Consider the following 576716-nt stretch of genomic DNA (forward strand, 5'->3'; position numbering starts at 1 on the left):
GCATGCCCCCTAGTCCTAGTATTTTTGGAAAGCGTGAACAGAAGCTTCACATCCACCTGATCCACTCCACTCATTATTTTATATACCTCTATCATGTCTCCCCTCAGCCGTCTCTTCTCCAAGCTGTATAGCCCTAGCCTCCTTAGTCTTTCTTCATAGGGAAGTCGTCCCATCCCCGCTATCATTTTAGTCGCCCTTCGCTGCACCTTTTCCAATTCTACTATATCTTTCTTGAGATGCGGCGACCAGAATTGAACACAATACTCAAGGTGCGGTCGCACCATAGAGCGATACAACGGCATTATAACATCCTCACACCTGTTTTCCATACCTTTCCTAATAATACCCAGCATTCTATTCGCTTTCTTAGCCGCAGCAGCACACTGAGCAGAAGGTTTCAGTGTGTTATCGACGACGACACCCAGATCCCTTTCTTGGTCCGTAACTCCTAACGTGGAACCTTGCATGACGTAGCTATAATTCGGGTTCTTTTTTCCCACATGCATCACCTTGCACTTGCTCACATTAAACATCATCTGCCATTTAGCCGCCCAGTCTCCCAGTCTCGTAAGGTCCTCTTGTAATTTTTCACAATCCTGTCGTGATTTAACGACTTTGAATAACTTTGTGTCATCAGCAAATTTAATTACCTCGCTAGTTACTCCCATCTCTAAATCATTTATAAATATATTAAAAAGCAGCGGTCCTAGCACGGACCCCTGAGGAACCCCACTAACTACCCTTCTCCATTGTGAATACTGCCCATTTAACCCCACTCTCTGTTTCCTATCCTTCAACCAGTTTTTAATCCACAATAGGACATTTCCTCCTATCCCATGACCCTCCAATTTCCTCTGTAGCCTTTCATGAGGTACCCTGTCAAACGCCTTTTGAAAATCCAGATACACAATATCAACCGACTCCCCTTTGTCCACATGTTTGTTCACTCCTTCAAAGAATTGAAGTAAATTGGTCAGGCAAGATTTCCCCACACAAAAGCCATGCTGACTTGGTCTCAGTAATCCATGTCCTCGGATGTGCTCTGTAATTTTGTTTTTAATAATAGCCTCTACCATTTTCCCAGGCACCGACGTCAGACTCACCGGTCTATAATTTCCCGGATCTCCCCTGGAGCCTTTTTTAAAAATGGGCGTTACATTGGCCACCCTCCAATCTTCCGGTACCACGCTCGATTTTAAGGATAAGTTGCATATCACTAGCAGTAGCTCCGCAAGCTCGTTTTTCAGTTCTATCAGTACTCTAGGATGAATACCATCCGGTCCAGGAGATTTGCTACTCTTCAGTTTGCCGAACTGCCCCATTACGTCCTCCAGGTTTACCGTGAAGTCAGTAAGTTTCTCCAACTCGTCCGCTTGAAATACCATTTCCGACACTGGTATCCCACCCAAATCTTCCTCGGTGAAGACCGAAGCAAAGAATTCATTCAGTCTCTCCGCTACGTCTTTGTCTTCCTTGATCGCCCCTTTTACCCCTCGGTCATCCAGCGGCCCAACCGATTTTTTTGCCGGCTTCCTGCTTTTAATATACCGTAATGACTTACACGCACCAAATGCCACTTGGCGCATATCCGATACACATGGCAGAAAATAAAAATTATTTTTTGGACGCACGTATTGGACACGCGGCAAAAATGAAATTAACGCAAGAGCCACGTGGTAGCCATACGGTAACTCCATTTTGGCGTGGCTCTTGCGTTAATTTCATTTTTGCCGCGTGTCCAATACGTGCGTCCAAAAAATAATTTTTATTTTCTGCCATGTGTATCGGATATGCGCCAAGTGGCATTTGGTGCGTGTAAGTCATTACCGCGTGAGACTTTACTGCTAGGTAAATGGCTGGTGGTAAGGCCTTAGACCCAAAATGGACGCGCAGCAATTTTCATTTTGCTGCACGTCCATTTTTGGCAAGAATTTTAAAAAAGGCCTTTTTTACAGGTGCGGTGAAAAATGATTCAGCACACCAAAAACCCATGCCTACACTACCATAGGCAATTTTTCAGCACACATTAGTAAAAGGACCCCTAAGGAAGGTATTGACAAGTAATAAATGCCTTCATGTGCATGTAAAAATGGATTTATATATCAGAAATGACATAAGGATTACAGTAGGCAGTAGAACATTAATACACCTAATGGAAAAGTAAACAAGCTAGATTCGTAGAGTTCAATCCTACACAGAATCAATACTAACAGGTTACCCGGCATTTTTCAAACACAGGTAGACACTCAAGTACAGAATAAGTAACCACAAAGCAAAAATAGAAATATGTAGACAAAAATTAAACTGAACCCCCAAGAAGCTATATTCTGCATACGGTACAACACCAGAAAAATAGGAACAGTGACGCTTGTCCCTCTGTACTATGAAAATATAAAAGGAGCATATGTAAATTTCAAAAACTGAGACAGTCCAATTGCTGCATTATAAATTAACACAATGAAAACAGAAAATAAGATAATACCTTTTTTTTTCAACTAACTTATTACAGTAACAAATAAATAAACCAAAACACCCTTCTTTAATTTAGGACAAGCATACTTTTAAAAGCAGTATTGTGTCCAGACCTGAAAGAGGAGGTTTTGTTCTCCGAAAGTTAGTCAAAAATGTACTTAGTCAAATAAAAAGGTGTCACCTTATTTTCCTTTTTGTCTTTTATTTACGTTTATTAACTTTTTAAGTGAACTAACACAGCTACCACATTACTTCATCCTAAATTAAAAATAAAATTCTTTTTTTACCTTTGCTGTCTGGCCATTTAAATTTTTTTTTTTTATTGTGTTGGCCCCAGTCTTTGGCTACTGCTTTCCTGTCTTCTTTTAACTTTTTCCAAGGGTCTCCTTTTTTCTCTTCTGTCTTCTTCACCTCCTCCACTACATCCAACTCCAGCACTGACCTGTTCCTTTCAGCTTTCTTCTATTTTTTTCTGCCTGTCCATTCTGATTTCATTCATGAGATCCAGACTTTAATCTCCCTCTTTTTACTGTGTCTACCTCTAGCTTTCCATTTCTTTCTCCTACTCTGGCGCTCCCATTCTCCTTCCTCTTACTCCCCAGTCTTTCACTAACTCTTTCCTTTCTCCACACAGCATCTCTCTTTACTCCTGCAATCCACCATCTTCGCTGTCTCTCCCTACCCCTACAACCATCCAACATCTCCTCTCTTGTCTCTGCCCCCTGCCAACCAGCAAATCCTCACCTGTCTTTCTCTCTCTCTCCCCCTGCTAGCCAGCATCCTCTTTTACTCACTCTTCCCCCTCCCCCACTAGCCAGCATTTCCTCTCTTGTCCCCCTCTCTCCCATCCAGTATCTCTATTGCACCTCACCAGGTCCATGAAAATAAACATCCTTCCCATTCTCCCACTGCACCTCACCAGGTCCGTGCTAATAAACAAGCAAGGCAGAGGAACTGAACCACGGTTCTCTGCCTGCCGCTACTGCTTCCTGTGCCAGCCGGATGTTTACCTCAGAGGAGGCGAGAACGGCACAGGAAGCAGTAGCAGCAGACAAACAGCTGCAGTCCCGCGTCTCTGCCTTGCTTGTTTATTAGCACAGACCCAGCGAAGTGCAATGGGAGTGATATTGTGCTGCATTGGTGGGTGGATGAAACAGGAGAGAGAGAGGAACGGGATAAGACAGGATCATGGGAGAGGCAGTGGGTCTGGGAAAGGTTGTGGTTGAGGCTGGGGAGGTTTAGCCTCCCCAAGCATCTTATATGGAGCACCTATGCTTCATTGACTCTCTATCCATTTCCGTACACAGTTCAAACTCCTCTTATTGACTTACAAGTGCATTCATTCTGCAGCTCCTCAGTACCTCTCCACTCTCATCTCTCCATACACTCCTCCCCGGGAACTCCGTTCACTGGGTAAATCTCTCTTAACTGTACCTTTCTCCTCCACTGCTAACTCCAGACTCCGTTCCTTTTATCTTGCCGCACCATATGCCTGGAATAGACTTTCTGAGCTGGTACGTCAAGGTCTATCTCTGGCTGTATTCAAATCTAAGCTAAAAGCCCATTTTTTTAATGCTGCTTTTAACTCCTAACCCTTACTCACTTGTTCGGTAGCCATGGTTTATCATCCCCACCTTAGTAATTCCCTTAACCCTTATTTGTCCTGTTTGTCTGTCCTAATTAGATTGTAAGCTCTGTCGAGCTGTCATGTCCAGTGTACAGTGCTGCGTACATCTAGCAGTGCTATAGAAATGATAAGTAGTAGTACTAGTATCGCATGGTAAGTACATCTGCACTCTCTGCTGATGCAGCTACCATAAAACAAAATGATTCCCAAGCATCACCCCCACCACTCCCCACCCTGTGACCAACATCAGCATCACTTCTTACCCACCAGCCCCTGCTCAGCCTCAGCATCATCACCCCTTATCCCACCCCAGGGCCACCGAGAGGGGGGGCGACAGGGGGGACAAAATTCCTGGGGCCCGGGCCTCCAAGGGGGCCCAGCACCGCAGTCCTACCCGCCACCGCCACCGGGCCCCTTCCACCCGAACCCCCGCCAGCAGAAGTGCTGTCTTCTGCTCTGACTCCGGTGTGTGCGGCCCACACAGACGCGCTCCTCTCAGCTGATCTTCGCTGTACTTTGCAGGGCTTCTGTGCGTCTGTGCGTCTGACGTGCAGGACTTCTGCTGGCGGGGGTTTGGGTGGAAGGGGCCCGGCCCGGTGGCGGAGGCAGGTGGGACTGTGGCGCCGGGCCCCTCTCAGGGGGGGCGATGACAACCTGGGGGGGGGTGGCAGTGGGGCTGGGGGACCGGGGGCGGCCTTGTCCCGTGCCCGGCCCAGTCTCTCGGCGGCCCTGTCCCACCCCACCCCACCCCACCCCCAAGGGCATTATCCTTGATCAACATCACCTACCATAAATAGAAGGACTAGCATGCAATGAAGCTACTAAGTAGTACATTTAAAACAAATAGAAGAAAATATTTCTTCACTCAATGTGTAATTTAACTCTGGAATGTGTTGCCAGAGAATGTGGTAAAAGTGGTTAGCTTAGCGGGATTTAAGAAAAGGTTTGTGCTCGTTCCTAAAAGAAATGTACATAAGCCATTATTAAGGTGGACTTGGGGAAAATCCACTGCTTATTCCTGAGATAAGCAGCATAAAATCTGTTGTACCTTTTGGAATCTTGCCAGGTACTGGGAGTGGCTACTGTTGGAAACAGAATACTGGGCTTGATGGACCTTTGGTCTGTCCCAGTATGGCAATGCGTAGGTTCTTATGTTCTTACCAGCAAAGTATGCCCCATCATGTTACTGAGCATACTTTTACGCTGGCCAATATCTTACAAAAGGCCATTTACATGTGTAAATGGTCATACACACTCAACAATAACATTTTAATATTCCCCTGGTGAGTATTTATCATTCAAAAATCAGTGCCAAAAAGCAAACAAAAGGAAACAGATATTACTGCCAGACTTGTTTTAATCATTGAGCATACAGAAAAACCTCTTAAAAGTATTTGATATCTGTGATTAATACATATTCAAGTGCCAAACAAGTTGCAAGCAAGGTATTTATCTCAACAGACACACAGAGGTTGTTTCACTCAAATCCCAAACAATGTTCCAAAGAAAGACTTAGTATGCCTTGGGATATGTATGAACAAAAAGAAATGGCCACAAAAGTGCATTCCTGGAAGTTATTAACATGCCAGCTTCTCATCTGTGTGGGCACGCATTCACCTATGTTCATCCTTTACACATAGGCTATTTATTCATTTCAAGCAACTTTTTTGCCCTGAGTCCATATTATCTACCAAACCTTTTGTGTGTTTATTTATTTATATTTATTTATTTATTTATTTATGAAGTGGAGGAGTGGCCTAGTGGTTAGGGGGGTGGACTCTGTTCCTGGGGAACTGAGGAACTGAGTTCGATTCCCACTTCAGGCACAGGCAGCTCCTTGTGACTCTGGGCAAGTCACTTAACCCTCCATTGCCCCATGTAAGCCGCATTGAGCCTGCCATGAGTGGGAAAGCGCAGGGTACAAATGTAACAAAAATAAAATAGATACTATTGGAGATTCTACATGGAATGTTGCTACTATTGGGGATTCTACATGGAATGTTGCTATTCCACTAGCAACATTCCATGTAGAAGCCTGCGCAGCCACATTGGTGATCTGCAAGGGCCGACTTCTACATGGAATGTTGCTACTGGAATAACAACATTCCATGTAGAATCTCAAATAGTAGCAACAGTGGAGGAGTGGCCTAGTGGTTAGGGGGGTGGACTCTGGTCCTGGGGAACTTAACCCTCCACTGCCCCATGTAAGCCGCATTGAGCCTGCCATGAGTGGGAAAGCGCGGGGTACAAATGTAACAAATAAATAAATATGCTTGTAGCCACTAGTGTAACTATTTTGGTATCTACCTGACTTCAAGGCCTTAATAAGGCAGCTACTTCTCTTTGAATTTTTTTTTAATTTAGTTTATTAATTTGATATATTGCCTATCCAAAGGAAATCCTAGGTGGTTTACAGTTTAAAATGTACATAAAAACATATCTAACAGAGACAACACAAAGACCACGGTCAGTGGCCTAGGTTACAGTTGATAAACAATAAGATAAAATAATGAAACATAATTAGCTGTAATATACTAAGGAGGGAATAACACAAACAGGACAATGAAAGGGTATACCCAGAATCCCAACCACATTGACTCTAGAGAAGTACTCTGGTGTTTTCACAACTACTACAGAGGCAAGACTAAAAAAAAAAAAAAAAGCTTGAATAGTGGCAACCCTTTGCCTCCATCAAAAGGAAAGAGAATTGGATTTAGCTCAGGCATTTCTCAGAAATTCAAGGTGAGTTACATTTAGGTGCAGTAGGTATTAAACCATTATAGCCTTCTTAATCTGGAAATGCTCATATTTTGCCTGGGAATACCCACTCAGTCTAGCTCATTCCGGCACTGCAGAAAACCATCTTCCTCAAACTACCTTTCCTCCAGTATATCTCCACAATTTATAAACAATTCTATAACAGTCTGTCTCAGTATGGCAACCCTTATGTTCTTATTCTATGAGAAAAAGGCACCTATTTTCCTTTATGGAACACTAGCATAACTTGGTATATACATGTGTATGCAGTTAGGCATGAGCAAGATCAACACTGCTATAACCTGAACAGAGAAGCCATTACAACCCAAGATAGAAGTAGTACATCTGTATCGGGCTTATGAGAGACACTGAGATAACCAAAGAATGTTTGTTGCAGTCCAAAAACAGTCCAAAACAGTATTTAGGTAGCCTGTCTAGAGCACTAGCTATAACCCTGACAACAGTGATCCAGCTGCACCTGGCTTCCAAGAAGGCTGGAGTAGGCTGCAAATTTCAGTTGATATGGTGGCAGTGGAAACTAAGCCATGGAAAAGGGCCTAGATTGGATTAAGTATCAGTGAAACAGGAATCAACATTGAAGAGGTCAAGGCATAAACTGTCTTTCAGCACAGTTGGTGAGCACCAGCAATTTCAACAGATTGTGGGTATGTTTGTGACAGATACAGAGGGCAGTTGGAGGAAAAGGGTTGACATGCAGGCAAAAGACATGGTTGGGGGAAGCTAATATTGGGTTGCATGTGGGAATGTGTATGTTTGTCTACCCAACTGGGCAGATCGGATGGTCCATTTTTACTTTATCTGCTAATATTCCTTATGTTACTAAACTCAGAATATTTTTTTAACTGAAAAATACAGCAGCCACACCTTATGCCCCATATTCTCTAGCTCAGTCCATATACTTAAACCCCCTTATACCCCACTTTCTATTTCTCCCCCCTTTTCTCACCACATCTCCCTTTCCCCTTTTTTTTTTACTCTCCTCTCAATCCCCTTCCCGTCTTTGCCCTCTTTTCTTCCGTTTCCTTTAAACTAATGGATCTTTGCCTTCTGCTGTCAAGCGTGGCAATTCTCTCAGGCCTCCTCTGTGCCACTGTGTGGATCCAGCTCTACAAAATCCTGAGTGGTGTAGAACGAGTAGAAGTAAATAGATTTTTTACTCATTCTAAAAGTACAAAGACTAGGGGACACTCGAGGAAGTTACTTGGAAATACTTTTAAAACAGGAGGAAATATTTTTTCACTCAACGAATAGTTAAGCTCTGGAACTCTTTGCCAGAGGATGTGGTAACAGCGGTTAATGTATCTGGGTTTTTAAAGGGTTTGGACAAATTCCTGGAGGAAAAGTCCATGTCTGCTTTTAAGACAGACAGACATGGGAAGCAACTGCTTGCCCTGGGATTTGTAGTATGGAATGTTGCCAAGATTTGGGTTTCTGCCAGGCTACTCTTATGTTTTTATGTTCTCTTATGTTCTCCCTCTGATTCGAAGTTTATCACCACATCAGTGAAGATACACAACTCCATGTGCACACATTGGACCTCTTTTACTAAGGCGCGCTAGCGTTTTTAGCTTGTGCTAATATTTAGGGCACACTAAATGTTAGAGACGTCCATAGGAATAAATAGACGTCTCTAACGTTTAGCATATCCTAAATATTAGCGCGAACTAAAAACGCTAGCGCACCTTAGTAAAAGAGGCCCAATGTCTGATGTGTATAAAAAGACAGATTGATGGGCCTAGCTTCGACGACAGATGCTACTTCGTTTTTCTGAAGCTTGCCTACAAACCTTTGAAAATTTGCCCCTTGCCAAATGTGGAAAGTATACATTCTATCACCAGTATTTGTACATTTTCCAGTGGAAAAAAGGGGCAGTTCAGGGAATGAGGCTGTCCAGAGCAGGGGCATAACCAGACACCCAAGTTTGGGTTGGCCTGGACCCAAGGTGGGTGGGCAGAACTCCACCTTGTCCTACAAGTGATTTGGTGTCTCCCTCTCTTGCCTGCATGCCATATGGTCTTTCAAACACCCCCTCTCCCCCGTATACCTTTTAAATAGCAGATTTTCACCGGCAGCAAACAGTTGTTGGGAGTTTTTGGCTGGTGGGGCTTGGGGTCCCTGCCAGCCACATAATAGGTGTGCTGCTATTTGGTGGGCCTGAACCTAAAGTGGGTGGGCCTGGGCCCACCCCAGCCCACTCTTGGCTACTCCACTGGTCCAGAGAAGTACTCAGAGATTTCTTTTTAAAATTCCCACTTGTTATTTACCACATAAATATTACAAAACAAAATCCCCACAGTGTTGGCTACTGAAGGATTTTCAAAAAAGAAGTTCTGTGAAGATTTTCCTTTTTTAAAAAAAATAGGCTTGCATGTCTATGGGCTATTTGAAAATTGGTCTCAAAGAAACAAACTGCATATTCTTTACCCACATACTCATGGTATGCCAAAATAGCAACATCCAAACTTAAAATGTCTGTATCATTAAAAGTTAATAATGTGTGGAATTACATATTATTCGATATTTGTAAACAAAAAGAGTTCCCAGAGACCAAAGAAGTAGAGTTGGGGAAAAGCTTGTGTTCCTAAGGAGTTATTTGATATATAAACAAAATCTCAGATGAGTACAATAATGTTAATTACTAAGAAATATGAACCAAGATAAACCTCAACAATGAAAAATCACCAATGCTTCCAATAATATACATGTTACTAAGAAGAAAAGACTGAAAGAAAAAAAAGAGAGAAAATAAGAAAAGCAAAATAAAATTATGAGACCTACAAAATATTCAGAAACCCTTTTACTATTAATGTGTGTTGACCGCAGCTTAAAATGGCGTTCTGTAGGGCATGCTGAGGCATCCCACGGTACTTGTGACATGTGTATGCACTACCAGTGTGCTAAAATATAAAATGTATTTGTTCTCGCAGAAGGTGTGTCTGGGGGTGGAGAGTGAGTATGTCTGAGCTAATCAGTTATTGCATCCACATTACTGCACGCTGATTAGCACATGCCTAGTGCATGAGCCCTTACTGCCTACAAGATGGGTGGTGGTATGGGCCCAGTCGGTAATGGCCATGTGCTAAAAGCCATTAATGCAGAAAATAGAAAATTGGCCATTTTCCGGCTGCAGCAAAAAGAGACCTTAGAACGTGGGAAAGACCTACATAAGGGTGCCCTACTGCCACTTTTTGCCACAGTTTTGTAAAAGGGCCTCTTAATGAATTCTCATGAGGGAAAATCGATTCGTTTCTTCCTTTGAAAATACAGTAGAATGGGAACCAATATAATAAAATAAAATAAACAGCCACAGACTGGATAATTCTGTAAAGCGGGCACCAACATTTATGTACTAAATATATGTGTAAATGATTATAATTCTGTCATATACATATGGCCAGCCAAAGAGTATCTGACACCCCAGCTGGTGAACATTTAATTATGCATCCCTCACCCTAGTGTGGCTCAAAATCCCTCTCCCTCTCCTCACATCTAGCATTTTCCTTTCCCTTCCCTTCCATAGTCCAGAATCTCCTCTTCCCTTTCTCCCCCCTTTATAGCCTGCATCTCTCCTATTCCCCCCCCCCCCCCCAGTGGTGGTGCACTACGAATGCTGGCTCCTCCCATGACCAAAGGGCTTGCATTTGGTCATTTCTGAGAGGGGCGTCCTCGTTTTCCATTATAGCCGAAAATCGGGGACAACCATCTCTAAGGTCAACCTAAATATCGCGATTTGGGCATCCCCGACCGTACTATCAAAACGAAAGATGGACACCCATCTTGTTTCGATAATACGGGTTTCCCCACCCCTTCGCTGGGACGTCCTGCAAGGACATCCTCAGGAAAACTTGGGTGCCCCTTTCAATTATGCCCCTCTTTGGGTGAAAGAATGAGGAGATACTGAACATAGACATGTTTGATTGCTGTGACTGTGCCAAATTCTAAATTGTTGATTGGGGTATCCTTATTGTACGGTCTTTTAGAAGCAGGGAGATGCTGGATTCTCTATAGAAGGAACTATTTCAGCAGTTGGTAATGGAACCCATGCAGGATGGACTTGGGGGCCCTTTTACTAAAGAGTTGGCAGGCAGCAATAGGCTTGTCGCATGCCAATCCAAAACTACTACCGGGCTACCACAGCAGCCCGGTGGTAATTCCACCCCAATGTGTGCCATTTCTGGTGTTATGGAAATTTATTTCCATATTTTTACTGCAAGATTAGTGCAGAAACCCATACAGCCACCTCAATGGGTGGCAGTCAGTGCTCCCCCCAGAATGGTACTTTTGTTTTAGTTTTGGTTGAATTGTTTTGTGTATTTTACTGTATTTTAATGTGATTTTTTTAAAATTTATTGTGGGGTCCTTTTACTAAGATGCACTGAAAAATGGCCTGTGGTAGTGTAGGCGCGGGTTTTGGGCGTGTGCAGATCCATTTTTCAGTGCGCCTGTAAAAAAGACCTTTTTTAATTTTTGCCAAAAATGGACATGCGGCAAAAAAAATTTGGCACGCGTCTATTTTGGGTCTTAGACCTTATCACCAGCCATTGACTTAGTGGTAAGGTCTCACGTGGTAACCGGGCTATAATGACCTACGTGTGTCAAATGTCACTTGATGCACATAGCTGGCATGCATCAGGAAATAAAAAGAATTTTTGGACACCTGTAGCGGACGCGAGCCAAAAATGAAATTACCGCAAGGGCTATATGGTAACCAGGCAGTAACTCCAAATTGGCGAATGTTGGGCACGCATAGGCGCCTATGCAGCTTAGTAAAAGGATCCCTGTATTTTTAACCACCGAGGCAGCCCTTTTTCAGTGTGAAATGTGGACCACTTCGGGTTTGTTGAATAAAATCTATTTTTTTTTAAACCTGATCTGCTGTTGTGTGCGCTTTTCAATGCTTCTCCAAAGTCGGGAGAGATCCTTTAGGACTGGAGAAGAGCAGATGTGGTCCCTCCCCATAAAAGTGGAAGTAAGGAAGGGTTGTGGTGAGGATGATGCACTTCAGGGTAGAGGTGGGTGATGCAGCGGGGTGGCGCGATGTAATGGGGGAGGCCTAGCGGCGACCTGCCCCAGGTGGCAGCCATCCTAGGTACTCAACTGTTCTCTTGTATATTCATTGTGGATATCTTGAAAACCTGACTGCATAGGTGTAGCCCCAAGGACTGGATTGGAAACCACTGGCCTAATCCATTTAGTGGTCAGTCTGGCCCTGCATATACATGTATATATCTGCACATATGCATGTAAATGCCAAACAATCTGCCTAAGTGCTGTTCTGTATATCCATGCATATTTTACATAACACAAATTTGACAGATGGGTGTACAAATGGGCAGAGCCTCACATATATGCACATACTGTAATTTATAAAATAATATGGGGCTCATTTTCAAAAGAGAAAAACGTCTAAAAAGAGGCATAAAGCAGCATTTGGACGTTTTTCTCATAAAAATGTCCACATCAGTATTTTCAAAACCTATTTTTAGACACTTTCTATGAAGTCTGTCACAAGTGCGTTTAAATCACAAGGGTGTGTGTTGGTGGCATTTCAAAGGGGGGGGGGGGGGATTAGGGCGTGCCTAACACTTGCAAGTTTTACAGCCATAATGGAACAAAAGCAAAATGTATGGGACTAGAACTAAGATGTTTTGAGCTAGACCTGTTTTAAGAATGAAAAAGACACAAAAAAAAGGTGCCCTAAATGACCAGATGACCACTGGAAGGAGTCACGGGCATACAAAAAGGATTCATCAAAGCCAATCAGCTTCTTTTCAGAGAAAGTTGTTTGTGACCCCTGAGGCAGGCGCTTTAGCGCCAAAACACGGACCGTGTTGGGTCCTTGATATGAATATTCTGAATAAACTGCTGTTTGATATTATCTCCCTATTGGTTTGTACATTTGTCAGCCTCTACTTTTGCTGTTTTGTTTTGATTCTCCGTGGAGGCTACTCCTGTTTTCTTGGATTTGCTCTTCACACCACGGGCGTAGCCAGACACCCAATTTTGGGTGGGCCTGGGCCCAAGATGGGTGGCCAGAAGAACCCCGCCTCATCCCACAGATGATGTGGTCTCTCCTTCTCTCACCTGCATGCCATATGGTCTCTTAAATATCCTCCCTCTCCCGCATACCTTTTAAATAGCAGATTTTCATCGGCAGCAGGCAGCAACTAATACACACTGCTAATGTTGGCTCCATACCCTTCCCTCTGATGCAACTTCTTGTTTCTGCCTAGGCAAGAATACATCAGAGTGAAGTCTTTGGGGCCGGTATGAGCAGTATGTAACAGTCACTGCTCACTGCAGGCGAAGAACTGCTATTTACAAGGTATGCAGGAGGGACAGTTGTTGGGAGTTTTCGGCTTGTGGGGCTTGGGGATCCCTGCCAGCCACATTATAGCTATGCTGGTACTGGGTGGGCCTGAGCCCAAAGTGGGTGGGCCTGGGTCCACCCAAGCCCACCCTTGGCTACGCCACTGCTTCACACACATGTGTCTTTTGCCATGAACATTTATACTAGCACTCATGCTTACGCTAGTATTGTAATAAAAGAAATGCGGTGCCTACCTTTCTTTATAGAATGGACCCCTTTATCAAAATGCCCTCATACTGTAGTTGTGATTTAATTTGTCCACTGTGAAGGGACAACACTGTTATGAATGAACCTACCTTTCTATTCTAGAAACATTCTCTCTGCAGCTACATATTAATTCTCTTCTCCAAGCTCTTCTTATACCCTTCTTTCCTCATGAACTCATCTGTGTGCTTTTCTTCCACTGCTGATTCCACACTTTCCACCTTGCTGCTCCACATGCCTGGAATAGACATCCTGAACCGGTGTGTCATGCTCCCTCTATGGCCATATTCAAATTCAAGCTAAAATCCTTCTGAGGCTGCTTTTAAATCTTAAGTTCAGATACTTGTCTTGATGATTTTTCTTGTATTTAAAATTCCTATACCACCATCTAATTGTCTCAAAATGAAACAAATGAAGCCATGTGTAATAAATGTTCTTAAAATCCACAATAAATAACCCTTCCCTCCCCCTCACTTTGCAGCTTTCATAAACAAGCCCTACAGAAGCAGAGACACAGACAGAGGCACAAGGTAGCTTCCCTCAGTTCAGAGGCCTGAGAACAAGGAGGATCAGGTTCAATTCCCACTGCAACTCCTTGTCACTCTGAGCAAGTCATTTAGGGGCCCTTTTATAAAGGTGCATAAGGGCTTACGTGCATGCAGCATGCGTCAAATCAACATTACTGCCCAGCTAGAGTGTGCACCTGGTGGTAATTCCATGTTTGGTATGCACCAAAATCCTGTGATAGCGTTCCCGGCAGTAATCAGCAGTTGGCACTCACTGGACGGTTATCGCGTGCGTAACACATGAGCTCCTACCGCTAAGTCAATGGGTAGCGTTAAGAACTCAGGCCATAGATAGATGCATGCTGGTTTTCATTTCCCTGCCCCCAAAAAGCCCCTTTTTTCCATACAAGTCCCCACACTACTGCAGGCCACTTTGTAAAAGGGCCCCTTAACCCTCCAGTGCCCCAGGTACAAAATAAGTACCTGCATTGATATGTAAACCACTTTTATTGTAACCATGGAAAGGCGGAACATAAAAATCTCACCTTTCCCTCCACACACCATCTCACTCCCTATTTAGGAAACAGCCAAGTCTTCTGTTTGCTTCTGAAAACTCTATAATTTAATTCTTGTCTCCGTTCCTCTGGTAAAGCATTCCTTAGCCCTGAGACCACACTGTGAGAAGTTCCTGCCCTTATCCTCACCCACAGAAATGGCTTAAACAGCAGTGTCATCAAATAAGCCCCCTGATTGGAGTGCAACCACCTTCTAGTCACATACCAATTCGATTTGTCTGCCAAATATCCTGACCCTTCTCCTCACAGGATTCTGAATACCAGACAGAGCAGTTTTAAATAAATGTTTGCTTATATTGGCAGGCCAGTGTAACTCTTTTAACAAAAGGGATGTCGACACCCATCTTGGCTGCCATAAAATTACTCTAGCTGTGATATTCTGTACCACCTGCAAACAATGGGCAGACATCCTGGTAAACCTTCATACAATCCATTAACCATTTTTCTACCATAAATTAGGTTTTTTTTCTGCCTTCTTGTTTGCCTTGTTTGGAGTGGAGGATTAGCCTAGTGGCGTACGACTGGTAGCGCTATAGAAGTGATTTATAATTATAGTAGTTAGTGCAGTGGACTTTGATCCTGGGGAACTGAATTCAATTCCCACTGCAGCTCCTTGTGATTCTGGGCAAGTTACTTAACCCTCCATTGCCCTTGGTACAAAATAAGTGCCTGAATATATGTAAACCGCTTTGAATGTAGTTGCAAAAACCTCAGAAAGACAGTATATCAATTCCCTTTCCCTTTTATATCCATCATGACTAGAATGTAAGTTGTATTGGGAAGAGACAGTTTTTCTGTATCTGTATTTTGCTGTGTATGTCTGGTTGGACAATAGACATGATAAAATGTACTACTGAAATTTAGTAGTAGTAGTAGAAAACTGATGCAACAAACACAGCTACTGAACAGTAAATTAATTCTAATAAAAAAAAACAGTAGATTAGAAGAGCAAATTTATAAGCAATTGGAAGTTGGAAAGATAACAGGTGACATCAGAACAATTAATCTAGCTATGTTATAAATGATCTTTCAGAAAGTAATTATTGTGTTAAAATTCTACCAGCTTTGATCAAAAATACCAAATGTTCTTAGAATATGGGCATGTTCAAGGGGAATACATTTATAGAAAATTAGGAAATGTTTTCAGAAAAAGGCACTCTTCAGCCACCTAGTCTACTTATCTGTACCTGCTTGCTGCTTTGTCTCAGATCTTATTAGTGTTGTTGTCATTCTCTTCAATATACCACTAAGGTCCCTAAGGGATAATTATATAAGGAGGGAGCCAAGATTTAGATATGGAGAACATGTGTAAATAACCTGATAACTAGCATTCAAGCATGTATGTGCTTATATGCGTGCATTCCGACTATATGCTATTCTATAAAATGGGGCCTAAATGTGATGGTATATATAGTATGAAGGTGTGTGTTCACACGGGCGGAGTTTGGGCAGCATGTGGGTGGCATACATATTATTATTATTAGCATTTGTATAGCGCTACCAGACACACGCAGCGCTGAATACCTGACATAAAGAGACAGTCCCTGCTCAAAAGAGCTTACAATCTAAATAATACAGACAGACAAGACAGTTACGGGTAGGGAAGTAATGGGTGAGAAGGAAGGAAGGGACAAGAGGAGGTCAATTGAGTAGTGGCTAGGAGCTAATCTCGGCTCGGCTGATCTCAGAGCCTTAAAAACAGAGACTAGACGTCTGGAAAGAGCCTGGCGTAAGCGGAAGTCGGATGTTGAGTTGGGTGCTTGGAAAGGCTGTCACCGCAGGAATAAGTATGCCATCCGTCAAGCAAAGCGAAAGTACTTTTCTGCTACACTACAGTCTGCTGGCCGGGACATCACAAAGATATACCAGCTGATAAACTCTTTCCTTGATACCCGTACTCTAGAATTCTCCAGTGCTGATCTTCCTTCTGCTTCCCAACTTGCAATTTATTTCAATGAGAAAATACTGACCCTACGGTCTTCAACTTTGAGCTGCCTCTCTGATGTGGATGACTTCCTGGAATCTTTGACTATGCCAACGGGTGTCTGCCCAGCAGATCGCATTTGGACCAAATTCTCCCGCTTATCACTTGACAAGGTAACCGCTGCTTTACTTAAGTTCTCCAACAAACCCTGTAGATTGGATGTTTGTCCGACTCATCTCCTGAAAGCTGCACCAAAGTGTTTTGTTGAAGATCTGACTACTTACCTCAACTTCATGTTAAGTGCTGGATCTTTCCCGCCAGGCCATGGTAATATCCTTCTCACCCCTGTTCCAAAGAATCTAAAGATTAAACCAGATGTCGTCTCTAACTATCGCCCAGTGGCTTCGATTCCCCTAGTTACCAAGTTAATGGAGAGTATGGTCAACGTCCAGCTCAACGACTTCCTGACTGCCTTCGATATCCTACACCCCTCTCAGTCTGGTTTCCGAGCTCAATATAGCACCGAGACTGTCCTGGTTACCCTCTTATCTAACTTTAAGCAAGAGCTATCCATTGGTCGGAAGGTTTTACTGCTTCAATTTGACATGTCTAGTGCCTTCGATATGGTGGACCATGAAATCTTGCTTCATCTGCTGGACGCTTTTGGTATAGGAGGTCCTGTCTTACACTGGTTCGCGGGCTTTTTAACAAGAAGAACTTACCAGGTCTCAGTGAACTCGCTTACTTCTGATCCGTGGAAGGCCTCCTGTGGGGTTCCGCAGGGCTCCCCACTTTCACCAGCTTTATTCAATATTATGTTGATGCCTTTAGCTGCTGCTCTCGCAAAACTGGACCTTAACCCTTTCATCTATGACGACGATATTACAGTCTACATTCCCTTTCACACCACCGTGTCAGAAATTGTTCACCTCATTGATGCCTGTTTCTCCACCTTAGAACATTGGGCTCAGGTCTTCCGTTTCAAATTAAACAAGGACAAAACACAGTGTCTCATCCTCTCGTCCATCCACACTCCAGTAACTGACACGATGCTCCCAGTATTGTGCTCTGTCCTTCCGATTGCCACAAGCCTGCGGCTTTTAGGAGTGCAACTGGACACACACCTCCAGCTGGACAATCATGTGCACTTGGTCACCAAAAAAATGTTTCACGCCATGTGGAGGCTTCGGCGTATCAGATACTTCCTTCCTAGAGATTTGTTCCGCACACTTGTCCACTGGCTTGTCCTTTCCCACTTGGACTACTGCAGCAGAATTTACGCGGGCTGCCAGGCCTCTCTGTTGAAAAAGTTCCAAATAGTTCAGAACACTGCTGCGAGACTCATCCTGAGAGAGCAACGCTTTGCACATGCCGAACCCTTACGGTTCAAATTACACTGGCTGCCTGTTCAGGAGCGCATTGCCTTTAAACTCTGCTCCTTGACCCATAAAATTATCTATGGGTTTGCCCCGGAGTATATGCACCCCTTGATCGACCTCCCGCCCAGGAATGCCAACCCTGCTGCTTGTTCCTTCCTCCACCTTCACTTCCCAAACTGTAAGGGTGTCAAGTACAAGAGGATCTTCGCCTCATCTTTCCGCTATTGGAGTCCTAAGCACTGGAATTCTCTCCCGCAACACCTTAAAACTCAAGCGGACTACACCCTCTTCAAGACGTTGTTGAAGACCTACTTCTTTGCCAAGACCTACTCCTCACTTTATACCGCTGCTTGATGCACCCTCCCTGGCTCCTACCCTGCTAGTTCACCCTGTTAGATGCTTCTCCCCCTGCATACTCCTTGTATATTCTTGTAAGTTTTCCTATTCTGTATTTTATTTAATGTTTGTAAGCCACATTGTGCCTGCATGAGTGGGAAAATGTGGGATATAAGTGAACAATAAATAAATAAATAAATATACATACATACATACATACATATAATCAATGCACATTCTTTATCAATCTAGGCACGATCTAACAACTTACAAACAGCAGATGTTAAATAACAATTGTGAAACAATAAATGAGAAACAGAGGAGGACAGGACCTCAGACCAGTGCCACCTTTTTAATCGATAAAATGATATTCGTGTGGCCGTAATCATATAATCACTGGTCCTCTGCCAACCTCCTCCCTCAATTTTCGTTTGTGTGCTTCTACTCTGTGACGGTGCTGACTATCACACACGTCTTTGACAAATATCAAACACCACAGCTACTTAGCTTGTTGCTGCTCCAACCAGGGGCTTCCCAACGGTCCTGTTTCGCCACCTGGGGCTTCGTCAGGGGAAGAGCTCCCTGCAACGCCAAACTGTGGTAAGCATCTAAAAAACAAACACACAACAAACATTCAATATCTTACATGTCTCACAACAACCTACAAACACCTTAAGAACCAAATAAACCGCTGTAATGAAGCTTACCGGGCAAGCCAGTGAAGCCGCCAAACGAATGTGCGCCAAGATTCCCCACAAACCCCTGGGCATTTAAACCCTGCTACAGGGGACAGCTGATTAGATGTAATCGGACATCACATCCGATACGCACCAAAATCTTTCTAATAAAACAAAGCGGGAAATCTGACACCCCCAAATACGCTGCACTGCTTTAGCCATCTATATTTCCCAAGCGGAACATCAAATTCTACTAAAGCCCAGCAAGAGACTAAAGTGATGAGGAAACATACGAACCAACAGTCACACCCACATATATACACGATACACAGCCCAACCAACCACACATCCTAACATATTAATGAATGACCATCAAAGCTGCAAATTAATATATGGGTATAAAAAACCAACCCTTCCCTCCCAACTATGTATACAGATCAAACTGCACAGACGTGGTATTGTGCTCAAAAAATATGTTGCACTGCATCAGAAAAACACACTCCAATCAATTTTAGCATTTAAACCAACAGGTTCTACTGCACGTAAGTGAAAAATCCATCTTTGTTCCAACTGTAATAATCGTCTATCAATGTCCCCCCCCTCGGATTTTAGGTGCAACTCGATCAATCACTCGCACCGAAAAATCATCAAAAGTGTGCGAAGCTGATAAACAATGAGAGACCAATGGAGCACTAGGGCGGGAATGGACTACACTATCCAGCTTATAATCGAAAGACAAAAACGCCTATATTGCGACCTAAATCGGGAGATAGGCGTTTATCTCCCAAAAACAAATAACGCGGTATAATCGAAAGCCGAACTTGGACGTTTTCAACTGTACTCCATCGCGGAAGCGTACAAAGTTGACGGGGGCGTGTCGAAGGCGTGGTGAAGGCGGAACTGGGGCGTGGTTATCGGCCGATCAGAGATGGGCGCCTTTCGCCGATAATGGAAAAAAAAATATGCATTTTTTAGCGAGAATTTAGGGCACTTTTCCTGGACCCTGTTTTTCCACGAATAAGGCCCAAAAAAGTGCCCTAAATGACCAGATAACCACTGGAGGGAATCGGGGATGACCTCCCCTGACTCCCCCAGTGGTCACAAACCAGGGGCGTATCTGGAATCCGGCGGTAGGGGGGGCCAGAGCCAGAGAGGGGGGGCACATTTTTGCCTGCCTCCCTTCCCCCCCCCCCGCCGCCGCTGCCGCCTCTCTCCACCCCCTCCCCGCCGTCAACCCTCCCCCGTTGCTTACTTTTGCTGGCCGAACTGGATTCAACCAATCAGCACTGCAGCGTTACTTCCTTGAAGCACATGGCCACGGAGGAAGACAAAATATGGAGATTGTGGGTCGGACCTCGGCTGGCGGGGGTTGGGGCCCCCCGCCAGCAAAAGTAAGCAGCGGGGGAGGGTTGACGGCGGGGAGGGGGGCCAGGGCGAAATCTGCGGGGGCCCAGGCCCCTGTGGCCCCATGCAGATACGCCCCTGTCACAAACCCCCTCACACCACAAAATATGCCGTTTCACAACTGTTTATTTTCACCCTCAAATGTCATACCCACCTCCCTGGCAGCAGTATGCAGGTCACTGGAGCAGTTATTAGGGGGTGCAGTGGACTTCAGGCAGGTGGACCCAGGCCCATCCCTCCCCTACCTGTTACAATTGTGCTGCTTAATGCTTATTAGTCGTCCAACCCCCCAAGCCCACTGTACCCACATGTAGGTGCCCCCCTTCACCCCTTAGGGCTATAGTAATGGTGTAGACTTGTGGGCAGTAGGTTTTGAGGGAGATTTGGGGGGCTCAACACACAAGGGAAGGGTGCTATGCACCTGGGAGCTCTTTTACCTTTTTTCTTGTTTTTGTAAAAGTGCCCCCTAGGGTGCCCGGTTGATGTCCTGGCATGTGAGGGGGGACAGTGCACTACGAATCATGGCCCCTCCCACGAACAAATGCCTTGGATTTATTCGTTTTTGAGCTGGACTCTTTCATTTTCCATTATCGCTGAAAAACAAAAACGCCCAGCTCACAAATTGTCGAATAAAACATGGACGTCTATTTTTTTCGAAAATACGGTTCGGTCCGCCCCTTCACGGACCCGTTCTCGGAGATAAACGCCCATGGAGATAGACGTTTTTGTTCAATTATGCCCCTCCATGTCTGTGCTCGTTCATCCTAATGTTGAGAGGTCTGATGGTTTTGCCCACATATATTTTAGCACAGGGACATTGTAAAACATATACAACATGAGTAGATCTACAATCAGTATAAGTCTTAAGATAGTATTTCTTGTTGTTCACCGGGTTCATGACCTCGTCCCCCTCCACAGTGATCTTGCATGTCCTACACTGGCCACATTTGTAATGGCCCACATTTTCTGAAGATGATAAATCCACAGTGATCAAAGGTAATTCAGATGGACTGATTAATTCTTTAATATTGCGTCCTCTAGATAAAGCAATGAGTAGTTCTTGCTCTTGAAACAATTGATGTGAACGCAACACATCCCAATGTGAATGTAGGATGCGTGCTAGATGTTCACTGCCAACCATGTGTCTCATCACACAAACTATCTTGTTGACATCTGATACTTTGTTTCTGGACACAAAGAGGAGGTCTCGATTAATATATCTTGCTCTCCTGTAGGCTGATTTTAACACCTTCAGGGGATATCCTCTTTCTAATAACTCATAAAAGAGAACTTTAGAATGTTCTTTAAAGTCATCAATTGACGAGCAAATGCGGCGAAACCTCAAAAATTGGGAATAAGGTAAACTGCGCCGTAGAGCTGGAGGATGACAACTGGTATATTGAAGAATCGTGTTCCGATCTGTCTTTTTCTTGAACACTTTAGTCAAAAACTGTCCATCTATCTGTGCCACATGTACATCCAGAAAGTGCATCTCATCAAAAGAATGGGACATGGTAAATTTGATCGCAGAATTACAATTATTCAGCCAGATGACGAAAGCTTCCAACTCCAATACAGTCCCTGCCCATAACATGAAAATGTCATCGATATATCGACGCCACAGCTTGATCTTTGATGAAAAAGGGGACTGCTTCAACCATAGATTTTCAAAATTGTCCATAAAAAGGTTTGCAATTGAAGGCGCAAAGGTCGCGCCCATTGCTACTCCCGTACATTGTAAGTAGAAGGAATCCAAAAAGAGACGTCAGACTCACAGAAACAGAACAAAGCCTTGCAGATCAGCCAGGCTTCGTTCTGTTTCTGTGAGTCTGACATCCTGCATGTACAACATGCAGGACATCAGACTAGAACGAAGCCTTGCACGGGATTGGGAAGAAGAGGACCTCAGCTCGGCTGGCGGTGGTTGGGGTCCCCCGCCAGCAAAGGTAGGTGACGGCAGGTTGGCGGCGGGAGGTGAGGTCGTCGGGTCATCAGCAGGGGGGTCCATGGGCAAATCTACGAGGGCCCAGGCTCCCATGGCCCCATACTGGCTACACCCCTGGTAAGAGGACCCCATATTTATCACCACTGACTATACACACAGCAGCACTGAATATACACATTTATTTGCCAGTACTGGTGTTTAAATTAAACTGCTCACCACCACTGCTGAATATCCTCTCCTACAAATTTACACTTTAATATTATAGAAAAACAATCTAAAATGCCGATTAAAAAAAAAAAAAAAACATAGGGCTTCAACAAAATAATGGAAAAATAATGTTTTTTGATACAGCTATCGTACTCTCAGAATTGCCTGTTTCCCATTATATCAGCCCTGAGTGTGTCTTATTAAGTTAGTCTGGATAGACCGGGCAGGTCTATATCTGCCGACACTTACTATGTTACTCACGTTATTCACATTCCATTATTTAGAGGAACAGAATGTTCATTAGCTGGTTAGTTTAATTAATATTAGAAAAAAAACATCCAAGGGCATTATTTATGAAGGTTTTTCTCTCAGTCTGTGTTTATGCCCAAAAGCATTGTGAATCAGGCCCTAAATGAAGCTAAAATATTTTAGCAATATGGAAATTACACGTCATGTCCTAACTGAACTCAATGGTCATTCTTTCCAGACAAGTTCCAAGTTGATGATGTGATCTGTGGAGGCTGATATTATTGGACGCAGTGCAAGATCTGATAAGTGTGTTTTTATATGTTCATGCCTTATCTCAACTAGAACAATATTTATATTTTAATCATGGAAAATTATAGTGATGTTCTACAGCAGAATCATTGCTCTTCTGCCTCCTCATTCCCTTTTCATAAAGCTTTTTTGGCTAAATTATCAAGACTTGAGGATCTATGTTAACACTAATGTAGGCGTTTGACTTATACTAATGATTTCATTAACCAACCCAGTTTCTCAGGGTCCTGATGAATGGTATCAGCATTTATTCGCATGTATCAACTTAAAGAGCTTGTGCTTAAGTAATGACAAAGAGTTGATGTAAATAATTGCAAATTGGTTCATCAAAGTCTACTATAGGATTTCATAATATTGATTTGATCATATCCCGCCAGATGTAATGTGGCCTTTTTAACACATAAACAGAACTATACCTTCAAAGGTATAATACACTTTCTATGCTAATGTAAGCACCTTATTGCATTATTTTATTATATGTGTTTAATGTTATTAATGTCCCTCTAATCATACATTAACAGCAAGTAGGTAGTGGTACCCACGCCTTCATAGGTGAGAATTTACAGAAGTCCAGATAAATCCAGCACATGACTTTACTCAGAATCTTTTTCAAAGCAGGAGGCTTTGCAGCCAGAAACCATTGTGGGTGGGAAAGAAAGGATGGGAACCACAGAGTTGTTGAGAAGGAAGAGGAGACCACAGAAGAGCATGAAGTCAATGGTATCAGTTACATTTCCGTACCTCACCACATTGTTGGGCCTTCTGGAGGAGGAAGTGGTAAGAGACAAAGTTCAAAGACATTATGGCTTTATTTATGGACCTTGTGAAGAGTACGAGGACATGGAGTGGGGAAATTGCTAGGAAAAGGGAGAGAAGAGCTCCTTTGGGGGGGGCCTGAGTCCTCCCATAGGGGTGGTCACCATAGATTCCGGTCCCCAAGGATCCAGCATGTTAGGGAAAGCAACTGGTCACCTTCCTCAGAGGAAATAGTGAGAGCCATAGACTACAATTCCCAGCGGGCCCTGAGGGAGACACCGAATAGAGCAAGTAAGAATTATTCACACTACCAGTCCAGTAGGCTAAGGGAAAGGAGGAGACTCAGAGTAACTTCAATCAGGGGAATGAAGAGCAGCTGGGAGAGGGCAAGGTAGAAAAACCCATGGATTGGCAAACAGGGGATGGTGGGGAGAAAGAGAGAGAGGAGAACCTGGAAGAGGAACCCATGGATATCTCAGCTCTTGCCAAAGCTAAAGGTAGAGAGTTAGGAGGGCAGATGGCAGCCTGGTTCTCTGGCTTAATGCAGGGAGGAAAAAGGTGGCTGCCTCAGAGGTGGGATTAAGGAACGAATGTTTCAACCTGGGTCAAGTGGGAGGTTGTCAGGAGTTGGTGCTGACAGTGAAAGGGTGGGACCCTTACATTCCCTGGCCTGGTAGTAGGTGGATAGGGGAAGAGTAGTAGTAGTAGTAGTAGTAGGGTTTGTGCTGTGATAAAAGTGAACTGTTTAAATTGGGGGGGTTTTGCTGCAACACTGACTGTCTCCCTAATCAAGAAAATTGAAGGAACCTGAGAGGAAGGGGGGAAGAAGGAAGCGCACAGAGACGCTTCTTCCCTTCCGTAGGGAAGAGGAAGGGAGAGAGAGGGATGGTTTCAGAGTGAGTTTGGAGCTGAGTGGAGGAAGAGGTGGTGGAATCCGGGAAACACTGAGGGGCCACACCCACTTAGGAGCCGTAGTCCCAAGCAGGGAACAACTAAGAGGGAAAACCTCCAGACTGTAAAAGCGAAGAGGTTGAGGGAGATAGCCTTGACTGTGGATTACAATATAGCTCTCCCTGTGGTCTGGTGGATTACAAAGGACCTCGTGGAATTCCAAACCGCAGAATGCGTAGGTCATGCTCCTCCATGGCTGGGAACTTTACTACCTTAAAAATTACATTAATCTTCATGCTATACCTGACATTGTCAAACAATTGAGCTTTATTACATTTTATGTTATTAGGTTCTTTTCAAACTACAGTAACTGTTCATAGCAGAAGAGAGTAGACTATCTTCTCCAAATATTGCAGCCAGGTACTAGAAGTTATTTATTTATTTGTGACATTTATATCCCACATTATACCAAGGGATCTTGAGTTCAATGTGGCTTACAGCAAATTATTTATTTATTTATTTATTTGTTTGTTTGTTTGCATTTCTACCCCACATTTCCCCGCCTATTTACAGGCTCGCTGGAATGGAACAGGGTAGTACCTGTATAGTAAGTTAATTATAATTTGAAAAATTGGGAGGTTCATAACAAGGATGTAGAAGAAAATGTTGACTACAGTGTACACCAAAGAACAATAATTATAACAATAAAAGGGGAGATAGTAACAGAAATGCGTTAAAATTGTTAGTGTTATTATGAGCACCAAACAATTTAAGTTAGTGCAAGGATTATACCCAACGCATAATTAAACTCTGGAATTCATTGCCGGAGAACGTGGTGAAGGCGGTTAGCTTAGCAGAGTTTAAAAGGGGTTAGACGATTTCCTAAAGAACAAGTTCATAAACCGCTACTAAATGGACTTGGGAAAAGTCCACAATTCCAGGAATTACATGTATAGAATGTTTGTACGTTTGGGAAGCTCGCCAGGTGCCCTTGGCCTGGATTGGCCGCTGTCATGGACAGGATGCTGGGCTTGATGGACCCTTGGTCTTTTCCCAGTGTGGCATTACTTATGTACTTATGTACTAACTATAAGTACAATACAACTGAAGTAATCGAAGAATCTATCAGATTGTAAACCGAAATTACATCTCTATATATAAAAGGCACCACCAACGTTCTAAATGAAGCCTCCAGCCAGAAGTGTGAAGGGGGAGAGATATCCGGTTTCCCCATGAGTGTCTGCCCCACCCTCGCTCTCTCTGTAACACAAACAGTGAAGGAAAACACAGCAAAGCACGAAATCAAATCGCTCTCTCTGTAACAGTGAAGGACTCAGAGGGGGGAGGGGAGAGAGGGCAGAAGCCCTCACTATCTCTGTAACACAAACACAGCACAGCAGGAAGCTTAACACTGAAGGACTCGACTCCGAGGGGGGAGGGGACAGGGAGGACAGACAGCACAGGGGAAGGGAGAGAGGGCAGGGGGCAGGGACACACACACTCCCACATGCACACAGAAGAAAACCTTGCTAGCCCCCATTTCATTTCCATCAGAAACGGGGCTTTTTTACTAGTTATATATATACTTCATATACGTTGACATTATATAGAAATTAAACAGAAAAGTTAGCTTTTTGTTGACAAAAATCTGTTAAAGAGATATGATGTGTAATGAACTATCTGGCCAGGTTCGACAATACTCTGACCTTAAGCAGTTTAAAAAACCTTTTGAAAAAAAAAACTGTTTCTGCATTTTGGTAATTATACATGAGTCTGCTGTTTGATGCTCAGTAATGTTTTTATATTTGTGGTGGATTATGAATGTTTTTATGGAAATCACCTAGTTATAGGTGGCATATATATATATTTAAAATAAATAAATAAAGATTTGCGGAAATGTAGATAGTTATATTGATGTTTAATTGACTTTGATAATGAACTCCACCATTTCATACCCACGTAGGTAAAGTTCGTTGATAGATCAGATTTATAAACAAGTTATGCAAAGATAGCTTAGAATTATTACTAGTTTTTAATTTATCACTTCGAAGTCTATCCCATTGATTATATTTATGCTTTTATTTGGTCATTTTACTATTGTTAAGTTGTTAACAAAATTGTAAGTTTTATGTTAAAATGTCCCTGTTGTATAGTGCCTTGGGTGAATCTCTTTATTTGTTTAAAAATTTCTAGTCTGCCTACAACTAGGCGGATCACAAATCAACATACATAATAAAAGAGACAATAAGACAATACCCAGCATTGAATTATACAATATCCAAAATAAAACGGACAAAATCAGCCCCATGTATGTTCAAACAAATATGTCTTCAGTAACTTACTGAATCTGAATTGAACCCTCAAATAACCTAATAATTTGTTCCAGATGTGTGGACCCGCTATCGAGAATGCAGTGTTCCATATGCCACAGTTTGAAACATTAGATGAGAAATTTGTTGAAAAAGTAAAAGAAGAAGTTTAAAAAAAAGAAAACAAAAATTATGATAGAGGAAAGACCACGGGTTGATCGATGAGGATGTGAGCAACACCATTATCAGTTTGGGGCATAGCTCCCGGATGGTGGAAGCAATGGAAAAATCTGAAGATCTCCGTCATACAAAAATAATGTTTATATCTGACTGTGCATGGTAGTCACGCTGTGATAAATAGTTTATTGATGAATTTATTAGATTAGACAGTGTTTGGGATATTTCTGGATTTATATATCGAATTAATCCCCACACTATAAGTAATAGGTCTATTTAATCAGACAGTTTGAAATTTGGCATTTACCAAAAACTTCAAATTTTCAGACTGCAAGGATCTAACGGGATGGTATTCTTGAATTTCATCTTTAAAATATCGGGGAACTCAATCAGAATACAGTGCTCGGTGTGCCAACTGTACCACCTTGTACTGCACTTGCGCGCAACCAGTGCAAAGAGCATAAGATTGGAGATACATGCTCAAATCAGGACACACCCACCAACAATTGAGCAGAAGCATTTTGTATCACCTACAATGCCTGTATCTTTGATTTTGGAAAACCCAAATACAGCGCATTGCAGATGTTAATACATGATATCACTAAACTTTGTACCATAACCCTTGCCTGGGTTCTCACACCTCCATAATTCACTTTTAAATGAACCCTCTCTACATGTGCCTTAATATTGCACCACATCATCCAGTGATCACCACTGGATGCTAGATGATCACCCACTGTATCAGAAGCACCCTCCCCATTCATAAGCACTAGGTCCAGTATGACCCCCTATCCTGTATAGGTTCCATTACAACTACTGGAACAATTCTCCCTGTAGGGAATTCAAGACCTCCTTACTTCTAGAAGACATTACAACAGGGATGTCCCAATCAACATCTAGCATATTGAAATCACCTAATAGTAATACTTCACCTTTCACAGCTATATTGTGAATGTTTTCAATTAATCTAAGCAATCATTCCATGATCCATGAAAATGAAATGCTGTTGTTGATGATTATTAAAAAAAAAAAAAGAGAGAATTGCAGAAGGTTTTCTACTATTACCTCTGGGCAACATACTCCAGTATATTAGCTCCTTCAAGAATACAACCTATCCATGCAGCTTTGTATGACACTCCCCTTTCCACAATAGATGAGGATGCTTTTGATCCCTCCACAAGAAGTTTCCAATGCGGCACCTTACTTGGTCGTGAACGTAAGTGCATTTCATGACATTATATACTCTAAATCAACCAAAGAAAGGAAAAGAACTTTGATTTCATTATGTTACAATAATTATTAGATAGAGTTAAAGGTCATTATTCTACATGTCAGTACCTGCCACTAGTTTTACGCAAAGCCATGCTAATCTCCATATCATTCCAATTTTAGAATATTTGCCGCCAAAGAAACAGAACACTTCTGTCACTAATGTTTGCCTCATATACTACAGTATATGCTCTGCTAGTAGCACTGCGTTAGCCATTCTTGTTATTATTATTGGTACTATAGGAGTTTTGCTCTACAAAGGACAACTATATCAAAATCAACGACTGCAGTCTTTTAAGCCAGTGTTAGCAGAAACTAGGCAGATGAACCAGTGGTTCCTATTTAAGCTGTTCAACAGCTTTCTTTTATCTACATCCCAACTTCTAGGCCCTGCAGAATACTCAACCTGACCTAGCCTCTGAGAGTGTGGTTAAAAAGTTATCCTAACTGTTTGTTAAGAGGGTGTCTAAGATGGGTCAGTTCTCTCCATAATCACTGAATGACTACCCTTTTAGTGTACCCTCCATTCCTGTCTTCTGTTCAGAAATGTGAGTGTTAAATATATTCCTAAACTAAGGGATATGGATACAAGTGGGTCCATTACAACCTCATCACAAAAAATACGCTAGGCTTACCCTCGGTCTAACCAGTCCTCATCTTTTTTTGGGGGGACGGGGTTGTGAGCGTCTAGAATATTTTCAAAAAACCTCTTTCTGTCAGCTTCTCACCTAAAAAAGGGGGAGACATCTAGTATTTCTAAACCTGGAAAATTATTTTCTTCTCATGTAATCGCAGTCACAGGAACTGAGGAGACTGCTGTGCATGGAAAGGATTGTGCATGCTCAGAACTTTGCACTACGTTCAGAGCCGTGGGAGAGCAATTCTATCCCAGTGCTATCACCTCTGCGTCTTATCAGTCCTGCTGTCTGTAGAAAACATGTTACAGATAAGCAACATTGCTAAATAAGCACATCCACACATAAATTCACACCTACTTTGGAGCAGGTGTATGTGTACGTGAGTGTACCTGCAATTGCTACACATTTTGTGATATTATTTTATAAATACATATAGGTACCTTTTTGAAATTCCAACCTATGCAACCTGTATATAAAAGCAGCTTCAAAAATCTATCACATAAAACATGAATAAAGGACATCATACCAATGTGTTGAGTCATCAATGCTTCCCTCTATAAATTATCTCACTCTGTAAAACAGATGTGAGTGCCAACAACTGGTGGAAAAATATAATTAGTATCATCATTCACCCACAATTTCAAATTTTTCTTGTTTTCTCAGCTTCCTTTGGCTTAGTCAGATATTGTATCTCTCTTCCTCTTTTTGTGATCTCCTGCAGTTCATACAAGCTAACCTTTTTTCCTTACTTTCAGCTACTTCTTTGGAAAACCGTAGCAACCTCCTTTTCTCCTACTTTCCTAACAAAGGGGTTCATAGCCCTTAAATTATCTCCTTTCAATTTTGCCCACTTTCTACTTCTTCCAGTTATTCCCATCTTGCTAACAACTGCTTGAGATATTCTCCCATCTTGACAAAATTAGTGTTCTCTTTCTTTTGAATTAATCATCTCCATGCATGTCCTAATATTGAGTCATTCCATCTGGTGATCAATGGATAGCAAATGATCACCCACAACATCAGAAACATTCTCTCCATTCATAAGTACCAGGCCCAGTGTCATCCCTTCATTCATAGATTGTGTTACCAGTTGCTGGGACAGTTCTCTTTGAAAAGATTGCAGGATCTCCCTGCACAACACTGCAGCTGGAATTTTCTAATCAACATCTGGCAAATCAAAATCATCAATCAATAGCACTTTCCTTTCTTAGCAATACTTAGATGTATTTAATTAAATCTCTGTCTACTTTTCTGTGTAGGAGGTCTTATATGACTACAAATCAACAAACATCAAAGTTTTATTAGGAACTTGAGGTTCCCTTAGTCACCATGGAGTTAATTAGTTAAATAAAAGGAATGACTTAATTCCATTGTTATATCTTATTTCAAGAATGCAATTATTAGGACATTATTTAATGAAAATAATAGCCCAACTGCTTAAAAAAACAAACAAAACAAAAAGAAAAGAACATTTCATTGATTAAAGACTTTGGAGTCCTTTTATCAAGCTGCAGTAACACTAACGTGTGCTTACTTCAGTTTAAAATGGCGTACCAGAGGGCACACTGAGAGATCCCACTGTAAGTGCAAATGTGCACACGCTACCCACTCACTAAAAATATTTTTTATTTTTTTTAACTGACGAGGCATATCAGGAGGCAGAGAGTGGGCATTTCTATGCTAATCATTGTGCAGCCACATTGCCATGTACACTAACTAAGTATCCACTACAAATCAGCTAATAGGTTGTGGAAAAATTCACTCCAATAATAAATACTAACACTATACTACCTTTTCCACTGAATGATACTGAAAATGATGCAAAAAATCAGTGTTTTTGCTAAATATAGTTCAAATTTTATTAAGGAGGAAAAAAGAGCCTCAAAGAGCTCCTAGACCATATAACTGTCTATCGGAGCTGAAACGGATATTTTTCTTATCCTCTGCTCATCATTGGCTCAAAAATAAAAAAAACTAACTAATTAGTCCATGAGACCCTTACCACCTACAAAATAGGTGTTGGTAAGATCTCACACACTAGTTTTGTTAATGGCCCTGTGCTAATGGCAACATTAGCACATGTGGATGCTGGTAAAAACTTAGTGATATTACAGTAGTTTTGGGGGGGGGGTGGGGGAGAATGCCACAAGGTACAGAAAGTCAGCTTACAGAAAAAACATACATACAGACAGATTCCCTCCACCCCAATGGAGAAAAAAGCATGCCAGCTATAACCCAGCATACACAGGGACAAGGGGCAGCCAATAGGAAAAGTCCCATAAGGAATAGGGAACAAGGATATGTGTTCAGGAAGAGCCTATCACAGAGCACTGCAGAAAGACTAACATTTGTAGCCCAAAGGCACTTTCTGCCTTTCTTAAGGACACAAACACTATAAACTGCCATAAGCCATGCAATCTGATAATAAACAATGTCTAACATATACATATAAATAACAGGCAACCTGCATCCATGCAAATGGGGGCAGAACATTATGACACTCTTTTAAAGCTATCAATTTCAGTAATTCAAAATCTCATGGATTATTTGTAAAAGAATATATTATTATTATTAGTGGAGGTTATGGAGGAGTTTTATACACAGTCCACCAAAAAAGAATAACACCAGGAGAGTTTTTTTAGCAAATCATTCCATGGAATGCTCTCACACGAGAATGAGTCATTGTAGTTGTCCTTAAATCCCTGGCCTTTGATTTTATCATTGGAGGCTTTCATGACATTCTTCTAACATGATGACTATGCTAAAAATATGTTATGTGCACCATTTTCCCCTGTAGGTTCACAAGAAAAGTATGGTGAACCTGAATTAGCTGGTAATGACCAGTACTCTTTATTGTGCGTTACTAATTTGTTTTATTTCTCCTTCTGTAAATATTAAATTGAACGGCTGACAGAGAAGAGCTTCCTCCCAAGAAGGATAAAGTTAGCCTGTACCATCAATTTATACATAATAGGGCTGTTCACTATTCTACTGGATAGCTGCTGAATCTTCAGTCAGACCACCTCAGTACTACCTGGGTAGTGCTGGGGTGGTCCAGAGACAGAGCGATGTGTAACGCGAGGGCGGGGCGGGCGCCAATGTTGTTTGTAGGGGGTTGCATAGCGGCATTTGCGGCGGCGTTTGTAGTGTGTGTTATGTTCAGCCGCCCTCGACATTTTACGGCGAGGGCAGGGCGGCGATGGTGTTCGGACGTCATGGGGACGTCACGACGTTTGGACGTGAGGGCGGGGCGGACACTTGTGGGGACACATTCCGATCTATGCCGCCTCACAGGAAGGGATCCCCAGAAGCTTAGCCGGCGGTGGGAGGCAGGGCTGGTGTTTGGGGAGGTGGGGATAGTGCTGGGCAGACTTATACGGTCTGTGCCAGAGCTGGTGGTGGGTGGCGGGGTGGGGTGGTGGGAGGTGGGGATAGTGCTGGGGCAAGACTTATACGGTCTGTGCCCTGAAAAAGACAGGTACAAATCAAGGTAAGGTATACACAAAAATGACACGTGAGTTTATCTTGTTGGGCAGACTGGGTGGACCGTGCAGGTCTTTTTCTGCAGTCATCTACTATGTTACCATGTTACTATGTCATGCCGCCTCACATTCCGGAAGTGCAGCTTCACTTAGAACGTTGCCCTTGCGAATTATGTGCGGAAGAGGCGTGGCTGGGGGCGTGGCTGGGGGTGGTGAATGACAGTGAGGGTTGAGGGGCAGGGAGTGGTGACAGTGAGGGGTGAGGGGCAGGGAGTGGTGGAGTGACAGTGAGTGGTGCTAAGAATTACTGGGTGATAATTATTTATATAGATAGGGCTGTTCACTATTCTACTGGATAGCTTGCTGAATCTTCAGTCAGACCACTCAGTACTACCTGGGTAGTGCTGGGGTGGTCCAGAGACAAAGGTAAGGTGAAGCTGGGAGTTACCCAGTTAGCAGCTGTCCTAACTTTATCCGAGTAGTTATCAAAATACTAGTTTGAACATCAATAGTACCAAGTGCCAGCAGCCACTTTATACCCTGATATTCAGCCTAGTGGTTAGTGCAGTGGGCTGGGAAACTGAGTTCAATTCCCACTGCAGCTTCTTGTGATTGGACAAGTCACTTAACCCTCCATTGCCCCAGGCACATTATTTAGATTGTGAGCCCATTAGGGTCAGATAGAGTACCTGGATAAAATTAAATGTAAACCACCTTGATTGTACCACAGAAAGGTGGTATATAAAATCCCATTACCCTTATTCAGCAAATTGTATATAAATTCCACTTGCAACATTTAAATCATTCACATATATTCACTGCTGCTATATGTCTAGTCAGCATTGCTGAATATATTTATAGACCACTGAGCTATACTAGCTAGCTGGAGACAATCAGCCACAATCTGTAAAATTAAGTAGTTTAATTTAGGGAAGCCTTTTTGCTAGTCTAAGCCAGGTGGTTATTCCTGCTAACAAGGCATCTGTGGCCCTCTCACTGTGCTCTCCAGATCACTCCCACTATCCTTTCTGGTTGTGTGGCAGTCTAGCATCATAGTTTCTGAGATCCACAGTGCAACATACCCCTTGGCTCCCTCAGTGTGGGATGTGGTGGCATGACAATGGCAGTCATCATCACCTGTGGTATATGAGTGCACATGGAGTGTGATAGGTTTGGGAAGGCTGCAACAGACTGATAGGTTAGCTAGTGCAGCGGACACATTTCTTCTACTTTCCCTATGCAGGCAAGGACCCTGAGGCAGAGACTGGACCTAGCAAGCAGCAGGAAGCACAGGCACCCCAGGCAGAGGAGGGGGAGTCAAGAGCAGCAGAGGAAGGCATTGTGCCAGCAGAAAAGCACACTAAAGACACCAGCTAGGAACCGTCTGCAGGGGAGGAAGAGGAGGACCAGTTGCTTGTTGCACCCACACACATCCCTGCTAGATACGCCAGATGCCCCTGTAGAGGCTGAGGAGGCAGAAGAGGAGCCACAGCTGGTCCATAGGGGACCCTCCCAACACAGGCAGCAGGTTGTGTGGCTGGCCAACAAACTTCTGGCCCAAAATGTGCAGCTGGCTGACTATCGACACCAGAAGCTACAGCTGTTGTGTGAGGGGGTTCAGATTCAGCAGCAGGTTCAAATCCCAAGAGGACTGCCTGCAGATGCTGCGTACCATGTAACAGGAGAGGAGGGATGCTTATTTATTTATTTTTGACATTTATATCCCACATTATCCCAAATAAGTTTGAGTTCAATGTGGCTTACAATAAACAGTATTGGATACATAACTGAGAATAATCCATAAGAAAGTAATTTGTTGTAAGAATCCAATTTTACAATACAGTATCATAAACATAGTGGGATAGCTATGGATGTTTAACATTTAACATGATGCTAGGCACAATATGTGGCTGCAGCTTCTGGGGATCCGGTGAAATCTGCATGATTACACAGAGAGGCATAATCGAAAGGGACGTCCAAGTTTTGATGAGGACGTCCTCGCAAAACGTCCCCATCCAGGGGCGAGGAAACCCGTATTTTTGAAACAAGATGGACGTCCATCTTTCGTTTCGATAATATGGTCAGGGACACCCAAATCCAGAAATGTCGTCGTCCTTAGAGATGGTCATCCCTAGACTTGGTCGTTTCTGATTTTCGGCAATAATGGAAACTGAGGACGTCCATCTCAGAAACAACCAAATGCAAGCCCTTTGGTCGTGGAAGGAGCAAGCATTTGTAGTGCACTGGTGCCCCTGACATGCCAGGACACCAACCGGGCACCATAGGGGGCACTGCAGTGCACTTCATAACTTGCTCCCAGGCACATAGCTCCCTTACCTTGTGTGTTGAGCCCCCCCCCCCCCAAAACCCACTACCCACAACTGTACACCACTACCATAGCCCTTATGGGTGAAGGGGGGCACCTAGATGTGGGTACAGTGGGTTTGTGGTGGGTTTTGGAGGGCTCGCTGTTTCCTCCACAAACGTAACAGGTAGGCAGGGATGGCCTGGGTCCTCCCGCCTGAAGTGTACTTCACCCACTAAAACTGTTCCAGGGACCTGCATACTGCTGTCATGGACCTGAGTATGACATCTGAGGCTGGCAATCAATATTTTGAAAGATGTTTTTTGAGGGTGGGAGGGGGTTAGTTACCACTGGGGGAGTAAGGGGAGGTCATCCTCGATTCTCTCTGGTGGTCATCTGGTCATTTTGGGCACCTTTTTGTGCCTTGGTCGTAAGAAAAACACGACAGGTAAAGTCATCCAAGTGTTTGTCACTTGTTTCTTTCGATTTAGGGTCGAGGACGTCCTTAGGCGCGCCCAAGTCCCACCTCCGATACGCCCTCTTGAACATTGGCCACCCCTGCGACGGAAATAAGTTGGGGGCGTGCAAAATCGACTTTCAATTATACCTATTTGGATGACCCTGTGAGAAGGATGCCCATCATCCGATTTATATTAAAAGATGGGTGTCCTTCTCTTTCAAAAATGAGCCCAATAGAGACCTTGTCCAGCACATTGCCCACCCAGTTGATGCCTGATCTTCCCAGTGGGACCGGTGAGGTCAGTATTCCAGCAACACCACCCTCCATAACAGCCGCAAGTGGCACCAGTGCCCACACCACCCAGCACAGCTTCACAGCAACCTCTTCAACTCTGGCCAAGCAACAGGCATCCAACCGGGTCTATCTTTTGGGTCTATCTCGAAGCCAGGTCCCTCTGGGGCAGCACACACTGCCTTGCTATGTGCTGTGCCCAGAAGCAACTCAGCCACATGGCCAACCAGGTGGCCCAATTTCCATTGGGCAACAGATGCACCTCTGAGGGCAGTGGGAGCCCTACAGGAGAAGATTTGGACACTGTGCTTGCTCCTGCAAGGTCTGAACTGTCTTCAGTAGCTAGAGGTAGGATGGGAAGGGGGAGAGGACTATAAGGTAGGGCTGTGAGGCAAATATTTACCATGCTGTGGTGGTATATGCTGAGGGAGGGGTTGGGGTGAGTGTGGTGGGGGAGTGGGTGGGGGACAGGAGAGTGATGGTGGTGGTGGTGTGTGGGATAGAATAAGATATGGTGATTACAAATAAATACTGGTCTGTTCTGTGGTCGGGGGGAAATGGTCATCATTCTCTTGTTCTGCCTGCTGCTGCTGCTGCTGTGTATCTTCTGGCAGGGGCTGTCTTCATTGCAGTGCGAAGTTGTGCAGCATGCAGCAGGCCATGAATATCTTGGCTAACTTTTCTGGGTTGTAGAAGAGCTCTCCTCTGGAATGGTCCAGACATCTGAATCTGCTTTTCAGCTGGCCAAATGTGCACTCAGTGATGATGTGGGCATTCTTGCGGCTCTTGTTATATTCCTCCCTGCCTCATTTTGGAGGTGGACAATGGGAGTCATTAGCCAGGTTCGCTGAGGGTAGCCTCTGTCACACATTGGGGATCTGGATTCACAGACATGGGTGTGTATTTATATGTAGTCCTTATGGAATGTGGGTCATGGGGGCATCTTGAGGGAGATAGGGTAGTGATGTAAGGTGGGAGTGGGTATGGGGGTTAGGAATCCCAGTACTGCTTACCTAGGAGCCAGCCGCCAGTGATCTCCCTCAGTGAAACCTGCGATAGATTCCAGAATGCTCCAGGATATATGCATCGTGGGTAGACCCCATGCATCACACATGACCAGCATGTTCATGGAGTGATATGATTTTCTGTTCCTATAGGTCTCCTCATGTGTCCGAGGTGTTCTGAGCACAACGTGTGTGCAGTTGATGACATCAGTGACTGACAAGAAGAGGTCTATGGCTTAGAACTGAACCATGTTGTTCTGGAGACCTAGGCAATAGTGGGAAAGGTAATATAGTGTGAGATGTGGATGAGGAAGACATCGAGGAACTGGGCAAGACAGTTGGAGATGGTAGGCTGGGTGAGGCCTCCACTGACTGCTGGCACTGACTGAAAAGGTGCCAGAAAGGTGAGGGAGGCGATGACCTTAAGGTGGACTGATACTGGATTATTCTTGCATGGCCTGGTCTAGAGCAGAGGTTGTAGCTGGTTACAGAGGTGCTGTTTGGTAGCCCTATCAAAGCAGAACCTAGTAATGCATTGCTGGTCAGTGAGGTCCATAAAGTGTATCCAGGGCCTAAATGCTCTGGAATTGGGGTATTTCCTCCTGGATCTCTCATCCACATCCAGCAAAGTGTCAGCCATAATAGCAATCAGTGCATCCATGGTTGACATGCAGGTGTCCCACCACCACAGGTGCAACCCACTAAGCCCAGTAACACCACTGTGCACTCCCCCACCTATTACACCCAGTGGGACCCAGAACCAGCACCAGCATACAGTCCTCACACAAACAACAGCAATACAAAGCACAGTCTCTCCCAGCACCAGAACACAGTCCTCATACAAACAGCACCAACACAAAGCACAGTGACAAACTAGGAGTGGACAAACAGGGCAACAATGAAAGAAGACAAACAGGCGGGTTGAATGGGAGGTGGGGAGGTTTGGGGATAGTGAAGCTTTGGTGGGGGAAGAGGGCGAGGTGCAGAGCAAGGGACAGATGTGGATGTGGGGGGCAGGTGTGGACAAGGACTTGAGGAGGTGAGACACAGAGAAGGCAGAACTGGAAATGAGAGGGTCAAAAGGTTCAGACAGGGGCAAACAAACAAAGGTAACAGACCACTCAGCAACTCTCCACCCTTTTTCACGAACCAACAATTCCACCTCTGCACTCTCCAACTCAGCAAAATCATAAATGGGTCCAAATACAAGTTTGGTCTTGAACTAATCGCTTTTAAAGCAGGTCTAATTTACAACATTTTTCTTTCCAGCACAGGAAAATCATTTTGCTATTCGTTATCGTAAAAAACATGCATCATGTAACACCGACTGTCTCTTGCCCACAACATGCCCACTCTAAAAATGTTTTTCTCTGGGCAAATATTGGACTTATATACTTTTTTCTTTGGTTTGATTATATGGTTTAAACATTTTCATGTGAGAAACACATCCATCTGCCCCTTGTGCCATTTTTTGCATGTTTTTTTCTTTTGAAAATGTGCTCCATATTCACTTAGCTGCCATGCTGTATAATTCAGTCTTCTCATATCTTAACACTTTAATATTCTGTTGCATTTTGGCTATTCCAATAAAAACCCATATATTGACTTAGCTGCTATGTTGTATCATTCAAAGTCTTCTTTTCTCATGTCTTAAAGCTTTGTTATTCTGTGCCATATTCAGCTATTCCAAGAAAAACCCGACAGGGAATCCTTGTTTCATGACTGCTGCCTCAGGGGATATTCCTCTGTTTCTTGACTACTGCACTTCTCAAAATGGCAGAGGTTCCTTGAAATGCCAACCTTTAAAATCATCATGTCACCCAAATCTTCCCACAAAATGACTGGAAAACAATCAAACTGATGGTGAACAATTGTGCTCAAAATTTTAAAAACGCTGACCATTCGTCTCTTGCATTCAACCCAAAATATTCCACTGACCCAAACAGTATATCCATTTTTGCTCCCACTGCCTCAGACATCTACAAAAATCTCCATGATGATCAGAACACTGTAGTTGTTCTAACACCACACATTTCAAAGATGTGCTGCCCCTGTTTGCAGTGTGCAACTAGCAGAGCCTCCAACTTCTCTACAATAATACTGGAATGATGCTCAATAAGTCTAATTTTCAGAGACCTAAATGTTTGACCGACATGTAGTAGAACCTCTCAACTCACAGCATTTACCAGTTGGGTCCGAGTAAAAGTGGAAACTTCCATCATAACTAGAAACAGTAACCACATTTCCTGTGGCCCAAAATCTGAATCAAAGCTGATGATTGGTGTTCCACAATTCATTGTGACTCAAATGGTTACTCAAATTACAATTCTACTCATGCAAACATTATCTTCACATTCTCAAAACAAGCATATACTTTAGGTATAATTAAATGAGGTTGAATAACTTTGCAAAGAGGAGCATTTTTGATATGACGTCTAAGTCCGACTTTAGACGTTTTGCAAAAAACGTCCAAAATCTGAATAAGAAAGAAGTTCATTTTCCAAAAAAAGAAAAATGTCTATCTTTTGTTTTCGAAAATACTGTTTCTAACAAGGTTTTTTTGCTTTGGCCGTTTTGCTTTTTGGTCCATTAAAAAAAAAAAGTCCAAGTTAAAAACGTGGAAAGTCAAGCCATTGGGATGTAGAAGGGGCCAGCATTTTCAGTGTACTAATCTCCCAGACATCTCAGTTATCCTATGAATTACATGAGGGATGTGCATTCATTAAGGCTCCTTAAAAAAATTTTAGTGTTTGCAAAATCAATCTATTGCATGTTAATGTTTGGACTAACATGCATATAATCAATTTCTATGTGTTGAAAATTCTAACATATGTTTTAACAAGTTATTGAAACTGACGTGCCATTGAATGAAATGATATGGAAAAAAAATTATGGAAAAGACTCAAAGTAAATCAAAATATTTTGGTCCGTTCATCAGTGGCATACCCAGAATTGAATTTTTTTGCAGGAAGCCCAAGGTTAATCTGTCACTTCGCATATAGGGCCATGCCATCCCAGTTATACTCTTGTTGATAAATAATGCCTTCCTGTGCACTGTGTGCACGTGACAATAGATTCCTAAGTAGTCTGCAACAGCTGTGCTCAGTTATTTTGAGCAGTTGCCAGTGCTTTTTGCCAAGGCCGGTGCTACCTTTTTTGCTGCCCAGTGCAAGTGCTTACTGTGCTAACCCTCATCCCTGGTGGATTCCATCTGAGTCCTTCACAAGCTTTGCTTTTCTCCCCAACAATAACTTTATATAAAGTCTCAACACCCTTTAACTGTGCAGTGAGGCTGGAGTATAACTACTAGGTTTCTACTAGGGATGGGCTGTTGTTTGTGAATAATAGTACGCACTCTTCTTAAAGAGTACATAAATATGACTCCTAATGTTAGGTGCTACTTCCACATCAAGATTTTGGCACAGAAAAGCATTCTAATGGTTGAAAGGCACAGAAACAGGGCAGAAATGGCAGATCCATGTGAAAATGACAAAATGGTAGAGACTATTATAAAGAAATTACAGAGCATATATATAAGCATGGATAAATGAGACAAAGCCAAAATCTATTTAGTGAGGGGAAATCTTGCCTCACCAATCTATTACATTTCTTTGAAGGAGTGAACAAACATGTGGATAAAGGTGAGCCGGTCGATATTGTGTATCTGGATTTTCAAAAGGCATTTGACAAAGTACTTCATGAAAGACTCCTGAGGAAATTAGTGAGTCATAGGATAGGGGATAATGTCCTATTGTGGTTTAAAAACTGATTAAAAGAAAACAGAGAGTAGGGTTAAATGGTCAGTATTCTCAGTGGAGAAAGGTAAATAGTGGGGTTCCCCATGGGTCTTTCTCTCCAGGAGTGGTCAGCCCTGCAATTTGGGGGGGGGGGCAGAGGTGGATTGGGGGGGCAATGTATGCCTCTCTATTAACCCCTCCCCTGTGCGGGCAAGCTAGGTATACCTTTGCTGACAAGGATGAAGAACCCCACCAGTCAATAAGTGGACTGCCACCACTCCCTGCTGCTTGTTTTTCGCTCTGAGCTGCAAGCTGGGATTTCTCGTGCATGCACGAAACCAACTTAGAGCACAACTGCAAGGTAGTGTTCATAGGGGAAGAAGCATGGGCAGGTTTCGTATTTACATGTGGAATTTACATAATGCTACAAGTTACATGTTAAATTGTAACATCACATATATTAAAAATCTTAGCAAGATTACAAAATATACCAGATTCAGCTATTTTAGTTACGTTGGATTGACTTCGTTATATACAAAGATTCCTCAGCTTGGAGCATTAGCTTTAGTTGAAGCTACATTGCAGAAATGATTGATGCCACAGCATATTTGCACACAGTTTTTGTTAGAATTGGCAAAATTGGGATTGAAAAACTGCAATTGGGAACAAGATGGTGTCGGGAGAGGATGTGCGCTCCTGAGCTCCCTACTCCAGCAAACACTGATGATTAAGATTTCTCTAGCCCCTATAGAATATGGGGGAGAGGAAGAGGAAATCGGGCAACCAGTCTCCTCCACCCCCGAGGGTCCCGCTTACCGCCAGCAGACTCTGGAAGATTGTGGAGTTCGGAGACAGGAACAACAAACACCCGCATTGGTTGGATCCGAGGTTTACTCGGACCTCAGCGTTGAAAACGGTGTCATTGAGTCCACCCCTGATGGCCGCCCCACCGCAACCCGGAAACAGATTGAGGATGGTAGAACTGCTGCAACAAACTATGCCTGATGAGCTGAGCTTGATTGCAGCTGGAGGAGGGCCTGCCAATGCCTCAACCCCTGAAACATCGACGCTGGGAGGTGGAACGGTGAGTGTCCCAATACCTACCACTAACACAGGGTTTGTTTCTTTGGGGGGCTGGAGGATTGACGAAACCTGCTATAGTCACAATGGACAATCTGTGGGAGGCTATTCAAGGATTGACCTCCACCTTTTCCCAAGCTATAAAGACTTTTACCGAAGAAGTTTCTTCATTAAAACAGTCAGGATTCAATAATAACAAGAGTACATAAAAATGAAGGGAAAATTGCACTAATAAGTGGAGAAAATAAGGATTTACAAAGTCAGACAGGAACAGTGATTAGAGATAGAGATATTCTAGAGAAAAAACTAGAATATCTTGATAACCAAGCCAGAAAGAATAATCTAAGATTTCTAAATTTCCCTCAAATTCCAGTACTATCTCCAATTGATATGGTGAAAAAAATATTTTAGAGAAATCTTGCTAATTCCATCAGAAGTTATTCCTCCTATTTCCTGAGCTTATAATATATCTGGAACAAAGTCCCGAGGCTTGGAACTTCAACCTGGACTTAACATAATTGATCTCTTGGAAAATTTACTGGAAGTTGTTACCCATCGATCTACCTTATTAGTTTCATTCGCATTTGAATCCGATAGGAATAATATTTTCAGACTATATTTAAAACATTTGAACGACAAATTCTTGGGTGAAAAGATACAGATTTTTCCAGATTTAAATAAAGACACGCAGAAAAGAATTTATGATGCTAAAACCTAGAGTGCTCGCATTAGGGGACACCTACGTTTTAAAATTTTCATGTAGTTGTCTTATATCTATTAATAATGTTAATTACCTATTCTTAGACCCAAAGAAAATGTCAGAGTATATAATGTATAAGGAAAATGATGTTGTTTCAACCTGAATTCTAACACAGATAACGCTGTTTATACTGCTAATGGGTAGATTTTTGTTCTCCTCTCTTATTGATTGCTAATTTTTTAGCCTTTTTATTATACTTCTTTTCCAGATCTTGTTCCTAAAGGTTGTGGTCAAATACAAAAATTTTTATTTCCTTTAATTCCAATTGGGAATTGTTTTTGTTATTTCCTTATGATTATTTTCTAATTCTGTGCATTTATATGATATGAATGTAAAACTATATAATTGAATAAATAAATAAATAAAAAGAATTGGCAAATTTGGTAATTAATCATAATTACTTTTGCTATGATGGGCAATTTTATGAACAAATAAGTGGCGTAGCCATGGGCGCCATGCTCATACGTGACCACCTTTTATATGGGCAGACTAGAGATGGAGAAAATATATTATCTTGTCACCTATCAACATGTACTGATACGGAAAAGATACCTGGATGATATTTTCTTTATAGGGACAGATACAGCTATTGTATTGCAGAATTTTGTGACTCAGTTAAACAGCTTGGATGGCAATATAAGTTTTGTTTGTACATCTTATATGAAGCAGTTTGACTTTTTAGATCTGTGTATAGTGAAGAAAAATTTAAGATTGAAGTAGAGAGCTGCACGGGAACGGGGTTTGCGGGAATCCCACGGAACCCGCGGGATTCCCGCAGGGACGGAAGCGGTTCTGCGAGGTTCCCGTGGGGATGGAAGCAGTTCTGCAGGGTTCCCACGGGGACGAAAGCAGGTCCTGCGGGGTTCCCATGGGGATGGATGCAGTTCTGCGGGGTTCCTGTGGAAATGTAAGCTGTACTGCATCAGCCTCTCATCTACCGAGTACCTTGAGTGCTGTCTCCTCCTCCTCTTCCTCCTTGCTTTAACAGCACAAATGTGGAAAGTCTTCCATTAAGGAGGTGGTAGAGACACAAATGATGATGGAATTCAAAAAGACTTGGGATGAACACAGAGGATCTCTAATTAGAAAATGGAAGTTATAAAAATCCTAACCTTAAATGGCCACATGTGTGTGAATGTGTCAAGTGATGCTTAGATGGCGACTCTGGCTGTGATTAACTAGGGCCGATACTGGACAGACTTGTATGTATGTGCCTAATATATGGCAGTCTGATTTAGGATGGGCTAGAAATGGCTTAAACAGCAACTTCAGTGACTGGAACATAAGGACAGTGCTGGTCAGATTTTTACGGTCTGTATCCCACAAATGAGAAGACGAATAGACTGGAGTGGGCTTCAACGAGAACTCCAGCAGTTGGAATGTAAGTATAGGACCAGATAGACTTCTATAGTCTATGTTCCAAAAACACGAAAGAAAGTATATAATATCACACTCATTGATTTAATCATGAATTGATAATGTGTGACTATTGGGCAGACTGGATGGACTGTTCAGGTCTTTATTTGCTGTCACTTACTATGTTACAATTAATCCTCTTTGCTCCCGGGCTGATGCGCAGACCTCAGGTCTGACACCTGACCTACTGGCGCATGCATGTGGTGACTTCTCAGCACACAGTGCCAGAAATCAGAGACAAATCTTATATGTGCACACCAGAGTGTTCTAAGTTTCAGCTTCCATTCCTTCCTTGCCTACAGTGATGTGGCTCAAATCCAGAGAGAGACTGAGGGAGCTGATCAGAATTTTCTTTTATGTGCCATTAAATTCTTGCAGGGATGGGTGGGGATAGGTTAAATTCTTGTGGGGATGGGTGGGGACGGGTTGTGATGGGTTACATTTTTGCGGGGACGGGTGGGGATGGGTAAGATTTCTGTCCCCGTGCAACTCTCTAGATTGAAGACATTATTTCGAAAATCTGTTGCATTTTGATAGTTGCCACCTATATTCGTTAAAATATAATCTTCCAGTAAGTCAGTTTTTCCATCTTCGGAGAATGTGTACCTCAATAATTGAATTTAAACAACAAGCAGTACAAATGAAAAAGAGGTTTTATGAAAGGGGATACCCAAAGGCAGCAGTTCGCAAACCTTATTTGCAAGCAAGATTTGCTAATAGAGAGTTACTTCTAGAAAATTGCCAACGATCTCAAGAAGAACGTCTGACATGTGTTTTACCTTTTAGTCAGATTTCTAAGCAGTTTGTTATAAAGCTACAATCCCAATGGTATGTCATGCAGTTGCACCCAGTATTTTCCAACTATAGCATACACAAGAGGCAGGACTATTGGAGATAGATTTGATCATCAAAAGTATTTTAGTCAAAGGGAAATGGTAGGGGGTTCTCATGAAGCGTGTGAGAGATGCCAATGGTGTTCTAATATTATTGCAGGACCTGAGTGGGTAGTCCCACAAGTGAGGAGAAAGATAAAAGCTTGGATCTTCACTTCTTGTAATAGTAAATATGTAATCTATGCTATTATTTGTGTGTGCTCTTTCATATATATAGGGAGGAGGAGGAGTCCTATTAAGGTTCATTTAAACGAACATAAATCTAGATTGACAACTAAGACAGGTCAAGCCCAGCTGGTTCAACACTGGGAACAGATGGGTCATGTGGTGGGGGATTTTCGTTGGACAGTGATAGATCAGATAAAAGAAGGGTGGGAGGGAGGTAACATTTCTCCGAGTCTGAAGTTTGCAGAACATCGATGGATTTTTGTTCTAAATACAGTTTCTCCACTTGGGTCAAACTTAGAAATCGAGTGGATATCATTAGTTTAATTTTGGTCCAGGAGCATTGAGACTCAGTATTCCTTTAAAAAGTAAGAGTCATGTGATCTGTTACATTTAAAAGGAGAGCAGGTAGACACCGCGGCCATCTTTAAGCCAGAGACTGGAGGCAGGATATCCGACGGTTTGGGTATGTATTATTATAATGTAATTTTATAATGATAGGATAGAAGGGAGTGAAGATGCATGACTGGAGCTAAACATTAATGATGTGATTCCTCTGGTTGAAAGGGAGCACCTTGACACAGCTCATGTGAGCAAAACATAGTCTATGTCGGATGCTAATTCCCCTGGGTTAAAACCCTTTATTGTTCATCAAAGATGAGTATTTTTTCAACATATTATTAAATAATTGAGAAGTATAATATATTTTTAAAAGTTAGAGGTTGAGAGAATATAAGAACTTTCTTTATAACCTATTGACCAACGACGAGATGGGGGCGTAAGATTTGCCATAAAGAGGAACAAGTGCTGTTGGCGAGCTACACCACTGAGGTCTAAGGTTAAGGTTCATAAAAGGAAAGCGCCTGGTTTTGTGATAGACACGCATAAATTTAGATATAAGAACATAAAAACATAAGAATAGCCTAAAATTTACATGTATTCCAGAAAAGGAGTTACCACAATGGGAAGATCATCAGTGGTTCGGGGTGGAGCATGGATGTGGATTTAGTTTACGTGCATAATTGGGGCACCGCATGTAAATTTAGGTGTGGGCATTTGCACCACATTTTCATTGGTACAAATGGACATGCCTACAATTCCGTGTGACCTTTGCACTTAAGTGCTATTCAGTAAACCGCACCTAACTTTAGGCACATCTTATAGAATAGCGCTTAAACAGGTTTTGTTTGAGGGGGGTACAATTTTTGGGGTGCAATTTATAGAATTTACCCCAGTATGTACAAAGAGAGCACACTTATCGTATATTGGGCCCATGAACAGCATACCTCTTACAGGAAAAATAGATCAAGTATCTAGAGAGCTTGAACTCTTCATGCTGAGGCACTAAACTCCTGCTTGTTTTTTTTCCTCTCAGATTTAGTAATCCATAGTGATTTTTCACCTGCTGTGGCTTCTGCTGCAGTTACTGTAGTGGTTGCACATTATTTCATATTACCAGCTACTACCAGTTCCTCTTCTCTGGGAGAAGGGCAAATCACAGACACAGACTTACTCTGTGATCCCTAATCTGGCTCAGCAGAACTGTAAGTGATTGATTTGTTTGTCTTGTCATCAACTGTATTAAATGAAGAACTGGATTAAGGATTGGCATCTTTTCTTTGGTAATAAGCAGTCCCAGGTTTAGCTCTCCAAATATACTCAGTATATAATGCTGGGTAGCGGTCAGAAGACCCTATATTTGAGAAGAAGTTTGCAATTTTGGATGCTAATTTATCTTTTCTTTCCTCTTTTTTGGGGGTGTAATCGTCTGCGTTCATCCTATGCCTTTTTGATTTCTGTTACTGTTTTTGCCTCCACCACATCCTTGGAGGGCATTCCAGGTATTGACCACCATCTCTATGAAAAAATATTTCCTGACATTACTTCCAAGTCTATCCCCCTGCAACCTCAATTCATGTCCTCCAGTTTAACCATTTCCCCATCTCTAGAAAAGATCTGTTTGTATCATATTTCCCCTATCCCTCTTTTCCGCCATACCATTTTTGCCACCTTCCTCTGAATCGCTTCAAGTCTTTTTATATCCTTAGCAGAATGTGGCCTCCAAAACATGCAAGTTGATGTTACTCTCTTGCATATGGTTGTTGGTATTGTGGCATGAATCGTGGCTTGGATGTGTTGCCAGTAATGCCTTGATACTTAGGCCTTTAAGTAAAGGTTAGTGTAAGTTATCTGCCACAGGATCCATTTTATTCTTATGGGCCCTGCTACAGATAAGTTGCACTAATCCTTATTAAAAGACCCCCATAGCTAGGACTGGTAGAAGTCATGTCTTGAAACTACCAGCCTATTTGCCTTCAGTTCATTGGTATGTGCATTAGACTGAAAGCCCACCTCTTTAACATTGCTTTTGACTCGTAACCACTTGTAACCACTCGCCTCCACCTACCCTCCTCTCCTCCTTCCTGTACACATTAATTGATTTGATTTGCTTACTTTATTTTTTGTCTATTAGATTGTAAGCTCTTTGAGCAGGGACTGTCTTTCTTCTATGTTTGTGCAGCGCTGTGTACGCCTTGTAGTGCTATAGAAATGCTAAATAGTAGTAGTAGTAGTAGTAGTAGTGTGTCTCCTCTAATGGTAAGCATCATGATATGGTAGCATTCCATGGTCCTGGATGATAATACTCCAAATGGGGAATCACCAATGATTGTACAGCAGCATCAACACCTCCTTTCTTCTGCTGGTTATACCTATCCCTCAGTGAGGGCTAGCCTCTGGTTTTATGAGTATAAACAACAGGAAACATATATGTGTGGTATAATAGTAAACATATTCAATAAAAAATAGTTTCCTGGTACCCAGGATGCTCCAGGGTATACTGCCAAGTAATTCTAAAATTCATAATTAGGAGGCAGAGTTGGGGGTGGAATTCCTATGGATAATACCCTCTGGCAACCCAAGGAATCTCATAAACTGGCAAATAAATAGCAGAAAGGTGTTTGAGGATTCCTGGGTAAAATTCCAAAATAATGCAGATTTCTTTGGTGCTTCAGAAGCTATGGAATTTGTCTGTTTGAAGCACACTTGTCAAGTCTTTAATGAGTTTTTCACACATACAAACGAGCCAGGTTCACCTGAGAATATTGACCACTGAAAATGTTGACGTATTTTCATTTGTAAATCTGGAACAAATGTTGAGTTAATGCATCTTTTTGTTCAGTGAATATGGCTTCAAGAGCTGCAAAGAAGCATCATGATGCCTGTAATCTCCACTCTCTTTATGTATCCAGTGCAGCTGGTTACAGTCAAAGACCGAAATATCCTTAAAAATCTTTTTTATATATATTGGCTGCCTGATTTCTTGTGGAATGTAGGAGACCAGTAAAATGTTGCCTTGGCTGACTGTTGTGAATGACATTGATGCCTCATAAACCGCACTAGAATAAAGTCCTTAAATTGTAAGAAATAAACATCCACAGATCTCTCTTACATCCTACATATACACTCTAAATAAAAGGATCTTTGATTATTACAATTTTACTGAGAGTTTTAATGGACTATCTCCAATGCATTTCAGACAGAGGTTGTGTCTTCTTGAAATATTTCTATTGAATCTCTTTTCTGGAATCCTTTTTAAAGCTTTGGATTTTGCACAAACAATTAGGTTATTACCAATGTATTAACTTTTGAACATGTTAGAATATGTGGCTTGTCCATCAAGAATCAGTTCAAATTCACTTTTAAAAAGAACCTCAAAGCTGCTTAACTATAAACAAAATAGAAGATCTTTAATAAAGAACCATCTGTACCTGTTTTATAAACTCCACACTTATGAATAGAAGGGGGAGAGAAAGAGAGAGAGGAAAGGAGGGACAGATTGAAAGGGAGAGAGAGAGAGAGAACAAAGGGGGAGGAGAGAAGAAGGGAGGGGAAGGGAGGGAAGGAGGGACAGTGCTCTTGTGGGAGAAGACAGGACATGAGGAGAGGGTGTGTGGAATGCTGTAAGTGAGGAAGATAACAACAAAATAAGTAAGACCTGTGACCAAACAGTACTTTTCTGCTGACTTATTTCTAACCACCTTAGCCATGAATAATAATATCACTGTTTATTTTTACTTTGCCGTTGTTTGCGTGAATGAGATGCATTCACTCATTTTGACAGTATATTAGAGGGGTCTGGTTGTAATTTTTAAGGATTTGCTTTTGTTTAAAATTAAAATTAATTTTCGTTTCAAGATGCAGCATTTCTTCATGACAGCCAGCTAGCCAGTCAGAAAACTTGTGTTGAAATTGTAAAAAAAAAAAAGCCCACCTGGTCTGTATGCTATTCCCTGGAACCATCTCTGAAATAGGCCATCTTAGTTCCATAAGAATCAGGAATGATCCCTACTCACTCCTGCAGTGCTGTTTCTACACTCCCAAGTAGCGCCAGCCTTGGGTCACTCAGTGCCATTTTAAACTACAGGAAATGACTAGGCAAGAGCAATTAAAGATTTTTCCCTTTTTCTGTTGATCAAAGATGGGGTAAGGCATAGGGATTGGAGGCTGGACATTCCCCGGGGAGGTAGGGTATGGCCACAAATTTAAAGGTCAAGTGTTTTGACAAATTTAAGAGGGGCTGGAAAAACTGAACTACAAAAAATATATAAATAAATCATACCTAAACAAAATTCACCAATGAAATGAAAACAAAAGAAACTAGCATTAAAAAGCCACCTGTGTACGCCTAATAATATTCCATTTAATTATTGGAAATGTTGTGGCATCTACTTTGTGCTCAATAATGGACCCTTTTACAAAGCAGCGGTAAGCCCACTGCAAGCTTACCACTTGGCAATCTGGAACTACCGCCGGCCCAATGTGGGTGCTGGCGTTAATTCCATCCGCAGTGCCTGGCATTTCTGGTGATAGCGGAAATATTTGAAAAATATTTCTGCAGGGGGTTACCCAGTGGAAATCAGTCATCACTGTGCGCTGGCCGGTTTCCACCGGGTTAGCGCAGGAACCCTTACCACCACCTCAATGGGTGGCAAAAAAGTGCTCCCCCCCCCCCCTTACCACATGGCCATTTCTTTTTTTTTTGGCCTTTTTACCCGCTGCGGTAAAAAGGGCCTCAGCGTGTGGCAAAACTGGCCACCACCACTAGCACAGGGCTCCTGTTTCTGGAGCTTAGTAAAAGGGCCCCTAAATGAAATATCAAGGGGTCCTTTTACTAAGCTGCAGTAAACACTAACGTGTGCTAACTGCAGCTTAAAATGGCATACCATGGGGAACACTGAGGCATCCTGCTGTAATTTTTCCATGTACATGTGTTACCCACACACTAAAAAATACTTTTTTATTTTTTAGCACTGGTGCATGTTTGGAGGCAGAGAGTAGACATGATCTATGCAAATCGGTTAGTGCAGCTACATTCTCGAGCACTAATTAAATTAGCGCGTGGTTAGCACATGGTCCCTTACCACTACCAAATTAGGTGTAATTAAGGGCTCATGCACTAATGGCCGCACACTAATGGGAAAATTACCAATGTGGACATTAATAGAGAAAATAGGATTTGGGGCCAATTTACCACTGCGACAAATATGGCCGCAGAGCGGGCACATAAGTGCGTGCTGAGGCCACCTTTTACCACAGTTTGGTCAAAAAGCCCCCAAGTGAATAAAAAATAATAAAACAGAAATAAATTCCTTCTTTAATTAAGATACTTCAGATGATTCAGAATGTAGCTACCCATAAGTTAACTGGTAGACAAAAGTACAAACAGGCCTACACTGTAATTCTTGCATTAGTTTCTTATCAAGAAGTGTGTATTTATTTATTTATTTATTTATATTGTATTTTCAAATTGTTGTGATCCATAAGAGCAAGAAAAAGAATAACAAAAGGAAATGCACTATACCCTGAATTCTATAAATGGCACTAAAATTGCGTGCATAATTTTGGGTGCATGCCCAATTTGCACATGCAATTTAATTGAATGCTGATAACGGGGGGGGGGGGGGGGCTAACATTCTATTATCAGTGCTAATTGACATTAATTAAAATTTACACTTGTAAATTTTTGCGCAGATCCAAAAGGGGAGCGCAGACATGGGGGAGTCATGGGTAGATCAGGGGAGTTCCCGCAATAAGGGGGTCTTTTACTAAGCCATGATAGTGTTTTTAGCTTGTGGTAGAATTCACCCTGGTGGCAAATGCGTCTCGGCATTTACCACCAGCTGATTTCTACCGTGAGGTAAAAACGCTACCACGGCTTAGTAAAAGACCCCTTTATGCACACTTTTATAGAATAAAGGAGATCCATGCCAAATTTAGGTGTGGGATTTACACCATGGTTTCATTGGTATAAATAGTCATGCCTAAAAGTAGTCTCTATGCACTATTCCATAAACGGCAACTAACTTTTAGGGCCATTTACAGAATAGCACTAAAGCGCTAGTTTTTTCAGCAATGATTTTGTAGGTGCCATCTATTGAATTTAGTGCTATACATTCATACAGGATCAAAGAAAAACATATCCAAAAGTTCACATTAGGGAGCAATGTACTTGTGGTTCTACTATTGATTTGTATCATTTTATTTATTTATTTATTTATTTTATTTGTTGCATTTGTATCCCACATTTTCCCACCTATTTGCAGGCTCAATGTGGCTTACATGGTGCCATAGAGGCATTCGCCAACTCCGGTGGAGAGGCAGTTAGAAAGTGATGTGGTCGAAAAGGTTCATGTGTTGCAGTCACATTGGGAGTCGTGGGGAGAAGGGTTATATAGCGTTCATTGTGAGCTTTTGTTTCGTTGTGTTGCAGGGTTCGCATACTTAAGTTGGGTTGGTAGGGTAAGCCTTTTCAAACAGGTTGGTCTTTAGTATTTAGCTCATGCCTTTCCAGTGATAGTTAAAGGCAAGTCACAATCAGGTACAGAGGGTATTTTCCTGCCCCTAAGAGCTTACAATCTAAGGGGCCCATTTAACACATGGTTAACACATGGAAACAGGCTGCCAAGTGACCTCATTAAGGGGTTTTACATTAGTTTGCCTGTTTCTGTGCATTAAACTGAGCATTATTGAATGAGGTAACATACAAGTAACCCTCTCAGTAGCCTCATTAGTTGTAGGTAATAACAGATGTTCTCTAGTAGCCCAACGTGCTCTTTTATATGCTTTCTTAACCACTGGGTAGGGATATCCACGTTGAAGAAATCTGGCAGATGTGCTTTTAGCTTGAAGTTTTAAATTCCACTATTGATGAGCAAATCTGTTTAAGTCTCGGAGATTGTCCGACAGGAATGCTTTCCCAAAGCCTACGTGGATGTCCATTCTGAAAATGGGGTAATGTATTCCTGTCAGTTGCTTTCCGAAAAATAGTATAATTGAAAGTGGTGCCCACTTTAGAAATCTTTAAATCTAAAAAAGAAATTTCATGGGCACTAACTTGATAGGTGAATCTCAAGTTTTCATCACAAGCATTCAAGCGTACAAAAACAGCTCTCAAGCTAGACAGGAATGCTCTTCCAAAGCCTAGGCATATTTTTCTCCTTGTGGATTTTTCAAGTGCCTAAAATCTAGCCCTAAACGTGTGTTATTGGCCTAACACAATTTAGTAGAAGGGTCCCTTAGACTGTAAGCTCTTCAGGGACAGGGAAATACCTAGCGGTCCTGAATATAACTCACCATGACGTACTACTGAAAAAAGGTGTCAGTAAAATCCATATTAATAATAATAAACCATCCTACTCTATGGCTTGCAGCTAGGATGTATTCTAGCAGTGTGGACAGGAATAATTGTGTGGTTTCTGCCATTATCTATTTGTTCCTGTTATACAATGAAGCTCTTTTACCAAGCCATGCTAAAAAGTGGTCTGCACTATCCCCAGCATGGGCCTTTCCTGCGTACTGAGGTCACTTTCAGTGTGGCGGTAAAATGGTCTCATTTTCCATTTTTCCTACTAATGGCGATGCGCTAACTTCTCTATTAGCACATGGCCATTAGCACATGAGCCCCTATCACCACCTATTTTGTAGGCAGTAGACTCACGTGCTAACCACACGCTAATTGGTTAGTGCGCAGCAATGTAGCTGCACTAACTGATTAGTGCAGAACACGCCTACTCTCTGCCCCCAGACTCGTCCCCAGCTTTTGGTCCAGCCAGAATCTCTTTATCTGGCCAGCTTCGTCTCTGTGGTAGTTTTGCATGGTTTCAAAAGCTGTTGAAAACACAAACTGTTTGTGACTGTATTTTTTTGACTGAAAGGAGAAACAGGGGTGATATGATACAGACGTTCAAATATTTGAAAGGTATTAATCCGCAAACGAACCTTTTCCGTAGATGGGAAGGTGGTAGAACGAGAGGACATGATATGAGATTGAAGGGGGGCAGACTCAAGAAAAATGTCAGGAAGTATTTTTTCACGGAGAGAGTGGTAGATACTTGGAATGCCCTCCCGCGGGAGGTGGTGGAGATGAAAACGGTAGCGGAATTCAAGCATGCGTGGGATAAACATAAAGGAATCCTGTTCAGAAGGAATGGATCCTCAGAAGCTTAGCCGAGATTGGGAGGCGGGGCTGGAGTTTGGGAGGCAGGGCTAGTGCTTGGCAAGACTTCTACGGTCTGTGTCCTGAAAATGGCAGATACAAATCAAGGTAAGGTATACACAAAAAGTAACACATATGAGTTTATCTTGTTGGGCAGACTAGATGGACCGTGCAGGTCTTTTTCTGCCATCATCTACTATCTCTGGTCTTTGACCTGACCTATTTGCTGTTAAGTGATGCTGTTATGTTTTTGTTTTATTTATTTATTTATTTATTGTTGCTTTGTTTTATTATGAATGTTTTTATGGAAGCCACATAGTTATAGGTGGTATACAAATTTTTTAAATAAATAAATAAATTCTATATTTTAGAGCATGGGTAGCGGGCGCCGATCCCAAAACTACCAGGGGACACCTGAGCACACCCTGCGGTACTGCTTTTTAACCTACAGTAAGCATGTGCTAGTGCTTACCACAGCTTAGTAAAAGGACCTCAATGTTGCATAAAATAGAAAAAATAAAAAGGTTGGATTATTTACCTCCTCAGCAAAAGTTAAAAGAGCAATGTTTCAGCAGTCCAGGAAATACCTGTGGAGAAGAAATCAAAAACCGCATTTCTTTTTTCCATATAAAAGGGCTTAAAGCCAGTACATTCCCCTGGCATGCATGAGATAAGTCTTTGTTGAGTATTTGTATATACATGTTTGGTGGGAGGAAGAAGGGTCATCAAACACTATTTGGACATTTTGGTAAATACAGTCGCAACAAAACATTTGAAAGGCATCCAGCACTTTACCACTGATTGCATGAGAAAAGCAACTTCCAGCACTGAATAAACAGACACTGTAACTGATAAACAACTGTAGTGTGAATGGTGCCATTACTGTCCAAGCATAGTAAACATGGTTTTGAGATGTTCAGCAATTCTTATGTTCTGTTGTTTTTATCTCTTAGGGGTCCTTTTACTAAGCTGCCGTAAAAATAGGTATTTCCCACACACTATGGCCATTTTTTACTGCGGCTGTAAAACCCCCAGTTTTCTATTTTTGCATTAATGACCATGCGCTAATGTTAACCACTTAAACATTTAAGTATTTATCTCATGCCATTTTCCAAGACAAGTTAAATTCAGGTACAGTAGGTTAAAATATCACAAAAGATTCTCAATTGATAAATTACAAAACTTTAACCTCTAATTAAGCTAACTACTCTATCTCAGGAGGAAAAAGTCTCAGAATTCACATCAGTACCATTTGTATCATTATGTTTATAACATTCAATCTTTCAAACTACAGCCCAGCCACCTCCAACAACTTCAATACAGGGATAAATTCACAGATGCATCTTCATAATGTTCTTATAGCTCAAAACAGCTCCACATTAAACTTGACTTAAATTCATGAAAGACCCGTCACCAACATGGTCCATGTTTCTGAAACCTGCATCAGAGCACAGGTCCTATAAACATTAGAAAATAGAATTCAGAATATAAAACAATATAAGATACAGGGGGGGTCTTTTTATTAAGGTGTACTGAAAAATGGCCTACGGTAGCGTGGCATGTGTTTTGGACGTCCCTGATGGTATTTTCAAAACAAAAGATGGACGTCCATCTTGTTTCGAAAATATGGGTTTCCCTGCCCCGGATCAGGACATTTTACAAGGACGTCCAAATCAAAACTTGGACATCCCTATTGAAAATGCCCCTCCACGTGTGTTCCAAGTACCATCTTGCCATGCGTTCCAACAGGACGCTATATTCCTATTGGTCACCTCTTAATGTCAAAGGTTGATGCTTCTGAAGTATGTAACTCAATCAGTAAACTAATGAGCTGCATCCAAAATCACAGTATACACAAAGCAATAATAAAAATTTCATTAAAAAAGGTATAATTAATACTGTTAAATAAGCATATAATAGTGTGCTATTAATAGAAATAAACAGAGTACAAAGTCAGACCAAATATATTGAGCAAACCTTCTGTGCTGGTCCCCAGTTTTCCACGCCGCTCCAAACCTCAGAAGCCTTAAATCCCTGTTTCAGTATTCTAATGGGGCAAGAGTGACATCTATTCACTTCTGCCAAACCTACATTATAATCCAAAATGGTGCAGTAAAGATTGCCATCATTCAAATGGTACTTACTGCAGGCCAATTCCCATTTTGTATTATGGCACCTCAGGGCAGGAGCAACTGGGGATGTCTCCTGCCTAATTTGAATATAGAAAACAGTTAATAGTAAGCAGGGAGGGAGGATCTGAGTACTTGAAGACCTACACAAGAGGGTAATTTTTAAATCAGCTGGAGGGCAGTGAGCGCTTGTTGATATGCTATGGAAGTTGACACAAGGTAAATTTTAATTTGTGCTCTGGGGGTGGGGGTTCTTGAGTATAGATTTTGGTTTTGTTAATGTTATTATAACGGCATCCAAATGGCAGATGAAATTGAATGTGAGCAAATGCAATGTGATGCTTGTAGAGAAGAACAACCCAAACTATAGTTACATTATGCAGTATTCCACATTAGAAGTCACTATACAGAAAAGGATCTACTGTAGGTGTCATTGTTGATGGCACATTGAAATCCATCACTCAGTGTGCAGCGGTAGCCAAGAAAGTAAACAGAATGTTAGGAATTATTAGGAAAGGAATAGAGAATAAAAGAGAGAATGTTATCTTCTCTATATCACTCCTTGTTGTGACTACACCTTAAATATTGTGCAATTCTGGTCAGATACAGCTGAATTAGAAAAGGTACAGAGAAAGATTACCAAAATGACTAAAGGAATGGAATGACTCTGTTAAGAGAAAAGGCTAAAGATGTAAGGGCTCTTCAACTTACAGATGATATGGTTGAGGGAAGATATGACAGGGAATAAAATAATTAGTTGAGTGGAACAGGTAGACGTGAATCACTTGTTTACTCTTTCCAAAAAAAAAGGTACAAGGACTACAGCATACAATTAATCTACTAAGTAGTACATATAGATCAAATCGGAGAAAATGTTTCTTCATTTAAAGTATCATTAAGATCTGGAACTGATTGCCATTGAATGTGGTAAAAGCCATTAGCATAGCAAGTTTTTAAAAAGTTTGGACAAGTTTGTGGAAGAAGAGTCTATAAACCATTATTAAAGTGGACTTCGGGAAAATCCACTGCTTATTCTTGGGATAAGCAGTATGATATCTATTTACTCTTTTGGGATCTTGCCTGGTACTTGTAACCCAGACTGGCCACTGTTAGAAAAAGGATGCTGGCTTTGATGAACCTTATGTCTGTCCAAGTTCGGCAATGTTTTTGTACTTATGTAATACAACTACCTCACTAATTCTTCCTAAATTTTTAAAAATTCTTTACCTTTACTGTTTGGTTATTTAATTTTCTAATCATGTCGGTCCCAGTATCTGGTTTTTGCTTTCCTCTATCTTCTCTTAAGTTTCAAGTTTTATTAGGAATTTGCTAACCCTCCTATCAGGAGCGTTGTCTAAGTGGTTTACATACTATAGTTTACATTCAAGGCTTAACAAACAAATCTCTGACAGTACATGAAATAAAAGGAAAGTGGGTAGAACTACAAAGTGTATAGGAAAGAGTGGGCAGCAAGAGGGAGGGGGAAAGTACATATCATGTAGTCGTGTATGGTGTCTCACCGCTGAAAATATATTAAGGCTACAGAGCTCATTAAAAGTTTGGAGAATGTGTCCATAAATAGGAAGGTTTTAAGACTGGCTTAGAATTGTTGAAGGGAAGTTTGTTGGCAGAGAGATTGAGGTAATTTATTCCAACGTTCTGGACCTTGTACAGAGAAGATTGTTTTCTGTATGTGTTCATGTTTGATGTCACAAAAGGATGAAATAACCTACAGGTTTTGAGATGACAAGCGAAAACATCTCAGGTTGGTATATAGAGTCAAAAGTTGTGAGACGTAGAGTGGTTCCTCAGAATGGTGGGTCTAGAAGACTAATAGTATAATTTTACAGTGAGCATATTTTAAGAGAGGGGTGACATGATCATATTTCTTTTTACCTATTATTAATTTTATGATAGCATTCTGAATTATCTGTAAACATCTAATGTCAATTGTTCTCAGACCTAGTTATAACTAATTGTAGTAGTCCAATCTACTGATTACAAAAGAGTATAAAAGAATATTGATAGCCAATGAATCTAGAAATGGACGAATGGACCGGATCTGTTGCAGCCTATAAAAACAGCTCTTGGTCACTGAGGAAATATGCTGTTGATACGAGAGGGTTTCATCTAGGTAAACACCTAAGATCTTTGTACTTTGTACTTGAGAAATGGGTAAAGAATTGAGGAGAACAGGGTATACGAGAATTATGTTTAGAGAGTTTGTAACAAGAATACAGTTCGATTTCTTAGGATTGAGGATGTTTGTTCTCATGTAGCCAATTAATTGATCATTTCTGGATTGAATCATTTGGGCATCATTTGGGACTACATGGTGTAAAAGCTGTATCCATTGGTGTATACATGTGCTGTAAACTCTAACAACTGTGCAAGTACCAGAAGGGATGCAAGGAAAATATTGAAGAGCATGAGAGAAAGAATTGATCCTTATGGTACCCCGAATCAAGTGTAAATGACCTGGATTATTGGTCCTGGTATTGGACGGCATATAAGTGATGAGAAAGGTAGGATTTAAACCAGTCAAGTGCTTGCTCTGGAACACCAATGCTGTAGAGTCTGCCTAACAAAATTTTGTGATCAACTGGGTCAAATGCAGCTGAAAGATTGAGGGACAGTAAAAGGTTTGACCTATTCTGCTCTATCTGCTGACAAATGTGGGTTTTGGTTTAACAAAGCCTACCCCTAAGTCAACAATGCGGTTTAACCCCTTTATTCTTTTCCCGCTTTGTTAGCTTATCCGCTCTTTCCCCTCTGTCAGCTTCTCTTATCTTTGCTACTCTGTACTTAATTTGCAAGCTCTTTTACTGGATCTATTTTTTTTTTTTTTTTGCTGTTGTATTTTGTATGTTATTGTAACTTTGTTGGCCATATTGAGCCCACATAAGCTGGGAAAATGTGGGATACAGGTGGACCAATAAATAAATAAATAAATAAATAAATAAATAAATAAGAGAGATTTATCTACAGAATGGAGTACCCAAGGAGGGGGTGTAGGGAGAGACAAGAGTGGAGAGGTACTGGGGAGCAGTAGAGTGAATGCACTTATAGGTCAATAATATAAGTTTGAATTGAATATGGAAACGGATAGGAAGCCAGTGGGGTGACTTAAGGAGAGGGCTAATGTGAGCATAGCGACTTTGGCGGAAAATGAGTCGCACAGCAGAGTTTTGGACTGATTGAAGGGGAGAGAGAGATGACTAAGAGGGAGGCCAGTGAGAAGCAGGTTGCAATAATCAAGACAGGAGGTGATAAGAGTGTGGATAAGGGTTCTGGTAGAGTGCTCAGAGATGAAGGGATGGATTTTGCTGATATTATAGAGAAAGAAACGACAGGTTTTGGCAATCTGTTGAATGTGAGCAGAGAAGGAGAGAGAGGAGTCAAAGATGACCCCAAGGTTATGAGCTGATGAGACAGGGAGAATGAGAGTGTCATCCACAGAAATAGAGAAAGAGGGGAGAGGAGAGGTAGGTTTAGGGGGAAAGATGAAAAGCTCAGTTTTGGTCATGTTAAATTTCAGATGACGTTGAGTCAATTGATTTACCTGAATTAGTTGAGAGTGGTATGTAGGTTTCTCGATATGGTGGCCCCTTATCACAGGAACTGGTTGCATTAGGCACATGATATATAGAAGAGAGGTGAAAATTAGTAAAAGATTATTAGAGGGTGTCCATAGTGTAAAGGTGCCATATTATAGAAGTGATAGGGACTTACGATGAAGGTATATGAAGGAGTGTACAAAGGAGCAGGACCTGCTTTTTATGCATGCTCCTTTGGCATACCTATGTGGCACTTCCCTTCATGGCTTACACTGCTGAGGGTGAGAAGAAAAAGAGCACTACTGGGAGCATCACTTCCGGGCCTCGGCAGGGATGAGCGGGCTCTGAATCCACCGTGTTCACGGCGGATTAGTAAACAGGAGACAATAGAGAGCACCTGAAAGACAGCATGAAAGCACTAATCACAGTAAGCACAATAAACATAGACAAGCAAATAGCTCTCTGTTCACGCCCTTCTATCCATTTGTCATTTTGTACTTTCCTCTTGTCTTTGTCACTGTCTCCATTAGATCCATCTTTTTCCTTTCAGTTTTTTTTTTCATTTACTTTTCTGCCTCTCTACCCATTCAGTCTTTATTCATTCTTAGTATTAGGTCCTCTTTTTATTACATCGACCTATTGTTTTCCATCTCTTTTCCTCACCCCAACCCTCCCATTCTCAATCCTATTATTTCCCAGTATTTCACTAATTCTTTTGTCTATTTCTTTCCCCTTCTCTCCCACATCTCCTCTCTCTCCTTCACTCTCCTTCTCTATTCATCATCTCTTCTCTCTCTCTCCCCTCTCCCCTTGGAGGGCTCACAATTACAAAAAAAAAAAAAGAGTTAAAGTGGGATTTGAACCTGGATCCATTTGTGTACAGTCCACTGCCCTAACTGCTAGGCTGCCTCTCTGCTCTTCATGGATAGCTGTGTGGCCATTTTCTAAGAATGATGACATACAGATATGTGTCCGTTCTTTTCCCCTGTTCATAATTTGGATGTTCCAGTTTGTAAAATAACTGTTCATGCTGGATGTCTCCAGCACACAGACATCCATATTATGCATTTTCAAACAGGAAATCTTGACACATTTCCTGTTCAAAAATACATGTGAGATGGACACTCGTTTGATAAGTTCTGATGTGGATGTCCCTATTCTGACTTAGACGTCCTTTTGAAAATGCCCCTCCATGTGTCTTTTTAAAATAATGCCTAAGTAAGTGCCTACTTGCCCTCTTAAACTTGGTGCCTACTTCAGGCACAGGCAGCTCCTTGTGACTCTGGGCAAGTCACTTAACCCTCCATTGCCCCATGTAAGCCGCATTGAACCTGCCATGAGTGGGAAAGCGCAGGGTACAAATGTAACAAAAATAAAAAATAAAAAATTATAAAATTGCCCTCCCTGAGGGCAATAATCTAACTGGCTGTTCTGTTGTCAAGTCTGTGAGTACTTTTTATTCACAGTCTTTGCACTAAGTCTGCATATATGGTCACTTTAAAAAAAAGTTTGTGCACCTACTTTTTCTGTGGTACTTTATTCCAGTTAGAACAATCCCCCAGATTTTGTATAGGTCACTCAAATTTGGGCAATGAGGGGCCCTTTTACTAAGCTACGGCAAAAAGTGGCCTGCGGCAGAGTGAGCACATCTTTTAGGTGTACGGCGGGCCAGTTTTTGCCATGTCCTGGAAAAGGGGCCTTTTTTTAAAGGACAGGAAAATGGACATGCGGCAAAATAAAAACCAGCGCATGTCCATTTTTTGCCAGAGACCTTACCGCCAAGTCAATGGGTGGTAGTAAGGTCTCGCGTGCTACCCAGGCGGTAGGCATGAAGCGTGCGCCCAGTGCTGTTTACTGCCAGGTAAGCGCCACATGGTAGAAAATAGAAAATATTTTCTACTGCGTGTTTTTGACATGCGCCAAATTCAGAATTACCACCCGGGGCACACGGTAGCCAGGTGGAAATGCTGATTTGACACATGCTGGATGCGCATCGGGCCTTAAGTGCCTTTGTAAAATGGTCCCTATGTCAATTAAGTGCTAACAATTATTGGAGTCAACAAACACTTAATTGACAGTAATTAGGAGTTCTGCACGGATCTGCCCTAGGCCCTATTCTATAAAATGCGTGCCTTTAAATTTCATAGTGTACAACTCCAAAGGGGGTGTGGCCATAGGAGGGGTATGGGTGGATCAGGGGCATTCCCAGAAATTAGGCATAATGTTACAGAATACCTGAATTTGCTCGCCATACTGCCATCAGTTGGGCGTCAGCATTTATACCAGCTTTTGGCAGGTGTAAGTGCTCGTAGCCAAAGTTAGGCACAAGAAGCGCTCCAGGTTAGTATACTATAAAGGGCACTCTGCTACTATCTTACCGAGGATCATAGCGAATCTGACCCAGTGTGTGTAGTTTTCAAATTATAAAGTTACTAGTAAAAAAGGCTCGTTTCTGACACAAATGAAATGGGCGCTAGCAAGGTTTTCCTCGGCTCCCCTGCAGCCACCCATGTCCAGCGACCCTCCTCTCCCCCTGCAGCCACCCATGTCCAGCGACCCTCCTCTCCCCCTGCGCCCACTGCAGCCACCCATGTCCAGCGAACCTCCTCTCTCCCCTGCCCCCCCTCCAGCCACCCATGTCCAGCGACCCCCTGCCCACCCTGCAGCCACCCATGTCCAGCAACCCTCCTCTCTCCCCTGCCCCCCCTCCAGCCACCTATGTCCAGCGACCCTCCTCTGGACATGGATCAGCTGTCAGGCATGTTTTTTTCCCCCCGGGTTCTGAAGTTGACATCATAATGGCTACGGTAATGTCAGCCTGATCTATGGAGCCTAGCAGACCAACTCGGTCCCAGGCAAGTCAGAACGTAGGAGGTGAGAATTATTATATAGGATGTGTATTCTATTAATCCCAGTCTCATTTTGCCCCTGGGGATGCATCCACTGTGGAACAATGCACATTACCTTTTCTCCATTTCCAGGATCGGCAATTTTCAGATAGAGAGCTATTTATAAGGGTAAATGGCTTTGGAAAATTACTCTCGCCAAGGCCTTCTTTGACCTAAATGCCTATCTTCCTGAGATCTTTAATATTTTTTGTCTCTTGCCTTTTTCTATAAATGAAGCACCCTTGACTGCCTTACCTCTAAGAACTTTCTTAAACTCATCCCATAGTTTCAAAAAGATAAAAACAGAATGAAGTCAGTCCAGAGGGCGGCTACTAAGAGGGTCAGCAATCTTCATCATATTGCGTATGGGAACAGACTTAAAGATCTCAATATGTATGCTTTGAGTAAGGTGGAAGAAGGTAGATATAAAGACATTTAAATACCTCCGTGGCATAAATGTACAGAAGTCTCTTTCAATTGAAAGGAAGCTCTGGAATGAGGGGGCATAAGATGAAAGTTAAAAGGTGTAGACTCAGGAGTAATCTAAGGAAATACTTCTTCCCAGAAAGGGTGGTGGATATGTGGAATGGTCTTCTGGTGGAGACAAAGACTTTATCTAAATTCAAGCGAGCATGGGGCAAGCACTAAGAGAGAAGAAGGGATAGTAGCTGATATGGATAGGAAGTATGGTCTTTATCTGCTGTCATTTTCTATTTTTCTATGTTTATCAGTAATTCTAAAATCATATTGTATTTACCAACATAAAAACAGAAAACATTTGATTATTTCCCATGTTTTTTTATTTACAATTTTTTTTTAATTGATGTGGGCAGAAATGGATGTCTGTGCCAGTGAAAGGCAATGTATCAAATATTCTTTATTTACATCAAAAGAAATAGGTTTATTTTTCCCAATGCCAGCTCACTTGCAGTGATAATTCACAAAGTGGTTGTTTACATGATAGAGGGTTCTCTTACTTTTTAAAGTCTGCTGTTTAGTCTATGAACTATCATGGACTAATTGCACTTAAGATCTAGGCTTAGCAATAAAATCTTTGTGTGAGTCACTTAACACATGCACACAAATTGTGGTATTTTGTCTTCCTTTCTAAGGGGGGTCTTTTACTAAGCCACGGTAGCGTTTTTAGCTTGTGGTAGAAATCAGCTGATGGTAAACGCCAAGATGCCCATAGGAATATAATTTTATTTATTAATTTTGTTGCATTTGTATCCCACATTTTCCCACCTATTTGCGGGCTCAGTGTGGCTTACAATACATTGTAAATGATGGAAATACAATTTGTTACAACTCAGTTATGGAATACATTATGAGAAGTTATGCGGAGACAGAGTCAAAGTATCATTAAGGGAATAGGACCGAGGAAAAGAACAATGGAACAGTGGAAAGAGACAGCGGGAAACTGATAGGGTAATAGAACATTAGCAAAAGAACATTTGGTATAACATTTTCTGTAACGGTATAAATGTGATAAAATTATGGGGAATGAGAATTCAGAAGAGAATGTATTGGTGTATTGGGCATCTCGGCATTTACCATCAGCTTATTTCTACCATGAGCTAAAAACACTACTGCAGCTTAGTAAAAGACCCCCTAAGGGGCTCACTTTCAAGAGAAAAACGTCCAAAAAGTGGCTTAAATCTGCATTTGGATGTTTGTCTCACAAAAACATACATAAATTTATTTTTTAAACCTATTTTTCACTGCAGTGCATCCAAATCTCAAGGGGGCATGTCAGAGACATGTTAAGGGCTGGAAGTGGGTGTTCCTAAGACTTAGACGTTTTTCAGCCATAATGGAACAAAACAAAACCATCCAGGACTAAAACTAAGATGTTTGGAGCTAGACCTGTTTTTATAATGAATAAGGAACAAAAAGGTGCCCTAAATGACCAGATGACCACTGAAGGAAATCAGGGGTGAGCCCCCAGTACCTCCTCCCACCCTCAAAACATGTGATGAAAAATATGACTTACCAGCCTCTATGACAGTCTCAAATATTAAAGTCAGGCCTATAAGTGCTGGATGCATGTCCCCGGAGTAGTGTAGTGGTCGGTTCAGTGCACTATGGAGTGGAGGACTCAGGTCCCTAACTCCCTCTACCTGTCACACTTGTCGTGGAAACTGTGATCCCTCCCAAAGTCGCCAAAACCATACTGTACCCACATATAGGTGCCCTCTTCACCCATATGGGATATTGTAGTGATGTACGGGGGGGGGGGGGGGGGGAGTGGGTTTTGGAGGGCTCAGGGGACATGATAAGGGAGCAAAGGTGAGATGTGTACCTGAGAGAATTTTTATAAAGTGCACAGAAGTGCCCTCTAGGGTGCCCCATTGCCCTCCTGGGATGTCTGGGGGACCAGACTACTAAAAATGCTGGCTCCTCCTGCATCTCAATGGCATGAATCTCTATGTTTTGCACTTATGCATTTTTGTTTTCGAAAATGGACCAGAAAACAAAACGTCCAAAGCACAAAACCTTGTTCAAAACAGTATTTTTGAAAAAAAGTTATGTTTTTCTTTTTCAAAAATGACCTTCTTTCCTATTCAGATTTGGAATATTTTTAGCTAAATGTCCAAAAATGCCCTCCACGTGAACTGAGCTTGACACCACCACTTTTTCCCAAAACCAAGTGGAAAAATACACTGATGGAAGATAAAGATGAATTGTTCCTCCAATCTGTTTCCTTGTCTTCTTCTCCAGTTCTTTTGCTGGTACTTGTGAAGATATATTATCCTTTATTGTAAAAAGTCGAAAAATGTGGTCTTGAAAAATACCTTTTTAGCAAAAAGGCATGCTTGCCAGTGAGGTTAATTTTTCAACTTTTTACAAGAAAGGATAATATATCTTCAAAAGTACCAGCAAAATTCTGTACATCGCACTGGATGTTCTTCGTTTATAAAGACTCCTGATGCAGGCTTAACGGTTGAAACACAACAGTTGTGTCGAGTCTTTTTTAATCAATAAATGTTTATTTAGAAGCATCCATCTCTCCAGTCTTTTGGTATCTGTGGTCAAACATCACACTTTTCTTCTCACACCTTGTGAGCTTCTGTGGAGCGTTTGATTTCTTCGCCACACACGGATTCTCCTTTAACTTTGCACCTGCCATTGCCTTCTGTATCTATCCCAAGTAGGATTATTGGGGCCAATATTCAGACCGCTGGAGTTAGCCTGACTAACTCCCTCAGTTGGTGATGAAGCCAGATATTCAATGTTGGTCCGTTTCCGGTGACCGACATTGAAAATCTGTTTTATTTTTGACTGCTAAGAACATAGCCAGCCAAGTCAATATTGAGCGCTGGTCGGCTAAGTTCATAGCAGTCAAAATAGACCTGCTATTGATGGGGTCAAATTTGGCTGCCAAACCTAGCCGGTGATGTGCTGAAAATCAGCAGATAGTCGATTATATTGTGTGATATAACCAGCTATCCATTAAGTGCTAACCGAGGATATTAAGTGGGAGACAGCCAGCTATCTTCCGCTGAACATTGGTAGATATCCGGTTAAGTAACATTTAACAGGCTAGGTGCCTTTCTTAGCTGGTTAAATGGTTTTGACTATCAGCCAGCTTGAAATTAGAGTTATAACCATGGTTATTCCATGCAGATGACCCCAGTCATTTTCAAAGCCCTATGCCATTGTACAGCTGTTGTTAGGGTTGTAATCATGGACACTGACCTCAGAGGATAATTCCGTTGGTACCAACATGTAGGCATTAATCACATGTATACATGACCAGATATTATTGTTATTTCATGACTTTTGATATACTGCACAAGAGCCAATGAAGGTGACTATCAGGCTTATTTTCGAAAGAGAAGGGCGCTCATCTTTCGACACAAATCGGGAGATGGGCGTCCTTTTCTCAGGGTCACCCAAATCGGCATAATCGAATGCCGATTTTGGGCGTCCCCAACTGCTTTCCGTCGCGGGGATGACCAAAGTTCCCAGGGGCATGTCGGAAGCATAGCGAAGGCGGGACTGGGGTGTACTTAACACATGGGTGTCCTCGGCCGATAATGGAAAAAAGATGGGTATCCCTGTCGAGCACTTGACTGACTTTACTTGGTCCATTTTTTCTTGCGACCAAGTCTCAAAAAGGTGCCCAAACTGACCAGATGACCATCGGAGGGAATTGGAGATGACCTCCCCTTACTCCCCCAGTGGTCACTAACCCTCTCCTACCCTAAAAAAAACTTTAAAAATATTTTTTGCCAACCTTTAATGTCATACCCAGCTCCCTGACAGCAGTATGCAGGTATCTGGAGCAGTTTTAGTGGGTGCAGTGCACTTCAAGCAGGCGGACCCAGGCCCACCCCCACCCCACCCACCTATTACACTTGTGGTGGTAAATGTGAGTCCTTCAAAACCCACCAGAAACCCACTGTACCCACATTTAGGTGCCCCCCTTCACCCGTAAGGGCTATGGCAGTGTTGTACAATTGTGGGTAGTGGGTTTTGCGGGGCTCAGCACCCAAGGTAAGGGAGCTATGCACCTGGGAGCAATTTCTGAAGTCCACTGCAATGCCCCTAGGGTGCCTGGTTGGTGTCCTGGCATGTGAGGGGGACCAGTGCACTATGAATGCTGGCTCCTCCCACAACCAAAGGGCTTGCATTTGGTCATTTTTGAGTCATGCGTCCTTAGTTTCCATTATCGCCGAAAACCGGGGACGGCCATCTCTAAGGGCAACCATCTCTAAGGTCGACCTAAATGTTGAGATTTGTGTGTCCCCCACCCTATTATCAAAATGAAAGATGGACGCCCATCTTGTTTTGATAATACAGGTTTCCCCACCCCTTCGCGGGGACGTCCTGCGAGGACATCCTCAAGAAAACTTGGCCGCCCCGTTCGATTATGCCCCTCTATGCGGTGTACAAGAAAACATGATAAAAAGAGAAAAAAGAGCAAAAGAAAAGGGAAAATAAGAGAAAGAGCAACTACTAGGAAAAAAATACCAAAGGCTAAATGGAATAGGTGAGTTTTAACGAGACTTGAAAGTCTTCAGGGAGGTTTCAAACCTGAGATTTCCATAAATGAGGGCCAAGATAGCTAAAATCAGTTTCATGGGAGATGGTTAAACAGAAAGCATGGAGAGAAGGAAGGGAGAGGAGGTAGGAGGTTGAAAGAGGAGGAGTGGAGGGAATGAGCAGGGGAGTAAGGGATGAGAACATTGTGAAGATAGGCTGGGGCAGAGGGCGACCAACCTTTGAAGACCAGACTTTTGGATTTGATGCAAGCAGACCCAAGGAGCCAGTGTTTGAATTGAAGGAGAGGAGTGACATGGTCAAAACAATGAGCTCTATGCAGGAGCTTTATGGCAGTTGACTGAATGAGCTGGAGCCTCTTTCGTACAGAGAGAGGAAGACCATCATACAGGGAATTACTGTAATCCAGGTGAGTGATGACAAGTGTGAGGACAAGGGCTCGTATGACAGAGGGAGAGAATACTGGAATACATGCTCATATATGTACCCATATGCACATAAATGCCATAATTCCATCAATGTGCTATTGTATAAAAAAGGCTCCTAAATGCAGCAGCACATAGTTAGAAGGTGGGTATACTTATGGGTGGCATATGGGTCAAGCATAGGCGGGGTGCACAGTTCCACCCCTAAATTATCGAATACTATAATTTTTTTTGGGGGGGGGGGGTGGGGGGGGTTGGCAAATGAAGTGCAAGTACGCACCAGTTGCATGGCTGGGGTGAGAGCTCACACCTAAATTATAGGCACATATTTTACCTCCTATGCTAGTATTCTAGAAAGAAAAGTAGGAAGCTCCTTTCCTTTATAGAATGGGCCCCATATAGTTACCGTCTGGGTGCCTAAATATAGGTGAATTGCTATAGAGTCGCCCTCCAAAAGTTAAAGGGTAATTTTATAACAGGGCATCTAGATATAAGCTAAGAATGCACCTATTTGGAACCTATTCTATAAAGAAAAGTAGGCATCTGATTTTCTTGATAAAATACTAGCACAGGGGCCAAGAATGTGCCTATATTTTAGGCCTGATCAGTTAAACCAGCCATTGGAGTGGCACCATGTTATATGTTTCCAATGATCAAAATTCAGACTTCCAAGTGTAACACTCATAACAATTTGAATACATTTGTTTCTTTTTACCAAGACTTACATTCTAAGAAATACTTTACAGCTTTATTTTCTATCAGGTCTCTCAAATTTGAAATTCTTTACCAACTTTGGTGAAATGTCAATCATGTTATTTAGTTTTCCATACATTTTAAAAAAGAAATTTATTTAGAAAGATATTATGCTGTTATTGTATATTAATCTGTTTTTTTCTAAAATTGGGAGCTCCCGGTTTTGTGCAGTGATTATATCTTGAATTGTGAGCCATTCCGAACCTGCTTAAAGGTGTTGAGGGGAATATAACATTATCATTAACATAGAGCTGGTGTATCTCCACACATCTAGATTGCAAAAGAATGCATGTAGAATAGATTATAACATTTTATAATCTCTGTATGTAATTGTGAGCCCTACCCATGCTCCAGCCAAATCCCATCCATGAAAGCACTGCACTGACCCTCAAAATACACACTGTCACACCATGTTTCTTCTAAAATACCACTTAGCCAGAAAATAGGCATTTATGTATGTGTTTGTGCTGTCTAAAACAAGGTGGTTCCTTAGAGAATTATGCAAGAAGGGTGGAATTCCCAAAATGGCATTCAAAATTCGATGTCCCAGCCTTCTTTGAAGCCTAATGTACCCAAGTAGGTGTCTACTCAGGTACTGGTTTCTAAAAACACGTGGAGGAGCATAATCAAACACGAACGCCTATCTCCATGGGCGTCTATGTCTGAAAACGGGTACGTGAAGAGGCAGGACAGACCGTATTTTCGAAAAAAATGAACGTTTTTCAGCTGGGTGTTTGTTTTTTTTAGCGGTAATGGAAATTAAAAATGCCCAGCTCAAAAACGTCCTAATCCGAGCCATTTGGTCATGGGAGGGGCCAGGATTCGTAGTACACTGGCCCCCCTGATATGCCAGGACAACAAATGGGCACCCTAGAGGTCAGTGTGGTGGACTTCAGAAACAGCTCCCACATGCATAGCTCTCTTACCACGGGTGCTGAGCACCCAACCCCCCTCCCCCAAAACCCACTACCCACAAATGTACAACACTACCATAGCTCTTAGGGGTGAAGGGGGCACCTACATGTGGGTACAGTGGGTTTTGGAGACCTCCCATTTACCAGCACAAGTGTTACAGGTAGGGGGGATGGGCCTGGGTCCACCTGGCTTAAGTGCACTGCGGTACCCACTAAAAGTGCTCCAGGGACCTGCATACACGCAGGCCTCTAGGACTTGTTGCTGCTATATAACATTGGCACACCAGTTGAGACCTGAAGACTAATCTGTCCAAAAACGTTCTTTATTGGAATAAGCATGCTTACTCACAGTTAACTGCAGATCAGAGGTTGTGCCCCACTGGCAACGAGTCTCCCTCGTACTGAGATGAGCAGTAGGTCAGAGCTGGCAGAATGGTGTACAATGCCCTCTTTCAGCCACATTCAAGGTAAGAACTAAGTTCTGTAATGTGGCTAACACGTGAAAGGGATCTAAAACTGGCTTACAAAAATGGCCACTACCTCATGGACTACTGGAAACAAAACAGAGCACACTCTGACCCAGTAAGCAGGGGGAAAAGCACCATGGGAGTACAGCCTACCAACTACCAACATCGTGAGCATTTGCCACAAGCTAGTGGAATCACGGAGCCCAATACCCTACACCCACCACAATGCATTGCTGATGTGACTCTGCAGTACGCATAACAGAAAAGGTGTCACACTCACCCGAGAGCCACATCAGAACCAGGGAAAGGCTGTCACAGGATAGAACACATTCTGCTGTCATGGAGGTGGGTACGGCATTTGAGGCTGGCATAGAGGCTGGAAAAAAAGTTTTTAAAGTGGGTTTTTTTTGGTGGGAGGGGGTTAGTGACCACTGGGGGAGTCTGGGGAGGTCATCCCCGATTCCCTCCAGTGGTCATCTGGGCAGTTGGGGCACTTTTTTGGGATTTGTTCGTGAAAAAAAAGGGTCCAAAAAAAGTGACCCAAAATCGCGGAAAAAAACGCCTTTTTTTCGATTATCAGCTAAAGACGCCCATCTCTCCTCGGCCGATAACCACGCCCCAGTTCCGCCTTCACCACGCCTCCGACACGCCCCGTCAACTTTACCTGTTTCTGCGACGGATTGCAGTTGGAAACGCCCAAAATCGGCTTTCGATTATACCGATTTGGGCGCCCACGGGAGAAAGATGCCCATCTCCCGATTTGGGTCGCAATATAGGCATTTTTCTCTTTTGATTATAAGCAGGTTAGACACCTATGTTGCTCATTTTCAAAACATATGGATGTATCAAAAGGCTGAAATTGACCTCCATGTGCTTGAAACATCTAAATCCCAATTTTGCAATGGCATAATAGGGGCGTACCAACACTGCAATATGTCCAAATAGAAAGGGAGCATGTTCTGGGTGGGACTAGGGAGGGCCTGAAGTCTGGATGTCCTACAGCAATTACAAGAGGGGGGAAGGACATCCTTATTTAGACCTGTTTCAGGCGCATCCAGGGTACAAAAAGGTGTCCTGATTGAGTAGCTGTCCACTGGAGGGATTAAGGTATGACACCTTCTTAATCCCCCGGTTGTTGCTGTCCTCAACCTTCTGCCTGAAAGTGAAACTGAAAGGTGATGCCAGGTTCTATGACAGCTTCAGGTATTATGGGTATTTGTAACAAGTCTGGAAGCAAGTCTAAGGAGTAGCCTAGTGGTTAGTGTAGTAGACTGTAAACCAAGGTACCGAGACTCAAGTCTCACTTCAGCTTTTTTTTTTTTTTTTGTAATTGTGAACCTATCAGAAATGGAAAAATATCTACTATATCTAAATATATAAGCTATCTACAAGCCTAGAGGCTATTGAAGTGGTGTACATTTAGGTACAGTATGTATATTTCTGTTCCTGGAGGGCTCACAATTACAAAATAAAAGAGAAAGTGGGATTTGAACCTGCATCCCTTGTTTCACAGTGCACTGCATTAACCTCCAGGCTGCCCCTCTGCTCTGCATGCCATTTTCAAAGAATGCTACCATACAAACATCCATGTCCCTTGTTTTCCCAGTTCATAATTTTGATGTTCCAGTTTGTAAAAGGAATGTTCATGCCTGATGTTTCCAGCGTATGGACATCCATTTCCTGTATTTTCAAACAGGAAATCTTGATGTATTTCCTGTTCTAAAATACATGTGAGATGATATCTATTTGGGATGCTCTGAGTTGGATGCCACTATTCTAACTTGGAATCCTTTTGAAAATGACCCTCCACGTATCTTTGTAAAATACTAGTGTACACAGCAGAAATCACACTTCCTTTGCAGGTGTAGACAACTGCAACTGCCCTCAAACAGATAAAGATCTGTGCCTTGATTGTGCAAGCATGTGCTTAGATTAACATGTTTTTTAATCTACATGTTTTAATCTATGCTCCATCCTAACTCCGCTGTTGTTCATGTCTACCAGAAAATGATGCACCGTCTTATCATTGTGCCTACTTTTAAGCTGGTCATATTTTATAAGAGCCCATTTATATGCATAAATCAGTATTTTATGCACAAGCATGGTTTATAAAATCTCCTTCACACTGTTGATGTTAAGGCTGTAAACATGGCTGCTCTGTGCAAGTTGCCCCAGACTTCTTGCAAGCTTAATGCAATTGTGTGGTTGAAACCAAATAAGTTACCAAGTTCGAAGTGTGCTAGCTAGAAATCCTACAATTTTGCATTTAGCATTCGACAGAGACTAGTACTGTAAGAGAAAGTTGGGGGATAAGTGAATAACTACAAGTTCCACACACTACCATAATGTAAAAAGAGGAGCAAATGAAGCTGCTTGTATTATTTTGGAATCGTCGTGCCTCTGATGCAAGACAAAACAAGCAAAAGAAACAAAATGAAATGTTTTTGCAGTCCTTAAATTAACCCTGTAATCAAACTTTCACAAGTGTTTTCTTGCAAACTTTTCTTTACTCTCTTCAATAAACCTTGGACCATATATCCACAGTTTAAAAGCTGTGTCAGTGCACTGACAAGCAGACTTTTTTTTACTACCACAGACTTGTATTACCGTGTCAGAATAGCGATGTCCAAGTCAGAACTTCCCAAATGGACGTCCATCTCACATGTATTTTAGAACAGGAAATGCATCAAGATTTCCTGTTTGAAAATACTTTGAGATGGATGTCCATACCCTGGAAACGTCCAGCATGAACATTCCTTTTGTAGGGTCCTTAAACCTCACCCAACAGAAGGAAAGTCAAGGGGATGTCAAACTTTCTAAACTAGCTGAGCTTTCAAGCTAGGTTATGACGCAGAGAATTTATCAAAGTAAAGGGTCTTGGAATTAATGGCATGTTGTATGCAGAGCATTTCAATCTGAAATTCCAAAGTTATGTACCACCTTTATGATGACGATCACAGTGTGATTAAATGCTACCTCCGGTCCTTTTTTATGTTGTGCTATGTTCTGATGTTTGGTTTCTAAGTTCATTTATTTAACTTTCCCCGAAACAAGCAGTCGTGAATTGCAAGACACTGCAAACAGAACACACCAGGAAAGCGCAATGAAAATTTTCAGTAGTTTTATTGAAAAAACACCTCTTTTGTTTCAGAAATAAATAAAAATATAAGGCAGTGAAATTCACAAATTTGCAGTTAAAAATATAAAAGCAGCAATTCTATATCCATAGCCTTGCAAATGATTTCCAACTGCTTTTGAGAACCAGGAAATACTATAATCTGCAAACGAAACTCCATACTAAATATACAACACAAACATGCAATTGCATCTCTGCAGGATGGACTGCAATTCGGCATAAATGTTGATGTGTCTACAAATGGAGATTTAAGTTAATATAAAACTGTATCGAAATGACACAGTGCTTTCTCTTATATTATTTAAGGCTTGTGGTTGTTAAAAGAGATGTATAAGAGCATTATATTCCCTATGAAGCATAACTGAGCACAGGAGAGAAAGATAAATAATAGATATGAAATAGAAGGCCTTTGGGGGGTTAATAAAGCAATATGTGGCTTCTGACTTGAAGGAAATGCCAAACAGCCGTTAGAAAGGAATGGAATCCTGCAATAAGGACCATTGCTAAAGCAAAGAGCCCATAGAAAATCCGCAGCAGCTTTGGTTCTTTTAAAATCTTTTCTTTTCAACACATAAATGCTGCACCTCGATAAATGAATGCACACTTTAAAAAGGATTTTTTTTTTTTTTTTTTTTTTAAAGCCTCTGTAAGCAAAAGCATTTTACAAGCAGCATCAAGCAAGAATGAAAGCATCTGGGGCCTGTATGTTAAAATGACACTGGCTGCCACCTATACAAAGCACTCTGCATACCCTAAGTTACTTCTCCTCGGACTTATATGAATCTTTGTATACAGTGACAGGCAAACAGTATTCTTTTACGATTTCACTTTTGAGTTTCTTGGTAGCGATCTTTTCCACCGCATGTGTTCAGCATATTCTGGTGAGAAAACGTCCATTCCATACTCCTCAAATTCTTCTTCTGGCCTTCCTGTCTCGACTGACACTACAGGTATGTAGGGTTCACTTTCAGGCTGATAGGGTCCACTTTCAGGCTCATATGATTCTGGTTGAAAATAGTTGTCCGATTGAAGTTTACAGTTGCCATAAGTCATGCATAAATACATATATATATATATGTTATCAGCCAGAATGCAATTACAGATCACAGAAATTAAATTTAAAAATCCATGCATTAACATTGCTCTCTATGAAATTACAAAAGGCTGTGAAAGAAATGTAAAACTTTTCTGGCAGCAGTTGATATACATTGTCAGGCCGTTGGTCAGCAAATGACTAAATGTCGATAATAAGGGCAAACAGATATGAAACCAACTAAGTTGGATAATTGCAAAATATATTTCAAAGGGGAGGGTGGGGATGTATTTAATGAATGACTAGCTAGCACCACCAGTGAAATGTTTATGTATCGTATTCTAAAGCAGTTTCTATGGTACAAGTTGTGGTGGAAATACACCACGGAATCAAGCAAGACAGAAGAAAAATAGTTATATAAACATTTTAGGTTTATCATTGCAGTTACAGAAAAGACATGTACCCAGAACCAGACAACATACTAGCAGATTTCTTAAAGGTGTCAAGACAGGTTATTCTAGCAAAGAAGCAGGCAGCAGGCTTTAATGCAGAAGATTACTGTAAAATATGTTAACTGATTTTAGTGGACACGATCCCATACAAATCATTTACAAGCCACAATTAGTTTATTATTTACACATATCATTTCCATTACACTAGGTTAAATCTCTCCCCATTCCCCTTCCGCTCCCCAGAACTGTGTTATGTCTGATGGTTAGTAGTTTTATAAAGCCTCCTTCACAAATGAGACTTCTGTATTTTTTTTATTCATCGATTGTTTTGATTACTGAAATGCAACAGGCGTTTGTAACACGGCATCGCTGTCCTCTTCCCCATTCAAGAATGTTGTTAGTACCAAACGTCTCCCCTTATGATGCCAACAGAGTTCATTAACTGCATCCATGGTGAAATTTCCATACAGACTCATTTCATAATTAGCACGTGCGCAAACATCTCAGAAACGGGATTTTCACGTATTCAAAACTGCAAGCAGCACTGACGACTTAGAAAATGTGTTAGCCGGAACCTGAAACAGGTCAAATATGATGTTAGTTTTTTGACAGTCAATTTGTTTTACAAAACTATATTTTCTTCCACTCTACATTGACTTGGATGAGAATTTACATTCCAATTGGTTTCAGTGACTTGATATGATCAGGCAATAGATGCTAAGATATTGACTACTTTGTAAGACTCGTTAGATAAATTAAAATACAAAATATAACATAATGAAATGGAAACAAAACTTCTTCCTTGCTCACTTCGTTTTCTCCAAATATTGCAAATAGTTGTGGTTGAAAAAAAAGAACAATGATTTGCTCCTTTTTTTTTTTTACTTTCATTTAAAATCAAATTTTGGGGGGAGATGAGGGATGAAGGAGGAGGGGAAAAAAGCCATTTAACATCCAGTTCAGAAACAGTTAACTAAAATGGACAGATTTGAAGAAGAAAATAATGGCTCCTGGGGTGAATATGTGAGTATCACTAGATAATAATTATAATGGGGTCCTTTTACTAAGGTGTGCTAATGATTACATGCACTAAATGATAAGATGCCCATAGGAATATAATGAGCATCTTATCATTTAGCCTACAATGAGAATTTATAGCCTATTATAACACCTAACCACTTCACCCTATTCTGATAGCCACTTTTCTATAACTTTGCTCAGCCCCTTTTTTTCCTCTTCCATGATCTTGTTTAACACCAATTGTACCTGTCTCCTGGAATGGCGATGCCATAACAGGTTTTGTAAGCCACATTGAGCCTGCAAATAGGTGGCAAAATGTGGGATACAAATGCAATAAATAAATAAATAAATTAGTGTGCACTAAATCCATTAGTGCACCTTATAAAAAGGACCCCCGATGTATTAGTTACAATAAACTCTCCTATTAGTCATATCTTCAGACTCCAAGTAAATGTCCAGAGTCAACAACTAAACATTATAGAGCACTGTTTACTAAGGTACGCTAGTTTAGCGTGCGCTAACGCTAGCATTAGCACATGCTAAAAACGCTAGCACTCCTATAGCGCAACTTAGTAAACAGGGCCCTATGGTGGGCCGATTTTTTCCAGTACCGATTTTTTGAGTGCCAGTTATAGAATTCCTTCCACTACATTTACCTTGCAGTCAAGTATTTTTCTGTGTGGTAACTAATAGAAGATGCTGGGAATGCCCCCAGTAGTTACAGGCTTTGCATTTACCACCTGCTAAACACATGCATTTTAGTAAAAGGGCCTATAACTATTCCTTCCTTCTAGACATTATTTTTAAAGCAAAATCTATAACTGGTTTTAAAAATGTATGTCCTTAGAAAGAAATGTGTAACAATCTATAATCTTTATTGAACTAAAATGTAAAGATTTACATAAGATACAGGCTAAATTTTAACCTACCTGGGTATCCTTGGCCATTGTATGGAATGCTTGCACACATAGACGAATCACAATATCCTGGTGGACCCGGAGGACCCCTTACACCAGAGTTCCCAGGGCGACCTGGAGATCCAGGAGTGCCCACTGGGCCTCTAGAACCTGGTGGACCAGTTCTAGAATCACCCGGTGGTCCTAGTGTCAGAAATAAAAAGCAAAGAGTTATGAGGAATTTTTTTAAATGAATCTCAGGATCTATCCTGACAGAACAGCTGGTGCAACGACTGTCTAGACAACATTTTCAGAACATGTTAAGCAAATGTTTCCATTCCAATGCTGCACATGTTGTCAATGAAAGTACCATGGTGAACTAAAGACATTAATACGCTTTTTCTTCGTTCATGATTCATCAGCTGCTCCTCTACCTATTAGGTTTGGATTTTTTTTTTTTTTTTACCAGTGAAATTGATCTGGCAAGATTGTACCAAGCTACCGACATCAGTGAATCCTTTCTTTCCATTCCTTAGTTCTGAAAGTCTCGAGGGAAACTACTGTTTTAGATAAGCACACTGGATTGCAGTCATAATATAGGAATACATACTTTTGTTAGCCTAAAGCCCCAGGACACATGAGGTAATATTTTTCTAGGCATAAGTCGTAATATGGTTTTAAAAAATGTAATCCCTTAACTAACTGGCGCTAAAGTTTGCTGCAAGCTTCTTGTAGACCTTGTAATGAAAACATCATGCTTCAACTAGTAAATTAAAGACAGAAATAACTAATCATTTACATTTTGTCACCGATATCTCAGCATATGAACACTGAACAAATCTTGCATGATAGGAAAAGCACAACAGAGGACGTATTATATTCTATGCTTGAAAATGCAACATTTCTGCCACTCATGCAAGAAGAAGGATATTGAAAGGGTGATTCCTAACTATTCTTAAACTGCCATTTTCCTAAAGTAATAACCCACAATGTAACAGGATACACCAAGACAGCTGTCCCATTATCTTTGACATAAGATATCTGAGTGAGGTCGTGGACACTTGTCTGGCAATGCAGTCCAGCACCACAGGAATTATTGCCTAAGGGGAGAACTGCAATCTTGAGGAAGATGTTGAAAACAATGACTGTGCAGTACGATTTCACTGTTATTTCTAGTTTTATTTAAGTAGTTATCTATTATTTATATTTGATTTCCGGCTGTAACACTGAGAAGTTGAAATCTGCAACCATTTTGTACGTTCTCAACACAGCCATAAATAGTCTTCCCAGCACAACTGCAATGGCACTTCACAGCAGTCCCTCAAACATCCTATATAATAAAACTCACCCTCAACGTTCTGAGGACACTGACATCACTGTCAGTTCCTCCGGGCACTTCCTTCCGGTTCGAAGGGTTCGTGGTGGTGAAGCCACCGAAATCACTGTGTTGGGGCCCCGCCCTCACGTCAAACGTGATGACGTCGAGGGTGGAGCAATGGCGTCAGTGGCTTCACAACCAACGACTCAGCACATTGAAGGTGGTGTTGGCGTGCGTTGATGAGGTCCGCAACAATGGCGGTCAGTGCCTTCACAACGCCGAAGGGGTGAGCAGGGAGGGGGGGTTCGAGAGGAAAACCTTGCTAGCGCCCGTTTCATTTGCACCTGAAATGGGCATGTTTTACTAGTACTCTATAAATTGTATATGGATATTATAAGGCCATACCAGAATCCATTTGAATTCGAACAATGAGAAAATGGTATGCCTCATGTTTCTGAGACATATCTCTATATATGTTGAACAGTTGTGCCGTGCCACATTCTTTCACTTAGGAGCCACTGTGTTTAAGACACATAAAACTTACCCATTAATATGGATTAACATAGATCTGATAATTTAACACCTGATGTAGTAAATGAAAGTAAAAGAGACGTTCTACAGTATAAATTTCACCTCGTAGAGACCATGCAGGCTCCTTACAGCAGCATGACACATGCCCCAAATGCAAAGATAGGCACCAATTGTACACATACAGTGGGGGAAATAAGTATTTGATCCCTTGCTGATTTTGTAAGTTTGCCCACTGACAAAGACATGAGCAGCCCATAATTGAAGGGTAGGTTATTGGTAACAGTGAGAGATAGCACATCACAAATTAAATCCGGAAAATCACATTGTGGAAAGTATATGAATTTATTTGCATTCTGCAGAGGGAAATAAGTATTTGATCCCCCACCAACCAGTAAGAGATCTGGCCCCTACAGACCAGGTAGATGCTCCAAATCAACTCGTTACCTGCATGACAGACAGCTGTCGGCAATGGTCACCTGTATGAAAGACACCTGTCCACAGACTCAGTGAATCAGTCAGACTCTAACCTCTACAAAATGGCCAAGAGCAAGGAGCTGTCTAAGGATGTCAGGGACAAGATCATACACCTGCACAAGGCTGGAATGGGCTACAAAACCATCAGTAAGACGCTGGGCGAGAAGGAGACAACTGTTGGTGCCATAGTAAGAAAATGGAAGAAGTACAAAATGACTGTCAATCGACAAAGATCTGGGGCTCCACGCAAAATCTCACCTCGTGGGGTATCCTTGATCATGAGGAAGGTTAGAAATCAGCCTACAACTACAAGGGGGGAACTTGTCAATGATCTCAAGGCAGCTGGGACCACTGTCACCACGAAAACCATTGGTAACACATTACGACATAACGGATTGCAATCCTGCAGTGCCCGCAAGGTCCCCCTGCTCCGGAAGGCACATGTGACGGCCCGTCTGAAGTTTGCCAGTGAACACCTGGATGATGCCGAGAGTGATTGGGAGAAGGTGCTGTGGTCAGATGAGACAAAAATTGAGCTCTTTGGCATGAACTCAACTCGCCGTGTTTGGAGGAAGAGAAATGCTGCCTATGACCCAAAGAACACCGTCCCCACTGTCAAGCATGGAGGTGGAAATGTTATGTTTTGGGGGTGTTTCTCTGCTAAGGGCACAGGACTACTTCACCGCATCAATGGGAGAATGGATGGGGCCATGTACCGTACAATTCTGAGTGACAACCTCCTTCCCTCCGCCAGGGCCTTAAAAATGGGTCGTGGCTGGGTCTTCCAGCACGACAATGACCCAAAACATACAGCCAAGGCAACAAAGGAGTGGCTCAGGAAGAAGCACATTAGGGTCATGGAGTGGCCTAGCCAGTCACCAGACCTTAATCCCATTGAAAACTTATGGAGGGAGCTGAAGCTGCGAGTTGCCAAGCGACAGCCCAGAACTCTTAATGATTTAGAGATGATCTGCAAAGAGGAGTGGACCAAAATTCCTCCTGACATGTGTGCAAACCTCATCATCAACTACAGAAGACGTCTGACCGCTGTGCTTGCCAACAAGGGTTTTGCCACCAAGTATTAGGTCTTGTTTGCCAGAGGGATCAAATACTTATTTCCCTCTGCAGAATGCAAATAAATTCATATACTTTCCACAATGTGATTTTCCAGATTTAATTTGTGATGTGCTATCTCTCACTGTTACCAATAACCTACCCTTCAATTATGGGCTGCTCATGTCTTTGTCAGTGGGCAAACTTACAAAATCAGCAAGGGATCAAATACTTATTTCCCCCACTGTAAGTTATAGAAAGGGGTGGCCCAACCATTAGACCACCTGAGGCGGGGGCCTCAGGCGACACTCTTCCAGGAGCGGTATCTCCCCCTTCCTTTCTCCACCCCGTTCTTTGAGATTACCTTCTTTTTACATTTCTTAAAAGGCAGTGGAGGTAGTGATTCCCATATGCTGCCTTGCCACTGGGACCCACCACTTCTCTTTACTGCAGCCTTCCTCGCTGATATAACTTCCTGTTTCCTCATAAGCAGCAACAGTAGAGAAGAGGCTGGTGCCGGCTGCAGGGCAGCATTTGGGAATCGCTGCCGTGGCCGGCTTTTGGAAAATGGAGAAAGTAAACTCGGGGAAGGGGTGAAGGAAGAAAGGGGGGAGATGCCAGAACTTGGTCCGGGGGGGGGGGGGGGGGGGGGGGGGGTCAACATCTCAGCTCTGCCTCAGGTGGCATCTTGCCTTGGGCCGCCCCTGGTTATAGAGTAATAGCACTTGAGTGCATGATTGACACCATTTATTGGTATGCTAGGTGCTATTCTATAACAAATGTGCAAATATCATTTAGGGACCCTTTTATTTAAGCATGGTAGGCTTAATGCGGGCCTACCGCATGGTAAAAGGGCACTACCATAGGACGTGCTGAGGCATCACGTGGTAGTTTGGCCATCAGTGCATTTTACTCCCGTGGTAAAAAATGCTTTTTACTTTTTGTTATGGGAGGTATGTCTGTGGGTGGAGAGTAGGCGTGCCTGCGTTAATCGGGTAGTGTGGGCACATTATCATGTGCTACCCGATTAGCACAGGACTAGCGCGGAGCCCTTACCGCCTCCTAAATAGGTGGTGTTAAGGGCTCCTGGTGGTATTGACCACACGTTAATGGGGAAATTAACAGGTCACTAGTTTACATTTTCTAGCCAAACAGTCTAGTGGCTTCTAGGACTAGTATGTCTTCTAGAAACATGTAGTACAGATAAAAGAAAATAAAACACACCTGGTGGTCCAATCAAACCTCTTGGACCTTGTGATCCAACACCAGAGTTGCCTCGTTCTCCCTTCTCTCCTGGTAATCCTGGTAAAGCAATTGGAGACAAACATGTAACAATAAATAATAAATGTACAAATGAACTATTAAACCAAACTATTAACTGTATAGTAGATTTTTGAAGGGGTTTAAGCCAGTGGTGTAGCCAGACTCAATATTTCGGATAAGCCCAGAGCTAACTTAGATGAGCCCTTCCATGGCACGCCATGGCACAGCATGGCACGACACTCTCGGCGCCTGCAGTGATTCAATTATTGCTGCCTGTACCCGCCCTGCAGGCTTCCATCAGCTGGGCCCCACCTTCTCTTTCATCATTTCCTGTATGCAGGACCGGCGCAGGCAGAAATAATTAAATCACTGCAGGCTCCAGGGACGCCTGTAAGGTACACCAGGGAGGGGCGGGGTTCAGTGACAGGCGGGCAGATGCCGGGACACCGTGGAGGAGGAGAGATGTTGATGTGGGGTGCCGCCACTGGGTGGGCCTGTGCCAAGAATGGGGCCTGTGCCCACTCAGGCCCACCCATAGCTACGCCACTGGTCTAAGCGGGCCGGAAAGGCTCATTCCCACTTAAATTCCGATCAGTGGACCATCACTGAATATTCAGCAGAACTTAACTGCACAGTGCCACTGAACATCCCCTCTGACCAATGTGGCACTTTGCAGTTAGGGCTAGATTCTATATATGGTGTAAAAGAATTAGCATTGAAAAAAAGCAATATTCCATAAGCCGCGCTTAAAGTAGGCACGGTTTAAAGTACAGCACTTACGCCTGGGAATCACGCCTAACTTTAGGCACAGCCATTTACACCATCTGAAGCAGGGTGCAAATGTACATGCCTACATAAGGTGTGTATCCCCATTATTCTATAAGAATGTGTATAAATTTTAGAAATGCCCCATTACATGCATCACCCACCTATTTCCACACCCCCTTTTTCAAATTGCGTGTAAATTTTAGGTGCAGATCCCACACCTAAATTTACACACATAGGACTAGATTCTACATATGGCACCTTGAAAATCCACAGAGAAATCATTTCCGCCTAAGTGTATTCTATAAAATTTCCACACGGTTATAGAATATGCTCACGCCGATCTGCGTGACTATATTTAGTCACAAGGAATTATGCCAAGTAAAACTTGGTATAAATACCAGTGCCTAAGTTAGGCACAAAGCAGGTATATTCTATAACTAGGCACGTAACTTTTCAGAATGTCCATGACCCGCCCATTCCATGTCCACGCCCCATTTTTGACAACACAGATTAGAATTTACACGCACTATGTTATAGAATGTGCTTAGTGAATTCAGCATGTAAGTTCTAATTAGTGCTGATAATTGCTCATTGCCATCTAATTAACAGCACTGATTGGCATGTTAACCAATTAGGTTATGCGCACTGTTACAAAATACGCTTAGATTTCTGCATGGAAATCTATGTGTGATATATAGAATCTGGGGGGGGGGGTAAAGTTCAATTAAATGTAATTAGTGCCAATAATTGCTTATAATTAGCATGTTATTCAATTATACTACACACACAAATTGGGCTCGTGCCCAAATTTGCGTATACAATTTTTAGCAACTTTTACAGAATTAGGGGGTTATTGCCAGGACAGTCCATTGACAGAGTCAAATAGCCGCAATATTCAGTACCAGTAGTTGCACAGTTAACTAAGAGACCCTTTTACTAAAGAGTTGGCGTGCGTCAGTGGGCTTGCCGCACACCAATACAGGAGTCCAGCTGTAGTTCCCACCCCCAGTGAGCGTCATTTTCAGTACTACAAAAATATTTTCCATTTTTGTAACATCGGGGCTTACCCAGCGGTACTTGTGCAGTGCTGCCCGGTTAGCTGGGTTAGCGCAGGAGCCCTTACCGCCACCTCAATGGGTGGTCGTAAGTGCTCAACCCCTCCCCCGAAATGGCTGTGCAGCAAGTGGTTCACTTATCCCCACAAACAGAAGAAAAAACTCAATTGAGGGAAAGCACCAGGCAACAAACAGTAGAAGAAAAAGAACCTCTCGCAGATGGTGTCCAGGGAAAATATTTAGCAACAGTCTTCAATAACAGTAAAGAGGACCCTTCACATACCCCACAGCCATTTCTTTCTTTTTTTTTAACCCAGCTTTTTACCCACTGCAGTAAAAGGGGGCCTCATCACTCGTTAAAAAAACATGCATTGATGCTAGTGCAGGCCCCTTTTTACCGCAGCTTAGTAAAAGGGTCTCAAAAGTAGGATCACATAAAACATAGCCCTAATTTTGCCTGGTTAGTTATGCAGGTACTGCACTAAATATTGGCAAGTGCCTCATAAACCTGGCCTAAATGTAGGCTCATTGATGCCGACTCATGCATAGAGGCCGCTATAGAATAAGTGCACCGCCCACTTAATTTTGATGCCTAAACGGCAGTGCCTAGTGATAGAATTGCATCTATTTGCTTAAAATGTGCTTATAAACTGACCTCATGCATACATGTACTCACAATGACAAGCACATTTGCGTGCAACTTTGTAGTAGATGTATTCAGGGGTGGGTTTTGGGCGGTGTCCAGGCAGTGTCACAATTTATGGGCGTACTTTATAATAAACGCTCATTTGTGCACACCTTATGCATGAAGATTTAAAGCTGCTAGAGAACAGGGGAATGTATGTGCATTCATTTTTGCTATGATGTATCCAGATTTTCTGGGGCAATTTTTTAAAGACACCTATGTATCTTTGTAAAATAGCCTACGAATGTCTGACTTCTGCTCCTAGACAACCTGATTATTAAATGACTCTCTATGTGACTAGGATGGACTCCTTTCTGGTTTCCTATACCTCAGGAACCATACTGGAATTACCCTTCCAGAAACAGTGAAGATCAAGCCAAAGAATGATTTACATTTATAATGTTTTGTGACTCCCTTATTTGCCTTGTCAGTGGCCCATAATTTGATATCTTTGCTTCCTTTCTGATTGACTTAAAGTGTCTCTTTTCTACTTACCTCTTTCACCAGGTGGTCCTTGAAGACCAGGTGATCCTGGGAAGCCTGATCTGCCACCAGGTCCAGGTTCTCCTCTTTGTCCAGGACTGCCTGGAGGTCCAGGTGGCCCAGGAGGTCCAGGTTCTTTGCGGTTTGAGTAGTAATCATTTGGAATTTGGTTAAGTCTTTCGCTGAGCCTATTCAATTGACCTATAAATATAAAATAATGTATAATGACCGTGAATAGATGTTTAGATAAACAGGGAGAAATAAACCATTTTTAACACCTTTTGAAATAAGTGGAACTGATATAAAAGTAAAATCAGAATGAGATTTTTTTTTAAAATGATCTATTTAAAATATATTTTTGTGATTTCTTTAGGAGATGATATTTGTAAAGAAAGACTTGGATCTATTAAAACTATACAGCCTATGAGATCAAGAACGTTAAGTGGACAGCACAGATTGTTAAATACACATTTTCAAGTATCTGAGCTATCCCTGATCAATTCAGGTTCAGATGAAAGCTGGGATGGAAAGAATAGAAAGAACTTACAAAAGTATGATTTGAGTTTGTTTCTGATCAAGTCCAAGAGCAGATCAGTCCCCTCAGTCTATCCAAAAGGCATTTTGATGGAACTAATCGTCTGTATCATTTGGACATGAGCAGGTCATTCCAGGAAAATCTTTATTATATCATGCTGAGAGGGTCCAGCTGGTTAACCTCCTTTTTCTAGTCTTTTTAATTCCACACTATACTTCCTCTAACTTACCCAACCACTTTGCATATAAAAATGCCACAAGTAACATGATCTTTTCAAAAATAAACACTATAATACAAGATAAGGATCTCAGTTGGTATCTGTATCATGACGGCTATGTGGAAAGACAAGTTCTGCCAATTAATGTAATGACACCACTGTGATTTTGCATCACTCATCCAAGGAGTGAAATGTAAAGGGCAAAAGGAACAAAAATCATATTAAACATGCAGACTGTAAGTCAAGAACTAAGCCTTTCAATACCTTTTGGAAAAATATGTCTTGGCTCGGTCTAAACTTATATCCCAACCAGACTAATGCATCATCCTAGGGCAGGGCTTTTCAACATAGTCCTCGGGGTGCACCCAATCCCACTGGGTTTTCAGGATATCCGCAATGAATATGCATGAGAGAGATTTGTATACTAAGGAGGTAGAGCATGCCAATCTCATGCATATTCACGTTTAATTCCTCAATGTAATCCATAACCTGAATTGTAACATATTATTTCCACCAATCATAATGTATTGTAAGCCACACTGAGCCCGCAAAAAGGTGGGAAAATGTGGGATACAAATGCAATAAATTCATTGTGGATATCCAAAAAACCTGATGGAACTTGGTATGCCTCTAGGGCTGGATTGAAAAGGCAGGTCCTAGGGTTCTTGAAAAATGAGCCTACAACTTCTGCATGCAAATTACATTCAACACACTCTAACTAAGTGGGTCTTTTACTAAGGCGCGCTCACATTTTTAATGCATGCTAAAATTGGGCTCCCGCTAAATGTTAGAGACGCCCGTAGGAACGCATTGGCATCTCTAATGTTTAGTGCACGCTAAAAATGTGAGCGTGCCTTAGTAAAAGGGCGTCTAAGAACTTGGCATGAATTAGAAGGCAAACTCTGTACTGCAGAAAGGTCAAAATACTTTTACAGGTTGAATGATACTGCCAATCACAGATTGCTACTGTTAGAACCTAACAAAATCATCAACATAACCTTGCACAAAGGAAGCAAAAAAGAAAATTTGCTAGCTCTGTTATTTATGTCTTTTAAAATTTTGGCTTAAAACTTAAGTCAGAATTGTATTCTCTCTTTTTAAAATTCTCTCTCTAAAAAACATTATAGGTTTTTTTTCTATATTTAAGTATCAAGGAAGCTTAGACTATTATTTATCCTTGTGAGTACTCAACCATAAATGAACACCTTATGCATTCCCTGTAAGCTATTTCTCATTAAACTTAGTTATTTATTTAGCAGAACTTGATGGCATGGCTCATTAAAGAAGTAAATATCAATAAGACATCATCAAACCTTTACCCCTAACCACTTCCAACCCACTCAACTCTCTCCATCCTAATCCCATCGACCTTGACTCCCCAATCACCCCTATCAAGTAAAAATCCAATTAAAAAGCAGGCTTTTACTTTATTCCTACATGCCATGTAATCACTGCTCAAAATGACACTCAACTAAGAATCTGATTTGAAAAACCAGGCAGTGTGCATTTTTTCCAGAGATTCTATGGCTCAAAATTCTCAGTGGATCCGTGCCCAACTATTTTAGTGCTATCTGTATAATTTCCAGTAAGAATATAAGGGCCCTGTTTACTAAGCAATGCTAAGGGCACGCTAGCTCTTTTAGCATGCGCTAAATGCTAAAGAGACCCATAGGAATATATGGGTGCCTCTAGCGTTTAGCGCACACTAATTTTAGGCATGCACTAAAAATGCTAGCACGTCTTATTAAACAGGGCCCTAAGACTGTAAAAGATGTAGTTATCAATGTGGCATGCGATGAAACTACGGTGTAGTAAATTTAAAACAAATCGGAGAAAAGATTTCTTCACCCAACTCTGGAATTCGTTGCCGGAGAATGTGGTGAAGGCAGTTAGCTTAGCAGAGTTTAAAAAGGGGTTAGACGGTTTCCTAAAGGACAAGTCCATAAACCACTGCTAAATGGACTTGGGAAAAATCCACAATTCCAGGAATAACATGTATAGAATGTACGTTTGGGAAGCTTGCCAGGTGCCCTTGGCCTGGATTGGCCGCTGTCGTGGACAGGATGCTGGGCTCGATGGACCCTTGGTCTTTTTCCAGTGTGGCATTACTTATGTACTTATCAGTAAGCCTTGTAATTGTATCACTAATGTGTGCTATTTTAGCACAGGTCCCATTGCATGCAATAGGAACTAGTTACTAATAGCTGGAGTTAACAGTAAAATAACACGTTTTAACAGTAGTCCTCGTTGATAATTTCCCCCTTAAATCAGCTGTTCAGAAAATAAATATCAGGTCTCAGCATGATTAAAAGTTAAAGCCTATAAAATTCAGCGCATTTATTCATAGGGAAAAAAATAAGAAAATATAAAATAAAAGGCAGAAAGTCATTTAAAAGCCCTGTGCTACATTTGGATATGCAAATAGTGACTTTACATCCACCTAAGTAGTGATTTTAGAAAAGCCACTACTTAAATGTGTACATCAACAGCACATATAGGACCCCTTTTACCAAGGTGCGGCAAAAGGGGGCCTGCGCTGGTGTCGGCATGCGTTTTTGACCCACGCCGAGGCCTCTTTTACCGCAGCAGGTAAAAGATAGGTTTTTTTTCAGGAAATGGCCGTGTGGTAAGTGAAGCACTTGCCGCATGGCCATTTCATGGGGGGGGCAGTAGTCAGGCAGTGTGTAGCACTGCCCGATTACCACTGGGTACATACTGGAGCTACAAAAGTAAAATTATTTTTGTACCGCTGGATATGACGTGCACTGGGGGTAGGAACTTCTGGTCTCCCGCTCAGCCATCTATCTCCTCTTCAATCTGTCCAAAACTCTGCTGCTCATCTTATATTCTGCCAGAGTCGCTATATTCACGTTAGCCCTCTCCTCAAGTCGCTTCACTAGCTCCCTATCCGCTTCCGCATACAGTTCAAACTTCTCCTTTTGACCTACAAGTGCATCCACTCCGCAGCTCCTCAGTACCTTTCCGCTCTCATCTCTCCCTACACTCCTCCCCGTGAACTCCATTCGCTGGGTAAATGTCTCCTGTCGTCTCCCTTCTCCCCCACTGCTAACTCCCGGCTCCGTTCCTTCTATCTCGCTGCTCCCTATGCCTGGAATAGACTCCCTGAGCCAGTACGTCAGGCTCAGTCTCTGGCTGTCTTCAAGTCTAGGCTTAAAGCCCACCTCTTTGCTACTGCTTTCGACTCCTAACCATGACTCTCTTACTCAACACCCTCACGTATCACCCCTACCACTGCAATTTCCCCACCCCTAGCTGTCTGTTCGTCTGTCCAATTTAGATTGTAAGCTCTGTTGAGCAGGGACTGTCTTTTCATGTTAATTTGTACAGCGCTGCATAAGTCTAGTAGCGCTATAGAAATGTTTAATAGTAGTAGTAGTAGAACTTCATTTTTAGTGAGTGGTATGCCTGCGTTGGGCTTACTGCCGCTTTGTAAAAAGGGGCCATAGGGTCTCTTTTACCAAACCGCACTAGCGATTCCCACACAGAAATGCCAATGAAGCCCATTCAAAGTGAATGGGCTTTGTCTCATTGCCGCACCGGGAATCGCTAGTGCAGTTTAGTAAAAGAGGAACATAGCATTTAAAAGGTTATTTTCTGGGCATGGTTTAGGCGGGCCCGAAAAGTATGCATGCATTTCCTATTTTGCAAAGGAAAAACATCTAATGCTTAAAATCTAGGCTGGCATTTACACTTCTTCCAAGGCCCGTGTGTCAGTTAACTACTTATTGGATCTGGAGTGAAGAAGAATGTTAGAGAAGACAATAGCGTTTACCTCTGTGGCATTGGAAACCACTTGAAAATTGCAAAACTGAGTAGTTTTGACTTTTCGATACCTTAATTTACTTTCCTCAGACATCCAGTTTTACAAAATCTGCCATTTACACTTTCATCGGTTGCAAAATCATCACTAAGAGACGAAGTTATCAAGATGGACTACTGTTAAGTTAGGTTATTTTACCACATGTTTCCTTTTATACAGAGAGACTCTGTGCTAAATCAACCCAACTTAACAATAGCTCATGTTGAAACTTCCCCTCTAACATGTGTAAGAATCAGCATTCCCATGTTCAAAACCAAGAGCTCCTCCTGGCTCCTTCTCTATGGAATTCCTTATCCTGTTCCCTTAGAGCAGAAACCTCTTTATCACTGTTTTGTGCGTCCCTTAAACCCCACCTTTTCAATTTGGCTTTTTCTTTCTAACATTACAGGTCATAGTGGAAGAGTTTAGTCAAATATCAGACTCCTCTCCCCCCCTTTCATCCTTAGTTTCCCCTCATGTCATTCTTACCTCCCCTTGACTAAACCTTACCTTCCTGTCTTTTCCGTAGCTCCTTTGCTACATTTCCCTTGAATTAATTTTTTCTATGAGTGAGAATTTCTCTCTCTGTGTCCTATGAAAATTGGAGTTCTTTTTTTAAACCTGAATTTCATTTGTGTAAACCGTTTTGTTTTGGGTTTAAATTTATAGGTGTGTTAAAAAAGCTGACGCACCTTTGTAAACATACCCCATAGAGATCTCATTCTATGATTTGCTGATATCATCAATTGTATTTTTTTTGTTGTAGGTCCAAGTTTGATGCAGCAGAGGTATAATATAGCTCATGTTGTCTGGGGTCCTTATAGCGGCTTGCATTTATAAAAGATAAGTGTATTTGATATATATTTAAGATTAAACGTTTTTGATAAAAATTAAGAATTAAAAATTAGAATTTGTTTGGACCAATGATAATATCAGCAAATCACAGAGTGAGATCTCTATATGCATTGCAACAAGTTGCTGCTGAGGTCCAGAGAAGTGATGGTCGGTATCTATGCTGTTTAAGAGTTGCGATATGAGTTGTTGGTATAGCACTGAGTTTATTGTATTGATTATTTTTTACCCCTGCTATTAGTTGTTTGAACCTTAAAATTGATTTATCTCTTCTGATGAGAGCATCTTCCAGAATATGAACACACTTTTCGCATTAAAATTTACGAAATGAAGAGAATGGGAAAACAAAAACAAGAAAAAGCACGCCTACCAGTTATCATCTGCTGACAGACTTGTCTTGCAACATTTTGCATCATATTTTGAGAAGCCATATCACCCTTAAAAGTAAATACAAAAGGCATTATAGTAACAGAATATGCGTGTTTCTATTAAAGATGAGAAACTAAGATGAAAAAGAAAATATTTAGACACACTTACTCTTTCACCTTTTTCCCCTTTCAAACCTGTTGGACCCTAAGATAAAAACATCCTGGTTAATTCACAAGGTCAAGGTCAATAGAACCCATTGCGTACTAAGGGCCCCTAAGAAGTTTTATTGAATATTGACTGATCAAATACACATTAATAGCCAAGGTAATTGATGAGGGGCATATCTGAACATCATAATAAAATAATTCATCTCCCAACCTTAGCAAATAACATTTACTTTTCCTGCAGAAAATGTAAGATGTGTTTCCTGATGTGTATACAAAATATCATACTGTTTTACACAAGTTCCCGAATAATTTCCAGCAACTGACTGCGGCATTTGAATATTAGAGAAATAATGTTCAAATTTTTTTTCTTCCTTTGCTGTACTACGACATTAAGGGCAGCACATTTTTTGAGTCCCATTTTTGCTTGCAGGCCTATAAGTCTGGAAGTATATTTTCAAAGGGAAATTCCTTTTAAGGCTGCCAATAGACATCTTTTTATCCTCTTAATCCAGGTGACAAGTTATAATATTACCGTCTATATGTAAACACATTTCACAAATATTCATTTTGGATAACCCGAAAACCACACTGGTTAGGGATACCTCCAAGACTGGGCAGAAAAACATTAGTCTAGGCCACATGTCAACACATATAAAAAGAAGAATATTTCATACCCATCAATTTGCCATGCTCATCAAAGCAGTACTTTCATACTGTGGTTTCCACTGAAAACCAACCACCATGGGAGCAACCTTGACAACTGCAGCTTTCACCAAGGTCCATGGCAGAAGTGGTATGTGTTTTACAGTGGGATGCAGAGGATTACTGGCTCAAGTTCCAGGTTGGACAGAGCAAAAAACCAAAACATTTGCTAAGATCATTTGAATAGAAGACAACCAGTAATATGAAAAATACCATGACTTTTTATCTACTAATCACAACATGCTGACCTGTAAACATTGCTTCTCATCCTATAATGAATGAGACTCCTACGAGCTTTTGCAGCTAGCTAAAAAGAGTTTTCTTAAAGATCAAGCATTTTGTTTTGAAGATATTTGAGAGACAAATACCCTATAAATATAATATTCTTCTCTGCAATGTATGAGAGTCAAACAATTATTGCAAAAACTCCCTTCATAAAATATATCTAGAGTGTACATTGACCTTTCTAAAACTGATTAACTTTGGTTAATTACATGTGTTTTTTTAAAACATTACCAAAGGCTAGTAAGACAAATCTGTCTTATGAATGACAAAGCAAAAGGACTAAGGCGGTGCTTTTCAACCCTTTGTTGAGGTACACTTAATCAATTGAGTTTTCAGGTTTATCAAAATGATTGTCAATGCAAAGTATATTCTGCGAAACTGAAATTTAAAAAAAGGTTGAATAATTCTGTAAAAATAATAGTTTGTTACAAATTATATAAAAGAGTATAATCCATACAAAAACTTCATTAAAACCAAACATGGCCATGTTTCACTTGTAGGCTACATTAGAGTTAATAACTGATATGTAAAACTAAAACACAAAAATTAAAAATATAGATTAGTAATGTAATACACACAAATAACTTTGAAACAAAATAAATTATACCATATATTTAAAAAATGCAACATAAAAGATAAATAACAAGCAAAAAAAGTAAAAACTTACAGGAACTAATAACCATTGCATAAATTAAATGGACATACAAACACTTAAGGGTCGCTTTACAAAGTTATGGTAAAAGGCAGTCTTAGAGGGGCATAATAGAACGTGAACGCCTATCTCCATGAGCGTCTATGTCCGAAAACAGGTACGTGAAGAGGCGGGACAGACCGTATTTTCGAAAAAAAAATGGACATTTTTCAGCTGGGCGTTCGTTTATTTAGCGATAATGGAAACTAAAAATGCCCAGCTCAAAAACATCCTAATCCGAGCCATTTGGCCATGGGAGGGGTCAGGATTCGTAGTACACTGGCCCCCCTGATATGCCAGGACACCAACTGGGCACCCTAGAGGTCAATGCAGTGGACTTCAGAAACAGCTCCTATATGCATAGCTCCCTTACCACGGGTGCTGAGCACCCAACCCCCTCCCCCAATACCCACTACCCACAAATGTACAACACTACCATAACTCTTAGGGATGGAGGGGGCACCTACATGTGGGTACAGTGGGTTTTGGAGACCTCCCATTTACCAGCACAAGTGTTACAGGTAGGGGGGGGGGGTGGGCCTGGGTCCACCTGGCTGAAGTGCACTGCGGTACCCACTAACAGTGCTCCAGGGACCTGCATACACACAGGCCTCTAGGACTTGTTGCTGCTATATAACATTGGCACACCAGTTGACACCTGAAAACTAATCTCTCCGAAAACGTCCTTTATTGGAATAAGCACGCTTACTCACAGTTAACTGCAGATCAGAGGTTGTGCCCCACTGGCAACAAGTCTCCTTGGTACTGAGATGAGCAGTAGGTCAGAGCTGGCAGAATGGTGTACAATGCCCTCTTTCAGCCACATTCAAGGTAAGAACTAGTTCTGTAACGTGGCTAACACGTGAAAGGGATCTAAAACTGGCATACAAAAATGGCCACTACCTCATGGACTACCGGAAACAAAACAAGGCACACTCTGACCCAGTAAGCAGGGGGAAAAGCACCATGGGAGTAGAGCCTACCAACTACCAACATCGTGAGCATTTGCCACAAGCTAGTGGAATCACGGAGCCCAATACCCTACACCCACCACAATGCATTGCTGATGTGACTCTGCAGTGCGCATAACAGAAAAGGTGTCACACTCACCCGAGAGCCACATCAGAACCAGGGAAAGGCTGTCACAGTATAGAACACATTCTGCTGTCATGGAGGTGGGTACGGCATTTGAGGCTGGCATAGAGGCTGGAAAAAAAGGTTTTAAAGTGGGGTTTTTTTGGTGGGAGGGGGTTAGTGACCACTGGGGGAGTCTGGGGAGGTCATCCCTGATTCCCTCCAGTGGTCATCTGGGCAGTTGGGGCACTTTTTTGGGACTTGTTCGTGAAAAAAAAAGGGTCCAAAAAAAGTGACCCAAAATCGCGGTAAAAACGCCTTTTTTTTCAATTATCAGCTAAAGACGCCCATCTCTCCTCGGCCGATAACCACGCCCCAGTTCCGCCTTCACCACGCCTCCGACACGCCCCCGTGAACTTTACCCATTTCCGTGACGGATTGCAGTTGGAAATGCCCAAAATCGGCTTTCGATTATACCGATTTGGGCGCCCACGGGAGAAAGACGCCCATCTCCCGATTTGGGTCGCAATATAGGCGTTTTTCTCTTTCGATTATAAGCAGGTCAGTGTGCCCTTATGCAAGTTTTTCTCGCATACTAAAACCATTTTTACCTCAGCTAAATAATGGTCAATTTTCAATTTTTTTCTATTAGTGGCCATGCGCTAATGTTCAGTAGCAGGTAGCCATTAAAAAAATTATCGCGTGAGAACTTACTGACACCTAGGACCCTATTTACTAAGCCATGCTGCAGGCATGCTAGCATTTTTTAGCGCGCTAAAAATTAGCATGCATTAATGTAAGAGACACTCATATATTCCCTTAGTAAACAAGGCCCCTATTTTGTAGGTGACAAGAACTCACGTGGTAATCCTGTACTGACCAGTTACCACATGGTAATGTAGCTGCTCTAACTGAGTAGTGCAGGAACGCCCATTCTCTACCCCTCCAGACATGCCCCCTCCAACAAAAATTTGAAAATATTTTTAGTGCATGGTTAGCATGTACAGATTTGGAACTTACCGCAGGACATCTGAGCCCATTCTGTAGTAAACCATTTTCAGATGCAGTAAGCACAAAACTAGCACTTACTAAAGCTTAGTAAAAGGATCCTTTAGACATTCTAAATTGAAAAGCTATAAAAGTTCCATCTATTATTTAATGCACACACCAGGATTACTCTTTGGGCACTACCACTACTACTACTTATCATTTCTATAGCGCTACTAGACGTGCACAGCGCTGTACACTTGAACCTGAAGAAACAGTCCCTGCTCGACAGAGCTTACAATCTAATTAGGACAGACAAACAGGACAAACAAGAGATAAGGGAATATTAAAGTGAGGATGATAAAATAAAGGTTCTGAACAAGTGAATAAGGGTTAGGAGTTAAAAGCAGCATCAAAAAGGTGGGTGTTTAGCTTAGATTTGAAGACGGCCAGAGATGGAGCTTGACGTACCGACTCAGGAAGTCTATTCCAGGCATATGGAGCAGCAAGATAAAAGGAACGGAGTCTGGAGTTAGCGGTGGAGGAGAAGGATGCAGATAAGAGAGATTTACCCAGTGAACAGAGTTCCCGGGGAGAAATGTAGAGAGAGATGAGAGTGGAGAGGTACTGAGGAGCTGCAGAGTGAATGCACTTATAGGTCAATAAGAGGAGTTTGAACTGTATGCGGAAATGGATAGGAAGCCAGTGAAGTGACTTGAGGAGAGGGCTAATATGAGCATAATGACACTGGCAGAATATTAGTCTTGCAGCAGAATTTTGAACAGATTGAAGAGGAGAGAGATGGCTTAAGTGGGAGACCTGTGAGAAGCAAGTTGCAATAGTCTATGCAAGAGGTGATAAGAGTTCTGATAGTGTGCTCAGAAAGGAAAGGGCGAATTTTGGTGATTTTATAGAGAAAGAAACGACAGGTTTTAGCAGTCTACTGAATATGTGCAGAGAAGGAGAGAGAGGAGTCGAAGATGACCCCAAGGTTATGAGCTGATGAGACAGGAAGGATGAGAGTGTTATCCACAGAAATAGAGAATGGGGGAGGAGGAGAGGTTGGTTTAGGGGTCCTTTTACTAAGCCGTGGTAAAAAGTGGCTCGTGCTAGTGTTGGCGCATGAAAGTGCCACGCCTTAGGCCACTTTTTACTGTGGCATGAAAAAGGCCTTTTTTTAAATGAAGCATTAAATGGCCGTGCGCTGATATTAAAATTAGTGCATGGTCATTTGCTGCCTGAGCCCTTACTGCCACCTATGTAGCAGGTGGTAAGGGCTCATGTGCTAATCCGGTGGTAATTGGGGAGCATGCGGCAATGTGGCCATGCCTACCTATTACCACAGGGAAGTTCCCCACAGTAGAAAATAGAAGAATTATTTTCTGCTGTGAAAAATGGCGCATGCCAAAAGCAGCACTACCGCCAGGCGCCTGGAAGCATTCGACTGTAGTGCTATTTTGGCGCTCACTACCTGCAAGATAGCCCTACATTCCCGGATTCTATATAGTGTGCCTAGAGATCTGCACTTAACAAGCAATAATGAGCATTAATTGGCACTGATTAGAATTTAGGCACACAACTTGCTAAGCATATTCTTTAACGATGTGCGCTGAACTTCTAATGAGCGCAGGCAGAAAAGGGTGTGGTTATGGGCAGGTAAATGGGTGTTTTGTGGGCATTCCAAAATTTACATGCCCAGTTATAGAATATGGCCTAGTGCGCCTAAATCTATGCGCTGGGATTTACACCAAGTTTTTATTGGTCTAAATGGATGCGTGTAGATTTAGGTGCTGAAATATCAACTAAGCGTATTCTGTCATCGGCATCTAAATCTAGGCACCGATTATAGAATATGCTTAGTCGGCACTGATTTCAACACCGATTTTTTTTTAGGCGCCATATAATCTCCTCCACAGCACCTAAACGGCACCTAAGTGAAAGTCCGCCATTTGTGCAAAAGAAAATCAATGGGCTCTAAATGAAATTCAAAAAGCCTAAAGGTGAAATATGGCCATGTCAGGTTTTAATTTACCTCAGTTAAAGAAGAATAAGGCAAATTTCCTGTTCCGGGGCAGAGAGAGCAAGGAACCAGCGAGGCGCCGACACCCCCCAGCGGCGTGCACTCGGCGGATTGGCCCTTCCGCCTGCCCCTCACCGCCTTCCAGGTATGTACTCGCGGGGGGAGGTTGCGCTACGGAGGGGGGAGAGTGCGTCGTGCTGCACCCGGGGGGGGGGGTGCGCAGCGGCGACCTGCCCCGGGTGTCAGCTGCCCTCGCGACGCCACTGCAAACTTGTGAACATCAAGAATTATACTGAACTAACATGCTACGGGCCTGGTTGTTTGGTTTTCCCCTCTTTGTGTCTATAGGGAAAACCAGGGGCGTATCTCCTATGGGGCCACAGGGGCCAGGACCCCCATAGATTTGGCCCTGGACCCCCCCCTACTGAAGACCCTCGCAACCCCCTCCCACTGCCAACCTGCCATCGCCTACCTTTGCTGGCGGGGGACCCGAACCCCCGCCAGCCGAAGCCATCTTCCTTCGTTGTTTGATTCTTCTTTCTGAGTCTGAGTCTGACTCTGACGTCCTGCACGATGTGTGCGTGCAGGACGTCAGAGTCAGACTCAGAAAGAAGAAACAATGAAGGAAGACGGCTTCGGCTGGTGGGGGTTCGGGTCCCCCGCCAGCAAAGGTAGGCAACAGCGGGCGGAGGGTCGGCAGCGGTCAAGACGGTCATCGGGCGGGCCATGGAGGTGGTTCTGGTGACGGCGGGGGGGGGGGTGGCAGCAATGGCGGCAGGGGGCGGTGGTGGGGGGTCACCAGGGGGGTGGCTAAAATGTGCCCCCTCACCTCGGCTCTGGACCCCCCTACCGGCGAAGTCCAGATACGCCCCTGGGGAAAACTCTTAGCATGTAGGCTATATAGATACATAGGGAAAGAAAGAGAGAGAGAGACGTAGATAAAACACAAAAGTCCGACTGAACATTTAAAGTAAAATACAATATATGCAGCAATTTTGATGAACTTGCTTTTTATGTTTACTCTGTGTAGAAATACATGACTTGGCATATGTAGCTTGTGCTTCTAGCAGTGGAAAATGATTACCACAGTTTCAAGCTCCAGCTATTTCAACCACTGAGAAAGATGCTTTCTAAGCGCTAAATTGTTTGAAATTAGGTTTGTGGTCTAAGCTCAGTTACAGTGGATTAACCTTCATAATGAAAACATCCACATGACATCATGTCAAGTCATAATGTCCTCACACTGAATTTTGCTGTGCCTGTCAGAAATAGAAATTTGTATCTTACTGGTAATCCACTATTTCCCGTCTTCCCTGGTTCACCAGTTGAGCCTGGTGCTCCCGGAGCTCCTGGGGGACCCTGGAAAAGAAAGCATAAATATAACAATATGAACCTTATCTAGAACTCAACTACTAGGATGAATTTTAAACATATTGAAAAATCTCAATATCCACTGCCATTATTGAATGAATGAATATTTTGCTATTCTTCAATGAATTACCTATACATTTATTTGAGAGAGAGAGAGATTCCACCTTTTTTCTCTCTTGGAGTAGATCTATCTGAGATATGCAATTGTGAACTAAATTAGTTTGTTTGAAGTAATTACTAATTGACCCAGAAAGAGTAAAAGTGTGGGGGGAGGGGAGGGGAGGGGAGAAGAATTTCAGCTTTATCTAAAACTGTCCAGTTATTCCCAAAGTGAAAACCTAGACATTTTTCCTAAGCTGCTTAAGGTAGATTTCATGAACAGGCAGTTTTAGGGGCCCTTTTACTAAAGCTTAGCGTGCTAAATGCTAAGAAGCCCTTTTTACACCTATGGGGTCCTTAGCATTTAGCAAGTATTAATTCCATTAGTGTGAGCTAAGCTTTAGTAAAAAGGCCCCTTGGTGTGGATATATGACTATTTCACATAAACTGACAAATAAGTATAGATTATAATAGGCCAGAATCAAAATATATATCAGAAAAAGATAATAAAAAACAAGTTTCCAAATCTAAAACTGAAAATAAGAGCTAACAGTAAATAGTCAAACCAGATTTCAATATCAAAGTAGGTCTATAAAAATGTCAGATTCCATAAACCAGGGAATCTACAGAAATTCATGCTAATTATTATTAAATTTATAGCCTGTTTCCTTGTCATGTCAGAACCCACAGCCACTATCCGTACCTACCATGTCATGACATCACCATGACAACCAAGCCACTGAAAGGACGCAACAAAGGGGAGCACTCCTTTGGTAAGGATCGCGCGTTGACATTTTTATTAACTTTTTCCAAGGATTCTATTCACATTTGGGGATGTTTACAGATTAACAACCCAAGTACAATGTTCTCTTGTCTTGCCCCAGGTCTTACCCTTTTCTAGGCATCAGTTTATTCGGTTTGGGGGTGGGTATTTGGTATTTGCCTAATCACACTATGAAAGAAAGGGTTAGAGAAGGAAGGGATGAAATGGTGTGTAGTCCATAGACCACTGCTAAATGGACTTGGGAAAAATCCATAGTTCCAGGAATAACATGTGTGGAACGTTTGTATGTTTGGGAGGCTTGCCAGGTGCCCTTGGCCTGGATTGGCCGCTGTCGTAGACGGGATGCTGGGCTCAATGGACTTTTGGTTTTTTCCCAGTGTGGCATTACTTATGTACTGTCCCAGTATTCATTAGTAGGCTGGTCATATAACTTTAAATATATAAGCCCATTCATTTCTAAGTTACCCATATACAGCCTCATTTTAGAATGCAGAAACCAGAATTGACACATCCAAGTTGAAACATGTTAAAGTCCGATAGTATTTTAGAAAACAATCTGCCGACATAGAGCCTTGTCTAAAATCCATCCGTCTATCTATCTACTTATCATTTCTATAGCGCCACAAAACATATGCAGCGCTGTATACCATACATAGAAGACAGTCCCTGCTCAAAGAGCTTACAATCTAGATAAGACGAGTAAACAGACAGAACAATTAAGGGTGAGGGAATAAAGAGGTGAGGATAAAGGACAGGGTAAGTGAGTTAGGAGTCAAAAGCAGTGGTAAAGAGGTAGGTTTTAAGTTTGGACTTGAAAACGGCTAAAGACAGGGCTAAACGTATAGGCTCAGGAAGACTATTCCAGGCGTGAGGTGCAGCGAGATAAAAGGAACGGAGTCTTGAATTAGCAGTAGAGGAGAAAGGGACGGATAAGAGAGATTTATCTACAGAACGGAATATGTATGTGCCCAGATCCTCTAACTAAAGAAAAAGGTGGGGTGACAAATCCCCCTAACCCATCAATTGGTCTATAAGCCAAGCAAGAAGAACAAAGAGTCTTACATCTTCTCATCTCTACTAAATGTTAAGGACTGATAGTGCTGACCACTACAGTCGCATAGTATTAATATATTCTCTGCACATTCAGTGGGCCTTTTACTAAGCTGCGGTAGCGTTTTTGGCAAGAGCTAAAAATAAGCATGCTCTAAATGCTAGAAATGCCTATATATTCCTATAGACGTCTCTAGCATTTAGCGCACGCTAATCATTAGCGCATGCTAAAAACGGTACCGTGGCTTACTAAAAGACCCCCTCAATGAAGTGGTCAATCCCTGTCTAGACCTTCAGGGAATTATTTACCTGTTCTTAGAGACCCTTTTACTAAAGTGTTAGTTACAGTGTAGTTACAGTGCTTTAACAACAAACATTAACACAATGGGAGGGGGGGGGGAATTCTACAAATTACACTCAAAAATTGGCACTACGTGACATTGGGCATCCAAATGGCAGATGACATTTAATGTAAGCAAGGGCAAAGTGATACATGTGGGAAAGAGAAACCTGAACTATAGCTACGTAATGCAAGGTTCCACATTAGGAGTCACTGACCAGGAAAGGGATCTAGGTGTCATCGTTGATGATACGTTAAAACTCTCTGCTCAGTGTGCAGAGGCTAAGAAAGCAAATAGAATGTTAGGTATTATTAGGAAAGGAATGGAAAACAAAAATGAGGATGTTATAATGCCTTTGTATTGCTCTATGGTGCAACCTCACCTTGAATATTGTGTGCAATTCTGGTCACCGCATCTCAGAAAAGATATAGTGGAATTAGAAAAAGTACAGAGAAGGGCGACAAAAATGATAAATGGGATGGGACTTCCCCTATGAGGAAAAGCTAAAGTGGCTAGGGCTCTTCAGCTTGGATAAAAGACGGCTGAGGGGAGATACGATAGAGGTCTATAAAATAATGCGTGGAGTGGAATGGGTAGACGTGAATCGCTTGTTACTCTTTCCAAAAATACTAGGACTAGGAGGCACACAATGAAGCTACAAAGTAGTAAATTTAAAATGAATCGGAGAAAATATTTCTTCACTCAATGTGTAATTAAACTCTGGAATTCGTTGCTAGAGAATGTGGTAAAAGCAGTTAGCTTAGCAGGGTTTAAAAACGGTTTGACTAGCTTCCTAAAAGAAAAGTCCACAAGCCATTATTAAGATGGACTTGGGGAAAATCCACTGCTTATTTCTAGGATAAGCAGCATAAAATGTATTGTATTTTTCGGGGATCTTGCCAGGTACTTGTGACCTGGATTGGTCACTCTTGGAAACAGGATGTTGGGCTTGATGGACCTTCAGTCTGTCCCAGTATGGCAATACTTGTGTTCTTATGTAAAGGGTGCTCCAAGAATAGCGCTTAGAGCCGGTTCCTGTGATTTAATTTGAGCACCGGAATTTACGCCAGCTGAAACCTGGTGTAAATGGCAGTGCTCAACTCACGGCATTTCAGCGAGTAAATGGCACTATTCTATAACAGTGCGTGCAATGTTTTGGAATACCCATGCCCCTCCCCTGGCCATATCCACATTTGAGTTGCACACTAGAGGATGTAGGCGCAAGAAGATGCATGTGCAGATTCAAATTAGTGCCAACTAAGTTCAGCTATTAATTGCTAAGATTCATTAATTCAAACCTGATAGATCATTTAGGGGCCCTTTTACAGAGCAGCAGTAAGTCCAATGCGGGCATACCTCATGCTAATCTGGAACTACCGTAGGCCCAACGCAGGCGCTGGCAGTAGTTCCAGCCCTAGAATGTGCCAGCTAACTATTTTCCAGCAAGGCAATAACCCGGCGATAATTGGGCACCCGGTTACCACCGGGTTAGCATGGGAGCCCTTAATGCTACCTCAATGGGTGAAATCTTACCACATGGCCATGCCATTTTTTGGCCTTTTTACCCGCTGCAGTAAAGAAGGCCGCAACACGAAGCTTGGTAAAAGGTCCCCTAAATAATTCAGTTGTGTGTGCATCTTGACACCGCACCTAACTTTTGGTGCCAATCTTTCAGCACCATATAGAGATTCAAGGGGAATAAGTGGAAAGACTATGTGGTAACTTTTCAGGGTGTGCCCTGTTTGTCCTCTGCAGTTGCCACACTGAAAGGTTTTTATTGCACATTAACTTCATTCACAGTTGGCAGAGATGCACTTAATGCCTCTCCTTGAGGAGGTGTTCAGTGCACCCACACTGAGGTGCTCATTTTCAAAGCAGACGGATGGCTCAAAATACCTAAAAACACATCCATCTGCTAAAAAATGTCTAAATTCTTATTTTTGAAGGTCAGAATTTGCACATTTCATACTGCAGTTCATCCAAATAGCAAGGCGGCATGTTGTAGGTGGGACTAGGGAGGGCGTTTTTTTATCCCGATACATGTGCAAAGGAGCAAGCCTTGCCTCTGCACAGGTTTTTTATGACACTTGTGACCTCTGACATAGGCGCTGAGTGGCGAAACATGGCCCGTGTCAGGTAATTTTTTGAAGAATGTTTATCAAGTTGTGTGATTAAAGAAATTTTGTCCCAATTTTGAAGGCTCCTGGTGCTTTCTTTGGCTATTTGTCAGCAATAATGAAACAGAAAGAAATGTCCATGTCTAAAAAGGATGTTTTTTAAAATCACATCTAAGTTACAGAAAGTTGCTTTGATTGTGCAGCTGACCACTGGAAAGATTAAGGCATGACCCCTTAATCCCTCAGTGGTTGCTGTCCCCTGAAAGCGCAGCAGGAAAGAAAACCAGGCTCTATGTCAGCTACAGGTATTATGGCCAATCTGAACCAGGCCACAAGTAGATCAGAGGAGTAGCCTAGTAGTAAGTGCAGGAGGTGGTGAAAATCAAAACGGTAATGGAATTCAAACATGTGTGGGATAAACACAAGGAATCCTGTTTACAAGGAATGGATCCACGGAATCTTAGCGGAGATTGGGTGGCAACACCGGTAATTGGGAAGCAAAACCAGTGCTGGGCAGACTTCTACAGTCTACGCCCTGATCGTAACTGAATAGATATGGATGGGCTTGAGTGTAAATTTTAAGGGGCTTCGACGTTAGCTTCAGAACCTTTTGTACAAGAAGAGTGCTGGGCAGATTTCTACGGTCTGTGCCCTGAGAATGGCAAAGACAAATCAAACTCGGGTATAAAGTATCACATACCATGTAAAATGAGTTTATGTTGTTGGGTAAACTGGATTGACAATACAGGTCTTTATCTGCCGTCATTTACTAAGTTAATATGACTGTAAACCAGAGGAACACAGGTTCAAATCCCACTGTAACTTTTTTTTTTCTGAGGCTCCCTCCAGGAACAGAAAAATACTTAGGGTAAAGACATGACACCTGGAAGCATGAAGGCTACCAAAGTGGTCTAATTTCAGGTACACTAGCTATTATTCTATTCCTAGAGGAATCAAGTTTATTTAAAAAAAAAAAAAAAAAAAGTACAGTGGCATTTAAACCTGTGCCCCTGGGTTTCAAGTCCACTGCACTAGCCACCAGGCTACTCCCTGTTCTACAAGGGCAACTTTGTGGCCATTTTCATAAGACTGCTGCCAGACAGACATCCTTGTGCCTTGTTTTCCCACATTTATAATTTAAACATTTCAGTTTGTAAAATGGTCATTCAGGATGGCCATCTTCAGCATACAGACGTCTTTCTCACATATTTTCAAAACAGGAAACCCCAACGTATTTCCTGTTTGGAAATGGCTGTGAAATGGATGGGGTGGGGGAGGGGATTTGGATGTTTTGTGCTGGACTTTTTTTTTGGGGGGGGGTGCACTTAGGCATCCTTTTGAAAATGCCCTTCCACCTGCACAAGTGAGAGTGTGTGGTAAGTACCACATACTAACTGTGAAGTGCAGTCCACACCCATTCTCCACCCATAACCTGCCCAGTTGCCACCCCCAGTACAGCTTGGTAACAGTGAATGGTAATTCATGTAGTAACTGCTTAACGCATTTTAACAAATGGGCCCCTTAGTGGAAGGAAAGGGAAAGGGAAATGGGACTTGATATACCGCCTTTCTGAGGTTTTTGCAACTACATTCAAAGCGGTTTACATAAATTCAGGTACTTATTTTGTACCAGGGGCAATGGAGGGTTAAGTGACTTGCCCAGAGTCACAAGGAGCTGCAGTGGGAATCGAACTCAAAAGTTAGACCCTCTCCTCTTCCATCTGGTTTTGGGGAAGGGGTCTGGGGAATCTGTGGACTGTGCAAATTTCCGTTCCAGTTCTTTCCCACCCACACCCCCATTATTAATCTCCAGCAACTTCAATGGAACATACATGCCTGATCTTCTGAGAGGGAACCTTCTCCAAAGTATATTTTACTAAAGCATGGTGAGAATAATTAGTGTTGGGGAATTAAGCCAGCTGTATTAGAGATTTTGTATTTGTTTAATTATGTTTTGTTTTACATTCAATATATTGATTGAATTTTAAAATTCTAAGAAGCCCTTTTACTAAAGCTTCGCATGAACTAATGGAATTAGCACATACTAAATCCTAAGAAGCCCATTTTATTTCTAAGTGCTTCTTGGCATTTAGCACACGATAAACTTTAGTAAAAGGGCCCCTAAATCTCTTTTGGTCTCCTTTTAGTAGAGGACGATAGTATAAAAGTTTGAAATAAACTTTTAGCATACATAATTTTCCATTAACTTTCTCTTTGCTTCATGTACAATTTTTCATTCATAATAGATTTTCTACATGTTAAACATCCATAGCTATCCCTGTATGTTAATGACATTGTATTGTAAAATTGGATTCTTACAACAAATTACTTTCTTATGCATTATTCTTTGTTATGTATCCTATACTGTTTATTGTAAGCCACATTGAACTCAAACTTGTTTGGGATAATGTGGGATCTAAATGTCACAAATAAAATAAATAAATAAATAATATCTCAGCATAAAGGCAAAATAATAGTTACCAGTGGTCCAGGTGGTCCTCTGGCTCCTGCCACACCATCGTTTCCTGTCAAGCCCTATTCATAAATGGAAACCATAGCAGTTTAGTAGCTCATCTAAAGTTTCAAATGAAAAACAAGATGCATAGATCCAGTACCACACTGTAAAAAGTGAACCGAAAAGTTTATGTTCTGAAAGCACACCCAAAATTCAATTAAAACAAACTTAACTGCATTAACAACATCTCATTTATTTAAGTATTTATATACCACTTAAACCTAAGTGGGTTACAGTTTCATTTTACAGGTACTGGACTATCCCTGTTGGGTTCATGATCTAAGTGGTATATTTTACCACTTTTGTATCTGGGCCCCTTTACTAAGAGGTGGTAAGCCCAACACGGGCTTACCGCTCGCTAAACAGGAAGTACCGCCGGGCTACCGCAGCAGCCTGGTGGTACTTCCCACCCCTAGCGCACTATCATATCCAGCGCTACAAAAATGTATTTATTTTGTAGCACCGGAGTGTGCCCGACAATAATCGGGCAGTGCCATGCGCTGCCTGGTTACCACCGGGTTATCACAGGAGCCCCTACCGCCACCTGAATGGGTGGCGGTCAGGGCTCCCCCGAAATGGCCGCGTGGCAAGTGATTTACTTGCCTCACGGCCATTTCCTGCAGGAAAGAGAGACTTCCTTTTTACTCACTGAGGTAAACGGGGGCCTTGGTGCTTGTGAAAAACATGCGCCAATGCCAGCGTAGGCCCCCCTTTTACCGCAACTTGGTAAAAGGGGCCCTAAGTGACTTGCCCAGGGTCACATGGAGCTGCAGAAAGAATTGAACCTGGCTCCCCAGAATCTCAACCCACTGCTGACCATCAGGCAGCAGCAGGAATTGAATCCAGTTCCCCAGGTCCACAATCCGCTACACTAACCATTAGGCCGCTCCTCCACTCTATTTGGTCCCTTCCCCAGTCAGGGCTAGCATGGTGGTGCCATTTCCACAGAAAGTGCTCAAAATATGCTCTATATTTTCATAAATCTGAAGAAATATACAAGCAGATAGCGCCACTGAGTATCTGGTCAAGCAACTTCAGCAATCTCTAGGTAGTACCAGGGTGGCTTAAGGTCAGAGTGTGGGCAGAGCCAGGAGTGACCCGGTTAGTGGTAATGTTCAGTCCAGTAACTGAGTAACTATCTACATAAAGTTAGAGCAGAAAAACAGGCTGACAGCGGAACACTGCAAGTTCCATGGCCCTTCCAGTAAACCTAGTGTAAAACACAACATTGAACAAAAGGTATATCATCAGGATAGTGTAAGTGCCATTAAAACTATGTGTAAACATTTCAGGAGAGAACATCTGTTAAAGAGATCATCATTCATTTCTCTTTCTGTCTGTCCTCTATCCTGGACTGCAGTGTTGATGTGAATTATTTCTATGTGAAATAAAAGCAAGAGAACTGAACCTCATAAAGAACTGCTATCATTCATCTGAGTTGCTCATGTGTGACAACAGCGTAGGGAGTAACCCTAACAGAAGGAAGCTCACCCAAGGACCAACTCAGAATCCAATTTAATGATTGATGGAACAGATAATACAGCAGGCAAATACCATGGCTAAGGACTATAACTAGGGAGTTATAGTGAATAAATCACTGACACATATTACGCTGTGGCCTAGTCTCTCCATGACTTGCCATGAGTGTTGTACTTAATTAAATTCAGTTGGCAGGTTGGAAAGGGGCACGATGATTAACCTAATTAGAAGGTTAATTCTTGAGGTGCTAAATTTCCAGAAAACAATGTCAAATCAACCCTATGCTCTTCGTGATATATCTGGGGGGGGGGAGGGGTGGTTACTGCATGTTTAAAAAATGGTCATTATATTTTTCATTAAGGGGCTTTTTTTTTACTATGCTGCGATACAACGGACTGCACTAAAAGCAGCAGCAGCAGCCATTTTTGCCACATGCCAGGGCCCCCTTTTACAACAGCGGGTGAAAATAGCCAAAAATGAAATGGCTGTGTGGCCATTTCAGGGGGGAGCACTTACTGCCAGCCATTGAGGTGGCAGTAAGGGATCCCGCACTAACCTGGTGGTAACCAGGTAGTATGCAACGCTGCCCAATTACCACCAGGTAACTCCCTGCAGAAATATGTTTTCAATATTTCTGCTAGCACTGTAAATGGTGTGCGCTGGGGGAGGGGGGCGGATCTACTGGCAGCACTGGCTTTGAGCTGGCAGTAGTTCTGGGTCGTCGCAGGGCAATCTTTTGATAAAAGGGCACCTGAAAAAATAGCAAACTTACAGTACCACATGGTATTAAACAATAGCTTCTTACTATTTATGGAATGCAATATAGAACTGTAGGAAAACCCACAAAGGGGGTCATTTTATAACATTTTATCCACATCTAAAGCCTTTTATTAAACTGCACAGCCGCGTATGCCCATAAAAAGGAGGTGCACTGAAAGGCTGAGCCTACTTTCACTCAATGTGAGTGCAAAACATTCCTGGAAACTCAGAGGTCCTTTTACTAAGCTGCAGTAAACATTAATAATGTGTGCTTACCACAGCAAAAAAGGACTTACTGCAGGGTGTGCTCACGTGTCCTGTGGTAATTTTTTTGATATGCGTGCACATGGAGCCAGAGAGTGGGAGTGTTCTATGGTAATCTATATGATTGCTATGCTTGAGTCTTTTTTTGTTACTCGCCTACTGTAGGCGCGTGTTTTGGGCGCACGCAGATCCATTTTTCAGCGTGCCTTGTAAAAAAAGGCCTTTTAAAAATTTTTGCCGAAAATGGATGTGCAGCAAAATAAAAATTGGCGCAGGTCCATTTTGGGTTTGAGACCTTACCACCACCCATTGACTTAGCGGTAAGATCTCACATGGTAACCGTGTGGTAATCATCTAAGAGCACAGAATGATGATTACCACCCGGCTTCTGCAGCACGCAGGAAAATAAAAATTCTTTTCTGGCGCACGTAGCGGATGCATGTAAAAAACAAAATTACCACCCGGGCCATGCGGTAGATGGGCGGTAGATGCCGTGTAGGCGCCTACGTGGCTTAGTAAAAGGGCCCCTAAGAGGAGTTAGAAAATAAGGCGACCAAAGAAAATTGTATGTGACGTCAGAATGATGGTTAACATATAGATAGCTAAGACAGTAAGAGGAGTTAGGAAGTAAGATGACTAATTTAAAGAAAGGTGTAAGTGAGGTCAAAGAGATGGTTAAATATTATCTCAGCTAGGGTAGGAGTGGATAAACATGTCCTGCTGCAGTATGTGCAGCCCAAGTCACTCCTTGTGTTTGTGAGTGAGACTAACAAGTTAGTTACTTAGATTAGCGCGTGGTTAGTGCATGAGCCCTTACCACCTACATAATGGGTGGCAGTAGAAGCTCACAGCTAATGGAAAAATTAGCACACAGCCTTAAATAGGGAAAATAGACAAATCAGCCATTTTATTACCCTAGTGGTAAAAATGGCATTAGCACAAGGAAAATACCCACATAAGCACTTGCTAAGGCCACCTTTTACTGCAGTTTGGTTAAAAAAAAAAAAAGCCCCATAGTTTGAGTGAAGCAGAGATGGAGTTACCTTGTACTTATTTATTTTATAATATATGCAAATACCCAGGTATATTTACACCTTTTTGGGGGGGCAACTGTAAATTTGGATGTGGCCATTTTGTGCTATTGTGCTGGTTGTGGGTGTCCATTTTAGAAACGCACATAGAGGGGCATAATCAAACGAAAACGCCTATCTCCATGGGCGTTTATCTCCGAGAACGGGTCCGTGAAGGGGCGGAGCCAACCGTATTTTCGAAAAAAATAGACGCCCATATGTTATTCGCTACTTTGTGAGCTGGGCGTTTTTGTTATTCAGTGATAATGGAAAATGAAAGCGCCCAGCTCAAAAACGAATACATCCAAGGCATTTGTTCGTGGGAGGGGCCATGATTCGTAGTGCACTAGTCCCCCTCACATGCCAGAACACCAACCGGGCACCCTAGGGGGCACTTTTACAAAACAAAACAAAAAGGTAAAAGAGCTCCCAGGTGCATAGCACCCTTCCCTTGTGTGTTGAGCCTCCCAAATCCCCCTCAAAACCCACTGCCCACAAGTCTACACCATTACTATAGCCCTAAGGGGTGAAGGGGGGGCACCTACATGTGGGTACAGTGGGTTTGGGGGGGTTGGACGACTAACGCATTAAGCAGCACAATTGTAACAGGTGGGGGGGGATGGGCCTGGGTCCACCTGCCTGAAGTCCACTGCACCCCCTATTAAGTGCTCCAGTAACCTGCATACTGCTGCCAGGGAGGTGGGTATGACATTTGAGGGTGAAAATAAAAAGTTGTGAAACGTCATATTTTGTGCTGGGAGGGGGTTTGTGACCACTGGGGAAGTCAGGGGAGGTCATCCCCGATTCCCTCCAGTGGTCATCTGGTCATTTAGGGCACTTTTTGGGGCCTTATTTGTGGAAAAACAGGGTCCAGGAAAAGTGCCCTAAATTCTCGCTAAAATCGCATATTTTTCTTCCATTATCGGCGAAAGGGCGCCCATCTCTGTTCGCCCGATAACCACGCCCCAGTTCCGCCTTCGACACGCCTTCGACACGCCCCCTTCAACTTTGTCCGCATCCGCGACGGAGTGCAGTTGAAAGCGTCCCAAATTCGGCTTTTGATTATACCGCGTTATTCGTTTTTGTGAGATAAACGCCCATCTCCCGATTTAGGTCGGAACTTGGGCGTTTTTCTCGTTCGATTATAAGCTGGATAGTCCCCTTTGTTGCCTTTATAAAATAGGCACCTTTTTTGACTTCTCCCAGAGACATCCTGTTATAAAATGACCCCCCTCAATGTAGTTTGATATAGTAAATGCCAGTGTTCAAGGCAAACACTTGCTTATTTTTTTCACAGCATGAAACGTTTGCTTCACGAGCAAAGAGCTCTTTCTCTTTTCGAGCGGTATTGGCCATCACTGTAGCTCCGACTCCAACTTTAGTTGCATGACATGGGTTTCAACACATGACAAAGGGCCCTGTTTACAAAACTGCGTTATAGGTGCGTTAACGACTTTAATGCACGTTAACCGTGTATGCGCATTAACCATGTACGCGCCTACAATATCCCTATAGGCGCCTACACGGTTAGCGCGTATGCTAATTTTAGGCATGTTAAAAACACTAACATACCTTAGTAAACAGGGCCCAAAATGTGAAGGGTGACATGAGAAGTGATTTAAGATTTCAAAAGACACATTTTGTACTCAGAAAAAGAATACGTAAGGGGTTGGTGGGTTTTGTCTATTTTTCTCTGTTTTTTTGAGCGGGTCTTAAATGGGCCCTGCTGCAGATAACCCAAGCTAATCTTTAGAAAAAGACCCCCATAGCTAGCAACTTTTTTCTCCATTTATGGAGTTTGTTTTGTTGTTGTTCTCTTTTTTCTGGAAATAAGTAATTCAGTAGGGCCAATAATAATATCTGGGAATCCCTTTAGGAACAGACTGACACCTTTGGTCTGACCATTGCATTTTGAGTTTTGAGGTCTCGATTGTTTAAATTGTGAGATTTTTCATAGCTCCCCACAGTCTGGGTTAGCCATCCTGTTAGCAAACTACATGTTTCATGCTCTTTTTGGGACATTTTGTACTCAAACACATTTATTCAACGATAATATTGCACTCACCCTATCACCTGGAGGTCCCATTGCTCCTGGTGGACCACTAATACCAGTAGGTCCCTGTTGAATGAAAAAAAAAATTATCCAGAGAATAATCAAGTGACAGCTGTCAAACAGGCATCTATGAGATAATAGGTATACCCACTCACAAATGTTTTGAGGAAAATCTCTAGTTTTAACATTACATATACATGTGATAGACGGAAAAGGAAGGTATCTGTATGATATGCAATAGTGTGGCTATTTGCTATCCATGTTTCAATGGATTCTTTCTCTAAGAGATTTAAAAAAACAGACAAAATACAACTTGCTCTTTGAAGTCTGAGGAGCGATTTATAACCTAGTTAATGAATTCCAGATCTGGCTTTTACAGGACTTCCAAATCTAACTTGCATACTTTGCTAATCATCAAATATTTGATGTTAAATGTTTATGCTTAAGGCATTCCACAATTTATTCCTACATGACTATAATTTAGAGCATGAAGTGACTAGTCATCAAGTACAATTTTCCCATTTCACTTATTTTTTCAAAGCCTACATGTATCGTGTTCTACCTCTCTTCTCCACTAGTTTGGCCACCAGTTGCTACAAGTCCACCTTCTCCAACATTCTACAGCCCTTCTGCTCCTCAGAATGTTCTATTCATGAATTTCCTGCTGCTTCACCAACAAAATTAAACACATTTATTTTGTCTGAATTTCTTTTATACTTATGCAAGTAACTAGGTCCATTGGATAATGTCCAAAGCCCAAGTGGGCTGAAGGTAGCCCTCTGCACCCCCCCCCCTCCTCCACCACCATTGGGACATGGTAGAGGAGATACAGGAAGTTGGAGATATGTTGGGGCACTATTGCCATGTCATCATTATGGCTCTGGTTGAAGCTGTTTGTTCTAATAAAACTGTGGCTGTTATTTTTGTCATAGTCTGCATCAAGGAGGTTTTATGACAGGAGATGTCATGAGCCTTTCTTGCCCATTCTGTGGTCTGAAGGCACTGGGCGGAGCTTGCCACTATGTTATGTGACCCCCCAAACATTCGCAGATGATATTGAAAACAATAGCAAACTTGTGAGGTTTATGACTGCCTATGTGGTTCTTTTTTATTTGAAAACTTCCAATATGTAACCCGAGGTTTTTATAACCTCTGGAGGGGTCCTGGAGTGTAAGCCGCACTCCATGGGTGCAGGCGCTCCAGAGTGGCAGACTTATTTTTGGAGTTGCAGGTGGCTCGCTTTTTGTAAGGGGCAGCTTTAAGAAAGGCTCCAGCTGTGCTTTAGTCTTGGAGCCTAGCTATGGGGATCCCCCCCCCCCCCCCCATAGGTTTAAAAAAAAAAAGCTCAGGTTACATATGGGAAAGTTTCAAATAAAAAAAGCTGTCGACTAAAATGAAAAAAACCCACAAACACGTAGAGGGGCATAATCAAACGGGGCACCGATGTTTTCCTGAGGATGTCCTCGCAGGACATCCCCGAGAAGAGGGGGGGAAACCCGTATTATCGAAACAAGATGGGTGTCCATCTTTCGTTTCAATAATACGGTCGGGGACGCCCAAATCTCAACATTTATGTCAACCTTAGAGATGGTCGTCCTTAGAGATGGTTGTCCCCAATTTTCGGCGATAATGGGAATCGAGGACGCCAATCTCAGAAACGACCAAATCCAAGCCATTTGGGTGTGTGAGGAGCCAGCATTCGTAGTGCACTGGTCCCCCTCACATGCCAGGACACCAACTGGACACACTAGGGGGCACTGCAGTGGCCTTCAGAAAAAGCTCCCAGGTGCACAGCTCCCTTACCTTGTGTCCTGTGCCCCCCAACCTCCCCCCCCAACCCACTCCCCACAACTGTACACCACTACCATAGCCCTTAGGGATGAAGGGGGCACCTAGATGTGGGTACAGTGGGTTTGGGTTTTGGAGGGCTCCTATTTACCACGACAAGTGTAAAAGGTAGGGGGGATGGGCCTGGGTCCGCCTGCATGAAGTGCACTGCAGTACCCCCTAAAACTGCTCCTGGGATATGCATACAGCTGTCATGGAGCTGGGTATGATATTTGAGGCTGGCATAGAGGCTGGAAAAAATATTTTAATTTTTTTTTTAGGGTGGGAGGGGGTTAGTGATCACTGGGGGAGTAAGGGGAAGTCATCCCCGATTCCCTCCGGTGGTCATATGGTCAGATCGGGCACCTTTTTGAGGCTTGATCGTAAGAAAAAAATGGACCAAGTAAAGCCGCCCAAGTGCTTGTCAGGGACACCCTTCTTTTTTCCATTATCGGTCCAAGACGCCCATGTGTTAGGCACACCTCAGTCCTGCCTTTGCTATGTTTACGACACACCCCCATGAACTTTGGTCATCCCCATGACGGAAAGCAGTTGAGGACGCCCAAAATTGGCTGTCGATTATGCCGATTTGAGCAACCCTGGGAGAAGGACGCCCATCTCCCGATTTGTGTGGAAAGATGGGCGCCCTTCTCTTTCGAAAATAAGCCTGCTAGGCAGCTATAAACTTCACAAATTTGCTATTATTTTCAATAGCTTCTGCGGATGTTTGGGTCACAAAATAAGCCTGCTAGGCAGCTATAAACTTCACAAATTTGCTATTATTTTCAATAGCTTCTGCGGATGTTTGGGTCACAGCTGCACAGGGAAGACGGCTTCAACTTTTTGACGTCAAGATGTCTCCTGTCATAAAACCTCCTTGGTCTAGTCCTTATAATGTTATTGAGAGAGGGTGTACTAGATCTCCAGATGTCATGGCTAGCCACATTTTTAGAAGGCTACAAAAGAAAAGGTTTACCATTCGGCCTGGTATTCCTGGATTTCCGGAATCCCCTTTAATTCCCTGACGACCCTGTAATGTGATTGAATATATCGTTAATTTGTCATATGTCATGTTTATCAAATTGCCTTATATTATTGTGTATATAATTTAGAAAGTGAAACAAATTGTTACAGTTTATTTAACAATAATTTCAATGATATCAATGGAATAACATGCATATTTGTTCTACACAAGAGATTTATTGTGATATTTTTTGCACATTATTATGATTAATGCTATAGGGGCAACGACCAGTCATGACATCTCAATCCAACTTTTGCCTTTGTGCCCCTATTTCAATGGGCCAGGGCCAATCTTATGTTATGAGCTGCATGGATCTCAGAACACAAAACTGGTCTTGAGCTGCATTGGAAGGAAGCTGATGCTGTATTAAGAGTTGCTTCTCCTGGCCTATGCATTCAACTTTTGGCAAACTTAAGCATGTTTGGCACCCAAGCCAATGCCAGACTGGCTTGTTCCTTAAGCCAGCCTTAAACGTAATAAACTGCATACAATCCTTGGCAACACTCAATCCAATCAAAAGCTCCACATAGAACTAAGAAAACCTACTTTTTTATGATATACACACATGCTTCCATGTCTTTCCGTGCCCAATTTTGAGCATGCATCAGAGATACTTAAGCTTTGGAACTCTTTTTCGGAGGATGTAGTAACAACGGTTAGCATATCTGAGTTTAAAAAAAGGTTTGGACAAGTTTTTGGAAGAAATGTTTATGCTCTGCTATTGACACATGTGGAAGCCACTGCTTGCCCTAGGATTGGTAGTATGGAATGTTGCCACAATTTGGATTTCTGCCAGGTACTTGTGACCTGGATTGGCTAGTGCTCAAAGCAGGATACTGGGCTAGATGGACCATTGGTCTGACCCAGTATGGCTATTCTTATGTTCTTATGACTGATGAGCTTGGAAACATCAATAACTGAGTGCTAACAATCAATTATTGATGTTAATTGTCAGTCTTAAAAATTGGCACATACATCTCACTGCCACACCCCCTTTTGGGTTGCATATCATATCATATCACATCATAGCATCGTTATTAGGGCCCCAATTCATCGGCTGACCAGCTAGGTTCTAGTGGCCAAAGATAGACCTGCTATTTACACGGGTCTGTCTGCCCACTAAACGTAACTGGTCAGCCACTGAAAATCAGCCGCAACCGGTTATGTCATGCAACATAGCCACGGACCGGGCTATTCAGTGGCAGATAGCCGGCTTAAAGGTATTTAACTGTTACTGGCTGGTTAAATTCTTTTGAATATCGGGCAGTAGGTGTTTCATTAGTATTATATTACCATATTATATCTCTGTTATTTGAATTTCAGTGCTGTTAAATCTGTATTTTTTTTTATGGTAGTCCTATTATTAGGTTTCAATTTGCTGTTTTTCAGTTTACCTCATTTATTATATTTATGTTTATATTTGGTCAGTTTATTATTGTTATGCTGTTAACAAAATTGTAAGTTTTATGTTAAACTGTACCTGCTGTACATCATCTTGGGTGAATCTCTTCATAAAGGCAGTTAATAAATCCCAACAAATAAAATCTGACACTTTGGACACAAAGAGTTATAGAATAGCGCATCGGGAGATGCACACACAAGTCCAAATTGGTGTCAATAAACGCCAATATTGTCAGCAGTTCATTAACTAATTAATTTGTGTACACATCTACCCTATGTGCCCAAATTTGGGTGACCTATAAAGAATCGGGGGTAAATAATCATCCTAGCAGTTCAGTTTTCATGTAACGCCACAGTATTGCCAACATAATGTAATTTGAACTCACTGGTTCTCCTGGTATAGACAGTCCGTTGGGTCCTTGAGGACCAGGAGGGCCTTGAGCACCGGGAGGGCCTGGCTCACCACGAGGACCTCCTTGTCCCTGAAAACAAATAGCATATGTTGAAAATCAATAGCACATTAAACACAGAATCATATTGTGCAGTGTATTAATAAACCCCTAAAATCCCAAACCATAAGAAACATGGGGTTGTTATTCTACGCAATTTAACTAGCCAGAAACAGTTCCTGGCTCGTTAAATCACCTGTTTGGAGCTAACTGGTCATTTTTAGTGGCAGTTAACTGGATAGGCCACTGAAAATAACCAGTTAGCACTGAACTCAAAAGCGACCATATTGGGGGTGTTCAGAGAGAGGAGTCAGCACTTGGCAAGTTAAGCGCTGATATTCAGAACTTAACTGGCCAAGTTAAACCGCATAAATAGGATCACATAAAAGTCAGTCCTATCTTTATGCAGTAACCCATAACAAAGGGGCCCTTTTACTAAGCCGCGTAAGCATCTACGTGTGCCCAACATGCGCCAAAATGGAGTTACCATCTGGCTATCGCATGGCTCTTGCGGTAATTTCATTTTTGGCATTTGGCCGATGCTGCGCCTGAAAAATAATGTTTATTTCGGGAGTGCGTATCGGACGCACGTCAAGTGGAATTTGACGCGTGTAGGTCATTACTGCCCGGTTACTTTGTGAGACTTTATCGCTAGGTCAATGGCTGGTGGTAAGGTCACAGACCAAAAATAGATGCACGGCAATTTTGATTTTGCTGCACGTCCATTTTCGGCAAAAATTTTAAAAAGGCATTTTTTTACAGGCGTGCCCAAATCCCACACCTACAATACCGCAAGCCATTTTTCAGCTCACCTTAGTAAAAGGATCCCAAAGTGTTGGTAAGCCCATGCTAACCAGGAACTACTGCTAACCCAACATGGCCACTGGTGGTAGTTTGTCTTGAACACGCCCCATTTTGGGTGCGCCAGAATTATTTTCAATTTTATAGTACTGCGCTTGCCCGGCAGTAATCAGGCATTGCTGCGAGCTGCCCAGTTAGCACCAGGTTACCACGGGAGCCCTTACCGCCATCTCAATGGGTGGAGGTAAGTGCTCCCCCACAAAGCCATGCAGTAAGAGTAATCTTACCGCTTGGCCATTTTGGGGGGGGAGGGGGATTTTTACCCGCTGTGGTAAAATGGACCCTGGCATAAGGGAAAAATGCCCTCCACCAGTACCGCAGGGCCTTTTTTCCTCCAGCTTAGTAAAAGGACCCCTTAACCAGCTATGTGTTAGCCAGCTCCACATGGCCCAGCATTGAATTTCTGAGTTTCGCACGAGTAACGGTTAGCAAAACACTGAGCACCGCTGACTGAGCATCGACCCCCTTGAATCAGAAGGTCTAGTTACAGGTTTAGTGTTTACATTTATACTTTAGAGCATTGTTTTTAGATTGGGATTTTTAGATATATTACTCATCTTTTCTAAAGCTAAGCTGAAAGCCAATTACTTTCAGTCACATAAACTTTTTCCTTGCCCAAAATCATAGCAGAGGCAATAGAGGATATAGTGACTTGCTCATGGTCATGTTCTGGAAATGTTTAGCATTTCTCTGTCTCCTAGATGTACTGTGGGTATTGGTATCATTAAGGTTACTGTTGTTTCTATATAAAACAGCACAAAGTTATGGGCCACATTAATAAGCCGCTAGGTCAGTCACAATAGAATATCATAAAATAGAGACCTCAAACATTAAGAATAATTATAGTTGATTTAAAAACCTCATTTCAGGTTTTGATACCCTGAGCCTTCATGTATAGGTATTTAGGGATGTCCTGAGCCTTCATTCATAGGGCATTTATGTTTTAAACTATGGTGTCCTGAGTTTTCACTCAGAGCTCACCAGTGTTTATGGCTATGCTATCCTGATTCTTCATTCATAGTTCACTAGTATTTAGGACTATGGTGAACCAAGTCTTTATTCATAGCTCACTAGTGTTTTGAACTATGCTGTCCTGAGCCTTCACACATAACTCATTAGTATTTGGGACTATGGTGAACTGAATCTTCATTCTTAGCTCATTAACATTTGGGGTTATGATGTCCTGATCCTTCATTCACAGCTCACTAGTATTTGGGACTATGGTGATCCGAGCCTTCATTTATAGTTCACGAGTGTTTGGGGCAATGGTGACCTAAGCCTTCATTCATAACTCACTAGTGTTTAGGACTATGATGCCTTAAGCCTTCATTCATAGCTCACTAACGTTTGACTGAGTTTTTATTCCAGCTCACTTCTGTCTAATTTAGCCATTGGAGTCACAGTCGTTTCAGAGACAAGGACCACAGTTCTCTCCTTTTGCACAGTAGTGAGCCTACTAGTACTATAGCTATGTTTCACCATTTCTATTGTGCTGCTAAATATGTGCAGCATAGTACATACATATAAGAGACAGTTCCCTGTTTTATGGAGCTAACCATCTATTTAAGACAGACAAAGAGGACAAATATGAGAATCAAGAAGTTTTTTTTATTATGTGAATGATTAGAAACAACATTGCTCCTCCTTTCTATTTCTAATTACAGTCGAAAATTAGATTAGAGTCTTTCTAATTAATGTATTTCTTGCTATGTATTTTTATATGATTATTTTGATTATATTTTGTATGTTTTTTTAATGTGTAAATGACTGTAATCCACTTAGAACTAGCTTGATCCAGTGGAATATAAGTGCATGAAATTAAATTCCTACCTCAGATTTAGGAAATTACTGAATACTTTAAAAAATATCTGACCTCATGAATGTTGCTTGTAATTTCTTGTATTGTATTTTGGAGAAGATCTTTTTCTCCTTAAATTTCTTTTGTAATCCATTCTAAACCTTCTGGTAAGATACAGACAATAAGTACTAGTATTGTATTGTAACATGGGCATGAGCCTACAGTTATGCATTTAATTTTTATTTTCAAAGCCCAATCATTTAATAAAAGTCATTCATTTCTCCTATTGAAGCAAGAGATTCAGATTTAGATGTTAATCATTTTTCATAAGTGGTATTTTATTCTACTCTGGCTGTTGTGTTTTCAGAGTATATAATGATTGGGGTCATATCATTTTCATTTTTGACATAATAACTTTACTGATAAAGAATCGTGATCTCTTTCACTCTTCTAAACGCAAAGCTAGAAATATCCTATACTTATCTGCCTCAGGTATGTTCTGCTACTGCGTGCAGTAGTTAGAGAAACCTAAGTTCATGAGGCTACAATTTGCAAACATGATTATATCTATCACAAGATCGCTTTCAAACTATTTTTTTTTCCCCAAGAGTCAGAAAGGGGCCTAGAACTAGAACTGTGACACCAGCCAATGTAAATCTGTGTCATGCCAAAAAAGTAAAAAGATATGCTTTCAAATGTTCATGTCAAAGTTCTGCACTTTCTTTGATTGGGTTAGCAGGCCTTAAGAGAGAGGAAATACATTCCCATGCAGCATGTTGACAGATGTTCTCAGATATCATTGCTGACATGTCCATGTTGACTCAGCTGGACATGCTGTGCTGCGTGGAACTGATTTTCACTAGAAGGCTTGAGGCTCATTATCACAATACATTTTATTTTCGTGCAAATTCTTAATCTCAAGGTTCCAGTGTTATAGCCAGTGCTTTTTTGTAGAAAAAAAGGTGCTGGTACTCATTATGGGTGGGATCACCACATGACTCCACCCCTATGATAGCCACACCCACATTAGCCACACCCCTTATACCAGCCATGGCGCATATAAACAGACATCATTGAAAATATTATACTAGTATAGGAGAAAAAAATTACATGATTTTTTTTTCATTATAAATAATTTCTGTAAACTATTACAGCTCCAGTATACCCAGTGCAAAATAAGACAGCAGATATAAATTCTCAAATTGGACATATTCCAAACACTAAAATGAAAATAAACACCTTTGTTATCTGTTGACTTTGTTTTTCTATCCATATTGGTCCCAGTTTCTGATTCTGCTGCTCTCTATCTGTTCTCTTAACTCCGTTTCCAGGGCTTCCTTTCCATTTATTTCTTTACTTCCCTCCTTTCTTCTTCATTTCTTGCCCTACATCCATAAGTAAAAGCTGGGTCCTCCTCCATGGAATTGACTGGAGGAGGTATAACGTGGATCCAGCTTTTGCCTATTTTCTCCATCCATGTGCAGTTTTTCTCCTCTCTTTCCTTTTCCTCATCTATCTTCTGCTCTCCTCTCCATTCATTGCCAGCATTTTTCCTCTCTTCCCTGCCCTCCCCTCCAATCCATGTGCATCTACTTCCTCTTCCCTCCCCTCCATCCATGTCCAGCATGTCTCCTCTCTCCCCTGCCCTCCCCTCCCATGTCCAGCGATTCTCCTCTGTACCCTGTCCTCCCCTGCCATCCATGTCCAGTGATTCTCCTCTCTCCCCTTCCCTCCCCTCTCATCCATGTCCAACGATTCTCCTCTCTCCCCCCTGCCCTCTCCTTCCATCCATGTCCAGTGAATCTCTTCCCTGACCTCCCCTCCCATCCATGTCCAGTATGTCTCCTCTCTCCCCTGCCCTCCCATCCCATTCATGTCCAGTGATTCTTCTCTGCCCCCTGTCCTCCCCTGCCATTCATGTCCAGTGATTCTCCTCTCTCCCCTGCCCTCCCCTCCCATCCATGTCCAGCATGTCTCCTCTCTCCCCTGTCTTCCTCTCTCATCCATGTCCAGCAATTCTCTCTTCCCTGCCCTCCCATCCCATCCATGTCCAGCTATTCTCCTCTCTCCCCTGCCCTGCCCTCCCCTCCCATCCATGTCCAGCAATTCTCTCTTCCCTGCCCTCCCCTCTCACCCATGTCCAGAAGTTCTCCTCTCTCCCCTCCACTCCATGTCCAGCAATTCTCTCTCCCCCCTGCCCTCCCCTGCCATCGATGTCCAGCGATTCTCGTCTCTCCCCTGCCCTCTCCTCCCATCAATGTCCAGCGATTCTCCTCTCTCCCCTACCCTCCCCTCTCATCCATGTCCAGTGATTCTTCTTCCCCCAGCCCATCCTCCTTCCCTCAGCTCATCCTCCTTCTCCACTGCCTGCCTGCCTGCCTGCCAGCCAGTGAAGCGATAAAGGCTGCCAGTATTGGACTCAGCAGCGCGAACGGTGCAGCGATTGAGAGAGGCTGGCAGTGTCAGAGCTTCCCTCTGAGAGTCCTGACTATGCGTAGACAGGAAGTTGAAACAAAGTTGGCAGAACTCGCAGAGGGAAGCTCCAATGCTGCCAGCCTCTCTCAATTGCTGCACCGTTCACGCTGCTGAGTCTGTAAAAAAACAGTAAGTAGGGGAGTGAGAAGAAAGGTGCAGGACTTTGCAGGGTAAAAAAGGTGCCGGTACACTGTACCAGTGTGTGCCGGTACACTGTACCAGTGTGTACCGGTACAAAAAAAGCCCTGGTTATAGCAGAAAACCTGTTTGTAATCTAGAAGCTTCTGAGACTGATATTCAGACCGCAGGAGTTAGCCGGGCTGACTCCCGTGGTAAGGGGCAAACATGGAAATTCAATGCCGGGCCGCATCCGGCAACTAGCATTGAATTTCCAGGTTTTTGTTGGCCGCTATGCACATAGCCAGTTGATATACATCGGGTGACCGGCTAAGCTTTAGTGGCCAAAGCTAGACCTTCTATTTATGCAGGTCTATCTAGCCACTAAACTTAGCCAATCAGCCAATGAATATTGGCACTAACTGGCTATGTCATGTGACATAGCCGCTGATCAGGCTAGCCACTAAGGGGGGGGGGGGGGGGGGATTCTATATATGTGCCTAAGCATATATCTATAAGATTTAGGTGCGGTATATAGAATACGCTTAGTTGCTATCCCAGCGCCTAAAACTATGTTCATCCATTTACACCAAGGAAAACGTGGCATAAATCCCTGCATGTAGATTTACGCGGACTGAGCCACATTCTTTAACAACGTACGTAAATTTGGGAACACCCACAAATTGCCCATTTCTCTGCCCATAACCATGACCCTTTTAGGATGTGCGCATTAGAATTTAGGCGCAGTGTGTTACAGCATATGCTTAGTGAGTTATGCACGTAACTTCTAATTATTGCCAATTAATGCTCATTATTGCTTGCTAAATGCTTTTAATAATGCTGATTGGCTTGTTAAGACAATTAAGTTATGTGCGTTGTTACGGAATACGCTTAGATTTAGGCTTGGAACGCTAGGCACGAAATATAGAATCCAGCAGTAAGAGCTCATATTCAGCTGAGATAGCCGGCTATCTTGCACTAAATGTTAGCGCTGAGCCAGCTTAAGACTATTTAATTAGCCAGGAGTCACTCCTTGCCGGTTAAATAGCGCTGAATATCAGTTGGCCTATGTATATGACATTGCAAATGTATCTCTGATACTTACGGATGGACCGCTTGTACCTCTTTCACCTCTAGGGCCTTTATTACCTGGGAAACCCTAAAATAAGTACAAAAGGAAAAAGAGATTAGCATTGGCAAAGATAATGTGTTTGTTGTTAATTGATTAGAATTTTTATCTGCATTCTTTTCATCTCGAAATTCACTTACAGCTGGGCCAGGGGGTCCTGGAGGTCCTACACTGTCTTGCGCACATGTGCAGGCGTGTGGAAGAGCTGGACATTTTGCTTCATCCCTCTAAAAAGTTGAAAAAAATTGGTCATCATGAAGTTTTATGATAACATTCTATTTCATAAAAGAATATTAACATTTCTTTTTAGAATAAACGTTGTCACACATTTGGAATATCAAATATCAAGGGTCATTTTCAGTGGCAAATAGGTTAATTTAAACACCAGTACCGGCACGTAAATGTTATATTCAACGCCATTTCACATATGGTCAGCATCACTGAATATACATATTCACCAGTAACTACTGCCGCTGTCCATTTACTTGAGGTCTGCTTTCACCCTATCCAGATAACATCTGAACATCACCATTTGCCAAATAATATTTCAATTTCATCCTCCCTCTACCCCTCCGCAACACGGATAGTGGCAGAGAAGTTAGACCTATTTTCAGCCCCTTACAATTCATACAAAGGCCAATTCTGTAACTGGGTGCCGCATTTACATGCAACTTGCATGGTAAAAGCACAGAATATGGTTGTTTTTGTGGGTAAGTATACATTTACGCATGTAAATGGCAGCAAAGCAGCTGTGTTATTCTGTAAGGGTGTGCCTAAGGAGCATACAATGTAAATGCACGGGGGGTGTTCACATGGACAGAATACCATGAGTTGTATACGCAATTACCATATGTAGGCGCTAGCTGTTAAGGCAGCTGACCCTGGTACCAGGTTGAGCTAATAGTCTATGATGAAATCCGGGCACCCAGATGCAGTTACAGAATAGATTCTCACTGTGTGGCATTGGGGTGCCTACACAGTGGCTGAAAATACGCAGTAGACATACACTTGCTGGTCACAGGTAAATGCATAAATCCATTGAAAATTGTCGTCTAACCTCCAAATTGGCAACTTAAGTTGGCACCTTAAGTTGTGCATGCTAATTTGGCCCCAGGGCCAAATTGCACATGCAACTTAATTGATTAACAAGCCAATCAGCACCCATAATTGGTACTTAACAACCAATTAGCAGTACTAATTGGCTTTAAATAGAATTAATGCACACAACTTTCTAGACGTATTCTATAACGTGGTGCAAGTAAATTCTCATGTGCGCAGTCGAAAATAGGGTGTGGCCAGGGGTGGTTGTGGGCATTTCAAAAAACTATGCACGCTATTATGGAATACACCCGATCTGCACCTAACTTAAGTGCAGGTATTTAGGCCTGGTTTTAGGTGGCCTAAATGGGTGCACGTGAGCATATTCTATAAACTAAGTGTAACTTTAGGCGTAGTTTATGGAATCATGCTAACTGTGTTGTTTTTCGGCACCGATTTTTAAGGTGCCGTTTATAGAACTTGGCCCTGTTTAGCCGGATGAAACACAAATGTTCCTTAAACACGCAACCTGAAACAGAGAGTAACATTCACTGTAGTTTCCTATTCCGAGTTCCATAATCTGTTCATTAAGTCATTTCCTGGGAAACAAGTTGTTCCTGTCATTTTATTTTTGTACAGGGAAAAGAAGTCTAAGAATGAGCATGGGATTTGGAATCAGGAACCCTTTTAAAATATGGCTGTGTTTGATTTCATTTGTGATTTCAGTTAGATCATGTTTGAATGGGATGTAGATCGTGACATCGTCTGCGTATATGTAGGGATTGAGTCCTTTTCCGGGATTTTGCAAGACCCTTCATCAAATGCAGCTATAGGGAAGGTATATAATGTAAGAACTTTGAGTGTGTAGAGACATTTGAAGACCTGCGATTCAAAAAGCTGATAATCCACAAAAAAAAAAATTGCAGTGAAATAACAAGAAAAGGGAGATGGGATTACATAAATGCCTGGATTGATGAAGGTAATTTATATATCTTTTTATCCTACAGAATGTTTCCATACACAGGATCAATGTGGAAGGTAATTCTATAAAGGGGCACCAATTTGGACTCTGTTCTATAATGGAAAGTAGGCACCTGGGGATCCTTTTACTAAGGTGCGCTGAAAAATGGCCTGCGCTAGTGTAGACATGTATTTTGGATGCGCATAGACACATTTTTCAGCGCACCTGTAAAAAATGCTTTTTTTGGGGGGGGGGGGCAAAAGGGACGTGCAGCCAAATAAAAATTGGGACGCATTCATTTGGGGTCTGAGTCCTTACTGCCACCCATTCACTTAGTGGTAAGGTCTCACGCATTAACCAGGTGGTAATCGTCAACGTGCATACAATTCCGATTACCGCTCGGTTAGTGCCACATGCCGGGAAATGAAATATATTTTCCGGCGCGCGTAGTGGATGTGTGTAAAAAATGAAATTACCACCCGGGCCACATGGTAGCCGGGCGGTAGTTCTGAATTGGCGCTCATTGGGCGCACGTGGAGGGGCATAATCGAAAGGGGCGTCCAAGTTTCCCTGAGGACGTCCCGGCGAAGGGGACTTCCATATTTCGTTTCGATAATACCGTCGGGGACGCCCAAATCTTGACATTTAGGTCATCCCGAGACTTGGTCATTTCTGATTTTCTGCGATAATGGAAACTAAGGATGCCCATCTCAGAAACGACCAAATGCAAGCCTTTGGTCATGGGAGGAGCCAGCATTTGTAGTGCACTGGTCCCCCTCACATGCCAGGACACCAACCGGACACCCTAGGGGGCACTGCAGTGTACTTCAGAAAATGCTCCCAGGTACATAGCTCCCTTACCTTGTGTGCTGAGCCCCCCAAAACCACCCCAAAACCCACTACCCACAACTGTACACCACTACCATAGCCCTTAGGGATGAAGGGGGGCACCTACATGTGGGTATAGTGGGTTTCTGGTGGGTTTTGGAGGGCTCACATTTACCACCACAAGTGTAACAAGTAAGAGGGGGATGGACCTGGGTCCTCCTGCCTGAAGTACACTGCACCCACTACAACTGCTCCAGATACCTGCATACTGCTGCAATGGACCTGAGTATGACATTTGAGGCTGGCATAGAGGCTGGCACAAAAGATTTTTAAACTACTTTTTGAGGGTGGGAGGGGGTTAGTGACCACTGGGGGAATAAGGGGAGGCCATCCCCAATTCCCTCCGGTGGTCATCTGGTCAGTTCGGGCACCTTTTTGTGGCTTGGTCATAACAAAAAATAGAACCAAGTAAAGTCATCCAAGTGCTCGTCAGGGACGCCCTTTTTTTTTATTATGGGTCAAGGATGCCCATGTGTTAGGCATGCCCTCCGACATGCCCCCGGGAACTTTGGTGGTCCTCGCGACATTAAACTGTTGGAGACGCCCAAAATCGGCTTTCAATTATGCCAATTTGGGTGACCCTGGAAGAAGGACGCCCATCTTCCGATTTGTGTTGAAAGATGGGTGTCCTTCTCTTCGAAAATAAGCTTGATAGGCACCTATGTGGCTTAGTAAAAGGGGCCCCCTACTTTGCTTTATGGAATACCGGCATAACAGGTCAAATTCACGCCTATATTTTAGGTGTGACCACTTACATCAGCCTCAGAGTTAGTGTAAATGAATAATATTCTATAGTTCACATACTTAATTGGGTGCCCTGCTCAAACTCTGTCCATGTGAATGCCACCATCAAAGATTAGTGTGTACTTAGAGGTATTGTTATTTACACACGAAAGGCCACTAACACATATAAAACACTAGTATACTGGCATTTACATGTATTTTTGCCCCTAAATCTCTGTGGCTCCTTACAAAATTACCCTTACAGTGAGCCTGTTTGCACATTATCAATATCGTAAATCCCTGTAATAAAAACCTTTAAACAAATGTACAAAATAAATACTGTCACAACTTCTCAGGATGTACGAGAACAGTAGAAAACTACACTAACCATGGCAGGGAGGTCACAGCATCTGTCTCTGCTCGTCCACGTTACAGTGCACACAATGTCAAACATCTGGACCTGGAACTGCAGGACAAAAGAAGATGTTTATTTGAAATGTTGTTTGTTTTTTTTCCTAACTGCGGATTTCAAAGTATTCTCCCACACTCAGCGCACAGCGAAACGACAGAAGGTCACGTACATTTCTTAACTGTCAAAGAAAAATGTCAGCATGACGTCAGGTGAAAAGGGCAAATGAGCATAGTCAATCCTTCTTTTTAGATATTCGTTCTGAATTTCAAAGTCGTCACAATATTGCGGTATTTTGTCATTCTTTGAAGCCTGCACGTGCACACTAAAGCTGTTACTCTTCTGCGACATGAGATGGTCTGGAAAACCTTTTTTCCATAAAAATTTAAGTTACTTGTGAAAAGAATTTTAGGTTTGCTGCAAGATTGTCGGATACCGCTTCCTCCCTTGTCTAAGGCCGAATGGGAAGGTTACACATGAAAGGGATTTTTATTGGTTTAGCCCAGCGGTTCCAAACCTGGTCCTGGAAGCACTCTGACCAGTCAGGTTTTCAGGATATCCACAATGAATATTCATGAAGAAGATTTGCATGCACTGCCTCCTTGGTATGAAAATCTCTCATGAAAATTCATTGTGGATATCCTGAAAACCTGACTGGCCAGAGTGCCTCCAGGACCAGGTTTGAAAACCAGCCCCTTCCCTATGGAATGGCTCCTAAATACGTTAGAGCAGAGGAGAATCTTAAGAAATGTAAGATCCTTTTAAAAACATATTATTTTAAATGAGCTTTTGGTATGCAGTTAGAGGACTTTGGTGAAGTCTACTAGAGTCCTTGAGAAGTAAATTGGAATGACCTGTTGCTTCTCTTGTCTTTGTTAGTTATATTAGATTAGAAGTATGTTTGTTCTTGTATAAATGTTTAGGTCTGTCCTATGATATATTGTTCTTTTAATTTATGCGGACTTTTATGAACTTGTTAACCGCTGAAATCCTGTTAATGGCTTGGCGGTATATAAAAATTTTAATAAACATAAAACATGATTATCAACTTGAAAGCCTGTGACAGAGATGAAAGAACTATTAATATTAATATAAAACCAATTTGGCCGAAAAATGATCATTTCATCTGCCCCAATCTGCTGACTTGCAGCCTGTCAAACATCTTGCTGATCTGCTGTCTTCCACTGCCCCCCTCCATCCCTCTGCCCTACTTGTTCCCTTCCAGCTCACATAAGCTACTACTCCTGATTGTTTTATAGCTCTATTAGATACAGTCATCACTGTGTAGATAAATGGTTCCTGCTCTATAGACCTGATAATCTAACCAAGACCCTCCAAGAAGGTAAATAGGAAATCTACTTCTTGTAATGGTCATAAATAAAATCAATAGAGCCAAGATCAGAAAGCATCAGTTATTAAGAATTAAAACCAACCTCTAAAGGTAGGCTCATAGCAGGAATTGAATGTGGTCAAATGCACCAACTCAAGAAAGACAACCCTTCAAGGTGAAAAGTGTGGAGCTGGGAGTTAGTGATGGACTGGAAGGGCACAGATAACAGCAGCTTGTCAGGAGGAAGGATATATGGAGAAAGAAGAGAGGAGAATTGCAAAAGAAAGTCATTTAATGATAAGTAGAAGTCCAAACTGTATGAAAAGTGGAAGAGAAAGCAATTTGGTGGTTTAAGAAGAGGGATTACATGGTCATAGTGACAACAAAAGAGGGCAAAGTACTCAGCTAAAGTAGAGATAAATGGTTTTGTGAGGGAGACCTTGAGAAGCAGGTCATAGTGGCCTAAATGGGAGGTGAAAAGAGAGAGGTCAATTTTTAAAGCCAGCAGTAATCATGTTCTTTTAAACACTAGTCACAACCTGTAGGTACAGCATGAATTAGCACACACAGTAATTCATGTAGTATCTGCTTACTACATTTTAGGGAAAAAAGTCCTCTTTGTAAGCTGACCTTTGGTTTGAACAAAAGAAATACTAATACTTACTGCTGCTGATTTCTTATCGCCTTTCATTAATTTCCCAAGTACTTCAAAGCCATCGGTTGTGATGTTACCAGCTTCTTTTATGGGCTTTTCTGCTACTTCATTACAATCAACATATATTCTGACGTATTCTGGGGACACAACCAGGTGGATCTAATAGAAAGGAAAAGTAAAGGCTTTTTAAAGCATAAAAATGGAAGAACCTATCATCTTAATAGGAAGGAGTAATGACCAAGAAACATAACTGACTCATTAATTATAGGTTTATAGGTTTACTGCTTATATTCTACCTTTATCCAAGGTGGAGCACAATAAAAACTTTAAAAGGGGAAAACGTATGAAATTCAATTGTGGTTAACTTTGAAGCTCATGTCAATGGTCCTTATTTTAAGTCTTTGCCACAATGGAAAATACCAGCATTTACACATGTACCTCATATTGAATAATTGTTGGAAATCCAGTTTTAGAAAGTTGGGATTTACATGTGTAAATCTGCATGGCATGCATAGAGCAAGGGGGTGGGATCTGGGCATGGTTTTGGTGGGACTAAGGTAGAACCAAAAACTACATGTGTAAGACCCATTTTAGAAAGGGAATGCACATCTACAATTCTAGAGAACAATGTTGGAATTTACAGCTGCTCCCGGGTATCTATAGGTTTGTTTTAGGCAGCTCTGGGCAAGAGAGAATAAGGAACGGATCATATGTCAGTGTTTATCCCCTTCACTGATAATGCAGAGATTGCAGCTACTGTACTTAATTAGTGGTATTTAGGGCACTGATAACTAAGGTGTGCTAGCATTTTTAGTGCACGCTAAAGATTAGCACGTGCTAATGCTAGAGACACCCATATATTCCTATGAATGTCTTTAGCACTGGTGCGTGCTAATTTTTAGCACACGCTAAAAACGCTAGCATGCCTATAGCATGGCTTAATAAACAGGGTCATTAGACTTGTAGGTTTCCAAAATAGCACACATAAATGTCTCAGTGTCAGCACATATATATCTAAATACCAATTTATGTGTGCAAGTGCCAACATCTAGTGGTATGTATACAATCCATGGAGAAATTAGGTCTTACCTGATAATTTTCTTCCCACTATTCCAGAATCTGTGGGATAGTTGTGTCCATCAACTAACAGGTGGAGATAGAGAAATGAAAACTGAGCTGAAACATCTCTCTCTTGGCATCCTCAGTATTTATGTAGACAAGCAGTAAGGAGAAACTCAGAATAAACACAACAACTCGCTAACCTAACACTAACCAGATGAGCAAACATGTGTGGCCATCTCTCATCTCTGGACAACTTGTAGAGAACAAGAGATATGCAGGAAGCACCATGCAAGGTGACAGTCGCTATTTGACCCATTACTTTGCACCGACTAAACATCTCAGAAACCTTGGGCAGGCTTCTGGAATAGTGGGAAGGACTATTGGAAAGAAAATTATCAAGTAAGACCCAATTTCTCCTTCCATTACATAGCTTCCCACTATTTCAGAACCTGTTGGATATTCAAAAGCAATCCCTAGAGTGAGTGGGATCCTTGTGCCACCGCCCTGAGGACTGAAGCCCACAACTGGCTTCCAAGTATGCCATGACATCCACCCTGTAGTGCTTGGCAAAGGTATGCAGCATTGATTATGTTGCCACCTTGCAAATATCCACCAGAGACAGTCTCCACTCAGGATGTCACTGTGCGCCTTGTAGAATAAGCCCACAAAGCCTGAGGAGCCTGCTTCCCCACAAGCAATAAGCTGACACAATAGTCTCTTTCAGTCATCTAGAATTGCAAGCTTGGAAGCCATAAGGCCAAGCCTCTGTTTATCAAAAAGCACAAACAGTCTATCTGATTTGCAAAACGCATCTGTGATTTCCAGATATCTAATGAGGACTTTATATACATCGAGAAGCTTCAAGGAGGAATACCAAGCCTCTTCGTCCTCTCTGCAAAAGGATAGAAGCTCCACAGATTGATTGAGATGAAATGTTGATATCACTTTTCAAAAAAAGGAAGGAACCGTGTGCAGGGAGACTCCCACCTCTGAAAATCAAAGAAAGGGATCCCAACAAGAGAGAACCTGAGGTTCCATAACCCAAAATGCTGACACAACAGCCACCAAAACTGCTGTCTTTAGTGTATGATCTTTCAAGGAGACCTTCCAGAGTGGCTCAAAAGGGGTATTCTGAAGAGCCCGAAGGACTAAATTAAGGTTCCACTCTGTACATGGCATATGAAAGAGAGTCAACAAGTAGTAAGGGGTAGCAAACTGTAAACAATACCTAAATACTAAAGTTTGCTGAACATGTGATTGAAACAGACTGCATGAGGCTGTAACAAAAATTATATTTCTAAATAACTTAAGGTCTCAGAGCTCAAAGAGCAACTGTTGGCCACATCAAAGAAAAAGCCAACCTCAACTCCAATCAGAGTCTCATACTATTATCATTGGCTTTGTTCCCTATAACTAAAAAAAAGAGCAGTGCAAAAAAACAAAAAACTCCATTAAGAGGAGAAAAAAAGTGTTCCCTAAAAAACTGGAGAAAAAAAAACAGCAAAAACACATGCAGACTGAATCACTAAAAAAAACCCTTCACTTAAACAGTTCCAAAAATCAAAACAATTGGTGATCACATACTCAGTAAACTTCAAATTCCACAATCACAGTCACTTAGCTTCTGAAAAGCTTCTGCATACTCCTTCAGTCTTCAAAATGGCTCACTCAGTCCCTCTAGTTATACACCAAACCAGGGGCAGTTGAATGCTTTTTCCTTTGGGGGTGCCCAAGCTCTGCCCCAACTCTTTCATACCATCCTAATCCCCTCCTGTGGCATCCAACATACCTCTCCTTCCCTTTGCCCCTCTCAACCCTGCCCCCCATGGTGTCAAGTATTTCTCTTCTTCTCTACTCTCTTTCCTCAATCTTATCCAGCATCTCCCCCCTTCCCTCCCTCTCAACTCCCTCAAGGTCAGCAGCAGCTCTCTCCTTCCCTCCCCTCCTCTCTTCAGCAACTCCCCCCTTCCTCTTTAGCATCTCTCTCCTTCCCCCTTCCTTCCCCCTTTAGCATCTCTCTCCTTCCCTTCTACTCTTCCTGTCTGTGGTGTCCAGCATCCCACCCACTCCATAGTCTCCAGCATCTCTCTCCCGTCCCCTCCCACTCAATACCCCAATGTTTCCAGTATCTCTCTACTCCCCTACTCTGTTCAGCACCTCTCCTTCCCTCCCCTTCAGCATCTGTCTCCTTCACTTCTCCCCCCCCCCAACCTGTGATGTCCAAATTCTATCCCCCATGGTCTCCAGCATCTCTCTCTTTCCCTCCGCCCAACCAGTGATGCCCAGCATTCCACCACCCTCCATGGTCCTCAGCATATCTCTCCTCCCCTGCCCTCCCCCTCCTCTTTTCAGCATCTATCTCATTCCCTCCCCCTCTGCCTGTGATGCTCATTATTCAACACCCCCCCCCCCCCAGGGTGTTCAACATTCCACCACCGCCCAAGGTCTCCAGAATCTCTCTCCTTTCCTCCCTCTCATCCTTCCATTGTCTTCAGCATCTCTCCCTTCCACTCTCTTCTCACCCTCTTCTGTTCAGCATCTCTCTCCTTCCCTTTCCATTCAGCATCTCTCTCCTTCTCTGCCTGTGATGTCCATCATTCAAACCATTCAAACCTCCTCCCCCCCCCCAGCATTTATCTTCTTCCCTGCTGTGCCTGTGAGGTACTTATTCTCTTACCATGCTTCCCTGGGGTGACAACTCTATAAACTATGTATGAGACATCGCATGGCTGGCCCAATGCAGGGCCTTCAGGTGCTCAAGGCCTGCCAACTCCCACCACTTCCAAACTTCCTATTTCAGAAGGGACAGAATCTGGCCAGTCTTGAGTATGCACAGATGCAAGGTAAGAGGAGAAGAAGGGCCTCATGGGGAGAGAGGAAGGTACCAAACTTTGGTGGTGTCATGGCACCTGTGGCTCCCCTTGTCCCAAGACCTATGCACCAAACCCAATGGCTTCAGCACCCTGACAAGTGCCACTTGTTTCACATCCTCTGGACACAGCTTCAGAGGTGGAACCAGATACAGAAGCAGCTCAAAATGGCAACCAAACATTTAAACAGACACACAAAAAAATCAACCAATCCTGGGACATCATTTCATAAAGAAAACCCCTTCAATAGAAAGCTTTCCACTTGACAAATATATTTAGACCTGTTGGCTCAACTAAATGTGTAGCATTTTGTAAAATATATAGAAGGATACTAAGAAATACACCTACAAGTGCTAGCACGTCCAACAGGAACAGCCATTTTAGTAAGTAACATTTAAAAAAAAAAAAAGAAGGACATCACTCATGGTTTTGAATATATAAGTACTATCATGTTAGTGTCAGTACTTGACCGTACAGGTGCTGGAGTTTGCAAAACCAGATGTCTAAGATAAGCTAATTAAGAAACTGAGTGAAATAACATTTTTTTTCAATTTTTGAAGTTTAACTACCAGAACAGTAAACACAATTGACCCTTCAACCACTAGTGTAAATGTCTCAGAGCAAGTGGAAATGCAATTGTTTAGGTTTTTTAAAGTATTATGTATCTGCTATTAGAAAATAAGAAAACTCTGCATATCTTTCTGGCCCACCCAATGCACTCACACAACATGCCCCCTTCCAAACTGTGCACGTAGATCTAAATGTGTAAATAGTGACTTTCCAAGTAGCTGCTAATACACATTGGCCATTTGCTTGTGTATATGATGCTATTTACATAGGTAAGCACCACGGAAGCCTTCTAAAATAATTTCTAACATTATCCAAATTTCTACTGTACTAAACAATAGTAAAGGAACAATTCTTGAGCTGTCGAGTCAGCCCTTGCAGATTGTTCATTGCCATGGTCATGTAATCTGTGTCATGCAATGAATCTCATAAAATATTCATATATTCAGGTTACTAACACTTTTTATTTAAAAAAAAACACATTTTTTCTTCAAAATATTTTTGTGTGCTCAGAAAACAGTCGTGACCTCCACCATATAATTTGTTTCATATTCAACAGTCATTGTTATCTATCATCGCACAGTTTCATAAACTTCAATCTATATTCAAAGGATTAACCACTACTACAATAATATTGTTATCAAAATCACTTATCTTATTTCTTCAAGTTGTGATACTTGTGGTTATCCAATAGTTGAATTCTCAAAATTCTTCATTCAGAAGTTGAAGCGCAAGTAGTAACAGTGATTCCTTATAATTCCCAACCCGGATCCGGATTTCACCTCAAAAAGGCTTCATCAGGGGATAGAGGCGCTGAGACACCTCTGGGTCTTCCAAGATGGCTACCACCAGAGGTGTCTCGGCTCCTATATCTCCTGATGAAGCCTTTTTGAGGTGAAACCTGGATCCGAGTTGGGAATTATAAAGAGACACTGATACTACTCATGCTTCAACATCTGAATGAAGAAATTTGAGTTATGCTTATACATTTACAGCTTGATATTTAAGGGATTTATGCTCTCGACTTTGAGAATTATGCTTCAAAATTAGTCTCTTTTAAAATTTACTAGAGCTGAGTTCCTATACTCAAAATTTCATTAAATACCTACATTTAGGATTATAACAAATGGGTAGCAACACGAGTGGTAAAAAGTTAGGAACTTAGAACTGATTTTCAGAACTAGCTCCCAGATTCTATATATGGCACACAAAATTGTGCGCTCAAATTTGGGTGCACAATTTAATCTTGACCCACCACAGGTGTAAATAATCCTGATCCAATGCGGGCTGTGTTTCAGCATAAAGCCTTCTTCAGGAGTCAATCATATCAGGCACTAACAAGACGTAACTATGCAAAACACCAAGCTAGAAATAAATGTCAATGCACACCAGAGGTGAGCTCTAAACCAACAATTTACTGATTATAATATCTAGGCAACCAGCTTTATGCCAAAACACGGCCATGTGTTGGGTCAGGATTATTTATGCCTGTGGGGATCAAGATTGTACACCTATTTGATAAATTATTGAAGAATAAAATTGTTTGGAAGCTTGGACTTCATTTTTTGTCTGATTGCCTTGGAATATTTCGCTTCCACCTTTTTTTTGTTTTCCTTTGACTCACTATGGAAGCTCTGTGTCCCCCCTTTTTTTTTGTTCTTAAGGGGCATGCACAGGTCATGGGCATTCCAAGAATTTGCATGCACTGTTACAGAATACACTTGATCCGTGTCTAATTTAGGCACAAAGATTTACACCAGTTTTCAGTTGGTGTAAATCCATCCTGGAGCTAGGCTCTATTCTATAAATTGTACCCAACTTGACAAAAATGGACAAAGACATCACAAAGGGAAGTCAAGACAATCAAACTAGGCAGGGAAGATGAATGAGTGCAATCTAGTTAATCCATAGGATCTAGTCTTGTCTTATTCGGGCTCAGTATACATGGATTAGAAGAAGTGGAGAAGAACGGGAAACTGTTTAGTTGATGATAGCTGTTGCAATACAGAATATAATGCATGCTGGAAGAGCATGTGGAATCTTAATGTACATGTCTTGCGGAATTCAGTGTGTATGAAATATAGATGGCCATTATTGCAGAAAAAGTGAGCCAGTACGATAGACTCAGCAGGATGTGGGCCCCAATTAGGTGATATTTAACTGCTACTTGGTCATTTAGGGCCAGATTCAGTAAAAGGCACTCAAATTTAGGTATGGGGAAAAATCCACAGCAAGTACTATTCTATAAAGAACACTCTGGGATGAGCGCCTTTAATAAAATAGCATTTAGCTCGGATTCTTGCACCCAACTTTGGATGTGAGGACTTACGCCTACTGAAACCTGGTATAAATCTGTAAATCCTGGTGTGCAACTCCAGTATTCTGTAACACTGTGCCTAAATATTGGGAATGCCCCCTCCCATGGCCTCATCCCCTTTTAGGTTGCACATGAGACACTTTCAGTGTGCAACATTATAGAATAGTGCATAGGCAGATGCATGCATACATTGAAATGTGTACAATTAATGCTAATAAGTGATTGCTAATGGTTCGTTAACTAATTTGTGCACCACAGCCTGCTGGATCACTGGTAGGCTTCCAACTCCTTCTATCCTCCTTAGTTTGTTTGACTCTTTGGTTACTTAGGTAAATTCCTTTTGTTATCTTAGAGTTATGTTTGATTCTAAACTATCATTTCAAAATCATGTTTCTCTAGTTGTTAAAAAAAAAAGGCTTCTTTTGGCTTAGTCGTATCCATTCTATTTTTCATCATTGCATACTTTAATTCATGCCTTTGTTATTATATGCATTGATTACAGTAATACTGTTTTATGTAGGATCCCTGCTTTTCTCTTACGACATGTGCAAACATTGCAAAAGTCTGCCCCTTGCTTTCTGTGCCATGCTAAGCATTACAATCACATCACCCCTCTTTTCATTCAATTGCATTGGCTCCCAGTTCAGTATAGGTGTTCATTTAAAGTTCTTTGTTTGGCACATAGAGTATTTTACCAGGGTTGTCCGTTGTACCTGTCAACAGTCAAAATCCCCTATACTCCTTCCTGATCACTTCGTTCCTTAGACTCCCACAGGTTGGTCCTTCCATCTCCTAAGAACGCTCACTATAAGACTACCCAGCACTCTGCATATTTTTTCTTGGCTCCTTCTCTCTGGAACAATTTGCCTTCCTATTTACGCTCTGAACTTTCCTTTACATAAGTACATAAGTATTGCCATACTGGGAAAGACCAAAGGTCCATCGAGCCCAGCATCCTGTTTTCAACAGTGGCCAATCCAGGTCACAAATACCTGGCAAGATCCCAAAAATGTACAAAACATTTTATACTGCTTATCCCAGAAATAGTGGATTTTCCCCATGTTCATTGTTTGATTTAAATCCCATCTCAAAGCATTTTTTTATTTGAATTTGGAACAAAATTACCCGAATTGGAGCCTAGCTGCCCTGCATTCCACCTAGCATGTAGGGTTAAGAATTTTTACTTATTGTTTCTATCCTTTTTTAAATTAAATTTAGGTATGTCTGTGTTATCTTCAAATGGTGTTCTTTTCTATTTTCTCTTATTCTTATTGATTGTAAACCGCCATGACCCAGTTTTGGATTTGGCGGGTTATCAAGAACCTAATAAACATTAACATCTATCCTGCAAGCCCAAATTTGGGTGCCATATGTAGAATTCGAGGGTTTATGCCAGTGGCATTTTATGGGTTGGCAGAGTGGAGAAAGGGTGGGATATTTCACTGTCTTGCAATTCTTTATTGGTTTCTGCAATGTTGTTGTTATTATTATAATTATAATTTTTTTAACAAAGAGTTGGACTTTAAAAAAGAATTCCAAGAGACAAAACGGTATCCTTAAAAGGAACAGATACAGAATACAGAACAGGCTGAAAGGGAGATGAAACTGAACTAGTGGAAATCCAAACAGCTTTGAACTTGTTATGCATGACCCAAGAAGTGATGTTGTCGAGATTTGCAGAGAGCGATTGCATCATGAGCTACTAAACGTTGGATATCATCCAATATACTGATATTCCCAGGGACTAGATGAAAGTAGCAAATGGCACCAAGACAAGGTTAAAAAGGGTGGAACTTAAAATAGAGCCTTGGGGAACTCCTTGGGTAAGAAATCTATGAGAGGATAGTACATCATTGAGACCAACTTAGAAAGATTGTTCAAAGAAATATCTATGTATTATTTGTGAAGCGTACATGCTAACACCACAGGAAAAGAAAATACAATTTGGAGATTTTTCCTCTCATTTCAGGCTATAAATTACATAAAATGGCATTTTGTATGATGTTTCAAATGAATGCACATCCCTACTAAATAATAAATAGAATAATACTGCCAATTCTTCGTAAATTTGAAAGCCATGTCAGTTTTAAGTGTGTTTTTCCAGTATAATTTAAAAATAGCTTTCTACATTTTGAAATTAATCTGATGTCAGGGGATGAAAAACTTAAGAGGGCAAATCAATAAAGTGGTGTCTATTTATGGCACCCATCTGGATCCCATTCTCCTGCCTCCAAATTCAAAAGGACTTCTTGTGCAGTTCAAATTCCTCTCTCCTCCTCCCTTGCTCCTTCCCTTCTTTCCTGCCCCTCCCCTTGCTACCCCTTGTTTCCCTCCCACTACCTCTGCTCTCTAGCTGGCCCTCCCTGTATCCTCCCCCACACTTCTGTCTTCGCTGGCCTTCAGCCCGGTTGTGGTCGGCCCCCCCCCCCCTTTAATGGGTGTGCCTGGTTCTTTCTTTATAGACTACCAGAGCAGTGCAAATATATGCATGTAACTCAGGTGTGACCACTCATAGAGCCGGTATAAATACTCGCACCTCGATTGCAAAACACATGCAAAACTTATAGTAGTCTATAATTTATGAATGTAACCGAGGGACACTTTTACAAAGGTGTATAAGGGTATTTGCGCATGCAGTGCGTGTCAAATTGGCATTACTGCCTGGCTAGCGTGTGTGTCTGGTGGTAACTCTGAGTTTGGCACATGACAAAAACACGGGGTAGGAAATCATTTTCTATTTTCTACTGCAGAGGTGTTCCCGGCAGTAATCGGCAGTTGGCGCCTGCTGGACGATTACCACACGGGTAACGCATGAGCCCTTACTGCTAAGTCAATGGGTGGTGTTAAAGGGCTCAGACAGTAAAGAGACATGCGCTGGTTTTCATTTTGCTGTACATCCATTTCCCGACCCCAAACCCCCCTTTTTTCTAGTCAAATGGTCCAGCACGTGTCCAATACAAGTGCCCACACTACCGCAGGCCACTTTTTGGCATGCCTTTGTAAAAAGGACCCCTGAGTGCCCTGCCCTTACTCCACCCAGACTTGGCCCTTATGTATGCTCACCTTCAATCTACATGCTATCGCATTTAGGTACCATTTTACAGAATAGCACATAGGGCCAAATTGTATAAATGGGGCCTTAAAAATTGGTGCCAAAAAAACCATGCGGTTAGCATGATTCTATATATGATGCCTAAAGTTACACATAGTTTATTGAATATGCTCATGCACCATTCTTGCGACTACAATTTAGGTGCACCCATTAAACCAAGCATAAATACCTGCACCTAAGTTAGGTGCAGATCGGGTGTATTCATAATAGTGCGAATAGATTTTTTACATGCCCACAACCTGCCCAATCCACACCCATGATCACACCCCCTTCTTGACTGCACGCATGAGAATTTGACTGCACCACGTTATAGTATACACTTAGAAAGCTGTGCATGTAAATTCTAATTAGAGCCAACTATTGCCACTAATTGGTTTGTTAAGTACCAATTATCAGCACTGATTGTCTTGTTAATCAATTACATTTTGTGTGCAATTTGGCTAAGCCATATATAGGTGCCATATATAGAATTTGGGGGATAGTCAAAATATTGACATTCCATCTGCATGCGCTCACATACATACAGATACATCAGTATTCTTGTGATGTGCATGTATTCTTGGTGCCTAAATGTTGACATCTTCTTTACTGAACTACCCGATGACCCCCAAATTCTGTAAATGTCGCTAACAATTGCACCCGCAAATTTGGGTGCATTCCCAAATTAGTGCCAATTGGTGCCACTAATTTTATGTTAATTGGCAACAATCTGAATTTACACACACATCTTACTAAGCACTGGTCTATAACAATGTGAACCCAAATCCTATAATATGCAACTGAAAAAGGGAGCATGGGCCTGGAGGAGCATGGGCAGGTCAGGGGCATTCACTAAAGCTGTTCGCAGAATTATAGAATTATAGAATTTGGGCAGTCCATGCCTAACTTACATATGAGTATTTACACCAGGTTTCAGTTGGTGTAAATCCTCGTGCCAAAAGTTGGGCATGGATCTCAGTACTGTGCACAACGACACCCAACTCAGAACTATTGTAACAGCCTGAATAACATGGTAGAATATGACAGGGAATCTTGGATGTGTAATACAAGGGCTTATTTTCTGCCATACCTGTTGTCAAACTGTTGAACTACTGGACAATGAAAGAACACGACCAGCAGAGATTGGACACAGTGTTGACTATTTTATGTAACTGCACTGGAGTCTGTAGCACTCTATGGGGCATGAGAAAGAGTGATTGCATCATGGATGCTGAGGCTGTGCATTGGGCTCTGCTTATAGAATCTGGACCTTAGTAACTGCCATGGGAGCTAGAGCTTTTGCCCCCAAGGTGAATACAGCCATTTCCTAAATATCACATCCTATATATGTCACAATGATTTATATATTGGAAGAGGTGTTAGTCATAGAGTTGACAGTTGGATAAAATTAACTCTATTTTTAAAGTTAACATAACAAACGTTTGACTGGTTGGCTGAGTTTCACATTTCATGTCAGATGTTTCCACATTTAATTTTTGCAAGCATATAAAAAGAATTTATTCAGGCATCTGCAGCACACTAATAAAATTCATAGTTAGCAAAAAAATACACGTGTAAGAGGTCTGGACAAGCATGCAAGTCAATTGCTTGGAAAATTTGTTCTGTACCATTTACCAAAGTGCACCCTATCTGCGAGCTGTACTGAAAGAACAACAGAACTGCCTTCACCAAAGGTGATGCATGACATTCCAATCAGATTTAATGGGAAAGGGAATCTTTTGCAGATGGTCACTTCTCATTTCAGCCAAAGAGATCCCACGGTTATTCAAGGCAGGGTGCAAATTCCATTTTCAGTTCCACATGTTGCCTGCTACTGGTGTATTGATTTTGGCTGTTCTAATGTGCCTTTCTTCACATTAGCAGCAGTTAATTCTACAACGTATGGGTTCAAAACCTCAAGTACAATTTGAGAGGGAAAAAAAAGCCATATCCATTTAGTGGTAAAGGCATGTTTATGATCTCATGGAAGAGGAACTAATTCCCAACCTGCTACATAGGTAAAAGAAAGTACGGTAGAGATCTCAAACATCAGAAACGGGAAGGTGGTAGAACTAGAGAACATGAATAGAGGCTGCCGGGGGGGGGGGGGGCAGACTCAGGAATAATGTCAGGAAGTACTTTTTCACGGAAAGGGTGGTAAATACCTGAAATGCCATCCCGCAGGTGGTGGTGGAGATGAAAATGGTAATGGAATTCAAAAATGCATAGGATAAACATGTAAACATAAAGGAATCCTGTTTAGAAGGAATGGATCCAAAGAAGCTTAGCGGTGACTAGATGGCAACACCAGTAATTGGGAAGCAAAGTCAGTGCTGGGCAGACTTCTACAGTCTGTGTCCTGATCATGGCTGGACAGATTTGGATGGGCTGGAGTGGGGCTTGATGAAAACTTCAGAAGTTGGAGAACAAGGACAGTGCCGGACAGACATCTACGGTCTATGGTATGAAAATGGCAAGGACAAATCAAGAACAGGTATACATATGAAGTATCTCATCATACCTTATGCTATGAGTTTATCTTGCTGGGCAGACTACATGGACCATGTAGATTTTTATCTGCCATCATCTACTATGTTACTATGGAGCTCATTTTCAAAAGAGAAAAACATCCAAAAAGTGGCATAAATTTGCATTTGGAAATTTTTCTCACAAAAACGTCCAAATTGGTATTTTCAAAACCAATTGTTAGATGTTTTTCTATGAACTCCGTCAGAAGTGCGTTCAAATCACAGGGAGACGTGTCAGGGGCATGTTAAAGGTGGGATCTGGGTGCTCCTAACATTTGGACATTTTTCAGCCATAATGGAACAAAACAAAACCGTCTATAACTATAACGAAGTCATTTTTACCTAGACCTGTTTTTCTAACGAATAAGGCACAAACGGGTGCCCTAAATGACCAGATGACCACTGGAAGGAATCAGGGGTGACCCCCCCAATACCCCCCAGTGGTCACTAAGCCCCTCCTATACCCACCACAACCACACACACACACACACACACACACACACACCAATGTGAATACAAATATGATTTAGCAACCTCTATGACTGCCTCAGATGTTACAGCCAGGTCTATTAGAGCAGCAAGCAGGTCCAATGAGTAGTGTAGTGGTTATTGCACTGCAGTACACCATAGGGTGGGGGGGGGGGACTCTGGTACCTATCTCCTTCTACTTGTCACATTTGTGGTGGAAACTGTGAGCCATCCAAAACTCACCAACTGTACCCACATATAGATGCCCCCTTCACCCATAAGGGCTATTGTGTACAGCTGTGGACTATGGGATTTGGGTGGTTTTGGGGGGGGCTCAGCAGACAAAATAATGGAGCAACGGTGAGATGTGTACCTGGGAGCATGTTTTTGAAGTCCACTAGGGTGCCCCATTTATCTCCTGGGATGTCTGGGAGACCAGTCTACTAAAAATGCTGGCCTCTCCTACATCCCAATGGCTTGATTTTCTACGTTTTTCACTTGGACGTTTTGTTTTGTTTTTTTTTAAATGGACCAAAAGACAAAGAGGGGAAACGTCCAAGTTGCGATTTGGACGTCCTTGCAAAACGACGAAATCCAGGGGCGGGAAAACCCGTATTTTCGAAAAAAAGATGGACGTCCATATTTCATTTCAAAAATACCAACAGAGATGTCCAAATCCTTAAATTTGGATGTCCCTAGATTTGGACGTCTCTAGACATGGACATTTCTGACTTTCAGTGATTTTCGAAACCAAAGACATCCATGTCAAAAACGTCCAAATGCAAGCCATTTGGGCAAGGGAGGAGCCAGCATTTGTAGTGCACTGTTACCAAGCATTAACTTCTTAACGCCAGAGTAGGTGAAAGCTGGTCATGATATGGGCAGGCAGAGGAGTGAGTGGCTAGGACAGCTAGCACATGGGTTGGCATCGTACTCTAGCTGTCACAACTGCTGATAGCATGGTTGTACCTACCACCACATCATGAGGAGGCAGCAAATGCAGCTGCACTACCAGCAGTCTATTAATGTAGCTTTTCCACTCCCTCCTACTTCATCCACATCAGATCCCCCTCCCAATACCCACAACATCACCCAAGCATGTCCAATGTTCCCCATCACCTAACATGTCCAATGTCTCCCACATCTCCTGACATGTCCAATGTCCCCCACTTAAAAATGACATGTCTAATGTCTCTTCACACATCACCTAGCACATCTGGTGCCCCCATATCACCTGACATGTCCAGTACCCCACACACACACATTACACTGACATCCAATGCTCCTTCTCCACATTACCTGGCATGTCCAATAGTCATCACCCTGACACGTCCGATGCCCTCCCATATTACCCAACATGTATGATGCCCTCCCTTATCACCCAATATATCCAATGCTCCCCTCTCACATCATGCTGACATGTCAGATGGTGCCCCGATATCTCTGTCCTTCTGATACCCTCCAGTATCTCAACCCCCTATTGACCCTTCTATCCAAACTCCAGCCCTTCCCCCTAAAACAAGCCCTGCCCCTGAAAGCAAATCCCTCAATCACCCCCCCCCCCCCAGGAGGTCTCCATGGTAGTACAGTTCTACCTGATTAGCCAGAGCATACAGCATTATTTCTAAAGGGCCAGTGTCCTGCAGACCAGACATGCTATGGAACTTTCCTACAACTTTTTCCTAAGGAATTTTTTTTCTAGTTTCATTGCAACAGACGTTGATAGAGTAAAAGCAAATAGTATGACATGGGCCACCTCCTATACTTTTCCATGGGACAAGAAAAGAAAATAATGTTTCATTTTAATTCCTATAGGAAATAATGGGAGCTTTGTGGGCATAGAGCAGACTGGCCATACTTGCTTCTGCTCTTAGAGTAAATCTATTCAGAGTAGAGGCTTTGGTGAAGTGAACAAATGCCACATATGTATGCAGATGAATAGCTATTTGTAAGGCAGGAGAGGAGGCAACTTGGAACCCTACAATGGAAATTATAGACAGGCTTTGCCTCCTGTGTGCACCAAATATCTTTACTCAGGCCCTTCTAAATAAATTTGAGAGTGTGAAAGCAGTCTGATTAATGTCCCCATCTTCCCTTTTATAACAGCAGATTTTTTTTTTTTTTTTGAAACCCCATATTTGGCTCTTGTTCCTCTTCAGGAAGCCAAACCTACCATGAGTAAATTGAGCCAAAGACTGTGACATTCAATGAACTTAAATGACTAGATGGGAAACTTTGCTACCTAAGAATAATATGTTCATTTCAGGACAAAAGTACATTTCCAGCATTCTTGTTTCATGATCTGATCTGCAGGCAGGGAGATAGAAGAAACAGATCAACAAAGTCATAAATGGACAGTTCAAAAGAGGGAGACTGTATTTTAAACAAGGAGCTGCATCATGCTGGAACGGTTAAGTAGAAAATGGAGAACAAAGAAATGCAGTGGGGATTTGGGCATAAGAAGGAAAGTTGTGGGGAGAAAAGGTATATACAAAAATTGCACTCCCTCCCCCCCCCCCCCCCCCCCCCATCAATTCAGCTCACTTGCTGCAGTAGAGGGATCCTTGTGGCTTTAGCACCATTAATTTACAATATTCTGAACTTAGAAGAATCGGCTTTAATGGTTATTTTTTTAAGTCTTTCAATCAGCCCTCTTGATAGAAAAATATCCTTACTGAATAAACAGTACAAACAAAATTATACACACATGGATTCACTCAAGACAGATGTAAATGAAGTCTTTCAGAGGCCTTTCTGTCAAAGTACACTGGAAAGAATAGAAACTTTAGATGCATTAGTGGTGCATGCAGACTTAACAGTGTGGCATGCTTCCAGCCCAGCCACTGCCTAACACAGCCTGTCCTCATGTACCCTCTAGCTAGACTAGTTTTCAGGATATCCACATTATGAGGTAGATCTGCAAGCAGTGGATGGATCTATCTTGTGCATATTCCCATAAACCGTTCTGGCTTGGAGTACTGCAGAAACTCATTGCAAGATCAATAGTTTATCGATAGGTGCTGTGTATTGCTTTTTCCTTCCAATCAGAATCAAGAACTGTAACTTCAGAAAATAAGCCATTCTAAGTTCATGATAGCAAGCTTAGATGTACCGTAAATCATTAGATCAACAAAATCCATCACTGCCCACAGCGTGCTTTTAAGCATATCAGTAGTTCCAAACTGTTTGGAAACCTCTGACGCAAGGGAAAGCAGGATGATATTCCCTTAAATGTACCATAAACAACAGCCCAAGAATTCTCCTGGGTTTTCTGCAGTAGGTTCTTTCATAACATGAAAGAATTTTCCCACATGGGGCTGCTACAGAAGCATTAGTTCAGCTTATCTAACCTCTGCAAATGTTATACATCCTATTTCTGAACTTGAGACTTCCATTTAACCATCTGACCTCTCATTTTTCAACATATTTGAATCAACTGATGTCCTTTTTAAATCATCGGGTCTAGTGTATTACTCATACCCTTGCAAATGTTTGGGAACCTAATAAAGAAAGCTATGTATGTTAGCAAGCTCAACGCTATATATAAATATATTCTAGGTTTATGTTCTGAGTCACAGTTTTCAATAGAAAATAAATTTAAAAATTCCACACTATAGCCTAAAAATATAATGCTCCCAATAAGAACTTCAAATTCAAGAAAAGGAGGGGGTAATTTTACAAAAGATTATTCATGTTTAAAATGCCTCATATTATATTACCCTGCTATCAGAAAAAGAACATAAGAACATAACCATTGCCATACTGGGACAGACTGAAGGTCCATCAAGCCCAGCATCCTGTTTCCAACAATAGCCAATCCAGGTTCCAAGTACCTGGCAAGATCCCAAAACAGTACAATAAAATTTAAGCTGCTTATCCTAGAAATAAGAAGTGGATTTTCCCCAAGTCCGTTTTAATAATTGTCAATGGACTTTTCCTTCAGGAAGCCATCCAAACCTTTTTTAAACCCCGCTAAGCTAACTGCTTTTTCCATAATTTCTGGCAACGAATTCCTGAGTTTAATTACGCATTGAGTGAAGAAATATTTTCTCCAATTTGTTTTAAATTTACTACTTTTTAGCTTCATTGTGTGCCCCCTAGTCCTAGTATTTTTGGAAAGAATAAACAAGCGATTCATGTCTACCTGTTCCACTCCATTCATTATTTTATATGTTCTTATATCATAAGCGTGCCAATATTCAAAACCATTGGCTTGTTTGCTAGCAGCCTGTGAACAGAAAATTGCCCTAGCCATATGTTTTTCCAAGTTCCATGGATAGTTTCATGCCAATTAAATCATTATATAGTCCAATACTATTCATATAATGTTAGGATGGGGCAAGGGCAAGCCAAAAGATTACCTAGCCAGTGGAGATATTCAGCCTCTATCCAGACAAGTTACACATTTAGTTGAACTGAAGCCTAAACTAAACAGATAGGAGTTAATTCTATAATAACGCACCTACTGTATTCTCTAAAGCAATGTAGCTGCCTACCTTCCTTCACAGAATAGCGCAACCAGGTACATATGCATGTATACGTTTAGGAGTGAGGACTTATACCTGTCATAGAGCTGGTGTAAGTGGGTACACCTGAGTGCCAGTGATACATGTATAAATCATAGTACTCTATAAGTCAACATATGTAAATGTGTGCCCCACCAACACTCTCTTCAGAGTCTGCCCATGTTCACACTCTCTTAGAAAATAAATACTATCACAGATATGCATGTATAGTGCACGCTGATTAAGTGCAAGGCCTTGGGGACTGAAGTTTAACTTATATATAACCAGAGTATGTGCATAACCGATGCTACCCTTTCATAGCATAATTTCAGTAACTACACAGAGCCAGTGTAATATAACTTATTCATTACTGTTCAAGGACAGTCCAAATTTTTCTCACAATGACAGATTTTGTTATAGATTTAAGGCATAGATAATTTTCTAAAAACATCAATATGACTTATCACTCACAACTGTTGTCAAGTCATTAATAATCTGTTACATGGGCTAAAAGAAATCAGTAATAGTTTTCTGTACAGTGTTCTGTTTATTCGCGTTGTAAACCAGATCAAATGGGTCATAAAAGGGCCTGGAATGCCACCTCTTGAGAGAGGTGGTGGAAAAAAACCTGTGGCGGAATTCGAAAAGGCATGAGATGAACACAGAGGATCTCTAATTAGAAAATGAATGCTATAAAAAAACAAAACTTAAAGGGTTGCATATGTGTTTTGCACATCAAGTGGTGCTTAGATGGCAACTCTGGCTGTATCAACTAAGGCCGGTGATGGACTGGCTTGTATGGTCTGAGTCCCACATATAGCAATCTGGTTTAGGGTGGGCTGGAGAGAGCTTCAATAGAAACTTCAGTAATTTGGAACATGAGGACAGTGTCAGGCAGACTTTCACAGTCTGTGTCCCGCAAATGACAAGACAGATTCAGATAGGCTGGAATGGGCTTTGACCGAAACATCAAAGACAGACCATGATAAAGTATATAATATCACATTCATTGCTGATTTAATCTTGAATTGATAATGAATGTGATTGTTGGGCACACTGGATCGACCATTCAGGCCTTTATCTGCCGTCACTTACTATGTTACTATAAAAATATTCATAGCGCTGGCGTCAAGCAAGGTAATGCTGCAGCAAATGTCACAGGGAGTCTTGCATCATACTCACTGCCAACTTCCTACTGTTGGCGTATCATCTGAGTCTCCAGCATCATCAGCTGCAAACTGCAGGTTTCAGAAAATCTCTGCATTGGTTATATCGGTTATAACAAGAAATGTCTGAAAGTCATCATCGTCTGCCACATAGCAGCCATCACTCTGACTGTGCCATTTAGTTGCCCAGTTTTTCAAATAGACATTGAAGTCAGTCAATACATTACATTTAACCAGAGGCAGCTTGACTGCATTCTTTCACAAAGCTAGTCCATGTGTAGCAGTTGGCAATTGTACCCTGGGTTACGCGACTCCAAGCCTCCTCCTGAACGTGTAGCGAGTTGAGCAGCATAAGCTTACAAGCCATCTCAGCAGCTCACTTGCCCATATTTCTATCATTATCCATTGTGGCCATCAAATGTAATGTAATACTTCTTAAAGTTGGCTATGATACCCTGATCAACTGGCTGAATAAGAAAAATTGTGTTGGGAGGTAGGAAACAATCTTAATGTTTGGTAGTCTAATGTCATTGCTGTGTGCTGCACAGTTGTCGTACAGCATAAGAATTTCATGCTTCTGCCTTCGCATTGTATTATCCAATTTCTTTAGCCACTGTAGCCAATCATCCAAGCATTTTGGTTTGCCTTATATGCCGCTGGAAGCTGTATGTTCTTGAAGCAATGTGGCTGCTTATTTTTCCCCAGCCACCTTGGCCTTTTCAATGCCAGTGTCCCATCAAGAATTGCTCTCCAATACAGACCAGTTTTATCTACATTTAGAAATGTTGCATGGTTTGTAAGTTTTCATGATGCCAAGTAGAATGTTTGCTACCCATCAGTCTACAGCTAACTAATTTGCATCTTGTTTTTTCCCCATGCTGTTTCATGAAAAAGATGTTGTGTCTCATTTTCCATCACTCCAACCAGACAACAGTTGCTTTAAAACCAAACAAGCAAGGTTTTGTGCCAAATGATTGCCTTTCTCCATCAGCTGTCAACTTCTTGCTTGCAAAAACCTCAAAGAAGATCTTCTTCCACATCTTCAGCTTTGCCAGCTCTCTTGCATTTTCTGTCAGGATTGGTGGTGTTCTGTCAATCCTCAAGAAGCTTGCCCTTCTGCTTGTAGATGTGTGAGTTTTGGCTTGGATGGACGCCATACTCTTTTGCAATGGAAGCTGATTTTCCTTATTGTTCAGTCTATCCTTTCACAAGTGAAAGGGCCATACACATGCATGAAGACACCACCATTTTCTATGCCTTTCAGGTGATAAAGAAAGCAAATTGAACTGTTCCAAATAAGATGTGTACTGTTCGTGTCTTTTCACTTTATGTGCCATCGCTGTTGCTGCAGCCACTTGAAGGACTGTGCTGTTTAGGTGCAAAATTTTTCAAATGGTCAGTCACTTGGTCTCCTTTAACTTTGTGCAACCCAAGGAGGTTTGATGAACAGGAGATGGCAGGAGTATGCTTGGTCCATTATCTGAGCTGAAGCCACTAGAAGGAGCTTGTTGCCCTATCAATTACATTGTTTTGGGTGTACCAAGATGGCAGTGACTGCATTGGGGAGAATGAAAACCTCCTTGGGTGGACAGCCTTCAGCTTTGTAATGTCATTCTGTCTCCTATTCATCAAATTTCCTTGGTGCAACTGCTGCTGCAACTGCTTAATGGACTGCGCCATTTAGGTGCCCAGGTCGGAGAGTGATTTTGAAACAATGGGAAAGGATTCTTTAAGTATTATAATTCCTTGTGTATTGGGTATACTTGTCTTCTTACCATCAGAAAATTAAATCATTTGTTAATTGTTTTCAGTCATGTTTTAGTGTGAAAGAACAGCCAAGAATCCAAAACAGCTGTTGCATATCTTTCTATTGGAAGACTTCATAAACTGAGACCAGATCAGTTAGGATTTATTACTGGTAATTCTCTAAGGTCTAGATTTAGCTAAAATCCATGTTCTGAGGGGAATTAATGAGTGTTATTTTACGCAGTAGGACTCATTTACTAATAACCTGCATTAGCTCATGTTAGTTAATCTAAGAGAACAGGGATAGATGTCTGTTAAATTTGTATTTGCTATGGGGACCTTTTACTATAGTGTGTTAAGAGGTTAACATGCAAGTTAACACACAAGCAAGGTAACTCTTACCAAAGTGGCACAAGGTAGCATTAATTCATGCATTAACTGCATGCTGTTAAGAGGCAGGAACTGGGTGGGTTATGGGAGGAGAATGAGAGGCATTAAGTGCATCCTCGCAAATTGGAAATAGTCTTAATGTGCGGTAAGGAACATTTCAGTGTGGTACCTGCAGAGGACATGCTGCAACCCCCCCCTCCGCCCCCCAACAATTACTGGGCAGCCTTTGCACTTACTACAAGTTAATGTTTTGCTACATTTTAGTAAAAGACCCTAATTAAATAGTATACTGTCAAAACTGCTAAAATATATATTAACTAGTTCACAAAATCACACACAGGCATAAACAGAAATGCGTGGATGAGACGATGGTGTAGGGAGGAGGGTTTTAGATTTGTTAGGAACTGAGCAACATTCTGAGGAAAGGGGAGCCTATTCTGAAACGATAGGCTCCACCTTAACCAGGGTGGGACAGGCTGCTGGCATCGGCATTTAAAAAGGAGATAGAGCAGCTTTTACACTAGAAACGGGGGGAAGGCCGACAGTTGCTCAAAAGCGCATGGTTCGGGATAAGGTATCTTTCAAATATATCATCGAAACAGAGAAGATAGGGTATCCTGATAGTGAGGTTGCAAAAGAGACCTGGCCAGGATGAACAGATGGATGCAGAAATGTTAACTTCAAAAGATTAATATCAACTGGGCACAAAGTATTACTACTACAATTTGATATGTCCAGTGAGTTTGACATGGTAGACCATAATCTTCTAACCCACCTGCTGGACACATTTGGTGTAGGCGGGAACGTGCTAAACTGGATTAAGGGCTTTCTGGCTTCGAGAAGGTACCAAGTCAAAGCAAATTCTATGTTTTCATCACCCTGGAAAGCACACTGTGGAGTGCCTCAAGGTTCTCCTCTTTCTCCAACCCTTTTCAACATCATGTTAATTCCTCTTGCGAATGCCTTATCCAAGCTTGGCCTCAACCCTTTCATCTATGCGGATGACGTGACCATCTACATTCCATTCAAATCCACACTAGCTGAAATCCACGACTCAATAGTTGCTAGTTTTTCCATCATGGATTCTTGGGCTAATGCGCTTCAATTTAAGCTAAATAAAGAAAAAACGCAAAGTATAATCCTTTCGTCCCTATATAATAAGGCCATCCCGACCACACTTATCACTAAGGATCACAATTTTCCAATCTCTAATTGCCTGAAAGTCCTTGGAATCTTGTTGGATAATCACTTGATACTAGACGACCAAGTCAGACTCATCACTAAAAGAATGTTCTTCTCAATGTGGAGGTTCAAGCATATCAGGCAGTTCCTCACAAAAGAGCTCTTTAGAACCCTTACTCATTGGTTGGTCTTAATGTATATTGATTATTGCAGTGGAATCTATGCAGGTTGCCGTGAATACATCTTCAAAAAACTCCAGACAGCTCAAAACACTGCCACAAGGCTAATATTGGGCAAATCACGCTTTGACGATGCTTACCCTCTACGTTTTATTCTACACTGGCTTCCCATTAAAGACCGTATTACTTACGAAATCTGCATGTTGACTCACAAGATAATTTATGGAGAAGCCCCTGCCTATATGCTAGATTTGATACATTTTCCTTCTAGAAACGCATCGGTGACTGCTCGATCCTTCCTCCAGTTACACTTTCCAAGTTGCAAGAATGTTAAGTACAAATTACTTTTCACTTCCACCTTCTCATACGCCAGCACGAAATCTTGGAATGTTCTACCATGGCAGCTGAAGGAGATAGATGACCACCAGCTCAACTCATCCTTAAAGACGTATTTATTCAAGATTGCTTATCCAACTGACAATACTTCATCCTAGTCATCCTCACTTCAGCCGTACCCACCTGACCCATGACTGCACCTACCTCGACTTGTTCCCCTGTTTTATCCACATGTTGTTATCCCTTCCATAGGCTCCTTTATACCTGTACCCTTCCTGAAATGTAACCATTTGTAATTGTGTAAGCCGCATTGAGCCCACCCTTGTGGGATAATGTGGGATATAAATGTACTAAAAATAAATAAATAAATAGAGGAAATTAGGGACGCAAACAAACTGGGCAACACAATAATAATGGGTGATTTCAATTACCCCGATATTGACTGGGTAAATGTAACATCGGGGCACGCTAGGGAGGTAAAATTCCTTGATGAAATCAAGGACAGCTTTATGGAGCAGCTGGTACAGGAGCCGACGAGAGAAGGAAAAATTCTAGACCTAGTCCTTAGTGGAGCACATGATCTGGTGCGGGAGGTAATGGTGCTGGGGCTGTTTGATAACAGTGATCATAATATGATTGGATTTGATATTAGCTTTGAAGTAAGTATACATAGGAAATCAAATATGTTAGCGTTTAACTTTAAAAAAAGGAGACTATGATAAAATGAGAAGAACGGTGAAAAAAACTTAGAGGAGCGGCTGCGAGGGTCAAATAATACAAAATGAATAACGCAAAAGAGGTTATTTATGCTGATGCTAGACACTGAACCCCTATTGGCCGTAATGACATAAAATAGCTGAGGCTTTTTCCTCTTTGTGTTTTGTGCAAATATTTTATAAAATATCTTTGGAAGTCATGCAACAATTGCTGAATATTCGGTGTAGGATATTTATTGTGTTTTGAAGATAATTTTATAACAGGTTACCAAGGTGGGGAAATAAAGTGCTAAGCAGAAGCAGCCAAAATTGCACCCAAAATGCAGCTTGAGAGGTGGTGTAAATGTATGTAGCAGAAGTCTACACATAGGTGCATCAGTTACGACTGCACCCACGCTCCAGTCACATTGCTTCTCTGAGCATACCTACACCTGAGCCAAATCCAAGCACATACCTGCTGGTCATAGCAAATACCTATACCCCTGTTGCAATTTAGTATGAGGCAGTAGCGTAGCCAGAAAGCAAATTTGGGTTGCAGAATGGTTGAGCAGGAATTGAAATGTCCTCTCTGTCTCCTGTTCCCCACCCCATACACGCACACTCTTCTCCCCTCCCTACCCCTGGTACACCCCCTACCCAATGCACAATCTAAATACCTGAGGTAGCTGGGATCTCCAGGTCCTACCAGCTGAAGACCTCCTCCAGTCCCCTAAAGGTGCTCAGAACGCCATGCTGCCAAGCTCAGCAATTAATGTTCTTGAGCTCTACCTGGAACTTAGTGTTGTTTATTATGTATGTTGGTTTGTGATCTACCTAGTTGTAGGCAGACTAGAAATTTTTAAATAAATTAATTAATAAATACATTCTCAGGCATGCATGAAAATGAGGTACCCACATCGGTCACCAGCACCTAGCGCATGCTCACTTTTTGCTAGGTGCTGGCTCTGTCTCAGGAATGTCAATTGAGCGTGGCTCGGGAATCCCCAACAGCTACAGTAAGGACCTGAGCCCAAAGTGGCCTGGTCCCTTCTTACTATTCACATTACAGGCATGTTTAGCTCAGATCTCAGCATACTTTTTCATGTCCTGTGAAGTTCTCTTATCTCTCAGGCCCTCGGTTAGTTTTCCTCACCTCTGCAGGAAAAACGCACTTATACAGGGAAAACCTAAGCCATTGAAGCTGACAGCTCTGTCTCTAATTCACTGCTGTAGCAACAGCGGAAACAGGAAGCAGGCAGAAAAAGGACAGCACAGCATTACAGCTCCTCCTCATTTTACCAGACAGGTTGCAAAAATAAATCTTTTGCATAGCTTCATACAAAAGATGATGTGACAATAGTTGAAAACTACAGCTGAAAAACTGTTATTCAACCAACAATCAAAACTGGAGCCAAACATCTGTATACAAATAACAGAGATCATTCTGAGATATAGAATACTCAAATCAAATCAACTAATAAACAATGCAAAAACAAGTACAAAGAAAAACATGTTTTCCCTACATTTATGAGCCAGACTCCTGCAATATTGCAAGACAAGTAAATTCACAAGTTTGGATACTGTTGTAAAACAAACTGTTATTCACTAAAATAAAATTGCCTCTGCCTTATCTAAATAATGTAACAGCTCATAATATACCAAACATACACAGACTTTAAATGGAAGGCCTCCCATAGCTCAGCATCATTTGTAGAATCAGGTAGACTGGAAGCAAAATTACCATCTCATTGTTCACCTCATTGCTGTGCCATTCCGAAATTTAAAGATACAGTATGGCAAACATGGTGAGTGTATATTTCAGTCAATATTCATGCACTTGTAGCTATAAGTGGTCAGAAAAAGGTCATCGATCCAGGTCTAAAGCCTCCTAACATGGCCCAAGTTTCAGCCAGTCTGGGTTGCCTCATGGGGGAGAAAGAACTGCACAACAGCCAAAAATTAGGCAATTCATCAAAAACACCCAACCAGTTGGAGTCATCACTGTTAAATGGCAATCACAGTGTAGTCTTGCTTTGAGTTCTGCTGTTTTCCCAGATTTTCAGAATCATCTATCGTGTCATCTCAGATCACAATCCATGAAACAATACTCAGTGGTAGATACCGTGAAAATCAGCAGTCAAAACACAAGTTTATGAAATGAGTTCAGTTTAGTATTCCCGGGCACTGTGTATTTTCTTACAATTTAAAGACATGTTGAAATATCTTTGCAAGAAATCTATTTCTGCAGCCAACAAAGCAAGTGAGTATATCTCATATTTCCCCTGGTAGTTTTTAAAAAATCAGTAGAGTTGAATTATTAGTTGTTTTCATTCATTTCTGACAGTGAAAGAATAGCCATCAACCTTAAACAGATGCTATTTATCTAACCCCTGCAAGTTTAAAAACCTGCTCATGGACTTTGCGATGTTTTCCCTGTTTCTTCTCAATCATTTGAATACAGTTTTATTTCTGGATCCACAAAGCACAACCTGATGGGACAGTGGGCAAAATTTATAAATGCAATCTAAAAATTACTAGTTTCTTTCATATCTCTATAACTGAATTAATTTTACCGATTTCTTGCTCTGACTCATAAGGTTACGATCATCTGAGATGGTTAATCAGAATGATTTGGCTAAATTCTACTTCCATTGGTATCACAAATAAATCAGACTAGCAAGTTTATGAGAACTGTGTACTGTTCTATGGATGATTACCACTGAAGCCTTTTAAATATCCAAACATATGGATCAAACCAACCTGCATTAACAAATTCATTGCTGATGCCAACAAAAATATTTATTTTATAATTTATTTACAGCAATATTGCACTTCTGTATATGGGCAAATTCACTAATGGCTCAAGAATTCTACAGAACAATCACATAAAGAAAAGCCAAAGGACCACATGCCAAAGATGAAACAAAGACCACCCTGAATTTAAACTTTGTACAGCTGTGATCCTAAGTGCTTGCAGTAACCTTTTAAAATATCTTCATTTCAAACATCTCTGAATATAAAGACAAAGAGCCTTGTAGAAAACAACAAGAAAACATGCAATGGAAAGTGATGACTAGATAAGTTTCTGTTTGGGAATAGTACCCATAAATCATAAAAACCAAGAGTCCATTTCCAATAGTAAGGAATCTTTCTGGTCACCTGTGTTTTAACTGCAGTAAGTTGACTCTTTCAGTGTACTGTGCTGCGGCTATTGTTGCCATGTTACAAAAACCAAGCAACATTTTCGTGCTCTGTATCATGAAAAGAATATTGTAATTGAATTTAGGTGTATAGTTAGCAAGCTGCTGTAAAACAGTACATTTTACCTCAGCTTAATTTTCCATGGGAGTGACTAACATGCAGCAACTCAGTACTTCAGATTGGTAATTCCCATAGTAATGAATAGCACAATTTACAGCCAATCTCATAAACTGGGGGGGGGGGGGGGGGGTTACTATCCAGGAGCATCCTAAAGTGTCTGGAGTTTAAAACATGCTGCACCAATCCCTCTTCCCTCAAACAAGACCCTCCTCCACGAGTGAAGACCTCTATCAAATACGCCAAGACTTTGACTAGACCGTTTACTACAAAGATCCTGTGGACCCCTAGGGAAGAACCCCTTCTCCTCATTCCACAGAGATTATCCTGGACCCATGACAAGATCTACCCTCAGACCCCTCTTCCCCCACCACCCCCCTGGGACCTACTAGGGGATTCCCTGGTGTCTGCTGGAGCAATCCCCATCATGCTCCAGGTTCAAAATCATGCCAGTTGACTCTAGTGGTAATCTCAACTATCACCTGGGGTCAAACTGCCCATTAAACCTACTTTTAAGCAACGTACTTGTAAGTATTCCCAGGGGTGAAGTATAGATGGAGCATATTTTATAAAATATTATCATGTGTACCTCATCTTACCAGCACAAGCATACAAGCAATTATACTTGCTTCAGAACAGGTATACATTTATACCTGTTCACCTACACTCCCTGAGGTAACTTTACAATGGCATCTGATTTGTAGAATTTTGGCACAATGATATTTTCAACTAGATGAATTCATCTCCTCCCCAAACATGGTTTAGAGCAGAGGTTCCCAAACTGTGTGTCATAACACCACATGGGGTCACACATGCTGGATTTGGGGTCACAACCCTGGCCAAAAGTACATAGACTTCTCATTCTGATGCATGTTGGTAGGGTCACTGAAAACACTGCAGCTGCGACCGTGGGGGTCACAACCAAATAAGATTGGTAAGCTCTGATTTAGAGTTTTCATTTGGCCCTCCCAATATCAGTCAACTGTAATACCACTGCCACTGATAGGTCAGCCTAGCGCCGATGGTTGTCAATGTTTAAAAAGCGGTATTGAGAACCGTCAGCACTTTGGTTTCAACAAAGCAGCTTTCAATGAGTGACTTGGTTTTAAACACTAATAAACACCAGCGCTTTGAACATACAGTGCAGTGTAAATTACAGTGAATTCTATTTGTTGGATGCACTGTGACTTTTAATTTGTCTATGAAGAGGATAATTTCCAATAAAATATTTAGATATTTTCTCTGCAACATTGAGGGATTCTTTATGTGGTTCCATGTGGTTTGGTCTCTCTAATCTTTGTCATATGAGGACAGGTCAAAAACAGGAAAATTAAATCTTCAGCCAAAAATATGAATGTTATGAACCTTTTCATAGTTCATGCTTGATGAGAGCAGTCTTCATCAGGAATGTTAATATTTTGGGAAGTGGTCCAAAGATATCTAACAAGGTCAATTAGTTTAGGGCATGGGACACTATCACTTTTACAAAATTAAACTTTAAACTGATTTTGTAGGACACTTTTTGAACTGATTTATGATATTCTTCCATGCTAACTGGCCCTTGCACTTTGGGTCACTTAATGTGAGGCATTTTGAGAGGCAAAGCATGTACCCATTAAAAGGTCTGAGCTCACGGCATTTAATGTGTGTATCTTCTTCACCACATTAGCTTATAGACGTGGTCTTTAATGGCAAGAACAATAAAACCATTTTACTAAGAGACTGTTTTACTAAGTTGCGTTAGGCAGTAAAAGATGCACTACCACAGGATGCACACCAAAAATATTTTCTTAATTTTTTGAGGGTGTGTGTCAGGGGAAGACAGTGGATGTTGCTGCAATAACCAGGAAGTGCATTACCGCATTCTAACAGGTTAGTGCATGGATACTGTAGGAGTCCTTACTATCTGCAAAATAAGAGGTGAAAAGTGCTCTTGCACTATTTTTTTTTTTTTTTTAAATGGCTATGCACTAATGGCAATATTAGCTGATGGCCATTAATTTAAAAAATAGAAAATCAGATGTTTTATGGCCACAATAAAAATGGCCTTAGTGTGAAGGAAAGACCTGTATTAGGGCACACTAAGACATATATTTTTCACTTTATGTGAAAATGTATTCTTTTATATAGAAATAATGAATCTTATGCAACCAGAGCAGATGCCGTGGAGAATTCGTACTTCCAGTTGGGAGGAAGTACTCTCTTCATCTTATAACAACAAACCAGCCTGTGAATTCTGCTTTCGATCAAAATCAGGAAAATTTAGCATCTGTATCCTTATGGTTTCTCTCAAGACGTTTGCGAACTGTTATAGCCTTCTTGATGAGACGGTACAGATCCTCAGGAAGGTCTGGTGCAAGTCCTTTGGACTTCAGGATTCTCAGGATCTTTTTGCCAGTGACAAAGTGAACTTGGGTAACATCATGAGAATTCCTAAGAATTAATCCAATCTGTGAAGGGAGTCAGACCCTTCTTTGCCAGCTTGTAAATCTGTTCCTTGACATCATCAGAAGTGAGCTTCAACTTTGTAGGCACACTACATCTGTAAGGCAAAGCTGACTTGGAAAGGCCCTTTCCCAGAGCATGCATGCGATCCATGATGGTGGTACAAAGGCCTATTTTTACCTCAGCTTAGTATAAGGACCTGTATATCCTTCAGTGACTCAGTACTAAGGAATAGAGACTCTTCATGGGTATTGTGCCTCCACCACCACCTCTAATATGACCTCCTTGCTCTTCTGTCACTCTTCCAGCTAAGCAGGGAAACTACATTGATGACACACACTATTAGTCATTACCATACGGAGCAACATGTTTGGCACCAGAACACATGTTTATATGCTGCTTTTATGTACAGTTGGGACGTATTCGACATTCTGACTCCAACCTTGGTAAACTTGCTTCCTCATTTGACTAAATGCACCTCCTAAAATATTAATGTATGCATTTTTCAATGAAAATTTCTAAGCCATGTCTAGTAACCCAGGGGTCCTTTTACAAGGCACGCTAGTATTTTTAGCACACGCTAAGCACTAGAGACATCCATATATTCCTATGGGCACCTCTAGCGTTTAGCACACTTTTATTTTTAGTGCATGCTAAAAACACTGGTGCACCTTTGTAAAAGGAACCCCCAGTTTCTATGTCTGATACCTTTTATTCTATGCACAAGCCTGACAATTGCTATGTAACATGAACTTTTAAAATTGTCTTCATACCAAATCTATACTGATCACAGAGTGGGATATCTACCTATATGTGGCTCTTGGAATGAAGACATACCTCATCTCTTTACAGAAGTGACTTGTACCTGAATAATTATCAGCATTGTTTTATCACTGTGCATATTATGTAGTGGTATAATGATTATAATTACTTGAGTACTGCATTCCCTAGATCGAGAAGTAATCTATTGTATTCAGTTAGATTGTTATGGCTGAAGATAGATAGATAGATAGATAGATAGATAGATAGATAGATAGATAGATAGATAGATAGATAGATAGATAGATAGATAGATTATTATTATTATTGTTGACAAATTAGGCTCTGTGGCTCAGGCAAACTTCATTATTCTGGTAAATCTGCACTGACTCAACATGAGCTCCGCAATCAGATAAAACAAAATTACCTTGTGGAAACTTCCATAAAATAGTTTCTTGATTTCTTCACCATCAAATGTTACTGTTTGTGTTTCTCCACTTCTGCCCTTATTAAAGAATGATAATGTTTTTTTGGAACCTGCAAAAAAATTATAGATAATAGCATTTACTAAAGTCTTATAAAAGACATTGTCCAGAATACTGAAAATGTACATACTATAAAATCTATTTTTTTGTGTTTTCATGTCAAATAATGTATTGTATTTTATGTATTTTTTGTGAAGCAAATCTCCACTAGCTATTATTAAGATGGATTGAGAAAATCCACGGTTTATTTATAGGATAAGCAGCATAAAATCTGTTTTACTGTTCTGGGATCTTGCCAGGTACTTGTGACCTGGCCTGGCCACTGTTGGAAACAAGATGCTGGGCTTGATGGGCCTTTGGTCTGTGCCAGCATGGCAATGCTTATGTTCTCCTAAGCTAGGGTCCACAACAGCCACAGATTAATAGAGGGTAAACTATCCACCCACTGACAAATATGTACTCTAGCTGGTCAATATTCAGCCAGCAATGGTCAGATTTTCTTCAAACACTGACCATACCATTAAATTAGACCTGAATATTCTTAAATTGGGCGTTCACACTCACACCTTACCATCCAATAGCAAAAAAACAAAAATATAGGAAAACAGTGACGCAGCTTTATTAACCCAAAATCTCATTATAACTCATCAGCATAATGAATAAATAACAGAAGAATCAAAACGGTTTTGTCTTTCCAGCCTACATAAATAAATAAATATTGATTAAATTGTATACTACTAATAGCAATTGCAATAACAACTATCTGCCATAAAGTCATCAGGCTCACTCAGTTGCCCAGCTAGATGATGACATCCTAGACAAGATGAGTGGAATCAAGGCCATTTTGAATTCCAAGTTGTTCATATTAAAGACCCCACTGAAACCCAAAATGAAAACCCACAAAACCTCTCAGCAGTGTCACTAGAGAACTGTAGGTCCTCCATAGCCCAATAAGAGCATAAGAGTTGCCAAACTAACCCTCATAGCCATTTAGGTGAGGATATTCAGCACTTAACTGTTTATGTTCAGCAGTCAAAATAGGCCGCTTAAATAGCAGGCCTACCTTTGACTGTTAGAAAGTTAACTAGTTAGCGCTAAATATCAGCATAGCCGGTTAACTTTTTAGCAGCCAAAGAATCCCCAGATCCCCAGTCAATGGAAACGACCCAGCATTGATTATTCGGGGTCAGCACCAATCGCAGCACTTATGTAGGCTGCCTCCCGTGGGCTGAATATCAGGCCCAAAGTAACATAGTAGATGACGGCAGCTATAGGCCCAAACAGTCCATCCAGTCTGCCCAACAAGATAAACTCATAGCATAATATATGATGTGACATTACATATGCATACTAGATCTTGATTTGTCCTTGCCATTTTCAGGGCACAGAACGTAGGAGTCTGCCGGACACTCGCCTTCTTCTCCTATTGCTGAAGTTGAATCTATCCAACCATGATCAGAGCACAGAATGTAGAAGTCTGCCTAGCACTGGCCTTGTTCTCCAACTACCAGCCTTACCATATTCCTGTTCTCTAACTAAGAGCAAAAATATATCTACTTATCCCCTCAAAATCTTCCATTTCAGTTTCAAAGAAACATGAGTCCCTTCCACTCATTTGTCTCCATTCCACCTGATCCCGTCCACTTAAATTTGCAAACCCAAACCCACATCAGACTGAGAATCAAAGAAGATCCAGAAGAGGACTCTGAAGACTCAGATGACTCCCCCATACCCCCAGGCCCCCCAACAATAGCTCTACACTTGCAACTTTCTGAAAGCAATTGCTGCTAACCAGCTGATTAGGCACTCTGCCCATGATCTGCCCCCAACCCACCCCTAACCTAACTGGTTAGGAAATGGCCGGTAAGCAACAATATTCAGCAGCCCTAACCAGTTAAATGTAATCATACAGTGGGGTTTAAAAACCCTTTTGAATATCGGATGGATAAGAGTATTTTGAATCTTGACCTCACTTGTATCTTTTTGATGTTTAATTTAAATGTTTTAATAATTCCTCAAACGCAATAACAAAATATTATCTGGACTGCACAAAAACAGATTAATTGAGACTTTGGGGGTCTTTTAGCATTTAGCGCCAGCTGATTTTTATGTGAGCTAAAAACGCTAGCACACCTTAGTAAAAGGCCCCCTTTGTCATGAAAGGATATTTCACCCTTTGCAAAAACTAACTAGTAAAAGAACTTTAAATTTCCATTAGTTAAAATTCTCCTTACCATCAACACTCAGTCCAACTTCTGGTTTGTAACTTTTATCTGTTATCTGCCAAATAGCAAATGGATCCGATGGAGTTTCCGGAAGAAGACGGAACAGCAAGATGATAGTATAAGAATTGGGTAATCCATCCGGGTGCAGCTCCCTGTGGATAATAAATGAATTAATGGTATCAAGAAAAATATATAGAAAAGAAATCACAAGAGACTCAGCTTGAGTTGAACAATATATTAGCAATCAAACATATAAATGGTAAGTGACCGTACTCACTCACAAATGCGCAGTAGAGACTTCCCTCTCTGTCCCGCCCCCGCATCAATACATGATGATGGGGCGGGACAGAGAGGGAAACTGCGCAAAGCCGCCGATGTCGCTACTGCTCCCCACCCCCCCAAGGTCGCCGTCACCCCCCCCCCTCCACCCGGCCCGAGCACTCTCTTCGGTATTGAACTTACATCGGCAAAACACAGCACGCAGAACAGCTGAGCTCCCGTCGCCCTTTCTTCCCTGCCTGTGTCCCGCCCTCGCTGACATTACGTCACACGAGGGCGGGACACAGGCAGAGAAGAAAGGCCGACGGAAGCTCAGCTGATCTGCGTGCTGCCTGCGTTTCACCGATGTAAGTTCAATACCGAAGAGAGGGCCCGGGCCGGGTGCAGGGGTGGTAGCGGCGACTCCGGGAGGGCAGTGGCAAGGGGAGGGGGCCTTGCCAAAACCCCATACTAGCCCGTTTTAACGGGCTCAACAGCTAGTATTAGAAGAGTCAGCATCAGAGTCTTCTGAAAGAGCTGCATTATTTATTTCTCTGGTATTTGAGCAAGATCTTAATGCAATCCTGAGATTTTATTTTCATCAGTCATCTGAGTTATTCTATGGAAAGAAAATATGGATCTATCCAAATGTGACAAAAAGCACTCTGGAAAGAAGAAAGCTGTTTCTGGTCATGTGGAAAGAGATAAGAACATCGAGTGCAATGTTTTTACTAGCACATCCATATAAATGCATGGTTAAATTTGGAGGACTTTTTTTTTTGCCCCGGAGAAGTTAAAGGCCTTTCTATATTTGAAGAAAATCATTTCAGTGTTTTCTGTTTAGATATGAATAATGGGAAAGGGATATTTCTGGCCCCTTTTCTTTCTTACATCTACTCCTTCACATTATGGGTGTCTAAGGAAGAACTAAAGTTATGTACATATTCAAACAACCTCTGCAGTCAAGGTGAGTGGCTGAAACTGCATGTACAATCTAAAATAAATTACTTAGGGGTCCTTTTACTAAGGTGTGCCGAAAAATGGGGGCATATTTTGGGCGCGCACAGATCCATTTTTCAACACGCCTGTAAAAAATGCCTTTTTTTAAATTTTTGCTGAAAATGGACTTGCGGCAAAATAAAAATTGGCATGTGTCCATTTTGGGTCTGAGACCTTACCACCAGCCATTGACTTAGCAGTAAGGTCCCTTGTGTTAACCATGTGGTAATCGTCTACACGCATAGAATGATGATTACCACCCGGTTTTTGCCACGCGCCAAAAATGAAATTACCGCAAGGGCCACGCGGTAGCCAGGCAGTAACTCAAAATTGACATGTGTTGGGCGGGCATTGGTGCCTACGCGGCTTAATAAAAGGACCCTTTATGCATTTAAAGCAAGCTGGGCAAACTACAGCCCTCAAGCAAAACCCAGCCCACCACAGTTTTTTTTTTTCAACCTGCTCCAAATTGCCAGTTTTTAATTACATTCAACCTACTGACACTTATCCTGCAGTTATTCTGTTGTCCTCATTCTTAGACCAGAATGTTTACTTTTAATGAAGCTCTAATATGAACATGTCATCAAAGGTGGGATTGCTAGCACGGAATATAGCTATGGGTGTCTTTAGTGTTAGTGCGTGCTAAAACGTTAGCACGACTAAAGGGCACTTAGAGACATCCAAGCTAACAGATGAAATTAAACTCAGACTTCAATGTTTATAGATTCAGTTTTAGTAGATTGAACACAAAAATTACAAATAACTGAAAGCAAGAAGTCTACAGGCAGCTTCAAATTACGTGGAGGGGCCTAATCAAACGAAAACGTCTATCTCCATGGGCGTTTATCTCCGAGATCGGGTCCGTGAAGGGGCGGACCGAACCGTATTTTGGGAAAAAATAGACCTCCATGTTTTATTCGACAATTTGTGAGCTGGGCGTTTTTGTTTTTCAGTGATAATGGAAAATGAAAGCGCCCAGCTCAAAAATGAATAAATCCAAGGCATTTTTTCGTGGGAGGGGCCAGGATTCGTAGTGCACTGGTCCCCCTCACATGCCAGGACACCAACCGGGCACCCTAGGGGGCACTTTTACAAAAAAAAACAAAAAGGTAAAAGAGCTCCCAGGTGCATAGCACCCTTCCGTTGGGTGTTGAGCCCCCCAAATCTCCCTCAAAACCCACCACCCACAAGTCTACACCATTACTATAGCCCTAAGGGGTGAAGGGGGGCACCTACATGTGGGTACAGTGGGTTTGGGGGGCAGTGTGGAGGGCTCCCATTTACCAGCACAAGTGTAACAGGTGGGGGGGGATGGGCCTGGGTCTACCTGCCTGACGTCCACTGCACCCCCTAATAACTGCTCCAGTGACCTGCATACTGCTGCCAGGGAGGTGGGTATGACATTTGAGGGTGAACATAAAAAGTTGTGAAACGGCATATTTTTGTGGTGGGAGAGGGTTTGTGACCACTGGGGGAGTCAGGGGAGGTCATCCCTGACTCCCTCCAGTGGTCATCTGGTCATTTAGGGCACTTTTTGGGGCCCTATTCGTGGAAAAACAGGGTCCAGGAAAAGTGCCCTAAATTCTCGCTAAAAACGCATATTTTTCTTCCATTATCGGCGAAAGGCGCCCATCTCTGATCGCCCGATAACCACGCCCCAGTTCCGCCTTCACCACGCCTTCGACACGCCCCCATCAACTTTGTCCGCATCCGCGACGGAGTGCAGTTGAAAACGTCCAAATTCGGCTTTCGATTATACCGCTTTATTCGTTTTTGTGAGATAAACGTCTATCTCCCGATTTGGGTCGCAATATAGGCGTTTTTCTTTTTCAATTATAAGCTGGATAGTCATCAAAAAATGAAAGGCAGGACTAAAAATAGGAAACAAACAGTATATAACCCCTCGCCGCAAGATCCCACCTCTGGCATGCTGCTTGAGACAGTTCACATCTGATCTATTTTACTGTATTTGCACTCTGTATCTGTTCACTCCGGAGTCCGTAACTACATCTCCGGAATAATGTAAGCCACATTGAGCCTACAAATAGGTGGGGAAATATGGGATACAAATGTAACAAATAAATAAATAAATAAAACATTCTCCACCAAGTTCTTTAACCAAGTTCTCCATAATTCCCATTTTTCTATGAAGAAGAGTATCTTTAATCAAGATATCCTGTATACTGATAATTTTCCAAATTTTTGACAAGATGCACAAAAACAAGCCATTGGGATATATGGGGGACCGGCATTCTTAGTAGACTGGCCACACAAACATCCCAGCAGAGCAGTGGGGCAGGGGTTCCTTAGGGGGTGTTATAGTCGATGTCACATAAAGGGTCCCAGGTACACATCTCAGCATGACCTCCTTATATTGTATGGTGAGCCCTTCAAAACCCACAATAGCACTTATGGCTGCAGCTGCCACCTATATGTGGGTACATTAGGTTATTGGTGACATGGAGGGGAATAATCAAACGGGGCGCCCAAGTTTTCCTGAGGACGTCCTCGCAGGATGTCCCCGTGAAGGGGCGGGGAAACCCGTATTATCAAAACAAGATGGGCGGCCATCTTTCATTTCAATAATACGGTTGGGGACGCCCAAATCTCAACATTTAGGTCAACCTTAGAGATGGTCTTCCTTAGAGATGGTCGTCCCCAATTTTCAGTGATAATGGAAACTAAGGGTGCCCATCTCAGAAACGACCAAATCCAAGCCATTTGGTCATGGGAGGAGTCAGTATTCATAGTGCAATGGTCCCCCTGACATGCCAGGACACCAACCAGGCACCCTAGGGGGCACTGCAGTGGACTTCAGAAAAAGCTCCCAGGTGCATAGCTCCCTTACCTTGTGTGCTGAGCCCCACAAAACCCACTCCCCACAACTGTACACCACTACAATAACCCTTAGGAATCAAGGGGGGCACCTACATGTGGGTACAGTGGGTTTGTGGTGGGTTTTGAAGGGCTCACATTTACTACCACAAGTGTAACAGGTAAGGGGGATGGGCCTGGGTCCGCCTGCCTGAAGTGCACTGCACCCACTAAAACTGCTCCAGGAACCTGCATACTGCTGTCAGGGAGCTGGGTATGACATTTGAGGCTGGCTTAGAGGCTGGCAAAAAATATTTTTTAGGGTGGGAGGGGGTTAGTGACCACTGGGAGAATAAGAGGAGGTCATCCCCAATTCCCTCCAGTGGTCATCTGGTCAGTTTGGTCACCTTTTTGAGGCTTGGTCGCAAGAAAAAATTGACCAAGTAAAGTCGGCCAAGTGCTCGTCAGGGATGCCCTTCTTTTTTCCATTATCGGCCGAGGATGCCCATGTGTTAAGCACACCCCAGTCCTGCCTTTGCTATTCTTCCGACACGCCCCGGGGAACTTTGGTCATCCCCGCTACAGAAAGCAGTTGAGGATGCCCAAAATCGGCTTTTGATTATGCCGATTTGGGTGACCCTGGGAGAAGGACGCCCATCTTCCGATTTGTGTGGAAAGATGTGCACCCTTCTTTCGAAAATAAGCATGAAAGGCATTTATGCTGAAACATGGCCCGTGTTGAGTCTGCTGTAGTTCTAAACACTGTTCCATGTATTTTGTTTGGTAGTAATGAACATATGAGCTTTGGATCACCTGGATTGTTCACCTAGTCATTTCCACTATTGCTGTTTCCTGCTCTGGTGTTTCATGGGATTTTTGGTTCTTCTCCTTATTGTTGACTTCCTCCAACTGCACCTTTTCCCAGTAGCTCCACAACAGGGATAAAACCGGACTAGGACCCCAAGTAACAAACTAATTCATTAGGCCTTTTAACAGCAAAACAGAAATGGAACCCATAGCAGGGTGTAATTTCCCCTTCCTTTTGCCCATTCTCCACAAGAATCACTTAAGGTAGGAAGGCATCATAGGGCAGCTCACTAGCAATCTGCCATCTTCTTTTAATTCCTTCTCAGTCCATCATGAATGGATACATACAACCTGAGCATCCTCCCTGCCCTGCACATACACATACATTCTATCCAATGATTACCTCAAAAAGAGTTGGGGGATTCTCCCCCCTTCATTCCTCAGACCTCTACTGGTATTAAGGATATCTCCCATTCCTCAGGTCACAAACCCTCAATGTCCCTTCCCAACCATTGGCCTGAGGGCTTCCAATGACACCCTCAGGCCAAAACTTTGGTCTCTTTCTGGTTTAAAGTTATTCCTACTCTTTGTGCATTTCATTTAAAATCAAGAATAACCTATACTTAACCCTTATGCAGTTAGCACCCAATGTTGGTCGCCTAAAGGCTTTTGAATACTGGCCTCTCTGGGACCAATGGAGAAGTTGCTAAACAGATTAAGGGGAGGAAGTGTCAACATAGGCTACCATTAAGATGTGTTATTTTACTGTTAACCCCAGTTATTAGTATCTAGGTCTCATTGCACAAAATGGGATCTGTGCTAAAATAGCATGAAAGTTGACAAAACCAAGCTGCTTTATCACAATAACCCATATTATTTCTCACCAAGGAGTAAATAGTAATGAGATACAAAACAGCAGATATGTTTATTCAGAAACATGACTCTTAGCAGTACTACCTAGGGGTCCCAGGCAACATTTTGGAGGAAGGCACCAGTGGGGGCAAGAGGGAAGGGGAAAGGGGACTTGATATACCACCTTTCTGATGTTTTTTGCAACTACATTCAAAGCAGTTTACATATATTCAGGTACGTTTTTTATACCAGAGGCAGTTCCCCAGGATCAAAGTCCACTGCACTAACCACTAGGCTATTCCTACTCACTCTTATCACAGTACCCACTGGATCACTAGGGACATGTGCCCAGAGGAACTTCTTATGGGGTGTGGGAGTGTTGATTGAGGGTGGCTGGTGTTCGGAGGGTGGGGGTCTTGACCAGTACAGTGGAGTGCTGATTGTTGAATGGGAGGGGTCTTGATCAAGGTGGGGTGATGATTGGGGAATGAAGATGATGATATGGAAGTGGGGGTTTGGATCAGGGGCCTGAAAGCAGCCTAACAACATCAGGCCATGGCTTTGAAGCCCGATGCTCCCAAGCGATAGAATAACGCTGCTTGCAGGGGTGCCTGTTTTTTACTGCACCTTGATAACTCCCCCCCCCCCTAGTGGTAACATAACACCTCTTAACGGTAGCCCATGTTGATAACTACACCCCATAGTTCAATGGTACATCCTTTGTTTTTAACATTTAGCCGGTCATGAGTGGAAAGAAATTGGTAAAGGATAAAATAATGAACATTTTTATCCACTCACACAAACAATGACATCATGGAGCAGCTTCCATGATGCCTCGTTACTTTCCTGACTCAAGAAATATCAGGGCCAATATTCAGTGAAGGATAATCAGGTAGGAGAGGCTCCTACCCAGTTATCCCCCGCACTGACTAGATGATCCCCAGATTTTCAGTGGCACATAACCATATAGTGCTGTCAAAAATCCAGGGAGCCCATCATGGCCCTATCTGGTTAGTACCAGGGCAGTCCAGGAGTGGAGTCAAGGCAGAGCCAGGACTCACCCAGTTAGCGGTGATTTCCAGTCCACTAACCGGGTAACTACACAGATAAAGTTAGGAAAGCAAAAGAATGTCCTAACGTTATTCAGGTTGTTAACCAGGTACCGGTCTGAATATCGGCCAACTCCCAGATAACCTCCGGTGACCAATCAAGACCTAGATATTTAATTCCAATAACCTGACACTGAATACCTGGGTCAAAACCTGCCAACAGCAGACAGTGATGTAACAACCGCTGATCACCGCAGGCTGACAATTGGGCCCATTATTTGTATAAATCTATATTTTCTAGCTAAGGCAATGTGTTTTCATTATTAGCAACATTGCAGAAAGGGCTCGAGGAAAAATATGCCTCTTTGCAGATGTTACAAATATCTGTAGCAGGGGAGAAACATCAGGAAAGGAGAAAATTGGAATTGTCTGTTTGGAAGCTGTACTTCAGTGTTTAAAAATTGTGATGTATTAGGCTGAAGTTACAGAGAAATACTTTCAGTGCTGGCAAGTGTTTTTTACATTTGGGCTGAGATTCTACAACTGTCTTATGCATGTATTTTCAAATATTATACAGATAGTACTGGGCCAAAAATCACTCTGAATGGCCTAATGCCAGAACGAGTAATGAAAATATTCAGTCACTATCATCATATCTCATACATTATGTGAATAACTAACAGCAGGCCAACACCATCTGTATATTCAAAACCATATGTATAGAGGTACTGATATTTGTATTAAGTGCCAGCGTTGACATTTAACTTAAGCTGTTCAATGCGCTAGCTCAGAATCTGGCCCAGTACATATTCTAAAGCAACGTCATTGTTAGGATTTAAAAACACAACCCCATCTACCAACAACGTTAAGACTTCAGGTGATATATTCTAATGCCGCAATTTATTTATTGTCTATTGCTCCCATCTCTACTTTCAAGATTTCTTTGTATAAAAATCCAGGCATCTTTGCCATCACTTACGATGTAGGTTGAGAGAGGAAGGCATCTTTATGAATTTTGTATGACATATAACTGTTAAACGACCCTGGTTCCATGGATACTCCTTGCACAGTGGAAAAGTATTTCTCTGTGAGATTATAGGCTTCCAACATTCTGAAACCTGAAAAGCAGAAAAAAAATTGATTATAAATATATAATACGTGAAACAAATGTATTAGAAATACAGGGCTCAATATTCAGTGCTATCCACTTACTGCCAGATTCTATATAACATGCCTACAGATCTGCGCCAAAATGCAGGCATATTCCTTAACAACACACGTAACTTAATTGGCTTAATGAGCTAATGAGCGTAGATAATAGCACTTAACAAGTAATAATGAGCACTAATTGGAAATAATTTGAAATTTACGCTCACAACTCGCTAAATGTCTTCTGCAATGAACTGCGCCTAAATTCTAATGTACACAGTTCAAAAAGGGACATGATTATGGGCGGGGAAATGGGCATTGCGTGGGCATTCCAAAATTTACATGTGTAGTTATAGAATATGGCCCAGTGTGCATAAATCTACACGCAGGAATTTATGCCAAATTTTTGTTGGTGTAAATGGAGGTGCATACTTTTAGGCACTAGGATATCAACTAAACGAATTCTATATACCGAGCCTAAATCTAGGCGCCGCTTAAAGAATATGCTTAGACAGAAATGTTTACTGCGTGGTTTTTTCAGTGCCTTATACAGAATCTGGTCTTTAGCGGATAGCTGCTAACCAGCTATGTCGCGTAACTTAGCCAGTTAAGCATGAATATCCAGTGTGAACCGGCTAATTTTAATTGTTAAAATAGGCCGCATAAATAGCAAGACTATCTTTAACCACTAAGCACTTAACCGGTTAGTGCTGAATATTGCCTTAACTGGTTAAGTTGACACTGACAAAACTGAAACTGCATATTCAATGCCGATTACCAGATACGGCCAGGCATTGAATATCAGGGGTCAACGCCGCCAGCAGCAGCTAACCACACTGCCTGCTGCTGGCCGAATATCAGGGGGACAGTCTATAAAAACATTGCAATGAATTCTTACCGGGTGAAGTATATCCATCCAAATAAATAAGTGGACAAGCTAAAATAAGAGAGAAGAGCCAAATGTTAGCTTTCACTTTGAAGGCAGACAGGTTAGACAAGAAAGCATAAATTCTCCACATGATCTAGTCCAACAAGAGCTCAGTTTTCAAATGGATTCAGTGTTCACATAAGGACTTATCAGCCTATCAAGGATTCTCAACCCAGTCCTCAGGACACACCCAGCTAGTTTTCAGGATATCCACAATGAATATGCATGAGATAGATCTGCATACAATGGAAGCAAGTGCATGCAAATTTATCTCATGCAATTTCATTGTGGATATCTTGAAAGCCAGACTGGCTTGCTGTGTCCTAAGGATTGGGTTGGGAACCCCTAGGCTACATCAAAGCCTTTGGTAAAATCATTTCAGTCCCTGCACCCTGCTTCCCCACACTCACTAGTTAAAGTTAGCTACCTAAGCTCCACCACACTGCTAACTTTAACTGGCCAAATCTGGAGTGGGCCAAGGGATGTGGTTAGGTTAAAGGAGTCATTAGCCAGTTAGTTCTGATTTTCAATGCTAGCCATATAACTGGCTGGCCAACTTTAGGTACTTTAAGAGTTGGCCTAAATCAGGCTGGTCACCTTTCCTCCCAACATTTAAAAAAAAAAGCCTTCCTGATCTTTCTACCAATCCTCATTAGGTCTGCAAGCATCATGGAAGGCTGAAAATTGACAGCCTTGATAGAGGGAAGCAATCAGCAACCAAGGAGTTCTGATTCAGTTGTGGTCCAAACTCAGACGTCTAGGAAACCTTGTTATGCATGCAATGTGCTTTAAAGAAACAACCTCTCTCTTTATAGAGCTACAGAACACTGTTGAAATCAGCATAGTAACATAGTAGATGTCAGCAGATAAAGACCTGTACAGTCCATCTAGTTTGCCCAACAAGATAAGCTCATTACAAATGGTATGTATACCTGTTTTTGATTTATCCTTACCATTTTTAGGACATAGACCATAGAAGTCTGCCTGGCACTGGCTTTGTTCTAAAATTTCTGAAGTTGTTATCAAAGCCCCCAAAAAGCTCCATTCCAGCCCATCCAAATCTAATTCAACCTCCATCAGGGCACAGACCGCAGAAGTCAGTCCAGCACTGGCTTTCCTACCTAATCTCCCCTAATCTTCTTTGGATCTGATCCTTCTATACAGGATTCCTTTATGTTTGTCCCACACATTTTTCGTTACCATTTTCATCTCCACCACCTCCCACGGGAGGGCATTCCAGGCATCTACCACCCTCTCAGTGAAAAAATACTTCCTGGAATTACTCCTTCATGCCCTCTTATTCTACCACCTTCCCATCTCTGGAAAAAGTTTGTTTGCGAATTAATAACTTTCAAATATTTAAACTTCTGAATCCTATCACCCCTGTTTCTCCTTTCCTCCAGGTAACCAGAAAAATAATAATTTAAACTGCTGTAAGTTGATTGTACACCACATCTACCAGAAAAATTGACTGGTGGTGATCTGGCTCGTCACTTACTTGAAGTAGCTGTCTCACAAACAAAATTTATAAGGTTCTCTTCAATCTTTTCAAATGCATCGAAATCATCGACTATAAAGACATGACGTTCACTGGGTTTGCTGCCAATGTTTCTCAATTCGTTGTAATCCACATCGGCCACACCAACAACAAAGACACTGAAACCTGCAAAGACAGTACAGAGTGTTAATCATATGCTTTAAAACTGTACACTGTTATAGGTCACCCTCTTTATAAGGCTCAGTGTTACACTGTGATATTGCTAATGTATGTGATACTACCTTAAGGTAGTATACTACAAGCAGTAACCACAAGAATGAAAATCTTTCTGTTTTCAATATGGGTTTGTAAATTTCAGGTGGCTTCATGTCTGAAATTGATATCTTATTTGTAAGTTTAAGATCTGTTATCAAATTTTCACAGGAAATTTTAGAGAAAAAATCTTAGGGGCCCTTTTAATAAAGGGTTGGCGCGCAGCAACAGACTTGCTGCACGCCAATCCGGAACTAATGCCCCCAATCCACACTGAAATGCCAATGACCCTCCAATTTCTGTGCTCTCTTTTTTTGGCCGCCCACAAATTTTAGGCATAGTTCCTGTACCTAAGTTTGCGGGCATTAGTCCCAATTAAATCTAATTAGTGCCAATAACTGCTTGTTAAAAAGACAATTATTGGCAATAATTGGCTCGTTAGTCTATTAAATTGTGTGCACAAATCAGGACTGCACCTTGTATGTGCAATTTTTGGTAACTTTTATAGAATCAGAGGGTTATTGTATTTATGTTTATATTTGCCTTGGGTGAATCTGTTCATAAAGGCAGTTAATAAATTTCAATAAATAAACAAGCACTTAATTGGCAGTAATTAGAAGTTACATGCTGATCTGCCCTATGCCTTATTGTATAAAATGTGTGCTTAAATTTCATAGTGCACAACTCCAAAGGGGGTGTGGCCATGAGAAGGGAATAGTTGGGGCAGGGGCTTCCCCAGAATTTAGGCGCAATGTTATAGAATACTTGCATTTGCACACCTAACTGCCATTAGTTGGATGTCAGCACTTACACTAGCTTTTGGCAGGCATAAATGCTCACATCCAAAGTTTTATTTTTATTTATTTATTTAGATTTTGCTCATACCTTTTTCAGTAGTAGCTCAAGGTGAGTTACATTCAGTTACACTGGATATTTCTCTGTCCCAGGAGGGCTCACAATCTAAGTTTGTACCTGAGGCAATGGAGGGTTGACTGACTTGCCCAAGATCACAAGGAGTAGCAGTGGGATTTGAACCGGTCACCTCTGGATTGCAAGACCGGTGCAGGGATCCAGCCTATTCTTTAAAAAAAAAAACTAATTTTGATTGTAATATACAATTTCTTGGTAAAGTAACTGAAGGAGTTTTAGTTTTCAGCAAATTCAATCTTCATTTGATACAGGAAATTACTTGGATCCATTCCGGTCAGGCAGTAAGTCTGGGCACAGTATCAAACTTGAACTCTTGGCCTAGATAACCTGTGTCAGAACTCAGACAAAGGTATGTCTTCATTTTAGTTTTATTAGCTCTTTCTGTGACCTTTCAGACTGTCAATTTATCTTATTTTATTGAATCAGTTACCAAGCATAGGAGTTGATGGTGTGTCTTTAGAGTAATTTTGCTCATTCCTGGAATGCAGAGAATAATTTGGGCAGATTGTTATTCCCAGTCTTGTCCATTTGTACAGTATTTGGAATCTCACAGAGCTCCATACTTTCTCTTATTTCTAACATTTATTTGCAGCCTCTAGGAAAAGCTTTGTGATATACAAATTTGCCACCAGCTTCACCTGTAGAAACCTTAACTCAATGTTCGTAACAATGGTGGACTGGATGAAATCCAACAAACTGCAATGAAACCCTAGTAAGATGGAGCCATTATGGGAAGACAAAATGGTATCCTTAAGATGCATTCATCTAACCAAAGACTAATGGCTTATCACTGCCTTTGAGACCCCATGTTTATAGCTTACAGACCCTTTTACTAAAGCTTATGGCCTCTTTTATCAAGCTGCACAAGTGGCTCCCGGTGCGGTAATGCCAACAAAGCCCGTCGGCCTTGCCACTGAGGAACCGCTAGCTCGGCTTGATAAAAGAGGCCCTTAGTGCACTAACGGACATTAGCATATGCTAAGTGCCACATGGCCCATTGGTATAAAATAGGACAAATGGCATTTAACATGTGCTAATGTCTATTAGTCTGCACTAAGCTTTAGTAAAAAGGCTCCTTAGAGATTATTTCAGATACTAGGCTTTTTTTTTAATTTAACATATTATTCAGTTTTTCATATTGCAGAATTTCTATGCTAGATAGTTATTGGCTTGATTTTATGTTGTGCATTTTATATTTTTGTATAATTAATTATGTTTTATTTCCATTTTTTCTAAACTGTACTCTGAAAAGGCAGCTTATAAACTGAATAAATAATCAATAATAGTAACAGCATTGACTTCCAAGAAGGTAGGGATGGCCTGCAAGGAAGAACTATAGATAAACCAAAATGTTCATTGAACAAGCGGAGGCTGCAATTATTTTGTGCAGGTATGTATTTACTTATGTAATTATTTTTACAACAACCTCACCTGGATGGCTATGGGGTCTTTACAAAGCTTAGTAATATGACAAAGAAGAGGCCAAGTGTTCAAAACTCAATGTTGATGTATGCAAGGTCTGATATCACTAGGGTGACTAAAATGATTAAGCCGATGGAACTCCTCTCATATGAGGTAAGAAAAGATTAGGACTCTTCAGCTTGGAAATGAAACTGCTGAGGGGGGATATGATACAGGTCTACATGTGTGGAGTGGAGTAGAAAAATGTGAATCAATTATTTACTCTTTCAAAAAGCACATGGACTAGGGGACATGCTATGAAGTTACATGGTAATACTTTGAAAACAAATAGGAGAAAATATTTTTCTCAGGGGGTCTTTTATTAAGCCTGTGGTAGTGTTTTTAGCTTGCAGCAGATATCAGCTGGTGGTAAACGCTGAGATGCAGTGGCGTTCCTAGGCAGGCTGACACCCAGGGCAGATCGCCGATGCGCCCCCCCCCCGGGTGCAGTGTGCCCCCCCCCCCCGGGTGCATTTTTACCTGCTGGGGGGGTGCCGCGCACCTGTCGGCTCTGAGTTCACTCGTTCCCTGCTGCTCCCTCTGCCCCGGAACAGGAAGTAACCTGTTCCGCGCAGAGGGAGCAGCAGGGAGGGAACGAGCGGACTCAGCCAACAGGTGCACGGCATCCTCCCAGCGGCGTGCACCCGGGGCGGACCGCCCCCACCGCCCCCCCCTTGGTATGCCACTGCTGAGATGTCCATTATATTCCTGTGAGTGTCTCAGCGTTTACCACCAGCTGATTTCTACTGCAAGCTAAAAACTTGCCTGCAGGCTGTGTCTTCTTCTGCTTTGGGCAGACTTGGGGGCACACTTCTGTGGCTTAGTAAAAGACCCCTTCAGCAAATAGTTAAGTTCTGAAACTCATTGCTAGAGGATGTGGTTAAAGCAGTTAGTGTATTTGGGTTTTGTTTTGTTTTTTTAAAGGTCTGCCCAAGTTCCTGGAGGAAAAGTCCATAGTCTGCTATTGGGATAGATGTGGGGAAAGCCACTGCTTATCCCTGGAATCGGTAGTATGGAATCTTACTACTCTGGGATTATGCCAGGTATTTGCGACCCTCACATTAAGTCATTGATATAAACTAATAAAGGTGGATGAATCTCATAATGAAAGTAAAGACAATTAAAATTGACTATCCCACCACCCCTGATGCTCACCATATTGCTGTATGTCCAGTGCCGCTTTCTTCACCTCATCCTGTGACCGTCCATCTGTTACAACAACCAGCACCTTGGGAACATTCCTCCTCATGCCATTCTCATGGGTCAAGACTTTCTCCCGGATGTACTTCAGGGCTTTCCCTGCAAATTAATGTGCAAGAAAAGCTTAAACAGGAGAATTTCAGAGTTGTGTGATCATTTTCCATCCAAAATACCATCCTTTCCCTATGAGGATGAAAAGGGTCTTACATGATCCAGAAAACAATTTCTGAATGCAATTTCTATTTCTAATTAGCAGTTTCATGCATGGTAAACGCTTATAGTGAAGAAGAGACCTGTTTTTGTGTTTCCTCCTCTGTAACGAATATTCTGAATTGCTCCCAGGGCCAGCGCTTTGTCAGCATAAGTATTCAGTTTGAATTCAGACTGCGCTTCATCACTGAACTGTACAAACGAGACCTGAAAAGAGAAACATCTCCGCATTAATCTGGTACGTCTAATTCATTATTGGGATTTTCAATCCAATATGAATGATGCTACAACCAACTACTCATGTCCAAGAATACTAGCACATAATAAATGACACTGAAAAAATTGTGCCAAAAAATATCTGCACAGAATGTTATTCTCTAAATGGTGCTCTGAGTTGGGTAGTAAGAAAATCAATTTGGAAAGCAAAGGTAAACAAAAATGAGGCACTTATCTGAGTATAATTTGTTAGAAACCAATGATAGGAAGCCAGTTGGAGATGGATAGTGTTGGCTGACCTCTCTGGGCAGTTGAGGTTTCATTTCTTTAAATTAGGATTATACTAATGGTTCATTCATCTTTGTTTCTCTCTTTAAGAAGATTGCAAAGGATTTTTTGTCTTTATAGCTCCAAGTTGGGGGCCATTTATAGAATAGCTCTTAGAGCCGATTAACGTGCCAAACTTTGGAAGCAAAAATTTACACCAACTAAAACCTGGTGTAAATCCTGGCACATAATTTAGGTGCAAATCATGTTATTCTGCATGCATCTTTAGTGAAAGCCCTTGCACCTCCCATGCCCTGCCATGGCCAAGCCTATTTTTGAGTTGCACACTATAAGATTTGACCGTGGATCTTTATAGAACGGCGCCTAGCAAAATGTGTGCACAAATCCAAATTATTGCCAACTAATACCAATCATTGGTTGTTAGCACCCAATTATTGGCTCCAATTGACTCACTAGCCAATTTAGTTGCGTGCATATCCCAGGACAGCGCGCAATTTTGCACGTGGAAATTTGCACACCATATACAGTGAGCATGGTATTCAAATAAAGCTAAGTTTAGGCTCCTGTTAATGGGGTCCTTGTACTAAGGTACGCTAACAGATTTAGCATGCGCTAAATGATAAGACATCTATAGGAATTTTATCTCAACCTACACCTTCCCAATTGTAGAGGAATCAAATACGAGACCTACTACGCATCCAGTTTCTCCTTTTTGGGCAGCCAGCTTTGGAATGCTCTACCCAGACCAATCCGATTAATTAATGACTACTTGCCCTTTAGAAAAAATGCTGAAAGCTCATCTCTTTAAGCAAGCCTATCCTAATGTTCCAACCTAATCTCACCAACCTCCACTCCCAATTCTGTTCTGACTTAGATGACGACCTCATCATTGGTTTTATTTACCCCACCTCCCCATTCCCCCTCTACTCATCCCATCCTTCTCTTCTCCATCCCCCCCTTTTTTTTATCCCTCCTTACCCCTTTTCTCCCAAATTATACTATCCTATCCTGTCTACCCTCTCTTATCCTAATCATACATTATCAAGCTCAACTTATCATACACTATCAAGCTCTACTATAAAGTTTTGAAATTTCTATTATTTGACTTTGTATTTCAATTTACTATGTAAGCCGCATTGAGCCTGCATTATGTGGGAAAGCGCGGGGTACAAATGCAATAAATAAATAAAATAGCGAACATTAGTAAAAGGACCACTAGGTTTCTTAGATTCTTGATATACTGCCTTCCTGTAGTACAACCAAAGCAGTTTACATATTATATACAGCTACTTTCTCTGTCCCTAGTGGGCTCCTAAGAGCTGATAATTGCCACTTAACAAGCAATTTTTCATACTAATTGGAATCAATTAAAATTTACTTGCACAACTTGCTAGGTGTATTCTGTAAAGCGGTGCATGTTAATTCTAATGCATGCTAGCAAAAAGGGTGTGGTTATGGGCGTGGAATGGGTGGGGCATGGAATAGGTAGACCGTGGGTGTTCCAAACATCTATGCGAACTGTTATAGAATACACCTGCTCTGCGACTATCTTATGTGCTGGTATTTGCACCAAGTTTTATTTGGCATAAATGGATGTACCTAGAGTTAGGCGCAGGCTTGGCCACTAGGCATATTCTATAAACCAGCTACACATATTCTATAAACCGTACGTAAATCTAGCACAGTTTACAGAACACGTCTAGATGGAAATATTTTTGGTGCCGATTTTTCAGGCACCATATATAGAATCTAGTCCTTTAAGGACAATTCTATAATTAGGTGCCGCTTTGGTCACGTATGTGAGCCAAAAAGTAGCCCCATACGCCTGGAATAGACTTTCTGAATCAGTATGTCAAGCTCTAGCGTTGGCCATCTTCAAATCTAGGCTCCTTTGGCCATCTTCAAATCTAGGCTAAAACCCCACTTTTTTGAAGCTGCTTTTAACTCCTAACTTCTATTCACTTGTTCAGTACCGATATCTGTTTTATAATTCCCATCTTAAGTAATTCCCTTATCCCTTATTTCTCCTGTTTGTCTATCTTAATTAGATTGTAAGTTCTGAACAGCAGGAACCATCTCTTACATGTTCAGCATACAACGCTGCGTACATCCAGTAGCGCTACAGAAATGATATGTAGTAGTAGTAGTAAGACTCCAGGTGCACCTTAAAGAGAACGTTGCTGAATCTTCTACATCATCTGCTTGACCTTTGTCAGAAGTCTTACTAACAAACAGCTATTCTTGTAAAAAGAACTTTTTAAAAATGTAAGCTTTGGTAGCAACATAAAGGTATGAAATACAATTGTTATGAATTCTGAAGCAATTGCATTTAGATGATGCCTGATCCATGATATTATATCATGTGCTTTCACAAGGAAATCAATTATTTTCTCCCTTAAGACTCTATTTTGTCTATTTGTTGATATTTGAAATTTTAGCACTCACTGTAAATATCTATAACATTTTTTAAAACATGGAACAAAGATTGGCATACCTGAACTCCACTGGGATTGATTACATCAAAAGCTCCAATAGTATTGAACACAAACTGGCGCACTTTGTTGAAGCTTTCATCACCAATACTCCAGGAGGCGTCGATAAGGAACACAATGTCTGCTTTGGCTCCTTTGCACACTGAAAAATGGAAGGTGCTCAATGAACCTGAGGTACCTAAGAACAATAGCCAAAGCCTCGTAAAACCGTCCCTCCCCTCCCACCTTCCACCTTTTTTCTATCTGCAATTCACTTCTTGACAAATGTTTTTTGGAATAAAGGAAGCCATCTCCTTATTATATTAAAACAAAGAATTATAATTTACATTCATCACAACTTATGCACAATCATTACTTTGACTTCATGGTTAAGAGCCTACGGCCAGCCAACAGCATTATTAATATTATTAATATTAATATTTTGCAATGTTTGACCACCAGGGCAGGGATGCTGGGGCAGGGATCCAACCAGCCTCACAGCCCAGATCTTCACCCAGCTGTTGGCTGATTTCCTAACTAGCTAGCTGTTTGAGACCTGATTGATGATAAGCTGCAAGACAGGTCTAGTCATTCCTCAGCATTCATTCTTTATAATATTACTAGGGAGAACCCCCCAGAGTTCTTTTACACTCTGTGCTCAAAGCTGATAGATCCTCTTTGGTCTTCAAAATGACCTCTGAGACTCTGCCACATACAAAGATAGCAACACTCTGGTTTTACATACTCTATGATGCACCACCAATAAGCCTAAGATGCTCATCCCCACTTACATTGTGATGACCAAGACCTCTGGACTGGTACCGTGTCTGGCACTAGAATGGTTATCATTCTGCTGGTACCTTTTTAAACTGGGCTATATTCCCTCTTGTCTCACCCCTCTCCCTGTACGAGCTTGTTCCTCCCTTCCCCATTCTCTATATCCATAAAGATCAGATTAACACAGTGCAAAGCAGAAGCACAGCCAAAGCCAGTGCTAGGGAGCATAACCAGGGCAACTGCCCTGAGCCCCCATGCCACAGGGGCCCCCAAGTCTGCCCAAAGCAGAAGAAGACACAGCCTGCAGGCAAGTTTGGGGCCACCTCCCTTATTTCTGCACTGAGTCCCAGCATGAATAACACCAGCCCTGCACACAGCCTACCTGGGATACCAGGAGTATGAGGGTGAGGACAATGCTATGACACCAAGATGTGTGTAAATGGAAATCAATGTCTGGTATTCTACTAACCTTCACGAGCAGGGGGAATTGTAGGAGGTGGAGGAGGTGCAGGAGGTTCAGTTGGTGATTCTGTTGGTTTAATCACTAACATAAAAATATAAAAAGATTAAAATTCCAGTCATAATTCACACAAAAGCAACAGCACATATTCTAAAATGCATAAAATGACTGAAGAAAGAAAAATAACCACGGATTTAACCAATTTGTGCCTAGCAATCTGTCAGCCCACAAAAACAATATCATTTGAAAGAGAAATATTTGTAAAAGACATATCATAAGTTTTACCACTAATTACTCAGGCTACAGTTATTGCATGTTAAAACTAAACATTAGAGAGTTACACAAGCAGATGTAGGTTAATAATTGAAATACGATATGTTGTACAGTAATAGTGTGATCCAGATGCTAATAGCTCAATTCCTTCCCACTTACAAGTACGTTCTTTCTTTGTGACTCCACGACCCTCCAGATTAGGTGTCTGAACATAGACAACAACATTGTACTCTGTATCTGGCGAGAGGCCGTTGAAACAATAATTGGTTTCTGATGAAGGTATTGTAACTTCTTGACCACGAGATCCTGTAAAGGCAAAGGAACAAAGTAATCTAATGCCCATTCACAGGAAATAAAAAAGACATATTGAAGCTGAAATTTAATTCCCCCCCCCCCCCTTCCCCCATTGGATATGTATTTATGATTCTTTCCTTTGTTGATATGTGTGGGATTATGCTCTTATTCATATTTACTGTCTTCTTGTGGCTTGTTAGGCACATTGAACTCAAATTTGTACCGGAAAATGTGGGGTATAGATGTCATAAATAAATAAATAAGATGATGATGCCAATAAAGGTATCCTACCTGTATGGAGGTGTTTCCATGGGTATGGTTACATAAGGAGAGGCAACATGTGTACTTTTGTATTTTCAAAATTTTCCTGCTAATTCTATATAGTGTGCCACAAGTTAGGTGCTCAAATGGAAGTCAGGTGCCCAAACAGGTGGAGTGGAACAGGTAGATGTGAATCACTTGTTTATGTTTTCCAAAAATACTAGGTCTAGGGGGCATGCAAAGGTGCTACTAAGTAGTAAATTTTAAATGAATTGGAGAAAATATTTCATCGTTCAGCAAGTAATTGGACTCTGGAATTTGTTGCCAGAGAATGTAGTAAGAGCAGTTAGCTTAGCAGGGTTTTAAAAATGTTTGGATAATTTCCTAAAAGAAAAGTCCATAAGCCATTATTAAGATGGACTTGGGAACTGCATAGTTGAGGATATGCAACATAAAATCTGTTTTGCTGTTCTGGGATCTTGCCATGTACTTGTAACCTGGATTGGCCACTGTTGGAAACAGGATGCTGGGCTTGATGGACTTTCGGTCTGTCCCAGTGTGGCAACGCTTATGTTCATAAATGGCAGCTAGGCATCTAACTAATAATATTCTAATATTCCGCCAGAACCGATATACTCACATCACCCCTCTCCTCAAGTCACTTCACTGGCTTCCGATCAGATAACGCATACAATTCAAGATTCTCCTCCTTACCTACAGATGCACCCGGTCTGCGGCTCCTCACTACCTCTCCTCCCTCATCTCCCCCTATGTTCCCACCCGTAACCTCCGCTCACAGGACAAATCCCTCCTCTCAGTTCCCTTCTCCACCACTGCCAACTCCAGGCTCCGCTCATTCTGCCTTGCCTCACCCTTTGCCTGGAACAATCTTCCTTAACCCCTACGCCAAGCCCCCTCCCTACCCATTTTCAAATCTCTGCTTAAAACTCACCTCTTCAATGCTGCTTTCGGCACCTAACCTTTTGTGAATTATAGTATTCCCTATCAGATGGACTCTATACTCTATACTTGTTTTTAGATTGTACACCTGTCTTTTAGATTGTCTTTTAGATTGTAAGCTCCTTGAGCAGGGACTGTCCTTCTATGTTAAATTGTACAGCGCTGCGTAACCCTGGTAGTGCTTTAGAAATGTCAAGTAGTAGTAGTAGTAGTAACTACACTTAGGCATTATTCTATGTTAGCACCTAAATGCTTTAGGAGGAAATTCAATAAATTGTACCGAGAAAATTAAGCGCTAATTTCCATTCTATAAAAGGCGCATTCCTTATTTAGCGCAGATCCTGTGACTAAATGTTGGGCACCGGACTTACACCTTATGAAACCTGGTGTAAATGTCAACATCAAAGTTAGGTGCTATTAGGCAGTATTGTGTAATTCTGCGCACAACTTTTTGGAATGCCCCTGACATGCCCCCTTTGAGATACATGCCATAGGAGATAGACACTGTGCTCTATAGAATAGGTGTGTGCAAATTTTAATGAGTGCCAATTAACATCAATCATTGGTTGTTAGCACCCAATGATTGATGATTCAGAGTTCACTATCCAATTTATTTGCGTGTGCATCTCAGAAAGACACCAGAAGTTGCATGCGCAACTGTGAGTGTCATATATAGAATCCATGGGTTAGCACATAACTGCAAAGGGGATGTGCATGTGGGCAGGTCCTGGGCGGATCCCTCCGAATTCTGTATAGGTTTCCCAAAGTTGGGTGTGCAAACTGGGGCACAGGTCACTTATCCACATCAGGGCCACCGAAGGGGGGGGGCAGGGGGGCAAAACTACCAAGGCATAGCCTCCAATGGGAGGGCCCAGCACCAGCACTGGCAAGTATCTTCTGCTCCTGTCTGTGCCGTGAGTCAGGACCTGGATGATTGCATAGTGCCTTGGATGCAAAGGCAGAATGGTAAGGGGTGGGTGGGCAGGAGCGGTGGTGCAAGTGGGGGGGGGGGCGGCTTATGGCAGTCCGGTTCTGCCCCAGGCCCAGCTATGTCTCTCGGCAGCCCTGATCCACATGTAAACTAATTTGTTAATCAAGAATTAACAATCAATAATTGGTGTCAATTGGCATGCATTGGGAGTTATGTGTGGATCTGCCCTATTGTATATCATGTGTGCCTACATTTTATGGTGCACAACTGTAAAGGGGGCTTGGGCATGGCAGGAGCAGATCAGCCGCATTCTCAGAATTTATACCGATGTTATAGAATACTGTCATTTATGTGCCCAACTGTCATCAGTCAGTCACCAGCAGGTGTAACTACTCATGCCCAAAGTTAGGCGTGAGATGTGCGCTAAGCTAGTATTCTGTAAAGATTGTTCCTCGCAGAGCGCCCTTTGCAAATTACTAACAGCACAGATCATCTCAACACCAAATTTTAGGTGTCATTTACTGAATACCTATTTGGGCGGATCACACACTTGTATACCTGAGTTTGATTTATCCTTGCCATTCTCAGGGCACTAAGTTCTGAAGCTAATGTCGAAGCCCCTTAAAATTTACACTCCAGCCCATCCATATCTATTCATTCATGATCAGGGCGTAGACCGTAGAAGTCTGCCCAGCACTGGTTTTGTTTCTCCATTACCGGAGTCGTCACCTAATCTCCGCTAAGATTCCACGGATCCATTCCTTCAAAACAGGATTCCTTTGTGTTTACCCCATGCATGTTTGAATTCCATTACCATTTTCATCTCCACATATCCGCCACCCGCTCTGTGAAAAAATACTTCCTGACATTACTCCTGAGTCTGCCCCCTTTTAACCTCAATTCATGTCCTCTAGTTCTACTGCCTTCCCATCTACGGAAAAGGTTCATTTGCGGATTAATACCTTTCAAATATTTGAACGCTTACCCCAAATTCTACACATTTTGCCTTAATTTCTGCGCCTGTTCTTTCCAGTATATACCTGCACACAATTACTCCACTGTATCCATTCTGAGCCTAATTTAGGAGTCAGGATTTATGCCAAGTAAATCATGGTCTAAATGGACATGATCAAATCTGGTCGCATGGAGAGGCGCTCAGCCTATTCTATATACCGAACGGAAATTTAAGCTAATTCTATAAAATTTAGGTGTACTTTAGAGAATATGCCTAGACATATTTCTTTTACCACATGGATTTTTCAGGTACCAAATATAGAATCTAGCCCTTAGTTGCCAAACTTATAGAATACTGCTTGTTTTGTGCCTAGGTGCTAATATTTACACCTGCCTTTTACATGATGGAAGTGTTGGCACCCAAATGCAAATGTGGTCTCTATTCTATATCAGGATCTGGGCTCCCAAAATACTATCTTAGCGCACAGATTAGGGGTGCCTACTTTTTAGCACCCTTTATAGAATTACCCCTTCTGTGTATTGTTTTATGCAGAAAAAGCAGCCAATAATCAAAGTGAAAGTTCACATGTACTTGTGCCTTAATCATTGGTGCAAACCCTGTGTGGAATACGTATGGTATTTGCACTAAAGCAACTGCTTTCACTATTGCCTTTTTTAGTGTTGCATTTTGGGGGGTGGGGCTATTTTTTTAAAGGCAGATAAGCGTGTATGTACCCCCCCCCCCCCCACCTCCACACACACACACCACCCCATAAAATGTAGCAAAACCAGATTGTGAAGGAAAAGTGAATATATTCAGTGACATCCACTAATTAAAAAAAAAAAAAAAACAGCACTGTCCAACAATGTTTTACCTTCACAGACTTAGACCTTAGAATGCAGATTTCTTCTAGCCAGCTAGTCTTGGTTTCAAATTTACAGTACAGTACAGACTACAGGATGGCAGGTAAAGATTAAAATGGCTCATCCTATTTGTGCAATAAGGATTCTAGGGTTGTAACAGCTACTTTGTGCTACCTCACCCACCATTCCTTCTGAGAAAAAAATCATTTCACTGCTGTTTTAAGATGAAGCATGCAATGCTTGGTTTTCATCCTCATGGCATTCTGGAATCCTCTGAGGATATCTCACTCCTGTTTAAATTACATCACCATTTTCCTCTCCACCACCTCCTCCGGGAGGGCATTGCAGGCATCCACCACCCTTCCTGAGCCTACCTCCTTGACGCTTCATATGATGTCCTTTAGATCTACGGCTTCCTTTGATTTGGAAAAGTTCCATTTCTTGTGCATTAGCCTTCTTCAAAACATGTCTGAACACTTCAGCAGATAGAAGGCTGCTTAAAGGTTTGAGTTGCCAGACTCTTCACGACTTGATTATCTTAACAGAGAGGTACTGTTGGCTACGTAGGGCTATCAGTTTAGCAGACATGCAAAGTTAGATCACATATCTGTCCAAATATTTTTTGTGCTTCCTCAAACTTATGACTATATCCAAAAATTGTACATTAAAACTCTGCTTTTCCAATGATCTGTATTCCAGTCATCTTCATACACTAAAGGAAATGTGCTGAGAAAATAACTTATAAATGGCAGCTTCTGTACATAAAAGCAAGAAGTGCATTTTATTTTTAGTAATATGCATTGTTTGCCATTAGAGGAGGTAATTTGATAACAGGACACTTATGTAACTTTACAAAATTACCCCAGGGAAAGTAAACATTATGGAGTAATTGTATGCAGGTATATGCTGGAAAGAAAAGGTGCTTATGTTTGTATTTTTAATTATAAGTGCCAATTCCACCCCTTCTCTATTCACTTCCTCCAGGACTCCTACATGTATAATTGCATACATTATTCAAAAAAAACAGGAAGGTAAGCGATTCACAAGATCCAATATGGTATACATAAGAACATAAAAATAGCCATAGTGGGTCAAACCAATGGTCCATCTAGCCCAGTATCCTGCTTCTAACAGTGGCCAATCCAGGTCACAAGAACCTGGCAGAAACCCAATTAGTAGCAATATTCCATGCTACCAATCCCAGGGCAAGCAGTGGCTTCCCCATGTCTGTCACAATAACAGACTATGGACTTTTCCTCCAGGAACTTATTCAAACCTTTTTTAAACCCAGATACGCTAACCACTGTTACCATATCCTCCGGCAGCAAGTTCCAGAGTTTAACTATTCTTTCGGTGAAAAAATATTTCCCCCCCTATCTGTTTTATAAGTAGATGACGGCAGAAAAAGACCTGCACGGTCCATCCAGTCTGCCCAAGAAATGTGCCACTTTTTTGTGTATTCCTTACCTTGATTTGTACCTGTCTTTTTCTGGACACAGACCGTACAACTCTGCCCAGCACTATCCCCGCCTCCCAACCATACTACTTCATTGAGTGTCCCCTGGTCTTTGTAATTTTTGAAAGAGTGAAAAATCAATACACTTTTGCCCATTCTACACCACTCAGGATTTTATAGACCACAATTATATCCCCCTGAGCCATTTCTTTCCCATGCTGAAGAGACCTAACCTCTTTCGCCTTTCCTCATATGGAAGGAATTCCATCCCCTTTATTATTTTGGTTAAAAAAAAGGAACAGATCACACAAAGAAGTCCTTATTAAGATTTATTCACCACAACACTAATAAAAGCTCTAGAACGTGTGGCCATCAAAAAAGATTAGCATGTGAGCTAATTTGTAGGCAGTAAGAGCTCACGCGCTAATCACGTGCTAATCAATTAACATGTGGCTATATAGCTGTGCTGATCACTGCAGAAATGCCCACTCTCCACCCTCAAACATGTTTCCTCCACAGTAAAAATCAAAATCATTTTTAGCATGTGCACGCACTAACCCAGAACTTAACGCGGGATGCCTCAGCATGCCCCGCAGTAAGCCCTTTTAAGCTGCAGTAAGCAAGCACTAGTGCTTATCGTAGCTTGGTAAAAGGACCCCTTAGCAGGGACAGACTGACCAGTGCCCGAGGGCCCAGAGGCTCTAGGGGGCCCAGAGACTCTGCCCGGTTGCCCACCGTCACCGTCACCGCCACCACACTTTACAGCCCTTTCCCGGTCCTATCTTGAAAGGCCCCTGGTGGTCTAGTGGCCTCTGCAAGGGCAGGAATGAATCCCACTCTTTCCTGACCCACTGCCACTACTCTGCCTCGGCAGTCATTTTGAAAACAAGGCAGCGCCGGGCCCAGTAGCGATAGCGGTTAGGAAAGAGTGGGGTTGTTTCCTGACCCCAAAGAAGCCACTAGACCACCAGGGCTCTTCAAGATAGGACTGGGGAGGGCCCACTTTGGCTCAGGAGTCTGTTGTGTGTGAGAGGGGGTGGCAGCTGCAGTAGTGGAGGGCTGTAGTGTGTGGGAGGGGGGCGGCGGGCAGTGGCCGGGGTGCCCCAATAACCTTTACTGCCCGGGGGCCCTGACCATTGTCAGTCCGCCCCTGCCCCTTAGTAAGCAAAGCATCATTTGTAAAATGTTTCTCCTTTGGAAAGAGTAAACTTTTTTGTGTGTAATTTTCTACATGGAAAATGTTATTCAGATTCATATTTAGTGAAATGCTGTAATGCAAAATTATACAATGCAGCTCATTAGCTATTAGTGAGTAGCGAAACTTAAACTTAAGGCCTTTTGAGGAGGAGTAAAAGCTGTTACAAAAAGCTCTGAAGCCAATGTTTCTGTGCTGTCTTTCTACTAGACTCATTAACATACAAATCCTGGTAGAACAATAACACATGGAATATTGCAAATAGTGCATGAAATTCAACACACACAGCAGAACACTGATCTCATTCTTGTGAACAAAGCTGCCATGGTTCAGTGCTATTTGCTTCTGCCATGGGATTTGTATGAAAATGAAAGATGTCATTTGAAAAAAGTACCCTGGCCCTGGGTTGATTTTCAATTTCTAGTATATACAATACTGTATTTTGACATATGGAATCAATTTTGTCACCCAAATACTCCTTGACAGTTTATAAGGAACAGTGTATAAAAGAACCACAAGAAAAGTATAGATATTTACCATCAACTGGATTTAACTTTAATCTGTAGGATGTTGCTGACCTATGAGGGGTCCATCGAGCACAGAAAGTGTCCCATCCAACTTGATAAGTAGTTAGATCGGTAACATTCAAGTACACTGTAAAATTGAGAGAACAATTGAACAAGCTGGAAATTGAAACTTTCAGGTGTGCTAGCTATATGTTCACCCACGTCAGTCAGGAATAAATACATAGAACTCAATCAAGTCATCGTAAGTCTCATCTGTGCTGTCATCCAAACCATCAAAAGTCTCATTCCTGTTATCATAGATTATACCATGTGAACAGAAGTTTCATACCTGCCATTTCTCACTTGTGCCATCACAAGTTTCGTGTGCACCATTGTCAACGTTATCAATATCGTTACTAGACTCACAAACATCAACAAATCAGGTTGCTGACAGCATAACACATTTATCCAACAGGCACAGAGACAATATCAAAATCCAACAAAGCATGGGGAACACATGATTTCTGTTAAAGTCAAAGGGACTATAAAGCTGAGCCAGAAATATGGATGGACAGACTCGATAGGCCATATAGTATTTATCTGCCATCATGTCCTATTTTTCTATGTTTTAGCATGTTAACAATTAACTCACCTTTGTGAAGAGAGCCCATAAAGCAGAAGAATTAAAATAATTAGCTAATATATGGGCCAATATTCAGTGTGCTTTAACCGAGCAGGAATAAACCACACTGTGTGAGCCGGAGAGTGCTGTTGAATATCTGCTCTGACCAACGCAGCGCTCTCTACCAATATTCAATGTTCTACCTAGATAACTATCTGGGCAAGCAGGACTAGGGGCAGCCCACGGTAATCTGTCGCCCAAGGCAAGGATGAGATTTCACCCCTATCCCTGCCCCCACCTAGTCTGGAATCTTCCTCCTTCCTTCCTCAACCCTCTTACCTGCATTTACCTTATTTCATACTTTTATAAAAGGTGGCAGCAGCAGCGAGTTCCATAAGCTGCCCTGCCACGTTGCCGCCGGCACCGGCCTCTTCATTCTACTGAGTCCTGCTCCTACTTAAACAAGAAGTTATGTCAAGAGGTGGGCCACAGTAGGGAGAAGAGGCCAGTGCCAGTGGAAGGACAGCCTATGGGAATCGCTGCTGCTGCCACTATCGCCTTTTGGAAGAGGTTTGAGGAGGGAAGGGGAGAGCTCTGCCTGAGGCCCCCACCTCAGTTGGCCTAACGGTAGGGCCGCCACTGAGTAGGACCATACAAACAGCCAAGGCACTGTCACAAAATATCACCACACCCAGATAGCTTCCAGCAGCTATGAAAGACACAGATTTTGTGCAGATATCTGGGTAGGAGCCAATGCTGAATATCCAGTTCTGGGTCAGATAGCTGAATATTGCCTGGATATCATTGCATCAAAATGATAAATCCAGGGCCATTAATAGGCCCTGTCATTATTGTAATAAACCTAGATCTCAGAGCATTGAAAGCTATGTGCTCAATTTTACATAGATGAGAACTATTCTAGCAGATTTTTACAAAAGACATATAAGGAAGTGCAAAAGTGCACATGAATTTGCTGGCATATACAACAGGAGCAGCCATTTTTTTTAAAACATATTGAAAGCCACCAAGTATCAAGACAACTATAATAATAGCAAATATTTTATATTATAAAAATGTCATCACCTCAGCATTTTCCATGTGGAAAAAACCCAATACTTACACGTGGAAGTAGCAATTTTATAACTTTTATGTATAACTGCCAATACTTACATGAGTAGCCGGAACTATTTTACAAACCTAGATGCTAATTAGGTAGTAAGGACAATTTTCTTTTAGGCAGACACAAATGTGGGATTACAAATTGCTCCCTTAATCAGTCATGTAAAGCCCTAGGCAAAATGAGCACTTAAAAAAATCTGTGCTGGCCTCTGAGCTGGTGCAAAACTCAACAAGGAAATTTGATAACATAGACTTATATTCCCTATGGGAATACACATGTGTATTTTTGGCATGCCCAAGTCATGCTTTAACCACCCTGCTACAGTCTGGGTCTGATATTAAAAGGGGTTTAATCTCACAGGAAAGGCTTATGTCCATTAAACCCTGTTCAGATGGCCAGCCACCAATACGCAGCAGCACTTGACTCATTGAATACCAGCTCTAACTGCCCATTCTCTAACCAGCCTAGGTTAGGGGCGGTTCGGGTCAGTGTTTGGGCAGTGCTGTGATTTTGCTTGTTAGCACTGATATTCAGTCTGCTAACTGGAGAGGTAAGCCAATAAACTTAGGACAGTAAAAAAAAGCTGCCCTAACTTTATCTGTAGAGATAACCGGCACTGGTCTGAATATTGACTGGTGCCTGAATAACTGTCAGGTGACCTCAGATATCCGGATATTCCATCCAGAAGCCATATGTGCAGGGCCTAGAGACAGAGCCGGGCCTGGGGCAGGGCTGCTGCAAACGCGCCCCCCCCCCCCCCACTCTGGACGCGGTTGCCCCACACACACACACACACACACTCTGCATGCACCTGCCACCACCATCCCTCACTCACTCAGACCACCACCAACCCCCAGCTTCCTACTTTCCTGCGTCAGTGCGTCTGCTCCTCCCCAGCTTCCAAGGCTGACCCAGTACCGTGGTCTGTCTCTGTCCTGCTCCTGTGTGCCAGGGCAGGATAATCTCATTAAAGCAATCATCCGGGCCCCAACAGGAGCAGGAGAGAGACAGACCTTAGTGCTGGGGCCCCCCCTGGAGGTCAAGCCGGAGGCATTTTGCCCCCCCTCCCTTGGCGGCTCTGCGTACATGCACCAGCATATCCAGGTTTATTTCACTCCGCAGCTGTGACCGGCTTATAAACCGCTTACTGGCGCGGACTAAATATTGGGCCCTTGGTGTTCTGGTGATTTCCACATGTAAATGTCAGCTTTCTGAAATTGTCATGTACATTTTATGCAATCTATACATGTAAATGCTGCCATTACCACTTGGAGATCTTTTAAATTAGAGACTATGCTCTATAGTTATTGTGTTTGATTTTGATACATTTCGCCAGTTATCTCTGCTAATGTATTTTGCTAATGTATTTTCAAAGCCTCCCATTCAGTTCTTGTACTGTAAGTTTTCTACAGCTATTTTAGCTCTTCTCTTTTATCTGGCACATTAACGATAAAGGGTTTGATTTATGAAGGCTTTTCTGCCATCCCGAGTCAACTGAAAAATACTACATAAATTAGGTGCAATGTTTCAGATACGCAATCATCACTAAACTTTATTTGAAACTCCACTCTTAGAGTATTTATATTCCATGCTCTGAAACTGCATTTTTCTACCTTGGGTTTTGCTAGAAATTTGTTTTTTATACTTTTATGTATGACTGTGTTGGCTCAGATACACTCTTTCCAGTCTTTTTTGCTTGAGTTGCATTCATGCACAATCCTTTTCAGGTGAGGATGGAGGGCAAGTTTTCAAAGAAAATAAACACAGATGAAATCGGAGAAAGAAAGAGAGAGGGAAAGAAAACCAAGAGCCTTTCTAGAAATCCTGTAAATAAATTTTGCTCTCATTCAAATACTGATGGATTTAACTTACATGTTGTGCCTTCGCCATTCAGGGGTCCACTCATTCCTGTATCATACTGAGCAAATACTTTCACATCATACGTGGTTCCTGGAAACAGATTCTGCAACGTATACGTGGTCACATCTCCAACAAACACCTCCATGGGATTACCACCATCTTTAGTGAAAGAAAGTCAGACCGTGTTATCATTTGAAACCTTCATCACAACACCACAATTTATTCTTTTACCAGTTAGAGGACTAAAAAACCATCCTTCAACATACTTAAAACAATATAACAGAAACAGAATACAACAGAGTTCAGCTCTCTGTGATTCAAAACCTAACCCTGTGAAAGTAAGACTTTGGTCTTCCCTATATGTAAGGGAAAGGGAAATGGGACTTGATATACTGCCTCTCTGAGTTTTTGTTGCAACTACATTCAAAGTGGTTTACATATATTCAGGTACTTATTTTGTACCAGGGGCAATGGAGGGTTAAGTGACTTGCCCAGAGTCACAAGGAGCTGCAGTGGGAATTGAACTCAGCTCCCCAGGATCAAAGTCCACTGCACTAACCACTAGGCTACTGAAGTAAGAACTCAGAGGAGAACATCTTCAAAAACATGATGTGGTCCTAGTAAAAGCTGCATAAACATTTACTGACAGAAATGGTGGAAAAGTAGAATATACATCAGTCATTCCCAACCTGGTCCTCGGGGCACACCTAGTCCCATTGGGTTTTCAAGACATCCACAATGAATATTCATGAGGTAGATTTGCATTCAATCTATCTCATGTATTCTCATTGTGGATATTCTGAAAACCTGATGGGACTAGGTATGCCCTGATGACTGGGTTGGGAATATATTGGAACAGCCTTTATATCTTAAACAAATCCTACCATGGTTACCCTCTCCCCTCTACTAAACTGTTCCACCAATAACTAGCACAGGGTTTCTTAAAATTATCCTGGGGTCTCACAACCAGTGGGGTTTCTGGAAGTCCACAATAAATAGGCATGAGATAGATCTGCCTGGGCAGTATACAAATTTATCTCAGGCTTGCTGTGGACAGGTTTGGGAAGCTCTGACCTAGTACACAGCATAAAAGCACGTGGAAAATAAAATGGATGGCTGCAGAGAAGAATTTTATCTTCTAATGAAATAGATGTTAACTATTGCAGAAGGCACAGAATTTATTGGCATCAGTTCTGCATCCTTTTCTAACCCTGGCCCCTAAAAAGTCATATTCTCTTACCTGCAGGTAGATACACAAGTTTATACCCAAGAACAGGAGATGCTGCGGGATCCCAGGAGACCTTGAATCGAGTGTACCATTCATCTGAAACACGCAGGTTCTGAGGAGCGAGTAGCCCAACTAAAAATAAGGAACAGTAATTATTATTGTCACTGTTATTATTAAACCATTTTTGGAATTATCAAACAGGTCGATCCATATGATTTCAATTTTTTCAAGGGTGAAGTTTAAGCTGATAGGCACTAAAATTTATGCACTGATAATGCACACACATGTTTAGCATAATGGTGTGTACACATACACATCTGTGCACAGTTCTTTATAGAATACGCTTAGCGATTTCCATGCATAAATTGTAATTATTGTCAATTAGTGCTCATTATTGCTCAAGTGTTGTTAAAAACGCTGATTACCTTGTTACATCTATTATACGCATATCTCCACACAAACTCTAGGCTCCATATATAGAATCCGGAGGATGTTGGCCAAAATGTTTTATTTTGATTAGTTTCTCATGTCATTTATGGGCTCCTTCTACAAAGCTGTGCAACTATTAGCGACGCGCTGAATGTGAAGAAGCCCACGGTAATATAATGGGCTTCTTCACATTTAGGAGCCCTTTTACTAAGGCGTGTAGGTGCCCACATGCATCCAACATGCGTCAAATTGGCACTACCGCCCAGCTACTGCATGCCCCAGGCGGTAATTCCAATTTTGGCGCGTGCCCAAAACACAGAGTAGAAAATATTTTCTATTTTCTACCGCGGAGCACTTACCCGGCGGTAATTGGCAATAGGCATGCGATGGACACTTACCGCCCGGTTAGCGCAAGAGACCTTACCGCTAAGTCAATGAGTGGCGTTAAGGTCTCAGCCAAAAATGGACACGCGCTGCTTTTCATTTTTCCGCAAGTGCATTTTCCGGCACCATAAAAAAATCCCTTTTTTTTATCCAGGCGCGCTCAGCAAAATGGACCAGTGCGCATCGAAAACACGCACCTACACCAGTGCAGGACACTTTTGGGTGCACCTTAGTAAAAGGACCCTAGCAAAAGAACCCCTTAGTCAGGCACTAATCAGTAGCACAGCTTTGTAAAAGGAGCTCTGAATTGTAAGGAGTTTCCTGTCATTTCAGGTTAAAAATGAATGCACATTCCTAAAGCAGTTTCTATCAACTTCCACCCCCACATGGGTTACTCAGTGAGCTTCTGGCAGAGCATCAGTGCTTTCTTTTTCTGACCTTTTTTCTAGTGTTATTATTTCTACTACTAAGAAACAGACCCTACTCTATGGAGCTTACGATTTGGTCAAGACAAAACAAAACAAACAAGAGTCTACAAGAAATGCATTTGTTTTAGAGAAGTGGTTAAGAATTAAAAACATTAATTGCTTTTAGCTGTTTAAATCCTTTCACAAATGTGTCCCAGAACAATCCTAAAGAGGGAGGGTGAAGCAATAGGAAATATTTATTTATATTTATTTATTGCATTTGTATCCCACATTTTCCCACCTATTTGCAGGCTCAATGTGGCTTACAATGCTCCGTTATGACTTTCGCCATTCCAGAGTAGAAGATAACAATCGGTGTTTCATAAAGATCAAGGATGACATAATAGAATTAATTAAACAGATATAGGAAGAAACAGTTCAGCATTTAAGGTAAAGTGATGATGCGTTGCATTTACAGTTCTTGACCGTTGTGGTATGCCTTGTTGAAGAAATAGATCTTCAGAGATTTACGAAAATTGATTAGTTCGTAAATTGTTTTAGGTTAAACGGTAATGCGTTCCACAGCTGTGTACATATGTAGGGAAAGCTGGACACATGTAGCAGGATTATCCTGTATCAAAACCAAACAAATGTTCAATAATAAATTTTAGCATTAAATTACCTGTTCTTCCATTTCCTGTCAGTTGTCCACCATCACCATCTGCATATACAGCCACGACAGTAATTTTGTAGGGCGTGTCAGAGAGGAGTGGTTGCAGTATCACATTGTTTCTTCTGCCTGGTACTGATGTCTAGAAAATGAAAAAGAGGACACTTCATATCCTGGAAAATAGGGTAGATCACCAATCAAATTGTGGTGTAGTCATGGGTGGGCAGAGGCAGAACCACTTTGGGCTTAGGCCAATGGTACTTATCATCTTTATAGCTAGCAGGAATCCCTAAGCCTCACCAGCTGAAGATATTCTCTGCGAACCACCAGGCCTTCTGAACACTGTGGTAGACAACGGCCATTTTCCCAGCCACCAATGATTGTATTCTCATGACATGCTCATTTCTTGTACATGCTCAGTTCATTTATGTCTGGTGGGGAGGGGAGTAGGGATAGAGAGGAAATGCATGTGCTGACGTATTCCACCCCTGAACCCACCCAGAAATTTGTTTCTGGCTACACCACTGCTACCAACAAAGATTTTATATTGATATAAATATTGTATGCCTGATAATTAGCGGCTGGAGAGGCCATATAAAGTAACACACCTGAAGTGATGTTTTACTTTATCCACATAATCAGCAATGCAGTATGAATAACAATAGCACCAGTTCAATGCAGCAAGGCACAATCTCAGCCTTTAAGTTAGGCCTGCTTTTTTTTTTTTTTTTTGCAGGCCTAACAAATGTATTCAGATTATCCAGACAGCAGCTCAATTTTGACACTCTTCAGATAACTTCTGTCTCAGCCTGATATTTAAAGCTATTTAACTAGGCAGGAGCCGCTTGTGTAAGCCTAAACACTGATTTTCAGCAGCACTTAACCAGACAGTGTCACTGAATATCACCACTAAGCGCACCCGCACTGTCCAGTTAGTGTCTGTGGGCAGAGTATGGGTGGAGTGTGGGAGAAATCAGTACTTGTCTGGTTAGTGGCAATATTCACATTGCCAAAATCACTGTTCCTTCAAGACCCCATGACCCGATATCTCTCCCTCTCTCCCCACCTCCTTGCCTGAAGTCCAGTATCCTCCCGATCTCTCAACACCCCACCCCCACTTTACCTGCAGGTATATCAGGGTGAGAAGAGACAAGAGAAAAATGGAGATACCCAATCATGGCTGGGGAGGGTACTGACATAAGAGGAGAGCACCAATGCAAAAGTTGGTTTTGAGTACCACAGTCCCTTGACCCAGCTCAGAATCTACATCTATTTTCTTTGCAATCTTCTAGCAGGGCCGCCGAGAGGGGGGGACAGGGGGGACAAAATTCCCGGGGCCCGGGCCTCCAAGGGGGTCCCGGCGCCACAGTCCCATCTGCCACCACCACCGGGCCCCTTCCACCCGAACCCCCGCCAGCAGAAGTGCTGTCTTCTGACTCCGGCGTGCGCGGCCCACACAGACGCGCTCCTCTCAGCTGATCTTCGCTGTACTCTGCATGGCTTCTGTGTGTCTGACATCCTCAGGACGTCAGACGCACAGAAGCCCTGCAGAGTACAGTGAAGATCAACTGAGAGGAGCGCGTCTGTGTGGGCCACGCACGCCGGAGTCAGAAGACAGCATGTCTGCTGGCGGAGGTTCAGGTGGAAGGGGCCCGGCCCGGTGGCGGAGGCGGAGGCAGGTGGGACTGTGGTGCTGGGTCCCCCTCAGGGGGGGTGGCGACAACTGGGGGGTGGGGTGGCAGTGGGGGCGGGGCCCAGGGGGCGGGCCCGGGGGCAGCCTTGTCCCGGGCCCGGCCCAGTCTCTCGGCGGCCCTGTCTTCTAGAAACTATATTGATTAATGTTGATGTTATAGCTAACAAACTGAATAACTGGACTTGACTTCATATGTGTCTATGTGAAAATTCTGTAATTACAGACTTCAACTGTAAAGTGTTAGCTCAAAAAAAGAACAATAAATTGCTTGGATTTGAGATGAACAATTTTCAAATATAGAAAACAATACTTCATCCGAAAGCTCTCAAACGCAGTATGACAAAAATCAGGTGGTTTGCTTTTCATTGTATAGATGGGTAATGTTTTCTTCAGTGATATGACTTACATATTCATCAATAGGATCCCCAACAGTTGGAGAATAAATAATTTTGTACTGGTAGACTTCTCCATCAGCATGATCCCAGGACACTGATAGGCTGTTTGTTGTTTCTCCAAAAACTTTCATGTTCCTTGGTCCACTTCGCGGCACTGAAAGAGGAGCAGCCAAAACAATTAGCTTGCGATCAATGCCTGTGTTGCTAAACAATGAATCAGTCCTTGAAAACCAATTTAGACAATGTGAATATTTTAACTCTGAATGCAAAGCAATTTGGATAACTCGCGGTGCAAGTCAATAAAATACATAGCTGCATTTTGAGATCTGTGTCTGGTGCTTTTTATTTTCAACTACCTACTTTATGATGCCGATATGGTAACAAAGTATGTACATAAAATAAATCTGCAAATACATCCCATGCATATTTATTATGGATATCCCGATAAATCACCTGGCTTGGGAAATCCTGCTTCATATGTTGCAAGTCTGAATCTAATGGTTCTGTATGCAATTATCTTGAATGCATTACCTTCCCATGAGTTTTATAATTAGATGTTCAGAGCATGAGACCAAGCCACAAGTGTTTGACTCACCTAGGAGCCTTTTACTAAGCTGCATAGGGCTACCGCATGGGTATTGCGTGCCAAATCGACCCTACCGCCGGGGTAGCACTGGCAGGAGTTCTGAAGTTCCAGCGTGCAGTTTCCCCGCAGTAGAAAATAATTTTCTCAAAGAATTCTTTGCATTTAGCCTCAGAGAAGGAGCCCTCTTTATAGAGGGATGAATAAAAGTGTACAAACTCACCCTGAATATCTTTTAGACCAGCTCTGACAACGCCCCTCTCATCCCTGATTTTACTAATATAACTCTTTGCAGATCTCTGTTTTACTAGAGACGCAAGATGCTTGCCCGTTTTGTTTCCCCGTTGATGCAACCTATATTTATACAACTTAATATTGTAGAGCGCCCTTGTGTCCAATATTTCCTGCATCTTTTTTCTACATTCTGCATAGGCCATCATTGTGCGTAGGCCTTTCTGTGGGGGGGGGGGGGGGTTTAGTTTACTATGTTCTTAGTTTGGAAGGGGAGGGGGAAAAGGGGGGAGAAATGAAAACAGATGTGGAGGCTAGTGTAACCACAGTTGTATTTCTGCAATGCACACTGCTATGTTGTGTCGCAAGGATTGGAAATGTTTTGTAAGTGAACCACTGTACTTGTCTCCACGCATCAATAAAGATATTTAAAATAATAATAATAATAATTTTCTATTTTCTACTGCAAGGGCATTCCTGATGGTCATTGGCAGCACAGCCACATTGCCGCTCACTGCCTGATTACTGCAAGAGTAGCACGTCAGCCCTTACCACTTTCTAAATAGGCAGCACTAAGGGTTCAGGCAGTAAATAGATGCGTGCTAATTTTAATATTAGTGCGCAGCCATTTATTATCTCATTTTAAAAAGGGCCTTTTTCCCGCCCGGTAAAAAATGGCCCAGTGCACACCAATTTCTCACACCAAAATTAGCACAGGCTACTTTTTACAGCAGCTTAGTAAAAGGGCCCCCAAGATACTACGAACAGGAAATGCTCAACTCTAGATATCACTATTTCTAATATAGATCTTCTCCTTATTTTCAATTATTATATAGCAGTTATAAAATTGTCTTCCTGTTTATTTCAGATATTAGTGAGATAATGAAATTTTCAATGAAAATCAGCAAATCAGAGTTTCTGATTTCAATATGCCAAGTTCCTCCTCAGAGGCATATACTGGAGGTAATTCAAAAAGATGACACATAAATGATGACATTCCTTGAGCACCTAACTGGACCATAAAATGGCCTTTAACCTGAGGTAGGTAACTTTGGAAATATTTATATATTTAAGATATGTTTTAATGTTGTACCAACTGCACTTCTGTTTTCATCACTGCTTTGGATGATTTTACTAGGAAAGCAAAACATTAAAGATTTTTTTATTTTTTTATTTTATTATCATTTCATCTTTATTGATTTATTTGGGTGGGGTTTTTTTTTTTCATTTTGTACTAGAATTGCGTTATGCCTTTTTCTGTATTTTACATTTCATTGTTGATAACTGTTTTGAATGTTCTTTGACATTTTATAATTAAACAAAAGTTTTTAAATGGAAAATGTCCTGTCTTATACACAGAGCATAAGAACATAGGATGAGCCATGTTGGGTCAGACCAAAAGTCCATTGAGTCTCCAATAGAAAGACAGCATAGTCACAAGTACCCTGCAGGATCCCAAACAGTAAATCCTTATGGCTTACTCCTAAGTCATCCTGACTCAACGTTTGATGGATTTTCCAATAGAAACATCTAAAGTTCTTTTAAATCCAGCTATGCTGCCTTGGCCATGTCCCCTTGTCTTAATACGATTTAAAAGGGTCAACTCCTTTCCTATTTACCTGTTCCATCCCACTCATGATTTTACAGATCCTGCCCATCACATCACTCCCAATTGTTTCTTCTCCAAGATGAAAAGCCCTTTTCTTCATAGAAGAACTAATCCATCCCTTTTGTGATATTCTGAGAAACGTCAAACTAGAAAAAAACATATCTTACACGTTGTCCCTTCTCCTTCATTTGGATTTCCTTCTCCATCTGCATAGAGAGGCACAACATTCACACTGTAGGAAGTATCTGCTGTCAGGCGTTCAAGTAGAATATCGCGGGTGGTTCCTGGCACTACAATCTGGGTAGGTGATACAATGTTTAGAGTTAATTTATCAGCTGTGAAAGGTAACCATAACACTTGTAATCGTTATTATTCTTGTTCCTGGGAGGAAGGACACATACTGCACATGTTGTCCCATGCAGGGTTGCTACTATGAAATTACTACTACTACTACTAACTAACATTTCTAAAGCGCTACTAGGGTTACGCAGCGCTGTACAATTTAAACATAGAAGGACAGTCCCTGCTCAAAGAGCTTACAATCTAAAAGACAAGAACCCTCTTCTCGAAACTTTTTCTCTTTTTTATACAATTTCTCCTGTGAATAAACAATTTATTCAAAAGATGAGGCTGAAGTTAAATTAGATTAGTTCCTTCTGTAGGCCCGTGACCATAAAAATGTGTTCCTTTAAATGGCTATTTGCTTAGCTAAAATTATTTTTCTAAGAACAGGTTAAAAATGTTTTTGCTTTGGTTTTTTTTAAGGGGGGGGGGGATATAGCTCACACTTTTTTAGCAGCAGTTCAAGGTATGTTACTTACGGGTAACACAGTAAATGTTGGCAGATAAAGACTTGCATGGTCTGTCCAACAAGGTGGCCAGAATTGAATCCTACACTCTGCACCAGTGGTGTAGCTACGTGGGGCCACGGGGGCCTGGGCCCCCCCTGAATTTCCTCTGGGCCCTGGTTTTGCTGGCGGGGGTCCCCAATCCCGCCAGCTGAAGCCTTGTCCAGTGCCGGTCTCCGGCACCGCCACGGTGCCTGCCCTGATCTCTCTTCCCCAGTGGCGTTCCTAAGGGGGCTGACACCTGGGGCGGATTGCCGATGTGCCCCGCCCCCTGAGTGCAGTGCCCCCCCGGATGCAGCGCGACCCCCCCCCACGAAGGAACCCCCCGCCCGGGTGCACGCCACTGGGGGGTGCCACGCGCGCCTGTCCGTCGTTCGTTCCATGCTCCCTCTGCCCCGGAACAGGAAGTAACAGGGGCCCTTTGTAAGTTTATGTGCTTTGAAAATGAACACGTATCACATAATGTCCAAACAAAAAAAACAGCACCACGGGCCTTTAAAAATGGAACACAGTTCTTTAATGAATGAGCCTTGACAAAAAGACCCGACACGGGCCGTGTTTCGGTGACTAGCACCTGCGTCAGGGGTCACAGTGATGATGTGGAAAACTTGGGGAATAACTCGAATATATTCCTCTACAATATATTATTCCTTACCCCACGTTTTTTTCATCCATTTGGATACAGAAAGTGAAAGTGCCTTGGTGCTTTGTAGCTTTTACTATATGAGACGTGGGGACCCCTGACGCAGGTGCTAGTCACCGAAACACGGCCCGTGTCGGGTCTTTTTGTCAAGGCTCATTCATTAAAGAACTGTGTTCCATTTTTAAAGGCCCGAGGTGCTGTTTTTTTTGTTTGGACTTTAGTTTGTACTTCGTTCCCTCTCTTTTGTTATATCCACGTATCACATAATGCCATTTAGCGTACTCCATTAAGAGGTGTATTTTCCGCCTTGCATTACAGTTTTGCATCTAACTTGTGTTAACGGCAAAAGTTAAAAGGCATTAACCCTCGGATTCTATATATGGTGACTAAAGTTACGCATGCAATTTTGGCCATGCGGCCAAATTGTGCATGTAACTTAATTGATTAACAAGCCAATTGGCGCCAATAATTGAATACTAACAAGCAATCACCAGCACTAATTGGCACTAATTCAAATTTACATGCACAGCTTGCTAAGCATGTTCTATAAAGTGGTGTACATGGAGGGGCACAGGCAGGTCGTGGGCCTTCCTAAAAGTTATGTGCAGTCTTACAGAACAGGGGCGTAGCTACGTGGGGCCATGGGGGCATGGGCCCCCGTAGGTTTGGCCCTGCCCCCCCCCCCGCCGCCAACCCTCCCTTGCCGCCATCAGGTACCGTTGCTGGCGGGGGTCCCCAACCCTCGCCAGCCAAAGTCCTCTTCTCCAGCGCGGCTGCGTTGCTGATCTGCAAGAGCAGGCTTCTGTTTCTGTGAGTCTGACATCCTGCACGTTAACAGCGACTTTCCCTCTAAGCAGATCTAAACTGCAAGGGAGTCCTCCACTGGCATTCCTGCAGGTTGGGGAGGGGGGTGCTTCAATACTGTACCTGAAATTGTGAGGGTTCGAGAAAGCATAATACTGAAGCACCACTGGCAGAAATACTTGTAGAGCAGTGGTTCCCAAACCTGTCCTGGCCAGTCAGATTTTCAAGGTATCCACAATGAATATTCATGAGAGGGATCTGCATGCAGTGGAGGCAGCACTTGCAAATACCTGTCATGAGTATTCGTTACAGACATCCTGAAAACCTGACTGGATAGGGAGCCCCAGGACAGGTTTGGGAATCACTGTGGTAGAGGACTCCCGCATAGCTTAGAGCAGGCTTATCCATGTTCTGTCCACAAGGGCTGCAAACAGGCTGGGTTTTCAGGATATCCCTAATGAATATGCATGGGGGAGATCTGCCTGCCCACTACTTCCATTGTATGCAAATCTCCCTCATACATATTCATTAAGTATATCTTGAAAACCTGGCCAGTTTGCTGCCCTCGAGGATCAGCTTGGACAAGCCTGGCTTAGAGCTTCTTAGAGGAAACGCTGAATAAAAGCACCGCTGCTAATGCAGAATGCAGTTATCTAAACCTCTGAAGGTATTGCTGTTATGGGTTATTTGCTGTGTTAGCCATTAACATGCATTAATTACCCCATGTTAATTGCAAGGTGCAGACACTGCTTATGCCATGACCATTTCATATTAGCTGTTTAATGTGGCAGTTAACACTAACTGTTAACACTGCATTAACTGTTTTTGAGCCTCACATTAAAGCCTCTAAAAGACTAAGAGGGGCATAATCGAACAGAAACGCCTATCTCCATGGGCGTTTATCTCCGAGAACGGGTCCGTGAAGGGGCGGAGTGAACCGTATGTTCAAAAGAAAATAAACGCCCATGTTTTATTCGCCAAGGTGTGAGCTTGGCGTTTTTGCTTTTCACCGATAATGGAAAATGAAATCGCCCAGCTCAAAAACGAATAAATCCAAGGCATTTGTTCGTGGGAGGGGCCAGGATTCATAGTGCACTGGTCCCCCTCACATGCCAGGACACCAACCGGGCATCCTAGGGGGCACTTTTACAAAAACAAAAAAAAAGGTAAAAGAGCTCCCAGGTGCATAGCACCCTTCCCTTGTGTGTTGAGCCCCCCAAATCCCCCTCAAAACCCACTGCCCACAAGTCTACACCATTACTATAGCCCTAAGAGGTGAAGGGGGGCACCTACATGTGGGTACAGTGGGTTTGGGGGGGTTGGACGACTAAGCATTAAGCAGCACAATTGTAACAGGTAGGGGGGGGATGGGCCTGGGTCCACCTGCCTGACGTCCACTGCACCCCCTAACAACTGCTCCAGGGACCTGCATACTGCTGCTTGGGAGGAGGGTATGACATTTGAGGGTGAAAATAAAAAGTTGTGAAACATCATATTTTTGTGGTGGGAGGGGGTTAGTGACCACTGGGGGAGTCAGGGGAGGTCATCCCCGACTCCCTCTGGGGGTCATCTGGTCATTTAGGGCACTTTTTGGGGCCTTATTCGTGAAAAAACAGGGTCCAGGAAAAGTGCCCTAAATTCTAGCTACAAACGCATCGATTATCGGCGAAAGGCGCCCATCTCTGTTCGGGTGATAACCACGCCCCAGTCCCGCCTTCACCACGCCTCCGACACGCCCCCGTCAACTTTGTCCGCATCCGCGACGGAGTGCAGTTGAAAGCGTCCAAAGTTTGGCTTACGATTATACCGCTTTATTTGTTTTTGTGAGAAAAACGCCCATCTCCCGATTTAGGTCGGAACTTGGGCGTTTTTCTCGTTCGATTATAAGCTGGTAATTATCCTATGTTACGACTAAATGACAGGTTTCCAGTATCATAATCCAGTTCTCGCTAAAGTTATGTGCAGTCAAGCACATACCATGCTAGCACAGAAGGACTGTATAGAGAGAGCATCTATTCTTCAAACTTATGAATGGGACAGGTCCTGCATTGGGGGGAGTGGCGAAGACATCATGGTGCAAGAAACCAGACAGCCACAAAATCGAGGAGGTAGCGTCAGCTACAGAATAAGCATACATGCATTAGTAGCACCAATCTGCTAATGGGAGAGATCAGGGCATAAACTTCAGGAGCAAGAAATAATTCTGGCATACACACAGCTCCTGCTTCTGTAATCATTTTGCACCTCACTGTGGGCTGGCTTCCTAAGTTAATTTATGAATGACATTTTAACTACTCAGACAATTACGTTATAGTTTGCACGAACTTGCACATTAGGAAGTAAGTTAATCATTCTCTGATTGCTTATACTATAAAACCTAGCAAATTACTCACAGTCTCTAGTGGCCTCGTGCCACGTAAAGGTGCATAGCTGACTCTGTACTGCTGTACTGGTCCTGGCGCAGGTTCCCAGCGGACATTCAAGGTGTTTGTTGTGGGATTGTATATTTGGATGTTTCTAGCTGTTCCTCTCACCACTAAAAAAAATAAAATGGAAAAAAAGAGTGCGTAACGATTCACACACTTACACAACTTTCTATTGCCGCCTTAGTCCTATCCAGCAGAATCATGAAGCACCAAAGCGCCAGATATGAGATTAAACTCATTGGACAGCACTGTAGCATCCTAACTCCATCCTGCAGAGACACATCCAGTCAGTCAGATTTTCAGGACATCCACCATGAAAATATGTAAGATAAACCTAGACACACTAGAAACTCCATATATGCAAATTTATTTCACGTCTATTCATTGTGTATAACAATAACTACAGAAATGTGGCACGAGGAAGTACAGATATTAGAGTTACAATTTCTCCTATGAGTAAACAATTTAGTCAAAAGATTAGGCTCAAGCTAAATTAGATTAGACTTCTGTAGGCCCATGACCATAAAAACGTGTTCCTTTAAATGGCTATCTTGTTTAGTTAAAGTTATTTTTCTAAGAACAGGTTAAAAATTTATTTTTTTTAAGGTGGGGTATAGCGCACACCTTTTTAGCAGTAGTTCAAGGTATGTTACTTTTGGGTAACATGGAGGGGCATTTTCGAACAGGGACGACCATCTCTAAGGGCGCCCATCTCTAAAGACGGTGCCACAAAGGGGGGGGGGGGGGTAACCCGTATTATCAAAACAAGATGGACGTCCATCTTTCGCTTCGATAATACGGTTGGGGACGCCCAAATCTTGACATTTAGGTTGACCTTAGAGATGGTCGTCCTTAGGTCGTTTTTGAGATGGTCGTCCTCGGATTTCGGCGATAATGGAAACCAAAAACATCCAAATCCAAGCCTTTTGGTCGAGGGAGGAGCCAGTATTTATAGTGCACTGCTCCCCCTCACATGCCAGGACACCAACCGGGCACCCTAGGGGGCACTGCAGTGGACTTCACAAATTACTCCCACGTGCTTAGCTCCCTTACCTTGGGTGCTGAGCCCCCCAACCCCCCCCCCCCCCCCAGGTCTGCCTGCCTGAAATACACTGCACCCACTACAACTGCTCCAGGTACCTGTATACTGCTGCGATGGACCTGAGTATGGCATTTGAGGCTGGCATAGAGGCTGGCAAAAAAGTATTTTTAAACTTGTTTTTTTATGGTGGGAGGGGGTTAGTGACCACTGAGGGAGTAAGGGGAGGTCATCCCCGATTCCCTCCGGTGGTCATCTGGTCAGTTGGGGTACCTTTTTGAGGCTTAGTCGTGACAAAAAATGGACCAAGTAAAGTCGGCCAAGTGCTCGTCAGGGACGCCCTTCTTTTTTCTATTATCGGCTGAGGACAACCATCTCCTAATCACGCCCCAGTCCCGCCTTCGCTACCCTGCCGACATGCTCCTGTGAACGTTGGTCGTCCCTGCGATGGAATGCAGGCGAGGGTGTCAAAAAATCGGCTTTCAGTTATGCCGATTTGGACAACCTTGCGAGAAGGACGCCCATCTCCCGATTCGTGTCGAAAGATGGGCGTCCTTCTCTTTCGAAAATAAGCATGATAGTAAATGTCAGCAGATAAAGATGTACCATCCACTAGCACCAATTTCTTTCAGGGAGTTCACTTATATCACAACTCAAAAGCACTCCCACTTTGAACTATTTTACCACTAACCTCAGCGGTGACACTCACCAAATACAGTCTTAATATGGTGAGAATTACACACCCACTTCATCATCAGGAAGCAGTAAGAAGTTTATGTTGTCAAATTATTGATATTTTATTATTTTTCTTTATACATTTAAACAGCATTATAGCTAATAGATTGAACAAGTTTAACTTAAAAGTTTAACAGCCCAATACTCATCTTTTTTTGTTCTTATCAGCCAAGGGACTTTTTTGCCGACATAGGCTATGTTTCGCTTACTCCCTGCTAAGAATGTCGTCTCCACTTAATTCGCCATGTATTTTCCCGGCTTGAAATATAAAGATGTGCATGGTCTGTCCAACAGATGGCCAGAGTTGAATCTGGCACTCTGCACAGGTTCTACTTCTTCATTAATCTCTCTCTCTCTCCCTGCCAATTTTGGGACACAGACTGTAGAAGTCTGCCCGGCTCCAGGCCTATTTCCCAATTACTGCAGTTGTTGTTGAAGTCCACTCCAATTTTCACCCTGATCTGTTTTTTGCCATTTACGGGACCCAGACTGTAGAAGTCTGTCCAGCATTGATCTTCCCAACCTCTGAAGCTGTCTTCAAAGTTTACTCCAGTTATGAGGTCATTTAAGTTTTGCTTTAATTGGATTCCATCCTTTTTCTATATAGTGGTCGTCTGTGTTTATCCAACACATTCTTGAATTTAGTCACCATTTTTGTTGTCACAACCTCCCATGGGAGGGCATTCTAGGCATCCACCACCCTTTCTATGAGAAAGTATTTCCTGACATTGTTCCTAAGTCTTCCACCCTGCAACCTCAACTCAAGACCTCTAGTTTTACCACTTCCCTATCTCTGAAAATAATTAGTTTGAATGTTAATACCTTCTAAGTATATAAAAGTCTGTAACATATTCCTCCCTAAACCTTCTTTCCTTTAGGGTATACATATTGAGGTCTTCAAGTCTCTTCTCATACGTCTTTTTGCGCAAGCCCCATATCATTTTTGTTGCCTTCTTCTGAACCGCCTCAAGTCTTTCGATGTCCTTAGTGACAAGCAGCATCCAAAAATGAACACAATAAGGGGTATTTTTGAAAGGACGTTCAAATCGGAATCAAGACATCAAGTGTATAATGTCCAAAATGGACATGCATCTCACACATATTTTCCAACAGGAAATACGTCAGGATTTCCTGTACAAAAATATGTGAGATGAATGTCTGTGTGCCGAGGATGTCCACCATAAACAACCATTTTACAAATTGGAACATCCAGCATACGAATGGCAAAGAAAAGCAGGGAAAAAGAACATCTGTCTGGCAGCATTCTTAGAAGAATGGCTATAGAGATACACCTGCAGAGTAGAGGGATGACCTAGTGGTTAATTCAGTGGACATTAAAGGGAAGGACCTAAATTCAAATCCCACTTTTAACTCTTTTATTTTGTAATTGTGAGCTATCCAGCTATCCAGGAACAGGAAAATATATATTGTACCTAAAGGTACACCACTTCAATAGCCTTCAAGCTTGTAGGTGGCTTATATATTTAGGTATAGTAGGTATTTTTCTGTTCCTGGAGGGCTCACAATAATAAAAAAGTGTTAAAGAGGATTTGAGCCTGAATCCTATGGTTTAAAGTTCACTGCACTAACCACTAGGCTACTCTTCAGTCATGAGTCCTACTATGTTAAGAATGCCTATAATACCTGAAGCAGTTATAGAGCCTGGTTTCTCCTGTCAGTTTCACTTTCAGAGGACAGGCAGGGAGACAGGAAAGAGGTTTAACTGACAGGAGATGGCGGAAGTGTGTTTGGCCCATTATCTGGCCTGAAGCCAGTAGGCTGAGCTTGCCTCAATACAAAGCAGTGTATTTTGAGTGTATCAAGATGGTGGCAGTGTAGGTTGAGCAATTAAACCTCATTAGATGTAAATGGCTTCAGCATTGTCATGTGATGCCACCTCCTGCCAATCAAACCTCCTTGGGGGACGGCAACTATTGGGATATTAAGGAGGTGTCATGCCTTAATTTTATTCTCTGTCCTCTCCTGGTTCTCCTCCTATCTCTCCCAACGCACCTTCAGAGTTCACTCTCATGGATCTTCCTCCACCCCCATCCCGCTATCTGTCGGTGTCCCCCAGGGATCTGTCCTTGGACCCCTTCTCTTCTCAATCTACACCTTCTCCCTGGGCTCCCTGATCTCATCTCATGGTTTCCAGTATCATCTCTATGCTGATGATACCCAGCTGTATCTCTCCACACCAGACATCACCGCGGAGACCCAGGCAAAGGTATCAGCCTGCTTATCCGACATTGCTGCCTGGATGTCCAACCGCCACCTGAAACTGAACATGTTCAAGACCGAACTCATCTTCTTTCCACCAAAACCCACTTCTCCTCTTCCTCCACTTTCTATCTCAGTTGATAACACCCTCATCCTCCCCGTCTCATCTGCCCGCAACCTTGGAGTCATCTTTGACTCCTCCCTCTCCTTCTCTGCGCATATCCAGCAGATAGCCAAGACCTGTCGCTTCTTCCTCTTTAACATCAGCAAAATTCGCCCTTTCCTCTCTGAACACACCACCCGAACTCTCGTCCACGCTCTCATTACCTCTCGCCTTGACTACTGCAACTTACTCCTCACGGGCCTCCCACCTCTCACCGGCATTACCTACAAATGCACTCAGTCTGCTGCCCCTCACTACCTCTCTACCCTCATCTCCCCTTACGTTCCCGCCCGTAACCTCCGTTCACAGGACAAATCCCTCCTCTCAGTACCCTTCTCCACCACCGCCAACTCCAGGCTCCGCTCATTCTGCCTCGCCTCACCCTATGCTTGGAACACACATAAGCACATAAGTATTGACATACTGGGACAGACTGAAGGTCCATCAAGCCCAGTATACTATTTCCAACAGTGGCCAATCCAGGCCACAAGTACCTGGCAAGATCCCAAAACAGAACAATACATTTTATGCTGCTTATCATAGAAATAAGCAGTGGATTTTCCCCAAGCCCATTTTAATAATGGTCTATGGACGTTTCCTTTAGCAAGCCACCCAAACCTTTTTTAAACCCCGCTAAGCTAACTGCTTTTACTACATTCTCTGGCAACGAATTCCAGAGTTTAATTACACATTGAATGAAGAAATATTTTCTCTGATTCACTTTAAATTTACTACTTTGTAGCTTCATTGCATGCCCTCCTAGTCCTAGTATTTTGGAAAGAGTAAACAAGCAATTCACGTCTATCCGTTCCACTCCACTCATTATTTTATAGACCTCTATCATATCTCCCCTCAGTCGTCTTTTCTCCAAGCTGAAGAGCCCTAGCCACTTTAGTCTTTCCTCATAGGAAAGTCGTCCTATTCCCTTTATCATTTTTTGTCACCCTTCTATGTACCTTTTCTTAATTCCACTATATCTTTTTTTGAGATACAGTGACCAGAATTGAAAACAATATTCAAGGTGCGGTCGCACGATGGAGCCTAAGATTGTAAAATCTTCTCTACCTGCATGTATCTCACCTTGAACTAGTACTAGAAAGGTGTGAGTGAAATCACAATCCTTTCAGGCAAGGACTTATTGCACATGAATTCTAGCAATGGTGTGAACCATTTTGAGCTTCATGTGGAAAAAAAGCAATAAAAATCCTCTCAAAAAATTCACTTTGAGAGGCATAATCGAACGAAAACATCTATGTCCATGGGCGTTTATCTCCGAGAACGGGTCCGTGAAGGGGCGGACCGAACCGTATTTTAAAAAAAAATAGACGTCCATGTTTTATTCGACAATTTGTGAGCTGGGCGTTTTTGTTTTTCAGCGATAATGAAAAATGAAAGCGCCCAGCTCAAAAACAAATAAATCCAAGGCATTTGTTCGTGGGAGGGGCCAGGATTCGTAGTGCACTGGTCCCCCTCACATGCCAGGACACCAACCGGGCACCCTAGGGGGCACTTTTACAAAAACAAAAAAAAAGGTAAAAGAGCTCCCAGGTGCATAGCACCCTTCCCTTGTGTGTTGAGCCCCCCAAATCCCCCTCAAAACCCACTGCCCACAAGTCTACACCATTACTATAGCCCTAAGGGGTGAAGGGGGGCACCTACATGTGGGTACAGTGGGTTTGGGGGAGTTGGACGACTAAGCATTAAGCAGCACAATTGTAACAGGTAGGGGGGATGGGCCTGGGTCCACCTGCCTGAAGTCCACTGCACCCCCTAACAACTGCTCCAGGGACCTGCATACTGCTGCCAGGGAGGTGGGTATGACATTTGAGGGTGAAAATAAAAAGTTGTGAAACATCATTTTTTTGTGGTGGGAGGGGGTTAGTGACCACTGGGGGAGTCAGGGGAGGTCATCCCCGATTCCCTCTGGGGGTAATCTGGTCATTTAGGGCACTTTTTGGGGCCTTATTCGTGAAAAAACAGGGTCCAGGAAAAGTGCCCTAAATTCTAGCTACAAACGCATACTTTTTTTCCATTATCGGCGAAAGGCGCCCATCTCTGTTCGGGTGATAACCATGCCCCAGTCCCGCCTTCACCACGCCTCCGACATGCCCCCGTCAACTTTGTACGCTTCCGCGATGGAGTGCAGTTGAAAACGTCCAAGTTTGGCTTTCGATTATACCGCGTTATTCGTTTTTGTGAGATAAACGTCCATCTCCCGATTTAGGTCGAAACTTGGGCGTTTTTCTTGTTCGATTATAAGCAGGTTTGTATCTCAAGACATCATCCGTGTAACCACCTGGTTTGAGTTTGAGTCTGAATTTTTCCCACATTCCTACTTTCTGCTGATGTCTATATGAAGTTTGCTCTTCTCAAATATCAACTTTTTTTTTATCCTGTTTACATCAAAGCTACAGATCTCCGAAGAATGAATTGTGAATAACAATCAACAGGACTTCAACTTATATCATGTGTATAGCATCTTATCCAAAAGACTATATAAATACTTTAACAAAAAAGACATATACATATGCAGGATTGTGATTTTATTTTGAGCCTAAACTGATTTTCAATGCAGGAAAGATCTTGAAAAGGTGAAACTGCAAGATTAATGTCGAAATTGGTCTTGGTACTAGACCAGCATTCTTACTCCTGTGGCAAGAGCCACGGCACACAGAAGACTCAACTCACCAAAACCACCTATGTCCATGCATAACTATTTTTGTTCATCTGGGAATTATGCATAGGCATAAAAAAGTACATTTATGCTTAATTCACTGACCCTGCACACAAATTAGTTTGAGTGCCTGAAAAAAGCAGCACTCGCCAAACCCTGTCAGCACAGCGGCATAAAATTCCAGGGCAGATTTGCTTACTTGTGTGTAAACAACTCATCCAGCTTCCTGACAACATCCTTGGCAGGATAAAAGTAGTTGGACTAAAAAGTGGAGGGTTTGCTTCAAACTTCTGCGGAAGATACAACTAGATGTTTGGTATCTTCAGTCTTGTTGGATCATATTGTCCTTTTTTATGTCTTGCGGCCTTTGTTGTACCTTTTCTGTTGTGTGGCCTCGGTGTGGGTTGTTTTGGATCTGTACTTATTCCTCTCTAGTCCATCATAAAGTTGGAATGGTAGGAAAGAGAATACATGAATGTGCCAAATGCAGCATGTGACTGAATGAATTCTATGGATGCAGCTGGTCATGCCAAGAGTGCAAGTGGGTTGAAAATGGTTAGGGTGCAGAGTGGGCTAGCAGGTGAGAGGATTGGCCACTGCACTAACAACAAGGCTACTCTTCCCTTAACACCCTCAACAGCAGGTTTTCAACTAGGGCCTGAACAGAAGAGAAGCAACTGGGTGTCAATCCTACATCCATAGAATACCAGGGACTCCTGGTAAGTCAGGATGGGACCAGGAGATAGCAGGCGTATCTGCCGTAGGGACCAATTGCTGTCCAGGGTGTGATGGCAGGTCTTCTTGCTGTCAGGGATGTTAAGGGGGATTCTTGTTGATGTGTGGTCTGTGAATGTGGAGGAAGAGGGCCTTCATGCAGTCAAGGTCAGTTTTTGATTGGGGGAGGGTGACCTTGGCTTTTGAACCTATCCCTGCAAGCTGGCATTTATGCATGCCTCAGGGTATATGTAAAGGCTGGCATCCAAACTTTTTGGCCACCATGTGCATTCCCCTTGTAAAGTGGGCAGTATCCCCCCGGGTTCTATATAGTGCAACTTAAGTTGTGTGCACAAGTCCAGTCATATTCTGGATTTGTGTGCACAAATGAATTTGCTAACAAGCCAATCAGCACTGATAATTACCAATTAACAAGCAAATATTGATACTAATTGGTATTAATTAGAATTTATGCACACAACTGTCAAAGCATATTCTGTGAAGTAATGCGTATAAATTCTAAGGCGCATAGTTAAAAAAGGGGCATGACCATGGGTGTGGAATGGGCATGCAATGGGTGGGTCATCGACATTTCTAAAAACTATGCACGATGTTATAGAATACACCTGATCTGCACCTAATTTAGGTATTAATATTTAGACCAAGTTTTACTTGGCATAACTGCCCGCGACTAAATTTAGTTGCATGGACGGGGGCTAAGCATATTGTATAAACTGTCTAAATTTAGGCATACATTATAGAATGCGCCTAGGTATATTTTTTTCTGCAACAACTTTTTAGGTGTGATACACAGAATCTATCCCTATATGTCTACATATTCAGCATGATCAAACCACACCATATCCAAGCCCCCTTAAAATCTCTGAGGTCAATATTCAAAGCGATTTAAGCATTCAGAAATGGCTCCTGGCTATCTAACACCTGTGAGAGCCTAACTACTCATTTTCAGCCATACTTAACCAGTTAGTGCCACTGAAAACCAATTTTAGCACTTAGAGCTAAATTGTCAATTTTGGGAGCATTCTGGGGGCAAAGTCGGCACTCGGTCGGTCAAGTGCCAATATCAGCACTTAACTGGCCAAGATCACTGCATAAATAGGACTACATAAAAGTCAGTCCTATCTTTATGGAGTGCCCCTTAGCCAATTAAGTGCTGAATATTGCACATAACCGGCTATGATGTAGCCAGCTCTGGAAACCCGGAAATTCAATGCCAGAAGCCAGATGTGACCTGGCATTGAATTTCTGGATATAAAGTTGGTGGTGATCAGCAAAACGCTGAGTGCACCAGCTGAATATTGACTCTTCTGTGTCCTAGGGTTCTACAGATGCAAATAGTGGCTTTCCAAAATTATTTGCACATGTACGTAATCTAGATGCATTTAGTGCTGCCATTTTCACATCTAGATGCATCCTAAAATGGCTTCCTTTATATCAGAGCCTGGAGGAATACAGCTGCAAGATATTCACATGTAACAGCAAGAATTTCTGCATAACAAACATGTAACAATAGCAGCTTTCAAGGGATTCAGATGATTGTGAATAGACTCCTTCAGGTAAATTTTACTTACATGTTTTTCCAGTGTCTGACGTACGTCCACCATCTCCATCAGAATAAGTTGGAACCACTGCTACTGTATATTCTGTATCTGGCTGGAGATTCCTAAGAACAACATAGTTGGTATTCCCTGGTACTGTTGTCTGTTATCACAAAGAAAGAAAGAAAGCATACACTAAATAATGAGCATAAATGCCAGTGTTCCAACATCTATTACGATGGTACATTGGACTGGACTTGAGTCCAAGTGTGTTCTCCACTGGAGGCTGTAGGGTCTGGGAACATCATGAAGTTGGAACAGCTACATGGCCCAGATAAGAGTTCTAATCTGGCCTTATAGTTTGGGTGACAGTACAGCACATTACATTGGCTTACAGAGGTGAAAAGTCTCTTTGTTTGCCATAAGATTGTGGACTTTGAGTTTCAAGGGATATTGAAATCATTTGTACATTTTCGTTATTCATTGTAGATTTACAAGATACAAAATAGTATTTCACTAGCTATGTTGTTTGGACATTTACTTGATTATCACTAGTATTCACGTCAGGGAAGGACTAATGATGCCTTTAGAGCTTTAAAGATTTGCCAATTACATTGGCATATTGTAAACAAGCTCATGGGACCTAATGATAAGGTCCATTTGATTGAAAGTCCTCCCTTTCAATTATAAATATTTAACCCCTTGTCCTCATCTTAGGGAGTAGTTTTTACTCGGAACAACATGAATATGACAGATCCAGAGCCAAGAAGGATGGAAGATGGCTGTGTTCTTCAGGGACAATCTGAGATGGCAACAGAAAGCACTAATTTGGGTTACTTGTGATGGCATCTCAGAAACATAGATAATCAGGGGGTAATTCTATACCTTGGTGCCACCAGTTAGGTGCGTAGATGTCACGTACTGAATGCCAATTCTATAGCAGTATCTCTGAACCGAGATGTCATTATAAAATACGAGCATAAACCAGAATTGTCATGACTAAATTTTGGCGCGACCAGTTACACTAGATCAATGGCAGGTGTAAATAGTCGCACCTCAGTGCACCTTGCAAACTACGCAACCTATCTACGTGTGTAGATTGGAGTCACGCCCATGGCCCACTCATGCTCCACCTACATATATGTCTCCTTGCAGTTAAGTGCGATAGCGCTTAGACACCACCTTATGGAATGGTGCCTAGTGCACCTATATGTGTAACTGCCAAATTTCGAACCTCTGACACACATACATGTAGGCGCCAAGTTATAAAATTGTCCTGACAGACAAACAGATGAATGACCTAACAATATTTCAGAGGATCTAATCAACATGCTTAGTTCCACCAGTACATTACAAACTATCACTCACCTTCTTGACTCCATCTATTGAGTGAGTGACTGAATAGAAAGGATATCAATAATTTAGAGTTATACAAAGCCTTTCATCTGAAAAGGATTCTGAAATGCTTTCAGTAATACTTCTTTTAAACAAGCATTGTAATCACATTTAGGAAAAATAGTCTGACAACATGGGGTCAATATTCAGCCATAGGTGTTACTCCCGGAAATTCAATACCGGGCCCTGTCTGGGCTTCGACACTGAATATTTGGTTTAGCGATATTCAGCACTTAACCAAATATGGATTACCGCAAAAAGATAGGACTGCTTTATGTGTAGTCTTATTTATGCGGTTAACCTAGCCGGTTAAGTTCTGAATATCAGCACTTAACTGGCCAAGTGCGAACTATGCCCCCCAAAACACTCTCAAAATAGCCAGTTTATAGTTCAGTGCTAACCAATTATTTTCAGCTGCCCTGAAAATGACTGGATAACCCTGAACAGGAGCTGTTTCTGGCCAGTTACATCATTTTGAATATCAAACCACATATTTCTCCGGTATGAACACCATGACATCTTTCAAAAGGGAAGGGGAAAGTACTATGATTATTCTTCTATTCTCTTTTCATTAGCATCAGAGACATCTGCTATCCAGATAGGTGCTACTGAACACGGCCATCTGCTGATTTTCAGCAGCGCTATCTGGATAGTGCCACTGAAAGCTGACAGTCTCCCATAGTTCATTGTGTAGTATTTATTTGTAGCATTTCTATCCCACATTTTCCCACCAATTTGCAGGCTCAATGTGGCTTACATTTGCCGTAATGGTGGTTGCCATTTCCGGGTAACAGAATTACAAATGGTGTTGCGTTAAGGTGCATACATACATGGTAACATAGATGGAACATAACATACATGGAACAGTTCATGGTATATATATATATACCATGTGCGTGCATACATGGTAAAGAAGGTTCCTGAGTGATAATTGGCTTATAACATACATTAGGTCATCGACTATGGAGAGACCATATTCGACATAAGGATTGAAGTGATAGTGCTTGTTCGCTAATAGCAAAGAGGTTAATCAGTCAAGTGATAAGATTTTGGTTGTGTCTAAGTCGTGTATATTCTTATTATTTAGTATTTAAGATGGATGTTTATGGTATGCCTTCTTGAACAGATCTGTTTTCAGTAGCCTTTGGAAGACAGTTAGGTCTTGCGTTGTTTTTATGGCCTTTGGTAGTGCGTTCCATAGCTGGGTACAAATGTATGAGAAACTGGTCGCATATGTGGATTTATATTTTAGCCCTTTGCAGTTAGGGTAGTGGAGATTGAGGAATGTGCATGCTGATCTTTTTGCGTTCCTAGTAGGCAAGTCTATAAGGTCTGACATGTAGGTCGGGGCTTCCCCGTGAACGGTTTTGTGGACCAGGGTGCAAACTTTGAATGCAATTCATTCTTTTAGTGGGAGCCAGTGTAGTTTTTCTCTTAGGGGGTTGGCGCTTTCGTATTTCGCTTTCCCAAATATGAGTCTGGCTGTTGTGTTAACATACTAACATAATAATAATATAGTAGATGTTGGCAGAAAAAGACCTGCACGGTCCATCCAGTCTGCCCAACAAGATAACTCATATGTGCTACTTTTTGTGTATACCCTACTTTGATTTGTACCTGTGCTCTTCAAGGCACAGACCGTATAAGTCTGGCCAGCACTATCCCCGCCTCCCAACCACCAGCCCCGCCTCCCAACCACCGACTCTGGCACAGACCGTATAAGTCTGCCCAGCACTATCCCCGCCTCCCAACCACCAGCCCCGCCTCCCACCACCGGCTCTGGCACAGACCGTATAAGTGTGCCCAGCACTATCCCTGCCTCCCAACCACCAGCCCCGCTTCCCACCACCGGCTCTGGCACAGACCGTATAAGTCTGCCCAGCACTATCCCCGCCTCCCAACCACCAGCCCCGCCTCCCGATCTTGACTAAGCTCCTGAGGATCCATTCCTTCTGCACAGGATTCCTTTATGCTTATCCCACGCGGTTTGAGCGGTATGAAGCTTCTTAATGATTTGTTTTTTGCATCCGGCATAAATGGCTTTTAGCTTAGATTTGAAGACAGCCAGAGACGGAGCTTGACGTACTGGCTCAGGAAGTCTATTCCAGGCATATGGTGCAACAAGATAAAAGGAACGGAGTCTGGAGTTAGCAGTGGAGGAGAAGGGTGCAGATAAGATAGATTTACCCAGTGAATGGCGTTCCCGGGGAGGAATGTAGGGAGAGATGAGAGTGGAGAGGTACTGAGGAGCTGCAGAGTGAATGCACTTATAGGTCAATAAGAGGAGTTTGAACTGTATTCGGAAATGGATAGGAAGCCAGTGAAGTGACTTGAGGAGAGGGCTAATATGAGCATAACGACACTGGCAGAATATTAGTCGTGCAGCAGAATCTTGAACAGATTGAAGAGGAGAGAGATGGCTAAGTGGGAGACCTGTGAGAAGCAAGTTGCAATAGTCTAAGCGAGCGGTGATAAGAGTGTGGATGAGGGTTCTTGTAAGGAAAGGGTGAATTTTGGTGATATTATAGAGAAAGCAACGACAGGTTTTAGCAGTCTGCTTGGGAGTCAGCACCCAAGAAAAAATTCTATGTATCATTGTAGACAATAGGCTGAAATCTGCCCAGTGTGGCAGCAGCCGTAAAAGCAAACAGGAATTATTAGGAAAGGGATGGTAAATAAGACCAAGAATACCATAATGCCTCTGTATCGCTCTATGGTGTGTATTGTATTCAGTTCTAGTCACTGTATCTTATAAAAGATATTACTGAATTAGAAAAGGTTCAAAGAAGAGCAACCAAACTGATAAAGGGGAGGAAACTCCTCGCAAATGAGGAAAGGCTAAAGAGGTTAGGGCTCTTCAGCTTGGAAAAGAGAGGGCTGAGGGGAGATATGATTGAGTTCTACCAAATCCTGAGTGCTGTAGAATGGGTAAAAGTGAATCAATTTTTACTCTTTCAAAAAGTACAAAGACTAGGGAACACTCAATGAAGTTACATGGAAATACTTTTAAAACAAATAGGAGGAAATATTTTTCACTCAACAAATATTTGAGCTCTGGAACTCGTTGCCAGAGGAGGTGGTAAAAGCGGTTAACATATCTGGGTTTAAAAAAGGTTTGGACAAGTTCTTGGAAGAAAAGTGTATAGTCTGCTATTGAGATTGACATGGGGAAGCCACTGCTTGCCCTGAAATTGGTATCATGGAATGCTGCTACTATTTGCTTTTCTGTCAGATACTTGTGTCCTGGATTGGCTACTGTTGAAAACAGGATACTGGGTTAGATGGACCATTGGTCTGACCCAGTATGACTATTCTTATCTTCTTATGTTAGTTAGTTAGTTAGTTAGTTAGTTAGTTAGCTAGAGGGTCTTTTACTAAGGCACGCTCACGTTTTTGGCATGCACTAAAATTGTGGGCGAACTAAACATTAGAGACACCTATGCTATGGGTGTCTCTAACATTTAGTGCACCCACAATTTTAACACACACTAAAAATATGAGCATGCCTTAGTAAAAGACGCCCTTAGTTAGTTATTTGTTTTATTGACCAAATTTGGTATACTGCAATCTAATATTAAAGCAGTTTACAAAAACCAAAGTTTAAACAGATGTTGACAAGATTATAATTTAAACATTCAAGACAGGACATGCAACAAGAGGAAGCAAGGTATAGTACAACAATTCATTTCAGAGAAGGAAACAGTATATAACTGAGAAAAAACTTGCAAGGAGAAGTGTTCTCCCTGCAAGCCTTCTTGCCCCACTACTCACTTGCAAAAATGATGCACTCAGCTATATCGCTGTTACAGTCACATGTCCCAGGGGGAGGGGTGGTGGTAAACTATGAGTCTGGGGCAAGGTTGACAGATACAGGCCAGAGGAACCAAGAAAGCTGGAATGGAGTAGGCAGTTTGTATTACACTAGGAAGGATGATGGTTCTAGGTGAGGCTAGAGTGTGGAGAGGCGGCCGGAATGGTAAGTGACTCGGATCAAGCTGGCCTGGACGAGTAAGAAGTCTCCAGGGAAATTCAGCAGATATATACAATTGCAAGTATATAGATTCAGACACATAGGGGCTGATAACCAAGTACGAGAGGCTTCTACTGACCAGGTGATCCCCAGACTTTCAGAAGCACACAACTGAATAGTGCTGCTGAAAATCCAGTGAGACCACCTCAGCACTATCCAGTTAGTTCCAGAGCATTTGGGGGGCATAATCAGGGCAGAGCCAGGTGTTAACTATTTGGTAGCGATTTTCTGTCCTAACTTATCCAGGCACTTATGGTCCCCGAATACCCGGATATTCCCAAATTAGGCCCAGCATTGACTATCCAGCTCATTTTCTGGCAGTGGTGGTCAGCACTTTTGAAATCACTGTTTATAAAACTGTGTGACACTATAAGAAGCATATGAGAGCTGTGAAAGGAAGTGAGCTCATGGTAATTCTGGGAGATGTAGTCCTTGAGAGCTTGAACTCGCAGGAAGTTAGCTCACATTGATGGCAGAGGGTTACTATATGGCTCCAGAAAAAGGAGGACGGATTGAGCCAGCCGGGTTTTACTTCCATTGAAAGCAATTGCTTTCCATTGAAAGCAATGCAAGTAAAACCCGGCTGGCTCAATCCGTCCTCCTTTTTCTGGAGCCATATGGTAACCCACCGGCCCCACAGCCTCTCCTCTGATGTATTTCCACCTATGCGGAAACAGGAAGTTGCATCAGAGAGAAGGCTGTGGGGCCAACATGAGCAGTATGTATTAGTTGCTGTATGCGAGGGAAGGAGGATGTTTGAGAGACCAAATGGCAGGCAGGCGAGAGAGGGAGAGACCAAATCACTTGTGAGTAACATAGTAGATGACGGCAGAAAAAGACCTGCATGGTCCATCCAGTCTGCCCAACAAGATAAACTCATATGTGCTACTTTTTGTGTATACCTTATCTTGATTTGACAGGGCAAAGTTATTCTGGCCACCCATCCTGGGCCCAGGCTCACCCAAAATTGGGTGTCTGGCTACGCCCCTGCTCCTGGCTTGAATCCACTGAGATACATCAGGAAACAGTAGTGCAGGGGCGTAGCTACGGGTGGGCCAGAGAGTCTGAAACTCCGATGCTCAAAGCTCCAGCGCTAAAGCAAACAAAGCCCCCCACCCCATCCCATAGCACAGGAACAGTGCAGAATCATAGTCCTCCAATGCTCAAAGCTAAAGCATTCAAATTATTTAACAGCAAATGTGTGCTTTCACTTTCAGTTTTGATCGGACTCTCACACATTTTTTTCTCAGTACCAGCAATTAGAGGTTTGCACGTGTTTCCTTCCACTTCTGAAACAAATCAAAACTGTCAGATTTTAAACAGAAAATCATAATAAATCCTCTCTTCAAACGTCCCAATGCCAGCTCTGAGCTAGTGGTAGGTTTCTAGTGTTTGTTTGTGCACTGTTCTCTGAGCATTGGGAGATAATAGCAAATGACCTCATTAACATCTGTTTAACTACATCTAAATACAAATTGTGGCCATCTTTGCCACGTATGTTGTTTTCTGTGCTAAAGCACTCTGAGCATTCTGCGCAGATTAACGCCAACACTAGTCCAGCACTAATCTGCTCTAACATGAGCATTAGATTCTGAGCATCGAGTCCTGAGAGTTGTGGTGGAGAAAGCAGAACCAGTGGTGTGCTGGAGCAGGCTCTCACAGACTCGCAAGAGCCGGTTGTTAAGTTTTTAAGAATTTTGGGAGCCGGTTGTTAAAGTAGGGCCCTCCATGGCTACTTTAACAACTGGCTCCCAAAATGTGGGCTTGGGCCCCCTGCTGAATTATCTTTTACTTTGCTGGTGGGGATGCTGAGCCCTGCCAGCCAAGTAAATAGACTACTGCTGCTCCCAGCTCCTTGTTTCCAGCTCTGGGCAGCAGGCTGGGACTTTGCGAGCATGTGAGAGAAGTTCCAGCATGCTACTCAGAGCAAGACATTGGGAGTGGTGGCAGTCCATTTATTGGCTGCCAGCAAAGGTATGCCTAGCGTGCCCGCATGAAGGGAGGGAGGAGAGAGAGGCAAGTGTTGCTCCCCCACCCCCCGGCCGACCCTGGCCCTTCCAACTGCAGAGCTGGCTACGTCCGGAGAAAGAGCCTGTTGTTAAAAATTTACCAGCACACCCCTGAGCAGAACCCAGGTGGAGGTAATTGAGCACCTGGAATTCATTAACCGACTGCTAGTGAATGAATAAAAAACCCAGACTGTTTGCAAAGAGGCAGCAAGATGGATCAGGAGGAAAAGACCGGTGGAATGTCTGGACTTAGTTCTCAAACCCTGAATGGAGGTCGGAGCTTCATGGAAAGAATGCTGCTACAGATTTTACGAAATTAGTTTATATTTGTATTATATCTTAGATTTTTATTTTAATTTGGGTTTTACCCTTGATACAGCCCAATTAGTGAAACATGACCATGTCAGGTTTTAAGTCTTTGAATTACAGTGGCGTAGCCAAGGGTGGGCTTGGGTGGGCCCAGGCCCACCCACTTTAGCCTCAGCACCACCCAGTAGCAGCATACCTATGATGTGGCTGGCAGGGATTCCCAAGCCTCACCAGCCGAAAACTCCCAACAACTGTCCCTCCTGCATACCTTGTAAATAGCAGATCTTCACCTGCAGCAAGTAGCGACTGATACATACTGCTCACACCAGTCCCACATCCTTCCCTCTGACATATTCCCGCCTATGCGGAAACAGGAAGCTGCATCAGTGCTGTGGGGCCAACATGAGCAGTGTGTATTAGTTGCTGCTTGCTGCCGGTGAAAATCTGCTATTTGAAAGGTATGCAGGAGAGGGGGGATGTTTGAGAGACCATATGGCATGCAGGTGAGAGGAGAGACCAAATCACCTGTGGGATGGAGTGGGGTTCTTCTGCCCACCCATCTTGGGTTCAGGCCCACCCAAAATTGGGTGTCTGGCTACGCCTCTGCTTTGAAATACATTTTTATTAGAAGTTTACTCCCTGGGTTTGCAGTGCACCATGTAGACCATTAGCTTCTCTCCCATTTTCACAGTATGCCAATGTCCTGCCTCTTTGATTATGCTCTATCAAGCAATATTGTATTCTGTCAAAACATTATCAGAATTAAATAATGCAGCCTTCGTGATACTTTAATAAGACAAAAGTATAATTACCATTTCTTCTCTCCCGCCATCAGTGGGCACATAAAAGATTTTGTACTGACGAACATTTCCTTCTGCATGATCCCAGCGAGCATTCAATGTGCTGGTAGTTGGTTCGGACACTCGGAGGTTCCTTACTGTGCTGAGTGGCTCTGCAATACACCGTAACTGTAGTTAGGAGATGAAAATCACACCCTTCGTTGTGCTTTCTTAATGTTCTTTGCAATCACTAGCTTGCTACACACACTGTAACTTAGATCAGTTCTTTATACCTTGTTTAACTGTACAAAGAACTTGGCTTGAGTTTAGCCACCCATCTATTTATCCCAACTGACTTGTCCCCACCTATATATCTGCACTTGGCCCCTCAGCTATATGATAAGCTGTATTGTAGAAAAGCATTAGTATCATAGCTAAGTTATTGAAATGTTCTAATGCATTTTCCATCTCACAGATAGGCTGCAGAGAATACCTTCTCCTGCTTTAGACTTAGCCTGGCCTCAGAATGACATCCTATAGTCAGGGTTGCCAGGTGGAAAATTTTTTTCCCACCCAAACCAGCCTAAATCCAGCCCAAAACCCGCCCAAACTCAAACCCCACCCCTGACACCCCCACCCCGCGTCATCACCCCCGCCCCCGCCGTCATCAACCCCGCCCCCGCCGTCATCGACCCCGCCTCCTCTGTCATCGGCCCCGCCTCCCCCGTCATCAGCCCCGCCCAAAACGTCACTAACCCCGCCCAAAACATCACTAACCCCGCCCCCCGTGGCCGAAAAAAACGCCCAAAAAACAGCCCAAAAGACCAAAAACCAGCCCAAAAAACCGCAACCCGCCGCGGGCAAAAATGTCCCGCGGCGGGTCGCGGAAAACCGCCCAATTGGGCGGTAAAACCGCCCACCTGGCAACATTGCCTATAGTATATCTCCTATCAAACTGAGCTCTCTTTTCATCAAGCACTGCCATTTCCTCCCCTCCCCCTCCCCACCGACAGTTTGAACTTCGTAGGTGTGGCTTGGATCTCTTTCAGGGAGAGAAAACTAACAACTTCTAGCAGCAGCTTCAGAGAGCATTTTCCATCTCACAGATAGGCTGCAGAGAATACCTTCTCCTGCTTTAGACTTAGTACCTCATTTATTTAGTTATTTATTTGTTACATTTGTATCCCACATTTTCCCACCTATTTGCATGCTCAATGTGGCTTACAATTTTCTGTCATGACTTATGTCATTTCAGAACACATATACATTTATTGTATTTATGTTTATATTTGGTCATTTTACTATTGTTATGCTGTTAACAAAATGTTAAACTGTACACCGCCTTGGGTGAATCTCTTCGTAAAGACGGTTAATAAATCCCAATAAATAAATAAAATCACATGGTGGCAGTACTGTTTTTGAGAAATGCAGCTTTATGATCCTGGAGACAAAACTTCACTACAGGGGAGGCTTGTAAGCTCTTTGAGCAGGGACTGTCTTTCTTCTATGTTTGTGCAGCGCTGCGTACGCCTTGTAGCACTATAGAAATGCTAAATAGTAGTAATTTAATCACCTGCATGAGATTGACCTGCCTATGACACTGTACTGCCTGAGGGATGTGCTGCCAGCAATAAGTCTGCATGAGCACCAGCATAGCCAAAGCATGTTTTCCAAAAATCTGAACTACATGTGTCCTTCCAAAACAAAACAAAAGAGCTTTGAAATATATTTTGTAAATGAGAGCATCAATATACAGCAGGGGCGTAGCCAGACTTCGGCGAGAGGGGGGTCCAGAGCCCGAGGTGAAGGGGCACATTTTAGCCCCCCCCCCCCGGTGCCGCCACCCCCCCCCCCCCCCCCCCCCCCCCCCCCCCCCCGCCAACGACCCCCTCGACCCCCCTCCCGCTGCCAACCCATCATCGCCTACCTTTGCTGGCAGGGGACCCCAACCCCCGCCAGCTGAGGTCCTCTTCTTCTCGCAAAAGGCTTCCTTCTGTTTCTGATGTCCTGCACGTGCAGGACGTCAGAAACAGAAGGAAGCCTTTTGTGAGAAGAGGAGGACCTCGGCTGGTGGGGGTTGGGGTCCCCCACCAGCAAAGGCAGGCGATGGCGACGGCGGGTTGGCGGTGGGGGGGGGGGTTGAGGGGGTCATCAGCAGGGGGTCCAGGCCCCCCTGGCCCCATGTAGCTACACCACTGATATACAGTGTGGCTAAGTAAGTAGGAAAGGCTCCTGTTTGTTTAAATCATCCTTGGTTAGCCCCCTGCCGAGGCTCAGTGACATTAACCAGGCAGTGCTGCTAAGTATCAGCAGTAACTACCATGGCACTGTTCGGGCAGTGCCAGGATGCTCTGGGGCTGAGTTAGGGCAGTCCCATAAGTTATGCAGGCATCAGCGATATTCAGAGCCAGTGACCATGTACCTAATTGGGCGAGTTGGACTGTAGAAAAGGCATTTCTAACTTTGCCCAGATAGTTATGCAAGTATAGCATTGAATATGGGTCTAACTTAGCCAGCAGCAAAAACACTGACAGCTGTCAGCTGACTACATTTTCTAGTGTTTAATTCACTGACAATTGATCATATTTCTGTGGTACCCTACCCACGGGTGCATTACAATAGGGAATTTACAAAATTTTGTAAGATGTGGCAAAAATGATCCTGATGAAGGATAACAGTGGAATTATGCAGTTGGGTTCACCAATGAAAATACGTGAGATTTTAATCAAGATTTTGTTGGGAAGAGCTGCCTTTTTTTGTTTCCCATAACGAAGCGTACAGCACTGAAATGTCAGGCTTAATAGTATGTCAATGTGAATTAGGCCTGACAACACAGAGCACTGTTAGACAGATGTAGGTGAATGAGTAACAGCCATAAAAGAGAAAAGAAACAACTTGGCATACTGGTCTTTCCACTGCCTGTAATCCATCCTCCTTCGCCATCTGCGTAAATAGATGCAACAGCTATGGTATACGGTGTATCAGGTTGTAACTTTGGTAGCACCACACTGTTCGTTCTTCCTCCTACTGTAGTCTGCAAACAAATAAGTACAGTACAATGTTTTCTTTCTTACACAATTAAGGTGAAAGGAAAATTGTTTTAAAACTATTGATACACTGCATCAATACACTCTCCTCTGAATTCTCTTTCCCCGTATTTTCACCACACTTAAAACTCTACCCACAGATAAATTGTTATACCCGAATGTTCTCTCGCCATTGTCATATCGCCCTATCTTTTTCTCATTGTTACTTTCCAATGCTCTATTCCCCTAATGATATTTTGACTTTGTCTTCCCATAACCCTTCACAATGTAACCCATAATCGAATTGTAACAAATTGTTTTGCCATCATTCACAATGTATTGTAAGCCACACTGAGCCCGTAAAAAGGTGGGAAAATGTGGGATACAAATGCAATAAATAAAATAAATAAATAAATATTTACTACCTGCAATGTTCATTCTGTCTGTCTGTCTGTCTGTCTGTCTGTCTCTCTCTCTCACTCTCTCTCTCTCTCTCTCTCTGTGACATGGCATGCCTTAGAGTTCATAGGGGTCAATATTCAAAGAGATTTAACCAGACAGAAATTGCTTCTGATCAGTTAAATCACCTGGCTCTCTGACTCAAGCCCCCCCCCCCCCAAGGTCTCTAGAGCCCCCAAAAGGGCCTACCATTTAGATTATTGGTGGTCCAGGAGGTCTTCAGGCTGGAGCAATGCCCAGTTGCTCCTGCAAAGTCCAGCACCACTATCAAAACAGCATAACTACTGTTAGGGGTTATGTTTCCCTTATAGGGAAACATGACCCCCTACAATAGTCACAAGAGACTACCTCTAGTGGCACCGTTTTGATGAGCAAGCAGGATTTCAAAAAGATAGAAGTACTGTAGAACAGATATTGGCTCTAAGATTACATGCAAAAAAGACAACGAAAGAATAGTAAGATCTATAATTGGTTTGAAGACTTCCAGAAAGCTTTTGACAGTATCGATCAGAGTACAACTTGGGCTGTCTTGGAATCTTATGGTGTGGACAGCAAACTGATTGGCCAGCTAAGTAATATTAACATTAGAACACAAGCAGCTGTCAGAATATGTGACAAAATTGAACCTTGGTTTGATATAAGCAGGGGAACACGACAGGACAATTCGATATCTTAAAGAGTTTTCATCATACACTTGGAGAGAGCAATGGAAAAGATCAAGAAAAATAACAAAGGAATATCAGTTCTTGATACCAGGATAATTAGTCTGTACTTTGCTGATGACATTGAACTCATTGCAAAAGATGAGCAATGACTGCAGCACATGATGCAAATGCTAAATGAAAATGGGAAGCGATATGGGACTATGGAATTTGATAAAGCAAAAATAATGGTATTTGATGAAAAGGCAACTACTAAGAGCTTTTTCATGGATGGAACTCAGTTGGAGGATGCAGATAAATTCACATTTTGGATATAGCATGACATATGACCTGATTTGTAAAAAAGAAAAAGCAGTTAGAATAGCTAAAAGACTAGCAATGCTGAAGGCAATAGACAAAATTTGGAAAAGCAAGGCAGTAAGCCTACAAACCAGTCAGCGTGCTGAAACTATGATTATTCTGTTGCATGTTATATGGCTTTGAAGCATGGATAATCACAATGGAGTCTGAAAGACGAGTGCTGGCTTTTGAGAGAAAAAGTTACAGAAAGGTTCTGTGAATAGGATGGTCACAGAAGGTAAGAAATAAAGAACTGTACAAGAAGATACAATCAATAAAGATTTTAATGCAGAAAAGAATTCAGAGGAAGCTGAGAAATTTTGGACACATCTGCAGAATGAACATCAATGGGAAGAATAAAACATTGGTATTTGGGATGATGGATGACCCCAGTAGACGTGGATGACCTCACAGAGAATTGGTAGATGACATTGTCGAATGGCACAGACCAACCCTTCAAGAATTAAGTCATGCTGCATTAGACAGAAATCAATGTAAAGAGACATTAAAGAAGACATCGGACACCTAGGGTACTGAGCCCATGGCTGTTGATGATGATGACAATGATGATTTACACCGGCTCTATGGCTGGTTTAAGCACTCACACCTAACTCCTAGGCACATCTATATCTGGTTAGGTTAGTATTCCATAAAGAAATGTAGGCACCTATGTTCCTTTATAGAAGAGGCTCCTACCAGGTGCCCTCTGGATGCCTAATTGTAGGCACCCTGTAATAGAATTGTCCTTCATGTATTCCTAACAAAGACTGCCAATAAGAAGGCTTACTGCCACATCTACTATAATAAAACTCACCCTCAACGTTCTGAAGACAACGTTCTGAAGTCACTCAGTCACTCACTGAAGGGTTCATGGATTCATGGTGGTGAAGCCACAACACTGACCATGTCTCTCTGCCCCGCCCTCGCATGACGGACCAATCAGAAAAAACACCCTCAACATTCTGAAACACAAAGGACCATCACAACACCGTTCCCAGGCAACACTAGGCAACGTAAGATGGACCAATCAGAGGAAACTACGTGACAATAAGGGAGGAGCATTCCCCAGCAGAATGGCTCATTATCTGTGCAGCACGGAGAGCACAGAACCACTGCTGGAACGAGACAAGAATATTCCTGCTGTGGGTATGTGCAAAAATAGACCGGGGGAGGGGGGGAGAAATTTTTAAATGCCTAATGCCAGTACTGAAGAGTGCCAGAGGGCCTATAGCACAGACTATATTTGGGATCGCTTGACATGGAGTCAGAGGAGCCGGAAAACAACGTGCCCGTCACCATCTGGGACGTGGGAGAACAGGACAAGCTGCGGCCCAGCTGGAAGGATTACCCGCGACCCAGCCAGCAGCAAACAGTGACCAAGGAAGGGGGAGGAGTACTCCTTCCCTGCCTAGGAATCGCTGGAGACTGGCTGCCAAACTAACGAAACAACCGCACACCGACGCACCACCTCCATCATTCGAAAGGCATCCACTCTTTCTTCAACAGAGATGCAAACTAATAATACAAAACAAACAAAGAATACATGGTTTCTCAGGCGGCTGCAGGTAACTCCCCACCCCCTTCCTCTTCCCCTTTTGCCGAAGCGGCCAAGGACGTGCCCAACCATCCCCAGCCTCAGGCAAGCTGTCTCCCACCTCGGGGATTCCCCGAGCACCCGGAAAAAGATGGCGCTGATTCCTGCAGCGCATAAATGTTCCAGCATTCCCCTGCAGCCGGCCTGAAATGGACCAAACATACCGGATCACCCCCCGATGGCCCGAGACTGTGCTCTTCTCCCTTCCGCCAACTTAAAACAACCATCCCCGTCCTCAGGCAAGCCGTCACCCACCTCCAGGATGCCCAGAACCCCAGCCCAATGGAAAAAGACGGCGCTGCTTCCAACAGCACATTTCTCTTCCAGCATTCCCCTACAGCAGCCCTGAAATGGCCAAAAAATACCGACAGACAAAGAACGTGCTCCTCTACCTTCTGCCCATCTAAAACAACACTGCTGCCTCAGCACAACACAAAAAAAAAACATGGAAAAAAAAACAACACTCAACAAAGGCTGACCCCCCTACAACCACATTTACATTTCACCAACAAAAAGACCCCCCTCCACAAACCTCCTTGACAGACAAAACCACACACACACAATACAACAGAAACACACCCTCAAAGCCACACACACCAATCCAACCCACTTTGCCAACACAGCACAGCACATCCCCCAACCCCCAAGCAAAAAACAAAACAAAACAAAAAAAGACACACATCAACAACCTGCACACACACCGCACCCTCACACACTCATACACACACACACACACACACACAGAGTACAGACCTGTGGTGAAGAGGTGCTGAAAGGAGAGCTGCTGTACCCTGTGGCTGCTGAACAATGCAGAGGGGAGGGGGCCCCCCTGCAGGAGGGCCCCAGGCTGAAAGGCCTAGCACACTTGGAGCTGAGAAACACTATGAAGGGGAGGCTTCCTCCACCCAAGCCCCAAGCATGCAACCAGGAGAACCAGGAGAGCCCAGGCCTGTGGACGGAGGAAGGACCAGAGCCCAGCAGCGCTTGCTGAGGAGCCAGCTCACCCTGACTGTAAGTCCTGGCCATAACATTCCTAAGCTGGGTGAAGAACAGGGGGCAAGAAGGCAGGGCCCGGGTTCCAGAGCAGGGTTCTCTGCATCCAGTATCAGAGGAGAGGTGGTGGAAGAGAATAGCGGAGAGTCTGAAGAGGACGTTAGTGAGGAAGAAGAGGAGGAGAAGGAATCCAGGCCTAGGGCCTGGCAGAAGAAAGAGGCCCAGCATATGACTCCTGAAGAGGTAATTAGATCAGTGAAGAAAATGAATCGAGTAGAAGGTGAAATAGAGGTACTGAGGAAGCGGCTGAAGCTAGCAAAAACTATGTGTAACCTGGCTTCCACTGGCCCACGAGACAAGTATGTTAAGGGAGTTGAAGCACTCCAGAAGCGGCTTACAGCAAAACAAAGGCAGCTGCAAAAACTAAAGAACTGCAGAGATAATCCCCTTCGTGAGGTTTTCCTGAACAGGGAACGCATGCAGCAGACCCAGACGCAGTCCCAGATCCAGCAGGAAGCAGAACCCAGAGACACACAGGACTCCGTGGTTCCAGACACCCCAGAGGCTATGCTGGAAGGGACAGCAGGGGAAGAGAAACAGCAGCAGCCAGAAGGAGGGAAAGACAAGACTGACACAAATAATTCCCAGTTATCACCAGTATTTTATTTCCTACAGGATTCCCAAGAGCTAGGTGCTCCATCCACTTACCAGCCTTGTAGAACAGAGGCTCCTAGTCCAGTTGTGGCAGGTACTGTGGATAAGGAGGGGCTCCAGCACTGCATGCAGCAAGAGAGCCTGGTAAGTTTGGAACACAAAAGAGCTATGAAACTGAAAAAAATTCAAAAACGTCCCTTATACTTAGAGAGCTGGCAGGGCATAGCCGAACCCACAGAGAAGAGCTCAGGTTTGCTGGGAGAGACAGAGAAGAAAGACAGCCTGGAGAATCAGAACAGTTTGAATGCTGAGGAGAATCAGAACAGTTTGAATGCTGAGGTAGGAGAAGAATCACTACACACTGAGCAAGTACAGAAGTTACCAGGAACAACGGGAGGGAAAGTAGAGCAAAAACAAGGGGTTTTGCAGATGGAGACAGAGACTAAAGAGGATGGGAAAGTACAGGAATGGAGTAGTGGAGTACTACAAGAGATGGAAGAAGCTGAGAGCAAATATGGTGGACAGAGGGCGGGAACATCGTGGGAACACCACAGTCACTCATGGACAGAATTGATAGGGCAGACCTCTGAGCAGGGCTGTCCAAGAGCTGCCATCCAATCTCAATCAGAAGTGCTGATGACATCATGGGGGAAGCTCAGTGACAGGCAGGGGCTCCCAATAGATTCTGCCACTCAGAAACAAGAAGAAAGAGCAGAAGGGAGCTTCTCAGAAACTCATGCCCATCAAAGCAGGAGTCCCAGAAAGGAGAGAGAGAATTGTGGAGAGTGTCAGCTGCACCAGGAGGCGGAGCCAAGACCCAGATCGAGTGAGACAGGGCATGGAGGAGAGTGTCAGCTGCACCAGGAGGTGGAGCCAAGACCCAGACTGAGTAAGACATTGCCAGATACAGAGAGAGTACATGAAGGAGAGTGTCAGTTGCACCAGGGGGCGGAGCCAAGTCCCAGACCCAGTAAGACAGAGCATGGAGGAGAGTGTCAGCTGCACCAGGAGGCAGAGCCAAGACCCAGACTGAGTAAGACAGTGCCAGATACAGAGAGAGTACATGAAGGAGAGTGTCAGCTGCACCAGGAGGCGGAGCCAAGACTCAGACTGAGTATGACAGTGTCAGAAACAGAGAAAGTGCATGGAGGAGAGTGTCAGCTACAAGAGGAGACAGATCCCAGACCTGGTCTGAGTGGGACAGTTGCAGAGCAAGGGAACGAGTGCTGGTTGGGAACAGCAGCAACTGGCAAAGGACTGGAAGTAGAATATTGCAGAGGGGGAAGAGACAGAAACAGCACAAGTGAACTGAACATAGTGGGGTTAGTGGACATGGGAGAGGAGGGAGGGGAAGAGAGGGGGAGGGGAGGAAGGCAGGAAGGGAGTGGGGAAGGGGGGAGCATACTGGTATCAGCCCCTTTATCCTTTGCAGCAGTAGTACGGGGAGGAGGGGCAGAGACAGGGAAGGAGGAGGGGAGGCAGGAGTTAGACATGGAGACAAGGGGAAATCCATTTTCTGGTCCGTTGCGGGGTCCCGGGAGCGGTGTTACCCCAAAACGTCGAAATGTTGTCCAGCTGCGTTGGGTGGGCACAGGGGTAGCACCACCTAGAGAGGTTGTTTTAAGAATGGTATTCTCCCTTGGCTTTATCCCTGAAGATTTGTATGCATGCATACACCCTGTGGGAATCCCTGAATATGATATTAGTTTCTTAACAGGGCGAGGTTTGGACCTGTTTTGGGAAAAGTACACAGAGGTGCAGCATCAGGGTAGATGGGTGGATTTTAAGGCTGTCCCCATCAGTAGACAGGACGCAGTCCAGATTACCATTTTGGTACGTAATGAATCTCTTATGGCTGCAGACCTGTCATACTGGTTGGGACGGTATGCCGAAATTAGGACCCCATTAAGCAAAATACCAGACCAGAGTCGTGTGTGGGCGGGGGGGTGGAGTGCCCTTGTAAAATTAAAACAGGCAGGCTATGTCACCCAACATATACCTTCAGCCGCATACATTGGAAGGGATCGAATTCAATGCTTTTATGCAGGACAACCCAGACAGTGCTACAGGTGCGGATCTTTCCGTCACTTAAGCATGTCATGTACAGTGTTAAAGTGCTCGCGATGTGGTAGTGCAGATCATGACACCAGCGACTGCACTACCATACGCTGTAACCTGTGTGGAGGCTTGGGGCACCCTTTTAGCAAGTGCCCACAAGCATCGCACAATCAGGTAGAGGAAGAGAGGAGGGGGGAGGAAGGGGCACAAGCAGAAACTACAAGGATACAAGGACAGAAGCGGGAAGCATTAAAGGGATTAATGGATAAATCAAATACCACTATTCATACAGAGGCAGGCACTAAGGGAAAGGGAAAGGGGGAGAAAAGGGCATCAGGTTTGGATCACATTCAAAGAAGGGGTATTTGTGAAAGGATGGAAGAAGGAGGTGGGGAGAAGGGGGGAGAAGAAGGGGAAGCATGGACCCTGGTAGGGAAACATGGAGGGAAGGGGGGTCGGAGGAAGGAGGGGAGGAGGCTAGCCCGAGCGGGGAGAACAGATATTCTGGAGAAGAGCCAGAGTAATCGATATGCAGTGTTTCAGGTTTCAGGTGAAGGAGAGGGTGATCTTGAGATGAATCCACCCCAAAGGGAGGTTTTGGAGGAGAAGAGGAGGGAGGGGAGGGGAGCAAGGAATGAATCATCTGAAAGACTTAACAGAGAGGAGCCAGCAGTGTTACCCCCAAGTCTAACATCACATCCTACTAGTTTAACGAAGGGCCTCATGCAGGAAATAGAGGAGGGTAAGGAAGGGATGAAAGGGGAAAGGGCTGGTCCAGAGGAAACCAAGAAAAAAAAGGGTAGAAAGAAAGCCGGGGAAGATGACTCAGAGTGGGAGGATTTGGAATTAGAAGAAATTATAGAGGATCCTGAAGAAATGATGGGGGCAGGAATATCTGTGAAGAGGGATTGCGGTGAGGAGATGAGGAGGGGTAAGAAATTTAAGAAATAAACCATGGCTGCCTTGTCCTTAATCTTTGCAACTCTGAATGTAGCCAGCATAAAGGCAGAGAGAACTAGATTTGTCGCCTTTAGCGATTTGACCCAGTGCAAGGTAGACTGCATCCTGTTGCAGGAGACTCATTTGGATTCTTTGCAGCTCCTGCACCGGGCCAAGAGAGATTGGAAAGGGGGGCCCTCATTCTGGTCTCTGGCCAAAGAAAGATGCGCAGGGGTGGCTATTCTTTTTGCCACCCGAGAAGTGGAGATTACGAGGGAAATAGAGGTGGAGATAGGGAGGTGTGTTGTCTTAGACGTTTTCATTAGAGGGGTAGCAGTGCGAATCATTAACTTTTATGGGCCCCAGATTAGTTGGGAACGCAAGCAGCTGTTGCTCCGGGTGAAACCGTATTTATATACAAGGAAATTGGTGGTATTTGGAGGAGACTTTAATATGGTCTTACAGCAAGCAGATAGAAAGGGGTCCAGGCGTCAGGTGGGTTATGACAGCCTCCAGCTGGCAGCAATTGTAAAACAGGCAAGACTGGAGGTGGCGGGAGGGAAGGGGTTCACTTTTAGAAGGGGAGACACGGAGAGCCGTATTGACTGGCTCTTTGTAGGCGGGTTGGCTAAGTTTCAGGGGCAGCCGAATAGATGGACGGAATATTCAGATCATGCCTTAGTTTCCACAGTCTTAACAATATGCGAAGGGGCGCAGAAAGGCCCAGGATTTTGGAAACTGAGTGCAAAGTTATTAGAAGTAGAGGAAAACAGACAAATATTTGAGGGTTTTTTAGCAGACCAAGAAACACTATGGGAGGTGATGGATGATAAGGGAGCCTGGTGGGACATGGTAAAGGGGCGAGTCAAGGCCCTTTTCCGGTCCCTAGCCAGGAAGCAGAGTCTGGGGTTACAGGCACAGTGCTGTCGTCTTCGTAAGCAATTGGACCACGCGGTCTCCAACCATCTAGAGAAGGGAGAGATAGAAGCTTTGCAGGCCCAGTTGAGGCTGTTGCAATATGATCGATACGCTGCTTTGCTTCTGGAAAGGGAATATGGGCATCGGTATTCCCCGGATCCTTTCCAGAATTGCAAGGTAGCAGTAGGACACAAGGTCATTTATGCTATGAGAGATGAAGCAGGGCAGCGATTGACGAACCAACGTTCAATCGAGGCCAGGGTCATTCGGTTTTACACCCAATTGTGGGGGAAAGAGAGCTTGGTTTCTAACTTCATGCTATCATACGTGCAGAGTGCCCCAGGCTTGGAAAAGGTTTCGGAGGGGGAGATGGAACAACTGCTTAGGCCCATTACCACAGGAGAGGTAGATGATGCTATTGATACGCTATCAGCACGTACAACTCCGGGTCCCGATGGGCTGACCCCAGAGTTCTACAAAAAATTCCGTGTGGTCCTGATTCCAGTGTTAGCTGCAATTTTTAATAATTGTTTGCAGAACGGGCGTTTGGCCCCTTCACAGCAGTGTTCTATTTTGGTTCTCCTCGCAAAGAAGGGAAATCTGGAACTTATCGAGAACTGGAGACCCATAAGTCTTCTGAATGTAGATAGGAAAATAATGGCCAGGATTATTTACAACCGCCTGGCTGGGGCAGTGGGTGGTCTCTTGTCCTCAGCACAGTTTTGCTCGGTGAAGGGGAAAGGGGCAGTGGAAGCAGTTTGTACCATCCGTGAAATAGTGGAAAGGAGTCAAGGTGGGACAAAGGGAAAGTATTTGCTGACCCTTGATCAGTCTAAGGCTTTTGACAGGGTGTCCCAGGAGTACCTATGGCTAGTGCTTCGGTGCTATGGGATACCCGACCAGTTTATAGGGTGGATCCAGACTTTGTATCGCAATGCAAGGAGTAGCACTCTAATAAATGGTTGGGTGGGCAAGAGCTTTGCAGTGAGGTCAGGGGTACGGCAGGGGTGTCCCCTCAGCCCCTTGCTGTACGTCCTTTCCTTAGATCCTTTCCTCAGAAGGTTGAGTGGAGGGTTTAGCGGTCAACTAGAGGGCATCTCTTTGGGTTCACACACATGGCGATGTGTCGCCTACGCAGATGATGTCACAGTAGTAATCAGTAGCAAGGAGGAAGCCGAGCGAGTTCAGACCTGGATGGCAGAATACACACAGGCTGCGGGGGCCCAGATAAACCAGGATAAGAGCTCCGCAATTTGGGTAGGACAGGGCAGACCAGCTTTCAAACTTCCCAGTCAGTACCCAGTAGCAAGGGATGAAGTACGGATCCTGGGTCTCTGGGTAGGCAGACAGGACTATGATACGATCAACTGGGAGAAGGGGCTGGGGAGAGTCGAGGAAAGGGTGGCCCAGTGGAAATCATATAAGTTGCGGTTTGTGGAAAAACTGCATGTCATTAAGACCTATCTGATACCCCTTCTCCTGTTCATATCCAAGGTCTGTTTACTGCCTATATCGTTACATGCCAGAGTATACAGCTTGTTTTTCCAACAGCTATGGGGGAACAGGATGAATATTATCCGGAGGGAGGTGACCTATTTGCCCAAAAGGGAGGGGGGGTTGGGAATGGTCAACCCTGTGGTACATTTTAGTTGTTTCTTTTTCCAACAAAATCTGGGAGGGGTCTTGCGGGAAGGGAGGCCGGCTTGGGCAGACTGCATGGCCTCCTGGCTTCAGCGGTACTTGAGGGATTGGGTGAGGGGAGGTCAGGCAATGCCCCTGCGAGGGAAGGCGGGATACTTGCCACAGTACATCTCACCTCTGTTGAGATTGGTGAAGAGATGGGGTATCACAGTACAGGAAATCCAGAAGGAGGACAGGAGGCAGCTACAACACCGCATTATTCAGACACACTTTTCAACACGTCTAGCCTTGAGGGACTGCCCAGGTCCACTACAGGAGGAAGGTCTGGCTTTCCTCAATTCATCACGCCTCCCCCGGAAGATTGCGGACATGGCCTGGCTGACTTTCCACAGCCGGCTTTATGTTCGAGCTAACATGAAAAATAGAAACAGCAATGATCGTAAGTGCCCGAGGGGGGAGTGCGTGACGGAGGATGAAACAATGGACCACTTCCTCCTCAAGTGCCCGTTCAATCAACAAGTCTGTCAGGCAGTAGCCCGCCAATTAGGGATTCCTTTCTTCCACCAGCTATCTTATGCAGAATGGGCCTATGGAGGGTTTCCAAAAGGAAAGGGGTGGTGTAGGGAGACACTGTATATCATCGCTGCAGCCCTTTGTTACTTCCTGTGGCAGGCACGCTGCCAAGCTTCATTATATCGGAAGTGGCTGTCTGTACAGGAGGTGGCAGGGGATGTGGTACATTTTGTCCAGCAGCTGGCAGTGAGGGAGAAGGAGCATTGTTCTGGACTACAGTGGGCAAGGCATTGGAGGGGTTTTTCGTTTCAGCCTCCCTGAGTGGGAGGGTTTGTTGAGGGGCGGGGGTATTGGCCAGTAAGGTTTTATTTATGTATTAGTTAGCGGGTTTTATTGCTTGTTTTATCGCTTGTTTGTATGCTTGGTTTGTCTTGTTGCAAGTTTCAATAAAGACAATATGACACACAAAATAACTCTGTGACACATACACACACACACAAAAAAAACCACATGCTAGCACCCGTTTCATTGGTTTCGGAAACAGGCCTTTTTTACTAGTTTTGAATAACTAAGTCAACAATAGGTGAGACCATAGTCTTCAGAATTGTCCTCAGGCCAGCTAGTGCTAATAGTGACTTCAACCTGTACTGTAGAAACATCTTGCAAAGTACGTGTTTTGTCACAGTTTTATAAGGGTTATTACTGAAAACACATGGGCCAATATTCAAAGTAGGAAGTGATCCTATTTTTTTTTAACATCAGCCATGGTGTTTAAAAAATATATGTATTCAGAGCTGCTATACAGATAAGTAGTGGCACTGAATATATGTAGAATTTAGAGGGATTTTTGTCCACATCAGTATCCAGAAAGTGCTTTATTTACAAATGATTTTATTTTCTGCCAAGTCGCTAAGGTTCATGGCCGGCTACACTCAAACATTCACATGTAAAATACAATCAATGCAACATGGAAATAGCATATTACAATAAAACTCAATCACATACAGCATTACCATAATGCACAAAAAACATGCCAAAAATAAATCGACAGTTACATTCTTCAAGAAGACAGGTAAGCCTGGCTAAACCGGGCTTTTCAGGGCTTTCCGAAATCCCTGGAGACCCTGCATGCTTTGCAGAAAATCAGGTAGAGCACATCTCAATAGTGGAGCATAACAAGAGAATGCCAATGCCTTCATCATATGATGCAAACGCTCAGACAATGACAGTAATATATGCATTAATTGTGAGCAGACTCAGGAGTGGTCAGTTGACCATATGACCCATCAAAGCAACCCAAAAGCACTCCACAGTCAGATTATGCCAAAGTTTATAGACCAAGCTCATCCACTGACTTTCAAACTATATAGACAGCATAATAATCATAATAATCCCAACCCACCATTTACACTTTCTACTGAATACGGTGTTCAATAGACAATCAATGAAGGTAATGTGATCTGACCAGGACATTCCTAAGACAAGTAGAGCAGCAGTGTTAACATCACCTGCTAAGGTTGTACTATGTCTGTTTGAATATTGGGCCACAGTATCTAATAATACACCAAGGAAGCCACTTCAAAAGAAAACTACATAACATCTGTATTTTCAAGGCACTATCTAAAGCAATACTGTGAATAACAGTAGCGCTTCTGTTTTATTGACATTAAGCATTAAGCTATCATCCTTAATGCATGAAGATGCAGAAGAGAATGCTTCTTTCATGTTTGTTAATAGAGAAAAAACAACTAAATTCATCAGCATACATGCAGTAATGTATCTTGTGCCTCCTCTTCAATAAACATTAAACTAATGATAAGGCAGACCAGTGAAGAACATCAACCCTCATAGGACTCCCCCTGTCCTCAATCCTTCTTGTTGAATACAATCAACAAGATAAGACTCAAACTAAGCTGTGGCTTCTGAGCCCAAGCCTAACTTCTAAGACAGACAAGCAGAATGCTGTGGTCAAATGCTGATGAGATATCTAATAAAAATTTCAATGAACATCACTGTCAGCTACCTAAAGTCAATCAGCATCCAGGGTAGACTAAGGCAGAAACTCAATGAACATCACTGTCAGCTATCTAAACTGGTTGATCAGCATCCAGGGTAGACTAAGGCAGAAACTCAACACTATGACCTTTATGAAAACCGTACTGGCATGGCACGACTAATGCAGAAGTGTGTTAGTCTTCACACCCTTTAGCACGTTATCCCTTAAACTAGTTTTATGATGTTGCTGTGCAGGAAAAGAAATTTGATAATCTTATGTATTAGCTTTTCATTGCTCTGTGACCTTATTGATTTCATTAGGCGACAATCCTTCATGTTATGTTGGGCCAAAACATCATGTCTGAAGCACTTGGGAGCACTGTTGTTAATTAAAGATGTGAAATTTAAACATGATAGAGATATATTTGTTTAATGAATGATAAATTTCAGCATTCTTTAGACATTTGATAATATAATGTTGCCCTTTAAGGGCCCGATTTAAGGATTAGGAAAAAATGCAATGGGATAAGTACTGCCAGATGTGTGGTTTTTGTTCATCTCAGCAGTTTTGCAGAACTGTAGTTTAAATTTTTGTCAAACTAGCATATCTCCAAGTCGAACCTTATTTTGGTAAGGAGTTTCCTTAAGGAGATTTTGGGAAAAGAACTGCACAATTATTAATATAATATGAAACAGCTAAAAAATAATGTTCATTTACAGCCATATGAAAGATGCAGTATTATAGTGAGTCAGCTAATATCCTGGATTCTCGAGCTCAGAAGCTCTATGAAAATTCTGAATAATATTGGACATGCTTCCAGACTACCTCTAATCAAAACAAACACATACAGTAAGATTATAATAGCACAGCCCTAACTTATTTCTATTCTATTCTATCTAGTTAACTGGCTACCAAAAGCAATTTGAGGCATTTGTTAATAAGTACACTGAAAGCAGACACTTACATTCAAGAAATCTTAGCTTTTTATAGAGAAATGTCTATAAAAAGCAGGCATTACACAATCCATGAATTGCCATGATCTAAACTTTAAAGTATTTACAATAAGGTATCCAGTAAAGCCTGTTCTCTTTTGTGCCCATTGCACAGAACTGCTTATTATGTTATGGTGCACGACCTTGTACTGCCCTTCGCTAGCCCTGTGTTGTTAACTATTGTTGGACATTGAGGTTGCAGGTTGGTAGACTTAGGAGTAGTGTTAGAAAATTCTTTTTCATTGAGACGGTGGTTGATGCCTAGAATGGTTTCCCAAGGGAAGTGGTGGAGAAAAAAATGGTGGCGGAATTCAAAAAGGCATGGGATGAACACAGAGGATCTCTAATTAGAAAATGAATGTTATAAAAAACAAAACTTAAAGGGTTGCATATGTGTTTGCATGCCAAGCGGTACTTAGATGGCAACTCTGGCTGTATCAACTAAGGCTGGTGCTGGATTGTACAGTCTATGTCCCACATATAGCAATCCAGTTTAGGATGGGCTGGAAAGGGCTTCAACAGAAACTCCAGTAATTTGGAAAGTGAGGACAGCACCGGGCAGGCATTTACAGTTCCACAAATGGCATGACAGATCAGATAGGCTGGGGTGGGCTTTGACAGCTACTCCAGTAGTTGGAAAATAAGGACAGAACCAGGCAGACGTCTACAGTCTATGTCCCAGAAACACCACAGAAAGGCCACAATCAAGTATATAATCTCACGTTCATTGTTGATTTAATCATCAATTGATAATGAGTGTGACAGTTGGGCAAACTGGATGGACCATTCAGGTCTTTATCTGCCATTACTTACTATGTTACTATTAACACCCGGATTCTAGGTAGGTTGCCCAAATTTGGGCTTGGATCCCAGATGCATATGTAAACTAATTAGTCAATTATGTGCTCACAATCAATTATTGGAGTTAATTGAAGTTGACTGGCACTTAATTGGCAGTAATTAGGAGTTACAAAGGCATCTGCCCTATGCCTTATTCTATGACATCCGTGCCTAAATTTCCTAGTGGGATGTAGTTATTGGAAGAGCATGAGCAGATTAGGGGGCATTCCCAGAAGTTAGATGCAATGTTATAGAATAATGTCATATCCGCACTTAAGTTGGGCGCCAACTTCATATAGGTTTCAGCAGGCATAAATCCAGTGCGAGAAAGTTAGTTGCGAGATCCACACTAAGCTAGTATTCTGCTCCCGGATGCCCCCAAAATAGCCAGTTCTGCTTTAGGCACTAACAGTACCAAGGGCTTTCAAAGAAAAGGGGTAACGTCTTTATTCTTATATATTGTTGAAAACAATCCTTTAATGGACGCGACACAGTCCGTGTTTCGGCACTCAGCACCTGCGTCAGGGGTCACGAAGCATTGCAGATAACATACAACTGTATTGTAGAATTCAATACTTATGCTTGAAGCGATGTAGCGCACCGCCGTGTTATCCCTTCTCGCACGATTGAATAGAGAAATACTCTCATGAACGAACTCCTAGTCTTACAAGATCAGTGAACTGGGAGTTCATTCATGAGAGTATTTCTCTGTTCAATCGTGCGAGAAGGGATAACACGGCAGTGCGATACATCGCTTCAAGCATAAGTATTGAATTCTGCAATACAGTTGTATGTTATCTGCTATGCTTCGTGACCCCTGACACAGGTGCTGAGCGCCGAAACATGGACTGTGTCAGGTCCATTAAAGGATTGTTTTCAACAATATATAAGAATAAAGACGTTACCCCTTTTCTTTGAAGGCCCTTGGTACTTTTTGTTTTTGCTCTTTGGACTGGTTTGTACTTTGTTCCCTCTCTTTTGCTATACTATTAGGCACTAACAGGTCATTTTCAGCGGCACTAACCAGTTAAATGCCATTGAAAATGACCAGTTAGCCCTGAACAAGCGAGTTAATGGGCCAGGAGCAGTTTCTGACTGGTTAAATCGCTTTGAATATTGACCCCGTAGGAACACAAAAAAGGATACCACATAAAGCTGAGAGAGATTAAGAAAAGCACAGGCAGAAGAACAAATGTCAAAAGATGAAAAGCTAGATGACAAGACTTTTTCAGGTATGTTGAAAGCTCGAGGTAGAATTACAAGACTCAAAAATACTGAGGGTCAATATGTAGACTGAGATAAGGGAAAAGTGGAATTGCTCAACAATTACTTCTATGAAGCTGGTTCCTCAGAACTGTCCCTCTGTGCTTTAAGAAGGAAAATTTCTGGAGCACCAGTTCATAGTCTGTGAAAGTGATGAAGTAATGGAAGTTAAGCCAATGTGTCTTCTCATAGTGAGTGGGTGTTCCCTGTATGCTCTATGGAAGGAATTATAAAAAGCACTGACTGATAAGATTCTGGAGTTGAGAGGTTGCCAACACTTGGTTAGGAATGCTGTTAGAGCTCTCATTGACTAACTGCTGCTCTTTTTATTGATGGCTAGGCCTTGAACAAGGAGAGGAGGTATCCCAGGCCATTCTGGCCTAACAGAGGAGAAAGGATTTCTGAATACAGATCAGAGAAAGTCTCCAGGTTGTCTGGTTCAGCTAGTACAGTGCAGAGCAGGTATATCCAGCAAAATATTTGGAGGGACCCAGTCTGGAGACTCCTGAAGACTTTCCATATAGAAGTCATGTGGAAAGTGGCATTCTTAAGATGGTTTATGAGGGCAAGAAGATACATCCCATTAAACAATCTTGAACTGAATCCCAGTGCTTCCTAAGCAGAGAGTAAGGAAGTCTTCAGAATTATTGTGATATTTTAAAAAGCCTTACCCCAATTTGAAGAAAAGTGTATTTTGGGGTTTTTTAAGAAGCCCAGAGCACATGCACATTAGGGTCCTTGGCCTAAGTTTTGTGAAGCAACTTGAGAATACCATGAGGTGTATCTGCTTTTGAATATCTTTCAAAGGAAGATAGAAGAGTCCGGGTGCTTTCCAAGGGAGCCACAAAAGGGATCAAAGAGTCTCTTTCTCAACAAGAAAGTCAGGATGAGCAGAGTCGGTAGACCAATCTATGTGGACACTGTCACAAACACCAGAAGACAGCCTGCCCAGCTTCCATATACAAAAAGAGTATTTATCGGCTAAAGAAATTAAAAATATATGCAAAGAAAAGTTAACCAAAATTGTTCCTACTTTTTTGTTTAATCAATTACCTTTTTGTTCTAGTTCTTCAGTTTTGCTGGATGTGTTTTGGTTTTGAAGGATTTCACCAATAAAGGTGACGTTTAGGAAAGCTACAGCTAATTGGACTTGTTTTAGGGGAGTAGAGCAGAGAAGACTATGTTTTAGAGTCAGGCAGTGAGAGCCTTGGGCAGTCGCTTCCCCTCCATCCACCAGAACCCTCAATTTTTCCTTCAATAGAGCCCCCCCCCCCCCCCCCCCCCCCCCATGGAGTAGGTAAAAATGTCCACCCATGACACACAGGTTTCAAATACTCCAGTACAGTAGTTCTCAGCTCAGTCCTTGAGACACACCCAGCCAGTCAGATTTTCAGGGTATCCACAATGAATGTGCATGAGATAAATTTGCCTCCACTGCTTACAATTCTATCTCATGCATATTTATTGTGAGGATCCTGAAATCTGACTGTCTCGGTGTATCCCAAGGACTGGGTTGAGAAACCCTGCTCTAGTACCATCATAACTGATTCTAGGTTTTTTTAAAATCTGTTTGGGCTGCTCTATGTGTTTAAATTCTGTGTTCAGTGTTCTCCTCTTTTATAGCTCACAGAGAAAGGAACTATAACTTTCTCTAAAGTGTTTCCCTGGTCATTGACCCTGGGCTTGACGACAATGAATTAAACTTGGAAACACTGGCATGTATGTGCTGAAGGAATGTGCCACATGGATATGTTAGTTAGTTGAATTGTAGGTGACAGTTTCTTCTTTTTATCTGTACTACATTCCACAAAGGGCCTTAACACACAAGAATGACCCACAAAAGGACACGCTAAGGCCACTTTTTACTGCAGTTTGGTGAAAGGGCCCCTAAGTGCCTAACATGGATTAGTAAAAGGATCACTTAATGCATGACAATGGCATTATTGCACGTTATTTGCCACAAAGCCCTTTGCAAAATATGGGCTTTGTGTCAGATAATGTGCGATAATTCCGTTATTGTGTACTAAGCATTAGTAAAAAGGGGTCATAATGTTTCTGCTTTGCAAGCATCCTTTGTATATATATATATTCCTTTCCAAAATAATCCTAGTTCTATAGGACCGTATAAAGCCCCCCAAAAAATTGTGGTTTGTTTTCAAATTTTTAGATGTTTTTTGCTTGTTTCACATATTTGTTTTAACAACAATTATTTAATATTAGCAAATCAATTGTACGCACATAAATTGTAGATTTACATGTGTTCAATTGATTTTCTACACACAAAGGGGCATTTTACTAAACCATGGTAGCACTAGTGCGTGGCTTACGTGTGTTAAAATGCACTACAGTGAGATACACTGAGGCATCCTGCGGTATTGCACCACTCAGCGCATGATAATCTCGCACTAAAAATATTATTTTATTTTTCAGCGCAGGAGGCGTGCCCATGAGCAGAGACTAGGTGTGCCCTGAGCTGCCCAATTGCCATGGGAGCCCTTACCAACATGTAAATAGGTGGCAGTAAGGGCTCCTGCGGTAATGGCTATGCGCTAGTTGGGAAATTAGAGCGTGACCATTAATTGGGGATATAGCAAATGCAGCTATTTTACTGCCACATCAGAAGTGAGCACAGCTCATGGCAAACTCTGTACTGACAGCAGTGCCAGCCACTTTTTAGCGTGGCTTAGAAAAAGGACACCTATAAGTGTGCTGATGAATACACCCTACTGCAAAGTTTTGATGAAAGCTCATTCTAATAGCAAACAGGAATAACATAATGATGGGAGGCCTAATAGTAAAAAGATTGGCAATGGCCCAAAATGGGCAACTTTCAGATCACTTAGACTTTTTTTCCATATGTAGAAAAAAAACAAAACAAGAAAATCCATGTTTTAGAGGTGAATTACTGTTTGTTCCAAAGCATCTGCGGTTGTAGGTTGGTAGACAATCCTGTATCGTTGTACTCTTCCCTTGGCAGGATCCCACTTTACAGTCAAGCTGTTGGAAGTTGCATTGTACACCTGTAGATTCCGGGGAGCACTCGTCGGAACTGAAGGGAGATTATTAAAAGATAACGTTAAAAATGTAAATATTAGCATCCAGGTTACGAGCAATACTGCAAACATAAGATTTAAGAATCGAGCAAAATGAGGACAAAAAGGATAGATTTGAACCCACCAGTCAGTTAGTGGGCAACTCTATAAGAAAGCCACCAAGATTTAGCTATTATGAATGTGCATAATTAACCTGAATTCTGGCATTTACGCTCTATGGCTGATGTAAGTGATCACATCTAGAATATGGGTGTATCGATAAAGCAGCAGATTTGAGGGCTGAGGCACACACAACAATGGAGAAATAAAAAAAAAGCACCAAGGGTTGTTCAAGCATGGGAAAGTCAAGAGTCTTTTATTAGATCCAACACTGGCCATGTTTCAGCAACGCAGTGCCTGTGTCAGGAATCAATAGAATCATTGCCCAGGGAGGACTTGGAGGACTTGCTGCACAGTGCTAAATAATTATGGTTTGCCACCAAAGCAGCTTGCTGATTTTTATGGGCTTTCAGCCTAATAAATTAAGTACATTGGTTCTATTTATTTATTTATTGCGCTTGTATTCCACATTTTCCCACCTATTTGCAGGCTCAATATGGCTTACAAAGATCTGTTATGGCATCGCCAATACAGGTTAAAAGATACAAATTGGTGTTATAAAGAGATCAAGGACAACAGAGAAGAACTAAGTGAACATTTAAAGAAAGACGTCGTTTAAGTTGGGGTGGGGTGGTGAAGCGTTATGGTTAAGCTATGGGTTCTCGTGGTAGGCCTTGTTGAAGAGATAGGTTTTCAGAGATTTGCGAAAGATAGTTATTGATCCCTGACATAGGCGCTTTGTTGGCAAAACATAGCCTTTGTTTGGTCGAATAAAGGGCTCTTGGCTTTCCCATGCTTAAACAACCCTTGATACTTTTTTTTATTTCTGCATTTGATAAAGCCCATTCAATTCCTATGGGCTTCGTTGCATTTGCTGTACGGAAATTACAACCGTGGCTTTGTAAAAAGAGCCCTTGGCATATTACACTGATATTCTATAAAGAAAAGAAAGTGTCTACTTTTCTTTACAGAATAGGCTCCAAGTAGGTGTGTTGTAAGCAATTAAATGTAGTTGTGCTTTATAAAATTATCCCCTTTGTGCAGTTCTTGCCCCCAGCCTTTCATTTGCTACATGTCCTTGAACGGAGGGAGGAGGAAATTACACAGGAAAAAAACTGTGCAAGAAATAACTAATTCAAAAATTAATGCAGAAAAATAAAACCTTGGTTAAAAGATGCATGAGTTCACATGTACATAAGCACAAGAATGTTCAAGAAGTGTTGGGGTTCACTGTTTTGTTTTGGGGGGGGGGGGGGGTTGCTCTGGCTTTGCCAAGTCTTGGATTGTTATTGTAATCCACATAGGATAAACTACAGTGCAAGATCAAGTTTTAAATAAACTACAGGTCATATGCCTTCCAGTTGAGATAACAAATATGTAAACTATAATTGCAGGTGTAAATCATTTCTAAATTCCAAGGAAATGTTTCATAACAACATTTATTGCTATATGTTGGTAACTGTTAACTCTCCAAGGAGTTCTACGAAAACAGAAACGCAGCAAGGGGCTGTCATATAAAATTTGGCTGTCAAATTAAAGACAGCTAACCTTAGGCATTTCCAAGTTCTGTAGATTAAACAGGAGTGGGGGAAGGATGAAACATATTGGACTTTGCTAGTAAATCATTCAAGGCTTCAAGGTTTGACTAATCAATTTTGAAGGTTGAATAGGAAAAAATGTTTATTATTAGTTAAAAAGCAATAACATATTGCCATTTCAACATCAGTTAAATATCAATTATTTAGTATCAGGTACAAATTTGTTGTAATGCAGTGTTTTTATGGACCTTCTACATCATAGGTAACCATGTCTAATCATAGATCTGTTGGGGGTCCTTTTACCAAGCTGTGGGAAAAAGGGCCCTGAACTAGTGGTGGAGGCCTTTTTACCGCAGCGGGTAAAAAGCCCCCAGACAGACATGGCCATGCAGTAAAATAACTCTTTCTGTGTGACCATGGAGCAGGGAACCCTTACTGCCACCCATTGTGGTGGCAATAAGGACTCCTGCAGTAACCTGGAGGTAACTGGGCAGCATGTGGCGATGCCTGATTACTGCCAGATTACTGCCACTCAAGCCATTTCTGGGGGGTTTCTTTTCGCCCAGAAATGGCACGCGCTTGGGGCAGAACTACCACTAGCGACCATGTTGGGCCGGCAGTATCCTGATTTAGCGTTCGGTAAACCCACATTGGGCTTACCGACGTTTTGTAAAAGACCCCCTTGGTAAGGAATTCCAAAGACCTGTTTCTGCACAGACAATGGTCTAGTATTTGAAATGGAAGGAAATTGCATTTTATTAATAGGAATATAATAAGAATATGTCTAGCTTTTTTTTTTTTTGGGGGGGGGGGGGTTCCATATGATACAACATTAAGATTAAGAATAAATGTCTTACCTGGTGGTGTAGTAGTAAATTTGGGCACTATTGGGGAGCAAAAAATAAATAAATAAATAAGTTTGATTCCTTCCAGATTTATGTACTTAAAACTATACATGCATGCAGACATACAAACATTTATTTATTGGGGGGGGGGGGGGGTTTAACACTGACTGGTGTCAGCTAAATTAGACCCAGATATTCAAGGTCAGATGATATCCAGGCACTGGCTTTGAATATCTGGGCATGTATGGCCAGGAGCTAGTTGTTGGCACTTATGTGGGTCTCAGCTAATATTCAACCAGGACAACATAACACACATATCCAGATCCAAGCTGAATATTAGCCAGGATACAGATAAGAAGATCTGTCAGTCCGACTCAGTTCTATCTTCCAAACCTTTATCATGATTCTGATCTCTCCTCCAATACCCCATCAGTTCCAATTTCCCCTCCAGCTCCCCCAGGCTTGACCTCTCACCCACACCTCCCACAAGTTCTATTCTTCCCTTCCAAGCCCTCTCCCCACTTCCAGTTACAATCTCCCTGATTTTTCTGCCAACCTCACCTCCCTTAGACCCCCTTCTACCACTGGGACTTCCCTGGAGGTGATTCCTGGTAGTCTAGTGGGACATGGCAGTCCCCTTCCACTCCTGCCCTATCAGCTCTGGGATCACATTGATGGTGCTGATCCCTAGTACTAGTTTGGTGGTACTAATGCTAGGGGAGCTCAACCTTCCATTTAAGGAGAACTAGAGCAAGGTCAGGCTGCGACCCAGAAATTATGTAGGTGCCGGCCAATATTCAATGGTGCACTCACATAGTTAAACGGCCAAAGATGTGTCACTGCTTAGCTATGAGGGCATTGGAACTGAATATGCCCTAGGCCTGCATAAATGCCAGCTCCTCTATGACTCCGCCCTCAGACCATACCCCCACTGCCCAGATTCTAATGAGATGGTTAGTGATGATATCTAGCAGCACTTCCAATTAAATGCTGCTGAATATTGGCAGCCAGCTCATTCTGTGTGGGTTAAGCAGACAGAAGCCTCTTCTACCTGCATAAATCACACCAAATGTCGACCTTTTTATTCACGTGGATCACCCTCCTCTACCCCTAGACTTCCAGCTCAGTCAGAACTTGCCCTAACATTCAGGATAAGCCCTAGGGAGACGAGGGATCCAGAGCACAGGAAATCACTGACTGAGGAGGGGTGAGCTGTGGCTGTCGCAATTACTTCCCACATTACTAAATACATGTCAACCAGCAAGAACAGGACCCTTTTGAGCAAAGGATTAGGAGCAGTTGTTCCTCTCACCATACCTTATGGCCTTCCTTGTCAACATACCCAGTGCAATTTATAACAGGACTCTGGACCTGAGGTCTTCCTTTGTGGCAGCCAGGGCTTTTCCTTGATTAGACTTTCTTGATTAGGTTCTCCCATTGTAATGACAGCCTCAACAGTGAGCCACAGACCACAGTTCATTTCAGAGCTCAGTGCACAGGCACTCTGATGTTCCTAACATCCTCCTCCCCTCCTTATCCCTATCATGTATAACTATTGCCAACAAAGCACTCCCTACTTGTCCAATGAGTGGAATTCAAGTCTCCCTGCCATAGGTCATCCCCATTTAACCATAGTATAAAAATACATAATGGAAATAAGATAACTTACACGTTCTTTCAGTGCCGACTAGATCACTACTTTCTGATTCATCGGGATAGATAGCAGTAATTGCAACCTCGTACAAGGTTTCTGGTGTCAAGTTATCAAACACCATGGTATTTACATCACCATCTACAATGGTCTTGAAAACAAAAGAAAGACAAAAATAGCACAGTCATTAAAAATATTTTCATAGATACCACTATCATGACTGATAAATTTGATCCATTTCTAAATGTAGTCATTTGGATTTAACTTATGCCTTTTCATTTGTAGTTTAAGTAGAGTTACATTTAGGTACACTAGGTATCACTAGGGGAATTAAAATCAAAGGGGTTATTCACTTAAGGTTTTCTTCCATGTTGTGTCTATAGGAAAAATGCTTAGTAAATAGAGCCCTAAGTTTGTACCTGAGGTAATGGAGGATGACGTGACTTGCCCAAGGTCACAAGGAACATCTGCAAGATTTTAACCCTGGCTTTCAGCCCACTACTCTAACCACTGGGCTACACTACAGTATCACTATGTAAGTAATAATGATCACTACAGAAACCTTTTCTGTGCGGTCAATATATTTGGTAACCTCCACAGATCAACAGATACAACCCTAGCCACCGCCATCCCTAATTTTGGAGATGAAATGCTCAAGGTAAAGCCTAGGATCCTTAATCAGCTTTATTAAGAAAGTACTTCTGGATTAGGCTGTCATTGTTACCATTAAAAAATATCACATCAGCCATCTGAAATTAAAATGAAACTATCCCCTCGATATTCAAAAACATTTAACTGGCTAGGATCGGCACCTGGCCGGTTAAATGCCCCATAGCTGGCTATCCGCAAATTTTCAGTGGGACATGGCCGGCCACGGTAAGCAGATAGCAGATAGCCGGTTATATGTGCGATATAACTAGCTATCTGTTGATTTTCAGTGCGAGTTTGGCAGCCACATTTGGCCGCATCAAAACCTGGAATACCTTTGGCCCTTTCAAACTTAACTGGCCAGCACTGAATACTGGCTTGGCCGGTTAAGTTTGAACCAGCCAAAAATAAACCGGATATTCAATGCTTGTCACCAGGCACAGTGCTATCTCCCACAGTCTGAATATCGGGCCTATGTATTAAAACGGTCAATGATCTCACTGGTAAGGGTCTTAGAAGTAAACAGTGTTCATCTGGAAACACTTGAGATAGTTTTCCAAATGAAAGCAGCAGTTTTTCAAGATTTAGAAGTATAGTTATCAACAAGGATTATGTTTAGGATATGTTATTTTTCTGTTCTCTCATTCTATTTTAGCACAAGTCTCATTTTATGCAATGAGACCTAATTACTAATAAATGGGATTAACAAACAGCAACAAAACATGTCTTAATGGTAGCCCACATTGATAACTTTCTTCCTAACTTGTAAACTCCACAAGGAGGTTTAATATATTATTAGTATTGGGTTAACAGACCTTGACTTTTTCTCTAAATAGATTGAGTGGGATATGAACCTACTTTTCCTGTTGGATACCTCATATTCTTTATGTATTACCTGTTTTAGGCTGATTACTAAGGCCCTCTGAAGCATAGTGTCCATTATGATAGTTTTGCAACATATTTTAGTGTAAAGTAATAATATGTTTAGCTTTAAATGGCAAAATTCTGTAAGAAATGTCTAAAAAAATTTTCATGTAGTTCTCCAGCTTTGCATTAGGGCCTTAACTCCCCCTACCAATGAACTACCAGTAAATGCTCTTTTGCAAGTCGCTGTTACTTACATTTCAGAAAAAGAGCTAATTTTGAATGGTCTCCTTAATATATTCAATAGGGTGATTAGCCCTACCTCAAGCTGGTCTGTTGTACCGATGGGTACCCAGGTTATTCTATATAGGGCTACATCTGGAGAACCATGGTCCCAAGTCCCTCTGAAACTCTGTTTTGTCACTTCAGAGAATTTAAGATTAACCGGGGCAGGAACAGCACCTGTCAGAGCAAGAAGAACACTCTTTAAAATTAAGTTCTTGAAAATAAATGCAATGAATGAATTTAATGTTGAAAACTTGTGTCTTGCATTGGTTGAAAACTTATTCCATGATGGATTACAAGGTGCACAGAATCAAAATTAATGCTCCAGCTCAAAAATATGTTAAATTTCAACTAAATGGCATCATACAGGAAGAAGAAGAGGCAACCAGGCCTCCCTAATACCAGAAATATACATAAGATGGCCTGCCAAAGGCTTGCAAAAACTGTAAATACTCCTGAAAAATAATGAAAAGGAATGTGGGAGACCTCAAGAGAAAGATAATTTTAAAAACTGTAGAAACAGGAAAATAATCTCAGATATACAACTAGGCAATACATTTTAAGACTGAAACTAATTGCTTGTCTTTCATAACAGTATGTCTTTGCTCTAGATAACTTGGTATTGCTTCACAATTTGCACGTTTATCCATCTACCTAATAGTTTCAGGCATAATAATTATAAACAACGTGTTAGAAAAACTGTGCATGTGAGTGAGGGAGTAACAAAAGACTATCTTGATAGACAGAATACAAGAAAGATCATAAAAATATTTATCATTTTATTTATTTATTTATTTGTTTGTTTGTTTATTTATTGGGATTTATTAACTGCCTTTATGAACAGATTCACCTAAGGCGGTGTACTGCAGTTACAGTTTAACATAAAACTTACAATTTTGTTAACATCGTAACTACTACTACTAGAACTACTTATTCATTTTTATAGCACTACTAGACGTAGGCAGCGTTGTATACTTGAACATGAAGAGACAGTCCCTGCTTGACAGAGCTTACAATCTAATCAGGACAGACAAACAGGACAAATAAGAGATAAGGAAAATACTAAGGTGGGAATGATAAAACAGGCATGGGTACTGAACAAGTGAATAGGGGTTCGGAGTTAAAAGCAGCATCAAAAAGGTGGGCTTTTAGCCTAGATTTGAATATGGCCAGAGATTGAGCTTGACGTACTGGCTCGGGAAGTCTATTCAAGGTATATGGTGCAGCAAGATAAAAGGAATGTAGTCTGGAGTTGGCAGTGGAAGAGAAGGGTATAGATAAGAGAGATTTACCCAATGAATGAAGTTCCCGGGGAGGAGTATAGGGAGAAATAAGAGTGGAGAGGTACTGAGGAGCTGCAGAGTGAATGCACTTGTAAGTCAGTAAGAGGAGTTTGAACTGTATGCGGAAACGGATAGGAAGCCGATGAAGTGACTTGAGGATAGAGGGCTATTATGAGCATAGTGACACTGGTGGAATATGTCGTGCAGCAGAGTTTTGAATAGATTGAAGGGGAGAGAGATGGCTTAGTAGGAGACCTGTGAGATGCAAGCTGCAGTAGTCTAAGCAAGAGGTGATAAGAGTGTGGAAAAGGATTTTGGTAGTGTGCTCAGAAAGAAAAAGATTAATTTTGGTGATATTATAGAGAAAGAAACGACATGTTTTGTCAGTCTATTGGATATGTGCAGAGAAAGAGAGGAGTCAAAGATGACACCAAGGTTACGAGCTGATGAGACAGGGAGGATGAGAGTGTTATCCACAGAGATAGAGGTCATGTTTAGTTTCAGGTGGCGGTGAGACATCCAGGCAGCAATGTCAGACAGGCAGGCTGATACTTGGGCTTGGATTCCTGCTGAAATTTCTGGTGTGGAGAGGTAGATCTGGGAGTCATCAGCATAAAAGTGATACTGAAAACCATGGGATGAGATCAGAGCACCAAGGGAAGAAGTATAGATGGAGAAAAGAAGAGTTCCCAAGATAGATCCCTGAGGTACACCAACTGATAGTGGGATAGAAGTGGAGGAGGATCCACCAGAGTATACACTAAAAGTGTGATGAGAGGAGTCACGTGATGCTGTAGAGGGAGTGAGACGTGTTCTCAGGCTCTCTTAGGCCCCAACACCTCTTAATTCACTGTGGAAACCTTAAACTAAATAAATACAGGACGGGAACCAACGGAGCACTAAACGAAAGTAGCGCATAGCAGATGGACAAATTTATAGAAACATCGGGGAAAGCAATGGCGAGTAGAGGGCAGAAAAAAGAAAAGGAAAAGGAGAAGGCCCGAAGCGCGGAAAGCGCGGCAGAAGCAAAACAAATGCCGGAAACCCCCGTGTTCTCCCTGGAACAGCTATCGCAACTCACCGCGGCGGTGGAGAAGGCAATGGAGCCGAGATGGGAGCGGCTGGAAGGGCGGCTAGCAAATATGGAAACGCTGCTAGGCGAAACAGCGCAAAGAGCAACGGAGCTGGAGCGAAGGGTCTCGGCGCTGGAGGATGCAGAGACACCGGCAGCTCAAAAGCTGGAGCGAGCATTGGGGAAGATCGAAAATATGGCGTCGGCCCTAGACGACCTACAAAATAGGTCAAGGAGAGCAAACCTCCGGATCATTGGCGTCCCTGAATCAGTGGGGGATGGCGTACTGTGCACCACAATAGAAAAATGGCTAAAAGAAGAGTTCGCGCTCTCGGACCACGCGGGTCCGCTATGCCTGGAGCGGATCCATCGCGTGGGCAGAAAACAAGAAGGGAGACAGGCTCCGAGAGCAATTATACTGAAAGTACACAATTATTTACACAAAGTGGAAATCTTGCAGGGATACCGGATGAAGAGGGACTCTACTCAATATGAAGGACACACAGTTCGAATATTCCAGGATTACTCGGCACAGCTGCAGGGAAGGAGGAGAAACTTTACCCCGCTGTGCAAGAGACTGCATGAGGCACGCATTCAATTCATGCTGATTTACCCAGCCATTCTCAAGATCAAGCACGAGGGACGATGGAGGTCTTTCGAAGAAGTGGCAGGGGCCTTAGCGTTTATAAATGAGATAGAGAATAATGTGAACAATATCCATGTCAGTAACAACGTTCAGTGAAGTTCCTGTGTATAGGTATGACAAAGAACCTGTGAAATTGTTATTTTTCAGTGTAATGATGGTTGGAAACATTCCATAAAGTAAGGGGTGGAAACCTGGGTACTTTGGAAAAGCTACAGAGGTGGGGGGGCCACTAGCATTGAAGTGACTCTAGGTCTGTAGGAATATGGACCCAGAACTACAGTTGCACGGGGAAGGAGGGGAGGAGGGAGGGGGGAAGGGGGGGATGGATGGGAGGGAGTAGGGGGTAGAATTTTGGAACCACGTGGCACTTCACATGCAGAGAACTCGAGGCAGGAAAGTCAGGGTCAATACGCAGAAAATAAATTAAGAGAGCTGGATAGCTGGGAACAGCAAAGCTCTGGGGGGGAGGCTGGGCGCCCCTGGAGCAACGTAATGAGAGAACGGACAGAGAAACAAAGTATTGCTCCTGGCTAAGAAGCAGAGAGGTAAGGGTGGTCTCCTGGAATGTCTGCGGGGTTACGTCCCCAGTAAAGAGAACTAAGATTCTAGATGCGCTGAAACGCCATGGGGCTCAGGTAGCTTGTATTCAGGAGACCAGACTCTCACAAGAGGAAAGTGAAAAATTGAAAAGGCAATGGGTGGGAGAAGTACATTGCTCACCAGCAAAAGGTAGAAAGGGAGGGGTGGCTATTCTAATTCACAAGGCCCTAGCTTGCCAAGTTACACCGCTGTTTACAGACACAGAAGGGAAATATGTGGGGGTCAAACTCAAGCTACAAGGTAGGGATCGGCTCCTGATAGCAGTTTATGCACCTACAGGAACCAATAAGGCTTTTTACTCTCAGCTGTTGGCTAAGTGTCAACAGTATCCAGAATTGCCTATAATAGTGGCAGGGGACATGAATCAGGTTTATGACTGGGAAATGGATCACTCAGGGCCTAGACACAAAGGGACCCCATCTGGCCCCTCATTGCTGGAGTCCTTCTGCAGGCTAGTGGGACTGGTAGATGCGTGGCGGTTGCTAAATCTGGAAGAGAAGGACTACACACATATCTCTAGGGCCCATAGAACCCACTCTAGATTAGATTATATCCTCCTCTCGCAGGAACTCTTCAGCCAAGTACAAGGGGCTAAAATAGGGCCGGAGGGTCTCTCAGATCACGCAATGATATGGGTGGATTTCGAAGCGCAGGCATACTACAGAGTGCAGGGGAACTGGAGGTTCCCAGCTTACCTTTACCACTCGGCAGACTTTAAGAAGTACTTGCTTGCAAAGTGGGAGGACTACTGCACATTTAATGCGCAGCACACGGATGACCCAGTGCTCTTCTGGGCAGCTGCAAAGGCAGTCATAAGGGGACACATAATTGCATATGTCAGTCAGCGCAACCGCCGCATTGCAAAAGGTATTATAGAAAGAGAGCACCAGTTCAGAGAGGCAAAGCGGCGGCATATAAAGTCGCCCACCACAGGGAATTATGAAGCGCTGATGGTGGCACGAGCAGCCTTGAATGAGTTGTTACATGAGCGAATGACCCGTTCCCTAATATATAGGAAATACAAGATGTATAAATATGGAGATATAGCAGGGGGGCGCTTAGCAAGGATGGTGAAAGGAGCCCGTGGGTCTCACTTCATTGTAGCCATTAAAGACAGTGCGGGGCAGGTGAAGACAAGAGCCGAAGACATAGCTGAGACACTCTGGGGTCATTTTGCAGCACTATATCAAGGGGGGGAAGGGAACTTAGAGGCAATAAGAACCTATCTGAGAAATTCGGAGATACCACAACTCACTGCGGAGGAGGCAGCAGGGCTAAACGAGCCGATAACAGCTAAGGAAATCCAGAGAGCTATTAAGGCATTAAAACTATTCTCGGCACCCGGACCAGATGGCTATTCGGGCGAATTTTATAAACTATTGGGGAACCAGTTGGTAGGACCGCTGTGGGAATATTATATGGAAGTGATAGAACACGAGACTTTACCCCCACAGGCGAACACAGCATTAATCAGCCTAATACCAAAGGGAGGGAGAGATCTGTTGAGCCCCGGATCGTATAGGCCGATATCATTGATTAACGTAGACCTTAAAATTTTGTCCCGCATACTAGCAGATAGATTGGCTCCCTTGCTGCCCCAGCTGGTACATGATAGCCAGGTGGGATTTGTTAGAGGGCGGCAGTCAGTGCTTAATGTGCGTAAATTGTTAGCAACTGTGATCTATGCAGCGGTGGAGGGGGAGGGTGGTCTTATAGCTAGTTTAGACGCAGAGCGCGCCTTTGACAGGGTGCTCTGGCCCTTCATGTTCGAAACTTTGCAGTGGGTAGGAATAACGGGCTGGGTTCTACAGGCCATACGAACGCTATATTCATCACCAAAGGCAATGCTTATAATTAATGGGGTTAGAAGCCGGGAACTAGATATAGAGTGTGGGACAAGGCAGGGTTGCCCCTTGTCCCCTCTGCTATTTGTGCTCTCATTGGAACCGTTGCTGTGCAAGGTGCGGGCAGAAGAGGGAATAAAGGGAATAAGAATCCAAGGGGTAGCAACAAAAATTCTTGCATACGCAGACGATTTACTATTGCTCCTAGATGAGGGCCACTCATCCCTGTACTGTTTACTAGAGGTGCTGCAAACATACGGGAACCTTTCAGGCTTTAAACTTAACCTCGCCAAATCACAGGGGTTGCCATTGGGAGAGGGAACAAGGGATAGTTGGAACGGGGAATTCCCACTGGGGTGGGCAGAAGGTAATATTAAATACTTAGGAGTCCGGGTGTCAGGGGACTTGTCAACATTGTACAAACTCAATGTATTGCCACTGCTGATGGAGACTCGAAGGCTTCTGCAACTCTGGGGCGCCTACCCCATTTCGTTAATGGGCCGTATAGCGCTGTTTAATATGTTGATAGCGCCTAAGTGGCTTTATCTATTTCAAATGTTGCCACTATTTATGCGGAGGAGGGAGGAGAGGAGGTTGTCTCAACTGATTCAGGAATTCCTGTGGAAAGGCCGGCGCCCCAGATTACCAATATCGGTGCTGCAGAAGCCTAGGGCCCATGGGGGAATGGGGCTGCTGAATGTAAGGTACTTGGGGGTGTCCTGCATATTAAGGCACATTAGAGACTGGCTGGCTGGTACACAGAACTTCACGCCAACTGATATAGAGACCTTACTATCTCCCAGGGAGCACCTGGGATGGCTGCTGCACACCACGGGGAGGAGGCCGCAGCTGGAAATCAGGAAAAACCCATTTGTCAACTCAGCACGGGAAGCATGGAGATGGCTGTGTCGGCGGCACGGATTCTCACCAGCGGTGACGCCCTTTCTGCCACTTAAACATAACCCGGACTTTCCGGTGGGGACCTCTTCTAGAACATTTGCGGAATGGCACTCGCGAGGGATTCAATATCTATATCAGATACTGGATGAGGAAGGACAACTTAAGGCACTGTCTGAGCTGCAGCGAGAGTTTGGGCTACAGAGGGCAGACTCCCTTGCATATTATCAAGTGAGACATTATATACACTCATTGGGCTGGATGAATTTATGTGAAGATGTGCAGGAGGTTATAAGCTCGGCGCTGACATTGGGGGCACAGAATGTGGTGCCGCTGAGATTCTTTCACAGAAACCTCCTAGACTCGACGGAGGATATTAATTACAAAGGCTATGCACAAAAGTGGACGTCAGACCTTAGAGAGGAAGTGTCGGAGACGCTGTTCACAGGATTTCTGACTAGCATACGGAAAAGCGCCACGTTCCCTCGTGACTGGGAGTTGCAGTACAGGTTTGCACTGAGACTTTATGTGGCGCCTAATCGAGCATTTAAGGCAGGGTTCGGAGCCTCTGGGGCATGCCTGAAATGTGGCCAAGATCCAGCTACTTTAAGCCATATGTTTTGGCTATGTCCGCAGGTGCAGAGCTTCTGGAGAGCGGTGGTAGGAGCCATTGAGAAGTATTGGAACTGTACAGTGCCTGTACAACCCTTGCTTTTATTTGAAGACTTTAAAAATGTAGGTCTCCGAGTACCGGGCTTGAAGGGGTTTTTGCAAAGAGCGCTGTTGCAGGGGAAAAGAGTAATACTGACAAACTGGAGAGAGAGTGCAAGCCCAACTTTGGCCCAATGGAGAGTACAAATGATAGAAATGTTGAAATTAGAAAGACGTGGAGTACAAGACTTTGAAACTGTTGCGGGTAAACACCTGACAAGCATCTGGAGCAATTTTTGGGACACTCTTCAACCAGCAGCCAGGAGCAGACTACTTAATTGCTAAACATGTGTGACCTTGGGAAGACCCTGCTATGTTGGGAAGCCACTAAACTGAGGAGTAGAAGAGGGAGGAAGGGAGGGGGGATAAGAGGGAAGGGATGGGAGGGGGGAGGGAGGGACTGTAGGGGTAGAATAGGTTGTTAAAAGAAATACCCAGATATCGAGTTGAAAGTAATAGTTACCAGAAGTTAACATGTTGCATTACATTGTGATGTGCTATGGTTACAGTACATGAATGTATCTTGTTTGAGAGCATCGATTAATAATAAAAAGATTTAAACACAAAAGTGTGATGAGAGAGATAAGAAGAAAACCAGTAAAGAACAGAGCCCTGAAATCCAAATGAAGACAGTGTATCAAGGAGTAGGCTGTGATCGCAGTGTCAAAAGCAGCAGATAGATCGCGAAGGATGAGGATAGAATACAGGCCTTTGGATCTGGCCAGGAACAGGTTATTGGAGACTTAAGCAAGCATTGTTTCAGTTTAATGAAGAGGGCAAAAGCCAGATTGAAGTGGATCAAGAATAGCTTGAGATGAAAGAAAGTCACGACAACGGTGATGAACAGCACGTTCAAGTATCTTGGATAGGAAAGGGAGGAGGGAGATTGGGAGATAGTTGGAAGGATGGGTAGAGTCCATTGAAGTTTTTTTGAGGAGTGGTATAACTACAGCATGTTTGAAGTCATCAGGAACAGTTGCAGTGGAAAGTGAAAGATTGAGGATATGACAGAGGGGATGACAATAGAAAAGATAGTGCTAAGAAGATAGGTGGGAATAGGATCAGAAGAAAGAAAATGTGCTGTTTCCTCTTCAGTGATTTCAGAAAAGGAAGAAGGGGTTGAAGGAGGGTTGAGAGAATGGACTGAGATGGAGAGGTGGAGTGATTTGGCTGAGAATTCAAGGTTAATCTTGTGAACCTTATCATGAAAGTACTCAGCCAGAGTCTGGGGAGGAAGTGAAGGGGGAGTTGGAGGTGAAGGCACTTTGAGGAGAGAGTTGAGTGTGGCAAAGAGTCGTAAAGGGTTTTAGCCTCAAGGGAGCTCTTTCAGTAGGGGACACACCATAGCTCTTTTTAGTGTTATTGGCAGCTGCCAATAACAAGAGAGGAGTTAACAATTTTTGTGTCCCCTTCAAAAAACGGATATTCAATGCCAGTCACCAGAAACAGCCCAGAATTGAAAATATGGGGTGTGCACTGACTGTGGCACTTAAGTGGGCTGCCTCCTACCAGCTGAATATTGGCCCCATTGTTTTTTGGCTGTTTTTAAAGCCTGGCAGTATGTTGCCATGTGTTTCTTATAGTTGAGCCTGTCTTCATCTAGGTGAGATTTGCGCCATTTCTTTCAAGTCAGCGCCTTTGATGCTTAAGGACCTGTAGTTCTGGGGAGAACCCCAGAGAACGTTTGTGCATACAGCATAGGACCTTCTTTAGAGGGGTCATTTTTTCCACCTAAATCATGCTATGTTGGCTCCTGCATGTGCCAGTTCACTGAGATAGACCTTTTAGGACAGTGGTGTCAAATCACAATCCAGGATATAGCTTGATATACATAAAAATATCTCATGCATACTCCCTAGGGACATTCTGAAAATCTGATTGGTTGGTGGTTCTGAAAACTGGTTTGACACCCCTGCTTTATGATTCTGTGCACCATTCTGTGACATTGTCTATATGCCCTTTTTCGGTCAGATCTATATTTGTCCAGATTCTAATGAACAGTGTTGTCTGAGCACAGAGTTACAGGAAATGAAGTCCTTCTGGAACATACCTGTTGTAGCTTGTGCTACCCTTGGTGTAGACTGCCCTTCATCATACTGTACGACAAGATTGACATCATACTGAGTTTGTGATATAAGATCAGTCAGAGGAGTACTTGTTTTGAACCCATCCACTTCCACCTACAAAGAAAAACACAAAAAGATGATAGTACTCTACAACAGCCCAGCAGTAACTTCAGTTTATAACTTTATAACTCTAAAATATATAGTGGTCAAATGGATTAGATTTCTAACCAATAAGGGTTAAATAATCATATAAAAATTAAAATCATCTACCAAATTGATAATACTTTTTTTTTTTTGTTACATTTGTACCCCGCACTTTCCCACTCATGGCAGGCTCAATGCAGCTTACATGGGGCAATGGAGGGTTAAGTGACTTGCCCAGAGTCACAAGGAGCTGCCTGTGCCTGAAGTGAGAATCAAACTCAGTTCCTCAGTTCCCCAGGACCAGAGTCCACCACCCTAACCACTAGGCCACTCCTCCACACATGTTGATCAATCATCAATACTGAAGTAAAAGACTGTTTTTTTACTTCAGTATTGGTGATTAGCAACAGTATTATCAACTTGGTAGATGATTTTACTTTGTTGATGTGGTTGTTTAATCCTTATTGAAGAATCTAATTACCCCTGATGCAAGCAGTTGCTGAAACTTGGCAAAGTCGGCTCCTTCTTTGTCACAAACCTGGAGTGTAACCTGCAGAGCCAGACATATGTGCACATGACGTTCCTGACCCAGACGTTACGCACATAGATTCCTTCCCTCCTGGGTGCCTATATTCCAGTGCATCTACAGTCTGAGTGCCTACAGTCCAGAGCATCTACAGTCTGGGTGCCTACATTCCAGTGCGCCTACAGTCTGGGCGTCTACATCTGGCGTGCCTACAGTCTGGGCATGTACCTGCGGGTGCGCACTCCTCTGACATTAGACGCCTTCAGCTTTAAAACCAGGAATCTTTCACTGCTTCTTTGCCTTACAACCTTGTTGGATTGTGCTGGTGCATTTCTCCTTGCTGACTTGTCCTGACTTGACCTCTGCCTGAACCTGACTTTTGCTCCTGGATCGCTTCCTGCCCCGACCTCTACCTGAACCTGACTTTTCTCCTGGCTCGCCACCTGCCTCAACCTCTGCCTGAATCAGACCCTCCTGGACCACGGCCTGCCTTCACTACTGATTGACCAGGATCCCCGTTATCTCCTCACAGACAAGACAGGTACTTCTCGGGTAGTCTCTTCCAGCCCAATATCCATCAAAGTCCTTCCCGCCGCCTGAACCTAGGGGCTCAACTTCTGGGGAACGGCGGTCCCAGCAGATGAAGCCTGTTCAAGTACTGACTCCTCGCCTCCGGGCCTGTTCTCTGCCCTGGGATCAGCATAAGGGCTCACTTCTTGGGTCTGTGTCTGATATTCAAGTGGCCAACCAAGACAGACCGTGACATTCTTCAATAAAATTATTTGTGTGTCACTAGTTGATCCTCTTTCCTTGGACCACCTCTGATAATGTTGAGTTGCTTGATGGTTCTGCAAAGGCTATACTCCTGTTTTTTTCATCCTAAATTTCTAACTAACAAACTAACCTCCCCCACCTTTTAGTGACTACCATGCGGTAATGCTGACACAGCCCATTTGAATGGGCTATGTCGGCATTACCGCTCCGGAAGCCATTAGTGCTGCTTTGTAAAAGGGGGTTAAGCATATTTTTATTATATAAAAATGTATTTATAAAAAATTAATATACCCTCTCCTTGGCAATGCCATTCGAGGTGATTTACAAACAGTACAAAATAAAACACCAACACATTTAAAAAAACAATAAAAACATAACAACCCCCTCCTCATATTTAAAAAAATAAGTTTTCAGCACCTTCCAATGTCCCATAAGTAAAGACACATGTTCTAGTTCTTCCAGCAACTGATTCCACCCCTCCGTGCTACTTGCCTCAAAGCTTTTTTTTCTCCACGTCTACTTTCAACAAATCTTTTTATCACGAAAAAGTAATAAGGTCTTTTGTGCAGACTGTATCAAAAACATCTGTGAGTGTATATTATTATTTAAATAGGCAATAAACACAAGGAAAGTCAAGGAAGACAACAGCACAATACTGAAAGGAATGCTATGAGTTAAGAGAGCTTTTCTCTTTCAGCCAATCTCTTCATCGTTTCCAGACTCCATTTTCTGACCTTAGTTTAGTTGAATTCCCCTAGCTGCTCTCTCCTGTAAACTAAGGGCGCCTTTTACCAAGGCGCGCTCATGTTTTTAGCATGCGATAAAATTGGCGCGCTAAATGTTAGAAACACCATAGGAATGCATTGGCATCTCTAACGTTTAGCGCGCCCACAATTTTAGTGCACGCTGAAAACGTGAGCACGCCTTAGTAAAAGATGCCCTAAATCTCTACTTCTCAATGGACTGGAGTCCTTGAAAAGAAAGATGCAAGCTGTGCAAGCACATAGTAAAGCTGGCTTCTAATTAGAGATGTTACTGCTAAACTGTTATGAAACCTCCCCATTCTTTTCATTTTTTATATTAATAACGCTCACGCAGGAAGCGATATAGGTGATGAAGTTCTTTTTAGGCAAGTCTCAAGCCAGCTTCAACCCCATCTCCCAAGCTAAATGACTCATTAATGAGTATAATCCTGTGAATCTGCCCATCCATCAACTGAACATCAGCTCTAGAAGAGATACTTTGCCACCATTATCTGGTTCTGGGTCACACAACAACATTTATGTAAAAACAGAACCGAAGCGCAAACTGTGTTCTGCAAAAGTTTTTCGGCCTACCTCTTTGAAATCGTTCTCTTCGGATGTTTTGTACTTCACAATGTACTTGCGAACATTGCCTGGTGCTGGGTCCCAAAATACATTCATGGAACTGTGGGTAACATCTCTAATCCATAAGTTTCCATTTCCAGGAATAGGCACTGCAAGACCAGAAATGCATCAGTGGGTATTAGTTCTTCAAAAGAGCTCCAATGAGAAATGGAAGAGCAATGATGCTCAGAGTAACATCTCCCTGAACTATAATGTTCTGAAGGCAAGTCTTATATGATTGGCACCACACCTGGGAGGATGACTTAATCAGCCAGAAACAGCTCCTAGCTAGTAAAATCACTTGTTTGGTGCTATCCGCTGAATATCACAAATACCAATAAACTCAAAGCCAACTATTTTGTGGGCAGACCAGGGGCCCAGTCGGCACTTGTAGGATTATCCCCCCTGTTACATAGCCACGTGAATGGGCTGTGTTGGCATTACCGCACTGGCAGCCGCTAGCGCGGCTTTGTAAACAGGTGCCTAAGTGTGATAATCAGCACTTAACTGCCTAAGTTTAGCGGTTAAATTTGGACCACATAAAAATCAGTCCTATCTTTGTGCACTGCCGCGCTCAACCGCATAGAAATATCCAGTCGCATAAAGATGGATATTCAGTGCCGATGCCCAGACATGGCCCAGAATTGAATATCTAGGAATAATGTTGCCGCCAGCTAAAAAAAAAAAAAACGCTCATTGCCACTGGCTGAATATTGACCCTATGGTATTTTGTGGGCAGACTATCAGAGTTTTTCAGATGTGACTCCTGTAACTCAGGAGCATAAAAATTATTCTTAAGTTTGAAACCTACGGCTCATGCCTTGGGTGTAACTTTTCTTTTAGCTTTTCCCTATAGGTATTTAGTGCATTTTCAGGGGGAAAATGTATTTTCTTTGATCCTTCACACTAGGAAATGTTTGTAGTGGAACAGGAGAAAGAAAAAAGATAAGGTATATATATTTTTGAAACTTCAATTAAAAACAAAACGTCCAAAATTCAATCAGGCAGGAGAGGCCAGGATTACCCTTTACTCCAGAGTGGGAGGGGGATGGGAAGGAGGGAAGAGGGGAGCCAAGACTATCCTTTGCTTCAAGGGAGAGGAGGGGATTAGAACCAGGGTAGAGAGAGGGGGGATTGGAGGGGAAGAGGTACCTCTACCGTTGTAGGCCTTATTCTATCCTAAATTTATGCTCCTAAATTTATAAGCATAATTTATGCTCTTAAATAACAAGCGTACTCTATGCTCCAAAATAGATTATGCTCATAAATTAGGAGCATAAATTTAGGAACATAACCTTTATAAAATAAGGCCCTGTGTGGGGATATTCAACCAGGACCCACACATATCTATCCTATGCAGGCCCTGACTGAAAATCAACAAGAACCCACATAACCTCAATATGAATTAGTCCCAGACATTCAATGCCGGTGACGGATCATGGCTCAGCATTGAATATCCAGAACTAATTCTGCTCAGGGTGGTCAGTGTTTACAAAACCACTGACCACCACAGTCTGAATAGCGACCAGAAAGCCTCTTTGTATTTGCTCACTGTGGATTTGTTTGTTAACATTTTGTTCTGGATTTTAATATATTTATAAAAAGAAGACTAGTCTGGAGTGGTGATCACCATCTCATTCTCTCACACTGTCTTTGCTGTCTTCGTAATAAACTACAGCATTTCCTGCAGGTTGGCGGCTACCTTCGTACAGACGTTTTCTCATCCGTGAAAAATTAGACTGGATGGCAAACATGTCTAAGAAGAAATGTTGCTCCAGGTAGGGCTGAATAAAGACAACTACACCTGGCACTTATGTGCATTTTTGGGGGGTTTTCGCATACTGCAGTCTTCTGCAAAACAAAAAAAAAATGTCTCATCCTAAGCAGCAACGAAAAATAATCAGTGCTGTCCTCGTACTCTCCTGCTTCTCTCTCCTGCACTCAACTTGGCTGCAGGGCTCCGCTTGTGCGAGCACGTTTACCCCTGTTTTTTCTCATAAGAATCTTACCTGCTAACACATGCCTTCTCGCAGTCCTGTTTCATAGGAAGTGTCGTTACACAAATTGTCTACACCTGAGCTTCATTCAATTTCATCATGCTGTCTGGAATTAGTCTATCTTCTTCATTTGCATAAACAAATCCAGACACAGCTTATATCAATGCTAACAGGTCACACTTCACCCCCTCTTCTAAATAAAATCTTATCTGCAGCTTGAATAGTGCTACCCACAGCCCTTAATTATATCCTTTATTTCAGTACCCAGGCAAATGCAAAAAGCACGATGAGCCTCCAAGGAAGTTTAGATGCTAATCCATCCTTGGAGGCTCATTGTGCCTTTTGCATTTGTCTTAATTTCCTGTACCTTGGATTCTGCTAATGAGCCCCTGAGCCAGGGGTGTGCTGGTAAATTTTTAACAACAGGCTCTTTCTCCGGACGTAGCCAGCTCTGCAGTTGGAAGGGCCAGGGGTGGCTGGGGGGGGAGCAACACTTGCCTCTCTCTCCTCCCTCCCTTCGTGCGGACACGCTAGGCATACCTTTGCTGGCAGCCAATAAATGGACTGCCACCACTCCCAACGTCTTGCTCTGAGCAGCATGCTGGAACTTCTCTCACATGCTCGAGAAGTCCCAGCCTGCTGCCCAGAGCTGGAAACAAGGAGCAGGGAGCAGCAGTAGTCTATTTACTTGGCTGGCAGGGCTCAGCATCTCCACCAGCAAAGTAAAAGATAATTCAGCAGGGGGCCCAAGCCCACATTTTGGGAGCCAGTTGTTAAAGTAGCCATGGAGGGCCCTACTTTAACAACCGGCTCCCAAAATTCTTAAAAACTTAACAACCAGCTCTTGCGAGCCTGTGAGAGCCTGCTCCAGCACACCACTGCCCTGAGCTCTAGAGACCAGGCTGCCATTGCTAAAATAAACATTTGATAGACAAAGACATGTTCTATAACTAGGTGCTTGAGGTTAGGCACCCCTTTGTGAGTGTATATACACTAAAATGAAGCACTCACACACATAAACACCCTAAATGCTATTCAGTAAGGTCACATATAACTGCTACAGCATGTAAAGGCATGGGATATACACATGGGCAGAGCATGGGTGGGAACATGGAATGCTATACGTTACGCATAAAACACTCTGCTCAGTGTGCAGTGGTGGCTAAGAAGTCAAATAGAATCTTAAGAATTATTAGGAAAGGAATGGAAAACTAAAATGAGAATGTTATAATGCTTTTTTATTGCTCCATGGTGCAACTGTACCTTGAATACTGTGTGCAGTTCTGGACACAGCATCTCAAAAAAAAAAAAAAAGATATAATGGAATTAAAAAAGGTTCAAAGAATGGTGACAAAAATGATAAAGAGGATGGGACAATGACCCTATGAGGAAAGGCTAAAGCGACTAAGGCTCTTCAGATTGAAGAGACAGCTGAGGGGAGATATGACAGAGGTCTATAAAATATTGAGTGGAGTGAATCAGGATACTCTTTCCAAAACTACTAGGACTAGGGGGCATGCAAAGAAGCTACTAAGTAGTAAATTTAAAACAAACTGGAGAAAATATTTCTTCACTCAATGTGTGATTAAACTCTGGAATTCATTGCCAGAGAATGTGGTAAAAGCAGTTAGCTTAGCAGGGTATTTTACAAATTTGGATAATTTCCTAAAAGAAAAGTCCATGAACCCTTATTAAGATGGACTTGGGAAAATTCACTGCTTATTTATAGGATAAGTAGTATAAAATTTGTTTTACTGCTCTGGGATCTTGCCAGGTACTTATGACCTGGATTGGTCACTGTTGGAAACAGGATACTGGGTTTGATAGACCATTATGGCAATGCTTATGTTCCTATGCTCTTATGCCCTTGTAACATTTAGGTGCACTCAGTTATGCCAGTTCTATGGCATATAAAGCTGAATTACACTAGTATTCAATAACAGCATCTGGGTGCCCAGGTACCTTTATAGAATAGACCAGTAGTCTATTACTCATTTTTTAAGTTGGGGCCACGTTGGATCTAAACAAGATGAAGGAGAATATCTTCCTATGCTGGACCATGAGACTGCTGACCAGTGTGTCAATGACATCCACCCCTTCCATCCTGCCTTCAAGCTTTTCCTTGGGGGTATCCTCAAGGAGGTAGGCATTTCCAAATGCATTCTTTGTCTCTTTGAGAAATACCTTGCCTTTCATGCAGGCGACCCATCACCCTCATCCATTTCCACCTTTATGTTGTGAGCTTGGGTAGAGGGGAGACAGTAGTGGAAACAAAAAAGCAATGCTAATGGAAACCACCACGGAGGTTTCCAGGGGCCACCATTGGCCCCTAGGCCTTACATTGCAGAACACTGGAATAGACGTTCCCCATGCTGTATCAGTGCGCCTGCAAGGAGTCGCCCGCTTATGGAATTGCCAGTTGCCTACCATGTTATGCAGTGATCACATTCGTTGTGATCAAGGAAAAGACTAGAATTAAATCAAACCTCATCCTCTTCTTTCTTTTTAAGTTCAAGCCATTTTTATTAGAAAATTTTACTAAATACAAATGTAAACAAACATCCTTTTCCCTCTGATGCTGGAGGTACTTGGCTGTTCTGACAGCAGTATGCTTTGATACTGTGCCACATTTCAAACTACCCTACATAATGTAAAGGCGGAGCAGACAGGCGTTAAGTCTCTGCGTAGAAATATTCGCATCAAAGAGGATTCAAACTTGTTAAACATGACATATCATGTTCACCAGTGAAGAGACAAATATTGAAGTAGCAGAAGCTAGGCAGGAAATGAGTTTAGGAAATGTAGAGCTGTGGAATTTGTGAACTGGTGACAAAAAAGTGGCCAGGGAGTCAGGGACTATATCTTTCAAGTAATGATACCATTAATAGAGGGTGTCGATGCAAGGAAACATTCAATATTGACCTGAACAAACAGCATGCTGATAACATCTTTATTAGTAGAGTTCTACTATACCTTATCATGCCATCACTATCTTTTAGGTTGTCTAAAGATCTCAAAAGTTTATGAAGCAAGTGACAACCCTAAGCAATACATTTGAAGGACTAGATGTAACTTGTCCTAGAGAGCCAACAACCAGGATTTTGAAGACTGACATTTATATTGCTGAGTAAAAGGATGTTTCTTTCAGACTGAGAAGATTATCTCAATGCAACAAAGATGTGTAGTGGTAAGGAAGAAGTTAAATAGATTTAAAAGGCTATGTACATTCTTCATGAACTTACTGAAGATATAGCCAGGGGTGCTTCTGAAGGGGAACACCTACCTCAGCTAGTCTTCTGAACTCAGACGAAATTAAAGGAAAAACATGTTTGGAAGATATGGGAAGATTTTAATCTTGTGAACTTTGTCCCAGATTCAAAGGGAAAGCACGTACACACATTTGCTTTGAAATACGCCCCAGGTATAAACTGCCTGCAATAAAATAGCACCTGTTTTTGTGTGCAGGTCAATTTTTGTTTGGAAAGTACACACGCAGACTTGAAAATATAATCTACGCACATGCATTTTCTCCGCTGTGCTAAACGTGCTTTCGGGAGGGTCTCCCCTTAATCAAGGTGTGTGCTTAGTGGCATAATCCCCCAAATTCTATATAGGGCACTAATAATGGGGCACATGATTGGGTGTGCAGGAGTCATTTACCTGCATAATGAAAGCAGCTAATTGGCGCTATATTGACATAAAGTACCGGCATCAGCAACAGTAGCGTACCAAGGATGAGGCAGTGGTGGCGGTCCGCCTCAGGTGCAGGCAGCAAGGGCATGCAAGGAGCAGTCGCATGGCTGTTGGCTCTGCTGGTCCCCTACCCCCTCTGCCATTACTTCCTGTTCCAGAGCAGAGGACCGGCAGAACTGACAGCCACGCAACTTGCACCCTCTTGCTAGGAAGAAGGGTGGTTGGGGTGATGTGCTTTGGGGGGCTGTGCTGCACCTCTGGGGGGGTTGGGATGCGACGCACCTCGAGGGGGGGTGAAGTGCCATGGGGTGGGGGGTGACACACCTCAGGGGGAGGGCGCAGTGGCAACCCGCCCCGGGTGACAAGCAAGCTAGGTACGCCACTGATCAGCAAGCACTAATTGGCACTAATTTGTAGCTACAAGTGTAAACTTAGGGGTCAAAATTCAGCCAGCGGCACTCAGTGTTGTATTGAGTGCTCCCGGTGTTATGCTCAAATTCAATGCCAGGCCATGTCTGGGCTCTAGTACTGAATTTACTGGAGCCAGCTAAACCATAGCTGGTTAAGTGTAAAATTAAGCACTTAAGGGTCCTTTTACTAAGACATAGTTGGCCTAATGTGGGCTTACCAAGTGGTAAAAGAGCACTACCATGGGCCACGTTAACGCATCCAGTGTGCACACTAATCCTGTATCAAAAATATTTTTGGGGGGGTGAGAGGCATGTCTTGGAGCGGAGAGTAGGCGTAGCTGCGCTAATCGGGTAGAGTGGGCACATTACCACATGCCACCCAATTAGCATGGAAGCAGAGCAGGAGCCCTTACCATCTCCTAAACAGGCAGCAGTAAGGGCTTCCAGTGGTAATAACAAAAAAAAGGCCATTTTACTGTCCTGCTAATAGTGGCACGGAGCGTTGGTCCCTTTTTAGCGTGGCTTAATAAAAGGATCCCTTAACTGGCTGGTGCACCATATAAAAATAGGACTGAATTTTATGCGGTTCTATGTATAAAGTTAGCTTGGCCAGTTAAGTGTTGAATATCGGCAATTAACTGGCCATGTGTTGACTCCACTCCCTGAACGCCCCCAAAATAGCAGGTTTTCAGTTCGTGTCTAACTGGATATTTTCAGTGGCACCAACCAGTTACGTGCCGCTGACCAGAAGTCATTTCTGGCCAGTTATACCACTCTGAATATCGACCCCTTAGCACCTAATTTCGATTGTTCACCACAAGGAGGATGCAGAAGAGGCATAGGTGGGTCGGGCCAATCAATTAGGAGCTAACTTATAGAATACTGTCAGTTAAATGCATAACGGCCAGTATTTGGGCGTAAACATTTACACCAGCCCTTGACAAGCCCTAAGTGCTCACGCTTAGAGTTAGGCACCAAAATGCAGACTTTCGCTAGTATTCTATAACGGCAACTATACGCAATATTGCTGTTATAGAATTGGCCCAAATTTTTGGCACCTAAGTTTTAGCCTTCTGTACTGAACTGGGTCCAACGTATGCACTTCTGCTTTTATTGAGGGGCCTTTTATGTTCCAGCTACCAATTCACGGGGACAAACTGCTTCATGCTCCCATCAAGGGTTTTGAAAATCGCATTCCTCATGCAGGGATTTTGTGAAATCTGAAATAAAATTTCAGATATCTAAAAATAAGAAACAATATCAACAACAACAAAAAAAAAAGAGAATGCTGGACCTGAACTGGTTTTCATATTTAACAAAGTAATGTGCATAAACTCTGATGACAAAATACGAGGTGTAATTAGGAAATATCATTTCCCATAACCAGGTACTTGTGACTTGGATTGGCCACTGTTGGAAACAAGAAACTGGGCCTGATGGGCCTTCAGACTGTCCCAGTATAGCAATGCTTATCTTCTTAAGAAGAAAGTAGTACTCCGTGAGAGGATATAATTCTTTTTACATCTAACTTTTCTTTGAACTAATTTGAAACGTGTGCCTTTTCAGTTTCAAATGGAATGGTTTCTCTCTTGAAACAGAGCCACTGCTGGCCCCAGAGACGGGAAACCTCACCTAAATTTTCCTTCTGGTTTGTGGTTTTAACATGTGGTAAGAAAATGCTTAATCAGCTATGAGAGGAGAGACAGGGTGAAGGCAGGGCACTGCTACTTAGAGGATGAGCTCTTGCACTTCAAACAGAGCTACTCTCAGCCCCTGAGGGGGAAGCCTCACTATTGTTCAGGGAAGCCCGTCTTCTCCTTGTGGTTTTAATATGTGCTGGGGAAATTCTAGACTTGTAAGGAAACAGGGTGGAGGTTTGGCACTGGTCTATAGGGGCACAGCTTTCCCACTTGAAGTAGAGCCATTCCTGGCCCCAGAGGGGAGAAGCTTAACCTGGAATTTTGAATGGAAGTCCTGTTAGTTCTGGTTTGTGGATTTAATATCTCCTAAGTAAAATAGTGCGGTAGCCATGTTAATCCACTTTTAAAGGTAATAAATAGAAATAAAACAAAAGAGAAAAAGATTAACTTAATACATTTTTGACTTGCTTTCAAAGCCAATACCTTCTTCAGGTCATAAATGAGCAAAAGATGACAACTATCAGAACACATAAGTGAAGCATAAGGGAATCCTAATTATGCTCTTCTTCTTCAAAAGCTGTTTATATCATTCCGTGCAAAAAATGTGATGAATGATATGTTGAGGAGATAGGCCAGATGCTAAAGACATAAATCAACTTACAAAGGCACCACATTGAATACCGCAAAGCTAACCAGGGTGACACCTCTGTGGGAGACCTTTTTGCAATACCAGAGCACTGTACAATGATTTTATGGTGAGGTTACTCAGAGGCCGATGCTCAAAAGTTGCCGTTAACATCAGCGGCTCAACTTACCAAATGTGGAACAGCGATCAATGCTCAAAGGAACTCACATGCAAATAGGATACTTGGAAAGTCTGCAGGCAGTTCAGTAGGGGAAGTGCCTAGCACATGCGCTGGATGGTCTCGCAGTAAATGTTGATGTTCTGCGCATGTCCAGGAAAAAAAAAAGCAGAAATGGCAACAATAGGCTTCTACTGCAGGAAAGTTTTATAGCGAGAGAAACCTTATGAGAGATCCTGCCGTAAAGCAAATCATATACTTACTAAGCGTATTCTGTAATGTGGTGCACGTAAGTCGAATAGTTGAAAAGGGAGCATGGCCATGGGCGTGGAATGGATAGGTCATGGGCATATCTAAAATCTATGCGTGTTGAATACACCTGCTCCGTGCCTAATTTAGGTGTCAGGATTTACAACAGGTTTTACTTGGCCTAATTGACTGTGACTAAATTTAGTCACGTGGACGGGCCTAAATTAAGGCATACTTAAGCGAATTTCATTTCAGTGCCAAATTGATAGGCGTGATATACAGAATCTACTCCTATATGTTCATGGAGGATTGATTGCCTTTTTTAATGTCTTTTTTTGTTTCTTTTTTTTTAATTGTTCCATTACACTTTTCTTTTTTTGCACTAATGTTCTGAGCAGAACACACACATATGATACACACACATGAAAAGTGCAGATCCTATTCAAAATTGCAAGCAGACAACCTTACCGAGAAGCTGCCCTTTTACATGCAACGCCACCTCAGACCTGCTGAAAATTTTTAAACGTTACAGGTAGGTGCTCCCTTCTGTGAAATGCACGGAAACGTTTGTGCATTGCATGGAATGCTCATTTTAATACTAATGAGCATACATTAGTATTACATTTGCATAGCATTTTCAATTGCTGATTCCGTGAACTGTAAAAGCAGTGCCAACTTCGACCATTAGTTGCACAATAAAATACGCACAAAACCGGATAAAACCGGTCTAAACAAAACATTACAAGCCTGGTAAGTTTTGAGCATTGGAGATTTTAAAACAATCCAAGAACGTTAAAATGGTGAAATATTTTGACATCCACCAAACAGAAAACCTGGGTTTTTTTATCAAATTATAAACCATAAAATTATACTGATTTGTTACCCTCTGATCACCCGCCACAAATCTTTCCCTTGCAAGACTGTCATTGGAATGCTTTTATGTTTCATGTATATATTCTGATATTTGTCATTTTTTGCTCATTTATGACCCAAAGTAGGCATTGCCTTTGAAAGCCAGTCAACAAAATGTACTAAGTTAGTCCAATAAAAAAATATCAACGTGTCCTGGGGAAATGCTTCTCATACTATGAAAAGGAATGCAGAGTGAAGGCTGGAAGCTTTTCAAAGATTGCTGCTAAGTTGAGGTCTGTCCTGGTTTCCAGTCCAGCAGTGGGAATTTTCCCCACTTTGTCCATGCCTGATGAAGCAGCTCCAGCAGGAAGGGGTGGGGGCCTGGACACAGCAGTTATTTTGCTTGCAGCGTTCCCCTTACTCCTCCATTCATGCTAGCACAGAATTTCTGCCAGTGGGCTGTGGCACGACTAGCCATGTTAGGGCAAATCGAGTAATGTTTTCAGTCATGTCAGGCAAGGGTAAGAAAATAGCCTTCCTGCAACAAACTTTGAAGGATGCCAGACAAGTAGCTGCTAGTACAGCCAGGATGAGACTACTCTTCACCGCAAGTTGGCTCACATGCAAGAGAGGTCCGCTCCTCTTCGTTCATGGACTGAAGTAGCATTTCACAAATAAATTATTCTTTGTGGCTAAGAGGAGATTGCAGTACAATGCATAACCAGCTGCCCCGCTGCATTAGAAATGGTAAAAGAGGCAGCTTTAATAGCCTACTCCTTAAAGCCGGATGTTGCATCTGTGAGCAATAAACTATAATATTGATCATATGAGTTGTGTGCCCCAGCAAAGGCGTGGGCTATTCTTTGATAATTATGATTAATGTGCTGTTGAGTTCAATGTTATTGTTAAACTCCCTTCTGTATTTTATTTATGATGTGGCCATTAACCATCCATCCAAAAAAGAATAATTTTTAAAACAGATTGTCTATCTAGTTCTTGAGACAGGGAGAATAAAGGGATCCATGTTGGGGGTCAGGGTTAGATCATATAGGGTGTAGAAGCCAACTGAAATTCAGGTTCAGTTTTGACTTTAGCATTGAAACCAGTCCAAAATCCAGGTTCAGTCATACTTCGGTTTCAGCCAAAATTGCCAGTGCATTTTGGACTGAAACAAAAACTCCCCTTCCCTGGTGGCCAACCTCCCCCCCCCCCCCCCCCCCCCACACACACACACACTCTGTGACCCCTCTCCACCTTTCTGCCACCTATAGGTCCCTAAAACTACCTTAAGAAGCCCTCGTGGTCTAGTGGCCTGTTCAGGGCAGAAGCGATCCTCACTCACGCCTGCTTGTGTGGCTGCACAGTTAAAATGGCTGCCATGACTCTTGTCAAGACTGCTGTGGGAGGTCACGGCAGTCATTTTGAGACTGGAACCGGCATAGGCAGTAGTGAACATAAGCAGAACATAAGAATAGCCATCTAGCCCAGTATCCTGTTTCCAACAGTAGCCACAGGTCACAATACCTGGCAGAAATCCAAATAGTAGCAACATCTATGCTACCAAGCCCAGGGCAAGCAGTGGCTTCCTCTATGGACTTTTCCTCACGTCCAATTTCGGCCACAAAAAAAAATGCCTTTTTTCCAGGCACGCTGAGAAAATAGACCTGCACGTGTCCAAAACATGCACCTACACCAGCGCAGGCCACTTTTAGGCTCGCTTTAGTAAAAGGGCCCTTGAATCTAGCCCATAGTTCTTACATGTGCGTATTCCCTTACTGGCTCCCACTTAAGGAACACATTACTTTTAAGATATGCACATTAGTCCACAAAATTATCCACGGTGAAGCTCCAGCCTACATGTCCGACTTAATAGACCTACCACCCAGGAACGCTAAAAGATCATCTCGAACTTTTCTTAACCTCCACTTCCCTAATTGCAAAGGCATAAAATACAAAGCGCTGCACGCATCAACCTTTTCTTACTTAAGCACGCAATTCTGGAATATACTACCACGCAACTTGAAAACAATCCACGAACTAACCAACTTCCGCAAACTACTGAAGACTCATCTCTTCGACAAAATTTACTGTAAGGAGCAATACACATGAAGTCCACACTCACTATTCCAGAAATACACCAATACATTCTTTTCTGAACTCTCATCCCCCGTAATCTCATCACACTTAAACCTCACTCACAGAAAATGTTATACCGAATGTTCTTTTGCTAAGGTTCTATCACCCTACCAATTTCCCGTTGTCTCTTTCCAGTGTTCTATTGTTCTTTTCCTTGTCCTATTCCCTAACGACACCTCGACTTTGTCTCGCTTAACTTCTCACAATGTAATCCATAACTGATTGTAACAAATTGCATTTCCATTATTTACAATGTATTGTAAGCCACACTGAGCCCGCAAATAGGTGGGAAAATGTGGGATACAAATGCAATAAAATAAATAAATAAATAAATATTCAGTCACACAGTCTTATAAGGACCTTTTTCTATTTGTAAGATATACTTTGCATGCAGATAATACTTTACAAAATTATTCTCACAGGATGCAATTCCATATAAGGATGCCAAAAACTAAGTGCTCAATATCTAGTATTCTGTAATGGCAAGCTTGTATGCCTAATATGTTACAGAATACTAGCCTAAGTCAGCAATTAGGCGCCTACATTTAGGCGCTACCACTTATACTTGCTCTATGGGAAGTGTAAATGGATGTAACCTCATTGACTGTATTGAATAGCGCACGTACTTAAATAGTCGGAATGCCCATGACCCGCCCATGTGAATGCCACCTTTGCAGTTACACACTAGAACACTTACCCCCCTGTTTACTAAGTCACACTAGCGGTTGTCACGCAGCAAAGCCGACACAGCCCATTCAAAGTGAATAGGCTGTTTCAGCATTAGTGCAAGGCAACCGCTGGTGCGGCTTAGTAAACAGAGGGGTTAGAAGCCAAGTTATAGAATAATCCCTAAATGCACTAAGGGGGGGAATTCTTTATATGGTACCTTAAAAATTGGCACTGTAAAACCATAGTAACACAGTAGATGACAGTGGATACAAATCTGTATGGTCCATCCAGTCTGCCCAAGTGGTTAGTGTAATTCTATAAACTATGCCTAAAGTTATGCGTAGTTTATAGGATATGCTCACACACCATTCTTGTGACTAAAATTTAGGCGCACCATTTAGGCCACCTAAAAAACCAGGCCTAAATACACAGATTGGGTGTATTCTATAACAGTGCGAGTAGTTTTTTTGAAACACCCATAACCCACCCATTTCACACATATGGCCACACCCCTTTTTCAACTGCGCACATCAGAATTTACGCGTACCGTGTTATAGAATATACCTACAAAGTTGTGTGTTGGATTCTAATTAAAGCCAATTAGTGTTGCTAATTGGTTGTTAAGTACCAATTATCGGCACTGATTGGCTTGTTAATCAACTAACTTGTGCGGCAATTTGGCCATGTGGCCAAATTAGCACACACATAACTTAAGGCGCCATATATAGAATTTGGAGGTTAGGCACCCAGCTGCTGTTTCACCAAATTTTAGTTATTTATTTCTTTGGATTTTGCTCACACCTTTTACAGTAGTAGTTCGAGGTGAGTTGCATTTAGGTACACTGGGTATTTCCATGTCCCTGGAGGGCTCACAATCTAAGTTTGTTCCTGAGGCAATGGAGAGTTAAATGCCACAAGGAGCAGCAATGGGAACTGAACTGGGAACTTCTGTATGTCAAGACTGGTGTTCTAACCACTAGGCCACTCCTCCACTTACAGTTATTTGAGTGCCTAAAGTTAGGTGACTAATTGGCACCTAACTTTTGGTGCACTGTATAGAATTAGGGGGATAGAGGATATCACAAAAACTCAATTGGTTTGGGGTTGTGCTGAGGACTGGGTTGAGGACCCATGCCATAAAACAGTTCTGAGGCTCATTAGCAATTCTGACGCTCATTAACAGACCAGTTTCTATTCCATTGCTTTAAGGAGGATTTCAGTTGCCAAACAACCAATCTGGCAAATTCACAAGAATTAAAAAATTATAAAATGAAAAGAAATCTTACAAGTTACTTCTTGAGTGGTGAGAGGATCACTAGTGAGGTCATCGTAATGTGCATACATAGTCAAAGTGTACTCTGTGTTAGGAAGCAGGTCTTGCAGCTGTACATTAGTTATTGAACCGCCAACCTTCAGCTGTAAATAAAAGAAATGTCATTGGTTAAAATAACGAAAAGGGGTAAAGGTTAATGACTTTTCAGTATTGACATTTGCAATTTGATGACTGGTATAACTGAGAAAATTATGTTATAATAGGTCTGATTGATTAAGGCTTTTCATCCTGTTTGTTTAAGGTAATAGTTCTACTACCAGTCGCTGGTATACACCAATCCAGTCTGGTTTGCAGGATATCCACAATCAATATGCCTGATATAGAACTGCATACAATGGAGGCAGTGCATGTAAATGAACCTCATGCATATTCATTGTGGATATCCTGAAAACCTGACTGGTTGTGTGTGTCCATGGACTCAGCTGAAAACTCTTTAAACAATCTCAACGAATTGGGTCTTCTATGTACTATATTTCAAAAACAGAAAGCACGGTATGTTCTTCGTTACCTCTATTTTGCAAAAATCAGAGGTGTGAAACAATTAAGCTCAGGTACACATCTCCAGGGCACAAAGCTGGATTTCCTGGGAGGAGCCGACTGAATGGCTCTGTACCATAACAAATATGCTGACACCCAAACATTTCCAGAAATATAGCCACTTACTCAACTCAGGAATCTTGCTGTCAGAGGCCAAATGATTTGGCAACATTTCAGCTCTAGCAGAACATAGGTTCTGATCAATTGTACTAATTTAGAATTATATGAAAGGCGTACTTGGTTGAACACAGATACAGTAAAACACTTATTTATACCAACCTTTCATCTATCAGAGAAAGATCCGATGATGGTCATTTCTGTTCTTATACTGACTTGTCTAGATTATTGTAATTCACTTTATATAAGTGACCTGATTTAACAACAGCTCGTCTAATTACAGAGAGCAATTCAAGAGATTGCATGAAACCTACTGTGGCAAAAATTCATTGATTTCAGATTTTTGTTTATCGCTTGGTGTTAACTTTTAAAGCAAATTAATGAATGTACTATGTAATATCCAGGACTATCAGGTCATCAGATGAGGTCCCTTTGCCATTACCTCCTCCAAAAGAGGTACAATTAACAGGTTCCAAACGCTCCTTACATTTGGAATTCATCCCTAAGTTGGGGTGGAGGGGTGCTTATTGAATTTTAGAGCATTTTAGAGATAGAGTTAAGATCTGATTGTATTTTCAAAATAGAGTTAAGATCTAGCTGTGGACTTAAGATTGTATTCGCCTAACAAAAAGAAACAGTCATGAATTATAACATTATAACAACTGTGTTCTGGTTTTTATTTTTATATTTATACCATTTATTGCATACTTAACTCTTTTTTTTTTTTTTTTTTTTAATTTCTCCCCTGCTATTTGCAAATCAAGCAGTGGTTCGTTATCCCACTCAACTCTGTCCTGTTTTATATTGAGAGAGGGCTATACCTAGATGCTTGTGTACTTGGGTTTAGACTGATGACTTTCCTATGAGAGCTGTAGATACTGTAGGGTATTTATGGTATAAGGGTATTACAGTTAGTTAGCATTCTGTTTATTGTTCTTAATTGATTATTATCACATTTTGTTGACTGACTGCTACATTTGCTTACAAAGGTCCAAGATCATTGTGACTTTTTTAATTATGTTTATGTATGTCGTTATGGGAACCAAAGTTCTTTTCACTACAGCTTTTTAGTTCTTATTCTCATTATGATTATTAACTTGCATTAAATTATCAGCCATTTAAGGGCCCATTTACTGATCTACACTCAACAGTTAAGCACTAACAAATGAGGGTCTAGCACATGATAATGCTATAATCATGCATTAAGCAATAATAAATAGGGGCCTTGATGCAGGAATTAGCATCCTGATCGTGTCCACTAATTCTTGCATTAATAGGAGCCTTGATGCAAAATTTGGTGGGAGGGGGGTCAAGAGGGTCGTCGGCAGGGAGGTCCAGAACCAAATCTATGGGGGCCCAGGCCCCCTTGGCCCCATGTAGCTACGCCACTGGGTGCAACCATTTATACCAACGAACCCCAGGTGTAAATCCCTGTGCCTAAATTAGACATGGATCCCCTTTATTCTATAACAGCATCTAGAAATTGTGGGAATGCCCCTGATCCACCCATGAGCCTTCCATGGCTGTGCCCCCTTTTTGAATCTGGCCACATAAATTTACATGCGTAAATTTTCATTAATGCCAATTAGCACTGATGATTGTTAGGCCCCAATTATCAGTTCTAATTGACTCATTATTCAATTAAATTGTGCACATAAACTGGGCACATGCCCCAATGTGCACCTGCAATTTTTAGCACCATTTACAGAATTTGGGGGTTAATGTGCATTAAAGACATTTCTATTGCATTAATTCTATAAAATGACACCTACTATAGGTACTGATTGTAGCATCTATTTCAAGCCTATTTTAAGAAAAGTGGACACCTACTTTTCTTTATAGAATACTAGCACAAGTGACTGAAAACATACTTACCGTAAGGCGCAATCACTTACTCCAGCCTAGTGGAAGTGAGTGATGGAAATGAAAACCATATCTGAATTTAACAGAGCTAGGGACAAGTACATAAGATCTCTAAGGGAGTGACCAGGAGAGTAGATGGCATGGATGGGCAGACTGGATAGGCCATATGGAGGGGGATAATCGAACGGGGATACCCATCTCCATTGCCGCCCATCACCGAGGATGGAGGCACGAAGGCGGGACAGACCGTATTATCGAAAAAGGTGGGTGGCCATCTTTTCTTTCGATAATACGGTTGGTGCCGGCCAAATGCCTAGGATTTGGGCGGATTTGAGATGGTCAGCATCGGTTTTCAGTGATAATGGAAACCGAAGCCGGCCATCTCAAAAACGACCAAATCCAAGCCTTTTGGTCGTGTGAGGGGCCAGGATTCGTAGTGCACTGGTCCCCTTCACATGCCAGGACACCAATCGGGCACCCTAGGGGGCACTTTTAAAAATTAAAAAAAAAACATTAGAATACCTCCCAGGTACATAGCTCCCTTACCTTGGGTGCTGAGCCCCCCAAATCCGCCCCAAAACCCACTCCCCACAACTCTACACCATTACCATAGCACTTATGGGTGAAGGGGGGCACCTAGATGTGGGTGCAGTGAGTTTTTTTTTTTTTTGGGGGGGGGGGAGTTGGAGGGCTCCCATTTACCAGCACAAATGGAACAGGTAGGGGGGGATGGGCCTAAATCCACCTGCCTGAAGTGCACTGCACCCACTAAAAACTGCTCCAGGGACCTGCATACTGCTGTCATGGAGCTGGGTATGACATTTCAGGCTGGATAAGAGGCTGGCAAAAAAATGTTTTTAAAGTTCGGGGGTTTTTTTGGTGGAAGGGGGTTGTGACCACTGGGGGAGTCAGGGAAGGTCATCCCCGATTCCCTCCGGTGGTCATCTGGGCAGTTTGGGCACTTTTTTGGGACTTGGACCTAAAAAAAAGGGTCCAAAAAAGCGGATCAAATTCTCGCTAGGGCCGCCCTTCTTTTTTCCATTATCGGCCGAGGGCGCCTGTCTCTTAAGCACGCCCCAGCACACCCCTGTCCTGCCTTCGCTACCCTTCCGACACGCCCTCGGGAACTTTGTTCATCCTCGCGACAGACTGCAGTTGGGGGTGCCCAAAATTGGCTTTCGATTATACCGATTTGGGCGCCCGTGAGAGAAGGGCGGCCATCTCCCGATTTCAGTCGGAAGATGGATATCCTTCTCTTTCAAAAATTTTATTTATTTATTTATTTATTGCATTTGTATCCCACATTTTCCCACTTCTTTGCAGGCTCAATGTGGCTTACAATACATCATGAATGGTGGAAATATATAAGATAATAGACATTTAGTACTACAGAATGATCTTGGTTCACATTATAATGATAAAACATGATAGTAGTATGACAAGCAGGTATTTTTTTTTTGTCTATTAGATTGTAAGCTCTTTGAGCAGGGACTGTCTTTCTTCTATGTTTGTGCAGCGCTGCGTACGCCTTGTAGCGCTATATAAATGCTAAATAGTAGTAGTAGTAGTATTATAAAATGAGCCTGATGGTCTTTATCTGTCTACATTTTTCTCTGTCTCTGTGTTTTTCTCTGTTTCTATAGCTGATGTAAATGTAGGCACCTAGTTGTGAGCTAGAACGCGAGAAGCTTATAGTATTCTATTACTTATGCAAGCACTTCAATGTCCCCCCACGCTACACTCAAACTCCACTGATGCACATGCCCAGCGGCAAAGTAAGTGGCATAGCTACGGGGGCACTAATTGGCATTAATTAGAATTTACGTGCACTACATACTAGGTGTATTCTGTAAAGTGGTGCGCATAAATTCTAATGCGTGCTGTAAAAAGGGGGCATATCCATGGGCAAGGAATGGGCGGACCCGAACATTTACACATACGCACACGGTTACAGAATATACCTGCTGTCCGCTTAACTTAGGCGCCAGTATTTACAGAGTTTTACTTAGCATACATGGACACGCCTAGAGTTAGGCACTGGCATGTCCGCTAGATGTATTCTATAGACTGTGCCTAAATCTAGGTGTGATTTACAGAATACGCCTAGGCAGAAACTTTTTCGGCGACAATTTTTCAGGCACCATATATAGAATCTAGTCCAAAGTTTGTGCTAAGCTAGTATTCTGTAAATGTTATTTTGCACAGAACACCCTTTACAGAATACTAGCTTAGCATGGATCATCGCAGTACCTAAATTTGGGTACCAGTTATTGAATTCTCCCCTAATTCTCAATGAAATCCCACATGTGTAAGTACAACTTGTTTTCGGATACTAAAAAAAAAAAAAAAAAAATCTAAGGGGGTAATATTTAACTAGCAGCACTCAGGTTTGTTTTAAAAGCACAGATAGTTATTTAAGCACTAAATATCAGCAGTACCCAGATAAATTTCAACTCAAAAGTTAGATCCACCGCTGGACCACATCGGCACTGCTAGTGCTGAGGTGGTCAGACATGACATTCATCAGTATTATCTGGATTATCACTGACTGGGCCAGGTGGCAGGTACCTTCGGCAGGTAGCTTTGAATATTGACCTTTAAATGTATAACACTCCGTACCTCTTTCACTGATGCTGGCACTGTGGCATTAACAGGGTCATATAACAGCATATAGCCAGTAGCTCCAGTGACGGGATCCCATCTCAGTCGCATGCTCCTTGTTCCAACATCATAAACATGCAAGTTTCTGACTGCAGGAATTGATACTAGAGAAAAACAAAAATACAGAAATGGTAAGTGAAAATATTTACTAGGTTCAGTCATACACCCCCAGATTCTATAAAGGGCGCTCAAATTTGCATGCCCAAACTTGGGCACGGTCCTGAGACATGCAAGCAACTAAATTGGGTAACGAGCCAATTAATGTCAATAATCATGTTAAATGAACGTGTAATTAAACTCTGGAATTTGTTGCCAGAGAATGTGGTAAAGGAGGTTAGCTTAGCGGGGTTTGGACGGCTTCCTAAAGGAAAAGTCCATAGACCATTATTAAAATGACTTGGGGAAAATCAACTGCTTATTTCTGGTATAAGCAGCACAAAATGTATTGAACTTGTTTGGGATCCTGCCAGGTATTTGTGACCTGGATTGGCCACTGTTGGAAACAGATGCTGGGCTTGATGGATCTTTTGTCTGTCCTCGTGTGGCAATACTTATGTACTTATGAGCACCAATTTGGATTTGCACATGCATCTGGCTGCGTGATATTCTATAAAACCGTGCAACCAAATCCCTTAACATGCAACCCAAAAGGGAGCGTGGCCATGGAAGGGGCATGAGCGGCTCTGAGGCATTCTGGAAATTTGCTCACGGTGTTACAGAATACCGCTGATGCACACACAAATTGGATGCCAGGAATTACATCTGGTGTCAGCAGGCATCAGTCCTGGGTGGGCATGGAAATCAGTGCTACACATTATTCTATAAAGGATATTCAACTCTAAATGCCCTTTATAGAACAGTGCTGGGTTCTGATTTTTTACAGTGTCCGATTTTGGGCGTCATTTAATGAATCTGGTCCATAATTCCTTTACTACTTTCTAGCTCTTCTTCTCTCTCTCTCTCTCTCTCTCTCTCTCTCTCTCTCTCTCTCTCTCTTTTTAACTGTTTTAATCATTTTATTCCATTCTAAAGCAGTGTTTCCCAACTTGGGCCTAGTCCCTCAGCAGGAAAATAGGATTTTCCAAAAGATCTGCAATGAATATTATGAGATGTGTTTGCATGTGTCATGTCTCCATCGTATGCATGTGAACGTACATTTATTAAGGATCCCTTGCAACGATAAGGACCCAGGACTGTGCAAGGAAACATTGCTTTTTTAATATATTTTTTCCAGTCATGCACTAATGTTTGCATTAGCACGTAATACTGGCACAAAGTTCATGCGGAAGCCCCAGAGCCATAGCGAGGGGAGTTGACACCCGGGGCGGGTCGCTGCTGCGCACCCCCCCCCCCCCAGGTGCAGCACGGCGCACCCTCCTCCCGCTGGAGCGCACCCCCCCCCAGAGCACATACCCACCCCCCCCCCGGAGCGCATACCTCCCCCCCCCCCCCCGGAGCGCATACCTGCAGCGAGGGACGGGCGGGAGGGCCGATCCGCCCCGACTGCATCTTGCTGGGGTGTGTCGGCTCCGCGCTGGTTCACTGCTCTATCTGTCCCGGAACAGGAAGTAACCTGTTCCGGGGCAGAAAGGGCAGTGCACCAGCGCGGAGCCGACACCCCCCAGCGGCATGCACCCGGGGTGGACCGCCCCCCCTTCCTACGCCACTGGGAAGCCCTTACTGTCTCCTTTTCAGGAGGCAATAAAGTGCTCCTGCATTAACTTCACATTATCCAGTCAGCGCATGCTAATGTGAACGTGCTAGCTGGATAATGCTTCCATGCCCATTACCCACCTATGACACACCCCTCCTGAAAAAATAACAAAAAGAGCACACAATATGTACGTGCTGACAGCCAAATTACCGCAAAATGCTTTAACACTTCTTTTTTCCCACATTAATCGTGTATTAATTGACTACAAATTGGTCTTGAACAAACTCATGGCGATGCTATATCCTACACTGGATCCCATTTGTTTTTGTCACTTATGGAGTGTTCACCATTTATATCCATATTTGTCTGGCTCAGTCATATTTATGATGATTCATGCTTTGATTACAGTGTGGACTACTGCAATTCTCTTCTGGTTAGCTAATGGATTGCAATTAGTCCAGAATACTGCTTCCAGACTTGCAACTGGAGCAAAGCTGTTTGAACATATTCAGGAATAAACTTCCTTTAGACCTCTATATATGGTCTGATCATTTGCCTTTTTGCAAGTTATGTAGGACTAGGCTATTCAAGCATTCTTTTACTTAGAACTGATTTTGTTTTAATGTTTTCTTTTGTTTGGAGGGGGGGTGTATTGTTATATATTGTTGTAAATTTCTTTGTAGACTCTTTTGGGAGAGAGGGTCTAAAAATTTGGAAAATGGATAAATAAAAAATGCCACAATTCACTGGCCTCACTGGTATGTTGACACAACAGAATGATTATACACCATTTGGCCATTTAAGTGGGCAGCTCAAAAAGGGATGGTTTCAAGGCCTATGGCTTCCTGACTCCCTAAGAGGTCCCTTGACTAAGCTGTGACAAAAAGTGGCCTTAGCGTGCCCTTACATGGGTCTTTTCCACATGCTAAGGCCACTTTCTACAGGAGCTAGAAAATGGCTGATTTTCCATTTTCCAATTTAATGACCATATGCTAATTTGCCATTAGTTTGCAGCTTGTAACAACAATTAGTGCATGAGCCCTTAAAGCCACCTATTTTGTAGGCAGTAAGGACTCACATGCTAATCCTGTGCTAATCAGTTACCGTGGTAATGTAGCTGTGCAAACTGATTAGCGCAGACACACCCCGTCAGTGAAAAAATTCATTTTATTTTTTAGTGCGCGCACATGTCAAAAGTACTGCGGGATACCATTTTAAGCTGGGATATGCATGCGTTAGTGCTTACCGCAGATTGATAAAAGGGCCCCTAATTGTACTAGACAGGAATATATTTCACCAAGGAAAAACTTTATTGTAACTCACAAGTTGTTTCTGTGCCCTGCAGGGGTTCGCTGCTTTCACCTTCCACTACAGAATATACTTTCACCATGTATTCCGTTTCAGGCTTCAGGTCAGTCAAGACTTTAGTTGTGTCCGATCGACTTGCAGTTACCTAGCCAAAAGTAGAGCTCTGTTAATTTCAAAATATGTGATACCACAATGGACATGTACAAATCACTCAGAACAGCTGTTCACTGGCTTCTGGAAGGATACTATGTGGAAAACATGGAACCCTGATTCATGGACTCATATCCGCATTCCCTCATCATTTCAGGTACAACTGACTAAAACAAACTCACTTAAAGGAGCACTTCCTCAAAAATTTGCAAATGACTGGATTTTGTTTGCAAACTATTGTATTGCATTACTTATTAGATCACATTACCTTCAATGTTTTGACTATTATAATTTTTATGTTTTAATAAATAGGTTATGTTATCTATTAACTTTTATTGTTTTATGTTATTGTGATGTTCTGTTCTTATGTGCCAGTGTTTAGTTCCATGTTTACTAAAATGTGCCAATGTTTTGCTCCACATAGTGCTTATTTTACAAGCATTCCCATATGTAAATGATAATATTTAAACCTCTGGAGAGGCCCAAACATTTAAATGCCAATTCAAAACAGGAGACATTCACACATGTGGAAGCTCACTATATCTAGATGGTAAGGGGGCATGGGGAGAGCAGGAAACGGAGTGGTCTGGGCAGGCCTACTACACAGATGTGCATTCCCTATTTCACATAGGGGAATCTACATCTGTTTGTGGAACCTAGATGTTAGATGTTCATCAGGGCAGATACAGATACCAACTGCCTGCTGTAGGGGCAGCTGTAACCATTGGCATCTAGTGTCCCCGCAATGCCAGTTCTCCTTCCCCTATCAAGCTCCACCTCAATGCCAGCTTCATCCCATTAGAGGCTCTCTAATGGGACACCCTCCCACTGCAGTATCCAACACTGCAATCAGAACCCCCTCCCCTGGTGGCACCCGATTCCCAAACAGGCTTGTTAACAGTACTGAAATCCCTTTCAAGGTCACCATGTGTGGGCAACAGCCTGCCATGTGACCATCTTCCTCTGGGATAAACCACACTCCAGGACTCACGACCCACAAAATGACTCTACTCCAGCAGACCCCCATCCTCAATCCAGTCCTGGGCTTATTTTCTTTTCCTTTTATTTTTTCTGATGATCATTCCTCTCCCTATATACCCTAGCATCTTTCTGGTTTTTGTTGTCATCTTTTCTACTTCTTTGGCCACTTTAAGATCATCAGGTAACCTATAGAACTTTGTAAGTTTGAGTGCTTTGAAAATTAGCCTTTTTGTCTTCTATATATAAGTAGCACCTGAGGGCATAAGCTGCGGCAAAAACAGGAACCCAACATGAATTCGTGTTTCGCACAACTGGCTGTTTCAAGGGAATTACCCATTCAATTTCGATTTGCAAGGTTTTGAAAGGCTACAAAATTCAGATGATCTAAAATATATAGATATATATAGAGAAAGATGTATTAAATGTCCTCAAGTGCTCCTTATACATAGAATGTTTTGAAGTGCTATCTTATTAGGTTGAAATTGAATGTGGGTATAGGGCTAAATTCTATAAATGGCACCTTAGAAATCAGTGCCAAAAAAACCACGCGGTTAGCATGATTCTATAAACTACGCCTAAAGTTAGATGTAGTTTATAGAATATGCTCACGTGCCATTCTTGTGGCTAAAATTTAGGTGCACCCACTTAGGCTACCTAAAACCAGACCTAAATACCTACGCCCGCAGATCAGGTGTATTCCATAATAGTGAACATAGTTTTTTGAAACATCCACAACCTGCCTATTCCATACCCAAAGCCATGACCCCTTTTCGACTGTGTGCATTAGAATGTACGCATACCATGTTATAGAACATGCCTAGAAAGTTGTGCGCATATATTCTAATTAAAGCCAATTAGTGCTGCTAATTGGCTGTTAAGTACTAATTATCAGCGGTAATTGGCTTGTTAATCAACTAAGTTGTGCGTGCAGTTTGGCCATGTGGTCAAATTAGCGCGTACAAGTTAAGGCGCCATATATAGAATTTGGGGGATAGGCACTAGTCAGTAAAAGATTTATTTTGACCCCATTCTGAGTTTGTGATTTTGCCAGTGTAATTAATTTGAAAGTTTATAAACATGACATGAAATGTGTTTAATTATGATTCTGTGCTCATAGTCCTTCTGGAAGAATTAGTATTCTTAAGTGACTCTTGGCTCCTCAGCTATATGGTAAGCTGTATTGTAGAAAAGCATTATTATCATAGCAATGTTATTTGAGTGTGCTTATTAGATATTTCATTAGTATTATGCTGACATAGAGGGGCATAATCGAATGGCGCCGGCCAAATAGATGGCCGGCCATCTATTTTGGCATCGCCGCAAAGAGCGTCCGGTACCGTATTGTCGAAAAAGATGGTCGGCCATCTTTTGTTTCGATAATACGGTTGGGGCCGGCCAAATGCCATAGATCGCCGGGTTTGAGATGGCCAACTTTGTTTTTCAGTGATAATGGAAACTGGAAGCAGCCATCTCAAACCCGGCCAAATCCAAGGAGTTTGGTCGTGGGAGGGGCCAGCATTCATAGTACACTGGTACTTTTGGATATTTAGATCTTGATGATCAGTTATGTTATGACTTACTTGTTCTGGAGTGCTGTATTTTGTGATACTGTTTTGAGAAATGTTCAATAAACACCATACAAATTTTAAAAAGTCCCTGCCGTGCATTTTCCCTTGATGGCCATCTCTGACGTGCACTTCCCTTAATGGCCATCGTTCTCTTGATGGCCGTCTTTCTCCCCGAGCAGGAAAATCAAAACTGTTTTTACTTATAGCTTTTTTAGTAGTAACAGTGGGATTTGAACCGGCCACCTCTGCATTACAAGACCAGTGATGTAACCACTTAATTGGATGTCCCTCCCTTTTGATTATACCCCTCCAGGTCTCTCTCAGCCACTCACAGACAGCTAAACGCGCTGTCAGGGACAGCCATCAAGGGAAAATGCACAGCAGGGACTTTTTTAATTTGTATGAAGTCTTTATTGAACATTTCTCAAAATGTTTTTTTTTACGAGCTGGTCAACTGGCTTCCCTCCTAGGGAAGGAAATCCGCGTGCAAATGAGCAGCTCATTTGCACGCGATTTCCTTCATGCATGCCCTTCCATTACTGATTCGCTAAGGGATCAGTAAGGGAAGGACTCTTCCGTGCAGTTTAGTGCACCTGGCTTTAAATCTGCTCCAGGGACCTGCATACTGCTGTCATGGAGCTGGCTGGCATAGAGGCTGGCAAAAAAATGTTTTAAAGGTTTTTTTGGGGGGGTGGGAGGGGGTTGGTGACCACTGGGGGAGTATGGGAAGGTCATCCCCGATTCCTTCCGGTGGTCATCTGGTCAGTTTGGGCACCTTTTTGAGACTTGGTCGTGAAAATAAATAGACCAAGTAAAAACGGCCAAATGCTCATCTTCACCGGTTTTCTTTTTTCCATTATCAGTTGGAGCCGGCCATCTCGTAAGCACACCCACGTCCCACCTTCGCTACCCTGCCGACACGCCCCCTTGAAGTTTGGCCACCTCCGCGACGGAATGCCGGCGAATGTGTCCAAAAATTGGCTTTCGATTATACCGATTTGGCCAGTTTTAGGAGATGGCCAGCCATCTCCCGATTTGTGTCAGAAAATCACCAGCGATCTCTTTCGAAAATAAGCCTGATAGTATTATATCTCTATTATTTGAATTTCAGTGTTGTTAAATGTGTATATTTTTTTATCTTGTTTCATGGTAGTCATATTATTAGGTTTCAATTTGCTGTTTGCGGGTTTACCTCAATCATTGTATTTATGTTTATACATGATCATTTTACTATTGTTATGCTAACAAAATTGTACGTTTTATGTTAAACTGTACCTGCTGTACAGTGCCTTGAGTGAATCTCTTCATATGGGTGGTTAATAAATCTCAATAAATAAATAAATAAAAATCTTTAATAGCAACCCTATCACTGTGAGACCTCTAAGAAAGCTGGATGTGCTGAAGAAGGCTTTGCATTTATCATTAATAAAACAAACCTCTTGTGGTCGGCCTCCAGTAACTGGGTAGTACTCAATCCTGTATTTATCCACGCTCAGAGTAGGTGGAACCCAAGTCACCCTGAAAGATCGAGGAGTTGGCTCTGAAGTAACTAGGTTGGTAGGAGGTTCCACATCACCTAAAGTAATGAAAGAAAAAAATTACGTTAACTACTTGCGCGAGTAAATCCATGGTTAACAAACTATTTATTGTGCTTGATATACCACAATGGGTCTGAGAGGACTTCCATGCGGTTAACAATATAAAATCACCGTGAGGAGAATAGAAGCTAGAGAATTGAAAAGGATAGAGGAACATATGGGATGAGCGTGCAGGAGGGGGTGGGTCACGAGATATCAGTCAGCAGAGGTGCCGAAAGCTTCAGAGAAGAGGAAAGTTTTGAGTTCTTTCTTAAATGTGTGAGGCGAGGGTTGGTTCTTGCAACGACAGTAAAAAAGAAGCTACAGGGTGTAAAAAGGTCATGCATGTAGAAGCTTTGAGGCATTAGAGAAATGTAAGCAGAAAAGACAGGCCATTTAGGCCTGTTTCGAGTTAGTTTGATCTCTGAGTGTTTTTACTTAGTGTATGATTATATAATAGCCCACTTAAGTGGAGAGGCCAAGTGGGTGCCTATTTTGTGTCTTTATAACATCCCCCCACAAATCCCTCAGAAAATGGAGGTAAAATAAACCCATATACATGTACAGCAGCTCCGGAGCTGGTGTAAATGCACATACATAAAATGCACGTGCCTGAGCATATTTTCTACAGAATGCATGTAAATAGCGGCTCTGCCTATACTCTGCCCAAACTGGGTACATGTATGCGCATTCTTGTCATCACATGATTTTGCACACGGCATTTTATACTAAAATGCCATGTACTCATACTTGTACCCAGTTTGGGGTCGTTGTATAAAGAGGCATTTTACACTCATATACTCGTACGTGTGAAAGAAAGCCTTTATAAAATGACCCTGAAGTGACTAGGGCTTAATTTTAAATGATTGCATATCACTCCGATGTTGAAAGCATCGAGGTGTAAGCATTTACACCAGCTCTCTAAACTGGCATAAGGGCTCAAGCATAGGAGCCAACTTTTCAAAATTATTGGGGGTGCTAAGCCCAGTGGAAATAACCCCTCCCTGGACACATATAAGGAATTTTCTCAACATTGGGGGTGCCCAAGCACCCACAGCACCCACAGAGTCAGCTCCAATGGGCTCAAGCCTAACTGTATACACATGTATATTCACCCAGTCATGCAAGTATTCTAAGAAGGAAAGTAGTCACCTACTTTTCTTTATAGAATATGCTCCAATCAGGCACCTATATTAGTGGCGTAGGCACGGGTGGGTCTGAACGGGAATAGGCCCACCCATTCTTGGCTCAGGCCCACCCAGCAGTGGTGCCTCACTCCCCTCTCTCCCTTTATTCCTCCAGCCTGGTATCCGCCCTTCCCCTGTGTACCTCAGTAGCGTCCCCGGCAACTCATTTTCACTGCCACCGTGGCCCCACGGGTTTTCCCTCCACCACATCCCACCAGGGAAGAAACAAAAAGTGATGTCAGTGAGGGTACGACATGGTACAGGGAAAGCCTGTGGGGCTACGCACAGTCAGCGAAAATGAATTGTTGCGGTCGCCGAGGGGGGGGGGGTAGAGAGAGAAGCAGCTATTGGTCTGCAGTTGGGAGGGTTGGAGCTGAGGAGAAGGTTTTACATACAAAGGGGAGAGTGGAAGGACCCACCCAAGTTCATGTTGGACCCACCCAAAATATCAGGTCTGACTATACCACTGGTCTATATATGGAATTGCCTTCATAACTACTAGGAATTTTCAAAAGCAGTTATGTATTTGTCACTGCTTCTGAATACTGACCACACAGGGACTCTGTTGAAAGCATCAAATAGCTCACTGTTATAGCTTTTCAATTTTTACTCTAGAATAGGAGAACATGAATAGAATGGAAAGGAGAAAGACCTATTCACTGATTTCTATTTCATTTTTCCCTTAAGAGACAGAAACTCATAAAATTAGACATATTTATAGAGCTAATAATATCTGTAACTAGTGGAGTGGAAAACAACAACCTACCAGAGCCTTTTACACTATTACAGAGGTTGGTGGTCAGGTCATCCACAATGTTAGAGAGGAAGGAGAAGTCTGCTACATTATAAACGTGGATCTCATCTGGATCTGTAGCAATCTGTTTCAATTCACTTTCATCTGCATTTTTAATACCTTAAAGATAAACATGAACAAGAGAAGTGCATTAGACAAGAATTTTTAAAGGCACCCAGAATAAACACATTACAACAGACAATGCAATCTCTATCACACAGGATTTAAGAAACATTCACTCATGGGCAGAGAGTTAAAAACAACTAGATGCAAATACCAATACAAGAATGTCAAACAGTGTAGATAGATACTGACAGCAAATAAAACATTTTATCTCTACATTAAGATGTGAGAAACTGTTATAAAAGACAATTATTCAAGCACATCGAATCGATTACATGCTGTAACACATACTAAAATATGACTGGAAATCTATGTAGTACAGAAGTAAGAGCATTACTCTAATAAAGGATGCCTCATACGAACATAAGAAAAGCCATCATATCAGACCAAGGTTCACTGAGCCCAACATCCCTGTTTCTGACAGTAGTCAGTCCCAGCAGCTCCCAAAAAGTAGATCTGTTTCCCAGAGTTAATTTCCAGGGATGAGCAATGGCTATCTCAAGTTAATAATTTTTTATGGACTTTTCCTACAGGAACCTGTCCAGAACTCGTTTGAATCTTGCTATGTGGTCTCTGACCACATCCTCTGGAAACAGAGTCCACGACTTAATTATGTGTAGTGTGGAGCAAAACGTTCTAGGATTTGTTTGCAATCTGCTGACCAGTAGATTCTTCATTCAGATTTACAGTGTCTACCACAAAAGTGGAGAAGCTACAGCACTCAGGCCTCATGTGGCCTACTGGAAGTGTCTATCTGGCTCAGAGCTTTGAAGACAATGTCACTTCCAGCCAGATGTTGTTGGGCTGGAAATGCTGTTGCTATTAGGCCTTCAGACCTCCAGATTGGGGAGAAAGAAGTTCCTCAAAGCTCTGGAGTAGGAGACAATAGCAAGGGAGGGAGCTCTTCGGGCCTTTTAGGGCACTCAACCTTTTCCTAGACCATGACTGTCCCCCTCCCCCACCTCCCCATTTAGGCTAGGCCTTCAGTGTGGCCTTTAGACTCAAACGTTTTAACACAATGAGCCCAATATTAAGCCAGCGGCAATCATTGTTTTGTTGATCACCACCAGCATTAAACCCGGAAATTCAATGCTGAACCACATCTGGGCACTAGCATTGATTTTTCTGGTTTCTGAAGCCAGCTAACACATAGCTGGTTAAGAGCAACATTCAACTTTTAATTGGCTATAGATTACCACATAAAGATAGGACTGACTTTTATATGGTCCTATTTATGTGGTTAACCTAGCCAGTTAAGAGCTGAACACTGGCACTTTAACTGGCCAAGTGCCAACTCCGCCCCCCAAATAGCTGGTTTTCAGTTTGGTGCTAACTGGTTATTTTCAGCAGCACTAACCATTTAAGTGCCGCTGAAAATTGGTGGTTAGCCCCAAACTAGGAATTTAACCAGCCAGGTTAAAATGAACTCATTAATGCACAGAAAACTGGAGCACGAAAAACCCCTGCCATAGAGGCCAGAAACTAATGACAACTCTGGAGCTGTAGCTGGGGGTCCCGTGCTAACTTTCCTGTCAGTGCCTGAGCACTGATAGGCTCAGGCACTGACAGGAAAGTCGGCAGCATGCCAGTTTTCTGCCCAAGCCCTAGCCTTCCACATCCTAAAAAATCTCTATTGTTCCAGCAGACTCCTCCCAACTCCCTCTCCTACTTAAAAAAAACCTCTGGTGGTTCAGAGGACCACCCCTAATGCTCCTGACTTCCCCCCATACCTTAACAAATCCCTGATGGTCCAGTGGACCCCCTCCCACAACCCAAACATTCCTGGTGGTCCAGTGTACCCCTTCCCGACTCCTCTACACACACACTAAGAATGGTGTTGGTGGCCCTGTGGAGCCCCCTACCCCCCACCAATCCATCACAGCAGGGCCCCCAGCCAGGCCACACCAAATTGGCGTAGGAAGGGGGGACAGGAGGGGCGGTCCGCCCCGGGTGCACGCGCTGGGGGGTGTCGGCCCGCTGGTTCCTTGCTCCCTCTGCCCCGGAACAGTTATGCGGGTTGTTACCGAACACTGCCTCGGTGTGCTTAACTTGGGCACCAACATTTATATCAGGTTTCAGCAGATGTAAGTCTGGCACTAATATTAGGCACAGGAATCAGCACTAAGGGCCTGGTTCTATATATGGTGCCTAAAATTAATGCGTGGTAGACAATCACGCCTAAGCGTATTCTAAATACTGCACACAAATCTACGCATAGTATTTAGAATCTACGCACATCCATTTACGCCAATGAAAAGCTGGTGTAAATCCCTGCATGTAGATTTGCGTGCACTGGCCCATATTTTATTACAATGCACATAGATTTTGGAACGACCACAAAACGCCCACTTCCATGCCCCCTAACCATGCCCCATTTTGCCTGCACATGTTAGAATTTAAGTGCAGTATATTAAAGAATATGCTTAACAATGTACACTCGTAAATTCAAATTTTTGACAATTAGTGCTCTTATTGTTTGTTAAAAGCTGTTAACAATGCTTAACAACTTAATAAACAATTAATCTACGCATGTAGTTATAGAATACGCCTAGATTTACACACATAATCATGCGTACCTCTAGGCACACTATATAGAATCTGGGGGCAAGTGCAGATCAATAAAGGGCATGCTCCTTTTATAGATACACTGCCATACTTCAGATCTTGGAAAGTTGTTAAAACTGGAGGAAGACAGGAAGCAGTATGTAGGAGTTCAGAGTGATCTCCCAAGTTGTCTTTTTTCACTAGCAACTAAATATTGCATTACCCCGGTTTTAAGCCACAAGAAAAATAACATCAAACCTAGGCAAGAACTATTTCAATGTTCCTTTACAATGCATATTTTTCTTTGTCTAATATATGAAATTAAACAAGCCAGAGATATTCGTTTATCTCTGGTCCACACACGGGAGACTCAAAATTGGATTCCTGCTTACATAGTAGACACTGATGAAGTCATAGATAGTGGTGAAACGGGTCACGTTGGACTTTGTCCAGTAGCACAAGTATTCCTGCACTCCCTAAATTTAAATGCAGATTATGACAGGTGCTTTAAGAATCCATGTTACTGGGCAGAATGGAATGAGGATTTTGAAGCCTGAAGGTTGGATATCTGGGATTGCTATTGAATTGGGTTAAAATTAGAACACTTTTTTGAGTACATTTAAGAGACTTTTTGTTTTTGCATTGTTGTTTTTGGTTTCTCTATTTCTGTATTATTTTTTTTTTGTATATGAGAGTAAACAAATGTGATTTATTTGGTTTCTTTTTTGGGGATGGGGGAATTTTTTAGGTCTTCTTTTTTGCTGCATTTGTTTATTCTTTTGTACAAAGCAACAAGCAAGGTTAGTGCTGCCATGAGAGGGATTAGGGGTTCTAGGGTGCTGACTTGCAATAAACCCAGGGGCAAAAGAGGTTCAAGCACCTTCCCTTCCCCCTACTCCACCCATATGCGTATTTTAAAAATTACTCTAAAAGGCATGTAAAGCTGTGAATCCAGTAGCAGAGAAGGACTTCAAAGAAATATGTCTTTTATGATCACAGTCACAGACAAAGGTCCGTAAGAATCCACACTTACCAATGGCATAAAGTTCTATCCCTTCGTCACGCAGTCTGGTTGATGGAAGGACAATGTCATCTTGTGATTTGCCATCAGTGATAAGGACTCCGATTTTGCGGGCTTTAGGCCTCATGCCTACCTCTTCTTTGAAGTTGCTCTCCAGGATGAATTTCAAAGCCATCCCTGACACAACACAAAGAAAGAATAATACCACTCCATGATATATAAAAAGGACAAGACCGGACATTGTACATCAAACCAATGGCAATATTCTTTAAAAAGACATGAAGTCAGTTACCTGTAAGAGTGTTGCCCCCTTTGTAGGGTAGATTTGCCACCGCTTCCAGTAAACTCTTTTGGTTTTGTATGCATTTAAGTGCCACTCTGTTCTGGGATCTCCACTGTACTGGGTAAGAGCTGTAAAACATTTATACATTAGTCAGATCACTAATAATTCACTGAGACAGATGTTTGCATACTATACAGGTGCTTTTAACACTCACCAATCTGCACTTTGTCGGGACCAATGTCAAAGACATTAACAACATTGGCAATAAAGCTTCGGACTGATTTGAAGTTTGGTCGACCAATACTCCATGAGCCATCCACCAGTAAAACAATATCAGCCGCTGCTCTGCTTATGCATTCGTTACCTGTCATGTAAACGAGAAGGACATGGGGGAAGCAATTAAACTGTGCCCTTCCTCTCCCACTGATTTGCCTGCTCTATCCTGCCTGGTTTTCTAAAGGCTTTTGCCACTGGCACAGAGCAACAGAAGCTCTTTCAAAACTAGAAACCTATTTGCTTTGTCCGTTTTATTCTACTTGGCCCATGCCTGCAGAGTTGCTCTTCACAATATCTTTTCTTATGCTTTCTATTAATGCCAGTTGCTGATTTGGAATTTATGTGTCATCTCCTTTTGTCCTTGGCAGGTTATCATTAACTAACTGTGTGGAGGGTTTTTCCTTTGCAAGATACAGTTCATAATTTAATGACGTTTGACACTTGATCTTGACCCTGAGCTACAGGAACCAATGGATTTAGGGGATCTGACAAATGGGCAGTGGGTTTACCAAATACATTACTCCAGCATTAGTACTGCCCTGTACGTGGAGTTTATTATCTTAATGACCTGGAATACATAATCATTTTTCAAAGAATCTAAAATTAGGTTTATATTACTTTTCCTAAGCCTTTGATGTATGTGTCAATGTGGTGTTTGTGTCCTAAACTAGTATGTAATCTAGTGGAAGGTAACAGTCATCATGTAACCAGCATCGTACACCATGGCATTCAGTAAATAACATGATGTTCTTTGCATTGCAACCAAAAGAGGAAAGATGCGGAAAGGTGCACATCTTAACCACATTAGAAAAGAGAAAGGGAAACAGAGAAAAAGAAACACAGATACATTCATATTAGGACACGAAGAAAGAACAAATAAAAACACATATATATACAGGTGTCGTCCCATGTAAAAACTCCCATTATATCAAACATCATTGGCTGGAAAGGTAAAAAAAACTCGAATAAACAAGAAAAATTTAACTCTACCTGATACCTCAGTCACAAGATGCATACAAAATAGAAAATCACAAGTGTTTAAATAATTATATCACAGGCCATTATGAAAACATTGGGTTATTGTTTTCCTGAAAATTGCGTTACCAGACACACATTTTCTGGCGCCTTGACATCACAGCTTCTTGTCTTTCTATGGAAACCATCTCAATGGGAAAATTCAAGCCACATTCATCACAGTTGAAAGATAATGTGGTTTCAATGTAATTCTCCTCATAACTGATCCAGTATTGTAGACTCTGGAATAACTATTCCACATACAGTACCTGAGGGTTTAAAAGTCTGTTCCTGATCTGCACAAAAAATACAGATCTAAGCTTGATCAACAAAGAATAAATCATTTCATTATAAAAATAATATCTTATAAGTCACAAACTGCACATATATATTCTTTGGCTATTTCCAAGTGTATCTGTTGAAACAATTCACATTGCTGCATTTCTTGGATTCTACGCCCCTCTCCGAAGAAATTTGGAGGCCCTTTTACTAAGCCGCGTAAGCGTCTACACATGTCCAATGCGCACCAATATGTAGTTACCACATGGCTCTTGTGGTAATTTCATTTTTGGCGCATGTCCGATACATGGATCTGAAAAATATTTTTTATTTTTGGGCGTGCGTAATGGACATGCGCCAAGTGGCATTTGACATGCGTAGGTCATTACCACCCAGATTCTTTACCGCTAGGTCAATGGCTGGCGGTAAGATCTCAAACCCAAAATGGACGAGCGGCAATTTTGATTTTACCGCACGTCCATTTTTGGCAAAAAAGAAAAGGCCTATTTTACCGGTGCGCTGAAAAATGGATCGGCGTGCGCCCAAAGTCTTGCCTACACTACCGCAAGCCATTTTTCAGCGCGCCTTTGTAAAAGGACCCCTTGGTTAAGGGAGGACATTAATTCAACAGCATGTGGCATAATTAACCTTCATTCCTTCAGCAATAACAGTGTTCAATTACATGCCAAAAGGAGCAAAAGATGTGTTATCATAAACATTGTAAACACTTTTGTGAAGTTACTGTGCTGTCGAAACCCTGACTGATCTTGTTTTTCTGGCAGCATGCATCTTAAAAGCCTGTCACTTTCTCCTTTCCTCCCTTTAAATAAAGAGTTCCCCGTCTGAATCAGTGAATTCTCTGGAGTACTATATTTTAAACAATAAGATTTTTCCTGTGTTACACTGGAACACAGCTGTCTCAGTAGAGCAACCATTACCATGCTGTAAAATATGTATAATTGCAAACAGATTACGCTTTTAAACTCTATGTACCTGTTGCAAAAAAAAAAAAAATTAAAAGTGAGTTCATTATTTTCCACAGATCTTGCAAATCGAAGTTTACATTTCATCCCTCTTTTCAGAAATCTTTATTAATGTTTTGCCTTTTAAAAAAAGTTCCTCCGCAAATGTCTAATCTAGTAAGGGAAGCACTATACCCCCCCCCCCCCCCCCACACCTTTACAAAACCACCCTAGCAGTGCCATACAGCGATGCTGACACAACCTATTCAAAGTGAACGGGCTGTGTTGGCATTACCGCACCGGCAGCTGCTAGCACAGCTTTGTAAAAGGGGCTTTTTTTTACCCTCTCCATTTAGAGAATTTTTTCAGTGATAAGGTTTCACTGTGATTATTACCTTTATTGTATAGGAGTAGGGGTTGGGTTTTGTAAATATAATGCTCGCTAGTGTAAGATTTAAGGATCAATCGTATTTCTTAGATCTTTGGTGATTTTTTTTTCTCAGGTTTCCCATGGTGTGGACTTGAGGCACTAATTTCCAAGGTTTTAATCTCTTTTTGATTTATTCTTTTGGATTTCTTTCTTCTATTGTGTCTTTTTTTTTTTTTGTATTATCGATGTAATGCAATAAAAAAGTATAGAAAAAAAGCAATATAAAATTATATATGTTACGGCCCGATGCTCAGAAAGAGTTGAGGGGTTGATATTCATAGTGATTTAAACACCCAGGAGAGACTCCTGGCTGTTTAAATTGCGTGTCCAGGGCAAATGGCAGATTTCAGCAACACTTAACCAGTTTCTCCCTTATATGGAAGTTAAGCCCTGCCTAATGCATCCCAGAATGCACCGGGCAGGGTAGGGCGCTGCCATTTTGAGGTGGCACCCAGCAGAGGAGGAGGAAGTGCTAGTCCCTCCTCCCCCAACTGAAGATATATGGGGGATTGGGTTGGGGGGACTCCTCCCTACCACTAAACCACCAGGGCTAGGCTTCGGGAGCGTCGGATCTGGTCCAGTTCCCTGTCGTGGGTCCTACTGGACCCATGAGAGCATCGAGGTGTGTGGGAGGTGAAGGGCCTGGGAGTCCATAGGACCTGCAGGTCCTGTGTTTGAGGGGGCATTATTTCCCCACATTTTTCTGGCAGGAATTTTACTGCGCTGTTCGGAACAGCATGGGAAAATTGATCATCGTCCTGTAAGAGAGCGAGGGAATTCAGTGCCATAAAGAAATTAACACCTAGAAGGCTGAGAATGAGCACAGATAAGATGGAGTATGAAGTTACAGAACCAAGAGTATGTCTCCATACTTCAAATGTCTCTGGAGGCAACCTTGGTGCATGTTGAATGTAGTGACCTGTTTCTACTTGGTTGATTATTATTAAGTTTAAATTGTAATCTGGGATGTTATGTTCCCTACTTTTAAAACTCTTTTGCAATCCGCACTAAGCCAATTGGCAAGTAGCAGAATAGAAGTTCTCCTAATGTATTGTATTGTAATGCTATCCTTGTCTCCCCTCAATGAAGTATCAGATTGCTTTGTACAGTTCCATGAAAAATTTAATAATGTCAAGGAAGAACTTTAGTTATAAGCTAGTAAAGCTGGCATTCAAGTAGAATATGCCATATTGTAGCAGGAAGCTGAAATGAGTGGACCGGATGGACCTTAAAGTCTGCTAGCATAATCTATGGGGGGTCTTTAACTTAGGCACGCTGGTGTTTTTTGCACACGTTAAAAATAGGCGCACGCTAAATGCTAAAGACACCCATAGGACTACATGGGCATCTTTAGTGTTTAACGCCACCTATTTTTAGCATGCACTAAAAACGCCAGTGTGCCTTAATAAAAGACCCCCTATGCATTTTAAGAATACCTTTTTTCTGTTTTGTTACTTTTTCTCTCAACCTTTTTCTTATCATTCCTGAAGTGTAGAACCCAAAAATATAAACATAACTCCAACAGTCTTAGCAATATTGCATGGACAATGAAAATTGTCTTGGCATATTAGACATTTTCCCCCTGTTTTATGGAATCTACATACACTGGTCTGTGATCGCAAGCTAATAAATTTGGCCTACTAGTAGAAACCTGAATTAGGGAGTCAAAAAATAGAAATATTTGTGTTTGACAGTCATCATTTTTCAACCCTTCTCTGTTATAAAGGGGATTTGTTCATTGTTGCAATGCTGTACTTCCTCTATGCAAACAAAAAATATAATAAAGATGTATAATTTCAAAAATAAAAAGGACTATTATGAATGAAACTTCTTTGAATATCATATATGAATGCTTGTGAGTCATGGAAGGGCATTTGCGATATAACATCCAAATCTGATTTTGGACATTTTGCAAAAAGCGTCCAAACCTCCAACACCAAACATGGTCATTTTTGAACCAAAATAAAAACAGCTTTTTGGTTCAAAAATCACCCTATTGTAGACAATTTTGTGCTCAGTTCATCTTTCTTTATGGGCCATTTTCAAACAAAAACCGTCCAAAGGAGCAACGCACAAAAACAAGCCATTGGGATGTCTGGTGGCCAGCAGCCTTACCAGGCTGCCCACACAGACATCCCAGCAGAGCAGTGGGGCACCCTAGGGGGCAGTGCAGTGAACTTTACATAAAAGGTCCCAGGTACACATCACATCATAAACCACTTATATTGTATGGTGAGCCCTCCAGCAATGGCAAAAAATATACTGTACCCAACTGTACACCACTACAATAGACCTTATGCCTGCAGATATCACCTATATGTGGGTTCAGTAGGTATTTTGTGGGTTTTGGGGTGCTCACCCTTTCCACCACAAGTTAGAGTGGGATATGGGCCTGGGTTCCTTTCTCTACAGTCTATTGCACCAAACGCTAAACTACTCCATGGATCTGCTTGCTGCTCTAAGAGGAATGGCCGTTATGTCTGCAGCTGTCATCTGGTGTGTACTGTCACTTTCACCTCTTAGGGGGATGGAAGGGGGTCAATGACTACTGGGGAATTAAGGGGGGTCATGCCTTTATCCCACCAGTGGTCATCTAGTCAGTTTGGGCAACTTTTTGGCACTTAGGGATCTTTTACTAAGCTGCGGGAAAAAGAGCCCTGCGCTAGCGACAGGGACCATTTTTTCCCGAGGGCCAGGGCCCTTTTTACTGCAGTGGGTAAAAAAGCCCCCAGCACACATGGCCATGCGGTAAGAGAAATCTTACCGCATGGCCATGCGGCAGGGAGCCCTTACTGCCACCCATTGAGGTGGCAATAAGGGCCCCCACGCTAACCCGGTGGTAACCAGACAGCGCGGTGATGTCTGATTACCACTGGGTTATCGCCATGCAAGCCAGTTTCCCCCTCCCCCCCCCCCCCCCCCAGAAATAGCATGCACTTGGGGCAAGCCAGCCAGGGGCGTAGCCAGATGGCCAATTTTGGGTGGGCCTAAGCCCAAGGTGGGTGGGCATGGAATTTGCTCCCCCCCCCCCGGTCCCCCTCTGGTTTGCTCCTCTCTCCACCCCTCCCTACCCACAAACCCCAAATATTAAATACTTAAAATATTAAATACTGAAGATTTCCTCCTCCTCCTCCAGCAGCCAGCACTCTTCCAAAACAGCAGTTGGTAGCACTTGCCTCAAACTGAGGCTGCTGCCAGCATACCATGCATGTTCAGTGCTTTTGCATGTGCGAAAACTGAGCATGTGTAGAAGGGCTGGTGTCAGCGTCAGCTTAAGGCAAATGCTTCTGGCTGACATTTGGAAGAGTGCTGGCTGCCCAAGAAAAGAAAATCTTCAGCCGGCAAGGTTTGGGGATCCCCACCAGCCACAGCAAGATTGTCACAATTTTGGGTGGGCCTCAGTCCAAAGTGGGTGGGCCCCAGCCCACCCAGGCCCACCTGTGGCTATGCCACTGCCACCAGCAGCTGTGTTGGGCTGGCGGTAGCCCCAGAAGAGCGAGCTGTAAGCCCACGTTGTAAACGGGACCCTTAGTCATTATTGACACAGATCTAGCTAAAAACATCTAATTTTTTCCCTGGATGTTTTTACAATGTTCCATTATCACAGAAAAACATCTGAATTGTAAGCCCGCCCCAGTCCTGCCCCAAACACTCCTCCAACACACTGTATAGAAAAACATCTTTAAAATGAGCTTCAAAAATAGTAATGTGGACAATTTTGCAAAAAAAAAATCCATCTGCTACTTTGTGCCATTTTTTGGACGCTTTTCTGTTTTGAAAATGAGCCCCTTCTAAATGTGTTATATTCTTTCTGACCATCTTAGAAATATCTGCTGCAGGAGACCTGAAAATGAATACATTACTCATGCTGCTTCTTTTCAGTTCAGTTAGGTACTTTTGTTTACCTATGAACTCCAATGGTGAATCAGGGTCATCTCTTAATGTGGTCATTTCTTCTCCAGCTAGAGGATTACTTTCTCCTCCCTCAAACACTCCAAAGACATTTACTTTATATGAAGTGCCTGCCCTGCAATGTTGAAGAGATAAAAACAAATGTCAGTTAGGAATACAAGAACTGCCATGCTGGCTCAACCCAATTGTTCATCAGCCACCTGCCTCTGACAGTGGCAAGTTTGGGTTACTTGGAAGGCCCTGTCAGATCTCAAATTGGGAAAGTCCAATCCAAGCTGCTCACTCACAGAAAGCTGTTCAGCTAAATAATATCTGTAGAAACATATCCAAATATTTTTAAATGACAAGCCTTGACCACTTCTTCCAGCATCAAATTCCACAGCTTAAATACCATAACTGAAAAAAACACTGTCTAGAATTTGTTCTACTTTTATAGAGAATTCCCTAGTCCCAGCATTATCGAGAAGCATGAATAAACATTCCCTATGAACTTGTTCTACCGTATTCATGATTTTGTAAATTTGTTATTTCTTTTCTCCTTCATCTCATTTCCAAGAGAAACCTTTCGTCATTAAATTTGTATTCTTGTTCAATTTTGTTCTGTTCCTTTATGCACGTAAAATTTTTGCATGCACAAAATCATCTTTACATGTATAAAATCAATTTTACCCATGTCAATATGGGGTTCTATTACCAAGCCATGCTAAAAAGTGGCCAGCACTGGTGTCAGTGCATGGGTTTTCTGCAGGCTGTGGCCACTTTTAGCGTGGTGATAAAATGGCTACTTTGCATTATTTTTTGTAATGGCCACGCCACGCACTAATTTCCCCATTAGCGCATGGCCATTACTGCGGGAGCGCTTACCAGCACCTATTTAGGGGGCATTACAGGCTTCTACATTACTCCCACTCTAAGTAGGTAGAACATGGTAATGTGCCCACACTACCTGATTAGGTTAGTCACGCCTACTCTCCACCCATGGGCAAGCCTCCCGTGCTGAAAAATAAAAAAAATATTTTCCAGAGCAGGATTAGCGCACGCTGAGACATTTCAGCACACTCTGTGGTTGAGATCTTTTAGTGCACAGTAGGCCCGCATTAGGCCTTCGACCTAGTAGATCACACAATACTAATGACCCTGCTCAGCAACATAGAAATAACTGGAGCAGTTGCAGCCTGGTTCAACGGTTTTCTAAGAACAGGATCCTACATTGTCAAGATGCCCAATGAATTTTCAGCCTCCTGGATCCCTGAATGTGGGGTCCCTCATGGTTCCCTGAAATCACCAATGTTATTCAATGTCCTGATGGCTCCCCTTGGCAAGAAACTAGAAAAAATGGGTTTAAACCCATTCATATACGCAGATAATGTCACCATCTACATACCTTTCAACAACAATATCACAGAGATACTGGATAAGACCAAAAAAGTTCATGTGAACTTTGATTTCTTAGGGTTCCCAGTTCAATTTCTGTTTTTTATATTTCTATTTATAATTTGTGTTCTCTGTTCAGTGAGGGTCTCTCTGTGCATAGGCACCTACATTTTATTGGGGGGTAATGCCAGATCATGGATGATAGAAGGGAAAGGAAAGGAAGTGGGGTTGGGGCAGAGCATGGCCCCTTTAAACAAAAAGGCATTCCACTTCCCCTTGGAAAAAGCCTTTGACATGGTTCAACATAGGCAACACATAAATACAATAACAGCCCTTGGAATGGGCCCTAAAGTGACTATCTGGGTTAAAAACTGAAGGAGTGGGAGGCAGCAAAGAGTAGTGGTATAAAAAGTTCATTCTGAAGGGTTTTACCAGTCCTTAGTCCAATTCTTTTTAACATTTTTGTAAATGATATTGCAGTAGGGCTGTTCAGTAAGATCTGCCTCTTTGCGGATAATACCAAAGTCTGGTGAGAGAAGGATGGTGAATACAGAGGGTAGAAATGTGGTAAAGAAGCTGCCCCATTAATCCCCCAGTGTTTCATGTCCTCCCCCAAAAGTGATACCAGCCAAGAATAGTGAGCTCTGGGACAGCATCAGAAAACACAGACATGTATGGACCTAATAATCAAATCAATTTAAGCAGGCAGGCAGGCCGGCCGGCACTGATAAGGAAGGCAAAGTGAGTCTTTGAAAAGAAGATTGCATTGGAGGCAAAAACACGTAGTAAAAACCTTTTTAGGTATATTAGGAACAAGAAGTTGTATTTATGTGTTGCCTATGTTGAACCATGTCAAAGGCTTTTCCAAGGGGAAGTGGAATGCTTTTTGTTTGAAAGGGCCATGCTCTGCCCCAACCCCACTCCCTTTCCTTTCCCTTCTATCATCCAATGTAGGTGCCTATGCACAGATAGACCCTCACTGAACCTTGCGAAGGATGTAAAAAGAATAGAAGCGGTGCAAAGAAAAGCTACGAGAATGGTAAGGGATTTGCGTTACAAGACGTATGAGGAGAGACTTGATGACCTGAACATATATACTCTGGAAGAAAGGAGAAACAGGGGTGATATGATACAAACGTTCAAATATTTGAAAAGTATTAATCCGCAAACGAACCTTTTCCGGAGATGCGAAGGAGGTAGAACGAGAGGACATGAAATGAGATTGAAGGGGGGGGCAGACTCAAGAAAAATGTCAGGAAGTATTTTTTCACGGAGAGAGTGGTGGTTGTTTGGAATGCCCTCCCGCGGGAGGTGGTGGAAATGAAAACGGTAACAGAATTCAAGCACGCGTGGGATAAACATAAAGGAATCCTGTTCAGAAGGAATGGATCCTAAGGAGCTTAGCTGAGATTGGGTGGCAGAGCTGGTGGCGGGAGGCGGGGATAGTGCTGGGCAGACTTACACGGTCTGTACCCTGAAAAGGACAGGTACAAATCAAGGTAAGGTATACACAAAAAGTAGCACATATAAGTTTATCTTGTTGGGCAAACTGGATGGACCGTGCAGGTCTTTTTCTGCCGTCATCTACTATGTTACTATGTTACTAGATGGCTGAGGGGTAAAAGGGGCACTCAGGGAAGACAAGGCCATATGAGAGATACAGGTCATATGATACAGACATTTAAATATTTGAAAGGTATTAATATACAAATGAACCTTTTCCAGAGATAGGGAAGCAGCAAAGCTAGAAGACATGAATTGAGGTTACAGGGAGGTCAATTTAGGAGTAATATCAGGAAGTACTTTTTCACGGAGATGGTGGTAGATACCTGAATGCTCTCACACGGGAGATGAGATGAAAACAGTAACAGAGTTCAGAAATGCATGGGATAAACACAAAGGATTCCTATATGGAAAGAGAATGGAACTAAACAAATTTAGTGGTGATTAGACAGCAACTCCAGTAGTTGGGAAATAAGGCCAGAGCCGGACAGATTTCTATAGTCTACTCCCCGATTACGGTTAGACAGATCTGGATGGGCTGGGAGTGGGGCTTTGATGGCAACTCTAGTAGTTGGGAAATAAAACCAGTGCCGAGCAGACATCTACAATCTGTGCTCCGAAAATGGCAAGGACAGCTCAAGATCAGGTATGTATATGTTAAACTCCAGCACATGGTATGATGCGATATATCTTGTTGGGCAGACTGTATGGACCATGTGAGTCTTTATCTGATGTCTTCTACTATGTTACTATGCTTATCCCCGGCCTCTTCCCCTGGGTAGGATCACTGGACATGTGCAAGCACAGTATAATTGCAAAGTCAGCAGTTCTTCTCTGAAATGTTAGACATTTTTTACCTTATTTTTGGTTTGTTCGCTTTTGTCAGCAGTTTTGTCCTGGCTAACCTTTTCATTTGTTAACTTCCTAGTACACATATTTGAGCACCATTCAGGACATCTGTGCTCAGTACAGAAGAATAGATAATGGGGGAGTTCCCAGCTGGGAAGGAGGACAAAAAGATGATGGCTTTAAAGCAAAGACATTCCAGAGACATTTTATAATAAATCATCTAAAAGAAATACCTACTGTTTTCCTACAACTCATCACATTTTTACCATAATCCTCCCAGTGGATTTGCCTACAGGGGAAGTTACACGAATATCTGAACAGCTGTGCGTAACTACGGCATGCAATATATTATCCAGTGATAAGGTAAGCAGAAGGGCATGTGAATGCATGAAGTAAAAAAAAAAAAGGATACATGATAATTAAAATTTGTTTCTAAATGGCTAAATTATAGTGTGCATGCATCCATCAAAATGAAAAAAAGAATTTTTTCATTTGACAGTTTCTTTGTGGCCAGGTGACAGAACCCATTGGCTTCATCTTTGATTAACTACCGAGTACTTCTCAAGAGGAAAACAGATGAGCCACGTCTCTTGAGCTCTTTACAGTTTACAGTTTATTTGAGAATTTGATATACCACGTGGAGGGGCATAATTGAACGGGGCGCCCAAGTTTTCATGAGGGCGCCCTCGCAGGACGGTCCTGTAAAGGGGCGGGGCAACGCGTATTATCGAAACAAGATGGACTTCCATCTTTCCTTTTGATAATACGGTCGGGGACGCCCAAATCATGAAATTTAGGTCAACCTTAGAGATGGTCGTCCTCAGGTCGTTTTTGAGATGGTCGTCCTTGGTTTTCGACGATAATGGAAACCAAAGACGTCTATCTCAAAAACGGCCAAATCCAAGCCCTTTGGTTGTGGGAGGATCCAGCATTCATAGTGCACTGGTCCCCCTGACATGCCAGGACACCAACCGGGCACCCTAGGGGGCACTGCAGTGGACTTCACAAATTGCTCCCAGGTGCATAGCTCCCTTACATTGTGTGCTCAGCCCCACAAACTCCCCCTCCAAAACCCACTCCCCACAACTGTACAAAACTAACATAGCCATAAGTAAAGTCGTCCAACTGCTCGTCAGGGACGCCCTTCTTTTTTCTATTATCGGCCGAGGACAACCATCTCCTAATCACACCCCAGTCCCGCCTTCGCTACCCTGCCGACACGATCCCGTGAACTTTGGTCGTCCCCGCGACGGAAAGGAGTCGAGGGTGTCCAAAAATTGGCTTTGGATTATGCCGATTTGGATGACCTTGTGAGAAGGACGCCCATCTCCCGATTTGTGTCAAAAGATGGGCGTCCTTCTCTTTCGAAAATGCCCCTGATAGTGGCCACTTTGGTTCTGGAGAATTCTTTGCAGACGGCGATACCTTCCAAAGGAACCACAAAGATGATCCAAGAATGTTGTGCAAAAGGCATCAAAAAGACACCGTTCCTTTCATCAAACATGCATTCAAATTGCTACATCCATGAAAGGCAGCTTAGTGTAATTTGTGGTCATATCTGGGTCTTTTTGGCCATAAGAACATAAGAAATACTGGGTCAGGCCAATGGTCCATCTAGCTCGGTATCCTGTTTCCAACAATGGCCAATTCAGTTCACAAGTAGCTAACAGAATCCCAAATAGTATCACAAATGAAACAATAGGCGTAGTATGCACTTGACAATAGTAACTAAAAATATATAAGACCAAGAGGCATCAGATAGTCATAATTATGGGCTATCGGACCTCGGACCACATTTAGCACATGCTATTTCAGATCTAAGCTCCACCAAATGTCATCAGTCATTTGCTCCACTAGTCTAATGAATCCTATATCATTGACTGTTTTTGCAACTGCTTTCCATTCCCCCAAAGCAGGTCACATGGACCGAAATGCCATTAATGTGTTGTTGGCGTCTGGTCTTCTAAATGGTTACACAGCGCTGTGGTCTTCTGTCTAAAGAAAGCTAAGTAGTTGCACTTATTATTATTTATTTGTAGTGAAATTTCACAGTGGATTTGTTCCTCATTTTTACCATCAGAGAAAGATATATACTGCATAAATAAAAAATTGGATTCATTAGACTGGTGAGGCAAATGATTGATGAAATTTAGTGGAGCTTGAATCTGGAATGTGCTATATGAGGTCTGATAGCCCATAATTATGACTGTCTGATATCTCTTGGTCTTATATATTGTTAGTTATTGTTGGCCCGTATGTACCACTCCTATTATTTCATTTTTGATACCATTCTTTGGGGAGTAGTTTTTATCCCCTTCTCTTTATTTGAGAATCTCAAATAGTAGCAAAATTCATGCTACTGATCCAAGTGACAAGTAGTGGCTTTCCCCATGTCTACCTTAATAGCAGACTATAGACTTTTCCTCCAGGAACTTGTCCAAAACTTTTTTAAACCCAGATACACTAACTACTGATGCCATATCCTCTGGCAACAAGTTCCGGAGCTTAAATATTAATTGAGTGAAAAAAATATTTCCTCCTGTTCGTTTTAAAAGTAGTACCTTCCTTGAGTGTCCCCTTGTCTTTGTACTTTTTCAAAGAGTAAAAAAATTGATTTAGGTTTACCCATTCTACAGCACTCAGTATTTTGTATACCTCTATCATATCTCCCCCCCCCCCCCCCCCTCGCCATCTCATTTCCAAGCAAAAGAGTTCTAACCTTTTGAGTATTTCTTCATATGAGAGGAGTTCCATCCCCTTAACCATTTTGATCGTTCTTCTTTGGTCCTGTCTGTGCATGTGCTGGAAGAGAATAGTGCATGCCAATGGTATATAGAATGCATATGTAACCCCCTAATATATTGGGAATTACTAGAGCTAATTAGAGAACTTTCCAGAGTCACTGGGAGGAGGGCGTGGGTTGGAAATGGAGTTGGATGACTTAGCCCAAGCAGTGTGTTTGTAGGAAACGTTGCTGAGGGAAATATTTGTGAGGTTAGATGGACAGTAGAGTTTGAAGGTTATAAAAGTTATGGGTTTACTGAGCCCATGTTCTTTGGTTGCCTTCACCCCTGCCAAGACCTGTGAGGAGAGGGGGTAACCTGGTCAGGCCCGATAATCTAAGCCTGAATAAAGAGAAAGTTTTTGCCAACAAAAACTTTTTTCCGGAGATGCGAAGGAGGTAGAACGAGAGGACATGAAATGAGATTGAAGGGGGGAAGCCTCAAGAAAAATGTCAGGAAGTATTTTTTCACAGAGAGAGTAGTGGATGCTTGGAATGCCCTCCCGCGGGAGGTGGTGGAAATGAAAACGGTAACAGAATTCAAACACGCATGGGATAAACATAAAGGAATCCTGTTCAGAAGGAATGGATCCTAAGGAGCTTAGCCGAGATTGGGTGGCAGAGCCGGTGGCGGGAGGTGGGGATAGTGCTGGGCAGACTTATACGGTCTGTGCCAGAGCCGGTGGTGGGAGGAGGGGCTGGTGGTTGGGAGGCGGGGATAGTGCTGGGCAGACTTATACGGTCTGTGCCAGAGCCGGTGGTGGTAGGACGGGCTGGTGGTTGGGAGCCAGGGATAGTGCTGGGCAGACTTACACGGTCTGTGCCCTGAAAAGGACAGGTACAAATCAAGATAAGGTATACACAAAAAGTAGCACATATGAGTTTATCTTGTTGGGCAGACTGGATGGACCATGCAGGTCTTTTTCTGCCGTCATCTACTATGTTACTATGTTACTATGTAAAAGCATTAATTGTGAGGAGTGCTCCGGATGAGTAGAAAGGGTCAACCCAGAGGTTGCAGCTCATGGAAGTGCATCTCTGGAGAGAGGACAGACAGGGAGGTCTGATCCTCAATGGGTCCCGTGGTTGGGTAAAAGCCCAATGGGACAGCTTGTTGCAGAAGCGCAGGAAGAGCAGATTTGGATTGTTCTGCCAGAAAGGATGGGTATTGGAGGACTGGTTGGAAGTGTAAATATGTAAATACCTTAGGATTATAAGAGGTTTCTAATTTAGTGATCCGATGGACTGGCAGAAAAACCTCTTACAGCAATATTAACTCTTAAGGAAAAGTATGAAGTTTGGATATTTGCCTGTTACAGCATTCCAGTAAAGTTTGCCGTTTGTTCATAAATTCTGGAGTGAAGAGTTTCCTTGGAGTGCAAGTGAAGTCATTTTGCTCCCAAACTGATAAAGAAATAAATAAGTGTGGCATAAAACCCTACGGCCTACCAGGATCAAGCCCGGCCCCGGCCTGCGCCCAGCTCAGTGAACTAAAACGTTTGTTTGTGGCCCTGGTTTGGGTATCTGACCTGAAGAGCTAGCTGGTGCCCAGAACTTGTGCATGAGACCACGGTTACACATACATGGGGTAATTCTATGGAGCAGTTGCCTAATGGTTAGTGTAGTGGCCTGAGAACCAGCAGAACTGGGGCCAATTCCCACTGCAGCTCCTTGTGACTCTGGGCAAGTCACTTAACCCTCTATTGTTCCAAGTTATAATAAGTGCCTGTATGTAGTATGGAAACCACCTTGATTGTAACTACAGAAAGGTAGATATCAAATCCCATCCTCTCTCAAGGGAGGAGGGTGAATAGTGGAGTGCCACAGGGATTTGTACTGGAGCAGGTGCTATTTTCACAGTCTGAAAATTAGACTGTGAAAAATTACAGGGAGATCTTAGGACATTAGAACACTGGGCATCCAAATGGCAGACGAAATTTAATGTGGACAAATGCAAGGTAATGCACATTGGGAAGAATAATCCGAATCATAGTTACCTGATGCTAGGGTTCACCTTGGGAGTCAGCACCCAAGAAAAAGATCTAGATGTCATTGTAGACAATATGCTGAAATGCTCTGCCCAGTGTGCGGTGGAGGCCAAAAAAGCAAACAGGATGCTAGGAATTATTAGGAAAGGGATGGTAAATAAGACCAAGAATACTATAATGCCTCTGTATTGCTCCATGGTGCAACCTCACCTTGCATTCAGTTCTGATCACCGTATCTCAAAAAAGATATAGAGGAATTAGAAAAGGTTCAAAGAAGAGCAACCAAAATGATAAAGGGGAGGGAATTCCTCTCGTATGAGGAAAGGATAAAGAGGTTAGGGCTCTTCAGCTTGGAAAACGGAGGGCTGAGGGGAGATATGATTGAGGTATACAAAACCCTGAATGGTGTAGAACGAGTAGAAGCGAATCAACTTTTTACTCTTCCAGAAAGTACAAAGACTAGCGGACACTCAATGAAGTTTCATGGAAATACTTTGAAAACAAATAGGAGGAAATATTTTTTCACTCAATGAATAGTTGAGCTCTGGAACTTGTTGGCGGGGTTTTGGTAACAGCGTTTAACATATTTGAGTTTAAAAAAGGTTTGGACAAGTTCCTGGAGGAAAAGTGCATAGAGGGGCATAATTGAACGAAAACATCTATCTCCATGGGCGTTTATCTCCGAGAACGGGTCCGTGAAGGGGTGGACCGAACCGTATTTTCGAAAAAAAATAGACGTCCATGTTTTATTCGACAATTTGTGAGCTGGGCATTTTTGTTTTTCAGTGATAATGGAAAATGAAAGCGCCCAGCTCAAAAACGAATGAATCCAAGGCATTTGTTCGTGGGAGGGGCCAGGATTCGTAGTGCACTGGTCCCCCTCACATGCCAGGAAACCAACCGGGCACCCTAGGGGGCACTTTTACAAAAACAAAAAAAAAAGTAAAAGAGCTCCCAGGTGCATAGCACCCTTCCCTTGTGTGTTGAGCCCCCCAAATCCCCCTCAAAACCCACTGCCCACAAGTCTACACCATTACTATAGCCCTAAGGGGTGAAGGGGGGGCACCTACATGTGGGTACAGTGGGTTTGTGTAGGTACAGTGGGTTTGGGGGGGGTTGGACGACTAAGCATTAAGCAACACAATTGTAACAGGTAGGAGGGGGATGGGCCTGGGTCCACCTGCCTGAAGTCCACTGCACCCCCTAACAACTGCTCCAGGGACCTGCATACTGCTGCCAGGGAGGTGGGTATGACATTTGAGGGTGAAAATAAAAAGTTGTGAAACATCATTTTTTGTGGTGGGAGGGGGTTAGTGACCACTGGGGGAGTCAGGGGAGGTCATCCCCGATTCCCTCTGGGGGTAATCTGGTCATTTAGGGCACTTTTTGGGGCCTTATTCGTGGAAAAAAACAGGGTCCAGGAAAAGTGCCCTAAATTCTAGCTACAAACGCATACTTTTTTTCCGTTATTGGCGAAAGGCGTCCATCTCTCCTTGGCCGATAACCACGCCCCAGTTCCACCTTCGCCACGCCTCCGACACGCCCTCGTCAACTTTGTACACTTCCGCGATGGAGTGCAGTTGAAAACGTCCAAAATCGGCTTTCCATTATACCGATTTATTTGTTTTTGTGAGATAAACGTCTATCTCCCGATTTGGGTCGAAATCTAGGCGTTTTTCTCTTTCAATTATAAGGTGGATAGTCTGCTATTGAGACTATGCACTGCTTGCCCTGGGTTTGGTAGCATGAAATGTTGCTACTATTTAGGTTTCTGCCAGGTTCTTGTGACCTAAATTGGCCACTGTTGAAAGCAGGATACTGGGCTAGAAAGACCATTGGTCTGACCCAGTATGGCTATTCTTATGTTCTTATGTTTTTATGTTAAAGCGTTTTCCCATATTTTGCCTGTTAGTGTGTTCTAAACCGTGCACTAGCTATTTTCCCAGAGGGTGTGACATGGGCAGAGAATGGATGTGGAAGAATTATCCAGCTAGCGCATTTGCTTTAGTGTGTACTAACTGGATAGCATGGAGTTAGCATGAATAGGAGGCAGTAAGTGCTATTGTCCTAACTTTTTTCAGGTAACACATGCTAAGGTGAACATTAGCACACAACCTGAAAAAAAAATTATTGAAACATACCATAAATATTACTGTATTGGAAATGGGCTTAGTGAGCGGGAAAATCCTACATTGTTAAAACACAGCTCACCTAACCCATTTTCTAACACGTTTCAGGTAAAGGGCCCCAGAATCAGGTAAAGGGCCCCAGAATCAGGAGAACACGTCCTTTAAATATTAGGTCGTTACTTAAGCCTCATTTCATGTGGTCTTATCTTGCAGAAAAGATCACAGGCTGATGTTTCCATAAGTAGCAAAAAAGAGAGGGACTAGAAGTACACAAACGGAAACAACACAAGAAAAGCACAAATGAGCCCTCAAGGCTGGAACAATGGAGAATCCTTTAATGTAATAGAACCGACATGGGCCATGTTTCAGTGCCAACTGCGCCTGCCTCAGGGGTTAATACAGGACTTTTAACCAAGGCAAATAGAATCCAATCAGGTCATTCAAACAGAACAGCATGAAGGTAGGCGGCAGCACAAACCAAGTGCATCTATTCAAAGTAACGGCTTCTAACAAACCGCAGTTGGCGCTGAAACACGGCCCGTGTTTGGTCTATTAAATTGAAGGATTCTCCATTGTTCCAGTCTTGAGGGCTCATTTGTGCTTTTCTTGTGAAGTGTCCATAAATATAATATGGGGGCCTAATAAAATTTTTCCGTCGACAAACTGGACCTAACTCATCAGGATCTTAACCACACACACAGAACATGAGAAGAGTTCAGTGAAACAATCCCAAAGTAGGAAAAAAAACCTTTAGTACATCAAGGCCATAATGATCTTTGGATATTTGTCTTACATTTTCTTCACCTAAACCTTTCAAATTATTTACCAGCTCCATTTACAGTTCATTAATGAACACATAGCTACTTATATACAAGAATAAGAGAGATTTTTTTTCAATTAAGTGCAATTTAGTTCAAGCATGCAGATGTACACATGTACAGAGGAATTTACTTTACCTGAGTTCCTCTAATACGACTGTATTGTCATAGGGGCCAACAACTAATTCTCCAAGGTGCCTCTTATCTCCTTCAGGATGGAAAGTGACTTTATAACCCTTCACGTCCCCTGGGGCAGGCTCCCAGGTCACTCTGAAAGTTGACATTGTGGGATCAGATGTTTTGAGATTTCTTGGTGATTTAAAAAGTGAGGCTACAATGAATAAAAACAAACAAACAAACAAACAAAAATATATATATATATTCATAGAATATCTGTGTGCTTCTACATATGAGCCTTGATTTGATTACTTGCTTTCCTAAACCCATGCTCAAGGTGACTTACACGCATGCACAGTAGGCATTTCCCAGGGCCGTTTTACCAAGCGTGAGCCATTTGTGCCACCTTTTTTACCACAGCGAGTAAAAAGGCCGTAAAAAGACATGGCTATGCGGTAAGATTGCTCTTACCGCATGGCCATGCAGGGAGGAGCACTTACCGCCACCCATTGAGGTGGTGGTAAGGAACTCCCGCACAAACCCGGTTGTAACCAGGTAACATGAGGCGCTGTCCAACTACCGCCGGGTAACCCCCTGCAGAAATATTTTTTGAATATTTCTGTTAGCGCCAGAAATGCCGCACACTGGGGGTGGAACTACCTGCTGTAGGCTTACCGTCACTTAGTAAAAGGTCCTCTACATTTTGTATCTGCAGCAAAAGTTAACCTCCTAATTCTGGGACCTTTTTACTATACCACATTGGGTGCTAACGCGTGCCTAATGCAGCTTAAAATGGCACATTACAGAATACACTTATGCGTCCTGCAGTAACTGCCAAATTAGTGCATACTAATTCGTACACTAGAAAATATCTGGGAGGGGCATGTTGGGGGCAGAGAGAGGGTGCTCCTGTGCTAACCAGTTAGCCCATTCACATTAATGTGTGCAAACTGGTTAGCGCAGGAATACCGCATGAGCCCTTACCACCTCCAAAATGTGTGACGGAAAGTGCTCAAGCAGTAATTTTATTAATGACCGTGTGCTAATGGTAACATTAGTGCATGCATCACTTCTTTTTCTTTAAACGAGGAAAAGACCTCAATACACCCAAACGCTTATTTGAGTTTTAGTGTCTTTCACTGGGGTTGCAGTGTTCATCATCGGTCTAAAAACCTCGTGATATTTTTCTTATTTTATTCAAAGTGTTTGGGTGTATTGAGGTCTTTTCCTCGTTTTAAGAAAAAGAAGTGATATACGTCTTTGTAGTAATACTGGACTCTTCAATATTGTGTTCAATTTTGTTTTATTAGATCCACAGTTATCTTTCTCACTTTTTTGATACTGAACATTAGTGCATGGCCATTAATACAAACAATAGAAAATCGGTCATTTTACGGCCTCAAGGATGCTCTAAGACCACTTTTTACCGCACCTTAGTAAAATGACTCATCTATAACTTGGCGCCTACATTTTCATGCCAATGTGTGCACAATTGTATAAAATATTAGCACATAAGTGCTAGTTGGGAGCTCAGCGGCAATCTATAATATTAGCACATAACTTGCCTATTTAAAAATTCTACATATGGTGCCTTAATTTGTGTGCCCTAATTTGGCCATACAGTCAAACTGGGTGCACAACTAAATTGATTTACAAGCCAATCAGTGTCAATAATTGAATATTAACTAGCAATTAGCGGCACACATTAGCTTTAATTAGAATTTACGCGCACAACTTTCTAGGCGTATTCTATAATTCGGTGCATGTAAATTCCAATGTGGACAGTGGAAAAGGGGGCGTAGAATGGGTGGGTTGTGGGCATTTGAAAAAAACTATGTGCACTATTATAGAATACATCTGATCAGCGTCTAACTTTAGGCACAGGTATTTAGGCCTGGTTTTAAGTGGCCTAAATGGATGCACCTAAATCTTAGGCATAAGAACGGCACATCAGCATATTCTATAAAGTAAGGCATACTTTAAAGAATGATGCTAACTACGTGGTGTTACGTGCCGATCTTTAAGGCGCCATATATAGAATTTCCCCCTTAGTACATAAATACAAGGCGTGTACATGTGGGCAGAGCATGGGTGGGTCCAACATTTACACATGTAACTTACAGAATACTATAAGTTACACGCTAAAGTGCTGCATTTACACACCCGTTTATGCCTGCTATTGACATGGCGTAAGTGAGCACACCTAAATGTTGGTGCATAAATGCTGACTTATGCTGGTATTCTATAATGGAATCTGGGCACTCAGATGCTGTTACAGAAATCGCACTTAGCCAACCTTTGGCAGCCATTTTCCCCTGGATTCTATACAGTGCACCTAGCATTCCATGATGAAATCCAGGCATATTCTGTAACAGCATGTGTAACTTAATTGGCTCAACAAGCCAATCAGTGTCGTTAACAGCACTTAACAAGCAATAATGAGCACTAATTGGCAATAATTAAAATTCACGTGCACAACTTTCTAAGCGTATTCTGTAACACACTACGCCTAAATTTTAATGCGTGCAGGCAAAAAGGGTGTAGTTATGGGTGTGGAAATGGGTATTTCCTGGGCATTCCAAAATTTATACACATTATTATAGAATAAGGCCCTCTGTGCCTAAATCTATGAACTGAGATTTATGCCACATTTTCATTGGTGTAAATGGAGGTGCGTAGTTTTAGGCGCAAGGATACCAACTAAGCATTTTCTATATATCGCGCCTAAATCCAGGTGCCACTTAAAGAATATGCTTAGGCGGAAATGTTTTCCATGTGGACTTTTCAGGCGCCATATTTAGAATCTGGCCCTTTATACCTGGATATTCAGCATCTGAGAATGGCTCAATGTTTAATACCCATGAATAAGAAACCCACAGTGACTGGCATTTAACAAAAAACACTGACCACCAAAGGCTGAATATCAGAGGAGAAATAAATTATGGGGCCCTTTTACTAAAGGGCATTAAGCCCTTAACGCATGGTTAGCGCACTCTAGGACCCTTTTACAAAGGCATGGTAGGCTCTATACCATTGGTGTAGCTACGTGGGGCCTGAGGGGGCATGTAGCCCTGTGCAGGACGTCAGAAACAGCTGATCAGACCAGGAACTTTGTTGAACGAAGGCGCTACTCCGGCGCTGAAGAAGACTCTTTTTGGCTGGCAGGGTTCGGGGACCCCCGCCAGCAAACAAGGTATCTGATGCGGGGCAGGCGGCGATGGCGGGGGAGGGTTGGTGGCGGGAGGGGGGGTTCAAGGTGGTCGTCGGTAGGCCGGCAGGGGGGTCCAATGTGGCGGCGTTGGCTCAGGGGGGCAGTGGGGGGGGCAGCTAAACAGTGCCTCCCCCACCTCGGGCTCTGGCCCCCCCTCTGGCTATGCCCCTGCTCTATACATATCAGTGTGCATCAAAACAAGACTACTGCCAGGCTAGCTCACCCCCCTAGCAGTAATTTCAGATTTGGCACGCACCCATAATTATTTCTTTATTTCCTACCATGCGTGGCATTTTTGGTGTTAATCAGCAGTTGGCAAATGAAAAACCGGTAACATGTAACGCATGAGCCCTTACTGCTAGGTCAACGGGTGGCAGTCAGGTCTCAGACCAAAAATGGACGTGCGCTGGTTTTGATTTTACTGCATGTACATTTTCCAGCCCCTTAAAAAAAGGCCCATTTTCCTAGACACAGTAAACAATGGTCCAGCATGTGCCCAAAAGACATACTCGCACTACCGCAGGCCACTTTTTACAATAGCTTAGTAAAAGGACCCCACAAACAGGCTACCACAGAAACGTGTTAAGACGTTTTGCAGGATTTTGCCTGTTTGCACACACTACCCGGCATTATTGATATTTTTAAAAAATATTTGGGGGATGGTACATGTTATGGGCAAAGTGGGCATTCCCTCATTATCCAGCTGGTGGGATTAGCGCGAGTTACCTGGACAATGCAGAGTTAAGGCAGGATCACTTAGTGCCTCCTAAATGAGAGGCAGTAAATGCTCTCGTGTTAACTCTATGTAGGTTCAATGCGTTAGTGGGAACATTAGCATAAGACCTGCAATAAAATATATTTAAAATATCCCTTAAAATTGCTGGGTCAAATCTGGGCATAGCACGTGGAAAAATTCCATGTTACCAGACGTTAAGCCCAGATTCTAGTGCATTTTAGTAAAAAGACCCCTATATTATTTACAACTCAAATATATTTAATTAAAATTTTATTTTCTGATGCTTCACAAAAAAAACTTATGATTGAACACATTTTTAACTCTAGCTAGGGATTATAATTGGATATGCATTCCTGGTTGAACACATTTTTAATTCTTAGTTAGCTATTATAATTGGATATGCGTTCCTTACCTACCACTATGCAAATTATTACAGTCATGAATTCTCTTTACATGTTCTCACTAGTTAAGCTGTCATTCAAATATTCTTAAATCATACCTGTAGTTCCTTCTCCTTGTCTTGGTTTTCCATCACCCGTTCGATAAACGGGAACCACTGTGATGTCATACGTGGTTAATGGTTGGAGTCGTTTTAATACAGTAGATGTGACAGTTCCTGGTATTTTAGCAACCACCTGTCTTCCCCCAGGTCGTGCGCGGTACATGATACGATAGTTTGCAACATTCCCAGGTGCAGGCTGCCAGGTAACCTTCATTGTATTTTCTGTTTCATCAGTTACTACCACATTCTTAGCATTGGGCGACACTGATTGGAACAACAAGAAAGCCTCATTATAAGCTTAGAGAAAATGACAAATCCACAACAGCCACAACATTGCATGAGAAACTTAGCTACTTTTTTCATGCAATGTTAGGAGCCATAAAGGTGTATAACAAATGAAGCAGTTTACAAGCCAGCAGCCAATCCATAACCCAGTATCATACTGAAGATGAAAGTCAGAAAGCTGCGGTAAAGAATTGCATTTTACTGCAGCTTAATTTACCTTGTGAGTCTATAACCTACAGTAACTCGGTATGACAGGTTAGTAATTAGGAATGGGCAGCCAGAAAATTTTCATTTCATATCGTTTTCTGTGTCATTTCCTGGAATGTTCATTTTATTCATTTTAATTTGGAAAGTCATTGAGTGCACACTGTGCACACATGCGCAATAAATGGCTATGTTCTTTGGAAACAGTGTGCACTCTCTCGACAGAGTACGTATTATTGTCTGTAAATGATGAAACATTAATTGTCATATTTTTTGTGCTCGTTTTTGTTTGATAATGACATGGGAAATCTCTTTGTCATTTCCCATATTTTTGCAATTGAATGCCCATCCCTATTAGTAATTTGATGATTTGATGATAAATGAATAAGCAGTTCATATATCATATATGGAGTGGAGGAGTGGTCTAATGGTAAGGGTGGTGGACTTTGGTCCTGAGGAACTGAGTTCGATTCCCACTTCAGGCACAGGCAGCTCCTTGTGACTCTGGGCAAGTCACTTTACCCTCCATTGCCCCATGTAAGCCACATTAAGCCTGCCATGAGTGGGAAAGCGCAGGGTACAAATGTAACAAAATAAATAAATATATAGGAAAAAATCCACTATAATACTAGTATAAATCTGTCCTGGGAAGACAGATGCCTAACCATCCTCAACAATATTGCACCACTGAAAACAATGAGAACTACCAGAACCAAAATGAACCTTTTGTACAACAATGAACTAAAGGAACAAAAAAATAGAATGCAGAAAACTAGAAAGACTATGGCACAAACAGAAAATAGAAAACAACAAAACAAAATGGAAATCGGAATACAGACAATACAAATCTAAATTGAGGACAATCAAATTTAACTACTACAAACAATTAAGCGGAAACGACTACAAAAAAAAAACTATACAGAATAATCAACACTCTTCTATCCACAGCCCAACATACAAGTGAAACAGAAAACTCACCTAAGGCTTAATAACTAGATAACTATTTTAAAAACAAAATAATATCACTAAGAACCGGCTTCCAAAAAGAAGACCCAAACCTTGAATAGTTTTTGGACAAACTCACATGAAAGGAAGAACCATTTGACACTAATAGATCTTGGTCATCCTTCTCTCCCCAAATATGACTCTAGTTCAACAAACACTACTCATAACCACCAAATCCCATTGCTCACTGGACACATGCCCAAGTTACCTACTACAAAAACCTCCTGTCCAATTCATATATTTTTTTTCTTACATTTGTACCCCACGCTTTCCCACTCATAGCAGGTTCAATGTGGCTTACATATTATATACAGGTACTTATTTGTATCTGGGGCAATGGAGGGTTAAGAGACTTGCCCAGAGTCACAAGGAGCTGCCTGTGCCTGCAGTGGAATTGAACCCAGTTCCCCAGGACCAAAGTCCACCACTCTAACCACTAGGCCACTCCTCCAACTTAACCAATCTACTAACAGCAGGAATCTTCCCTAAAGAAAAAGGAAACATAATTCTAACACCTATCCCCCAAAATCCCAAATCTAGCAAAAGCGATATCAAAAACTACAGACCAGTTGCCTCAATAGCACTCATTGCCAAGCTCCTGGAATGTATAGTCAACAAACAACTCACTGAATACCTGAATAACTTCTCAATACTCCATGACTCCCAATCAGGCTTCAGATCACACCACAGGACTGAAATGACACTAACTGCACTCATTGCCATCTTCAGAAGAGAAATCAGCCAAGGCAAGAACATACTATTGCTACAATTCAAAATGTCCTCAGCCTACGATATGGTAGACCACAACACCTTAATAGAAATACCTGACAAAATGGAATAAGTGGAGAGTACTCAAATGGTCTGAGCAATTCCTGACCAGGAGATCATGTCAAGTCAAAATGGGAAATCAACTATCCTCCTCCTGGAAAGTTCAATCAGGAGTAACACAAGGATCACCCCTTTCTCCAATCCTATTCATCATCATGATGGTCCCGTTAGCTAAAACACTTGCTAACCAAGGACTCAACCCATTTATCTATGCCTACGATGTGACCATCAACGTCCCGTTTGAAAATGACATCAAAGACATCACAGAGAAAATCAAAATAGGCCTAAACACACTAGAAAATTGGGCCACCGCTTTCAAGCTCAAACTCAACAGAGACAAAACCCAGTTCCTGGCAGTAACAGCACTCCACAAACAAGCAACCATACCCAACATAACCATAGCTGGAACTACATGCCTCCTCACAAACAACCTAAAACCCCTGGGAGTAATCATCGATCAAAAACTGACCTTCGAACCCCAAGTCACAAAAGTAGTAAAGAACACATTCCACATGATGTGGAAGTTGAGAAGAATTAGAAACAACTTCCCTTCAAAAGTTTTCTGACACATAGTACAATACACAGTTCTTACATACTTGACTGCTGGAATGCAATCTACTGCGGATGCAAAGAGCATGTCATCAAGAGACTATAAATGGCCCAAAACACAGCAACCAGACTCATCTTCAGAAAACCTCATTAAGAAAAAGCCTCTCATCTACTACAAGCTCTCCACTGGCTCCCTATCAAAGTCCACATAACCTTCAAACTCTGCACCGTGGTCTGGCTTATAATCCTCTTACCTCTCAAGAACACACTGAAGGAGGCAAGTAACTATCTGACCCTGCACTACCCCAGATGTCACAGGCTCATCTACAAGACCGTCCACTCAGCAAACTTCCCATACCAAAGCACGAAGATATGGAACACCCTCCCCAAACCACAGAGGTCCAACATCCTACACCAACTTTCAGAAACACCTCAAGACCTACCTGTTCAAAAAAGTTCTTACCCACAGAAAACATAAACTAACCCTCACACTCCCATGCGACACATACAGTAGTAGACCAGCCCCACCCACACATCCTCTATTTTCACCATGTCCCCTCTCCTCTCTACTCTTATCTTTCCTATTTAAGCTGCAATTGCTACCTCTTCTAACCAACTCTAAGCAATACTGATTCATTCTTTCCAATCAAAATGTAATTCGCTACCCTTCTAGTTATCTCTGTAAACCACATCAAACCAAACGTGTTTGGAGAATGTGGGATATAAATGCTGCTATAAATAAAACAGTGGCATAACCAGAAGGCAATTATTGGGTGGGCCAACAGGTTGGATGGATGGGCACTAGAGAAACACCTGCCACCTGATATGCCCTACCCATGCCCCTACTCCTACCGCACACCTACCCCACTCCCAATAACTACAATGGGAGTAGCAGTGCATAAGTACATACAGTAAGTACATAAGTAATGCCATACTGGGAAAAGACCAAGGGTCCATCGAGCCCAGCATCCTGTCCACGACAGCGGCCAATCCAGGCCAAGGGCACCTGGCAAGCTTCCCAAACGTACAAACATTCTATACATGTTATTCCTGGAATTTTGGAGTTTTCCAAGTCCGTTTAGTAGCGGTTTATGGACTTGTCCTTTAGGAAAACGTCCAACCCCTTTTTAAACTCTGCTAAGCTAACCGCCTTCACCACTTTCTCCGGCAACGAATTCCAGAGTTTAATTACACGTTGGGTGAAGAAAAATTTTTTCCGATTTGTTTTAAATTTACTACACTGTAGTTTCATCGCATGCCCCCTAGTCCTAGTATTTTTGGAAAGCGTGAACAGACGCTTCACATCCACCTGTTCCACTCCACTCATTATTTTATATACCTCTATCATGTCTCCCCTCAGCCGTCTCTTCTCCAAGCTATATAGCCCTAGCCTCCTTAGTCTTTCTTCATAGGGAAGTCGTCCCATCCCCGCTATCATTTTAGTCGCCCTTCGCTGCACCTTTTCCAATTCTACTATATCTTTCTTGAGATGCGGCGACCAGAATTGAACACAATACTCAAGGTGCGGTCGCACCATGGAGCGATACAATGGCATTATAACATCCTCACACCTGTTTTCCATACCTTTCCTGATAATACCCAACATTCTATTCGCTTTCTTAGCCGCAGCAGCACACTGAGCAGAAGGTTTCAGTGTGTTATCGACGACGACACCCAGATCCCTTTCTTGGTCCGTAACTCCTAACGTGGAACCTTGCATGACGTAGCTATAATTCGGGTTCTTTTTTCCCACATGCATCACCTTGCACTTGCTCACATTAAACATCATCTGCCATTTAGCCGCCCAGTCTCCCAGTCTCGTAAGGTCCTCTTGTAATTTTTCACAATCCTGTCGCGATTTAACGACTTTGAATAACTTTGTGTCATCAGCAAATTTAATTACCTCGCTAGTTACTCCCATCTCTAAATCATTTATAAATATATTAAAAAGCAGCGGTCCTAGCACGAACCCCTGAGGAACCCCACTAACTACCCTTCTCCATTGTGAATACTGCCCATTTAACCCCACTCTCTGTTTCCTATCCTTCAACCAGTTTTTAATCCACAATAGGACATTTCCTCCTATCCCATGACCCTCCAATTTCCTCTGTAGCCTTTCATGCGGTACCTTGTCAAACGCCTTTTGAAAATCCAGATACACAATATCAACCGACTCCCCTTTGTCCACATGTTTGTTCACTCCTTCAAAGAATTGAAGTAAATTGGTCAGGCAAGATTTCCCCACACAAAAGCCATGCTGACTTGGTCTCAGTAATCCATGTCCTCGGATGTGCTCTGTAATTTTGTTTTTGATAATAGCCTCTACCATTTTCCCCGGCACCGACGTCAGACTCACCGGTCTATAATTTCCCGGATCTCCCCTGGAGCCTTTTTTAAAAATGGGCGTTACATTGGCCACCCTCCAATCTTCCGGTACCACGCTCAATTTTAAGGATAAGTTGCATATCACTAGCAGTAGCTCCGCAAGCTCGTTTTTCAATTCTATCATAACTCTAGGATGAATACCATCCGGTCCAGGAGATTTGCTACTCTTCAGTTTGCCGAACTGCCCCATTACGTCCTCCAGGTTTACCGTGAAGTCAGTAAGTTTCTCCGACTCGTCCGCTTGAAATACCATTTCCGACACCGGTATCCCACCCAAATCTTCCTCGGTGAAGACCGAAGCAAAGAATTCATTCAGTCTCTCTGCTACATCTTTGTCTTCCTCGATCGCCCCTTTTACCCCTCGGTCATCCAGCGGCCCAACCGATTCTTTTGCCGGCTTCCTGCTTTTAATATACCGAAAAAAATTTTTACTATGTTTTTTTGCCTCTAATGCTATCTTTTTTTCATACTCCCTCTTGGCCTTCTTAATCTGCACCTTGCATTTGCTTTGACACTCCTTATGCTGTTTCTTGTTATTTTCAGACGGTTCCTTCTTCCATTTTCTGAAGGCGTTTCTTTTAGCCCTAATAGCTTCCTTCACCTCACTTTTCAACCAGGCCGGGTGTCTTTTGGACTTCTGTCTTTCTTTTCTAATTCGCGGAATATGTATGGCCTGGGCCTCCAGGATGGTATTTTTGAACAGCGTCCACGCCTGTTGTACAGTTTTTACTCTTTCAGTTGCCCCCCTAAGTTTTTTTATTACCGTTCTTCTCATTTTTACATAGTCTCCTTTTTTAAAGTTAAACGCTAACGTATTTGACTTTCTGTGTACAGTTACTTCAAGGTTGATGTCAAAACTGATCATATTATGGTCACTGTTATCAAGTGGCCCCAGTACCATAACGTCCCTCACCAGATCATGCGCTCCACTAAGGACCAAGTCTAGAATTTTTCCTTCTCTCGTCGGCTCCTGCACCAGTTGCTCCATAAAGCTGTCCTTGATTTCATCAAGGAATTATATCTCTGTAGCTTGTCCCGATGTTACATTTACCCAGTCTATATTTGGATAATTGAAGTCACCCATTATTATCACATTGCCCATTTTGTTCGCGTCTCTGATTTCTTTTATCATTTCTGTGTCTACCTGCTCATCCTGGCGAGGTGGTGCTGGCCTCAGTGGCTGCAGGCCACATTGAGAGCAAGGGGAACTATAAGAGGGTGCACTCTTCATCCTCCACTAAGCCACGGTCCACCAACACACTTATGCTTCCCCCAAAAATGCCCTAAATATTACAGTGGGGCCCTGAAATATCAATACATCAAGAAAACTGAACAAGCCAAAGTACTATAGAATACTACATAGAAAATTGATGCTAACAGAATACTTTGGTCACACACACAGAACAGAAATGCCAAATACAGAATAAGTGACCATAAACCATAAACAAATTAAATCAAAATCCCAAGAGGCCAGACCTTGCATTTAGCACAGCACAGAGAAATACAAAGAGATGCATTTTCTCCTATACTGTGCAAAATATGATAGCACATGCAAGAGACAGTGTTAGGGGAGGTACAACTAGGGCAACTGCGTTTGGCCCCCTAGCCAGAGAGAACCCCAGGACAGCTGGAAACTGAAGAAGGTGCAGCCTGTTAGTAAGCTTTGGGGTCCCCTCCTAAATATCTGCCTTGGGCCCCAGTCATAACACCAGCTCTGGCAGGATGTACATTTCAAATCTGACATATTCTAGTCACAAAATAGAAAAATAAAATTCTTTTTTTCTACCTTTTGTTGTCTGCTCATTTTATTTTTCCAAGTCATGTTGGTCCCAGGCTCTAGTTTCTACATCATTATGCCTTCTCTTAACTCACTCACCAAGATCTCATGTCCATTTGATATTTCAACTCTCTCTCCATGTCCACTATCCATCTTCTTCCATCTCTGTACCTCTATCTTCCTCCAGGTTTAGTATCCCCCTTTCTCTGTGTCCCTATATTTCTCTGTCCAGCTTCTCCCCTCTCTTTGTCCCCAGTGCCATTATATCTCTACCCTCTCTGACCCTACCCCATCCAGCTTCTCTCCCTCTCACTCCCTCCCCTTTCCAGCATCTGGTTTGGTTGCTTGATTCCCTGTCTGCCCACCCTCCCTCCCTCCCTTCCTCCCTGCCCTCCCTTCCTCCCTCACGCTGTAGATTTAGTATTTGTTCCCTTTTCCTTCATCTCCTTGGTCTGGTACCTCTGTTTCCCTTCCCTCCCTCCTTGTGCTGTGCCAGCAGTTCTCTCCCTTCCCTCCAGTTCTCCTCCCCCTCTTCCTCCCACATCCAGCAGCTCTCTCCCTTCCATCCAGATCCCCTCCTCCTCTTCCTCCCACATCCAGCAGCTCTTTCTCTCCAGCCCCCTCCTCCTCCTCCCACATCCAGCAGCTCTCTCCCTTCCACCCAGATTCCCTCCTCCTCTTCCTCCAGCAGCTCTCTCCCTTCCATCCAGTCCCCTCCTCCTCTTCCTCCCATGTCCAGCAGCTCTCTCCCTTCCCTCCAGTCCCTTCTTCCTCTTCCTCCCTTGTCCAGCAGCTCTCCAGCCCCTACTCCCTCTCCCTCCAATGTCCAGCAGGTCTCTCCCTTCCATCCAGTCCCCTCCTCCTCTTCCTCCCATGTCCAGTAGCTCTCTCCCTTCCCTTCAGTCCCTTCTTCCTCTCCCTCCCATGTCCAGCAGCTCTCTCTCCCTTCCATCCAGATCACCTCCTCCTTTTCCTCCCACCTCCTGCAACTCTCTCCCTTCCATTCAGATACCCTCCCTCCTCTTCCTCCCACATCCAGTAGCTCTCTCCCTTCCCTCCAATCCCCTTCCTCCCACAAGTCTGACTCCAGCAAAACTATCCCTTCCCTCCAGCCCCCCCCCCCCCATCCTCTCCCCAAAGATCCAGCATTTACTTTAGTTCTGCCCTCCAGGCCCGCCCATCCAACATCCTTCACTCGCTGTTGCTGCCTTTTCTTCCGCGGCTCTGGGTACGGCTGTCCAGGAGGCAGCGTTTAGTGTTGCCTGCATGCCTGCCCTGAAATAATTCTTCTCCCCAGGCTCTGCTGCATTGGTCCCTGCATTCTCTTTTTTGCCCGTCGCGCAGTGCTGCCATTCACACAGGCAGCTCTGCTCCCCCCTGCTGTGTCCATCTAGCCCTATGTAAATAGGAAGTGCATCAGAGAGGGCCAGGTGGACGCAGCAAAGGGGAGTAGAGCTGCCTGTGTGAATGGCAGCGCTGTGTGAAGGGTGAAAAAGAGAATGCAGGGACCGATGCAGCAGAGCCTGGGGAGAAGAATTATTTCAGGGCAGGTAGGCACACAGGCAATGCTGCCTCCCGGACGGCCGTACCCGGAGCTGCAGGAGAGAAGGCAGCGACAGTGAGCGAAGTATGTTGGATGGCGGGCCTGCAGGGAAAGTGGCTGGGTCTGGGCCCATCCAGGCCCACCCGTGGCTATGCCCCTGAAATAAAATAAATAAATGTGCATAAGATCTATTTGGTTACAATGAAGGCAGTGCACGCAAATAAATCTCATGCATATTCATTGGGGAAATCCTGAAAAACGGACTGGGTTGCGGTCCTCAAGGACCGAGGTTGCCCACTCCTGGGTTAGGAGGTACTCCAGGAGCGACTTGAGAAACACTATTAGAAAACAGGATCATACGCTGCATTAAAAGTTGTATGATGGGAGGTCACGTGACGCTATGGTGGAGAGAGGTCGCAGGTGAACTTCTCTCCGAAACCTGCTTGCTAATCCCCACATTTGCAAGGGAATCATTCCCCCCAGAATCGCACTAATCGCTAAAGCAAGACTCAGTACAAGCACCTGATAATCTGGAACAGGCGAAAAACCGACCATGGCAGCAAAATCAGCCCAAAAGGAAAGACAGAGGGGAAAGACGGCCGACAACAAGATGGCGGCGCCTTCCCCCGAACCGGGCCCTTCGGTGTCGTCCACATGGGTAGCTGAGATCACCTCAGAATTAACAGTGGTGATGGAAGAACTGCTAGACCGACGACTGGCCCCACTAGACCAGAAACTTGATATCAAATTAGAGAAGTTAAACGCGAAATTAGAGGACTTGACTAAGGAATGTGCTGCATTCCAATCTAAAGCTAGCGAAGTGGAAAACAGAATGGCGGGAGTGGAAGATGCTCAGCAAAACATACAGAAAAAAGTATCGGACCTGGAACTTAAAATGGAAGATTTGGAGAACCGCTCCAGGCGGAATAATATTCGCCTGGTGGGTCTGCCCGAAGCGCTAGGTGGACGACAACTCGAGAGAGTCCTGGAACAATGGCTGACCAAAAATATCGATTTTCCAGCGGATCTTGGTCCCTTAAGAATTGAAGGAGCACATCGGCTGGGAGTTCGCCAGATGGACAATGTTAAGCCACGAGTGATTATCTGCAGAGTGCTCAATTTTATGCACAAGCAATATATACTACAAGCAGCAAGATCAAACAAATCTCTGATTTTGAAAATACAAAGTTCTCTGCTTCCAAGACTACTCGGCAGGGATTGCAGCTAAGAGAAGGGTGTTTTCGCAAGTGTGCTCAAAACTCTTTGATATGAAGATCCGTTTTAGCCTGCAATACCCTGCCATTTTGAAAATAACATACAAGGGCAAACTACGCTCTTTCACGTCGGAAAAGGAAGCGAAAGACTTTGTGGCAAAGCTGGAACACCCTGAAACTACTAATTCTGGGGACACAGAACCTGCATGAGCCAACACGAGCTTGTAACAAAGAGGACAGGCTTATATAACTTCAATGCCGGATGAGATTTCCTACAATAATACACAAGATGCATGGGAAATCTTAGGGCGAAGAGAAAAGAGAGAGCCTTTGAAAACGAAGATGACAGAGTTGTTAACCGTTCCGGATGGTATTTAATTACAAATGTTAGTACGGTTATGATTAATGTGTTCAGAATATTGGGGGGGGGGGGGGGAGTTCAAGACGGGGATTATAAAGAGAAATTTAAATTTTGGACAAACTTAGAAAGTTAAGTTGAAGTGACAAGAAGATAATGGTGGAACTGGGAAGTCAAAAGTATAAGAATAGGGGAAGGGGTGGGTTAGCGTTATAAAGTGACGGCTTCACATAAGGAAGCACATGTTAGTAAGGGATGGAAGAGAAGGGGGGGAGAGAAGAGGGGAGGGGGACCAGGGGAGGGGGGATAAGCTGGGGGGGAACCGACAATGGAGAGAGGTAACACAGAGGGTTAAGCGTGTGTATGAAGTTGTTGAATGTGCAAGGTGTACCATAAAATATATTGTACTCAGGCAAATGAAGCAGCTAATGTATAAGAAGATGGGGAGCCATAGGCTGGGATGGCTTCTCACATGTATAAAAACAGTTTATCCATCTAAGGATAATGTGAGCCTATATTATGTAAGATGATTAAAATAATTACTTGGAATGTGGGCGGCATACATTCCCCTATGAAAAGATCAAAAATTTTGCAACACCTACAAAGATTAGGAGCAGACATAGTATTATTGCAAGAAACCCACTTATCAGATGAGGAACATAGAAAGTTGGTTAAATGGTGGGTAGGGGACTGCATAGCTTCCGTGGCGGTGGGCAACAAAGGGGGAGTGGCCATCCTTATCAGAAAGGGGGTGGTATCCCAAATTCATAACCTGCCTAAAGACACAGGGGGCCATTTTGTTTTTTGTACAGCCACTATTGCTAGAAAACAAATAATATTGGGTAGTATATACGCCCCAAACACGTTGGACCTTAAATTTTACAAAAAAATAACTATGACCATCGCCAAAATGGAAGCACTCCCGGTGATGATAGGAGGAGACTTCAACATGCCATGGGACTCACAAATTGATAAATCACATCTACCACTGATAAGAGGGGAACCTAGTACAAGAGGGCTTCCAGACATGTGCACTACATTAGACCTAATAGATGTTTGGCGTACATTGCACCCAACAGAAAGGGAGTACACTCACCAATCTAGGGCTCACCAAACCCACTCCAGGATTGATTATTTGTTAATCTCATGCAAGATTTTTACGTATATTAATGAAGCGGAGATAGGTTCATGCATGATATCAGACCACGCCACAGTTTGGATGACCTGGCAAGCGGGGGATGATAGCTCTCAAAAAGGGGGAGGATGGACATTTCCTAGCTATCTTTATAAAAATGGAAAATTTAGGGAATATCTAATAGCTAAATGGGAAGAATATAGACATTTCAATGAAGGTTCAGTATTAGAGGCACCGACATATTGGGAAGCAGCAAAGGTGGTCCTCCGAGGGGACGATATCAGCTATGTCAGTAATTACAAAAAACAGCGCAATAGAGAATTATTGCGGTTGGAGAAACAGCTCATACGTTTGAAAAAACAATATGGGCAAAACCTGACCCCAAGGGGACACAGAGAGCTAATCTCAGTTCAGACAGAGGTAAATTCACTGTTGCACGAGAGGGCAGTAAAGTCCCAAACTTATTACCGATTTCAACTTTATAAGTATGGTAATAAGAGCAGCAAATTCTTGGCTAAATTGATAGCTCCACAATCTATTTCAAGACACATAGCTGCTATTAAAGGCAAGGATGGAAAACTATTAAATAAAGACAAAGAAATAAGTAGGACTTTCCAGGAATACTACCAACAGCTATATAGCGCTGGGGAAAGCCAGGGTTTACAGAATTATCTTTATTTACAAAATATTGAAACTCCATTGCTGAGGCAGACAGAGTTGCAACACCTGAACGAACTCATAAGTTGTGACGAAGTCACTTGGGCAATAGCCCAAAGTAAATTGGGGAAAGCACCGGGGCCTGACGGACTAAAAACTGAATTTTACAAATTGATGGGGGACCATATCACTCCCATATTAGCAGAGGTATTTAATGAATGGGTGGCAAAGGGGAAACTTCCGGAAAATCTTAATTTAGCCCAGATAATAGTGCTGCCAAAGCCGAAGCGTGATGGACAACTCGTATCCTCCTACAGACCCATTTCTCTATTAAACTAAGAGGTAAAATTGCTTGCTAAAATATTAGCTAAGAGATTAGGGAAAGTATCACCACGTCTTGTTCATGAAGCACAAGTGGGGTTCGTACAGGGACATTCTGTAACTAAAAACTTGCGAAGTATTCTGTTGTCCTTGGAACAGATCAAGGAGACTTCAGAACAAGCGTTATTGGTTAGTTTTGATGCCGAAAAGGCATTTGACCGAGTGGCGTGGCCTTTTTTATTTTCTGTATTGGATAAATATGGATTCTCTGGTTGGTTCGTACAAGCAATTAAAGCCTTATATACCTCACCCCAAGCAAGGGTCCTAGTAAACGGTATGTGGTCTGCAAACTTTGAGATCTCTAGGGGGACCCGCCAGGGATGTCCACTTTCCCCATTGCTCTTTGCATTATATCTAGATCCTTTGATTAGGGACATAATCTCAGCTAGATCCGTCAGAGGAGTAGGGGTTGGATCGATGGAATTTAAAATTGCAGCATTTGCTGATGATTTGGTAGTGACTCTTACTAATCCAAGAGTGTCACTGAAAGATCTTATAGAAGTAATGAAGGAATTTGGGGACTATTCAGGATTCAAATTAAATCTAGATAAGTCGGAGGCCCTGGCGATTCCATTGAATACCAGATCTCTTTACTACTACTACTACTACTACTACTACTACTCTTTGGAGATGTGATTTCCCGTTGAGATGGACTGAGGGCTCTTTTAGATATCTGGGGGTTCTTCTAGCATCTCAGATGGAGGACATCTACAGACTAAATGTCAATGGGTTGTTAAGCCAAACAGAACAACAGTTGGCAACATGGCGGATGTTACCGGTGCCATTGATCGGACGAATCTGTCTCATACGAATGGTGATCTTGCTTGGATGGCCATATGTATTACAAGTTTTACCGCTGAGACTATTGCAGAAAGACATGAAGCCATTCTATCAACTAGTGGGGCGGTTCTGTTGGGCAAAGAAAAAAGCTAAGCTTAGGCTACAGTTCCTACTGGGGGCCTGGCAGCAGGGTGGACTGGGTTTGCCTAATTTACAATACTATAATCTAGCTAGTTTATTACGGCTGGTGAGAGATTGGATTTACTCCACGAACACACATTCCTCACTAGAATTAGAAAAAACATACTTTAGCCCTTATTACTTGATCACTTTGCTGCATCTCAATAAAATCTCACTGCCAAAGACTTTTAGACGTAGTATACTACTGAACCCTTTACAAGAGGCATGGGAAACTTTGGGGAAGAAATTGGGAGGTAAACCGAATACGTCAGAATTGCTGACCATAAGAGGGAACCCGATGTTCCTACCAGGAATGGAAAACCCAGTTTTTCAGCAGTGGACAAGAAGGGGTCTCACGTGTTTAAAGTCAATATTGGACATGGAAGGGAAAATTAAACCTTTAAGACAACTCATGCCTGCTGAAGAAGGGGACTGGGGAGAAATTTTTAGATATGGCCAGGTAAAACATTATGTCCAAACCTTAGATGAGGAAGCGCTTAAGTTTCAACTGGGAGAAAAAGTCAAGCAATTTTACGATGAAATATCAGATGAGGCCTCACAATTTCGCAACTCCAAAAAAAACTTTGGACGTTGATGTCGAGAAGGGAGTGTTCTTCGTTCCGTCAAAGATGGGAGGAAGATACAGGGGCAGATTTAGCTCATTGGGACATAGCAGCCTACATCCGGAACATCCCCAAATTGATCAGTGGTGCAAATTATAGAGAATGTGCATTTCGGGTGACACACAGAGCATATTGCACACAGCTCCAGCTCTTTAGAATGGGAGGGATCAACACACCAACATGTTTGAAATGCAAGCTGGGGGAAAACTCATTTTATCATGCATTTTGGGAATGTACAAAGGTGCAGTCTTTTTGGAGAAAGATAGTGGTTTTTATGACTTTAATCACATCACGAAAAATAGTAGGCACCCCCCTACAATTGCTATTGGATTGCCCAGGGGCATTCCGAGGTCTTACGGCAGACGAGACATTGTTATGTCGTAAGCTGTGCCTAGTAGCAAAAAAAATGCATTATACAATATTGGACGTCGGATAAACCCCCTGAATATTGGCACTGGCGTAACCAGGTACATCTTTTAATGACATGGGAAGCACGAGAAGCAAATAGTTTTTGCCGCCGTAAAAAATGTTTTCTTAGAATATGGGGGCCTATGCTAGACACATTATCACAGAGAGGCCGGAGTCTAATACTACGCTTATTAGGTGAGGGTACACACATAACGAACAATAACTACATATATGCTTATAATGAGACATAAGGGGGGAAGGGTGGGGGAAAGTACTGACAGGGGAAAGAAGGGCAAGGAGGAATGCTTATAGGGAACGCTCATTTCCTGGAAATACGCTTTATAAAGTTCAAATGAACAACAGTCAATTTAGATATAGCAACAATAATAAACACCACACAATGTGAGGCACAAGTTGAATTAAACACGTTATTGTGCTGCTCATTTAACAATAAAACTGTAAACATTTTGGCTATAATGGAAGCGTGTGGAAAAGAAGGAGTGGGGGGGGGGGGAATGACAAAAACATTGATGATAGAAGTTACTGATGTATATATACAAGTATGATGTATCATTTAAATTGCCATGTGTTCAATTTAATGGTGTTTATTTTCTCCGAATCTGCCTTTGCTAATCCAGCAGCGGAAGCAGTGGCCCATCTCATCTCTCTGGGCAAAGTTACATATGCCCTCCAAATATCTAGCTTTCCCAACCTTGAATCTGCTCATGACAGGCTTACACCATCAGGCAGTATGGACTCTTGTAATTAGAAAGGAACCCAGTATGTAGTAGATATAATAAGATAGTTTATTACAATCTTACCAATGGTAATACAGGTAGGTTAAGCATTCACATAATGGAACCGCATATCATGGCACGTCCTCTCTCTCTAGCCTTCTGGAGTCTCCCTTCTCTGGTCTTCTTCTCCTCTTGTCTCCTTCTTCTTCTCGTCTCATCTCGTCTCGTCTGAACTAATACTCCTCAAACTGCTGCTTATATACAATTTTGGCCCTATTCATTTCAATGGACCCCAGCTGTCTCAACAGGGCTCCTAGTCCTTATCAGTTGATCAGAATGACTTCACATGTTCCCAAACCTTCATGTAGCCCCCCCTTTGAATGTTCTCACCCGGGGTGCAGCTGACCCAGCACTATCTCTACGTAACCATAGCAACTCTTGCTTATGACGTCTTGCAGGTGCCAATCTCAGGATTGTTTATAGAGTAGATTGCCCCCACCCTTGCCAGTTCAGCACTTGCCACAGTGAAATGTAACTGTGTCAAAGGTGATCTCTGATTTTTACAAGCTAGCTCTCTTTTATATCAGAGATGATTCTGATTTTAAGAAGCCTAGCTCTTATTATGAGCCATTTGCTTGCAGAGGCCTAGCTCTTTAGCCTGAGCCATTGACATGTATTTTACTGAGAGCAAGGGCAAGCATAACTCTTCAATGGCAATGTTTAAACTGTTGAATCATCAATAAAAACTGTTGAAAGAAATAGTTGTATGATAAGGTAACTATCACTCTGCTAAAATTTCTACTGTAATTCCAAAATCACCTGACAGGAATACCAATTAAATTTTAAAAAATTTTCTCTTTTCAGAAAAACAAAAAAAAATAATCTGCCCCAATAATGTATATGAAACTGGCTCCTTAGCAAATGACCAAAGTTGGCTGACAGTTGATGTCTGCTCTGGAAGGAAGCCATAGGATGAACAGTAATCCCCATGTAACATACTTATACACAGGAAGGACCAGAAAGAAAGGTCAAGCCTCCCAGTTCTCTTTAGTAGAGGAAGGGAAACGCCAAGCCGCAAGCATAGCTGTAGCTGTTCAGAAAGTCTAGCCTTGGCATAATTTCATTGCACCTGTAACCTTATGAATTGTCTCTGTTGGGTCTATGTATTTCATCACACGAAGTACTGCTCTGTCATGAAATACATAGATGCATCAGTACAAAGAACAGTCAAATAAAGCACAAAACTAGAGTGTTATAAAAGATGGATCATGACTCTTGGCATTCCTGAAACTTCTGTAGAGTAATATTGTTATATTGTACCATCTGTTGTGGCCTCCCCCTCAACGGGATCTCCCTCTCCAGTGATGTAAGTGGCAAAGACTTGGATCTTATATTTCGTTTCAGGTTGCAGGTCTTCAATCACAGTATCAGTTGTAGTCCCAGGAATATCCTTTTCTCCTGACTTATCATCGATGAGTGATTTCCATGCTATTCTGTACCCACGAACTGTCCCTGGAGCTGGGGTCCAGGATACACCAATACTAGTATCAGTAATGTCTTTCGTTACCAAGTCCCGAGGTGAACCAATATCTGCAAGAATAAAGGAGAAGATATATCACCTTAAAATCATTTTAAAAAAACAATCCAAGTTACTTGTGCAATATCAGCATTATCGATTTTTTTTATAGTAATGAAATGAAATGAAAACCAGTAACACAAACCTGCTAACATCAATATATATGATGACTTTGGGCAATGCCTGGAACATTGGCAACGTTCAATAAGACAGACCCACAGGGATCTTAATGGCAGAGCAAGAGGAATGACAACAAAACTAGTAAGACATGTGGCAAAACAGGCATGTACTAGGAGGGCCACAACAATTCTTTTCTGCTGACATTTTCTCTATTTCTTTGACATTTAGGTTTTATAAACACCTCAATTTATGCATAAATAAGAAGCTAAAGAGAATTCTCAAAAGGAAAAATTCTAAAAATATGTTTTGTTCTGCTAACTTGAAATATATTCCACTTGTTCAAATAACATTAACCTATGAGATAGTCAATGGCGTACCAAAAGCAGGGCAGCGGGGTGCAGGCAATAAGGGGGGCATTGTGATGTTCACATTAATCCGTTCACATTAATTGATTTGATTTGCTTACTTTATTTATTTTTTGTCTATTAGATTGTAAGCTCTTTGAGCAGGGACTGTCTTTCTTCTATGTTTGTGCAGCGCTGCGTATGCCTTGTAGCGCTATAGAAATGCTAAATAGTAGTAGTAGTAGTAATGTGGCTGGTGGGGATATCCAAGCCCTGCCAGCTGAAAACTCCTGGCATCTTTCTCTCCCCTGCAGACAGTCTGGTGTCTCTCAACATTTCATTTCTTCGCCAGTAGCAAGCAACGACTCATACACACTGCTCGCATCAGCCCCAGAGCCTTCCCTCTGATGTGGTCCCACCTATGCAGAAACAGGAAATTGCATAAGAGGGAAGGCTCTGGGGCAGGTGCAAGCATTGCCTATGAATTGCTGCTCACTATAGTAGCATTTATTTATTTATTTATTATTGCATTTTTATCCCACATTTTCCCACCTTTTTGCGGGTTCAGTGTGGCTTACAAAATGAGTTAAATGATGGAAATACAATTTGTTACAGATTGGTTATGGATTACATTGTGCAGAGTTATGTAAGACAATCGAGGTGTCTTTAAGGAATGTAACAATGGAACACAAACATTGAAACATTGGAAGGAGACAATGGGAGCTTAGAGGGCGATAATAAGGCATGATCTACAAGCAGCAAGAGTAGCCTTGTGGTTAGCTCAATGAGCTAAGCATCAGTAAAGTCAGCACTCAAATTTTACTTTCTCCTCTCTGACACACCTTGGGCAAGTCACACTATCTCAGTTGCCTCAGGTACCTATTTTCATGTCCGTTACGAGACTGGTTTTTAACTTAATTCTTAAACAAATGCTGTAAGTTGCCTCTAGCATCCTTAGAAGCAACAGGCTAAAAATCTCCCAAAATTATTACTATGCTACTACCAAAGCTTGAACTGTAACTTCGTAACAAAACATATATCTCTAATAACAAAGCTCAAAATAAGACAAATTAAGGGGGTCTTTTCCTAAGGTGCACTAGCATTTTTAACTTGCGCTAAAAATCAGCTGGTGCTAAACGCTGAGACGCCCATAGGAATATAATGGGCATCTCAGCATTTAGCACCAGCTGATTTTTAACGAGAGCTAAAAATGCTAACACACTTAGTAAAAGACCCCCTAAGATACTGAGCCCCATTTTACATAGAACATAGAGATAGGAAATGAGATGTCCAGACTGGGACATGCTTAGATCTCATAGCATTTTTTTTTAATTCTGCTTATGCAAAGTCTTTTCTAAAATACCTGCAGGAGTGCACATGTATTTGACGGCATGTGCCACGGAAACAGCCATTTTGCAAATATATGTGTTGAAAAAACAAATGGCATAAACCTAGCAGCTTCCACATGAAGGTGTCAGAACTTGCATATAGAAGCTACTTTGCATCAAGCTAAAAACGTTTGGGTCTCCCATTCATATTTGGTCCTAGGCCCATATATCCTAGGGGAAAATGCAGCGTGAGAAAAGTGCTGAACCCACCAATTGGATAAGAGCCAGCTGACTGAGTCAGAACTGGAGACAAAGGGTTTTGAATTACTCTGGCACAGGCTGGGACCTTTCTGTAGGATCTTTACATTTCCGATATGTTCAACACTCCAGGGCTACACTATTTATTTATTTGTTTAGATTTTGCTCACACCTTTTTCAGTAGTAGCTCAAGGTGAATTGCCTTCAGGTACACTGGGTATTTCTATCCCTGGAGGGCTCATTATCTAAAATCAAAGCTGAGACAATGGAGGGTTAAGTGACTTGCCCAAGATCACAAGCAGCAGCAGTGTGATTTGAAGTGCCAAACTCTGGATATCAAGACTTGTGCTCTAACCACTAGGCCACGCCTACACTAGGCTCTACTCAGGAATAACAGGCCTCTAGATCCATTTTTATGCTGACAGTTTCACTTTGTTAGATAAGCAGCCTTAATTACTCCTTTTCTGTGTAAAATCCTGTAAGTAATCATTACTCATCTCTTGCACGCAAAGGTCCAGAAACACGTTGCATTCCAACATGTAAATTACTGAATATACACATAGCAAACTGGGAACACAAACACAAAATTATGATTAAACAATGTCTGAAGAGCTTTAACATTCATAAAGAATAGTGAAAATTGAGGCAGCAAAAATTGACAAGAGAAGGAGCTTCTTTAGATGTAGTAGAATGCAGAACTTGGTGCAAAAGGTAATAATGTTGGGTCTGCTTGGCAATAGTGATCATAACATGATCACATTTGAGTTACATTACATTACATCTAAGTCTTCTAGCTCACATGTACCTATGTAGTTCAATGCAGGTAACAAAAGAAAAACTGGAGCATCCTCTAGGAAGTCACAAATAACGAACAAAAGCCAGGAAGCCACACCTCATCAATAATGAGTTACAAACTTAGGGTTCCTTTTACAAAGAGACGGGTAGTTCTTGCCCATTTGGCACTATTGCCGGGGTAGCACATGCACCTGGCATTAATTCCGAGTTTGGTGCGTGCCGAATCCCGTGGTAGAAAATAATTTTCTATTTTCTACCACGGGGAGCGTTTCTGGTGGTAACTGGCAGAACGCCCACATTGGCACGTGCTTCAAGGTTACCGTATGCGTAACATTTGATCCCTTACCACTAGGTCAATGGGTAGCAGTAAGGGCTCAGGCTATAAATAGCCATGTGTACTAGTTTTAATATTAGCGCAGGCCCATTTCCCGCCCATTAAAAAATAGCCTTTTTCCCAGCTGCAGTAAAAAACGGCCCAGAGCATGCCTAAAAGGCACGTCCACACTACCACAGGCCACTTTTTACCACTGCTTTGTAAAAGGACCCCTTAGTAAATAAAAACATCTTCAAATGTTTCCTAAACTGATCAAGATCTCTAAATGACAATGGTAATGCATTCCATAACAAGGCGGCCTGATATGACAGAGGGGTATTAAACTGTTTCCTAGATTTCAGATGCCTAACCAATGGAAAAGACCGTACACTACATTTCCAGTTAAACATTGAAAATAAGACTGCATATATTCTGGCAAATCACCATGCAACACCTTATGAGTTAAAGTACAGGTCTTAAAATGTAATCTAGCATCTATAGGGAGCCATTGCAGTTCTAAATACAACGGTGTTAATAAACCGTATTCAAATGTAGAGAAGATCATCCTAAGGGCTGCATTCTCTACCAACTGCAACCTGTATTTCAAAAATTTCGAGCAACCACTAAAGATCAAATTACAATAAAATAACTGTGATAATATCCTATGTCATCGCATATTGTTATCAAATGAAAATGAGCAGAAAAAACATGACATTTGGTGATTTTTCTTTATCCATAATCATGTGCACTCATTGCAAAAACAATGCTCTCTTCCTAAAAAGAGCACTCATCCTTAAGTGTGCATTATTTCCAAAGAGTGCAAACTCTTTTCCTGATAGTGCACGCATGTGCAATAGTTCACACATATGTGATGATTCACACATGTACAAAGTATTGGAAAAAGAGTTTGCACTCTTTAGAAATATTGAGCACACTTTAAGAAGTGTGCATTCTCCTTAGGAAGAATGTGCATTCTTGTCAACATCCATCCAGGAATGAAAAAATAAACCTGGAAACGACAAACACTCCCATACCCAACACAGGAAATTACATGACATGAAAATTTTCCGACTGACAGAGGGGGTGGTAGATACCTGGAATGCCCTTCCATGGGAGGTGGTGGATTTAAACAATATGCGGGATAAACACAAAGGAATCCGCTTTAGAAGGAATGGATCCATAGAAGCTTACTGGAGATTAGATGGCAACATCGGTAATTGGGAAGCAAAGGCAGAGCAGGGCAGACTTCTACGGTCTGTGCCCTGGTCGTAGCTGGACAGATTTGGATGGGCTGGAGTGGGGCTTCGATGACAACTTCAGATGTTTTAGAACAAGGACAGTGCCGGGCAGACTTCTATGGACGAATCAGGATCTTATTTAGTGGATTCCTCACCACTGTTGGTGATTGTTATTCTTTTAGGGGTTCTTTTACCAAGCTGCAGTAAACAGGGCCCTGCGCTAGTGGCGGGGGCTGTTTTTGCTGTGCGCTGCGGCCCTTTTTACCGCAGCAGGTAAAAAAGGCTGGAAATAGCCATGGCCACGCGGTAAGATTGATCTTACCGTGTGGCCTGTGGGGGGCAGCACCTCATTGAGGTGATGGTAAGGGCTCCAGCGCTAACCTGGCAGTAACCAAGTAGCGCACGGTGCTGCCCGATTGCTGGCAGATTAGTGCCGCACTAAAAAATACGGGAAATGGTGCATGCTGGGGCTGGAACTACCATCGGCTCCTGCGTTGGGCCGACTGTAGCTCCAGATTAGCATGTAGTAAACCCACGTTGGGCTTACCGCCACTTGTAAAAGGGCCCCCTAGTTAATTTGTTGTTTCAAAATGAGTCATCTTACTGCTTGAATATTTTTGCCTGTTATTGTTTTGTATTTTTGTTATAGTTCTCTTATTGTAATTTGCATTAGAAGTTTGATGTAAGCTACATTGAACCTGTATGGGATAATGCGGGATACAACTGCCATAAATAAATAAATACGAAGTATCACATCATAGCTTATGCTATGAGCTTATCTTGTTGGGCAGACTGGATGGACCGTACAGGTCCTTATCTGCTGTCAGCTACTACGTTATGTAAAAGTTAGGACAGAGGAATACTGACGCCTTGCAGTCCTTTCTCAATAAAATGTGTCAATTCTTGGTACATAGCAATCCAGAAGAAAGATGACTGATGTTCAGGAATGAACAAAGGGTGGAAGATGTTGCCAGAGCAAGTGGGCTAAAGTTAACAATGTTCCTTCAAATCAGTGGCGTAGCCACAGGTGGGCCTGGGTGGGCCAGGGCCCACCTACTTAGGGCTTAGGCCCACCCAACCGTAGCACAAGTTTAGTGGTAGCTGGTGGGGATCCCAAGCTCCGCCAGCTGAAGACTTCCACCTAATGGTAACAAAAACGCTACTCTCAACGATACCGGAACCTGCGCATGCTCAGTTTTCAGCGCATGCCTTTGCAGACTGCCAAGGAGGAAAGAAGCGTTTTCCTGCCAGCTTAGATATTTTTTTGGTGGTGGTGATGGTAGTGGTGGGGGGGGGGGGGGGGAGAACACTTGGTGCCCACCCACTTCTTGCCTAAGCCCACCCACAATCTGTTGTCTGGCTACGCCCCTGCTTCAAATGACACCATCCACATTTCCACAGAGTGAGGCTGAAAAGAACTAACAGGATAAAAGAGATTTGGTCATCCACAACCCCATTGAAAAAGCCAATATGATGCACAGCTTCTGTATTTGAACTTCTGCAGTGCACAGTTTCCTCAAGCCCTTTGTGAATTGAGCCCAGAATGTTCTGGACTGCTTAAAAAGGCTTTGTTATTGAAAATAAGTTTGAGACCCTTCTGATTCCCACCATAAGCTAATGATTTCAAGTCTTCACTTTTCTAATCCATTAAAAAAGAATAACAACAAAGACATCCAAATGGAAAAATATGTGAATTCGACTTCACGCTTTGCCATATTTCGTGATTTATGGTGGAACAAATACACGTCACCGCACCTTGGCCACCTCACACAAGAGCTTTGCCACAATATGATTTCACTATGGAAATATCTGCACATCAGCAGGGTTTTCAGCAAACTCTTTAACATACTACAGTCACAGAAGCAGCAAATTCACCCTGACCCACTGCACAGTGCACGCAAATATTCTGTCTTCAATGAGCCATAATCCTATCTACCTTCTAACAAAATAGAAACCAGCACTGGAAAAAGAAAGCAAAGCCTTTGAAACCAAGAACTACTATTTTAGGTTTGATCAAAACTAAGGGTTTAGGCTTCCCTCCAAGCCACCAGCTCTTGATGGAAAAGTTTGATTGGAAAAAAATGGGTAAAAATTGCTGACAACAGATAATATAGTCCAAGGAAAATGAGCCTTTTCAGACAGTTGCTGCATTATTTGTAGTCAAGAGAAGATGGTGTTAGAAGGGAGCAATTTCCAGACTTGAAATGCCCTTCAGGTTGCAAATTTGAAAGGCACTAACAGATATGTTTTACGTAAGGAGCTGCCAAGGATGAGTCAGTAAAAGTGTTCTGTCTGAGCTTCAGGAGAAATGCATCTCCTGACATCCCACAATACCCATGCACAATATTTATAGATTCAATAAAGTTACATAAGCCTACTTTTCTAATAGCTAGGGAACGGACTTAGAGGGGCATTTTCAATACGATGACTAAATCCGATTTTGGATGTTGTGCAGAGTAGCAAGTACTGAAGGCAGCAAAAGGCTGTTTTATGCATTGTGTTGCTCGTTTTTATATTGTAAATTACATTTAATATTTTGTAAAGGGATGTGGTATCAAAGTTTTATATGAATAGTATTTTAGACTTCCCTTGACAGCTTAACCGAAAATAGGTAAAGAGTACATGGGTGAACAATTGCCCACCTGTCATGTCTTCAAGCCCTCTGGGTTTGTCCTTCTCCTGTTTTGTCAAATTCTATAGAGGTCCTCTCTTGCAACCTTAATCTCTTTCATTTGCTTCTATAAGTTTGCTGCTTAATTTTAGCACCCCTTCTGACTTCGTAAACACAAAAATATGATTTCAAGTTTCACTTAGGGCCCCTTTTACAAAGATGCGCTAGCATTTTTAGGGTGCACTAAAATTAGCACACGCTAGCCATATACAGTGGGGGAAATAAGTATTTGATCCCTTGCTGATTTTGTAAGTTTGCCCACTGACAAAGACATGAGCAGCCCATAATTGAAGGGTAGGTTATTGGTAACAGTGAGAGATAGCACATCACAAATTAAATCCGGAAAATCACATTGTGGAAAGTATATGAATTTATTTGCATTCTGCAGAGGGAAATAAGTATTTAATCCCTCTGGCAAACAAGACCTAATACTTGGTGGCAAAACCCTTGTTGGCAAGCACAGCGGTCAGACGTCTTCTGTAGTTGATGATGAGGTTTGCACACATGTCAGGAGGAATTTTGGTCCACTCCTCTTTGCAGATCATCTCTAAATCATTAAGAGTTCTGGGCTGTCGCTTGGCAACTCGCAGCTTCAGCTCCCTCCATAAGTTTTCAATGGGATTAAGGTCTGGTGACTGGCTAGGCCACTCCATGACCCTAATGTGCTTCTTCCTGAGCCACTCCTTTGTTGCCTTGGCTGTATGTTTTGGGTCATTGTCGTGCTGGAAGACCCAGCCACGACCCATTTTTAAGGCCCTGGCGGAGGGAAGGAGGTTGTCACTCAGAATTGTACGGTACATGGCCCCATCCATTCTCCCATTGATGCGGTGAAGTAGTCCTGTGCCCTTAGCAGAGAAACACCCCCAAAACATAACATTTCCACCTCCATGCTTGACAGTGGGGACGGTGTTCTTTGGGTCATAGGCAGCATTTCTCTTCCTCCAAACACGGCGAGTTGAGTTCATGCCAAAGAGCTCAATTTTTGTCTCATCTGACCACAGCACCTTCTCCCAATCACTCTCGGCATCATCCAGGTGTTCACTGGCAAACTTCAGACGGGCCGTCACATGTGCCTTCCGGAGCAGGGGGACCTTGCGGGCACTGCAGGATTGCAATCCGTTATGTCGTAATGTGTTACCAATGGTTTTCATGGTGACAGTGGTCCCAGCTGCCTTGAGATCATTGACAAGTTCCCCCCTTGTAGTTGTAGGCTGATTTCTAACCTTCCTCATGATCAAGGATACCCCACGAGGTGAGATTTTGCGTGGAGCCCCAGATCTTTGTCGATTGACAGTCATTTTGTACTTCTTCCATTTTCTTACTATGGCACCAACAGTTGTCTCCTTCTCGCCCAGCGTCTTACTGATGGTTTTGTAGCCCATTCCAGCCTTGTGCAGGTGTATGATCTTGTCCCTGACATCCTTAGACAGCTCCTTGCTCTTGGCCATTTTGTAGAGGTTAGAGTCTGACTGATTCACTGAGTCTGTGGACAGGTGTCTTTCATACAGGTGACCATTGCCGACAGCTGTCTGTCATGCAGGTAACGAGTTGATTTGGAGCATCTACCTGGTCTGTAGGGGCCAGATCTCTTACTGGTTGGTGGGGGATCAAATACTTATTTCCCTCTGCAGAATGCAAATAAATTCATATACTTTCCACAATGTGATTTTCCGGATTTAATTTGTGATGTGCTATCTCTCACTGTTACCAATAACCTACCCTTCAATTATGGGCTGCTCATGTCTTTGTCAGTGGGCAAACTTACAAAATCAGCAAGGGATCAAATACTTATTTCCCCCACTGTAGATGCCCATAGGAATATTATGAGGGGCATAATTGAACGGGGACGACCATCTCTAAGGGTGTCCATCTCTAAGGACGTTGCGGCGAAGGGGTGTGGAAACCCATATTATCGAAACAAGATGGACGTCCATCTTTCGTTTTGATAATACAGTCAGGGATGCCAAAATCTCAACATTTAGGTTGACCTTAGAGATGGTCGACCTAAATGTTCAGATCGTCGACCTTAGAGATGGGCGACCTTGGTTTTCGTCAATAATGGAAACCGAGGACGCCCATCTCAAAAATAACCAAATCCAAGGCATTTCAATTATGCTGATTTGGGCGACCCTGAGAGGATGTCCATCTCCCAATTTGTGTCGGAAGATGAGCGTCCTTCTCTTTCGAAAATGCCCCTGTATAGGCATCAACACGGTTAGTATGTGCTAATTTTTAGCGTGTGCTAAAAATGCTAGCTCACCTTTGTAAAAGACCCCCTAAATGAACTAAATCACTGGCTGATAAATGTGCCACTATTCTAACAAATTGGATTGTGACAGAAGCTAATGAAGTATTGTGGCACCTAGGCAAGCAGCAGGAAATACTCACTCCAACCATGACTGCAGAGAACAGCATGTCAATCTTTCTCTCCTCCCCTTGCAAAGCAGTACTGGAAGAACCCCCTGAAATACAGCACCTGAGACAGAGACCCCAGTTACCCCACCCTAGTTCCAGATCTGGAATGGAGAGACTTCTACATGCATCAAAAAAAGAAAGATGCAGGGGAAAGAGCTGCCAACCATCTGTAAATACATATATTCCCTGAAATTCTATAAATGGTGCTTAAAATTGCGAGTGCAAGTTTAGGCATGCATCCACTGTGTGTGTGCAATTTAATTGATTAACGAGCCAAGTAGTGCCAAAAATTAGGTGTTAATAATCAATTATCATCACTAATTGGCCTAAATTGGAATTCGCACATGCATTTTTAGTCACATTGATCTAGTCATAGATTTTACACGTGGTTCCAAAAAGTGGGCAAGGCCATGGGCGAGTCATGGGCGGATCAGGGGCATTCCTACTGTTTATGTGCACTGTTATAGAATAAAAGGGATCTGCACCTAATTTAGACGCAAAGATTTACACCAGGGTTTACGGTGTAAATTCTAGTGTCTAAAGTTAGGCACTAACCCTCTAATTCTATGAACGTCACCAAAAATTGTGCACGCAAATTTGGGTGTGTGCGCAATTTAATTGAATAATGAGCCAATTAGTGCCAATAATTGGCTTTTTAACAAGCAATTATTGGCACTAGATAGATTTAATTGATATCTACATGCATAAATTTAGACATGGTATCCACACATAAATTTTACGCACAGACCAAAAAGGGGGCTTCTGGTGCAGATCAGGGATATGGTTTTCAATTATGTGCGTAATCGGGGCAATACTCGTAAAATTTAGGCACAGGCATTTGTGCTGTGTTTCACAGCTAATAGAATTGCGCTTTTTTGGCACCAATTTTTTAAGTGCAATATATAAAATCTAGCCCTACGCGTTCATAAAACAGCACTTAGCGCTTTATTTTTTTGTGCTGATTTTTTTGGCACTATTTATAGAATTTGGTCTATTGTCTGTAAAAGTAGCCTAAACATGGTCTTGCCCATAAGCTCTATAAATATCTTCAGGCTACCCAAACCTTTATCTGGTGGTTGACAAATCTGGTCTCAAATCTCTTCCTGCTCCCTCAGAATGGGGGCAACACTATGAGCAGTAAGAGATAGATTACCCCTGCACAGATCACGGTAAGAAGAGGAACCCCTTAATCTTCCGAAGAAAGAACCCTGCAATGTAGATGATCAGAGAAACATCTTAAATGACAACCGGTAAAAAAAACCTGGATTATAAATACCAGAAACATTTTTACTGACACTTTTAGGGGTTTTTAAAGGGCCAGTAAGAAGAATTTTAGGAGTTAGAGTTAAACTCTGAAATTCGTTGCCAGAGAATGTGCTAAAATCAATTAGCCTAGCAGGATTTTAAAAAGGTTTGGATAATTTCCTAAAAGAAAAGTCCTTAAGACATTATTAAGATGGACTTGGAAAAATCCACTGCTTATTCTAGGATAAGCAGCATAAAATCTATTTTACTCTTTGGGGATCTTGCCAGGTACTTGTGACCTGAATTGGCCACTGTTGGAAACAGGATACTGGGCTTGATGGACCTTCAGTCTGTCCTAGTATGGCAACCTTTATTATCTGTCTTGCAGATATTAGCACTTCATTAAATTATCAACTTAAGAGACCCCTTTACTAAAGTGCTTTAGACTGCTATCTGCAACTGCACTTACTGTCTGGTGAGACAACTTTCTGTGTTGTAATTGTATGGAGACATGCAGGCAGCATTCCCCCTATAGTAAGCACAGAGACTTTACACTTACCATGTGCTAATTTGGGTACTTAGCGGGCTACTTATGCAAATAAATGTTTAGAATAATAGTATTTATGCACATATGTGTGCACATACATACATACATAACTACTACAATTCCACATTTATCTTTATTAAAAGATTTATATATTAAACACATATACCTGAACATGTATACCTTGCAGGAAATGAGAAACAGGTGATACAGACGTTCAAATATTTGAAAGGTATTAATCCGCAAACGAACCTTTTCTGGCGATGGGAAGGCGGTAGAACTAGAGGACATGAATTGAGGTTGAAGGGTGACAGACTCAGGAGTAATGTCAGGAATTATTTTTTCACAGAGAGGGTGGTGGATACATGGAATGCCCTCTCGTGGGAGGTGATGGAGATGAAAACGGTAATAGAATTCAAACATGCGTGGGATAAACACAAAGGAATCCTGTTTAGAAGGAATGGATCCACAGAATCTTAGCGGAGATTGGGTGGCAACACCGGAAATTGGGAAGCAAAACCGGTGCTGGGCAGACTTCTACGGTCTACACCCTGATCGTAACTGAATAGATATGGATGGGCTGGAGTGTAAATTTTAAGGGGCTTCGATGTTAGCTTCAGAACTTTTAGGACAAGAACAGTGCTGGGCAGACTTTTACGGTCTGTGAACTGAGAAAGGCAAGGACAAATCACTCGGGTATACATATAAAGTATCACATATCATGTAAAATGAGTTTATCTTGATGGGCAGACTGGATGGGCTATTCAGGTCTTTATCTGCCATCATTTACTATGTTACTATGTTATATACTGGCTTATCTGCCCATTCATGACAATGCACATAAACATTAAAAAAAAAACACTACAGTACAATAAAAGAGAACCACATATGCAATAAAATCATTTACAAATTAAGTAGCAGTATCAATAAGAAATGAGACCACTTCCAAAGAACTAAGTGCTGAATTATTGAGTAAGAAACACTATAAACCATGGCCCTATAGGGGGAGATTCTATATATGGAGCCTAAAAAATCATTGCAGAAATCAATGCCGACTAAGTGTATTCTATAAGCGGTGCCTAGATTTAGGCACGGTACATAGAACACGCTTAGTTGATATCTCAGCACCTAAAACTATGTGCTGCTACTTACACCAATGAAAATGTGGCGTAAATACTGGTTCGTAGATTTACACGCACTGGACCATACTCTATAATTATGCACGTAAATTTTAGAATGCCCACAAAACTCCCATTTCCCTGCCCCTTTTTGCCTGTGCACATTAGATGTTAGGCACACTGCGTTACAGAATATGCTAAACTTGTTGCACAAGTAAATTCTAATTATTGGCAATTAGTGCTCATTATTGCTTGTTAAGTGTTGTTATCGATGCTAATTAACTTGTTAAGGTAATTAAGTTATGCGTATTATTATAGAATACTCTTGGATTTCAGCGCAGATCTCTAAGTGCCCTATATAGAATCCGAGGGATAACCAAGGTTTCAGAAGTGCTATTCTGATTGTTTTTATACAGTTAATTTTTGTTTTACTTTTCTATTTTAATATTGTATTATCAAAGGCTTTTTGCTTCTTTTTATCTCACAAACAATTTCTGTAATCCACACTTAGCCTTCTAGTAAGTTGTGGAATAGAAGATCCTCATGTCGTATTGTATTGTACTGTATTGTAAGCAGGACATATGCATGCATCAGTGGAGCTTGGGCGAAGCATGAGTGGGACACCTACTAACTTTGGCATTCGCACTCAATCGCAACACTAATGTTCCCTTATAGTAAAAAAATGAAGAAAATACTCACACCTATATGTGGTGTGGAGCGGGTGGAGGTGAATTGATTTTTCACGCATTCAGAAAGTACAAAGATCAGGGGACACAATTAAATTGCATGGAAATATTTTTAAAACAAATAGGAGGAAATATTTTTTCATTCAAAGAATAGTTAAACGCTGGAACTTGTTGCCAGAGGATGTGGTAACAGCGTTTAGCATATCTGGATTTTAAAAAGGTTTGGACAAGTTCCTGGAGGAAAAATCCATAGCTTGTTATTGAGATGGACTTGGGGGAAACCACTGCTTGCCCTGAGATTGGTAGCATGGAATGTTACTATTATTTGGGTATCTGCCAGGTACTTGTAACCCGGATTGGCCACTGTTGGAAGCAGGATACAGGGCTATATGGACCATTGGTCTGACCCAGTATGGCTCTTCTTATGTTCTTATTTAACTTCAAAACATTCCAATCTATTCCTAATTCAATCTTCCCAACATCATTTCATTAAACAATAACTAAAAGCATCCTTGTTGATTACACGGTAACAAACTAATCATAATTATAACAAACTTGATATAATTCCCCATCCCCTCCCAGGCAAGTGTGCTGCTGAGGCTAGGAAAGCGAATAGAATGTTGGGTATTATTAGGAAAGGTATGGAAAACAGGTGTGAGGATGTTATAATGCCATTATATCGCTCCATGGTGCAACCGCACCTTGAGTATTGTGTTCAATTCTGGTCTCCGCACCTCAAGAAAGATATAGTGGAATTGGAAAAGGTGCAGCAAAGGGCGACTAAAATGATAGCGGGGATGGGACGACTTCCCTATGAAGAAAGACTAAGGAGGCTAGGGCTTTTCAGCTTGGAGAAGAGATGGCTGAGGGGAGACATGATAGAGGTATATAAAATAATGAGTGGAGTGGAACAGGTGGATGTGAAGCGTCTGCTCACGCTTTCAAAAAATACTAGGACTAGGGGGCATGCGATGAAACTACAGTGTAGTAAATTTAAAACAAATCGGAGAAAATTTTCTTCACCCAACGAGTAATTAAACTCTGGAATTTGTTGCCGGAGAACGTGGTGAAGGCGGTTAGCTTGGCAGAGTTTAAAAAGGGGTTAGACAGTTTCCTAAAGGCCAAGTCCATAAACCGCTACTAAATGGACTTGGGAAAAATCCACAATTCCGGGAATAGCATGTATAGAATGTTTGTACGTTTGGGAAGCTTGCCAGGTGCCCTTGGCCTGGACTGGCCGCTGTCGTGGACAGGATGCTGGGCTCGATGGACCCTTGGTCTTTTCCCAGTGTGGCATTACTTATGTACTTATGTACTTATGAGGTCATGCTACACCTGCTGGTTTCCCCTGGATTCATGACGGTATCAAACATGAATCCCTCACCCCCTCCCATACATTCTTCAATGGTTCTGTTTCTGGTAACATACGTCAAAATCACCCTTCCAATGGGTATGGATCTCAAAAATTCTGCAGTGACACCACTCCAAGTACTCCACCCCACCCCATCCGCCAACACTCTCACATCCCTACCCATGACCAAAATAGGGGTGGGCAGGAGGGTCAAAAACTACCTCCTTGCCCAGGCTCCTTACAAAGAACAAAAAAAAACTCCCACTAGGAGCCCGCCAAACACATTCTCGTGCAGCCCTCTGACCAATCAGATTCCCAAAATCCCTGTTCCGATATCATCCAATCATCCTTTCCCCCTCCATCCCTTCCTCCCCCTTATCTCACTTAACCCTAACCTTGCCCTTGCACTTGTGGCTCAGCCAAGTTAAGGCTTCTTTGCCTAAACAACAAAGAAGCCACTTTGTGTGTCTAACTTATAGAATGCTATAAGGCATTTGAGGCTGGCAAAAAAGTATTTTTAAAGATTTTTTTGAGGGTGGAAGGGGGTTAGTGACCACTAGGGGAGTAAGGGGAGGTGATCCCCGATTCCTTCCGGTGGTCATCTAGTCAGTTCGGGCACATTTTTGATGCTTGGTCGTGAACAAAATGGACCAAGTAAATTTGCCCAAGTGTTCGTCAGGGATGCCCTTCTTTTTACAATATAGGCCGAGGATGCCCATCTCCTAAGCACGCCCCGCCTTCGCTACACTGCTAACACACCCCCATGAACTTTGGTTGTCCCCGCGACGAAAAGCAGTTGAGGGAGCCCAAAATGGGTTTTCAATTATGCCGATTTGGGTGGCCTTGCGAGAAGGACGCCCATCTCCCAATTTGTGTCAGAAGATGGGCGTTCATTTCTTTCGAAAATTCACCTGAAAGTTATTCAAACTCGTTAAATTGCAGGAGGATTGTGAAAAATTACAAGAGGACCTTGCGAGATTGGGAGACTGGGCGTCTAAATGGCAGATGACGTTTAATGTGAGCAAGTGCAAAGTGATGCATGTGGGAAAGAGGAGCCCGAATTACAGCTACGTCATGCAAGGTTCCACGTTAGGAGTCACAGACCAAGAAAGGGATCTAGGTGTCATCATTGATGATACGTTGAAACCTGCTGCTCAGTGTGCTGCTGCGCCTAAGAAAGCAAATAGAATGTTACAGTAGGTATTATTAGGAAAGGAATGGAAAACAAAAATGAGGATGTTATAATGCCTTTGTATCGCTCCATGGTGCGACCGCACCTTGAATATCATGTTCAATTCTGATCGCTGCATCTCAAAAAAGATATAGTGGAATTAGAAAAGGTGCAGAGAAGGGCAACGAAAATGATGAAGGAGATGGGATGACTTCACTATGCGGAAAGGCTAAAGCGCCTAGGGCTTTTCAGCTTGGAGAAAAGGCGCTGAGGGGAGATATGATAGAGGTCTACAAAATAATGAGTGGAGTTGAACGGGTAGATGTGAAGCGTCTGTTTATGCTTTCCAAAAATACTAGGACTAGGGGGCATGTGATGAAGCTACAATGTACTAAATTTAAAACGAATCGGAGAAAAACTTTCTTCACTCAACGTGTAATTAAACTCTGGAATTCGTTGCCGGAGAATGTGGTAAAGGCGGTTAGCTTAGCGCAGTTTAAAAAAGGTTTGGATGACTTCCTAAAGGAAAAGTCCATAGACCATTCTTAAATGGACTTGGGAAAATCCACTATTTCTGGGATAAGCAGTATAAAATGTTTTGTACTTTTTTAGGATCTTGCCAGGTATTTGTGACCTGGATTGGCCACTGTTGGAAACAGGATGCTGGGCTTGATGGACCTTTGCTCTTTCCCAGTTCGGCAATACTTATGTATTTATGTACTAACATAAGACCTTTGAAGTCAAAATGATGAAATATTTTGACACACACCAGACAGGACTCAACAAAGATCTGGGTTTCCTAGCCCACTATAAACTATAAAATTCTACTGCTTTGTCACTGTCTTTTCAGTCATCCATCTCTCCCTGTCTCCCACCCAGCTCTCCCTGTCTCTTACCTAACCTGCCCCACCCTCTTCCTGTGAGACTGTCATTGGAATGCTTTTGTGTTTCACTTTACATTCTGATATTTGTCAACGTTTGCTCATTTCTGACCTGAAGAAGAAGGGTTACCTTCAAAAGTTAATCAAAAGATGTTATTAAGTTGGTCCAATAAAAAGATATCTCTTGTTTTCTTTTCTCTGTTTTGTTTTATTTCTATTTATTATAGACCAAAGCATGGCACGGAAACACTTCTAATCTCTATACTGGATACTATTAACCTTGGTTTTGACAGTGGTTTACTATATTTTATGGTTATTTTCTGCCTTCAGTACTATTAACCATAAAAGTTTAATTGAACATCTTGAGAGCTTTGGAATTGTTGGGACAGTGCTATCTTGGTTTAAATCTTTTTTTAGAGGACCGGACTTGTCAAGTCTGTACTAATCATGGGGAGCCAGTTTGGTCTTCAATAAAATCAGGAATCTTGCAAGGAGTAACTTTATCAGTTTTACACTTCAACATGTATAGGACTGAGATTTGTAAATTGCTATCTTGTTTGGGACTGCAGTACAAAATCTATGTGGATGACCTCCTGTTATTTTTCCATTTAACACATACCATTGAGGATGCTTTGAAGCATTTGGTATATTCCATCAAACTATTTCAGCAATGGATGACAGCAAATAAATTTTAACTAAATGTGGCAAAGTCTCAAGTCTTGTTTTTAAATCGACTTAAGTCTGATTATTGTACATCCAGCTGTACTATACCGATTTTATCTGAACTCTGATATCTGGGTGTTCAAATTGGTTCTTCTTTGTCATTAAAAAATCACTTGAAAAATATTATTAGATCCTTTTTTCTCAAATTACAGTTACTTGGCAAGATATGAGATTTACTATCTACTGAGAATTTTCATATAATTGCATAGAATTTTATACGATCACTCTGAGATTATTGTAATTCGCTACTCATTGGTAAGCCTTGTTATGTTTTGAAATATCTGTAGATTGCTCAAAAGTTTGCAGCATGTTTAATTTCCTGTACTTCGTTCTTTCATTGGCCATTGAATCTCACTATCTTTAGACTTACATAAAATACATTTTATAGCAAACAACTCAAGATCTATTTGTTTCGAAAGGCATATTCATGATGGCTCCCCATTTTTGTGCAGAAGAACTTATTATGACTCACCACTATGAAAATAGAAAGCTCTCATTGTTTTATGTTTATAATGGTATGAAGTGTTATTGGTTTATATTTTGTTTTGAATTTTAATTATGTATATTTTAACTGTAAATCTGCCATGAACTGTGGAATATACATTTTTAAAATAAAATATAATAAATAATAAAGTTCTTATTTTGACTTTAAAAAATGCCCATACCACAGAACGTTTACCTCCCAGTCCTCAGGTCAAGGATTTGCAAATTCATCCTCCTCATAAAGATAATTTAAAAGATCTATCAGCAGGTTCTTTTTCAGAAACTGTTGAGTGTGGGACTTTACTAGTTGCTATTGTTTTTGAGCAAGATTTGAACTCAATCATGTGACTTTATTTCAGGAATTCTGGTGTTCTTTTCTATGGTCAATGGACTTGGCTTTACCCGGATGTGACCAAAATCACTTAGGAAAGACGGAAAGGAATTCCATGCAATGAGAAATGAAACCAAAAAATTGGGAGCTACATTTTTGTTAGCATATCCATGTAGGTGTGTGGAGAAATATTTGGGAATGAAGTATACATTCTTTGCTCCAGAACATCTTAGATTGTTTCTTGATGTAGAGAAAGTAACCAGCGCGCTGTGTCATCATAATTAGTTATGGATATAGGCTGAACTTTCTAGCTAAGCCTTTTCCTCCGTTCTTTTTGTTTTATTTTTGGTCTCCTTATCTATGGGTCTATCCCCCTCTATTTTGTGGTCTAAGGAAAGGCTTTATTTCATAGAGGGGCCCTTTTACAGAGCAGCAGTAAGCCCAACACAGGCATACCAGCCGCTCTTCCAGGACTACCACTGGCCCAAATGATTAGCATGGTGGTAAACCAGTGGTAATCGGGCATACGCTGCCCGGTTATCGCCGGGTTACCGCAGGAGCCCTTTCCACCATCTCAATGGGTGGCACTAAGGGCTGCCTACCTCAAGGCCATGTGGTAAGAGTTACCTCACCACGTGGTCATTTTTGGGGGGCTTTTACCAGCTGCAGTAAAAAGGGCCCTTGTGTGCAGGGAAAAACAGTCCCCTCCGCTACTGCAGGGCCCTTTTTCCCGCAGCTTAGTAAAAGGACACCTTAATTCTTATTTTATGAAGGAATATTGATTGTGGTTAATTCATTTTTCTTGAATATAGCTTTTTTTACTTTCTTCGAAATTATTATTGTGCCCTGCTTTGTTCTTGTGCAAGTACAAGTAAAAATATGCCCATAAAGGTAAATTAATCAAATAGGACTGCTAAGGAAAGGCTTTCACAGTGAGACTGAATCCTTTCTTCACTTTCATCTTCCCTGGTGATAAGGAAATTGAAGCAACATTCTAATACTGTGAACAAATGTCAGCCATTGTAACCCAGAACATACAGGTTGCAAAGTCTTTCAATTTGCATCAAACGATAATAATAGATTAAAAAAATAGTGTCAACAAGATTGAAGACATCAAAATTCCATTGGATACCAGAAGTGTTCATTGCAGAAAAATCCCGTTCCTATTATTTACAGAACAAAAGGGATGCTCTGGTGAAGGTCTAAAGAATGTTTCTGTCTAGGTTATTGATGAGGCTTGTCTAGGGCCTACAACTTTAAAGACCTATGGGTATGTTTACTAAGGTGTGTTAGCGTTTCTAACGCACCTTTAAAATTAAGGCACGTTAAACACTAATGTGCCTATACATGTCTATGGGCACATTAGCGTTAACGTGCGCAAATCATTTACGCGTGTTAAAAACGCTAACACGCCTATAGTACACCTTAGTAAAAACAGGCATTAGAGAAGAGATGGGGATATGATAGACACATTCAAATACCTCAAAGGAATTAATAATGCCCCCCAAATAAACCTTTTTCAGAGGAAAGATATCATGGTATAAGATTTAGGTTGTTTGAAAAAGCCATTGCAGCTCAGTAGAGGGTGATGCAACAGTGAGATTTTACGGTTGAAAGGCCCTATATTTGATAATGGGTGGGAAAGCCATGGAGGGACTCCCCCCCCCCCCCCCCCCCCCCACACACACACACACACACACTTTAGGCTCAGGCCCCTCTAAATTGCCACACCTATTCAAATGGATAGCATGGATGCCCAAGCCCCGCCAGAAAAAAAGATCCTCTGCTCGATTTACCCGCCATGCTTTGAAGTGAGCGATGCACTTCCAGCTGCCAAGCCCAGCATCCCCTCTTGCACATGCTCAGTTTATGGGCATCAACTGTGGGGGAAATGCCAGCAATGGCAGCTCTAGGCATGCTGCCACCTTCCCCATAGTTCAGATGGCATGGGGGGCTCAGGCACAGTACCTCTTCTGCTGGCGGGGCTTGAACATCCCCACCAGCCAAAATATTAATCTTTACATGGTGGTGGGGGGTCCAGAGAGGAAATGCATGTCCCCCCCCCCTTTTAAATGGACTTCTGGCTATGCTGGGTCTCCTTTGAGTGCTTTATAAGAAGTGCTAATCACACTGTGATCCATGTTTGCTCTACCTGCTATGTTGATTTTATAAACAGGTATCAGTGCGAACCTTTGAGACATGAATCCCAATAACTTTTCCTGTCTACCACTTCCTTCCTGCATCCTATTCCCTGTCTAAAAGATTCCCACCAGTATGGATTCTTATTTTATTCCCTATCCAAAGTGGATAACTATCAAGGGCAAAAAGTATGAATGTCGTGCATTACTTAACGAATATCCACTGTTAAAACCCCAAAAATTAACAAACTAGTGTTCACTGCTGATGATTTAAAAAAAACACACACACATACATCATCTCTATTAATTTGTTTTTTTTCCGATAAATGGTGTAAGCTTCACAAAAAGGAAATTATATAATCTGATGAGTATCATAAAAGCCACTACGAAATGTCAGGGTCAAAATCTTTTGAATGCTTTATCTGAAAAATGCATGAGACAGCACTAATTTTCCCAGGCAGACACAGAATCCTTGTTTCAGTCTGCAATGACGACAGGCTAGGCAATTCAAATATTACGCAGAGTTCCTCTGATATGCTAAAAACCTCTTTGTAAAGAAATGTCAGTCCAGTTATCGCGCTTCAGTCTGTAGGAGGTTATTAGTTTCTAAAGCATTTGTATGTGGTTATGGAAACAGGAAAACAAAGCTCTTACAATTTCTGAAGAACCACTATTCCCCCTTTCCTGGCATTTGAAACACTCTCCAATATTACAATAACTGAAGAAGTCATAATCTGAAGATCCAAAATGAATTGTAAAGTTTCTTTCCAAAAGCCAAATGTACCCATGGCTTGAGCTTCACTTCATGCATCTGACAAGTGGACTCCGTCTCGAAAGCTCATGCCTCAATAAATTGGTTAATCTATAAAGTGTCACCTGCCTCTGTCAATTCTGTTACACCAGAATAACACATGGCTACCCCTTTTAAAGTTTCAAAAGGCAGTTTAACATTTAAAAAATGTTGCGCTCTTCTTGAAACTCTGTAGGAAAACTGCTGTCCAGATATTAAAGCTTCCATCCCTTATGAATGAAGGTGTCACATAGTAATGCCCTCCTCCATCAATAATCCAGTGATTTGTAATATCCCACTTTATGTCAGACACATTTCATCTTGATCAGAAGAACAGTTACACCAATGTGATGGAGCTAGGGCTGACAACCTTACTGGTAACAGATTGCATTGCCAAGCAAGAGCAAAATGGACTATGTGTTCAGTTTGTGGCAGTCAGGCTGCTCAGGTCCTGGTTTTAGGGTATAACCTTCAAGGATTGCATTTAGGGGGCCAGTCTGAACTACAGTCCTATGTATTTTGCACAGCAAAGCACCAGCACTAGATCCGCCAGAGCAGTGAAAAGCTGAGATATAGATCTGTGTAGATAGCTGGCTCAGATTCCTACTTCCTAGAGCTGACTGGAATGGAGTGCTGCTGCACTAGTGCTCACTTGAACAAAGGGGTCCCTTTACTAAGGTGTGCTGCAGTAGTGTAGGCACGTGTTTTGGGCATGCGCAGATCCATTTTTCAGCACACCTGCAAAAAATGCCTTTTTTGCCAAAAATGGACGTGCGGCAAAATCAAAATTGGCACATGTCCATTTTGAATCTGAGACCTTACCGCCAGCCATTGACCTAGCGGTAAAGTCTCACAAAGGTAACCGGGCATTAATGACTTATGCGTGTCAAATGCCACATGGGACGCTTCCGATACGCACGTCCGAAAATAACAAATTTTCATATGCGCATATCGGACGTGCGCCAAAAATGAAATTACCGCATTGGGCGTGCATAGATGCTTACGCGGTTTAGTAAAAGGGCCCCAAAGACTGTGCCAAGAGCCAATCTGATGGCAGCACCTAATACCTGGTCGACGACGGTGCTAACAATGACATGGGAGAGGGTTTCCCATTCCACAGGAAGACGCTGCCTGTAGATAGGAGAACATGTGGAAACAACATCTGTGAAAAGCAGGATGCAACCCTGTTAAGACCTAGATGAGAAGAAGAGAAAAGTGCTGGCAGAGAGTCTGTTCCAACAGAAACTCATCTGACTTTTGCTTTACTGGCTCTCCCTGCTAGACCTCCTCATGTACAGCTACATGCAGCAGTTGTCTAGTTAAGCTGCAAGAGCTTCACCATGTCCAATTCATTTCTAATTAGCTAATGCCCAATGTAATCCAGGGAAAGCTAAAAGTTGCAAATGAAGAACACTTCTTCATTTGCAAGAGTAATTCAGAGCAGTGGAAAATGTCTTTCCCAATGCAAATTATGACAATTAGTTTAAAAGTCTGGATCAGAAATCCCCTCTACGTTATCATATCAACCAGTCTCTTCCCCCTTAAAAATTACTGCCCTGGCATCTTTTCAAGTTACTTCACTGTATACAGATTTTTGTCCTTCTTTCAATTAAGCAGCCCTTCTTTTAAAGTGATAATTGTTTTTCTTTCAGAATTCAAGCATGTTTCTTATTTTGTTTATTGCTCCCACATTGTGAAAAGATTCACTGCAAGACCCCTGCAGAGCTTATTGTCATATATGTACACTATAATTTTAACACTCTTGAAATTATAGTGAAATTATAGTGTACGTATATGACACTCTTCATCATCTCTTTTCTACGGAAAATAACCTAGTATATCTCTTTTATTAGCTAACACCCATTTCATGCTTTCTTCCAACATACAGAAACTCATTTTGACAGCTGGTGCTCAAAATTGCTATGTAGACTCCTGACGTGCTTTATACAATGGGGGATGATGTCTTCTACATATGTTTCCAGCCCCCATTTATGACATGTCAAAGTCTGGCCAGTATAAGTTGCTGATGCTTGACCTGAGCTATAAAATCTTTCAGTGTGCCTAACCTGTAGCACCCTTGTTGAGTGTTTTGTCCCAATTATCGTTTATCATTTATTAAGACTTGATATACTGCCACGTTTTGAAAGGTTCTAGGTGGTTTACAATACAAAATTAAATTTAAAATGAAAAGAACTCCAAAGTCCTTAGGATAGCAATACAACACAATCCAGAGAGACATTCACTCACGAAACCTTCCTAGAAGCCTTCATGCTACACTGGATCTCAAAACTGCTCCTCAAACACTTTTTAAAAAGTGAGTTTTCATCAACATCTTAAATTTCTTATATGGTACATCTGCCCAAATAGCAACAGGAAGTCGATTCTACAAGGCGAGCCATGAAGGAAGCAGGGACTGATAAACTATGATTAGAAGAAGAACGAAGTGATCTCCCAGGAATATAAGGGCAAATCTTGGATGCCAGATAAGAAGTGGTCTTACTGTTTAATGCCTTGTCTACTAATGTCAAATACTTAAACATCATCCTATACTCAATCAGAAGTCAATGATATTGGGCAAATAATGGTATAACATGGTCGCCCATGCACACCCCTGCCAGCAATCGAATTTCCGCATTCTGAAGTTTCTGCAGGTGCCTTACCAGATACCAATTAACATCCGAATAAACAACATTCCCATAATCCAGTCATGAAAGTAACTACATGCAAGAGCATATGTAACACAACCTCATCAAAATAGGGATAATTTGTGTGTAGAGAACTAAGTACAAGAACTCCTGTACTCACAACATTAGAAATATGATGACCAAAATATAGGTGTGAGTCAATATTGACTCCCAAATATCTAAAAGAATCCAACATTTCCTCTGGCCAACCTAATAAAACTAGCATCAAGGCAAATGGTTCACAATCCAACAAGCCTTTGTCTTTCTTTTTCTAATTATATTTAATGTATAATTTGAAACAAGTAATACAAGCACAGTGTATCACAGAGCAGAAACAATCCAAGAAAGGGAAAAAAAACATCCACCAGGATATTATGTAAAGGAAAAAATAAGTCTTCTCTTTATCAGACTACCAAATTGTGTGGGGGGGGGGGTGAAATAAGACAATAAGAAGAGCATCTTTAAGGAAAAAGAATAATGTACAGAAAGACTATTAACTCAACCTAAACCTCCATATCTCAACCCAAACAATCAAGAGAAAGACAGAGATAACCTCTTCATGTCCAAAAAGGCCTTCAGCTGTTCAGGAGCAAAGAAGGTACATTTGACTCCAAGAAATCATATAACATATTTACGAGGATATCATAGCAAAAGAGTTGCGCCTAATTCTTTAACTTGTTGTTTCATAACTAAAAAGCTTTCCTTCTTTCCTGAGTAGCCTTTGTGATGTCCGGAAACATCCAAACTTTTTGACCATAGAATAATTCTTGAGATTTTAGGAAGTACAGTCTCAGAAGAGAGTTCACGTCTTGTTTAAAAACAAATTCCACAACTTCTTCTTCTGTGGAATTTAAAAAAAAAATTACTTAAATCCACATTATTATTCTTTCACTTGTTCTCCACTCTGAATTATTCCCTGAGGCGTATTCCTTCCAACTTGATTAGAGGAAACTGGCAAAAATTAAACTTTATTTATAGAAGGAATATGGTCCAAGGAATATTTCATAACATCCACCGAATATTTCTTCAGTATATCTTTTGGAACCATACCTCACAGGTTGGTAAATTTAATAACCGCACATTTAATTTCCTATTAAAAATTTTCCAGCTGTTCAATGTTACAAATGTTGAGTGGTTCCTCCTGAAGAAGACTATCGAAATGCGGTCCAGCATTGGGGAACCGTTTGGAGCAGGAGTGGTATTTTTATCCTCATGATGGTTTGTTACCGATTCACCTATTGCTTCCACTGGCGTCAATGAAGTATAGCGGTTGACGCCCCGGGAAATTGGCAGCGGATACCGCTATAAGTGTGGACGTCAATCAGTCCACTACTACTGCATGGTGACTTGATTGAAGCTTTCTTGGGTTCTACACCAGTATTGGTGTGCTCATCATGGACAGATGCTGATAACGCTGTAATTTATACAGCTTTATACCAGTGTATTGGGCGTTTTTTTCAATAGCGCCTTGGTACAGGAGATGATTTGTTGATGTCCATGTTAATTTGCAGTACAAAGTGTATGAAATATATTAATGTCATCCATGTTAAGAGGATTATGACAGCAAAGTGTTAGCATAAGTGAGCGAATGTGGTATGAATGGTATTAGGTGATGTTTTTATAACACATGAATTTTTTTACTACAGCGTGAAATCACACTGGGGCAATAAAAGATATATTTGAATATATTGTAGTAGTCTGGAGTTTTATGTAAAGAGACCTATATGGATAGAGCCAGAGTGGCCAGAGAACATTTTTAGTGAATGATTCATATAGAGCCAGATTCAGTAAATGGCTCCCAAAGTTAGGCGCCATTATGAATTGCGCTAAACTAGTATTCTATAAAGGGCAGTCTGCGCAGAGCGAGCTTCATAGTGTAATAGCTTAGTGTGCATTTTGAGCCTAACTTTAGGCATGAACATGTATGCCTACCAAAAGCTGGCTATATGCTTGCACCCACCTGAGGGCAGTGAGGCATTCAAACGCAGGTATTCTATAATATGGCCTCTAATTTCTGGGAACACCCCTGACCCACCCATGCACTTCCTACAGCCATGCCCCCTTTGGAGTTACCTGCTATGAAATTTAGGTTTACATGCTATAAACTAGGGCAGTGGTTCACAAACCTGATCCTGGAGGCACCCCAGTCAGTCAGGTTTTCATTATATCCACAATGAATATTCATGAGATAGATTTGCATGCAGTGGAGGCAGTGCATGCAGATCTCTCTCATGCATATTCATTGTGGGTATCCTGAAAACCTGACTGGCTGGGGTGCCTCCAGGATCAGGTTTGGAACCACTGGGCAAGGGCATAGGGCAGATTTGCAGCAACCCAGATATGCTAACAAAAGAAAACAAAGGTTAGCTATCCGGGTTTAAAAAAAAGGTTTGGGCAAATTCATGAAGGAGAAGTCCATAGTCTGCTATTGAGATAGACAAGGGGAAGCTACTGCTGCCCCTGGGATCACTAGAATGAATCTTGCCACTATTTGGGATTCTGCCAGGTACTTGTGGCCTGAATTGGTCACTTATAGAAGCAGGATACTGGGTTAGATGGACCATTGGTCTGACCCAGTATGGCTATTCTTATGTTTTATGTTCTTAAGTCCTAATTACTGCCAAGTAAGTGCTTGTTAACATCAATTATTGATTGTAAGTGCTTAATTAGCTAATTAGTTTACAAGCAGATCTGGGATCCACACCCAAATTTAGATGCCCTACTTTGGGTGACCTGTATAGAATCCAGGTTTTATTGCTTCAAAGATTGGGGCTTATACATTTAGCAAACACTGTCTCTTTGAATATCCGGTCCAAGACGTCATAGCGAATTTATTAAATCATTTTTCCTACTACTGTTGTTTTATAAAACACAGTCTGTTGAGCTGTTTTAAAAATTACCATTTCACATGCCAAGAACTTTTCCACCTCACCACATAAGATCTGGCTTTTGGCTGTGGCTGTGATCCATCATGGCAGTTATATTTTCTTGAAAAGGGATCTATTTTATACTTCCAAATATTAGAGACTGAGTACCTCTCCGACTTTTGTAGCCTAAAATGTTTTTTTTTTAAATCTGCCTTTTAATCTTGCAAAATGAAAATGAAATGCATTTAATCTGTTAAACAATCAAAGTGTGTTTGTCATTTCACAACTTGCCTCGGGGGCAGAAAAAAGGAAATTCCTGGCAGTTCTGTTCCAGCCACCTCCTCATCCCCAGGGTACATAGATTACTAAAGCAGTAGCGCTCAGATACAGTTACTGTCTCCTGCAGTCCCACTTATTATCCTTCCTGCATTTACCAGCGCAGCTGAATTCTTGGATATGACATGTGGTTTTGGCACAGTTTATTTTATATAATCAAAAGATCTTCCTGCAAACCTTATTAGGCCATATACATGTCCAAAGCCACGGTATGTCATGCTTCAGCAAAAACAATAGCAAAAGGAGAACTCCAGAGCAGCCCAGTCTGCGGTTTCTTCCTCACAAAGTCCTTTTTGTCTGCTTGCAAGCAGTTAATGGACCCTCTAACCATCACCTCCCTCATCTCCCCCACCTCTCCAACCACAACACTGCAATAAAAATAGTCTGCTAAATAAAAAGCATTTCCAGATGAAATAGCAAATTCCACTTATTGAAAAAAAAAAAAAGTCCTTTGCATCTCAAAAAAAAAAATGTTTTTCTCATCAAAATTTCAACCTACCAACAGCTATATACCCAAATTTAGGGGCCCTTTTACTAAGGCGCATACGTGTCTACGTGCACCCAATGTGCACCAATTTAGAACTACTGCCCAGCTACCGCATGGCCCAGGTGGTAATTTCATTTTTTACGCATGTCCACTATGTGACGAAAACCTTCTGGCAAGCGGTCCTAACTGGGCGGTAATTGGCAGTGTACACGTGCTGATGATTACTGCCAAGTTAATGCATGAGACTTTACCACTGTCAGTGAGTGGTGGGCCCAAAATGGACGCATGCCAATTTTTATTTTGCTGCACGTCCATTTTCGGCCAAAAAAAAGGCCTTTTTTGCAGGTGTGCTAAAAAATGGACCTGCGCGCGTCCAATACACGCATCTACACCAGCGCAAACCATTTTTCAGCACCTTAGTAAAAGGATCCCTTAGGACTTAAAAGGTGGTTAATAATAAATTTTGTATTACGTTTTCCTTCTATTTGTAATATAATGCTTGAGGGTAAACAATTTCAATTTATGGACCCTAAACAGCTTAAAGATTTCTTAGATGCTAGAGATGAAGTGAATGTAGTATGTCGTCCCATATAGCAGGTTGGAGTCTGAATACAGAGGTAGCAACTGTGAGTTTCTTTATTTTCCTGCTATTAGACATTTAATTTTGGAATCATTTTTCTTTAATTGTGGACGGAAAAGTTGTTTTTGTCTTTTCCTTTAAAACTTTTTCCTATTTTTTGTTAAATTGAATGCTGATTGCATAATCACATTGCTTTGTGAGATATTACAAAATACTAATAAAGAAATTAAACATAAAAAAATAAATAAATAAAAGGTGGTTAATAGTACAATTTTTCGTTGAATGTTTTTTTTCTATTATGTATATACAAATTTTTATTATAATTAAATTTCTACTTGATGTATATGTATGGGTTTCTGTTCCCATGTACATTTGTGAGTGGATGTATTTGAATGGGATATCAGAACGAAGTGTGTGGGAAACATGTGCAGACATGACTGCAAATAGTATTTCGACAAAGTGTTATGAATAGTCTGTGTGGGTGAATCATTCTTGCTAATGTAGCTGAATATCCCAGGGTCTTACTTGTCTTGATATTCTAATATAGCCATGAGAATACATAATTGTACAGATTCATGCTGTCTGAGAAATGAATATATGCAAAAAGATTTACAAGCACATAAAAAGTCTGCAGAGAGTAACTGTGAATATGGAGGACCTAGCTGGTAAAGTAAAAGAAAAGGGTTCACTGTAGGTCAATTTCTTGCAGTACTTACCGTCACACATTTTTAAATTTCAAAATTACTACCACAGGAAATATTGTTAAAAGCATGTTTTATTAAGCCACGTAGGCGCGTACAAGCATCCTATGCTCGTCAATTTTGAACTACCGCCCAGCTACCGCGTGGCCTAGGTGGCAATTTCATTTTTTCCGCACATCCACTATGTGCGACGGAAAATATTTTTTATTTTCTGGCACACGGCGCTAACCGGGCAGTAATCGGCATTATACGTGTGCTGACGATAACCGCCCAGTTTACGCATGAGACCTTAACTCTAAGTCAATGGGTGATGGTAGGGTCTCAGGCCCAAAATGGAAGCGTGACAATTTTCATTTTGCCGCACATCCATTTTTGCCCCCCCCCCCCCAAAAAAAAAACTTTTTTGTAGGCGCGCTGAAAATGGACCTGTGAGCGCCCAATACATGTGTTTACACCAGCACAAGCCATTTTTCAGCACACCTTAGTAAAAGGACCCCTAAATTATAAGTTTTATGTCCAGCTGTGCCTGTGCTACACCACCTTGGGTGAATCTCTTCATAAAGGTGAATAATAAATCCCAATTCATTAATTAATTTAGATTAAGGGAACTGTGTTGCTGTGGCAGTGTTCTGGTCTAACCTGGAGTAAGAAAAAATACACGTGTGTGTCAGAGCTGCTGTAAGTGAATAAAAGTTACATATATACTTGGGTAGAAGGGTATTTGTGGGTTTTGATGTGGGTTGAGGAAGGGTGTTAAAAGAATATCTTTCATTGCATTACATTTTTCATTGCATTACATTATATTATACTTCTATACCGCTAAGACCACAGGTTTCAAAGCGGTTTACTATGTTAAGAAATAATCAGGACAAACTCCTGGGGAGATCTACCAAACAAATTTCTCAAAAAGGGAAGTCTTTAATTTTCTTTTAAAAAAAGAAAAATTTGAATACTGAAACATGGTTGCAGTTCTTTCCAGACTTTAGAAGCTTGGAACGCATGAAGTTTTTCACAAGTCTTAAATCGTTTGACTCCCTTCAACGTAGGAGGAACAAAAGGGAACCGAACATTGATCTTCTGGTTCTGTTAACAGATTGAAATTCCTAGTGAAATAATAAGTACTCTGGACATTCACCATTCAAAATCTTAAACAATATTCATGAAAATTTGAACAAAATCCTTGCTTCAACTGGCAACCAATGAAGCTCAACAAAATAGAAAGACTTGCTATCATATTTCTGCAGTGAAAATGTTAAACGTACTGCCGTGTTCTGAATGGGTTGTAATTTTCGAACAATCTGTTTCGGAGAACCCAAATACAAAAGTAATCAGCCAGTAACCCAGCTTAGAAAGAAGTAATGATAGTCGTAATGACCTAAGTTGTTCAAAATTCGAAAGATGTTCTGATATGCCTCAACTTTTTCATAAGAAAAGCAGAACTTTTAACCAAGGCATTAAAATGGAACTCAAAAGATAGAGTTTGATCTAAATAAACTCCTAAGATCTTAATCACAGGAAAGAGTGGATACCTAGTCTTGTCTAAGATAATATGGTCTGACAACGGATCTAGGGTACTATCGAATAGTAGAAATCTGGTTTTATCAGTATTTAACTTCAATTTGTATTACTGCATCCAGGAACTAATTAATGTTAAACATTTCTGTGCCAAAGAAGCTGCCTGGATTATGTAAGAATACACAGAAATCATAACAGCAATATCATCTTTATAAACATGAGCAAAAAATCCTTCTCTTCTAAGCCCATAGAATGAAGAAAAACATAACAGTGTGAGAGAGAGTGGGGATCCCCGTGGAACACCACAGGGATTACTCCAGCTCTCTGATAAGGAGCCATAATGTTTAACCCTATGAGATATTGTGGTTAGAAAGCCTCTAAACCAATTCAAGACTTTGCCAGATAATCCAATGTGATAGTAAAATATCATGGTCCACTAAGTGAAACGCTGAAGAAAGGTCGAATTGCAACCCAAGAACTCTGTTTGCACTTAATAACTGCCGAAGTTTGTCTAACATTGAGATCACAACTGTTTCAGTGCTAAGTCAGGATCTAAAGCCTGTTTGGGTAAAATGCAGCATATTATATCTTGATAAGTATTCATTCAATTGAAAACAAACTAACCCTTCTATGAATTTAACAAAAAAAGGAATAGAAGCTACTGGTCTATTGTTAGATACCATACCACTGGATTCTTTAGGATCCTTTACAAAAGGTGTAACAATAATCTGACCCATTCTAGTTGGAAATAGACGTACCGATAGCAACTTCTGCCTCCATTTATATAAGAAAATCATGAATTCTGGTGGTGAAGAAGCTGTCAGACAAGGAGGACAAAGGTCTAATATACAAAAAGATTTAGAATATTTTTTAAACAACGACAAATCAATAGGTAAAACAAAATCTGACCTAACTCTATCACATGCTACCTCAATTGGGTTAATAACAGTGGCGCAAATCTCCACTTTTACCACATTCAGAAAAGAAGTTCTAGCATTAATAATTTTGGTCTTTCATAGTTCCTTCTCCAACAGGCACCAAACCTCTTTTCTCAAGCTGAGAGGACTATTGTTTTCAGAGGTGTTCTGCCAAATATCTGTAGAATATCTAAATGTATAACAGTTGCTGTTCAGGTGTTTTCCGTGACTCACCATCCCATGGTCTCAAAGAATTTCTATGACTCAAGGTCATTGGGGGTCTTTTACTAAGCCACGGTAGCATTTTTAGCTCGCGGTAGACATCAGTTGGCGGTAAAATCCGAGATGCCCATTATATTCCTATGGGCGTCTCGGCATTTACTGCCAACTGATTTCAATTATGAGCTAAAAATGCTACCATGGCTTTAGTAAAAGACCCCCTTAATGACCGAGCATTTTGCCCAATTCAGGAGATTACACCGACAAAAGAACATTGATAAGATGAAGGCAGTTCAAAGGAGGGCTTCCAAATGCATTACAAAATCATATATAAAGGGTCACTTTTCATTCTGTTAGATAGTGACTATTTAACGGGTACCTGTGTAACTTGTAGCAGATTCCCCTTTGAACATTCACTCGTTACACCAGTAAAAAAAAAATATATATATATATGTATACCTTGTCTGATCTTGGGTAAGGTTATGTGTGAATGCACACATAGTTTACCTCCAACAAAAGCTCACCTCCTCAAAAGCCCAACTTCCCATTTTATTGAGTAGCTAAATATATGGGACAGATACAAAGAAATCTATATTTAAGGGTTTGTCCAACTAACTTATGGAGTTAACCAAGCAAACCCCAATTGTTGAAATTTTCTCCACTGTCACTGGGTAAATTTGTTGATCAATTGATTGAATGATTTGGGGATTTATTAACTGCTTTTATGAAGAGATTCACCCAAGGCAATGATTCAGCCCTAGCCTATCAAAGTTTTAACTTGAGTCATCCAAATAGTAGTTAACCAGACAACTTTGGTTAACCCTAGATATTCAGCACAAGTTGATTCATGCTCAATATCTGAATGTTAATGATGCACAGTTAAATTTACCTGAATACTGGTGGCTAAACATTGGTTTCAAATGGACAATAATAGCAGAGCAAGAGGGGAAGACGACCACAATCCAGTCAGGATCTGTGGCAGCACAGTAAGCAGGTGTCAATCAATATGGCCTCCCCACAGTGCAGTCAGGCTGACCTAACTTGATCTGAAAACTACTGCCCAGCCAGAAAGCTCTGACCCTGAGCTGATGTCACTAGTAGGTGGGCTGGATTCATTTGCAGAACTTCCTGACATTTCAAAGGAGTGCAGTTTAGCCACATCTATATGCTAAAAGGTGTCTTGGAAATAACAAAGTGATGTTTTTGAATCAAGGCTAGTTATGGGAAAGAAAAAGGCAAATGTTGACTTGAATTACTAAGATAGGTGATTTATAAAGGAAGGGAACTGCTTGAAAAGCTATTTCAGATCATATCATACATATATATATATATATAGAGAGAGAGAGAGAGAGAGAGAGAGAGAGAGAGAGAGAGAGAGAGAGAGAGAGAAAGAGAGAGAGAGAGAGAGAGATCTGTTCATTCTTCTGCCAGAGACATTTATTCATACACATACATAATTCCTCTGTCACGCACAGACCTGTAGAAAGCTCATTTCTCGGATATAATAGTTTTTATTGTACAAACACGCTGTGCATATCTTATTCATCTATACCCCCACTGCCTCATCAGAAAGTGAACCTAAGCTAAGTTCAAAAATCCCTACTCCTTTCTGAGTCAATAAGAAAAGCGTGGAGGCTACTAATGGATCCAGAATTAAAATTCACACTATATTAATATAGCACGCACCAATTGATAGACAGGCAAAAACTCCTGAGTCCAACCAATCAGCATCTATGGGATCAAAAAACTGGTACTGCTGCAAGACTCTATCATTAACTTGGAATCAAAGCACAATGGACAGAAAATGTTAAATGCTTCCCAGGATTCTCAGCTATCAGGAACACAAATCAAGTTCTTAGTGACACCAGAGAAGAGAGTAAGGATTGTAAAACTGATGTTATTATCCGAACAAATGAGCTGGCTAGAAATAGCATCTCTGCAATACATAGAGACTTCCAAATTTTGGGAAGACAATTAAATCCTTAGTCAATACTGCAGGATCCTTAGACATTCGAATCATTCATGGGAATGAAGACAAGAGGCTGCAATGTACAAACAGCTTCAAAACTTAGCACCAAACCTGGTGTAATCAAGAAAATTTAATATATATAGGCGGCTGTAGTAATAGATGAATGAACAAGTGGCTATAGAGTAATGATTTGCTACTGCATATAATATATGTAAAATACTTTCAGGCTTATTTTCGAAACAGAAGGGCGCCCATCTTTCGACACAAATCAGGAGATGGGCATCCTTCTCTCAGGGTTGCCCAAATCGGCATAATCAAAAGCCGATTTTGGGCGTACCCAACTGCTTCCCGTCGCGGGGATGACCAAAGTTCCCGGGGGCATGTCAGAGGCGTAGCGAAGGCGAGACTGGGGCGTGCCTAACACATGGGCGTCCTCAAGCGATAATGTAAAAAAGAAGGGCATCCCTGATGAGCACTTGGCCGTCTTTACTTGGTCCATTTTTTCTTACGACCAAGCCTCAAAAAGGTGCCTGAACTGACCAGATGACCACCGGAGGGAATTGGGGATGACCTCCCCTGACTCCCCCAATGGTGACTAACCCCCTCCCACCCTGAAAAAAAAATTTTTTTTACTTTTTTTGCCAGCCTCAAATATCATACTCAAGTCCATCGCAGCAGTATGGAGGTCCCTGAGGGGAAGGTGTGTGTGTCAGCGGAGGCATAGCGAAGGCGTGGACATCCTTCTTTCAAACATTTTGGACATCCTGAACTGCCCCCCCCCCCCCCAGGGACGGCCAAATTTCAAGGGAGTGGAGTGGCCTACTGGTTAGAGCACTGGTATTGCAATCCAGAGATGGCCAATTCAAATCCTACTGCTGCTACTTGTGATCCAAAACCCAAATAAATAAATAAAGGGGGTGTCGGAGGCATAGCAAAGGCATGGACATCCTTTTCACAGAAACATCCACATTTTGGACGTCCTCAACTGCCTGTCGCAGGGACAGAGGCATAGCGAAGGCACCTAACACTTGGACGTCCTTCACCCATAATAAAAAAAAAAAGACGTCCCTGACGAGCACTTCGACATTTTCACCTGGACTTGTGTTTTTTTAAGGTTGTAGACCTTTATTTAAGGTTGTAGACAACTATTATACACGCAGCTTGTCTGCATGTTTGAAGCCGTCTTTGGCATGCACAGAGCAGCCACGCATAATGCTTGGCTGCTCTGCACTGGCTTCCCCTCTTTAGGAAGGTAATCATGTCCAAATGAGCTAACAGTGAGCAGCTCATTTGCATGCAATTTCCTTCATGCATGCCCGTTCTTTTCCGAATCGCTAAGGGATCGGTACGGGAAGGGCTTTTTCCGTTCAGTTAGTGCATCAGTTAGTCCACTGCAGTGCCCCCTAGGGTGCCCGGTTGGTGTCCTGGCATGTCAAGGGGACCAGTGCACTACGAATGCTGGCTCCTCCCATGACCAAATGAGTTGGATTTGGTCGTTTTTGAGATGGCCGTCCTGGGTTTCGATTATCGCCGAAAATCGGGGACGACCATCTCTAAGGTCGACCATCTCAACATTTATGTCGACCATCTCTGTGGTCAACCTAAATGTTGAGATTTGGGCATCCTCAACCATATAATCGAAATGAAAGATGGACGCCCATCTTGTTTCGATAATACTGGTTTCCCTGCCCCTTCGCGGGGACGTCCTGCGAGGACGCCCTTAGGAAAACTTGTGTTTGATTATGCCCCTCCACGTTTGTACCACAGAAAGGCAGTATATGAAATCCATGACCCTTTGTGTCAGACAAAAAGATCTTAACTCAGAAATTCAATTAACATGTGGACAGGCATTTAAACTAGAGGAAATGGCAGAACAAAGAAAATAATTTTAGGAAGTTACCCCCATTATAAGCATAAGCATAAAAGTTACAGTGGTACAAATAACAAGAGATAAGATCTCAACAAAGTGACCAAAACTAAAATGATACAAAATAATAGCATAAGAAGAGTCCCAGTGGAATATGGCAATCTCAAACTTTTTTGAAGAAAAGTTCAGACAAAGGATTCAACATGGAGCTGTGTTTATGGTGAGTCGTGTAATCAGAAACACCAAATTGCAGACACCTGAGCACAGCAGAGCCTTCTTATATCAAAGTCCTAGTAGCCAACCAAGCAAAAATGCTAATGAGCTAATTCAGATGTTGAATATTGTATTGGCGTTTTGCCAAGCCACACCGATACAATCTTCATCAAGACTGGAGCCTAGGTTTAAGCGTAGGAATCAGCACTATGCATTATTCTATAAAGGGTGCACACCCTTTATAGAATCAAACCTACTGCTGATTGTTTCAGTGCCAAATTTTGAGTGCCATTTATAGAATTCCTTTCTTAGCGTACAACTGTCAGGGGGGCATACACATAGATGGAGCATAGGCATTTCATGGACGTGTCACCAAGTGTTGTACGCAAATTATAGACTATTGTCAATTGCATGTATGCATGGCACGCTTAGACACGCCCACTTACAACAGTTATTGACCTGTCATAAGCAGCCCCTTAGCAACACTATTGCAAGACCATAACATTCGATTTTTCATCTACGCAGATGACATACTTCTGGTCTATCCTGCATCTCCTCTCACCTTGAGTTTATCTCCACTTCATACTGCTTTGCAGTCACTGTCAATTGGTTATCATCACAATGACTTATTCTTCACCCTACGAAAATTACTGACTGCTGGATTTCTGGGCTATTATCCAAACCCACAGGGCCATTTTCACTTTTCAACTTGTCCATTAGCCCAGTAGATTAATTTCACTATCTCGGTGTCATCATAGACTCCAGACTTGCATTTGATATACAAATTTCCCAAGTTGTAAAAAAATGTTTTTTCTGGCTTCATTGACTACGTTCTATTAGACATTTTCTGGATTTTGCCTCTTTACATATCCTAAGCCATGCCTTTATCATGTCCCGCTTAGACTATTGCAAAACTGTTTATGCAGGTCTCCCACAGTCTCAACTCCATCGTTTACAAACTTTACAGAATTCAGCCGTCTCTTTATTAATCAAAGCTAAGCATTATACTTCTGTCACTCCTCTACTGGCTAAGTTGCATTGTCTCTCTATTATATTCCGTGTACAGTTCCCCTTCTTGCCCATAAGATATTACATCTTGGCAACCCATTCTATCTTACATTGCTAGTTATCCCATACACCCCCTCCCATGCACTACAATCTCTGGCTACCAACTGATTAGTATTGCCCTCTCCTAAGCAAGCCCACATGAGTCGACACAGAATACTGCTTTCTTTTTTTTTTTTGGCCCCTCATCTCTGGAATAGTTGACCTGGGTGTTTGTATGTTTTATTGTAATGTTTTATATGCTATTTTATGGGTGCTTTATTGTACTCCGCTTAAATGTTTGGATAGGCGGGTTATAAACGTATTAAGTAAATAAATCAGATCTGAATCTTCCTTACCCAAATTTAAGACAAAACTGAAGCCCTTTAGATGTAGGCTTTCCCCAAAATTCTATATATGTTGCCTTAGGTTCTGAGTGCTAATTTGGCTGCATAGCCAAATTGTGCACAAGTTGATTGAGTAACAAGCCAATCTGTGCCAATAATTGGTACTTAACAACCAATTATCAGCACTAATTGGCTTTAATTAGAATTCACACACACAACTTTCTAGGCGTATTCTATAACACAGTGTGTGTAAATTCTAATAGGTGCAGTCGAAAAATGGGGCATGGCCATGGGCGTGGAATGGGCAGGTCGTGGGCATTTCAAAAAACAATGCACACTATTATGAAATACACCCGATCCATGTCTAACTTAAGCGCAGGTATTTTGGTCTGATTTTAGGTGGCCTAAACGAGTGCGCCTAAATTTTAGTTGCAAGAATGGCACATAGGCATATTCTATAAACTATATCTAACTTTAGGCTTAGTTTATAGAATCACGCTAACAGCGTGGTTTTTTGTCACTAAGTTTTAAGGCGCCATTTATAGAATTTGGTCCTTTGTAGATAAGCTCTGAGACACTATGCTTTATTTTCCTGCTGCCTTCCAGCTCCCTTTCCCCCCTTCCTGCCTCCCCTTTCCCTTTTTATGATTTTTTTATGAATCTTCATGGTTTGAGTATGTGTAACTGTCTCTTTCCTATTTTAATGGAGTTCCTTTTCCAAATTTTATGTTAATTTAAATTATTGTGCACTGCTTTGACCTTCTTTTAGTTAAGGCAGTATATCCAATCTTCAATAAACATAAACATAGCCTATAATGTCTTAGACATGCCTTTAAGCCATTGTAGAATTGGCACTAAGTGAACCCCTTTATGATGCCTACAAGGAAATACCAATCCTTCCACTCCTTACCTTCGATTGTGGAACCTTCCCCAGTCAGTGCTGTTCCAGCTCCAGAAGCATACAGAGCTTTGACGGACACAGAATACTGAGTGCCCGAATCCAAATCTTTCAGTGTCGCAGAAGTGACATTTCCTGTTAGCGTAATCTCCTTGGGATCACCTCCAGCTGCTGGGACGTAAGTTATTAGATACCTCTGCACTTTGCCTGGAGCTCGATCCCATGCCATCTTCATAGTAGAGGTAGTAGGGTCAAAAACTCTCAAATTTCTAGGCTCTCCTAACACTGTAAGACATTTAAAAATGGACACATGATTAAATGAAATTGTGAAACTCCAACAAGAATCATTAATGTGATACTTATTTAAATACAGAATGAATGAGAGTTTGTCACAGTGATTGAACAACTGCTGATTCCAACAAAACTTGGCGATCCTTTTACTAAAGCACATTAGGTAGTTAGGGGGTAGATTCTACAAACAGCACCAAAAACATGGATGCTATATTCTATAACAGTGCTGTAAATTTTGGAATTCCCATTTCCCCGCCCATAACCACTCCCTTTTTTCCCTACGTGCATTAAAATTTAGGTGCTTGGTGATTTATGCACGTCAGTTTTAACAATTGTCAATTAGTGCTCATTATTGTTTATTAAGTGATGTTCACAACGCTGATTGGCTTGTTAAGCCAATTACGTTACTCGCGTTGTTATAGAATACGCTTGTATTTCGGCATGGAATGCTAGGTGCGCTATATAGAATCCGGGGTTACATGTGTATATTCAGTGTCACAGCCTAAACAGGCAGGGGGTATATGTGTAATTCATGTGGTTGAATACTGATCTCTAAGGGGGCAATTCTATAACATAGGTGCAAACGCATGTATTATGCCATGTGCTATTCTGTGAATATACGTGTATCTCACACAGGGGTCCTTTTACTAAGCTGCAGTAAAAAGAGGTGTGCACTAGCTTCAGCGTATATTTTTGACATGTGCTGATGCCCCCTCATACCACAGTGGGTAAAAGGCTGTCTTTTTTCTCAAAATAAATGGTTGTGCGGATAGTGAACCACTTGCCGTGCAGCCATTTCAGGGGGAGTTCTTACCACCCCCCCATTGAGGTGGCAGTAAGGGCTCCAGCGCTAACCTAGTGGTACAAAAATAGAAAATATTTTTGAGGCGCCGGAAATGGCGAGCACCGGGGATGGGAACTACTGCCGGGTCCCTGCGGTAGCCTGGTGATAGTTCCGGATTGGTACATGGAAAGCCTGTTCCTATGCAATAACCCTTTAGTAAAAGGGCCCCATAGTGAGTATTTGCACAGTGGGCATACCTAAGGGCGGAGCCTGGGCACAACATGGGTGGGACACATATGCATATACCTTACAGAGTAGTATAATTTATGCATGTTATCTCTGGTACTTAGGCATGAGCATTTATACCAATAATATGGCTGCCATTGTTCCTTCTAAGCTGAGCAGGAGTCACCACCTACAGACCTGCCAGTGGGTGGTGCTGTTTCACAATCACATTTTCAACAGTGAGAAACAGGCAAGCTCTGCAGGATTCCATTAACTTGTTTGTCCCTAGCAATTGAAAACACAATATTGAAGCATCACCCCTCACTGGCAGCAATGCTGTTGGAGGACTCCCGGCTAGGGCTCTTCAGCTTGGAGAAGAGATAGCTGAGGGAAGATATGATAGAGTTCTATAAAATAATGAGTGGAGTGGAACGGGTAGACGTGAATTTCTTGTTTAATCTTTCCAAAAATACTAGGACTAGGGGGCACGCAATGAAGCTACAAAGTAGTAAATTTAAAACGAGTTGGAGAAAATTTTTCTTCACTCAACATGTAACTCTGTAGTTTGTTGCCAGAGAATGTAGGAAAACGATTATCTTAGCGGGATTTAAAAAAGGTTTGGATGGCTTCTTAAAGGAAAAGTCCACAGAACATTATTAAAATGGACTTGGGGAAAATCCACTACTTATTTCTAGGATAAGCAGAATAAAATGTATTGTACTTGCCAGGTACATGTGACCTGGATTGGCCACTGTTAGAAACAGGATGCTGGGCTTGATGGACCTTTGGTCTGTTCCAGTATAGCAATACTTATGTACTTATGTAACAGTGATGGCTGGTTTAAGTGCTCAAACCTAATTTTGAGGCAAATATATACCTGCTTAGGCTAGTATTCTCTCAAGGAAAGTGGGCTCTTAGGCTCATTTATAGCATATGCTCCTACTAGGCTCCCTGTTAAAGAACTGCTATTTACGCCTAACTAATCTCACATAAGGAGGTCACTAACATTAGCCATTAACATGGGTTAATTAGTTCAAATTAATGTCCCATGTTAGTGACATGTAAATGATTTTTGAATTCATTTAGTAGCATTAACATTATGCATTAGCACAGGCATAATACAGTTTTTACTACAATTCTCGGGGGTATAGCTAAACTCTTTCACTTGAACAGATCTGTACTTACTTTTGCATGTTTTTACATGCGTTATTTTTCTAATAGGCAATAATCAGCTTTGTCTAGTTTTGCAGCACGTTAGCAGAGGGTTTGTGTTAAGACTCTTGTGAGAAATCTCAGAAGGAGTGGAGGAATAGCCTAGTACCTAGAGCCTTTTCCACTGATGCTTCTTATCAGTTTGGGCAAGTGAAGCCACTGTGCATCACCTCAGGTAGATTGAAAGCCCTCTTCACCTAGGGGTCCTTTTACCAAGCTTCAATAAAAGGGCCCTGCAGTAGTAGCGGTGTCCATTTTTGCTGCACACCAGGGCCTTTTTTACCGAAGCGGGTTAAAAACCCAAAAAAAAAACACATGGCCACGCGGTAAGCTTGCACTTACCGCGTGACCATGTGAGGGGAGCACTTACCGCCATAAGGGCTCCCACGCTACCCTGGCAGCAACCGGGCAGCGCTGATTAACGCCAGTTAATCCCCTGCTGTATATTTTTTTTAATCCAGCAGCGCCAGCGGCCACATTGGGCTAGCAGTAGTTTGGGGTTGCCACGCGGCAAACCTTTAGTAAAAAGGTCCCCTTCAGTTTCTGATTTGTAACTCACACTCAACTCCAATTTGGAAAAGGTAAACAATCAAGTCTAAATAAAGTACGACTGAGGGGAGATATGATAGAGACCTACAAAATAATGAGTGGAGTTGAACAAGTAGATGTGAAGCATCTGTTTATGCTTTCCAAAAATACTAGGACTAGGGGACATGCGATGAAGCTACAAAGTAGTAAATTTAAAACGAATCGGAGAAAATCTTTCTTCACTCAATGTGTAATTAAACTCTGGAATTTGTTGCCGGAGAATATGGTAAAGGCAGTTAGTTTAGCAGAGTTTTAAAAAGGTTTGGATGGCTTCCTAAAGGAAAAGTCCATAGACCATTATTAAAATGGACTTGGGGAAAATCCACTGCTTATTTCTGGGATAAGCAGCATAAAATGTTTTATACTCTTTTGGGATATTGCCAGGTATTTGTGACCTGGATTGGCCACTGTTGGAAGATCCATGAGAATGTACTCTGAAAGTACGGTGGGAGAGATAAGAGGAGAACCAGGAGAGGACAGAGCCCTGGAACCCAAATGAGGATAGTGTAGTAAGAAGTAAATTATGATTGACAGTGTCAAAAGCGGCGGATAGGTCGAGGAGGATGAGGACAGAGTAGTGGCCTTTGGATTTGGCAAGGAACAGGTCATTGCAGACTTTAGTGAGTGCCGTTTCTGTCGAGTGAAGAGGGCGAAAACCAGATTGAAGCGGAACAAGGATGGCATGAGAGGAGAGAAAATCAAGGCAGCAGCTGTGAACGGCGTGTTCAAGTATCTTGGAGAAGAAGGGTAGGAGGGAGATGGGGCGGTAGTTGGAAGGACAGGTAGGGTCTAGTGATGGTTTTTTGAGAAGTGGTGTGACTACAGCATGTTTGAAGATGTCGGGGACAGTTGCAGTGGAGAGAGAGAGGTTGAGGATATGACAGATGGGGGGGGGGTAATAGTAGGAGAGATGGTGTTTAGTAAGTTGGTGAGGATGGGATCAGAGAAACAGGTGGTACATTTTGAGGAGGAAAAAAGGTGGGCGGTTTCCTCCTCAGTGATATCAGGAAAAGAGGAGAAGAAGGTTAGTTGGTTGAGGGAGTGGGTTAAAGGGTGAAGAGGAGGAGGTGGCTTGGTAGTGAATTCGAGGTTGATCTTTTGTACCTTGTCGTGGAAATAGTCAGCCAGTGATTGAGGAGAGAGTGAGGGGGGGTGGGAGCGGAGGGCACTTTGAGGAGGGAGTTAAGGGTGGCAAAGAGACGACAAGGGTTGGAGCCGAGAGAGCTAGTCAATTGGGTGTAGAACACAAGGGAGAGAGAAATGTTTGACATGATGGTAGAGGGGAGGAAGGGAGAGATGCTGTATGGGAAGGGGAGAGAGATGTTGGTCCCAGAACACAAAGAGCGGGAGAGAGAGATAGTGGACAGTGGGAATGAGAGGGGGAGATGGACATGGGGGTGGATGAGAGGGAGGGAGAGGTACACAGTAAGTGGTGAGGAAAGAGGGAAAATGCTGGGCCATGGGGGAGAGAACAGGAATGAAGAGAGAAGGGGCAGGAAAATATAAGGCTACCAGGGTGGGGTGGGGAGGGGATCAGATGCTGGTTAGAAGGGTGGAGGGAGGAAGACGATGGGAATCATGGAACCCTGTGGGAGAGGCCAAGAGGGGGAGGAGGGGGTGGCAAGGAAATGAATGAGAGATAGTGATTACAGAGGGTAGAAATATGGTAACTGGGAGTAGATTAAAGATGAAAGAGAAAGTAGGGATTGGAAGGAGTAAGATGGGGAATGGGAGAGCTAGTGGATGAAAGAAGAAGATGGAAATTTGATAGGTCGTTGAAAAGTAAAAAGGAGGCAAAGAAGGGTGAGAGAGGCAGAAAAGAGCTAAAAAGGAATGATCAATATGTCAGAGGCAGGAATAGTGAGGGAACAGACAGGAGAGAGGAGAAAAGACAAATGGACTGCAGCTGCTTGAAAAAGAATTAGCAGACGACAGAGAGGAAAGCAGAAAAGAGAAACTGGAACCAGCAAGATGGAAAAATAAAATGTCCAGACAACAAAGGCAGAAACAAAGCATTTTATTTTGAATATTTTAAATGGAATATGTTAGCTTTTGGAAATGTGCATAGCAGCCTTTGTATTGTGTTCTGTAGAAAAGGAAATGCATTTCTGTTTTATGTTTCCAGTATTGCAGTAATGCTATGTTTAACCTCTTGGGGTTCTCTTTCAATTTTTGTCTAAATATTTTTATTTCTAATTTGTGATCCCTTGTTCTGTATTTGGTGAGGGTCTGTTGGTGTGATAGTAATGGCAGGTGGGAAATTGGAGGGGAGGCAAAGTGGAGAGGGAATTGGGGAGGGGAGCCCTCCTTTATTTTCTGACCTGGGCCCAAGCAGGTCTAACACCAGTCCTAACCCTTGCTGTATAGCTGTTGAGGATTCCCAAGCATCCCCAACTAAGGACCTCCTCCAAAGGTGGCCAGAACTCCCTTCTACCAAGCTCTGGCAACAGCATCCTTGAGCCATCGACAGCTAAGCATGTGTGGGGTGCTGGCATCAGTGGCTTAGGGTCATTGCTGCTGCCTGCAAAGCTTGGTAAAAGAGAGTTCTGGCCAGCTTCAGAGAAAGTCTTCAGCTCACAGAGCTTGAGGATCCTCATTAACTAAAGTATTTATATTTTGAGGTAGAGGTAGGGCGAAGCAAAGAAAAGTTTGTGCCCACCCACTTTGGGCTCAGGCCCACCCAAAACTGACTGTCTGGCTATGCCACTGCTGTGTAGACAGTACTACAGGAATAATACATATTAATGCAGCAACAATAGAAACAAATATATTTGGCATATGTAAGAAACAAAAATTAAGAGCCCTCTTTTGATTTTAAATTTTTGTTTCAACCCTGAGGTGATTATAGGTTTTTGACAAGTCCTTCTATTAAATCCTTCCCCTCCAAATAAAGCATGGACTATGGCAACAGCAAAAGAAACCCAGGAACAAGATCACCAAGGAAATTAACAAAGTCAAAGAACAAACAAAGACGATATTTTGCTGGTGAAAGTTGGTGGTGTAGCAAGGTAAACTCATCGATTTTACCTTCATCTGTCGCCCCGTTGCCAGTCAGAGCTTTTCCTGCTCCTGACTGATATTCCGGAACAACGGACACATCATATTTTGTATCAGGAGATAAGTTTTGCAATGTAACTGCTTTCTGCTTCCCGGGGACAGTCACTTCTTTGCGTTCTCCTCCAGCAACTGGCCTGTAGGAAATCCGGTATCGTAATACATTCCCTGGAGCCAGAGTCCAGCCGACCTTAAAGCTATCAGTAGTTTCATCAGTCACCCTTAAATTCCGAGGTGCACCTCTTACTGCAAAAAAAAAACAACCATCTCTTAGAGATACAGTGGGTATTTCTGATAAATAGCATTGCAAACATCATGTAATAATGGCTAGTGTATGCTAACGGAATTAGCATGCACACATGGTATTGGCCACATGGAATGAAATGGCTCCAGCAGCAGGAACTGTTAGTAAATAACCCCCTACAGCAGTTCAGTTGTTACATTCACAATGTTAGGTTATGACACTTATTACAAAAACAAATTCCAAAAAATGTGCCAATATTTTTATTAATTTTTCTCACAATAATATTAATGTGAATCTACAAAATGGAGGAAAAAGATCTCAGTGGGTCCAGGACAAATCAGTACCATGACTGTCACCTTCAGGACTCCCAGTTCCAAACATAGATCAAAAAACCTCCAAAATAGTGCACTTTTAATAATCCAATACCTCTACTTAGTTATTTATGTCTGTAACTTATTTTATATCTTCATATGTTTGTATTTTTTTCATTTTCATTATGTCCACTTGATAGAAAAATGCCAGCAACAGTGTACATGTACTCTCTTTATATCTTCAAATAATCTTTTCAAAACAAGGCAACAGCTCATCAGTTCACCAGTTCAAAAACAAAGCACTTATCTTATATATCACGGGCCTGATATTCAAAGCGATTTAACCAGTTGGCAATGGCCGCTGACCGGTTAAATCACACATAACCAGCTAGCCACAAATATTCAGCAGGAGATAACTGGTTATCTCTGATGAATAGTTGCAGTTAGCCCATAACCGGAATCCAGCTATCTCGGGGGCATTTTGAGGGCAGGTCACACTTAGGACCCGATATTTAGCGCTAATCGGACAAGGTTAGCATGTAAATAGGACCACATAAATAGCTGTCCTATCTTTATGCACTAGCCGATGACCGGTTAGCATTGAATATCGACTTAACCGGTTATCGACTGGCAACCAAAAATGAAAATGGATATTCAATGGCAGTCGCTGAAAATGGCCCAGCATTCAATATCTGTATTCAGCGCCAGTGGCAGGCTTTAACTGCTTTGCAAACTGATGGCTGAAAATCATGAGCAACTTTCTTTAACTTAGTCACCTTATTTTCTAACTCCGCTTACTCTCTTACCTATCTATATGTTCCATCCTTGCTTTAACCTTCACTATCAATTAAAATATTCTAGTACGTATTGTGTTGTCATTGTAAGTAGTATACAATGCCATACTTTGCATTGTTATCTAAATATTTTTACTGCTGTAATTGCCTATTGCTCGTGTTTGATCTATTCTTACTGTATACCACTTTGAGTGAATTCCTTCAAAAAGGCAGTAAATAAATCCTAATAAATAAATAAAAATAAATTTGTCTGTGATGTGTTTGCTCTCAAGAGAAGCGTTACTGTTAGGTAAGCACAGAAAATTAAGCCTGACAATCAGTAACAAAATCAAATAGTCCCCAATTAGAGCCCACTGTAATTAAGCACTCATTTACCCCCTGCCGTGCGCTAATGCAAACACAGCCCACGCAGCTTAGTAAACAGGGGGTCATTTTGCCACTTTAAACTCAGGAAGCAGTATTATTTGTTTAAAAACAGAAACAGGGGGCTGAGAATCTAATCTTTTCATATCGCAAGCGTAAGGAAATTGCTTTCCACGAGGAATTTTGCAGCGTTGGGTAAGATAAGTTGCTTTTCTTCATACGTTTCAATGACTGCCAGTGCTGAGCAGGGGCATATCTGCGTGGGGCCACAGGGGCCTGGGCACCCGCAGATTTTGCCCCGGACCCCCCTACCGCCGTTAACCCTCCCTCCCCCGCCTACCGCCGTCACCTACCCCCGAGGTCCGCTTCCTCCTGCCGGCTTTTTAAAATATTGCTTCAGCTGGCGGGGGACCCCAACCCCCCCACCAGCCCAGCCGAGGTCTTCTTTAACGTCTTCATCCTTGTCGTGCTGTGAAAGCTGCATGCATCCTTAGTTCCAGTTGGACGGAGTCTGACGTCGCAGTACGTTGACGTTACAACGTGCTGCGACGTCAGACTCCGTCCAACTGGAACTAAGGATGCATGCAGCTTTCACAGCACGACGAGGATGAAGAAGTTAAAGAAGACCTCGGCTGGGCTGGCGGGGGGGTTGGGGTCCCCCGCCAGCTGAAGCAATATTTTAAAAAGCCGGCAGGAGGAAGCGGACCTCGGGGGTAGGTGACGGCGGTAGGCGGGGGAGGGAGGGTTAACGGCGGTAGGGGGGAGGGTTGACGGCGGTAGGGGGGGCAGCTACGGCCGGGGGGTCTATAATGTGCCCCCTCACTCTAGCCCCTGCCCCCCCTACCGCCGAACCTCAGATACGCCTCTGGTGCTGAGGACTTTATTCTCCACAAAAACTAAGGGCTTGAACTCAGATGTTGGCTCCAACCTTTTTTTTTCTCCACCAAATGCACTAATCTGCTGTTTCCCATATAAAATAATTTATTTTTTTTCTATTGCGGCCACTACACAGAAGGTGAAAGGCTACAGCAAAACTGTTATTTATTTATTTATTTATTTATTTATTTATTCATTCTTGTATCCCACAATTATCCAAAAACATTTATCAGTTGTTAGAGATTACATTGATTCAATTACATTTACAAGGTTGTATAATACTGTGTTTTACAGTGGTTGGCAAGATAACTATCCTAGCTGAAATGTATTTTATTGCAATTATTGTGCTAATTCTTATGAGCAATTTTAGAATCCAGAGAAGACTCTAAAAATGTCAAGCAGAAATAATGCTATAAGGAATTTGTGCAGCAAGTTAACTTACAAGTCCTTTTACTAAGCAGCGGTAGGGTTAACGCACGGGTAGCGTGGGCCAAATCAGCATTACTGCAGGGGTAGCGCAGGCACCCTGTGGTAGTTTCGAAGTTGGCATGTGCTATTTCCCATGGTACAAAATATTTTTCTATTTTCTACCTTGAGGGGCGTTCCCAGCGGTGGTGCGCACTGCCTGATTACCACACGAGTAGTGCGTGAGTCCTTACCATTAGGTCAGTGGGTGGCGGTAAGGGATCATGCCGTAAATAGCTGAGCGCTACTTTTCATTTTAGCGCACGGCCATTTACTGCCCCCATTTTAAAAAGCCCTTTTCCCAGCCACGGTAAAAAAAGGCCCAGCATGCACCAATTTCATATGCCCACACTACTGCAGGCCACTTTTTACCGCTGCTTAGTAAAAGGACCCCTTAGTAAATGGGCTAAATTCAGTAAAGGCACCCAAAGTTGGGGGCTGAAAAAATGAGTTCTGAGAGCCATTCCATAAACAGCGCTCCAAATTGGATGCGGTTTATAGAATAATGCTTAGCACCAAGATCCACACTCAATTTTGGGCACAAGGATTTACACCAATTGACACCTGGTAAAAATCTTTGCAGCTAAATTAGGCGTGGATCTCCCATATTCTATAATACTGCGCGCATCTGAAGTGAACACCCCTGATCCACCCATACCCCTCCCATGGTTACGCCCCTTCTCAGATGCAAATTTAAAAATTTACATGCGTATCTTCATAGAATACCGACTAGGAAGATGCACACAGAAATTCAAATTGTTACCAATCAGCATCACTAATTGATTGTTAGAACTCAATGATTGGGGCTAACTGGTTTGTTTTTCAATTAAATTCTGCTCACAAATTGGGCATGTGCTCAGATTTATGTGTGCAATTTTGAGTGGCATTGATAGAATTTGGGGGATAGTACTATAGTAGATGACAGCAGATAAAGACCTGCATAGTCCATCCAGTCTGCCCGATAACATAAACTCATTGCATATGTTGTGATATATATACTCTTGAGCTTGATCTGTCCTTACCATTTTCGGGACACAGACTGTAGAAGTTTGCCTGGAACTGACATACTTTCCAACTACTGGACTTGCCTTTGAAGCCCATCCAGATCTCTCCAACCACAATTGGGTCACTGATTGTAAAAGTCTGCCCAGCCTTGACCTTATTTCCCAATTACTGGAGTTACCGTCTAAGCACCACCAAGTTTGTTTTGATGTCATTCTCCTTCCGTATAGGAATCCTTTGTGTTTATCCCACACATTTTAGAATTCCATTACCGTTTTCATCTCCACCACCTCCCATGGGAGGGCATTCCAAGAATCTACCATCTTTTTGAAAAAGTACTTCCTGATATTACTCCTAAGTCAACCCCCCTGCAACTTCAATTCATGTTCTTTAGTTCTACCATTCCACGTCTTGGAAAAGGTTCATTTGTATATTAATACCTTCCAAATATCACATCACCCCTATCCCTCCTTTCCTCTACGATATACATATTTAGTTCCTCAATTCTCTTCTCAAATGCCTTTTGGTCCAAACTATATATCATTTTGTTGCACCTGTCCTCCCAGTGGAGCTGCTGTGTATAAAAGTAATAGAGATGGTCTGTCATTTAAAATGAATGTTATCCACCAGTAATAAAAAATGTGCACTATCCCCTGTATTCAATATATCGTCGTGCTTAGTATTCCACACTGAAATCCAGGTGTATTCTATAACAACGCACATAACTTAATTGCCTTAACAAGCTATTCAGCATTGATAACAGGTCTTAATGAACAATAATGAGCACTAATTGGCAATAATTAGAATTTACGTGCACAACTCACTAAGCGTATTCTGTAATGCACAGTGCCTAAAATTTAATACACACAGTCAAAAAGTGGTGGGGAAATGGGCGCTTCGTGGGTGTTACAAAATTTACGAGAACTGTTATAGAATATGTCCTTGTATGCCTAAATCTGTGTGCCAGCATTTACGCTGAATTTCCCTTGGTATAAATGGATGCACACAGTTTTAAGCGCGTGATATCAACTAATCCTATTCTATATACCGCGCCTAAATATAGGTGCCACTTATAGAATATGCTTAGACAGAAATTTATTCCACATGGAGTTTTCAGGTGCCATATATACAGTGGGGGAAATAAGTATTTGATCCCTTGCTGATTTTGTAAGTTTGCCCACTGACAAAGACATGAGCAGCCCATAATTGAAGGGTAGGTTATTGGTAACAGTGAGAGATAGCACATCACAAATTAAATCCGGAAAATCACATTGTGGAAAGTATATGAATTTATTTGCATTCTGCAGAGGGAAATAAGTATTTGATCCCCCACCAACCAGTAAGAGATCTGGCCCCTACAGACCAGGTAGATGCTCCAAATCAACTCGTTACCTGCATGACAGACAGCTGTCGGCAATGGTCACCTGTATGAAAGACACCTGTCCACAGACTCAGTGAATCAGTCAGACTCTAACCTCTACAAAATGGCCAAGAGCAAGGAGCTGTCTAAGGATGTCAGGGACAAGATCATACACCTGCACAAGGCTGGAATGGGCTACAAAACCATCAGTAAGACGCTGGGCGAGAAGGAGACAACTGTTGGTGCCATAGTAAGAAAATGGAAGAAGTACAAAATGACTGTCAATCGACAAAGATCTGGGGCTCCACGCAAAATCTCACCTCGTGGGGTATCCTTGATCATGAGGAAGGTTAGAAATCAGCCTACAACTACAAGGGGGGAACTTGTCAATGATCTCAAGGCAGCTGGGACCACTGTCACCACGAAAACCATTGGTAACACATTACGACATAACGGATTGCAATCCTGCAGTGCCCGCAAGGTCCCCCTGCTCCGGAAGGCACATGTGACGGCCCGTCTGAAGTTTGCCAGTGAACACCTGGATGATGCCGAGAGTGATTGGGAGAAGGTGCTGTGGTCAGATGAGACAAAAATTGAGCTCTTTGGCATGAACTCAACTCGCCGTGTTTGGAGGAAGAGAAATGCTGCCTATGACCCAAAGAACACCGTCCCCACTGTCAAGCATGGAGGTGGAAATGTTATGTTTTGGGGGTGTTTCTCTGCTAAGGGCACAGGACTACTTCACCGCATCAATGGGAGAATGGATGGGGCCATGTACCGTACAATTCTGAGTGACAACCTCCTTCCCTCCGCCAGGGCCTTAAAAATGGGTCGTGGCTGGGTCTTCCAGCACGACAATGACCCAAAACATACAGCCAAGGCAACAAAGGAGTGGCTCAGGAAGAAACACATTAGGGTCATGGAGTGGCCTAGCCAGTCACCAGACCTTAATCCCATTGAAAACTTATGGAGGGAGCTGAAGATGCGAGTTGCCAAGCGACAGCCCAGAACTCTTAATGATTTAGAGATGATCTGCAAAGAGGAGTGGACCAAAATTCCTCCTGACATGTGTGCAAACCTCATCATTAACTACAGAAGACGTCTGACCGCTGTGCTTGCCAACAAGGGTTTTGCCACCAAGTATTAGGTCTTGTTTGCCAGAGGGATTAAATACTTATTTCCCTCTGCAGAATGCAAATAAATTCATATACTTTCCACAATGTGATTTTCCGGATTTAATTTGTGATGTGCTATCTCTCACTGTTACCAATAACCTACCCTTCAATTATGGGCTGCTCATGTCTTTGTCAGTGGGCAAACTTACAAAATCAGCAAGGGATCAAATACTTATTTCCCCCACTGTAGAATCTGGCCCTATGTGCACATATCCCCTAATTCTATAAACCTGTGTGCCCAAATTTAGGCTTAGCCTGAGATTCTATATAGCGCGACTTAAGTTGCGCTCACAAATCCAGTCATATTGTAGATTTGTACATGCAACTTAATTAACAAGTCAATCAGTGCTGATAATTGTCAATTAACAAGCAAATATTGACACTAATTGTCATTAATTAGAATTTACGTGCAGAACTGTCTAAGCGTATTCTATAACATAATGCACATAAATTCTAAATTGCATAGTTGAAAAGGGGATGTGGCCACGGGCATGGAACGGGTATGTCATGGGCATTTCTAAAGTCTATGCATGTGCTTAAAGAATACACCCGGTCCACACATAATTTAGGTGTCAACATTTACGCCAAGTTTTACTTGGTTTAACTGCCCGCGACTAAATTTAGTCGCATGGACGGGCACTTGGCGTACTTTATAAACCGTGTGGAAATTTAAGCTTATTCTATAAAGTACATCTAAACATAGATGTACTTTCCAGAATACGCCTAGACATATTTCGCTTCAGTGCAGATCGTCGAGGCAGAAGAATTGAGAGGACACAGGTAACCAGGCTTCTTCTGCCACTCATACCCCAGTAACTGTTGCAGACCATACACAGAGATATAAAACCCCACTTCAAAAACTTCCTGAGAAGTAGAGTTAATAATCAAAATTGGTCATTATTCACTAAAGAGCAATAATACCTCAGTGATACCAAACTAACAACAGTCCAATAAAGTTTTAAACCAAAAATAGAAACTTCCAGCTTCCGACAAAAGCATATGCACTTTGGTCACTATCCTCTAACCAATGGAAGTTTACTTGCTTCAACATCAAACCCTCTAGAATTACCGCCTTCACTTCATTGCCAAACCCACTCACACAAAAGGAAGTCAATGTGCACCACATGCATCTACTCCTTGGACTCTATACACTAACACTGCTAAACACCATATGAGCACTACCATAAGAAGACTTTAACATCATACCCATTTGGTACAACACCCACCAGACAACCAAATATTCCACCTTCCACCGAGAAAAAACTTGATCTAATAACAGAACAGTCCCACACAGGAGCCAAACACACCAGATGACAAAAAAAGGACCAAAAAAATCCCACAAGCCCTACAAATGACAAATACTCTAAGTCCCCAAACTTACAACAACAACAAAAGAAATCCATTAACCAATCCAAGTGGGCTACATAAATGCCAGATCAGCAGTAAATAAAGCAGATACCATAAAAGACTGGATTACAAAGGATAACCTGGAGCTACCTTTCATCAATGAAACCTGGATCCGCAACAACAATGACCCCATAATTCTCAACCTCTGCCCACCAGGCTACAAAATTCTACACTGGATGAGAAATGGAAAAAAGGGAGGAGGTATCACAATAATTCACAGATCCCACTTCAAAACAGAAACGCTTGCTGAATCCATAATACCACAACTCAAAATAGTCGCAATCAGGATAAAAGACAAATCCTTAGTCAACCACCTCGGCTGCATCACATTCTATAGACCCCTAGGAAAATGGAATGAAGCCCAATCAACCATCACAGACTTCATATCAAATACATGTGTATAAAATCCAAATGAGCTACTAATAGGGGACATAAATCTACATCTAGAAGATCAAAACACAAACTGCACAAAAGAGTGCATCAAATTTCTTCAACTGTGGGATTTCCAATGGCCACAGGTACACCCAACACACAGAAAAGGTCACGCACTAGACCTGCTGGCATATAGATTCATGCCAGACCAATCGTTTCTACAATTAACCCACAAATGGTCAGAGATCCCCTGGTCTGACCATTTCAAACTAAACATGACCTTCCACTGGAAGAAGGTGGGACCTCACCACACACAAAACCGCAGCACATACAAATCAAGAGGGAAAGTCAACATCCAAACATTGTGGTAATCACTATACGAAAACCAATGGTTAATGCCCACTAACTCCACCAAGTAAATAACAGAATGGGACAAGAGATGTACCATGATTCTAGATGAAATAGTACCCATACGAACCAAAACCACACAAAAACGGAACATAGTCCCATGGTTCAATGAAGAACTGAAAGAACTAAAAGCACAAGGCAGAAGACAAGAACAGACATGGACAAAAAATAAAAATGACAAAGCGAAATCCAAATGGAATGAAACACAAAAAAGGTACAAACACAAAATATGACATGCCAAAAGGAAATTCTTTAACGACCAACTAGGCCTGACTATAGACTCGAAGAAACTAGTCAAACTAGTGAGCCAAATAATATACACCAAATCAGTGACATCAATAAACAAAGATCTCCCACCTGCAGATGAAGTAGCCAAATACTTTGCGGAAAAAATCATCAACCTACGCAAAAAACTCCCCCATATGACCACCAAACTAGACACTTTTTTAGATGAACTTGACCCATATCCAGGAGAAACACGAGCGGACCAGACCTGGATAAACTTCACTCACTTTTCCACTGACACAGTAGCCCTAACAATAAAAACATTCTCCTCAGCCCACTGTCCACTAGACATATGCCCTAACTATATTTTGAAAACACCCCCTAACCAATATATTGAAGATCTCACATCCCACCTTAATGTCATGTTTGGCAAAGGAAAATTCCTAATGGAAAAAGGAAACATCCTACTTACACATCTCAAAAGACTCCAAGAAAAAAAACAATGATACTTCAAACTACAGATCAGTAGCATCAATATCATCAACAACCAAGATAATGGAAGGTATTGCAGCCAAACAAATAACGGACTACATCAACCACTTCTCAATACTACAAGAATCTCAATCAGGCTTTAGAGCAAACCATAGTACTGAAACAGTTCTAATTACATTACTGGCCAAATTCAAACAGGAAATCGCAAGAGGTAACAACATCCTATTACTCCAATTTGATATGCCGAGCGCCTTCGACATGGTGGACCACCAAATTCTTCTAAGAATACTAGACAAGGTAGGAATCAGGGGAAAAACACTGTCCTGGATTAAAGGATTCCTGACCACCAGATCCTACCAAGTCAAGGCAAACTCGGAAATCTCCTCCACCTGGAAAACGGAATGTGGAGTCGCACGAGGATCACCACTCTCTCCCACTTTATTCAACCTAATGATGATCCCACTAGCCAAGTCCCTATCAAATCAAAACCTCAACCCATTCCTATACGTCGATGACATCATAATCTACATCCCTTTCAAAAACAACCCATCAGAAATCGACTCCAAAATCACAACCAGCATGAATATCATGGAAAGTTGGGCATCTGCCTTCAAACTAAAACTCAACAAGGAAAAAACACATTGCTTTGTACTCTCGTCTCTGTACAACACTACACAATGTAAACCAACCTATGCACTGGGCTCATTAGTCCCAATCTCAGACAACCTGAAAATCCTAGGCATCACCATAGACCAGGACTTATCCCTTGAAAAACAAGCCAAGGCCACCACAAAGAAAATGTTCTACTCAATGTGGAAACTCAAACACATAAAACAATACTTCCCACGAGACACATTCCACAACCTGATTCAGACCATGATCTTAGCTCATGTGGACTACTGCAATGGAATTTTTACAGGGTGCAAAGAGCAAATCCTAAAAAAGTTACAAACAGCACAAAACACAGCAGTGAGACTCATCTTTGGAAACACAAGTTTCAACAGCGCTAAGCCCCTCCTCCTGAAACTTCACTGGTTACCGATTAAGGACCGCATAACCTTCAAGATCTGTTCGCTGGTAATCATACAAGCTCAGGGCGGTACTACCGCCAGCAGCCATGTTCGGTCAGTGGTAGTCCCAGAAGAGTGAGCGGTAAGCCTGCGTTGGGCTTACCGCCGCTCTGTAAAAGGGCCCCTAAGTGCAAGGTCGATAATGGCAATCAAGCATATAATTGCCATTGTGGAAGACTAGTTTAAGTCAGCATTTGTGTCAACATGTAAGCATGACCGCTTATGCCGTGTCTATGGCAGGTATAAATACACACATCAAATGACGGCACCTTACGTGCATAACTGACCTCCTTATAAACCCATGACCTCCCTATGCCCCCTCATGTGAACACCGTCTTTGCAGTTACACACTAGACAATTTACACCCATACATTATAGAACAGGGTCACATCTCATGCACACAACTGCAAATTGTTGATAATTAGTGCTAGTTAAGGCCAATGATTGATAGCTATCATCAACTAAGTGCCAATCAAGGGCCAATAAAGTAATAGCATTAACTATTGTATAACTACACACACACACACAATTGTAAGTATAACTGTGTGTGCTATTTATAGAATTAAAAGACAAGAAAAGTGCAGAGGAAAGTTGTAAGCATTGGAAGCAACAGATATTAAGAAGGATCCTTGGTGCGTGAAGGAGTATAGAAGAAGTTCAGAAGGAGCCCAACATCCAGGAGAAGAGAAGGAAGAAGTCCCAAAAGATTGTGGAGGAAAGAATCAAAACTACTGTTCTGCCTTTTGCACTCATATGCTGGGAAGCCACACCTGAACCTGTTAACATATACAGTGTTTGATTTGAAGAAACTCATCAGTATTTTGGAACACATCTTGCCCAAAACGTTTCTTTGAACAAGTAATAATTTGCAATGGGCCCTGAACTAAAGCAATAATAACAACAATAGTTGTCAACAAGTGATTGAGATTCTCATTCTCTCATCACAAGTCCTTTTTGCTTAAGTGGCTGAACACTTTGATATGTATTACCCCTGATGCAACTTGAGGACGAAACGTGGCCACGCTGGGGCTTGTTTTTGAATAAATTATTACATTCCTTTAACACCTTCATCTCCTGTATGGTGATGTTCATTTGATGGTCTGTGGAATGGTTTATCACCTAGCCTCTATATTTTATTTGAATCCCTTCTCCCACTCCCACCTCCATAGGAGAATCCACACTAGGTTTTGCAGTATTAAGCCTCAAGGACTTGGTCCTAGAAACAAACACTCTCCTGATGTCAAATGGGCCAAATATAAATGTTCACAAGGGGCTCAGTGAGAATTCTGGTGAGCCTCCTTTTCAGATCAAGGGGCCAAATTCATGACAAGTGAGCCTTTCTATTTGTCAACTCTAGACCAAAGTATTTATTTGGGGGGGGGGGGGGGGAGAATGTGGTGCAAAATGCTTTCTAAAATAAAACATAGACAATATAATGTTACCTTCTAACGTAGTTTCCTCTCCAGACACAGGAATGCTTCCTCCTTCAGTGTATTCCGCCACTACATCGACTGTATATGTAGTTTCCGGAAGCAAATTTTTAAGTACTGTAGTAGTTGTTGAAGCTGGCACTGAAACAACAATTTGTTCACCGCCAACAGTTGCATTGTATTTAACAAGGTAAGACAAAACATCTTCTCCAGCTGGACTCCAGCTCGTACGGAAGCTGTTAGAAGTCACTTCAGAAAAATACAAAGCTGAGGCGGGGATCAAACCTATGGGAGGAAAAAATAGGGTTCTTAATAAGCAAGCTCCAATACAATCAGGCATTAGACATATTCATTCACAAACCCTGCATATATCCTGTCAAGAATTCAACTTGCTTCTTTTGCATCAAGAAATATTTTCTTTTGCTTTGAATCCACACTTGAGGGAAGATATATGGAGACTGGCCACAGAAAGATAAATGGCCTCACCATGGCACAGTTATCTTTTGGCAAAAATTAGCATGCAAACATTTGCATATGCCAGTTTTTCAAAATTCTTTAAAAATGAACTACATTGCAAGATTTTGAATCGGTGCAGTCAATTATTTAGGGGCCCTTTGACTAAGCTGCATTAGGTGTTAACACACGCCTAATGTAGTTTACAATGGCATACAGCAGGATGTGCTCAGATGTCCTATGGTAACTGCCAAATGTGTATGCACTAACTGTGCTAAAAATATTTTTGAAGGGGCATTTCTGGGGGGCAGAGAATGGGCATTCCTATACTAATCAGGTAAGAATAGCTATACTGGAAGTACATAAGTATTCCCATACTGGGACAGACCAAAAGTCCATCAAGCCCAGCATCCTGTTTCCAACAGTGGCCAATCCAGGTTACAAATGCTGTTTATCCTAGAAATAAGCAGTGGATTTTCCTCAAGTCCATTTTAATAATGGCTTATGGACTTTTCTTTTAGGAAGCTATCCAAACCTTTTTTAAACCCCACTGAGCTAACTGCTTTTACTATATTCTCTGGCAACGAATTCCAGAGTTTAATTTCATGTTGAGTGAAGAAATATTTTCTCTGATTCATTTTAAATTTACTACTTTGTAGTTTCATTGCGTGCCCCCTAGTCCTAGTATTTTTGGAAAGACTAAACAAGCGATTCACGTCTACCCGATCCAGAGCTTATCTAGTCTTTGAGTGAAAAAATATTTCCTCCTATTGGTTTTAAAAGTATTTCCATGCAATTTCATTGAGTGTCCCCTAGTCTTTGTACTTTTTGAAAGAGTAAAAACGTCGATTCACCTGTACTCATTCTACACCACACAGGATTTTGTAGACCTCAATCCTATCTCCCCTCATCTATCTCTTTTCCAAGCTGAAGAGTCCTAACCTCTTTAGCCTTTCCTCATATGAGAGGAGCTCCATTCCCTTTACCATTTTGGTCACTCTTCTTTGAACCTTTCCTAATTCCACTATATCTCTTTTGAGATACTGTGACCAAAATTGAACGCAGCTACATTACCACACACTAACTGGTTAGTGTAGGAATAGCGCATGATCCCTTAATGCCTACAAAATGGGTGGCAGTAAGTACACACCTGCTAATTTTTTTTAATGGTCGCACGCTAATGGCCACATTAGCGCATGGCCATTAATACAAAAAAATTTGGGAAAATGGCATTTTTATGGCTGCGGTAAAAATGGCCTTAATGTGTGGGAAAAACCTACACAAAGATGGGATAAGGCCACTTTTTATTGCAACTTAGAAGAGGACCCCTTTCGAAATTTAAATATACTTTTACGCGTAGTGGACCAAGCATGAATATTTGCTACAGAGACTGGACATATTCTGGAAATGTGTTTGCAAAAGAGGGTAATGTGTGAAAAAAAAACACAGATAATGTTAAAAACTGGCATTTTTTCACATTTCCAGGTGTTTTGAAATTTTTTTCATGTTATATTCTTTTGCGAAAGAAAACACAAACAAAATAAAAATCACTCTATACACATCGGCATCTAAAAAAAAATACATTCTAACATTTTCTGTTATATGATTAGCCAGTTTTTATAAATCTGTATTTGGTTGGCTTGCACCCCTATCTTTTTAACATTTGTGTTCTTCTTATTAGGAGGTATACTTGCCCACGAAAAACTAAAAGCATGTATTCCAGTTCCTACAGCATAGAAAACAAGAATGTTAGGAAAGGAGCACTACATCTGATTGCTTGGGGGAGCATTATTTTTTCTGTTGTTGACATCCTTGTTGCAGACTATTACATGCATTTTTCAGCGGCTCAAGTTCTTTCTTGACCTAAAGTGCTACGAAAATGTTGCAGCTGAAGCACACCATCTGTCATGGAATGACCTTCAGCTCCAGAAAGTCATTTCCATTGAACATATCAGTGAACAGTATGTGGCTCCAAAATGTTTGCAAGCCAAGGTCCATTATTAATCATGGGAGTTAGGATGAATGGAAAAGCAGGCAATGAAGTTGCAGAGCTGAGCACAAACTCTTCTGACAGCAGAGCAAATGAGGCTCCAGAAATATGGCCTCTTAGCTAAAGCTATGAGAGTCCACATAAGATTCGACAATTCAAATTCTGTTTCTCCCACAGATGCTTCCTGTCACCTTATAAACAGCAAGACCCATAAAAGGCAGGTCATATCTGGATATTTGCCAAAGACTGAGACAATTTTTCCAATCATAATCTGCAGTTGGATTCCAGTGACACAGGAATTTGGTTCTAAACCAATAAAAATCCAACCTCTAAAAAATCCCCACCTGGAAATGCTTGCTTTTGGATGGCGATTGTTCTAATCCTAAAATCAGAGTATCTTCAATCACTTTATCAACCCATACCTCAGTTTAGCTAATTGTAATTAAGCAATAATGTTCATTCTTCCATTTAGAAATTCATCCCTGGGGGTAAACACCATAGAATCTATCTATTCTTTGGAATCCTGCCAGGTATTCGTGATCCAGATTAGCCACTTCTGGAAAGAGGATACTGGGCTTGAGGGACCTTTGGTCTGAACCAGTACAGCAATTCTTATGTTCTAAGCATAAGTACATAAGTAATGCCACACTGGGAAAAGACCAAGGGTCCATCGAGCCCAGCATCCTGTCCACGACAGCGGCCAATCCAGGCCAAGGGCACCTGGCAAGCTTCCCAAACGTACAAACATTCTATACATGTTATTCCTGGAATTGTGGATTCTTCCCAAGTCCATTTAGTAGTGGTTTATGGACTTGTCCTTTAGGAAATTGTCTAACCCCTTTTTAAACTCTGCCATGCTAACCGCCTTCACCAGGTTCTCCGGCAATGAATTCCAGAGTTTAATTATGCGTTGGGTGAAGAAAACTTTTTCTCCGATTTGTTTTAAATTTACTACACTGTAGTTTCATCACATGCCCTCTAGTCCTAGTATTTTTGGAAAGCGTGAACAGACGCTTCACATCCACCTGTTCCACTCCACTCATTATTTTATATACCTCTATCATGTCTCCCCTCAACCGTCTCTTCTCCAAGATGAAAAGCCCTAGCCTCCATAGTCTTTCTTCATAGGGAAGTCGTCCCATCCCCGCTATCATTTTAGTCGCCCTTCGCTGCACCTTTTCCAATTCTACTATCCTGCTTATAATCGAAATAGAAAAACGCCTATATTGTGACCCAAATCGGGAGATAGACGTTTATCTCACAAAAATGAATAAAGCGGTATAATCGAAAGCCGAATTTGGACGTTTTCAACTGCACTCCGTCGCGGATGCGGACAAAGTTGATGGGGGCGTGTCGAAGGCGTGGTGAAGGCGGAACTGGGGCGTGGTTATCGGCCGATCAGAGATGGGCGCCTTTCGCCGATAATGGAAAAAAATATGCGTTTTTAGCGAGAATTTTAGGGTACTTTTCCTGGACCCTGTTATACCACGAAAAAGGCCCCAAAAAGTGCCCTAAATGACCAGATGACCACTGGAGGGAATCGGGGATGACCTCCCCTGACTCCCCCAGTGGTCACAAACCCCCTCCCACCACAAAATATGCCGTTTCACAACTTTTTTATTTTCATCCTCAAATGTCATACCCACCTCCCTGGCAGCAGTATGCAGGTCACTGGAGCAGTTATTAGGGGGTGCAGTGGACTTCAGGCAGGTGGACCCAGGCCCATTCCCCCCCCCCCCACCTGTTACACTTGTGCTGGTAAATGGGAGCCCTCCAAACCGCCCCCCAAACCCACTGTACCCACATGTAGGTGCCCCCCTTCACCCCTTAGGGCTATAGTAATGGTGTAGACTCGTGGGCAGTGGGTTTTGAGGGGGATTTGGGGGGCTCAACACCCAAGGGAAGGGTGCTATGCACCTGGGAGCTCTTTTACCTTTTTTTTTTTTGTAAAAGTGCCCCCTAGGGTGCCCGGTTGGTGTCCTGGCATGTGAGGGGGACCAGTGCACTACGAATCCTGGCCCCTCCCACGAATAAATGTCTTGGAGTTATTCGTTTTTGAGCTGGGCGCTTTCGGTTTCCATTATCGCTGAAAAGCAAAAACGCCCAGCTCAAAAAAAGATAAACGTCCATGTTTTTTGAAAATACGGTTCGGTCCGCCCCTTCACGGACCCGTTCTCGGAGATAAACGCCCACGGAGATAGACGTTTCCGTTTGATTATGCCCCTTCACATCTTTCTTGAGATGCGGCGACCAGAATTGAACACAATACTCAAGGTGTGATCGCACCATGGAGCGATACAACGGCATTATAACATCCTCACACCTGTTTTCCATACCTTTCCTAATAATACCCAACATTCTATTTGCTTTCCTAGCCACAGCAGCACACTGAGCAGAAGGTTTCAGTGTATTATCGATGACGACACCCAGCTCCCTTTCTTGGTCCGTAACTCCTAACGTGGAACCTTGCATGACGTAGCTATAATTCGGGTTCTTTTTTCCCAAATGCATCACCTTGCACTTGTTCACATTAAACGTCATCTGCCATTTAGCTGCCCAGTCTCCCAGTCTCGTAAGTTCCTTCTGTAATTTTTCACAATCCTGTCGCGAGTTAACGACTTTGAATAACTTTGTGTCATCAGCAAATTTAATTACCTCGCTAGTTATTCCCATCTCTAAATCATTTATAAATATATTAAAAAGCAGCGGTCCTAGCACGGACCCCTGAGGAACCCCACTAACTACCCTTCTCCATTGTGAATACTGCCCATTTAACCCCACTCTCTGTTTCCTATCCTTCAACCAGTTTTTAATCCACAATAGGACATTTCCTCCTATCCCATGACCCTCCAATTTCCTCTGTAGTGTTTCATGAAGTACCTTGTCAAACGCCTTTTGAAAATCCAGATAAACAATATCAACCGGCTCCCCTTTGTCCACATGTTTGTTTACTCCTTCAAAGAATTGAAGTAAATTGGTCATGCAAGATTTCCCCAAACAAAAGCCATGCTGACTTGGTCTCAGTAATCCATGTCCTTGGATGTGTTTTTGATAATAGCCTCTACCATTTTCCCGGGCACCGACATCAGACTCACCGGTCTATAATTTCCCGGATCTCCCCTGGAACCTTTTTTAAAAATCAGCGTTACATTGGCCACCTTCCAATCTTCCAGTACCACGTTCAATTTTAAGGATAAATTGCATATCACTAACAGTGCTGAAATGGCGTGCACTGGGGATGGGAACTATCGCCAAGCTGCTGCGGTAGCCGTCAATACTTCCAGTTTATTGAGAAGTAAGCCCGCGTTGGGCTTAATGCTGCTTAGTAAAAGACCCCCTAAATGCCTTATCATCTATGCCTCAGATATTCAGAACGATTTAAACAGCCAGGAGAGGCTCCTTGTTGTTTAAATTGCCTGTCCAGAACTAACCGGGCCTATTCAGCAGCACTTAACCAGATAGTGCCTCTGAAAATACCCGGTTAGCAGCCAAGCTGAAACCAACTATTCTGTGGACGTTCCAAGAGCGGAGTTACTACTACTACTTATCATTTCTATAGCACTACTAGATGTGTGCAGCGCTGTACACTTGAACATGAAGAGACAGTCCCTGCTGAATATTGCACTTAACTGACTAACAGGCTCATTTTTGAAAGAGAAGGACACCCTTCTTTCGACACAAATCGGAAGATGGGCGTCCTTCTCCCAGGGTCGTCCAAATCGGTATAATCGAAAGCCGATTTTCGACGTCTCCATCTACTTTCCGTCGCAAGGACAGCCAAAGTTCAAGGGGGCGTAGCAGAGGCGTGGTGAAGGCGGGACTTGGGCGTGCCGAACACATGGACGTCCTCGACCCATAATCATTAGACAAATTTAAAATAGATACCACTAATCAGATTCTTCAAGTTAAAGAAGAAGCTAGTAAAGTGAAATTAACGGTAGATGACCTGGTTAAAGACAAAATGCTAATTGCTCGCAAAATAGAGCAAATAGAGAACTTTAATCGACGTCTTACAGTCAGGCTTCTTAATTTTCCTATTGCACCAGGACTATTGCCTTATGACTTTCTTAAGAAATACTTTCAAGAAATTCTGAAATTACCTCCAACAGCTATTCCTCCAGGTAACAAAGTTTATTACCTACCAAAAGCTCAGAAACAAGGAGAAAATTCAGAATCAGTTAACCTGGTGAATATTCCTCCACAAAGAGCAGCTATTGACACGCAAAATTCAGGGCCGCCAAGAGCCGGGGCCGGGCCTGGGACAAGACAACCCCCGCCCCCCCCCCCCCCCACCCGAGGTCGCCACCCACCTGAAGTCGCAGGGCCCCCCCTCCACCCGCTACCGGGCCCGGAACTAACCTTAAGCCTCCTTCTTTCACTTCACACAAGCAGCAGCAGGGCAGACCTCTCCTCCTTCCTTCCGTGCCCCGCCCTCGCGGACGTTACATCAGGCGAGGGCGGGACATGGAAGGAAGGAGTGGCCTGCCCTGCTGCTGCTTGTGTGAAGTGAAAGAAGGAGGCTTAAGGTTAGTTCCGGAGCGAGGCGGGCGGGCCACACTGCAGCGGCGGCGCCGGACCCCCCCCCCCCCCCTCTTGGTGGCCCTGGCAAAATTTAACAGCATTGTTAGAAGAATCTATGACAGAAATATCGTCTAGAGGGACATTGATTGTATCTTTTGTCTTTGAGCAGGATTTAAATATGATTATGAAGTTATACTTTAAATATTCCTCTGTTTTATTTTATGGTCAAAAAATCTGGATTTATCCAGATGTGACTAAAACAACACAACAAAAAAGAAAACAATTCCTGACTTTGAGACAAGAAGCAAGAGCATTAGGAGCAACTTTTACTTTAGCATATCCCTGTAAATGCTTGATTCGAATGTCAGGAATCAAATATGTATTTTTTGAACCAAATCAATTAAGGATTTTTCTGGACTCAAAAAAGCCATCTAGCTGACTGGTTGAAACAACAGAAACAGCTGTGAAAAGAATACAGGGATAAAGAACTGGACTAAGCCAATTTCTTAATAATTAAGATAGTATTTCCTTTGTTTAATCTCCTCTATTTACTAAACCTCTCCCCCTAAGAGGTTTTTGTGTCTAAGGAAGAGTTTAAAATGCTATATTTGTGAAATAATTTCTTTTTTTTTTTTTAAATTGATTCCTCTGTATTACCTAACAAAGGTATGTCTGTTTGTGAAATTGAAAAGCAATAAATAAATAAATAAATAATATTTTTTTTTGCCAGCCTCTATGTCAGCCTCAGATGTCATACTAAGGTCCATCACAGCAGTATGCAGGTACCTGGACCAGTTTTAGTGGGTGCAGTGCACTTCAGTCATGCAGACCCAGGCCCACCCCTCCCTACCTATTACGTTTGTGGAGGAAACAGCGAGCCCTCCAAAACCCACCACAAACCCACTGTACCCACACCTAGGTGCCCCCTTCACCCATAAGGGCTATGGTAATGGTGTACAGTTGTGGGTCGTGAGTTTTGGGGGGTTCAGCACACAAGGTAAGGGAGCTATGTACCTGGGAGCAATTTATGAAGTCCACTGCAGTGCCCCCTAGGGTGCCCGGTTGGTGTCCTGGAATGTCAGGGGGACCAGTGCACTACAAATGCTGGCTCCTCCCATGACCAAAGGGCTTGCATTTGGTCGTTTCTGAGACAGTCGTCCTTGGTTTCCATTATCGCCGAAAATCAGAAACTACCAAGTCTAGGGACGACCATCTCTTAAGGACGACCTAAATTTCAAGATTTGGACGTCCCCGACCGTATTATCGCAACGAAAGATGGATGTCCATCTTGTTTCGATAATACGGGTTTCCCCACCCCTCCATCGTGACTTTTTGCAAGGACGTCCTCAACAAAACTTGGGCGTCCCTTTTGATTATGCCCCTCTAAGGGGTCCTTTTACAAAGGCGCGCTAGCGTTTTTAGCACACACTAAAAATAAGAACACGCCAAACGAGTTGCCCATATATTTCTATGGACACTGATTAGCATGCCCTAAAACCACTAGCATGCCTTTGTAAAAGGACCCCTAAGTTTTAGCCGGCTGTATATATCCAGTTATTCAATGCTGGAGCCTGGACATGGCTCAGCATTGAATCCAGGCATAAAGCCGGAAGCGCTCAGCAAAACGTTGACCACCGCAAGCAGAGTGTCTACCTCTAAGTTTGTTGTACAACATTTGATTACAGACCTCCCCAAAAATAGCAAATTGTGCCTGAGGCAATGAGGTTAAAGTCATTTATCCACAGCCATTAACGTCCATGGAAGAAGTAGGAGCTGAACGCTGGCTTCTGTGGGTTTTAGCCCATTTCTCTAACCACAAGGCTTCTCCTCTGTTCACTGTCTTGCTATGTGCTATAGACTAACAAAAATAGTGGGAAGTAGACCAGGCTGCCCAGGAACAACGCGGAGACTTCTAATGCTGTTAAAACATTTATTTCGGAGACTCGACACAGACCTGTGTTTCGGCAGTTTGCCTGCTTCAGGAGTCTAAAAGGATAGCATATAATTTGATTATGTAAATTTGATTGTTTCATTGTTTTTAATTTAGACTCCTGACGCAGGCTAACTGCCAAAACACAGGTCTGTGTCGAGTCTCCAAAATAAATGTTTTAACAGCCTTAGAAGTCTCTGTGTTGTTCCTGGGCAGCCTGATCTACTTCCCAGTATTTTTGTTAGTCTGTCTGTCTTCATGGAATTTCAGTGTTCCTCTGCTTCGGCAGACTTTCACTGTTGCTTTGTGCTATCACTTTTGTTATGTTATAATTTTAAGTTTCAAGACCATTAAAGTATAAACCACTTTGACATATTTAAGGAAAGGCAGTCTAGTAAATAAGCTAAAGGTGATTCTCCCATTTTGTGGCAAAGGAGAAAATGCTTAGCATTTCTGCTCCCACGTTTTTAATGGTGACAAATAAATGAAGCTTAAATAGAGAAACTTTTAAATGAGCACATGTTAGAACGTGCATAAAAAAAGAATGCCTGAAGGCTCTGGTTTTTAAAAGGATTACCACTGGAAAAATGGTCCAAGGTTGTGCCTCTGAGAACAAAAATCTTAGCAAATCAAGTACGTAGGTAATATCTAGTAATTTGGAAGAGGGGAAAAGTTATACAACAGTATCACCACACAGTCTAATTGCATTACATACACAATTTCAAACCTAAGCATTGAAGTTGTTATGGTTAGTTCTGGGGTGGTTTTGAGCCTATAGGCTATAGGGAAGTTAGGTTAAATTAGGCTTTGCTTCCTTTCTGTCCAGACCAGGCCTAAACTGTATTCTTAGGAGAATTCAGCTGACTGCATTATTGATCCAGGCTGGTATATCAAAGAGCATTGCAACGTGGAGCTGGACTGTTTACTCTAGTTGAGATCATGGGACAGAAGAACCGTGGTGCAAGGTCATTAGGTCATGATGATCTCACACAACTATGCCCGCCCACAAAGGTGGTCAGAGGGTAGATCTATAGAGACTCACCTTCGATGGGCCTATCAGTGAATGGGTTGTGTATGCTTAGATTGTAAGCTCCTTTGAGCAGGGACTGTCCTTCCTTGTTAAATTGTACAGCACTGCGTGACCCTGGTAGTACTTTAGAAATGTTAAGTAGTAGTAGTAGCTAAACTGACTAGGCCTTTGCATCTTAGGACCAATTCCTATGACATAATCCTCATTAACCTGGACCAATCATAAAATGCCAAGCTTCATTACTTCCATGTTAGCCTGTCAACAGCCAATGACAGGGCATACTATTAATGGCTATGGAAACAAATCCTATATAACATGGGATTTCCTGGATAGGAGTGAGAGAGTAAGAGTGAGAGAATGAGAATGAGAGCGGGAAAGTGAGTGAGAGTGAGAGGGGGGAGGCGCATGGGCAGGGAATAGGTGTGCCAAACTTTATAGAACACTGTCATTTATGCACTAAAGTGCTGCATTTAGGTGTGTCTGGCGTAGGTGGGCACACCTAAATGTTGGTACATAAATGTCAACTTATACTAGTATTCTATAACAGAATCTGGATGCACAGATGCCATTAAAGAATTCACGCTGAGCATGCTGCGTTTTGGCACAATTTTAGTACATTTTGTAGAATTGTCCCCACACTGTTTAACAAAAAAGTTATTCATCCACAAACTTAACAAAGCCAGCCATTACATTTGCTTTGTTGTCTGTTTTATCTTAATACTTACTTTTCTTCTTAATGACCTCCAGCCCATGCTCTATCCTAAGGCAAACAGATTGTGTAAGTTCCAATGATATCTTCTGGAAAGCATCGAAATCCTCTACAGTGTATACATGAGCTTCTGCTGGGGGAGTTGCAATGGCTTCCAGCTCAGTACGCACAGCATCCTTAACACCAACTGCAAATATTTCTACATCTGAATTCCGTAATTTGAGGGCTGGGTCTTTAAATGCATCAGATGATTTCCCATCCGTGATAAGGATCATGACTCTTGGGGTGTCTGGTCTTGCTCCTTTGCTTTCAACAAATACTTTTTCTCTTACATAGGTCATGGCTTTGCCTGTGTTAGTGGAACCACCTCTGTAGGGGAACGTGTTAATGGCTTGGAGAATATCATCAATCCTATCGTATTTGTTCAAAGTAAATTCCGTGTGGGGATCCCTGCTATACTGGACAAGACTTATTTGCACCTTGTTGGGTGAAATGTCAAAGCTTTTAACCAGCACTTCCAAAAACGCTCTCACTTTAGCAAAATTGGCAATGCCGATGCTATAGGATCCGTCCACTAAAAGTACAACATCAGCTTTTATATCCAGTCCCCCCGCACATTCTGTAAAGGAAAAGAGTATCATTAGAAAGAAACGTACAGATACCACTTTCACATTTTATCGTCTTTTCCAAATCTGAGCACAAGGCAAGTGACACATTTAGGTACATAAGTTATTTCACTGCCCAAACTGACTTATAATCAGAGGCATAGCTGGGGGTGAGGGGTTCACCAGGGGAGTGACTGTTCCCCCAAATGGACTTCTGACAGCACTGGTGCCTATTTTTCACGTGATCTGCCGCATTTAAACTATGCACCAGTGCCGTCGGCAGTCTGTCCTCCACTCCCCCCATGCCCTCAACCTGGCTATGCTTCTGCTTATAATCCAGTTGTACCTGAAACAATGGAATGGAATGTGACTTAATCAAAGTCACAAAGGGTGGGGGTGAAATTCTGTACAGGGTACTCAAAGTTAGAGCCGAAATTCGGTGGCGGAGCAGGTGGGGGAAGAGAGGTTGGTGGTTGGGAGGCGAGGATAGTGGAGGGCAGACTTATATGGTCTGTGCCAGAGCCGGTGATGGGAGGCGGGACTGGTGGTTGGGAGGCGGGAAATACTGCTGGGCAGACTTGTACGGTCTGTGCCCTGAAAAAGGCAGGTACAAATCAAGGTAAGGTATACACATATGAGTTTATCTTGTTGGGCAGACTGGATGGACCATGCAGGTCTTTTTCTGCCGTCATCTACTATGTTACTATGTTAGGTGCTGGGATGATATGTGTTAACTGCAAATTCTATAAAGGCAGTTTCTTGTGGACCTGTCTTTATAGAATAGTAGCTTAAGTCATTTTTGCGCCTAACTACTGTCAGTTTGGCATGAAAATAGAAGTATTCTATAAATCTATGCCTAAATCCTGGGAATGCCCATGACCCATCCATGCCTGTCCCTTAGCCACACCCCTTTTGGAATTGTGCGTGAGGTAAATTAGGCGCTCAGGTTATAGAATGGGGTGCTGAGCAGATACGTGTTTAACCAGTAATTAGTGCCAATTAACGCTTGTTAAGGCCAATAATTAATTGCCATCACTAATTTAACCAATTACATTATATATGTATCTGCAATTCATGCCTAACTTTGATCAACCTATACAGGATCTGAGGAAAAGAGTGTCACCTTTACTTACATTGCAAGCTCCTTTTATAAGCATACTAGCCGTTGAGCTCGTAAAAACGGGCTGGTATAGAGGTTTTCCTCCCCCCGCGGTCACCACCGCTCCCCTCCCCCCCCGCGAAGTCGCCACCGCTCCCCCCCCCCCTCGAAGTCGTCGCCGCCGCCACCCCTCCACCTGGTCCGGGCCCTCTCTTCACTTCTGAACTTACAGATCCATTCGCCGAACGCAGCAACGCACATCAGCTGAGCTGCCCCTTCCTTCTCTGCCTGTGTGTGTCCCGCCCTCGCTAACGTTACGTCACAGGAGGGCGGGGCCACAGGCAAAGAAGGAAGGGTTCACTGCAGCTCAGCTGATGTGCGTTGCTGCGTTCGGCGAATGGATCTGTAAGTTCAGAAGGGAAGAGAGGGCCCGGGCCGGGTGGAGGGGTGGAGGGGTGGAGGGGTGGCGGCGGCGACTCCGAGTGGGGGGGGGAGCGGTAGCAACGTCGGCGGCGCAGTTTCCCTCTCTGTCCCGCCCCCGCCGTCATCACGTATTGACGCGGGGGTGGGACAGAGAGGGAAGTCTCTACTGCGCATTTGCAGTGAGTACGGTCACTCGCCGTTTATATGTTTGATAAGCATTGCCATATTGGGACAGACTGAAGGTCAATCAATCCTATTTTTAGACCCTTCCTCCCCCCCCCCACCCATTTGAAGCGTATTCTACTTTCCTACTTTCCTTTACAGCATGCTCGCATTACACCTACCAAGCACTTACACCAGCCATAGAGCTCGTGTAAATGCTTGTGCCTAGATTGCCAAAGAATTGTGTAATTACAGTATTCTATAATTTACATACCGAATCATGTGCCCCACCTACATTCCACCCACACTCCGCCTATGTGAATGCCAACTTGTAAAGCATGCACCATTGAAGCTTTGTGCACTTATAGAATAGCATACAGCCATAATATTACCATTTATTCATCATATGTGTTCACATATGCACATAAATGCCTAAAATACTAGCATTTATGCATGTCTAAATCTAGACAGCTCATTATAGAATTACCCCCTTTGGGTTCCTTTAGGTTCTATAGCTATAGTCTATAGGTTGATCACTTTATTGTTTCTGTTCACTGAGACCATCACCAGGCTATCAGACTAGAATTGCACTTGAAATAGCAGTATGTCCTTTCATCCTTGCTCATGTTGCCTTCTTTGACCTGTAACTAAGTTGCAGGCATTGCAGACGAGTAAATAAAATAAGGAACAGTCTTGCTTTGTTAGGGGTCTATACTGATCACCAAGAAAGAGCAGTAAGTCTACAAAAAACACAGTCCATGCACTGAATATAGGCCCACTTGCTTCAGGCGAACATCATAACACTGCTAATACACACCGAAAGCAATGATCACATTCATAAAGACCCTTTTCCAAGAAAGACCTACATGACAGGCCTTATCTTGTTTTAGGTGAGTGTTAATGGTGTTATGATGTTCTGCTGAAGCAGGTGGCTAGCTGAAACATGTTGGGTCTTTGAATTTTGAAATTTAGTACATTCTAATTTGTATTCTGAACTGCCTTTCTTGTGGACTCACTACTCTTTCTTGGTGACTTGTGCTTTCTGCAGTGAAGTGCCTTTCTATTCATATCAGGGGTCTTTATTGAAACATGTCTGTTTAGACAAGTTGCTGGAGGAAAAGTCTATACCCCATTATTAGACAGGTAGACTTGGGCAAATCACTGTTTATCCCAGTGAGTGAGAAAAAGGAATTAATTTACTCTTTGAGAATATCTGTCAGAGACAAAATTCTGGGCTTAATGGGCATTTAATACAACCCAGCATGGCTCATCTATTGATCTTATGGATATTTTAAAGTAAATAGACATTGGCAACATCAGTAATGTTTGTGCATCAAGAAAACTTACCAACTCGAACTTTCACCTCCAGCGTTTTTTCCATGGTTGAGATTGGTTCACTGGCAGTCAGTTCTTTCATTGCAAACACATTTATCTGGTATTCTGTATCTGGAGAAAGATCTTTGACATTTAGACTGGTAATTTGCGGGCCTACGTTCAATGCATGCTGTTTACTTCCTGGTATCATTGGGATGAGTTGAACCCTGTAACCTGTTACTTGGCTAGGAGATGCATTCCAGTTTATCCTCATAGATTTTGCTTGGACTTCCGAGACATCTAAGTTTGAAGGAGGCTCTACCACTACAAATTGTAATAAGAAAAAGAAAACATTAATCAAACAGTACATGGACAGCAGAGTACAGTTCAAAAGAAGCACGGCAAACTGAGGGGCCCTTTTACAAAGGCGTGTAAGGGCCTACGCGCATCCAGCATGCACCAAATTGGCATTGCCACCCAGCTACTGCATGCCCTGGGTAGTAATTCAGAATTTGGCGTGCGCTGAAAACATATGGAAGAAAATATTTTCTATTTTCTACCATTTGGCACTTACCTGGTGGTAAACAGCAAAGGATGTGCGCTGCATGCCTACCACCTGGGTAGCATGTGAGACCTTACCACTAAGTCAATGGGTGGTGGTAAGGTCTTAGGCCAAAAATGGACAAGCTGGTTTTTATTTTGCCTCATGTCCATTTTCTGGCCACTTAAAAAAGACCCTTTTTCCACGACACGGCAAAAACTGGCCCAGCACGCACCCAAAAGATATTCTCGCACTGCCACAGGCCACGTTTTGACGCACCTTAGTAAAAGGGCCCCTAAGATCCATATCTAAGAGAGGACTAAAGGCAGAAAATGTTCTGGTCTGGTTTTATCACAAATAAATTGTGAACCAAAATATCAGTTTCTTATAATGATGGGTTTTTGTGTTAGGATTTAATTTTTACTATAAATAAAGTAGTAGATTTATTTTGTGACCCACATCTTCAATTTGTTATTGTTACAAATCAAAGTACTGTCTAGGAGGTATACGATCCATTTATCAGAACTTACTTCTTCTCACAATTCATGCTTGAACTGTGGAACTTACTGCCAAAGAAGACTGTAGTGCCAAATAAGAAAAACAGCTTTTCAAAGGGATTCCATGTGTTTTCAGGAGATAGATTTAATAGTTTACAACTGATCTAACAATATGGGTTCTAATGCCTGGGTCATTGCACATTAGACTATTACCGCTAAAAGCTAGGATTATCTAAACCAGGGGTTCTCAACCCAGTCCTCAGGACACACCTAGCCAGTCAAGTTTTCAGGATATCCGTAATGAATGGGTTCAGTACACATTGAAGGAAAAGAACAGTTATGAGGATACCTCGGCTCTATGAGTGGATTTGATTATGACAACAATCTACTAAGTTGCCCCTCCATTCATGGACATTGGGAACTTGAATATTTTGTTCTGTCATAATTTACAGCCTTTCATGAACTTGCTGATATGATGAGAGTCCATTGATCACATTTTTGTTGTTGGTAGACATTGATACCGCCATTGTCGCGTTGTTGAACATCGTGGACTTGGTGGAACAGAATTTTGAAAAAATATTGTTCATTGTTTGTTCATTGAGACTTTTCGTTGTTTGTTACATGAGAGAATGTGTGCTATTATTAATAAGCTATAGTTACTATTGAGGTTTGAGAGTGTGTGTGAGTATAAGTGTATATATTGAAGTAGGCCTATAGCACTATCACCAGATTAACAATGTTGAGATATTTTTTAAAAATATTTGTATGCATATGAATAAAGGAGTTTTTCTAATTGGTTATTGTTGCAATTATATTTGTATGCGATTGATGTTACAACTATATTGAAATTGAGGTTCCCATATAGTGGCATTGTGGTTTGCAATCAATATGCATGAGATAGGTTAACATAGAAAGCAGGTAGTGTATGCAGATTTATTTCCTGCATATTCATTGTGGATATCCTAAAAACCTGATTGGCTAAGTATGTCCCAAGGACTAGGTTGAGAACCCTTGGTCTAGACAAATGAAGACGCACGGCACCAGTGTTATTAGTTTTCTAGAACTTTATTTCATGCTAAATAGATGGGATTGTCAGAGGATGGACCACTCTATGCATGCCCCATTCTTGTACAATGACACAGTTGGAGACAAGATGCATCACATAAAATGTTGATATGGCAGCATAGTGATTCTTATCTTCCTACGTAAAAAGAGAGCTTCAGATCACCAAAAATGTGTGTTGGCTTTGCATTAAAACTGTATTACAGTGATATTCTTCATGCTTTGGCATTCTTCCAAATGGAAAGGATCAATGTGAAAGTGACTTGTTGGCACCACTGAGAAAAACATCAGAAACGTTTAGGGAGCGTGCCAGGTGCCCTTGACCTGGATTGGCCACTGTCGGTGACAGGATGCTGGGCTAGATGGACCTTTGGTCTTTCCCAGTATGGCACTACTTATGTACTTATGTACTTATGTAACCTGCATATCATTCTGTTGCTAGTCACTCGTCCTGCAGACGATTTCCTCCACGATTCCAACCACTTGCATATTCCAAAATAAGGCAATACTCCTTCTTGTGAAATTAATTCTCACAGATAATAATAGAATGTTCCCCAGTACGCACCTATGAGACATTAGTTGGGTAAAATCTCACAATAAAAATGAAACTAAAAGGCCACAGATTCAACAGCAGTGTCTCTATCAGCCCATTAGGTTAATCCCGTGTGCTGGAAGATCAAGCCTGTTCATGTTTTGGCCTGGCCTTAGAAAGGAGGTTTTGGCCTCCCAAAGCCAATGAAAAACGGATTAAATTAATCCAATAAAAGGTATTACCTTACGTTTCTTTTTTGTTTTCTTTTGTGTATTAACCTTTAAAGTGGTCTGTTCGATCAACCACACCACTTTTTACCACCAACCATAAAATTTAGAAGTATGGGCCCTGATGATACCAAAAGTTTTCAAGCTTGGCTCTCTAACTTGCTCCCCTTGGACATTCAGGGGCCCTTTTATAAAGATGTGGGAGGGCTAACGCACGGGTAGTATACACCCAATCGTGGTGGGAGGAGGGGCTGGTGGTTGGGAGGCGGGGATAGTGCTGGGCAGACTTACACGGTCTGTGCCCTGAAAAGGACAGGTACAAATCAAGGTAAGGTATACACAAAAAGTAGCACATATGAGTTTATCTTGTTGGGCAGACTGGATGCACCATGCAGGTCTTTTTCTACCGTCATCTACTATGTATGTTACTATATATGTTACACCCAATCGGCACTACCGCCGGGGTAGTGTGTGCATCTGGCAATAATTCTGATTTTGGCGCATGCTGAATCCTGCAAAAAGAAAATAATTTTCTATTTTCTACTGTGGGGGGCATTCCTGGCGGTAACCAGCAGCACACCCACGTTGGCGTGCACTGCATGGTTACCGCGTTGGTAGAATGTGAGCCCTTACCACTAAGTTAATGGGTGGTGGTAAGAACTCAGGCCATAAATAGCTGCACATTAGTTTTAATATTAGCGCAGGCCCATTTCCCGGCCCATTAAAAAATAGCCTTTATCCCAGCCATGGTAAAAAGTGGCCCAGCGCATGCCCAAAAGATGCGCCCACACTACCGCAGGCCACGTTTTACCACGGCTTTCTAAAAGGACCCCTCAGTTTTGTAAAATCTGCCATTTACACAAGTAGGTTGCAGGATCCGCCATCTACACGCATAATTTCCAGCATTTACATGTGCCTAGCCCCAAGTGTGTTTTTCTGAAATGCGTAATCCCATTGCAGCCACACATATGCTTTCCTTTGTCCTTATAAATGTTTTACATGTGTGCCTTTTGTAAAATATTTTGCTTATTTTAAAGGTCCTGACATGGGCTTCCTTTTTCTGACCTAGATGACCTATACAACCTTGGACTTCATATGCCTTGTTCAAGAAGGACTTTAGGCCATCTGCGCTAATAGAACAAAATAATTATTTAATAAGACCCTATATGTAATAGGCTATGGCACTTTCTTTAAAAGCATCATTTGCATTTCAGACATGCATAAACCGGCTCGTAAATGTTAACCTTGCGTAAGCGTCTATGTTTTGATTTTACAAAACTGGGATATACACACCTAAAACTGAAAGTGTCCACAATGGCAAAGGGGTGTGGTCTGGGTGTGTTTTGGGTGGGACAACAGCAGGCCTAAAAATTAACAGTATTTTCCATTTCAGAAGGGGAATAAACATCTATATACTAACAGATCGATGTTGGGATTGATATCAACTATCTAGGATGTCTAGGTTTCATAAAAGTGATCCTATAAAGTAGTGCTCCACTACAGGAATTAGAAGAGATAATCCCCCATGGAATACCAGGCTCAGTGACAGCTTCAGGAAAATAAATGTTTATGTTTCTAGGTACTATTCATTAGGTAAGATTATTATGTTTGTTGATGGTGTAATCTGCCTAGAAGATTGTTGATAGAGCAGAATACAAATTTTTAAATAACTAGATAAACAAAATGGCTAAGATGAATGTTTATATTCAGGCACATAAATGGTTATTTTGCTATCCCACAACATTATATAAATGTTTAAGTGACCATTTTGACTCAATTATATTTTAGACATTTATTTTTCTAAAATACACTTTCATGCCACACATAACCAGCACATAAGCATCTATTTCTCCATGCATTTTAGAACATGCTTTACATCAGCAGATCCTATTCTTAACTACTTGCAGAACTTGAGACATCCTGGATATCTCAGTTCCGATCTGAACATCCTTTCTAAAATGTCACTCTATACCTTGTATTAACATTTCACAAAATATCTTACCTTCTTCACCACTAACAAGCTCATTTAGCTGTTCATCCACTCCTGAGCACACCTGAGAGATGATTTCATTCTGGATGTCCACAATTGCATCAAAATTGGCCACATTGAAAACATGTTTCAGGGAAGGTAAGGATGCCATTTGCTTGAGCTCTCTGGCATCTGCAGATTTGATTCCTAGAAAGATGGTAATAGTGATTAAAATTAGAGCATGCCCTTGGGGAAAACAAACCTGCCTGGACATCTCTAGTGAATTTCATGAGTCGTGATTACAAATACAGAAAGCACAGGGAAGCTAGATATTTCTTTTAGAATGCCATCATATGTCAGCCATTTTCTTCTCTGACAGTGGCATAGTTCCTCATAGATTTTTTAATAACTAACTTGCACAATGGGCAGCTGCTCTGTGCAGTCTTTGCTGTGAACCTGATTCAGGTTTTTTTTTTTTTGAGGGGTGGAGGTCATGGTCATGCAGTCACATTTTCTGTCAGGAAAAATTGAAAATATAAGGAGTTTTATATATGTATTTTCAAAGCACTTAGACTTACAAAGTTCCTTAGGTTACTATTGGGCTCATTTGGACGTCCTTCTCCCAGGGTCGTCCAAATTGGTAAAACTGAAAGCCAATTTTGGATGTCCCCAAGCGTGCCTAACACTTGGATGTCCTTGACCCATAATCGAAAGAAACAAGGACGTCCCTGATGAACACACTTGGACGACTTTACCTGGTCGTCTTTTTCTTACGACCAAGGCATAAAAAGGTGTCCGAAATGACCAGATGACCACCGGAGAGAATCGGGGATGACCTCCTATTACTCCCCCAGTGGTCACTAACCCCCTCCCACCCTCAAAAAATATCTTTCAAAATATTGATTGCCAGCCTCTATGCCAGCCTCTATGCCAGCCTCAGATGTCATACTCAGGTCCATGACAGCAGTATGCGGGTCCCTGGAGCAGTTTTAGTGGGTGCAGTGCACTTCAGGCAGGTGGACCCAGGCAGGCCCATACCCCCCACACACACCTGTTACATTTGTGGAGGAAACAGTGAGCCCTCCAAAGCCCACCACAAACCCACTGTACCCACACCTAGGTGCCCCACTTCACCCGTAAGGGCTATGGTAGTGGTGTACAGTTGTGGGTAGGGGGTTGGGGGGGTTGGGGGGCTCAGCACACAAGGTAAGGGAGCTACAGTGGGGGAAATAAGTATTTGATCCCTTGCTGATTTTGTAAGTGTGCCCACTGACAAAGACATGAGCAGCCCATAATTGAAGGGTAGGTTATTGGTAACAGTGAGAGATAGCACATCACAAATTAAATCCGGAAAATCACATTGTGGAAAGTATATGAATTTATTTGCATTCTGCAGAGGGAAATAAGTATTTGATCCCTCTGGCAAACAAGACCTAATACTTGGTGGCAAAACCCTTGTTGGCAAGCACAGCGGTCAGACGTCTTCTGTAGTTGATGATGAGGTTTGCACACATGTCAGGAGGAATTTTGGTCCACTCTTCTTTGCAGATCATCTCTAAATCATTAAGAGTTCTGGGCTGTCGCTTGGCAACTCGCAGCTTCAGCTCCCTCCATAAGTTTTCAATGGGATTAAGGTCTGGTGACTGGCTAGGCCACTCCATGACCCTAATGTGCTTCTTCCTGAGCCACTCCTTTGTTGCCTTGGCTGTATGTTTTGGGTCATTGTCGTGCTGGAAGACCCAGCCACGACCCATTTTTAAGGCCCTGGCGGAGGGAAGGAGGTTGTCACTCAGAATTGTACGGTACATGGCCCCATCCATTCTCCCATTGATGCGGTGAAGTAGTCCTGTGCCCTTAGCAGAGAAACACCCCCAAAACATAACATTTCCACCTCCATGCTTGACAGTGGGGACGGTGTTCTTTGGGTCATAGGCAGCATTTCTCTTCCTCCAAACACGGCGAGTTGAGTTCATGCCAAAGAGCTCAATTTTTGTCTCATCTGACCACAGCATCTTCTCCCAATCACTCTCGGCATCATCCAGGTGTTCACTGGCAAACTTCAGACGGGCCGTCACATGTGCCTTCCGGAGCAGGGGGACCTTGCGGGCACTGCAGGATTGCAATCCGTTATGTCGTAATGTGTTACCAATGGTTTTCGTGGTGACAGTGGTCCCAGCTGCCTTGAGATCATTGACAAGTTCCCCCCTTGTAGTTGTAGGCTGATTTCTAACCTTCCTCATGATCAAGGATACCCCACGAGGTGAGATTTTGCGTGGAGCCCCAGATCTTTGTCGATTGACAGTCATTTTGTACTTCTTCCATTTTCTTACTATGGCACCAACAGTTGTCTCCTTCTCGCCCAGCGTCTTACTGATGGTTTTGTAGCCCATTCCAGCCTTGTGCAGGTGTATGATCTTGTCCCTGACATCCTTAGACAGCTCCTTGCTCTTGGCCATTTTGTAGAGGTTAGAGTCTGACTGATTCACTGAGTCTGTGGACAGGTGTCTTTCATACAGGTGACCATTGCCGACAGCTGTCTGTCATGCAGGTAACGAGTTGATTTGGAGCATCTACCTGGTCTGTAGGGGCCAGATCTCTTACTGGTTGGTGGGGGATCAAATACTTATTTCCCTCTGCAGAATGCAAATAAATTCATATACTTTCCACAATGTGATTTTCCGGATTTAATTTGTGATGTGCTATCTCTCACTGTTACCAATAACCTACCCTTCAATTATGGGCTGCTCATGTCTTTGTCAGTGGGCACACTTATAAAATCAGCAAGGGATCAAATACTTATTTCCCCCACTGTATGTACCTGGGAGCAATTTATGAAGTCCACTGCAGTGCCCCTAGGGTGCCCGGTTGGTGTCCTGGAATGTCAGGGGGACCAGTGCACTTCAAATGCTGGCTCCTCCCACAACCAAATGGTCGTTTCTGAGATGGACGTCCTTGGTTTTGATTATCGCCGAAAATCAGAAACGACCAAGTCTAGGGACGACCAAATCTAGGGATGTCCAAATTTAAGGATTTGGATGTCCGTGGCGGGATTTTCAAAACAAAAGATGGATGTCCATCTTGTTTCAAAAATACGGGTTTCCACGTCCCTAGATTGGGACATTTTGCGAGGACATCTAAATCAAAACATGGGCGTCCCTTTCGAAAATGCCCCTCTATGTAATTTTGTAAGTCTAAGTGCTTTGAAAATGAGCCTCTTGGTCAGTTTCCAGCTGTACAGAATTTCTGTTTATTTTTATTTTTTGCATTGCTTCCTATGTTGTTGAACTAGAAAGAGCAGCACATTTAGGGGTATGTTTACTAAGGTGTATTAGCATTTTTAACGCGCCTGTACATTTAAGGCTCGCTAAATGCTAACACGCCTATACATTTCTATGGGTGCTTTAGCGTTTAATGCGCGTACACCATTTACATGTATTAAAAACGCTAAGGCATCCATAGCGCTGCTTAGTAAACCTAGCCCTTAATGTATAAGCAACATAGAGGGGCATAATCGATCGGCACCAGCCAAATAGATGGCCGGCCATCTTCAGGGCTGGCTAATCAAGTGGGCAGAGCCAAGCGTATTTTCGAAATACGCTTGGCGCCGGCCAAGTCGCTCACCGGGTTTGGAACAGGATCGCCGGCGGATCGCTGGGTTTAGATGAGATGGCTGGCTCCGATTTTCAGCCATAATGGAAACCGGACCCAGCCATCTCAAACCTGGTGAAATGCAAGGCATTTGGCCGTGGAAGGAGCCAGCATTTGTAGTGCACTGGCCCCCCTGACATGCCAGGACACCAACCGGGCACCCTAGGGGGCACTTAAAAAATCTTTAAAAATAAAATAAAATTAGTTTCCAGGTACATAGCACCCTTCCCTTGAGTGCTGAGCCCCCCATATCCCCCCCCCCAAAACCCACTGCCTACAAGTCTACACCATTATCATAGCCCTAAGGGGTGAAGGTGGGCACCTACATGTGGGTACAGTGGGTTTTGGAGGGCTCAACATTAACCACCACAAGTGTAACAGGTGGGGGGGGGATGGGCCTGGGTCCACCTGCCTGAAGTGCACTGCACCCACTAAAAACTGCTCCAGGGACCTGCATACTGTTGTCAGGGAGCTGGGTATGACATTGGAGGCTGGCATACAGGCTGGCAAAAAATGTTTAAATTTTTTTTTGTGCGTGTGTGGGAGGGGGTTGGTGACCACTTGGGGAGTAAGGGGAGGTGATCCCCGCTTCCCTCTGGTGGTCATCTGGTCAGTTGGGGCACTTTTTCCAGACTTGGTCCTAAAAATAAATGGACCAAGTCCAGCTGGTGAAATGCTCGTTCAAGGCAGCCTCTTTTTTTCCATTATAAGGCGAAGCCAGCCATCTTGTACCCATGCCCCCGTCCCACCTTCGCTACCCTCCTAACACGCCCCCTTGAAGGTTGGCCAGCACCACGACAAAACAGCAGTTGAAGCCGGCCAAAATCGGCTTTTGATAATACCGATTTGGCAGGGATTGAGAGATCGCAAGTGATCTCCCAATTTGTGTCGGAAGATCGTCGGCGATCCCTTTCAAAAATAAGCCTGATAGTAAACCACCAGCTCATCCAGTCTGCCCAGTTTCTCTGTCCTTACTCTCTCACCGTGGATTGTGGACTGCACCGCGTAGCTCATTCCTCCTCATTTTGAGAGGTTCATAAGCAAAATCTATACACGTCAATTTGTTGACCCCTGAGGAAGGCTTTATAGCCGAAACATGGATCGTGTAGGGTCCCAATAAACTGTGAGTTTGGTGCTCTTACCACCGTGGATTCAGGACTGATCTTTTGGACTTGGTTTTCTTCCACCCCTGTGTACTTTGCTGCTTTTGGCTTGTTTGTGGAAGACTTGGACCTCCTTTTATTTGTGCCCTTACTGCCAACAACACATTCCAGCTTCACCATAATTTGTCCTTATCCAGGATAATTTCTTATGTCATAATACTTTGCATTCCACCATTTTGGATAGATGATTATACCAGAGCCTCACTTGGATCCCTCATCTCCCCATAGCTCCAATGCCCAATAAAGAGCCATAATAATTTAAATATCCAGTTATTTAAGCAGACTAATTTCCAAAAGACGCAACCTCTATGAGCACTTGAGTTTCCATTAAGGCTTATAGTTTTTCAAACCAATCCAGCTGCTGGTCAGATTCCATCATCCCAGACTAATCGAAATAGCTATCATTACTAGAGTGTCTCCAGGGTTCTTTGCTCAGCCTGCCAGATAGGTAAACATCTGAGTTTCCACTAAGGCTTCTAAAGTTCTTGCAGCCTACCAAACAGATTCAGTTGCTAATTGATTCTACCAGGAACTCAGCCACGTTGTCTGTTTTTCCACTAAGATTTCTAAACTTTCAGATTAACTAATTTGCAATTCATTCTGGAAGGACCAACTTTCTTTGGTGAATCAATCTAATGCAGTGCTATAAACACTTCCTGACCTTACTCCTCTATCTTCCTCCTCAGAGCCTTATGTCATGTCCCATTATTCTAGAAATTTCTTTTCCTTGGAACAAGTTTGCTTCTTCTGCATTATTGATATATTTTAGGTATTTGAATGTAGTAATCATATCTCCTCTCAGTTCTCCTTTAAGAGGAGATTCATCTTTAGATTTCTAAATCGCATCTCATAGGGCTTCTGATGTAGAGGCTGCACCATTGTGGTAGCTCCTTTCTGGACTGCACCTCAACTTAGTTTATTTCTTTTCAATAGCATGGCCTCCAGAGGTGACCACAATACTCAAAAGTGAGGTCTCACTAACAACTAGTACAATAATATAACCACCTCATCATTTCTACTAGCTATACTTCTCTCCATTTACCCTAGCTATTTTTCTGCCCTGATCACTATCTTGTTGTACATTTTTCCTACCTTAAATTAGGCCTGTTGGAAATTACCATTTTAAATTCTGATTAATCTCACAATTAAGCTTGTGTTAAGTGTACCTCTGACACCCCCACTCAGCAGTCTGATCTGGCAGTTCTCTTTCTCTCCCATCCTTCATCCCTCTCCAACCATTTTTTTAAACTTGCCTGTGTCACTCACAGCACCTTCAATGCAAGCAAGCTTCCCCCGCCAGATCCAAGAGCCGTCTTGCAGCCGTGTCCTGCTCTCTCAGAAACAGGAAGTTACATCAGAGGAGGCAGGATGCTGCTTCAGGAAGGATCTAAGGGTTGGCGAAGGAAGCCTGCTTGCATTGCAGGTGCTGCGCGTGACACAGGCAAGTTTTTAAAATGGTTGGAGGGGAAAGAAGGAAGGGAAGGAGAAAACTACCAGTCCACCAGGGGATAGAGGTTGGAGGTACAGCCCCGACCTGGGCTTTTTATTCATTGTGATTATAATTTATAATTGCACAGAAAATTCATGCATTAATCATATTAGTTAACATGATTAATCAATAGCCCTACTTGAAATTATAAAGATCCTTTTAGGAATCTCATTAGCCCAGTCTCCTCCTGGTAGAGAGGATGTGTCTACCATTCTGCTGTGGCAGTGATGCTGGTATGGCTGCAGTGGTTCTGTCTCCTTTAACGTAAGGGAGAGACCCCTAAAGTATATGTAGTGAATTACAGATTACTGCTGTGAGAAGCAATGTGTTTCTTTACGGCACAGTCTTTGGGGTTAATTTGTGTCCCATGTGAAGCCTCCCTTGAGTTTTAAAATAAGTGTCTTACGTGAAGTGCATGTGAAAGCTAGAGGTTTTACTCACCCCTCTGTCTGACTGCTGAAGCAAGGAATGAAATTGGGAGCTTGAGCCACTAGCTAAAGAAAGGAGAAGAGAAAGAGATGCACCAATCTAGAGCATAACTATTGGAAGAGGTATTGTAGGGAAAGATTGTGGAAGACGATCCCTGAGAGAAGAGACTGTGAAGTTTTATACAGAAGACAGTAACCTCTGCCCTCTAAAAGACTGTAATTATCCTAAAGGAATCACAGACACAGATAAAGGAGATGTGTCCCTTATACAGTGCTTATCTAATACTGAACAACGTCAGGACAGAAAGGCTATCTGAAAGCTGTAATTGTTTTGCACCAGCATTCAGTTTAAATCAGTTGGAGCACCCCATACTTGTCCCTGAGTTTCTGTGGTGAAGAGGGAAATATACACCTAGGTCTTGAAGGGAAATCCATTCCCGCTGGAAAGAACCTGTTCCCTTGGCGAACTGTGTTGTGCAGAATGAGAGGACAGGACAGAGATATAATAAATATTCTATGGGGTCTTGGGATGTGAAACAGTGTGAAATACCCCTCCTCCCCCCATACACACCCTCCTCACATTACAAAAGTATCAGGACTTCTGATTTTCAGTTATAATCATAAAGCCCTACTAAAATTCCCTCAATGGGGAATTTAAGGATTCTGGTTATAACTAAAAAGCCCCAAAATTCATGCTTTCTCAGGTAATCTGATGATATCATCAGGCTGCTTTAATGCGTATCTGCTGTAGCTTGCTTGTGCATGGTAATTAAGCATTAAGGGCTTAACACCCATTAGTAAAAGGGCCACTAATGGGTATTAAGCCCTTAATGCATAATTAGCATGAAACCTTATATGGACTCTAAAGACAGGAAGGAACCCACTTAAGATGGGGGATAAGAAAGGGAAAGATTTGATATGGGAGATTTCAGAGCGAGATCAAAGGTATCTGATATCGTAGGTAAACCTTCAGCTTAGTTGGTGCTGTGAAGGTCTCGCAGTCCATCTGCATATTCCCCCAAGCATTCTCCAGGGTGACTTCCAGGTCCACCCTGATCTACTCATGGCCTCCCTTCCAGGTGTCCAGCGCTCCCACCGGCTGCCTACCAGGTGCTGTGGAGGTCTTGCAGCCCATCTGCATATTCCTCCCAGTATTCTCCAGAGTGACTCCCAGGTCAACCCCAATCCACTCGGGGATTCTGCTCTAGGTGCTGTGCACCATCAGGCATGCAAAACATCTTATCTCTACAGGTTTTTTATTTCCTTTCTCCTATTCCCAATGGCTCCAGTACAATTGCTCTTCTTGGTACTGACTTTTCCGAATTTCTTTCTTCATCTGAAACCACTGCATACCTCAGGACCACATTGCACCTTCTGCTTTCATCACTTTACCATCCCTTTTGTCTTATCCCTTCTTCTTAGCTCTCGACCTTAAACATTTTCTTCCTTTCATTCAACCATCTCCATTCTGTCTGAGTGCATCTCATCTTCATCACTGTTATCATGCCTCTCCTACTCTTCTCCATACTCTCTTGCTCCTCCTGCTCTCTGCTGGGGATATCAACCCCAATCCTGGTCCTCCCAATCAGCTCTCACCCTACTTGTGCAGGTCACACTACAATGACTCCAATTTTATTTCTGTTCCTCTCCTTTCCCCTTCATCTCTTCCTGTCTCATGTGCTCTGTGGAATGCCCATTCTGTCTCCAACAAGCTTTCTTATGTCCACGACCTCATTACCTATCATACTCTCCATCTGCTTGCACTAACAGAGACTGGGCTTTGCCCTAAAGACTGATTCAGCTGCTGCCCTGTGTCATTGAGGTTACCTTCTCCCATACACCTTACCTAGTTGGCCGTGGAAGTGGTGTTGGGCTGCTACTCTCACCTTCTTGTAGATTTAAACTTCTTCTTCCACCTTAGTATCACTGCTTTTCTTCCTTTGAAGTCCACTCCATCTGTCTATTCACTCCTCTCCCTTTCTGCATAGTAGTCATTTATTGATCCCCTTCTTCTTTTCTCACTGACTGACTCCTGGCTTTTCTTCTTTCTCAAATCTTCATCTCCTTCCCTCATTCTTGGGGATTTTAACATTCCTGCTAATGACCCCTCTGACCCTTATGCCTCTCAGTTTCTTGCTTTAACATCCTCTTTCAATCTTCAGCTGTGCTCCTTACCCCTACTCACTAGAATGGCCATTGTCTTGATCTTGTCTTCTCCAACTGCTCACTCTCCAATTTCTGAACCTCAGTTCTTCTCCTCTCTGACCATCACCTGATAACTTTCACACTTAATCACCCTCCATCCCTGTCTCATCCAATCTCCACCAATCTATTTAGGAATGTTCGGGCTATTGACCATTGCACTGTCTCCATCAATGTTTCATCCCTCTTCTCAACCACTATGTTATCCAAGTCTATCAATGATGCTGTCTCTTCCTATAATACTATTCTGCTCTGGATATTCTTGCTCCTCCCATTCCCCTTTCTGTAATGTGTACCAAACCCCAGCCTTGGCTGACCTCAAGAATCCACTACCTATGTTCTTGTGCTCGATCTGCTGAACACTTTTGGCTAAAATCCTGTGCTCATGCTGACTTCATACATTTCAAATTCTTGTTGACCTCCTTCCAGTCTGCCCTTTCACTTGCCAAACAAGACTACTATATCCATGGGACAAACTTTCTTGGCTCAAACCCTCACCATCTCTTTGCCACACTGAACTCTCTACTCAAAGTGCCTTCATCAACCCCCCCCCCCCCCCCCCCCACCTTCACTTTCTACCCAAACTATGACTGAGTACCTCCCTGACAAGGTTCACAAGATTAACCTTGAATACTTGACCAAGTCATCTCCACCTCTCCTTCTCCCAGTCCATTCTGTCAACCCTCCTTCAACCCCTGCCACCTTTTCTTCTTTTTATGAAATCACTAAAGAGGAAACTGTACGTTTTCTTTCCTCTGCCAAACTGACTACCTGTTCTCTGATCCTATTCCCACCCATCTACTCAACACTATCTCTTCTACTGTCATCCATTCTATCCATCATATCCTCAATGTTTCATTTTCCACTGCAACTGTTCCTGATTCCTTCAAATATGCCGTAATTACACCACTCCTCAAAAAACCTTCATTGGACCCTACATTCCCTTCCAACTATCACCCCTTCTCCTTTCTCCCTTTCTTATCCAAGCTACTTGAACATGCTATTCACTGCCAGTGACTTGACTTTCTTTCATCTCAAGCTATTCTGTATCCACTTCAATCTGGTTTTAGCCCTCTACATTAAACTGAAACAGCTCTTGCTAAAGTCTCTAATGATCTGTTAAAGGCCAGATCCAAAGATCTCTAATCTATCCTCATCCTTCTTGATCTATCTGCTGCATTTGACACTGTTGATCACCACCTACTCCTTGATATGCTGTCCTCACTTGGATTTCAAGGCTCTGTTCTTTCTTGGTTTTCTTCTTATCTCTCCCATTGCACTTCTACCCCACTATCAATTGGTATAGCTCAGGGCTCTGGACCTCTTCTTTTCTCCATCAATACTTATTCCTTTGGTGTTCTGATCTCCTCCCATGGTTTTCAGTATCATCTTTAAGCTAATAACTCACAGATCTACCTCTCCACATCAGAAATTTCAGCAGGAATCCAGGCCCAAGTCTCAGCCTGCCTGAATGTCTCACCACCATCTGAAACTAAACATGTCCAAGACTAAGCTTTTTATCTTTCCTCCCAAACCCTCCTCTCCTCTTCCCCCATTCTCTATCTCTTCGATCATCCTTGACTCCTTCCTCTCCTTCTCTGCACATATCCAACAGACTGCTAAAACCTGTCGTTTCTTTCTCTATAATATCACCAAAATTTGTCTCTTCCTTTCTAAGCATATTACCAAAACCCATATCCACACTTTTATCATCTCAGGCTTATACTACTGCAACTTGCTTCTTACAGGTCTCCAACTAAGCCATCTCTCTCCCCTTTGATCCATTCAAAATTCTGCTCCATGACTCATAGAGGCATATTTTCAAAGCACTTTGGGAGGCTAAGTTCCATAGGTTTCTATGGAACTTTGGGAGGCTAAGTGCTTTGAAAATATGCCTCCTGGTCTGCCAGTGTTATGCTCATATTAGCCCTCTCCTCAAGTCACTTCATTAGCTCACTATCTATTTCTGCATACAGTTCAAACTACTCTTATTGACTTACAAGTACATTCACTCTGCAATTCCTCAATACCTCTCTTCTCTCCCTACACTCCTCCCCGGGAACTCCATTCATCAATAAATCTCTCTTATCTGTACCCTTCTCCTCCACTGCCAGCTCCAGAATCTGTTCATTTTATCTTGCTGCACCATATGCCTAGAATAGACTTTCTGAGTCAATATGTCAAGTTCAGAATGTAATGTCTTCACTCCCACACCATTCAAAAATAATCTCACTTCTTAGAACATACAATTATGCACAGCACTTTCTTCCATATGCATACAGATATTTAATATACTCTCTCTCTACTTAAATTGGTGACCTCAGCAGTGCAACCTGCTAGTGTGTAACCACTATTGCAAGGCTCTCCTGCATCCACTTCTTCATCGGTACACCCAGCTCACAAGCTTCAATATATCTTAAATATTTTAATTTTTAATTATTCTGTACTCATCTTAAAAGAAAGATGCCAGACTCTGGCCATATTCAAATCTAGGCTAAAAGCCCACCTCTTTGAGGCTGCCTTAAACTCCTAACTCCTATTTACTTGTTCAGTATCCATGTCTGTTTTATCATTCCCACCATAGGTATTTCCCTAATACCTTACTTGTCCTGTTTGTCTGTCTTGATTAGATTGTAAGCTCTGTCGAGCAGGGACTTCTGTTACATGTTTAGTGTATAGCGCTTCATACATCTAGTAGCGCTATAGAAATGATAAGTAGTAGTAGTAATAGTAGCTTTGTGTTCACTCTTCCAAGGGGCAGCTCAAGGCCCTACCCTTTGTAGTCCAGCATCTTCTTTTCCCTTACCTAATTTCCCTAGACCAACATCTCCCCTTTCCCTCCCTAACCTCCCCCTGTAGTCCAGCATCTCTCTTTCCCTTCCTTAATTGTACCCCCATCATCCATTATCCCCCTATAGTCCAGAATTATCCTTTCCCCACCCTACCCCCATCCCCCATGGCCAGCATTCCATTTCCCCTCCTATACGTCCTCCCAGGTGGGCAGCATTCTTTCTTTCTCCTTCCTGCCCACCCACCCAACACTCCTCCATTTAGTACCTCCTGTCTCCTGCCTTACTCCCATCCTGTGTCCAGTATCTTTCCCTCTCATTCTTACTCTCATCACTGCTGCCCTACCTCTTCTTGGACCCAAGCTAATGTTATAAGTAGAATCAGCACCAGAATGGGAGTTTTAAACCCTTGCCTCCATTCAAATTGCTGCTGTGTCCCACCCCCTTCTGACACAGGAGTTCCAGTTGGGAAGAAGGCAGGGCGTGGCAGTGCTTGAGCATGGGCCTGTGTTTAAAGTTTCTGTGTCAGCACTGAGTCTGTTGCAATGTTGGTCCAGGTTCAGGAAGTGATAGGGCAGTGGAAGTAGGGGCAGAAAAAGGGGGGAGATGCTGGACACTGGATGCATTGGGTATGGGTAGTGAAGGGAACAGGAGATGCTGTTCTCTGGCCATGCTGCTGCCCTAGGTGTAGTCCTAGTCCACCTATTGGCTGGTCCAGCCCTGGGGAACTGAGAGTGAGAGAGATTGGGTGAGGCCAGGATGCAAGGAACGAGAGAGGAAAGAGAGACTGAGTGGGGACTGTGACTGCTGAGAATAATGAAGGGGTTTGAGAGAGTGTGTGGCTGCCATGAATTATAGGAATTGAGAGAGAATACATTAATTTTAAATTTGTAATATAGAGCACACCTAAAATGTGCCTAAAATTTAATTTTGCAACACAAAAATACTGATATTCACAGAATTTTTGTGCCATCTGAAAGCCCCTAATTGGTTTGAAAATAAAACCTAAATCTATCATTTAAAAACCCTAGAATCAGAAGCCCTATATATAATAGACTCAAGGTCTCCTCCCTGCTTTGTGGGCATCAGTGTTTTGTCCCTCATTAAATACCACTTCCTAGGATTTCTGCATTTTTTATTGAACCTTAACTGTCAAGCCCTCAAACACTGTTCAATCTTTCTTAAATCACTTCTAATTCTATCTAATCCCTCAGGTGTGTCCTCTATGTTGTAGATCTTTGCCTCATCTACAAAAAGACTACACTTTCCTGCTGATCCCTCCCTAGTATCACTCGCAATCATGTTGAAAAGGGGCAGATAAAAAAAACAGTATTTAAGATGCTCCTCAAAATGAATGCTATTTCCCACCAAATTGACTTCTGTCTCTCAATTCTCCACCATGAGACCCACCCTCAGGTAGTTCAGATTATTTATAAGTCTCCTATGCAGAACAGTATCAAGAGCTTTGCTGAAACCCAAATACACCATATCCAGCACCCATTCATCATCTAACTCTTTAGAAACCCAAACAAAGAAATTGATCAGTTTCATCGAAAACAATCTCCCTGATGCTTCAGATCCTGCTACCTGCTGAAGTCAAAGTGCTTCATCATGATTTCCTTCAAAAGAGTCTCCATTCATATTTCCACCACCAGTCAACTAACAGTAATGTCTACTTCTTCTCTGTTACCACTTTGTTTTTTTTTATCCTACCAGTTTCATTCTGATTCTTTGTATTTATTGCTTAATCAGAATAAGAGTTCAGATCTGGCACCACAAGCTTTCATTCAAAACTACCCAGGAATTTTTCCATCCCAGCCCACCCTACCTAGCCTGGTCATTGCAGTGAATGCCTAGGCTGGGGGCCATGCACCTGGTCTCCTTCAAGGGCCCTAGTCCAGTCACTAGGTGTCACCCTTATACAATGACCATGATTCCCACCCACTTCTCTCAAAGGCAGTGAACACTGCCAACAAATAAAGCAAAGACAGAAGTAAGACTGTACCAAATAATCAAGGCAAACCACAGATAAAGAGCGTCCAAAAGTTTATTTGCCAGTGGTAAACCTGACCCAAAGAAAAGACCCAACATGGGCCATTTCAGCTGAAGAGCCTTCCTCAGAGGTCCATTTGGTTCAAGCCAATCAACTTCACAGAATCATAAAATATGTAGGACAAAAGAACTCTTGAAGTGATCAGCACTTCAAGAGTCCTTTTGTCCTACATGTTTTATGATTCTGTGATTCAACCCCTCTTTTGACTCTTCAGTCAAAACATGGCACATGCTGGGTCTTTTCTTTGGGTCAGGTTTACCACTGGCAAATAAACTTTTGGATGATCTTCCTCCATAGTTTGCCTTGGTTATTTGGTACAGTCCCATTTTCACCTTTGCTTTGTTTCTTGACTTTTCCTATAGAAGGTGTTTGGACAGATGACAAGTGCTCCTTGGGTTGGTTGGGGCTGTGGCTGGCAGTGTTCAATGAGAAAGATCTGTTCTTTCTCAGTGAACACTACCAGCCACAGCCCCAACCAACCCAAGGAGCACTTGTAATCTAAACCACCGAGCTTGCCTCTGCTGACCTCTCTATAAATCAGGGGCGTAGCTACGGGTGGGCCTGGCTGGGCCCAGGCCCACCCAATTTCAGCCCAGGCCCGCCCAGCGCCAGCGCCAGCACCCATTGCCGGCCACTGCTGCTTTTCCTGTTGAGCAGCAGGGCCGGCGCTACAAAAAGAAGAAGCGCTAATGGCGCTGAGGACGAGAAATGTTTTTTAAAAAAAAAAGCGCGGCATCGGCAGGCACTGTCTCGGCAGCCTTGAGGCATTGGCTGCTGGCTCGCAGGCTCCTCCCATCTGCGGGAGGAGCCTGCGAGCCAGCAGCCAATGCCTCAGCAGCCAATGCCTCAAGGCTGCCGAGACAGTGCCTGCTGGTGCCGTGCTTTTTTTTAAACATTTCTCGTCCTACGGTCCTTAGCGCCGTTAGCGCTTCTTCTTTTTGTAGCGCTGGCCCTGCTGCTCAACAGGAAAAGCAGCAGTGGCCGGCAATGGGAGCTGGCGCTGGCATGCAGGGCGGGCCTCGTCGAAGAAAAGAGGGAAAACATGGAAGGATGGGGAGAAAAAGAGGGAAAACAGATGGAAGGATGGGGAGACAGAGGGAAAATATGGAAGGATGGGGAGAAAAGAGGGAAAACAGATGGAAGGATGGCAGAGAATGAGGGAAAACATGGAAGGATGGGGAGAAAGAGGGAAACATGGAAGGATGGGGAGAAAGAGGGAAAACATGGAAGGATGGGGAGAAAGAGGGAAAACATGGAAGGATGGGGAGAAAAGATAGAAAACAGATGGAAGGATGGGGAGAGAAAGAGGGAAAACGGATGGATGGGGAGAGAGACTCTGGATGGAAGGATGGGGAGAGAAAGGGGAGAGACTGGAAGGATGCAGAGAGAAAGGTGAGAGACTGGAAGGATGTGGAGAGAGAAGGGACACTGAACAGAAAAGGGTAGAGTGATACAGAGACACTGGTTAGAAAGAGGGAGAGAGACATTAGATGGAAGGATCAGGAGAGAGGATAGATGGATGGAAGGATGGGGAGAGAAAGAGGGAAGACGCTGGATGGAAGGGTAGGGAGAAAGAGGTGACACTGGACGGAAGGATGCAGAAAGAAAGAGGGGAGACTACTGGAAGGATGGGGAGAGAGAGGGGAGACTGGAAGGATGGGGAGAGAAAGAAGAGAGCTGCTGGATGGAAAAGGAGAGTAGTGAAAGACTGGAGAATAAGAGGAAGGGGCATGGGGAGAACAAGGGTGAGAAAAAGATGAAAAGCCATAAGTAGATGAAGGAAATTAAAGAATGGATAGTAAGAATGAATTAAATCAGGACAGAGAGAGAGAGGCAGAAAAATATTGAAGAAAGCAAAGAAAAAGGAGAGAAAAATGAGAAATGGCCAGGAAACCGTGGCAGAAGAGTTAAGCGAAAACGAAGGAAAGCAGAATCTAGAGACTGGGAGCGACACAATGAGAAAAAGTAAATGGCCATACAAGAAAGGTAAAGAAAATAATTTTATTTTTAATTTAGGATAAAGTAATATGGTACCTGTGTTAATGAAGTTTCAGAGACCAATACTTCCTTCCTTAGGTCAGGCGAGGATACCGTAACAGCATTATACTGACCTGAGGCAGGAGGTTTTGGCCTCTGAAAGCTCATTGAAAAGGGTGTTAGGCTATTAAATAAATTTTCTGAAATCTGATGCACTGAAAAGCAGCACTTTACCCTGTGTGACAAATGCATCTGATTAGCGTGACTAAATTTTGCTGAGGGAGGGGGGTAGAGAGAAAATTTTGTGCACACCCACTTTGGGTTCAGGCCCATCCAAAATTGGCAGTCTGGCTACGCCACTGCTATAAATCCAAAACAAACTAGAATTCCCCACAGTCAAATGATCCTCTAAAAAGTCGCTGATCAGACCAAATTGCAAAGGTAGCATCCTAGAAATGCCATGTAAATCTGTGAACCCACTGCATCCTTGTCTAATAAAACTTTATGTTAGTAATGTGTTGGCTTATTTCAGAGCAGAAATGCAAAGATATAATGCTTGTAGCTGTAAGTTGTATTACAATTTCAAGAACATACCCAAGGAGAAGACTTCAACTCCAGCATTGCGAAGCTCTCTTGCTGGAATTTCAACCTCATCTTGGGATTTTCCATCAGTGATGATAATTGCTACTCTAGGGAATCCTTTTCTTGCTCCAGCAGATTCAACGAACGCGTTTCTAAGTATGTAATCAATAGCTTCACCTAAGATTTAAAAATATTTAGTGATTTATGCAAAAAAGTCTTAGTCTATCGATTTATAACTGCAATACGTATATAAAATAAAGTTTCAATTATGCAACTGTTTGACAATCGGTGCTAATTCTGGAAACACCATCCCTGAAATTCTATAAATGGTGCTTAAAATTGCATATGCAAATTTATACACACACCCAATTTGTGCATGCAATTTAACTGAATAATGAGCCAATTAGTGACAATAATTGGGTGCTAATAATCAGTTATCAGCACTAATTAGCCTTAATTGAAATTTACACATGTATTTTTAGTCATGCAGATCTGGGAGGATCATAGGTGGATCAAGGGCGTTCCTAGAATTTATGCACTCTGTTATTGAATAAGGGAGATCCGCACCTAATTTAGATGCGAGGATTTACACAAGGGTTTACTTGGTGTAAATCCTTGTGGCTTAAGTTAGGCGTTAAGGACTAGATTCTATATATCACACCTACAAAATCGGCACTGAAATGAAATTCACATAAGAGTATTCTATAAAGTATGCCTTAATTTAGGCATACTTTATAGAATAAGCCTAAATTTCCATGTGGTATATAGAATATACCGAGCGCTGCTCCATGCGACTAAATTTAGTCATGGGTAAATCCCAATGGCTAAATTATGCACAGACCGAGTATATTTTATAACCATCTGCATAGATATTAGAAGCACCCATTTTACACCCATGGCCACGCCTACTATTCATTTATGTGACTTAGAATTTATGCGCACCACGTTACAGAATGTGCTTAGACAGTTCTGCATATAAATTCTAATTAATGCCAATTAGTGCTGCTAATTGGTTGTTAACATCCAATTATCAGTGTTGATTAGTTTGTTAACCAATTCGCTTATGCAGATTGATATGGCATATGCTTCGATTTCCATGCAGAAATCTCATCGCATGATATATAGAATCCTGGGGTAAGTATATTCTATAAACGGTGGCTAAATTTCAGCACCGTTTATAGAATAGCTCTTAGTGCATTCTTTTTTCAGCACTATTTATAGAATTTGGTCCTACATGTCATGAAAACATTTATGATTTATTATTAATAGAATTTGATAAACCAGTTAATCTGACAAGCAGGTCAAAGCAATGTAAAGGCTAAATACCTAAAACTTTGGAAAGGAACACTATTGGAGATAGGACAGGGATAGTCATACATACAACAAAATGATAAGCATACAAAACTACAGAAAGCTGCTGCCTGAGTGTCCAGTGCCCAATGAAGTAACCATCCCCAGCAGGGCCGCCGAGAGGGGGGGACAGAGGGGACAAAATTCCCGTGGCCCGGGCCTCCAGGGGGGCCCGGTGCCACAGTCCCACCTGCCACCGGGCCCCTTCCACCCGAACCCCCGCCAGCAGAAGTGCTGTCTTCTGACTCCAGCATGCGCGATCCACACAGACACGTTCCTCTCAGCTGAGCTGACCTTCGCTGTACTCTGCAGGGCTTTTGTGCGTCTGACATCCTGCAGGACGTCAGACGCACAGAAGACCTGCAGAGTACAGCGAAGATCAGCTGAAAGGAGCGCGTCTGTGTGGGCCGCACACTCCGGAGTCAGAAGTCAGAAGTCCGGAGTCTGCTGGCGGGGGTTCGGGTGGAAGGGGCCCGGCCCAGTGGTGGAGGCGGGTGGGACTGTGGTGCCGGGCCCCCCTCAGGGGGGGTGGCGACAACCTGGGTGGTGGCAGTGGGGGCGGGCCCGGGGGCGGCCTTGTCCCAGGCCCGGCCCAGTCTCTCGGCGGCCCTGATCCCCAGTGCCTGATCACCATAGTCCAAGGTAAATAAATGAATTATTTTAATTTCTTAAAAGATTGTTCAGTTAAAATAGCAGAAAGGAGATCATTCCAAGTTTTGCATGCTAAAAAAAAAGAGAATGCAGAATGTCGAGTGGATTCATAGTGTGTCTATTTGGAATTAGGGGAAACTAACCAATGAGAATCAAGAGATCTCAGAGACCAAGATAGTGTATAAGGAATAGCCAAGGAAGATAAATAAAGTGGAAGGACAAGATAATGTGCAAATGAAAATATATACCTGTCATTGTGTTGCCACCTTTGTAAGGTATTCGTTTAATTGCAGAGATAAGATCTTTTTTTTTGTAATATTGATTTAAATTAAATTCGGTTCTCGTATCAGAACTGTACTGGACAACGCCAACCCTGGTCTTGTCTTCACCAATGTTAAATGCGGATACGAGAGAAACAATGAAGTCTAAAATGTATCTGAAGTTATTTCTCCCCACACTCCATGAGCCATCCACAAGAAACACCAAATCTGTCATTGCATTGAGCGAGCATTCTAGAAGAGAAGAAAGCAAGAAAAACAGCATTATAACAGAGACCTTGTAAAAAGATAATGGATATTTCTTCAACTTTATCTTTAGTTATACTCATCAAGTTAAAGTCTTGCCTCTCCAAGTAACAATTTGTATAACCCTGGGCAAATCAAATTTCTCTGTGTCCCAATTTTACTTACAGTAATCAGAACAACAGTGTTTCTTTTCCTGTTTGGAAATATTTGTATGATTCAAGAGTTTAAAAATATGCTATAATCTCATATATCAGAGAAAATAATTACAAGTATGTTTCTGATAAATTAATTGCATAAAATACAGTAGATCCTTCTTGCATGAAAGGTACCATTCAAACAAGTTATTATTAGTTTAATTAAACATGCTTAAACTCAGTGGTGTCCATTTATTGGCTGGTAGGGCTCGGCAAAGGTATGCCTAGCATGCCCGCACAAGGGAGGGGAGGCATGTATTCCCTCCTCCCCCCCCCCCCCCCCCCCCCAAATTTCAGGGCTGGCTATGCCCGGAGAGAGAGCTCGTTGTTAAAAATTTACCAGCACACCCCTGCTTAAACTTCTCCTGTACATCTCCTATACTCTGTGGGGGTAATTCTCAATAGATTGCAGGATTGATGCTCACTAAGCATGGATTCTATCATGGTAGCATAAGTCTGCATTTGCACGCCTAACTTTAGGCCCGAGCACTAATGCTTGTGCCTGTCGCATACATGCTAGTATTCTAGAATCCACACATGTAACTTCCTGACAGAAGACGGCAACACAAAAAGCAGAACAGATGAAGAAATCTATATGAAGATAAATTTATTCAACCAACAATGCCCATATATAGATTTCTTCATCTGTTTTGCTTTTTGTGTCGCCATCTTGGATCTTGCAGATAGACTACTCTGTTGTTTTCTTGGACTTCCTCCTGACACAATCCTGACCTGCCTGTGCCCCTCCCAGGTCCATGTCCTCTTTGGAGATGTGTGCCCTGGAATTTGAGCACACAATTTATAATATACCAACTAATGGCAATTATGTGCCTAACTGCCAATTAGTTCCAATGGGCACCAATTATAGCCAATAACTGGTTGTTAAAGTCAATTATCATCTCATTAATCTATTAAGTTATTTACAACTGATTTCATTCTCTAAGTTGCACGGGCAAAGTTGCACACTAGTCAGAAATTTGGGTGTGCAACTTTCTAGAATTAGGAGTAGAATAAAGAAAAGTGAACTTAAACAGATAAATAGGGAACAGTTGTTTACCCTTTCCAATAACTCTAACACTATAGTATACTCCACGAAACAGGTAGCAAATTTAAAACAAACTGGAGAACCTGTTGTTCCCTTAATACACAATTAAGTTGTAGATTTTGTCACTAGAGGATGTGGCAAAGCATCTAGCACAGTGGGGTTTAAAGGGAGATTGGATAAGTTCCTGAAAGAAAAGTTAATTAACTGCTTATGCCTGGAAGTCAACATCATGGAATGGATATGATTGCTGTGATGCTGTAGGAGACTTGTGATCTGGATTGGCCACAACTGGAGACAAGATGCTGAGCTTAATGGTCCTTTGGCCTGACCCAATATGACACTTCTTATAATTGTTACATAGCAACATAGTAACATAGTAAATGACGGCAGATAAAGACCTGTACGGTTCATCCAGTCTGTCCAACAAGATAAACTCATTTACATTGTATATGATACTTTATTTGTATACCCGAGTTTGACTTGTCCTTGCCTTTCTCAGGGCACAGACCGTAGAAGTCTGCCCAGCACTGTTCTTGCACTAAGTTCTAAAGCTAACGTCGAAGCCCCTTAAAATTTACACTCCAGCCCATCCCTATCTATTCAGTCATGATCAGGGCATAGCCCGTAGAAGTCTGCCTGGCTCCCATTTTGTTTCCCAATTACCAGCGTCACCAGCCAATCTCGGCTAAGATTCCACTGAATCATTTCTTCTAAACAGGATTCCTTCATGTTTATCCCACGCATGTTTGAATTCCATTACCATTTTCATCTCCACCACCTCCCGCATAGCACAGCAACATAGTAGATGACAGCAGACAAAGACCTTCACAGTTCATCCAGTCTGCCCAACAAGATAGTGTATGATATGATGCAATATAACATTTGCATATTTAATCTTGAACTAGCCTTGCCATTTTTGCACCACAGACTGTAGAAGTCTGCCCAGCACTGGCCTTTATCCCCAACTACTGAAGTTGCTGTGGAAGCCCACTCCAGCCCAGCCAAATCTATCTAGCCATAAGTGGAGCATGGACTATGGAAGCCTGCCTGGCACTGGCCTTATTCTCCAACTACTAGAGTTGCCATTGAAGCCCCATTCCAGCCCATTCAGATATGTATTACCATAAATGGGGCACAGACTGTAGACATCTGAGTGTTATTGTTGATTCAGGATTAATGATGAGAGATCAAACACAAAAAATTATAAAAGATGTGTTTTATACGTTGAGATTAGATAGATGTTTAAAGGATTTACTTAAGCCATGTAATTTTCAAACAGTAGTACAAAGTTTTATATCACCATGCGTTGACTACTGTAATGGATTGCTTTTGAGGATTCAAAAAACTCAATTTTGGTGCTACAAGTTGCTCAGAACTCAGTTGCCAGGGTTTTGATAGGTAGTAATCATCATGAAAACATTTCTCCCATTTTGAAAAGGCTGCACTGGCTTCCAGTTGAACATACAGTACAGTTTAAGATCATTTGAACTATTTTCAAAATAATCATGGGACAGGTCTCAAAGGTTTTAGCTGCAAAGCTTCAAATGTACCAACCAACGCGGTCACTGAGATTGGCTGTCCAACTTATTCTGGATGTGCCATCATTTCATGTGATAAACTCGAAAGAGTTCAGGGACTCAGTTTTTTTATATTGCAGGTCCTTTGCTCTGGAATAAATTGTCTTAAAGATGAGAAAGATCCAAGATATGAATAAGTTTAAAAGAGAATTGAAAACTCTTCTGTTATTGCAGGCGTACAAGAGGGTAGATGGCTGAATTGAGAAGATGGAAATCATGATTTTTTTTTGTAAGGTGCTTTTAGTATATTATTGTGTTTTTAGTTGTAATGTTTTGTGATTTATATATTATGTATGCATAATGTTGATCTGCCAAGGACTAGTTTTTAAATTAATTTCCATTTACTGAAGCTGTCATCTAAACACCGCTAAGTTTTTCTGCGTCCGTATAGGAATCATTTGTGTTAGTGTTATGTACTATCTAATCATTTATGGTAGCCCAAGGTGGTATACTACAGTTTTTCATGGTAATTAATACTTTTTAACTAAAAGCAGCACCAGTAGAGAAAACATAAAACAGATCCTTACTTGGCAACTCAACTGTAGGTTTTTCATCTGGTTTCAAAGGACCACCCGTTTGAACTGCAAAATAAAGAAAAACAACCATATCAACGCCATTGAAATATGGCAAGAACTTGCCTCATCCTTCTACCAAAATACTGGAACCAAATGATGTCACCATCTATTGAATCAAGTTGATTGATTGTTTCATTGGATTCATTTGAGCCAGATATATCATTACTGATTATTTTTGAACAACTAATTCACTCTGTTTTACACATTTATCTCCTCAATGAATTTTTATTTCTAAAACTCTTGCCCCGATATTCAGCCCCTGGTGAACAGTGCTTTGGCTGCCCACCACCAGCGTTCAACCCGGATATTCAATTCCAGGCCTTTTCCCGTGACCGGTATTAAATATCTAGTTCTTGCGACACTGGCTAGTGCATGATTGGTTAAGTCAATATTCAGACTTAACCGACCATGGCCTAATGGGCAAAGACAGGATTGTTATTTATGCGGTTTTATTTTCCCATTAAGCCTGGCCGGTTAAGTTCTGAATATCAGGACTTAATTGATGAAGCCCCCAACATTGACAGCTTTATTTTCACCACTAATCAGGCATTTTCAGTAGTGATAACTGGTTAATTGCCACTGAAAATGACCAGTTATCCGAGATGTGAGTTAACCAGTTGCCAGCCATTCCTGGCCAGTTAGCTTGTGCTGAATATTGTATTTCTTATGGAGACTTGACTACTTTTGAAATAATTAATGTTCATATTTAATTATTTGTAGGGCAATTGATTAACACATTATTCACACTGGGCCTGGTGTTTTAAATGATTTAACTGGGCAAGAGAGACTCCTGCCCCATGAAATTGTGTTGAGTGGGTGATCCCTGGATTTTCAGTGGCACATAACTGGAGACCTTGGTGATATTGTCCGGATAGTGCCAGGGCAGTCCAGGGGCGGAGTCTGGGCGGGGTAGTTGTAGCCAGTTAGTGGCAATGTTCAGTTCCCTATAAGGGTAACTACCCAGATAACATTAGGACAGCAAAAAGGCTGTCCTAACTTTATCTAGATTGTTATTCATATAGTGGTCAGAATATTGGCTGGCAGCTGGATACCTTCCGGCAGCCAGGCAAGACCTAGAGACTCAGTGCCAGTGTTGATATCAAGACTGTCACTGAACATCTGGATCAAATTCTGCTTGCGGTGGTCAATGCCTTACAAGTCACTGACTACCATGGGCTAAATATCAGGCCCACTAAGTTTAATATATTTTAAAACTTTAAGGGTAAATATTCCGCTGCAGGCGGTAAGTGTTTTGATGAACGCTGTTGGTGTTATTCCCGGATATTCAATGTTAAGTCGATGTTCAGCACTTAAGCGGCAAAAGGGTACCACATAAAGATAGGACTGAATTTATGTGGTACCATTTAAGCAGTTAACCTGAATGGTTAAGTGCTGAATATTGACTTAACTGGCTATGCATTAGCCAGCTCTGCAAAAAACAGATATTTAATACCAAGGTGTCGTGGAGCACAGTTTGGGAACCGCTGGCTAAATGTTTATCATACTGGCGCTTACATGTGTATGTTACATATATCCAAACAAGTGCTAGCAGGGCACCTAAGAGCTACTGTGGAAACATCTGCTTAACTTACATACTACTAATATATGATCCAGGGGCGGACTGACCATTCAGCCAATTGGGCAGTGCCTGAGGGCCCAGAGGATCTAGGGGGCCCAGGGGCTCTGACCGCATGCCCACCGAACACTACAGCCCTCCCCGGTCTTACCTTGAAAGGCATGCTGCTGGTGATCTAGTGGCCTCTGCGGGGGGAGGGGGGACATATTCTTTCCTGCCCACTGTGCTGCCACTATTCCCCCTGCCTGGAACCACTGTATTTTAAAAATGGCGGCCGAGACTCCCTGTGGAAGTCTCATGCGACTGTCGAGACCCATGAGACCACCGTGGGAAGTCTCAGACGCCATTTTGAAAACACGGTGGTGTTGGCAGGCGGGGGAATAGTGGCAGTGCAGCAAGCAGGAAAGAGCATACTCCCCTCCCTCTGCAGAGACCACCAGGACCCCTCAGGTAGGACTGAGTCAGCAGGGGAGTTGGGTGTGATGGTAGGGGGGGGCAGCAGCACAGCGGTAGGGTGGTTGTCGGGCAGCAGCTGGGCAGGGGGCCCAGACCACTCTCAATCCACCCCTGATATGATCTTTTCATGTATTTACCCTGTACCTCATCCTGAACTGTAAAAGTGAAGGTAGGTGATACATGTGATTTCTCTTAATCTGATTTGATTCATATTTAAGAACTATACTTAAAAATATTATATGCCTAATGTGAATTCATTTTTAAAAAATACATGAAAGCTTCTCTAACTGTTTGGAATATCAGTCAGCAATGTCTCTTGTGTCCATTACTAACAGAAATTAACTATCAGCTGTAAGATAATCGCAGAATTTATTGCCCTTATTAATCTTCAGTTTATCAATTTTTACATAAATACTGCAGCTACAATTCTTCTCTCAAATGATAAATCTTCATACTTACTTGTAAGCTGGCCTGTGACAGGCAAACTTTCTTCAAAGTCATCAAATGCTGTTATTGTTACTTCATAATCTCTATCTGGGATAAGATCTGTTAGTAACGTTACAGTAGCCGTAGCAGGAAGACTTAGTTCTTTAATGAATCCATCTGCAAAATATTACACATAGCAAAGTGTTAAGTATCTAAGATTCCTGAAAGCCCATTTTGCATAAAACATTGAGATCGGAATTAAGACGTCCAGGTCAGGACATGCTCTATTCCAGTAGTATTTTACAAAGGCCCTGCTGAACCCAGAGTGTTTTTTCAAATACGTGTATGGACATGCTGGAGTGTACATGTATGTGTCTGCATGTACAGCAGGAGCAACCATTTTACAAATATACGTGCTGGAAAAAAACAAGCAGCAATTTTGTTACTTCCATGTGTAAGCGGCATCACTTCCATGTGTAGCCTGCCCACTTTACAAACCTATACATAAAGGCAGTGGTGTGCTGGAGTGAGATCTCATGGGCTGGCGAGAACCGTTTGTTATGTTTTTAAGAATTTTGAGAGCTGGTTGTTAAAGTAGCTCCCCCCACCCGACCCCCCTCCCCATGGCTACTTTACCAACTGGCTCCCAAAATGTGGGCTCATACCCCCTCCTGAATTCTCTTTTACTTTGCTTGCAGGGATGCTGAGCCCCTCACCAAGTAAATAGACTTCTGCTGCTCCCCGCTCCTTGTTTCCAGCTCTGAGCAGCAGGCTGGGACTTCTGGAGCATGTGTGAGAAGACCCAGCACAGTACTCAGAGCCAGAAACAAGCAGCAGGGAGTGGTGGAAGTCCATTTATTGGCTGGTGGAGCTTGGCATCCCTGCCAGCAAAGGAATGCCTGGCATGCCCACACGAGAGGGGGGAGGGAGAGAAAGGCATGCATTGCCCCCCAGTCCACCCTGGCCCCCCCCCCCCTCTCCAAATTGCAGGGCTGGCTACGCCCGGAGAGACAGCCTATTATTAAACATTTACCAGCGCATCCCTGCATAAAGGTAATGCTGATTAAGTATATGGAACACAATTTTTATAGTTTTTCATTTTATATCTAGAAATAAACAACAGGGAATTAAAAATAACTCCCTTAATCCCTTGGGTAAAATCCTGGCCAAAAATCTGGGTGCAGCCTGTTAGGGACATTATTTTTTCCATAAATATATATTTCGATTGTAAAATAAGGAATATTTATACAGATTGTTGGCCTATCCAAGCCATATGCTCTTGAAATCTCTGTATAATATGGATCTCTACAGGTAAATAGCAGCTTTGTCAATTTGCCATTCACACATGTCTGTAATAAACGTTTATAAATGCTGCTATTTACACATACAGAAGTTTCTAAAATTCTTAATCTTTTAAAAGTCTAAGGACTCGATATTCAGGCAGCAAGAGATAGCCAGGCTGTCTCCCGCAGTGGGCGCCAAACCTGGATATTCAATGCCGTTTAACTGTAGCCGGTCCGATTTTAACCGGCCACGCTGATATTCAGCACTGGCTGCTTAAAGTCAGATGGCCAAAGTTATTCCACCTATTGTGGCAGCCAAATATGGCCGCCATACTTGGCCGGTCTGGTTTTGAAAATTGGCAGATATATAACCGGCTATCTTTAAGTTATCCGGAACTGAACATCGCCAGATAGCTGCTTAAGTGCTGTTTTTGCAGCCATTTGCTTTTAAATATCGGGCGGGAAGGCTTTTACACAATGTCATATATATTTGTCCTGTGTTCAGTCCAAAAAATTCTTTATTGAACATGGCTGGACAGGTATGTGAAAAAAGGTAGTGAGATTGTAGAGGATCCCTAAATGCAGTGTCCCCACTCTTGGTAAACACTGGAGAGGAAAGGTAGGATATCCAAGGGGCTCTAGTAGGCTCGAACTAAACTTTGGATATGTGGAAGTGGGATTTTTGGAGAGGAAGGGTCCATGAGTCTTGGTCAGCAAGATTATTAGGAGGCTAGCATCAAGAATCAGTGCTAGTCACCTAGTTTTCTTCCCATGACCTATCCCCGCCTTCTTAATCAACCACTGAAATTTTGGAAGCTTTAAGTTTAGCAGCTCAGTCTAGTAGATATTCAAAAGTTTTACATAGCTGTCTGTCCTTACCTATCCAGCTAGATTCTTTTGAAATTTGACTCTTTGAAAATAATTTTCAAACCATACAAGATAGATGCATGTAAAATTATGTAAGGTTCTGCTTGCTAAGAACTGCTCAGCATAAACCTCTAGTCTACCAAGAGGAATGCAATCTTTCAAGTCAGAATACTCTCACAACTTCTTCAATAGAGAGCTGGTTGTCTTGCCTGTGATTGATAGTAGTAGAAGGACACAACCTTTGAAGGGAAATTCTGTTGCTATAATTTCTAAACCTAGTGGGAGTAGCTTTGTCTTTGGCTCAATTTCCCCAGTCATTGTACCATTGCTACAAGGGGAGAGGTGTGACTCTTAAATCCTACAGTGAAACCCCTAAAGGGAGCAACAAGGAGTGGGATGCAACTGACATAGTTTACTAAAAGCTGCTGAATCTGCACCAGGAGATCTTGTAATAGTGAACCAGCCCTCCACCACCATCCTGACACAGGAGAAGGAGAAAAGAAACAAGATCAAGCTTGCAAAACCAAGAAGGAACTAGAGACTAAGAATTTTGTATCTGAAGGCTTAGCATGCCCTAATACTGGAAAAGAAAAGTTACAGAGCAGCTCTCTTCTAGAGGAGGGGCCTAGAGAGAGAATAAAGTTGCCAAGGACATGTATTCCGAACCTCTACCAAGGCAGAGTGTTTTTAAGGAACCCTACTATAGACTGTTAGTGGTTACATAAGAACATAAGAATAGTCATACTGGGTCAGACCCAGTATCCTGCTTCCAACAGTGGCCAGTCCAGGTCACAAGTACCTGACAGAAACCCAAATAGTAGCAAGATTCATGCTACTGATCCCAGGGACAAGAAGTGGCTTTCCTCATGTCTATCTCAACAGCAGACTATTTCAACAGTTTTATTCTACTACTGCTTATAAATAGTTAGTGCTAAGAAGTTGGCCCATGCTTTTTTTTCCTACATCATCCAAGTTTAATTACATCTTCTGGATCAGAAATGCAACTTCTGGCCTAGACAGACTTATTGGAAGAGAGGGGAGTGCTGATAATTTTGTGCCTTTGGCCTCCCAGCACCTACTAGACCAGTCCTGACCCCATGGTACTAATCCAGTGGTAATCGGGCATTGCCGTGTGCTGCCCAGTTACCGCCGGGTTAGCGTGGGAGCCCTTATCACCACCTCAGTGGGTAGCATAAGGGCTCCCCATTGCATGGTCATGCAGTAAGAGTTCTCTTACCTCATGGCCATGTATGCCTGGGGTCTTTTTACCCACTGCGGTAAAAAGGGCCCTGGTGCGCAGGAAAAACGGCACCCACCGCCAGCACAGGGCCCTTTCCCGCAGCTTGGTAAAATGGCCCCTACGTTTTTCTTCAATACCTACACATTATTCTACTATGGCTACTATGGCTGTCACTGCTATTCGAGGAATTAGATGTCTCAGTAAATTTGAACAGTCACTGGTTCAAATCTGGGTCTAATCAGTAGTAAAAGAAATGGGCCAATTTGAAGATGTAGTATTTTTTGACAAATGAGTTGGTGATCTCACACTATTTCCCAGTGGACATATTTCTACTGGTTGACAGCACTGTTGGCAGTCTTAGCAAAGAGGTCAAGGACTGCAAAGATATGGAAATTGAATTACTCTTTCACCCTTAGAAATCATCCTGCCAAAATAGGACTAAGGCATATTAATAGAGCAGAGTATGGATACCTGCTCGTCTGCTGTTAAAGTTGTACCTGTTCTGTGGACAAATGGAGAATCTTGGCTTCTAAGGGCTGTTATCTAATACCTAATAAATTCAGTAGAAATTGATTTAAACTTTTTCTTTTAAAAAACTTCTTGGCCTGACCAAAAGGAAAATCCCAAGGATTTTGTTCACCAAAGTATAACATGCAAGCATACTTATAATAAAAATATTCTGGTGTCTGATATTTTTCATTATTCCCATCTTCTAACCATCTCTGCAAGAGTAGGCTAAGGAATTTTGAAGAAAATTTTTAACTTACCCTGTGTGGGGACCACTGTAATTTTGTAACCTCGTATTCTATCAGGTGGCGGACTCCATGACATGCGAACTGAGTTTTCATTTATAATTTCAAACTGTACATTTGATGGTTGTTGAACTGCAAAAGACAGTTTACAACAGTTGCACTTTAGAAAAGATCAACATTGAATGGTTTAATTTAAATTGTATAGAGAGAAACATAAATAGAGATTTTAAGCAAAGCTTTACGAAGTATGTCTTTGCATAAATTTGTTTCCAACCAACATAAAGATATGTTGTTGGGGAAAGAAGATTAAAATTAAAGCAGACAGGATAGGACAACACATTACAGAATTACATGTTACAAGGACAGCACATAACAGTTGTTCCTTGAATTGCTAAATCATCCGAGAATGGCCAGCAAACTCAAGCACAATAAAGAACACATCTGGATACAGGTACAATGAGTTTACAGGTAATTACCACAAATACAAACATTTCACGGAATGATTAAAAGGACTAGATTTGTTTTGTTTTTTTACATGCTGGGTGCAATCCATACAAGGCATGCCAAATCACAATAATCTACTCATAGCTATACAGCATTAAGTAATGTAGAACATATCAACAGCATTCTTTATCAGGGAATACCAACAAAGGTAGCCAGTCCATCTGAGATGGCTTTTGCCTGGTTTATCAACTCTCCATCTGCTGTAACAACATGGCCATGCTGACAGAGCAGATAGAACTGCCAGCATAACAGGGGACTGACCTGTATAACCCATGTAGTATCTTTCTGGCAAGGGTACAATGCCGATAAGTTACAGCGGAGAAGGAATAAGTAGTAATCTATAGTGTGTGGGAATCTCTACAAATCCATGTATGTTCCAGAAGTGGAGTCATTTAGAATCTATTTCAGAGGGTGCTTATTCAAAGAGTTATCTCTAGTCTCAGCACCACTGGTGAGTCTATGTAGCTCTAGAAAATCATATTAAGCTCTCTCTGAAGCAATGTATCCAACCAAAACTAGGTGATAATCCTAGGTCCCTTGGGAAGGAGATTAGATTGATTACCCTTTTACAGAAGGCGGTTTAACTGTCTAACTGCTACATTCTGAATCAATCGTGACGATCTGCTGTAGCAAGTCAACAAAGAACGCAATTGAAACAACTGTTTTGCATTCAGGACGTTCTTTTTTGACCCCTGAGGCAGGCGCCTGGAGCGCCGAAACATGGCCCGTGTCAGGTTGCTTTTATTAAAGTTTGCACCGTTGTTCCAATCTTGAAGGCTCTTTTGCGCTTGGTTTCACTTCTATTTGAATAGAATGCGCATCAGTTTCAAGAACTATGCATGGTGCTATTCTAAAACATTGGAGGGTTAATGGAACACAGTTCTACAAAATCTTAATGTTATATTTTCCCTGTGTCTACTACCAAAGCTTATAAAACTAATGACCTATCCATCTACACCAGTTGGATGAACAGATGTGTACACCTACAAAAAATGAACACCTTTCTTGTACCAGGCGCACACAGACCCATACTTTCAAGGGGCATTTTAATTTTAAAATGCCAGTATGGTTTATCACAAAACAATGGTTAATAATGAAAAGACAAAATCAGAGCATACCGATGGACATTAATTTACAATACTCATAGCAAACAGCGGAGAGGGCACTAGTGATCGGAACAAATGATGGTAAAGTGGAAACAAAACAACGAGAAAATTATAGGGATTGGTGAGAGAATTAAACTGAAGACTATGAAAAGAATATCTTGCAGTATCATGCATGAGGACATGAAGTGTTGATCTGGTTGAGCTTTTCACGATGGACAAAAGCTTCCATGTACAAGGGTCATTAGAGACAAGACTTTTTGGAAATATTTTATAATGATATTCTATCTTTCACATCGTCATGCCGAATCATGCAGCACTTGGCTGACTCACTCTCGGTGCATGGTAGGGGACATAAAACAGTGTTGCTCAAACGGGATTTCAGTTCTAGGCAGGTTTCAGCCATACTTTCCCAAAGTACCTTCAATTTAGATAAACTCTTTGTTTTCTCCCTTTTTTCGAGTACATTTTGGGGAGTATCAATATCACTGCCTACGGATTTCACTTGCTCATTTAAGTAAGCAAGTTTAAAGTGCTTCCAAAGTATCATTCCAATTTTCCTATTAAACACTGAAAATTGAATAATCAAAATAGCAGCTGGTTTTAATTTAATTGGCTGCCATGTCTAACCAGAGGATAATATGGCAATCTGACACTAATACGAGAGGTGTGCTAGTACTGAGATGTTATCATTTCCTTTTCTCCATACACAGGCAGTGAGAAGAACCTGCAAACAAGCTTGCATTAATTAATATTCTCTTATACCACACGTACATTGTTAGAGACTGAAGGAGCTGTTTAGTATAAAACATGCAACAGATTAATAATATGATATATATATACTGTGTATATGTGTATGTATATCTGTACATATGTATGTAGTTGTGTGCACACGTCTGTATACATATATCTTAAGAATATCATTATAAAATATTGTTTCAGTAGCAATGCCTCAGGACAAATTTAATGCAAAGGCAGACACAAATGACCTGAGCATGCTTTGAAAAAAGAAATCAGTGTATGGGAAAATAGGACCACCAACCTTGATTGTAAATTGACCAGATGCTGCAAAGACCCCCCAGGCTTTTACCGCCAGAGGTCAGCAGCCGCCCAGCTGCTTGTTCCAAATGACTGGATCCCACATAAACTGAAAAACTGATGGTTGGTGGGGTAGAGTCGTCAACTCTGTACAGGGTTTTTCAATCCACTTCATGAAAGCTCAGGTGTGGCACTTGCAGATCCGAAGCACGATATGACAGTCAGCTAATAAGATATATATATATCCACTTTTCCACATATGTAAAGGTGTTAACATGGATTAACCTTACGTATATTTGAGCACTTCATTGATGCTATTTGGTTGCTTCAGTTTGAAAGGAAGGCTATGTAGATTAGGGCTATGTGTACTCTTCATTGGAAAGATCAATATTAGAGATCCTAGTTTTGCTCTCTGTATACTGTGTATTGTGAAGTGCACCTTAAATTTCCTTTAAACTTTCCCTTGTATGGCTAAGAAGCATGCCAACTCAGTGCACTCTCTCCCTACATAAGCAGACAGCTCAGGAGAGACACACATTGGCAGTAATGGACAAATAACACCTAGAAAGGGAGGAACAGGATCAAACAGAGAAGTTAACTAGTAGTCTACCTCATGAAACAAAGCTAAACTCAGAAGCAAGGTCACTTAGAAGCTCTTTTACCAAACTGCAGTAAGAAGTACCCTTAGCACGTGTTTACGCAGGTCATTCCTATGCCCTAAGGCCATTTCTGCCGCATTTCTGAGATTTTCTATTAATGGTCGCATGCTAATTTTCCCACTAGCATGTTGCCATTAGTGCGTGAGCCCCTGCTGCCACCTATTTTGTAGGCGGTAAGGGTTCCTGAGCGTACCACGCACTAATTGGTTAGCTTGCAGCAATATAGCCCCAGACCTGCCCCAGCGCTAAAAAATAAAGTCTATTTTTTAGCACATGGGTAGCATGTGCCGATGCCAAAATTATGTGGAATGCCAGAGCATCCTCCACAGTTAGGCATTTTAACCAGAGTTTGGTAAAAAAAAAAAAAAAGACCCCTTAGTCCTCAAGCTACTTTGGGTTGTATATCATAATTTACAGAAAAATCACCATTCAAGACATTCAAGGATTCCAGCAATCATTATACTCAGATTCTACCTGGCATGTTATTCCACCAGTAATATATTGAAAGGTTTTTGAGTTTGTAACCTTTGAGACATCAAAGAACAACAAGAAATTTGTAAATAAATATAGGTAAATGTTTCATGTCTTTCTAAAATTCTACCAAACACATTACATAGTAAAGCAATAGCTCAATATCTTTCTCTGAGAACTTGATAAATTATTTTTTAAAATTCTTTAGAATATTTTAGTAATCCATTCAGAGAAAACACAGTGCTGAAGGTTAATGGACCAAGTTGTCCTGTTTTTTTCCTGACAAAATATTTGTGTTGATAATATCCAATAAACAGGGGGTAGAATTGAACTTGTGTTTGAGATTTTTTTTCATGACCACAATAAGATGACACGTGGCCATGCATCTCATCAGCCTCCATCACACATTGCCCAAAAAGTTCCTTTGTGGCCTAAAGAATGCACCATCCTCTTGCTTAGAACAACAGTAGTAATGGTAGCAGGCCCTTAATTTCCTGTAGCTTCCAGAAGGGAAAGAGAAATCTACCAAGAAATTTCATGGAAGTAAACATTTTTGCAGAACGTACTGGAGCTTTTTAAATGTAGTACTTTGAGACAATGGGCTTAAAGCACTTTTTTTTCAGAAGTTTAATGCTTGCATATTCTTTTCTGTGATACTTTTCATTCTGAGGGTTACAAGAAATTGAATCCTCCAGAAAAACCCGCACCATGTCAAAATGTAGTAATCTAGTCATTCTCTGTATTTCCTTTTGCACTTTTTGGCTCAGCCTGTGCCTTTTCTAGTTTCCCACTAGTAGTGATACCATGTGCTGATTTGAAAGCTCTTTCATATAAAGCTAAGACACTTCACTCCTTCACATTTACAGTGGTGGAAATAAGTATTTGATCCCTTGCTGATTTTGTAAGTTTGCCCACTGACAAAGACATGAGCAGCCCATAATTGAAGGGTAGGTTATTGGTAACAGTGAGAGATAGCACATCACAAATTAAATCCGGAAAATCACATTGTGGAAAGTATATGAATTTATTTGCATTCTGCAGAGGGAAATAAGTATTTAATCCCTCTGGCAAACAAGACCTAATACTTGGTGGCAAAACCCTTGTTGGCAAGCACAGCGGTCAGACGTCTTCTGTAGTTGATGATGAGGTTTGCACATATGTCAGGAGGAATTTTGGTCCACTCCTCTTTGCAGATCATCTCTAAATCATTAAGAGTTCTGGGCTGTCGCTTGGCAACTCGCAGCTTCAGCTCCCTCCATAAGTTTTCAATGGGATTAAGGTCTGGTGACTGGCTAGGCCACTCCATGACCCTAATGTGCTTCTTCCTGAGCCACTCCTTTGTTGCCTTGGCTGTATGTTTTGGGTCATTGTCGTGCTGGAAGACCCAGCCACGACCCATTTTTAAGGCCCTGGCGGAGGGAAGGAGGTTGTCACTCAGAATTGTACGGTACATGGCCCCATCCATTCTCCCATTGATGCGGTGAAGTAGTCCTGTGCCCTTAGCAGAGAAACACCCCCAAAACATAACATTTCCACCTCCATGCTTGACAGTGGGGACGGTGTTCTTTGGGTCATAGGCAGCATTTCTCTTCCTCCAAACACAGCGAGTTGAGTTCATGCCAAAGAGCTCAATTTTTGTCTCATCTGACCACAGCACCTTCTCCCAATCACTCTCGGCATCATCCAGGTGTTCACTGGCAAACTTCAGACGGGCCGTCACATGTGCCTTCCGGAGCAGGGGGACCTTGCGGGCACTGCAGGATTGCAATCCGTTATGTCGTAATGTGTTACCAATGGTTTTCGTGGTGACAGTGGTCCCAGCTGCCTTGAGATCATTGACAAGTTCCCCCCTTGTAGTTGTAGGCTGATTTCTAACCTTCCTCATGATCAAGGATACCCCACGAGGTGAGATTTTGCGTGGAGCCCCAGATCTTTGTCGATTGACAGTCATTTTGTACTTCTTCCATTTTCTTACTATGGCACCAACAGTTGTCTCCTTCTCGCCCAGCGTCTTACTGATGGTTTTGTAGCCCATTCCAGCCTTGTGCAGGTGTATGATCTTGTCCCTGACATCCTTAGACAGCTCCTTGCTCTTGGCCATTTTGTAGAGGTTAGAGTCTGACTGATTCACTGAGTCTGTGGACAGGTGTCTTTCATACAGGTGACCATTGCTGACAGCTGTCTGTCATGCAGGTAACGAGTTGATTTGGAGCATCTACCTGGTCTGTAGGGGCCAGATCTCTTACTGGTTGGTGGGGGATCAAATACTTATTTCCCTCTGCAGAATGCAAATAAATTCATATACTTTCCACAATGTGATTTTCCGGATTTAATTTGTGATGTGCTATCTCTCACTGTTACCAATAACCTACCCTTCAATTATGGGCTGCTCATGTCTTTGTCAGTGGGCAAACTTACAAAATCAGCAAGGGATCAAATACTTATTTCCACCACTGTATAACATTTTACTGCATATTAGCAGACAGCACTGAAACTTGAGGTTACTCAACAACCCTCATTAAAATGGGCAGGGTAACAAGAGTTGCCTTTGGGTCTTAAAACTGGTGGTACCACCCAATGCAGAAATCTAATGAAGACAGCATGGCCACAGGAGCGCTAATGCTTTTAGCAGCCCAAGAGAACTGGCCCTCAGTAAAAGGCCAATTAGCACATGCAACATCTTTCCTACCTCCAGGTCTGCTACTCCTCCAAAGAAGAAATCTGGGCCTTTGGCTCCCCCATTCCCAAAAGCGAAATCCAGACTTCCATTCCCACCACCACCTAATTGTTTTTCCATCTGCTGGCCATAACACCAAAATCCAAAATGGTGCTTGAGTAGTCACCTCAATCCGTGGCTAATGTCCATTAGCAAGCAGGCTCCTTAGTGTAATCTCCAGTAAACATAACACTGGTTGCTTGTGTTCAGTGTGTTCAGTACCAAGATCTAAGCACCAGCATCTGAGCCAATATTACAGAGAAATATGCAGGAGTTCTACCTTGCTGGAATTGGTTCCTTTTCCATGTCACATGGGATAAGAGGAACAAACTTGAAACAAGAGTTTTAGAATAATACTTTAGTATAAAGCACACCCAAACTGGCACTCATGAGCCTTGTGCACAATGAAAGTGTAAAGTCAGAAAGAATGAAGAGCCCAATATTCAAAGGATTTATGCTCCTAACTTTAGAAAAACGAGGACACATTGATCCAGTCCAGGTTTTTCTTCCATTGAAAGCAATGGAAGTAAAACCCAGACTGGCTCAATCTGTCCTCCTTTTTCTGAAGCCATTTGGTAACCCTACTCTTACCACCACCCATTGAGGTGGCGGTAAGGGGTCCCACACTAACCTAGTAACCAGGCAGCACGTGGTAATATTTTTATGGCATTTCTGGTAGCGCCAGAAATGCCGAAAACTGAGATTAAGGAGGATACCTCCTTCAATATACAAGGCTGGCTGAAACAGTACTTTTTAAAAGCTTATACATGGCAGACAGCAGCTATAAATCCCCACATGAGCTATCAAGTCTTACTCATGCATTCCTTTTATGAAATGGTGAATACACAGTAATGGCCCTACCATTAGGTCATCTGAGGCAGGGGCACTCTTCTAAGGAGGTATCTCCCCCCCCCCCCCCTTCCTTTCCTTCCCCAACCCCCTTCCTCGAACTTTTTTTTAAGGTGGTGGCGACAGCAGCAGCAGCGATTCCCATAGGCTGCCCTTGCTGCCGGTCCCGATTGATTGTCCCAGGAATGTTCAAAACAGCATTTAGGTGATAATTGAATATTAATTTCAGCTGTCCAAATCTTGACCAAAGAGTCATCATTTGCTCTTGTTCCAGTATCATTTAATATTCTGCATTCTTTCACTGTTATGGAGTAGGATGTAAATATTGAATTTAATTCAATTAAATGATTCCTAATGAAAGACAAGTTAGCTTACCAAAGACATTTATGTCTAGCCTGCCAATGAGGTGCATAAGGTGTAGGGTAGGAGAAAGAAGGACAGAAGGAAAGGTAGACAGAAACTAGCTTGCACAGGCAGAGAATTGAATAGATTTGTGGTGCCTTCAGCTGAGACAGAGACAGGTATTATGGCAGAGGGAATGCATATTCTCGCCTCAGTCTCCCAGGCACAAATGGAATGGCAGAACACATCATTTCTTTACAAGGAGGCAGTGACCAAGACATGCTAATAAAACTGTCTTTATGAAATTTAAATTGCCACAGTATAGTTCAGCTGCCTTGTTCCTAAATAACTTTTTTAGTGTCTAGGTTTTCTGGCAGGACTTGGTACAAAGGCAAGTTGTCAGACTAACTGCAGTGTAATTTTGAAACGCTTGTCAAAACCCTTGGCTAAGCTTGAGTTTAACTGGAAACATATGTGAATGGTAACAAAATGCAGCTCCCTCTTTCCTCTGTTCCTTCTTTCCACCCCCTCAACACCGACTGTATTAATCATGTATTTCTCCAGAAGATAGAATGTGTCCTGGAACTATATAGAAACACAGAAATATGGAAAAATGAAGGCAGATAAAGACCATATGGCCTATACAGACTGCCCATCCATGCCTCCACTTCCCCCTAGAGCAACTGGGGGGAGGGAGGGAGATATTCATCAATTCATTATCTGTGTTCACATAACTAAATTTTGCACAAAACATTTGGAATGTGTAGTTATTTTTTTTTTTTTTATGATGAAGTTCAAGACTTTGTTTGAACTTTATCTCAAAATAAAATTCCTGCAGAACCAGTTCAATAATATTTAAATGAGCTGATACTGTGAGAAAAAAAAATTGCATGATAGTGGCTTGTTCTAGAGAAATCACTCGCAGGGCTGTGCCCTGATCATGGCTGGACAGATTCAGATTCAGAACAAGGCCAGTGATGGGCAGACTTCTATGGTCTGTGGCCTGAAAATGGCAAGGACAGATCATGACCAAGTATACTTATCATACCTTATAATATCAGTTTATCTTATTGAGCAGACTGGATGGCCCAAACAGTTCTTTATCTGCCGTCATCTACTATGCTATTATGTTGCTATGTTCTTGGGTGGGAGTGAAGCCCATCCCAAGGGTTTGTATGTAAGAGATACATTGCAGAGGGAAATATTTCTTGTTAATGATTGACAGAGAGGTGGAGCTTGAAGGTAATAAAAGGTGTTGTTGCACAGAGCACATGGTCTTTGGTTGCCTTCATCCCCAACAGGACCCATGAGAGGGGGCATTCTGGAAAGACCAGATAACCTAAAGCTCAATCAAGGGGGAGCTATTGTCAGTCAAAGGCAGTAACTGTTGGAGAAGAGTCTCTGGGTGGGCAAGGAGAGCTCAGCTCATGAGCAGGAACAGAGAAGAACATATTCAAGGCCAGAGAGTACAGCTCAGCAAAGTGTATCTCTGGAGGACAGACAAGGAGGTCTGATCCTGGTGGAGTTTGCTAGTGTCAACCAACGCTATCAACACAGCCTTGGATTGTACAGTCCAAAGGGATGGGGTGATGGACTGGAGGAGTTGCAGAAATGTATATAAATTGGGATTGCTATAAGAAATCGTTTGAGTAGTGGATAAGACTGCACCAAATAGTCTTGGATGGACAGAAATAATAACCTCTTGAACCAAAAGAATTATGAAGTTGGATTAATTGCCTGTTGCAGAGTTTAGTAAAGCTTGCATAAAATACAAATTCTTGGTGTGGAGAGTATTCCTTAACAGAAAGAGTGAAGAGCTTATTCCCAGACTGTTCGAAGATACTAGGGTTAAAGCCCAGCTTAATATCTTATGAACCACTGAATTTTTATCCGGCCCCAGCCTGCACCCAAGCTTGAGTGAGAAAACCTGAGCTGTGAATAGAGAGTAAAAGGTGAATAGGAAAAAAGGGGGGTTTTCTTCTTCTTCTTTTTTGTGCCCCGGATCGTTTGGAACTGAGCTGGTCAGTGAGACTCCGGTTACATATGTAATTGTCCCATGTTTTTTTTTCCATTCAGATATAACCTTCATCTCCACCACCTCCACCATGAGGCCATTCCACAAATTCACCACCCTTTCTGTGAAAAAGTATTTCCTTCAGTTACTCCTAAATCTGTCCCCTTTCACTTTCATCCTATGTCCACTCATTCCATTGATTCACCTTCTGTGCATTTATACCACAGAGCTATTTAAACATCTCTATTATATCTTCTCTTGCCTTTCTTCCAAAGTATACATATTAAGATCTTTAAGTCTGTCCCCATACACTTTATGACAAAGACCGCTGACACTGTAGTAGCCATCCTATGGACCAACTCCATTCTGTTTATATCTTTTTGAAGCTGCAGTCTCCAGAATTATACATAATATTCTAAATGAGATCTCACCAGAGTCTTACACAGAGGCATCATAACCTCCTTTTTCCTGCTGCCATTCCTCTCCCTATGCACCCAAGCATCCTTCTGGCTTTTGCCATTGCTTGTCTACCTGTTTGGCCAACTTCAAATCATCACCTATTGTCACATAAGAACATAAGTATAGCCATACTGGGACATACCAACGGTCCATCAAGTCCAGCATCCTTTCCAACAGTGACCAATCCAGGTTACAACTACCTGACAAGATCCCACGACAGTACAATACATTTTATGCTGCTTATCCTAGAAATAAGCAGTAGACTTTCCCCAAGTCCATTTTAATAATGGTTTATGGACTCTTCTTTTAGGAAGCTATCTAAACCTTTTTTAAACCCCACTAAGCTAACTGATTTTACTATATTCTCACGTCCAAGTCTTGCTCTTCTTTTGAGCACAGAAGTCCTTAAACTGTACCACTACCTCCGGTTTTCCAAATGCATGGCCCTACATTTGTATATTAAAAGAATTGGGGCAAAAACCAATACTTTTGGCACACCACTGGTAACATCCATTTTCTTTTAGCTCCATTTACCACTACCCTTTGTTGCCTTCCACTTAACCAGTTCCTAACCCAGTCAGTCAGTTTAGGGCACTGGTTCCCAAACCTGTCCTGTAGGACTCCCCAGCACTTCGGTGCCCCACTAGAACTTTAACTGGTAGGTGTACACTTATACACATGGGTGCTAGTTTTCTATACGTTTATTGCATGCTAGGGGTGCATAAATGTGGATAGCTAGATTATGAAATTCCCTTCACGTATCCAATTCTAGTGCATTTGGTCCCCAGTCAAGAAGGTTCTTGGCCAGCAGCACAAATTTGAAAAGTTTCCAAATAGAGAACAGGTTCTTAGGGAAAAGGCTGTCCATAGGTGACAAAGAGGAAAAAAACAAGATCTATATTCAACAGAAAATGGAAGAGATTCACATCAGTATCACAAACTAGAAAAGCTCTCCATCCCCAACATTAATGAAGGAGACTATCCACAAAATAATAATAATAACCATAGAGATTCTTCTTGGACATTCATGGAAGAGTTATCTTAGGCTTCCATAGTTGATGTCATGGTTCTTGCAGCTGTCCAGGTGGTGTTGCATCTGAGTTTCCTTGACCAACATTTTTGCAAGTGAGCACACAAGAAGGAAGGGATCCCCACATAGTCTTCTAGGAGCCAGAATAGTGAGGAAATGTACATGACTGACATTTTTGCCATCTTGCTTTGTCTTTCTTCAGAGTGAATCAAAATGGCTGAAAGGTTGATTAAGCAAATTTGGGCACTGCACCATCCGGACAGCTGCAAGAACCATTCATGGAATAGATTCTTCATAGAGACCACAGAGAAGAAAAGAATGTCTACATGGGACAATTCCAGAGCATCAGAGGTGATCTGTTCCAGCCCCTCCCTTTCCAGAAGAATGGAAGGAGGAAGAGTGGAGGAGGCAAGCCAGGAGCAGAGCAGAGAACAGGTCCTCTTCTCCCTAATCTAGCCCCTCTTCTCTGTTGCTCATGCCCCTGGCCCGCTCACTCCTTCCTCCTGCTCAACAGTTACACCTTCTCTTTCTCTACAAATTAAGCCTTGATACTAAGTTAGAATGGCTAAATCTAGTGGATTCCGAAGGCCACTTGTAACTCACAGGGCTGTTTATCTCTCTTTCTTACCCTTGTGCTGCAGGAGGCTGAAGACTTTGCAGGAAGGAGGTGGATGAATATATCCCTACCTACCCCACACCCACATGGGGGCCAATGCAGAAAGCTACCATGAGTCTAACCACAGGGTTACCCAAGGTTTTACATGCATGTTAACGGACAAGTATTGCAGAGAGGGGTCGAACGTGCTGTTAACTCGCCTGGAAGACATGGCCATATGTTACATTAAAATATATGGTACATGAGGTCATTGTGTTCTACAGCCATGCAGAGAAAGGAACAGTAATTTTTGATGCATGGACAACACGTTAAATGTTTTGCCAGGTCCAGGGCAGCATAGAAAGGTTAGAGGAAAGGATTTAATGCCCATTTTAAAGATTTAACTGCCAGTTATATCTTCTTTTGCAGCCAGAAAGAAGTGCCTGAAAGTTTTAAAAAACTGACGGGAAGTAACAGAGCTTGTGCGTATGTCGGAACAAAAATGGAAGTGTCAGCACACTGGCATTTGTTCGGCGCATAAATATCAGCCTTGCAAAAATTTTATTTGCACGAAGTCTTTGTGGGGCTGATATACACAGAAGAACAGGTACCGATGTGTGCTGACTCTTCTATTTTCGTTACAATATACACAGGAGAAGCCGCGCTTACTGCAAAATCTTTTTACACATGCATCCAGCAGGCTTCAGCCGCTCCCCGATTAGCATGCAAGTTCTGCGTACATAACATTTGCATATGTTTATCATTCTGCTTGGCATGGTATTACGCTCATAGTAGAAGCCATGCACTCAGACATCCGCACACGGCTCTACCACGTGGCTTCCTGCATCAGCCCATATTCTAGCACAATCCGTAATCTTTGCGATAAGGCCTCGAGCAGAGCTTTTCAGTTCCTCCTGCTTGAATGAAAAAAAGAAAAACGGATGTTTTCATCTGTATTCAGTAACATGTTCCAAATTTCTTATCAAGGGGCTCAACACATTTCCTTTATTCAGTGAGATTTTGTCTTCGTAGCAAAATTTACTAGGAGCCCTCAGGATCCCATTTCAGCACTGTGTTTTTTTTTTTTATCTCTAAGGGGCTGATTCATGAAGACTTTGTTCTTCTTCTGTCTCTATAGGACAAGACATTGATGAATCAGGACCTACAGTAATTGACAGCAAATAGCAATGTGGCTTTGTTAGTCCCTTGAATAACCTGGATCTCTGAAGTGTTCTCAAACTAATGACACACGCACACAAAGCCAAGATCTGTTGGAGTATTTTATTATTTGTTTTTAGAGAAACTGCTTTTTACTTCACACCGCACACAGACAGGTAATTAACAAGGAGAGGGTGTGTGCCAGTGCTTCAGGGCGCAAAATTATTAATTTCGGTTTTCGTGTTTGCACAGGCGCCTGCTTCCTGAGCACCGTGCAGCTGAGTCTGGAGAGGGCACTTGCAGTCAGCCCCTTCCCGTGGAAAAAAAACAGCTGATCTTTTCCAAAGAAAACCTATTTCATCTGTAAATCATGAAGAATGACAGCTACCAATGTGGGAAAAATTAAACCTCAGTGACAAGTCAGACCGACAAACAAGTGAGAAAGGGAAGAGAAAGCAGGGAAAGGGCGAGGTGTTTCTTTCACAGACAGGTACCAAGAGGAAAACACAAATGAGAGTGCATGGGATATGCTCAAAGACTCTGGAAATTCTGCACCATCATTGAAGGCATTTGGATGGAATGGTTACCTTGAGCATCTACAGAAGCTAAGAGCAAAGCTGCGCATAGGGCAGCCAGAGCTGGACGGAGCCTGATCTTCATGTCTCTGCCTTCCCCCTGGATCACAACCACATGAATGGATCTGAAAAAAAAAATTCAATAGTAACCACCAGTGAGAGGGGTGTCATGACTTCAAGGCAAGCCTGGCAGACTGCATTGTTCTATGGAGGCCTTCTTTAATACCACTAGACTTGAACTCCAGCCAAACTTATGGCAGGAACTGCATTAGTAACTGGTGAAACTAGTCTATTAAAGTATCAGCTGGGGGCTACTGCCTGGTACTCTTGCATTCTTTGTATTTATGTATTGTTTATTTGATCTTAAATGTTTTCTGGGGGCTTCTCTTACACTCATGCATGCCAGATGCCTAGAGAGAAGATAGGAGAAGTGTGTCCACATGTAGACCTAAGTCATCATGCTATTACTACTAGGAAAATGGAGTCATGCCATCTGACAGCACTGTTCCCTCTAAGCTGAGCGGAGTCCTTCACCTACAGTCCTGCCAGTAGGTGGTGCTGTTTCATGATCATATTTTCAATAGTGAGGAACAAGCATGATCTACAGGACTCCAGGGAACCTGCCTGTCCCTAGAGACTGAAAACATTATATTGAAACATCACCTCCCACTGGCAGCAGTGAGGCTGTAGGACTCCCGCTCAGCTAAGAGGGAACAGTGTCTGAGAGTTTTATTTAAAATGGCTCTTGAACTAGAGACTTTGCAAGAAAATTGTGATTTTTAACCGTGTGGACAAGTAATGAATTGTTGGATTTTTTTGTTGAAGAGCTGTTTGTTGTCTAAAATGCAACCCTTAATTAAGAACTGGACTACAGTCTCACAAATGGTACTTCTGCTGGCATCTCAGTTTTTTTGGCCTCCCCTCTCCTAGCGCCTAGTTTTTCTAGTTCTTTCTTCTCAACCCAATACTGCCCTCTGGCTTGCCACCTCTCCATCTTAATCCCATCACCTGTCTTCTTCATCCCTCATTCTTTCTTCCAATATCTCAACCTCTCTTCTTCCCCTATCATCTCTCTCCTACTCCTCCTTTTCCCGATTTCCATTTCACCCACTCCTCCTTCTCATCCTTCTTTCATCCACTCCCATCTCCCTTCTCTTTGACTTCCAGACTGCCTAGGTTCATAAGAACATAAGAGTAGCCATACTGGGTTAGACCAATGGTCCATCTAGCCCAGGTTCAACCTGCTGACTTTCAGGAATGAAAAGCAGGAAGAAGGCGAGAGAGAAATATTTACTTAGTGCCCCCCTCCAATCAAAAAACTGTCACAAGCCAATTGTTATATGCACAGTCCCCCTAATTCTATATATATATCACTCACAATTGTGGGGCCCTTTTACTAAGCCATGGTAGGGCTAACACACGTGTAGCACTCACTAAATTGACACTACCGCCAGGGTAATGCGGGCACCCTGCGATAGTTTCAAAGTTATCATGTGTTGTTTCCCATGCTAGAAAATAATTTACTATTTTCTACTATGAGGGGTGTTCCTGGCAGTAATCGGCAGCATGGCCCCATTAATTTGCGCTGTCTACATGAGCCCTTATTGCCAAGTAAATAGCTGGTGTTAAGGGCTCAGGTAGTAAATAGCCACTTGCTACTTTTAATATTAGTGCACAGCCATTTACCACCCCATTAAAAAATGGCCTTTTTACCTGCTGCAGTAAAAAAAAATGGCCCAGCGCGTGCTAATTTCACGCATCCATACTAGCACAGGCCACTTTTTACCGCAGCTTAGTTTAAGGGCGCCTAGGTGCATGCAATTTAATTGTTTAATGAGCCAATTAGTGCAGATAATCGGGTGCTAACAACCAATTATCAGCACTAATTGGCAATAATTGGAATTTATGTGTGCATCTTTATACTCGCTATCCTATAAAGATGTGTGCGTAAATTTTTCCATGCAGATCAGAAAAAGGGGCATGGCCACAGGAGGGGCATGGGTGGGCCAGGGGTATTTCTAGGGTTTGCGCACAGTGTTATAGAATTAGGGGAATCTGTGCCTAATTTAGGCACAGGAATTACAAAAGGGCTCAGTTGGTATAAATCCTCACTCCCACAATTGGGCTCGGATCCCAGCACTAAGTTCTATTCTATAATGCCCAACATTTAAAGAATAGCATTTAGTACGCATACAGAATTGAAGGGTCCTTTTACTAAGATGCACTGAAAAATGGCCTGCGGAAGTGTTTTGGGCTTGTGCAGATCCATTTTTCAGTGCGCCTGCAAAAAAATGCCTTTTTAAATTTTGGCTGAAAATGGACGTGCGGCAAAATAAAAATAGTTGTGCGTCCATTTTGGGTCTGACACCTTACCACCAGCCATTGACTTAGTGGTAAGGTCTCACACTTTAACCGGGCGGTAATGACCTTTGCACACCAAATGCCACTTGGCACGCATTGCGGATGCGTGCCAGAAAATAACAATTATTTTTTGGACGTGCATATCGGACGCATGCCAAAAATGAAATTACCACAAGAGCCAGGCGGTAACTCCAAATTGTTGCACATTGGGCACGTGTAGACGCTTATGCGGCTTAGTTAAAGGGCCCCCCCCCCCCCAAGTCCATACTCAATTTGTTCTCAGAATTTTCCCAATTTTGGGGTATTTTGGGTTTATTTTACACACTCATTTTGATTTATAATTTTTAATATGACTCAGAACTTTTTAACATCAATTGTATGCATGTTAAACATAAGTTAACATGCATTAAAGCAGTTTTGTGTGCACTAAAATTTTTAAGGAGCAGTAAAGACCAATATGAGCTTTAGCAAATGCTCAACCTTAGTAACAGGCAGTATTCTACCTACCTACTTACCCACATTGATGCAAAGTGCATGCAGACTTTTTACCTACAGGCTTTACACATATATTGAAAGGAAAATCAAGTGAGATCTCTCACTTGGAAAGCTACCATGAGTACAAACCATGCACAGGCACTGGGTCTCCTTTTGGCATGGATATCATATTTGGTGAAATCATAGGCACTTAGATTTCAAATTGAAACTTATCCTCCCTCATCCTAAATATGTCCAGGAACATTTTCTCTCAATGCAGATAAAGCTACCCATGTTTCACTGTATTGAAGGTGGGCGGTTTTCAGAGAGTCAATGTACATGAGTTAAACACTTTTTACCTGCAGATATCACTTTCCTCATACATAATTTGAAAAGTAAAATATTCTTTTCAGTTTTAAGAAATGTTTCTTTTTGTACTTTTGTCTGTACACTTTTATCATTATGATGTTCTCAGTCTCTCTCTATTTTTATGTTGTCCATTTTCAGTGATTTATTTTCTCAGATCGCCTTTCCTTCCATTTCATCTTTCTTCAGTATCTACCTTCTTCCATCTATTTTTCTTACACCTGTACTAATTTTTTTTCATATACTTCTCAATATCTCTTTCTTGTCTGTCTCGACTCCTAGCTGCCTCTCTTCACTCCTCTTCTTCGCAATCTCTGTTATTCCTCCCAGTGCTCTCTCTTCCCTTCACTGCCTATCCCCAGCTCCTACTAGTCTCTCTCTTGAGGGTCCTTTTACTAAGGTGTGCTAATGGATTTAGCGTGCACTAATGATTAGCATATGCTAAATAAACTATCTACGAACTGACCAATTTCCGCAAACTATTGAAAACCTATCTCTTCGACAAGATATATCACAAGGATCAACACATTTAACAGTACAGTGTTTGATTTATCCAGAAGTGTTCTACACTATCTTTGCTTCAATACTATCATTTTACCCAAAACTCCTTGTAACCAAATGTATTTTCTCTTCTATTTCCCATTTCCTCGATGAATTGTAAGCCACATTGAGCCTGCAAAAAGGTGGGATAATGTGGGATACAAATGCAATAAATAAATACATAATAATAATAATAATAAATAAGAGGCCCATTATATTCTTATGGGTGTCTTATCATTCAACGTGTGCTAAATCTGTTAGCGCACCTTAGTAAAAGGATTCCTTAATCTATCACCTTCTCCAGCTCTCCATTTCCTACTCTCTACCTCTCATCCCTTTTCAATCCCTACTCCACCTCACTTTGGGATCCTTTTACAAAGCTGCAATAGAAAGTGGTCTCAGTACACCCTTACGTAGGTTTTTCTCGCGTACTAAGGCCATTTGTACCACAGCAGTAAAATGGCTGATTTTCTATTCTCAGTATTAATGGCCATGTGCTAATGTCTGAAGAAGTACGACAGGTAAAGAATATCACAGATCAAAATCACTGTACTTTAATGCTGATCAACATAAAAAAAAAACAATCTACAGTGAAGAGTGACTTTATCAAAAAATGGGGAAAATGTCTCATCAATCAGTGGCAGACCAACAATGATCCCTGCACACTGTGTATCAGTAGTCATCGACAAAAAAAACCCAAAGAATATTTTTAAATATTTTTTGTATGATTTTTTCAAAATCAACTCCTGGAAAAAAATAATAAAGTTCAATTCTGTACATAAAGAAGGACTTATCTCTTTTTGTCCAGTTGTGTGCGAGGTGGTATAACTTAACTTGTCATAAAAACAGCTTGCGGTCCCAACACTCCCGTTTCGCACTGCTTCTTCAGGGAACCACACCACAAAATCTCGAACTTTGTAAAATGCTGGAGGGTGCACTTCCTACTACCCCACTCATTAGCAATACGGCTATTACTGCCACTCATTTTGTGGAAATCCTGCACTAATCAGTTAGGAGCCCTTTTACTAAACCGCGTAAGCGTCTACTTGTACCCAACGCATGCCAAAATGGAGTTACTGCCCGACTACCGCGTGGCTCTTGCAGTAATTTCATTTTTGGCGTACATCCAATACATGCATCTGAAAAAATATTTTTTATTTTTGGGCGCATGTAACGGACGCACGCCAAGTGGCATTTGACATGCGTAGGTCATTACCGCCTGGATTCTTTACCGCTAAGTCAATGGCTGGCGGTAAGGTCTCAGACCCAAAATGGACACGCGGCAATTATGATTTTGCCACATGTCCATTTTTGGCAAAAAAAAAAGGCCTTTTTTACAGGCGTGCTGAAAAAATGGATTGGCGCTCCCCCAAAACCCGCAAGCCATTTTTCAGCATGCCTTTATAGAAGGACCCCTTAGTGTGCAGTAATGTAGATACACTAACTGATTAATGCAGACATACCCACTCTCCACCCCCAGTCACACCCTCAACCAAAAAAAAAAAAAAAAAATTTTTACGCACAGGTACTATGTACACATTTGGGACTTACCACAAAATGTCTGAGCATGTCCCACAGTAAGCCCTTTTAAGCTGCAGTAAGCACATGCTAGAGCTTATCACAGCTTTATAAAAGGATCCCTTTATGTTCAGCCCTTTCCCAGCCTCCATCCCCCTTTCAATTTCCCATGACTCTACCAGCTTCCATTTCACTTTCCTTTCACATGCTCTCCTTCCTTTATCCAATCCCTTCATCTCTCACCTTATATCTGCAGTTTTAACAAACCTCTTACCTCCTTCCCCACCCCTCATCTCTCTCCACTCTATTTGAGACCCCTCTACTCAATTTTATCCATCCACCTCTCTTGGTTCTTTCTTGCTCCTCCACGCCAACTCCCCCTCCCCCCAGATCTTTCCCCATTAATTTTCTCTCTCAAAATGTCCCCATTCATTACCCAGTCCGTCTTTTTCAGCTCTCCTCTCTATCTTTTCCAGCTGCAGCTCAATTTTCAGTCCTCCTTTTCCCCCACCCAATTCCATATCTTCCCTCCCACTTCCATGCTAACTCAATCCCCGGTTCTCTGCCCCAGTTGGCAATTTGTCCTTTTCCCCTCTCATCCTCCACGATGTTGCTCCAATTTTCTTTGCCCAGAGCCAGTGCAAAGGTAATAGGTGCCCTGGATGAACCTTCAGCCTTACATCTCCCACCAATTAACTTTCAAGTCACCCTAGCCTGCAGCCCCCCCCCTCAAGATTTTAATAATTAAGCTCAGCAATTATGATCATCACACAAAAATCTTATAAAAAATGCAGGTTGAAGTATGTACTGATGTTTTTTTTTTAATTTGCAGCTGCTCTTTGTTGTCCCAAGAAGCTGCTGCCCTAGCCTTGGCAACTGCCTTATCTTGCCTAACATTTGGGCCAGCCCTGCCTTTGCCCCAGTTCTAGTCCTCCTTTCAGTTTCCTTCTCCTCCTTTTCCTTCATCTCTTCGCATCTCTCTTCTCTGGTGTTCTTTTCTTCTCTCCCAATCTGATCTATCTCCCTATTTTGTCTCCTTCTCCTTTCTGCCCTAGTCCAGAGGTTCTCAACCCAGTCCTCCGGACACACCCAGGCCGGTCAGGTTTTCAAGATATCCACCATGAATATGCATGAGATAGATTTGCATAGAATGTAGGTAGTGCATGCAGATTTGACTCATGCATATTCATGGTGGGTATCCCAAACACCTGACTGGCTAGGTGTGTCCCGAGGACTGGGCTGAGAACCCCTGCCCATCCCTCCCTCCTATCCCCTCCCATCTTCCTATCGCACTGCTTGACCATCCTCTCCTGAAGGCATACCAAGCCAGTCGGATTTTCAGGATTACCACAATGAATATGCATGAGAAAGATTCGCACACAATGGGTCTCCAATATATTCATTATTCCAATTCTGAAACCCCACTGGTTAGGTGAGGAGGGTTGAGAAACACTATTTTAGCCACAGGGTTGAAGTTCTGATCCCAGAGGAACTGCCCACTACCATCAGGTCCCATAAAAACCTTGAGAGGTTTATAGATGACAGGTGGAGGAAAAATGCGGTTATGCACTGTTCTACTTCTGGCAAGGAAAGGAACTAAGGGGCCCTTTTACTAAGCCGCGTAAGGCTCTACGTGCGCCCAATGTGCTCCAAAATGGAGTTACTGCCCAGCTATTGCGTGGCTCTTGCAGTAATTTCATTATTGGCGCACTTCCGATACGCATGGCTGAAAAATATTTTTTTTTTCGGAGGTGCGCCAAGTGGCATCTGGTGTGCATAGGTCATTACAACCCGGTTACCACGTGAGACTTTACCGCTAGGTCAATGGCTGGCGGTAAGGTCGCAGACCCAAAATGGACGCGCAGCAATTTTGATTTTGCCACACGTCCATTTTCAGCAAAAAAAAATTTTAAGGGCTTTTTTTTACAGGTGCACTGAAAAATGGATGTGCGCACACCCAAAACCCACGCCTACGCTACAACAAGCCATTTTTCAGTGCACCTTAGTAAAAGGACCCCTAACGATTGGAATAAGGGAAGGAGAACAGGATCAGGAAGAGGTCTGGAGTGAGGAGGGAGCCTACATTGAGCTGGGGAGGAACAGACTGACATTGAAGGAAAATCAGCATGAGAGGGAAGGAGAAGAGAGCAAGTTTCAATTATAGCATTATTCTACTGAGAGATTTCCCAGTGTCATAGAGCAGAAATCAATCAATCTATATTTTCTGCAGAATTGAAAAAAAGTGGGAGGGTTGCCATCTTAGTCCATTTGCACAGGCAGAAATAAAATTCAATAAGCAAATATAGGTGATACTTTTTTACTGGACTAATGTAATACAGCTGTGACTTGACCTGGAAAGCTAGGCAGGAAAGTAATAACTTTATCAAATAAATTAAAAAAAAAAAAAACAACTATCACCTACAACCAGTACTTTAGTCTCATCCCTTCATAATTAGACTTTTAACTGCAAGCCCTAACACATAACTTACACACTCCATAAAATATTTCATTGTCACTTTACACAATCCTAATCACCAGTGACCCATGGCCCTTTGTAAAACTTTTGACCATCAGGCAAGAAAGCACTTCCTTATATCTTAGCCCACCCTCTCAAAAAAAGATACCCCAAAACATGCAAGCAAGAACATAAAAACACTTCGTGAAAACATTAAACTGCTCTTCCTTGGCTACACAGAAAATAAGAAGCAAAACAGAGACAGAGTTTCACACAAAAAAAAAAATTGGGCAGCACCCACAACTCCAGAAGCAAAACAGACCAGCAACCCAGAATCATAAATCACGGAGCTGATAGCGTCTCATACACACAGTTCCCAGCGTCTAACTTTCTGCTGGCCAAAAGGGAAATAAAAGAGAGAACTACCCAAAAGGGATTAATACCAGGGAACTTTCAAGCTGATATTTTTTCCATTATTTGTATCTGAGTTATTATTAGATTCGCTTCAGTTATTGCTTGGATCCATGCCCAGAATTACAACTCATAATAATAATAATAATATTACATTTGTATCCCACATTATCCCACCTTTTTGCAGGCTCAATGTGGCTTACAATTCATCGTAGATACTGGAAATAGAAAAGAATGTACATTTGGTTTTACAGCGAGTTTTGGGTACATGATGGTGAAATACATGATAGTGTTAAAGCCATAGACATTAATAATAATGATAATTTTAAAAAACTATACTGACGTAACAGAGAGAAAGCAATGAAAAAAGAAGGAACTAAGGCAAGCGCTGGAGAGCCTTTCGGGACTACCCTCTTCCACCTTTCAGTTAAACCACAATAATGTCCAACATTTGCACTGTGGGTCTCTGCTAAGGTGCCGCAAGAATGGCCAATGATCTAACAATCTGGCATATCATACAGGGAAGCCACCACCCCACATTCATTTGCATTTGATACCTGAAGTGGGGGAAGACCTGAGTGATTACTGTAATATGCATAATCAAAAACTTCTTTGAAATTAAACGTGAACAGTAACTACAACGCTCACAGAAGTCTTACACTGCCACCTCTCGGCTCAACAGATCACAAGCAAGAATCATCGCTACCGGGACTTACGGCTCCAAATCACTGCTTTCTAGCTTAATTTCTCACTACTTTATTTGTAAAAATTCTTTTTGCTTGACAACGGGGTTTTGGGGTTTTGTTTTTGTTTTTTTTTTTTACATTTCTTCCAAAAACCCCTCAGAGACCATTCTCGTTTTGTTTTAATTTTAGGGAGCAAAAATGTATTTTGATCAACTGGCTTTTGACCTCACCCTCCATTATCAGCCAAAAGAGAACCTTCAAAGCGCAGACTTAAACGTGTTTCATCCTTTGTCACCGTCCCTAAACTAAACTCAACCAGAAACTTTGGCAAAACGGTCCGGATTTTTTATTTCCTATCGTCTGTGGCTGCAGGCGCCCGATCTCTCCATACAAGGATAATCCTGAGCTGCAGAAAACGGTCTCAGAGGGGGAGCAGTTAGAACAGGTCTTACCAAAGATAGAAGAAAACACGGAATGCACTGCATCCTGGAAAAGCGCGGTCTATCTACACTCAAATTATGCAAACTTGGCTGGCTGTTTAAGACATCTTTCCTCTCTCTCCAAAATTGTTAGAAAGCTCTTGCATCGTGTACAGTAGCTCAGGAGCCTTCAGGCAGCGCTCCGCAAGGAGCAGAATTAGACACAGCAAGTCTGACCCCTGGAGCTGAGAATCAGTCTTCAAGCTTTGTTAAACCGGGTTGACTTTTGAGAAATGATTGCAGCTCTAAACTCACCTTAACCGTACAAAAAAAAGACCAGCTATGCTGACTCTGTACCCGTTTATACCACAGTGCTTACCTATTTTGTACAACTTATTTAAGATTGCAGTTCGAATAGCCTCCGGAGGGAACCAACCAATCCTGGAACTTACCCCCAAAAAAGTTTAAGCAAGAAAAAAAAAATCTTTCAGTTGCAAAACTCTATATTGCAGAGGTTCACCCCACGTGCGTTAATTTTTTTCCCCCAGGAGCGTTCCTCCATCAAAAAAAAAAATAAGCAATTTTGCATTTGGGGCTACAAGTACCACTTGTAAAAAAAAATGCCTGAGCATAAGCACGAGCGGGGTGGGGGTGGGGAAGATGGATCGGACCTGCAGTGGTGGACGTATTGGTTCTGCTACCGGTGTCTCCTGCTCCCCCTGGTTGTCCTGGGACTAATAGCTGGTGGATGCAGTGCAGGGTCCCTTCCTTCCTCTCTCTCTCTTCTCTCCTGGGCTTGCAGTGGCAGCTAGAGCTGCAGCCAAGGAAGGAGGCGCAGAGTACGCAAGAGACGGATCTCCTCTCGGTAACTCCCGGGTGATGCTCTGTCTGGAAAGCCTTACTTTCTCCGAGTGGGAAGAACCTCGGCGGAATCTGCTACTTAATAGAGGGCTGTCCCCAGCTCTCGTAAGCTCTTACGAAATTGCAATGGAAGGTGGATTGCTGCCATCAGATGATGATATATCTACATGCAATGCGTCTGCGGGGGGGGGGGGGGGGGGGGATCTACTTTTTGGAAAGCTCCACATTCTTTGGAGCATTCTTTCACCATGATGGTCATCCCCACAGCCTTGCCACGGGGTGCTTCCTTACAGCAACTGCACTTGGACTGAGCCCAGAAGTCAGATCGGGTTTCCCTGGCCGGGGCAACAGCGACTCTTGAACCAGGGAAGGATGGAAAAACTTAATCAAAACACGATTGGTTTCCTAAAGTCGCGCAAAAGCCTGAGATTTGTTGCTTCGTGCCTGGTGTTTGCACTTTAAACATTTGCAATTTTTCCATTAACTAACTGTCTGCGTATTTACTGTGGGGTCTCTTTTTCACTTAATAAATTTCCAGGGATTGAAAACATTTGCAGAACCAATAAAAGTCTTCCCCCCACCCCCCCCCCCCTCTTTGGTGGATCAGCAGATTTTTCCTCGGTCTACCTTTGTTACCAGCTTTTCTTGCATAGGGGAAAGGGAATTATATACCGCCTTTCGGAGGTTTTTCCAACTACATTCAAAGCGGTTACATATTATATACAGGTACTTATTTGTACCTGGGACAATGGAGGGTTAAGTGACTTGCCCAGAGTCACAAGAAGCTGTAGTGGGAATCGAAGCCAGTTCCCTAGGATCAGAGTCTGCTGCTCTAAACCTTTCTCTGTGGCTGGAATGGGCTGTGGAAATTACATGCAGAATATAACACACAGCAAGCAAAGCCCTGAGTGAATCCCAGATCCCACCAGAGGATCACTCATCCCACTCAAAATGAGAAACAAGGAAGCACACACTGCCCCTGGCTATTCAAGGCACCTTTTGTTAAATGTTGCACTGGACCCTGTAGTAGCCAAGCTTCTCCTTGTTTATTTATATTCAATCCAGCCTCTGGGTTTGGGATGTACAGAGTTGGGAGGTACTCAGGGAGCTGAGCAGTCAGACTGAGAGAAAATACAGAAGCCCAGCTCTGTGCAATCCGTGGTCACAAAACGATAAAGATACATTCATGATAAATCAAGAAAGCCATCTGCGTGATGCCGTCCTACCGGCTATTTGGCTTCTGAGCAGCAACTGTATTCCGATCTCCTCTCCATTGCAAACTGTAAGGAAGTCTCGACACCCTTCCCCCCAACCAAAAAAAAGGTGACTTAGGACCACAGCCAAAGTAATAACGTCATTACCATCTGATAAATCCATAAAAGTCTAGGCATTACAAATGAAACTGCAGACCTTCTAGACTAGACTAGATTAAGGGCTGTCACATACATGCATGCATGTGATGGAAAGCTTTAAATTACGAAAATCATGGCTTACATAAGTACATAAGTGTTGCAATACTGGGTCAGACCTAAGGTCCCTCAAGCCCAAAATCCTGTTTCCAAGTGGCCAATCCAGGTCACAAGTACCTGGCAAGATCCCAAAACAGTACAATACATTTATGCTGCTTATGGCAGAAATAAACAGTGGGTTTTCCCAAGTCCATTTTAATAATGGTCTATGGACTTTTAAGAAGCTAGCCAAACATTTTTAAACCCCGCTAAGCTAACTGCTTTTACCACATTCTCTGGCAACAAATTCCAGAGTGAAGAAATATTTTCTCCAATTTGTTTTAAGAGGTTCAATGGCAATATTGTCTTCATAAAAACATTATAGATAAGGCCCGGGTTTCTCGCATCACTGCAGTCCAAGCATTTGGTGCACTAGCATGGCCATGACCATTCTAGATTCTCCCAGAGACTAGCTGTCTCCACATCCCATTCCAACAGACTGTGGTCCCTTCTCCTGCCCCCCCCCCCAACCCCAACTCCCATCCACAGCCAGATTCCAACTATAGGGGTCAGCTCTGTGGAAGTTCCACTCCTTCCCCAGCACAGGTACCAAATAGATGCCACTGAGATTTGTGTATGAATAGCAACTGTAAATGCCTCTTCTAATGGCAAAGGGAGAGGAAAGAGACTCAGGTCTACAGGGTGGGGAAAAAGCAGGGTTGTCCAGTTGTCAATTACCCCAGATTTAACTGAACAGGCTGATCTACTTCTGGTTTTGCCCCATTGCATGCAGGGAGTTGTAGTTGTGACTGGCCCATTGATTTCCCATAGGTAATCAGAACTGCAGCTCTGCATACAAACAGGACAAAACCAGAACTGGATCATCCTGCCTGATCTGGGTTTAGTTGGCAACTCTAAGAACAGAGAGGTTGGTGTCTGCATAGTATGTTGTGGGAGAGAAGTTAGTGTCTCTTGGATAAAGGGAAGGAAAATAGGCAGCCTAACGTATGTAGGGTGAGGATGGAAGGTGGAAAGAGGTCAGTTTCCATCAGGGGCGTAGCCAGACAGCAGATTTTGGGTGGGCCTAGGCAAGAAGTGGGTGGGCACCAAATGTTCTCTCCCCTACCCCCACATCAAAAAAATATCTCAGCTGGTGGGAAAATGCTTCTCTCCAGTCTCCACCTTGGTAGTCTGCAGCAGGCATGTGCTGAAAACTGAGCATGCAAAGGTGCCACTATTGTGGACAGCAGCATTTTCCTTACCATGTGCTACTGTTGGATGGGCCTGAGCCCTAAGTGGGTGGGCCCCGACCCACTCAGGCCCACCTGTGGCTACGCCACTGGTTTCCATGGGGAAGGAAGAGGCAGATGCTTGCAGAGGGAGGAAGAAATACTGTTGTCAGTGGGAGGAATTTTAACTCACACCTTACATTCTGATGCAATAGGTATTTTCATGTCCCCAGAGGACTTACAGTCTTGAGGCAATAGAGGGTTAGGTGATTTACCCAAGGTCATGAGGAGCCACAGTGGGATTTGAACTGATCTTCCCTGGTTCTCAGCCCACTTGCTCTAACCACTAAGCTACTCCTCCACTCAAAAAGAGGAGCAGGGCTCTTGCCTGCACAGCGTGGGATGGGGAGAAGATATACTGCTGCCTGCAAGGTGGATGGTGGAGAAGGTCAGCTGGTGGAGTGGAGAAAAGAGGAGGCTAGAAGCCAGTCAGTGGTGAGGGAAGAAAGAGGGAGACATTGGCTATCAGACTGAGAAAAAGTGTGGAGGAGACCAGCAGGAGGGAAAGAGATAGAAGTTCAAAACTGGGTAGAGAAAGGGTGAAAGGAAGGTCAAGGAGGCATTAGATCATACCTAAACCTGCACTACCCAACGTGCAAAGGATTGAAATACAAAACAACTTACGCATCCGGCTTCTCCTACATAAGCGCACAACTATGGAATGGCCTCCAAAAAGCTGTGAAAACAATCCATGACCACCTGAACTTCAGGAAAACACTAAAAACCAACCTCTTCAAAAAGGCCTACCCCAACGACCCTACGTAAACCTCTTCAACCAAAAACACAGCATGACTAATGATCGCACTGGACAATACACAATCTTCATCCCTCTGACCCTCCACATTTACCTCATTCGATTACTATACAACCTTGTATTTGTTATCAACTGACTGGGCAAACACCTCTGGCAGTACTATGTAAGCCACATTGAGCCTGCAAATAGGTGGGAAAATGTGGGGTACAAATGCAACAAAAAAATAAAATTAGCAGCTCATCAGAATAAGGACCAGAAGATGGAAGACATAACTTAGATTGGGAAGTGACAGAATGGAGGGAAAGTACAAGAGATGAAAGTGAGGAGAGTAAAAAGAGTAAAGTACCAGATGTCACCAGTTTTCTGGGATTGTCCCTGATTTGGAACAACTGTCCTATCGTGACCCTCAGCATCCTTTTGTCCTTAATTTTGATTTTGAAGAAAATTAAAAGATGTATTTATTCATTCATTCATTTTACATCATTTATAGCCCGTGCATCCAGTGTTCGCAAAGGGTACCAATAAAGCATTCATAATTTTCAAGTATACAAATAATAACAATACATATAGGGGGAATTCTATAAATCATTCTCAAAAACGGGCACCAAAAAAGATCAGCGTTAAATGATTTGGGCTCATGGCCTTTATAGAATAGCACTTAGTGCTCGGGGCTCCAGACTTATGCCTGCTGAAACCTGGTGTAAATCCTGGCGTATTAGCTGGGAGTGGAAACCCAATATTATATAACACTGTACACAACTTTTTGGAAGGCCCATGATCCACCCAGGCCCCTCCCATGGCCACACCCCCTTTTGGATTGTGCACTATGGGATATAGGTGCCCAGCATTGTAGAATAGCATGCAGCCAGATGCACACACTAATCCTTATTGGTGCCAATTAATATCAATAATTGGTTGCTAGCATCCAGTTATTGATGGTTTAACAGTTCGTTAGCCAATTAAGTTGTGTATGCATCTCAAAAGTGCGCCCAAATTTGGGCGCCATATATAGAATCCAGGGGATAGTGAATCAATGGGGTTCTTTTTCAAAGCTGTACTAGCGTTTTTAGCTCGTGGTAAAAATCAGCTGGCAGAAAACACTGAGACAACCATGGGCATCCCAGTATTTACCACCAGCTGATTTTTACCATTAGCTAAAAATGCTAGCGTGGCTTTGAAAAAGGCTCCCTAAAAGTACTCATTTTCATAACAATAATAATTAAACAGTTCTTGACTGATGTCTTCCTGTTGCCTGTTATCTCCTTGATCCTGCTTCAACATGGTCTAGCTGACCTTCTGTCACCTACCCTGCCTCCCCTTCCCCACCCACTTAATTAGTGGAAAGAGCAGTACTTAAGATGTTTCATGTTCTGTATAGAGGTCTTCTCTTGGTATGAGCCACAAGGCCTATGGGATCCGTAATTACCCCTGCAGAACACTAGAAGTTTAGTGTTGCCCTTTCTGCCAGCTATGTGATCCCCATAGCCCAGGAAGCCAATGTACAACTAGGTACAGTACCTCCTGCTGGCTGGGGAATGACTGAGAACCTCAGATGACAAGGAGTCTGGGAAGCACTGGGCAGAGAGGGCATCACTGGGGGGGGGGGGGGGAGCCAGCCAAACCCAGTCAGATGCTCTGGTATTGGAGTAGGGACTAGGACAGCCAGCACCAGGATCCGGGGTGGAAAAGAGGATCTGTCAATGGATAGTGATGGAGGGAGGAATGGGGAGTGTCCTTCAGCATTTATGTTGCTGATGGGGGCATGTGGGATGAGTCTTCCAGGAGTGAGGAGGTAGTGGAGGTATGTGGGAAAATGGTGTGAAGGGTAACTGGACAGCCTTTTAGAGGTGATGAAGGGATATGGCATATAAAGCAAGCATTCCAGGGTTGGTGGTGGTGGTGGGTTTGTAGAGAGATCTTTCTAAGGCTTTTGGAGGTATGTAAAGAGATCTTTCCTGGGTAGGTGTGCAAGGACTTGAAGAGAGGTGCTAGAGTACCTGGGATGGGAGAGAAGAGACAGAAATGACTTGGGATGGGAGTAGGGTTATAATAGAGGACTTCAAATAGGGTAAGGGTGATGGAAAGGTAAACAGGTCCCATGATGGAGGAAAAGAGGATTGGATGTTCGACAAAGAGAGAGGAAGAGAGAAAGGACCAGGGTTGGGGGCAGGAATGATGAGAAAGGAAGAAATACTGAGGACTGAGGGAGAGAGAACCCTGAATAAAGGGGGGGGGGGGTGGAGAACAGAAAAAGAGAGAAAGAACCCATGAGGTGGAAAGAACTTACTTGGGAAGTGAGAGAACTGGAGACTGAGTTTGAAAGAGGGAGAGAACTCTTGGATCATAGAGAGGATGAGCAAGGAGAGGATGAGTGGAGGAGGAAGATACATGGAAAAAAGAGATAGGTAGAAGACAATAGGAGGAGACCAGGAGCATGAAAGGAGAAGAGAAGGAAAATAAAATATTAAAATAAGGACTGAGTGAAAAAATAACGATAAAAAAACGACAAAGGAAGGAAGTCACCAGAGAGGGAGAAGCACAAAAAAGAAATAGAGATGAGTCCCAAGAAGGAGAAGAGAGGTGCTAAGTCAGAAAATCAAGCCAGAGACCCAAAGATTGCAAAACTATTTTATTTCTAATAGAGAATATAAATTAACCAACATAAAAAATCTTTGAACTCAATCGCAAAGTACAATGCTCTATGTGTAAGTCCCACAATGAGAGTGTCTGTTTCCCCCATTGATGCAGAATGTATCTCAGATACTTGCTTCCTTAAAAAAAATGATATTAACGTCATTCCCTGTACTCGCTGAAAATCTGTCTCTGTTTTATGTGTGTGGCAGAAATGAGGTGTTTCACTGGAGTTTAATTTCCGTGTAGTCTAGCATGTCACATATTCCAATCTGCACCTCCCTTTCTCTCTCTCTCTCTCTCTCCTGTTCTAACTTGAACCATAAAGCTGAAGAGACCGAGAAGCTGATCCTTTCATTCACTGTCCAACAGCGGTAGCTAGTGGTGAACTAGAGTACCAGCAACAAAATTAATTCTGGTAATAGGAGGCACAACACAAACATTATCTTTCAACACAATATAACAATACGCTACAATTGAACAGCTATCTTACACTGTGTTAAATAAAACTAAGGATTTATTGCTTTAATAATATATAGGAAAGGTTTTGCAATAATTTTGCCCTGGGAAAAAGAACATCCCTCTTTCTACAGTGCTTTAACAATTAAGATTTAAATTTAGACTCTCTTCTCACTTTCCTTTGAATTATTGCAGCACAGAAAATAGATACAATTATGCTATTTAAATTCCAATGAACTAGCCTTATTGTGTTCTCCAATAGCAGCTTTCCATTGCTTAAAATGTAACTCGTCAATATCTACAAACAAGTAGATTAACAATGAAACTAGGGAACTTTAATGAACATCTCAAGCTAGAAGTCCTCCTTCCTATAGCTTTTACTTATACAATAAAAGTGTGCTTTCATTTTAAAATCTCATAAAAACATAAACGATATGTGTTACATCATGTGAAGCCCCGTTTTCCATGGAACATGAAGGTTGGAATTGGAACATCCAGCTCAGGACATTCACAGTATTTTGCAAAAGGCTTTGCTGAATGTGGAGTCTATTGTAAAATATGTATGACAGTGGCAAATGAATTTGTATTTGCCAGCATGCACAGTGGGAGCAGTAATTTCACAAACCCACACAGTGCACAAAACGAGTAACACTGCGCCGCATCTGCCATTTTCCATGTATAGATGCCAGCAATTTTCAACACCTCCACATAAAGCAGCCAGCAACTACGCCATAAAGGGACCCTATTTTAGAAAATATATGTACTGAAGTATATAAGCATTGTCATACTGGGATACATTGAAAGTCCATCAAGCCCAGAATCATGTTTCCAACAGTGGCCAATTCAGGTCACAAGTATCTGGCAAGATCCCAAAAGAGTAAATCAGATTTTATGCTGCTTATCCTAGAAATAAGCAGTGGATTTTCCCAAGTCCATCTTAATCATGGCTTATGGACTTTACCTTTAGGAAGGTGTTCAAACATTTTTAAAATCCTGCTAAGCTAACTGCTTTTACCACATTCTCTTGCAAAAAAATTCCAGAGCTTAATTACATACTGAGTAACTTCGTTGCATGCCCTTTAGTCCTTGTACATTTGGAAAAAGTAAATAAGCAATTCACATCTATTCATTCTATTCTACACATGATTTTATAGACCTCTAGCATATTTTTTTATTGAAGACATTTATACCTCACATTATCCCAGGTTATACTCAAATTCAATGTATCTCCCCTCAGCCGTTTCTTCTGCAAACTGAAGAGTCCTAGCCTCTTTAGCCTTTACTCATAAGGAAGTCCTCCCATCTAATTTTCATTACCCTTCTCTGTACTTTTTCTAATTCTGCTATATCTGTCCTCTATCATGTAGAAGTGGCACCAATTATTTATTTGTTTTAATTTACTTATTTACTAAGATTTATTAACCACCTTTATGAAGAGATTCACCCAAGGCAGGGTATAACAGACATAACTTGATATAACCATCTTATATTGCAGTAACAGTATAACAATACTAAAATGACCAAAAAGTAACTAAAAGCCATAACCCTTAATCTCCATTTCCCTAAGTGCAAAGGCATAAAGTACAAAGTACTGCAAGGATCAACTTTCACATACATGAGCACACAATTCTGGAATACACTACCACGCAGCCTGAAAATGACCTACGAACTAACCGACTTCCGCAAACTACTAAAGACTTATCTCTTCGAGAAAATCTACGGCAAGGATCAAAACACATGAAGCCCATACAATCTCATAGACACGCACCAATACACTCTCTGAAATCTCTTCTCCCGCGCTCTCACCACTCTTAAACCCTACCCACAGATAAAATTGTCAGACCTCCCTGTTCCCTCGATACTGTTTTATCCCCCTCTCAACTCACCACTGTTATTCCACTGTCCTATCCCCTAATAATATCCTGAATTTACTCTGTCTTATATAACTCTTCACAATGTAACCCATAATTGTACTGCAACCAATTGCACTTCCATCATTTACAATGTATTGTAAGCCACACTGAGCCCGCAAATAGGTGGGAAAATGTGGGATACAAATGCGAATAAATAAATACAAAATAAATAAACCTGACACTGCTAGGTTTTTCCCAAGCTGCATCAGGCTGTTAAAATAAATACAAAAATAAAATTCTTGATAAAATCATAAACATTGAAACTACCATAAACATAAGGAGGCTGACATTCAGCACACGGGAGACAGCCTGCCTAAGTGCCGTGATTGGTGCTAACCCCGGATATTCAATGCCAGGCCAGTTCTGACCGGCATTGAGTATCTGGGGGATTTTGGCCAGCTCAGACTTATCTGGCATGTCAGTATTCAGCTTCAGCCAGTTAAGCTTATAGCAGCCAAAGATAGGACTACTATTTAGGGAATGCGATTTGGCCACTAAACTTTGCTGGTCAACGCTGAATATTGCCGGTTATCATGTGATATAACTGATTATCTTTTCAGCACTAAACAACAATATTCCATGGAAATAACCAGTTATCTTGCTCTGATTATTAGCAGTTAGGTGCTGAAACACTATTTCACTGGTCAGCAGCTGTTCTTCTTTTCTAAGACCTTTCCTGATTTCTGTTTGCTTCATTTGACAATTTCTTATTTATTTAGACTTTGCTCACACCTTTTTCAGTGGTAGCTCAAGGTGAGTTACATTCAGGTACACTGGATATTTCTCTGTCCCAGGAGGGTTCACAATCTAAGTTTGTACGTGAGGCAATGGAAGGTTATGTGACTTGCCCAAGACCACAAGGAGCAGCAGTGGGATTTGAACCAGCCACCTCTGGATTGCAAGACCTGTGCTCTAACCACTAGGCCACTCCTCCACTCTCCAGTCACCCACCTCTGAGCTACTTCTACCTGTTCAACTATTTTCTCACCTCTGCAATAAAGCTGCCTCTCTTCAGGTTTCTACCTCCAACCACTGATACAGCTCTCAGAATTATGGAGTCTCTGTGCCCTGGGGCAACACTTCTGAACATCTGACTGTGAGTAAATTATCTGTGTTTATTCAATAAAGGAAACTTCAGAAAATAAAGAGACTTCAGGTGTGTACTGTTGTGCCAAGGTTATACTTCAAGATATTGAGACTTTACAGTTAACAATTGGTGGGGAGTCTGAGACACAATCTACTTCCTGTTTTCCTTGGTCCTCCTAACCTTTTTTCATTTATGGACTAGGTCATTTATGTGATGCTGACTTTTAGGGGCCCTTTAACTAAGCAGGTAGTGTGCACCAAATCAACCCTATAGCCGGGGTAGCGTGGGCTCTCAGCGGTAGTCCCGAAGCTTGGCGCGCAGTTTCCCATGGTGGAAAATAATTTTATATTTTCTATGACTGGGGCCATTCCCAGTGGTAATCATTAGCATGGCCACGTTGGTACCCACTGCCTCATTACCACATGAGTAGCGCATGAGCCCTTACAGCTTTCTAACTAGGTGGTGGTAAAGACTCAGGCAGTAAATAGCTTCGTGCTAATTTTAATATTAGCTCACAGCCATTTACTGCCCCATTTTTTAAAAAAAGCCTTTTTCCTGCCATGGTAAAAAAAATGTCCCTGCGCACACCAATTTCACGCGCCAAAACTAGCGCAGGACACTTTTTACCACAGCTTAGTAAAAGGGCCCCTTAGTATATTATCAGTTTATTCTGTCTTTTTACTTCTTTTAAGCACTGTAAACCATTTTGATATACTAGATCAAAAGCCAGTATAGCAAATGTTTATATAAACCTAAACATAGATTATACATAAGGGATCAAGAAAATGTTCGTCTCTCTCTCTCTCTCTCTCTCTCTCTCTCTCTCTCTCTCTCTTTCTGCCAAAAAACTCTTCAAAAATTTACCAAATTTGGCAGGGAGAAAACACCAGTGAAAAGATATATTGAATTTGAAAAAAAGACTAGATTGGATTGGAGCACCCAGAGAAATAAAGCCCCCCAAAACTGCCCACTTCATTTTTTGGGGAAAAGCAACTCCAGCAGGTGTAGCATGTCTCAGTCACAGGCACACAGAGATACACATATACTACCATACCCACTTAAAAGGTGAGGCAAAAAAAAAGTAACCCCCTATAGTTTCTTGTTTTTTTTTCTCAACAACTGCTTGAAATTTCAACCTGAAATTTTACAGCTTTATTTGTTGCTTGTATCTACATTTGTGTGCCAAGTGAAATGAGATTATCTTTAAACACAGTGAAGTTACAGGTTTTTTTAGCATGACAACCCAGTGATTTTTGCACATTCAAAAATGTTTGCACTGTAAAACTGCCATTATTTGAAAAAAAAAGGGGGGGTACCAGTTTACTCTTAATAACATCACAGTGATGTAGCGTTTTGTCTGGGGAGCAATATTGAAGAAAAACAACAACAACAACAACAAAAACAGGACACCAAAAACCTCCTCAGACCAGGGGCGTATCTGGAATCCGGCGGTAGGGGGGGGCCAGAGCCAGAGAGGGGGGGCACATTTTTGCCTCCCTCCCCCCCCGCCGCCGCCGCCTCTCTCCACCCCCTCCCCGCCGTCAACCCTCCCCCGTTGCTTACTTTTGCTGGCGGGGGGCCCCAACCCCCGCCAGCCGAGGTCCGACCCGCAATCTCCATATTTCGTCTTCCTCCGTGGCCATGTGCTTCCAGGAAGTAACGCTGCAGTGCTGATTGGTTGAATCCAGTTCGGCGTCTGACGTCGCTGCGACGTCAGACGCCGAACTGGATTCAACCAATCAGCACTGCAGCGTTACTTCCTGGAAGCACATGGCCACGGAGGAAGACGAAATATGGAGATTGCGGGTCGGACCTCGGCTGGCGGGGATTGGGGCCCCCGCCAGCAAAAGTAAGCAGCGAGGGAGGGTTGACGGCGGGGAGGGGGGCCAGGGCGAAATCTGCGGGGGCCCAGGCCCCTGTGGCCCCACGCAGATACGCCCCTGCCTCAGACAGTCAAACACTCTCACTTTTTTGTTATGAGCAATCTTGGAGGCCTATCACAAGCTCCACCTAAAGCCGCAAATACAATTGCAGAACACAAGGAAGCACTGCAGATGATGTGGGACAGCCTACCACAGGAACCCAATCGACAAGGCTGTTAAGAACTTCCCAAAGTGATTGAAGGCCTGTATTAAAACTGGGGGTGCACACTTTGAGCAGTCACAGTAACTGCAACATTCTGACACATTGCTAATATACTGTTTGATTACGTTATTTTACTGTGTTTTAGCTCAAACATTTTTTATGTGCAAAAATTGATAAGTAGTAATGCTAAAATATCAGTAACATCAACACAGCTTAAGATAATTAAATGTTGTTTAATAATAATAATACGCAAGTATCATGGCTAATTGGGTATGTAAACATTTCTCATTGAAATTCAAAGCAGTTGCTGAGAAAATGGCAAAAAGTTCTAAGGGTTACCTTTTGTTTTGTCTCACCCTGTACACATACACATTCATACGCATACGCATACACACAGCACATATACACAAACACAAAAAAATACACACACAGATACATACAGAGAACGCTCACAAAACCTAAGCATAACACAGACATGCAGAGTGGTTGGAAATAAATCCATGAGTTATGCTCTACATGCTTTCCCCAACATACAACCTCCCCTATTTCACACCCCTGCCACAGCAAAACCCTCATCCACCTTGGGCTGGCACTTAGGCCATCATGATCAAACCTCGACGCTATTTTAGATAGCGCTCTAGAAATAGCGCTGTTCCAACGCCGTAGTAACAGGGTGCAACGTTATGGCATGATCAGAACTTAATACATGCAAAAATATGGAGCGGTGTAGCGGCGCAAATCTCTGTTGATGGCGTAGTCAAATGAGGGTAAGTTGCCGTGACGCATGCGCACTAATGTAATGCGCTAATCAGACGCGCTAGTCAATGAACAGCACGCATGCGCGTTGGGGTGGTTGTCGTTTTGTCATAAAGTGTGTTAAACCGTAAAACGTTTCTCGTGGAGGGTATGTATTTTTAAAGGGGCTGCATTTTATGTATTTTGTATGTACATTTATTTTGCATGTAATTTACAATCGTGCATAGGATCCAAAGTGTTCAAAATTAAAGGGGGGTGCTAAGGCCAGTGGAAACGAGCCCTCCCTGTACACATACAAGGAATATTTTCAATATTGGTGGTGCCCAAACAACCACAAAACCCATATGGCTCCTATGGTATCGTGTAAGTGATGTGTACTTCATTTTCTCTGTTGCAACTTCTACTCTGAAGTCTAATGACCGAACCATATAGCTTTTTTAATGGCTGCTATGTATGGTGACTGAACTGTGTAGTTTGCAAACTGTTGTTATGTATACTAACAACTAGAGAAGGAAAAGCATGGCAATAGCAATTGCCTTAGGACAATGACACCTTGCAGCCCTCCAGGGACAAAAAAAATGAAATACCTATTGTACTTCAATAGTTGCAGGTGGTATATTGTAAAACAGTTACTGTTCTTTTGAGTACCACATCATTCAAACCAGCCCTCCCCTCTCTCCTGCAAATTAGAAACAACCCAGATACACACAAGCATACATTACAGGGTATGGAGACAGCAGGATCCATTTGTAAGAGGAACCCTTTGGAAGTTTGCCAAAATATGCTATGCTGTAAACAATGTAGAGACACCCTGTACAATTTTCTAGAAGTTATCCCGTGATGAGGCCGTTCAGATTGATATCAATTCTTTCACTTTGTAAAATGCAAAACAAGGAGCCACTGGAGCAGAAGTGACCGCTGTGTGCAGGGAAGTAGCTACAGACTTGAGTCAGGGATTCATAAACTGTTTCCCGAAATTTGAAAGGACAGCAAGGTAAGTTTAAAGCTTCCCATTCCCATATACTTTCTTCTCTAAAGCTGTAAACGTGATAAGTACATAAGTACATAAGTACATAAGTAGTGCCATACTGGGAAAGACCAAAGGTCCATCTAGCCCAGCATCCTGTCACCGACAGTGGCCAATCCAGGTCAAGGGCACCTGGCACGCTCCCCAAACGTAAAAACATTCCAGACAAGTTATACCTAAAAATGCGGAATTTTTCCAAGTCCATTTAATAGCGGTCTATGGACTTGTCCTTTAGGAATCTATCTAACCCCTTTTTAAACTCCGTCAAGCTAACCGCCCGTACCACGTTCTCCGGCAATGAATTCCAGAGTCTAATTACACGTTGGGTGAAGAAAAATTTTCTCCGATTCGTTTTAAATTTACCACACTGTAGCTTCAACTCATGCCCTCTAGTCCTAGTATTTTTGGATAGCGTGAACAGTCGCTTCACATCCACCCGATCCATTCCACTCATTATTTTATACACTTCTATCATATCTCCCCTCAGCCGTCTCTTCTCCAAGCTGAAAAGCCCTAGCCTTCTCAGCCTCTCTTCATAGGAAAGTCGTCCCATCCCCACTATCATTTTCGTCGCCCTTCGCTGTACCTTTTCCAATTCTACTATATCTTTTTTGAGATACGGAGACCAGTACTGAACACAATACTCCAGGTGCGGTCCCATGTATGAAAGATAGCTCTTGCTCTTAGGTTTTTCCAGGAAAGAACTGAGAAAAGTCTCACTTGACAAAAGGGATCTGGCAAACACCTAGCAGTCCGCTGTGATTTCTTTCAGAGTGGAGGAGTAGCCTAGTGGTTAGTGCAGCGGACGTTGATCCTGGGGAACTGGGTTTGAGTCCCACTGCAGCTCCTTGTGACTGTGGGCAAGTCAGTTAACCCTCCATTTCCCCAGGTACAAAATAAGTACCTGTAATATATGTAGACTGCTTTGAATGTAGTTGCAAAATACCACAGAAAGGCGGTATATCAAGTCCCATTTCCCTTTTCAAGGGAAGAGTTGTTTCTGACTCTTCTAGCCTGTGTGATTCATGGGCCAATGATCAGAAGCAAACGCATGCGCTAGAGGCTGTTAGCGCCATATTAGCACCTGCGTTTGATACCACCCCATGATCAGAGCATGCAAATGCATGTAAAACAGGGCTCTTAGCGTAAGTAGCATGCGAATGCATGATAAACTTATTCATCCCCAATGATCAGTGACCAGCATGCCAAAGATTGGCTAGCTGGCCATGGGTTTGCAGACCATTGGGGAGGAATGGTGAGCCCAGTCCAGCATGCATTTGCATGCTAGAAGGCCCCCATTCCCCCCAATGCAGCAACCCCTGCAGGAACCCCAACCTGACGACCCCCCCCCCCCCCCCAGCAACAGGAGGCTGGAGGTTGGGCAGACCTCTGGTCCCCCTGACCCCCCCCCCCCAATACATGTTCAGGAGGGCTGGAAATCTGGTGGGTCTCCAGCCCCCCTAACCCCCCCCCCCCAGCAACCCTCAGATGTTCCTGGTGGCCCAGTAGGCTGCGGGTCAATCCCCTCCCCCACCTGGTGGTCTAGTGGTCCTTCCCCACCCCCTACCTTCAGCTGGAGGAGGGAGGTGGCCTCCCTCCTCTTCCATCACCCTGCCAGTGCATCCCAGGATGCACTAAGCAGGGCTGGTTGCCGCCATTTTCCAGGCAGCACCGATGGAAGAGGAGGGAGGCCAACTCTCTCCTCCAACTGAAGGTACGGGGGTGGGGAAGGGTTGCTAGACCACCATGTGGGGGGGATTGACCCATGTTCCACTGGGCTACCAGGGACATCTGAGGGAGCTGGAGGGGGTTAGGGGGCTGGAGACCCCCTGGATCTCCAGCCCCTCTGAACTTGGGGGGGTGTTGGATGGACCGGAGGTCTGCTGGACTTCCAGCCCCCACTTCGCTTGGCTCAGGGCAGGGGTAGTTGGGGTCTGGTGGTCCCATGGACCTCCAGCCCCTCTGTTTGACAGGTATGGGCTTTTGACAGCCCAGACCTGTCAGGTGCGGGAGGATTGTCTAGTGCGGGAAGATGCGCTCAGGCACAATCCTCCCACACTTCTGCCCCATGATCAGAGAGAATTGTGTGTTTACATTTGCATGCAATTATCTCTGATCATAGGTGCAGTAAAGCCCTGCTTTAGAGCACTGTTTGGAATAGCATGGGGCTTTTGATCATCTGCCCATCAGTGCCAAAAAAGTGCTACACCACTAGGAAAGAAAGGAATCTGTACCCACACAGTACTTAAGGGTGAATTCTCAAAGCTTACCGTGCTTGCAACATTTCATTTAGGCTGGTTCTAGTCAGTCTAGCTCACACATTATTGAGTATCTAATGCACAAAGGGGTTCTGCATCGCTTTTACTGTTTGCAGTAGCAGCTACCAATAATCCCATGCAAATGTATACGAGTCAGTGGCATACCTAGCATGTTTGCCACCTGAGGCAGGTCGCCGCCATGCCCCTGGCATATTACCCCCCAAGGCATGCCACAACACCACCACCCCACCCCCAAAGGGCATCACCCCACCACCTTTCCTCCTAGAAGGGGGTGCACGGAGCAGGCACTTAGCTGTCAGCTCTGCCAGTCCCCTGCCCCAGAACAGGAAGTAACATCAGAAGGGGCAGGGTACCGGCAAAGCCGACAGCCACACACCTGCTCCATGCACCCCCTTGCTGCCTGCACCCAGGGCAGAGTGCCCCCACCGCCCCGTCCTTGGTACGTTACTGCAACAAACTCATTAGTATTACAAATAAGCATTCCATGTGATGCACAGACAGGATTACCTACCTTTAATGTTCAAAATGTTCTGGCAGTCTGGAGTTGTTGCTGCAAGAGAGTGACTTCTCAGTGGAGCAGTCTGCTTACATTTTTAATAGTATCTGTACGTGTATTAAATGTTACATGTGTATTATTTGTGTGTGTTCCACATGTAACAACAGTGTTAAAAAATTGTCAAGGAAAGTTTGTTAATAGTATCTGTGCATGTGTTAAATGTGTGTGTTCCACATGTAACAGTAGTGTTAAGTTGTCATGTAATACGTTTGTGTGTGTGTGTCACATGTAACAGCACTGTTAAAATGGATATATATTATGCACACCTAGGATGAATACCTATGACGTGGTTGTTGCCTTTTTCCCTGGGCATGCGTATAACATTGATGCTTACCACAAGACTGTTCTGGACATGTGCTAGGTGTATTCCCTACCAAGCCACTTGCAAAATTTCTGCAAATCTCATTTGCATGTGATTTCTGTTGAGCATTGATCGCTATTTCAAATTCGGTAAGTTCAACCACAGATATAGACTCACATGGTATTTAATGGTGACTTTTGAGCTCTCAGACAACACATACTATAGGAAACTGACTGAAGAACCCACATAGGATTATGCAAAATGTTGAAAAATCTTATCAAAGCACTCCAAGCGTGTACAGCAACGGTTAAACAAGCTCATACCAAACCACTCTTCTGTGGGTACATTCTACATGCTACCCAAAATCCATAAACCTGGCACACTCACAGAGGAAATATCTGGACTTATAGAGGGGATTCCTAAACCTTTAGTGCACAAAACAAACAGCTTCATACAAGATACCCCAGACTTTAACAAATTGGAAAACATCAAGCAGCTACCACCAGGTATTCTTCTCGTCAAAATGGATGTAGAATCTCTATTCAGCAACATTCTCCATGCAGATGGCATAGCTGCATAGTAACATAGTAACATAGTAGATGACGGCAGAAAAAGACCTGCACGGTCCATCCAGTCTGCCCAACAAGACAACTCATATGTGCTACTTTTTGTGTATACCCTACTTTGATTTGTACCTGTGCTCTTCAGGGCACAGACCGTATAAGTCTGCCCAGCACTATCCCCGCCTCCCAATCACCAGCCCCGCCTCCCACCACCGGCTCTGGCATAGACCGTATATGTCTGCCCAGCACTATCCCTACCTCCCACCACCGGCTCTGGCACAGACCGTATAAGTCTGCCCAGCACTATCCCTGCCTCCCAACCACCAGCCCCGCCTCCCGATCTCGACTAAGCTCCTGAGGATCCATTCCTTCTGCACAGGATTCCTTTATGCTTATCCCACGCATGTTTGAATTCCGTTACCGTTTTCATTTCCACCACCTCCCGCGGGAGGGCATTCCAAGCATCCACTACTCTCTCCGTGAAAAAGTACTTCCTGACATTTTTCTTGAGTCTGCATGTGACAGATTCCTAAAAATATCCACCCTGAACCACCAATACACACCATAAACTATTACAAAATTAATCAAATTAATCCTAATTCACAAGTATTTCTATTTCAATAATGATATTTATCTGCAAATCATGGGTACTGCCATGGGCACCAGAATGGCATCACAATATGCAACTCTGAAAACACCTTGTACCAAGGGTAAAAGTAGAACCAATTTACTTATTTAGCCGGAAAAGATCTCAGATGATCAACCACTGCTGTTTCCCGCTTGCAATATTCTAGATGCTTTCTTCTGGTTGAAACACTTCATCACTGATCTTTAAAAACCCCTTATTATATATCTTTTTGTATATTTTAATTGCTGTAAAATGCAGCTATCACACAATGTCCAGTGTTCCTTCACATCAAGTTATTACTTATTTGTTTCTATCTATTGAATGACTGGTAAAATAACTTGTCTGACATAGCGAGTCTTCAGTTCACTCCAGCTGACTCTAATCACCCAACAGAGAACTACTGTTTCGCCGCTGCTCTATCACTGAAGACTGTCTCCTATCGTTTGCAAGCTCTGTCATTAGTGAGTTCAAAATGGGAGTCAGCTGTGACCCATTTCCTCCAGTCACTCATAAACCTGCCAGGCTCCAGCTTTATCCCTCAAGCATGTGCTCTGACCCTATTGGTCATTTCTTCAACCCTTTGTCTTATAAGCATTCTCTGAACCCCAGGGCTAGTGTTAGACATGTGGGTGCCCATGGCAGAAACTGGGGATGGGGCACCAAAGCCTGTCGACAAAGCTATGCCTCCTTTAGCTTGAGGCAGGCCTAAAGACCCCTGTGGCATGGGGGCCAAAGGCAATTGCTCTGTTTGCCACCCCTTAGCACCAGCTCTGCTGCGCCCATCCCTGCAAAGCAGAATTTTCCATCTAGGGCTCAAGAGCAAGCTGCCCCTCTCTTTTCTCTGGAGAAAGTATCTTCTTTTCAACAAAAAGGCCAACATCCTCTTCACAGATACCTAACTTTGTTCTTGCATTGAACCCTTCATTTATCCAGTCTTTCCATTAAAGTTTAACTTCCAACTCTGCAATAATTCAGAAACCATGTCTTCAGTCATTCAACTTCAACTTCTTCTGTCTGGCAGTCTGTTTATTAGAGTTTTGATAGGCTACGAGTGGTTTAAATATTACATAGAGGTACTTTCACTGTCCCTAGTGGGCTCACAATGCAAGTTTTTTGTACCTGGGGCAGGGGCATACTGACAGTGCTCTGAGCCCCTGTGCAGTAAGGATCATTGCCCCCCCCCCCCCCCCGGGGCACTGCCCTACACCCCACAAACTAGTGCACCCTCCCCGGTCCTACCTTGAAGGACCCAGTTGGTCTAGTGGCCGGCCTTTTCAGGGGCAGGAAAGATCCCCACTTTTTCCTGCCCACTTGCTGCTCCGCCCCACGCAGCCATATTTTCAAAATGGCTGCCAAAACTTCCTGCGGTAGTCTCTCGGGTCTCAGCAATCTCGCGAGACTTCTGCAGGGAAGTCTCAGCCGCCATTTAGAAAACGCAGCAGCACTGGGCAGAGTAGCAGAAGTGGGCAGGAAAGAGTGGTTGATCCTGGCTCTCCTCAATTCTTTGCCTGCTGCACTAACCATCAGGCTACTCAGGGCTGATGTTAGACATTCAGGGGCCTAGGGCAGAAACTGGGGAGGAGGCCCCAAAGCTGGACTTCAGCCTATGCCTTCTTCAACTTGAGGCAGGTTTGAGGCCCCCTGTAATATGGGGTCCCAGGGCAGTTGCCCTGTGTTTGCCTGTTGTTACCCCCTGCCGGCCTTAAGGCTACTCCTCCACTCCACCCAATTGATCTGCACCCAACTTCCAACATCCTAAGTAGAACTCTTGTTTTTCAACTATCTGAATGGAGTAAGTTATCTGTTCCACTTATTTGCACTAAACAGTTGGAAATTTAAAACGTGAGCCTTCCTTTGAATGCTGGCTTGGTTTAGTTAGCGACTTAAATATTGCATGGATACGCACACCTAATGAAAATAATTTGCTACGAACAGAACTGACATTGTGTTGTGTCTCCACAGCACCACATTCTTCTGCAGACTGTAATATATTTTGCTGACAGAAAAGGAAACATTCACATCAAAGAATCCCTTTTAATACGTTCTGTCCTTTCCCTGCAGAGCACCATGGCATTTCTAATAGATGTAACATTTTGCTTGCTATGCAGGACAGAAAGTTTCATAAACTGTTTCTGTTCACCAGATGAGGCATTCCTATTGAGAAAAAAAAAAAACAATTTCAAACTTCTTACATTATTTGGAAAAGTAAACAGAAAGGTTTTATCCTTTCATATCTATACCTGAGGAATAACATTTCTATAAAGCATTCCTCCATCAAGATCATCATTTGCACCCAGGAATAATACACTTTCATTACACAAAGATGTTTATGTCAATGTTTATTTAAAAGCTTAAAATACTGCCTTTCTTCAAGAGATATCAAAATGGTTTACAAAATTAAAATAATAAAATGAAATCAAAAGAAGCAGAACTCCATTTAGATAGGAAAGGTTGACAATCACACCAGCTCTATGAGAACATAATGATAAAACCACACTTAGGGTAAGCCAAAACGGAAGGGAATTGAGAAAGGAAAGGAAAAGGGGATAAAATAAATAAGACAGGTAACAGTGGTGTCTGCATAAGCTGATCGGATCGTTGCTAAGTGTCGATAGAGGTTCCAAAAGGCTTCTGAAAACAGTGTGCTTTCGATTACATCTTGAATTTAATTAGGGTGGTTTCTGATCTGATATCTGGGGGTAAGCTGTTCCATAGACTAGGGGCACAGAAGAAAAAAAGCAGAATTATGGGCAAAACAAGATGATTAGAGTCAAGGGACTGAAGGGAACATAATGGGGAATTGGGTATGTGGTAATATGGTCACGGGTGTGGCTTGGATTAGGCACTAACTCAGTCAGACAAGACGATATAAGGAAAAATACTTATTTATTTAGTTCTGAGGCCTGTTACTTCATAGGGCCAAGAATATAAGTTGGAAAACCTTCCTCCATTCAATAAACACAGTCTCAAGCAGGCCTCTGGCCAACAGCCCCAAACATAGTTTGTGGCTGGTGGGGCTGCCATGCCCCAAACACAGCCTGTAAGTTCTTGGTTCTTCTCCAAGTCCCAAGTCTGGCTCCAGCCAGACCTCAAAACACAACTTGCAAGTCACTGTCAAATAGCAAAAGTGGCTTACCTCCGCCAGGTCAGGATCACTGCACATCAGCAGGGAAACCCTTACACTACAGGGCAGCTTCTCTCCTTCTAGGGCCTCTGTGACCTATTCAGATTCAGGGCTTTTAGTTCCATCCTGATCTGAGCCTCGCCTCTCTGACTCAGCAACTGCCTCAGCCTCCGCTTTGGCAGACTAGTGCCCTGCTACAAGGAGGCTGAACTGCATCATGCTTCCTACTGCAAGGAGGCTGAACTGCATCCTGCCCCCTGCTGCAAGGCAGCTGAACTGCATCATGCTTCCTACTGCAAAGAGACTGAACTGCATCATGCCCCCTGCTGCAAGGCGGCTGAATTGCATCATGCATGAGGGAGGACTCTTCAGAGCCGGTGGTGGGAGGCAGGGATAGTGCTGGGCAGACTTATACGGTCTGTGCCAGAGCCGGTGGTTGGGAGGCGGGGATAGTGCTGGGCAGACTTATACGGTCTGTGCCCTGAAGAGCATAGGTACAAATCAAAGTAGGGTATACACAAAAAGTAGCACACATGAGTTGTCTTGTTGGGCAGACTGGATGGACCGTGAAAGGTCTTTTTTCTGCCGTCATCTACTATGTTACTATGTTACTATACTATCCACTCCCTCACAGGGTATATGGGATAATTAAAGCTGACATATATAAAGAGCTGCCTAAGTGTAAAGATGCTGTAATATCCTTGTGAAATATGTAGAAGTTGCAGTTTTGTGACACTACAAGTTTCTATGACTTTAGGAATGACCTGTTAATTAATTTTATGTAATATGAGCATTTAATATCTGGGGCGCCTGCATTTAGGCACACTGTACAGAATAATGGCCCTTTCACGGGTAAGCACACAATAGCATGTGTAAGAGGTAGCAAAGCATTTAACTACACACATGAGTGGCAAATCCCCAGATTCTGTGTAGGTCACCCAAAGTTGGTCATGCAAATTTGGGTGTTGATCGCAGATCTACATGTAAACTAATTAGCTAATTAGGCCCTAACGATCAATAATTGGTATTATTTGGCAGCAATTTGGAGTTACACATGGATCTTCCCTACGCCCTATTCTGTGCAACTCCAAAAGGGGCATGGCCATGAGAAGGGCATAGACATTCCCAGAAGTTAGGCGCGATGTGAGAATACTATCATTTACATGCCTAACTGCCATAAGTTGGGCGTCAGCATTTACACCAGCCCTTGCCAGGTGTAAATGCTGATGCCCAAAGTTATGCACGAAATGGGTCCCAAACTAATATTCTGTAAAGGTCATTCTGTGCAGAGTACCCTTGGCAGAATGCTAGTTTGGCGCAGACCATCCCAGTGCCTAACTTTGGGTGCCATTTACTGAATTTCCCCCAAAGCACATAAATACAAGGGGTTGTGCACATGGGTGGAGTGTGGGAAGGACATGGTTGGTGCTGCCACTTTGAATGGATCCAAAGAAGCTTAGTGGAGATGAGGTAGCAACACCGCTAATTGGGAAGCAAAGCCGATGCTGAGTAAGACTTCTAAGGTCTCTGCCCTGATTGTGGCTGAATAGATTTGGATGGGCTGGAGTGGAGCTTTTCAGGGGCTTTGACAATTTCAGAAATTTAGAACAAGGGCAGCGCTAGGCAGACTTCTACAGTCTTTGTCCTGAAAATGGCAAGGACAAGTCAAGATCAGGTATATATGAAGTCTAACATCATAAACTCATTACATATAGTATCTTGTTAGGCAGACTGGATGGACCATACAGGTCTTTATCTGCCATCATCTACTATGTTAACACGTTACTCTATGTGTACCCTTGCTATATTTCGTCACCCATAGTTAAGCCAGATCTATGTCTGCTGTAGCTACAGGCCCGTAAACAGAAGGTGTGCCGATGCTGGGTTATGCTACTATTCTGTAACACAATCTAGGCGCCCAGATGCTGTTCTAGAATAGACTTTCACTGCCTAAAAGGAAGGGCCCATCCGTAGAACAACTGCCATGTTAAGATCAAGGTGGATTACAATACATAGTCAATTACTGTACATTAAAACCCTTATGTAAATCTAGTTACCATAATTAGTTCAAAGTAGAGGACAACAACTGTATTGATCTCATTGCATGTATTTCATGCACTATTAATCAGCTATACCAGCTCCAACATTCCTAATAGAGATTCAATTTCTGAAAGTCCAACAGTTTTATTGATGACTGAAGCAACTGGGAGAAGATGATGGCATAAGAAACAAAATATCTGAGTCTGTTGTTGAATCTATTTTAGATACTGGAGTTGCTGGACTTAAATGTGAACTGGAAACTGCTGGGAGCTGCAGACTCTCCATGGGCCGTGGAGGCCAGTACAAAGAGGGTTCTTTACCATCACAGGAGAGGCACACAATGCTCACAATGAGTCAAGATGGAGCCTTCTGCCAGGGATGGATACAAGGCAGGATCAAGGGGCTAGAGGGCAGAAAAACAGGCCAACAGGGAGAAAGCATTTCTCAGAAATATTTCTCTGTGAGTGGAGGAAAGGAGTCACATGTAAAGAGAAACCTATGAGACCATGGAGGTTTAATAGACAGGAGACCAAGTGATGTCAAAATGTTTAAACTAATTAAGTCAATCTCAGTTTTCCCTTCCCCGCATAGCCATCATCGCCATACTCTCAAAACAAAGTAAGCCAACCTATGAGCTGCTGCATCCACGTTGTCGCTCTTTATTGTTGGTAGCATTTGTATTTAATCTCACTTATATTTTCAAACATGCTGGCTTGTGCAGTATACGGATGTACACAGAGGAAGTATAATAACGGAATAACCTTTCATAGGTAGAGTAGTAATTTGTTATAAATCGTAATCAGTATGTCATTTGGAGGGGCTAGTTACACGGACACAGCACGTGTTATAACTGTGCAAAGATTTTTTTTTCACCTGATAAAGGGCCACTAAAACAGACATCGTCTTATGAGAATCAAGTGCTCAACATTCAGAGTTTCTATTTATTTATGATATTTATACCCCACATTAAACATGAACTAGGTTGAAACCTGGGAGCATTTTAAATCTTTTTTTCCTGTACCTAGATCAAAAGAAAAAGATGACATGTGGGAACTTGCTTCTTTTGTTTTGTGGATTACAGAGGTATATTATAAAAATGAACCTGATAATTTTATTACTATTATTTAAAAAGACAGATATTAAATAATGAGGGCAGAGCTATCTTCATGCAGAAGTCCAGAATCATTCTAAATGTGTCAACATTGTCCAGTTCAGCAAACTATTGGCTTCCAAGTTCATACAAAGTTAACTATGTTCAGTGGAAAATAATTCTGTTGGCTGAGGCTGCCTGCTATGTCAATATTCCATCATTGTTTCATTATCACTACCTCATATTACGTATGGTCATTTGCTTTAAACTTTGATTGTTTTAATTTGTTTATCCAGATCTTACATATACATGGTTTTCTTTTTAAACCAAAAGGTGAATTCTAAAGGTAGTTGAACAATTAAGTATAAACTGCATTGTTTTGGACTGATTTGGGTCCTGCTGATCTGTACATCTGCTGTCTGGAATTTTGGATAATGGAAATAAGGAAATAATAATTAAATTTTGGATATACTGGAACCACACTCCCAGTGGTCCCAAAGTTCCGAGAAAGCACTCATAGACCCAATATACAAACCACCATGATTCATTATCAGTCCAGACAGGCAGAATGAACAAACAATTGTGTTTATTCTCAGAACTTGGAACAGTGGAGAAAAATGTGCAATTGGAAAACAATAATAGTTAACTGAAATATGGAACAATTATAATACTAACTAAACATCTATATACTGTCTAAGCAGTACCTGGGAAGATCAGGACATATAATTTACCGAGCCTTAGCAGAGAAAGATCTGTCTCTCTTTCTTCCTAGCTAAGACTGAAGCAACAGCCAGCATCTGCTGGGTAATTTTCAAAACTCCAGGCCAATCAGAGCCCAGAACAGTCAAATTTCAAATAAAAACTGGTTACATCACTACAGGTACTTCCTATTATCTGTGTGCCAAATAAAGAGAAGTCAGTTCTCTGTAACAGCATTAAGCATAAACATGCACCATCTGCTGGCCAAACAGGAGAAATACACTTCAGAACATAATGCAGGAAAATATCCAATACATTTTACATGCTTAAAATACACTTTAGTCACAGCTTATAGCTTTTTGGACAAGCATTTGTTAAAAAATATTACAATCAACTGGTTTAAGTCAAATTTCCATTAAAACAAAGGACATATAAATGATGCTGTCAGATTATATCATGGTCCAAGTGTGGAGCCTAATGGTTAGTGCAGCAGCCTGAGGATCAGGGGAACCAGATTTAATTCCCACTGCAGCTCTTTGTGATTCTGGGCAAGTCACTTAACTCTCCATTGCCCCATGTACAAAATACATACCTGTATATAATATGTAAACCGCTTTGATTGCAGTATCATGACAATGATATCAAAGATGAAGATGAAAGTGATGAATTAGACACAGATTTGATTTGCTATACCACAGAAAGGTATATCAAATCATACCCCCTTTCCCTTTCCAAGTCATCCTTACCACAAAGAAATCTCATATTAAATAACCCTAACTTCCTGACTCCAAATGACAAGTGTTAAAAATCATACAGTGGTCTTTATTAGCAACATTATATTCCTCTCTATAACATCAGAAGACTGCATCCTTGATCAAAAAGAATCAGATCAATATTCAGCTGGCAGATATTTATTTATTTATAGATTCTTGATATACCGCAAAGGCCATGACTGGTTTCTATGTGGTTTACAATGTATGTAAACACAAGGAAAAGAGAAAAAATACAAAAGGAAGGAGGAAGAGAGATGGCTGTGATGGAGATATAAGATTAGTGCATCAAGTAGTGGTGAAGGCATGAGTAAAATGGTGGGTTTTGAATGTAGTCTTGAATTTGGGATATGAAGATTCCAGAGTTGGGGTGAAAAGAGTTCCACAGTCTGGGGCCCACATAGCTGATGGCAAAGGCATGGGTGAAATTGAGACAGATAAGGGAGGGGGGTAGAAGTGGACATAAGCCTGCATTGTTTGAGCAAAATGTACAGGAGGGAGAATAAGGGTGAAAAAATTATTGATGTAATCAGGAGCAGATGGAAAATGACTTTTGAAGACTAGTGTGAGGAACCCCTGAGGGTCAGGGAAGAAGGGATCCGGGAGAGGAGCAAGATGGGTAGGTTTCATACCAGGAATTCCAACTACAAGTCCCAGGATCCTAGGGGCTGGGAAGCCACGCCCCCACGGAGGCATAAGTTTCCCAAGAGCTGGAGAAGGGAGGAGGACTACAGTTCCCAAGAACCCCTGCAAAGCCCTGGGGGCAAGCAAAGGGAGCAGCAAGGGAACTACAAGTCCCAGTATCCCGAGGGAGAGGAGGGGGAGTGGCTGAGGAGGAATAATCAGGAGGGAGAGGACCAGCTGGGGACCATAAAGGGAAAGGAGCCCATGGAAGGGGAGGTGGAGAAAGAGGTCGGAGAGGAGATCCAAGCCCAAGATGACTGGGGAAGTGAGCCCATGGAGATTGCTGCTCTAGCTCAGTGCAAGGGAAGAAGTTGAAAGGCTTCATAACAAACCTTCTTCAAGGCTGGGGAAAGCTTGGAGAAAAAGTTAAGCAGCTGTTCCACGCAAGGGGGAGAGAGGTGCCGTGCTGTAAAGCAGTGAATGATTTCAGCTGTGGCCAGAAGTCAGACCTGGCTGGAGAAACAGGTAGTGACTTGAACTGTGTCCAGGAACCTGGCCATGCTGGGGAAGCAGTGAGTGATTTGGACTATGTCCAGAAGTCATGCCATGCAGGGGAGGCAGTGAGTGATTTAAACTGTGTCCAGAAGTCAAGCTCCATTGCTGCCTGGGTTCAAAATGGCAGCTAAAGGTAAAGCTACCAAATAAGGAGTGTGTACCCTTATTTTGTAGTTTGACCCCTAGAGGTAATATAGGGGACATACTTGCCATTTTGAACCAGGCAGCAATAGGGTGGGAAAGGAGAGGTTCTGCATCCCCAGTGAGTGCTGGGAGGCTTGGGGACAGTGGCAGTGTGATCTTGAAAGGAGGCTTCAAAGAGATAGACTGATCCAGGGGGTGATCTGTTTAGGGGAACCTTATTTGGGGGGGGGGGGTGTATGTGCTGAGGGAGCTGTCTTGGGGGGAGGGAGATTAGGTTCACCGCAAGCTGCAGATGATTCTTATTGGTAATAGCTGGTGCCGTCCTACCTTGTGCCAGTAGCTTGGGTGCCCTTCATGCCACCTCTTAAGGTTAGCTGTCAGTTGTGGCCACAACTAGTTTTCAATGGTGATCATGCCCTATCTCCATCTATAACCCACCCTGATCTTGCTTCAACCCACACTATACTGTGAGCAGTTAGTGTGGGATTTTTACCATGCTGGCTGGTTTTAGTATGTTGTAGCCGTTACCTCAAGTTCACACTAATGACTAATGCACATTAATACCTGTGGTAACTGCATACCACAAATTAGGAAAATAGGCCTCTACATATATTACAAAGACAGAATAAAATATTTCTCTAGTTATACTGTGCATATTTCTTCATGCTTTGCTTGTATTGTAACATGTTTCTCTGATAAGGCAAAGACAAATTCTTTAAGGTCACTGGGGAATGAATGGATGCAATAATGAATGGTTGTATTTAGACCTGGCTTGTCACGCTTGACTTTTTTCACCCTGTCTCCACATGTGCAAGACTGTGGTTTCTATACATGCGTTCTGCTCCATTAGAAGCTTATGCTGACACTGAGAAGAAGACAACACATTCCATTGTTCATACAAACTACATGGAGTGTTAATGAAATCTAGTAACTCCACAACTGTGTAAAAAAAAATAATAATAATCAGTGAACGACCTTGTAAGCTTCCACAACTTTATGTTTTTTCAAATCAATAAAAAGGTCCCTCTATCATTCAAATATTTGGTAATCAGTAAGCTACCTGTTCAAAAACAAGCATAGGTTAAGAGTAGACATAAAAAATTTTTTAAATGTACACATTTATTTACTTATTAATCGCCTTTCTGCACCAGCTCAGTGGTGTATGATAGAGAAAAACAATTCAATATAAAAACATTAACAAAATATTCATCGCACCCCACAACAAGGTCAATATACTGAAAACCAAGTGAGGGAAGTGTTAGCTAATATTCCATTTTCAGATTCCCTCAGTTGTTTAGATCCACTCTAAAAGGGCCTTGGGCCTGCCAGGCACCTGACAAATTCAGTGGGCCTTTTACAAAGGCACGGTAGTGTTTTTAGCACTCACTAAAAATAAGTATGCGCTAAACGCTAGAGATGCCCATATATTCCTATGGGTGTCTCTAGCATTTTGAGCCTGCTAATCATTAATGTTCGCTAAAAACACTACCACGCCTTCATAAAAGACCCCCTCAGGGAGGAAAAGGATTATCAGGTACCTGGTAGGATTCCAAAAATGTGTTTTATAAAAGCCTGGTAATATCACCGAGGGAGATGTTTAGAAAGAACTTACTGGGGCACTTGGAATATAAAGTGGAAATCTTACCTCCTATTGAGAAATTGTACTATGCACCATCTAAAAAGATAGAAGCCGATATTTAGCCCATGGCAGTCAGCCTGTGTGGGCACCAGCATTGAATATCCGGGGTGCCAGTCGATCTTCAGTGCCAGCACCTGCATAGATAAATGGGTAAAGGTAGGACCTCACATAAGGGAGTCATATCTGCCCACTTAGCTATGCAGGCACTGACCAGTGTCCATATAACTGCAGGCTCTTCCCTGACTCTATGCCAGGACTGCCTCAGCACTGCTTGGACATTGCACTGATGGTCATAGCCAATATTCAGTGGCACTGCCCAGTTAAGGGCTGCTGAATATCAGCAGCTGGCCCACTTAACGTAGTTTAAGCAAGCAGGAACCTCGTTTGCCTTCATAAACCCAATATCGACCCCATAAGATCAGGAGATAGTGTAATTCAACAATTGCCTCAGCCTATGATAGATTATCTTGATGTCTCCAGGACTTTTGAGACATTAGTGGATTTAGCTAATATACCAGTGATTCTTACTGGAACCTTTGCTGTATAAATGGATAATTTATTTTGAAAATTTATTTCTGCCATCAGAACACATCTTTTCTAGGATTTAAGACCACCATCTTTCCTGACATCTCAAGAACTCAGTTGAGACGTAAGACCCCAGGTTTTGGTGATCAGTGCCCAATTTTTGCCATGATTTCCTTGTAAGTGTTTGCTTAAATTTCAGGGCACTAGGTACTGCCCCCCCCCCCCCCCCCAATGTTCAAAACCATTTAATCAGCCAGGAACGACACCTGGCCAGTTAAATGGCACTTAGCCAGCTATCCAGCAATGTTCAGCAGGAGATAGCCAGCTGTCTCCCACTGAATATCACCGGTTAGCACCTAGCGGATAGCCGATTATATCGTGCAATATAACTGGCTGTCTGCCGATGTTCACCACATCACTGGCTACGTTTGGCGGCCACATTTGGCTGTGTCAATAGCAGGCCTATCTTTGGACGGTTCCAAACCACTTTTTCAGGACATGTCCAGGCAACCGGGCGGGTTTTGCCAATCTGCCCTCCTATAGGACCACCCCCGCCTGCCTGCCCGTTTGTCCAGAAGTCCGGACAAACGGGCAGCCTTTCCTCCCCTTCGTTACTACTGCCCTGGTGGTCTAGTGACCTCTTCCGCCTTCGGGGCAGGAAAGAGTCCCCTCTTTCCTGTCCGGATCGCTGCCCTGCATGCATCCTTCCTGTTGGTGATCTCAGCGTTGATTCAAAATGGCCGCCGAGAGTTAAGTGACCTCGCGGGACTTCAACTCTCGGCAACCATTTTGAATCGGCGCCGAGATCACCAACAGGAAGGATGCATGCAGGGCAGCGCTCTGGAAAGGAAAGAGGGGGCTCTTTCCTGCCCCGAAGTGGTCACTAGACCACCAGGGCAGTAGTAAAGTAGGGGGAGGGGGTGACAGGGAGTGGGGGTGACGGGGTATGTGACGGGGGAGGGGAAAATGAGACAGGGCGGAGCGAGGGCGTGAAAGGGGCGGGGCTGGTGTGAAAGGGGCAGGGCTGGTGTGAAAGCGGCGGGGCATATGTCTTCCTTTTTGCGGACAAAATATGGTAACCCTACCTAATAGCAATGGAGAGTTAAGTGACTTGCCTAGAGTCACAAGGAGCTGAAGTGGGAATTCAACACAGTTCCCCTGGTTTGCAAGCCGCTGCACTAACTACTAGGCTACTTCTCCACTTAGGGCCTGGTTTAGTAAATGGTGCTGAAAGTCAGGCACCAGAAAGATCTGTACTGGAATCGCACTCTGTGCCAAATGCCCTTTCTAGAATTGTGCTTAATGCCAATTCACGTGACCAACCTTGGGCCTGTGGACATAAACCAAATGAAACTTGCTATAAATCCTAATGCGCAACTTGAGCGTGCAACCGCCAAACTCTATAACATTGCAACTAAGTTATGGGACACCCCTGACCTGCCCATGGCCACAACCCCTTTTGGGTTGCACAGAAGACAATCAGCACACAGCTTTATAGAACAGTGCGCAGGCAAAAACATGTGTAAATCCATATAATTGCCAATAACGTCAGTTGTGCACACATCTCGGGATCAGGCCTAGAATTTGGAGCACAAATTTCGGTGAACTGTATAGATTCCAGGGGTTAACACCCAGTTTACACCATGTTAATTGCTAGGTCAGAGCTACGTTGAAAGACTGTGTGGTATTTTCACAGTTAGCGTGTGGCAAACCGGGCATTTAGTGCTTTTTGTGTCGTGACGTGACCTGGGTGGAGAGTGGGCATGGAAGGCATTTAGCAATTCATGCACCGCACCATGCTAACTACCTAACACAGAGTTAACATGGGACCACACACTGCCTCTTAAATAGAAGGTACTAAGTACTTTCACGTTAACCGAGAGCAGGTACCGCGCATTAATCTGAATGTTAATGCATGACCTGCAATAAAAATAGTGGGAATACCCCCAGTTGCTGTCACATTGTATTTGTAGCTATTGCACAGTAAAATCCCAAGTAAAGCTATGGTAACTGCAAATTTTACCGTGGTTTAGAAGAAGGGGCCCCTAAGTGTTAGCAATGGACTTCCTATAACTATTTTCTTCTTTTTTTATTTCATACACAGTACTGGAATGCACTACCACGCAACTTAAGGATGATTCACGATTTAACCAACTTCCACAAACTACTGAAGACTCATCTCTTTGATAAGGCATACCACAAAGATCAACAAATGTGAATGACACCTGCTTGCTATATTACTATCAGGTTTTTTTCTTCTTCTTTTCATTGTCATGTTACCCAAGATTCTTCTGTAACACTAAATACCTATTTTACAATGTATTTCCACTATTCATGATGTATTGTAAGCCACATTGAGCCTGCAAAGAGGTGGGAAAATGCGGGATACAAATGCAATAAATAAAATAAATAAAAATATTGTGCTTGGTGTTTCTATATTATAAACATAAATATTCTGTTAATGGTATGTTTATATTTTCAAAACTGAAATACAATAAAAAGAATTCCAAAACAAGCTAGGATTTCATACCAATGGCGTAGCCAGAAAACCAATTTTGGGTGGGCCTGAGCCCAAAGTGGGTGGCACAAAAGTTTCTCTTCCTCGCCCTTCCTTCACCTCAAAATATAAATACTTTAGCTGATGAGGATCCTCAAACTCTGTCAGCTGAAGACTTCCTCTGAAAGTGGCCAGAACTTCCTTTTACCAAGCTTGGCAGGCAGTAGCAACATCCCTAAGCGACCGAAGCTGGCACCCCTTGCATCCTTAATTGTCAGTAACTCAAAGATGCTGTTGCCAACTGCAGAGCTTGGTAGAAGCAAGTTCTGACTGCCTTTGGAGGAGGTCCTCAGCTGGGATGCTTGGGAAGCCCCACCAGCTATAAAGCAAGGGTAAGGGCCAGTGTTAGACATGCTCTAGCCCAGGTCAGAAAATAAAGGAGGGCACTCTCTCCAATCCCCTCTCTTCCCTGCCTCCCTTCCGATTTCTGTACCTGCCATTACTATCACACTGACAGACCCTCACCAAAAACAGAACAAGGGATCACAAGTTAGAAATAAAAATATTTACACAAAAATTGAAGTGAGAACCCCAAGAAGTTAAATTTAACATGTACTACAACCCTGGAGAAATAAAAACCAAAAGTGCATTTCCTTTCTACTGAACACAATGCAAAGACATTTGCTATGCACTTTTCACAAAGCTAACATATTCCATTTAAACATTCAAAATAAAATGCTTTTTTCTACCTTTGATGTCTGGACATTTTATTTTTCCATTATGTTGCTTCTAATGTCCTGTTTGTCGTCTACTAATTCTCCTTCAAGTGACTGCTGTCCATTTGTCTTTTCTCCTCTCTACTGTCTATTCCCTCACTACATCTACCTCTGACATACTGATCATTCCTTTTTAGCTCTTTCCTCTTTTTTTTATTTTTTGCCTGTCAACTCAAATTTTACTCTCTTTCTCCTTCTTTTTACTTTACAGCTGCCTATCAGATCGTCATCTTCTTCTCTCACCCACTACCTCTCCCATTACCCAACTCACTCCTTCTCCAGCCATTCCCTTTCATCTTTAATCTACTCCCCATTACTATATTTCTATCCTCTGTAATCACTATCCTCTCATCCATTTTCTTGCCACCCTCTTCCACATGGTTCCACCATTCCCAGCATCTTCCTCCATCCACCCTAGCTCAGTATCTACTCCCTCTTCCCTCCCTGCTCTCGTAGCCCAACATCTCCCTGTCCTTTCTCTTCTCTCCTCCCCTGTCCCCCATGGTCCAGCATTGCTCCCTCTCTCTTCCTTCACTCCCATTGTCTGGCATCTCTCCATCATTCTCATTTGCTCCTGGATCCAATATCTCCCTCTCTCCCCTCTCCTATGAATCTCCCCTGCCTCTCATCCAACCCCATGTCCTACATCTCCCCCATTGTCCACATCCTTCTTTCCCCCTCCCTTGTACCCCAGATCCAATATTTGTCTTCCCCCTCCATCCCATGCAGCATTCTCTTCCTTCCTCCACCATGTCCAACATTTCTGCCTCTCTCCCACTGTCCACCATCTCTGTCTCCCCCCTCCCTTGTGCCCCAGAGGTCAATATCTCTTTCTCCTCCTCCCATACAGCATCTCTCCCTTCCTCCCATCCACTGTCATGCCCATCATTTCTCCCTCTCTTCTCTGGGCACCATCTTTCCCTCCCCTCTACCCCCATATACAAGATTTCTCCCTTTATTGCCCCCCTTTATCCCTTTGTCTCTCTCTCTCTTCCTCCCCTCCACCCTCATGCACCATCTATCCCTCCCCTTCACCTCTGTGTCCAACATTTCTCCCTGTGTTCTCCCTCCCCCTCCGTGCAACATTTCTCCTTCTCCATCCACCCCATTATCTCTTGTCCCTATCCCCCTCTCCCTCCAGGCAGCATTTCTCCCTCTCCTCCGCTATATACAACTAATTTCTCCCTCTGCTCTGCTGCCTGCCCGGTACCTTGGCTGAGCCCAAACTTTTAGCTATGGGCACTTCTTCCCGGGCTCCGCTTCGCTGCACGATCGTCGCTCCCTGCATTCTTCTTCTCGCAAGTCATGTTGCACGCAGCGCTGCCATTCACACAGGCAGCTGCGCTCTCCTTTGCCGCGTCCATCCGGTCCTCTGATGCACTTCCTGTTAGGACCGGATAGACGCGGTAGGGGGGAGCGCAGCTGCCTGTGTGAATGGCAGCGCTGCGTGCAGCGTGACAGGCGAGGATGGAGAAGAATGCAGAGCGATGCAGCGAAGCGGAGCTGGGGAGAAAAGGCAGCCAGCGAAGAAGAAGGTGGATGGGCGGGCCTGGAGGCAAAGTGGGTGGGCCTGGGCCCATCCAGGCCCACCTGTGGCTACGCCCCTGTTTCATACTGCTTGCCTCCAGGGATAAGCACAGGATTTGTCCAAGTCACTGTTTTCCTCTAAGCTGAGCGGGAGACGGAAGTCCTCCAACTGCATTGCTTCAATATTGTGTTTTTTCAGTCACTAAGGACAGGCAGGTCCCCTGGAGTCCTGCAGAGCTTTCCTGTCCTTTGCTTTTGAAAATGTGATGAGTGAAACAGCACCCTCCACTGGCAAGACTGTAGGTGAAGGACTCCCGCTCTGCTTAGAGGGATCAGTGAACTTCCAAACCCTTTTTAAACTCAGCAATGTTAACAGCTCTTTTTTTTTTTAATTTAAGAAAGTCTTTTATTAAAGTAATGTGCAGCATAATACAGCAAATGAAAATTCACAAAGGTAAACAAAATGCAATAACAACAGAACATCAATTTGACCACCCAGTATTATAAACTAAGGATGGCCGTCATCTACTTCTAATCATTTCTATAGCACTACTAGACATATGCAGCGCTGTACATGTGGAGGGGCATAATCGAACGCGAACGCCCATCTCCATAGGCGTCTATGCCCGAAAATGGGTATGTGAAGAGGCGGGACAGACCGTATTATCGAAAAAGATGGGCATCCATCTTTCATTTCGAAAATACGGTTTGGACGGACCAAATGCCATGGATTTGGTCCCTTCTGAGATGGACGTTTTTTGGGGTTTTTTTTGCGATAATGGAAACTAAAAACGCCCAGCTCAGAAACGTCCCAATCCAAGCCATTTGATCGTGGGCGGGACAAATGTACAACACTACCATAGCTCTTAGGGGTGAAGGGGGCAACTACATGTGGGTACAGTGGGTTTTAGAGGCCTCCCATTTACCACCACAAGTGTTACAGGTGGGGGGGGGGGGATGCACTGCAGTACCCACTAAAAGTGCTCCAGGGACAGGACTTGTTGCTGGTATATAACCTTGGCACAGCAGTTCACACCTGAAGACTAATCTCGCTGAAAACATCCTTTATTTGAATAAGCACCTTTACTCACAGTTAACTGCAGATCACAGGGTGTGCCCCACTGGCAACGAGTCTCGCTGGTACTCAGATTAGCAGTAGGTCCGAGCTGGCAGAATGGTGTACAATGCCCTCTTTCAGCAACATTCAAGGTAAGAACTAAGTGCTGTAACGTGGCTAACACATGAAAGGGATCTAAAAGTGTCTTACACAAATGGCCACTACCTCATGGACTACCGGAAACAAAACAGGGCACACTCTGACCCAGTAAGCAGAGGGGAAAGCACCATGGGAGTAGAGCCTACCAACTACCAACATCGTGAGCATTTAACACAAGCTGGTGGAATCACGGAGCCCAATACCCTACACCCACCAAAATGCATTGCTGATGTGACTCTGCAGTGCCCTTAACAGAAAAGGTGTCAAACTCACCCGAGACCCACATCAGAACCAGGGAAAGGCTGTCAGAGGATAGAACACATTCTGCTGTCATGGAGGTGGGTACGGCATTTGAGGCTGGCATACAGGCTGGGGAAAAAAGTTTGTAAAGTGGGGTTTTTTTGGTGGGAGGGGGTTAGTGATCACTGGGGGAGTCAGGGGAGGCCATCCCCGATTCCCTCCGGTGGTCATCTGGTCAGTTGGGGCACTTTTTTTGGACTTGGACCTGAAAAAAAAGGGTCCAAATAAAGCGGACCAAATTCTCGTCAAAAACGCCCTTCTTGTTTCGATTATCAGCTAAAGACGCCCATCTCTCCTCGGCCGATAACCACACCCCAGTTCCGCCTTCACCACGCCTCCGACATGCCCCAGTGATCTTTGTTCGTCTCCGTGATGGACTGCAGTTGAGGATGCCAAAAATCAGGTTTTGATTATAACGATTTGGGCGCCCACGGGAAATGGACGCCCATCTCCTGATTTGGGTCGAAATATGGGTGTCTTTCTCTTTCGAAAATAAGCTGGATTATATGCAGATACTTTCTCTATCCCTAGAGGGCTCACAATCTAAGCTTTTGTACCTGGGGCAATGGAGATTAATTAACTTGCCCAAGATCACAAGGAGCTGCAGTGGATTTGAACCCAGGTTGCCAGGATCAAAGCCTGCTGCACTAACCATTAGGCCACTCCTCCATTCCAAATGACCATTTTCACTTCCTATACTGGGAGTTAAACCGCCTGGGTAAAAAGCAGGAATCCAAACCGTTAGACAATATGGGAGGCAGTACCAGTAGTAGTGTACCTTCTTCTTAAAGAGTGCGCACTATGGGGGTAATTCTATAAATGGCATACAAAATTCAGTGCTGGAAAAAATTGACGCTAAGTGCTATTCTATAAAGGGACACTCTGGGCACTGGACTTACACCAGCTAAAACCTGGTGTAAATCCTGGAGTGCAAGATAGCCGCAGATCCCCCATATACTATAACACTGCACCCAACTTTTCCAAATGCCCCTGACCTGCCCATGCCACTCCCACAGCCACACCCCCTTTTAGACTGAGCACTATGGGATTTAGGCGCCCAACAGTAGCGTACCAATGGCGGGTCCAACCCGGGTGAGGACAGCAAGGGGGTGCTCCAGCTGTCGGCTCCACCAGTCCCCGCCACCTCTGACATTACTTCCTGTTCCATGGCAGGGGATAAGCAGAGCTGACAGTCGCACACCTGCTCTATGAACCCCCTTGGAATTTGGAACTACAGATATACTGCAGTCTGGACTTCCTTTACCACATTCACCGGCAACAGATTCCAGAATTTTAATCATGCATGAGTGAAATATTAGTTTCTCCAATTTGTCATAACCATCCTACTTAGTAACTTCATGGTGTGTCCCCTAGTCTTTGCATTTGTCCCTTTCTTCTGTCATAGTTCCATTCACAGGCTCAAAGACTCATATCATACTCCATTGTCTTATTAACGAAAATCCAGTACATCAAGATTCTCAGGTGTCTGTCAGATTCCAGCAGACTAATTCAATTGAGTTACAGTTTACAGTTTATTCCAGCTTGATATACTGCTGTTAGATATGGCCAAAATAGTGGTTTACAGAATATAAAATTCTATATAGAGATAAGAATAGGTATGAAATGAGAAATTTACAATTTTCTATAGCAAAACCAAAGAATAGAGTCTAAGGGCCCTGTTTACTAAGCCGCGCTATAGAAGCTCTATCGTTTTAGCGAACACTAGAGACACCCATAGGAAAATATGGGTGTCTCTAGCGTTTAGCATATGCTCAAACCGCTAGCGAACTTTAGTAAACAGGGCCCTAACTGTCTGATTCGAGCTAAGGTTTAGTGCTGTTCTCATTCCACAAATGTTCAGTTATTGGGATCTACGCTAAAAGTCTTTTGGAACAAATATGACTTCAGCTTAGTCTTAAAGAGGGGTAACGCTATTCTAATCATGTGTTGAGGTAAATGGTTCCAGGGTGTAGGGCCAATAACACCAAAGATGAAATCATAAATGGTTTGTAGATGAATGCAGCAGAAGGAAGGAAGGAATAACTAATAAGTTTTGATGCGATGATTGTAGAAGGCTAGATGATTGGTATGGTATAAAGTATTTAAAGAGAGGAGTAGGAATTAGTAGTTTAAATTCAATTCTGTATTGAACTAAAAGCCAGTTTTCTTCGCACTCAGTAGACACGGAGATGTTCATGCTAGAATTTTCTGGTGTGCATATTGCTTCTATATAAAATATATTTTGAGTTTAAAAGACTGAACCAAGCCTTTCACATATCAAAGACAAGAAAAATGATAAAACATGTTAAAAAGTAAAATTGAAGTCAACTCAATGCTGCCATGTGGGAAACCGGAATATGGACTCCACCCTAACCAGAATGGAACCAGGCAGCTGGCGCTAACTTTTAAAAAGAAGATAGAGCGGCTTTTAAAATAAAATGGGGGGGAGCCAAAAGTCACCCAGGAGTGCATGGTTCGCTGTGGAGTATCCTCGAAGGATACTATTGAAACAGGACATTTAGGGAATCCCAATAGAGAGGCGAAAGAAAGTCAGAAGTGTTTCATGGAAGAACAGAGTAAAGGATGCAAAGTATCCCAATTAACTTCAAAGCAGCCTGTAGATGCAAGGAAAAAAATTAAATATGAAGTATCTATATACAAATGCTAGAAGCCTAAAAAATAAGGTGGGAGAGTTGGAGTATCTAGCGCTAAATGAAGAGGTAGGTATAATAGGCATCTCAGAGACCTGGTGGAAGGAGGACAGTCAATGGGACACTGTGTAATGAGGATACAAATTATACCACAATGATAGAGTGGAACAAATTGGAAGGGGGGGGAGGTTGTACTATATGCTAAGGAGGGAATTGAGTCAAACAAAATAAATATTCTATGTTTTGTTACTGTTTGAAGATTGAAGAGATTTGAATAAGAAGCTATTTGAAGTTTTGTACTAAGACGGCTGCGTTAATTAAAAAATTGAAGGGAGGTTTCTTTTTTAGCCTATGATTGATAAGAAGGAGCATAAACGTTAAGTTAAAAGCTACACGTCTTTCTCTGAGACTTTTTCCTACCCTTTCATGTGTTTTAGATTATTATTTACAATGGGTATGTGATGGATTATAAGAAGAACATTAGTACATGGCAGGAGCGTAGGCAGACAGCAGGTTTTGGGTGGGCCTAGGCAAGAAGTGGGTGGGCACCAAGTGTTCTCCTCCTCCCCCCCCCCCCCCAAAAAAAAATATCTAAGCTGGTGAGAAAATGCTTCTCTCCACCTTGGCAGTCTTCAGCAGGCATGCGCTGAAAACAGAGCATTCGCAGGTGCCAGTATCGTGGAGCACACCATTTTCATTACCATCAGGGGGAAGTCTTCAGCTGGTACAGCTTGGAATCCCCATCAGCTACTGCTAAACATGTGCTCCGCCACTGGTACATGGTCATTAATTCAGAAAATAGGAAATCAGCCATCTTCTGGTTGCAGCTAAAAGTGGTTTTAGCATGTGGGAAAGACCCAAGTAAGGGAAAGGGAAATGGAACTTGATATACCGCCTTTCTGTGGTTTTTGCAACTACACTCAAAGTGGTTTACATAGTATATACAGGTACTTATTTGTACCTGGGGCAATGGAGTGTTAAGTTCCCCAAAATCCACTGCACTAACCATTAGGCTACTCCTCCACTACACACTAAGGGCACACTAAGGCCTCTTTTTGCCACAGCTTTGTAAAAGGGCCCCTTAAAATTTGGCAGCGCCAATATTTATGCACAGGATAACATTCCAGCACATGTGTACATGTAATACACATGCAGATCTGAGTGCAGATAGAAATATGTATACTCGGTCCTGTGTGTGCATGCAACTTTCAGCAGCTTATCTCTTTGCTCTTTGTTCCAGTACACCTCCCTCTCAGTTCTATCTTTATAGAAGGCATTAAAAAAGTACAGGTTTTATTTGCTTGCAGTAAAAAGAAAAAACAGAAATTAAGTTGCCACTATTGCTAACCACAGAAGAACAAACTAATCTTTTATGCCTCCTCAGATCTTCCATTAAAGCCTTGACATTGTGCTCAGCCTTTTGATCTTCTCTACATTGCACTGAACAGCTAATAACCTCATTACCATAGGATATAAATGTGCTATGCACTGGTGTCTACAGAAGACTTAGCATACGACTATTTCATGCACAAAATCCATTTTTATATAGGATGCCCACGAAATTGTATGAACAGCTGGGCTAACTGGTGCACAGAGCCTAGCACACTTTGCTGCATCAGCCCCTAAATTAATTGAATCTGGTGCGAACTCTTCTTGGTCAGATCGATGTATATTAACTGTTCTACCACAAAGAAAACTGTAGCCCTTGGAACAGCAACGACCTATGTGGTAAATACATTTGTCTGCTGAAAAAAGAGTTAAGGTGATAGGTTTCCTCATTGGAGAGCCCAACCTGAGAAGCTTTGAACTACTGCAATGAAGATGTATTACGACTGATAGGCCAGGGGTGGGGTTTCAGGATTTCCCCAATGAATATGCATTAATTCTTCTTAGTAACTTTGGCCGGTTTCAATATTTAACAAAACTTTATTTGTTTAATGTTTCTTTTACAATTTATAAACTCTTAAAATCCACCTTATCCTCACTGTTTCAATCACATGCATACATACCATACACCACTCTTCATTCTAACAGGTGTATGGTACGTATGCATGTGATTGAAACAGTGAGGATAAGGTGGATTTTAAGAGTTTATAAATTGTAAAAGAAACATTAAATAAATAAAGTTTTGTTAAATATTGAAACCGGCCAAAGTTACTAAGAAGAATTAATATAGGAATTGTAACTTATTGAAGAAATTTCTCACAGGTATAGGAAAGGACAATGAATATGCATGAGATCTATTTGCATACACTGCATCCATTATATGCAAATAGATCTTATGCATATTCATTAGGGAAATCATGAAAACCTGACTGGGTTGTGGCCCTTGAGGACCAAGCTTGCCCACCCCCTGGATAGGCTGTCAAAAGTCATCAAGCTAGAACAGTGGTTCTCAGCTCAGGACACATCAAGCCAGTCTGGTTTTCAACACATCCACACTGAACATGTATGAGCTAGCTCTGCATACAATGGAGGCAGCACTTGCAAATGTATCTCATGCACATTCATTGTGGGTATACTGAAAACCAGGCTGGCTGAGCACTGGGTTCAGAATCCCTGGGTTAAAAGTATAAAAATGTAAGAAACAGAACAAATATGACAAAGAAAAAGAGAGCCAAGGGTAAAACCAGAGGCAATTAAGAGAGACAGGTGATTCTTTGATTAACCTAGTCACTATTACTGTACTCCTCACAAAATAGTTCACTGGTACATCCCAGGAAAGTAGGATCTGCTGCAAACCCACTGAAATACATTTCAGCAATGCTTTGATTAACATAATGTCTGAAGTCTCTGACATCAAAGACATTGACCCAGTGTGCTAAACAGTTTCCCATGACCCATAATGGGTTCATAGTCAAAAGATAAAAAAAACATCCAAAAAATAGCACAAGCCACAGATAGACATGTTTCTCACATAAAAATATTTTAAATTATATAATCAAGTGTTCTTTTTAAAACGCCGAAAACAAAACATCATAAGAAGGTGCATTTCGTGGGTGTGAGATGGCTGGTGTTACATGAAACATTTTTATGTGATAACGGATAGCAAAATGACTTCCCGGGGCCGGAAAGAAAACCGTCATGATTTAGACCTGCTTTAAAATCCTCTGGTCAAGGCCAAACCTGTCTTTGGACCCATTTGTGAATGTGGAACCTTGCATCACATAACTATGGTTTGGGTTCCTCTTTCCTACATGTATCACTTTGCACTTGCTCATGTTAAAAGTCATCTGCAATTTGGATGCCCAGTCTCCCAGTCTCATAAGGTCCTATTGCAATTTTTCACAACCCTGTTGCGATTTAACAATTTTGAATAACTTTGTGTCATCAGCAAATTTAATTACCTCACTAGTTACTCACATCTCTAGATCATTTATAAATATGTTAAAAAGAACCAATCCCAGCAAAGAACCCTGGAGAACCCCACTATCTACCCTTCTCCAATAAGAATCAGGGGTGTAGCTAGGTGGGGCCACAGGGGCGTAACTAGGTGGGGCCACAGAGGCGTAGCTAGGTGGGGCCAAGGGGGCATGGGCCCCCACAGATTAAGCCCTGGCCCCCTCTACTTTTGACCCCCCAGCCACCGACCCCCTCACGCCACTTTGGACCCCCCCCCCCCCCGCCGCTGCCGGCAACCCTCCCAGTCGCTGCCAGGTACCTTTGCTGGCAGGGGCCCCCAACCCCCGCCAGCCAAAGTCTTCTTCAGCGCCGGTCAACTCCAGCACCCTTCGCTGATCATCTGACGTCCTGCATGCACATCCTGCACGGGGCTACATACAGGACGTGCACGCAGGACGTCAGAAGTTAGAAACAGATCATAAGCAAAGGTGCCGGAGTTGACCAGCGCTGAAGAATACTGGCTGGCAGGCGTTGGGGACCCCTGCAAGCAAAGGTACCTTGCGGCGGCGGTGATGGGGTCGGTGGCAGCGGTGGCGGCGATGGGAGAGGGGGTCTGTGGCAGCGGCAGTGGCAGAGGGAGGGGGTCCAAAGTGGCGGGGGGGTTGACGGCTGGTGGAGGCAGGCTAAACTGTGCCTCCTACCTCAGGCTGTGGACCCCCCTCCTACCGAGGTCTGGCTATGCCCCTGATAAGAATACTGACCATTTAACCCTACTCTTTCTTGTCTATCTTTTAGCCAGTTTTTAATCCACAATAGGACATTGCTTCCTATCCCACGACTCTCCAATTTCCTCTTGAGACTTTCATGAGGGCAAGTTTGTACAGATTATGAAAATGCAGTCACAGCACCAGATATATGTCCAGTACAAGAGAATAAGATAAGTAAAAATTTCTTTGAGAGCTAGTTTGAAGTACTGTTGCTGCTATGATTTTCATCCTTGAACCATATTGTTCCAGTTTTAGTACGATGAGGATAAACTGAGCACAATTATTTAAAAACATATTATTTTAAAATGTTTTATTTATGTTTAGTAGGTTTTTCATAATCTATATAAATAAAAATGTAAATGTTCGTTTGTTCAAAATCTTAAATCTCCGAAAGTTCTTCACCGATTGCTTTCAAATTTGGACACAACGTTGCATTCGAATACACGCATGTTTTTATATACCTACTATTATATAGATGTCACAGCTGTCATACTCATGGAGCGGAAACAGTGCGACGAGTAATTGCAAATCAAACTGAGGAAGAACGGCCATCACCGAACGAGCGAAACAGACAAAGAATGGCTCAAATACGTGTCGAGGAAGCAGCAGAACGATGTGCAGCCAGACTTGAGGACGCACGGTTGCGAGCACGGCGATCGCGTTCTGCAGCTTCAGATCTGCTTCGTTCTCAACAGAATCAACGCGACAGGCTGAGAGTGGCTTAAATCTCCGAAAGTTCTTCCCCGATTGTTTAGAAATTTTGGCACAACGTTGTATTCGAATACGCGCGTGTTTTTATATACCTACAATTGCAACTCAAACTGAGGAAGAACGGGCATCAGTGAACGAGCAAAATAGACAAAGAATGGCTCAAATACGTGCCGAGGAAACAGCACAGCGAAAAACATCGCTCGAGGCTCTTGATATATCATTGCAAGATTTGCGTGGAAACATCAGACCATTTGGGAACACATTAATATTGCTTGCAGGAGATTTCAGGCAAACATTACCTGTAGTTCCTCGATCGACACCAGCGGACGAAATAAATGCTTCTCTAAAATACTCTACTTTGTGGCAACTTTGTGCAGCGCTGCGTATGCCTTGTAGCGCTATAGAAATGCTAAATAGTAGTAGTAGTAACACGTAAAGACGTTATGCGTGTCCAGCTGCAAAACGATCAATCAGCTCAGATATTCTCACATCAATTGCTGAAAATTGGGAATGGAAAGGTGCCTGTTGATCTGACCTCAGGACGAATTTCATTGCCTCATAACTTCTGCAATTTAGTGACCTCAAAAGAACAATTGGTTGAAAAAGTATTTCCCAATATTCAAACCAATTATAAGAATCACGATTCGCTAAGTGAACGAGCTATTCTTGCGGCCAAGAACAAAGACGTCTACGAACTGAACAATATTATTCAGTCTAACATTCAAAGCGAGCCACTCACATACAAGTCCGTCGACACTGTTCTGGAAGCAGATGAAGCGCTTAATTATCCAACAGACTTTTTCAATTCACTCGATCTGGCAGGGATGCCACCGCACGTACTGCAATTGAAAATCGGCGTGCCAATTATCATGTTGCGAAATATCTACCAGCCAAAGCTTTGCAACCGCACGCGGCTTGCAGTAAAAAAAATTAATGAACAATGTCGTACAAGCAACAATCTTGACAGGACCTTTCAAAGGTGAACATGTCCTCATTCCTCGCATTCCTATGATTCCAACAGATATGCCATTTCAATTTAACAGATTGCAATTCCCAATTCGATTGGCGTTTGCAATCACAATCAACAAAGCTCAGGGCCAATCTTTAGAATTCACCCGTTTACATCTACACATGGATTGCTTCTCACATGGACAATTATATGTTGCATGTTCTACAGTCGGCAAACCAGACAATCTCTATCTCTGCACACACAATGGAACAACAAAAAATATTGTATACCCACAAGCATTGTGAAATTAAACATATTAGAAACGTGCGCTTCCTCTTTTCTTTCTTTTCCATTTAACCAGACTGAGCCACAGCAACGCGTGGCCGGGTAGAGCTAGTAGATAATAAAGTTTCTGGAATCAACAAAAAAAAAAATAGGAATGGATAAGAACCCAGTTTATTGGACAATGAAGATTTTTCCACTGAAATGAGCCAGCACCAAAGGAAGTTTGTCTCATGGTGCCCCCACTCACATCCCCACAAATTATCAAGAACAGCGCTTCCCTTCCCCTCACTACTGCGGCCTGCTCTCTTTTTCTCCCTCTCCAAAGCCCTGCTCTTTCTCTCTTCCTCCCTCCCTCCTTCTTTAACCTGCTCTCCCTCTTTCCCCCAGTACTCAAGAGTTTTCCCCATACCAAACCAGTGTGAACCTTAGAAACACACAGCCTCTAAATGTAGAAATGTTGTATTTGGGAGGCAAAATGGCTGACAGTAGCAGCAAGTAATTTCTTACCTTCCAGAATAACATATTCAGATGGGTTAGTTTTGTGTATTTCGTATAAGTTACAGTAATGAACCTCACTCTTAAGTCAGAGTATGTTGCCCGGAGATGATCTCAGACTCTCAGATGTACTGTTAATGCTCAACAGTTTTCATTATGTCAAAAACAGCCTTCTTCAGAAGTTTGTTGGGTGTAACTTTGACAAGGAACATATGCACTTTGATATGTTGCTTATCGATGTTACACCGTATAAATCACTGAAGGAAGCCATTTTAAACATAATGAAAAGTGAGATCTTATTTCAAGAAAAAGAATCATTTGTTTTGTGATGGTAAATTGCAAATGTTTCCTGATGTGGCTCATGCCACACAGTTATGTAGAAAACCATTTCTTCTATTAAAGACACGTGTGCTTGCATTGGGGGGCAACTTTTTTAAAAGTTCCCCTGCAAATGTTTGATAACAATTTCTGATTTTTTTTATCCATTTCAATTAGAGCATTTTTTGATAGATAAAGAAGCAAAGTAAAGAAAATTAGTTTTTCCTTTTGTTTGTTTTGTCACATTAGGTGAGGATATATGTTTAATTGCATAGGTGCAGAGATTGGCAGGATGATTGTATGGCTGCTTGAACTGCTTTCATTTAGTTCCTTGTTTTTCCTTCTTTGCTCTCTCCGTGATGTGGACTTCATTTTTTCTTTATTGCATTTTGGTTTTGTAAATTTGAAATTTCGATTTAAAAAAAATAAACAAACAAACAAACATAATGAAAGGGTTGAAATAAGCATTAACAGTGCACCAGTTTACCATGATCACTGATTAGAAAACACTTTCCTAGAACATCAATACACCTCCTACTGGGAAACCAGAACAAGCTGGACTATTTCAAATTCCTAGGCGGAAAATATACCTTAGCAGAACACCCTACCATAAAAGGTGCTCAGCAACCCCAACACTCGACATTCCATCTCCCCACAACAGCACAGAAGGGGCTCAGGGATAACACCACTTCTACTCCCCCCCCCCCCCCCCCCCCCCCACACACATATACACATATAAAGGGCAATTCTATAACAGAGAGCCTATACCTAGACTCCTGATAGAAGCCTATTCTATAAAGGAAGGTAGGCACCTACATTCCTTCGCAGAATAGACTCCTGTCAGGTACCTAAATATAAGTGTCCTGTTATAGAATTCCCTTAAAATATCCCTTCCAAATCCTCTTTTCTCCCTAAAGATTTTGCACAACAGTTTTCCCATTTTCTTGCTCCTCATGCTGACCTCCACTTTCAGCCTCCAGTCCATCATAGGCAGTCAGTGACTCAACTATTTGGGGAGGCTCAGATGGGTGGGACAAAGATGATATGAGATGGGGGATGATGGGGCAAGTTAAAATCCTTATGGGGGGGGGGGGGCAACTCCTACATCAACAGTAAAGATACAGAACGGACATTTATGAACATAGCAGGGAAAGACCCCTTTAAGTTGTCTCTGGTGCTGGGCTACCAGCTGCCACCCCCTTATTATCTCTCTTACTGGTGGTAACATGCACACTGAACACACACTGCAGGGAATTCTACGCAAAAATAATCTAAATAATGTGCACCATTTGAACAGTAGTGCTCAACAGCACTTCAACAGAAATCATGTGGTTACCAGCAACCGTAAAGTGATTTGCCTAGAAGGTTACCAAATGGTCACCAGGCTTCAGATCTGCCCGCCCTTAGTTTATTGTTGAGTTACCAAACATGTCTGGAATAGGTATCAGCTGTACCTAATGGTTAAAGCAGAAGGCTGCCAACCAGGGAAGCCAGGGTTCAAATCCCACTGTGGCTCCTTGATTTCTTGGACAAGTCACTTAATACTCCATTGCCTCAGGTGCACAGTTAGACTGTATGCCCTCAGGAAAAGAAAATATCTGCTGCACTTGAATATAACTTGTCTTAAGCTACTACTGAGAAAAGCGTAATCTAAATTCAAATCCAGTATCAGGCATATTTTAAAGTAATTTTAAAAAACCCTACAAATGTCATTCAGGAACTACAGACCAATTCTACCATACCATAATAGCACTAATGTCCAACAGTCATACAAGAAGGGCCTACCTAAGAAAAGGCTGCACCGTAAACATTATGGTGAGCACTAGAACATTGTAAAACTAAACAAGCCAGATTAGTACAGATTGATCCTGCACTAACATTAAATGCAAGCAAAATACCTGGTCTCTTCCATACATGTAGAACGCAGATAGATCCTCACCAAATCCTATATAATAATTCTCACCACCAACGTTCTATTGTGGTACTGCCTGTGTCCCTGGCTCCTGGAGTTGCTGAGCTAGGCTCCGTAGCCAGGATGACGTCACTAACAGCTGATTCCCAGGCAGGGGGAGGAGTAGGGAAACATGCTCCACGTGTTTCCCTACTCCTCCCCCTGCCTGGGAATCAGCTGTCAATGCACCAATCCCTGCCACTTCGGAGCAAGTGGCAGGGAGCGGCGCATCAAACAACTACAAGTGCGGCACCACTGGGTTTAAAAACATTTATCGCTTCTTTTCTTTTTGTAGCAGCCGCTGCTGCTCAACAGGAGAAGCAGCAGCGGCCAGACACCGTTACCACTGGCAGCTGCGGGTGGCGAGGGGGGGTTTGATGCGCCGGGGGGAGGGAAGGGAAGGGTCGCTGGACATGGGTAGCTGCAGGGGGAGGGAAGGGTCGCTGGACATGGGTAGCTGCAGGGGGGGCAGGGGGAGAGGAGGGTCACTGGACATGGATGGCTGGAGGGGGGGCAGGGGAGAGGGAGGTGGGGAGGGGGTCCTGAGACCAGAGAGGTGGGGGTGGGGAGGGGGGCTCTGTGAGAGGGGGGGTGGGGGCTCATACTCACTCACTCACTGTCTCTCACATACACTCTCTCTGACACACTCCCTGTCTATTACACTCTATCTCTCTGTCACACACACACAGTCTCACACACACAGACACTCTGTCTTTCACACACTCTCTCACACAAACACACACACACACACACTGTCTCTGTCTCTCTCTCTCATTCTCTCTATGACACACACACTCCATCTCTCACACACACTCTCTCTCAAACATACACACTCCGAGGAAAACCTTGCTAGCGCCCGTTTTATTTGTGTCAGAAACGGGCCTTTTTTGCTAGTATAGAATAAATAACTAAAATAGAAATATGTAGACAAAAAATAAACTGAAATCCTAAGAAGCCAGATTTTGCATACAACACCAGTCAAACAGTAGTGTGTCCCCTCATACTGTGCAAAATATAAAGACAGCAGGTGTAAATTTCAAAATCTGACATATTCCAAATACTACATTACAAATCAAGGGGTTATTTTACTAAGGTGTGCTAATGGATTTTGTTGGATTATTTGTAGTAAATAACTAGCAGATTTTAGTACACACAGCTTCAGCTTTAGAAATGTTAATTTCTTTCTTCATCTCTCTCTCATTCACCCCTGAATAATTCACTGCTGAGTCACTTTAAAGTTGAAGTAACAAAACATCTGTTTACTCACAGTTTGTAGTTAGATTATAATCAGACAGGCTTATATATACATATTACTATACATTTGTATTATCAGCTCCTTCCATGTGCTTAGATGGTAATGGATGCTCACACCACCATAGATCCTCTCAGGTTAGGAGAGATCATGAGCTCCATGTGCTCCATGTGCTGCATGTGCTGCATCTATCCCCCACAGGAAGTTACATAGCTGTGTGACCTCTCTAAGTAATTCACATCAGAGGTCACAGAGTAATCACAGAGAAATAATAGGTGACAGGCAATGCATGTAAAAATACAATACATTCCAACAAACCCCTTCTCATGCATAACTGTCATGCAATTATTTATTCATACAAAGTCCAAGCTTTATACGCAGATTCACAAAATGTTCTCTGGGTAACGGTTTGGTCATGATGTCAGCTGTCATCTCACTGGTGTGACAATAGTGTAGACTGATGACCCCTTCTTTCACCAACTCTCGCACGTTGTGGTATTTCGTTGCGATGTGCTTGGTGCGTGACTGAACCTTGTCATTCTGTGACAGTCGGATGCAGCTCTGATTATCTTCCATTATCTGGATTGGTCTCTGTTCAGCTATTCCAAAATCCAGCATAAGTTTTTCAATCCACATCAGTTCTCTGCACGCTTCCGATACGGCCACATATTCAGCTTCTGTAGAAGACAAACTCACAATACTTTGTTTATGACTGGCCCATGAAATTTGTACATTTCCATACATAAACACATATCCACTTGTGGATTTATAATCAGAATGATCCCCTGCCCAATCTGAATCACAGTAACATATTAGTTTTGGATTACTATTGGCTGAAATCTTTAATTTACAATCAATGGTACCCTTTAAATACCTTACCATCCTTTTAACTGCAGTCCAATCTGATTTGGTAGGTGAGCTGACCCTTCTGCTCAAAATTCCTACTGCATTTGCTATATCAGCCCTGTATGTGGTAGCTAGATATAAAAGCTTACCTATGGCTGATCTATATTGGATGTTATCTGGTAAAGGTTCTCTTACTGTTTCATCCTTCAGAAAATCAGTGATCATGGGAGTGCTTACAACTTGGGCATCTTGCATACCTAAACTTTCAATAAGCTCATTTATTTTCTGCTTCTGGCTTAGAAGATAAGAACCATCATTTTGTTTCTCAATTTCTATACCAAGATAGTATGACACATTACCCAGTTCTTTTATCTCAACATTGAGGTTTAAACACTTTACAATGTCCTTGTACTCTTGCTCACTTTTGCTTGCAATGAGCAGATCATCAACAAAAGCTAAAATGTATGCATATTGTCCATTTCTGCACCTAGTGTACAAGCATTTATCTGCTTCACCTTGTTTAAATCCTAAATTTGTCAATATTTCATGCAATTTTTCATTCCAACATTTTGCACTTTGCTTTAATCCATAAAGACCTTTGTTTAATTTACACACTAGCTGTCTTTGTTTTGTATTTATGAAACCTGTTGGTTGTTCCATGTACAAGTCTTCAGTTATATCTCCGTGAAGAAACGCTGTTTTCACATCAATGTGTTTGACTTGCATGCCTTTTGAGACTGCAATGCTCAGAAGTGTTCTGATTGTCGTGTGTTTCACTACAGGTGCAAACACTTCATCAAAATCTTCTCCATATTTTTGAAGATATCCCTTTGCCACTAATCTGGCTTTATACCTTTCCACTTTTCCTTGTGCATTCCTTTTTAACTTGAATACCCATTTGCATCCTATAGCTTTCTTGCCAGGAGGTAATTTTGTAAGAATCCAAGTATTATTTTTATCCAATGCATCAATTTCTTCTTGTGCAGCTTTATGCCATTCAGCAGCTTCTTCTGCTGGCATTTTCTCAATCTCATCCCATGTTAAGGGCTCTTGAGCTTCTGCTGACTTTGTTAGGTAAGACAGTCTTGGGGGTGGAACACCTTTGTTTTCCCTGGATGAGCGTCTGACAACAGGTTGGTCTGACCTTTCCGCATCCTCTAAATCTGAGAGTTCTTCTCCAATTGATTCCCCTTCTCCAACTGTACTGTCTTCTTCAATGATCCTTTCTGTGTCTGTTTCCTCTGCCTGTTCCTCGTTAGATACAGATGAGTTGCTTTCAGACATCTGCCTTGGTATGGCATTTATATACACTGGCATGTCTATTATGGTTCTAGTTTCATATTCTGGATGATAAGGCTCATCTGGGATAATCCAGCCTTTATCAACCCTTTTGTTTTCATCAAAATATGTAACATGTCTTATGCCAACAATGCCAGTTTTCAGATTCAAAATTCTATATCCTTTGTGTCCTGGAGCATAGCCAACTAAAATGCCCCTTTCTGTTGTGGAATCCAGCTTATGCCTTCTTTGCTTTGGTACATGAGCATATGCTGTACTTCCAAATGTTCTTATGTGTGACAGGTTTGGCTTCCTACCATGCCATGTCTCATGTGGTGTGCGCTCAGCGCCTTTAGTTGGCATTCTGTTTTGTAGGTACACTGCTGTGAGAATGGCTTCCCCCCATAGTCTTTTAGGGAGATTGCTATCTGACAGCATACATCTGGTCATTTCCACAAGTGACCTAAATTTTCTCTCTGCAACAGAATTTTTCTCTGGTGTATAAGCTACTGTTGTGATATGTTGAATGCCTTCTTGTTCTAGAAATGTGCGCATGCTTTGTGAAGTGAACTCACCACCATTGTCGGTCTGAAGAACCTTTGGTTTTCTTTCAAATTTATTGCTCACCATGGCTACGTATTTCTTCAGCATGTCTGTGACTTGACTTTTCTCTTTCAGCAAATAGGCCACACAATATCTAGAGAAATCATCCAAGAATATTAGCACAAATCTGTTATTTCCCAATGATGGGATATTAAACGGTCCACATAAGTCACTGTGTATTAAGTCCAGTACTTTATTACTCCTATTTCCTGTGTATGCAGGAAATGAGGGTCTTACACCTTTTTGAGTAACACAGTCTATGCATTTCTCCATTTTACCAGCATCTGCACTTATCTGAATGCCGGTGGCCAGTTGCTTACTGTAAAGATCCTGGATCACCTTAGAATCACGATGTCCCAGGCGGCGGTGCCAGATTTCCGGACTATATTTACCATCATTCTTCCTTACTTGCGCCATATGTGAGGCTTCACCTGAAATGTTCAGCTTATAAACATCATTATGCATAAAAGCTTCAGCATACACTTCATCATTTTTAGAGATTGTGCACTTACTGTTTTCAAAATGAATCACAAATCCCTTCTTATCTAATGTAGATACACTAAGCATATTGCAAACTGCTTGGGGAATATACAAGACATCACTTACAGGAATTTCTTTAACTTCATTAGACACTTTGCATTTTAAGAATCCAATACCTTTTGCTTGGATTTTAGCAGTCCCTGCGTTTGCAGTTTTAAGAATACCTTCCTCTGGACACATTTCCTGAAAGAAATCCTTACAATTGGTTAAATGGCATGTGCTCCCTGAATCCAAAATCCAAGTACTTTCATTTGAATTATTATTTACCATAGTCAAAGATTTTTCTGCCATTAGAAAACCCTTGTGTTTATCTTTGTCCTTCATACATTTCCTGGTTTGAAAATTCTTTAGTTCCATTGGCTTAGGTGAGCTAGAGGGAGTGTTTTGTGTTTCCTTACACCATTTAGATACATGTCCCTCCTTTCCACATGAGTAGCAAATCAGCTTGCCCTTGGGTGGAGTTTTCCCATAGCTCCGCCTTCCTCTGTTCTTTGCCAAGAAATTTGTTTCATTTCTCTCTGACTTGCTTTGAGAACACATCTCCTCAGAATCATTTATTATGCATTCCTGCCTTAGTTTTGATGTTGCCTGTTCAAAAGATTGCCCTTCAATGGCCTCATTTACAGACCTAAAAACATCAAACTTCTTTGATAGTGAGGTAAAAAGAAATGCTCTTTTCAATGCATCACACATGGGAATTCCAGAAAGTTCTAACTTTTGAAATGAAGACATAAGATGCATAATGTGATCATTACATTTACTTTTATCCCTTAATTTGGTTTCATTCAACTCTGCCAACCAAATTGGTTGCTGCTTTGCATATGTAGTTGCATACATAGTTCTCAGTTTATATAAAATGTCCTTTGGTGTATCTTTTCCCTCCACTAATATGGCTTGTTTCTCTGAGAGAGCTTCCAAAAGCATGCACTTCACATAATAGTTTGCATTGTCCCATTCAGCCATATTTTCAGCTGTTCTGTCTTGGTCTAAGCATATATTTAATCTTTTTGCTCGAAGGAGACATATGAATCTTAGTTCCCACTGCTGATAATTAAACTCAGTTAATCTAGGCACCTTGAGAGAATAGAAAAATGGTGAATTTCCTCCCTCAGCCATTTTCTTAGCCTTCTGTCTGCTGTGTGGGGGGAGAGAGAGACAGACTGAATCTTTCCTTTAAAACTTAAGAGAAAAAATGTGGCCTTTTTTCTGCCTGGTAATATTTCTCTTCTTTTTCAATTCCTGAGCCCTGGGCCCATAACCCTTTTGTTGGATTATTTGTAGTAAATAACTAGCAGATTTTAGTACACACAGCTTCAGCTTTAGAAATGTTAATTTCTTTCTTCATCTCTCTCTCATTCACCCCTGAATAATTCACTGCTGAGTCACTTTAAAGTTGAAGTAACAAAACATCTGTTTACTCACAGTTTGTAGTTAGATTATAATCAGACAGGCTTATATATACATATTACTATACATTTGTATTATCAGCTCCTTCCATGTGCTTAGATGGTAATGGATGCTCACACCACCATAGATCCTCTCAGGTTAGGAGAGATCATGAGCTCCATGTGCTCCATGTGCTGCATGTGCTGCATCTATCCCCCACAGGAAGTTACATAGCTGTGTGACCTCTCTAAGTAATTCACATCAGAGGTCACAGAGTAATCACAGAGAAATAATAGGTGACAGGCAATGCATGTAAAAATACAATACATTCCAACAGATTTAGCATGCACTAACAGTGCATGCTAAATGCTAAGAAAAGTCCATTTTATACCCACGGACTTCTTAGCACTTAGCACACACTAAACATTAGCACACCTTAGTAAAAGGGCCCCTAAATATGATATACTGTCCTAACCAGAGGAAGGTGGTTTTGGCCTCGGAAAGCTAACTGGAAAATGTATTAACTTAGTCCAATAGAAAGCTAACACCTTATTTTACATTTTTAATTTATAATATTCTGTTTATAATATGCCAGGTTTTTTTAAAATTTACACCTATTTTTATATTTTGCACAGTACAGGGGGACAGAAAACACTGTTTCTCTTTCTGTGGTGTTGCACTGTGTGCCGAGATTCTGAACGGGTTCAGTATAATTGTTGTCTACATATTTGATTTATTTTTATATATTAACCTTTAGAGTAGGATATACAGCTACAACACTATTTTATCCTAAATTAAAAATCTTTTTTCTACCTGTGTAGTCTGGTCATTGGCACCCAGTCATAATAGCCCTGACAAAATAACCCAGATAAAACAGCCCTGTAACAAAATAACTCTTGACATTTCACACCCTAACAAAATAGCCCTTGACAAAATGGCCCCTCCCACAAAACAACCCTTGACAAAATAGCCCCTACACAAAAGAGCCCCTTAGCAAAACAGCCCCCTAAGAAAAAATAACACATCACAAAAAATAATATAAACTACAATTGAAATCTTCACTGATAAAGACTCCTACCAGCATTCAATTGCATAAAGCATATATAAATAAACAAAATTCTATAGCTGCAAACTGGTATTCATGATCTGTTCTGCTATTTAAAGAATCTATTCTTCCATCAACATGCTAATTTAAAAAACCCCACTATTGTCATCATTTTCATAGTCTTACCTGTTTGGCAAGGTAAGATTATTAGGAAAAGATGCAGTCCCATATTCTGGGCAGCCTGATTGGGCCCTTTTGTCGGGGGGCTAACTTTTCAAGGGTTATATTGTGGGCAGGCCGTTTTGACAGTGGCTGTTACATCAGGGACTATTATGTCGGGAGCTTTTTTTGTTTGGAGCTTTTTTGTCAGGGCCATTTTGTCAGGGCTATTTTGACCAGGTACCCTGGTCATTTAATTTTTATAATTGTACTGACTCATCTCTGGTTTCTGCTTTCCTCTCTTCTCTTGCCAGGGTTTCCTTTCCCATTTGTCATTTTCTTCCTTCATTACATCCAGCATTGACCATTTTCTTTAAGTTTCTTCCATTTATTTTGCTGCCTCTGTCCATGTTTCATTATTAAAAACCAGTCTTCAATTCCCCCCCCCCCCCCCCTCCTTTTGTTTTACTGCATCTACCTACAGGTTTCCATCTCTTTCCCTCACCCTGGCCCTCCCATTCCCCTTCCTCATATTCCTCAGACTTTTACTAACTCTGTCCTCTCCTCCTTCCATCCTCTCACTCCCTATTCCATTCTATGTCTCCTTCCTTACCCTCTCTCTCCCTCTATTCTATCTAGTATGTCTCCCTCTCTTCCTTCTTTTTCCCCTTCAATCCAGTGTCTTTGCTCTTTCTCCCTTCCATCCTGTCTCCCATCTCCCTCCCCTTCCATCCACTGTCTTCCCTCTCTCTCCTCTTCCATTCAGTATCTCTCCTTTCCCCCTTCTATCTAGTGTCTCATCCCTTCTATCCCATCCCCTCCTCTCTCGTCCCCCCTTCCCTTCTACAGCCATCCAGGATCTCCTACCTCTCTCTTCCTGCCCTCCCTGCCCATGGTATCCAGGACCTCCTCTGTCTCTCTCTCTTATGCCTCCACCATCCAAAATACCCTTCTGTTTCACTGGGTACTCCCACCACTTCACTTTCTTCCCTATCTAACATCACCCTTCTATCATCCCCCAGCATCCAGCATTACTCTGTCTCTCTCTTCCTTCCTTCCTTCCTTCCTTCCTTCCTTCCTTCCTTCCTTCCTTCCTTCCTTCCTTCCTTCCTTCCTTCCTTCCTTCCCTCCCTCCATTCAGCATGACCTGTCTCTCCCCCAGTACTGTCTTTGTCCTTTCCCCCATCATGCAGCATAGACCCATCTCTCTTCACCTCAACCCACCATTGTCCCATCTTTCTGCCTCTCTCTCTCTCTCTCTCTCTCTCTCTCACTTTCCGGCACGCCTCCTCCTCATTAAAACCTTCCCAGGCTGCTTGCTTCTCAAGTCCACAGCCGCCTGTAGGAACTGCTTCGCCCTGCTTCTCACTCAATCTCCTCCCTTCCTTCTCCCACTGCTGCAGCAGCAAAACATGTGCTGTTTCCGACTTCCCTCCTCCCTCCTTCCCTGAAACAGAAAAGTTACATTATGAGTAGTGGAGGAAGAGGGATGCTGGCAGTGGTGTATGCAGGGCTATGGCCCCGGGCATGGTTTCATTTTGTTTTGCAGCCATGGTAGCAGAGAAGAGAGTGAGTGAGAAGCAGGGCAGCTCATGGTTCTTCCAGGCCACCACAGTAGCGGCCTAGGAGGAAGTTAGAGTATGGATGCCTGTCTCTCTACCTCTGCCCAGGTAGGAACAGCCATTTGGGGGAGGGGGGTTAATGCCCCCTTGCCCCCCTAAACTATGCTCATGTGGGATTCCATACAGGTAATGATGAACACAAACTTCAGTACTCCAGAAAGCAATGAATTAAAAATATTTTATAGACAGTCACCTTCAGTCTCCAAGCATAACAGTGCGTCAAGCAACCAGTCCAAACTTCATAATAACGCAGCAACTTAAATTCTGGAAAGAAAAAAAATTGAAATTGGTTTAGCTCATATCTCTACTTTAGACTCCAGGGGGGATTTTTTTGCATTAAACCCTGCTATTTATATGACGATCACTCTGGTGTGTTTTAAATAGAGAAAGTGTTTACATATATACAGTGGCTGAATTTTGGAAGTAGTAGTGAGACCTATCAAATATTGGCCAGCCCTGCATAAACATCTGTGTCTCTGATAAATAATAACTAGTTTTATATAAACAACATCATAAACAAGGAAGATACGAATGTATTAACAAACTTTCTTTCCAATGCATGAGTCATACAAACAACACCAACAAAACTAGCCAACTAGGTGTTATAATAGAGTTACACATTCAAATATTTTGCAATGTACTGAAACAGGGCCCAATTCAAATTCTTCCCAGCTGGTGCTTTTTCCCAACACAGAGAGTACATAAGTACATAAGTAATGCCACACTGGGAAATGACCAAGGGTCCATCGAGCCCAGCATCCTATCCACGACAGCGGCCAATCCAAGCCAAGGGCACCTGGCGAGCTTCCCAAACGTACAAACATTCTATACATGTTATTCCTGGAATTGTGGATTCTTCCCAAGTCCATTTAGTAGTGGTTTATGGACTTGTCCTTTAGGAAACCGTCTAACCCCTTTTTAAACTCTGCCAAGCTAACCACCTTCACCACGTTCTCTGGAGGACGGACATCATGGATTTCTCCAGTGCTGTGCTGGAAGGGTGTCTGCATGAGCCGTTACTCTAAGTAGGCCATTGTAAGTAATTCACTTTTCCACTGCAGTTCCAATGTATCCCCATACAGTGTTTCTGAAAATAGCCTAATCAGAAACAGCTTTGCGGGTAAACACAGAAGGAAGTACTTCTTGTTCACCCGTTATTGGGGCAACTTCAGGGAGACCTGATGAGGCACCTCATGTGTAAGATATAAACAGCTTCCTCCAGTACACTCCCCATATGCCCTGATGCCCTGGTTGTGGCTCTTGCTATCAACCTGAGGTCACTAATACTGACACCCAGATTTTTATTGGCACTAGCCAGGTAATTGCTGCTGAAAATCTAGCTTAGATCCAGATAACATGATTTAACTGGGGAGGATCCCTTCTACCCAGCTAAGCCACACTGAAAATCAGCTCCATAAGTTCCATCTGCCCAATATTCAAAGTGATTTTTTTAACCAGGCAGAAGAGGCTCCTGTCTGGTTAAATGGCTTCTGGCTGCCTAACCGCTGATAATCAGTAGCACTTAATCAGATAGTGCCACTGAATATCACCACTAATCACCCACGCATTGTCTGGTTAGTGCTGAGGCGATTTAGATTTGTTAGTAACTAGCCAATATTCTGGGGAAGGGGAGCCTATATCGAAAGGATGGGCTCCACCCCAACCAAGATGGAACCAGACTGCTTACACCAACCTTTAAAAAGGCAACAGAGTACTTTTTGAAATCAGAAACTGAGGGAAAACTAACTGTCATTCAGAAGCACATGGTTCAGAGTAAGTATCTTACTGGCAAAATACAGAAGAGTATCCCAATAGAGAGGTTATGACAAATATTTCAATAAAGAAGTGTCAGAGATAAATTATTTCAAATTACCCACATCAACTACTTTGCAGTTTATAAATATAAATAAAGCACATTCTTTAAATTGTCCACATGTAAAAATGCCAGGTTTGTTTTAATGTATGGTAGTTAAAGAAGACAATGTGTATAAAGCAGAGTTGTTTGTCTATGAGGGAAAAGTCTCAACCGCTACAGCTATATTGTATACACCTAAGTGTTCATTTTATAGCCTGTAGAAAAAGTCATCATAGACTTGAAAAAAACCCTCAATTTTTTACTTATATAGAATTTTTATTTGCTTTGTTTTATCAAAAAAGTAAAATCATCACTTATCTTGCCAAATGTTTCTTTTGAAAAGGCGCTTAGTCCGATTAAATAATGAAAATGCAATGGTTCCTACGGTCCCGTTTCGAGTGTCTTCGTCAGGGAACCTCCTTGCACCTAAAAATATTGCGCCAAAATAATTAAGTCAAAAAGCAGAAAAAATTCAAATTCAAACAGTGTAAACTAATGTTATAGTAATAATACCTCACAGACAAATCATGTCATCATACCTTTGTTCAAAATCTTTGTTCAACATCTGAATTAGTTTTTCTCTAAGGAAGATCGTGTCTTCTGTGAAGAAATTTGTTGGCGTCCTCACCTGACTTGGTTGGGCAATTAAAAGAGAGTTTTACCCAATCGAGCGTTAGAACGTCATATGCTGCACTGCTGACTCAGTCCAATCACGGACTGACGCGTCACAGCTTAACCAAATAGTTTTAATTGGTCAATTTGTCAATTTAAAGGGCGCCTGTTTTCATCCTTTACAGCTTATGTGTAACAAAATATATATATATTTCCGTGATTACCGCTGTTCACGAAATTGTAAAATAAAGATGTAGAATTATAAAAAAGCTGTAGAATTATAAAAAAGCTCCCCAATGTACGTTCATATTTAACCCTCGGGGTTCCAAAGTATTTAATCTATAGATCCATCGTTGTTCGGCTTGTAATAGCTGTCTGCTACGATCTCCGCCTCTGATATGTTCTGTCACATGGTCTATCACTGAACATTGAAGATGTCCAAAATTGTGTTTGAACTCTTTACAATGGGAGACTAAAGGAGCTCCTAATTTTAAAGAGTTAATGCATGACTTATGTTCACTCAATCTTATTTTTAGACTCCTGTCTGTCTTACCAATGTATATTTGGTAAAATATACATTTTACATTGGGTAAAACTCTCTTTTAATTGCCCAACCAAGTCAGGTGAGGACGCCAACAAATTTCTTCACAGAAGACACGATCTTCCTTAGAGAAAAACTAATTCAGATGTTGAACAAAGATTTTGAACAAAGGTATGATGACATGATTTGTCTGTGAGGTATTATTACTATAACATTAGTTTACACTGTTTGAATTTGAATTTTTTCTGCTTTTTGACTTAATTATTTTGGCGCAATATTTTTAGGTGCAAGGAGGTTCCCTGACGAAGACACTCGAAACGGGACCGTAGGAACCATTGCATTTTCATTATTTAATCGGACTAAGCGCCTTTTCAAAAGAAACATTTGGCAAGATAAGTGATGATTTTACTTTTTTGATAAAACAAAGCAAATAAAAATTCTATATAAGTAAAAAATTGAGGGTTTTTTCAAGTCTATGATGACTTTTTCTACAGGCTATAAAATGAACACTTAGGTGTATACAATATAGCTGTAGCGGTTGAGACTTTTCCCTCATAGACAAACAACTCTGCTTTATACACATTGAGATTATCTGTATTGATTGTAGAGTATCTGTGATAGTGTTTTATATTTAGATAATTGGGATTCAGATTGTTAACATGTCCAATTCATGGAAGACTGGCTTTAGTTTTTCTTCAGAGTCAGTGACCTCCTTGTTGGGTGACAATACGTTCTTTGGATCCTCACCATTAGGAGTAGGGACCGGAGATTGGGATGCCCTACTTTCTAAATTCAAGACCGCCATTAAACTTGAATTAAATAGTACTGCATTAATTGAGTATTGCAAAAATGAGCGTATTCCACGGGGTTTAAGGGTACAAAAAGCGCCACAAGCATTTAAGTCAGATATAAACTTTGTCAATAAATGGAATATGATTCTAAACAAATGCTCCTTGGACTTGATGGTGTTAATTATTGAAAAAAGTAAAGAAGTTCTAGAAGTTGAAAAAATCGCTTTGGATGCGGACCTCAAAAAACTTAAAGAAAATAGTCAGACAGTTGACTTTGATCATCAACATGATAAATTAAAAGAAAGTTTGAAAACATTTAGGGAGAACATAAGAGCTCAGAAAATCAAGAAATTTGAAAGGGATGCTAAAGATTATTCCAACAACAATGTATATATATGGATGCGTAAAGATGTCCACACAATCAATAGAAGGGATGATATACAAGCTGAATCTTTAGATAACATCCCAAGTGACAGTTCATCTTCAGGAAATGATTATGGTGATTTTTTAGGAGGGCGCCAATACAGAGGGAGAGGAAGAAGCGCCCGAAGAAGAAGGGGTGGAAGCGAAATGTCTCGCCCACATACCAGATCTCAGAGACAATTCCATCAAGCTCCACAGTGGTGACAAATTTATCTAAACGTACTTTATCCGAGTCAGAACTGAGTTTATTACAAAAAGGGTTATCGTTTGTACCCACGAGAAAATTTGACATGTTCCAATTCAGAATAGATCTAGAAAGGTTTCTTCGACAGCTACAATTGAGGATACATTTTGGGAATTCTGAAAAATATTCTGACAATTCCAGAATACAGACAAAATCCTCCTGGACTCCCCCTGGACCTTTAGATCCAATTGTGAAAATATTTAAAGATGTCCTTTTAAGGGACATCATGAATTATTCAGAAACCCAGGGGTGGGTTAAAGACAATTTATCGAAAGAAGAAAGAAAATCTATACAAAATTTGATATCTGATGAATCAATAGTTATCAAAAAAGCAGATAAAGGAGGTGCTATTGTCGTGCTAGACAAAGACAACTATCTAGAGGAAGCATTCACGCAATTGTCAGTTACGGACACATATTTAAAGATAAATCAAGACCCCACTAAGGAACTTCAAGATATCATCAAAGTGGTTACCATGGAGGGCTTAGTGAGTGGGTTTATTACAAAAAAAGAGTTCCGATTTTTAAATTCTAAACACCCAAGAACTCCAGTTTTGTACATGTTACCCAAAATTCACAAGAATGCAGAAAAGCCGCCAGGCCGTCCTATTTTGTCACTGAGAGGTTCAGTATTAGAACCTCTCTCAGTGTTTGTGGATTCTTTTTTGAAACCTTTTGTTGCATTAACACCGGCATTTTTGAAGGATACAACTCATTTCTTGAACATTCTGGGTGGAGTGGTTTTGGAACCAGATTCCCAAGTTATTATGGTAACTTTAGACGTAAAGTCGTTATATACTTCAATACCCCAAGTTGAAGCATTGGAAGTCATCAGAGAGGTTTTAGAAGATCGTCCACGACCCCATGATGTGCCTACAGAATTTTTGCTAGAATTAGCTGAATTAGCATTACAAAAAAATTTTTTTCTGTTTCAACATGAATTTTTTCAACAAACTGCAGGAGTAGCGATGGGGGCTTCATTTGCCCCGTCGGTAGCCAATTTATATATGGCACGTTTTGAGAACAAATATCTCCAGAATCACGTGTGGACAGATTCTTTACTAATCTGGAAACGATTTATTGATGACATTTTCCTCCTTTGGAGAGGTGATGACAACACCTTGAAACAATTTGTCACTTGGTTGAATTCTTTAAATCCGGCTTTACAGTTTACAAGCGAGAGCTCAACCTGTAACATCCATTTTCTGGATGTGGATATTAAATTAATAGCAGGTGTTTTTCAAACTATTGTCTTTAAAAAACCTACAGACAAAAACACTATGTTACAGTACAACAGCTGTCACCCTAGATCACTAAAGGACAGTCTACCGTTTTCACAGTTTTTGAGGTACAAAAGAATTTGTTCAGATGACAACCTCTTCAAACAGCAGGCTAAGGGATTGGCCCACACGCTCCATCAGAGAGGTTATCCTTCACATGTACTGAAGAGATCATTCACTAGAGCGAAATACAATAATAGATCGTTATTATTATCCAACAACACAAGATCAAAGGAAGATGACAGAAATTGTAAACAGACGTTTGTTATAAAATATCAGAAGGGTGGGGAAGAGGTGGCTAATCTAGTTAGAAAAAATTGGGACATTGTACAGCAACATTCTATGTTCAATAAATCGGAACTACAAATAGCTTTTTCAAGAGAACGCAATTTAAAAGAAATATTATGTCCAGCTGACATTGTCTTGAGAACTAAAATCCAGAATGGATTTCACACAAAATGTGGATCTTGTCCGTTTTGTGATATGATGATAGAAGGCGACGATTTTTGCAATCCACCAGACAACAAAGTATATAAACGAAGACATTTGACCACATGTAGGACTGATCATGTGATATATTTTTTGAAGTGTCCGTGCAATAAAATATACATTGGTAAGACAGACAGGAGTCTAAAAATAAGATTGAGTGAACATAAGTCATGCATTAACTCTTTAAAATTAGGAGCTCCTTTAGTCTCCCATTGTAAAGAGTTCAAACACAATTTTGGACATCTTCAATGTTCAGTGATAGACCATGTGACAGAACATATCAGAGGCGGAGATCGTAGCAGACAGCTATTACAAGCCGAACAACGATGGATCTATAGATTAAATACTTTGGAACCCCGAGGGTTAAATATGAACGTACATTGGGGAGCTTTTTTATAATTCTACAGCTTTTTTATAATTCTACATCTTTATTTTACAATTTCGTGAACAGCGGTAATCACGGAAATATATATATATTTTGTTACACATAAGCTGTAAAGGATGAAAACAGGCGCCCTTTAAATTGACAAATTGACCAATTAAAACTATTTGGTTAAGCTGTGACGCGTCAGTCCGTGATTGGACTGAGTCAGCAGTGCAGCATATGACGTTCTAACGCTCGATTGGGTAAAACTCTCTTTTAATTGCCCAACCAAGTCAGGTGAGGACGCCAACAAATTTCTTCACAGAAGACACGATCTTCCTTAGAGAAAAACTAATTCAGATGTTGAACAAAGATTTTGAACAAAGGTATGATGACATGATTTGTCTGTGAGGTATTATTACTATAACATTAGTTTACACTGTTTGAATTTGAATTTTTTCTGCTTTTTGACTTAATTATTTTGGCGCAATATTTTTAGGTGCAAGGAGGTTCCCTGACGAAGACACTCGAAACGGGACCGTAGGAACCATTGCATTTTCATTATTTAATCGGACTAAGCGCCTTTTCAAAAGAAACATTTGGCAAGATAAGTGATGATTTTACTTTTTTGATAAAACAAAGCAAATAAAAATTCTATATAAGTAAAAAATTGAGGGTTTTTTCAAGTCTATGATGACTTTTTCTACAGGCTATAAAATGAACACTTAGGTGTATACAATATAGCTGTAGCGGTTGAGACTTTTCCCTCATAGACAAACAACTCTGCTTTATACACATTGAGATTATCTGTATTGATTGTAGAGTATCTGTGATAGTGTTTTATATTTAGTTAAAGAAGACAGACATAATCGGGGAAATTCTATAAATTCTGTACCAAATTTCAAACAGAAATGCACGCCCAATTATATAAAAGCACTTAAGTGTATCCACATGCAACTTTAATGGGATGTTCCCATAGGAGGGGCATGGGTAGGTCAGAGGCATTCCGGAAAGGTGCATGCAGTATTATAGAATACCGTGGATGTACACCCAACTTGTGCACCAGAATTTATACCTGGTTTCAGTTGGCGTAAGTCTTCATGCCAAAAGTTGGGCACAAAATTCAGCTACCAATGCTATTCTATAAAGAGCGATCATCCCAGAACACCCTTTATAGAATAGCACTGGGTGCCATTTATTGAATCCGGCCCAGTTGGAATTTCTGAGACCTGGTAGGGGACGAACAAGAGAACACTAATACTAGGATACAAATTTTATTGAAATGACAGGGTGGATCAAATAAGTGGAGGGATAGCTTGGATTTAAGGACAGCATAGAGGCAATTAGGATAATGATTTCTGCAGGAAATAAAATATGTGAAGGAAGGGACCATACTGGTAAAGGCATACTAGCAGACAGGAAGAAGAGAGACAATGAAATGGTAACAGAAATTATGAAGGTTTATAAAGATTTTGAAAAGAAGCTTCCAGTAGAGGCAAGAACTAATACTAAAATCTTTTTCAAGTACATCTGAAGTAAACAGCCTGTGAGGGGGTTGGTTTGAGCACTGGTGACGATGGGCTGAGGAAGGCTAAAGTAATAGAAGGTGGGGAATATTGTGGATTCCTTTTCTGTATCTGTAGAAATTGAAAATGTTTTCCCTCTTTTGGGAGAACAATGGGGGGAGTATTTTGTGGTGAGTGGATCAGAAACAAGAATGTGTTTGAAAATAGTTACCCTACTGGGTCTTTGGACCTTTAATTTGTTGAGAATGGAAAACTTTATTACCCCAGTTTTAGTTGAAATGGTAAATTTAATTTTTTTGAACAGTGATTTTCTTCATGAGTTGAAAATGACTACAGTGTATCCCACTGGTATAGAAGAAATTGCCATGGGATTCCCATGGGATTGTAGTCAAAACCTCTGGTGACTCCAGAAAGAGGCTTGGAATGCACTGAGAGATGCATCTAGAGCACCAGAATGAAACTTGGAACATATTGAGAGAGGCAGTTGGAGCACCAGAATGAAAACATAAGAGTAGCTAAACTGAGTCATACCAATGGTCCATCTAGCCCAGTATCCTGTTTCCAACAGTGGCCAATCCAGGTCACAAGTACCTATTAAAAAACCAAAATCATGGTAACTTGCTACCAATCCCGGGGCAAGCAGTTGCTTCCCATGTCTGTCTCAATAGCAGACTATGGACCTCCTCTAGGAACATGTTCAAACCTTTTTTAAACCCAGATACGCTAACCACTGTTACCACATCCTCTGGCAAAGAGTTCCAGAGCTTAACTATTTGTTGAGTGAAAAAATATTTCCTCCTATTTGTTTTTAAAGTATTTCCATTCAACTTCCTTGAGTGTCCCTTAGTTTTGTACTTTTGGAATGAATAAAAAATCGATTTACTTCTACTCATTCTACACCACTCAGAATTATACAGACCTCAATCATAACTGCCCTCATCCGTCTCTTTTCTAAGCTGAAGAGCCCCAACTTCTTTAGCCTTTCTTCATATGAGAGGAGTTCCATCCCCTTTATCATTTTGGTCACTCTTCTTTGAACTTTTTCTAATTCTGCTGTATCTTTTGGTGGAGGAGTAGCCTAGAGGTTAGGGCGGCGGACTTTGATCCTAGGGAACTGGGTTCAATTCTCATTGCAGCTCCTTGTGACTGTGGGCAAGTCACTTAACCCTCCATTGCCCCAGGTACAAAATAAGTACCTGTATATATGTAAACCGTTTTGAATGTAGTTGCAAAATACCACAGAAAGGCAGTATATCAAGTCCCATTTCCCTTTCCCTTTTTTGAGATACAGCAACCAGAACTAAACACAATACTCAAGGTGCGGACGCACCATGGAGCGATGCAAGGACATTATAGTATTTTCGGTCTTATTCACCATCCCTTTCCTATTAATTCCTAGCATCCTGTTTGGTTTTTTGACTGCTGCCGCACATTGTGCAGAAGATTTCAGCATATTATCCACAACGACATCTAGATTTTTTCTTGAGTGCTGACCCCCCAAGGTAGACCCTAGCATCAGGTAACTATGATTCGGATTATTCTTTCCAATGTGCATCACCTTGCATTTGTCCACATTACATTTCATCTGCCATTTGGATGCCCAGTCTTCCAATTTCCTAAGATCTTCCTGCAATATTTTATAGTCCGTATGTGTTTTAACAACCTTGAATAGTTTTGTGTCATCTGCAAATTTAATCACCTCACTCGTCATTCCAATTTCTATATCATTTATAAATATGTTAAATAGCACTGGTCCCAGTACTGATCCCTGCGGCACTCTACTGTTCACCGTCCTCCATTGACAGAAATGACCATTTAACCCTACCATCTGCTTTCTGTCCAATTACCAATTCCTAATCCACACCAGAACCTTGCTTCCGATCCCATGTCTCTTTAATTTTCTCAGGAGTCTCTCACAAGGAACCTTATCAAAAGTTTTCTGAAAATCTAGATACACAACATCAACCGACTCATCTGTATACATGTTTATTCACGCCTTCAAAGAAATGAAGCAAATTGGTGAGGCAAGACTTCTCTCGGCTGAACCCATGCTGACTTTGTCCCATTAAACCATGTTTGTCTACGTGTTCTCTAATTTTATTCTTTATGATAGTTTCCACTCTTTTTCCCAGCATGGACGTCAGGCTTACCAGTCTGTAATTTCCCAGATCACCCCTAGAACCCTTTTTAAAAAATCAGTGTCACATTGGCCACCCTCCAATCTTCAGGTACTACGAACAATTTTAAAGACAGGTTACATATTACTAACAGCAGATCAGCAATTTTATGCTTGAGTTCTTTGAGTACCCTTAGATGTATGCCATCTAGTCCAGGTGATTTACCACTCTTTAATTTGTCAATTTGGTTCAGTACATTTTCCAAGTTCACCAATATTTCAGTTCCCTCATGTCATCACCCTTGAAAGCCAATTCTGGTTCAGGCAGATCTTTTACAACTTCTTCTGTAGAGACTAAAGCAAAGAATTCATTCAGTTTCTCCACTATGGCCTTGTCCTCCCTGAGTACAGATACTAGGGCTGTAGAATTAATGTGTTAATATTTTAACGCATGTTAAAATATTTAATGTGATTAACTACAGGAGTTGCTGTCTCCATACAGTTTCTCTCAATTTCCTTCTCCACAGTAGAAAGAACCCTTAATCTGCTTTCACTTCTGGTGCACTATTCACACAGGAAGTGAAATCAAAGAGCCATATGCAGCTCTCTCAAAGCTACTATCGCTGAACCTCCCTGCTTCCCCCCAGAGCCACTACCTCCAGGTCTTGTGTGAGGTAAGAAGGGAGAGAATGTTGCAAGCAGAAAAAAACCCATGGTCTGGAACGTCTTCCAAATTTATTTATTTAGTTAGTTCCAACTTACTATACCGCCTTTAACTGACAAAGCAGGACACGGCAGTGTACAATCTAAACAAAAACAAGACAGAATGGAACTACAATTCTTGATAGAAAAGAAAATCAGTCATAACTACAGATTAATATATAAGAATTCAACATTCAGCACAGGATCCGGTCGGCTGCAACCTTCAAATACCCCCCCCCCCCCCCCCCTCCAATCAATCCGAATATGCCTGGTTAAAAAGCCAGGTTTTAATGGCAATCTTAAATTTTTTGATGGAATTTTCTCCCCAGGCTCTCAAGGGCAGTGTGTTCCAAAGCACAGGCACTATAAAAAAGAAAGCACAGTGGCGTGTAGATTCATAATGGGCAACACGTTGGCTAGGCAAAACCAGTTTGTGAGCAGAGCTGTTGTTATAGAATACTAGCATAAGTCTGCAATTTTGTGCCAAACTTTAGGCACAAAGTACACTCTAATCCCAGCAAAAACTTCTTTATAGGCACAATCAACACATTATTTCATACTTTATCTTATTTTGGAAAATAAAGACAGATCTTCAGAAACAGCATGTACTTCCCTTTTCAGCTGCTATCCATTTAGCAGAAGGACACTTTCAATCATCATCGGCCCACAAATTTTTCACGTATTTTTTACAAAAACAATACAAAATTTCCTTCTTCTTAGTGGTAATCTTATATTCATGAATCACAGTAACGCAGACTTTCAACAAACAATAGAAAAATTGATAAGAGCACTTAACTTTCCAGATGGACTCATTGCCAACAACATGGCCAGTGCTTCGAAGCCCTCTTCAGGGTAGTGGTCTGTAATTCATTGAAAATTTTCTTCATAATACTATAAATTGAAACCCATTAAGTAAACTTTAGGCACAGGCACTTACACCATGTCCAAAGCTGGTATAAGTGGTTGCACCTAACTGTTGGCAGTTAGGCATGTAACATGTAGTATTCTATAACCTACGGATCTAACTCCTAAGCACACTCCTAACCTTTCCATGCCGTTCCCACATCCATGCTCCCCTAGCACTTTGACCCTCACCCTCCGACCCTCTTCCTCCCCTTCAAACGAGTAGCTCCTCTCCCTTGCCCCAAACAAAACTCCCTCCCACACCCTTCCTCCCTAGGCCTACCTTACAATCCCTGGTGATCTAGGGAGATAGTCAGGGCAGAAGCAATCCTCAGTCAATCCAGTCTTTGCCAGCTCCATATTCAAGATTGTTCCCACAAGCTCTAGTGCTTTCCATCAAACAATTCCTTGCTGTGGAAACTTCAAACCATAAAGCTTCACTTTCATTGCCCAAGAAACAATTACAGAAGAAAATGAAATTCAATCTACCATCTAATTCTGATGATGAAAATTAGGAACAAACTTTAGATGAGTTGCTGCTTTATAAATCAGAGCTCACTTCAACTGGAGAATTTCAAGTTTTAGATTGTTGGGAGAGAGACTGAACTGAGTCTCCCTCCCAACGTTATACTTCACATGCAATTTATAGATTAAGATCAGTTGCATGTGCCTTCCAATTAGAGCCTCACTCATCTCTCAGCCCCGCCCCCAGAGCCCAGAAATCAGCAGCTTTGCTGTTTTTGAGGCGGAGCTGCTTGGTTGCATCAAGCCAGCCTGGCAGGTGCTGAAGACTGTCTATGAAGGACTGCAGGCACTTAGTGCCCAGCACACAATTCAGGCCTCCTTTCCAGTCTGCCAGAGTGCCCAGAGCAGGTAACCAAAAAAAAACCACGTTTTTATACTTTATGTTGGAATGGGGATGGGGATTGAGAAGGGTAGAGAAAAGCAGATTTGATGCTGGGCAGTGGGAGTAGAGGAGCAAGAGAGATGCTGGACTTTGTATCAGGGGGTGGGGATATGGAAGGAAGCACAGGTAACAAAAAAAACGTTTTTATGCTTTGTGCAAGAACTGGGCTTTGGGGATAGGGATTGAGATGAGGGTGTTGGGGGGGCGGGAAGGGTAAAAAAAAGTAGATTTTATGCTGGGCTGTGGGAGTAGAGAGACAAGAGAGATACTGGGCTTTATATTAAGGGGTGGGATATAGAAGGCAGTGCAGATAACAAAAAAGGATTTTATACTTTATGCTGGAGTTGGGTTTTGGGGATGGGGATTGAGATGAGAGGGTTGGTGGGGGTGGGAAGGATGGAGAAAAGCAGATTTGATGCTGGGCCGTGGGGGTGGGGGAGTAGAGAGGCAGGGGAGATACTGGGCTCTATATCAGGGGGTGGGGTATGGAAGGGCAGGGGAGATACCAGGCTTTATATGAAGGGGTGGGAGGTATGGAAGGACGGAGAGATGCCAGGCTTTATATGAGGGGCTGGGGTGGTATGGAAAGGCAGGGGAGATACATAAGTACATAAGTATTGCCTTACTGGGACAGACCAAAGGTCCATCAAGTCCAGCATCCTGTTTCCAATAGTGGCCAATCCAGGTCACAAATACCTGGCAAGATCCCAAAAAAGTACAAAACATTTTATACTGCTTATCCCAGAAATAGTGGATTTTCCCCAAGTCCAATTTAATAATGGTCTATGGACTTTTCCTTTAGGAAGCCGTCCAAACCTTTTTAAAACTCCGATAAGGCGGTTGCCTTTACCACATTCTCTGGCAACGAATTCCAGAGTTTTTACACGTTGAGTGAAGAAAAAGTTTCTCCGATTCATTTTAACTTTACTACTTTGTAGCTTCAACGCATACCCCCTAGTCCTAGTATTTTTGGAAAGCATAAACAGACACTTCACATCTACCCATTCAACTCCACTCATTATTTTATAGACCTCTATCATATCTCCCCTCAGCTGCCATTTCTCCAAGCTGAAGAGCCCTAGCTGCTTTAGCCTTTCTGCATAGGGAAGTCGTCCCATCCCCTTTATCATTTTCGTCGCCCTTCTCTGCACCTTTTCTAATTCCACTATATCTTTTTTGAGATGCAGCAACCAGAATTGAACACAATCTTCAAGGTGTGGTCGCACCATGGAGCAATACAAAGGCATTATAACGTTCTCATTTTTGTTTTCCATTCCTTTACAAATAATACCTAACATTCTATTTGCTATCTTAGCCGCAGCAGCACACTAAACAGAAGGTTTCAACGTATCATCAACAACACCTAGATCCCTTTCTTGGTCCATGACTCCTAACGTGGAACCTTGCATTACATAGCTATAATTCGGGTTCCTCTTTCCCAAATGCATCACTTTGCACTTGCTCACATTAAACGTCATCTGCCATTTAGACGCCCAGTCTCCCAGTCTCGTAAGTTCCTCTTGTAATTTTTCACAATCCTCCCGTGATTTAAAGACTTTTAATAACTTTGTGTCATCAGCAAATTTAATTACCTTACCTGTTATTCCCATATCTAGATCATTTATAAATATGTTAAAAATCAGCGGTCCCAGCACAGACCTGGGGAACCCCACTAACCAGGGGCGTAGCTACGGGTGGGCCTGGATGGGCCCAGGCCCACCCAGTTTAGCCTCAGGCCCGCCCGCCCAGAAGCAGATCCTTACCGTGACCGTCTCCCACCCCTGCCGCAGCGCTTCATTTAATGTTGTCGGCGCTGCTGTTACAGTTTCCCACCCTCGCGGCGGCGCTTTACACTCTACCTGACAGCAATGCTACAGATGCAGCGCTGACGTCCGACGTCCTGCTCCGGGGCCTTCCGCGTCCCGCCTCCGTAACAGGAAGTTACATCAGCGTGGAAGGCCCCGGAGCAGGACGTCGGACATCAGCGCTGCATCTGTAGTGCTGCTGTCAGGTAAAGTGTAAAGCGCCGCCGCGGGGGTGGGAAACTGTAACAGCAGCGCCGACAACATTAAATGAAGCGCTGCAGCAGGGGTGGGAGAGGGTGAGGAAGTCAGTGGGGTGCTGCTTGCTGGCCCAGTAAGGGGAGGCAGAGAGGGGAGGGAACAGAAGGGTGCTGGACTTGCCAGGGGCAGAGGGTTGGCGGGAAGGGAGAGAGGTTTTGGGATTTGCAGAGGGGAGGTTGGAGGGAAGGGAGAGAGGTTTTGGATTTGCAGAGGGGAGGTTGGAGGGAAGGGAGAGGTTTTGGATATATAGGGGGGTGGAAGGAAGGGGAGAGGTGCTGGATATGCAGGGGAGGTGCAGGGAAAGGGGAGAAGTGCTGGATATGCAGAGGGTTGAACTGAAGGGGAGAGGTGCTGGACATGTATGCGGGCTGGATGAAAGGGAAAGAGGTGCTGAACATGTAGGGGGGCTGGATGAAAGGGAGAGAGATGCTGGACGTGTGGGGGGGGGCTGAAGGAGGGGTGCTGGATATGCAGATGATGATATGCAGAGGGAAGGGAAAGAGATGCAGGGAGAAAGAGCCAGATGCATAAGGGGAAGGAAAGAGAGGAAGAGAAGCTGGTTAGGGGTGGGATCAGAGAGGAGAGGGACACATTGGTGTGGAGGAGGGAGAAAGGGGACATAGGGAAGTATACAGATACAGAAGGGAGTCTTTCATGAGGTACTTTGTCAAACGCCTTCTGAAAATCTAGATACACAATATCAACCGGCTCCCCTTAATCCACATGTTTGTTCACCCCTTCAAAGAAATGTAGTAGATTGGTGAGGCAAGATTTCCCTTCACTAAATCCATGTTGACTTTTTGTCTCATTAATCCATGCTTTTGAATATGTTCTGTAATTTTGTTCCTTATAATAGTCTCTATCATTTTGCCCGGCACCGATGTCAAACTCACCGGTCTATAATTTCCCGGAGATGTCAGGCTTTATATGAGGGGGTGGGGGTGGTTTAGGTGGGGATGGGCTCTGCAATGCTCAGATTTTAAAAAAAAAGTTTAATATTTAATGCTGGTGTGCATCGGTGGTGGGGGGGGGACGGACGGACTGGGAATATGCCAGACTATTGGGGACAGATAGGGTTGATTCCAGGCTAGAGGATGTAAATGGGAAGGGTAGGGCAGGTTAGGATTGATTCTGGGCTATAAGGATGGATGGTGTTGCATTTTATATTAGTCCTGCCATTTGTCTTTGTGTGTATGTGTGTGACACCCTTTTTTCTGGAATTTGGCAGCTAGTGAAGGAGTGGCCTAGTGGTTAGGGTGGTGGACTTTGGTCCTGGGGAACTAAGGAACTGAGTTTGATTCCCACTTCAGGCACAGGCAACTCCTTGTGACTCTGGGCAAGTCACTTAACCCTCCATTGCCCCATGTAAGCTGCATTGAGCCTGCCATGAGTGGGAAAGCGCGGGGTACAAATGTAACAAAAAAAAAAAAAGATTTAATGCTAAAAAAAATGCAGATAAAGACTTTTGGCCTATCCAGTCTGTCCATCTATGCCATCTACTCTCCCTTTCCATCCCTTAGAGATCCTAGGTATTTGTCCCAAGCTTTCTTGAATTCAGATATAGTTTTGTCTCCACCACCTCCACTGGGAGGCTGTTCATGAATTCACCACCCTTTCTGTGAAGAAGTATTTCCTCAGGTTACTTCTGAGTCTATCCCCTTTCACCTTCCATCCTATGCCCGCTCATTCCAGAGCTTCCTTTCAATTGACTCGCCTCCTGTGCATTTATGCCACATAGGTATTTAAACATCTCTATCATATTTCCCCTCTCCTGCCTTTCTTCCAAAGTATAGATATTGAGATCTTTAAGTCTGTCTCCATACGCTTTATGACGAAGAGCATTGACCATTTTAGTAGCTGCCCTCTGGACAGACTCCATCCTATATCTTTTTGAAGGTAAGGGAAGGAAGGGCTGATGCTGGGCTATGGGGATGGAGGAGGTATGTTGTTAAGTACTGGGAGTTAGTGCCTTTATTGACCTTCCAACTAAAATAGAACATTTTGCCACAAATCAGGAGTTTGTGGCTTTATATTGCCCCAGGTACAAATAAGTACCTGTATACAATATGTAAGCCACATTGAGCCTGCCATGAGTGGGAAAGCTTGGGGTACAAATGTAACAAAAATGATATATGAAGTTTCTTAGGTTCTGAGATTTTGATGCTATTGTGTTTCAGATTTGTCAAGAAGAATGTTCTCCTAATTCCTGGTCTGTGTGCTAATCTGGTTTGTGTCATTTGGGTGTAGTGGAGCTGTACAGCTTACAGAAATTATAATTAAAAAAAAATCACAAGTTATTTTTCATCCCCTTATTCCTAGTAAGGGAAAAATAGACGATAATGAAAAAGAAATCAATGAGCCTGAAGTACCTGTTTCATGATCATTCTCTTCTATTGAAGAACAAAATAATGAGAACTCATTGGCCTACTTGCTGGAAAGAACACACACAAAAAAAGAATTTTGCCAAAAATATGACTGGCTCTCTACAAAATAAAAAAACTTGGTTGTAGGCCGTACCAAAAAGTTGGAATACTTGGCATCAAGAAAAAGATAGGAATAAAAATAATCAAAAGCGTGAGCCAATAATGAAATTACTTATTTTGGTGAAACATGACAGCAGCAATTAACATCCCTACAGAAGAAATTATTTGACCACAAGGGAAGTTCATCTCATAAAAGTGCTTTGAGATTGCTGGCAGAAGCCAACAAAGAGATGCCAGAGACTGTGAGGCTCATTTTCAAAGCACTTACACTTACAAAGTTCTATAGGTTACAATGTAACTTTGTAAGTCTAAGAGCTTTGAAAATACACCTCTGTATGTATAAAATCCTTTGGTCTTGAGAAAGAGATACTGCCAAAATCTTTTGCACAGCTTACAAACTAGTGAAGAACCAGTCCTTTAATAATTTTGAAGCCAAAATAGATGCACAGGAACTTAACGGTCTTGACACGGGCTGTATACTTCACTCTACAAACGTGTGCATCAACATTGTTAATCAAATTAGTAGTGGAATGAGAAAAAACTTGTTTTAAAAAAAATTGTAAATTCTAAAAGTAAAATATCATTAATAATTGATTAAGGAACAACCCTCAGTCAAAAATCCACACTGATCATGTATGTCTGGGTATGTATCACAGATTGCCGAATGCCCGCACCAATGATTTTATTTTTTGATTTGATTGAATTACAAGATATAACAGCAAAAGGAAGTTTCAGCTCTTTGCTTCATCATCTCCAGTCTATTGGTATGACACAGGAATACTTGCAGGATTATTTGGTTTCTGTTGCTTGTGATGGAGCAAATATAACGCTGGAGGCTTGTGGTGGAGTTAAGAAATTACTAAAAGACAAATTTCCTTCGATTCTCGTATGGCATTGTGCTAATCACAGATTAGAATTGTAAGTCCATGATGCTGTAAAAGCTGTTTCAGGAACAAATAGGTTCAAATCATTCATTTATAAGCTGTATGTGCTACACCATGCTTCACCGAAAAATGGTAGAGAATTACAATTGTGTGCAAATACACTGAAAATTCAGCTTTTGAAAATTGGGAGGATTTTAAGCACTCGCTGTTTCTGCAGTATGGCAGGATTTTGAAGCATTGGTACTTAAGTTTGAAGAAACTAAGCAGGATTGTACCAGAGACAGGAAAGACAGAAGCACGTATGAAGGTCTGCTAAAGAAAATGACATCTGTAGAATTAGGGCCGCCGAGAGACTGGGCCGGGCCCGGGGCAAAGCCGCCCCCCCCCCCAAGGTCGTAGCCGCTGCCCCCCAAGGCTGCCGCGCCGCAGTCCCTACCCGCCCCCCTCCGTCCGCCACCGGGCCGGGTCCCCTGCATTCAAATCATCACAGTGCCTCACCTATCACCTCCGTGACTGAAAGCACAGCAGCAGCGGAAGATCGAATTCGCTTCCCTTCAGGCCTTCCCTCCCTGTGTCCTGCTCTCGTCTGATGTAACTTCCGTGAGGGCGGGACACAGGGAGGGAAGGCCCGAAGGGAGGTGAATCCGATCTGTGCTTTCAGTCAAGGAGGTGACAGGTGAGGCACTGTGATGATTTCAATGCGGGGGGGCCTGGCCCAGTGGCGGACGGTCGACGGAGCCAAGAGCGGGTGAGACTGTTGACTGCGGCGCTGGGACCCCCTTGGAGGCCTGGGCCCGGGGAATTTTGTTTCCCCCTGCCCCCCAAGCCTGGATCTACAAGAACATAATATTGATCTATACAGAGCAAACAACAAAATTAAAAGTCTCGTTCAAAATTTGAAGAGAGAAAACAAAATCCTGGACCTTACTACAAAACATCCATTACTGGTGCCAGTAGTCTTATATACCAAGGATTGTCCTCCACCCAAAAGATAGGAAAGATGACCCTCCAATCTATCCAGATGTATTTTATTAAACCCTGAAAATCTGTATAGCAAAGAGATTGCTTGACAATGAAAAAGCTGATCTACCTAAATGGACCAAACTGCTTGATCCCAGAGGACATCCAGAAGCATTTAACATTTGGTGAAACAGAAATAAGAAATGTTTCAAAAGGTTCCACCTGAATGAAAAGGAGATAACTCATGGATTCTGAAAATATCTGAGGGAAAAATAATTCCAGACAAATTATTGCTTTTAAAGTTTACTCTTAACATCATTCCAATTTCTTCAACTGAGTGTGAAAGAGGTTTTTCACAGATGAACCATCAAGATCTTCTTTGTTTGGAAACACAATATCAGCACTGATGTTCAGCAAAATAGTTGAGCCTCCTCTAACTTAGGAACCTGCTTACTAAGACATGTTAGCGTTTTTAATGTGCCTACCTACAATTAGTGCGTGTTAACCATGTAGGCGCCTATAGGGATATTGTAGGTGTGAACATGGCTAATGTGCGTTAAAGACGCTAATGCGCCTATAACGCTGCTTAGTAAACACAGCCCTTAGTTTGATCCAACAAAACACGTTGAGTTTTGGATGCTTTGTGGATATTGTTCTGCAATTGACACAAGAAGTACAATATCAAGACACTGAACCTATTCCTGGCATGACTCAGATTTGGAGCTTCATGTGAAAAGGCAATTATTAATATTTTAAGTTAAGAATTTACAATTTTTAAAATACATACTTGACATATTCAAGGTATCCAAAAATATCTATATAAAAGAGAATACTTGATGATAAACAAATCATCTACCTCTACAATACAAGACAAAAGAACTCTTATACCCCACAAAGTCCAACAAGAGCTCCATGCAGTTTACAAGAAGAAAGAAATGGGTATTCCCAGAGAGCTACAATACAACTGAAAAAGATGTGTTTTAAGAGCTTTCATAAACAATCTATATTGAAGAATTGTTCTAATTTTCAAAGAGAGAGTATTCCACCATGTAACTGACTGAAAAGAGGAGAGACCGTCGAATATAGCTATATAAATTACTCCTTTAGGGCTAGGATATTGTAAGAGCAATGGAAGCCTGCCAGACAAGGCTCTGTTTCTTTGTGTGACTTACTAGATTGGAATATTCTGGAGCAAATCCATACAAAATTAGAAAAGTTATAGCACACAATTTAAAAAACAATTCGGGCTCTAATAGGGAGCCAATGGAGATTTAACAGTAACGGAGAAGCTGATTCAAATTTAGATGATCTATAAATAAGTCTATCTGCTGCATTCTGAAGTCTGTAGTTTTTCTTTTTACAGCCCTTCAGATAAGCCCACGAAAAGAGAGCATTGCAATAATCCATCTGCGATAAGAGCAAAGATTGTGCTATTAATCTGAAAGCATTATGGTAGATGCACAGATGAACTTTATTGTGATTCTAAGATCTCCAGCCGTTGCTAATAAATACTTAATCTGCAGTAATGATGTTCATCAAAAATTCACTGGGCAAGTCTACAGTAGACACCAAATGCTGCAGTATACTCGCTGTGACACAAACCAGACTAGCAAAATTCAGACACTGAACCTGAAAAAACTCATGGTATTACTCAGATTTAGAGTTTCTTGTGAAACTAGGTACGTATATTTAAAATGACTCTGGATTTATGTGTGGTCATTTCAGTTCCATGCCTCCCCTTTTATGTCTGCCCTATAAAATGGGATGCACGGAACTATATATCCATAACGGCAACAGAAGCATAAAGTAATTTGTGGTTACTTATTTTGTATTTGGTGAGGCTCTCTCCCTGTTCTCTGTATATGTGACTGAGGTGCAGTATTCTGCTGATACAGTTTCTATGTAGAAAATCCTGTTTGTTATGTTTTCTCAGTAAGTGATATGTTGGTACTCTAGGGACTGGGGTAATATTTCAATGATGCCTTTTATATGCTCCAAGGCTGGTAAAAGGGGTGTGGCTACTGTAGGGTGGAGCCATAGTGACCCCACCCCTAAGGTTGTCCTGTATGAGTACCGGTACCTTTTTTTCTTGCAAAAGAAGTACTGCAGTTAATTGGCATTAACCAATTATTGGGTAAATTGGTTTTAACTGGCACCAATTAGCAGTATGCACAACTGTCTTGTCACTATTCTACAAGTTATGCACTCAGTTAACATTGTACGCAAATTCTAGGGGGTGTGTGGATGTGGAAGAGGCATGGAAAAGTCAGGGGTGTGCCTAGGAGTTAGATGCACAGGTTATAGAATAATACGAGTTGCATGCCTAACTGCCAACAGTTTGGCGCAACAACTTACACTAGCCTTGGACATGGTGTACATGATCGCACTAAAGTTAGGCATGAAACTGTAGACTTATGCTCTGCACAGAACTGCTGTTATAGAATTCATGCTTAGTGTGCATCATCCCAGCGCCTAAAGTTTGGTGCTCTTTCTTGAATCTACTCCTGTGACTGAAGGAATTACAGACTTTTCAAGGAAAGTGGAATTGGTTATTTATTTATTTTTTAGTTTTTAAAATAATAAAAATGAAATAAATTTAGCATGTATATAGAAGTTTACAACACTTTACACTCAGTTTACGCAAATAATTATGCAATTAAAATTTTTAAGCAATGTGCAGCACTAACAAGGTACATATAGAAGACAGTTCCTGTTCTGTAGAGCTTACAATTTAGTGATCATAGACAAGGAAGGCAGTATTGAAATGTAACAAGAGGGTTCAGAGATATAATAAAAAAAACATGTTTAGAAGCAGGCCAAGTGCAGGGGGGTTTACACCTCACCTTACATTTAAGGTGAATTTTTATTTTTTCCTCACACTTCACCAGCTTGCTGGTCTGATTTCAGTAGAGCTCCTCCATGGTACCAAGAGTCAGACTTTGATAATGTCAGCATAACCAAAAGGAGATTGTATGTCAGTGCAAACAGCTGCCTTCTGTTAGATTAATTACTGAACTCAGATAATTAGACACTTCCTTCTTCTTCTTGCCATAGCTCATATTTGGATATGTTTCCTCCAGCACTGAGCAATGACTGGATCTCAGCCTGCAGGAAGGAACTGTGGGCAGGGTAGTATCTATTCACACCTGAGCTGTTTTCCAGGGGGCACAAGGCTGGAAAATTTCAGCTCTCTAAATGGCATCAAGTTTGTGGGTACTTTTCTCAGCCACACACCCCTTTCCCTTCCAAAAACACACACTTGTTTTCAGTCTTCCACATCAGTTGGAAGCATCATTCTCTCCCTCCCACTTTGAGGCTGCTTAAGTGGTATAAAGCGGGGTATAAATGTTCTGAAATAAATAATAAATAATAATAAAGGGAAAACATTTTAGTAGAAATGTTTAGTTCCAAACATTCACTATACGCTTTAAAAAAATCCACAACAAAATTTATAATTAACCTCAGCAGATGCACTAAAATCTGAAACTGTACCCTTGACAGAGATTTGCATTTTACAAAGAAATGTGATGTCTGCTATGTATCACAGTACTTTTTGTAGTTTCTTTTTACCAAATGAAATTTCATTGTTTCAGATTCATTTTTTTTGTTCTTTTTAATCTGTTGTTGTTTAAATATCAATAAAGAACTTTTTGGGCTACCTGAGCAGCACAGCACCTCACAATGGGCATCTTTTACTAAGACTCGCTCACGTTTTTAGCGCACGCTAAAATTGTGGGTGCGCTAAACGTTAGAGATGCCCATAGGAATGCATTGGCGTCTCTAATGTTTAGCGCATCTACAATTCTAGCGCGCACCAAGAACGTGAGCGTGCCTTAGTAAAAGACCCCCAACATACTTTGAAGGGTTTTTTTTTTTTTAAGCGTGCTAACGTTTTTAGTGGACACTAAGGATTAGCGCACGCTAAATGCTAGAGAAGCCCATAGGAATGCATTACAAAATTTAGTGCTTCAGAAACATATGCAGTCACTTTAAAGTTCTTACTTGACTGTTAGGGTAAACTGAGGCACAATGAGAAAGCATTTGCTCAAGGTCACAAAAGTCCATGGCAGGAGGAGTTTTGAACTCTCACACTAATATTTCTCAGAATTCATAGTTCATCGCTCTATCCTGTAGTTTTGACTCCTTTCTATTATGGTACACTTAATTTTGTTTTTAAATAACTGTAACCCCTTTTCACCCAGATCAGGCAAGTTAGTTTATTAAAATAATATTAAGCTTTTGTTAGTGAGTCCAGATCAGGATCAGGATTTACTGGGGGATTGTTGGTAAAAATTAATCCATTCCACACTCCTCCAGCACAGTCCAGGCCAGAATTTAGGTTCTGAATCAACTGTGTTTACTTAAAATACTCTTTAAGCAAAAAGGGGACAAAACCACTTTGACCTGTTGTCAGAGGATGGTATATCAAATTTTAAATAAAGAACAGTTCTCACAATTTCCAACTAATGGGCCTTTTAACTAAGCCGCATAGGCACCTACACACGTCCTATGCACATCAAATTTGAACTACCACCCAGCTACTTCGTGGCCCAGGCAGTAATTTCATTTTTTATGCACGCCCACTAAGCATGCCGGAAAATATATTTTATTTTCCAGCACCCTGTGCTAACCTGGCGGTAATCGGCATTGTATACGCATAGACCATTACTGCCCAGTTAACACGAGACCTTACCACTAGGTCAATGGGTGACGGTAAGATCTCAGGCCCAAAATGGACGCGTGCCAGTTTTTATTTTGCTGCACATCCATTTTTGGCCCAAAAAAGGCATTTTTTTTGCAGGTGTGCTGAAAAATGGACTTGCACGCGTCCAATACACGTGTCTACACCAGAGCAAGCCACTTTTCAGCACACCATAGTAAAAGGATCCCTAAGGTAGTAGCAAGAAAAACTAATTAATATCATAACACAGTCTTATCAGTGGTTGCAGAACTCTCCACTCTTTATAGACACCTTTGTGAATCCTAAGGCTGTTTCCTTCCAGAGTGGTACTGTTTCCCAAGATGGGAGCTCATCTTTATCACTAAATCCTAAGACTTCTTCCCTCCTCCTACCCCTCCAGATCAGGATCACTTACACCTGGAGCCTCAGCAACTCTTGTCACTGGTCTCCACTCTTTTTTCCTCCTGTTTCAATGGCTGGGCTAGCCAAGGATCTTTTTCCCCTTGCCTTATGGTATAAAGACAAAGACACTAGAATTGACTAAAACAAAATCGTTATCCAGGTGCAGATCGACTACTAAATATGTAACAAAAATTGCCAAATAGATCTGCTGTCAAAAATGACTAAAGACCTTATAATATAAGCGGAAAAGGCCTCAAAAAGCTTCCAGATCTTTCCGATCCGATTATATTGAGTAGAGGTTCGATTTTAGAACCTCTCTCGATCTTTGTGGATTGTTTCCTGCAGCCTTTTGTAAAAAGTGAAGCATCGTATATAAAGGATACCACTCACTTTTTACAGTTATTAGAACTCTTTAACAACAAAGTGAGTGGTATGATTATGGCAACATTGGATGTCTCCTCGTTTTACACAGTCATACCACAGGACAAAGCACTTGAAGTCATGGAAGTGTTCCTTGAAGAGCGAGAGCCTAGTCAAGTTCCGACATCTTTTATTTTAACATTAGCAGAACTAGCAATGAAGAAAATCTTTTTTCTGTTTGAAGATAAATTGTTCCAGCAGGTCTCAGGGGTCACGATGGGAGCGACCATGGCACCGTCAGTGGCAAACTTGTTTATGAGGGCGTTTGAACAAAGATTTGTATATATAGCTGATTTGTATCGGTTCGTTGCCCTATGGGTCAGGTACATAGATGACATTTTTTTTACTATGGACCGGTAATGAACAGTACCTCTTACAGTTTGTATCTGATTTAAATAGTAGCCACCCACAGATCAATTTTACATTGCGGATGGATCTTACGCAGATTTCTTTTTTGGACGTATTGATCACCAATAATAATGGCAAGATTGACACAACTGTCTTTCATAAACCTACAGATAGGAATACATTCCTCAATTATGGCAGTTGTCATCCAAGATCCCTAAAAGATAACCTACCGTTCTCTTAATTCTTGAGGCATCGACGGATTTGCTCCACTGACAGAGTTTAAATTACAATCAGAGGAGCTCTCCAAGAAATTAGCCAAGAGAGGCTATCCGGTATATATACTGCGTAAAGCCTATAAGAGAGCGAGATGGAACACTAGAGAATTGTTATTGACTCCAAGACAGGACGATGTGAATATTTCTGATGATTTTATGACCTATGTAACTCAATACAACGTGGATTCCCCAAATATAGCCAGGATTCTAAAGAAGCACTGGTCTTTAATTAACACGCTGCCATGCTTTGAGAATGTTAAATTGAGATTAGCATACAGCAAGAGTTTAAATTTGAAAGAGCATTGTGCCCTGCTGTCCTACGGCGCCCGATATCCACCACTATATCCCTCTGACATCAGGAAGGGGCCATTGGAGATGTGGTGATTGTAGTTTTTGTTCAATTATGGACGAAACTCTTGTGTTCACTAACCCATATGACAATAAAAAATTATACATTAAAACAATACACTAGCTGCAAGTCATGTGGCATAGTTTATTGCCTACGATGTCCATGCAATAAGCTGTATGTGGGGCAAACAATGAGGATGTTAATTACAAGACTGAGAGAACATAAGCATAAAAGCTCTATACGCACCAATAGCGCAGGGCTACTGTTAGCGATGCATTGCAATGATCATCAACACTCCTTTGAAGAGCTGCGATGTGTGGTGCTTCAATCTATTCATCAAACCTTAAGAGGTGGAAATTTTCAGAGGATTTTGCTGCAACAGGAACAAAAGTGGATTTTCAAATTGCACTCTCTGCACCCTATTGGTTTGAATCATCGAGTAGAATGGAGTCACTTTTTTTAGAACTCTCCTATTGGCAGTTTGGCTTGACAGCGTCTGACATCACAGTATCTATAAATTAAACGCAGTGACCTGTCAGCCATTTGATGGGAGAGCGTAGATTTTCTTAGCTGACCTTTCTTCTAAGTATGTGTGAGATTAATTTTGATCATAACGGTTTATATTTTTCATGACACTATTTCTTCTTTTCCTAGAATGTGCGACCGAGGCCCTGAAGCAGCCTTGCGAAACGCTGGCCATCGTCGGCCCGGCACATTTGTTTAAGAAAGAATTCAGCTGCACACGCTATCCAGGAAGCCCCCGCTATAAAGGTAAGTGAGGTGTTTATTTAATGATTCTCAGATAGAACACAGCAGATGGATCAACAAATAAAAGAATAATAATGTCTCTGAAATTGTAATCATTACCGTTTATCAGCAGTGGTTTTTCAGGCCAATTATGAAAGCAGGGTCTATGGACCCGATATAGCTTCAAACGGATCAATTCAAGATCTGGAAGCTTTTTGAGGCCTTTTCCGCTTATATTATAAGGTCTTTAGTCATTTTTGACAGCAGATCTATTTGGCAATTTTTGTTACATATAAAGACAAAGACATTCATACAGGACACAATGTCCCTGCAAACGAGTAAATCCAAACAAAAAAGAGGGTCCCCGCAGCTGCCACAGAAAAAAAACAAAAAAAAACAAAGTGCAAAACAAGGGTGGAAGGGAGGGAAAAGTTCCAAAAAGACACAGGCAAAATAGAAGTAAAAGCTTCTATGTTTATTTGCCACAAATAATACTACACAAGAAAATACAAAGGTAAAACAAGTGACCCTAGTTTCAAGTTTATTACGGGCTTACTAACCCGCCTATCCAGCTGCTATCCGAGTGGCTTCCATTCTAAATGAGAAGAGAGAGAGATACAGACAGACAACATTGAACTACTAGAATAAACTGATGCATGAGGTAAAGGGGGGAGAACTACATTATCATAAAGGAAAGTAAAAGAGGGGGGGAAGAGAAAACAGTAGGATGGAAAAACTTCTGCTGTCATGCACTCCAAGCTAAGCTCCATAAGCCCTCAAAAATAGGTGGGTTTTCATGTCAGTTTTAAATTGAGAGAGTGGAGACTGCTTTTATTTTCTTTGGAAGAAAATTCCAGAGTTTTGTGGAAGGAAGGAACAGCAAGAAGATCTTGGGAGGTAGATGTAGAAGTTGCCCGGCAGGAGAGAGAAGAGATGGCATCAGTATGTTTTTTGATTGAGTCAGCAACCTCCTCAAGCAAATGAGACAGGGAGGATAAGTGTGTTACCCACAGAATAGAGAATGAAGGAAGAGAAGAGGTGGGTTAAGGAGGAAAGATAAGCTTGGTCATGTTCAGTTTCAGATGGTGGTGAGAAATCCAGGCAGCAATGTCAGACAAGCAGACAGACTTGGGCCTGGATTCCTACTGAAATCTCTGCTGTTGAGAGGTAGATCTAGGAGTGATCAGCATAAGGATACTAAAAACCATGTGAGAAGATCAAAGGGAAGAAGTATAAAGAAAAGAAGAGGTTCCAAGACAAAGCCTCAAGGTACACCAACTGATAGTGGGATAGAAGTGGAAGATCCACCAGAGAATACACTACAAAAGCAATGGGAGAAATAAGAAGAAAACAAAGATAGAACAGAGCCCTGAAATCCAAGTGAGAACAGCATATCAAGGAATAGGTTGTGATCAACAGTGTTAGAAGCAGAAGATAGAACGAGAAAGATGAGGATAGAATACAGGCCATTAGGTCTGGCCAGAAACAGGAGACTTTAGCAAGGGTTGTTTCTGTTGAATGTAGAGGGCAAAAGCTAGGTTGTAGTGGATCAGGAATAGCTTGAGATGAAAGAAATTCAATACAATGGTAGTGAACAGCATGTTCAAATAGCTTGGATAAGAAAGGTAGGAGGGAAATGGGGTAATAGTTGGAAGGACAGGTAGGGTCTAATGAAGGGTTTTTTTGAGGAGTGGTGTAACCACATTATGTTTGAAGGCATCAGGAACAGCTGCAATGAAAAATGTAAGATTAAGGACATGATAGATAGAAGGGATGACAGTAGGACAGATGGTGCTGAGAAGATGGGTGGAAATGGGGTCAGAGGGACAGGTAGTAAGTTCGTTGGAGGAAAGATGTGCAGTTTCCTCTTCAGTGTTTTTAGAAAAATGAAGAAAAGGCGGCAGGGATTGGAGGAATTTTGAGAGAATGGAGTGGGTGGAGAGATGGAGGTGACTTGGTTGAGTACTGAAAGTTAATCTTGTAAACTTTGTTATGGAAGTACTCAGCCATAGTCTATGCAGAAAGTGAAGAGGGGAGGTTGGAGGTAGAGGCCTTTTGAGGACAGAGTTCAGTGTGGCAAAGAGACAGCAAGGGTTAGAGCAAAGAGAGTTTGTCAAATGGATGTAGTGGTCTTTTTTGGCAAGTAAAAGAGCAGACTGGAAGGAGGTCATCAAGAACTTGAAATGTATGAAGTCAGCATTGGCATGGGATTTTAGCCAAAGGGGTTCAGCAGATCAAGCACAGACATACAGGTAGTAGATTCTAGAGGTCTGCCACAGCTGGAGTTTGGGATGCCTTATAGAATGAGGCATGGGAGGAGCGAGAGTGTCCAGAGGACAGAATAGTATTATAGGAAGAGACAGCCTCATTGACAGACTTGGATAACATAGTGGATGAGAAGAAAGATGAAACAGTGGTGGGGAGTGCAAGTGACAATAGTCTAAAGATTCCTAAATGTGTTGTTGGAGATTCAGGGGCAGGAATAGGGTAAGTGTGAAAGTTCTCAGATGATGGTCAGAGAGGGGAAGAACTGAGGTGGACAGATTGGAGAGTGAACAGTTAGAGAAGAAGACAAGAGGAGTCATTGGTTTGAACGTTAAAATCCCCAAGAATGAGAGGAGCTGAAGGTTTGAGAAAGAAGGAAAGCCAGGAGTCAAAGTCAGCAAGAAAGGAAGGAAGAAATGGATTTATCATGGGGTCAATTAATGATGGCTCCCAAAGAGGTAGTGAATAAACAGAATGAGTGGTAGAAGAGGTTGAAATCTACAAGGTGAAAGCAGTGGTCTGACATCACCTTTGTAGCTGAGTGGAGGAGTGGCCTAGTGGTTAGGGTGGTGGACTTTGGTCCCGGGGAACTGAGGAACTGAGTTCGATTCCCGGCACAGGCAGCTCCTTGTGACTCTGGGCAAGTCACTTAACCCTTCATTGCCCCATGTAAGCCGCTTTGAGGCTGCCATGAGTGGGATAGCGCGGGGTACAAATGTAACAAAAAAAAACTGGGCAAGGTGTGTGGGAGAAAAGGTAATCTCTATCAGACAGGTCAGCAACTGAAGCAGAATCTTCAGGGCAAAGCAAAGTCTCAGTTACAGCAAGCAGATGGAGAGCATGAAAGATAAAGAGGTCACGGATGTAGGCAAGTTTGTTAGAGACAGAGCAGCCATTCCACAGGGCACATGAGAAAGGCAGAGAAAAATGGGAAGGGAGAGGAACACGAATAAGAGTGGAGATGTAGTGTGACCTCCACTGGTAGGGTGAAATTTGATTTGGAGGAGCAGGATTGGGCCTTATATCCCCAGCAGAGAGTATAGAAAGGTATGACAGCTACGAAGATGAGATGCACTCAGACAGAATGGAGTTGACTAAATGAAAGGAAAAAAAATGTTGAAGCTTCACAGCTGAGAACTTAGAAGATGTGGATGAGACATCTAGTGAAGCTTCAAAAATGGTCTAGAATTTAATTGCAAGGTCATACATTTGGGCTACAAAAATCCAAAGAAGCAGTACAGTATAGGGGTGAAGTACAACTCTGCATTAAAGAAAAGAATGATCTCTGGAAGGCAGTGTATCTGATCATCTTAAAATTTTATTTGTAGCATTTGTATCCCACATTTTCCCACCAATTTGCAGGCTCAATGTGGCTTACATTTGCTGTAATGGTGGTTGCTATTTCCGGGTAGCAGAGTTACAAAGGCATTGCATTAAGGTGCATGGTAAAGAATACGTTATGGTATAGCATATAAGTTCCTGAGTGATAGATAGGATTGTAATATACATTAGGTCATTGACTATAGATAGACCTTATTTGACATAAGGATTAAAGTGAATAGTGCTTGATCATTTTTAATAGAGAGGTTAAACAGACAGAAAAGTACTATCAGTACTCTGGGATGAATACCATCTGGTCCAGGAGATTTGCTACCCTTCAATTTGTCAAATTGCCCCATTACATCCTCCAGGTTTATAGAGATTTCATTCAGTTTCTCCGACTCGTCAGCTTCGAATACCATTTCTCCCAAATCTTCCTTGGTGAAGACCAAAGCAAAGAATTCATTTAATCTCTCTGCTATGGCTTTGTCCTCCCTGATTGCCCCTTTTACCCCTTGGTCATCTAGCGGTCCAACCGATTCTTTTGCTGGCTTCTTGCTTTTACTATACCTAAAAAAGTTTTACTATGAGGGGCATAATTGAATGGGGCGCCCAAGTTTTCATGAGGGTGTCCTCGCAGGACGGCCCCGCGAAGCGGTGGGGAAACCCATATTATCGAAACAAGATGGACGTCCATCTTTCGTTTCGATAATACAGTCGGGGATGCCCAAATCTCAACATTTAGGTCGACCTTAGAGATGGTCGACCTTAAGAGATGGTCATCCCCGGTTTTCAGCCATAATGGAAACCGAGGACGCCCATCTCAAAAACGACCAAATCCAAGCCCTTTGGTCGTGGGAGAAGCCAGAATTCATAGTGCACTGGTCCCCCTGACATGCCAGGACACCAACCGGGCACCCTAGGGGGCACTGCAGTGGACTTCACAAATTGCTCCCAGGTGCATAGCTCCCTTTCCTTGGGTGTTGAGCCCCCCAAAACCCACTCCCCACAATTGAGAGATTTAGTGAAGCTTCAAAAATGGTCTAGAATTTAACTGTAAGGTCATACATTTGGGCTACAAAAATCCAAAGAAGAAGTACAGTATAGGGGTGAGGTACAACTCTGCATTAAAGAAAAGAATGATCTGGAAGGCAGTGTATCTGATGATCTTAAAATGGCTAAACAGATAGAAAAGGTAATGAAGGCGAGAGGGAGACAAGACTTGCAGGTGGATAGAAGGCTCGACATGAGCAAGAGACCAATTTTCCTAAACACCAGTGAACTGCATACCTTGTAACAAACCCACAAGGTTAGCTCAGCTACAATACCTAATGACTGTCATCTGTATCCAGAATACAGATCTTGGACTTATTCCTGGACTGAGAGACTCACTGAGGTTTCAGCTCGAGTCTCAGAGGAGGAATCCGCTTCTTTACCATTGGAAGTCTGTCACAGAGAGACAAGGTGAGATAACAGGATATACTACCTATGGTCCTGGGGATAATTAGTCCTTGGCTTTTGTCTGAGACAGATGGGTTTTATGTCATGACTTATGGTCTGTGAATTTAGATGCTAACTGTGTACTTTGCATAAGACGTGTGTGTAAGTTCTCATAATAATCATTAGGATATCAGTATTGTGATTGGTTGTGTAATCACTCATTTAGTTAGTCCATTAGGATAATCATTTCATTATCTATATTTTGGTGATAATCTATTTTTATAGCAAGTTATTTTGTATTTTGCTTCAGAACTATATATATATATATATATATATATATATATATTTCTTTACCTAATAAATAATATATATTCCATCTGTGGTATTGTTCCTTTTTCCAACACGGCTAGCTTGCCATTGGGCCAAAGAGGTATGCTTCCCCTTGACACAAGTCCAGAATAACTGCTATTTAGTAGTGTTCTGTCAGCTAAGTACCTCTGGATATATATTATGAGTTGTCCTCCTGGATATATAGCTACCTACATATCACAACTTATGATCCATTATATGCTAGGAATCATGATTAAGCCCAATGGCAATATGAGGAATAAAAGGATGCCCTGGATCCCACCCCACTAAATCTAATCCGGAACTTGTATACCACACAATTCCGAGCAGGAGGTTCGAGGCAGTATAGAGTGGGGTTAGTACATGGTTAAGGGGATAGGGCATCCAAATAGCAGATGAAATTTAATGTGGACACATGCAAGGTGATGCACATTGGAAAAACTAATCTGAATGATAGCTACCTGATCCTAGGGTCCACCTTGGGGGGTCAGGGCTCAACAAAAACAGCTAGGAGTCACTGTAGATAATACTCTGAAATCTTCTGCTCAGTAGACAGCAGCGGCCAAAAAAAGCAAACAGGATGCTAGGAATTATTAAGAAAGGGATGGTGAATAAGACCAAAAATACTATAATGCCTTTGTATCACTCCATGGTGCGTCCACACCCTGAGTATTGTGTTCAAGTTCTGGTCACCGTATCTCAAAAAAGATATAGCGGAATTAGAAAAGGTTCAAAGAAGTGCCCAAAATGATAAAGGGTATAGAACTACTCTCATATGAGGAAGGCTAAAGAGGTTAGGGCACTTCAGCTTGGAAAAGAGACGGACGAGAGGAGATGATTGAGGTCTAAAAAATCCTGAGTAGTGTAGAATGAGAAGTAAATCTATTTTTTTTTTTACTCGTTCCAAAAGTATAAAGACTAGGGTACACTCAAGAAAGTTACATGAAAATACTTTTAAAACAAACAGGAGGAAATGTTTTTTCACTCAACAAATAGTTAATCTCTGGAACTCTTTGCTGGAGGATGTGGTAACAGCGGTTAAGCGTATCTGGGTTTAAAAAAGGTTTGGACAAATTCCTGGAGGAAAAGTCCATAGTCTACTATTGAGACAGGCATGAGAAGCAATTGCTTGCCCTGGGATTTGTAGTATGGAGTGTTGCCACAATTTGGGTTTCTGCCAGATACTTGTGACCTGGCTTGGCCACTGTTAGAAAACAGGACACTGGGCTAGATGGACCACTGGTCTGAACCAGTATGGCTACTCTTATGTTCTCTTATGAGCAGGAGGGACAGAGCTGTTAAGTAAACTACATTCCAATTTTATAGGATTGTGAAACGTAAGCAAAGAGACTATCTAAGCTCTATTCAGAAGACTTTTTTTTTTAATTTGTAGAAGGCTTTATTAACGTTCATGAAAGGCATTACAAATTCAAAGAAGACTCATTTTAAGAGCATATTTGCACAGTGCTGCATAATTCTAATAGACTACTATCACAACAAATTTGTGTTGCACATCTTACTTCAACCTGACACCTTTTCCTCCTTTCCTTTGAAGAAATATAAAAACAGAAGCCCCGACTAAATTAAAAAAAAAAAAAAAGAATTCTGTTGATACGGGGGGGGGGGGGGGGGGGGGGGGGGAGACAGAGAAAACAGAAAGCTTTACAATAAAGAATGTCCCCAGAATTTAGACAGGATGACTTCAGAAACTAATTTTAGCTTAAAATGGAATAATTGCTTTGGTACTAAAGAGTATGACACCACTGCACTGTCTCCCAGGAAAGTGCATACAAGAGAAGACTACACAAGACTCCTCCAGTATGTGACAACTGAGAATCTGCACTCTGTAATCACCCTCTCCCCAACAGCCTCAGTGATTTACACCACATGAACTCAATCTGTACATCGACTCAGGTAAATGAATTGGAGCAAAGGTCAAGCTTTCAGGTAACATTTTAAAAGGCCTGATACTTGGTTAAACAAGTGTGCAACACCTTAAACACCATTTCTACTACTTTATAGCTCAGACAGAACAGAACTCTGCCCCCCCCCCCCCCCCCCCAAATATATATTTATTTATTTATTTTACATTTGTATTCTACCCTTACCAGGTTGTATCACATATTTTGCATCACACATTACAATTAAAAAATATATAAATCAATTTACCACTACCCTAAACACAGAGGCAAATAATCAAACCAGCTCTGTTCCACAGCAAAACTACTTCAAATCAAACCCCCTCCCTTGCTGCAGATACATGGCATAACAGAAACAAAAATTAAACACATGCCCCACTTTCACAAATACTTCTGAAGAAAAAGTCAAGACTTTAGCTACTTCTCAAAGCTAAGATAATTAAATTCCTGTGTTACAGTAGTGGGGGATTTTTAAGTCACAGTCAGCCAACATAACTACACCTTGTTATCAGCTTTGTAACTGTCAATGGAGGGAGCTACAATGCACCCGAAATGGTCTCTGAAAACTTGATGGATCATAGTTTACAACTGCTTAGCTAAGTATCATGGGAAGCCTTTACAGTACTATTTGTAATTTCAGGAGGCGCTTTGTATACGTCAGTTTGAAGGTAGGTTATAATTGTGTAGTGTCTATATATGTCTGTTTTTAAGGTGGTTTAGTTATTTTTATCTGTTTATCCTTTATTAGTATGGAATTCTCATTGATTTATTGATTATAATTCGAAGATGTAACTTGAATATGGGTAAATCCTCAATTATATATTATTATATCAGTATATGCTTATGGGTATCTGGATGTCTGATTTAGCACTATTTCATTTTAGAAAATTTCTCTACATTGTCAGGTTGTGAGAACACTTCTAGATTTAATGATGTAATTGGGGCAAGGATAAATTTTGAATTATATTATATCATCATATTTATATGTGTCCTCATTTTTATATTGGCCTTTATGAGTATCTGGTGTTTGATATAGCACTTTTTATTCTCAATCTCATTTCATTTTTCTACAGTGTCATGTTTCTAATATACTACAGATATTTTTTAAACATGAGTATTCTTAGATGTTTTTAACCTTGTTTTGTAATTAAATTGTATATTTTTATATTATTTTTTATTATTATTATTTGTATATTTATATATGCGCATTCACATATAGTTTAAGAGTTTATGTATGTTGACCTGTAATGTTTTGTTTGATTTTAGACCCCTGAAGAAGGCCGGTTGGCTGAAACACGGACCGTGTAGGGTCCTAATAAACTTTTTTGGTGCTCTTATTCCAAATGTTTTTTTCTGGTCTGTTTTGTTTTTTCTTCTGCTTTTTTTTTGTTGTTGTTTTTTTTGTTGTTTTGTGTAATTTCAAAATGCGCCTCAGATGCCAATGCAAAAGTGGAGCAATCCCCAAGATTCTATATAAAAAGGTGTCCAAGTTAGGAATGGATTTCTGTGCGTGGTTTCAATTTCTGCAGGTAGCTTAGGTTATTTGGCACCAAGGATCAACCGACCTTAAGTTAATTGGAGCCAATAAATAGTTACATGCAGAAATGCCTTGCTTCCTATTCTATAAACTCTGTGCCTAATTTTCATCTCGCTCAACTCCAAAGTGGGTGTGGCCATAGGAGGGGCATGGGCAGATCAGAGGCATGCCTGGAAATTAGGCGTGGGGTTATAGAATTTGCATTTCCATGTAACTGCCATTAGATGAGTGTGAGCATTTACAGCAGCCTTTGGCAAGTGTAAATGCTCACACCCTGTAAATGCTCACACCCAAACTTAAGTGTGAAATGCATAATAAGGTAGGTAGCATTCTATGAAAGACATTTCAGAATTTGCACTTAGCGCACATCACCCTGGTGCCTATCTTTAACTGAGCTTTACTGAAGTCTCCCCCAATGCAGTCAAATTTCTTCATGACCCTAAAAAGCTTAATAGCCACATTCTAGAGTAGCACCAGTCTCTTTAGATTAATAGGTGGTAACCCCTGATAGAATGAGTTACAATATCTATCCTAAATTAAACCAGAAGAGAGTGTGCTTAAATGATATTCCTGATCCAAAAACAGGACAGTTGCAAAGTAACCACTGGAGAGGAATCCCCCCTCCCTCCCCACCCCCAAATTTAACCACCAGAGACCAGATTCACATATCAACTTTTACCCCCAAGCTCATAAGTTGAACATTCAGTGCACAGAACAAGTGGCTATTACTGCAACAGCAGCCAGTGTTTAAGATTCACTATTGGGGGCTACTGTTGTAGCAAATCCACCGCCAATGCTAAGCATCTATTTAGTTTTTCCTCAGGCAATAGTCTGATCAGGGCCATGTTATACATAACACAACTCTTCCGTTCTCCGATTCCCTAATGTGGCTGTGCCACATGAACTTGATCTTACCACATCACCCTGTATTTGATCACACTGGAGCCTGCAAAGACCTCTCCGGTACTATGCAAGCCACATTGAGCCTACAAATAGGTGGGAAAATGTGGGATACAAATGTAATTAAAAAAAAAAAAAAAAGTGTATATATACACACACACACTCGCCTCCCACCCACCCCAAATGAATACTAACTGCAAACAAAAATACTTCCATGTCATCTCTCTGAATTTCTGTAGCTAGTGGAATTAATTACTATGTAAAAAGAATGATGTATGTATTTTTTTTGTATGTTTTTGTTGTAAACCGCTTCAATTTAAGCAGTCTATAAATGTGAAAAATAAATAAAATAAATAATAAATAAATGGGGGCAATCCCTATGGTATTCCACAGTGCACCGGTCCATAAGAATGTTGCCTCTTCGAAGGCATGAATAGGAGCCTTCCTGACAGATAGTCTAAAAAATATTTCAGGACTGTACTCTGCATACCTAAATCCTGCAACCATTAAAGCTGCCCATGGTAGATGATATCAAAAGACTACTTTTAAAGCCAACTCCAGTCATGGTGCATCACATCCTTTATCTGCACGTACTTTGATACCATGCGTCACAGCCAGCATTCGTTTTGGGATTTGATCAAATTCAAAACTTTACTGATATTTATGTTTGAAGTGAATTGGACATAAGGTGGTCTGACCTTAAACCTAATGATCCACTGTTTTGAAGGAAAAATACAAACATAAATTAAGCAATTTTTGACAAATCTTTAAGAAGAGACAGCATACAATCATGTAAAAACTGCTTTATTGCTTACAGTTTCTACAGTGCATTTTAATAAATATTGATCCCCAAGACAGAACCAGCTTTTCTATGACAAAGACAAGAGAGGTCTACATCCAGACATTACTGTTTTTAGTCCTAGAGCTGAAAACTTGGGACGTGGAATCACTTCTACTTCTTAGGCATTGAAGCCATGAAGAGTTCATAAAGAGCGTAGCCTGTTCCTATACAAGGAAAGGAGACAAACAAAGGTAAATGCATTTGCTAATGCTTCACCAAGCAGTATGAGTATGCAAAATGGCATGATGTGATAACTGTAGACAATGTTTATGTTAGCTTTTACTACATATGTCCACTAGCTAACTGGAGGTCCGTTATTCTTCTAAACAATGTGCAATAAAGGGACAATGCATACACAGGATAAGATCAAGGATCCAATATTTTTCACACAAAGGGCATGCATCAAAATCACTTCAACATGCATCTAAGAGACTCTGCATTTATAAAGCGATTTGCTTCAAAAACATTTGATGGATTGCCAAAACCTGTCGTTTCTCTCTCTATAACATTAGCAAAATCCGTCCCTTCATCTCTGAGCACTCTGCCAGAACCCTTATCCACACTCTTTATCACCTCTCGTCTTGATTATTGTAACCTGCTTCTCACCGGCCTCCCTCTTAGCCATCTCTCTCCTCTTCAATCAGTCCAAAACTCTGCTGCGCGACTCATCTTCCGCCAAAGTCGCTATGCTCACATTAGCCCCCTCCTTAAGTCACTTCACTGGCTCCCTATCCGTTTCCGTATTCAGTTCAAGCTTCTCTTATTGGCCTATAAGTGTATTCACTCTGCCGCGCCCCAGTACCTCTCCACTCTCGTCTCTCCCTACACCCCCCCCCCCCCCCCGAGTACTCCGTTCTGTAGATAAATCTCTCTTATCCGTCCCCTTCTCCTCTACTGCCAATTCTAGACTCCGTTCCTTTTGTCTTGCTGCACCTCACGCCTGGAATAGACTTCCCGAGCCCGTGCGTCTAGTCCCGTCCTTGGCCGTTTTCAAGTCCAAACTTAAAGCCCACCTCTTTACCACTGCTTTTGACTCCTAACCACTACTCACTTGCCCTGTCCTTTATCCTCACCTATTTATTCCCTTACCCTTAATCGTTCTGTTTACCTGTCTTATCTAGATTGTAAGCTCTTGAGCAGGGACTGTCTTTTTGTGTATGGTGTACAGCGCTACATACAGCGCTGCATATGCCTTGTAGCGCTATAGAAATGATAAGTAGTAATAGTAGTGGTTAAAATAATCATTTGTTTTATCCTGATTCTCTTGAATACACTGTAAGCTCTATGAAGAAGGGATTATCCCTCACATGTATGTTTACTAGTAGTAATATTCAATTTGTTTCTTATTTAACTGTCTGAGCTCAAATTTGAAAGTGGTCACATAAAAGCATACCAGACTTCCTACTCTCTGGGATCCTAACCTCTCTCACCGAGGTTTACAGTAGGGGATGGATGGGGTTGAGGCATCAGACCTATTCACATTACTTCCTACCATTTTTAATCCAATTTATTTTGCTCCTAGCTTAAACTTTAAACAGCCAGTCTCTGGCAGAGGGCCATGAATGGCTTATTCCAGATGATATTGGCAGAAGGGGTAATGATTTAGTACTCAACTGTGTGGGACTCAAAGGGCCATACCTTGATAAAGCAACGGTATGCAGCCCTGAATTCAAGCCTTTTGAGATTTAAAGGAAAGAAGGTTTACATAACCCATTATAAAATAAGTTTAATATACTTTTTGATTCACTAGAAGACAAATGTATAAGATTTTTTATCTAAAGTTTTTTCAGAAAAAAATCTATAAAACAGTTTTTGTAAGGTATTCCTCATTAAGACCAATGACGAGAAAGGTAGCAATTTTTGCCAGAGAAAATTTTAGCGGTGTACCGGCAATAAACAGAGTACCGTCTCTGAAGGTCTGAAGATACCTTGTTTGTGAAGTATTAAATTTGTTATAACAGTAATCAAATTGATATATTTTGTGTTATTCCAGAACCCACCATCTTTATATCTGATACCATATGTTGTGACTGAATAATAGCTGAGATGCCTGCCCCCTTCCTAGGAGCAGAACCACCAGACATTGCTAATACTACAATAGTGCCAACTGTCTTGTCTGCTGAATCACAGAAGTTTTTGATACAGTCATAGGGTGTCTGGAAAATCAGTCTGCTGAATTTTATTCAACAGCTTTAAAAGCCAGTAATCGGAAAACATATACTTTAGCTCGCACCAAAGCTGAAATGGAAAATTTAAAATGCCTTGAATCTCTACATATCATAAGTAGAAAGAGTAGGTACACTCTTCATTTTAAACTTTAATTACTATTTCATTGCTTCCCATTATTCAGATTACTTTCTATACATAGTATGACAAACAGCTAGCTTAAATAACAGCCCTCCACAATTGCTCTCATTAGTTTGCTAAATGTGAGCCACTTAAACTAGCTTATAAGCAGGACAAATAGGAAGCTGCTGAAGCCTAAGTACTCAGGGCCACTGTTCCACAGGGAATTAGGGTGCCTGAAATAGCTCCCTTGCCGCTAAAGCACATTGTTTATACTGAAGTCCTAAAGCAGTGCAGCAGACACAAACAGGGAGCACCTAAGCTAGTATGGAACAGCTCCCTACCACTGATCTGTAATGAAGACAGGAGGATGTCACTGGAGCCTCCCATTGCTGGACTGCACGGAAGAAAATAAGTTGCAGCTGCCCTAGAAATAGAGATGCCATCATGGATACAGGATAAATGAACAATGAAGAGGGAGAACATTCAGAGAGAGGAGGAAGGATACTGAAGAAAAAAAACAAAACAAAACTGAAAAACAGGGGTCAGACTATGGCATGCATGTGAGGTAAGTGTAAGTTGGCACCTCACTTTAGTAGAGCTTGAGCATTTTGTGTGTCAATAGTAAGATTTTGGTAGCATTTTTTGAAGGTAGCACTATAAATATGAAAATGATTGTAAAACTTACCCACAACAGTTAGACCCATGGTGACTCTATACAGTATGGCATCCCCTACGCCTCCTTTTAGGTAAACTGGAAGACCATTATCTTCCTAAGCAAAAAGAAATACCTTAAATAAGGATTATATCAGCGCAACTAAAACTTCTATGACAATCCCTTACAGGATTTCCTCTATTCTGAAATGACCAATTATCACTGCCAAGGAAACTGGTAATTATCAAACTGAAATACGCAACTCAAGCAGCAAAGCAATAGGCAGAGACACATGTCAGCTATAGGTCTGACCTCTTAGTATTATACAGGGTTCAAGTGTTTTAGGTTGTGTTTTCTTACTTGCTTACATATGATTCAGCAGGGCTCAATAAATTCTGGGCACCGCCATGGCCATGGTGCGCAATATTTTTGTATCCCCCTTTTTCTTCTTGTTACTGCAGGGCTGAAATACAACTGGAGAGTAGCACACTACAGTGTAACAGGGACTTTCATCTGCACCATGCAGCAAGTACATGAACTCCCACACTAACTTTAGACCATGAGATTTGTGTAGGAGTTCGTGCACAATGCAGTTCAAACTCCCCGAGGCTTAGGGCTGACAAGAAAGCTCCTGTTTTGTAGCAGAAGCAGCCTTAGCAGACAGAACGGTGGGAGAGAGACGCTAGCTGAAGGGAATGGCTGGTGGCCCAGATGGATGCCTGAAGAGTAGCCAACTAGACAAAAGGGGACAAGAGAGACCGCTGGGGAATAGGGAAGAACAAAGAGGGAGAGTGCTGGGGAAGGTTTGAAAAAGACTGAGTGAGGACAGGATGGAGGAACTGGAGAGACTTTCAGGAAGAGCACCATCTCAAGTATAGAATTGCTCTGTGAAAACATGGCCAATTTTCTTTAAACCTTTATAGTATGTGTTCTGTAGTCACAAATACATGCTATATACATGTTAATGGTTATATATTTTTACTTTTACATAAGAATTTTACATGGCCTGTCTCTATAAGGACACTGGCTTCATTATAGAACCACTCTTCCCTTATACCTACCTCCACCTTTGCCTTCTTTGACAGCAAAAGTGGGGGGGGGGGGGGGGGGGGGGGGGAGGGGGCTCTCCCAACTGCTTCCCAAATGTAAAGTCACTTAACAATTGCTCCAAGGACAGAGACTTAGAGATCGGTTACACAGCCTGTGCCACCAACCCTGGAGCAAGCATTACCTGAAAAATTTCCAGATGTTTTCTACAGAGTATGTGAGGTAAGAATACAGTACAATAAGCTAGAAGGTACTTACCTGTAGCAGGTGTTCTCCGAGGACAGCAGGCCTTATATTCTCACACGCGGGTAACGCGGCACCGTGTTGCCCGGTGCGGAGCTTCTAACAAGCTAAACAAGCTAAAAACACAGCTTTGTGGCACGCGAGACACACTCCACAGCACATGAACAAGTGCCTTCTCTCCCTCGTTCTGCGGCTAGAATGTCAGCTCTTGGTTCTGGGAGGAAGGCTTGAACCTTCTGCGTATCAAGCAGTGCTCCAAATGACCTCCAATCCAGGTTGAAGATGGGACTTGGGGTAGTTTATAACTAACACTAGTAGCTCTAACAACCAAATCGTCCTCTGCAAGGACTCCCAAGCACCATCCTCAGACGTGCTCTTCACCAGCCAATCGTCGAGATAAGGGAACACATGCACACCCAGACTGTGTAGCAAAGCTACAATTACTGCAAGGCATTTGGTAAAGACCCTGGGGGTGCTGATGCAAGGCCAAAAGGCAACACACGGTACTGGGAGTGATGCGTTCCCAGCCAAAACAGAAGAAACTTCCGGTGGGCTGGAAGTATCGGGATGTGTGTATATGTGTTCTTTGAATCCAGAGAGCATAGCCAATTGTGTTTCTGAATCTTGGGAAGAAGGGTGCCCAGGGAAACCATCCTGAACTTTTTTTTTTTACCACAAATTTGTTCAGGGCCCTTAGGTCTAGGATGAGACGCACATCCCCTGACTTCTTTGGATGAGGAAGTACCTGGAATAGAATCCCCACCCATTTTCCCCTGGTGGAATGGGTTCAACCACATGGGCCTTCAGAAATGTGGAGAGTTCCTCTGCAAGTAACTTCTTCTGCTGAGGAGTTGAAGTAATGAGCTCTCAGGGGACAATCTGGAGGTTTTTGAAGCCAATTCAGGGCATATCCGAGACAGACTATCTGAAGAACCCATCAGTCAGAGGTTATAAGGGCCAGCTTTTGTAGAAAATAATCAGCCTCCTTCCTACTGGAAGGCTGGTCGATATGGACACTGACAGCGGCTATGCTCTCCTGGAGCCAGTCAAAAGCTCGCCCCTTGCTTTTACTGGGGAGCAGCAGAGGCCTTAGGCGCATGCTGTTGATGAGAATGAGCTGACTGGGGTTGAGCCATACCTATGCATCTGTGGGTAGTAGACATCCTTCCCCAACTTACTAAATTACCTCCTGGATGAGAAGGCAGGTGCAGAACATGTCTGGTGGGAAATAGAAACGATGGTATCAGTATGTTTCTTGATTTGGTCAGCGACCTCCTCAACCTACTCTCCAAAAATGTTATCCCTTAGCACAAGGTATCCGCCAACCTCTGCTGAACAGAATGTTCCAAGTCAGAAATACGCAGCCATGAGAGTCTGCGCACTGCTATACTCTGAGCAGAGATCCTGGATGCCATGTCAAAAGTATCATAGGGACCCCTGGCCAAGAACATACGACATGCCTTCTGCTGCTTGGCCAACTGGCGTATCGACTCTGCCTGCTCTGGAGGGAGAGATTCCACCATCCAGCAACCCAAACTAACGCTAGTAAAGAGCTGGTAAGACTGAATATGGGACAAGAGCATTGAAGACTAGAACATCTTCCTCTCAAGAGTCCAAGGTTCTAGCTGCTCTGCCTGGGGGCACCAAGGCATAGTCCCTAATACTCTTGACCCTTTTGAGAGCATATTCCACCACCATGGAATTGTTAGGCAACTGAGGCCTACTAAAACCAGGTGTACTGTGGATCCGGTACTGGGTGTCAATCTTCTTGGGCATGACAGGGACCGACAGAGGGGACTTCCAGTTTCGATTGAGGACTTCACTGAGTACCTTGTGGAGCGGGACAGTCACAGCCGCCCTAGGACAGGCTCCACCTTAACCGGGATGGAATCAGGCTGCTGACGCTTACTTTTTAAAAAAAGTTGATAGAGCAGCTTTTAAACTAAAATGGGAGGAAAAGCAGACAGTTATCCAGGAGCTCACAGTTCGGTGTGGAGTATCCTTGAAGGATACTACTTCAACAGGACATTTAGGGAATTCAAGTAGAAAGGTTTCAACAATGCTGAAAGTAAGCCAGGTGTGTTTAATAAGAGTAGAATATACATTATCCCCTTCAACATCTAAGCAGCTTGTAGTTCAAAGGGAAAAAAAACACAATTTGAAGTGCCTGTATACAAATGCTAGAAGCCTAAAAAATAAGATGGGAGAGTTAAAATATCAAGAAGATCAAAACACATGAAGTCCACACACACTGTAAACAATGCAGCAATACATTCTCCTCAGTACTACTATCCCCCGTAACTTCAACAAACTTAAACCTAAATTTTACAGGTAATAAACATTAAGCCCGAAAGTTCTCCTGCTAATGTTCTGTTGCCCTACCAGTATCCGTTGTTCTTCTAGTGTTCAATCGTTTTTCCACATTGTTTTACTCCCCTTAACGATACCTGGACCTTGTTCTAACTTAACTCCTCAAAATGTAACCATAATTGTGTTGTAACAAATTGTACTTCCATCATTACAATGTATTGTAAGCCACATTGAGCCCGCAAATAGGTGGGAAAACGTGGGATACAAATGCAATAAAATAAAAATAATAAATAAATGAGATAGATATAATAGGCATCTCAGAGACTTGGTGGAAAGAGGACAATCAATGGGACACTGTGTTAACAGGGTACAAATTGTATTGCAATGATACAGAGGATTAAATTGGGGGAAGGGGGTTGCGCTATACGTTAAAGAGGAAATCGAGTTAAATAAAATAAACATTTCACATGACAGAGCTAGCAGCACGGAATCATTATGGATAGAAATTCCATGTGTGAAAGGAAGGAATATTCTTGTAGGGCTACTACCATCCGCCGGAACAGAACGAACAGAGATGAAGAAATGTTTACAGAAATTAGGAAAGCTGGAACATTGGGCAATGCTATAATAATGGGTGATTTCAATTACCCTGATATTGACTAGATAAATGTTACATCAGGGGGTGCCAGGGAGATAAAATTTCTAGATGTAATGAACGACTGCTTCCAGGAACCGACGAGAGTGGGAGCCATTTTGGATGTGGTCCTTGATGGCATACAGGGCATAGTGTGAGAGATGGTGGTGTTGGGTCCCCTGGGAAACAGTGATAACATGATCAAGTTGGAACTACTATCTGGGATGAACATGCAAAGGAAATCTACTGTAGCCGCATTTAATTTTCGAAAGGGCAAATATAATAAAATGAGGAAAATGGTTAAAAAGAAACAAAGGATCAGCTGCAAAGGTTAGGACACTAAATCAGGTGTGAACTTCCATGTTATTCAAAATACCATCTTGGAAGCCCAGTCCAGATGCATTCCACGTATTTGCAAAGGTGGAAAGAAGAGAAAATGACAGCCAGCATGGTTAAAAGGTGAAGTAAAAGAGGCCATTACAGTCAAAATATTGTCCTTCAAAGAATGGAAAAAGGACCCAAATGAAGAAAATAAGAAGCAACATGAGCACTGGCAAGTCAGATGCAAAGCACAAATAAAGAAGGCTAAAAGAGAATATGAAGAGAAACTTGCCGCAGAGGCTAAAACTCACAGTAACAACTTTTTCAGGTACATCAGAAGCAGAAAGCCTATGAGGGAATCCGTGAGACCATCAGATTATGAAGGAGCAAAAGGAACGCTCAGGGAGGACAAGGCCACAGCAGAGAAACTTAATAAATTCTTTGCTTCTATCTTTACGGAAGAAGATGTAAGAGATCTGCCTGTATTGGAAATAATTTTCGAAGGGTGATGATGCAGAGAAACTGAAAGACATCTGGATGAACCTGGAAGACATACTGAGCCAAACTGTCAAATTTAAGAATCACCTGGACCGGATGGCATACATCCAAAAGGTACTCAAAGAACTTGCATGAAATTGCTGATCTGCTGTTAGTAATATGTAACACGTTGTTAAAATCGTCTGTAGCACCTGAAGATTGGAGGGTGGCCAATGTAACATCGATTTTTTAAAAAGGTTCAAGGGATGATCCAGGAAATTACAGACTGGTAAGACTGACGGTGCTGGGCAAAATAGTGGAAACTATTATAAAGAATTACAGAACACGTAGACAAATATGGTTTAATGGGACAGTCAGAATGGGTTCAGCCAAGGAAGTCTTGCCTCACCAATCTGCTTCTTTTCTCTGAAGGCGTGAATAGGTGAGCCAGTTGATGTAATGTATCAGGATTTTCAGAAAGCTTTTGATAAAGTTCCTCATGAGAGACTCCTTGAGAAAATCAGAGTCATGAGGTAAGAGGCAAGGTTCTGGTGTGGATTAGGAATTCGTTATTGGGACAGAAAACAGAGGGTAGGGTTAAATGGTCATTTCTCTCAATGGAGGAGTGTGGAGTACCGCAGGGATCTATACTAGGACCTGTGTTATTTAATATATTTAGAAATGATATGGAAATTAGAATGACAAGTGAGGTGATCAAATTTGCAGATGATATAAAACTATTCAAGGTTGTTAAAACACGTGCGGACTGTGAAATATTGCAGGAAATTGGCATCCAGATGGCAGATGAAATTTAATGTGGACAAATGCAAGGTGACGCAACTTGGAAAGAATAATCCGAATGATACCTGATCCTAGGGTCCACCTTTGGGGGGGGGGGGGGGGTCAGGGCTCAACAAAAACAGCTAGGTGTCACTGTAGATAATACTCTGAAATCTTCTACTCAGTGGACGGCAGCAGCCTAAAAAAGCAAACAGGATGCTAGGAATTATTAGGAAAAGGATGGTGAATAAGACGAAAAATACTATAATGCCTTTGTATCGCTCAATGGTGCGTCCACACCTCGAGTATTAGATTCAGTTCTGGTCACCGTATCTCAAAAAAGATATAGCGGAATTAGAAAAGGTTTAAAGAAGAGCGACCAAAATGATAAAGGGGATGGAACTCCTCTCGTATGAGGAAAGACTAAAGAGATTAGGGATCTGCAGCTTGGAAAGAGACGGATGATGGGAGAGATGATTTATTTATTTGTTGCATTTGTACCCCACATTTTCCCACCTATTTGCAGGCTCAATGTGGCTTACATGATACCATGATGGCAATCGCCAGTTCCGGTATGAGAAATACAGAGTGGTTATTGCATTAAGGATCAAAGAGTGATGGGGTACATTGGGTAGTCAGGAGGAAGGGTTAAGTTTTGTCCAGTTCTTGTTTGAGTTTCGTTGTATTGTGTGGTTCCGGTATTTAGGTTAGGTCATTATGGTATGCCTTTTTGAACAAATTGGTTTTTAATAATTTCCGAAAGATTGTTAGGTCATGCTTTGTTTTCATAATTTTTGGTACTGAGTTCCATAGTTGTGTGCTTATGTAGGAGAAGCTGGATGCATAAGTTGATTTGTATTTTAGTCCTTTGCAGCTTGGGTAGTGGAGATTTAGGTATGTACATGATGTCATTGAAGTATTGCGTGATGGTTGGTAGAACTATGAGGTCTGCCATGTAGGTCGGGGCCTCGCCATTAAGGATTTTGTGAACCAGGGTGCAGATTTTGAACGTAATTCGTTCTTTGACTGGGAGGCAATGTAGATTTTCAGGTAGGGGTTTGGCGCTTTCATATCTCGTTTTTCCATATACGAGTCTGGATGTGGTGTTTTGGGCCGTTTGTAGTTTTCTTAATAATTTATTCTTTGCATCCGGCATATATTGCATTGCAGTAGTCTAGGTGACTTACCACCAATGATTGTACTTTGGTACATTTCCCTCGGGAAGAAAGGTTTTACTCGTTTGAGTTTCCACATTGAGTGGAACATTTTCTTTGTTGTAATTTTCGCAGTGAAATCAAATGGCTCGATGGTGCCAGAAAAAGAGGCAAGGCACAGAGAAAAAAAGAGACGGAAAAACACAACAGGAGTCAAGACCTAAAACGCAAACCTACTGACCGGAAAATAAAGGAAATTTAAAAAAAGACAAAATTACTTTAAAATATTAAGGGAAGAGGGAAAAGGGGACCCGAAGAAGGGCAGAAGAAAAAGAAATCTTCCTGAAAATATCCAAGGCACCAAAAAAGCCCTTTGACCGGGCGTGTGAAGATACTAGAAAAAAAAAAAAAAAAAACACACACACACAGCGCCTCTCTTTGCAGCAGTAAAAAAGAACTACGGGAGATGCGCCGTCATGGCGGCCGAGAAGGTACTCATGAATGTACTGTGAAGCATGTTTCGTGCTCCACAAAGCTCCGTTTTGAGCTTGTTAGAAGCTCCGGACCAGGCAATGCGGCGCCGCGTTACCCACTTGTGAAAATAAATAGGCCCGCTTGTCCTCAGAGAAGGAACAGTTCCCTAAAGGGAAAGAGAAAGCTGTATGATTCTTTGAGCAATTATCACCAGGCCTTGACAATTTTTCATTAGATCTAGGAGCAGGTAGCTAAGACCTCTCTCACTTCTCCCTGTCCACCCCTCCAACATTGTCCCCAGGGAGGTGAGGGAAGGTGAAGGAAGAAGGATGGGATGGAATCTCCTATTTTTCCCTATCATGTGTCTGTAAGCAAAGAAACTTTAGGAAATCAGTCTACAAAGATAACTCTACAAATCACTGGCAGAAGCCACCAATCTCCCTTCTGAAAGCTGGCTGTCAGCTGTGACAATTTCACCTTGACAGTGAAGCAAAGAGGCAATTCATTTTGTTTCACATATCACCACGGCCTGGGATCCCAGCAATCTCTCTTGCTTTCTCATATCATAATCTTCTCCCACAGCCTTCACCCAATCTCTCTTACACTCCATCCAACAAGGGGAGGGAGGAACTTTGTCAGCATAACTATTTTCCCTTTCAGTTATCACCTTTTGTTAAAGAAAAATCTACATTAGAAAAGAGAAAAAAAATGAGAGGCTGGTAATAAACATTAAACAAACAAAAAAATAAAACCCCACCAGTATTAATTTTACCAAATTTAAGTTTATTAAAAATTTGTTATCCTGTCCATAAATAATTATCTAAGCAGCTTACAATCTAATTATAGGGTAGAAGTAGGAGCTCCAGCGGTAATCAATTCCTGCCGAGCACACCCCCAGCGCTAGAAAATTAAAAAATATTTTCTAGCACCGGAAGTGGCAGTGTGAGTTGAACTACTATCGGACAAATCACATAAGAACATAAGCATTGCCATACTGCGACAGACCGAAGGTCCATCCAGCCCAGCATCCTGTTTCCAACAGTGGCCAAACCAGGTTACAAGTACCTGATACGATCCCAAAACAGTGCAATACATTTTATGCTTCTTATCCTAGAAATAAGCAATGGATTTTCCAGAAGTCCATCTTAATAATGGCTTATGGACTTTTTAGGAAGTTACCAAAACCTATTTAAACCCCGCTAAACTAACTGCTTTTACCACATTCTCTGGCAATGAATTCCAGAGTTGAGTGAAGAAATATTTTCTGTGATTTGTTTAAAAATTTACTACTTTGTAGCTTCATTCTGTGCCCCCCTAGTCCAAGTATTTTGGGAAAGAGTAAACAAGTGATTCACATCTACCCATTCCATACCACTCATTTTATAGACCTCTATTAAACCTCCCCTCAGACATTTTTTCTACAAGCTGAAGAGCCCTAGCCGTTTTAGCCTTTCCTCATAGGGAAGATGACCTAGCTCCTTTATCATTTTTGTCGCTCTTCTCTGTACCTTTTCTAATTCCACTGTATCTTTTTTGAGATGCGGTGACCAGAACTGAACACAGTATTCAAGGTGCAGTCGCATCATAGAGCGATATAAAGGTAGTTAAGTACATTTGTGCTGATGTGTGCTGAGGCTGTTCCTCCTTCAGTATTTAAAATTAATACTTAAGAGTTTTTGTATTTGGGTGTTAGAAAAAAAACACAACTATATAAGGTACTAGACTAAAAACCCCAAACCAGCAGAAAATATCAACCATAACATTAATTTAATAATTCCAATCCCAAATTTCCCCCATCTCCAAAACCCCCTTTATCACTTTACAAAATCTAAAAGTTGTCTGTTTACTGAACCAAATCAGTGCAACTACACTTTGATGTACATTTGTCATTCAATTCCTGTACTTTGCTGCTTCACACATTACTTAAACATTATCGAGATTAAAAAAAAAAAAGAAAAAGAAACTAGAGCTGGGATCAACCTGGATGCTTTAACTCTGCAATTTCAAATCAAATATCAGTCATTGTAAACCAGTGCCAACATATACAAGGCTATCACCTTTCTTTACTTTCTGACATGTTTACCTGAAAAAGCTTCTGCTTTTCTGGAACCCTGTTTTTAAAAAGCCTTGGAGAACCAGTGATGAAAGTCCTCTGGGGAATTTGCCGAAGAGCCTTAAGAAAAATAACCAGAAAATGGCTGAATATTAAAAAATAAGGTATTCAACACACACACACATATACATATATATATATATCCCTTCCCCAATTTACCCCCTTTTGATATGTGGAACACACAATGAAAGAAAAAAAAATATGGTCCAATCTGCTCATCCATTAGTCTTCCCCCCACCCCCTTTGCTCTATTCTCAGCGCTTGTCCCATGTCTTCATGAATTCTTAACATTTTCATTTATACAGTCACAGCAAACAGTTGTGACATAATCAACATGATATATTATAATAAAGAAATACTGAAAAAGTCTATTCATCCACAAAAAAAGAAAAAGGAGGAAATAGAAAAACAAGACATATAATATATAGATATTCGAAAGAATTTGAAATTCTATAGGAAAGGAGAGAAGCAATGTCATGACAGAGCTGCAGTGCCCTCCAGGGCACCTGTACCTGCGGCTCCACCCCTCCTCCATACAGAAAAGACTTATGGGAAGGCTTCCTTAAAGAAATAAGTTTTCAAGTCAGTTTTAAATGTTGGTAAAGAATCCCATAATCTTAGGGATAAGGGGAGGACATTCCAAAGACTGGGCCTACTACAAAATGAAAAATTGCACCATCTCCATTTTGGGTCTGAGACCTTACCGCAAACCACTGACCTAGCGATAAGGTCTCACACGGTAACCGGACAGTAATGGTCTACGCGCGTCAAATGCCACTTGACACGCACAGCTATCACGTACCAGAAAATAAAAAATATTTTTCAGACATGCCAAAATTGAAATTACCACAAGGTCCATGCGGTAACCAGATGGTAACTCCAATTTGGCACACGTAGGCGCCTACGTGGCTTAGTAATAGGGCCCCTTAGTATTTTCAGTGTGGGAATCAAGGGTATGACTGTACCTTGAAAGAGCAGTGGTGAACCTAAAGTGGAAGGGTCTTACTTTTCAAGGGATTCAGAGCCATTTTATTGGTAGATAACCATGATGCTATAAAGCTTATTGAAAGTTTGGACAGCAGAAGGGCTCGCAGGATCTAAACTAGTAACTATCTGGATGTCGTCAGCATATACCAATGGATTGAGACCCTGAGACACTATCAGAGTCAATAATGGTGCCAAGTAGTAAAAAGAAGCAGGGCCAATATGGATGCCTGTGGTATTCCACAAGATAGGGAATAGTTTGTTGAGAGGTTGGCACCATATGAGTTCTATTTTCAAGATATGAGCAGAACCAGGTCAAGGCATTCCTCTGGATCCCTACAGCACTAAGGAAATGTAAGAGAATAGCATTATTGACCAGGATGAACCCCAATGTTAGGTCTGAAAACGAACAAGAATTGTACTGCCTTGATCCAGATGGCGTAAAATGAATGTAGTGACACCTAATAGAGAGGTTTCTGATATTTATTTATTATTACATTTATATCCCACATTTTCCCACCTATTTGCGGGCAAAAGCCTGTTTGGTGCAGATGATCATTTTGTTCCATGTAGTCTTGTAACTGAGAAAAAAAAACATTTTTTTGCAATCTTGGATACAAGGGAAGATTTGCAATATGCTGATAACTGGTAAGGTGTTGTGATCTTAGTTTCAAATCTTTAATCTCTGGCATGATGTGAGTGATCTTCCATAAAGTAGATACATGGACTGTTTGAAGACTTGCTGTAACCATGGAATGGACAAGGGACAACAGAGTGGATGCATAACAGACTAAAACAGAAGGAATGGGACACTTAACCCAGATATCACAACTTGAACTCACTATTACAGCAAGGGTTTCATACCCCAATACTAGGTTCTTCTCTAGACAAAATAAATTCCAAAAATTGTTTGGGTTAAAAAAAACCCCACATTTTACCCACATGAGTTAACACACAAGAATAAGGAAATCATAACACAAAAGTAAGGCCATGGGCTAAAGCTCTCGGCCTAAGTGTCAGGAATTCCTGGCACCTATTCTAAATCATTTGAGACTAATCAGGAAAATACCTGTACTCTTGATCCCAAGAACAGTTCCCCCATATTGCAGAGATACAAACATAAAACTGTTACGGTCCAGTTCCAATGCGAATATTTGTTACATTTGTATCCCACATTTTCCCACCTATTTGCAGGCTCAATGTGGCTTACATTGTACAGTAAAGGCGTACGCCATCTCCGGTAGAGAAACAAATACAAGGAATTGATGTAGTCGGATAAGGTTCATGTGTTAGAGACACACTGGGAATCATAGAGAGGAAGAGTTATGTATAGTCTATTACGAGCTTTGATTTCATTGTTTTGCAGGGTTTAGGCACTTAGGTTGGGTCGCAGGGGTATGCCTTTCTGAAAAGGTTGATTTCACTTTCAAAGTGGTCCTTCGAGTGACGATTCCAAGAATTCTGTTAAATTCATCCCAGGAGAAGCAGCAGCTACTTATGGATCTACAGGAGCCGATGGTTTACTTGAAGATAAATAACAGGCTCTCACTATAGGTGATAATACTTCTGAGGTCCTTTTCAATATCTGTTAAGTACTTCCGCACCATATCCACAGGAGCAATGGGTGGAGATTTAGGAGTGCTGCCTTCATGAATTCTGATACTGACCTTGTCTCTACCACCTCCACAAAGCGGCTGTTACATAAGTACATAAGTATTGCCACAATGGGACAGACAAAAGGTCCATCAAGCCCAGTATCCTGTTTCCAACAGTGGCCAATCCAGGTCACAAATACCCGGCAAGATCCCAGAAAAGCTCGATACATTTTATGATGCTTATCCCAGAAATAAGCAGCAGATTTTCCCAAGTCAATTTAATAATGGTCTATGGACTTTTCCTTTAGGAAGCCGTCCAGACATTTTTTAAACCCCGCTAAGCTATTTCTACTTCTGCTCCATTTCTACAAAGAAATATTTCCTGAGATTACTCCTGAATCTGTCACCTTTCATCCTCATTCTATAACTCCTGGGGGAATTCTGTGCCGAATTTGAGATTTTGCTTAGAAGGCTTTTTTTTGTTTTGTTTTTAAGAGTGCTTAGTGAAAGCCAATCACAACCATAAATACAAGCACCTAAACAACAAGAGTACAATACGCTGTATGATTGCAAAATACTAAACAAGGAGCAATATATTAAGATACACCTCAAGCAATCAAGTCTGGCCAAAGCATAAAGGAGTAAAAATACACAAAAATAAACTTCTAATCATTTTTCAGTATAAAACAGATATATCCTCTTCCCCCCCCCCCCCCAAAAATAAATCCCCAGCCCAAACACCACCCAACCTACCCCTATACAATCTCTTAACCTTCACCCACCTGCAAAGTCAGTGAACAAGAAACAGAACTAAAAAGGAAAAGTATCCACATAAGACAGATGCAGAGTCAATAGGAGCAGTGTGTCAAAAAAGGCTCCCAAATCCTTGTCACTTAAAAAAAATATTATATAGCATTTGTATCCCACATGTTCCCACCTATTTGCAGGCTGAATGTGGCTTACATTTTCCACAATGGTGATCACCAATTCCGGAAGAGAAATACATATTTAAGGTGAAGGAGACAGAGAGGATTAGGTATACAGTTACAGAAAGTGCATATTCATAATCAGAAATAAAGGTGTTGGATTAATTTCAATCGTGAATAGATTAACTTGGACAATCAGGAATATTAAACTTCAATCTTATTGATTAGTATGGACAATAAATAAAATGATGTCAAAGAGCAACCAAGCGCTCCATATCACAAATGCACCACAGTTTAGTAATCCATTTCACCAAGGAAGGCACTGTTGACTCTTCCAATGGCTGGCCAGTCAACTGTGCTGCACTTAAGGCATGCCGGACCAGCAAGGACTAGTTTCTGGCCATCTTCAAATCTAGGCTAAAAACCCACCTTTTTGAAGCTGCTTTTAACTCCTAACCCCTATTTACTTGTTCAGTACTCATGTCTGTTTTATAATTCTCACCTTAAGTATTTTCGTTATCCCTTGTCTGTCCTGATTAGATTATAAACTCTGTCAAGCAGGGACTGTCTCTTACATGTTCAAGTGTACAGTGCAAAGCACATCTAATAATGCTACAGAAATGATAAGTAGTAGCAGTGATGAGTTCAGCATTTCTTAAGTCCCTCCTGGAAAATGTGGCATTTTCCTCCCCTCTCTCTCCCTTCCTCAACAGATCCAGCACCTCTGTCTCCTCCCCTCCCCGTCCCCCACAGGTCTTTCCAGTGTCTCTCCCCTGCACCTCCCAGGTCCTGAGACGTGCCTTTGCCACAAGCAACAGCGGCAGTGATTCAAGCAAGCGACTTCTGCCTGCACTCGGGGCCTTCACCTCAACTTCCTGTTGCAGCGCAGGAAGGCCCCAAATGCAGGCAGAAGCCACTGACTTGAATCACTGCATCTGTCACTTTTCAGCAAAGGTATGTTTCAGGACTCAGGAAGTGCATGGGAAAGGGAGAGACATTGGATGGACAGCGACCGGGGGGGGGGGGGGGGGGGGGGGGGCAAGACAGAGACAACTGCACTGGGAAGGTGGAAGATGCCAAAGTGACTCAGCATCAGAGACAAAAAAATCCGGCTTCTCTACTGCCGGTTTTGAGGGTCTGCCAGAAGCCAACTTAGCCACTGAAAACCAGTTCATTGGCAACCCTGATTTATATTATTATTATTATATATTCTGGCTTGAATTTTATTTGGGTAATTCTAAAGAATTTCCAGGCTCTGTTGAGTATAATGAAGATGCAGTGTTTTAATCAAACTTGTGGCATGCAGAAGGTAGTTTTGATGAGAAAGAAACTTGCAGCGATCGTTAAGTACGAGTACTGGTCAGCTTATAGCGTTAGTAGGGAAATATTACAATGAAATCTATATATAAGAAAATAATTTGAAAAATATATTGCTCTTGATGGGAAAATTAGGTTCTTACCTTGATAATTTTCTTTCCTTTAGTCACAGCAGATGAATCCATTAACTGATGGGTTGTATCCGCCTACCAGCAGGTGGCAATAGAGAATACTGAAAGCACATGGTGTTCCTGGACGCCCAGCCCCCTTTGCCTTCAGTATATGAAATTTCCAAAGCAGAGTGAATAAGAAAGGCAAAATAACAAACTTTCCTCACAGAGAACAAACGCCCCTAAACCACAGCAATAACCAAAGGAGGGACGTTATCAACCTTCTGCAATAAAAACAGCATGTAGTAACTCTGATAGCTTGTCTTCAAGTACTCCTGATGAGGCACAATGTCTGTATGCAACATCTGTACAAAAATTAAAGTCAGACAGGGAGGGATCATGGATTCATCTGCTGTGACTAAAGGAAAGAAAATTATCCAGGTAAGAACCTAATTTTCCCTTCCTTGAATCCATTAACTGATGGGATGTACCAAAGCACTCCCTAAGTAGGGTGGGAACAGGCAACTCCGCAAGCAAGCACTTGCGCTCCAAAATGCTGCACATATTTCAAAGCGACCCCTCCCTCCACCGGGAGAGTAGTCTTTTTAGTCACAGCCGTGACTAACGCATCCACTTTAGGCATCCCAAAGAGGGCCAACTGACTTTTACTCAGAGGGTAAAGGTGACACATAGCCCTGGCCACCTTCAAGGGATCATCAGGGTCAGACCATTGAGCTGAAATAAGCTCTTGGATGGAAGCATGCACGGGAAAAGCCCGAGCAGGCTTCTTAGTACTAGCCATCCTAGGATTAATAGAAGAGGCAGCGCCCTCGTCAGGATCTTCAATACAAAGGGCCTGTAAGGCATCAGAAATGAGAGCTGGCAGCTCGTTGAGGTGGAAAATCTGAACCGCTTTAGGGTCATCCTGTGGCAAGCAGCCACCCTTGTCTGGATCATCAGTCCGTGAGGGCCTGCCAGACCCCTCAGACTCCCCGAAAATAGACCACGGAGGAGAACAGGGTGAAGAGTCCCCCTCAGACGGGGTATTCACTCATCTACGCTTAGCGTCAGCCAAAAGCTCGGGGGAAGAAATAAAGTCTCCAGCAGACGCTGGGCTATCAAGAACTGGAGGCAACCCAGTCCGCAAGGAATTGTCAGGAGCCTCAGGCAGTGCTCTTGTTAACATATGTATCAGCAGCACAAATTCAGGGGAGAAAAACACCCTGCGCATCTGCCCCCACATTGGGGGAAGTGGAGGCAATAGCTCCTCTAGAAACCTCGAAACGAGGCATCCCCCTGCACTCAGACCCCTCCGCAACCGCGAGGGTTGAGTCACGTGGCGCCTCAAAGATGGCACCCGCTGCCAACTCCATCGGGCGGGAAGAATCACCGCCCACCATGCTCATGCCAGCATTAGCATCTAGGCAGCATGTGCTGCAAAGCCCCACTGCTGATCTGCGTTTCCCACAGTGGGCGCAGCATTTAACCCCTTCAGCAGCCATCAAAAACAGAAAACAAAATGGCGCCTTCACGCAAAAACTTACCCCGCACCGAGCGCTGTCAGCGGGAACCTCCCTAGAGGAGCTGGGCACCACTCTCACCTCAGGAGACATAGTCAAATGAGCTTCGGTCAAGCTGCACCGAACCAGGAACTCTGGAGAAAGCCTCAGACATCGCCAAGCTGAGAAAGCGAGCCTCTCTCTCTTTTTTTTTTTTTTTTTTACTGTGAGGAAAGTTAGAGGCAGGCAGTCACAAAGGAACTCCGGGAGGAGGGGGAATGGGGTAAGGCAGGGACAGGGAAAACCAAGTATGCCTTTAAAGTGGGCACCACCAGGCACAACACCCCCTGCTCTACTGGCAAAGCACAGGAGCCACCCCAGGCAGAAATCCAGGAGCTGAGAAAGCAGCGTCCACATCTGCTGGGAGATAGAGATATACTGAAGGCAGAGGGGGCTGGGCGTCCAGGAACACCATGTGCTTTCAGTGTTCTCTATCTCCACCTGCTGGTAAGCGGATACAACCCATCAGTTAATGGATTCATCTGCTGTTGATGACAAGGAATGTAATTTTTCAGAGCATATAGTTCTCGCATTCAGTAACATCAATGGGCTTTTTTATTCTAGATTGTGCATCAGGCTGCTATAATATCCATGTGGACCAGTGTCTAGACTCCTTTACTCTATTTTAGTAAGGATCCATGTCAAACTTGTCCTTAATCAGTTTTATAACTAAGTACAAAACAGGAAACATCTCAATGCTACTTTCTCTCACTACTTGTACACAGTTTAGGTAAGCATAAAAACAAGTAATCGTTATTATTATTACACATTCTCCCAAAGTTTCAGTCTCAGAGAATATTTAACTACATCTACATTGACTTTGGAACCTAAACAAGATAGACTTGTTGAGAAGTTCTTGTTAAAAATGGGTCAGCCAGTTGTCAACCTGTGCTTGCAGTTCCTGGGACTGGAGAGTAACCTCCTGTGACTGCAAGCTCTGACAATTCCCAGAGGGTCTCATTGGTTCACATTCAGACAACCAATCTTTAGTTTTCAGTTTCAGTCTCAGCTTTGGCAGCACCAGGAGATAAGCTTCAGCTGCATTTTCGGTTATGGATCAAAGTGTTTAGACAGTTTCAGTCTGCCTCTATTTCACAGAAATAAATAATTAGTAGTTATACCAATTGCTGTTACTGGGGCCCAGATGCACTAAGCCCTTCCCTTACCGATCCCCAGCTGCTGCTTACCGATTTTGTAAACAACAGGCATGCATGAAAGAAATTGCATGCAAATGAGCTGCTCGCTGTTAGCACATTTGCATGTGATCTCCTTCCACCCAGTTGGTCAGCTGAGCATGCGCAAAGTAGCCAAGCATTAAGAGTGGCTGCTCTGAACATGTCACAGACGGCTTCGTACACACAGACAAGCTGCGTGTATAATAGCCATCTACAGCACTTGCCTGCCTTGATGTGCCTGCCTGCCCACCAATCAATGCATTTAGCTAACATTGGTGTCAGTTAAACACGCTGTGATTGGTGAGAGAGACCAGGGCTGTGTAAATTGGTCGGGAAACGAAAAAAAATGTTTTCTGTCGGACTCCAATTCGATTTCAAACTGGACCGTTAAAAAAAATGAGAAATCACTTTCTTGAAGAGACGGGCTTCTTGAAAAGATGGGCACAAGGGAGATTTCCAGTGGGCACTGAGCAAGCTGTGTGTATAATAACCATCTACAGCACTTGCCTGCCTGCCTGCCTGCCAATCACATTGTGTTTAGCTGACACTGGTGAGAGGGGTTGGGAAACTTAAAAAAAAAATGTTTTCTGATTCTAATTCAAACCGGACCTTTAAAAAAAAAAAATGAGAAATCACTTTCTTGAAGAGACAGGCACAAGGGAGATTTCCAATGGGCACAGAGCAGCTCCTGAAGATCAGCTTCCTTGCACCAGCAGTCCAGCCAGGGATTAACCAGAGCTGCAGACCTCCCATTTGACCTTCCACGGTAAAGGTAGGAACTGCTTTTGTGCATGGGGTCGGAAAACAGCTGTGCATCGCCTTGCATGCACATTATAATAGTAATTAGCTCATTATAATAGCTTTGCATTCCACTTTCGTTATCTGCTACCGTGACAGGAAAATGGCTCGGAAAATCCCTTTGTACATCTCTCGTTTTACTATTTGTTCGCTAAAGGCAAACGGTAAAAGACGGATACAGCAGGATCCTCGGGATCCTCCCGGATTCGATTTAAAAACCTTTAAAAGTTAATTTTTTTCTTTGCCCAGTTGTTTACATAAGGACATTTTACATATATCCTCAAAAAAAAATGTTTTTAGAAGACAGCTGATGTATTTAACGCTGAGGATTATTCTCCCGAGATCCTTCTATTTCCTTACCAATCTTGTCCTCCTTAAAAGTTGCGATCCTCCGTGCGACGGTAACATTACGTCACAGGAGGGCGTAACTTAGCGGATCGGGCGTTCTCAAGCTTTAAAATAAGGTTTAATGACAGAAGGAGCGCTTGTTTGTTTTCACGGCCGCTACTGCTTACAGTATGCAGCGATCACCAGCCATAACCCAGCGGCCCTTCTGATCGAACATACACCACGATCCGGGTGTATGCGGCCCTTCTGATTCAACATACACCAGGATCCGGGTGTATGCGGCCTTTCTGATCCCAATTACACCAGGATCCGGGTGTATGCGGCCCTTTTGATCGAACATACACCAGGATCCGGGTGTATGCGGCCTTTCTGATCCCAATTACACCAGGATCCGGGTGTATGTGGCCCTTCTGATGAGAAACAGAGCTGAATCTAGGGGTATGCTGCCCCTCAGACAACGAATACAGCTGGATTTAGGTGTGAGCAGCCCTTCCAGAAAGTTTTGGACATACGCAAAGAGAGTTTCTGCTGTGTCTAGCAGGTATTATTTACTATGTAAGCCGCATTGAACCTGCTATGTGTGGGAAAGCGTGGGGTACAAATGTAATTAATAATAATAATAAATGACATTTTGCCAAATTTTAAAAAATGACACACGGAGGCATATTTTCAAAGCACTTAGACTTACAAAAGTCCATTGTAACCTATGGAACTTTGTAAGTCTAAGTGCTTTGAAAATGAGCCCCATAGGCATTAAAACTTTTGCAAGTATTTTTATAGAGGACTATCTTTATTATCATCATGAAGAAAAAAAGCAGGCATCTAGCGCTTCAATGAAAACCACAATACAGTATACTTGAAATAAAGCAGCTTCTGCAGTAATGACAAATATATTTTGAAAATAACCCTCCCCCCTTCACAGAACCTTGAAAATTCCACCAGCCCCCCACAACTGCACTTAGATCTTCTCCCCCCCCACCCCCTAACAAGAGAGAATGCAAATCTACTTTGCTATTGTTTTTGACAAACTGAAGATGGCTGCTGTAGGGGGGGGGGGGGCGGCTTCAAATTTATAGTCATACTGTCTCCTGTAGACCAGATAAGCTTATCCCATGTCTCCTCATTTATTCTCAAGGAAATAAGAGTTTTCAGCTTTGGCACAGTACAAGACATCACAAGAACAAAATATAAGAAACCCACTGGACTGCATTTGGGGCTTCTAGCCCATTTAGTTATGTTTAAACAAAAAAGATTTGCATGAAACAAAATATTTATTTTTATTTGGAGTTATAAAACCACTTGCCCCTGAAACATGTTCCAAAACGTGTATCTAAAAGGCAAACTTCTACTTCTACAAAACAGATAAGTACATAAGTACATAAGTAGTGCCATACTGGGAAAGACCAAAGGTCCATCTAGCCCAGCATCCTGTCACCGACAGTGGCCAATCCAGGTCAAGGGCACCTGGCACGCTCCCCAAACGTAAAAACATTCCAGACAAGTTATACCTAAAAATGCGGAATTTTTCCAAGTCCATTTAATAGCGGTCTATGGACTTGTCCTTTAGGAATCTATCTAACCCCTTTTTAAACTCCATAAGTACATAAGTGATTTCATGTGCCTCAATGAAAGGAGAGTTTAATTCTACTTCCATTTAATTTCAATATAGCTAAACGTGCTGTGATTGGCTCAGGGACCTCCAGGTCTCTCAGCTTTGTGAAGCACTGCCAAAAAAGACGTTTTTATTATTTGGGGGGGGGGGGGGGGGCGGCCAAAATAGGCGTTTTTTTTGGATGGGCGTCCTCAACTGCACTGTCCTCTGGATCGTGGTGCATTGGAGGGGGTGAGCAGCACAGCGTCTTCGGGGGGGGGGGGGGGGGGGGGGGGGGGGATGACGGCCAAAACAGACATTTTTATTAATGCACTAATGAGCACTTGGACTTTTTTTCACCGATTTTTTTTTTAACTTTTGTAGCAGTTTTTCAATCCCGCACAGACCTCTCGTTAGATTTTCCAGCGTTAAGGCAATCAGACAAGGTTAGTACATCTCATTACAATAGGGTTTCTACACAATTTGCTCATCTGCATTCTGTTTTCGTTAGCTGCTACCGTCGTGGGAAAAAAGTCTTTACTGCATGCCAGGGTTTACTACTTGTTCGTTAAGTTTAGTGCATCTGGCCCATAATACCTTATCGCTTAAATAATTCAAGATGTAGGTAAATCTCTACCTTCTTGAATATGTGAGCGCGGGACGTGCAGAACTGCCAGTCACAAGATTAACCTTTGTTACGTCACAACACATGAAGGCTGAACAATACGCGTAGCTTTTGAATCACTAACATACAGTGTTGCCAGGTGGGCGGTTTTACGCAACCCACCGCGGGAAATTTTTGCCCGCGGTGGGTCGCGGTTTTTTGGGCTTCTTTTTTTTCTTTTCCGCGGTTTTCAGGCGGTTTTTTCGGCCGCGGGGGCGGGGTTAGTGACGTTTTGGGCGGGGCCGATGACGGCGGGGTTGATGGCGGGGGTGGGGGTGTCAGGGGCGGGGGTGTCAGGGGCGGGGTTTGAGTTTGGCCGGGTTTTGGGCTGTTTTTAGGCTGGATTGGGTGGGAAAAAAATTTTCCACCTGGCAACCCTGCTAACATACAGAAACGAAACTCGTTAATATATGACGGCTGCTGAAGACAGCAAAGGCCCATGTAGTTTGTTTCCCAAACACATAACAAATCCTATTTTCATTTTGTACCTGCCAAGTCAATGAACTCTTAAGCATAACCCAAAGCAAGGAACCAAGGTAAACTTTTCTTTGTTCAAGAGCTGTCAAAGCTGCTCCGTACTTCAGAGAGTGTCAGAAACCCTTTCCCCTAGTGAACATCAAGAAGCGGCCTCCAGCAGCCCGTTCCCAATTCCTCGGTGTTTTTTCTCTCTCGCCCGCCCCTGGGATCGATAACCCTCAAGGGCGCCCAAGGAAACCTCCCTGGGGGGGCGGGATTAACTCAAGCGGAAGCTCTAGCTGAGTAAAAGCTCTCCAAATCCCGAAGAGCGAAGCCGGAGTGGGCACGGTGGGGGTGAGAATCCACTTCCAACATTCCACCTGAAAGTGACAGTTACTCTCCACAGTCCAACGTCCACGCGCGCATACAAACACATACACACAGGCCAACGGCTCTAGGGAGTACACAGCGACTCGTGCCCTCCTTCGCTTCCAGACGCCCCTTCTCACATTCTCCCCTTTTATCGGGTAGCCACTGCGGTCTTTATGTCTCACCAGCACGGAGCGCAGCATCCTGACTCCCCTCCGCGAGGGATCTTCTACCACCTCTTGACTGAGCTGAGCACGAAGCAAGGACACACACAACCACAAACCGGAAACAGAAATGCCCGGCTCACTTGACCCTATCGTCACACCGACGCAAGGAGGTTCAATAATCAGGAGGCGAAGTGACGTCAACGCGTTGAAACCAATTAGGATCATCTCTCTGTTTCCAGTCCCCCGTGCGCCGTCATCCGGTACACTCAAAACAAAGCAAGCAAAACCTACGAGCTGCTTCATTCTCGTTTTTTTTTTTATTGTTGGTGGCATTTTATTTAATCTCACTTATATTTTTAAGATGACTTGTGCAGCATACGGATGTACACAGTGGAAGTATTGGTTTCATCGGTTAGAGAGTACTAATTTGGTCTATATTTTAAATCATTGCGTCATTTGGAGGGGCTGGCTGTAGGGGGGACTGTGTATTCGTGCAAAGATCATGTTTTACCTATTAAGGGCCACCAAAACAGACATCATGTTTTGAAAATCAGGTGCTTTAACGATCAGACTTACTATTTATAAATTCAATCTAAAAAAAACATTAATTAGCTTGAAACTGGGAGCATTTAACATCTGTTTTTTCCTGTGCTTACATCAAAAGAAAAAGATGGTGTGTGGGAACTTGCCCCTTTTTTTTGTTTTGTGGAATGCAGTGGTATATTATAAAAATGCACTTGCTTGTGTATTTATTGATTGATTGTATTACTCTTTCATGCAGAAGTTCTGTCCAGAGGCAGTCTAAATGTGCCAACATTTTCCAGTTCAGCACACAATTAGCCACCAAGTTCATACAAAGCTAATTATGCAGACCAGCCAATCTCCTGCACTCCCGCCAAAGCGGGAAAGTCTCCCGCTGAAACACGTAGCGCTAGCTTCCTCTTCTATTTCTGGCCACTGCTACTTCTCCTGTTGAGCAGCAGCAGCAGTGAAAAAAAAAAAAAAGAGCTAACAAAAAAATTTTTTTTTAAAGCAAGCGCTGCACCGCAAGCAGCCTTCAGGCATTGTCTGTCTGCCTGCGGTGCCGCGCTTTTTAAAAAAATATTTTTTGCTAGCTCCTTTTTTTTTTTTGGTCACGCCGCTGCTGCTCAACAGGAGAAGCAGCAGTGGCCAGGAAAGGAAGATCGGGTGGAAGGAGGAGCGGGAGGCAGGAGGTAAAATAGAGTGGGGAGAGAAGGAGGGGAGATGGAGAAAGAGAAAAGCGGCTGGTGATAAGGATGGGGAGAAAGGGAGGATCCTGGCCAAGATCAGAAAGAGGGAAGATGCTGGAAGGAAGGGTAGGGAGAGAAACAGAAGAGACATTGAAGGATGGGGAGAAAGAGGGGGGAATGATGGGGGGGGGGGGGGGGGGAAGAGAGAGAGAGAGAGAGAGAGAGAGAGAGAGAGAGAGAGAGGAGGAGAGGAGAGAGAGAGAGAGGAGAGAGAGAGAGAGAGAGAGAGAGAGAGAGAGAGAGAGAGAGAGGAGAGAGGAGAGAGAGAGAGAGAGAGAGAGAGAGGAGAGAGAGAGAGAGAGAGAGAGAGAGAGAGAGAGAGAGAGAGAGAGGAGGAGAGAGAGAGAGACTGGATTGAAAGAAGGAGATAGAGAGAGAGACAGTGGATGGAAGGAGTGGAGGAGTGACCTAGTGGTTAGGGTGGTGGACTTTGGTCCTGGGGAACTGAGTTCAATTCCCAGCACAGGCAGCTCCTTGTGACTCTGGGCAAGTCACTTAACCCTCCATTGCCCACCGCATTGAGCCTGCCATGAGTGGGAAAGCGTGGGGTACAAATGTAATATAAATAAAATATACTGCCTTTCTGAGGTTTTTGCAACTACATTCAAAGTGGTTTACATATATTCAGGTACTTATTTTGTACCAGGGGCAATGGAGGGTTAAATGACTTGCCCAGAGTCAGAAGGAGCTGCAGTGGGAATCGAACTCAGTTCCCCAGGATCAAAGTCCACTGCACTAACCACTAGAGGGGGAGATGGATGAAAGGATGCAGAAAGGGGAGAGACTGGAAAGATGTGGAGAGAGAAGGGACACTGAACAGAAAAGGGTAGAGAGATACAAAGATACTGGATAGAAGGAGGGGGGGAAGAGAGAGGCATTACATGGAAGGATCAGGAGAGAGGGTAGATGGGTGGAAGGATGGGGAGAGAAAGGGGGAAGACGCTGGATGGAAGGATGTAGAAAGAAAGAGGGGAGACTGGAAGGATGAGGAGAGAAAGAGGAGAGCTGCTGGATGGGAGTAGTGAAAGACTGGAGAATAAGAGGAAGGGGCACGGGGAGAACAAGGGTGAGGAAAAGATGAAAAGACATAGGTAGGTGAAGTAAAAAGAAGGAAATTAAAGAATGGATAGTAAGAATTAAATCTGGACAGAGAGAAAGAGGCAGAAAAATATTGAAGAAAACAAAGAAAAAGGAGAGAAAAATGGCCAGGAAACCCTGGCAAAAGAGTTAAGACAAAGGAAAGCAGAATCAAGAGACTGGGAGCAACACAATTAGAAAAAGTAAATGGCCATACATCAAAGGTAAAGAAAATAATTTTATTTTTAATTTAGGATAAAGTAATATGGAAGTTGTGTTAATAAAGTTTAATAAATGGAAATAAAACACAAAATAGAAAATAAGGTGATACCTTCACTGATTTT

General features: G+C 42.4%; 2 protein-coding genes and 1 pseudogene across 2 annotated transcripts; all 3 read right to left on the reverse strand.

The window, feature by feature from the left end:
* Positions 1–72336: 72336 nt before the first annotated feature.
* Positions 72337–457099, reverse strand: COL12A1 (collagen type XII alpha 1 chain). The gene is given in 67 exon segments (XM_030199047.1): positions 72337–73372; positions 75803–75973; positions 80370–80447; positions 83412–83600; positions 89194–89260; positions 89361–89396; positions 96406–96477; positions 103361–103414; positions 109032–109085; positions 111823–111876; positions 113658–113753; positions 120077–120130; positions 120241–120327; positions 124099–124176; positions 126114–126263; positions 156156–156265; positions 158448–158590; positions 166197–166335; positions 167265–167303; positions 168793–168957; positions 172591–172734; positions 172929–173052; positions 175844–175983; positions 177067–177141; positions 177490–177636; positions 184783–184899; positions 188366–188512; positions 189594–189713; positions 191484–191613; positions 193571–193713; positions 196150–196279; positions 200671–200813; positions 209841–209970; positions 218363–218502; positions 221234–221363; positions 240123–240265; positions 242764–242790; positions 244421–244553; positions 246237–246376; positions 255303–255432; positions 258100–258239; positions 271865–271994; positions 277048–277193; positions 280067–280196; positions 284187–284326; positions 286281–286427; positions 290008–290172; positions 290288–290350; positions 290353–290406; positions 290493–290642; positions 297145–297266; positions 308733–308925; positions 313158–313424; positions 329530–329799; positions 367385–367657; positions 373500–373772; positions 385533–385805; positions 396170–396772; positions 399790–400080; positions 404618–404791; positions 420928–421092; positions 423165–423428; positions 426784–426837; positions 429323–429466; positions 433447–433563; positions 446957–447069; positions 456846–457099. Coding segments are annotated over 66 exon segments (9378 nt in total). The 5' UTR covers positions 447030–447069; positions 456846–457099; the 3' UTR covers positions 72337–73184.
* LOC115467245 lies at positions 154667–155122 on the reverse strand (annotated as a pseudogene).
* A 92317-nt stretch (positions 457100–549416) lies between the features above and the next one.
* LOC115467246 (cytochrome c oxidase subunit 7A2, mitochondrial) lies at positions 549417–574167 on the reverse strand. Its single transcript, XM_030199050.1, has 4 exons — positions 574043–574167; positions 561936–562025; positions 552446–552530; positions 549417–549635 (listed from the first exon to the last, which is right to left on the reverse strand). Exons 1-4 carry the CDS (start codon positions 574058–574060, stop codon positions 549583–549585), a joined length of 246 nt encoding a protein of 81 aa, XP_030054910.1. The 5' UTR covers positions 574061–574167; the 3' UTR covers positions 549417–549582.
* Positions 574168–576716: the final 2549 nt, after the last annotated feature.

The sequence above is a fragment of the Microcaecilia unicolor genome, chromosome 3 (assembly GCF_901765095.1).
Source record: "Microcaecilia unicolor chromosome 3, aMicUni1.1, whole genome shotgun sequence".
Taxonomy (NCBI): Eukaryota; Metazoa; Chordata; class Amphibia; order Gymnophiona; family Siphonopidae; genus Microcaecilia; species Microcaecilia unicolor.

Excerpts from the sequence above, each read along its gene's own strand:
- LOC115467246 (XM_030199050.1), bottom strand. Across the intron at positions 552,531-561,935 it reads AAAAGCAGAAGCTTTTTCAG|GAAGATAATGGTCTTCCAGT; the intron begins GTAAACATGTCA and ends CTTTTTGCTTAG. Across the intron at positions 549,636-552,445 it reads CATGGGTCTAACTGTTGTGG|GAACAGGCTACGCTCTTTAT; the intron begins GTAAGTTTTACA and ends TTCCTTGTATAG.